General features: G+C 43.5%; 8 protein-coding genes across 11 annotated transcripts; 6 read left to right on the forward strand and 2 right to left on the reverse strand.

Annotated features, from left to right (window-relative positions):
- The first annotated feature begins 622 nt into the window (after positions 1-622).
- On the forward strand, positions 623-58,918 carry MTHFD1 (methylenetetrahydrofolate dehydrogenase, cyclohydrolase and formyltetrahydrofolate synthetase 1). The gene is made up of 27 exons (XM_065402495.1): positions 623-700; positions 8,445-8,504; positions 10,617-10,670; positions 11,041-11,177; positions 11,398-11,498; positions 11,899-12,035; positions 13,482-13,593; positions 18,139-18,266; positions 20,148-20,245; positions 21,236-21,409; positions 22,135-22,271; positions 22,636-22,682; positions 24,606-24,713; positions 24,821-24,895; positions 26,760-26,862; positions 32,483-32,559; positions 33,340-33,480; positions 37,397-37,465; positions 41,842-41,953; positions 42,066-42,205; positions 43,636-43,677; positions 44,692-44,792; positions 45,693-45,870; positions 48,087-48,194; positions 49,099-49,251; positions 58,520-58,628; positions 58,836-58,918. The coding sequence occupies exons 1-26, from the start codon at positions 653-655 to the stop codon at positions 58,607-58,609; spliced, it is 2,730 nt and encodes a 909-aa protein (XP_065258567.1). The 5' UTR covers positions 623-652; the 3' UTR covers positions 58,610-58,628; positions 58,836-58,918.
- An 8,327-nt stretch (positions 58,919-67,245) lies between these two features.
- On the forward strand, positions 67,246-68,739 carry AKAP5 (A-kinase anchoring protein 5). The gene has a single exon (XM_065402306.1). It carries the CDS (start codon positions 67,246-67,248, stop codon positions 68,737-68,739), a length of 1,494 nt encoding a protein of 497 aa, XP_065258378.1.
- An 18,429-nt stretch (positions 68,740-87,168) lies between these two features.
- On the reverse strand, positions 87,169-91,003 carry ZBTB25 (zinc finger and BTB domain containing 25). Its single transcript, XM_065404273.1, has 2 exons — positions 90,824-91,003; positions 87,169-88,294 (listed from the first exon to the last, which is right to left on the reverse strand). Exons 1-2 carry the CDS (start codon positions 90,994-90,996, stop codon positions 87,169-87,171), a joined length of 1,299 nt encoding a protein of 432 aa, XP_065260345.1. The 5' UTR covers positions 90,997-91,003.
- A 24,641-nt stretch (positions 91,004-115,644) lies between these two features.
- ZBTB1 (zinc finger and BTB domain containing 1) lies at positions 115,645-118,120 on the forward strand. Its single transcript, XM_065403808.1, has one exon. It carries the CDS (start codon positions 115,645-115,647, stop codon positions 117,778-117,780), a length of 2,136 nt encoding a protein of 711 aa, XP_065259880.1. The 3' UTR covers positions 117,781-118,120.
- A 19,519-nt stretch (positions 118,121-137,639) lies between these two features.
- On the forward strand, positions 137,640-139,997 carry HSPA2 (heat shock protein family A (Hsp70) member 2). The gene has a single exon (XM_065404307.1). The coding sequence runs from the start codon at positions 137,700-137,702 to the stop codon at positions 139,599-139,601; it is 1,902 nt and encodes a 633-aa protein (XP_065260379.1). The 5' UTR covers positions 137,640-137,699; the 3' UTR covers positions 139,602-139,997.
- A 16,307-nt stretch (positions 139,998-156,304) lies between these two features.
- PPP1R36 (protein phosphatase 1 regulatory subunit 36) lies at positions 156,305-174,608 on the forward strand. The gene is made up of 11 exons (XM_065404440.1): positions 156,305-156,415; positions 158,647-158,711; positions 160,064-160,150; positions 160,929-161,062; positions 161,189-161,255; positions 162,252-162,350; positions 166,186-166,326; positions 171,956-171,998; positions 173,574-173,767; positions 173,857-174,051; positions 174,368-174,608. Exons 1-11 carry the CDS (start codon positions 156,305-156,307, stop codon positions 174,606-174,608), a joined length of 1,377 nt encoding a protein of 458 aa, XP_065260512.1.
- Positions 174,609-203,451: 28,843 nt separating this feature from the next.
- On the forward strand, positions 203,452-446,697 carry BRF1 (BRF1 RNA polymerase III transcription initiation factor subunit). 3 transcript variants are annotated; one of them, XM_065402496.1, is made up of 19 exons: positions 203,452-203,506; positions 228,479-228,559; positions 263,402-263,575; positions 287,714-287,745; positions 302,440-302,512; positions 312,708-312,857; positions 314,884-314,977; positions 329,670-329,796; positions 332,755-332,794; positions 332,884-332,976; positions 333,786-334,064; positions 382,036-382,056; positions 382,696-382,757; positions 385,725-385,806; positions 385,907-385,962; positions 388,534-388,790; positions 432,736-432,787; positions 441,161-441,329; positions 446,438-446,697. In XM_065402496.1, the coding sequence occupies exons 3-19, from the start codon at positions 263,482-263,484 to the stop codon at positions 446,473-446,475; spliced, it is 1,719 nt and encodes a 572-aa protein (XP_065258568.1). In that variant the 5' UTR covers positions 203,452-203,506; positions 228,479-228,559; positions 263,402-263,481; the 3' UTR covers positions 446,476-446,697. The 3 variants fall into 3 exon arrangements, with proteins under 3 accessions (XP_065258568.1, XP_065258569.1, XP_065258570.1); XM_065402497.1 differs by lacking the exon at positions 382,036-382,056; XM_065402498.1 differs by lacking the exons at positions 203,452-203,506; positions 228,479-228,559; positions 432,736-432,787; positions 441,161-441,329; positions 446,438-446,697 and adding an exon at positions 396,536-396,613 and having other exon boundaries at positions 263,413-263,575.
- Positions 304,855-307,750, reverse strand: BTBD6 (BTB domain containing 6). Of its 2 annotated transcripts, XM_065403545.1 has the most exons (5): positions 307,529-307,606; positions 307,374-307,480; positions 306,797-306,887; positions 306,416-306,534; positions 304,855-306,187 (listed from the first exon to the last, which is right to left on the reverse strand). In XM_065403545.1, exons 1-5 carry the CDS (start codon positions 307,589-307,591, stop codon positions 305,155-305,157), a joined length of 1,413 nt encoding a protein of 470 aa, XP_065259617.1. In that variant the 5' UTR covers positions 307,592-307,606; the 3' UTR covers positions 304,855-305,154. The 2 variants fall into 2 exon arrangements, with proteins under 2 accessions (XP_065259617.1, XP_065259616.1); XM_065403544.1 differs by having other exon boundaries at positions 307,374-307,750.
- Positions 446,698-576,716: the final 130,019 nt, after the last annotated feature.

Genomic DNA, 576,716 nt, shown 5'->3' on the forward strand with positions numbered 1-576,716 from the left:
AAATGTGGATTGATCATAAACGTATACTTAGTGAGAAGTAGCTACTAGGCAGGCCTAGCAAAACCCTGAGTATACCACATGAATCAGCTGTAAACTGAAACCTTAAATTTTTTCCCCAGCATCTGGATGAAGGACTAAAGTCCTAGGCCATGAAGTTTGTTGTTGGTCTTGGTAGCTTGGCAGTCATGAGTAACTGGGGTACTCATCCTTATTACCAGTAGCTGTACACTTAGGCCAGATACTCACCTAATTCCCATTGATTACTGTCTAAGTTAGTTACCTGAATACCTTTGAGGGTCTGGGCCTTAGAAACCTCCTTATATTTTGACTTGCTTTAGACTATTCTGATCATTCTCTCCCATGAAACAGGTTGGTAAGGTACTGAATGGAGTGGGCTGCAGACAGGTGTGATCGTACATTTTGGGGTAGGGAGTCAATACGCCCTGGTGACTGTCTGCAATTTCAGTTACATGCTTTAAACCTTTTTATTTTTCCTGTGTCTTTTGAGTGCCATGCAACTGATGTGAGGGTGAGAGAACGTAGAAGTATAGGGTGGGATTTTCAAAAGCCCAATTTCTTGGTTAATTTCTGGTTTTTTCACCCCTCTCACTCCAGGCAAATAAGAGAGAGACTGAAGACTCAAGTTGCTCAGATGAAGGAGAGAGTCCCTGGATTCAGACCAGGGCTTGCAATTTTGCAGGTATTGTTGCCTTCTTTAAAAACAAAAACAAAAAAGAAAAAGCCCTTTTGCTCTATAATGCTAATTGTAAGACCATGGAAAACTGATTGTCTTCACCTGAAACTACTCAGCAAAATAATGCTTTAAAACAAAAATTCCCACTGAACACAATATAGCAATGTGATTATCTGTGTGTCTGTTACTGGTGCCCAAGAAAAGTCATTCCCAACCCCTCTGACCTTCCCCCTCAATCTGGATTGATTTGTTTTCATTATCCTTCTTTTAATGTGGAAACACTTCACAAGTATAGACTGCTACACAATCCCTGTATTATCTACTAATAGCAAACCTCACAAGTAGACTCTGTTTCATGTCTTTTTACCTTATATGACCCCCAAGGTACACCAGCTCTTATAATTCCCACAAACATAGGTTGTTGCATCAGAAATCAACTTAATGATGTGAAGAGTATTTGGGTGATTGACTCAGTTCTTGCTGCTTGGGAATGTGAAAGAGAATCTAACATGAAAAAGTTTAGTTACTGTGAATGCAACAAAATTCTGCAAGCTGTAGTCTGGCTTTTCCATGGCACCCATCCAAACATAAAAGCCATCCTGCAACCCCAAATGGGAATATTAGCATGAGTAAAAGTGCAGGCCTATATATTTGGCAGAATGCAGTGTCTTCTATTGCCCTTGTGAAAAATTGAAGTTGTCCGGTCAGAAGCATTTTTCAATCTCAAATTGAGTAGCATAAAGAGCAGCTGTCATGTCACAGGAATGAACGTTGTGGGTGGAGATAATTGATGGGATTTGAAATGAATGCTTACAGAAGTGGTCTCTGTCCTTGTCCACCCTCATTTATCTCTTGAAGAGCTCTCCTCTGCTATTGTCAATTCTAGCAATCAGACTGTTATGTTGCACACACTGTACACAGAATGCTCTTCTCTTTCACTCCAAGGACCTGATAAGGATCTTAAATGTTATGTATGAAGAACTTCAGTCCTTTCTATTAGAAATTATAGAATATCAGGGTTGGAAGGGACCTCAGGAGGTCATCTAGTCCAATCCCCTGCTCAAAGCAGGACCAATCCCCAACTAAATCATCCCATCCATGGCTTTGTCAAGCCTGACCTTAAAAACCTCTAAGGAAGGAGATTCCACCACCTCCCTAGGTAACCCATTCCAGTGCTTCACCACCCTCCTAGTGAAAAAGTTTTTCCTAATATCCAACCTAAACCTCCCCCACTGCAACTTGAGACCATTACTCCTTGTTTTGTCATCTGCAACCACTGAGAACAGTCTAGATCCATCCTCTTTGGAACCCCCTTTCAGGTAGTTGAAAGCAGCTATCAAATCCCCCTCATTTTTCTCTTCTGTAGACTAAATAATCCCAGTTCCCTCAGCTTCTCCTCATAAATCATGTGCTCCAGCCCCCTAATAATTTTTGTTGCCCTCCTCTGGACTCTTTCCAATTTTTCCACATCCTTCTTGTAGTGTGGGGCCCAAAACAGGACACAGTACTCCAGATGAGGCCTCACCAATGTCGAATAGAGGGGAATGATCACGTCCCTTGATCTGCTGGCAATGCCCCTACTTATACAGCCCAAAATGCCGTTAGCCTTCTTGGCAACAAGGGCACACTGTTGACACATATCCAGCTTCTTGTCCACTGTAACCCCTTGGTCCTTTTCTGCAGAACTGCTGCCTAGCCACTCGGACCCTAATCTGTAGGAGTGCATGGGATTCTTCCGTCCTAAATGCAGGACTCTGCACTTGTCCTTGTTGAACCTCATCAGATTTCTTTTGGCCCAGTCCTCCAATTCATCTAGGTCCCTCTGTATCCTATCCCTACCCTCCAGCGTATCTACCTCTCCCACCAGCTTAGTGTCAACTGCAAACTTGCTGAGGGTTCAATATAAAGCCCTACTGAGGGTGACTGAATTATCTGCCTCTTTATCTTTATCTGTCAACCAAAGTACAAACCTCTTCACCAACTGGGGCACAAAAGTAGCTGACCTCTGTACACTGCAATCACCTGGCTTCAGATAACATCCTGACACTTTCATTTTGGCTGTTCCAGACTGAAGGATTGAAGCAGAATTGTACAAAACCACTTGTTAATTTGAAAGCTGTTTATCAGGCTCACTCGCCAGAAGAACATCCCCCAAACATCTGGAAGACTTAAGTTCATTCTTCAGATTATTAGCAGCTTGGATAGCATCAGCTAGTGTTACTGCACTGCATAGCACACGGATAGACTAGCCTTGTCCATGCTGTGCATGGTAAGAAATTGCAGGCCATAGTGTTTTCTAATCCAGCCGGTAATTTGCTACTGGAATAGCTTGTAGTTTCTATATCTGAATGAAGTAGGGCTTTATATTTTTGTAGCAGCTTGGCCGGGAGAAGAGCTTCTTTGTTATACATAGGATAATTATCTATCTCTTCAATCAGCTGATAAAATGCAGTGTCATAAGGTGGCTGTATTGTTGGAGTGTAACTAGATGGTTTTGCTTTAAGATTTGTTTCCCTCGAGTAGGAAGAAAGGCATGTTGAGTGGTAAGCTGCATCCTTGCCAATCAGGTCTTCCACAGATGTCTGCGCAACATGTCATCATCTCCTTGTTGAAGGGCTGCATCTCTTAGATTGGTTGCTTACTCAAATGTTTCTATTTTTAGAAGTGTTGTCTTATATTGTATGTGTTTTCTCTCACGCAAACAGTACCACAGAACCAGTAGTTGGAGGGCATGCTTGCTCCGCTGGCTATAGAAGCAGGTGACCATGATGCTCTCTGATCAGATTCAGAGTCTGTTTTCTTTCTTGGGTTCAGCACAACTGTGACGTGCTCAATTCATATTGTGTATTTCTGAAAGCAACTCCTATGTTAGGGTGTTGATGGCACATCAACGAGAAAACTCATCCAGTAGCCACCAGTACAATTCATCTCTCCTGGCTTCTGCTGCCAGCATCACAGACTTCTGTCCAGCTCTGTGGCTTTTGACAGTTTTGCATGCTTTTGAATTTATTGACAAATCACACATTTTTTACTTTTTTTTTATGTGGAGAGTCTTTTTTTTTTCTTTTTGATGTAAGCCTTAAAGGGCTTGTATCCTCCATGTCTTCATATACTCTAACTTCTCTGTAGAGGTAAAATCGCCAAGTATATTGTTAACATTACTACCACCATTTTTCATTTTGTACAAGTATAAGACTTGTGCTAAATTAGATACAAATTAGATCTATGTTAGTATCAAAAATGCCATTTTTGTTTATCAAGCACTTTTATTGAAGCCCAATATGAAGCTGTGTATTGTCATCTCTAACACTGATACTGACTTGTGGATAAGTGACACTAATTTAAAAACTAGTTTCTATACTATTTCAAACGCTAGTACTGTATGCATAGGCAATTACTAATTAAAACCTTCTGCCAGGCAGATTAGCTGCTATGTTGTGTATACAAAAGCTTATAACTGGAGAAGCATTACCAGGAATTCACGTACCTTTATATCGACCCACTATGCAGTACAAACTGTGGGCATGCAATCTACTGCTGGTGCTCAGCCTACGGTGTGAGACTGATCTGGTCAGCAAATTTCAATTGAAAATATAGAAAACTATTCTAATCCCTTGTAGATACTTTGACAGCTAAGAATATGCAATGTGAAAACATGTCATCTTAATATATTGCAAAATGTTGATATTTGCCATTTTCGCCACATGCTAAACAGCGTCATCATTTCTGGGGGAAAAAAACTTGCCTATGCAATGCCAATGAAAGTCTTTTAATACATTGTCATTTGATAGCTTTGAGCAATAAACACCACATTAAGGTGTTCAAATTAACTTAAACGTAAAAATCTGTAGTCAGTAATGTTGCAGTGTATTTGAAACTGCAAAAAATGATACTTTATTTTGGGGACCATTGTTTCACTTTGCCTACAGGTTTAGGGCACCATTTGACAGCTCCACATCATATCTCATCTAAACATACATAAAATAAGATTTCAAATGATATATGATGTGGGTGTGTGTAGAGTGGATACATTAAACCCTGAAAATATGGCCCTTTATGGAGAATTGCCACACGCCTGTTAGTGAAGAATTCCCCACTGATGTACCTCAGCCCTGCATTGTCTCAGAGAAATTCAGCCCTCATGGTCCATTCAGTCCTTGGCCTCGCTGAGACTTACAAGGATGCTAGATGTGATGGTGGTTTCTATGGTAGGTTTACTAGACTGGTGCCACCAGCCTGTTTCACATAGACTAGCAAACGGCATTTTACAGCTGCAAAACCTCATATCTATTAATAATCTCCTGAGCCATCTGTCTTGCAGCTGTTTGATTTAACAGTGCAGGGGGATTAATTGCAGGTGGGCAGGGAAACTCTTCCTGATCTGTGTAGATTCTCATGTATTTATCTCCATTTCATTAGGTTATATTGGGTACTATACAGGACCATTTTGTTCACGAACAAAATCTCAGGCTTTACACTGAAAGTAGAGTTTGAACATTCTCTTTCCCGCACTAAAAACAGGCATTTTCTATTTCTTCATGTCTCCCACTACCACCGCCACATTTTCTTCCCTTCTGCCCCTACATGGAAATGCCCTTCCTAAGCTGGTCTGCAAAGCTGCTCCCCAAACAATACACTTCTTAAGATCCATTGCTGATGTAGCTTCTCTACAAGAAATTAGCCAGCTGTGGGAGTTGGGGATATAGTTTGATAAAAATCAAGACAAGTGCCACTCATCACCATGGCCATTTTCCTTGTTTCCATGCCCCCCACCTTTCTTTAGACAGCAGGCTCTTCCAAGCAGGGACACTGTCTTTGTATAGGGCTGCCAGGTTTTGCTCCAGTAATACAAGTAATAATTATTGCCTGTTACAGCTTTATGTGGGGAGCAGAGTTAGCCATCTGTAATCCAATCATTAGGCAGCAGCATTTCTGGAGTTTGCCCTGTTGTCTACTGGAGTCTTGCCAGCTCTCCCTGATGTTATTCTTGCTACAGGGAGTCTTTCTTTGACAAATTAGGCTGGAGTATGCATCCTGCTTTCTGAAGCCTGGCAGCTCTGTAATGACCTGATACCAAGAATTACAAGCTTGTGTCTCACGTCACTTTCTCTTACATTCTGTGCTTGGCTTTGGTTATTTACAGCACAATGGTGTTGGAAAACTGTCAGTGGAGATTTTGAAAGAAACAAGTGGCATAAAATGCCCAATGCCCATTAGCTTGGGGCACCTTGCTGCCATATATGCCTTTGAAAATCCATAAAAACGCACCCATATATATGTATACACTAGGGCTGTCAAATTATTTTAAAAAATCACAATCACAAGATTAAAAAAAATAGTAGTGATTAATTGCAGTTTTAATCACACTATTAAACAATAATAGAAAACCAATTTAAATTTATTATACATATTTTTGGATGTTTTTCTATATTTTCAAATATATTGATTTCAATTACAACACGATGCAAAGTGTGAAGTGCTCACTTTATATTATTTTTTTATTACAAATATTTGCTTTGACTTTTTTTAAAATATTTTTTATAATGCATGAATGGGCATACGAATGTTTAGCATATCTGGCATGTAAATACCTTGCAACGCCGGCTACAACAGTGCCATGCAAATGCCTTTTCTCACTTTCAGGTGATGTAAATAAGAAGGGGATAGCTTCTTATTTGTTTACATTTATCTCCTGTAAATGTAAACAAACTTGTTTGTTTAGTGATTGGGTGAACAAGAAGCAGGACTGAGTGGACTTGTAGACTCTAAAGTTTTACATTGTTCTGGTTTTGAGTGCAGTTACGTAGAAAAAAAATTCTACATTTGTAAGTTGCACTTTCATAATAAAGAGATTGCACTACAGCAGTGGTTCTCAACTAGGGGTACACGTACTCCTGGGGGTACACAGAGGTCTTCCAGGGGTTACATCAGCTCATTTAAATATTTCCCTAGTTTTACAACAGGCTACATAAAAAGCACTAGCAAAATCAGTACAAACAAAGATGTCATACAGACAATGATTTTATACTGCTCTATATACTATACACTGAAATGTAAGTGCAATATTTATAGTCCAGTTGATTTATTTTATAATGATTGGTAAAAATGAGAAAGTAAGCAATTTTTCAGTAATAGTGTGCTGTGTCACTTTTATATTTTTATGTCTGATTTTTGTAAGCAAATAGTTTTTAATTGAGGCAAAACTTGGGGGTATGCAAGACAAATCAGACTCCTGAAAGGGGTACAGTAGTCTGGAAAGGTTCAGAGCTACTGCACTACAGTACTTGAATGAGGTGAATTAAAAATACTATTTCTTTTGTTGATCTTTTTTACAGTGCAAATATTTGTATTCAAAAGTTATAAGATAAAGTGAGCGCTGTACACTTTTATTCTGAGTTGTAATTGAAATCAATATATTTGAATATGTAGAAAAACATCCAAAAATATTTATAATACATTTAAATTGGTATTCTGTTATTGTTTAACAGTGTGATTAAAACTGTGATTAATCATGGCTATTTTTAATCTATTTAATTTGTTTTGCATTAATTACTTGAGTTAACTGCGATTAATTGACAGCCTAATATACACACATAATTAGACTTCATGTATATTAAATAGGCCCAACTTGCCTGATGGCCTTAATCAAGTAACTGGGTGTTTCATATATGAAATGAGCTCAATTCAGAATTGATATATGATCACTCGGCTAGCGGTGAATCTCTCCCAGTATGGACATCCTCCTGAAGCCCCCAGGAGCAGTGCAGTCAGGATCTTGAGCCATTGCTCCAACACTAAAGGACATGCAGATATATTAGTGTGTTTTGCATACAAGTAGCCAGGCAAGGGAGATGCTGCTTAAATATGTGCAGCGACAAGGTTTGCCATGTCGAGAGGGGCATCATCAGTGAAGTGAAGACCAGAGGTTTAATTGTGTGTATGTAATCTGAGCTCCTACTTTGAACTGACATAGAAGCCGAGTATCTGAGCTTAGATCTTGCTCTTTTCTGATGGTGGGGTTTCTTCCCTGCATGCTCTGACTCTGGTGGAAATTTGACATGAGCACATATCAGTATTGTATGCTGCCAGACAAGGAGGTCAAGAGTGACTTCTCTTGTCTCCTCACCATCTCAGGACCTCTACCCTCAATTAGAGGAAGCAAATATCTGGTGACTCTTTTAGTGTGGAATTGTTGTTGGTTTCACTGCATACAGAGCAGTGGTTCACATCAGATCTAGCCTCTGATAATTCGTGAGTCCAAAAACTCTCTTATATTTAAACTGTGCTTCGTAGCCAGTAACTCTACATAGCGTGTTCTGCACTATGGGAAGTTGCTGTTTTCTGATCAGTGATCAATAAGGCTGAAAGATCCTGGCAGTGCTATTGGGTATAAAGCTATGTCTGTGCTTGCAAGTCATGTTAATACATTTTAGATCTTTCTTTTTCAGGAAAGAGACTGGGCAGTTTTCTCTGCTTTGGAATGTACCATATTAAAGGCTTTCAAAAGCCATAAATGGCTGCTACTTAGAAAATTAGCCAAACTGTTTACCTATCTTTCACTTAAAAGGACATTTCCCATTAGCTCTGTCTGGCTGTATTCTTTTGCTATAGGAAGACTCTTGAGTCACGCTGTCCCTGTAATATAACTACAGTTGAACAAAAGAACAGTCATTCAAATTCAGATATATATTTCTGTCTGTCTGTAGCTCTGCTTTCCATTGTGATTTGTCTCTGTCCTTTCACCCTCTAGGTTGGGGATCGGGATGATTCAAATATCTACATTAGTATGAAGCTGAAGGCTGCTGCTGAGGTAATGCCTAGGTCATAACTTTAATTTTCTTCGTAAATACACCTCTACCCTGATATAACGCGGTCCTCGGGAGCCAAAAAATCTTACTGCGTTATAGGTGAAACTGTGTTATATCGGGTAGGGAAGGCTCCTTGTCCCCTGACCGCCCCCCGAGACCCTCTTCCCCTTATCTAACCCCTCAGCCCCGGCCCGGCACCCTTAACACGCTGCTCAGAGCAGCGTGTCGGAGCCGTCCCTAGAGGGGTGCGGGGTCCGGGACAAATCAGCCTCCCCACTAGTCTCCTCACCGTCCACCCAGCGCTCCCACCCACCTAGCCACTGCTCACCTCCTCACCCCACCTACCTGCCCTCTGCTCACCTCCCCACTAGTCTCCTCACAGTCTGTCTGGTGCACCTCCCTGCGTTCGCCCGCCTGCCGCTCTCCTGCTCGCCATCTTCCCGCCTGCCTGCCTCCTCACCCCGCTCCTGCCTGCCATTCACCTCCCCATTCGCCTCCTCATCCCGCTTGCCCTCCCGCCTACTTCCCACCCTTAACACGCCGCTCAGAGCAGCGTGTCAGAGCCAGACGCGCTGATCTGCCAGAGCACGCAGCCCCACCCCCCAGAGCGCTGCTTTACCGCGTTATATCCGAATTCGTGTTATATCGGGTCGCGTTATATCGGGGTAGAGGTGTATTATACACCCCACCCCACACATACCCGGTAATAAAAACATGCCTTTAAAGCCCTCCATATGGCTATACCTTTGCAAACCCCTAATGTAGACAAGCTGCACTGATATAAACTGGGGCTTGCACTGGTGTGGCTTACTCTGGCAATATCAATGTAGTTAGCTGGTGCAAATGTTTATAGTGTAGACAAGCTCTTAGTTTCCATGTGCCCACTGCACTGTTCTGTCCTCTGGCCTAGCGAACCCCTAGACTCCTGCTCTTTATACCTCATGAAGGCGTACACCTGCAGTTGCTTTATTTCAACTCATTGCCCTGCAGCCACTGTATGCTACAAAAACACCGAGGAGTCCGGTGGCACTTTAAAGACAGATTTATTTGGGCATAAGCTTTCGTGGGTAAAAAACCCACTTCTTCAGATGCCTGGAGTGAAAATTACAGATGCAGGCATAAATATACTGACCCGTGAAGAGAAGGGAGTTACCTTACAAGGGGTATGTCTACACTTACAGAGTTTACCAGTGTTGACAGGGCCAATTCTACCAGGGTGGATGTGGTTCACTCCCAATAACTGATGAGGAGGTGTCAATACAAAGAGAGGTAAAATTGCTTTTGTAGTGAACCAGCCACTCCCAGTCCCTATTTAAGCCCAAATTAATGGTGTTAAATTTTCAAATGAATTGTAACTCTGCAGTTTCTTTGAAGTCTGTTTTTGAACTTTTTTGTTCTAGTATGGCGACTTTTAAATCTGTTATAGAATGTCCAGGGAGATTGAAGTGTTCTCCTACTGGCTTTTGTTTGTTACAGTTCCTGATAAGGTAACTCCCTTCTCTTCATGTGTCAGTATATTTGTGCCTGCATCTGTAATTTTCACTCCATGCATCTGAAGAAGTGGGTTTTTTACCGACGAAAGCTTATGCCCAAATAAATCTGTTAGTCTTTAAGATGCCACCGGACTCCTCATTGTTTTTGTGGATACAGACTAACACGGCTACCAACTGATACTTATATGCTACAGTACACCCTGCCTTGTGGAAGGGGAAATTGGCTCCTGTTGTCCAAGATGATGGCTGATGTCTTGTTGCCTTTTGCTAGCATTCCAGAGCAGTGTCATTTTTGTCATTGCTAGTATAGCAGCTGCTATCAGGCTGAATTGCCATCCCATAACTAGAGATTCTCTTTGTTTTGTAACCTATGTTACAGTATGGGGCAATAAAAACAATGACAGAAAAGTTAATTAGGTGGGGTACTAATCTTGATCTTCTCTTCGGCTTATGTACTTCTGAGTAACAGGACTTTATTGCCTGTCCCTCGGTCAGACTAGAAAGCATGATGGATTCTATCACAAGCCTGGGCTGGAATGAGAGAACTGCCATGCTGTTTTTACATATTGCCTCTTACGTCAGTTAGAAAACCAGATCACTTCTGAGTTCTCTCTTTTGCAGATTGGGATCAATGCCAATCACATTAAGCTGCCAAACACTGCAACAGAAGCTGAGGTAAGTGACTTGGTCAGTCTCGTTAAGAAGCCCTTAATTTTGGTTTGGTATTAAAAAGATAAAATGTGTGTATATTTCTTTGACCTATGTTTTTATATAAAGAAACACTTGCCTTTAAGGGGTGACTCATGCAAAAAGAATAGAGATCACCAAATGCTGCAAATTTTTAAAGAATTTAATCTAGATGTTTCTGAAAAGACAAATCCACAAGTAATTTATATTTTTATATGGGAGAACTAAACATTTTGTATTTGTGTGTTGTTCCCAAATTATATCCAGCCAGATAATGCAACATTCAAGTACTTGCACCAGACTTGTTTAAATTTATAATTCTTAATGTTTTTATCCTCTCCCCACCTTAAATATATAGGTGCTGAGGTGCATCACTGTTTTGAATGAAGACCCTGCAGTTCATGGATTTATAGTACAATTGCCTCTAGATACAGATAAATCCATCAGTACAGAGAAAGTGACCAATGCTGTTACACCTGAAAAGGATGTAGATGGGTAAGCTGATTTTGCAGTTGGAGGGTAATTGTTTTAGCATACAACTTGCTCTCTTTCTTTTAAACCTATCCGCTTAAAGTAATGATTCTAAATTTAACAAATAACTTTAAAATATATAAATATTGGTGTTATGGAAACTGATCATTTCCCAGTTAGTGTAACTTTAAGATCCTATTCCTGGCACATTCATACCATTGTCCCCTCCCTTCATATACTTTAGGTTAACTAGCATCAATGCTGGGAAACTGTCCAGAGGTGACCTTGGAGACTGCTTCATCCCCTGTACACCCAAAGGATGCATGGAGCTTATCAGACAGACAGGTAAGTAATTAAAGTATATTTGGGGGGACTGATGGTTCTCCTTAGTCCTGTCCTCATTATTGATGAGTACATTGTGTGTCAGTCCCTTCATGAGCTGAAAAATTATGCTTAGTGTACAGTATATTATAGCCTTTTCCAAAAGCACTAGTTTTCCTCTGTCCCTCCACCCCACTAGGAAAGATTTCTTAAAGCTCTCCACCTTCCACTTCTTGACCTTCAAAGCCCCATCGCGTAGACAGCTGTGTTTTCTAGCCCAGGATGACTAATTGTGACTTTCCTAAGAGCACGGCTGGATCTATGCTGACTAATGGCTCTAGAATAAAGTTGAATTAATTGGCAGCTGGGATGTGCCCAGGTTGTTTGGACTGCTAACCTAAAACTGAATCTTATTATGTTTCAGGCATCCAAATTGCTGGTAAAAAAGCAGTGGTGATTGGACGCAGTAAGATAGTCGGTGCTCCAATGCATGACCTTCTACTGTGGAGCCATGCAACTGTAACCACTTGCCACACAAAAACTGCAGCATTGGCTGAGGAGGTAAGGACAGGGTGTTTATTTAGACCCTGTACAATATATACACATGCCTGTCTCTTTCCACAAATGAGTTTGCAAAAGCCTGTACTTTAGAAGCCGCCATTAAGATTAACTCTCAAAAAAGCTTTTCACAGAGGTCTTTAAAATTGCTCATGAGACTGGTCCCATTTTCCTGCTCAACAGCAAGAGTAAATCACAGCAATGGTGTGGTGGCTGTATTGCCACCTACTTGGATTTTTCCAGACAATTGACACGCTTCAGCGATGAAGCAAAAGAGTGGATGTGTATGAATGTAACACAGATCAGAAAAGCTGCAGTGCTCTATGATACTGTAAAACAGAACTCGGGTATTCCTATGGTGTTTAAAGAGGGGATAACAAAACTGACCCAACCTCACAAGGTTGTTGTTAGGCTTATTAATGGTTTAAGTGCAAAGTATTAATAAAATCTCAAATATAAATCTTCTCCCTTTTAATATAAAGAAAAATCAAAAAGATAACTACTTCCTATGAAAAACTAGATGGGGTAAAGTAAGTATTTAAATGACCCTCATAATCGATTTCTGTTTGCATCTTTAACTATAGAGCTTTGACCAGGTCTGCCAGACGTATCAATATGGTCTAAGTGAGTGGTAATGCCAAATTACAGTGCGTTTTGTGTTACGACCTCCTGAATGTTAAAAGAATAAATCCATAATAATGATTTGAGCCAGAAGACTGGGTTGCTAACACTGGTTGATTTAGAGGCATGTGCAGGAGGTATGGCTGATGGCTTTCTGAGATGTTCTGCCTGTTTCTCCACCCAACCTACTCTGAAAAGAACAGCTCTGCTGTAGGAAACTGTATGGGTTAACTTGAGGAGAAGAAAATGAATGTACAATAGTGTTAAACATGGGCTGGTACATAGGGTCCTTGCCTAGGAGTTGGGATACATGGATTCTACTCCCACCTCTGCCACTGACCTGCTATGTGACCTTGAGCATGTCACTTAGCTTCTCTGTTCTGCCCCCTTTGTCTGTTTAGGTTGTAAGCTCTTCAGGGCAGGGACTCTCTCTCACTATATGTCTGTACAGTGTATGTGCCAGGCCCAATGGAGTCCCCCTCCTGGTTGGAGCTTCTGTGTGCTATTGTAATACCAACAATAATAATAGATAGAACTCTGACCTGCATTAACAAAGATTAATGGTTATAAAGATCAAATAGAGTCAGCATGAGGTGGAAAGGTGACCTTCAGGTGCTCCTAATTTAACTCCCTGCCTCTGAATTCACAGTCACAATGTCTTCAAAGTAGCCATAGAAATATTTCCTTCCCACCCATCCCTGGGCTTCAGGGAGGATTTTTGTTTTGTGTTGGGGACACTGTTGCTTTTTTGAAAATGCAAATGACTAAAAGTAAACCAAAAATGACCTGCTTTGTATCTGCTGTAGTGACGCAGAGTTATTTTGATAGGTTAGTAAAGCTGATATCCTGGTGGTTGCGGCTGGTAAACCTGAAATGGTAAAAGGGGAATGGATTAAACCCGGTGCTGTAGTAATAGACTGTGGAATCAACTATATACCAGGTAAGCATGTGTGGGTGGGTGGGGGGGTATTACACCATTGCTGCATCTTGATGGAGACCTCTACTTAAACTTGAAGGACTATTGTCTTGAAGCATAATATAATTTGCAAACCACTGGAGGGTCTGGCGGAAAATCATCTGGCTATGGATTTTTGTCTAGGGTTTAATTTAACTACTTTTTATCACTTGTAAAGAAGAAACAGATGGTCTGGCTCATTCTGGTCCCCCTCCCCCCCCCCCCCCCCCCCCATTTTAAATCCAAGTTACAAGGTATTACATGATATAGGAAATTAGTCACAGTCAAGCTGTCACCATACCTACGCCCCCAGGGCTTTTAAGAAGGTAGCTTTATAATTGATCAGTCGTTTTGTTGCAATGTAATTATCTAATGGAAGGTAAAGACATTTCTCGCCTACAGCTCAGCTGTCTTGCCTCTTGCAGATGACATCTGAGTTGTTGTAGTTAAAAACATTAAGTCCTCTGCTTAACATAAAACTGCCCTTGCTATTTATTGTTTGATATATCTGTGCCGGGCCACCCAAACTTTGACAATCTGTCAGGAACCAAAGAGCCATGTTTGATTTGCATAAAACAAAGCAGATTGCAGCCTCCCCTGTTAGCATGTTGCAAATAAAAATACTATTGTGTTCCCGGTATACCATTGTCTTGCCATGGTTCAAGAGCTTGCGTGGACTGGACTGCATGTCTAAGAAGTTGGTCCTGATTTCCTTGATGATCACTTTTGTCTTTCTGACTTTAGAAATGTTTGGACCTAGCGCAGAATCACCTGTGGCAGTTCTATAGGCTGGCGCATTTGGGGAGATATGAGGCTTAGCAGAAAGTGCTTTAAAATGTATCCTGTGGAAATAATTCCGTATTGAACACTAGTGTTCAGTCTTGGAAGCTACAGAGTTTTGCAAAGCTTCCACCTGCTTCTCCCCTCCTCATCACGGGCTTTAAAAGAACCCCTGGGAAATGCTGTGGAACCTTTGGGAAACCAGGGTGAGGATCATGATGCTAGAGGGGAAACAGTGGCTGCTTTGTCCGCTTCTCCAAGAAAAGCTCTTCCCAGAGTATGCTGCTGCTGGCCCATTGTCTGAGATTAACAGAATTCCTGTGCTCTGAATGCTAGGTAGAAAGTAGCACAAACTGGCCTCCAGTGTATATGTAAGTGTTCCCAGCTAGATACACCTCTACCCCGATATAACGCTGTCCTCGGGAGCCAAAAAATCTTACTGCGTTATAGGTGAAACCGCGTTATATCGAACTTGCTTTGATCCACCGGCGTGCGCAGCCCCGCCCCCCCGGAGCACTGCTTTACCACGTTATATCCGAATTCGTGTTCTATCGGGTCGCGTTAGATCAGGGTAGAAGTGTACCTGCAGAGAATGTGAATTGCAGCTCTGGGATTGAGAGAAAGCTGTTTGGCCTCTGCACTGTGTATTGTGTATTATAACTGGTCTCCCTAGGTGGGGAGGGCTGAGATGCAGCAAATTGTGGCCCAAAGGATGGAGCTGGGGGGAGTGGCACCTCATCTGCATTGTTCCAGCCCTGCAGAAATCCTCTGTGCTGTGGAGAGGGGACAGAAGAGCAGTATTGGGGGTGGGCCACAGAATCAGCATAGTCTTTGCCCTCTTTCAAAAAAATCCCACAGGGCACTCTTGCTTACACTGCTTCCTTTCCACAGTTTGGAACCCTCCTTTAAGGGGTAGTTCTAGGTCCTGGGGAGCCTCTATTTGTGTGGGATGGGAGAGCTGGAAGATGGGGTGTATCAGAGATCCCCTGTATTGGGTGTCCTTGAACCTCAGTAGACTATTTGGAATCCATGAGTTTAGGAATTGGACAAGCAGATTGCTGCAGCCAAGGAGAAGACCAATCAACACCCTGCCCTGGCCTGCTAGCAAGAACTTCAAGGAAACATTAAGTAGATGCTTGCATGTCCCTGTGCAGAGCTAACCCACTGGGGAATCAGTCTGGCCCTGTGAAATTGTACAGCAGTAGCATCCAACGGCGAATATCTTTACAACTGACTTTCAGAAGAAGAGCTCTGTGTAGCTCGAAGGCTTGTCTCTTTCACCAACAGAAGTTGGTCCAGTAAAAGATATCGCCTCGGCCACCTTGTCCTTCCAGGTGTTGAGTCTTTTATCCTGACGTGAGCAGTTCACTTTCAGGTGTGCAGATTTGACTGTGTACTCTGGGAAGGGGCCTTGTAGTCTCATATCTATAAAATGCCACCATTTAGTTTCTTTGACCTCTAGCTATTGAACTTTTTTGTCCTCTGATATTTGAGCAGTGAAGAAAATCTGTTGTATGTTTAGGAAGATGCAGCGTGTGTGTGTGTGTGTGTGTGTGTGTGTGTGTGTGTAAAGTATAGTGGAGAGGTGGGTTAGAGGATGTCTGGGGGAGAACAGACAATAAAAGATCCTCTAACTGACCACTTCTTGAAGCACAAGAGGGAAAATATTTTAAAGCTGGTCAAATAGTCACCATTTCCTCTTCATTTATATTATCTTGCAGACTTAGCTTCACAATAGAGAATAAAATGTGCTTCTCTGGCTTGCCTGTGTATCAGACCCAGATTAGGATGTTTTGTTTTGAGTGCATTATTTATCAATTGTTTGATTTTGTTCTCAGGGACTGAGGCTTTGTTGCTGGTATGATTTGTAGTCATCCTTGGCATCCTTAGAAGAAAATGTAATTACATTATTTGCCGTTTGCATTCCTAATCAAGTTGCGCTTCAGGATGGGAGGCTGAATTATTCTGCAGCTCAGGCAGCAAGTTTGCAGATTACTAACAGTTGCTGTAGAAACAGGATTTAACAGCCATGACATGGTTCAGGCTTTGAACACAAGAAGGAAACTTGTCACTTAACACACAAATGTAGCAAAACTTCAGAACTGCTAGTCGTCAGTAACAGTGGTTGTAGAATTAGTGTTGACTTTAGTTGCTTTTGTTTTGACTTCCCTTTCAACTTTTCAGTCTCCTGTTGTTTTATATATTTGTTCATAGTATTTATGTTAAAGCTTTTGATTATATTCTGTCCAACATTCATGTTGTACAGCCACATTGAAGTGCATGGAGCTGCACAAGAGCAACCGAGGGCGAAATGTGGCCCTCTGGTTATAATACTGCTTAATTGAGATTTCTTTCTGGTTTATTAAAAAATTAAACATTTCTGATTTCTTGCTTTGAGATAAACTGGGAAGTGTAAACTTCTTTCAGATCAGATGTTTACATCCCTCTTCATGTAATGTCCTCTGCGTTCTAAATCACTGAAGTAAACATCCACCACTCTTGCAGAGAAAGTGAAAGCCACCATTTTGGTGTGCTAGACCTAAAATTGAGTTCCTCTGCTGAGTAGGTGAATGAGTTCTGTCTCCAGACAGGTGAACCTCCCTGCCAACCTCACTTAATGCACAGTGAATTAAAAAAATCCCAAAACATATTGGCTTCTGGACCATTTATTTATGGGGATGGGTGGGGGGTGGTGATTAACCTTTGCCAAATAGAGAAGAGAGACTTATTAGAGAAATAGAAATTTAAGATGTTTAAATGGAGGAGGGGAATTAAGTTGTATTTCAAGTTTAATTTGACTGGACACTAATCTAGTGATACTGCAGTATTGCTGGCCAACCATTTGAACAAAGCAAGAAACTGGGCGGGGGGGGGGGGGGGAATGGAAAACTCTGTCCTCTCTCTAAGGAGTGGTGAATTTCTTCAGTGTAAGTCAACCAGTGTATGGCATGATACTTGTTCATAATGGTTGAAGTGTAACTTGTGTTATAAAGTGGTGTATTAGTATTCAGTTTCAGCTCCTGTGTCGTTATTTATAGCGTGCTGGCAAGATTAAATGTTCTACCTAATTCCATCTCGTATTTTCAAGTCATGTGCCACACTTCATAGTATGTAATCACTTAAGTGCAGAACAGATCAGAGCCTCGGCTTGCTCTGAAATGCAGGAAATCTAATTTAACCTAAATATGAAGAGCAAAGGGAAATGTAGCTTCTTATTGCTGGAAAACATGTTCCTCCCCCACCCCTCACTGCTTCCAGTCTGACTAAAAGCTGTACTTCCAATTCAGGACAATTTCCAACAGCAGGATGGGGGGCTAAAGGAGTTGGTGGGTTTAGTTCCACACCTCAGCTGCCCCTCCTGCTCCCACAAAGCCAGGACTTTGTGAGCACATGGTCCCTCCCCTTCCCTTCCCAGAAGCACCATGTGATCTGGAGCCTTCTATGAAATTTCCCAGGTTACGTGTCCCTTTAAGGAAACCCCAGCACCCTCAAGGAAGTAGAGACTGCCTGTGTTCTACCTGGTCTCTTGGTAGATAGTGCTATTGATCCAGTCTGAGTTCACAAGCCCTAAAATTACCCTTTGGGAAACAAAGAAATCTAGCATTTTCCAGCTTGATCATTTTATCTCTTTGCTGCTTGCCGTGTGGCTGAACTTTTATTTCGATGTGTGCGAGCCCTCGTCCCAGTGGGAGTTCAGTCTCTTTTGTTTCAGTGAAATGCCCTGTGCATAACTTTATCTCCCCCTCCCAGACAGTACAAAGCCGAGTGGGAAAACGGTAGTAGGAGATGTGGCTTACAGTGCAGCAAAGGAAAGAGCTTCATACATCACCCCCGTCCCTGGCGGTGTGGGACCTATGACCGTGGCCATGCTAATGCAGGTATGTGAACCGCAGACAGAATGTGTCCTACCTGTCCTTTTTGTGCATTTGTATGACTAGCCAACTAACACACAGTAAATAACAGTGGGCATTTCTGGGGGTGGGTGAGTGCCTGGGAGAAGTTAGGCTGTGTGCCACTGGTCAAACATCCCACAGAAATGCCCTACACGGCTTTGTGTGTATGCTACTTGTGTGTGTTTGAGGTTTTGTTCGCTGTCTCTTTGCTTATGACTTCACTGACACGCATCATGTTACCTAATGGGATTTGTCCCAAGAGTTGAGTGATTTCCCATGTCACTAGCCTGGTGCCTTGCATGCCCTCTTCCTGATGCTGTGAAAAGCAATCCAGGTTTGCAGTGGGCTTAATTTGCTAGAGTCCTGGCAGAGGAAAGTCATCGTCCCGTCCCTCTCCCCCCTTCCCCCCCGCCTCCAGAGAAGAGTTTCAACAGTGCAGGGGGACTGCAGCTCTAGCTTGTTGGGAGATGGCTCATGACTCCCAGGAACAGGGCCAGATTTAGAGACAAGTCGCTGCCTGGGGCACCAGACTTGGGGGCACGCCGGGCTTGGGAAGCTGTTTTTGTTAGAAGCAAAAGGGAAAATAGAATGTTTGAAGTAAAATGTTTCAGGTATTCTGTATGTGGATTCCCTTTTCACTAACCTAGAATGTTCTGGACCTTTGTAGAATCTCATGGAACCTTCCAGACTTTCTGAGAACTACGCTTTCCTTGAACCTCCTAGAATGTTGTCAGCCAGGCCCTCATGGGTATATAAGGGGCGGGGAGTCACCAGTCAGTCAGTGGGATATAAGAATGAAGTGAGAGCCCCAGCTGCAATATTGTGAACCTTGTTTTATTGTGCAATTGCGAAAGGGTACTTGTGTTTTAAAACTCGAAGAGTGTAGGCAGCGACTAATAAAGGACATATTTAATGGGAAGCTGTGCTTCAGTTCACGAAGGTAAAGGCGAGAAAAGCGACCTTTTGAACTAAAGGACTAGGGTTAACGTTCTAAGGCTGTCACCTATTGTACCATTATTTAATATTGGTCTACCCGATCGTAGTGCCCAGTTCGATTTCTTCATGTTAGTACATTTCAGTTATTCTTAAAATTAAAAAGTTTCTATAAGCTTAAAGGAAATGAATAATTTTATTTGCTTATATATGGCATGACTAAATACAGATTTACAGATCCTAGTGTGCAGATTTATCATATGACGGATAAATCACGCGTGCAAATCATGCATGAAAGTCGTGAAATGGGCTACAAATGCAATAAAAATTTTAACAAACGGAGGGTGGGGTGCTGAAGTTGCTCCTTGCCTGGGGTGCCATTTGGCCTAGGGCCGGCCCTGCCAGGAACCCAGAGTGCCTGGAAAGTGGGCTGAACAGGCTTCGCTGGTGGGGCTCTTAGGGAGCACTAGCTGTAATTTTAAAACAAGCCATGAGGTGGCACAAGACAGATAGCAGTAGCACAGCACCTGCCTTCAGAGGCTGCTCAAGACAATCAGCCATCCTAGGCAAAACTTCAGTGTGGCTGGGTCAAATTTGAGTGAGTGACATTGCAACCGAGCGTACAGGGTCACAGCGCTGCTCAGGTTTGGCCCCGCCACCCTAGGCAGCTGCCTGGTTTGCCTACAGCTACAGCGGCCCCTGGCTGCCTTTGGGGGAGGGGGGAGGCAATGGGGGTGGGTGGGGAGGAAATAAGTCCAGTGAAAGCATTTTAAAAAGTCTCATTGAGAAATTTAAATAAATGGCTTTAATCAGAGCATTGGTCGCTGTCTGAGATAGAAGGGAGGGGCCTGGGCAATCCTTTCTGAACCTGTGTTTATTAACCAACGTGTTGCAACATTTGTGACTAAACTGAGCCTTTTTATGCACGTTTAGAGCACAGTCGAGAGCGCACAACGTTTTCTAGAGCAATTCCAACCTGGGAAATGGAGCATCCAGTACAACCAGCTCAGCTTACGGACTCCTGTGCCAAGGTAACACTTCAAATAAACTACTGCTGGCTATCTAGTAACGTCATGTTTCTGTTCTTTGTTTTCTCTGGGGCTGTGTATGGGAATTCCCATGGCAGGTTTGTACGCAGGAGGGTAACTACTTGAGTTCATTCTAATTTTTAAAATTCCCAGCGTTTTGCAGAGGAAAGCATTCCAGTCCAATCCTGCAGAGTGACATGTGCGACCAGGCTCCTTTGCCTGTCTGAGCCCCATCGGTGGCATCAGGGCTCCAGACGGGCACACATCATGCTCCAGGACAGAGGCCTCGTTGTGTACAACGATGCAATTTATGGTATTGGCCAATATGCAGGTGGCAACATGGTAGTTTTTAAAATATGGATAATTGTATGATAATGGCAGGCAATGATGCTGCTACAGAGCAGTACTACTAGTACCTACATAGCCATTTACATATGGAGACCCCAGTTCAGCAAATTATTATGTATGGTCATAGGTCACATTGACGGACTTCAGTGGGACTTAAGCATGTGCTTAAATATTTTCTTGAATCAGGGCCTCAAAGCTCTGTACAAACGCTAATCTTCTCAGCCCTCTTGCAAGCCAGAGACTGCTAGGGCCAGTTAGATGCATAATGGCTGAAGCAGCAAGTAACAAGATGCCTTCCTTTGCCTTGGGAGAGCTGAAGTCTGAGATAACAAAAGCACCTTGAGATAAGAGTTGTTGAATTAGATCTCCTGTTAATAACAAACACTTGCAAGTGTTTGAAATGTCACAGGAAAAACTAGAAAATTCCCAAGTAACAGGCATCAGTAGCAAAGCTGACTTGGGAGATGCCCTTACCCATACTACAATGGGCTGAGAGGACCTCCTTGTGCAGATTAACTTCTTTAGCTGTAAAGCTTAGAGATTTCAGTTTTTAAATCCTGCATTGGGTGCTTGTGGGCTATACCTGTTGGGAAGCAGGCAGTTTCATGCTTCAGCAAATTAGATTCACCTCCTTTTTTCTTTAAGCGACATTGAGGTATCTCGATCTTGCGTACCCAAGCACATTGGTCATCTCGCTAGAGAAGTTGGCTTGCTCTCCGAAGAGGTGGAGCTCTACGGTCAGACCAAAGCCAAAGTTCTGCTGTCAACTCTCAAACGCCTGAAGGACCAACCAGATGGCAAATATGTTGTCGTAACAGGGTAGGTTGTTCCTTCCTTAAAGGTGATATTGGGAAACGTGGTGTAGAATTTCTGGGGGAGGGTTTTGGAGTCTTGCTGCTTTGCCCTACAGTTTTAAGAATGTTGGAGGCAACTTGGAGCAATTCATAGGAATTGGATCAGACCCAGAGTCCACCTAGTTCAGTATCCTGTCTGACAGTGACCGGCACTAGAAGCTTCAAAGGATGGTGTAAAACCGCTGCAGTAGGATTAAACTGGCTCCACACTTGGGGCTTGTCTGCACCGTGCATTTGCCCACACCAGAGGGGTGTAAATTTTAGTGTGTGACATGCTAGTATGAATTAGCTGGCCTGTGTGCACCTTGCTGGTGAGCACTAGAAGTTCCCTAGTGCATGTTATCATAGTACTGTTTGAAATGGGACTGTGTCAATACACACTAAGGTACTTCTAGTGTTCACCAGCAGGGTGCACACAGGCCAGTTAGTGCACGACACACTCGTGTGAATGAAAATTTACACCCCTCTAGTCTGCACCAGTGTAGACAAGCTCTAGGACTCCTCCTGAACTCTGACTACAAGAGGCTGTCTTGAGCCCTGAAACGTGAGGTCTTATATCCCTTCCAAAATATGTGTTAGTGTTAACTCTGGATAGTCTTTGTTATCCATTAAACATCCAATCCCATTTTGAATCTTGCTAAGTTCTTGGCCTCAAGTATTCTATTGCATGTGCGGTGTTGTGTATTGCAGCATAACACCCACGCCCTTGGGAGAAGGGAAAAGCACCACTACGATAGGCCTGGCTCAAGCCTTAGGAGCACATCTCAACCTGAATGTGTTTGCCTGCGTCCGACAGCCTTCTCAGGGACCAACCTTTGGCATAAAAGGTATGACTTGGCAGCGTCCTATTGATCGCCGTTCATGCTGGATAGAAGAGTAGCAGGGAAGGCACATTCAGCCGATGGGTGTTCTAGAAATTTCAACTCTTAGGAGAGAGTGTTTTCTGTTTCTGTATAGAGGTGCGTAATCCCCACTGAGGTCATTTAGGGTTACACAGACATGTGGGGGGAGAATCTAATTTCTTTAGAAAGAAAGAAAGTTTTGGATATACTCACGCTAAATGCTGTGCTGGATTTCAATCATACTTGTTCAATAATAAAGACATTTTAAAAATGGCTAAGCAAATGTGCTCAAAGCTAAGGAGGCATTAGTCAGCATGGTTTGATTACTTCCTTCTATGCCTTTTTATAGGTGGAGCTGCAGGTGGTGGATATTCGCAGGTTATCCCCATGGAGGAGGTAATTTTGACACAAGACTTTATTGACTGTGTAATGTTCAACCCTGGTGAGAGCTGCTGTAGTCAGTTAACTTCTTGGAAATCTTCTTGTTTGTAGTGAGATCGAAGTCTGAGAACGGGTATTGACTTCCTTTCAGCAAAGCTACTTTAAGGACAGAGGGAGTTAATCTTTCATTGTTTTAAATGGAAGGCTGCGTGGGTCAGTGGATAGGGTATAGGACTAGGAATAAGGAGAACTCCGTTGCCTTGCCATTTCTACCACTGACTCACTGCATGACCATAAGCAAATCATTTTAATTCTATATGCTTCAATTTCCCATCTGTAGCGTGGGGGTAACAATGGCCCTCCGTTGCAAAGCACTTTTAGATCTAAGGGGGAAGAGCGTAGAGTAGCACTGTCAATGACTGTTTACACTCTCAGGAACACACTATTTCTGTGTGCTACTTCTACATAATGATGTCTGATGATTAATATACAATGGGTAAGGGAAACTTGGAAAGCAGTAAGGCCAAGACGTAGCAGTGCTAGTGGCCAGCAAATTAGACAGGAATATGCAATGTGATAGGGCAGCAGCAAAGGTAATATGATTGATTTGTTTATTGGCAGGGGGCGGGGAGAGGCTGCATCCATACACATAGCATCGCAGGGCATGGAGTGAGAAGGCAATGTCTCTTGTGTTACTGCACCTAGAATATGATATTTGCTCTATGAGCTAGTATAGTGACACACTGGAGGGCATTCAAGGGAGATCAGCAGAAATGATAAGGGGACTATAGGGAAAGATTCATGTGTCCAGTCTACAAAAGGTGTAAATGTGAAGGCGGGCAAAGATTTAATTAGCATGGTGCTGAGGGGTATATTAGTGAATTCAACGAAGGAAAAATAATCTCCCAATGGAAGCTGTGGAAGCCCAGTCACTTGGGACACTTAACTAGACTGGCCAAAACGCTTGCCCATATACAATAATAAGGAACAATCCTGCTGTGGCTTGAAAACAGACTAGATAGGTAAGATCTGTCTCTGACCTCTGTGGTATTAAGACCAATTCCAATCGTGTGGGTTTTTTTTTTTTTTTTTTTATAAATCAAAACATGATCTTTTTTAAAAAAAATTTGCAAGTCTGTGGAGCTATTTATCACAGTACAGGCTCAGAGATATTGGTGAATACCTTTTGCAAGCAATCTCCAGCCCAGGAAGAATTTAGCTGGTAGAGAACATTAAAACGAGAGGTGCAAAATAAGGCAATAAGCAATGGCACATATTTGTGTATTAGAATAAGATTGGCTCTGGTGATTAGTACGTCAGTTACTCTGTTTTTCAGCCGTCTGTCCGTTTTAAGGCCTTAGTAATTGAGGTTTCTGGAGTCTATGGGATTAAGATTTTATGGCTCTTGCTGTCATCTCTTCTGACTTTTCTAACACCATCTCCCTTCTTCATTTCACTCCTGGTATGCATAATTTCCCTAACTGCATCCCCTTCTCCCCCGCCTCCATTTTTATATGCCAAGCCCAGAAGAAGCAGATGTAAATCCTAACCTCTAATCCCACTATGCTGCACAAATCAGATCATGTGTCTGAAATGAAGGTATCAACAAAGCAGTATAGCCATGTTTTTCCATCGTCTGTGTGAACCTTCTCTTGATGATCCTGGCAGAGCTGGGGGAACTGACTTTTGCATGAGAAACTAATTTTGAACACTTCGTTCAGGAAGTTTGTAAAATGACATAAATGTGGGGGCGGCATGTTTCTGTTGTAGATGAATTCCATCTTCTGTTCCACACATTGCACAGTGCAATTTCCTCCCGCCGCTCCCCCAGTAACATTGCTATTAATATTTCTCTTTCCATCTGGCTATAACAAACTACCAAAAAAAAAAAAAAAGTAAAAGAAGGGTGAAATAACTGATGTCCATTTTTTCCTATAGTTTAACCTCCACCTGACTGGTGACATCCACGCCATCACGGCAGCCAATAACCTAGTAGCTGCAGCTATCGATGCTCGTATGTTCCACGAGCAAACTCAGTCTGATCAGGTAAGAGATGACGTGGTTGATTCCATTCTGTGTTGTGTTGAGCACAGTCTATTTTGCCAAGATTTTTTGGACACCCTGCAGCTGCTAATTGTTTCTCATTCTTCAAGGCTCTTTATACCCGCTTGGTGCCTTTGATCAATGGCGTTAGGAAGTTCTCTGATATTCAGATCCGAAGACTGCAGGTGAGTTGATCAAGCCTGTTAGGTTTCTAGTGCTGTTCTGTATGCATCGTCTTTACCCTGTGAAAAGATAAATTACAAAAACCTTACATTGGTCTGTTGGTATTTATTTATGCAGCATGCAAAAATGCATTACCCCACAATCCAGCTCAAGGACAGGGCTGTGACACGTCTTTAAGAGGTTTCAGTCTAACTTTATACACTATTAAGCGAATGAGTAAACTACACAGAAGTTAGGAAGAAACAAGGGCCCCTTATAAATAATCTACTGTTATTTCAGTGTCCTTCATGCAGCATAAGTCAGAAATAAATAGTCCTTGCCCCAAGGACTTCCTTCAAATACACAGTCATGACTGAAGATGAACATTTCCTACTGTGGTATTTATTGTGGCAGTGAACACAAAAACACAGCCTTCTGAACGTGAGCGACTGGAAATTGTATTTTAATACAAACTGAGCAAAAAAGGAGAGACGTGCTTTATTTTCACATTCTGTGCGTCAGTTTTTTCATGGAAAAATACTCCATTGAATTGCACTCATCTAGGCACACAGCTGTTCAACGATCATTTAAATGACTAGAATTTGAAATGCAAATGGCGTCATTTGTCTAGTGCTCAGCAAAAAACATGGGCCAGCGTGTGTTCCTGGTCTCTAGCAATTCCATTTCACAGTAGCGACAAGATCATCTAGGTGGTAGGTTCAGGGGAAGTTATTGGAGTTGTCTGCTGGTTAATCAGTTGGCCTTCCTATTAACATAGCCTCAGGCACTCAGAATTGCACAACTACTTTTATATTGTACATCCAGAACAGGTGTCCATTGGGAGGGCAAGAACAACAGTCTGATTGTGGGGACTCTACATTTTTGTACCATTAACTGGCTGTAATGTCTCCACCATGTGATACTCATGTTTGATTGCCAGTTTCAGTCTCTCGTCCTTTGCTGGGCTATGTCACATCAAGCGCTCAGGCCTGTTATATGGAGTGTTACTGACAGGCTCTGCAGGGAGCCCTTGCCAGTCCTCTGCTGCCACAGCGCTGCTGGCTATAATGTGGAGGTGTGAAGGGGATGATAAAACTGCCAAAAAGAGAGTCCTGCTGGCTCTGAGAACTCCTGGTGCTCAGGAGAGCGACAGAGGAGAACTCATCCCTCTTGCCTGTCTTCTGGGGACACGTAGGACTGTGCTGTCTAAATAAAATGCTTGCTGTTCCTAAATCAGTTCCATCGCTTCACTCATTTCTAAGCTTGTACTTGAATCGGGCTCCATGCGATAATGCCTCTCTCAAGCATCTTGGCAAATTGCCCATCTTCAAGAAGTTCCTGGTCTTCAGGCAGGGCTTTCTGGGATGTTGACCATCTTGTGACTGAATTGTTTAATGCCTCCTTTGTGCACTGTATCTAGCGTGCTGAAGAAGCAGTGTTTTAATACTTATGGCAGTGTGCAGTGGCCGCAGGCCAAGTAATGAGAAATCAGTGTAAACACATGAGACTTATGGTTAGAACCTGGCACATAAGGTAGAGCTTTGCATGATTTCTTAGGGATGCTGATGGAGGGGGCTTCCCTTCCTCTTTACAATGTTGCTAGCTGTCTTGTACCTGTGTTGACCTTGACACCCGCTCTGATGGGAGGGACTGTATTATATGCATTGCCCTCTGACAGAATTTGCAATTACCTAGTAGCACACTGTGCTTCAGAAACAGATTCTCCACTGCTGCTTTATGCAGGGAGAAGTAGCTCTAGAGAGGCACCCTCTCCCTCCTTTTATTGCTGAAAATGGGGAGACCTGCTGCGCGAAGGCTCATCATTTTAATAAAGGCTCATTTCCTTCAACCTTTTGACTATTTATTTTTCCCCTCTCCTCCCCCCAGAAATTGGGTATTGAGAAAACTGACCCTGGGACATTGACGGATGAAGAGAGAAAAAAATTTGTGAGATTGGATATCGATCCAGCCACCATAACATGGCAAAGAGGTACCAGAGCAATAGACAGCTGAACTGACGTATATGACAAATGTGTGAAAAGAGGCGTTGTAAACGTACAGAGAGCTGTGTTTACTGGCAAAACGTGGGGGTCTGACATTGTGCATGCTCAGTAGGCTAGATTCACCCTTTGGGCTCTTATTTCAGTCTCAGTCCTAGAGCAGCTGACACAGATGGCTTGAATCTTGATGTGCTCAGGTGAGATTTAGTTAATTGCTACAAAGCTGTATTTCAGACTTTTCCAGTAGCTCAGTGAGAGAATACAAAGATTGGCAGCCCTGGTTAGCTGTCTAGTCTTCCCCACGCTGAGAAGAAGGGAAGTCCTTAAGAGCGCCGTCCTGGCACTTGGGAGAACCAGGTTCACTTCCGTGCTCTGACACCAACTTCCTGTGTGACCATGGGCAAGTTGCTTGGGGCCAGATTCCCAAAGTTGTCTTGCACATGGGTGTTGTGAGGATAAATGCATTAAAGACTGTGAGGTGCTCAGATACTATACTGGTAAGTCCCTAGGGTAGATATGGTACTATTACTTCCTTACGGAACTCCAACAGGGCTTTCAGCTTCAGCCTTCGCATTACCAATGAGTGGGTCAGGTCCTCAGCTCACTATAGTAATCTACACCAGCTGTGAAGCTGCCCCACTGCCTCTTATTTTTCCTGTCTCAATCCATTAATTTCACTTCTTTGGTCTGTGCTAGCTGTGTGGTAGAATTTAATCCGGTCATTCCATTAGCAGATTTTAAACCTTTTCATTGGCTGATTTCACTACTATCCTAGTTGGTTCAGTTACAGCTGCCAGCGAGAAATGATATCTGATTAATTAAAACAGTGATTTTTAATGTCAGAAACAGCATTGTTTGGACCTTTACTCCCTCTAGAATAGCTTGGAACAGATGGCTTAACTCTCTGTATTTAATTATTTATTGCAAGAAATGTTTGAGTAACAGTAATTCAGCCTGAATAACTCTTTTCTGAAGTGAATGTTAAACTTCTTCTGTCTGTGGCATCCCATTAAGAAAATAATGTTGTCTCTTGAGCATTTAAATTGTAGTTCGAACCACAGTGGATAAAAATCATGATTTAAATAACTATAAAGTCTTTGTTTTTTTACAAAATTTATTTTAAAAATTTTCATTTTTTTAAAAAATCAGATTTTTTAAATTTTTGTGTTTCTAGTTCTTTATTTTCTTCCCATTTTATAGCCTTACAATGCTGAAGTGTGTTTTCTGTACTTGTTTCTTTAATTAGGCCTTGTCAACACACACATGTTGTAATGCTTTTACTATACTGGTCTAGCTGAGCATGCTTATAGCAGTCTACTTTATTCCACTTCTTGTACAGGAAAAAGCTATAGTAATATAAGGTACCTTTATACTGGTATTACTGGATCCACATTAGGGCTTGTATTGGTATAACCATCGCGGTTAAAAAACAAAAATCACATACACCCCTAGCTGAAATAGTTATACCAACAAAAATCTGTATGTAGATCAGGCCTTGGTAGAAATAGTGTCTGTGTAAAATCTGAAATTCTACTGCAGTTAGGAACTGGGGAGGGATAGCTCAGTGGTTTGAGCATTGGCCTGCTAAACCCAGCGTTGTGAGTTCCCCATCTTTAAAAAAGGGAAGAAGGAGGATCCAGGGAACTACAGGCCAGTCAGCCTCACCTCAGTCCCTGGAAAAATCATGGAGCAGGTCCTCAAGGAATCAATTATGAAACACTTAGAGGAGAGGAAAGTGATCAGGAACAGTCAGCATGGATTCACCAAGGGGAAGTCGTGCCTGACTAACCTAATTGCCTTCTATGATGAGATAACTGGCTCTGTGGATGAGGGGAAAGCAGTGGATGTGTTATTCCTTGACTTTAGCAAAGCTTTTGATACGGTCTCCCACAGTATTCTTGCTGCCAAGTTAAAGAAGTATGGGCTGGATGAATGGACTGTAAGGTGGATAGAAAGCTGGCTAGATCGTCGGGCTCAACGGGTAGTGATCAATGGCTCCATGTCTAGTTGGCAGCCGGTTTCAAGCGGAGTGCCCCAAGGGTCGGTCCTGGGGCCGGTTTTGTTTAATATCTTTATTAATGATCTGGAGGATGGTGTGGACTGCACTCTCAGCAAGTTTGCTGATGACACTAAACTAGGAGGTGTGGTAGATACACTAGAGGGTAGGGATCGGATACAGAGGGACCTAGACAAATTAGAGGATTGGGCCAAAAGAAACCTGATGAGGTTCAACAAGGACAAGTGCAGAGTCCTGCACTTAGGACGGAAGAATCCCATGCACAGCTACAGACTAGAGACCGAATGGCTAGGTAGCAGTTCTGCAGAAAAGGACCTAGGGGTCACAGTGGACGAGAAGCTGGATATGAGTCAACAGTGTGCTCTTGTTGCCAAGAAGGCTAATAGCATTTTGGGCTGTATAAGTAGGGGCATTGCCAGCAGATCGAGGGACGTGATCGTTCCCCTTTATTCGACATTGGTGAGGCCTCATCTGGAGTACTGTGTCCAGTTTTGGGCCCCACACTACAAGAAGGATGTGGAAAAATTGGAAAGAGTCCAGCGGAGGGCAACAAAAATGATTAGGGGTCTGGAGCGCATGACTTATGAGGAGAGGCTGAAGGAACTGGGATTGTTTAGTCTCCAGAAGAGAAGAATGAGGGGGGATTTGATAGCAGCCTTCAACTACCTGAAAGGGGGTTCCAAAGAGGATGGAACTCGGCTGTTCTCAATGGTGGCAGATGACAGAACAAGGAGCAATGGTCTCAAGTTGCAGTGGGGGAGGTCTAGGTTGGATATTAGGAAACACTATTTCACTAGGAGGGTGGTGAAGCACTGGAATGCGTTACCTAGGGAGGTGGTGGAGTCTCCTTCCTTGGAGGTTTTTAAGGCCCGGCTTGACAAAGCCCTGGCTGGGATGATTTAGTTGGGAATTGGTCCTGCTTTGAGCAGGGGGTTGGACTAGATGACCTCCTGAGGTCCCTTCCAACCCTGATATTCTATGATTCTATGAACTAAGAAGTTTCATTATCTATGCTAAAAAGGCAAGTCCAGAAACTCATTAACATCCTACTGGGAGAACAATACAAATTCAATCACAAAATTGACAAGCAAACATCCTGTGCTATATTTGCAACCTACCCTATTTTCTAAGGTATTGAACTTCCATAAGTCTAAGAAAGCTGAAATGCTTTGAATAAGTTAATTATTTGTTGTTGTTTTTTAAATCCAACACTCAGGTGCCTAAATATGGATTTAGGAGCCTATTTTTTTTTTTAATTGGCCTATCTATATACCAAAATTTGACAGCTTCAATGTATTGAAAGTCTAAATTGACTTTTCATTTTTTTTAACACTGAAGCAATTTTGCTTTATGTTCACAAACAGTATACACCACTCAAAGTTTTTAATAAAAATACAAATGTAGACCCTGATGTTGTAAACACTTTATTCACTTACTTAACTTTAAGCACACAAGTCATTTGAAGTCAATCGAGTGTGTGTGAGTAGAGCTATGTGCTTGTTTGCTGATTTAATTTTTAGTGTTTTGGTTTTTTACCTATGGCAGTTCTGTAATCTACAAATAAGGTACCCTACCAATAGCGACAGGTTTTTAAAAAATGCATTTATAAGTTATTTTCTTATCAACTTTATATTAAGATTGCATTACAAATTTTCAATTTAGTTTTTACAAAGGCTTTACAAAATTTTAAATAAATTTTAAATCACTCACTGGTTCAATCCCCCAAAATAATCATACTTAGCATTTACATAACAATACCTAGCTGTTCTGTAGCACTTTTCATCCATACATCTCAAAGTGCTTTACAAAGGAGGTCAGTATCCTTATCCCTATTTTACAGATGGGGAAACTGAGGCATGAAGAAGTGAAATGACTTGCCCAAAGTCTCCCAGCAGGCCAGTGGCAGAACTGGGAATAGAATCCAGGTATCCTGAGTTCCAGTCTGGTGCTCTATTCAATAGGCGACACTGCCCCTTTTATATAGCACTTTACATCTTCAAATCCCTGTACAGATATTGCACCCTTCCTCTACCCCGTGAGTTCACTGGAAATAACCATTAGCCCAACTTCAGTGGCAGTAGCTGACTGTCCTTATTTTACAGGTGGGGGAAATTGAAATAGAAAGGCAGAACAATGGAGCTAAGATTAAAATTCAGGACCTTCTACCTCACAAATCCATGCCCATTCTATAGGAGATGTTTCTAAAACCAGTGTGATTAAAGATCCCAAGTTGTGTCCAAATTCATGTTTGCAGTCCAAACCCCTGTAGTCAGGAGTAGAGTCCTTTGGGATGTATTGTAGGAATGCACTTTGCAAATATAGCTGAGTAGTCAGCAACAGACTGAGGTTCGTGCTTTCCTAGTGCTTTAAAAATATGATCCCTTTGGTCTGTGCAGCAGGCTGGTTAGAATTTTACTAGCAAAAGCAAACCAAAAGTTATTTATTGGACTAATTTATTTTGATTTCTTTGATTGAATCCAGAGATTATCCTATATCTCTCAGCAATGGGGAGTGAAATGTGTTCTCATATCTGGCTCCCAGAACTTAAGGGCACTAACATAATTGGCAATATACTGTGAAGCATTTAAACTTACAAGCAGTTGGCTGGAAATAAGATGTCTGTAGCGAATATTTGAATGAATATTTCTCACACCCAGTTCTATTACGAAATGCAGAAAAAAAGAACTGTCCGATACTAAAACTGTAGTGTCTGAGCGTTTCTTTACGCAGTTCTTTGTGGGTTCTTATTTCTCTCTCTCATCCATTAGTATTTTCCCAATCTCTTGTTGTTGCCTAATGGGGATGAGACAGCCAGAGGGATAATGTCAAGCTACCGTTAGAGAGGAGGGATGGTCCTGTGGCTAAGGGACTGGGCTGTGACTTTGATTGTGGATTTGATTCCTAGCTCTGCCACACAGTCTTTGTGCAATCTTGGGCAAATCACTTTAGCTTTCTCTGCTTCAGTTTCCACCTGTAAAATGGGGGGGCAGTGTTGCCTAGTGGATAGAACACTGGACGTAGTCAGGAGACTTGAATGTCTGTTCCTGGCTCTGCCACTGGCTTGCTGGGTGACCATGGACAAGTCATTTTGCCTCTCCGTGCCTCAGTTTCCCATGTGTAAAATGGGGACTCTACTGACCTCCTTTGTAAATGTTTTGAGATGTAGGGATGAAAAGCACGATGTAAGAGCTAGATTTTATTAATATTTGATTATAATACTGCTGTTCCCTTTGTCTTGTGTGTGTAAATTGCAAGCTATATAGGCAGGGGATCGTCTCTTACTATGTGTTTGCACAGCACCTAATTCAATGGGCCCCTGATCTCGGTTGTGACCTCTAGGCACTACCATAATACAAATAAGATGTAGTAATAACTTGTAATAGGGCTTTAAGATCTATGGGTTTAAGCGTTATGTGTATTTAGTAGTAGTAGTATTTTAGTTTAAAAAGAGTATTGTCCTTTTCATCACTACCCCTTCTCTAGTGGTGATGTCAATGTTCTGAGCAATAGCATGGATATTTCAAAGTTTGAAATCACACGTATTAGCTTAATGTGGTGGTTTCTTTTTTATTCTCTGCAATCCCCCCCTGCAGTGATGGACACAAATGACAGGTTCCTGAGGAAGATCACTATTGGACAGTCTCCAACAGAGAAAGGCTTCACGCGAACGGTAACTGGTTCCTGTCTCTTGGGCCATTTAACCCTTTAAAGAAGCATGCAAGAGAAAAACAGTCCCTGAATAAAATTGTAATGTTCACCTCTCTGAGCGTTTCTTCCCCTAGGAATTAAACATGCATTGTGCCGTCTCCCTGCTCAAATGAAGGTGAGAGGATTTGAAGCAGAGCCCCTAGCAGTGTTAAAATTCCCACCCCAAATCCTCCCGCATTTGGTTTTAAAGTTTGGTCACCAAAAAAGTCCTTTCCTGAATGTTGGTTTCATGGTGGACTGGAATGCTTAGTGTAGACCTAAAACCAAAACCATGCGGAAATACATTTTATTTAGTGCAGCAATAACCATTTACAGCTGTTCCAGGGACTTTGTTTCTTATAGAGACTACTAGAGTTTTTTCACATGCTGCAGCATTGAGACCAATTACTTCGATTGCTCTTTAAAATACATTCTAGCATGAAACTTTATACTTGATTTCTGATGCTAAATTACTAACTAGCTTGTGTGCCTAGAGAAATACATTTTCATATGATATTAGTAGAATAATGTGGTGCCTGTGCATTCTTCTTTAAAATGCAGAAAAATCCTAATTAAACACTGTGAACTTTAAGCACTCTTAGTTGTGATACTATCGATCTGTTTCTTTTAAAATGACAAAAATATATTTCCAAGAATTCAATGCAGCTAAAATTTCTGCTTAGCAGCCCTGACACTTTTTTTGCTTCCTCTTTTTGTTTGTTTGTTTTTTGTTTTGTTTGGGGTTTTTTTTTGTCTTTTACAGGCCCAGTTTGACATCACGGTGGCAAGTGAAATTATGGCAGTCTTGGCACTCACTGATGGACTAGCGGATATGAGAAGACGATTGGGCAAAATGGTGGTAGCCTCTAGCAAGAAAGGAGAGCCAGTGACTACAGATGATCTTGTAAGAGAGCCATATAATCGCTACATCCCTAAATGTAAAACTCTCCCTGTTGCAAGTAAAAGTCCTCTGATGTAAAACAATAAGAAGATGGTTCCACATAGGAGAGATTGTAGGCTATTGAAAACTAGGATGAAATCCTGATCTCATTCACTTCAATTTGAGTTTTGACTTCAATGAGGCTCAAATTTCATCCTGGGGGGGAGGGGAGAGAGAGTGTGTGTGTGTGTGTTAGTTTAGTTATCTCCTGTATGTCAAGATGAGGCTTCAGCCCTAAGAATTGATGGGGAAATATGCAATGGCAAAAAATGCTATGATTCAGGTGAATCCTACAAAAATGCAGCCATTTGTAAGTGAGTACAGGGTCTCCAGAAAACAGCCTTGTGAAAAAAATAAAAATAAAAAATAGTCCACTATTTCCCACTAAAAAGAACACTCGCTGTCCATTGCCTAACACTGTCCCTTTGACACCCAACTGAGCCTACATAGTAATTGCTGAATTTGGCACAATATCTTTCAAAAGCCTCGTTTGCCGAAGACAACAATCAGCACAACAATGAGATGCTCGGAAATGTTTGTTTATTTCACCTTGTTTGGAGTGAGCCCTTTCAGAAAACTGGGCCCCCGTATGAAATGTACCAATAAAAAAATCCACCCACTGGGCCAATATCCCAAACTAGAAACTGTCACAAATATCTCAATACTAAGGCTTCTCCCACCCATCCTGCCCCACTTTAAATCTTGGTGGAATAGTCACTTTGCAGGGTGACCAAAAATTCAGCAGATTTGGGCTCTGCAGATGAACAATTAAGCTAAGGGTACGTCCAGACTACCCGCCGTATCGGCGGGTAGCGATCGATTTATCTGGAATCGATATATCGCGTCTCGTTAAGACGTGATATATCGATCCCTGAACGCGCTCCCCGTCGATTCCGGAACTCCACCGGAATGAGCGGCGGTAGCGGAGTCGACGGGGGAGCCGCGGTCGTCGATTCCGCCCCGTGAGGACGGGAGGTAAATTGGAATAAGATGTGTCGAGTTCAGCTACGGTATTCCCGTAGCTGAAGTTGCGTATCTTACATCGACATCCCCCCCCAGTGTAGACCAGGCCTAAGTTCCAAAACTGGAGGCCTTTTATTGAAAATGCCCTGGTTGAGGCTTTCAAAGCCCACTAGGGCATTTAGCCACACAGTGTCCATTGAAAGGAATGGGAGCAGTGTGACAAATCCACTAATCAGCTTTTCAAATCTCAACTCCTGCCCCCAAGACCTTCCCGATTAAACAGGCCTGGCTAGCTCAGAACCTCAGGGAGGGGAGACAGACGTTCTTGTTACACAGGCAGACAGCACTTTGTCAGGGAGGTGCTTTAATACTGGTTGGAGTTTGGGTAAAATCAGTCTTGAATTATAATTGTTCTTTACCTAATTGTTGCAGAGTAGGGGGATCTCATCAAATCTAAGGGTACGTCTATACTTACCTCCGGGTTCAGCGGTAAGCAATCGATCTTCTGGGATCGATTTATCGCGTCTTGTCTAGACGCAATAAATCAATCCCGGAAGTGCTCGCCGTCGACACCGGTACTCCTGCTCTGCGAGAGGAGTACGCGGAGTCGACGGGGGAGCCTGCCTGCCGCGTGTGGACCCGCGGTAAGTACCTTGTAGTTCGAACTAAGATACTTCGACTTCAGCTACGTTATTCACGTAGCTGAAGTTGCGTATCTTAGTTCGAACTGGGGGTTTAGTGTGGACCAGCCCTAAGTAACTGCTTCTCTTGGCCATTCGAGTGTTTTCCCATACATTTGGCAGCCTCAGTCTCACAAGCTAATGCAGTAAAGACCCCCCCCCATGCTCCTCCGTAGTCCTTACACAGGCAAAACTCTAGCTGACTCAATGAGAGCCTTGTCTGCCCAGGCCCTTCAGACATGGCACAGACAGCAGCAATGATATCACTGTTCTGTCTGGAAGTCTGAGAAAGTTAGGAATAAATTTTGGAGCAAAACTTAATGGCTACAAGTTCCTTGTAGGCTATAAAGACAGTTGAGGGGTTTGGAAGAATAGTTAGAACTGTTGAAGGGTTCACTGAATTATATAGCAGTCCAGTATCATTAATATTGTTTTGCAGTTTTTCATTATTTTCTTCTGGAGCTGGGTAAAATTAAAATTAATCTATTAAATGCGAACAAAGCCTTCTCAGAGTGAGATTGAAACAGGAATTAAATGAACCAGTATGTTATTTTTTTTAATAATTGCAAATTCTCCTTGTGTATAATTGAATACTATAATCCAGCTGAGAATAAAATTGTCTCAGTGAAAGAGCCCGGAAGGTTCAGGGGACTGATGGTGGATCTTAGTTCACTTGTTCAAATCCAGTCATTGGTGGTAGTGACTTAAAATTGTTAACTGCCAGGGCTGTGTAGTTGTCTCAGTTCAGTTCCTAGTGGACTGGTGTCAGTCACAAAAGCGCCCTCTCCAATTACTCTAATACAGGGGTGGGCAAACTACAGCCCACGAGCTGGATCCGGCCCGTCAGTGCTTTGGATCCGACCCACGGGATTGCCAGCCCCGTGCCGCTCACAGAAGCGGCTGGCACCTGTGGGCCCTGGGGAAGTGGGGGGGCAGAGGGCTCCGCATGCTGCCCTCGCCTGCAGGCACCGCCTCCCGCAGCTCCCATTGGCCGGGAACGGAGAACTGTGGCCAATGGGAGCTTCGGGGGAGGTACCCGCAGGCGAGGGCAGTGCGCGGAGCCTTCTGCCTCCGCCCCACCCCCTTCCGAGGGGCTGTAGGGATGTGGTGCCAGCCACTTCCGGGAGCGGGGCCAGGGCAGGCAGGGAGCCTGCCTCACCGCTGCCACCCCGAGCTGCTCAAGGTAAGTGGCACGGGGCCAGAGCCCACATCCCGAACCTCTGCCCTGAGCCCCCTGCTGCACCCCGCACCCCTCCTGCACCCCGAACCTCTGCCCTGAGCCCCCTGCTGCACCCTGCACCCCGAACCTCTGCCCTGAGCCCCCTGCTGCACCCCACACCCCTCCTGCACCCCAAGCCCCTGCCCTGAGCCCCCTGCCGCACCCCTCCTGCACCCCAATCCCCTGCCTTGAGCCCCCTGCCATACCCTGCACACTTCCTGCACCTCAACCCCTTGCCCTGAGCCCCTTCCTGCACCCCGCACCCCCTCCCACACCCCAACCCCCTGCCACAGCCCTACATTCATTGCCCTGCATGCAATTTCCCCACCCAGATGTGGCCCTCAGGCCAAAAAGTTTGCCCACCCCTGCTCTAATAGATGGGGAATGTGCATGAAGATAAGATCACTCACTCCCCCTTTGCAGGCATCAGAAGCATTGAGGCTCCAGGGTGGAACGGTGAGCTACTGCTGCCCATGCTGAGCCTATTCTGTGGATAAATAGAGGACTTCAGTCTCCAGTGAGGACAATTGGGCACTTCTCACAAGCACCAAAATTCACTTTAAAAAATTGTTTCTGCCAGACAGACCTGGCCAGAATGTGGCAGTTGGATGCATTAGTTCTGAGACCAGTAAATATAAATTTAGATACTAAAATGAAAAAAAAAATACAGTAAAGTCATTGAGATTTTTTTTTTTTAATCCTTAAATGGGATTAGATACCATGAAATGAAAGGAAATAATGCTGCTATTGAAAGCTGAGGCAGTTAGCACAATACACTGTTTCCACGTGAGTGTCTTATTCATACTGCAGTGATCTCCCCCCTGTTTCATGACCAGAGCGTGTAGCATTCTTCAGTGAGCCACACTGAATCATGAAACTGGTACATCAGTAAGTGCTGCTAGCTCTGATCACCGTGATGGAGGAAGAGCCTGGGTGTTGACTAGGAATTTCAGAATGGTACGAACGCAGCCTTAGTAGACCTTGGGAATTGATGTTCTGTTCTCCTTTGTTCCCTTAGGGAGTGACTGGTGCGCTGGCTGTCTTAATGAAAGATGCAGTTAAGCCAAACCTCATGCAGACGTTAGAGGTGAGCAGAACACTCCTTCACTGACCGTTTCTGTATGTACATTCGCTAGACTGGTAAATTCAAAATGAAGCCTGGGAAAAGCTGATTTAATTGCAAAGCTTTAATTTCTTTTGATGCCTGTAAAAATGGATCTGCCTCTCCCGTTCATTCTTTCAAGCAGCAGTTGGGGGATGCGAAGTGTTTCTGGGTTTTTTGTTTTGTTTTGTTTTTTAATTAAAGGGAGGAAATTTTGTCCAGGGGAAGGGCGCTTGTCCCCATGTGCTTTGGGGCTGCTGGAAGGAACTCTCATGCCAACTCCCAGTGACTCGGTCTCTTCTCTCCTCCCCATGCTTGGCACAAGTTTCTCCAGCAGGATTTTTATAAAGGGGGCTGTGGTTTGGGGGGGGAGAGGAGCAGATGTGAGGCCTGTGACCCCACGTCCCATCTGAATACCTGCTAGTTGTTATGGTGGAGCAAGGGGGGCTAGAGAAAGGGGATCAAGGAAGTGCAGCTTCCTCTCCTTTGCTGAAAGCAATGGGGAGCTCCCTTTTCTTTCCCTGGCAGGGATCAAGGAAGTAGCAGCGTCCCCTGCAGCTCCCCCTCCTCCTTAGCTGGTGCACCGAGAGCCCCCCCCCCCTCAGTTTCTATCTCCTTTCACCACTGAGTAGAGTGCAAGATGATGATGATTTATCTGTATGTTTTCTCTCACCCCCATCCACTTGCTACATTTTATCCTGCCCATCCCCACCCACAGTTTGAGTAAATAAATAACTGAGCATTCTTCTTCGAGTGATGGGTCCTGTTGTATTCCACTGTGGGTTACGCATGTGCTTGGAGCTGGGGAATTTGAAAGTCATGTCCATTGGTCCGTGCACGTGCCCTGGCTCACCTCGTGCCTTGGATCGAGAGGATAAAGGGCAGGGCAGGGTGGACCGATCGCCTCTCCAGTTCCTTCTCATCACCACCTGGTCCGGGTCGGAACTGCTCTGCGTCCGTAGCGTCAGTCTCGTCCCTTAAAATATGATTTAGCTCGGTAAATAGTTTTAGCATTTTGTACAGTTCGTAGTTTTTAGTGTTTTCATAGTTCTAGTGTTAGATTAATCGTTGGGGGACCCCCCATACCCTGTACTGGGATTGGACTATCCCAGGACTCCAGGCTTCACACTCTGCGCTTGTTGCCCACGATCTTCTTGATCAGCGATGACCACCAACACCACATTGCAATGAGGTGCAGTATCTGCCACTCCTTTCCCAACCATACCCAAGAAGGGTGGGAACTCCACCTCCAAAAATACCTTATGGAATCAGCCATGAGCCCTCAGTCGGACCCAGGCCAGGGAACCTCCCTGTACATTGGTCTGACTCAGCAAGGAGTGAACCTCCTGCTGCTAAATGCTACACTGGTGCCGGAGAATCTGCCTCCATAGAACCCCCTAGTGGGATCTTCTCAGGATATGTGTGAGACTAAGTCTTCCTCAAAATACACTTCAAAGAAGTCAGACTGGGCTCTGAGCAAGCCCAACACTTTAGCCCAAGAGAACTTAGTGTGTCCTAAGTCCCAGAGGCTTGACAAGAAAGCCCATAAACATCAAGCTCCATTGGTACTGATCCGTCGGTACTGTCATCGGCACCTCCCAGACCTCTGGATCTGTCAGCGCCGTCAAAGACTGTTCACTGACTATCCCAGCACCGTCCTTGTCAGCACCCTTTCCGTCTCTGATAGTCCGGACAGAGAGACAATCCCTCTCAATCAAGGGAGAGCTGGGTCCCGTGAACTCTGGAATCCCCTCCTCAGACCCATTCCTTTCCAGAGATGTTGACTGCTTGAAGAAGTTTATCGCCAGGTCCTTCCTCGAGATGCAACTTCCCTCCAGCACCACCACCTCTAGAACAGGGATCAGTTTTCGCCTCATCGGGAGACACCAATCCAGAGGAGCCTTCATTTCCTTACCCTACATCTCCTCCGCCACCCAAAACACTTATACCACCTTGGGACCAACTTCCGCATTTAGCTCTGAGCCACTGGCACCCTGTGACATGGTAGCATGCACGTCACCCTTTCAACCCTTCCTACTGGCTATATTGGGGGCCCTGGAACCAGGCACCCCCCCGCAAAGTCGGTGAGGTCTGCTAGAGAGTCGCTCCTTTCCTCCCCTGGAAGGAGGCACTCAGATCCCCCCCCCGGATCCTTCCGAAGAGGAAGAGCAAGACACACCAGATTCGGCGGTTCCGCCAGAGCCAGCAAGCCTGCCATCATCATCTCCAGAGGAAGCGGTAACCTCTATGTCTCCCCCTCCCTGCTCCCCGATGAGTTCAGGCAGTTCCAGGATTATCTTGGAAGAGGATTATCCTGTGGAAGAGGTTCAGGAATTCCAGCACAAACTCCTGGACATCCTCTACCCATCTGGATCCAACAAAATAGCGCTCCCCGTTAATGAGGCTATAATGGAGTCAGCTAGGGTTGTTTGGCACACACCCACTACCTGCGCTCCCACCCCCAAGAGGGCTGAAAAATGCTATTATGTGCCAGCCAAAGGGTCTGAGTTTTTGTTTTCTCACTCCTTTCCCAATTCTTTGGTAGTCCAAGCAGCTTCCGAAAGGGCTAGACAGCAACACCCCCAATCTACCCCTGTTGACAAAGAAGGTATATCTAGACCTACTGGAGAGAGAGGTCTTTCCGTCATCTAGCCGCCAGTTGAAGATAGCCAACTATCAGGTACTACTGGCCAAATATGACTTTTTGAACTGCTCCAAGTTGGCGGAGTTCACTGACAGTCTTCCACAACAGGACAGAGCTTGTTTTCAGGCATTGATAGATGAAGGAAAAGTGGTAGCGAAGACTGCTCTCCAATATGTGGTCTATGCCATGGACACCTCCTCTAGAGCCTTTATCCCCTCAGTCAGAGGCACGAGGTGAGCCAAGGCGCATGCGTGGGCCAACGGACACCGCTTTCAAGTTCTCCAGGTGCATGGTGCGCATGTGTAACCCATGATGGAATAAAGATAGGGGCCACGCATCTTGAAGAAGCTCCAGTTACTGGTAAGTAACCTCTCTGCGTGAGGAGGGCTGGAGAGGACTTAACTAGAGCCAGTCACCATGGTGCCTGAATCACCCAGAAAGAGTCATTTCCTTACCACTCTTCCCCTTTACCTACACAACCTCTTTACACCCACATGCACGTGTACCCAGAGTGTGTCTGCATTGCGTCTGGGAGCCCAGGTCCATAGACTTGTGGTGGTGGGACGTAAGAGCCCAAGCTCCAGTCTGAGCCACTATAGCTACACAGCTATTTTTAGCGCACTAGCATGACTGAGGCTGGGAGGCTTGCTCCCAGCTGCAGTATAGACATACCCCCAGAGACCAGGAGCCTCCATGATGGTGCATTCTCTACTTGCTAGGTTCAACTCCTACATTTTCTAAACAAAAACTAGTGCAGATTTATGCTGCTTGGAGCTGGGAGATAGAAGATGCAGCCCAGTATAGCGACTAACACACTGGTCTGGGAATGGGGATTCCTGAGGTACGTCTACACTGCAATTAGATGCCTGCAGCTGGCCAGTGCCAGTTGACTCGGGCTCGCAGGGCTTGGGCTCGCAGACTGTTTAATTGCAGTGTAGACATTTGGGTTTGGGCTACAGCCTGAGCTCTGGGACCCTCCCACTTTGCAGGGTCCTAGAGCCCGGGCTCCACCCTGAGCCCAAACATCTACACTGCAATTAAACAGCCCCTTAAGCCAAGCCCTGCAAGCCCGAGTCAACTGGCACTGGCCAGCCACGGGGTTTTAATTGCAATGTAGACATTGGGTTCTAATCCCAGCTCTGTGATTAGCATGCTGCATGATCTGAGGCCCAGCAAGTCAGCAGCACAGCTGGGATTAGAACCCAGGAGTCCCCTTTGCCAGACCTTTGCTTCAGTCACTAGACTGCATTACCCTTTCTGTCTCCCCCTGAGCAGAATAAATCTGCATTGTTTTTTTGTTTGGAAAATGTAAGAATTGTACCTGAGCTCAGCAGCACCTAAATACCTTTAAAAATGTGGGCCTTAATCTCTCTCTGCCTGAGTTTTCCTGTCTGTAATACTTGGACGATATAATGTTTGTGAAACGTTTTGAGCGCCTCAGACGGAAGGTGCTACAGAAGTGCAAAGTATTGTTATAAATTTAGCCATCTCTTTCCTGGGAAGATTAATATCTCCACTTCTGCAGATTATTAAAATCCTGTTTGCTTCAGATTCTTACTACTGGGAATGAACGTTTAATCAGAAGGCTTTAAGAACTGCTGTTTGCCACAAGTGTATTTTTCTCAACCTCAAATGCTGTGGCCCTTAGCCTTGCAAAGTTTCAGAAGGTAACTGAATCTTCTCTTTTTTGTGTTTTCCTGCCCTCTCTCTCTTCCAGGGGACTCCAGTGTTCGTTCATGCTGGACCTTTTGCCAACATCGCACATGGCAACTCATCCGTTCTGGCAGATAAAATTGCACTGAAGCTCGTGGGTCAGGAAGGCTTTGTTGGTAAATTTATATGTTTGCTGTCTTTCCTCTTGGAAAAGAGACTTAAAAAAAACCCCCAAAATAACCCACAACTCTGCCCACCATTTTAATGCGCTCTTTATTCCGTCTACAGTAACAGAAGCAGGTTTCGGAGCAGACATTGGCATGGAAAAGTTTTTCAACATTAAGTGCCGGTATTCTGGCCTCCGGCCCCACGTGGTTGTGTTGGTTGCCACTGTCAGAGCTCTGAAAATGCATGGAGGAGGACCCACTGTGAGTACTAGGCAATGCTTTCTGTAGGCCCAAGGGACAATTCTTGTTATAAATGAATCCTTTTGAAGTCCTGTGTGTAGCTAGAGGTAAAAGCGGGCTAAGATCCTGACTCCCATGGATTTCACTGCGGCCAGGATTTCACCCCTGGGGATATGTCTGGCTCGTTAATCCACACTTTGTTTTGTATCTGACTCTTGCAAACTCGATTCTGTGGGGGTTTTTAAGCCCTGCTGTTCCAGAACAACTCAGCTGCCTCAGCGGGTGCTGAGCGGAGAGGCACTTTTGCAATTACTTCCAATAGAGGAGCCTTCTGTCAGGCTTTGTTTTCTGGCCTTCCTGAGGCCTTGGCTACACTGGCAATTCACAGCGCTGCACTTGCTGCGCTCAGGGGTGTGAAAAAACACCCCCCCTGAGCGCAGCGAGTGCAGCGCTGTAAAGCGCCAGTGTAATCAGCGCCTGCAGCGCTGCACGCTCCCTGGCAGTGCTGCAAGCTATTCCCCTCGGAGAGGTGGAGTACTTGCAGCGCTGCGAGAGAGCTCTCGCAGCGCTGTTGGCGCGACTACACTCGCGCTTCACAGCGCTGCCGCGGCAGCGCTGTGAATCCGCGAGTGTAGCCAAGATTTGGTGAAGCAATCTGGCAGCTGTGGCTCCCTCTGGTGGCCAAATCCCTGTTACACTGTCTTGTTTGCCCGTATGGTTTCTGCGGACGCTACCAAATAACACTGTGGTACGTGCTCTCCCTGTGGTATGGAGATGAAGCCTTTGTTCCAAAGAGCTTTCAAAGCAAAGTTCTCCTAGGAACTGGAAACCTCCACCCACATTGGTAGCGAATCTAGAATTTTGCAGTTGTCAGCCCTCGCCTGCCTCCTCCCTTCTTGGTCCTTTCTGCCTTCCACCTGTGTCTCCTTCTGCTCCCGCATAGTCCTTTCCCCAGTCCATTATCCCCTGTAGCCTTCGTCTCCGCCCTGGAGCCTTCCCAGGTCTGAGAAGCTAAAATGGTTGTTAGCAAAGTGACTCACATTTGGGTGTTGTTTTTCCAGCCTGGACTGTAGAGTTGTATATCCTTTTACTAACGAGCTCTTGTGTGTGCCACTGGCTCTTCGGACAATCTGTCGTGTGCATGCTTTTGTTTTGAGACTGTCAGTAGTAAAAGTTAATAATGTATCCCTGAAGACTGTACATGATTTTGTTTGGTACATTAGAGATGCATGCCCTGCTTGTTTTATTATTGTAATGAAGTCTCTGCACTCTAGGACATCTCTGTCACATCCGGGATATGTAATCTCTGCAATATCCTTGTATTAAAAAAAAGATGAGCAAGTGTTATGAAGAAAGGCGACTGCAGATTAGGGTCTAATTCTTAACCTGAAATGAGATACAACTCAGTGCAAATTGCTAGCATTCATAGGAGTCTCTTGGGTTTCTTGCAGGTCACTGCTGGGGTACCCTTACCAAAGGAATACATTGAAGAGGTAATTCTGATCATTATAAATCCAATTGTTGCCATTGGCTAACCAGCTGCTTTAATTGTCATGCAATGCACGACCAGTAACTAGTGTGCATCACTTCTGCTGCTGTCAGAATATTTCGTATCTTAGCCTGTAATGTTTCATTTTTATAATGACAGTTTGGCTGTGCCCTCTCAAGCAGTTATCATAATTGACCTAGTCAGTGTTCAGAGCTTTTGGTTTCTCCTGAGCTCATGTAATTGTCCAAGTGCTCGACTTTTTTTTTTCATGGTAATATCCATTCTGCTGCCTATGACCCCTTCGGTGCTGGAGCTGTGTATAGATTAATTGCCTTGCTGAAACACTGTCACTTCAAATATTCAGGGTTTCTGTGTAATTACTCCTTTCACAGACTTTCTTAGCATCAGAGGAATATTGTTTTTGCAAGTGTGGGAGGGAAATAGGTTAAAGTCATAACTCTACATGGATGCATTTGTATACTTGGCTAATTAGCATGGCCCCTGTGTAATACTGAGGCTCACGTCTTCACTTGTGGAACTTCTATGTGAATTCCCCTTTGCACAACTAGTAATCAAATGGCCAGCATCCCATGCTGATAACCTGAAACACTGCAAATGTAAATATGCATAAACCCAAAGCTGTTAACACAAACTTCAAAGTGTCACGAAATTCAGTGTTAATGACATTCAACACTTCACAAGAATGTGTCATGGATGAAAATGAGGCTTTACTGTAGGAGTTATTGAGCTGCTGTCTCTGCTTATGCAGGGAATGGATTAAAAGGAAATCAAGGACTTCAGAGACATGATTCCTTCCACCTTTGGTTGGCAGCTGAAACTAACTGAAGATATCTTAAGCTGTTAAGCTAGTAATAATTCTTTGATTTCATTGTTCTGGTTAGAAATGATCATTCCTTTATCATTATTAGTTCCATCTGCCATTAAAGTCATAGATTCCTGGTCGAAGTTTCACTGCTCCTCACAAATTGTATCTCGTTTCTCACTTTTATCGTTACAGAATCTTCAGCTCTTGGCACTAGGTTGTAGTAACTTAGGCAAACAAATCCAGAATGCCCGGACCTTTGGCACTCCCGTAGTAGTGGCTGTCAATGCTTTCAAGTAAGTGAGACTAGTAGTCAGAGCTGTGTTTGCAGCCATTCCACAAGTGTGAAGTGCCAGTATTCTGAAATGTTACTTTTTCTTGCTTTCTATACAACTAATGTATAAACTGCTACCAACTAATATCTTGCATTGAACAAAATTGTCTGATAAATATTACTAAGAGAGCTCCTTTGTCAGTCTCTTAAATTCTTTCCCCTAGTTTTAATCTTGATAAAATAGGATTGTTGATTACTGAGCCAATAATTTTCATTCTTGCCAGCCAAATGATTGTGATCGGAAGATGCTTCTGGTGTCCTGAAGATTAAGTACATAATAGTCTATGTTGTAGCTATTGTCCCTTTTTATACAAGCAACAAAGCTTTGAACTGGTATTAAATTGATTCCAGTTGCAGATTGTAGCCAGTCTGAAACTGAGTAATCAGCTAAGGATTTGCCATCCTAAGTGAATAGTTTCTGATATGTAGCACAATATCATTTTTTGCGTCTAAGAGAAGTGCATTATATCCATCCAATCTCCATCCATAGACCAACAATGGTATTAGCTTTCATGGTAGTCTCTTGCTTCCTAGCACAAGAATTATGCTGGTGACGCTGACCTCTATATAGGACAGGAACAGCTGAAAATACAGGATTCTGCTCTGTCGGTCATAGATTTCTGTATAGACTGCAGGAGTTGGGGAGAGAGCTGGCTGTGCTGCTGTGGATTGGCTTCTTTCACAGAGATAGTGGAGGCCTATATGAAAATCTCTCCTGACTGTTACAGAGGGTCTGCTGGTTTCTAGGATTGCTTTGTTCAGCATTTTAGGATATTTTGGAGGGAAAGATATATGCTGTATGTTTAAAACAGACAAACAAATGGTCTGAGTACTACATGTGTATACATTGTCATCTGTACAGATCTGATACAGAGGCTGAGCTGGAACTGGTCATTCAACTAGCAAAAGAAGCTGGGGCGTATGATGCGGTGAAGTGCACTCACTGGGCAGAGGGGGGGAAAGGGGCTGTTGCTCTGGCTCGGGCCGTTCAGAGAGCCTCACAGGAACCGAGTAACTTCAAGTTTCTCTACAATGTGGAGGTGAGAACATGCATTGACCCCAGGGGAGAGCTTATGTGACTTTAACAAAAATGTTTGAGGACATTACGGATTAGAATTACAGACATGCTTTGTGGTCTGTGATACTTCACGGAAGTGCATTGTATCCATTTGTTGGAGTTGCCTAGATTTATTTGCTCTTAAGTCAGTGGTTTTCAACCTGTGGTCTGTGGACCCCCCTGGGGGTCGGCATACTATGTCTAAGATTTCCAAAGGGGTCCGCACCTCCATTTGAAATTTTTTTAGGGATGTGCAAATGTAAAAAGGTTGAAAACAACTGTTCTAAGTAGCTGAAGATCACCCTAAAATCTGAGACTTCCCTTGGATCCTAGATCTTTTGAGTCTGGGCAGTGAATTGTAAAGTCTCTTTCCTTGCGTTTTGGACAACTGAGTGGAACTCAGAGTGTGAAGCACGTCTACTGTAGGCAACCATGGATCAGGGCAGTGGGGGTGTTTACTTCTCAGACTGAGATGCATTTTCCAGGCCATAGACTGAAATGAAGAGACCTGGAGAGGTGTTTTGCTCCACTTATGATCTTTCTTAGAACTTCAGAATGTGCCTCTTGTTTTGCATGGGGTGGAGCTCAGTGAAATCTGCCTGCCCGACCACAGAACAAATACGGGATCAATTTATTTTCTATCCAAGGACGAATTTGATTTGAACTCTATTGTCTCGAGTCCGCAGAGTAATCAAATAATCATTTAATGTCTCACAAGGATTGAAACTCATCTGTTCTAAATACGTGGAAGCTAAGTGATACGTTAAAAATACTGCAAGTAACTGGAAATGTGGTTTATAAATAGAGTTGATGGATGTTTCAAGTAACTCTAAGATTGTTACAGATGTAATGTGCTCTTGTAGTTCAGTTTCCGTCCACACCTTCCCCGTTCTGGAGTTTTCTGTATCTCTTCTAAGAATATGGAGGACATCTCCATGTTCTTCTTGCTTTTAATCCTTCATTTCCCATTTTCCCCTTGATGCTTTGCATTGCAATTAATGACTTACTAGCCAAGGAGAGACCCATGCATTCTTCAGCCAAAAGGAGGGTAACTTCCTGGATGTCAGTATGTCATGGGCATGGGGGACAGAGTGAAAGAAGGAAGGAAAAGGTAAGGGGACATGCTTACACACACACTGGAGAGCCACCCCAGAAACACTGATGTAATGATAATTTCATATTTAAAGTACACATGTCCCTCCCCCCACTTTGTTGTGGGCGAGTGGGTGCTGCACTGACCTCAGTTTTTGGCGTGCCCAGCCGGACACACCTTTAAAGGGGTCTGATTATCAGAAAATGCCAAGTAGCAACCCCATGAAAACCATGCCTCTTAAGCTGTCTTGAGTTGGGCACCAAAATCACTCATCACTTTTGGAAAAACTTGACTGATGTGCCAAAGTTTGATTCTTTTATTGAAAGCCAGTGCCAGATATTCATGCTAAAGTTTCACAGTGCTCCAGTGAGAGTGACTAAATGGTCCATGAGCCTGGCTTATACATCTTCCAGTCAGTCTCTCCAAATCTGGTGTCAAACACTAACCACCAGGTTCTGGCTTGAACATGTCTGACTTCCTCTATAGCAGAGAGACAAGGTGGGTGAGGTAATATCTTTTACTGGACCAACTTCTGTTGGTGAGAAAGACAAGCTTTTGAGCTTACACAGAGCTCTTCTTCAGGTTTTCCTCTGTAGCAGACAGCTGTCTAAGGGCCTAGTGAAATGCTATGTTATATTTTTGAATCAATTTGTTCACCTCAATAGATGCTGAGTTTCCTTCCTTATCCTCTCTTACATGCTGTTTGTTTCCCTGAGTACCTAGAAGTGCTTTGGACTTTCTTTCAAAAGTTACCTCCTTCCCTCTCCCCCCCCCCCCCCCCCCGGGTAAGTGTTTCACTGTTGTAACCAGGTTGGATGGTTAACATGTAAGCTCAGCTTAAAGAATGTTTACGCATATTTTCTTGCTTCTGGTGACAATAAATGAGTCTTGTTTGTCCTACTGTCAAAAGAAACCGCTGTAATGTGATTAAGTGAAACCTGTTTTGAAAACCCTCAAATTATTGTAGAGCTCTATAGATCTGCAAATAGAAATTGTTGTAATAGCTGCAGGTTGCGCATCCCTTGACATGTTACAGGACTGAAGAGCTTCTGTGATGTGACAGCCCTTGATAGACTGGCCATCATTGACTTGTTTCTCTTTCCTAGCTCCCAGTTGTAGAGAAGATCAGAATTATTGCACAGCAGATTTATGGGGCAGAGGACATTGAGCTATCTCCAGAGGCAGAGCAGAAAGTGGTAGTGTACACTAAGCAGGTGAGTTCTCCAGGTCATTGTTGCCCATTGTCTTTCCCCTTTAAAACATCTGCACTAAACAGTTGTGTTTTTAAAATGTGAATTCCGTATGTGAAGAGCCGTGTCCGTGCTAATCAAACCGTGCACCTACAGACTGGAGCCATTGGGCACAGCTACTGGGAAAAGGGTGTTGTTCTGGATAGGAACTTACCCTGATTGAAACACTGCCTCCCCCGATATTTTAAGTCATGTCACCATCCTAGCTGGTCTCTCTTTCCCCTTCTGTAATAGGGCACTGGTGATAATTACATCCCTTGCAGCTAGGCTATGAGAGTTAATGTCTGTAAAGGGTTTGGAAGCTGAGTGCTGTTCAGATGCTAGGTGTTTTCTCGGTGTCTGGCATGTTTTGAATGACTTCTCTTTTGGAGAACATTCTTTTGTGAAATTATTTGTATGACTGCTCCCTTTTCATATTTCTTACATATCCCTTTATATTCTACAGACCATTCATATCATAGCCGTGTAATTGCTGGTTCCTTACACCCTGCAATTATATTGATCAGATAATCTAAAGACTTCAGATGGGCTGAGAACTTTAATTCTGAGCTGTTAAAATCAAAATTAATTAAAAAAAACCAACACAAAAACGCTCAGTTACATATTGGATTCCTACAAAAGCATTAACCTCTTCTCTGATTGGATCTGGCCATGACAACGTTTGTTTTTTCCTTAGTGACTGGAGAGAAGAGGAAAGGTGATACTGTCAAATCAGTTCTGTATCTCTCAGGTTGTAGGAAAAGCAGTTACTGAGAGATGAGATGGTCTGTTAATCCAAAGAATGGCAGAACCAAGCAGATTACATAGATGAAAGTTTTATTTTTGCACTTTACAAATGATATTTTTTTCCCCCTTCTTGTTTCCCCAGGGATTTGGAAATCTGCCTATCTGCATGGCTAAAACTCACCTGTCGTTGTCTCATGACCCAGAGAAGAAAGGCGTGCCTACAGGCTTTATCTTGCCTATCCGAGACATCAGAGCCAGTGTAGGTGCTGGATTCCTGTATCCATTGGTAGGAACGGTAAGTGTCATAGTTAAAACCTCAGCTCCATAAAGGAAAAATGTTTGGAAAAAATGCGTGTGCATTCCAGTTGGTGGTTTGAATCAGTGGTTCTTGCAGGTATCCTACAAGAGGGAACTCTGCATCCCATACACCTTATCTATGTAGATTTACAGAGTGTAGTAATAATGTGTCAATGTAGTGTTCCCAATGGAGTGTCTGTACAATGCCCTGGATGCCCTTGATAGTTTTTTTAAAAATATGCTAAAATAAACAGACCCCCTCAGTTCCTTCAGATAATTCCAATATCCAGCAGCAACATAAATGCGGCTGATTAACTGACCTTACGCGTGGTCCCTGAGGCCTGGTCTATACCAACGCTGTAAGTTGATTTAACTTACACAAGTTATGTAACTTAAATCAACGTACCTTAGATCGACTTACAGCGGTGTCTACACCGCACTATGTTGATGGGAGAGTGCTCTCCCATCGACTTACCGCATTTTCACCAGACCCACTAAATCGACGCTGCTGCATCAATTGCAGTGGCACCGATTCAGCCAGTAGTGAAGGCAAGTCCAGTTCCACACCTAGCCCTAACCAGTGCCAATTTCTTCATGAGCCAGGGCAAAAAGGGAGGGCCACACAACCTGCCATGAGGCTAACACTTCCTCTCCAGATCTGCACCCCAGGGTTTGAGTTCTCAGGGCCCTAACAGAGAATTCCCTGCAAGCTGTCCCATCTTACGTTGAAAGGGCTTTGGGTAATTAGTGTCTGTCCAGCACAGCACCTGCATATACCACTGATAGAACACCAGTCACTCCTTTTCCGTAATACTACAGAGTAATTTAGTCTGTTTAGAAGTAGCACTCAATGTGCACTATACAGTCAGTGATGCAATGGGATATTTATTACTTTCCTTGTTATGTGATTGAAGGAATGTTAATTACAGCAAAGCCTCCCAGAATAACACTGGCCTTGAACAAGCTACTTAACTTCCCTGAGCATCCCTGTCTGCAGAATGGGGATAATACTTAGTTCACAAGTGTGTTCTGTGGCTTGGAGTTTCTAACTGTAAAGTGCCTTGAAATTCTGTAGCTAAAGGCTCTGTATAGCTGCAGAGAATTAGTTAAAAAACTACTTGAATGCATCAAAAGCAAGGTAAGCTCCTCCTCCTGCTTTGCAGTAAACAGTTGATTCATACTCTATTGCTGCTGCTGATACTAAGAAGTAAACCAAATGGGGAGCACAAGGCAATGAGGAAGCAAGCTCCATTTGCCAAATAAAGGACAAAAATCAATTGGGAAAGTTCATAACCATTTCATTGAAAGGGGAAGGTCCAAGTGCTACAGGAAAGTCAATAGCATTTCAACTCCCCAATTTAAGGAAGCTATATATTTGATAGCGAGATGCACATTTCAACTGCCCCTTACTATAAAGTCAATTATCAGATATAAATAGGAAAATACAGGTTGTAGGACGAAAGAGTCTTTAACATCTTTACCTAATTTTGAACTGGTAGTGTTTTTAATTTAAAAACTTGAGTCTTGTATTGCCAGAAGCTGGGAGTGGACAACAGGAGATGGCTCGTTGGACAACAGAGGGTTAGATCATTCGATGATTGCCTGTTCTGTTCATTCCCTCTGAAGCACCTGGCATTGGCCACTGTCATAAGACAGGATACTGGGCTAGCTGGATCATTGGTCTGACCCAGTATGGCCGTTCCTATGTTCTTACCTGTAGCCAACAGCAGCTTGCTTGCTGTAACCCTAAAACCATATGAACTTACAAGAAGAAAAAAGTGCATGCGCTCAGAAGTCCAGGGTTGCTTTGTCAAGGTGGACTATCACTGACAAAGTAGTACTGTTTGTGCAAATATCAGTAAGACTATTAATGCAGTTTCATCTCCAGAGACCTGAGCTCAAATCTAGCCTGGGTCAGAAGTGAAATGAATTTGGTCTTTATCTGATATTTGTCCACATTGTAAAATCACAATATAATTTGGCAAAAGGGTCCATTCACTCTGGTTAGTAGAGACCAGAATAGCTAGGGTGGGGAAGGTCAGGATGAATGTGTATTACTAGAGTTGTAGAGGGAGACTTGCGTTATGCTTGCCAGCACTGTGCCAAATTTTAGGTGCTATTATCATTCTTGAGTACTGAAATCCCCCTTTCAAATGTAACACTAGTGCTCTTAGACTTGACTTTAATACAGTTGAAATGATGAGTAGTGCTTTAGGTCTGTGGGCTTGAATCTTAATCACTTCATTGTAACTAGATTTTGTTGTGTTTGAGGAAATATTAAAAAAATTAAATTATTGATTTTTAACACCGAGTAGAAGAGTAAACAAAGTCACTTAGTCATGACGAGCAAGGAATTGCCTGCCTCCCTAAACAGCTTTTAAATCCATGCTTAAAAAAAAAAAAAAGCATCTATTTAACTAGAAACAAACAGTCCCTGAAGTTAAAGAAAAAAAAAACAAAAAAAACCTGGAAAATGAGTTTTAACTATCCTGAAAGAGTAATATTGTTACCATTGCTCAGACCTTCCGTGCTTAGTCGTTAATGAGAATTCACATAATTCTTCATGGCTCAGGCACGCTCAACAATTTGATTCCTAGAGCATCTTGAAGGTTATTGATCCCCAGTGGCATAGTCGCTACTTACAGACATGGAAACAGTGTTGGTGCCATGTGAACAAAGTTAAATCACAGGCATTGTGTTTAGTTTTCTCAGACTTGAGCTGCATCTAATCCATTAAATTAGATTCAGTCACTGCCTCCAAATTGGTTGGTTTGTTTGAAGGGGGGGAAAAAGAGCAATAAAAACCACACAGAAGTGGGGAAGTGGCATCATCAGCTGGAGATGACCATGGTGGGAACAGGATCCAATGAGAAATCTGATGGGATCACCACCCTAAATGGCTGATGTAAACAGTGCAGAGTGAAAGGGAGCTACAGACAATCATGTCCAAGGAAATAACATCAGCTTTAAAGGAGTGCCTGAAAATCTGGAGGGGAGGAATCTAGTGCTGTTTGGGCAGATGCCGGTAGAAGACTTATTAAATGTAGTTTCTGAGTGGATAGGGCATGGAGAGTGTTATCCCTTCTTGCTGCAAGTGGTAACTGTCCAAGAGCCAAATGCTGCATTCATTGATTGAACAAGAAGAACGTGGCAGTGTAAATATTTCTAAATTACCCACGATGAAGGAATTAGTCATGTCTCACTTAAATAATCTCAGTCATCTTTAAAAAGAGCGCTTTGTGTTTGGGACACAATGAAAGAAATTGAGCCCTTTCCCATCATTAGTTACATTCATTGCAAACAACACAGAATTTAATCCAATGATTTTTGGAGAGTTTTAAATGTTGGTGAACCACGGGGTTACGTATCTTAGATCAGATGTATGAGAGAGGGATGTTTTCAGAAATTAAAACCAAATAGAGCCGGCTTGTTCTCCCATAGCGTCAGTACTGCAAAGTCAGTCCTGCTTTCCAAATGTCGAAAGTACTTTTTATGGGCAAGACATTAACTCTAATAGACACAATCACATCAGGATTAATAGGAGATTTATGATTATGGCCCTGACCCTGCAACCAGATCACACTTGTGAAAGTATCCACCAAGCCCATTCAACTTTAGAGGGGCATGATTACAGGATCCAGCTCTGGGGAATTCAGACTGCTGTCTAAGCTCATTATGGTGTCTCTACCCTACAATAAAAACCCATAGCTGACCTGTGCCAGCTGACTTGGGCTCAAGGGGCTGGTGTAGACGTTCAGGACCCTCCCACCTTGCAGGGACCTAGAGCTCAGGCTCCAGCCTGAACCCAAATGTCTACATCGCAGTTAAACAGCTCCGAAGTGTCTAATTGCAGTGTAGGCATACCCTTAGATCAATGGTCCCCAAACTGTATGGTGCGCCCCACCCCCAGAAAGGCATGGAGGACTGTTTAGCCCTGCTCTGCCCCCAACTCTGCTCCAACCCCAGCTCCCAGCCGTGACTCCACTCCCGGCTCTGGCTCTGCTTCCGGCTACAGACCCATCCCCCAGCCGCATCCCCGGCCTCAGCCTCTGGTTCCCAACCTCAGCTCCCCATCCCAACTGTGGCCCCTCTCCTGGCCCCGGCTCCCAACCGTGGCTTGGGGAGTGCGGGGGGGCATGGACAGAGGTAAGGAGGGGTCATGAGGTAAAAAGTTTGGGAACCACTGCCTTAGATAATAAAATGTTGGGCCTGATAAGTACTTAGAAATGGGTGAAATTTTCAAAAGAACCTAAGTGACTTAGGAGCCAAAGTGCCATTGACTTTCAGTGAGACATTGGCTTCTGAGTGCCTAGGTCACTTTTGAAAACAGGTTACTAAGTGCTTTTGAAAATTTTTGCCTGTAATATATAATAGGTGCTTGATTGTTGGGCCTTTCTTTGTTTTTGTTTGTATTTTTAATCCTGTGGGTGGATTTAGTGTCTCTCCATGCGTAACTAAGCAATGATAATCACTCTGCATTCTTCAATTTTTCAGTGCCTCCATTAAGGAAAACACCCCACACCCTCATTTACATCTAGTTTTGAGAACAGCAGAATCACAATAAAAATGTATGAATAATTGTGAACATTCATAGAGATAATCATTCTCTTAAAATGAGATTACAATATACTGTGTAATGATGCAAAGTGACTTAAAAGTCACTTTGCATCTGAAGAAGTGAGGTTCTTACCCACGAAAGCTTATGCTCCCAATACTTCTGTTAGTCTTAAAGGTGCCACAAGACCCTCTGTTGCTTTTTACAGATTCAGAATAACACGGCTACCCCTCTGATACTTAAAAGATGCTGAATTTTATGGCAAAATCAGGCTAGGATCTCCTTTTTAAAAAAAAACCTTGGATTTGTAAATTTCTCAGGATTAAGACACTGCTGATGCATAACATTCTTTATATATCATTTTGGAAGGTGAATTTAGTTTTGTAAGAAGCTGAATAGTAGACAAACAGTGATTTGACATACAGTAACCTTTGTTCTAGAAGAGGCCTTTTTAGGAGATAGCAAATGATCGTCATGCTGAAAGTTAGCTACAGTATTTACTTGAATTCTAGAGCATCAGGGAGTGAATTATTTTAGGCCCTGATGCTGCAACTGCTTGTGCCTATGTGAAGCCCCACTGACTTCAATGTGACGTTCCAGGGGTTCATGTAGGCACAGTCAATTGCAGGATCAGGGCCCCAATGTTTTCCCCTGCCACATCTGTAACCTTCTTAAAGCACCCCTTTAGTGTTTTCATTTATTGTATTAAACAAGAAGCTGCCCTTTTAACATCATCATAAACTAGGACAAAGCTTTGAAAGGAAAGTTTAATCATCTTCTAAATCTTCTGGTGTCGAGTCAGCACTCAAAGATTTTTATGCCCTTTCCAAGGAAGAAACAGAGCAATTAATGTCACACGCACTAAAGAAACCATTAATTCAGAGCCGTCTTGTCATCCACCCTGTCTACAAAGTTCAGTGTACGTGGACAAGTGTATGGCATCATTTAAAGCCAATGAGATCTATATTAGGAAGCACAGATTAGAAGTAATTGCAGCTGGTATCCTGCGTGCATTCCCATCTTTCTATGCTAATCCATGTGATGGAGAAAATGGTTTGCTGTGGAGATGTACAGTTTTTGCAGTTCACAGGCTGTTGTGTTCAGGGTCCAGTGTAATTTTTTTTTAATACTGTGATTAACTTTATGCTCAACAATATATGGGGGGTTTCTGTTTTTCCTTTACAAGAGGTGTTTACTTGAGATTACAAGCTTATTGATCAAAGACAACTGTGTAGATGTAATATACCTAGACATTTGTAAAGTGTTTTACAGTAACTCCTCACTTAAAGTCGTCCCGGTTAACGTTGTTACGTTGCTGATCAATTAGGGAACATGCTCGTTTAAAGTTGTGCAATGCTCCCTTCTAACTTCGTTTGGCAGCCGCCTGCTTTGTCCACTGCTTGCAGGAAGAGCAGCCTGTTGCAGCTAGCTGGTGGGGGCTTGGAACCAGGGTGGACCGGCAGCCCCCCTATCAGCTCCCCGTTCCCCTAAGTTCCCTGTGCAGCAGCTGCCTGCAGTTAAGCTGTGTCCCTCCCCCCACTGCCATGTGCTGCTCCTGCCCTCTGACTTGGAGCTGCTCCCCGAGCCTCCTGCTTGCTGTGGAGGGGGGCTAATGTCAGGGTGTAACACCCCCCCCCCCGCACCTACATCCCACTTACCCCTTCTTCTCCATATAGAGCAGGGTGGGGACACGGAGGGAGAGAGACAGAGAGAGCCTGGGGCAGCAGCTGCTGTCTCAACTTCCTGATCCACTTAAAAAGACAATGCACTTAAGAGTGGGTCAGCTTACTTAAAGGGGCAGTGTGCATTTCTCTCTCTCTCCCACACACAAGGTGTGTGTCTGTCTCTGTCTGCTATGCTATCTCCCCTCCCCTCCATTCCTGCTGCCTTGTAGAGTGTGAGGCTACATTAACAACAATGTGTTAACCCTTGAGGGCTCAGCCAAGTGCTAGTTCATCATTTAGCCCAGGGGTTCTCAAACTGGGGGTCGGGACCCCTCAGGGGGTCACGAGGTTATTACTTGGGGGGTTGCGAGCTGTCAGTCTCCACCCCAAACCCTGCTTTGCCTCCAGCATTTATAATGGTGTTAAATATATAAAAAAGTATTTTTAATTTATATGGGGGGGTCGCACTCAGAGGCTTGCTATGTGAAAGGGGTCACCAGTACAAAAGTTTGAGAACCACTGATTTAGCAGCAAGACATTCCCTGGGAAATATCCCACCCTCTTCCACCCTCTAACTTCACCATCTCAACCAAGCTTCACAATCATCATAGCTGTGAACAGTATTAAATTGTTTGTTTAAAACGTATACTGTGTGTATGTCTATATAATATATAGTTTTTTGTCTGGTGAAAAAAATTTCCCTGGAACCTAACCCCTCCTATTTACATTAATTCTTATGAGGAAATTGGATTCACTTAACATTGTTTCACTTAAAGTCGCGTTTCTCAGGAACATAACTACAATGTTAAGTGAGGAGTTACTGTACTTCGTAAAAAGCAACAGAGAGTCCTGTGGCACCTTTAAGACTAACAGATGTATTGGAGCATAAGCTTTCGTGGGTGAATACCCACGTCGTCAGACGAAAGCTTATGCTCCAATACATCTATTAGTCTTAAAGGTGCCACAGGACTCTCTGTTGCTTTTTACGGATCCAGACTAACATGGCTACCCCTCTGATACTGTACTTAGTACTGCATGACAGTCTGTTTTTTTTTTTTAAAGCACTATGAAATATCAGTAAAGCGCACATTAAATGGAATAAGAATGGGGTGACTGATCAATCTCGAAAAGCAGCCAACAGTGGGGAATCATCATCAAATGGGGGTCTTTCTAGTGGGTTCCCATAGGGATCAGTTCTAGGTCCAACACTATTCAACATTTTAATCAGTGATCTGGAAGTAAGTATAAAATCACTGCTGATAATTTGCAGATGACACAAATATTGGCAAAAAAGTAAATAATGGTGAGGACTGAGCAGTCATACAGAGTGGTCTATATCGCTTGGTAACCTTGGCTCATTTAAACAGAATGTTTTAATACAGCCAAGTGCAATGTAATACATCGAGGAACAAGGAATGTAGGCCATACCTACAGCATAGAGGGTTGTATCCTAGAAAGCAGTGGCTCTCTAGAAAGGATTTATGGGCCATGGTGGTCAAGCAACTCAATGTTAACTCCCAGGGCAGTGCTGTGGCCAAACGAGCGAATGCTGTCCTTGAATGTACAAAAGGAGGAGGAGTGAGTATAAGTAGGGAGGTGATTTACCTCTGTATAGGGCATTGGTGTGACTGATATTGGAATAGTACATACAGTTCTGGTGTTAACTCTTTAAAAAAGATTGGAAAGGGTGCAAAAAAGAGCCACAAAAATGACTTGAGGGCTGGAGAAAACGCCGAACAGAGAAAGATTTAAACAGCTAAGTCTGTTTGGTTTAGCAAAAACAAGATTGAGAGGTAACTTGATTACAGTGCACAAGTACTTTGGTACTCGGTTTTTAATTCCCATGAAAGAGCTCTTTAACTTAGCAGAGTATGGCGTAATAAGAACCAATGATTGGCTGCCAAAGACAGACAAATTCAAATTAAAAAGTAGGCACAGATTTTTAATAGTGAAGACGATTAACCACTGGAACAAACTACCAAAGGGAGTGGTGGATTCTCCATCTCTTGAGCTCTCCAAGTCAAGACAGGCTGCCTTTCTGGATGATACGCTTTAGTCAAACACAAGTTATTGGGCTCAGCACAGGGGTAACTGGGTGAGGTTCTACGCCTGTCAGGTACAGGAGGTCAGGTTAGATGATCTAATGGCCCCTTCTGGCCTTAAACTCTATGGATTTATGAATGTTGGTGCTTGACAACTGAACAAGCGATGGCATTGGCTTGTGTAGGCAGGTGTAGTGCAAGCTTTCCCACTCTGTTCGGCCAGTGCACCGCTGTCCTGACTTAAAACAGCTCTCAGAACTTCCATACAGTTGTATGTGACTGGCTGTTCCATCCAGTGGAAGTGAGTTGCCCCTCCTCTCCTCAGTGCAAGCCCAGCTTCTGTCTTAAAATCCATCCCTTTTTTCAAGTCAGTACTGGGCACTTAGGTGGTGCCTTCAATCCTTTGCTCTCAGAGCACTTCTGACGTGTTCATTATGTGTATATCTACACTGAGCTGGAGGTGTGAATTCCAGCTTGAGGAGACATCACCATGCGAGCATGATTGGAGCTAGTGTGCTAAAAATAGAATGTAGCCGCAGCAGCGAGAGAGGCTAGCCGTGCTGAGTATGTCTTGGACAGGTATGTACTCACAGTGACTAGCCCCTCACACTGTCAAGCTGTACTCTATTATTTTAGCCCACTTGCTCTATCGGAACTAGTGCAGCTGTGTCACCACAAGCTAGAATTTACACATCCAGCTCGACATGCAGACATACTTGAAGGCCTCACAACAGTCCTGTGAGGTATTGAGATCCCCATCTTACTAACAGGGAAACCGTGGCACCGTTATTGCCTCATCCAGCATATGAGTCGTTCCATTGAAATCAGTGGAACTACGCACATGCTTAAATTTCAGCACATGCTTAAGTGCTTTGCCGAATCTTGGGCTAAATCGTTTGTACAAAGTCTCACTGAGTCAATGGAAGAGCCAAAAACAGAACCAGGCCCTCATAATTCCCAATCCCAGGCTCTATCCACTAATACACTTTTCCTTCTGTCTGCTAGATGAGTACTATGCCAGGACTTCCTACTCGCCCCTGTTTCTATGATATTGACTTGGATCCAGTGTCAGAACAGGTGAATGGGCTGTTCTGAAAAGAAATGTTAACCAAAGGTAAGTCTCTTACTTGGGCTAGGAGCCTTGCAAATCTTTGGGTTGTACTTTTAACTCCTGAGTTAAAGGATTTACTCCCATCTAACTATGAAGCCATATGTTTCAAATGGTATTCGGTTATAATTCCTCCCTAAAAGTTGCCTTTGATATGATAGATATCTATATCTATATATTTATTAGTAATTATGTTTTCATTTTTCTTTCTAGCTACCAGGAGATTACTTGATGAGTAATGCAAACTCAGTTATACCCTGATTTAAGACAAAATAAGATATGGCTGAGAAAATGCAATACATGAAGTGACTGGGAGAAAGGAGCATTTGGAAACGAATGAAATACATGCATTTATTTTTTTAATCTGAATAAATTTTAAAAAAATATTTTATTTCAGGCTAACTTTTAGTTCAGTGAGCATAAGAACTTGTAAATCTTATACACTGATGTTTTTAATTATATTGCCTTCATGAACCTGTTGCTCTTACCCTTCATAATTGCAGATGGAGCAAAATACAAAACCTGTTTTTAATACCCTCTGTCTAGCTCTGTGATTTTTACTTATTAAAATGTAACAATAAAATTGCAGTTTCTTGATTGGTACAGTGTTTACAACAATCCAGGGCTTAATTGGTTGTTTTTAAATGTGTTTTTAGAGCACAGGTACACCTTATCCCTTAATGTCTGAGCACTGTATCTTCCTACTGCACTTAATTCTATAATCCATTGCTAGCTAGAGAAAATGTGCCATCAGACTGCACTAATTCAATGAAAAGTAGGCAGTAGGGAAGAATCTCTATGCTTCTGTTCTTCCCCTAATGTTTCTGACCATTAGTTTCTGCTTTGAATTTTTCTTGCGGGCGCCTACACTCTATCCAGTCTTCTCTTAAGAAAGCCCTGTGATTATCTGTGTTTCTGTTGTTACCTACTGAATTGTTAATGGAAGTGGAGCATATAGACTTTGCCTTTTTGGAGCCCGGCTCTCCATGCTGTGGCTGGGGACGGGCAGCTGTTCCATATGTGGTTTTTAAATGATGTCTGATGAGCGAGGATGAGATTTGTAAATGACGTAACAACTTTTGTTGAAATCCCTTTTTTGGTGAGCAAAGACAGCACAAGCACTGAATCAAATGGTCTGTAACAGGGTTTGCCGTAATAGGCCAAAAAATCACTTCATAATGTGAAAATGTAGTTACAGCCAGACTTGTAATTAACACAAATAAATTGCTAAAATCCTTCAAGAGTTCCCTGGGTTTTAATATATGCATTGAGATGAATGAAGTAGAAGTTATTTTTATGATGAATTTGGGGACTGTACAGGGCAGCAGTCCCAGTATTGACAAGTAAAAGTGATTATTGCAGTAATACTGTTGAGCCTGCAGTGCACCACGGTGTCTTAAATTTAATCCGGTTTCCTTTCCTGGGTACTGCATGTCATCTGTAGGGAAATAAATGACCTGAATTATTCAGTGGATTTGGATGTACACAGTTGACTGTAAGAGATCTGAAGTGAGACCACGAGTTCTTTCAGTGTATCTATTGACTAGAATAACTTGCCTATGCAAGCAGCTAAATATTTTTGGATAATTCTTTCCACATAAAACTGCAAGGCCCATATGCTTGTGTTAGTTCTGGACCTAACATATGTTAAAGAATTGCTCTGACTGGAAGAAGAGTTGATGTAGGTGTATGCACCAGTACATGGGCTTATTGGTAATACACATACACTATATATAGCATGCTAGCAAGGAAAATAATTATGTAACAATTACATGGCTGTCACAAGAGTGAAGTTAGAGTAACTTAAATTGTCATAAGAGCTGCATTTAAATTTTCCTTTATATAATATCATTCCAATGAGAACAGCTAATCTTCACAGCATAAGCCAGACCACTTGCATGGGGTCAGGAAGGATTTTCTCCCCATATTTAATAGTGCACATGGCTAGGCACCCTAGGAGCTTGTTCATCTAAGGCATCCTGGACAGGCCACTTCTGGAGCCAGGATGCCAGAATAGATAGAGTTAGAGGCTGACTAACTTGTGTCAGTTTCTACATTTAATACTTGTTTCATCTTGTGGCTGCACTTCTTATGGCATCTCCCTCTTGCAGTCTTCCATTCTACCAACTTTATCTTGTTCCTTTCAGCCTGTCTTTTCTTTCCTCTCCTGGCCCCAACATACCCTTCCAGTTCTTTTGTAAAGCCTACTTTAAAAACTAAAAGCTTGCCTTGTCCTTGGACAAGGACTGGCTGAAAGCAAACTTTTGGTAAGAATATCTTTAATCTGACAAATAATAGAGGCATTCATTCTCCATAGAGCATTTGTGGATCCGAAGCACTACATTTTATTATGTCCTTAGCTACCTAAATGATGTGACTATATGGAGAGATCCTTCTGTAACATGACCTAGGATGTCACCTAATTTTGCAGAATGATGGCCAGCAGTGTGCACTGAGTTAGGGTGCATGCTTGAAGTTTCCCTTCCCACGTCCTCAACATCTATGCTCACTGTGAAACCAGAAAGAAGCTTATACCACACATTGCATCACCAAGACCCTCATGCAAGCAAGAAAGCTTGTCTTGAACGACCGATGTTGAATCCATGCCCATCCACGGCAGCCTTTGATCCCTTGGCAAATTATTCCCTTGCATTATCATCTTGCTCTGAAGCTGCATGAGAAACAAAATCCTGTCTCCCCTACAGTATTCCAAATGCGGGGTATTTAACCTCATTTAAGTAGGACTTATATAATTGAACCTGAAGTGATGTAGCTGAATTAGTGACCCTCTGCCTTTGTTGCCTCACCTTCTCTATTCCCTTGTTCTTGCCTCCTACTCACTATACCTTAATACTGACAGGCAACGCTAAACTACAGGGGAGTGGAATTGGGTTGTAATTTGAACCCATATCCTACCCAGGACAGGTATGGAAGGGTATTAGCCCCCAAGAAATGTGTGAACTCAAGTCTGTTCATAACAAGCAGTAACACAGTTTTTGAAATCAGGATCAGTATGATGTTGCTGGGCTAAATGTACATTGCTGCATAGATGAAAGTATTGAATGAAAATGGCAAGTGGAATTCCAAGAGCACTTTATGCTTGCTTTACAGCCAGATCATACTGGTGAGCACCTCAGCCAAGGATTGAGTGTGCCCACAAGGGAACCCTGCCAATATTACTCCATAATAATCTGGGGGCCTTAGGCGCAAAACAAAAAGTGGTATTTTTCTAAGCCTTGCCCACGTTAGACAACCTCCCAGATTGTGCAGCTGTTTGAATTATACTCCTCCCTCTCCCTTCTTACGTGCTCTAATGAGCAGTGAAATAGTTTTTTAAATTATCTGGGGGCAGCAGCGTTAGCCCCCAGGGAGATGAATGGGGAAGTTCACAGCTCTCCCAACGTGGTTTCATGTAGTGCATCAGTTGCACTTGATTTGAATTTTCAGGGCTGTCTGTGCAACCATACCAGCAGGAGATCTATATAAAATTGAAGATTAGATGCTAGAGAATGAGAAGGCAGCAAAAAGGAGGGGCCCTGGCCGAAGATTGTCCTGGCTGGGGGACAGTCCTGACACTCACTCCTGAAACAGCCTTTGTCCCATCGGGCACCTTTGCAGAGAGATCAGGGCGGCCAGGCATGAGAGCCAGTCTTCCGAAACTGCTGCAGCCGAGCCCGGCCCGATACTGTAGGCAGTTACTGGCAAGCTCTCCCTGCGAGGTGTGCTGAGAACAGCCCTTCCCTTCGGCTCCGCTCCACCGGGACAAGCCCGGCCGCCGCTCACTCCAGCCTGGCTCGCCTTCCCGAGCTCGCTGCGCGGTTGGTATCGCTGCCCTGCCAAGGGTGTGCACGGCGCGGTGCAGCCCAGGGGCAGGTGGGGCCGTCCCCGCAGTCCGTAGCGGGGAGCTGCGGCTCTGGCTGGGCGCGAGGGGAGAGCCGGGTTCCGGCGGGAGCAGGTTGCCACCAGGTGCCTGCCCGCCGAGGTGCGTCTCCGGGCAGCCGCTGCGGCGCCCCCTTGCTTCTCCCGGCCGGGCCACGGTCCTGCCCGGCGCTTCCCAGCCCGGAGCCCCCGCGTGCGGCTGCTCTGCGCCCCCAGCTGGGCAGCTCGCGCTGGGGAGGAGGGGGCATGACTGGAGCGGGGCGTGTCCCCGACCCCGGGGCGGGCCGGGCTCCCTGCTCCCCGCCTAGCGGCTGGGCGGGTCCCCGCGGCTGCACTAGCAGCAGCAGCAGCGAGCGGAGCCGGCAGCAGGCGCCTCTCTCCGGCGGGCAGTGGGCGCCAGGTGAGAGCGAGAGCGGGCGTGGGCTGGGGCGGGTCCGCTGTCCTGCGTGGGTCAGGGAGCCGCCCAGCCGGGGGGCGGGGAGCGAGCCAGCCGCGCTGCCATCGGGCAGGGGGCACCGTGCCCCTCGCGCTCCGCGTGGGCAGAACAGGGCAGCGTCGGCCCGTGCTGGGGGCGCCGGCCCTGGGGCTGGGGCAGGTTTTGCCGTGGGGCTAGGGGGGCAAAGCTGGCCGGCGCTGGGCTGTGTTAGTGCTGCACCCCCGGCTCAGCGGGGACCCGCAGAGCAGCCGGCCCCTGTGCAGAGAGGGTCCCTCTGTGCTCCGCGCCCGGAGAGCGCCGCGGTGCCTTCCTCCGCGTAGGGGCAGCGTCCAGGGAGCTGCCTAGTCCTAGGCACGGGGAGGGGACTGCCCTGGCCGCCGGGGAGCTGATGGGCACCTACCTTCGCGGGATGGGGGGGCTGCGCAGGGCTTTGCAGCCCTCCCTTGGTCTGGAGCAGTTGGGTGCAGGTGTGACTGTCCCTGGAGCAGGAGGCGGGGAGGGTGGTGGATGTGCCACTGCGGGACGGAGAGGGTGCGAGCGCCTCACGGTGCCCATCACTTCCTGGCTCAGCTCCCTGCCAAATCTGAAGGCAACAGGCACAAAGGGAGAAGACTGAAAACGGGGCAAGCCAGAGACGAATCACTGGGGCTCAGCTTCTCTGCTGCCAAGCCAGCCGTGCTGCGCCTCAGATCCCGGCTCTGGATGATGGAACTGTTCACACGGAAAATCGGAGGGAGAATGGTGGTTTTTTCCCCCCATCTACTTCTTTGTCTCCAGCTTCATTTTTCATTACAGTGGCTGGCACATGAAGGAGACAGGTGACTTGTATTGCGACAGCCTCTCTTCCTTCCCACAAGGGAGCTGATAGATCTCTTTACAGGCAAAAGTTTTCAATCTCTGTCATAGTCTACTTGCAGTATGTAGCAGATTATTACTAATGGATCTCTTGCATTAGTGTGCTGGAATCCAGGCTTTTCATTATCAATCGCTCCCTAGAAAGACTTTCCCCGTCTATGTATGGCAGGGTAACACATCACAGTTGATGCAAGCTTTGGCTGAAGATTTGGTGAGTACTGTAGCATCATAAAGACAAAGGCCAACATTTTCAAACATGGGGCCTAAAGTTAGAGAAATAAATCCATATTTAGGATTCTAAAATAAATGGCATAATTTTCAGCATAAATGGCACCCACAACACTTATTAATCACAATGGAAACTGGGAGTGTTTGACACCTTTGAAAGTCAGCCCACCCATGTAGTTGTCTGAATAATGATGTAGGAGCTGAACTTTTAGCACCACTATTGAAAATGTTGGCCATAGCATTAGTCCTATGTAAGGTGAACCTATTTGTTGGGAAACCGTGTGTTTGCAAACTATCAGAAATGTTTCCATTTCCATTGCAAATACTATAGTTTAGGAAACCTCCAGAGATTTGGAGGCCATATAAAGAAACCTGCATTGTGGGTGCCTGTGACTTGGTCTGTTGGCTGGCATGGATACCCTGAGGCTTTTTCTGTAATTTAAACATTTCTATTTCCTTTATTTTCTATTTTAAAAACATTAACTGAGAAAGATTCATTCAGAAAAGGGGTTATTGATTAAAGCTTCAATTCAGTAAGGTACTAAGCACATTGTAATTGTCATTCTGTGCAATTTCAGACACCACTAGCCTGAAGACTGCTAATAATCAGCATCCATTTTTTCTGCCATTCAAGAAATAGCCAGGGACATGGAGTGTACAAGAGGTGAAAGCACTGAGATGTAATGCTTACTGTGTCATTTGATATAGAATTGCACAATGATGTGAGCAATGTGATGAAGTGATCCCAGGGCATCCTGCTTTAAAAAATAAAAAAAGAGAGCGAGACTGGAGAAGACACCTAATCTTCTCTTGGCTCTTTTCTTCAGACAGATCCATTTCCTTGTCTTTCCAGCCAGAAATACAGTGATGTCGATGCAGGAGGAAACTAATGATGATTAAGGAATGCTTGTCTGAGTCTCATTTCCAAAATCAGTGTTTGTGTCAGTTACAGATTCCATATTCTGGATTGCAGATAGTTTCCACAGCACACATGGTCTCAAGAGTAAGGTTTAGGAAAGCAAAGATTGACAAATAATTGTAGCAAAACATTATTTTTTGCCCGTATACAGATTGATTGCATGGAATAAAATATCCGTGCATTGCTTTGCTTGTATTTTTATATGTTATTGCATCGCTAAGCCACAGCAAATAATGTTAGATAACTTCTAAATGCAATAATTTACTTTAGTTTTTTAAAACATACATACGATAGTGTTTTTAAAAAAGTAAGACATAAAAGAAAATATTTATAAAGCATTTCCCAAAGTTATCCAAGAAGAGAGGATCCCAGGTATTCACTGAGAAGTATGTCAGTGTGTTATAATGTGGGTTTGCGTCTTTATATTCAGGAATGTTCTGAAGGGTTACATACATTTTATGATGAACATGTGTTCTGTGAGAGTGGGGTTGCCATGGAACCCTTGCACACACTGTAAATAAACCAAACTGTCTGAAGGAAGCTTATCTTTTATAACTCACAAACCCTCCTTTTTATGTTTCTTGTAGCTGCATATTATCATCTTATGCATTAAGAATAAAAACATCTGATATCTCAATTTAGAATTTCACTTAAGAGAATTATGAGTGCTGTGACAGACCCAGACCAGTGGGGTACAGGAGTCTGGAGAGGGCAAATATACTGGTCACTGGATGAGTAGTTTTCTGTTCCCTGAGTGACCAGAGCAGGGGCTGCACTAGAGTAATCAGGAACCTGCTAGAACCAGTTAAGGCAGGCAGGCTAAGTAGGACACCTGGAGCCAATTAAGAAGAAGCTGCTAGAATCAATTAGCAGGCTAATCAGGGCACCTGGGTTTTAAAAAGGAGCTCACTTCAGTTTGTGGGGCGAATGTGAGGAGCTGGGAGCAAGAGGCGCAAGGAGCTGAGAGTGAGAGGGCGTGCTGCTGGAGGACTGAGGAGCACAAGGGTTATCAGACACCAGGAGGAAGGTCCTGTGGTGAGAATAAGGAAGGTGTTTGGAGGAGGCCATGGGGAAGTAGCCCAGGGAGTTGTAGCTGTCATGCAGCTGTTACAGGAGGCACTATAGACAGCTGCAGTCCACAGGGCGTTGGGGTGGAACCCAGAGTAGAGGGCGGGCCCGGGTTCCCCCCAAATCTCCCAATTGACCTGGACTGTGGGTTCTTCTAGAGGGGAAGGTCTCTGGGCTGTTCCCCAACCCACATGGTGAATCTCTGAGGCAAGAAAATCCGCCAATAAGTGCAGGACCCACCAAGATAGAGGAGGAACTTTGTCACAGTGCGTATGGGTCAGAGGGGGAAAGTGTTTCTCAGGGGGAAAATATTTTCCTAACAAGTGAAATATAAAAATAAACTTCCCTTTCTACCCACATAAAAATTCATATATATGCAAGATTCATGTGATAGTTCTCCTATGTAACTAGCGTGGCACTCTTGAAACCCTGTTTTGCCTTCATATATTGAAACACTGCTCCCACTGATTACAAGGGTGTATCTGGAATTTTAGAAATGAAATTCACAAAATTGAAAAATTACCCAGTTCTTATAAAAACAAATTGTATTTCCATTTTTACCACATTGTTTTTCATCATTTGTTTGTTTTGTTGCAGATACATATGAAGTAATTCGAGAGATGAAAACCTATGCCATATTTTTAAACATAAATGGCAAACCTTGCAATATGAATGGACAGCAAATGAAATGCAAAGAAGGAAAGACAGAAAAACAGCTGACCCTATCACTGGAGGCAAAATAAGGCCACTTGGTGTGTCTGGCTCTTTTTTGTAAAATCACTTCAATCCAATTGCTCAAAGAATGTGAAATAATGAACATATTAGCAAGTAGCAGTTGTTGATTGGTGCCCATCATAAAATGAAAATGGTCAATTCTTGATCTGATTTAACATCCATTTAAAAAAATGTCAAACTGTTGCTGAAATAATATCATTGTATCAAGTAGTGTTTCAGGTTGGCCATCCCAGAGATGAAACTGAACCTATTCAATAAAATACAGGATAGTGTGTTCTTAAAATCTATCCAGTCAGTCTTTCTCTCAGGATAGGTAAGAAAAAAATAATAAATCATAGTGGAAATATAAATGTAGTGTAACAAGTCAATCAGAACATTTCTTTGCATAACACCTCATCTGTTCACAAAAGTAATTTCATGTTTTTAGATGAAATTTCAAAGAACTGCACTCTGAACTTATCTGCAATTAATTTATCTGATGGGTTAATAGAAAAGAAAAATATATGAAGAAATTAGAAGGCAGGACCACAAATATGGAGAAGGCAGCTAAAGAAATTCAAATGGAAAACACAGGACAATCAGAAAATCCTAGTGCAGCAAAACAGTGCCCTTCAACTGAAGAACAGGCAGAAAAACTCACAATGTTTTGCTTTAAGAAAAGAAAGAAGTCATGTAAGAAGACATTGGAGATGAAAGGTGTCTGTGAAGAAGACTCTGTAACCTTGAAACATACAAGCCAATCCATCAATTCAGCCCCTGGAGAAGGGGAAGTTTCTAACCAATCTCAGTCATCAAGGGGAGCCTGGGCAACTATAAAACGTCTAGTGATACCTAAGAGACGGTCAAAATCTTCAAGGAAGCAGACACACTCTGATTCTCAAGTGCAACTGGAGATAAATACCAAGGATCCTGGCTTGCAAAGTTTTCCAAAGAATCGGGTTAGTTCTGGGCTTAAAATTCCCTGTATACGGTTCTCAAGAGGCAAGAAAAAACCCAGCCATTCTGAAATAACAGAAGAATCAGATTGCAGTGTTAAAGCAAATGAACTGATGGGCATTTTGAATAAAGCTAACAGTGAACCAGAGGATTTGGCAATAACAGTCAAATCTAGCATGGATCAATCCTTCAGCCAAGCCTCTGAAAAAAGTGACAGGAACTCACTTAATTCCACTGGGAAGAATGCGCTTTTGGTAGAGTCCAGACCAGACACTGATCAACACACACAGTGCATCGTTCAGTCAGAAATAACAACTCCAGAGGCAGTTGCTATAATGCTCCAGGAAAAGCTACACCAGAAGAGCCTACATGAAACTCCTGAACATACACCTGTAGCAAACAAGGGAGTTGATCTCAAAACCACCCTTAGTGCTAATGTTTCTAAGGACCTACCAGATAATGTAGCTGAAGCCACAGAGGTACAAGAAACAAATAACATCGATGACGCAGGGATTGAATATAAAGAGTCTGGAAGGAACATAAATGCTAGTGAAGACTGTCAATCCAGAGAGAGAATAATGAGTTTCAATCAGTCAGCATTTAAAGATGATGCAGTAAGCGTGCAGAGCTGTTTAAGTGAACAATTGAAATTAGAAGAAAACAAGCTCACTAGTGGAGTGAGCATTGTGATTACAATTACTGAAGCAGATGATGAGCCTGATGAAGAGGAGTCAAACCAGGACTGCAAGCTGTCCTCAATTACATGTGAACATAAGCAAAAGGGGAATAAAAAAATAAATGGGAACCTCAATTTCAGTAAACTTTCTAATCGCAAAGAGGGCATAGTAGCAGGCAGTGGCCATAGGAGAGAGGCTAAAGTCTGTTCTCCTGCTCGGTCACCCAATGGTCTTAGTGATCAGGAGCACGGAACTTCAGAACAGTATGAATTGCTTCTGATAGAAACTGCTGCTTCACTCGTTAAGGCAGCGATTCAGTCATCTATAGAACAGCTGGTTAATGAAATGGCTTTGGACCATAGTAAACATAACAGTGTTCTGTAATGACAAGAATGCCCCCAAAATATAGTATGACTCAACAGCAGCAATTTAAAATTGTTTAGCACCAAGATGAAAGGCTAGAAACAGTCTTAACTCCTTAGGTATTTGGGGTCTGTGTGTAGTGTATTTCTGCATGCTGGGTATGCCATTGTGTATCTGTAAAATAGATCCAAGAATAAGGACTCAGTCCTGCAAAGTGTTGACAGGCTCATGGGATTGGGCTTTAAAACATTGTGATTATTGATAGCTGTGGAAAAGGTAAGTTGTTTTAGTGGCTGTATTTCAATTTGTCTCTTTTGCAGTTTGGGGGCTCTATTATGTCACTATATATTTTAGATTTTTTCCTATTGTTTACATTTTATTTATTATACAGTATCTGTCAAAGGCCTCGGGTTACTGAGCGCTCTCAACTGTATTGGGCCTGGTCCTGTACGCGTCATAATCAGTTGGAGTTTTGCCATTGATTTTAATGGCAACAAGATTGGGCCCATTGACTTCACTGCAGGTTGAGCATGTTCAGAACCTTGCAGGATTGGGTTAATGTCTCAAGATGCACATACTGTTTTTAAAACTACTACAATCTCAAACTGACATGGCAATGCTATTATTGTATAAAATGAGGCAGGTATATAGAGGGCAGCATGTCATTTGGCCTATTCCATTGCCCAGAATGTCTTGTGCATCTCAGACCACGTTGAAGTCATGCACTAAGCACAAGTGTATCTGACTCACGGCCATGGGGTTGCCAAGAAAATGGTGCCACTTAACTTGTTGAAGGGCCTGCCCTGATCCATTCAAGTCAATGGTAAAACTTCCAGTTACATCAGTACTGCAGGTTTGGGCCTAAGTGAACAAGTTACTGATACAGATGCTCCCCGACTTACGCAAGCATTCCGTTCTGGAATGCCTTGCGTAACTCGAATTTTGCGTAAGTTGGAAACGTATCTCCGACCATTACGCCAAAAAAAAAAAAAAACCCTCCTATTTCTAGCTTACAAAACTTTTTCCGCAAACTCAGATTTGCGTACGTCGGGTTTCCGTAACTTGGGGAGCGTCTGTATTCTCTTTTCCTGACACCTTCCTTTGTTTTTATAACATTGTAGTGCTGAGGCCAACTCATTGATTTAGCACATTTTTAATATGTAGTATGTAATAGTAATGAGCTGCTAGAGCTCTAGTGGTAAAGTATTTCCCCAGGGTTAAAATAGTTCCTGCAATTGCAGTGGTCTCCAATCAGTCTGTTTTAACTTGAGCATTTTTTGTTTAATTATTGCTAATGCCTTTGACTGTAGCCAGCATTTTTTTAATAAGTCTTAGGGTTTTTCCCTCTGCTTCACAGCTCTTCTGAACTTCAGCAAACAAATCCATCCCACCTGTGTGTAAATGCATTATGCCACTTAATTTCTCCTTGCAGTTTCATTTGAATACACTATCATTGGCATTGTATTCTGAACTGTAAAATCATGACGGGTATAGAGAAAGTAGATAAGGAAGTGTTGTTTACTCCGTCTCATAACACAAGAACTAGGGGTCACCAAATGAAATTAATAGGCAGCAGGTTTAAAACAAATAAAAGGAAGTATTTCTTCACACAAAGCACAGTCAACCTGTGGAATTCTTTGCCAGAGGATGTTGTGAAGGCCAAGACCATAACAGGGTTCAAAAAAGAACTAGATAAATTCATGGAGGATAGGTCCATCAATGGCTATTAGCCAGGATGGGCAGGGATGATGTCCTTAGCCTCTGTTTGCCAGAAGCTGGGAATGAGCCACAGGGAATGGATCACTTGTTCTGTTCATTCCCTCTGGGGCACCTGGCCACTGTCGGAAGACAGGATACTGGGCTAGATGGACCCTTGGTCTGACCCAGTATGGCCTTTCTTATGTTCTTAACTGCTGGGTTCTGCTGCTTTGAGCTGGAATGGCCCAATCCTGCTCCCATTGAAGTAATCAGAAAAACCTCAAATCAGGCCCTTAAACACCTGCCATAGTTGAATCCTGAAACAGGTTTGTCATTGACAGAAAATATCAAATGCTTTGTTAGAGTTTTTGTGTATATTGTATAATATATACAATAAGTGTGTGTGTATCATTTGCCCTGTTCATTACCAGCTCTTTAAAAAGAAGCCTTTTGATTGTAATCTGTAAAGAATGAATGTGGGTCATGGGGCTATGATTTATGTGCAGCAGCCAAATAAACAACCATATTCTCCTGAAAACATGCATTCTTGTGCATATTTCTGAGCTGATGCAGAAATAGCAACCTCACTTGGCAAGTGTACATTGACCATTTGCAATTTTGGGAATCTTTTTTCTTCCCCAGGACAGCATATGGATCCTGTGTTAAAATACAAGGGCTATAGTTTTTCCTAGGAACTAGTGCTCAGTCACATTTTAAACATTGGAGGTAGAGAATCCGAGCAGAGTACACACTCAATGGCACACACTGAAAATGAGCAATGAACACCAGGGCATGCTTCTGCGTGTATGTGTAGAACTCCAGTCTTAAATCTAGAGGTGTGAAAAAGTGTCTAAACTTTCTTTTCCATGAATATATTTGCTCAACTGTAGTTTGATTCAGAGTATCACTGATCCAGTATATGTAATACTAATGAATTCGTGCTTTATACTGTTTGCTGCAAACATTGTGGCATAATTTAAAAATGAAGACCCTTCAGGACTTTATGCAACTTTGGAACTCCTGCAGTGTTCTCAGGCACAACATAGAAATGCAGGAAGAGGCTTGTTTGAGCTAATGGACTTGCACTATATGTCTTGATAGATCATTGCTGGATGGAGGGGAATCAAAGAATATCAGGGTTGGAAGGGACCTCAGGAGATCATCTAGTCCAACCCCCTGCTCAAAGCAGGACCCTAACCCTAACCCCAGACAGATTTTTACCCCGGCTCCCTAAATGGCCCCCTCAAGGATTGAATTTGCAATCCTGGGATTAGCAGGCCAATGCTCAAGCCACTGAGCTATCCCTCCCCCCTGCAGCACAGTGTAATTCTGGAAGGTCTGTTGGCTGTGGAAGAGAATGTCATGTGTTCTGTGAAATGGATAAAAGTTTACTCCTGTAGTGGGACAGCTTGTGTGAGTCAGCATAGCTCCATTGAGATCAATTTCAGGTGTCTTTCATGTTGATGTACACCAGTGGAGGAACTGGCCAGTGTAGCTATTTAGAAGAAAATGATACAAAACTTGTGATTAGGAAATTAGAGATTGACAAAAATACACTTGTGCTCCAACCATGGGCCTATAGGTGTTCACTACTGATATATGTTCAGGTTTGTGTTAGCCATCCTTTTGCGCTGTAGCTAGCTTTTCCTTCTATTATAACTGGCTACATAACTAACAAGCACTTCATTAAAAATGAATACACCTGTTGTTTTCTTGCATTATGATTGACTGGGTGGCTATGCAGGAAACCGTGATTTTACATTGAAAGACTAATCTACAGTAAAGATCACCTGTCCAGATTTGAATACTTCTAGCCACTCAGGCATCCATCCATACAGTGAGTAGAAACAGGTTTTCTAGACATTGCTAGAACTTTTGAGAATATCTAAGCAAATGTGTCCTTTTCACTAAGTTTTAACTTTGATTACTGTGCGCCAAAGCAAGTGTCACCCATTTTTAACGTTAGATATCATTAGTGTGGCTTCATTTTGACTAATAATTTCACTAGGCTGTGTGGGTTTCAGACATACTAGGCCAAGTTCAGTCCTGGTGTAAGAAGGTGCAACTCCAGTGAAGTCAGTCGAATTACATCCATTTACATAGACCTGCATTTGGCTCACTGTTCTTATATTTTTCAGACTTTTTGTAGTGCTAACAGTAGCAAATGAGATTAATTTGTGTTCTAGATCAAACAAACCTTAGCACCCTTCTTCCTTTATTTAGCATCTTTCACATAAGTATTTTACAGTATGTAATAGTAAATATTTGTAATTTTTCTTTACTTTCATTCATTGCACTTTTATCACAGGACATCACAAAGAACATAGAACTTTATAAACATGAATGAATTAATTACGCCTCAGAACCTCCCTCTGTTCAGACCAGACAGAAGGGTTATTAGTTAGAGAGAGAATGGTAGCCTCTTGAATAAAGAATGGTAAGTTTGTTTTATAGTTGTGTGGGTGTAACTGGGCTATGAAACCCATAAGCATAATATTGCCTGGCTATGCAAGAGCTGCAGATGTAAGGTATTGTGGAAGGTTTTTTAAAACTGTTTTCTCACTGGTGGTTAAAAGAAACTAGTATGCTAGTTAACCTCTAATGCTTACAATCTGACTTTGAGCACGTATGTTACTTTCTTCTCCAGCCATCTTGCTTCTGATTCAGGAATCTGTTGGTCTGCTGCCTCTTTGAATTGTGGAAGTGGTTTCTGCCTGGCATTTGTCTGAATGAATGCAATTTTTTTATTTTTATTTTTCCCCCTCTAGTCACTCTGCATTCCTTCCTACTTCTCTCCCCCCACATTTCCAGCATGACCCTTGGCAGGGGCAACTCCTCTTTCTTGCCCATTCGTACTTTGCAATGTCATGCTGAATATTTTATTTTCTCACAGCTTTTTTTAATATAAGCAACAAAGAAGGAAGAGTATTTAAATACATTTTTTTTAATACAAACTTAAAGAGCTTTTAGAACAATTCACCATCCTAGCACAATTGTATTGTGGTAATAGTGAGCAGAAAGCAACCGTGTTAGTTTAAATGATCCTTGTGAAAATTGCTAATAAATGGTTCAACAAGTAGGGCACTAAAATGAATGAACTGTGTGGGGCCAGGTCCCCAACTGTTATAAATCCATGTAGCACCACTGAAATCCACAGAGCTAGTTGGACATCGTTGATCATTTTTATGAAAGTGCAAGAGCTGTTTCACAAATGCACACAAGTAAATTAATCAAACTGTCCTAATCCAGGAGAAAATATGTGTGTGTGGTATTTAAGCTAAATGGAAAATTGACCTAATTGGATCCAAAAACTCACTTTCCAGCAGTTATGTTTTCCTCAAAATAATCATCAGTTTTTATAAAACTTAGTGTAGGTAATATAGCATAACTCTTTAACACACACTTCCAGATTGCACTTTGTCATTACACTTTTGTGCTCGGTAGTTCTGATTCAGAGGGTTGTGTGGCTTTATCGGGCGGGACGGATTTAAGACACACAGGCAGGTAGGTAGCAAAATGACACGGAACTAGGTGATGTCTGAAATCTTTTCTAGAGAAAAGATGTGGACAGATTCTCAGTAGAGCGAGGCGCTACATCAGTTTTACACCAGCCAGCTATTTGGGAATTCTAGTTTCCCTTTGTTTGTTTCAAACCCAACTGTGACAGAAGGAATGCGTATTTTCATTGAAACAATTCTCTGCTAATGTAATCCTTAGGTTATTGTAACTACTTCTGACCACCAGTGTCAGTCAGGGAAGCTGGGGTGTACTGCATCTTGAAATCATCTGTATTCATCTTCAAACTGTGATTCTTATTTATTTATTTTTTGCTGGATTCTCTTGGCTTTGGCTACAATAATTTGAATTTTAAGGGGGAGATGATTGGGACCATTCATAATTATAAATTAATAGCTGCTCTCTGGTTACATATTACAATAGGAGTGCTGCTTCATGAACAGGGCTGGATTAAGACATAGGAAGTGTTTGCCTGTGCCAAGGGCCCCAGCCCTTGGAGTCATGTGATTATATCAGAATCTCAGCTTTCATTTTAATAAAAGCAAGTAACCGATGCAGTCATGTCTGCAGAGCGCCTGAGGCAATAGCACTGACAGGTGTGAGCTGCCGCAGGCAACTTGAAGACCCACTGCTCTGGGGGACCTGCGGACACCACCCCAGCAAAGAACTGTGTGGTAGAGTGCGGTAGACCTGGCCCACTCACCTAAGCAGCCTCAGCTTGGTTACTGAGGTAAGTGCTGCCCCCCTTGTCTCATGGGGTGAGAGGGAAAGAGAAGTGCAGGTCCTTGCTGGTCCCACACAGGGTGGGGGAGGGCCTGCTGTCACTCCTGGGGCAGAGAAGGAAGCCCCATGCCGCTGCCCTACCCCTAACACCCCAAGAAAGGAGTCACATGTGGGGCAGGGCTGTAGGCTCGGGAAGCACTGTGTTGCAGTGTGTCTAGGCCACTGATAGTTTCCATGCAGCTTGTGAAAGCAAAGGTGGGCAGTTCTGAGAGTCACAGTCCAGTTCTGAATCCTAGAATTTAGCTGCAGCCATATCTCATTGCCCTGGCTGGGCACCAGTGTCCGGGCACCTATCTGGGCTAGCTAGCACCGTGTTCTTAGGAGGCCTCTAGAGATGCTGCTGGAGAAGTCAACAGCAGGGCAATACTGCTGGTGAACAAGCCATCGCTCCTGGAAAATCAGTGAGCACATAAGCTCTAAGGTGTGTACAGCACAACTTGTACAAAGCGGGGAGAGAACTTGAACTGGGCTTGAAAAGCATGGAAAAAACAGGCAAGCCAGTCAATGATAGCCCACGAAAGCTTATGCCCAAATAAATTTGTTAGTCTCGGAGGTGCCATAAGGACTCCTCGTTTTTGCTGATACAGACTAACATGGCTACCACTCTGAAACTAGTCAATGACCAGTGTATCCTAAAGCTTCTTGTGTCCTTGGTGTTACACTGGATTCTGGTGTGGTTAGGGCTTTAAAACATGACACCTCATTGACCCATATTAGTGACCACTCAGTCACCGTTAGTATTACCTGTCTAATAGACATGTGTTAAGACAAGAATAACCTTGGGGAAGCTGATATAATGAAGTTTCCCCAGAAGTCCCAAACTAAACTTTCTTAGCCGGTATGAGACTTCACCGCCCTTCCACCCAGCACTCTGCGAGCTGTGTAAGGGGTCTGAGTATTTCAGGGGGAGCAGGTAATGTTTTATAGTAGGCACATTTTCCACAATTCTGGGGTTGTGCAATTAGTTGCAGAATCCATTCCCACTGAAGAATATAAGTTTTAATTCAACTTCTCCTCTCTTCCCCTCCCCCCCCCCCGCACATTCCTAGACCACATGGTTGCAAAGAGAACCCTCAACACTAACTAATGCAATACTGTCAGCCTAAGTTTGCAGGTCACCTAAACCAAGGGTTAGATCCACAAAGGAGGCACTAAAGAGCCAATTTTAGGCCCCCTTTCACCTACTGGAATCCTCAGCCACAAGTTAGGCCCTCGGGTGTGGGGAGAGCTAGGTGCCTAAGGAGGGGATTCATAGAAGCCAGCACGCTGAGCAGGGAGTTGCCAAGCTTTGGCCTTTTCTACTGGCTAAGAGAGGGGCAGGAGCTATGCCCCATTCTCAAAGGTGCCTCATTTTGGGCTGGGGAGGAGGCCTGTATTTCTGCTTCACCGCTGTGAGCCCTCTCCTGGAGTTGGGCACCTAAGCCAGGTCTTTCCTTTCTCGCAAAGAATGGAAGAAGAGATGATACAGCTGGCATCCCCTTCCTACCCAAGAGCCCGGTGATTAGAGTGTTCACTTGAAATGTGGGGGACCCGGTTCAAATTTGTATGTTCCACTTTGTATGAAATATTAATGGGAGCAGAGACTGGGCCCTGACCTCTTCAACAGCAGAGAGTGAGAGAAACCCACCCCAGAATACCCTACAGCACAGTGATTAGGGCACTTCCCTGGGAGGCGCTGATACCTCTCTTTAGGTCCCTGCTCCACATCAGGCAGAGAAGGACTTTGAACCTGGTTCTCCCACATCCGAGGGGAGTGCTATTGGTGTAAGATGGCCCTACCCCCACCACTTCTAGGCACACGCTGCGAATACCCATTGGCCTGCGACCTGCAGTCGAGCAAGGCAGAGGGGTTGAGGTTCCTGCTGTGAGTGAGTGAGGTGCCCAGCTTCTCAGCACCATCAGGATGTGAGCAGTTTGGTAAGTGCACACCAGCAGAAATGGAGCCCCCAGGGGACTTTACGGATGGAAACTCAGGTGCCTAGGGAGTTTAGGCACCTACAGGGTTGGGCAGCAGCTGAGCACAGCTTTGAGAATCTAAATATTGGGTTAGGTGCCTAAATCCCCCTGTGGAGCTAGCACTGGTGCCGAATTCTTTCAGCGGACACACATTGGAAGTTGTGTGCACATTAGCTAAGGGCAACAGTGGATCTCAGAATGTTAACCTTGAAATCTGACAATTTACATGTCAAAATTTGAACACTCGCTGCTGATGGGTGTGCAGAAAGCTCTAGATGAGGTGCGTGTCTGTCACTGTGCTCAGCAATGATAGATCTGTAGCGGGAGATATTGCTGAGTGGCAGGTGGGGGGAGGGGCAGAAGTGAAATGTTCAACCCCCCCCCCACCATTTCAGATCATCTCCATTCCTGCCCACAAGGGAGAGGGAAGGATGCATCATCTCCCTGTTGCTACAAAAACTCAGCCCCCTGCTTTTTTCTGAGTGCCTACAGCGCCCACTTTTCCCTTGACAGCTTCTCTAAAGCAGCTGTGGCTCATTGCCATCATGCATTGAAATCTGAACAGGTTGGCGGCAGGAGAAAAGATGGAGAAACATTCTGAAATTAAAATTTCATTGAATTAAATATCCAAATCAATAGCCCAAGAAACGCTGAATTGATTGTACTATTCAGGGCACGCTGAATGCAATGCAAGCCTCTCTTCTTGTATCGACCTGAAGTTGCCGCAGAACTATCAATGAGTCAGGGTGTCTGCCATAACAGGCTGCCAGAATCAGGGCTGGTGGAGAAGGGCAGCGAGGCAGGCATGCCAACGTGTGCTGCTGAAATTAGGCTCAACTTGCCAGTGAGGGCAAGGAGGCCTTTATCACAGGCACATGAGGAAAATTAATAATCTGACCATTGCTGGGAAAAACCTGTTAATAAATATAGGGTTGGACAGGAGTGTTCCCTCATAAAAGATTTTACAATCTGGTTTGCTGTTCCTCCTTTGCTTTGGGGTCTGGGGGGGGCAAGAGGGGGCACAATCGGCCCCAGCTCTATGCCTAGCACAGCTTGCTTCCCGGAGCGTGTTGATATAACTGCACTGGCCAGTGGCCACCATACTGTCTGTGGTTGTGTCGGGGGAGGCTGGAACAGGGGCTTCACACACAATGCAGGTGTCAAGTATAGGGGAGTTTGGGGGCAGGCCTTACATCCCGCCTCCCTCCCCTGCATAGACCGCAACCTGTCCCTAATGCAGGAACTGTTGTCCAAAGTCCTTACAACCGTTGGTCAAGTAATTGCTCAACAGGTGTCTAGACAACGATTTGCCCATAAAGCTGAGTAACCCCCATTCTGTGAGGCAGGCGTGATGCCTGGCTCGCTTCAGTTCCCAAAGCCTCTTTCATGTGTTCGGCATAAAACGAAAAACTAGGCCCCCTCACTCATCCCCTTTACGTCGAGGAGCCATTCGGCTGGTTACACTGTGCATCGGAAACAGCAATTTCACAATTAGGAGAGGCTTTCTGCGTCTTTGAAGCTGGGCCATTGGCTGTTTATCTGCTCAGTGGAAACACATCAGAGCCTTATAAATGATGTAATTACATTTCGGTGCTTTAAGCTCTGGCTTGTTGTCGTTCATAAACAGCCAGCTATTAAGAAGGTCAGACCATAGTCTAGCTTCATTACATTTGTCTCCAAGTTTTTATTGCGCTAAGTGTTTTTCCCGGTGCCTGCCTTTGACAGGAACACCAGTCAGTAACAGGCCCTTCTGACACAACGAGCTTAAGAGCAGGAATGGTGTTCTTTTGATTGAAAAATCAAATTGGAGTTGTGTGACTGACGTTATCGCTTTCAGGTTCCCTGTAAAAGGAAATAGGAGTTTCATTTCTGACTGGCAAGGTTTATTGCTGGCTGAAGATTCAGGACAGGGGAAAGGCTGTAATTGGTGGTTGCTCACCGGAAGCCTTTTTTTAAAATTATAGATACACACACAGCTGAAAGAATGGTTAGGTAGGTGTTGCAAGTCTGTAGCCACAGTGATGTTAGATAATTGCAGTCAGCCTCCACATCACAGCATTTCTGTACATTTCAAGATGGTTTTTTGTTTTTAATGGTTTGCTAGTTCCATTTTATGGGTCAATAATTTCAGGTCACTCCATGTTGGTAAAACTAATATTGTCCCTTCTGAAAGAGTATGTTTGTTGCAAATTTTATTTAACATCTTTCGGTATGTGTGCTGCGTCTTTGAAGTGGAAAGACCCAGTTTTGCTGGAAACATCACTTGCTTACCCCACCCCCGTTCCCAATCTAGAAGAAATCTTAGGAAGCTGTCTGTGTTTATAGCCTTGGCACCTAGCCAGATGCCAAGATAATGCATGTGCATGTGAAATCTGTAACAGGCTTGTTTGACCGTGTTCAAGCTGGAAAAGCAGGATGACGGCTGCACTCAGATCTCTTCACTGCTGAGGGACGATAATAGTGAAACCCAAGTCAGAGATCCCAGCTAAGCGGAGCATGAACAGTTAATTTAGCTCAGGCAAGGGAGAAACTTGTCAAGTTGTGCATCAGTACCACCTTCTGGCCAACCAAGTCCTCACACAGGCAAAGTTGCCAAAGCAGTACATTTACCCTTGTCCGGGTCATCCCCCAGCTTCAAGGTGGCATTAATTTTAAGATGGGGCAAAATGTGGGGCTTAGAGGGAGGACGTGGGGATGGCTACAAGCTCAGTACCTAAGAAGGAACTCAGCACTTGTTGGGCCACTCCAGAAGATAGGAGGCAATTAATTTGTTTTAATTAGGCCACAACTTTAGTCACCTACAAATATCTGAAGGTACCCAGCAATAAATTGTACAGTGCACCTCATCTTCATTCCTTAATCAGTGCCACATAATTGCCAACCTTCTCCCAGCCAGTCCCTTGCTATCACCCTCCCCTCATATAAAGGGATATAAAAGAAATATATTTTCCCTCACCACCACCTTGGCCAAGGCCAGGTGGGGAGGGGTTGGTGGGGTTTTTTTTTTTGGCCTTCCCCACCATAGGTCTGGGACCCAATGGACTGGGACAGGGATTTAGGTTATAACTTATAATGTTGCGATTTAGTACTTAAAACTGGTGGTGGATGCCCAGTGCAGTCAGCTCCCCCATACCAGACATCGGCGCCTCAAACACCCCTTCCTCAGCTCCCTTAAGGAGTGCTGGCTTTCAAATCTTTTCCAAGCCATTTTTATCCACTATCTGGATCCCTGCCATAACAAGTACCTGCACTGGCCAGTCACCACTAGTTTTAACGTACTAAGTTGCAAAATTATAACCTCAATCACTACCCCAGCTCAGAAAACTGAAAAGGTTACATACCAGTATTTCAAAGAAGGCTTCACTGAAAAGGGTTATGATTTTTTTTTTTTAAACTTTTCCCTTATTTTTTGATAAAAGTTTTCAGTGTCCTCAGTTCATATTACAGACCATTTTTTCAGCTCTCTGAATTGATCTGTTTTTGTGTTGATCAAATAACTTCAGATATTTAGGAGTAATTAACGGTACCCAGTTCCTCTGCTTATTGTGTCAAGTGATTTTATTTCTATCAATAAAATACATGAAATGCATTGCTTTCAGTCCAATTGTAGAGCATACACAGGTTCTTTTTTTAAAAGAATAGGGTACACATAAATTCAAACATACATTCCTCTGAATATTTTATAATACAATAATAAAAAGTATATTGATACATAGCCATGAGTGGCTGTCATGCCTACTATCATTACTTGGAAATGTTGCTTTTTTCCAAGATTTGCATTTTATTCTGCAATTTTTTTATAATTAAGATATTTTTAGTAGTAGCTCCAGTTAACCCTATTTAGATTTGACAGTACTTCTGTCTCGCTAGCTTTTTCAGCTGCATTCATCCAGGGTGGACTGATTTCTATCGCTGCAATTTAAATCACCCCTTTTAATCATGATAGGTATCAGGAAGCATTGAAATCAATGGTTTTGTACTTTTCAGTTATTTTGGTAAAGAAAGATTCTCATTGCTTGGTAACCAAAACATGCTGATTAGCAAATAAATATAGACTTTATACTAAAAATGGTGCTTTACTGCCTCCAGAGTTTGCTGAAGTGCTAAACCAGCTTTTGACAACAGTAGCCTCTTTTGCAGGTGCAGGGAGAATATTTTCTTCATTTCAGTTTATTCAGCTAATTCAGTTCAGTCACTATTACAGAGGTCCCTGATCTATGGGATGCACCCCTCTGGGGGGGCACGAAGGAATGTTCGGGGGGAGCGCAGCTGGGGCCTGGGCCAGCCCCCACAGTGGGCGGGGAGGGAGCGCCACCCGGCTGCTGACCCCGTGACCGGGGTCCCGGCTGCTGGCCGCAGCTGCTGGCCCCACACCCAGGGCCCCAGCTGCTGGCCTTGGCCCCTGGCCGAGGCACTGCTCCTGCCCCTGCCCTCAGCTATGGCCCCAGCCTTGGCCCCCCTTACTCGTGACTGCGTCCCCGCCTCCCGAAGCCATGGCCCCACTCCTGGGGGCAGGGACAGGGGTAATGGGGGGCACGAGGTAAAAAGTTTGGGAACCAGTGCACTATTATTAGTTGAATAAACTGAAATGAAGAAAATATTTTCTCTGTACCTGCAAAAGAGGCTACTGCTGTCAAAAGCTGGTTTAGCACTTCAGCAAACTCTGGACCCAGATGCTTGGCCAGTGACTTTCACCAGTTCAGTGGTTTGACTTTGTTTACAATCTGACAGCAAATATGTACTGCTTAATATTTTTTATTTAAACAATTTTAATAATTATAAGTTTACAAGTTAATATTGGTTGTCAAATTCAAATTGTAAATAGATTTTTTTTAAAAACAAATGTGAATTTAATTAAAAGAAAAATCCAATTACAATTTTTAAAATTATTTTTTAAATCATTGATTGTTACACACACTGCATGACTCACGGTGGTATATAAAAGACTTTCTATAGAAATACTCAAGGGAAACCCTTTTGTAAAGTATATAGCATTTCAAAGAAGTTAAATGTATTCAAGTCACAGATGACTATACCAGGAAGTTTAACTGGAGAACACACTAGTAAGCCCTTCAGAAAATAAGGAATGATTACCTATCTTTTGTAACTGTTGTTCTTCGAGATGTGTTGCTCATGCCCATTCTATTGTAGGGTGCGCGCCCACATGCGTGGTCATCGGAGACTCTTGCGTTAGCGGTACTCGTAGGGCCAGCTGTGGCGTCCTCTGGAGTGCCGCGTTCATGCCACGGTATATCAGACGCCACCAGCCCTATGCTCTCTCAGTTCCGTCTTGCCTACAACTCCGACAGAGGAGCTGGAGGGTGGGTAATAGAATGGCCATGAGCAACACATCTTGAAGAACAAGAGTTACAAAAAGGTGGGTAACCGTTTTTCTTCTTCGAGTGCTTGCTCATGTCGATTCCATTCTAGGGGACTCACAAGCAGTGCCCTTGGAGGTGGACTCAGAGTTCACAGTCTTGCAGATTGGAGCACAGCTCTGCTGAAACCAGCGTCATTTTGGGCTTGCTGGATCAGCGCATAGTGTGAAGCGAATGTGTGGATGGACAACCAGGTCGCAGCCCGACAATTTCTTGGATCGGCACCTGAGCGAGAAAGGATGCCGGGGATGCCTGCGCCCTAGTTGAATGAGCCATCACGATTGCCAGCGGGGGCACCTTCGCCAGCTCATAACAGTAGCAGATGCAGTCAGTGATCCACGATGATATTCTCTGGGTAGACATTGGGCAACCCTTCAGTCTGTTTGTGACAGCAACAAACAACTGCGCTGACTTACGGAACGGCTTCATTCTATCTGTGTAGAAGGCCAGTACCCGCCCGACATCCAGGGTATGCAGCCGGTGTTCCTCATCCGATGCATGAGGCTTAGGGCAGAAGACCGGTAAATATATGTCTCAACCAGTATGGAACTGGGAGACGACCTTGGGCAGAAAGGCCGGGTGTGGATGCAGCTGGACCTTGTCCTTATAGAAGATTGTATAAGGTGGTTCCAATGTGAACACCCTGAACACCTCCGGGCCGAAGTTATAGTGACTAGGAAGGAGACCTTCCAGGAGAGAAGCAGAAGGGAGCAGGAAGCCAAAGGCTCGAAGGGGAGACCCATGAGCCTTGACAGCACCAGGTTCAGGTCCCAAGGGGGAACCAGCTCCTGGACATGCGGGTAAAGGCGCTCCAGGCCTTTCAGGAACCATGCCGTCATGGGATGGGTGAAGACCGACCTGCCTTGAAACGGAGGGTGGAACGCCGAAATGGCCGCTAGGTGTGCCTTGACTGAAGAAAGCGACAAGCCCTGGAGGTTAAGGTGCAGCAAAATAGTCCAGGATGTCCTGCAGCAGGGCTTCCGCCGCACAAGCGTGACGATCTGCGGCCCAACACGTGAACCGCTTCCACTTTGCCACATAGGTAGCCTGGTGGAGGGTTTCCTGCTACCAGCAGGACTTGCTGGACACCAGCGGAACACCGCTGCTCATCCCCACTCAGCCACGCAGTAGCCAGGCTGTCAAGTGCAGCATTGCCAGGTTCGGCTGCAGCAGATTGCCGTGGTTCTGGGACAGGAGATCCGGCCGAAGAGGTGGCTGCAAAGGGGTGGCTGCCGACAGACTCAGCAGCGTGCCAAACCACTGTTGCCGAGGCCACGCTGGGGCTATGAGGATGACGGCCGCTTTGTCTTGCTTCACCTTTAGCAAGACCTCGTGGATCAATGGCACTGGCAGGAAGGCGTACATCAGCGCTCCCCACCACGGAATGAGGAAGGCGTCTGACGGGGAGCTCTTGTCCCTGTCCTGCAGAGAACAGGGCACTTAACAGGTACTTCACAACTAACTAACAAACCATTAACTATTTACAGCTAGAAGCACAAGGCTAAGGTAGAAGGGAAACCGCTGGCCGCTTGCGAGAAAGGGACAGAGGTGCTCCGACTGACCACCACAGGCAGTAAGAAGGAACTGAGAGGGCGCAGGGACGGCAGCACCTGATGTACCGCGGCATGAGTGCGGCACTCCAGAGGGCACCACAGCCGGCCCTATGGATACCGCTAAGGCAAAAGCCTCCGACGACTGCGCATGTCAGCGCACGCACACCTACAATGGAATGGACATGAGCAAGCACTTGAAGAACATTTAAGTTTTTATGCTCACTAGTTTTAAAAGTTACGCATGAACACAAAACGGTTATTTACCAATTTCAGAAAGTAAATTCCTCTTCACATTCAATATGATATAGTCACTACTACTATATAAATACATCACAGCTAGCTAATAACTCATGCAGATGTGACTTCTGCTCAGTTTCCTTGTTCCCATTTAAGTATCCTTCTGGCAATGTTTTAAAAAAATTACACTTAGCACAACTAAAGACCACAACGTATAAGGAATATATATCCTAATTTGTTCTTTCCTGTAGCATTTTGTGTCTGTATGTCCTACTGTCATCAATCCTTGGTTTTGTTTTCATGGTCTACTGTTTAAAACACGTTAACTAGTTGAGGTAAACCCTAGTCGGGAGTCTAAGGTTCAGCTTGACCAGCTAATTTGCCTTGTCTACATTAGGATTTTAGCGCATATTAACTAACATGTTAAAACCACACCTTTTTTCCTAGGTTGAAGTTACACTGGGGAACAAAGCAGAAATTGGCTTGGCTGCCCATTCAGAGTCATTTTTTTCTAAGCGTCAGTGTTTGCGAAAGAGGCTCAACCAACAAGAAACAGCTGCGTGAGCATCCCTGTATCACCTTACGAAGGTGCTTCAACCCTGGTGTGCAGAGACCACCTCTAAGAAAAGTCAAGTCTCTGTCCATGCAGCTCTTGGCTTCTCTACTGAGTATAATATAAAGAAATCAAATCAAGATGAGCTCAGTCCTAAAAATAATTAGCATATGATGCTTTGGTAATTCAAAAATGTTTTGATTTCAGATTTTTTTCTGGGCCTGATCCAATCTCAGTAGAGCCAGGTGAAGTCTACTGACTTCAAAAGAGATTTGGACCAGGAATTTTGGCAGGCATTTTTCTCACCATTGTTCAAAGATTTTCCCCATCACTGTGCATTCTAGTGACACAATCCCATGGCAACGGACAGGCACAGGCTTTCATTGCTGGTCTTAACGCACATTTTTGGAAAAGTGCCTAACACATTTTTTGAGCAGCAGAGTGGAGCAGCTCACAGCATCTATTCAGTACATATAAAAAAATTGTTCTTTATATCAGAATTACTCCATTTCACTGTTGGCTGATTCCCCTCTCCCTCTCCCTCCCCCTCCCCCGCAAAGGTACACTTCTTTGGGCGCTCCTTATACCCCGCATTGCAGGAAGTGGTTTGTGATGCTCTGATGAAATAACGCTATAGAAGAGCAAAATATTAACCTGAGGTCAGAATGAATGTGAATGCACATTTGTAACTGACTTGGAAGAATACATTTTTGAGATATGCAGGAAATGATAACAAAGGCATAAAAAAATTCTATTTAAACAGTATTACGGTTGTAGAAGAGACAATGTTCCTTATCTATGGGTTTTTAATGTTCACATCACCCTAGTAGTTAGGAGCATATGCTTCAAAGCTGTTCATATGTAGAAATAATTTGCAGTAGGGAAAAGGATTTTTTTTTAAGAGATGGGGTCCCCTAGATCAGGGGGTTCTCAACCTTTTTCTGAGGCCCCCCTCGACAGGCTATAAAAACTCCAGGGCCCAGCAGGGGCAGGGGGGGCGCCTCGGGACAGGGGCCTTGGGAATAGGTGTAGTTTGACTTCTATTTGGGGGGTCAGGGGTCATTGGGGCTCAAGCCACCTCCGCATGGTGGGGTCCAGGGAGGGAGGGAGTTTATATATTTAAATTATAACTCAAAGGTGGGGGGCTTAGCTCAAAAAGTTTGAAAACAGCTTAGAGTGCAGGGAGGGGGTAGCTAGGGGCTGTGTGCGGGCAGGGAGTGGGGCACTAGGGGCTCAGGGTGTAGGGAGAGGAGTATTAGGGGCTGTGTGCTGGGGCTGTGTGCGGGCAGGGAGAGGGGCACTAGGGGCTCAGGGTGTAGGGAGAGGAGTATTAGGGGCTGTGTGCTGGGAGGACTCCCCTGCTGTCCCTGTTCCTGGAGGGGTCTGCCAGCCACGGAGCTGGGTCTTCCCACCCGGGGGGCTCTTACCGGCTGCCTCTGCAGGAGCAAAGGGGGCTGGGAGCTGATGAGCAGCTTCAACCTGGGGCATGAGCAGGAGAGGAAGGAACGCTGCAGCTGCCTGCTCCATGGCACCAGCCAGAACAGCAGCTGCCCCACACTGCCCGGCTCCGGCTTCCCACCTCCAACCTGGCCCAGGGGCAGGGAGAGGAGATGAGGGGGGACTCAGGGGAGGTGTGGAGGTGCCCCCAGGACTGCCATGATCTTGCGCTGCAGTTTGGGGGGGAGGGGGCAATGCCCCCCATGTCCCCAACTCTGCCCACCATGGGCTCAGGGTTTCTGCTCCACAGGGAGCACCAGGGCTCGGGGATTCAGCCCCATGCCTCCTGGCTTCAGCCCGGTAGGGGTCACAGGCCATGAATCGGGGCTTCAGCCCTGCACCTCCCCCGGCTTCAGCCCAGCAGGGGGTGCCAGGGATCGGGGCTTCAGCTGCGGGGCCCCGCAGCCCCCTTGAAAGGGCAGGGGGTCCGCAGACCCCTGCCCTAGATCCTCTTGGAGGAGACTCTTCACCTGGATCTCATTCCATCTTACAGAGGAAGGTTCATTAATGGGACCCTTTGAAGAGCTTCAGTAGGATTTGGTTCCACATTTGTGGAGGGGACTGATCAAGCAGGGGGAGGCCTGCTGGGCTTGGAATGGGGAAGGATGCACATTAGTCCTCCTGCAGCAAAGCACTTAAGCAGATGCCGCACTTAAAGAATGTATTCAAAGTCAATGGAACTGCAAACGCTTGCTGAACCAGGGCCACTGTCTCTACATCAACCCCTGGGATTACCAGGAAAAGGGAACAGCCTGAGGTTTATGTGCTGTAGCTTGTTCATTTCCCACATGTCCTCTGTACTTTGGGTTATTCTCTCTTTCTAGGGAATTGATATTAACCTAAAAAAAAAAAACTAATCAAGAAAAGCAATATCCTCTGAACACATTCCACCCACTTTGGTTTCAGAATAATTCTAAGGACACACACTCAGTCCTAAAGTTCTGCTCAGTATACTAGATGCTTAAACCCCACACTCACTAACTTCTACAATCTCATCTTGGGTAACACACAGGTCAATTAAGTGGTCATTTATGAAAGATGGATCTAAGTTATCTGGACACCGCCGACAAATAGCTTGTTCTCTAATCAACTTGGATTTTAAGGTTTAAATATCCAAGTAAAAGGGTATACATAATTGTTACAGTCTCATCTCGCTGAAGACAGAGCTGTTAGGTGAAGAGAAAACTTCAGAAGAGTACCTAGAACATTCAGCAAAATGGAAGGACACAAACAAATTGAAGCATTCATGCTTTCAGCTCATCAGAGGCAACATACAAAGCTATTCTACGAGGATTGCATCAACATTTTCTGGAGCAAGATCAGACTCCAATGCACATGATGAATCTAGGTGATCTTGAGAGAGCCTGGAACTTTTTACTGTACAATCAGACCAACTGTTACAATAAGGATGAAACTTGTGGGCTACTGGGTTACCAAACCTTTGGCATCGGTTGTATTTGTATTGTTTCCCTTTGTGTGTGTACATGTGTTCCAGCAACTGGCTCTTTCGGAGAAATTTGTGGCCACAGACTGTGCAACTGATTTTTCTCTTTCTTGAAAAAGAGAAGTTGCAGTTTAACTCCACAGGCTCAGTGTCTTTGGAGATTAGCGACAACTGGCCATACTGTAACGGCTCTGTGTTACTATGGCTTGGATGTTCTGACGGATGCTCATTCTCTTTCAGTAGGAAGGCACCGAGCCGGTGACTTTCAATAGCTTCCCCCTTTTCAGTAATAGGCTGCACTTCACCAAGGTCATTGCTCTCCAGGATGGAGGCTGGGACGCCAAAGGGAAGTGAGCCAGAGACGTGAGTGTGCAGGTGTTCCCGCAAATTGCCACGGGAATCAAAACGCTCCCCACAGTAATGACATAAATGCATTTTGAGATTAGTTTTAGAAACATCTGGAGAGGGCGACGTGTGACTTTGGGACACCACTGGCTCGGGGTCACATTTCTCCTGCTTTATAGACACAGATGATTTCTGAAGCTCCTCCACTGGTTTGACAGCTGCTTGGGTGGAAGGATGGGTGATCTGTTGTTCGAGGGTACCATCATCTAGTCCAATGGCAAGTGAGAGCTGTAACTGTGGGTGATCGCCCTGGTTAGCAGACCTGTTGCTGGCATTTGTCAGATTTTCTTTTGCTCCAAGACCTTCCTTTGTTGCTTTGTGTGCAGTTGAGATCTGAATTCCATATAAGTTTGAAGACTGCATCGTCTCTGGGGAAAGTATCTGGTTCATTTTAATTGCAATATGGGAAAGGTAGTCTGCATGGAGAAATCGAATGCCCTCCTCCAGCCGGCTGGGGTTGACTGTCTGCTTTGGACCTTTTCCAGTGTACATGATGTGCAACAAGTAGCTGAATATGTCTGGTTGGATATCTGTAGGCTGAATCTTTATGCATTCACTGTTTAAAACAAAACATATGATTAAATATATCTGTTTCTCCAAACGATAATCCTGGCCATTATTTAAGCATTCATGTGGCCCATCATTTACTTTGAGAGAACACACATTAGCTACCTTTCCCAGATTCAGAATAAATCTGACACATGCACAAAGAGGACATGGGCATAATTTACATGTGCAATTATAGTGACTGCGTGCATAACTGTATTAATTGGGCACGAATGTGACCAGTTAGCCATACACTCACTCATTTGTATATGCAGTGTAACTTTGCATGCCACTGCAGTAATTGTTTGCAAATTATGAATTCACATATTGTGTGTGATTCTGAAAATCTGGACCTAAGTCTATTGCTATATATTTAAATAATAATTCATTATTAAATTCAATAATTAAATAATAAATTCAACGAGGTGGACTGATTTAAATCAAAGTGATTTAAACCATCAATCTTAATCATGATTTAAATTAGCAAGGAGGAAACTTTGATGTAAATCATCAATTTTAAACATGTTTTGCATTTGTACTTTTTAGCTATTTTCCTAAAGGAAGGTTGATTCTCATTGCTTGGCAACCATTAAAACATGTTGATTTGCAACTAAATATAGCCTTTTCACTAAGTGTCGTTATTTTTTTTGATAACCAGGAGGATACACTATATCTATACACATTTATTTAAGCAATTAGATAGATTAACTTGCATTTATTCAGATTTTTGATTATTACATTTATTATGTTAGAACATGATGAATGATGCATTTCCTATTTACTAGATGATTACTTGTGATTTGTGTCAATGTCTATTTGGATGGATATTCAAATTCAATTAAAAATGCACATAAACAGCATTTTAAAAATTTAATTAAATACAACTACTTTAAATGTGCTGGATACATAAGAAAAAAATGCATTAAAATTAGCAAAACATATTTTATGTTAAAAACTAGCCAATTTATTAAACAAAGGAAGAAATTTCTGTAGTTAGTGACTTGAACTGATTGTTTCTGGTCACCATGTCCTTCAAATTTTAGAACAAGTAGATCTCATCCTTAAACACCTAGTTTTTATTAATAGTTTAGAAAATGAAGACGGTTTTCCTGTTTTTCTTAACTTTGAATGAACTAGTCATTGAACTGAGTGAGTTGAATAAACTGAAATCAAGAAAATATTCTCTCTGCACCTGCAGAGGAGGCTTCTGCTGTCAAAAGCTAGTTTAGCACTTCAGCAAACTCTGGATCCAGATGCTTAGAGAGTGACTTCTACCAGTTCAGTGGTTTGACTTTAAAACATGGCAGCAAATATGTACTGCTTAATATTTTTTTACTGCATTTAATTGGCCTTAATAGCTTATAGTAAGTTAAGCATTAAAATAGGTTGTCATAAATTCAAAACTAATTTTACATAGGTTTCTTTTAAAATAAACCTGTGTTTAGTTTAAATAATATATATATAATATATATATATTGTTAAAAATCATTGATTTTTATCCACTCTGCATTACAATAGGTATATATTTTATCAGCTTTATGTCCCAATGTCATTAAATGGTATTGATTATAATGAACACTCAGCACTAATCTCTCAGTCCCAGCCATCAAAGCACTTTCCAATTTCCAAATTTTAATCAAAGAGACTTCAACATCGCTGAAGGAGTAATTGCAGATAGGAAAGTGAGCACACAGACAGAGACCAAATCTGTAGACAGCAACTCCATGTCAGAGGCAGGATTAGAACTCAGGAGCTATCCCGTGTAACTACAAAATCTGACCACTTTGTACCCAACTGCGGTGCAGCATCTGAATGTCACCATGAGGTGACTGATATACAAGGCTCTATGACACTTGAAATGAATTGATGGTCTCAGTGCAGTCTGTTAACTCTAAGTGTCTGCAGCACAATATTGCACTGTCACCCTTGCTAGTAGTTGCAACAGCAAGGACATGAACTGAGTGAGTTTGGAAACTAGACTACACCGGTCTCCCCAGAGCCATTTGGTGACGGAGTGTGGGAGGAAGCTTGTCCAGCCACCAGGCATGCTCTGTGTACTCTGTAGATAAATACAAAGTTAGTTCCCAGGCCTTACAGGTCAACAATAAACACGAACTCTGAACTCAATTTTATTTTTAAAACTTCAACGTTGGTCCAAATGGTAAGCCAAAGTATTGTATTTATTTCTATGTACACACAACTTCAGTGAAAAATTCTAGGCATTTGCCAATAAAGAAAGCTGTGATACTTCTTCAACTTTTGTTTCTCTGTTCATCCCTCTTTAAATGTGCTGCAATGCCAGACGTTGGATCTGAACTTTGGCTTATGCTGATTAAACAAGTAAGATCAAAAGGACTTTCTGACACTACATTCTAGGCTGGAAATGAACTGGTTTTAGAAGGTTACAACTCCATAATTGTTTTATGTAACCAACCCCAAGTCATCTAATCCCTTGCTAAAGTTCCTTCAGAATTTAATTCCCTTTGAAGAATAAATTTTAAAAGTTGCCTTAAATGCAGAAAAAGATGTATGTTCTTACCTTGTCTGGTGAATAAATATCATCTTAAAGTAGTTTGAAAAAGCAGCTAGCACTGCTCTGTGGGCCTTGAAGTAAACATCTCCTATTGCAACTGTACAGTCACAGAGAAAACCAAACTCACGCTGCATGTTCAACTGCTGCAGGAGGACTAGACTGTGACTAGCTGTATCCATGGCGTTTCTAAAGGCAAAAGAGGACACAATTTGAGTTCTTGGTGAAGTTAAGATAATTGTAAGTAGTATCAAAGACCAGTTTATTTCACTAAGGAAGTTATAAAGGCGCATAGTGTGGAGGTCATACAAAAGCTAACGAGGTTCTCTGACAGTGCAGTATGTTAACATCTGCCAGGTGGTATGTACACCACAATTTAGTAACTTCTCCCACTGATATCATTAGGAATGCCCCAAACACAGTCTACTGAAATTGAAAAATGATCCTCTATTTTCCTTTGTGCTGGGTAGAAACTCCAGATTTTTTTGTTAAAAAGAACATGCTTCATCTAAACAGTCTGAAGTTACCAAACCTTAATGTCAAATGGACTCTGCTTGACTTCTGACCTTTCCCCCAGAACTGAAACTACTATAGAATAAGAAAACCATTTGTCCAAGTCAGTGACCTCTATTCACTGAAGGTCTAACGCTGCATTCTCTGTGGAACCAAAACTTCCACTAAGAGTATGTCTACACTACAATGTAAGCCTGGGCTCAGACTCAGGTTTAAGCACAAACCCCCATCTGTCCACACACAAATCTGGCTGACTCCAGGCCAGTGAGCCTTCAGTACCCAGGCCCTGGCTGGGGGGCAGGGTCCCACTGCGAGTCGGGTACAAACTTTATCATTTTTCAGTGTGGACGCAGCTCCGGGCCAGGTCTCCAGACTTGTGCTCTGAGAGTCCGACAAACAGTACCTCACAATCCCCTGGGCCAGTGTTTCTTGCCTTTCTATCCCAAGATTAGCCAATCAACTCCCAGGAAACAAACGCAACCTCCCTCCCCACCTTCACATACAGCTGCTCAGTGTTTAACCCTTCCATTTCATTCTGAACTGAACAGAGTTAACTGTCCCCTCCCTGCATTAGTTATGACCAGTGAGAAGAAGTGGTCCTTTGCTGAGCACAATGGTCATGGGACCATAGTCAGATTCTGGTAAATCTCTCATTTGAGACAAACAAGACATTTGATTTCTGGAAGAGTACCAGAAATGACCATGTGTACTATGAAATATTGGATAAGTCAGCTGTGTTGGGGATTCAATGGATCGAAGCAGAGGGGTGGATCTCATGGCTCAAGACAGACTACTGGAAAACCAGGGATGAGAACTGCATTCTAGGAACTTCCTGTCATCCTGCCTTTTACAAGGAATTTGACCAGATGCTGGGAACTGCACTGAGCCCACAGCAGTTCACAATAGCCTGATGAATGGGGATGGCGACCTTCTAACCCCCCGAATCTAAGGGCTTGTCTACATTTTAAACACAGCAGAGGTACGGCTGCAGCTGTGCCACATCAGTGAAGATGCTGTCTACACTCACAGGAGAGGTTCTCCTATTGGAATTGGTAATCCACCTCCCCAAGAGACGGTAGCTAGGTCAACGGGAGAATTCTCTGATAACCTTGCGCTGTCTACAACGGGGGCTAAGTCAGTTTAACTGCCTCTCTCTGGGGTGTGGATTTTTCACACCCCTGAGTGAGGTAGTTATACCAACCTAATTTCCTAGTGTAGACCAGGCCTAAAATAGTATGGGAGGGGAGCTAGCAGCTGCTGGATCAAGCTCATGAAGTGACTCTGATGCTCACGCCAGTCCCCAAGGAAGCTTTGCTGCCAGAGCAGCCACAACATGGCCAGGGTCCATACTCTGAGGAACTGTTTGATATCGCCTGGGGGAAGCAGCCTGCAGCAGAAATAGAAGTAGTGACGAAGCTTGGTAAATTTCGGTCTCCAGGTTTGTTATTAACATACCAATGGGAGAGATGTCCAGCTTATGACCCAAGGAAATTTGGGGATTGGTCCTGCTTTGAGCAGGGGGTTGGACTAGATGACCTCCTGAGGTCCCTTCCAACCCTGATATTCTATGATTCTATGAAATTATTGTTACAAGGTGCAGATAGCAGCGTGTATCAGCTAATGGTGGAATGCACGCCAGCACCATGGTGAGTCCCACCCCTGACCACCACGCGGAATTCAGAACGGATACCGGGAAGTGCAAACAACAGCAAAACAAGCAGTTGTGAAAACATTTTTACTAGATATTCAGAAGTTCTTAGAAAGACCCTTACATTGCCTTCTCTGACAGTACACCACATCATACAAATCAGCCATGCCAGAGCGGACCAAGCCGCCTGTAAACTGTACCAAGGGTGCAGGGGAAATGTAGTCCATGGGTGACAAATTATCTCTCTGAAATACACCAGGGGGTTGTATGTAGTCCAGAAATGTGTCACAGATGGGGGGGGGGGGGTGCTTTATAATTCTTTGTTACAGAAGTATGCTGGGGGGGGGGGAATTTAGGCAATGCATTCCCTAATATGAGTGCAGGGAGTCCCTGTTGTGTGTAGACACCTATGGAAATCTGTTTGTAAACCCACTGGAGGTAGCCGGCATAGGAGTAACTATCAAATTCACTGTGATCACCGCCGTAGGAAAGTGCTGGGAGAGGAGAGAACAAACAGGACCTGGCCCCCACTACTTTAACTATCCTGCTGAGTCTGACGTTCCCTTTGACATGACCGGAGACGCTATTACGCGTCTACACTACAGTGAGCGCCTAGCACAATAGGGCCCTCCCTGGTCTATGCCTCGGGATTCTGCACGTTACACCAATACACATTATTATTAATAATAAAAATAATAATAATACTGCACTGCCAGATCTAGTTCCTCCTTGCCTCGTTCTATACGTGTCTGCACATCTCGGCAGCTGGCGGCCCAGTCTCACACGCACACAGTCCGTTGCGGTTTAATTTCCGACCGCAGCAGCAATCCCGCTAGTTTATGACGTTGCTGCCGCTCACACGCTGCCATGGCCATGGTTCATACAGCCTGCAGTATAGCTCATGGGTCATATCATTCCCCTCTCCCCATTACCGACTCACGCACGAGCCATTGTCTTGCAAAGCCCCAGCGTTAAGCTCGGACGCATCTTGCAGGAATGCGGGCAGCCCCGGCGGCGCCGGGCAGCCCCTGGGATGCACCAGGCAGGCGGGAGCCAGCCTCTGGGGATGCTGCTGCAGATGCACCACAGCAGAGGCCAAGAGGCGCTGCCGCCCGACCTATCCAGGAGCACCGGGCGGGAGGCTGCTCCGGGGACGCTGCGGAGCAGCCCCCATGTCCGGGAGAGGCAGCCCGAGCTGCAAGGATGAGCCAGGCAGGGGCCAGCCACAGCTCCGGGATTGCTGCTGAGCAGCGGCAGCAGCGAGGCCGGGCCCCGGGGAGGCGCTGCAGGGACGGAGAGCGGCAATGGGCAGCCCCTGCGGCGCGGGCGGGGCTCGCGGCTTACCGGTGGGAGGCTCCAGCCTGCGCAGCTGTTGGGCCGGGTAGGCGGCCGCGGCTCGCGCATGCACCGGGCCCTGGCGCGCCTCTCATCTCGGCCAGGCAGGGTGAATCCTCCCCACCCCCCGGGAGCGGAGGCGGCTGCAGCGTCCCCGTGCGGCTGGAAGGGCCCCTCTGCAGCCCCCGAGCAGGGCGGCTCAGGCTGGGCTGGGGGCCCTGCCCCGTGCGCGCAGGGGCTCTCTTCCTGCACCGACCCCCTGGCGCACAGCGATCGGGGGCTGGCTCAGCGAGGGGCTCCCCTTGCCCCAAGCGCTCGTGGGGGGCGGGGGTAATGGGCAGCTGGCCCCCTATACTGCGGGGAGGGGACAGTGCAATGGCTTGAGCAGCACCAACAGGGAGCCAAATCTGCCGAGCCCTATGGGGCAGGCAGGCCCTGCCTCCCCCAGCCGGTGCCCCGGAGCAGCAAGCGCTGAGCTGCCCCCTGGGGTGGGCCCAGGCCTTTGCAGGGGGTGCTGCTCCCTGCTGCACAGATACCCCGCGTTAGTTTACTGCACAGGTGCTTCCTTGCTCTGCTGGTCTTGGTAAGGAGTAAAAAAAACTTGTTAAAGGGACATTTACAGTCTGAGCATCACGTGCCTAGGCCTTGGTCTGACGCTGCCCAGCCCAGGGGTGTATCTTAAACCCCTGAGGGGAGCCAGACAGAGCCCAGCGCTGCAAAAGAGCGTGGGCACAATGTAGTGTGAGCAAGCAGGGGCTGATTATCCTATGCAGAGACCAGGCGGTTTGACCCTAGCCTATCAGGATCCTAGAACTGTGTGCTCCCTCATTCCCCCTTTCTCCACCATGAAAAGAGCTCCATCATTAATCCCCAAAGCCACATGCCCTGGGGGGGGGTGTCCTCATATCCCCCTTTCATAGCATTATTTCCTATTCTCCCCACCTCCATTCCCCTCATGCCAGGAACTAATGTGTGCCCCTTTTCCCCTATCATGCAGGGGCTCATTGTATCCCCCATGCCCTCTTCGATAGGTTCTTGAAGCTGCTGGGTGTGTTTGACGTTCCCCTGGTGTTATCTGGACGGGTGATCTGCTAGGTCACTCCAATCCTCAACTCTGGGAGCCAGGCTTACCCTGCTGTGCTGTGAGAACCCCCACTCCCAGGCTGTTCACGCACAGCCTCTGGCATGTAAGCTGCTCCTTGGATTGTGCAACCAAATGACGCTAGCCAATATCTCTGGTTCCAAACACAAGCCTAGGAACCTCCGTTTTGCAGTGTCTAGTTATGCCCACTGGACGCTGCAAACTTATATGTGTTATAAATTTATTTGTTAAATTGACTATGTACTAGGCTTGTTATCCCAAGGGGAGAGTCTGACATGCTTCAAAAGAAACGCACTGCTTCCAGTAGAATGAACAAACAAATTTATTAACAATGAAACATAGATTTTAAGTGATTATAACTCAGAGCATAACAAGTGGGATTTGGTCAAATGAAATAAAAGCAAAACGCATTCTAAGTTGATCTTAACATTTTCAGTGCTCTTACAAACTTAGATGCTTCTCACCACAGGTAGCACCAGGCTCTCCCCAGTGCTTCAGTCGCTTGGTGGTGATGTCTGTAGATGAAGGTGGAAGAAAGAGGAAGAGCATGGCAAACATCTCTCCCTTTTATCATGTTCTTTCTTCCCTCTTGGCTTTGCCTCCGCTCTCATTCAGGGTCAGGTGAGCGTTACCTCATCGTAGTCCCAAACTGACCAAAGGAAGGGGGGTGACTCACTTGAGAGCCCAACAGATCCTTTGTTGCTGCCTAGGCCAGTGTCCTTTGTTCCTGTGAGGCTGGGCTGGGTTTGTCCCATACATGCCCTGATGAGGTGTGAACTGTCCCTCTGATCTTGGAGAGTTTTTGCCTGGTTTTGTTTTAAGCCACAAGGACACATTTTCAGCCTCATAACTCTATACATGAAATTACAACCTATAACATTACTATAACAACAATGCTCAGTGCATCATGAGCCTTCCGAAGACACCTGACATGACAAACTTTGCATTGGATACCACACAATCATAAGGATGAACATGGGGGTGCTGGGTGTTCCTTCGAGGTACAGAACGTCACACCTCCCTCCTTAGTTTTCTGCAAGAGGATTAGTCACTGACTATCTCAAAGGCAGTTTGTGTTATAGTTCTCTTGGCATCCAGCCATTAAAGCCATGAGGCGGTGTGCCTCAGTTCCCCCATTCACACACAGCAAACCAGGTTTCTCTGCTGTGATAAGCTTTAAACCTGTTTACAGGTATTAATTGAAAAGTAGTATTATCATAAGGTTTAACATCCATGTCAAAATTCTTATCCCCAAAACTTAACATTAATACCAACATTTTTATCTCGGATGTGTGTTTACAAGTATCTTTATGATACCACACCCTCTGTTCAGATATTCTAGTTTGAGGTTAGTTTGTTCATTACCCATGGTGTCCTTTGACTCTTTCCCATGTAATCAGTCACTGGCTTTTCTTTCCCTCCAGTGTTCCCTTCTGTGTGGGTGCTTAATTTAATCATGTTTCTGGCATTTTGATATCTCAGGGTCTGGCATGATAAGGGTCCAGGGGGATCCTGCACATTGGCTGGCCCTTTGGGGAGCGGTCTCCCAACCTCGGGGACTGTACATATGTAGAAAATCCAGCTCCCCTTCTGGGGTTACCCTGTGTTCCCCCTCCCAGCACTGAGTCCTTCCCTGCCCCCTAAAGGGCTGTGATCTGCACTCTCTGGGTCAGGTGTGTTTACCCTTTGATCAGATGCACCTTTTCCCAGCAGCTTTCCCATATCTGCTCCCTGTCTCTCACCAGCCTGGGGGAAAACACCCCCGCCCCCGTCAGTTGGGTCATTTGTGTTCTCACAAACTACCACCTGGCAACTTCCTGGTCTCAACTCCTCTGCTGTCACAGGAGTTGGAGCTGCATCTTGGTGTAAAGAGACACAGTTACTTTCCAAAAACTGATCAGAAACAGCATCCTGAAAAACTGGGACCTGGATCGGGGTACCCCCCATCACCCCTTTCTCTGTCCCTGGGAAATCATCTGTGTGACTGCTCCCCTCCAGAAGGTCAGTTACACCGCTCCCTCTCAAAACCTGAGTCACAGGCTGAGTGCCTGGGTGCACAGATGCTGGGCATCCTCTCATAAGTGACCAGTGCGAAGACATTCCTGTACCCCCACTATTCCTTCCCCAGTTTCCTCCTCTGGGCCCCCTCCTAAGGCACATTTCTCTGTGCTCCCTAGGAAGGGTTCTATCCCTTGCTCGGCTGCAAAACTCTGCCAGCTAACAACTGGGACAGTTTCCTTAATCCCTGACGACCCCTCTCCTGCCCCCGATCCTCAGGGCGTGTTGCCTTCTGCGGGAAAGGAGCTAGTCTCAGCCCCTCCCCTACTTGGAAGCACCCTGCTTCCCTGTGTTACAGAGTCACAGGAATTCTCACCCACCTCAGTGGTTTCCGAGATCCCCTGACCCTTCTCTGGGACACGTTGCTCTATGCTCCCTAGAGCCGGTTTTGCCTCTGGTTCAGCTGCAACCTGCTGGCAGCTAACAACCTCAATAGTTCTCTCCCTGGTAGGCATTACACCCCCATCCTTTCCTGATGTGGTGTTGCCTTTAGCTGTAGTGCAGGAGCTGGTCTCAACCAATCTCCCACCTGGAAGCATGTGGCTTCCCCCTGCTGCAGAAGAATCAAGGAGACTCTCCCATTCTCTCAGCAATTCCTGAGACCTGACCCTTTCCCTTGGGGGTCCCAGCATAAAATTCCCTCCTGCTCATAGGTGCCGAATTCCCTGCTTTCCCCTGGGTGCTCGACCCCTCCCTCCCCCCGCTGCCACTTCACCCCTTCCATGCAGCCCCACCCCTGCCCTGCCTCTTCCCATCCCCATTCCAACCCCTTCCCCAAAGTCCCCACCCCAACTCCGCCCCCTCCCGCCCCTATTCCAACTCCTTCCCCAAATCCCTGCCCCTTCCCCTGAGCCTGCCACGTTCCCGCTCCTCCCTGTCCCTCCCTCCCAGTACGCTGCCAAACCGGGGGAAGCGCTGGGAGGTAGGCGGAGGAGCGGGGACGTGGCGTGCTCAGGGAGGGGGGGAGGAGTAGCAGGTGGGGCGGGGGGTGAGGGGAGCTTGGCTGCCAGTGGGTGCAGAGCACCCACTAATTTTTCCCCATGGGTGCTCCAGCCCTAGAGCACCCACGAAGTTGGCACCTATGCTCATGCTGTGGGCAAATACTTTAACCTAAGCTACATGGAAAAAATTATTACCAAGGAGCAGGTCGACTAGGAGATGTTCCATTACCGCCCCCCCCCCCCAGTCAAAACACTTTCCAAACCTTCCCACACCACATGGATTTTAGCTAGTGGTACGAGGAATCTACTTTTGCCCACCCCCACAGGCTCAGCCATTTGGCCAGGTAGCATACTGGCCTTTGGGACCACACTCTGCTTAACCAGAGAGATCTGGACCTCTGTATCCCTCTGCCCCAAGTACTCCCTGCCATTAATTTGGACAGCCTTAACATGCTCCATATCTGGTTCTGCAGAGGCTAACCTCACAAAACCAATATGATAAGTTTCAATTGCTTGGGGGGTGTTCTGTGTTGAGGACAGCAGAACTAACATGAGCTATTGGTTGCTGACTTTCTCCTAGCACAGGGCATTTATTCTTCAGCTGATCAGTGGAATTACACTGATAGCACCTTTTGGGCTCTTCTGCTTTTTACAGGTGATTTGGGATGAGGTTTAGAGGAATGTTTTTGGGTAAGAGAATGTTTAGGCTCCCAACCCCCTTCTCTCTTCCCAGGGGCAAAATGGGATTCTCCCTTCCCACCAGTTTTAAACCCCTCTTTCTGTGGCCTGCCCTCAATAGACGCCTGAATCTGTTCAAAGGCATCAGCTAAAAAAGTCATCTCATCCACAGTCTTTACATCTTTGTCCCATAGACACTGTTTTACATCAGCCTTAAATATACTTAGGAAATGCTCTTGAGCAACAAGATCAAGCAGTCCTTCAAAACTTGGCACCTCTTTACCCCTCACCCACTTTCCCAACAAATCTTTCCACTCTCTTTCTCTTTCTTCCCTCTCTTTTCTATCTCCAGTTCTTTCAGTTGCAATAATCTCTGGTGCTCCCTCTCCTTTTCTGCAACCTGCAGCCTAAAAAGCTCCAACTTCACAATTGCTTCACTGCTTTCATTTTCCTGGTTTCAGAGTAGCAGCCATGTTAGTCTGTATCTGCAAAAAGAACAGGAGTACTTGTGGCACCTTTGAAACTAACAAATTTATTTGAGCATAAGCTTTCGTGGGCTACAGCCCACTTCATCGGATGCTTTTCCTGCTTTTCTGTTCCTACTTCCCTTTCCTGAAATAAGCAAACAGAAAATAACAAAATTGTGACCTCCTCCTGACTGTTCTTAGCCACTACACTTAAGACTCACTTAAAATCACAAATATCAGTACTTAAAGTGTGAACTCCACTTGGAGTAACAAGCCGCACATACACCGTGCTCGTTCCGCCACCGTGACGTTCCCCTGGTGTTATCTGGATCGGTGATCTGCTAGGTCACTCCAATCCTCAACTCTGGGAGCCAGCCTTACCCTGCTCTGCTGTGAGAACCCCCACTCCCGGTCTGTTCACTCACTGCCTCTGGCATGTAAACTGCTTGGATTGTGCAACTGAATGACACTAGCCAATATCTCCGGTCCCAGTCACAACCCTAGGAACCTCCGTCTTTCAGGGTCCAGTTATGCCCACTGGACACTGCAAGCTTATAGAGTTTGTCAATTTAACAAATAAATTGATATGTACCAGGCTTGTTATCCCAAGGGGAGTCTCTGACATGCTTCAAACCAAACACACTGCTTCAGGTAGAAAAAAACAAACAAACACATTTATTAATTACAAAGATAGATTTTAAGTGATTATAAATCAAAGCATAACAAGACTCACTTGAGAGTCCAACAGATCATTTGTTGCTGTCTAGGCCAGTGTCCTTTGTTCCTGTGAAGCTGGGCTGGGTTTGTCCCATACATGCCCTGATGAGGTGTGAACTGCCCCTCTGTTCCTGGAGAGTTTTGCCTGGGCTTGTTTTAAGCCATGAGGACACATTTTCAGCCTCATAACTATATACATGAAATTACAACCTATAACATTACTACTTTGTATAAATCAGTGGTGCAGCCTCATCTGGAATATTGTGTGCAATACTCATCATCCCATCTGAAATATGAGAGTGCAGAACTAGAGGAAGTCAGAGAAGGACAGCAAGAATGATCAAGGGTCTGGAAAAACTGTTACATGAAGAAAGATTTAAAAGTTTGGGATTGTTCAGTTTAGAGATGAATAAGAGGGGACGTGATAAAAGTATCTAAAATAATGCTTGGCATAGATCAGGAACTTCTGTTCTCCCTGTCTCATAACACAAGAACAAGGGGAAATTAAATTAAATTATGAGGTGGGAAATTCAAACCAATGTAAGCAGAGTCAGGATAAACTCTACCCTGACATCTGGTGGTGAATTATGGCAAGGGTTGAAAAGAACTTCAGGGGCTGATCTTGTTTGCATAGGCACACCCACCCGCCTAGCCTGGGACAACAACAACTGAAAGTGGTTACTTTGGCTGGTGTGGGATCCCCAGTTTCTCTGTTATTGGGGCAGGAAGAATAAAGTGTTGTTACCCTGATTCTGTGAATCAAGGCCAGTGGAACTGTTGTATGACAGAGGGACTCACCAGTAACTAAGTAGCACTTGCTAGACAAGGAGCATGGGTTACAAAACCCAATGAATTGAGAGAGGTATGTGTACCTGATAGTATGGGTCCCTTTTGGGGGCCTGGAACACCAATTGCATTACCTTCTCTCTCCACTGTTGAATAGCAGAGCTAAGTTTGTTTCCATTAGGAGTCTAGCTAGAAGTTGCTGAACTGAATTCAGTTTGGGTATATATTTGGTGATTTTTAGAATCTTTTAGGAGTCTAGCTAGAAGTTGCTGAACTGAATTCAGTTTGGGTATATATTTGGTGATTTTTAGAATCTTTTATCTCTTTCACTGGTTCAGATCCAGTCTAGATAGCAGTTGAATTCAGTTTGGGCCAATGGTGCACCAGCACTGGGGCTCCCCTACTACAAGCTAAAATTGCTAAGCTGAGATCATTGAGTGCTGTGTTAACCAGTGGGGGAGCCTGAAGATATATTGCTAAGCAGCTGGCAGAGCCGAGCAGTTTGTGGGACGGTTGGAGCGGCCCATGGAACAGCGAGCGGCGCGGCGCGGAGCTGAGCCATTTGCGGGGGCAGCTGGAGTGGTTCATGGGACGGCTGGTGGAGTGGAGCGGCTGGCAGAGCTGAGCAGTTTGTGGGACGGTTGGAGCGGCCCACGGAACGGGGAGCAGAGCGGAGCAGTTTGCGGGGACGTCTGGAGGAGCGGAGCGGCGTGGCGCGGCTGGTAGAGCGGAGCCAGTCGTGGTAAAGGCTGCAGCAGAACTCCACGGAGAGGTGGGGCAGTTGGCCTCAGACCACATAAGGTGCCCCTTAACATCCTGTGTGCCCCCCCCCCATTTCTGCCCAGGCTGGGGGGGGTAAAACTCTGCAGATAAACTTTTGAACTCTGGGGCGGCACTGACCAGGGACAGAGACTTTGGGGTTGTTGGACTTTGGGGTGATTGGACTTAAGACCCTGAGGGGAAAAGGACACTGCCAAACTTACTTGGAGGTCGGTCTTTTGCTCATGGTTTGTGTTATGAATCCTGTTTGTGGTGTTTCCCCAACATAATGCCGCATTGTTTCCCTCCTTTATTAAAAGGCTTTTGCTACACTCAGACTCCGTGCTTGCGAGAGGGGAAGTATTGTCTCCTAGAGGCGCCCGGGGGTGGTGGTATGTAATTGTCCCAGGTCACTGGGTGGGGTCTGGAGCCGGTTTTGCATTGCGTTATTGAAACGGAACCCCTAGATACTGAACCCGGCCCTTGTTGCTGCCAACTCAGAGGGGCAGAAGGGTTACACCAATAAAAGGAAATACTTTTTCACACGATGCTTAATTCAACTGTAGAACTCATTGCCAAAGGAAATCATTGAGGCCAAAACCTTAACATTCAAATAGGGATTGGACATGTATATGGATAGCAAGAGTAGAAGGGATATAAACCTCACATTTCAGGCCTTGAACCAATCTCTACCTATTAGAGATCAAATTGAGACCTAGTGTATGGGGCATGTTAACCCACATCTGCCTACTGTGGGGATCTTATCCCCAAAGGTCACTGTCAGAGACAGCGTACTGGGCTAGATGGACCACAAGTCTGTTCCAGCATGGCAATTTTGGCATCTCAAGGGGTAGAGCTTGGGACAGTAACACTCCTCCTTCCCCCTCCCCCTCCCCACCCCCCGAGTCTGAGATGGGAAATGTACATCTAGCACAAGGAGACAGGAAGAACAATGTTCCAGTACAGAATTAAGCCTTTAGTTCTGGGGAAGGGATGGAGTATGGTAAGAGACTCCAGCATAGGTGATAAAATGGGGTGTGGGATAGGAGGGAAGAGGCCTCCATCACAGGGGGTGAGGGGCAAGCTGGAAATGAGCCTCCAGGGTAGGAGGTGTGGGGAAAGAGTAAGGGGGGGATGAGCTTCCAGAAAGGGGTAGGGTGGAATGGGGAAACGAGACTCCTACACAGAGTAGATGAGAGAGTGAGCCCCCTGCAAAGGGAAGATGGGGGGAACTCTTGGGTGAGGGCGAGAAAAACCTCCAACACCACGAGCTAGGATGAATGCAGATGAGACGATGGAAAGAGGGAGATTGATCATCCAGCATATGAGATTGTGGGGGGGGGTGAGCCTCTAGCAGAGAGGGGGGAATGGGATTTGTGTGGGGAGGAGAGCATCCAGTGCAGGACGGATGGAGTGAGATTTGGAAGTGGGGGTGAGCATACAGCACAGGAGGGTGGGGAGGAGCCTCCAGTGTAGGGGTGAGCAGGGTGGAGTTGGGAGGGAGGGAGCCTCAAGTGCAGGTAGGATAGGGTGGGATGTGGTAGGGGGATTGGGGTACACTCCCATGCAGGCAGGACAGGGTGGGGTCTGGGTGGGAGATGGGGGTGACCCTCCCATGCAGGCAGGACTGGGTGCATCTGGGAGGGGCTGGGGGTGACCCTCCCATGTGGGCAGGAGAGGGTGGATCTGGGAGGGGGCAACCCTCCCATGCAGGCAGGACAGGGTGGGGTCTGGTGGGGGATAGGGGTGACCCTCCCGTGCGGGCAGGATAGGGTGGGGGTCTGGTGGGGGATAGGGGTGACCCTCCTGTGCGGGCAGGACAGGGTAGAGGTGGGGGGGATGGGGTGACCCTCCTGTGCGGGCAGGCAGGGTAGAGGTGGGGGGGATGGGGGTGACCCTCCCGTGCGGGCAGGACAGGGTGGATGTGAGAGGGGGATGGGGGATGACCCTCCCGTGCGGGCAGGACAGGGGGTATGTGGGAGGGGGGCAACGCGACCCTCCCGTGTGGGGAGGACAGGGTTGATGGGGGGGGGGAGATGGGGGTGACCCTCCCATGCAGGCAGGACAGGGTGGATGTGAGAGGGGGATGAGGGTGACCCTCCCATGCAGGCAGGACAGGGTGGATGTGAGAGGGGGATAAGGGTAACCCTCCTGTGCGGGCAGGACAGGGTGGATGTGGGGGGGATGGAGGTGGCCCTCACGTGCGGGCAGGGTAGAGGTGAGGTGATGGGGTGACCCTCCCGTGCAGGCAGGACATTGTGGATGGGGGGGCGGGATGGGGGTGACTCTCCCGTGCGGGCAGGACAGGGTAGAGGTGGGAGGGGGATGGGGGTGACCCTCCTGTGCGGGCAGGACAGGGTAGAGGTGGGAGGAATGGGGGTGACCCTCTGGTGCGGGCAGGACAGGTTGGATGTGGGAGGGGGAAGGGGATGACTCTCCCGTGCAGGCAGGACAGGGTGGATGTGGGAGGGGGATGGGGGTGACCCTCCCATGCAGGCAGGACAGGGTGGATGTGAGAGGGGGATGAGGGTGACCCTCCTGTGCGGGCAGGACAGGGTGGATGTGGGGTGGTGACCCTCCTGTGCAGGCAGGACAGGGTAGAGGTGGGGGGGATGGGGGTGACCCGCCCGTGCGGGCAGGACAGGGTGGATGTGGGGGGGATGGAGGTGGCCCTCCCGTGTGGGCAGGGTAGAGGTGGGGGGGATGGGGTGACCCTCCCGTGCAGGCAGGACATTATGGATGGGGGTGACTCTCCTGTGCGGGCAGGACAGGGTAGAGGTGGGGGGGATGGGGGTGACCCTCTGGTGCGGGCAGGACAGGGTGGATGTGGGAGGGGGTGGGGGGTGACTCTCCCGTGCGGGCAGGACAGGGTGGATGTGGGAGGGGGTGGGGGGTGACTCTCCTGTGCGGGCAGGACAGGGTAGAGGTGGGGGGGATGGGGGTGACCCTCTGGTGCGGGCAGGACAGGGTGGATGTGGGAGGGGGTGGGGGTGACTCTCCCGTGCGGGCAGGACAGGGTGGATGGAGGGGCGAACCCCCCGTGCGGGCAGGACAGGGTGGATCTGGGAGGAGGCGGCATTTGGGAAGCCAGGAGCCGCCCGCCATGCATTGGCCGCGGCTGCAGCAGCAGGGCCGGGACCGCTGGCCGCCGCGGGGGGAGGGGTCCGGCTCCGTGCGGTCGCGGAGGAGCCGAGCGGCGGCAGCAGCAGGCGCGGCGGGGCGGAAGTCCTTTGTTGCAGCAGCAGAGGGAGCAGCGCGGGTGGCTCCGACCTCCTCGGCCGCCGCTTCGGCCCCGCGCGGAGCCCCCGGACCCTGCTGGCCGCGCGGCGGGTAAGTGGGGTGCGGGCCCCGCCAAGCGTGGCGGGAAAACTGCCCTGCGCCGGGGCCGGGCCGGGGAGCGCGGCGGGAGCGGCTCGAGCCTGGGGCGCGGCGCCCGCTGCACGCCCGGGGCAGGCTGCGTGGCGGCCGGCGGGCAGGGCAGCCGCGGCTGGGCCGGGGGGCAGCGCAGGGCCCGGGCTCGGGGCTCCGGCAGGCGTGCGGAGGATCCGGCGTGCGCGAAGCGGCTAGCGCCCGCTTGCAACAGCAGCTCCTCCATCGGCGGGAGGTGGGAAGTGACGGGGGCGCGGGCTGCGGCCCGGCTGTGCCGTGGCACATGAGTGTGGTGGATCCCCCTGTATAGGGGAGGTGGGACTAGCACTGCCAGGGGCTTTCCAGCGGTCCCCACCTATAGCCGCCATGGGGACCTTCCTGTCCGTAGCCCCGAGCGACATGTGGCCTGGACCCTGCCCGATTCAGCGAGCGGACACCAGCCACTCTTGGGAAGAAAATAAACTAACAACAAGACGCCACCCGCAGCAAACCCCCCTCGGCCTAAAGGCTTCCGCGAGGGCCGCCTGAGACACAGGGGAATCCTTACCCGGGGCCACTTTTAGATCAGCAACAGTCACTGATCGTTACTGTTTCAGAATCACTGTGCCCGGTGCTGCTGTGCCCTGACCCGTACGGGAGGCCTTTTGGACACTGCCATGCCTGTATAGGTGGGCCTGCCTGCCCATAAAGATTTTGAAGCCTGCCCTACTAAGAGGTGTCTTGCTCCCTTCCTCCCTCTGTGAAAGAATTGAATCATAAGTGCCATCAGTCCCAGACAGATCTGGCCAGGTCCTTTGGGGTTTAATGATGTGTCTGAGCTATTTTCTTGGGTGAAGGTGAAAAAAAAAATTCTCTGGCGGCAGATAGAAGTGACTTTTGAGGCAGGGACACTAAGTATTGGTTTACAGTCCCTTGTCTGCTACCTTTGCTGTTGGTGATGGAATCCCAACCTAGCCACAGTTCCATGGTCATGGAAGTTAATGCTGCACCTGCAGCATTATCCAGAGAAATGGACAAATGCTGGCTGTCGCTAAAGGATACGTCCAGAGATGGACAAAGCACAAGATGCATCAGCTGGCTGTATTGTCCAGTTTTTTCCAATTGAGTAGTTGTAGGTTTCCTATAAAATAGAGTCAGTATTCTAAAAAGCAGAGAGTGGTTACAGTCCTTTCAAGCTAGTGGTTGATGTCCTCATTAAGAGAGAAATCAGATGCTGCCACAGCCCAGAGCCCCCTCCCTTACCCAGACTCCCTCCCGGGGCCCACATGCCCTCCTGCACCTCAACCGCCTGCCCCAGCCCTGAGCCCCCTCCTGCACCCAAACTCGCTCCCAGACCCCTCATCCCCAGTCCCATACTAGAGCCTGCACCCCCAGCCGAGCTCTCACCCTTCCACACCCCAACCCCCTGCCCCAGCCCGGTGAAAATGAGCGAGTGAACAAGGGTGGGGGAAAGTGAGCGACAGAAGGAGGGGGGATGGAGTGAGCGGGGGCAGAGCAAGAGTGTTTGGTTTTCTGCAATCATAAAGTTAGCAGCCCTACCCAGAACAGGACTCCTGAACTGCACCCCAAGAAGAATCCCAGGACTCTTTCTTTCTTAGCTGTTGAGGTTGTGGATACATAGGAAACTTGATTCTTCTGGGTTTTCGGTATATCACTTTCCAGCAGTTCTCAAACTGTGGGTCGGGACCCCAAAGTGGGTCGCAACCCAATTTTAATGGAGTTGCTAGGGCTGGCTTAGACTTTCTGGGGCCCGGGGCTGAAGCCCGAGCCCTGCCACCTGGGGCCCAGGCCCAGGCCCAAGTCCAAGGGCTTCAGCCCTGGGCGGCAGGGCTCAGGTTACAGGCCCCCTGCTTGGGGCTGAAGTAGGGTGACCACACAGCAAATGTGAAAAATCGGGACAGGGGGTGGGGGGGTAATAGGAGCCTATATAAGAAAAAGACCCAAAAATGTCCCTATAAAATCTGGATATCTGGTCACCCTAGGCTGAAGCCCTTGGGCCCCAGGTGGGCTCAGATTTCAGTCCCTCCCCCTGGGGTAAAGTATCAGAGGGGTAGCCGTGTTAGTCTGAATCTGTAAAAAGCAACAGAGGGTCCTGTGGCACCTTTAAGACTAACAGAAGTATTGGGAGCATAAGCTTTTGTGGGTAAGAACCTCACCACAAAAGCTTATGCTCCCAATACTTCTGTTAGTCTTAAAGGTGCCACAGGACCCTCTGTTGCTCCTGGGGTAGTGTAGTAATTTTTGTTGTTAGAAGGGGATTGCAGTGCAATGAAGTTTGAGAACCCCTGTTCTAGTCTGTCCTTCTGTATATCAGAGGCCATTACATTTTACCCATCTATCCCTGTGTTAAGTCTAATCATTTGTGTTTGACTGAAACATAACTTCCAGAAAGGCAGCTAGGCTTGATTTGAAGACATTAGGAGATGGAGAATCCACTGAAGTAGTTTACTGTACATGCAGCTTGAGGTCATAAGTCAGGGTACTAGAAGCACTCTGAATATAAAGGCTTATTTTAAAAAATATTTTGTGCTAAATTTGGTGTCAGGGTTTTTTCCTGCTAGTTTGTTTTCCTTTATATATATATATATATATATATAAATGTATGGTTGTTAATACATTGCCTAATACAGAACATATTTGTGCAAGGATAGAGTAAATTATATCAGTTAAGTAACGGTAACTAGGAATTTCCACAAAAATCCATTGCGGCTGAGAAGTCAGTTTACCACTGTGTCAGCTCTCCATTATACTTTTACTCTCTATGGACCTGATCCAAAGCCTTTTGAAGTCAATGGCAAGATTTCAGGGCTTTAGATCAAACCTTATGTCCTTAACTCGTTAATGTCTTTAATGCACTGTGCTCATATTGTGAATATATAACATGTCTGTATCTTTGATGCTCTCAGCCATCAACTGAGAGTCAGATTTCAGTTCTTGTCAGATTTCAGCTGCTATTTCCCTTATATGTGGAAAGGGATGCTGTATCATCAGAAGAGATCTTAATACTGATGTGGGATTGAAGGCTTAAATGCTTGGCAGTTTGGTGATTTTTAGAATCTTTTATCTCTTTCACTGGTTCAGAACCAGTCTAGATAGCAGTTGAAATCAGTTGTGATCTAAAGGCTGTTCATAGCCTATTTTCAATGAATTGATAGTCTTAGTACAGCTCTTAATGAACAGGTGTCCACATCACAGAAAACAACATCACAACTAGTACTCCTGTTGGCAGGCCGTGGCTGAGGGTGACATTCACCATCCTCACGAATAGCCCAAGTAATTGAGCTTATCGTGTCAATGTCTAGAGGGTACTTCACATCCTCTATTTGTTTTTTCTACCATGTGGCCCCTCTACAGCATGCAAGGGGCTGTGGTGACCACTTGCTCAGCTCTTGCGCCTGTTTACCCACACATAGGTAGATTTCCCATATGTCTCTAATGCACTGGCCTTCCACACCAAAGTGAATTTCACCCTCAAGGGGCATAGCGTCTAAAACAGTGGTTCTCAAACTTTTGTACTGGTGACCCCTTTCACACAGGAAGCCTCTGAGCTCGACCCCCCTTATAAACTAAAAAAAACCATTTTTATATATTTAACACCATTATAAATGCTGGATGCAAAGCAGGGTTTGGGGTGGAGCCTGGCTCACGACCCTCCATGTAATAACCTCGCAACCCCCTGAGGGGTCCCTACCCCCAGTTTGAGAACCCCTGGTCTAAAATATTCTCTCTGTAGAAGTTATCCCTGAGGTCAGGGTTGAGATATGGTGGCGGAGTGGTGTGGGAAAATTTGCACTATCACGGCCCATGGTATATCGATCTATTTTGTGGATACATAGGAAACTTGATTCTTCTGGGTTTTCGGTATATCACTTTCCATTAGTACTAAATTCAGAGTTTTCATTTATTTCATTTTGTCTCATCTGATCTTGGTTTCCACAGAAAAGCTGCCAGCAGCTAAGTCTGTGAGAGTTCCATTTTTGCCTGCTCAGCAGTGAAAATGCTGGGTTCTGAAAACCACCTACTAATTTTAGGGGCCCAAATGCTCCTAAATCGTAAAGTCTGTGGTACTTTTTTTTTAGAAAACAGATACAAATTTCAACAGGAACTTTGCCAAGGTCTCTACATTTTAAAATAAAAAAAGTTTTAGGAACTTTTTATATCTTTACTTTAAAAACTTTTTTAAATCTATGCCATAGCAAAGCATGCAGTTATACTGGATACTTACTCTTTTCAGTTAGAAGGCTTTTGACCAAAGCATGCAGATATTTGATATAGCTCTATAGCTTGTTTTGTTTTTATATATGCCACATTAACCGTAGATACTGACATAACATCATATCTGTAAATATCAATTCAAAATAAAAGGGAAAATTCTAATGGGAGAAAAATGGGAATTGAATAGTGTCTGGCAGTGTCAAAGTAAAAAGCAGAAAGGTAAAATGAGAGTACTGTGATGATTGTAAATTTAAAATTACAGTGAAATTACCTGATCAGAAATTACTCTAGAAATGTCTTTATATATATTTATATATTCACTTTATCTTCAACTTGAAAATGCTATAGGAACTCGTGGCAGTGGTGGTGCTTTGTCCCCATGCTGGCACAAGTCCAAAGAATAGCTTTTTAATGTGTCTTTTTACTGAATATCAAATAGAAAATTATTTCTTGAAGACAATGTGCCTGACACTGCAAACAGAGATGATGACATTCTCTGTCCAAGTGATTTTGTAATCTACAATAACTATGGTTGCCCATATTGGTTGGATGTATTCCTGGAGGTTTCATCACATGACAGAATCTTTAAGTAAAGAATTTAGTTCCTGGAGACTCCAGGACAATCCTGGAGGGTTGGTAACCCTAACAATAACTCAGACAGTGCAGTTTAATTTCTTATTACACACAAAAAACTAAGTTACAAGAACATTATTAAGGCGCAATGTCAAGCACTCAAAGGTTAGGAAATGCCGGAATTGAGGTTGTCTGTGAATCTTAATTCATTCCTCCTTGTGCATGTGCATTAAGATACAGACTTTAAACATATGATCACATACTATTTTTTCCACGTACCCCTGCCTCATTCAGTGCACAGGATGGACAGTGCTCACTTACCCCTGCCTCATTCAGTGCACAGGATGGACAGTGCTCACTTAATGAACCACTATTCAATGTTTGTTTTCTCCTTGTTTCCAATGTGTGGGCCTAAGCCTTATTTCCTGTACATCATTCAAACCCCGCACTGAAGACAGAATTACTAATTTCCCTCACGTTTTTTCTGGGGCACATATGAGTGCTTCATAAACATTAATTAATCTTCACAACACCCCAGTAAGGTGAGGGGTGCTGAGGCACAAAGATTGAGTTTAAAATATTCACTAATTTTGAGAATCCAGTTTGTAAAGACTAGGGCCTAATTTTTCAGAGCACTTAGCATTATACAGCATTTACATGTTCAAAGCACATCTCCCACTGAGTTCAGTGGCAGCTGTGAGGGCTCTGCACTTCCCCTGGATATTATGTTGGGCACCCAGAAAAGGAGGATAGCACAATCAGTGACCACCTGTGATGTGACTTGTTTAGCATCGCATAGGAACTCTATGGCAGAGGCAGAGATAGAATTCAGTTTCCCAGGGCAGCATTCAACTCCCTTAACCATGGGACTGTCCTTTTTCTTCCTGCAATTCCCTGCCTCATTTAATTTACAACACGCACTTTCCAACTAATGAAGCAAGGAGGGATAGCTCAGTGGTTTGAGCATTGGCTTGCTAAACCCAGGGTTGTGAGTTCAATCCTTGAGGGGCCCACTTAGGGATCTGGGCCAAAAATCTGTCAGGGACCAGTACTTGGTCCTGCTGTGAAGGCAGGGGACTGGACTCAATGACCTTTCAAAGTCCCTTCCAGCTCTATGAGATAGGTATATCTCCTTTCAGTATACAACCCTCTTTGATTCCCAGAGCAGTTCTACATCTTGACTACTGAATGAGGCAGGGTCCCATGGAAAAAATAGTTTGCGATTATATAATTAAAGACTGTATCACAATGCACATAGACAAGAGGGCTGAACTAAGGTTGCACAGGCAATCTTAATTCTGGGCTTTCCTAAATTTTGAGTGCTTGACTATGCAACTTTAATGTTCTTTTAACCTAGGGGTTGTTTTGTTTTTTGGCATGTGTAATTTCATAGGTTTTTAAAAAAGCAAACTGAAAATAACAAATTCCATCATGTGGCATATGGGTCATCAGCAGGGTTGGAACCTTTCTACTGCACAGTCCTCTGCCACTTGAGCTAACTGAGTTACTGATAGCAGTAGTAGGTTGTAATCCTATACGTGGATCAGCACCACAGGGGGATGACACACTTTGCCCATGGCTTTCAGATATCTGTTGACAGCAGGAAACTTGGGCTCCACTTCAGGCTCTGAAGGGATTTGTGCTGGTGGGCACAGACTCTTCTGCCCATTCCCCCCCAAAGCTTGACACTCTCTCCCTCATCCCCTACAACCTGTCCCAGCCTGCCTCTTCCCCACACCTTGCTGTTTCCCTGTTTCAGTTCCTTTCTCCCTGCCCAACTAGTCCCCGTTCCACCTCAACTCCTTGCCCAGCCAGTCCTCGTTCTCCCCTCCTGGCACCTTGTCTGATCTATCTCTCCCTCCACTCCCGGGTGTCATCCTACTCCCAATTCTTGGACTCCTCATCCAGTCTCAGTCTGCACCCACCCTGCCTGACAACTTGCCCCAGTCTCTTTGCCCAGCCAGTCTCAGGTCTCCCCCTGAACCATGGCTCCTTGTCAGATCTGTCTCCCCATCCTCCTAATGGTTTCCAGTCCCAGTCTCCCCCCACCTCACAGTTCCCTGTCTAATCTTGGTGCCCACCCCTCACTTACTGGTTTTCTGTTGTCTTTCCCTATTCTCCATATTCCTCATTGGCTCCCAGTCCCCCCTCTCCCCCCTTGGCTCCTGGTCCCAGGCCCCTTGCCCAGCCAGTCCCAGTTTCTGCTCCCAGTCTCATCCTCCTCCTTGTCCCAATCTCCTTTCCCTTCCCTGGTTCAGCTCTTGTCTCCTCTGGATTTGAATCAGACATTCTTTCTCCAGGCTGCCTGGGTGCCAGCAGGGAGGTCTCTGAGAGCACTGGAGAGACAGGCTCCCTGAGCTTGGTTCCTGTGCTCAGCCTCACCCTGGCCTGGTGTAGCCATTACAGGAAGAGTCTTAAGGTATGTCTCCACCGCAGTTTAAAAACCCATGGCTGTGCCAGCTCTGCGGGGCTGCTTAACTGTGGTGTAGACATTTGAAGCCCAAGCTCTGGGACCCTCCCACTCCCAGGGTCCTAGAGCCCAGGCTCCAGCCCGAGCCCGAATGACTAACTGCAGTTAAACAGCCCCTTAGCCTGAGCCCCGCAAGCTCAAGTCACATGGTACAGGCCAGCCGTGGGTATTTAATTGCAGTATAGACATACGGTTAGTGAGCCCCTAGAGCATGCTCATTTGCTCTGTGGGGATAGTACATGCATAGTCTGGTCAGCACTAGGATCTGTGAGAGGCTCGAGCATGCTCAGTGAGGACAGAATCTGGAGATTTTAGCTGGTAAAATCAAAAAATCCTATACTGAGCTTGTGTGAACTGTGATTTTTCCAAGGCTTATAGTTTGGCCAGATTTGCGTAGATTTTCATGAGATAGCCTTTGTGTCAGGGATGTGCATTTTGCCATCTCCCTGCCAAATTTAAAGTCTCAACTCCAAAGAGGGTAGCTGAACCTTTTCAAAGAAAAGATCAGCAGAATTTTTTAACATGGGCACAATGATGTATTTTTCCCTAGCCTCGTTGTCAGAAATGATGGAACCATTTTGGCTGATATTCCACTACACCCCCTAAAATCAGCTTGAGGCAGAGCCCTGGCATGGAAAATTTCAGCCCAAATAGTTAGTTTGGCCAAATTATAAGCAACAGAAAACAGGGTCTTATAATGGAAATGTCAGACAACCTTAAAATAGGTGGTGCCACCAGCTTTGCCTATAATTATTTCTGCACTGAAGGTCCAATATTCAGGCACTGCTGTTTTTAAATACACCGACACATAAAATACATATGACAGGTTACTGTCGAGCTTGGAAGAAAAAGAGTGCTTTAAGAATGGATTTGAATTAGTAAAGTGCTATTAGTAACACTAAAATGTTAATGTAAGCGTTCCCTAAGTACTTGTATGCCCCCTATTATTAGAGTATCTGAGCATTTTACCTGTTATCAGCATCAGTCCACTGTCGGGCTAATTCCTTTAGAGGCTTCAGGAGATATGCCTTACCAGTCTGTCCTCTTATGCATATCCAAGCTCAAGTGCTGAAGAATTTTAGGTTTTATTGACAGTTATCTCCCAGAGTTCCCCTTTCAAAAGAGGCAATATCCTTTATTCCTACTTCTCCCAAGGGAAAGAGAAACCTAAAGGAATACATCTTTTCTACCTCACTCCAATGCCTGTTGAAGTCAATGTGAGTATTTTCACTGATTTCAATGGGCACACATCAGGCCCCAGATACGTCATAACCACTTTTTTTGCCATAAGGTTACCCTGTTACAGAGCGCTTTTCAACTAGTAAACTTTACAAAATGTCTTTTTAAATAGAAGAATAAGTGGGATTTTTTTAATTACAAATTTGAATTTGCTACTTTTCAAGTTGTAATAAGGCCAGCTGATAATGTATATCTGTTCTGAACAGACTTCTCTGGTACAGATGCGGTTCATAGCTATCCTCATGCCTTATCACACCTGAAATGTCAGTATCCATTTTATGACCACATCTTCCCATAAGTTATATTTTAAACACATACTCTGTAGTTTGAACTGAAATTATTAGTAAACCTTCAGTTACTGTTCTTAGGATTTAAATGGTAATTCAACATATTATCACATGAGACTGAATGTACAAAGTAAATGCACCTCATTTAGAGTCCTATGCATAGGGGCTGGAAGTAGGGATGCTGCCGCATCGCCTGGCTTGAAGTCACAATAACAACCCAAATACGTGGTTTCCGCTTTTAGCACCCTCATTATAATTGTTCCATCACGACTGGGCGTAGGGTGACCAGATGTCCCGATTTATAGGGACAGTCCCGATCTTTGGGTCTTTTTCTTATATAGGCTCCTATTACCCCCCACCCCCGTCCCGATTTTTCACATTTGCTGTCTGGTCACCCTAACTGGGCATATGACATATATTTTGTGATTACTTCTTTAAATTTACCATCTTGAGGGGTTGTTGCTTTTCGCTTTGGTTTTGTTCACAAAAACATCCAAAGTTATCTAAATGCTTAGAAATGTTGTTGCTTAGATTGTACCTCTTCATTTCAATGAAGTAAAAGATTCTGTTTGGGAAGTAAAATAACTGAATCTGTTTCCACCAAAGTGTCACAGTGTATTAACTAGTGCAGAACAACTTCTTTACTTTTCAGTGTAATGTAAAAACAAAAAAGAAGCTTCTACAATTGGTGTCACTTTTCTAATCAGATCGGAGTAACATGTCAGGGTATTCACTTCTTGCTCAGCTTTCAGTTTGGAGAGGGAAATCTTCCTTGTCCCTGACCCACTCATCAGGAGTCTCTGTTCCTACAGGGGCTTTTTTTGTTCTGTATTTGTGCAGCGCCTAGCACAATGGGGTCTTGGTCCATGACTGGAGCCCCTGGGCGCCGTGATAATATATATAATAAATAATAATAAGCCCTCCTACTGCAGCCATCCAACTTCCAGCCAAGGCCCGGGTGACGTTAGTGATCCATAAATGCTGCTCTTTAAATGGCCATAGTGGATGTTTTTGGGCAGTGTAGAACATTTCCTCCTCTTTAAGGATTGCACATATTGTTTCCATGGTGCTCCCAGCCTCCTGATAGCCTAGGAAGGAAAGTATAGTAATTAAACCTATGTTTCCTCCATGACAATGCAGCAGCATCGCCAAACCAGCCTATGTCACAGTTGTCCAACTTGAGACACATTAAAGGACTCTGATTTTCACAGGATGAATGCTCAGCACTTTCTGAAAATCAGGCCCCTTTAAAGTATCTCAAGTTGGGCACCCAAAATCTTAGTCACGTTTGAAAATCTTGGCCATATTTCTTTGTGGTTTACTTCCTGATTTGTTTACTAGCAGCAGTATTGTTGAGATCAGCACAGGCGTGGCAGTAAAGTTTATTAGTTAACTGGTACTGAAAAATCCAGAAGAGGGAGAATGGAATAGTGGATATTTTTATTTTTCTTGGCACCAGTTTACTGGATTTTCTTTAGTAAGTATTTGTCTCCAGGAAGACCTTTCCAATCAGATTATAAAAATAGTAAGAATATAAAAACGTTGGACCCAAATTGCAGTTCTTAACAATTGTCCTCTGTATTAAAATGAGCTCCCTCTTACTTTCTGTGCTTATAACTTAATATTTTATTTTTATTTTTATTTTTCCCACAGGACTGTAATTGGAATACAAGATGGCAAGTACCAGCCACAGCACATATGTCCTTCAGCAGCTAAACAACCAAAGAGAGTGGGGTTTTCTCTGTGATTGCTGCATTGCTATCGATGATATTTATTTTCAAGCACACAAAGCGGTCCTAGCTGCCTGCAGCTCTTATTTTAGGATGTTTTTTATGAACCACCAACACACCACAGCCCAGCTGAATCTCAGCAACATGAAGATCAGTGCTGAATGCTTTGATCTCATATTACAGTTTATGTATTTAGGGAAAATTATGACTGCCCCTACCAACTTTGAGCAATTTAAAGTGGCGATGAACTATCTACAGTTATATAATGTGCCTGAATGTTTAGAAGATATACAAGATACAGACTCCTCTAATTTAAAGTGTTCATCTTCTGCTTCTAGTACACAGAACAGTAAAATGATATTTGGTGTGAGAATGTATGAAGATACACTTACTAGAAATGGCAGTGAAGTAAACAGGTGGTGTACGGAGCCACCAAGTTCAACTGTAAACACATCCCATAACAAAGAGCCAGATGAAGAAGCTTTGCAGCTGGGCAGTTTCCCTGAACAACTGTTCGATGTTTGCAAAAAAAGCACCATGTCCAAATTCTCTAACACAAAAGATCGTGTGTCCCATTCACGCCGCTTTGGAAGAAGCTTTACCTGTGACAGCTGTGGGTTTAGTTTTAGCTGTGAAAAGTTACTGGATGAGCATGTGTTAACATGCACTAATAGGCATTCATACCAAAATGCCAGGTTTTATGGTATTGAAAAAATTGACTTTAGTGAAAAAGACTCTACTTCTAAAATACTGTCTGCACAAACAGAGAACTATAAAGGGGATACCAGTCAAGCAGCTGATGACTCTTCATCTCCAGTGTCAAACATAACAAGCAGAAAAAGTAGTATAGTTGCATCTGAGACATCAGGTGAAGAAGGAAGTAGAGCCACTGAGAGGAAAAGGATTATCATCAAGATGGAACCAGAGGACAACCCGGAAGATGAACTGAAAGATTTTAACATTATTAAAGTGACAGATAAAGACTGTAATGAATCTACTGACAATGATGAATTAGATGATGAACAGGAAGAGCCACTTTACAGATATTATGTTGCAGAAGAGATCAATGAAAAGAGACGTTCTCGAAAAACTCTAAAACCCCGGTTGTCTATAGATGAGAATGCAAGAAAGTGTTTAAAAAACGCAAGGCATCTTAACAGGAAAGTCCCCCCAGTGCAGGAAGATGCGGAGAATGCTCCCTGTGAACTGTGTGGGCTAACAATTACAGAGGAAGATCTATCCGCTCATTATTTATCTAAACACATAGAAAATATATGTGCTTGTGGCAAATGTGGCCAAATATTGGTCAAGGGTAGACAGTTACAGGATCATGCCCAGACATGTGGAGAACCCCAGGATCTGACAATGAATGGTATAAGAAATGCTGAGGAAAAAATGGACTTAGAAGAGAATCCCGAGGAACAGTCTGAAATAAGGGATATGATGTTTGCAGAGATATTGGAGGACTTCAGGGACAGTCACTTCCAAATGAACAGTCTTCCAAACAAACAGTTATATAAGCATTCTGCCTGTCCTTTCCGATGTCCTAATTGCGGTCAGCGTTTTGAAACTGAAACTCTAGTTGTTGAGCATATGTCAAACTGCCTAGAGCAAGATCTGTTTAAGAATGCTATTATGGAAGAGAATGAAAGAGATCACAGACGCAAGCATTTCTGCAATCTTTGTGGGAAAGGATTTTATCAGCGTTGTCACTTACGGGAACATTACACTGTTCATACCAAGGAAAAACAATTTGTTTGTCAGACATGTGGGAAGCAGTTTTTAAGAGAACGTCAGCTGCGGCTCCACAATGATATGCACAAAGGCATGGCCAGGTATGTCTGTTCCATTTGTGATCAAGGAAACTTCAGAAAACATGACCATGTTCGGCATATGATATCTCATTTATCAGCTGGAGAGACTATATGCCAGGTCTGTTTTCAGATATTCCCAAATAACGAACAACTGGAGCAGCACATGGATGTTCATCTGTATACATGTGGAGTATGTGGAGCAAAATTTAATTTGAGAAAAGATATGAGATCTCACTATAATGCCAAGCATTTGAAAAGAACATAAGCATAAACATACTGTAAAACAAGCATTAAGTTGACAGCAGTGGGAACACCAAAGCAAGGCATACAATATAGCAGACAAAAATTGAATGATTGTTGAAAACAAGTCTTTTGTTTAAAGACCCTTTTAATCATAGGTGTCTTTGTTGTAGGATCATTAAGTATATATCTTTTAAAAGCATCAAGTGTTTAATTATTCCATTTTGACTGTTGCCTACTAGCAATTTCTGTTTTTAATTTTATTGTTTTACTAAGTAGATATGATACAAGTCATTATTTTTAAACTGTAGAGTAAAAGCACAAATGTTACCCCTTAACTGACTTCTATTAAACAGTTCTTAGTTTCATGTCCATCCGATGAGTGCTTCAGTATTTGCAGATGTTGTTTCTTCATGTGAAATTTTAGATCATGTAGTCATTAATATGCAGGAGCATAATCATTCCTAATATCAAAATCAATTTAAAAAATGAAAACTGATGCCAAGGAATAATTCTTTGCTTTGTGACTCTACAGTCAGCACAGTGCTAGCTGTCCGAGTATTCAGATTCTTAGCATCTTTACTGAGATTCACGTCCCCAGGAATGCTGGTCAGCTTGGATAGGCTAAGTAAAACCATGCAAGACTGCAATGATATGAACAAAGGAAGAAATAGAGAATTAAGACTACAGTATATAGAGTCAAAGAATTCCCATCTGAACAGTCATTTTCCATGCTCAATATTCTAGCAGAACTGAAACGGGCACTTCCGATGCAGTAATGCTTCCCTTCAGTTGCCTATCTGTATCTGCCTGAGTATTTATAACCTACTCATCACAACGGTATCTGACTGTTGAGTGTGAAGAGACTGCTGAGCTTTCTTAATAAGTGCAGCAAAGATGTTTTATGCCCTTTCAGAAGCTTCTCACATACAGACCTCTTTGAATCTAGTGAAACCCTAACATATAGAGATTATCTGTTTTATTTTAATGCAGTAAAAAACCACTGCATGTCAGCTGAGGCAACTTGGTCTTTGAAAGTACAACTATGGGTCTGGGCTGGAATCTTAGACACCAACTGTATAAACAAATACTAACTGCATCATTGTTAATAATGAAATCTGTGATAAGCAGTGGTGAACAAAGAGCATTTGAAAAAACAATAACAGCACCTACATCTTATATAGTACTTTTCATCAGCAGATTTCAAAGTACTTCACAAAGAAAGTCAATACCATTTCACCATTTTACAGATGGGGAAACTGAGGCACAGAGGAGGGACGTGACTTGCCAAAGGTCGCCTAGTAGGCCTGTGGCAGAGCTGGGAATAGAATCTAGGTCTCCTTAGTCTCAATCCAATGCTCTAGCTAGAGTATAATTGTCAGGGCTAAGTTTTGAAACCTTGCCATTTTTCAAAGTCTGTGATTAATTTATAGCTCATAAAACAGAATGTCAGAATATATAAATAAATAGATAAAGTTCACCTAAAAATTGCATATAGCTACTTAATCAAATGAGAATTTTCAGATACTATATCAAATTTCTGGTTTTATATTCAATTATAAATGAGTTTTAGGTTTGTAAACAAACATAATGTGAATGTCTATCAAGCTGGAGTCTGATACACTGAAGAAAAAGGAAAACTTGGGTCCTGAACCTGTTATCAGACCTGAGCACATGGATCCAGTTATAGCATTGGGGCTTCAGCATTTCACATACAAAAAGTACTGTAACAACTTAATCCTGCATTTCTTTTATACCCCAAAAATCCCACAGAAGTCAATGACCATGGCACTGAACAGCACCCCTAACATTAATGCAAGCTAGTGTTTCCATTAGTCCAAAGATTTGGGGTTGTTTTTTTTTCTTCAGAGATTTATAATACTTCCATCCCAAGCTACATTGATCTGAAACTTAATATATCAGTCCAGAGAACAACCAGGTTGGCCGGTTTAAATGTTTTTGTGTCAGTGATTGGTTTTCAGGGGGTGGCTGAGAGAACCAGCCAATTTGTACATTGGAAAACGAAATTTCAAAATAGCTAGTAGAATGGTGTTTGAAAAATAATTTCTGATTAATGAGACGTAATGGCAATATTTTTATAAAATGTTTAGGTCACCTACAAATTCTCAGACATTGGAGTTACCTCTTGATATATAGTATCAGAGGGGTAGCCGTGTTAGTCTGAATCTGTAAAAAGCAACAGAGGGTCCTGTGGCGCCTTTAAGACTAACAGAAGTATTGGGAGCATAAGCTTTCGTGGGTAAGAACCTCACTTCTTCAGATGCAAGTAATGGAAATTTCCAGAGGCAGGTATAAATCAGTATGGAGACAACGAGGTTAGTGCCTCACCCTCCCTGATTGAACTAACCTCGTTATCTCCATACTGATTTATACCTGCCTCTGGAAATTTCCATTACTTGCATCTGAAGAAGTGAGGTTCTTACCCACGAAAGCTTATGCTCCCAATACTTCTGTTAGTCTTAAAGGTGCCACAGGACCCTCTGTTGCTCTTGATATATAAACTCCAACGGAGCTGATAGAGCAGCCAAGGGCACTAAGAGAGAACTTGTGTGTGCAGCCGAGTTGAAAGAAGAGTATTGTGGCATGGGGTGCGCTGAGAGATTTGGAATGCTGTGGGGGATGCCAGGCAAAGATTGGAACAGCACAGGAGCAGAGACCAAATTAGAATAGCGTAGTGGGAAGTGGAGGGCAAAAAATCCCAAAGGAGGGGGAGTGGATAAAATGTCCCATAGATGCCTGAAGGAACAGAGAGTGAGTGTGACTCAACTTGGCTGGGAAAGCTGTCAGCCTGGATTACTAACTCACTGTGGCATCAAACTCTTATTGCAGTTTGTGTACTAAGTATAAAACAGACTTTTGTGCTGGGTGGGCTGTTGTGGCACAGCAAAGCTTAGATAAAAGATTGCACTGGGCCAGAGGACTGAAAATGGACCGGAAAATTTAGAGGATGAAACACAGTAGCTAACCAATTGTCCCAGAATACATTGAAGAGCTAAAAGAGTGATTCAGAGACCCCTCTGCATTGGGTCAGGAGCCATGTTTGATATGTGTTAGCCTGAACCTGTTAAAACCATGTTTTATACGGTCAGCAAACACAGTTTGATACCTAGTGTGGATGGGCCACAATGGCAGAGGAGGTTTTAAGCTGTGAATTGAATTGTCCTATTGTACATACTATGTTTTTTCAGCGATTCCCCAGAATACCTGTTTTCCCATTGTAAGCTGTGTTGTAGTGACCTTTCCCTTCTCGGTGAGGGCTATCTTTAGTTCTCTCTAAAGCCATCCAACACCTCTCTTTCAATCAGAGGAGTTTGCTGGAGGATGATTTGATGCACTCCCAGCTTTTACCAGCGTGGGCAGTGGAAGAACCAGAATTCCTGAGTTTACAAGTATGTGCACTGGAAATAATGCTCACTTTGTGATCCAGGAGAGTGAATTGGAGCATCATGGAGAAGTTCAGAGAGGATCAGGCAAAGAGGCACAGAATGGTTGGAAAGGTCCAAGAGGGAATGAAAAGAATCAAGAGTTCCTGTGAACAAATCAAAGGCAATAAGGACAAATCAGGGAGTACTAACTGGGCTGTGGGAGAGATGGGGAGAAACACTGTTGTAGTGATACATGAAAGCAGGTATAAGAACAGCATGAGAAAGTTGAGAGAAAGGCCTGGAGTGCCTGATAGAGAGGATTAGGATGGCAAGAGAAAAAGATTGAAATCGTGCCAATGAGACAATGGAGTGGGTGAAAGGGAGCTAAACAAGAGTGTGCAGACCATTTAATAATGCTGTCCAAGGGCAGTGGAATGTTCTTCAGAGAACATAATGATATGGATGCAGTAAATACAAAATTACCATGTTCCTGCTCCCCCACAGTGGTAGTGTAGTGTTTTAAAAAAATACTCCATTAAAGAGACAGATGCTCAAAAAACAAATACAGTACTAAAGAATGTTGAAACACTTTCAGTAAAATAAAAACACATCCTTGGAAATCTCATTGTTACTTGAAAGACAGTGAAGGAGGAGCAGAAATCCTTGATGTAGAGTTCTGTTTATCACACTTGTCGTTTTATTCTTTTCGCCATAGTTTCTCTGTATCCACTTCAGATACTAACTGGAATCCGATGCATGTTTAGATTGTATATATGTAATTCTGTAAATTGCTTGGGATCTTTGCAGATAAAAGGCGCTATATACATCTAGGACCATGTTTTAGAAGTTAATTCTTTTTCCAAAGAGAAATGAGCCTCTCTTGAGTCTCTGCCTCTCCCACCCCTGTATCTTCGGGTGCTTTGTTATTCCTATGTACAGTGTTTTCTCGCTGTTCTCCTGCTGCCGCTTTCCACATCCTGGCAGTGGTGTGGGCTGCAACTTTGAAAAACATTTTACTGGCAACCACATCTCTGCTCTCAGGACTTACTTAGAGCTAAACAGGGAGTTTGTAATGATCTGGAATGAGCTTTTAAATAGAACAAATGCTGTTAAGCCAGCTGTAGTTTTGGTACTGCACAGTCAGTTTCACATTTTTAAGAACTTGTTTTTAAATGTTTCCTTGCAGCTAAGCTATTAATTTAAAGACTGGCAGGAATGGTTCTTACACGTGGATCTGACTCATACCCATGATTAACAACTCTATCTCTGTATACATACCCACTCTCTTGATATGGGGAAAAGCCACCAGATCTACATAAGGTCAGAGAGACCTGTACATAATCCCTTTCTCTATTCAATTTACCCTTCAGATATGGTCTGGGGAGCCTTTTTTGTTCTCTTGATATATGCTGGATAGCATCCCCCCCACCAACACACACACATTCACTCAGTGGGAAGGGGAGGTTTTCATCCCCTACAACTCTGATGGCATAACTGTTGAGGCGCAGAGGGGATAAATACCTTATGGAAGTTAAGAAGATCCGTGCAATAGCGGCTTCATATCTGTTAGTTGCAAAATAGGGGCTCGCCTATCTAATAGGGGTTAAGAATCAAAACTTTTCTAACTTTCTTAATTCTAACCCAGTTGTTTTCAAGACATGTGGCCCCACAGGATGAAGCACATGGCTATTTTGAATTTTTAAAATAAGCTGGCTTTAAGTTAAAAGTTAATTTTTAAAAATTAGGAACACATTTTTAAAAGCTCTTTCTGTTTTTAGTGACTGTAAATTACTTTCCTGATTTTCTTCCAACTTCAAAAAAAGTAATCTTTCTGCTAACTATCCTTGAGAAATTTCAGTGCAACAGGATTTTTAGGAGGAAGAGGTTAGAAAAGTGTGAAAATAGAAGTTATAAATTAAATGTCTTCTCCAGTCTTATCTACAGAGTCACTGCCATGACTCTGAAATGAATTGTGAACTTTTTTTTTTCCAAAAAGAAAAAATCTTAATTTGTAACAGAGAAAGAGAAAGCATGATTCAGGAATGGATTCATCCTGACAAAAATATTCAGCACTGAAAGGAATAGCCTTTGCTGCTTTTCATAGGCTTGAGTGAACTGGTGCCAACATTCAGTGGAAATGTTGCTGGAATCTGTCTTTCTTCATGTCATTTTTGTCTACAAATAACTCATAATATTTTCTCAAGAACTAGTAGGAAAACAATATCATGCATTATACTTTCAGTGAGACTGCTCCCAGCAGTAATACTTTTTTGTGTGCATTCTTTATGAATATTGGGAACTGTAACTATATTAGGGAGTTTTACACGAGCGTATATAAGAAAAATGCCATACATTCATGGGATGAGAAATCACTAGCTGATCACCTAAGGCACAGGTTTTCAACTGTCCATTTATTTGGAGTGTCCAACTTGTCCCCAAATGGGTCACAAGGGCCTGAATTTCAAAAGTGTTGAGCACCCTCAACTCTATCTGAAGTCAATGGAGGCACTTCTGATAATCAGCACTGAAGTGCATCAAATTAAATACACACAATTAGTGGTCACTTTAAAAACATGGGCCGGTCTCAGTAGGATTGATTACTTTACTCATTTTAATTCTTCTTTATTCTCATCTTTAAGGGGGAAACAAGAAGCCTTCATCCTTTGCTAATTTCTTTTAAAATACTACACCAGAAGTCTTCATGCAGATACAACCACAAAAACAATGCTGCTTTTAGCATTTCCTGTGGGAGAAAAAAGCTAGTTCTTGCAGTTCATGAAAGAACTTTGATCTCTATGTCCAGTCCTGGTGCCTTCACTCAGCTTTTATGCCAGCTAATTAGCCATTGACATCGATGAGAGTTTTGCCTGAGTAAGTGCTGAATAAGAATTTAGTTGTAGATAGGGTGACCAGACAGCAAGTGTGAAAAATCGGGACGGGGGGGGGGGGGGTAATAGGATCCTATATAAGAAAAAGACCCAAAAATCGGGACTGTCCCTATAAAATCGGGACATCTGGTCACCCTAGTTGTAGATATTATGCAGCAGGAGGTGAATAAAGAAAATTCATGAGATTCTGTAATTGACATAAGGCCCCTCAGATGAAATGAGAAGGTTCTGTCCCCAAATTCCCAAACCCCTAGAGATCTGTTTGGATTGTAGGAATCCACTGGAAGCAAAGGGTGTCTGCACTTCTTTTGAGCTCCCTTACCTGTCTCCTCAGCTTCAGGGCAGAGTGCTTTCAATGGAGCCACATTGCCACAGTTGTTGCAACATCAGTATTGCCAAGCCCAAGCGTTCAAAAATCATGAATCAGGCTCGAAAAATAATGAGAGTGGCTTAAAACTCATGAGATTTTATATTTGAGATTTTCACTTTCACATGAATCTGGGAGCTAGTGGTTTAAGAAACAAATGATAAAATTACAAGAGTTGGCAACACTGCAACAGGCACCTTCCATTTCCTCCTCCTTCCTACCACAAGTAGAAGTGGTTATCAGAGTTAACTCTACTTCAAAACTGACGGGCAGAACAAAATGATCTCCCCCCTCTCTTCAAAGATAGAGCCCCCAAACCCCTGGAAGGGCCTGGAGTTGAATAATTCCAGAGAGGTGATACTCTCTCTTGTTTCCCTCAGACAGGGTTTTGTACAGCTTTATTTTCCTATGTATGTGCTGCTAAAATTGTAGAAAACTTTGTATGAGACATTATGAACTGGTCTGCACTGAAAACTTACATTAGCATAGCTAATCTCAGGGGTATAAAAAAATCCATCCATCTAATTCTTCCATCAACCTAACTACTGCCTCTCAGGGAGGTGGATTAATTACAACAATGGAAAAAACCCCTCTGTCGCTGTAGTGAGTGTCTACACTGTAGTGTTTCAAGTGTAGACATACTTAAAGTAGCATGAATCAATCCAGGACTGAATTGGAATGCATTTACACAAGTAGCCAGTTAAGGTTACACTGGCAGCCTTAATTCTGACATATCCCGACATTTGAGTGCACCTGTAATGTTCTGTTAACAAAACAAATTCACTTTGTAGTGTAGCTCTGGCACTACTCTGCAGCACAACCAGGTCCACACGTCAAAGTTTTGTCAGAATGCCTATGTGAAAAAATCCCCACCCCTCACTGACATAGCCATGCTGGCCAAAAAACCCTATGCAGGTGCAGCTATAGCAGCCAACGAGTCCTTTTACCGATATAGCTTATGTCATTTGGGGAGGAGATTTATGTATACAGCCAAAAGATCTCCATTTCTCGGAATAAGCTGGAACTCCACCAGGGGGCTCTGCCAGTATAGCTATACAGTTATAGCTGTATCAGCAAAGCCTTGTAGACTAGCCCCAAGTAACAGCATTGGGCCTGATCTATAATGGTTTGAGAAATAATAGTAGCACCTTTCTAACAAGGATTGTGTTTAATTGCAGTTTGTTAGCATGTGTTAATGTGGGTACTGCCCCCACAGGCCTATATGTTTGGTATTAAAGCTCCCGAGTAACCAAAAATTAGCACAAACAGAAAAATCAGTCAATTAAAAATCAGTCAATTAAAATATCTGAAAATTCACAGATATAATGCTTCAATTCCCCTTGCTTTGTTTTGATTGTGAGAATAATTAAATAACCTGTGCAACAAAGTTTCCTTTTGGGAATGTATTTATCTGGTCAAATACAGTGTGGTCAGGACCCAAAATACAAACAGACTACTAAAAATTAGCTTGAAGCAGAGCAACTTAGAGCAAATAACCGCAGAAATTGTCCGTGGCCTTCTATACCTCGCTAACTATCTTGGTCTGCTACACAGAATCAAAACAAACCAGTCCCACAATGTATGTTTAAATGAGCTGTGCACCTTCCATGCACCATAACTCCATACCTATACTTGCTTTTCTCCCTCACCAGGGGGATAGCAGCCTATGCATAAACCCAGGAGGATGCAGAATAGCCTATGGGCTATATATATATATATATACACCTCTACCCCGATATAACACGAATTTGGATATAATGCAGTAAAGCAGTGCTCCCGGGGGGGCGGGGCTGCGCACTCCAGTGGATCAAAGCAAGTTCGATATAACGCGGTTTCACCTATAACACGGTAAGATTTTTTGGCTCCCGAGGACAGCGTTATATCGAGGTAGAGGTGTATTTAAAACATAAATGCTGTGTGTATGAATGGGAACCCCACTTTTCAAGAATCATTAAAGAATGGGCATTGGGAAGCTGCTGCCACTATCAGTTACCACAGCGGGTGCACCATCTCCCTTAGATGTTTTAATAGGGCTTTTCCTCAATCTCTGATTTCCATTTGGCCTGTAGAAAGTGGTATGGGGAAGGAAATTTTTGACCCATTGTGTCCTATTTTCCCTGGCTGAGTTCTGGAAGATGGCCCTTTAGAATTTTTCCTTGGCTGGCTAAATCACCAGGCTTGAGAAAATCTCTAATAGCTTTTATTATTTTTACATGTTTGTATAGGCCAAGTTTGTCCCCTCGGCCTGACATAATTGCAGTGTATGCAAAAACAGTAAGTAGCTATACAGATATATAGTACAGAGCCAATTTGTTGTCTGTCCAACCCCGCATTTTGTTTACAAACAGCAAAATAGATCACAAATTTGCTCTGATTTTTAGGAAGCTACAGAAGCCTACACTGTTTATAGTTCTCTCTGCCAATGTCAATATATTTCTGTTCCTTGGGGTTGTGTGGGCTCCATCTGGTGGTTAATTTAACACATGTACACTTTTATTTAAACAGATTGACTAGTTTAGTTGAGACGTGAATATTTTGAAGATTGCAGAATCAGATTCTGCTGATTTCATTTAAAACATCTGCTCTTAGGGTAACTGGATGACTTTACAGATTGATAACAGGATAAGAGCTTTCTACTGTGGCTGACAAATTCAAATCTAATCTAGCTCACTAGGGGGCTTAAAGTCATTAGCAATGGCAACTGTTCTCTGGTTTGCAAAGTGAGCTGGTGGGGACAGCCCAGTACATACACTACCACTATAGTTGGCACTAATCAACAATCTTTTTGCAATCTCATCAGAAAGATCAAGCATTAATGTGCGTGATGACTAATGCTACCTTCCCACTCCTAAAGGTGGTCCCTGCAAAATGGCTTTGTGTACTTTAGAAGTGTGGTGGAAAGAGGTTTACAGTGCTTCTGCCTGAGCTGTATATGATCTGTGGATAAATAGAGATCGTTGATTTTACAAGGTTATCAGTCCAGCACCTTGTATAAACATTAATATTCATAGAGAAAATTAATAATTTGGTATGATTTTTCTCAATTTGAATGCAATCAATCCCTTTTTCTGAACAAAACAAGGGCATTTCTCTACCTCTAAATTGGTCAAATCAAAGTCATGAGGCATCCATCAGTTCAATGAGACCTACTGGAAAGCATCACCTATAATCCAATACAGAAAGTTATATAGCATCACCTATCATCCAATACAGAAAGTTATATAGACATACTGGGTCCAATAAAGCTGTGACTTAAAAGAGATGAAATGTACACATCAGGTGTAAGTTGATCAGAAAATGTATGTAAGTAATGGATGTAAGGAGTGTTCCTTACACCAATTAGACAATCAAGAAAGTGCAATTTATACACCCACAAGGCAAAAGGCAACATACCAGGAAAAGCAATTAATAGGATTCTCTTTACAGTTTACATCCACTTCTGTTTTCTGGACAGTTTACGCCTGATGTGTAACTTATGCGGACACTTGTCACAAATGCATTTGGCCCAGAGACTTTAAGGAGAGTTGCAAGTGCTTACCCCAGGATTGAATTTGACCGAGTTAGGGCTGCCTGTTTGGGTTCAATAGCATTGTTACAACATAGCTCAACAAAAAAATGAAGAAACAAAGACAAATATGGAGCATTTTTTCAGAATGGTGACTGCCCCAAGCTCTGAGGAGACCAGCTGAAGGGAGGTAGCTCTCTCTCAACCACTAAGTCAAGCCATAAACCACAAGTCCTTACTAAAGTGTTGAGAACTGGATCAAAAAGAAGGAATGGCGACGTATTTAATCAAAATGAAAAGTTCACTTTTGGAACAAACTTGGGACAATGTTTAAGATTAATTGGGAGTGAGGGGAAAGAAAAGTCTTTTTAAGTGACATAGTTCCCTAACTTGATGTCCATTGTGAGTGCAACTGAAAAAGTAACATCTAAAGCAAAAACAAAACGTAGAGGTGGGAAGGATAATGGGGTGGCATTTGAGTGTGGGCTTCTGACGCTTAATATTTTTCTTGCATTTCTTTTGTGTGGCAGTAGTGAAATAGGGACATCTAAGCTTCTGAAGAATTGAAAGATCCAAGTTTGAAGAGGACCTGGGGGAGAAGCAGTCTGCAAAAGACTTCTTTAAACTCAGAACCACATATGCCAGACCTGAACTGGCACCGTCTTTGCCTTCCTGACAGATTACACCAGTTGGTAATGGCACCAACAGCAGAATCAAATTAGAATGCTCAGTAAAAGCCCTTTGGGACTTGTCTCCATATTATATTATAAAACTGACTTACTGGTGACTCTACTTACATCTCTGGAAAACAAACTGAAATCTCATCTCTAAGGGCAGATAACCATAGGAGCCATATGCTAGGTGTTGAAGACTACACTGAAATGGGCTGGCAAAACCTGCTAATCACTTGCTGCAGTCCTTTTCTAAAATGAAAATTGCTAAGTTTGCCATCAAAACCTTTAGACTTTTAAAAAAATTTAAAACTTCATCAATACAAATTAACAAGATCTAATTTTAATATATTCAAGGCAACTACAATAATAAATTAAGAGTTAAAACAACATCCACATTTGTTCTAGTCCGGAGAATAAGGTAAAAAAAACCCAAACTACATGGGGCCATGTGGAAGGATACAACTGGCATTGAGGCTCTCAGTCAAGAGAGGTTTCAGAGTCAAGAGAGGGACACTTTAATTTGCCTGTTGCCTCCCTACTGCCATCACCAATTTCTGATCTTGATATTGAAGACCTGTGAAGCACAGTACTTGTAAGTGGGGGTAAAGAGATAGTGCTGGAATCCTATTACAAGACTGGTGAATTAATGTGACAGACTGATTGGCCGTGGACATGAGTGAATGTGAAATAATCTTCAAAGGGAACAGTATGCACTTTGTTCTGTATGCGAGCCTTGCAAGGCGGGCCTAAAGGAGAGAAGGAGGCATTCATTTTCTGACTCAAGCATCTCAGCATTCCTAATATTTCCAGCTAAATTAATGAGAATAGAGCACAACAAGACATTCAGTGTTTGGACAGATTAAAAAAAAAACATTAAGCCTCCCCCCTACAGATCAAAATGGATCAGATTCAGACATTTCAGTAGACTAAAAATATTGATTTAGCATTATGTACTGCTATAGCTTTGCATCTCACTGATTCTACTTATGGCTGTAAAAAGATGTTATGCCTTTTTTTAGCAATAATTGTTATCTAGAGAAGTGTTTGTGCATATTTTTACTTATAACTTGCATTTGCTTACTTCTTTGACACGGTTACCATATTGTCTATACTGCTGCTTGTGTAGGCCATGTGCCTAGGCTTGCCTTTCTCTTTATAGTTCTATAAAGTAGTTACAGTATACAAATGCTAGAAAAAATATTAAAGTATCTGTGGGGTTGGAATGCTTTATTTGACTATATACTCCTAAACATTTTAGCAGGTAGAAGTGTAAAGGGAGATCAAGAATACAGCACCTTTAAAGGATCCAGTACTGCTGGGGATGTTCATGAGTCTGGCCCTGTAGCTATTTTAAAACAACAGGAAAAAAAGACGATTCAAGTGTGAACATGAAGAAAGGAGAGAGACAGAACCCACTGGAGAGTCCCTCAGGGAGAAGACACAACATAGCTAAGACATTGACAGGAAATGGAGCTAATCTTCCAGAGAGAATGGGAAACCTGTGGGACTGTCAGGACTTGCAACACCTACAAGGCAAGAAGAGAGAAATGTACACAGCATTAACGGATAACAGCCCTTGCTGTTTGGGCCTTCCCAAATTACTTATACAAAGGGAGTCTGGAGCAGGCGTGACTGCTGTAACATTGCAATTATTTGTAGTCTCTGTAAAACAGCATCAGGGGGCATCCCAGGTTTTAAAGGTATTACTTTAAATTCTTAATTCATGCTTTGATACAGTATCTTTAATAAATATTTATTATTTAAAAGTCTGCTTATTAATCTCATTTAATATCATCTCTTCTATTGTCTGGGTAAAAGCCAGCACAGCAACAGAATATAGCTCCAGCTAATACCTGCATCCTCCGCATTCCCGAAATTTTTCCATTCGCCTGATAAGATGGACAGTTTGGGAAACTGAGGCAATACACAGTGAAAACAAAGTAAAGAGACAAATAAGAGAAATCTTTAGCACTGATATAGTCCCATTCTCTCCAAAGTGCTTTACACTAAACATTAGCTAATTGAATCAAAATGAATAATAAAGATGTACTGATTCATGAATACAGAGTAGCGAGTTAAGCTATATTTGCATTAGATCTTTCTTTTTTCCCGTTAAGATTTCCTGCCATTCCAGCTCTAGTGGCAGGAATAGTGGGAATACAAGTGTAGATCCCTGTCAGTGTTTTAATACTGCTAAGGTGAGATCTACACAACACTGAGGTTAAAACATGGTTACCAGCATCCTCTCTACACTAAAGCTCCCACCTTTGCTACTGTCAGTGGAGTGTGCACTGGTGGCAACAATGGGAAATTTAAAGAAAAGTCTAATGTAGTCAAGGATGGAAAGCCCAAGTACACAGCACACAAGTATATCTAATTAATACAACCAGTAAGCTTAACCTGAGAGTTTACCTATGACTTGGTAGATTATGGGAGATACATGCAAATAAGTACAATATTTAATCTTCTAAATATGAAACTGTCATTCCCTGAAATGACAAGAATGACTGGAAGAAGAACTCTGTAAGTTTGCAAGCTTGTCTCCCTCACTAACAGAAGTTGGTCCACTAAAAGATAGTGTCTCTAATATTCTGGGACTGACGCAGCTACAACACTGCATACAATAATTCATTTAGCCTGTTTTGCCAACTCTTGTGATTTTATTGCAAGTTCCATTAATTTGATGTTTTTCTTAAAGTAGCAGCTCGCAGACTTATGTCATTACATGAGAATCTCAGCTTTCATTAAAAAACAAAAAAAAGTTCCTAGCCCTCACGGTTCCAGAGAAAATCTTAAAATGCGACCCAAACATGTCCTAATGATTCAAAAGCATGAAGCCAAATAATACAAACCCAATATGTATTATTTTAAATAAACCTCATGATTTTTAAACTAGTCTCATAATTTTGCAGGGCCTGATTCATGACAACTGAACATTTGAGCTGGCAATACTGATCATATGAGCTGTATTTTGCTGTTCTGTGTAGTTGCATGGTGCCTGTCACTCCTGTGTATAGTTTGCATGAGGTGTGTTACACTGACTGAGCTATAGGGTTTTTATTTTATTTGGGTTTTTTACACATAGTGAGTATACTCTCTTTTAGATAGGAACATGCATTTTGCGTGCCTTTCCACATGCAGAATGATGTTTGTGGGTAAAAAATGGGAATGAATAAAGACAAATGGTACTTGCAAAATAAACTATATTAACAATCAAGCAAAATGTTATCTTCAACACAACAGCAAGATATCAAAGGAATCATCTGACATTTCCAACACCGGTAATTTCCTTTAGCTTGACTACAAGAATCATATACATATTTACAAATTCAGTCATATAATTCTAGTGATAAATGGATATTAAAAAAGTGTGTTATTTCCTTTTATTTACCCTATTGTTTTGGCATCCCAGCACTGTGATATAAGATATTAACATATAGTACAGCAATATAATGTTACTGCCACATCTGTAAACTGCTTTATACCATTTTTTCTGTATATTTTTGCCAGAAAAATAATTCATAGTGTTTAAGGTCAGAACGGACCATTGGATCACCTAGTTCAGGGGTCGGCAACCTTTCAGAAGTGATGTGCCGAGTCTTCATTTATTCACTCTAATTTAAGGTTTTGCATGCCAGTAATACATTTTAATGTTTTTAGAAGGTCTCTTTCTAGAAGTCTATAATATATAACTAAACTAATGTTGTATGTAAAGTAAATAAGGTTTTTAAAATGTTTAAGAAGCTTCATTTAAAATTAAATTAAAATGCAGAGCCCCCTGGACCGGTGGCCAGGACCCAGGCAGTGTGAGTGCCACTGAAAATCAGTTCACGTGCCACCTTTGGCACGCATGCCATAGGTTGCCTACCCCGACCTAGTCTGACCTCTTGTATATCACAGGCCGTTATATTTTACCCAGTTACCCTTGTATTGAGCTCAGTAACTTGTGTTTGACTAAGGCATAACTTATGTTCAATTCCTACTTTTAAATTACTCTATTGTATAAATTATGTGGAAAAATCCTCCTTACTCTATCATGCTAAAGATATGGGTTCAATTTCTAGTTCTATGCCACATATTTAGCTCTTGCCTTTCTGAAGAAACCCAAGCATTATCTCCAACCCATCTGGCTGTGTGGTGCAGTGAAGAAAGGGCTAATAGATAATACTTTATACTGCCATAAAGGAGACGGGGTCATTATCGATCTCAAATGCAGTAAAACCAACCAGAAGTGGAACTGCAGACTTCTAAGAGATGCCCACCTGCTGATTTGGAAGTTATTACCAAAATATACTTTAAAAATTCAGGCTGAGGGAGATTTTTCCCCTTATATCTTTTTAAAATGTTTATTTCAGGAAGGCCAGACTTGTGCCAAACTCTGCATTAATGCCATTCTTGTTGTAGGAACAGAACAATCCTATTAATCAAGAACCAGTCTGTTTGGCTCATCTATGAGGTAACACTACTGCATATAAAGCAGCAGAAAAGAAAATGATATGGATCTTTGCATGTGAGAGGATGACTAACTTCATAGGTGAATAGTTGCACAAACTATAAGAAAGTCTTAAGAGAACAGCTGACAGGAAGTTAGTATAGAGCAGTCCTGTGAGACAAAGGATTACAACTGATAGACGCATAGTGACTCTCCCCTCCAACATGCTATAGCTAGACTACTATGAGGACAGCCAGGCAAAACACAAGTGGTGGTGGTAAGGTGCCTCATAAAACTCTAAGATGTTTATAAAAAATAAAATAAAATAAAATAAAAAACAATCTGGGCCTCCAAGAGGGCTAGGTAAGAGGGAGACAGTAGCTATGTGCTTAAGTGGTAAGAGTTATCTCCATAACATAAAAATTAAATATTTAGTAGCCTGGGTCTACATATACTTTGGTTTCTAGAAAATATGTCCATGATTTACAGGATTATTTTTACCATTATTCCAAGACTTGTGACATTATTAAGGTTATACTGTGACCATATAACCCTTCGTGATGTTTTCCCAAATTTTTCCACACTAAACCTCCAGTTGAATTAAAATATAGGCAAGAATGAGGGAGAGAGTTTACCATGAGCAAGGATTCCAACCCCTGCAAATATCTCAGAAGCACCTGTGTCAGCATGTTCCTTACATTTACACAATGACACCAGGGCCACATTAACCATTGGAGAATGAAACCATACCAAGCTGACATGGGGTCCTATAACATTGGTAGACAAGAGAAGCACCTCATTTTGCTATCAACTTAACACCAGTTTTAAAAAGCGTCCTGTTTAAAAGTCTCCAAACTAAGTATTCACTCTTTTGCTGCTGCTGAACTCTCACTGCATTGCTCCCTGCCAGCATCTCTCCTCTCCATGTGATACAATAAACACTGAATGCCGTAGCTGTGCGCAGTGGCAGCATGAGATATCACAGTGACATACTAGTTAGCTGGTTGGTCTACAAGAGGAAAAGGACACACTTCCCATAAAATGTGTGAGGGGGAGATTGTACAAGTTCTATGGGGGAGAGAAAACAATATGGAGCCTGTGATGGGGTGCCATGGCCCAGGAAGAAGAAAAAGAGAGATTAAGATTCATGTGGGAGAAAAGGCAACTGAACATGGGGAACAGCAAATGGATCACGCAGTATTGAGGGAGGTGCTAACAGAATAAAGAAAAACACAAGGCTATTTAGAATGTACAATTAGCGTGTGGAATTCATTGCCATGAAGTATCATTGCAGCCAAGAATTTAGCAAGATTCAAAAAGGGATTAAATATTTATATATACATCCGCCTGCTTCAGGATTTAAGACAGCAGCTGAGTATTGGGGGTTAGGAGGAACCTTTCCCTTAAGCAAGTTATTGGCATATTGCAGGATTTTTTGCACTTTCCTCTGAAGCAGCTGGTGCTGGCCCCTGTGAGACAGGATACCAAACTAGGTAGATCACTAGTCTGAGCCAGTATGTTCTACAAAAAATGTTGACGACTTTCCATGATTTTGTCATGATTTCCATGGTTTTGTGGTAACATTACTATGACATCTCCAGGACCTTCCCCTAATGATAACATTTTTACAGTTTCTGATTACATTTTTCTCATATTCTAAACTGTTGTGCATTGTTTAAGAGCTGCTCTATTCCATCCCAAAGATGGCTGCACTTGAGCAATATATGCAGTGACATGGCTAGGTCCAATTTTCAAAGGCGCTGAGTCTGCAGAAATCCAACTGAAATCAATGGGAGCAGCAGGCATTCTGTACCTCAGAAAATCAGACCCTCTATATCAAAAGGCTTTAGAATCCTTTGTGAAAAAAGGTGTTTCTATTTACTGTGATAAACCTAAGCCCTTCTAAGAGGTAGAAAATAGGACATACATGGAACAGGTATTCAAACCTCTCAGTATTTGGAATGGAAGTGGAATTATCCTGTCAGGTAACAAAACCTTGAAAAATGTTATTCACCCAGTAAGAGTAATTCTTTTGAAAGGTAAGTCAAAATTATGAATTTTTTTTATTCTCGTAAATTATCTTGGTAAAGGCAGATGTCTATATATTGTGGCTGGGCTGATAGATTTCCATGACAGTTTTGCAAGACTAAGTTAAACACAGTGGGCCAAATTAAATAGAAGTGACTAGTATGTATCTGACATCTCCTTTGCATGTCAATACAGTCTACAAACAGCAGAATTAGATGCCAGGATACATCATTAAAATGAGTATTTAAAAGTGAGCAGTCATTAGTACTAAGAGAAAGAAGTATCTAGTATTACCCTAGAAATTAGACAGAAACAATGATTTGCCTTTATTACTATATTTTGAATGTACTGAAGTATTTGGCTATTGTCAAGAGATAGGAAGAGTAATATGGGGGAACAAGAGCAGATTTTTATCAAAACTTTTATCTAGCTCTGAGATAATAGTTTCACATCTTACGCTTCAACTAAATGTAGGTGTGACAGCATTTATGTTAGCACAACAGACAAACATTTGGAGAGGTTTAAAGAATGGTCACCATGAAAAAATATACAGCAACCGGACTCCTAAAATCCATACTACTTCTCTACAAGGGGAGAGCTAAATGCCACATCCTTCTTTCATATAAAACATGCCAGTCTGGGCTACCATTTTGGCAGCTATAAAACTAGTGAAAATACACTTCTGTGGTTTCAGAAAGCTGTATGGGATGAACGAGTGAAGGAAATGTTTGTGGGTGTTGTGTGAGAGAGAACTGTATACAAAGGTGTGTGAGGCAGCTATATTCATGAGGCAACTCTGTGAGTGAAAGAGGATACATGTGAGGGCTGTCAGTCTGCCAATTTAAGCAGAAACAAGGCTAAGACCTGTTCCAGGTCTCACTCTTTAAGTGCGTAAAGTCACTCAGAGTCCAGGAATGAAGGATTTGTGCAGGTCTGTGAGAGACATCGAAACTCTTCCTCACATAATCCCAGCAAACTGGAGAGACAGCCCCTGAGCGAAGCAGACACCAACCTAGACACCTTCCCTTTGCAGTTTCTCACTATGGGAATTTCTACATTGCAACCAAATAAGGGTAAATTCCCCACCAGCTTTTGGATTGTCGGAAGATGACATCTGGCATCTAACTGAACTTTCAGGAATTACAAACACTGGAACGCAAGCTGCAAATCCTACATACCCTGCTCTCTCCTCCTGGCTGTTTTCCCCCTTCCCTCCTATCCCCTGCAGTCCCCACCCCCTTACCCCATCTCTGCCAGTTTCCTGACCCCTTGGTTCCTGCTGCCCCACTCTGCCTGCTCCCCCAGTGCCCCCCACCCTGCCTGTTTCCTGCCTCCCCCCCCACTCCTCTGCCTGCTTCCCCAGTTCCCACCATCCTGCCTGCTTTCCTGCTCCCATCATCCCTCCACCCACTCCCTCAACCCCCGCATGCCCCCACTCCTCCTGCTGCCCTCCCAGTCCCACCTGTTTTCCCACCCCCACCATCCCTCTGCCAACTTCCCCAGCCCCTGCATGGCCCCCACTCCTCCTGCTCCCCCAATCCGCCCCACCCATCCCTCTGCCAACTTCCCCAGCCCCTGCATGCGCCCCCATTCCTCTGCCTGCTCCCCCAGTTCCCACCATCCTGCCTGTTTTCCCACCCCCACCATCCCTCCGCCCACTCCCCCAGCCCCTGCATGGCCTCCACTCCTCCTGCTCCCCCAATCCGCCCCACCCATCCCTCCGCCCGCGCCCCCAGGGCCCGCATGCCCCCCACTCCTCCGTCCCGCCCCCTACCATCCCAGACTCCCTCTGTCCGCTCTCCCCGTCCCCCTTCCGCCTGCTCCCTCAACCCCCTGCCCCCATTCCTTCAGGCTCTGCCTCGCACCCCTCGGCCTTATCTCCATTCCGCACTGAGCCTACTGCCGCTCCCGTACGGGGACCCCCGCGTTGCTGCCGCGCCCCGTAGCCTGCATTGCGTCACTCTGCCCACAGGGCACCCAGCACGCGCCGCCTCGCAGCCCCCGCTCAGCCAATCTTGCGGCGCCAGCCTACACCGGCTGGACCCAGCTTGCCACCTACGTGCGGGGGGAGCGGTTCGCGCCCGCAGCTGTTGACATTCAGAGATCAGGCCGGGAAGGCGGTTAGGGAAACACACTGATTTGCATAACAACCATCCAGAAGTCTCTCGAGCGGCTACTGGTTCCATCGCCCAACCCATTGCTCGAATCCTATTGGGTAACGGTGACATCAATCCCCAACCTCCAGACTAGCGTCCGTTGGAAGTTTCTGGTAGAGTCGGGGAACAGGGCAGGGGCAAAGGAGAAACAAGCGACGTGATTGGGCAAGGCGGCATGGATGCTACAAAGCTGTATTGGACGAAAAAGACAAGGAAGAGGCACAGTAAAGCTATTGGTCTAGAGGAGGACTCTGCGAAGGGATTGGTCAGAACGGCAATACGGTGATGATTGGTCAGCAGGTGTAGGGCGGATCTTCTGCCGGGATTCACAGTGGTGATTGGCCAAGGATCGGACGCGAGCGAGCTGATTGGGAGATGGGGTTCTGGCAAGTTCCCGAAGAAGACGAGCGGCCACTATAAAAGACAGCGAGCTACGGCGTAACGGCAGATCGCGTCGTAGCTATTGAAACGAGCGCAGTTTGGAGCGGCAGCTGAGCAAGCCACCACCATGTCTGGTAAAGCGCCTGCTATTGGCATCGACCTGGGCACCACGTACTCCTGCGTGGGTGTCTTTCAACACGGCAAGGTCGAGATCATCGCCAACGACCAGGGCAACCGCACCACGCCCAGCTATGTGGCCTTCACCGACACCGAGCGCCTCATCGGGGACGCCGCCAAGAACCAGGTCGCCATGAACCCCACCAACACCATCTTCGACGCCAAGCGCCTCATCGGCCGAAAGTACGAGGACACCACGGTGCAGTCCGACATGAAGCACTGGCCCTTCCGCGTGGTGAGCGAGGGCGGCAAGCCCAAGGTGCAGGTGGAGTACAAGGGCGAGAACAAGACCTTCTTCCCGGAGGAGATCAGCTCCATGGTGCTCACCAAGATGAAGGAGATCGCGGAGGCCTACCTGGGCCGCAAGGTGCAGAACGCCGTCATCACCGTGCCCGCCTACTTCAACGACTCCCAGCGCCAGGCCACCAAAGACGCCGGCACCATCACCGGCCTCAACGTGCTCCGTATCATCAACGAGCCCACGGCGGCCGCCATCGCCTATGGGCTGGACAAGAAAGGCACCGGGGCCGGCGAGAAGAACGTGCTTATCTTCGACTTGGGCGGCGGCACCTTCGATGTCTCCATCCTCACCATCGAGGACGGCATCTTCGAGGTGAAGTCCACGGCCGGGGACACCCACCTGGGCGGCGAGGACTTTGACAACCGCATGGTGAGCCACTTCGTGGAGGAGTTCAAGCGCAAGCACAAGCGGGACATCGGCAGCAACAAGCGGGCTGTGCGGCGGCTGCGCACGGCCTGCGAGCGGGCCAAGCGCACGCTGAGCTCCTCCACCCAGGCTAGCATCGAGATCGACTCGCTGTTCGAGGGCATCGACTTCTACACTTCCATCACCCGCGCCCGCTTCGAGGAGCTCAACGCCGACCTCTTCCGCGGCACCTTGGAGCCCGTGGAGAAGGCCCTGCGCGATGCCAAGCTAGACAAGGGCCAGATCCAGGAGATCGTGCTGGTGGGCGGCTCCACCCGCATCCCCAAGATCCAAAAGCTCTTACAGGACTTTTTCAACGGCAAGGAGCTCAACAAGAGCATCAACCCCGACGAGGCTGTAGCTTATGGCGCCGCAGTGCAGGCTGCCATCCTCATGGGGGACAAGTCTGAGAACGTGCAGGATTTGCTGCTGCTCGATGTCACTCCTCTGTCCTTGGGCATCGAGACAGCCGGTGGGGTGATGACCGCCCTCATCAAGCGTAACACCACCATCCCCACCAAGCAGACCCAGATCTTCACCACCTACTCCGACAACCAGAACAGCGTCCTGGTGCAGGTGTACGAGGGCGAGAGGGCTATGACGAAGGACAACAATCTGCTGGGCAAGTTCGACTTGACCGGCATCCCCCCAGCTCCCCGCGGTGTCCCCCAGATCGAGGTCACCTTCGATATAGACGCCAACGGTATCCTGAATGTCACTGCCTCCGATAAGAGCACGGGTAAAGAGAACAAGATCACCATCACCAACGACAAGGGCCGCCTCAGCAAGGATGACATTGACCGAATGGTGCAGGACGCAGAGAAGTACAAGGCGGAGGATGAAGCTAATCGCGACCGGGTGGCAGCTAAGAACTCACTCGAGTCCTACACCTACAACATGAAACAGACCGTGGAGGACGAGAAGCTGAAGGGCAAGATCAGCGACCAAGATAAGCAGAAGGTGCTCGACAAATGCCAGGAGGTGGTCACTTGGCTTGACCGCAACCAGATGGCCGAGAAAGAAGAGTACGAGCACAAACAGAAGGAGCTGGAGAAACTCTGCAACCCCATCGTCACCAAACTGTACCAGGGAGGAGCCGCCCCAACCGGTGGCGCCGGGGGACCAACTATTGAAGAAGTGGACTAGATTGGACTGAACTTTGCACTGTTCAGGGACAGTTATTTTCCCATTCTCAGTTTTATTTTCGTTCCTAACCTTAAAAAGTCAGTGTCAATAACAGTTTATTCTGTTTGGATGTGCATAGAAGCAGATCTTTCTCAGCTTCCTATGTGCTTACAAAGAGAAGGCAGTCCAGCTTGATAAGGTTAGTAGCAATAAGTTTTTGTTAACTCAGATACAAATTATAGTATTCTGGATGTTGTCTTTAGATGTTCAGTGTCTTCTCTGAAGTGCTCACTTGATCGTTATTGTTGACAAACATTTCAAGTTTTGAATGGAGACTGTTTACCAAACGCTTTAAAATATATTTGCCGGTCTGGCATCTGGAAATTTTGGTAATAAAATAAAAATATTTAAAGCATGCATTTCTCTCCCTGTTTTGTTTTGTTTTGGCAGTTACGATTAAAACGTGAAAGGTTCATGCTTCTCATAAGAGGGTGGTAAGAAAGGGTTGAAATTAAATTAGTGTTAATTTCCTATGGCTTTGTCATAGAAACCGCTTACTAATAGTGCATAAGCTGCTGACCTTCCAGGCAACGTCTTAAGTGTAAAGCGCATATGGGTGGCTGTCCTAGGACAAGAAGTCTGTTAATCGCTTGGAGGCTGTCAGCTTTCCCAACTTCTCGTAAACCCCTCTCAAGAGAGGATGGGAGAGCAGCGTATGTTGCAAAAACTAAACCTTGCAGAGCTCTGTCTGAATGAACTGGAGCTGTTCAGCTGCACGTGAGGCCGTTTAAACTCGCAGCTGGGATGGTGAAAATGGTGGGTGTGTTGCAACACTTACAGTAGGTGTAAAGGGTTTACCAAACTCGTTCAGCTTCGGGACTCTCTCCGGCCCAAGGACGGCTAACTAGCTTGGGTAGGAGGACTAGAGAAACCTTGGCTGCCTTACCCGCTACATAAAGCTAGATTATTGCTTTTTAAAGCAGAAACTCTTGATCCGCAGTTTAAACGCACTCTTAATAACAGCCCACTGATACTTCAAGATGGTAGCTAACCTCTCGGGGGGGCGGGGCAGTGGGCTGTATCTGACTCGCAGAATCAGCTTGCAGGCTGTTCGGCGAGAATAGGGAAACCAGCCAGCTTAAACCCCAAAGCCCACAACTGCAAGAGAAACTAATCATGTAAAGGGGTTAACGTGCACTTTAGTGTTAAACTGTTGCCATTCCTGTTCAATAAACATCCAGCCTACTAACCGACTGAATTACCAACGCCTAGCTATGAGTTGAACTCCAATGCAGGGCACTACTTCAAAAAAAACCACCATACACTCCTACAGCAATATTACAGCAGAAAACTAGCTAGGTGGTATTTTCTGGTTGGTAGGAAAGTGCCTAGCCACTTACTGGTGGTATTTGGTAAAGATTGCTCAGATTAACAAAAGTGAGGCAAAATTTGAATTTAAGGCTAAAGCTGCCCTTGAATGCCAGCAACTTCTGTGTCAACTCAACCATATGCTATATGATTTAAGAACTAAGGGGTCAGTTAAAAACCTAGACTTGTCTTACATTTAGTATTGAGTTGTGGTTTGAAAAAATATGTAGGTATTTCAGAACTGGTCACAATGACCTAAGTTGGACCCTACTCTATGGAATCTCCTCTTAGTAGATAAGTTGCCAAAAAAGAGGGACCCAACAATAGTTTACAGTTCAGGTATATACTTGGACTATTTAACTGGAGGTAGGTCAAATTTACTTTTGACAAATCTCACATGTTGACACAAGGTTAAAGAATAATTACTCTTAATGTTAACCACGCAGTATATTTTTTCCCCCCAGCACTTATTGTTTTGCTGAAATGCTCCCATCCCCTTGTCTCCAAGTAGAAAGAGCACCTGAAGCATTTGATCTGTGAAAGACACTATCAAAGCTGATTGCTGGAATAGTTGCAAGGACACAGCTTATCTTTTCCTTCTAACATTAAAATCAAGGGCTGAGTAAACCCCTCTGCTGTAATCATAGCTGCCTAGGTCTCTGAATAGTTTTGCTGTTTGCAATGTTTGCTTTTTTTTTTTTTTGGTGTGGAGAGGGAGAACTGGAAGTTCACTTCCTCTAATGGAAGAGCCTTACCATGACATACTCAGGGGTGGCCAAACCTAAAATAAAACTGCTGAAGTGTGGTCAATCTAAGCAGTTACCCCTGTGTCTCTTGCAAGATTATGAACCTCACTCCTATTGGCAATGACACAAGCTGGACCTTGTAATGCTGTTTCTCCAAAGCCTGTACAGTTTTTTAGGGCTCGGCATGGTTAACCTTTTAAACTCTTGTTGCTAATGGGTTAGATTGAAGGAAATTTTTTAAGCTTTATTGGAGTTCTAAAATTCCAGTTTCATAACAAATTTCTCTCTGCCTGAATGGCATACTTGCTGCTGAGTTCTTGTACACAAAGCATTATTACAAGTTTGAATTACAATTACTGGTGGGGGGAAATTAGATGTATGGGTTTAAAAAAATAAAACGAGCTATGCAAAATCTCATTTGGCCTGCTGCTGTCCCAGATTATTCACAGCCACTTAAACTTTACTAGACAGTACAACTAAAAGATCTGTTGGTTATGCTTGGTAAAATTGGTCTTAATTGTTAACATTGATATTATCCATAAGAATTAAGTTGATAAAGATATAAAAAAGCTTCACGGTTGTGGGATATTATGGGAGTGGGGGGTCAACATCTATTTAATGATAGATATTGAGATTCACCTAAAGGGGGGAGACCAGAACAGGATTTTCTCAGCAGAGGCAAGAGAGCCATTGTTTTATTTCCCCATGCTTATTTGAGTGCTATGAGAAGCAAATTTTGCTGAATGCCTGCAATAGCCATTATTTCCATAACCCTCCTCTACCTGTGTGTTCTCTCTCCCCCCCCCCCCCCAATCTACTTTGTTTACACTAGAAATACCAGTACTCCAGCAATCATGTAAAGACTAGTGCTGAAAGGGGTAGGGACTGTGTACATAGCGCAGGAACAGCTGTATTATATAGCTAGAATAAGGTTACTAAGGTGTTTAGTGTAGACACACACAAATTGTATGATGGCTATAAGGGCATAGTAACTACTATATACTTGCAAGCTTGGGAAAATGTTTTACGTCTCAAGACACATTTTAGCCTTTTGAATGTGACACACAAGAAAAAATGCCCAAGGAAGCCTGCAGAGCTCAGGGTTTTTTCTCTTTTGGATAAAACAGACTGACAGTCAAATATGGCATTTCTTATGCTGTTTAATATTGCAATTAAAAGAGAACCCTAGTGGTGAAATCCTGGCCTCACTAATGTCAATTGCAAAACTCCCACTCCTGGGGTAAAATGCAGTAGGCTAGATTTCACCCCAGCTTCCTCCAGGAAATGGATAAACATCAGGAAAAAATGATCATCCTTTGTAATTAGGGAGAGCTGAAGAGTATGTCTAAGGTTAGGGATTAGAGAAGGGCTGTAAATTGAAAAAATTATTTGGTCTAAAATCTGGCAGATTAACTACCCAATAGTCAACCTTTCTCATTCTCAGTGTTGCTGTGACACACGGAGAGTTACCTCACTTTGTCAAAAGCATTTCACTTCAAAATTTTATTTCTGCTTCAACGGGGCTTTGCGAAAACATGCTCAAAGTCATGGCCACAAATATAAATGCTTAATTATAGTTTAACATGTAGCTGTTCTTGATATTTGATCAAATCTGAAAAACTGTTACAGTATTATGGACAGAACCCTCCCCCCGGCCCCCTTAGTGGTTAATGGAACATTAAGATTCCCACAGCACCTAACTGACTGCATTGCATAGAGCGGTAAAGAGATGCTATTGTCTGTGCCTGCAATGTGGTGGTGCTGTTGTGGTGCCCCATAGCTTCTGAATGATCTGATTGCTGTTATTAGTTTTTGTTTATAAATGGAAGGGAGAGGGAAGAGTGGACAAGGACATAAAATGACTTTGATAGATTAGGCGGGGGGAGCTGGTGACCTGCTTCATAATGCAGTGTGCAGTAGTATGAGGTTTCCCAAGGATCAACTAGGTTAGGGAAAGGGTGTGAGAAAGCTGAGTCGACTGGCTGGCTATGTGCTTCCAAGCCAGGAGTGGGGAGAGCTCCCTGCAACCTGCATTTTCCAGATGCATTACAACCTCCAGTGTCTGTTTCAACTTTTGCATAGAAGACATTAGTATGCAGGGCTGCAGCTGTGCTGACAACCAGTCCTTTCTAATATCTTAAAAAGCAGGAGTGGCTGTTTCCTAACTGTCTTCATTTTCTCATCAGCAGACTTTGGAAAGGGACAGCAGGCTTTTGCTGGGATCCTCCTGTCATTTATTTGAATATTGTTGTCTTAAAAGTTCTGTGTGTCGTATGACACGACCTGAGAGCAGAGACTTTTGAAAGAAATATGCAATTTAATGATTGAACTTTGTTGTGTTCTTCCCATTCCCTGCTGCTTTCTCCCCTGACACATACATACATACATATACAAAGAAAAAAGGAAAAGCACTCAGAGAATTTGCTTTTTCTATGTAGATACTACACATAGCGTTATGTAGAAGGCAGCAAATTAAAGAAGTGCATGCACACCTTTTTAAAGCAAACTTATTTCAAAACTCCTTTCTTCAGACTTAACTTACTGCTATGTACATGTCAACTTTTTAAGTTAATCATTTTCTGGGTTTTTTTTTTTTTTTTTTTTAAAGTGCTTTAGTGGTTAAATATCCCTTCTTAATATAACTCCAATGCTGGGATTGATTTTGCTCAACCTACCACCTCAGAAAGTAGCTGTGAATTGGTGGGTTAACCTAGATTATTCTTTCAACACCATTGTGAGGATACAGTTATGCAGACATCTTTCCAGATGTATGAACATGTTTGTTTTCTACATATAAAACAGCACACAAAACCCACAAGATATTCTCCCTTACATGGCTCAAGTCTATTGTGCTGTTCTCTACTGCATCAGTGGAGTGGGGAAATCTGCAAACCTTTTCCTTCTCTGAGAGAGGAGGAGATCACACACCAAAGAGGAGTTTGGGAAGTGGCAGGCAATGATGGGAGCTCCATTTCTCCCCCCCCCCCCTTCCGATGGATGAGGGCAGTCTCAACCTCTTGTAATAAGTTTGTTTGGTTTTTTTAGTTTGAAATATTGACGCTGTCCCACGTGTTCCGGGGAGGGAGAACTTTCCTTCATCTGCTATTGCTGTTCATCTGCCCTCAAGATAGTGAGGTCCTTAAGCAAAGAACTGTTTGTTTTTTAAAGTAACAGACACTTCTGAAATGTTCTTAAGAAAACTGACTGTGTATTTACTTAGAGAGAGACACAATAAAGGGTAAAAACAATTTTGTTTACCTGCCGGATGACTTTTCCTGCTAATAAAGTTTCTTTCCCTTTTTGTGAAGGGAGACTAGAGAAAAGTGACTGTTTCCCAAATGCATCAGTTGGTTCTGGTCTTTGAGTCTATCCCAAGTCTTTTTGCAACCAAGATGGTGACAGATGAATAAGCAAATATGTTGAAATGTGGTTGTGGTAGTTTCAATTTCATTGAACACGGTGGTGGGAGTGGGGTGGGTGATAGCCAGTGTTGGCTATGAAGGAAAGTTCAAAATCACTGAAGGGTTTTTCTACATTTCTGGAAATTACAAACAAAGGAAAATCTCTGTACAGCTGGATTTCTAACATCAAATGTAATTTATCCCTCAGACTTAGGCCTTGTCTGCACTGTGAATGCTTTACTGGGTATAGCTATTCCAGCAGAACCCCCAAGTGTAGATGCTGACAGAATAAGTTGTTTTTTCTGTTGGTGTAACAACACTATCCCAAATAACAAGCTGTGCTGTATGCAGCATTGTGATAGCCCTGTCAGTCCCATGATATTAGAGAGACCAGGAGGGTGAGAGAATATCTTTTATTGAACTAGTTTCTGGTGGGGAGAGAGACAAGCTTCTGAGCTCGAGTGTTTTGAAAGCTTGTGCCTCTCACCACCAGAAGTTGGCCCAATATATGATATTGCCTCACCCACTTGTGTCTAATTAGCTATGCTGACTGTAGCACTCTTCTGTTGGCAGAGCTGTCTTTACATTGGAGAGTTTGCCATGACTATGAGGGGGTGTGGGTTTTTTGCAGCCTTGACAGAGCTATGCTGACAAAAGTTTGTAGTATAGATAGGGCCCTACCAAATTCATGGCCCATTTTGGTCAATTTCATGGTCATAGGATTTTTAAAATAGTAAATTTCACAATTTCAGCTATTTAAATCTGAAATTTCATGGTGGTGTAGGTAGGGATCCTGACCACAAAAAGGAGTTGGGGGGGGGGGTCACAAGGTTATGGGGGGGGGGGTTGCAGTACTGCTACCCTTACCGCTGCACTGCTGCTGGCGGCGGTGCTGCCTTCAGAGCTGGGCAGCTGGAGAGCGGTGGTTGCTGGCTGGGAGCCCAGCGCTGAAGGCAGAGCCACCGCTAGCAGCAGCGCAGAAGGATGGCATGGGATGGTATTGCCACTTTTATTTCTGCGCTGCTGCCTGTAGAACTGGGCCCTCAGTCAGCAGCCACCACTCTCCGGCCACCCAGCTCTGAAGGCAGCAGCGCAGAAGTAAGGGTGGCATGGTCTGGTATTGCCATCCTTACTTCTGTGGTGGTGCTGGCAGGGCACTGCCTTCAGAGCTGGGCGCCTGGCCAACAGCTGCCACTCTCTGGTTGCCCAGCTCTGAAGGCAGCGCAGAAGTAAGAGGGTGGCAATACCATGACCCCCTAAAATAATCTTGTGACCCACCTGCAACTTCCTTTTGGGTCAGGACTCTGAATTTGAGAAACTCTGGTCTCCCCTGTGAAATCTGTATAATATAGAGTAAAAACACACACAAGACCAGATTTCATGGTCTGTGATGTGTTTTTCATTTGATTTTGATAGGGCCCTAAGTATAGACCTCTTAGTAAAAAGAACAGGAGTACTTGTGGCACCTTAGAGACTAACAAATTTATTTGAGCACAAGCTTTCGTGAGCTACAGCCCAGCTCAAATACATTTGTTAGTCTCTAAGGGGCCACAAGTACTCCTGTTCTTTTTGTGGATACAGACTAACAAGGCTGCTACTCTGAGACCTTAGTGTCCCTCTCCCTACCCTACTCTCATATAGTTCAGGATGGGCTGGTCCACAGTATCAGTCCACTACAAAGTGTCTCTAGTGGGGCACCCCAGAAATGAACCTAAAATCACTAGTCACTGTTGAAAATCTTGACCAAATTTCTGTTTTTTTAGGATGTCTAGAAACTTTAACATATTTTTCAAGGGCATTTTATTTTTCATTTAGCAAATTAACTATTTTCCCACAGGCCCTGTCCATGTGGAAATGTGCTAACTCATGCTAGCAATCCTAGTTCCCCTTTCCACTATATAAATCCCTTGTAAAGGGACAGAGTAACAACAAAGTTAATCCCCAACACTTGGTGCAGACTACTCATGTTTTAACCATGTCTTTGAATGGTGGTAAAGCCTTGGCCATATCTATCACTCCCAGGGCACAGAAGAAGGGATATTTTGCTTATTAGGTTTTGTTATAGTAAAATTGTGTTGTGTAGGGGAAAAACGTGTTTCCACTATAAAGAAACAGTTCTGGTGGCCAGGACTAATGAAAAAGTCCTGTAAAAATTAATAAGGAGGAAACTAACAAGAGTCTATAGAAATTACTTTCAAAACCTACAGAATTGAATAGAGATCTTGTCTATATTTTTAAATCATCCTTTATAATTCTATACCAGGGATACAATTGTTAAATTCTATAGGATGCTTAGAAACCAGGTTATTTTTAGGGCTGCCAATTAATCGCAGTTAACACAAGCAATTATTGCAAAACAAATTAACTAGATTTTAAAAATAGCTGTGATTAATCGCCGTTTTAATCGGACTGTTAATAGAATACCAATTTTAATTTTGTATAAATATTTTTGGATTTTTTCTACGTTTTCCAATATATTGATTTCAGTTATAAACAGAATACAAAGTGTACAGTGCTTATTTTATTTTTATTACAAATATTTGCACTGTAAAAAAGATAAAATAAATAGTATTTTTCAGTTCACCTCATACAAATACTGTAGTGCAATCTCTTTATCGTGAAAGTGCAACTTACAAATGTAGATTTTTTTTTTTTTACATAACTGCACTAAAAACCAAAACAATGTCAAACAGTCTACAAGTCCACTCAGTCCTCGTACTTCTTGTTTAGCCAATCGTTAAGACAAACAAGTATGTTCATATTTATGGGAGAAATGCTGCCTGCTTCTTATTTGCAATGTTACCTGAAAGTGAGAACAGGCATTAGTTAACATGGCATTGTTGTAGCAGTGTTGCTCTGACGCATGACCAGAAAGGGTTAAGCGTCCTGTGGGATAAATGACTCAAATTCAACCCTTAAAGACATGGGGAGATAATTTTTGTGTATTTGCATATATATTGGTAGTAGTCAACAATGTAATCAACAGTCCCTGTCTATGCTGTATTCTGTTAATTCAGAAATCAAAAGAACATCCTAGCATTTAAATGAACTGTAAACATGGGATATCATATTCATCTCTCTTTGAAATGTATAACTGATCATCTGTGAATGGTGAAAAACAGGCAATTGCCTTATGTTAATTTGTGTAGCTAAGTACTGGTGATGGACCTACTTCAAAGTTGCTCTGATTACGTATTGTAAGCCAAAACAATGAGGTGTCCTTGTGGCACCTTAGAGACTAACAAATTTATTTGGGCATAAGCTTTCATGGGCTAAAACCAACTTCATCAGATGCATGAAGTGGAACATACAGTAAGGAGGTATAAATACACAGAATATGAAAAGATGGGAGTTGCCTTACCAAGTTGGGGGTCAGTGCTAACGAGCCAATTCAATTAAGGTGGAAGTGGGCTATTCTCAACAGTTGAAAAGAAGGGGTGGACATCACTTTCATAGTACTAATGAGGCCAATGTAAACAAGGTGGCCCATTTCAAACAGTTGACAAGAACGTGTGAGCATCAGCAGGGGGAAATTTAGTTTTTGTAGTGACCCATCCACTCCCAGTTATGCCCAAATAAATGTGTTAGTCTCTAAGGTGCCACACGGACTCCTCGTTGTTTTTGCTGATACAGACTAACATGGCTACCACTCTGAAACCTATTGTAAGCCAAGGGACTCTGACTGTCAAAGGAGGCTTGAAACTGTATAAAAGTTCCTTGGGTCCTGATCCTGTCACCTCAGATCTGCTTTAGGTTCCATACAGGGGAAGCCTAAGCCATCAGGACTCAGATCCCAGTTCTGACTGGACCACCCTGAAGACAAACATTGGACTATAACCTATGGACTAAATTCTAAAAGAACTCTTGCAACTACAAAGCTCACATCTCTGCTATGAATCTAAATCTTAAGATTGACTCACGTCTGTATGTATACTAACCTTTTAACCTATACTCTCATCTTTTTTAATAAATTTCAGTTTAATAAGAATTGTCTGTAAGCGTATATTTGGGTAAGATCTGAAACATTCATTAACCTGGGAGGTAATGTGTCTGATCCTTTGGGATTGGCAGAACCTTTTCTTTTATATGGTGAATAAGCTTTTAATTAATCCTCCTCATATCTGACTTGGGTAACTAGGTGGAGGCCTGAGGCTGGGTTATTTTAAGGGAACTGTGTTGTTGGCTTCTGGGTAACAAGTGAGGTATTATAGAAGCTGTTTTGTGTTGGCTTGGTGAATCCATTGGAATATCCACCAGCTTTGGGGATTGTCTTCCCATTCTTTGCAGTTCACCCTAATTGAGTGACCTCAGTTAGCTCCCCGTGGAACCCGGTCACACCAGTGTTGCAAAATATTTACATGCTAGATATGCTAAACATTCATATGTCCCTTCATGCTTCAACCACCATTCCAGAGGACATGCTTTCATGCTGATGATGGGTTCTGCTTGATAATGATCCAAACGAAGGACCGATGCATGTTCATTTTCATCATCTGTCAGATGCCACCAACAGAAGGTTGATTTTGTTTTTTGATCGTTCAGGTTCTGTAGTTCCCATATTGGAATGTTTTAAGACTTCTGACAGCATGTTCCACACCTCGTCCCTCTCAGATTTTGGAAGGCACTTCAGATTCTTAAACTTAATACTATTTCTTTTGTTTGCCTTTTTTGCAGTGCAAATATTTGTAATCACAAATAATATAAAGTGAGCACTGTACACTTTGTATTCTGTGTTGTAACTGAAATCAATATATTTGAAATGTAGAAAAACATCCAAAAATATTTGTAATAAACTTAAATTGGTATTCTATTATTGTTTAACAATGTGATCAAAACGGCGATTAATCACAACTAATTTTTTTAATCTCGCAGTTGTGATTTTTTAAAATCGTTTGACAGCCCTAGTTATTTTCTGTAAGTTCTGTAGGACTTCTCCATGTGATGGACACCTTGTCTTTGCATTCCACCAAGTACTAAATCAAAATCCAAGTTTTGAAAATATGTATAGGTAATATTAATGTGCATGATGTGGTGCTTGAATATTTCTTCCTTTTCACATGTGGATAATACAAACAAAAGTTCCTTTTTGGAATCACAAAGCAAATGTCTAGCTACATAAAAATAGCTGATAACCACTAACATTCAAGAATTTCATCTGATGAAGCCACAGAGAAGAGAGGAATCACATCAGGTTGTCAGAAAGAACGTGCAGTTGTTTTTTCTGGCTTTTGAAATTCAGACTTCATTCCTGTACAGTACCTGGCAATAGTCACATTCTGATTTCCCTAGAATGTCTGTATTCGAGACTGGAAAGCCAGTGTTGCTTTTGACTATCAATGTTAGCAAGTTCACTTCCATAGCCTCTGTTAATAAACTGGACAGGGCAGAGGCATCCTTGTCAGGGTCTAAAGCTGCATAACTGTGCATTACAGTAGGGTAAGGATAATAGGGCATAATTTATCTAATGGAGCCAGCAACAAGGCTATTCAATTGTTGGCTGGTTTGGGGATACTCCAAATATTCAATGAAAAGCAGCAGCACTGGCAAAAGGAGATGTAAATTTGGAGCCTCTTCATGCTGGGGGGAAAAAAGAATTAGCAAATTCAATTTTGCACAAATGAAAAGTGGAAAATCCACAGCAACACTAATCTGAATATGCCCAAGCATGCTGTTTTATTCTGTCCTACAGTATGGTTCTGTTTCTAATGAACAGAAGAGCACTTGGCTGGTATACTGTATAGCAAGGGAATAAGTATTAGCTACAGTGAACTTTAATTTTTGGACCCTTCGTTTCTAATGCAAATCAGCAGCACATAAGAGACGAATAGTCCCAGGGAAACCAGTGCTGACATTCAATCAGCCCCAGGGAAGGGAGGAAGAAAGTAGTATGAGGGGTATGGAGACCAGAGGGCGCACCTGGCATAGAAAAGGGCAAAGAGAGAGACAGAAAAGGGACACCACTGGATGGTGAGTCAGTGATATTTTTGTTATAGTACTCATGTACAACTTGCTTTCCAGTTATGGACATACTGAATACGCTGCTCACTGAGCCCCATTCAGTGTGTGCATTGAATGAAGCAGAGGTCATGTGGAAAAATTAGGATGTGATCATGTAATTAGACTATATCATAATGCATATGCACATTAATGCAGGGGGCTGAATTAAAGTTGCATGGGCAACCTTAATTCTGGTATTTACTGACTTTTGGGCGCTTGACTTTAGCTTAATAATGTTCTTCTAATGTATTTTGTGTGTGTGAGAGAAATTTCGTAGGTTTTTTAAAAGAGCAAACTGAAAAACCAAAAGCAGAAATTCCATCATGTGGCATCTTATTGACACCCATAAGGGTCATCATCAGGATTGGAACCTTCAGCACAGGTCTCTGGCACTTGAGCTAACAGAGTAATTGATAGCAGTATAAATTGTCATCCTCTCTGTGCACCAGAACTCGAGGAATGGGACACCTTGACAATGGGTTCATAGATATCTGTTGATGTGGAGGAATGGTGAGGCTCAGGAACCTTGGGTTCCATTCCAGGATCTGGAGGGGAGTGTGGTCTAATGGGCACACATACTGGTGCCCCATCCCCTCTAATGTGTTCCTGTTCCAAGCTGTCTATTCCCTACCCCCGGATCCTCGTCCCAGTCTCATTCTTGTCATCTACCCAGTCCTAGTTTGTACTCCTCAGGATTCTCTTCCCAGCCTTACTCAGTCCTAATCTCCCCCTCCTGGCATCTTGTCTGATCTGTGTATCTCTGTGTCCTCCAGATCGCCACCCCATGTGTCCATATTGGTCATGCCCACTGCCTGTCCGTCTCCCAGGCTCCTCATCCAATCTCGGTGTCTCCACTAACAATGGCTTGTCACAGTCTCTTTGCTCAGTCAGTCCCAGTTCTCCCCCCCCCCCCCCCCACATCCCAGCTCCTCATCAGATCAGTGTTCCCTTCCCCTGCCTCCTTCTCCCACCCCTCTGATTCCTAGCCCCCGAGTTCCCGCCTCCACCCATTCACAGTTCCTTGTGCCAGCCTCTGGTCTCAGTCTCCCCCTTAACTCCTCAGGCTCCTTGTCCCAGTCTACCCTGCCCCCACTTGTCCAGCTCTTGCCCCCCTGTGCATTTGAAACAAGCAGCTGCTTCTTCCAAACTGCCTGGTGTCAGCCTAGGAGAGTCAGGTTCTTTGCTCTCAGCTCAGGTGCCTCAACCTAGACCCTGGGTCCTGGCACAGTCTGAAGCAACCTAGAGCTTCAATTACAGGGAAAGTCTTACTCTGCCTGGGGTGGAGAATGCTCAGTGAGGATGGAATATCGGGGGAATTTAGCTGACTCTAGCAAGTCTCTACTGAGCATATGCAAACTGCTAAATTTGGGAGGATTTTCATGGGGGTGGCAAAAGGCACCTTCCTGACACAAAGGCCACCCACCTTGCCAAATGTCAAGTCCCTGATCAAAAGCAGTGGGACACTAGAGCTGCTCAAAGAAAAGGTCACCAGAAGTTTGTAACATGGACAAAGCAATGTCTTTTTTCACTAACCTCATTCTTGGAACAACCACCATTTTGCATGAAATTTATTAAAAATATTCAGCCTGAGGCAGACACTTGATATGGAAAATTTTCAGCCTAAATGGTTAACATTTGGGAAAATCACAAACAACTGAAAACAGGGTTTTATCATAGAAAGTGTTGGGCAACCTTAATATTAGGCAGTACTATCAGGCTAGCCTATAATGTGATATTCTCCCCTTGCCACACACACAAACACTCCCCCGCCCCCACGGTCCACGGCAAAGTGGTTAAAAGCACCAGCTTTGACATAGCAAACACATATAACTGTGCTCAATCAATGCTGTCCTGTGAGCCATGGGAACTGTATGGTGAGAGAGGATAGGAGTGGGGCAGTGGCCTCATAGTGCCAAAGTCCTAAAGCCACTGAGGAAACACTCTGGCCTTGTGTTATCTCTCTGTCTGGAATGTAAAAGGAGTCATTTGCTTACCTAGCAGAGGGCATGAACTCTCTTAAGACTCTGCTTGTGTTTTTTTAATTCACCATACATTGACTGCTGTAAGAATAGCTAGTCATTCAAAAATGTCCTTTAACACTTTGAAACTTTAGCACCCCCTCAGAGTGGGCCCATTGCCTTCTTTGCAGACTACAGCAGGCTTGGCTTGCAGAAGTATAAACTCATAAAAATGCTCTGTAGCAATAACCCAAAGCTCAGTCTTATAATTAGGTTTGGCAGGATTAGATATTTTTGGAAAGTGTCGGTAAACTGATTTCATCATACACAACTCGACAAAATTTAGGCAGACAAAGTAAGAAGAATGCTGCTTGACAACTTGTTAGCGTTTGATTTAAGGATATTCACTTTGTATATTTTGACGTGATATTGACAATTTGTGTTTTAACGATCATAGAGCTTCAATTTTTTGAATCTCAATGTCTGCTGTCATTAAGTAATTATTCTCTGACCCCTCCATTTTCTGACACCCCATGATTTACCATGCCAGTGAAAATGTAAATAGATAAAAATAAGAAAAAAAGCTTTAAAATAAATATCGATAGTGTCCATCTAAATTGTAAATAAATAAAAATTGAATTCTGCCAAGCCTACTTACAATAGACATACTGCAGTGATTACTGTACCTCTATCCAGAGATTTAAGATATCCACCACCATAGTATCTGAATCCAGAATGCTGTAGTTTTATCTGAAGGGAAGGCCCATCACTGATGTTGTTTCTTGCCTGTTTCTGAAATGAAATTTATATGAAAAATTAGGGGCAGATGCTTGTGAGTGGCTTAAACCAGTGGTTCTCAACTAGGGGTATGCAGAGGTCTGTACATCAACTCATCTACATACAGACAATGACTTGTTTATACTGCTCTATATACTATACCAGGGGTAGGCAACCTATGGCACGCGTGCCGAAGGCAGCACACGAGCTGATTTTCAGTGGCACTCACACCGCCTGGGTCCTGGCCACCGGTCCGGGGGCTCTGCATTTTAATTTAATTTTAAATGAAGCTTCTTAAACATTTTAAAAACCTTATTTACTTTCCATACAACAATAGTTTAGTTATATATTATAGATTTATAGAAAGACACCTTCTAAAGATGTTAAAATGTGTTACTGGCACGCGAAACCTTAAATTAGAGTGAATAAATGAAGACTCGGCACACCACTTCTGAAAGGTTGCTGACCCCTGTACTATACACTGAAATGTAAGTATATTTATATTCCAATTGATTTATTGTATTATTATATGGTAACAATGAGAAAGTAAGCAATTTTTCAGTAATAGTGTGCTGTGACACTTTTGTATATTTTTATGTTTGATTTTGTAAGCAAGTAGTATTTAATTGAGATGAAACTTGGGGTACACAAGACAAATCAGACTCCTGAAAGGGTACAGCAGTCTGGAAAGGTTGAGAGCCACTGGCTTAAAGCTTTAAAGAGAAGGATAATTATGCAAAATTAATTCAAGAAAACAGGGCTGTATCCTTAGCTCTGCAACTGAAGTTCTTTGTATCTGTGTTCCCATCTGTAAAGGGATGGAGATAATATTTCCCTAGTTCATAGGAGTGTTATGAGGCTTGAGTCCATTATTATTTCTAAAGCTGTTTGATCTTCTCAGTTGAAAGGACCATTCAAGTAGTAACTTTAATTAGATTAGTTTGCAGATTTCCTGTTGGGATTGTGATAATATTAGCTATTACTATCTAAGAATGGGTTCTCTTGATGCATCGCCTTGCTCCCATCTGGCATAGGTAGACCCACAGGCAATCCCCTCCCTCCTTGCCCTTTATTTTAGGCAATGCTTTACAACCCTTCTCCTTTGATGTGGCTTTTAAATTGTCCCAAAGGGCAACCAGCCTCCTGAGGCTGATGACCATGCTATATTATAAACTGTCCAGCAAATGAGCCAGTGACCATCATTTCCATATCTCCCATTCTCCCTTGGTCAAGATCCTGTTTCTTCTACAATGCTCCTGACCTCTGCTGTCCTGTGATGGAGAGATCTGAGATTGTTCCAAATCTGCTTATCTCATCCTGAGAAATATGTAGCACTACTGCCAAGCCACCAGAATATACTTGGCAGCTTGTAATAGCAAGTGGAAACACAACATACTTAATGCAATTGTCAAAAAAGGTCACTGCAGAGAAATGCGCAAAGCTCAGAACTGCATTTTCAGAAAGATTCAAGACTTTCTGTCCGCCTGTCAGTATTTGGGCAGGCACTCTAAAGAGCACAAGAGATTTGTATCTGGGGTGGCCCTGCTGCAGCATCTCTGAGGGCGGAGGGGGAAGTTAGGTATAGAAAGTAAATTTTTTCAGGCTAGCTTTTTTTCCACGTAGCTTCTTTACTGCAGTCTCCATAGTCTTACACAGAGTCATCAAAATTGCAGTAATACTCTCCAAAAATCTTTCCCACAGGTAAAACCTGTACTCTAGAAATGAATAGGGCACATCAATATACATAAGAGCTGGGTGCATATGTAATATATAATCCTTCTCCCCCATCCAACTGAGCTACCTATAAATCTTATGTCAGATGCTTTTACCACCTCAGTGTGCACCTTGGGCTTAGTCTACACTTTTAAGTTTTGCCGATATAGCTACACCGGCTAAACCCACCTACTGTAGATGCAGCTTATACTAGCAAAAAGAGTGCTTTTGCTGAGTGAAATAAGCTGCACCCGCCATAGCACATTTCTGCCAGTATAACTGCGGCTACACTAGGGCAGCAAACATTGCTAGCATAGAGCTGGCCTTAGTGCACTTTAAACCTTTTCACAAGGAAAGGGCAAATCTTGCCCAGGCAGCTGCCTGGGGAGCTGGATGGTGCTGCAGGAAGCACTCAGCCCTTTGGTCTCTGGGGACACATTCAAATCTTGGAAGGGCCACACCGAGGGAGGCGGTGCCACCATGCAGCTACATTCACTGGGGACCTCCTGCAAGGACTGTGTCAGTGACCAGGGACGCCAAGGCAGCCCTGCGTCTGCCAGTCTCTCCTCTCAGTCACAACGCAAGCCCTAAGGACTGGCCAGAGAGATGTGGTTATTGCACCTGAACCCCCACTTTCCCACTCCATGGGGACAGAGATGGCCCTTGGAAGCTGAATTAGCCAGCCTGACCTATGACGCTGAGGGGCAGGGCAAATAGACTGCAAGTCCCAGCGTGCAAAGCAGCATGGCAGGGTGCATTGCACGATGGAACGTATAGTTTCCAGGGGCTGTTACCGGGATACCACCGTAAACAATGCCTCCAGGAGCCGCATTGTTCTCTCGGCGGCAGGCGGGCTCCCAAGCACCATGCAACCTGTAAGTTTCCCCCCACGGCTGCGGCACGGCACTGCCTCGCAGTGCCCTGGCCGGGAGAAGCGGAGGTCACGGAGAAGGGTTTGCTGGCTAGTGCAAGGGGAGGAGGGTTGCAGATAACGCCTGCAAACAGCCCGAGCAGGGACAGCACCGGCAGTAGCTTGCAGGCATGCCTGCAGCCCCTAGTAACCAGAGGGGCCAGGCGCAAGCTGCCTACGCAGTCTGCAAAGTGATGTAGACTTTAAGGGAACAAAGGTGATCTCCTGCCTGCTGTTTATTTTGGCTTTAACTACTAATGCAGGGGAGAGGAGAATGGCGTGGTACCTTTTCTACTGGAGTCCGGACTCTTGGGTTTTCTTTCCAGTTCCACTGAGGACTTCTGGAAAACGACTTTGTGCCTCAATTTCTGCACCTGTAAAAGGTTAATGATACTAACATGTTAGTGACAGGTTTCAGAGTAGCAGCCGTGTTAGTCTGTAGCAGCAAAAATAAAGAGGAGTCCTTGTGGCACCTTAGAGACTAATAAATTTGTTTGGGAATAAGCTTTCATGGGCTAAAACCCACTTCATCTGATGCATGGAGGTGCCACAAGGACTCCTCCTTGTTTTAACATGTTAGTGACACTTATCTCCTAGGGAAGTTGCCTTCTTAGAGATCTTCTGGTGGTGGAAGGTGCTGTACTATATCAGGAAGAATTATAATTGTTTGCTATCAGAAGACTTCAATACAAATTATCCATCTCCTGCATCACTAACCATCACCTTCTACTTGATCTGTAGCTGAATTGATAATCCCATGTTTACAATCTCAAGATACTGCATTTATGCAATCCCTTTCATCAGAGGATTGCAAAGCACTTGAAAAAAGGGTTTTTTTATTTCCATTGTACAGTTGGAAAAATTGAGGCCCAAAGAGGGCAAGATCAAACAATTGGTTAGTGTGAGCATCAGGAATAAAACCCAGATCTCCTGACTCCCCGCTCAGGGTTCTAACCATTATGCAGGTTGCCTTCTGCTGACATGAAATTATTTTGATATTCTAAGGTCTTGTCCACATGGCCCTGCAATGCGAACTTCTGGCATGTGAACTCCAGTGCACATTAAAGTGTTGCGCTCTCACTACCCCAGGTGGTCCCTGCTAATGTGATCTAAAAGGTACCGAGTTTACATTAGCATAGTCCTGTTTGAAACATAGCCCTTTTAGTTCATGCTAGCAGGATCTACACAAGGCACTGCAATTCACACCCCTGTCATCCACACTGTGACTGTGGGGGCTGCGTAGACAAGCCTTAAGTCCCGTGTTCTGACAACATTTTAGAACTGAATCAGAGTCTGTGTGGATTTCTGTGAGACTGGTTGGTCAGCTGGCAAAAAGTGACAGAAAACCTTAATGCAATACTGTATTTAAACTAATTATCCTTAACTGAAGAACAAGGGTCCCAGCAATTGGATGCATGTTATCTTAAAGGTGACCTGCAAAGGGTTTTTTAAGCCTTTGCAATCTTTCCTTTTTAATGATGTATAAAGAAGACTGAAAGGTTTTTGGTGGGTTTTTTTCCCCTTCCAAATGTTTTTTCTCCTTATTTTTTACTTGGAAATACAAAGAATATAAAATCTTATCTTCTCTGGTTTTGTTGGATGACCACTGGGAGGTCTAAAAGATGTTTTGCGAACTTTTCATACCTAAGTTAAATGAGCAAGGAACCTGCTGAATCTTTAACAAAGATTTCCTTTCTCCAAAGTCTTAAATAGTCCTTGAATTTAAATAGATGTTACCAGAAACAAACAAAAAATAATGTGTTTTAAAGAGCCTGACTAAACCCCTTTCTGTTCTTAATAGCTTTGCATTTACTAGTTCTCCAGAGTCTTCCAATGTAAGCATGATTTACATTTCTAATGTTAAAAAAAAGTTAAAACCCCCCAGTAAACCTTTCAGGCCTTCTTTAGAATCTGAAATAAGCAAAAAAGAATTAAAAACCCATTTTTCTCTTCCTTAGTTGGTCAGTTTTTGACCCCAAAGATTTTGTCTGTTTGGCCAGCTCAGGAACCAGTTCTCAGGGACTTGCCTGACAACATGTGGGTGAAATGGACAATTGAGACAGACCAAACTATGGTCAAACTACATAGTGTTTGTATTATGAATACTTTGTTTAACTGGGTTGAGAATATGCCTGGATTAGATTTTAAAAAGTAGTTAAAGAGTTTACACATGACATTATATTTTAATTTTTGTAGATGACAAAAATAGCCCCAGGGGTGTGGTACTGGAAAGAGGATACCAAAACACTTGAATTTGCAAGGTAAAAGTTACAATTTTTAAAATGTACAAACTAAGGCCTTGATCCAGCAGTCCTTATACAGGTAAAAATTGGATCCCAATGGGTTTTGCCCAAATATGAACTGCAGGACCAGGCCCTACATATTTGTTTTCCCTGTGGAGGGAATAGCTTTGTAACTTTCACTCTGTAGAACGTATTGTCGTTTACCCCAGTAGATTAATGGAAAGAGAAATTTGCCATAGAAATAATGAATATGTTAGTGACATTTACTTTGCACTACTCTCCAGCAGTGTTCACTACAAGAGGATTCCAGCAAGGCATGTTATATCAGATAGGCACATGCCTGAGACAATGCTCTGAAAGCCAAGGGCCAAATTCAGAACTGATGCATTGGGTGCAACTTCACTGAAGACATGGAGCTGTGTCCACTGCTATGTTTGACCCTGAAGTACTTTCAAGCACCCAGGAACTGTAGGCATAATGCAACTGCGCCTGTCAAGGGGTGATATCGCTCTTAAACATTATTTTTTTTTACATTTTTGTGGCAGTTGTGGATTAAGACTTTAATGGGCCGAAATCTACAAAAAAATTGGGCCACTGAAAAAAATATAGGCTCCCTGTTCTTTCCCGAAACAGCTGACAATGTGAGTATGTGCCATGCAGGGCGGATGATTTGGAGTCGGTCACACATGACTCCCACTTGCTGCCTCCCCGCCCCTTTCATATGCATTCCAGATCTTCCTCAGGTGTGGATTTCTCCTGTGTATACTGTCTCTTCCCTACTCCTGCTGCTTTGTCTGCCCATCACACATGCCCCTTTAAATAATGAGTCCCAGCAAGTCTACCAGCCTCTCTGCTGTCTTCAGGTGTGCTGCTCCCTGCCTGCCTGCTTGCCCTGTAAGGATTAGTGGGTTTCCTCAGTTTCTTGTGTCCCACAGTGTACAGGGACCCTGACAGCAAACTCTAGAACAAGGTGGCTCACTTTTCAAGCCTATCCTCTCTGAGACAAAAGAGGAGTAAGAGCCCAGTCATGGGCTCATTGATTTCAGTTGGAGCAGGAGCAGGCCGTAGGTCAGGAAACAACCTTTCCCTTCCTATCTCTCTCCTACCTTGCAGTGCTCTGTGTGGCAGATGCAGGAGTGGGAGGATATGAAATTCGTCAGATGTATTTGTCCCTTTCTAAACCTGCCTCGATGGATAGCAAAAGCAATGTCTGATACCCTGACCCAATCGCCGTTCAGAGATTTGTCTCAGTGTCACAGGGAGGCCCAAACATGTGGGTGTTAAATTCCAGTATATACTGAATTTGTTGCACCACTTCCCTGTCCAATTGCACTTTACCTTTCTGAATGTTCACTCTGTATGTGTTACAGCTCCATCCCCGCCGCAGATGCTAAAGAGAAACCCAAGAAGGGCAAAACCATCCATTTTCAGGAAATGGGTAGTAAAACACTAGACAGGTATTCCAGTTTAAACTCACTTGGTTAAAACAGGAAAGTAGCATTATTTGGGTGGGACCTTTTGCCCATAGTTTTAAGAATCTATATTTTATCTTGTTTTAATGAAGTATGTAAGGCAGAACGTAATCTGTCACTTCAGCAGTCATTTCAGGCTGCGTGGTTAGTAGTCTGAGCACAGGACCGGGAGCCAGGAACGCCTAATGTCTATTCCTAGCTCTGACTCCAGCTCCTTTTGGTCGTGGGCAAGTCACTGAACATCTCTGCCGCTGTTTCCACATCTGTTAAAATGGGGACAATAATACTTTTCTATAGAGAGGGGCCTTGTGAGGATGGATTAATTAATTCATGTTTGTAAAGCACTTACATTTGTTGTTACCATTATTATTTATGTTACACAAGGACTAGATTGGCATACACTAAAAGGCACGGTTAACTTTCCTCTTTACCACCCATAACCTAAAATGTCTTTGGCCTAAGTAGTATGGTCACAATTTATTATATTACCAAATGAAAGAACCACATTCAGAAGTGCTCTGAAGAGTTGAAGGACCTTGGTTGGCTGAACGTGGTCTACTTGCAATAGCTTGTTAAAGAAAGAAAGAAAAAGAAAGAAAGAAAGAAAGCCTTCAGAGTATTCATCAAACATTTTTTAACTACCAGTTTCATCTTTAAATTGAATCAACTGAAAAGAGAACGTCCCAGATGTTAACAGCAAACTTGTATTTGACTGTAACCCAAATAAGTGGAATTAACAGCATATTTTAAATCCTGCCTGTAGATCGACTCCTAGTATGTTTCGAGATTTGTTTGGTGCAAGATTCCCTGAGAAAAGAATGAATATACAAGAAGAGAAATCCCCTAGGCTGTTGAAGCGGGGACAAAATGAGTGTGTTACATTAGACGATGTTAAATGTGAGTAAACACTGTCATTTGGTCTCAGCACAGTGTTATCCTTACAGATTAGAAAAGTATTTCCTCTAAAAGTTTTTCCTCAGAAATATTTTTGACATCCATTTTTTCCACTTGGTGCATTTTTAGATGCTGCTTTGTTTCTGGTACAAGAAGATGAATCATATCATATACCTTCTTTTACAGCGGTTATGAGGTATGTAGTCTGGAATTTGTTCTAAGAATTTTGTGTGTGTGTGTGTGTGTGTGTGCTGTGTGTTTTAATAACTGATGGTGATGGATTCAAAGCTTATAAAAAGTGGAGAGCGAAATATTAGAGCTTTAAAATCTCTCCTCTGTCAACTATAAAGTTCAGTGGAAAGTGCTACCAAATGCATTTCAGCCCTAACAGAGAACAACAAGTGAATTCCCTTACTCTTATGAAAGGGTCTTTCACTGTGTTTACTAAGGGCTAGATTGTGATTTGGGGCTAAACACTCATGCAGGGTAGTAATTCTAATTGCATCCCCATGCGGACTTACTCACACATCGGGTCTGGCACAAGGCCCTAGAAGGGAGGAAAGAACAAGGTGGAGCCTTTGTTCTGCGCTGCCAATACTAGAACTGCTGAGCTGGTGCAGAAGGTGTCAGAATTTGCTGCTGGTATTTGTCAGCAGTAAATTACTTCCCTGCTGCCCAGAACAAGAGGGAAACAGAGAAGGAATTGTACCTCAGAGATATGTCCCTGAGGCACAATGGGGTGGTACCACTTCCTCACTACCTTTTGCTCAGGGCCCGGCCTACAGCCACAATCTAGCCCTAAGGGAATGATCACTTGAGAAGAGAGGTGTTTTTCTGCTTGGACTTTTAAATGCGGGTTCCACACTTAACGATGTATTTTGTACACAGAAGTCATATGTTTTATAACCCACCTGCTTCAGAAGGCCCATCTCCTGGAATGTCCACATGCAGATCCACCCTTCAGCATGTTTCTTGGACTGTTTTGATTAGTATTTCTGTAGGGACATGTCCCTGCAAACCCTTGCTAGTGGGTGTAGTGCTTACTACTATGAATAGGTCTACTAGGAAGCTCTAGGCTAAGTACTAAGTGTTGGTAGACTGTAGGTGCTTTGGGGCAAGGACATGTTTTTAGGTTCAGCCTTACATCAGTAGTATTACATACATGAAGGTAATCTTGTTGTCTTCCATTTAGGAGTAAGCAGCTGGATGAGTTCCTCATGGCTCTGCTTTTCTATTTATCGTATTATCTGGAAAAAATTGCCCTGGAAAAGAAACCCAAATCTTTTATGGTGTAAGTAAGAGACTTTACTGATTTAAGGACACAGGGCCTGACTCTCCTCGTGCAGGCAGGCCTTACTCAAGTGAATAGTATCATTGCTTCAATGGGACACCACACATGAGCAAGGACTGCTGCAGGATTGGGCTCATAATAGATACAGACTAGATTTCCCATTACTGTCTCTGTTGGGACATTTGAATGTAAAGGTCGTTTATCTACAAGGGGAGCATTACAGGTATGTTTTGAAATGCTGACACAACCAGGCACAGTTTACAGTGTTAAAGATGGAGGGCTCAATCCTACAAACACATAGTCCAAGACATACTGTTCACTACTGAGAATCGTCTCTCCTCCCTTCCTAATATGTTAGTTCTCCTTTGTCTGTCTTGTCTATTGAGACTGTATGCTCTTTGGGGCCTGGGCTGCCTCTTACTGTGTCTACTGTGCCTACACAGTGCCTAGTGAAATGGGGCCACCATCTCAACTGGAGCCTCTAGGTGCTACTGCAGTGCTAATCAACTACAACTTATATTTCCTTTTTCTTCACTGGGATGAGTCATGGTAGTAAGCATTAAGCCCAGCCCTTTGTGTTTGCAAGATAGGGCCCCAAGTAATCAGATAGGAGTTCACTAGTGTCCCACATAATTTACAGCAGCTATTATAAATGAGCAAAGGTGTGTATCCCTCTGCACAAAGTTAGTCAATCAGCAGCTTGTGACATTTCAACCTGTTTCCTAGCTTCCAGCAGGATTTGACATATCAACCCTTAGCAGATTGTTATGTCCAGCAACCTGCCAAATTAATGCCCATATATTATGGAGCTGCAATAGAAATTCCAAAGTAGATAAGGTTGAAAATAGCTTTCCATCATATGCCTGATTTCAACCCCCACCAGTGTCCTTACATAAATAGATTCCACCTGAAATTTTTCATCTGTGGTCTTGTGCCTAAGGAAGATTTGATTTTTGGGCCACACTTCGTTTTAGGGCTCCACTTATAAATGGTTTATAAAGCGTGACTAGATGTTATAAGCATGTTGCAGCATGAGAAGTATTTGTGAGATGGTTATATACTGTTATCTCGTTTTGACCCAAGTGGTTAGACAAAATGCAGGGTCCTGTGGGTTGGTTTCATTAGGAGGAGAACTTGATGACAGAATCAGTTATCTCTTTGATGCACTTTTGTTTATTTACAAAGAATGAACGAAGTCCTGTTTTGATGAACACAGGAGGAATCAAACAACAGGAGATAGTGTCTTTGCTCAGAGTTCCAAGCCTCTTTTCAGCTAGCACTGTTACTAAAATCTCTCTCTCTCTCTCTCTTAGCTTTTTCTCAGGGTTATGCTACCAGTGCTCCTGTGGCTATACAGCCTTCTCTGTCTCCTTTTGTGTTTCTCCCGCTTCTCTCACTCAATCCTTTATAATCCATTTGTGAGTGGAGCCTTAATATAAAGTGTGACTACTTTGTTTGTTTTTGTGGGATAGACTGCTGGGGATTTGTCTTTGGCTCTGTAGGCAGAGCCGTCCCTTGGGTAGGGCAAATTGGCCCGCTCCGGGCCCTGCAGTCTGGGGGCCCCGTGGGCTGGTGCGATTGGCAGATGTGGTCGGTCCCAAAAGAGACAAATCCGCACCCCCCTAGGGACGGCCCTGTCTGTAGGATTGATAAACTCCACATCCATAGGTGAGGTGTCTGTCTGACCATGTAAGGCCATGTCTGCACTACAAAATTAAGTCGACTTAACTTACCTTGGCATGCAGCTTCTGCAGTAATTACATCACTTGTGCGTGTCTACACTGTGCTCCTTGTGTCGACGGTGCATGTCCTCACCAGGAGTGCTTGTATTGATTGTACTGTCAGTGTGGGGCATTGTGGGATGGCTCCTGAAAGCCAGTAACAGTCAACATAAGCAACACAGTGTCTGCACTGACACTGTCGACCTGAGTACATTGACCTTGACTCTACAGTGCTTGTGGAGGTAGAGTTATTAAGTTGGTGTAGCAGGGCAGTTATGTCAGCGGGAATGAAATTTAAATGTAGACACTTCCATAGCACTGGCTGCTGCTAGGGCAGTCTCAGGCCACCGCCCCTTCTCCCCCCAGCAGCAGGAGTTTGGGTGTGGGAGGGGGCTCAGGGCTGGGGGTTGGGGCACGGGAGGAGGTGAGGGCTGTGGGCAGCGCTTACCTTGGGGGGCACCCTGGAAGTGGCGACATGTCCTTCCCTCAGTTCCCGGCCAATGGGAGCTGCGGAGCCGGCACTTGAGGCAGGGACAGCGTGAGGAGCTAGGAGCTGAGGGAGGGACATGTCGCTGCTTCCGGGGAGCCACGAGGAGCCGGGTAGGGAGCTTGCCAGCCCTGCCCTTCCCAGCACCAGTGCGGATCCCGGGCTGCATGCCACTGCCCACCCACTCCAGCACCAGCAGGTGTCCCGGGCTGCTCCCCCCCAGCACCTGCAGCACCTCCGGGCTGCCCCCCCGAGCACCTGTGGTGCCCCCTGTGCCGCCCCCCCATGAGCACCCGCAGTGCCCCCCAGGCTGCCCCCCCCCGAGCACCCATGGTGCCCCCCAGGCTGCCCCCTCCCGAGCACCCGCAGCACCCCCAAGCCGCCTCCCTCCCCAAGATTTAGTCAGAGGTATATAGTACAAGTCATGGACAGGTCACGGGCTGTGAATTTTTGTTTACTGCCTGTGACCTGTCCGTGACTTTTACTAAAAATACCTGTGACTAAAATGTAGCCTTATTCATAAATAAATAAACGAGATCCATAAATCATAAATGTGATTTCACATATGTGGTCTTGGATTCGCTGGTAGAGCTGGGGGCTGTGACCAGTAAGATGATCTCATGACTGGTGAAAGACAGCCTGCAGGTCCTGAAATTGCTAGTGTCTCCATCTGGAAAGGCAAGATGCTGTCCACTGAAACGGTGAATAGTTAGACTCTTGCTAAAGACTACGTAACTGACTGAACGCACCGATTACCTCTGCGGTTCAAACATTCTTGCTTTGGAAGGTTATAGAGGCATTCATGTCAAAGCCTCTCTGGGTCCATCTAGATTCCTTTTCCCATGACCCTGTTGATCTGGTTTCAGATCTGGGTATGGTAAAGAAAGACAACCTCTGTGTTTTATCTTTACTTGGTGCTTTTCTGACTCTTTACGAGTCCCAGCCTGGGTAGTAGCAGATTTCTTACAGGTACAGATACACTGAGCAAAGAACTCCAAACTCAACCAGCCATCCTTCCAAAAAGCAGTGAAAGTCACTCCACCGCATGGGTGGCAGTTTGAGCTAGAAAACATAAAAACAAGTGTTTTCTTCACTTTCTAAAAATAATCTTCTACCTTTATTGTTCCTGGAATCTCATATTTCAGAAATGGCTTAGTCTGAGTTTTCTACATTTGCTTTATTAATTTGTCCTAAAAGAGGATGAGAACCTTTCAGCATTTTTTTTGAAGGATTTTGGAGATGTTTGCTCAGTGTGGCACCAATTGTACAATGAAGTGTGCCCATATATGGTGTATATCTGAACCTGCAAGAAGTCCCAAGGGTCCATGTCTAGGCTACAAGAAGGGCTCACAAGCTTGATAAGACCAGAGAGATTCCCCTGGCAGTCTGTAGATGTGGAGCTTGCAAACCCTGCAGGGTCAAAGAGAACTTATGGGGCCAAGTCCCATGCTGTGTTGCCCCACCAGCCCTGAAAATGCTCTAAATCAATCTGACTGCAAACGGGTCCTCTGGGTTGGTTATGCAGTGTGATGGTTTATACATACTCTTTCCTTTCATAAACATTCAGACATATCTCACCTAAACAAAACACCCTTTAAAATAACTCTTTTTCCTTCTTTTAAAACAGAAACCCCAGTGTGTTAGACCAAAAAGAACGGGAGGAGACATTGGCTAAGCTAACAGGAACCAAGAAACACCTTGCCAAGGTGTACTGCATCCTTATTCTTGGACTAGGAATGGCTGAGCAGCATCACATGGCTTGTGGAAAGTAAGGAAATGCACTGAGTAATTTTCCCTATGATGACTCCTCACCAGGTACACTTGTATTGATTGTAGTCAGTGTGGGGCATTGTGGGATGGCTCCTGAAAGCCCGTAACAGTCGACATAAGCAACATGGTGTCTACACTGACACTGCATTGACCTAACTACATCGACCTTGCCTTTACACCGCTTGTGGGGGCAATAGTTGCCATTACACCTGATATCCAGCCAGTCCACACATGGGCCAGGGCCCTCATTTTGGGTATGTCTGCACTGCACTCAGGAGGTGTGATTGCAGCAGGTGTAGGCATACCCAAGTCAGCTGTGATCTAGCTAGATCAAAGCTAGCTCGAGTAAGAATGGCATTGAAGCCACAGCAGTATGGGTGGCGGCTGTGTCCTGGTGTTCCCGGCGGACAGGGCTAACCTGTGCAGCCTTCCATGTGCTGTGATTTCATTGCTCGTGTTACTCACGCTGGCTTTGATCTTTTGATCAAAGGTAACTCAGGTATGTCTAGATGTGCTGCAGTCACATCTCCCACTTGCAGTCTAGCCAGACCTTTTCTTTGACAAAGACAAAAGCCCACAATAATCCAGTCCAAGTGAGCACTGCAGGAGGGAAAGCATTGGCCAGGGCCAAGTGAGCAGCGTGGAAAATGTTATAGACTTTTGTTATAAACAGGAGGCCTGCTAAGTGATTCATAGATTGTAAGGCCAGACGGGACCACTGTGTCCTCTAGTCTGACCTTCTGCATAACACAGGCCATAGGACTGCAACACACTGCAGCAGGACTTTGGAGACCTGACTTGCAGCTCAGATCCAGCTGTGCAGAAGCCTTGGTGGCTATAGGAGCGATGTGGTATTGAGCGGGTCCGGCACAGGCAACTGGGCAAATGACAGTGCTGACATTAATTGCCATTTCCAAAGCCTCAGAGAAGATTGTGAGGGCAATGTAGCAGGGAGGAGGGAAGGTTAATACCTCTTAGAAGGAGAAAGGTAAACTAATTAATCCATGTAATATACTGTACTGTGATACCAGTGCTATGTCACATACCTCCTTGTGATCAGTGAACTGCTATGCACCAGCGTACTGTGCTGGCACAGCCCATCCACACTGTTGCTGTCCTGTTGCTGAAGCCTTCTGCTACCTACTTCCATGACCAAGCTGTTCCCCAGTCCCTCCAGATGTAGATTGCCAGTGTGTGCCCCATATCATGAGGCCCTGAAGCATGAGGAGTAAAGAGCACAGCACAGTACTCCCTGTGCACCCTGGGGCCACAGGATTGTGTGACCAGCACACACAGCATTGTGTGACCAGCTGCTGGATCTCTGGGCCGACTGCAGTTTGGGGTGGTGCTGTAGGGTTGTTTTCATTTTCTTGCTGATTGGACAGGGAGGGTCATGCCAGCATTTTATTTTTCCGGTTGGAGCACAGACTGTAATACAGCTTCAAAGGCTGCAGGTACAAGACCCAATTTGTGCAATGTCTTCTCTGGGCCAGCTAGAGCTACTGGCTTTGAAGAACTAATCTACTCACTGTCCTTGCTAGGATAAAACTCCCTGGACAAGAAATCAGTGGAACAGGAGCTCTGCCCTACTTACCGAGTCTGCTGCCAGTTCTCTCCCTTCTCTTTCCTGGTAGAGGGAAAGGAGCAGGGTTGTAGCTATATAGAGAGAAGTTAATTAAAAAAAACAACCCTGCAACAATCTGGGTAAAAAGTGAAGAGCTGTGAATGAGAATTGTCAGTATTATTTAGTATTTACATTACAATTGTGCCCAGAGGCTCTGAAGAGGATCGGGGCCCCACTGTGCCAGGCTCTGTAGAAACATAGAGGTAGATGTGGTCCCTGCCTCAAAGAGCTTAGAGTCTAGGGCCTGGTCTACCCTACATGGGTAGGTCTACGTAAGCTGCCTTGTGTCAACCTAGCTGTCCAAGCGTCTTCATTTAAATTTGGCTCCCGCCAACATAAAGGCCTCTCCACACTGATTTGGTAACATCACTTTCCTGAGCAGAGTAGAGTCACAGTCGATGTAATTAAGCCGACGCAGTGTCAGTGTAGATACTGTGTAGATACATTGACTGTTACTGGCTTTCAGGAACCGTCCCACAGTGCCCCACACTGACCATACAATGGATACAAGCGCTCCCAGTGAAGATGCACAGCACCAACACAAGGAGCCAAGTGTGCACGCTCACAAGCGATTTAATAACTGTGGTGGTTGTGCGCCAATGTAAACTAGGTCGACCTAATTTTGTAGTATAGACATGGCCTAAGAAGACAAACAATATAGGAAGGGTGGGAAGAGGGATGAGAGGCAATCAAGTATATTCATTATGGGTGGGATTTTCAATTGAGTTCAAAGGGCATAGACGTAGGACAATGCTGAGTGCTTTTGAAAATATCTATCTATCTATCTAATCTAAAGTAAGGGTGGCATTTTCAAAAGCGCTCAGCTTTGGCCTACCTCTGCTCCCATTGAAGGCAACTGAAAACCCAACACACCATGAATGTATTTGATTCTATCCATCCATCCACCTGTGAAAGATACAAACATGTTTTGCAATTACATAAATAATATATAAACTTTCCCAAATTGACTTAGATTAGCATTGAAATGGCTGAATGGTCACTGGGAATTCCATAGGCTGCCTAAAACAAATGTGATTGTGTCACACTGATCAACATTTACTAATTATTGGAGCTGGTTGAGAATTTTTCAATTCAGTGTTTTTGTTAGAAAATACTGATTCTTTGAAACTGTTCATGGGACAGGGTCAGTTTCCACTAATTTCTCGATTTGAAAAACTTCTGGGGAAAAAAAGTTCTGAAATTGCTAAAATGGTACACTTCAGCATTTTTTAAATGACAACATTTGTTGCTTTGGTTCCATATGACTTCAGTTAGAAATCTAAGCTAATTATATATTTTTTTAAATTAAAAATGCAAAAAAGGTCAAAACCGAAACATTTCAAAAAGACTGAAATGAAATGTTTCAACTGACCCAAGCCTGATTGTTTCTCAGTTTGTTGGTTTGTGACAATTTTTGAGATTTCGACTTTTTGTCCCAATTTGGAATGGGAATTTTTTTTTTGAAATCTCAACATTTTTCCAGGGATGGGAAAAGCATTTCCCACCCAGCTGTACTATAATTATTCATACCCAGCTGTTAAGTTATTAATTGTTCCTGTGAAGTTTTCTCCAAGGGTTTAGAAAGGAGTCTATTCTGGAGGAAGAGTAGCGTGAGGCTTCAAATGGTATCCACATGCAACTTAATAATGCTTGAAATGTTTGTGAAGCGCAGCTTAGGAGTCCTATTTTGATGTTATCTCAGACTGTGTTTTGAGGAGTTCCCCAGCAAACCTATTTGTGTGTATGAGCTCTAGTTCTTTTATGTCTCCAACCCTGAGGAAGGAATAGGTGTGTCTAGCTTTCTCCTCTGAAACTGCTGGGACAGATTGTGCAATTTTTTTATAGTGCCAATTTCCTTCTGGGCATTTTGTCATAATGGGAAAAAATAGGTTGTGTCCCCAGAGCTGCATACATTACTTACACAAATATGGCTAAAGCGGGGCCCCACTTAAAGTCTGAGGCAAGACTCACCCGGACCTTGTTGTGGTCCCTGGTCCATAAAACACATAGCTGTGGATCAGAGAGCTGCTAAAATGGCATCTGAAGCATTTATTTTCAGTTGCATCCACATGCAGGATGCAGGGTCCTATAAAAGTTAGAGAACATTGTGTTTCATAAGCACGCCTCTGCTTAATGTAGCATCTGGGTTTGGCTACGCTTTCCTCCACTATGTCTAATGCATTCATTTCTGCAGACTCACTGGCAGTTCTACAAACTCCTTCTGACTGGGTTTCTAGTGCACGCGATGCACTTCACTCACTTAGCCATTCACATGTTTCTTACAATGCCCCCTACTGAGCTTGTTGAAGTTTACCTTTTTCCTAACTCCGTCATCATTTTCTTAGCTAATGAGTAAGAGTGCACCAAACGCAGGAACTAAAGTCTCCCACTAACGTTAGGAAGTTTTACCTTGAGCAGTTTTCTTGGGTTTACCTCCCCCTGCATGGTTAGCATTGGAAGGGAGAGGGATGGAGACCACAGCCCTGCTGGGCTCCAGTTGAAAGGCTGTTTTCTGTCAATCTTTCATTTAGAGTGGTTGGGTTTCCTAGAATGCAGAAAGCAGTTGGAGGATTTTGTCATTAAGGGACTGCACAAGCTGCATCGTGCTAAAAGGTGAAATCAGCTCTTAAGGGGTCATTTTACTTAATCTACTGTTAGATTTCACGATTATAATGTTCGTGGCTGATAGCGCATTACAGGTACTGATGAGCAACAAAATACGTTGAAGTGACTTTAGAATTCCGCAGTGACAATGGGCCACGTTGCTTGGCCACTGTTAAGCTCAGGGGCTCCTACCCTTCCCATGCTGAAGGGAGTCAGCTGCCTCTGTGCCATCATCTCTCCTTACCTTGAACCCTGCATAGCACATAGGGTTTGGGATCTGCAGCTGGGGAGGTGTCAGGTTTGGGGAAAGAGGGCAGAGGAATGGAGTGGGGCTGGGAGGGAGGCACATCTTTCCCCTGGCCAGTAAAAAAGCCAGTGAACAATTCATGCAGCCTAGAGCATATCACTTTTGCTCTCCCCTCTGTACAGAGGTTTCTGGGTGCAGTGGCAGCTGGGGAAGCCCTGGTTGTGTGGAACAATTGGCGCTGCACTGTTGGGAAAACAGGGAAAGCTACAGTGGCCCTGAGTGCTGGCATGGAGGCACAGAGCCTCTTGCTCATCCCTTAGGATCTACCCAGGTCCTGCAGGAATCTGTAGGGCCTGGATTAGGGGGGAAATTGCTCCCCATTCCGTGGGAGCAAAGTCTGCCCCCTTGCAGAATGATTGAATGGCTCTTCATAGGTGGGGGTTCTGCCTTCCAGATCTACAGGTATGTCCATGGCCCGGTGTCCCAAACGCTTGGCACAAGTGTGACTCAGATCGATGTACTTCCAGAGCAAGCCTTTCACGAGGAACGCTACTGTTACTTTAACAGAGGCCGTTCTCCTAAAGCTTTGTCATTCTTCTGCGAGTTTTACATTCCTCTCTGAGTCCCAGAAATCTTCTCCCTTCCATGTCTCCTGTATCGTCTCTCAGCTTTGAGCTGATACTGCTCCCATCCTGGCTATGCTCCCATTGAAGTCAATGGGAGTTTTTCCATCGACTTCACTGGGTGTGAAAGTAGACCAAGGCTGAGTATTTTTTAAAATCCCACCCACAGGGCCCAATCTTAATAGAGACAGAACCCAAAACTCTATTGGAAATTAATAGGAGCCTCAGGTGCTCAGCACCTCCAACTATCAGGCCCATGACATTTGGTCTCTGGCCGATTTAATTAGCTAAGCCACATAGTGTTGTGCATTTTCTTTCTTTTCTTTCTGAGTCAGTCCAGAAATCCTGCCTTTCTCTTGGACACTGGGCCTCTGCATTGCTGGTAAAGATGGTTGCTCAACAACCAGCCTTACTGTGCTGGTGAAATGTCAGCTTGGTGGTAGCCATCTGATTTGTGTCCAGTATGCTGTTCAGAGACTTGAAAGCATAACTCCGGCTATTAACTTTTTGCTATTGTTGATTGTCTTAGGAGAAAAACATCATCATCACAGAAGGACCGAGAGTTCTTTGAGGTAAGAAAGAGACATTTGTGGATAGACGCTGAGATTTTTCGCTAATCCTAGAATAAGATGAAATGAGGAAGCGTCAGAAATGGTAACTGCTCTGGGTTCAAGATATTGGGCAAGATCATCAGCTGGTCTGAGCTGATCTAGCTCTGTGGAAGTCAGTGGTGTAAATCAGTATGGCTTCCGCTGAGGCTCTGGGCCAGGATACCTAGTGGTGGAGAAAGCAGTGAGTTGTTTAAATTGTCACTAACACACACTTCCTCAGAATTGTTCCTGCTGAGACAAGACACTGAGAAAGTGGGTCAGCCACCAATTTTGTCCTGTATTTTACATCACTTTGTGTGCTCTTTTACTCAAATTTTGAAGGCCTCCGTGTTGTTCCTCATTGTCCCTACAGAAAATAAAACAAAGCAGCTCAAAATCTTCATGAGCAACCCTACAATAACAAAGCAGTTTGCAAGTGATGAAAGGAAAAAAATCAGCAAGAAAATAGAGTTCAGTTTGAAACTTCCATTCGGGTTAAATCCAAAGATCACAATTGCAGCCGTGAGCCTAGCACTGTGTGATTCAGAAATGTAACAGTCTTAAAGACGACAGTAACATATCCCATCATTCATAGTAATGTTTCTAGATGTCTATGCAGGAATAGCTCCGTGAACAGGTTTTGACAGTTAATTTCCAGATACCATACTTCACCAGATTCATAGAAAACATTTGAAACCAATACGATATTTTGGACTCCAGTGGATTGTGATGTGCTTACTTAGGGCTTGTCCACACCTGAAACGCTACAGCAGCACAGCTGCGGAGCTGTAGCACTTCTGTGTAGACGCTACCTACACCAACCCGACAATATAGTTAATCCACCTCCCCGACAGGCTGTTACTAGGTTGACAGAAGAATTCTTCCATCAATCTAGTGCTGTCTATACCAGGGGTTAGGTCGGCACAGCTACAACCCAGCGGTGTGGATTTTTCCCACCCGAGAGATGTAGCTATAGCTATGTAAGTTTCTGGCCTAGACCAGCTCTTAGCAGAAATTCTGTGTAATGGGGACATGTTCAGCCTGTGCCAAGTATCCCTGGTATTTAACCAGATGCTAACTAGGTGAACATCTAAGCTTTGGTCTTTTAATACTGAAGTTGCCAAGCAAGGATGAGATGCGGTGATCTTATTTCTTGTAGTAGTATTCGGTGTGTAATTTCATTTCCAGTCTTCTCGATAAATTTTTATAAAGTAATGTCCTATTCACCACTTAATCCCTATGACATTGCAGTGACTCAGTGTGGGGAGACACTACTGTTCCCAACTGAAACACAAGCAGACCGAACAGGACTCAGGGTGTTTGGCTCTAAAAATGGCCATCGGTCATGGGAAGTGTCACATTAAGAGACATTCTACTGTGCCACAAGTCTCTACTGTAAAGAATATGCTGTGATACTGGGTCATATTCTATGCTGATGTATCTCTGTTGATGTCAGTGGAGTTACGCCAGCAGATAATTTGGGCCTCCCCTTTGTATGCTGTGGCTTTCTCTGTAGCACAGCCGTATTCGGTAAGATTGGGCTTTGTTTCTGTTTAGTGCTTCTACAACTTCTGTACATACGTGGCCTGGGTGGTGTTCAGACGGAAGCACTTCCAAGAGATTCAGGAAGAAGTGGGCAGGCTTCTTCGCTCTGACATATTTAACCCCGCGTTGAGAGAAAAGAACAGCCCCAACCTGCAGAAAACAGATGTCTCTGCTGATCAGAGGAAAGTTATCTTTCCCTATCACAGGTACCACTCCTTGCTTGTTATCCTGGCACATAGGGGAGCTCGCACTGCACCACCGGGATCAAACTAAAGCCCATTTGTTCTTTCTGAAGGAGTGTATATGCCAGACGCCCAGCGATAAAGAGTGTCGTTGGCCAGCGCTCGCCGGTGCTCAGTACGCTACTGCCCCTGCCCAAAGACAACGCTCAGTATCTCTTCCAGACCCATTACCTGCATCGGGGCAGAACCCTTCCAACCTGCAGCAGCAAGGACCTGCCGGACTACTCAACTGTTGAGCTTACACCCAAGTAAGGAGCTGTTCCGTGGCTGTTGGCTGTATTTCTGCAAGGGATGGTTGATACTTAAGGCTCCTGACTCCAAGTTGCTTCCCAGACCCAGCAGGACCAATGTAATCCCACTGCATGGTGGGAGAGCAGGATTTGGGGACTTAATTGATGCATGATCCCTGTGCACATAGGCAAAGTTTTCCCTCGGGGTAATGCCTGACCCAACAAAAGATAAAGTTCTTTGCAATTTTCTATATAAAGCTGCAAATTCCATGCCCCACCCCAGTTTTCCTTAGCCCTGGTGCTTCAGTTACATCAATGACTCCTTTTGAAACAGGGTTGGCATCATTGGAGCCCTTCGCAGCAAGTTCAATCCCCACACTCTCATGCCTATTGGGGTGATAGAGGAGGAGGAGGAGGAGAAGGAGGAAGAACAAAGAACAAAGAGAAACAGTTTCTTAGCCAGTTCATATGACCTGGCTTTGTCATCCCACAGAGGCACCCAAGTTGGAATCAGTCGCCCGAGCATGGTACTCTCAAGAGCAACTACGGAGGGGGACTACTCTGAGAATGGTTAATAGAAATGGCGCCCTCTAGCACTGAGGGTAATTCTAGCATGAGTTAAGTAAACCACTTTGAAGCTTCATGTTTAAGAGCAGAGGCCATTTGTTACAGGTAGTGCAGCCTAGTGAATAGGGCACTGGACTAGGACTAGGATTTAGGTTCTGTTCCCGGCTTGGCCACTGACTTGCTGTGTGACCTTGGGCAAGTTATTTCCCCCACTTGGTGCCTCAGTTTCCTCATCTGTAAAATGGGGATAATGAGACTGACTCCCTCTGTAAAGCATTTTGAGATCTATGGACCAAAAGAGCGAGGTATGATTATTATTTATTCCTTTAAAATTTGCATTGCGAGAAGATTCCTAGAAGGATTAAAAGTTCTGGAATTGATGGTTTTACGGGAATTTCCTCTTACATGTTTAATATATTATGTTTACTCATTTTTGATTTCCAGAGTGTTTCACTGGGCTTTGCACATATGCATCTCTCCATACTAATGCATGACAGATGTTGATAAATGAATAGCAAAGATGAATACCACTATTTAAAGATATGGGGCAGATCCTCAGTTGTTGTAAATCAGTTGTTGCTACACTGAAATCAAAGGAGCGATGCTGATTTACTCCAGATGCGGAGCTAGCCTGCAGTATTTATTATATAGCATTTATCTCTCATCTTTCATTTTCACCAGTGGGGGAAAGTAGGTCCTAGAATTCCAAACATCAATTAAAATATGCATCTGGGATGTCAACATCATGAAACTAAAAGCTAATCAGCCCATAAGTAAGGATAAGCTTATGTCCCGAAGTCTTGGATTCTGTGACTTTCAGAGACCTCCATGACATTTTCCGCTTCAGCTCTGGGACGGCGGGGCTGGAGCTCCCAGTCATCATGGGGACCCTGCAGCTCCAAACTGCCAGCCACAGAGCTCTGAGGGACTGCAGGTGGTGGGGGCCAGAGTTCCCAGCCTTCTCAGCCACCATGGGTGGCGGGGACCCCCCAGAGCTTCCAGCTGCCGGCCCCGGAGCTCCCAGCTGCCCCAGGCAGCAGGAGCCCCACAGCAGGGCTGGCTCCAGGCACCAGGCAACCAAGCACATGGTTGGGGCGGCACCTGGTAAGGGGCGGCCAATCTCGGGGTGGCGGGGGGCAGTGCGGCTTGGCATTCTGCGGGGGGGGGGGGGCCGCTCCGGCGGCGCGGCGCTCGGCGGGGGGGCGGCGCGGGGCGCGGCGCTCGGGGGGGGGGGTTGCGGCGCTCGGCGCGGGGGGGCTCGGGGGGCGGCGCTTTTTTTTGCTGCTTGGGGCAGCAAAAAAGTTAGAGCCAGCCCTGCCCCACAGCTCCCAACCGCCGCAGGTTCCCTGGAGCTCCCAGCCTCCGGAGCTGCAGTGGGGGCTCAGGAGCTGTCAGCTGCAGTGGCAGGTGTTGGACCCCTCTTCCCACAGCAGGGGTTGGGCTTCAGTCATCCCCTTCCCCATGGGGCTCAGTCAGCCTCCAGTCAGGGGCCCCCCGCTTATCTTTAGTAAAAGTCACAGACAGGTCATGGGCTTCCGTGAATTTTTGTTTATTGCCCGTGACCTGTCCGTGACTTTTACTAAAAATAACCATGACAAAATCTTAACCTTAGTCATAAGAAATTACAAGGGTTTACCTATAAAACTGTCCGTATTCTGTTACCATTACCATTAGCAGAAAACTGTGGTGAAATCCTGGCCCTTTTGAAGTCAATGGGAATTTTACCATTGATTTCAATGGGACCTGCATTTCACCCCCTTGGGTCTAACAATGAAAGAAAACCAAAGACGGGTAGAGTTTTCTGAGAGCCGAGAAGAAAACTTTAACATCTCAGTGTATTGTTTAAAATGCTATCTATGGGACCGCTACGATCTCCTCATTTACATAGATGTTGAATGCGACGTGCTTTGTTCAGAACAAACACTTCTATATTATGCATTCCTGCATTGGTTTAGGGAGGGCAAGTTAGTGAGAAGACAAATACACAAGAATCAGATATGGGCCTAGGTAAATGTCCTTTTCTCATGAAAAACAGATTGCTGCTAGAATATATAGCAGAAGTTCCAAACACCTGGCCCCCCACTGATGTATTTATCTCGTTCTCATAACCTTCAGGTTTTGCCAATATTAAAGTTTTATTTTTAGAAAATAATCAATAAAGTAAGATTGCATCGTGTGTAACATGACCTTAATGCTCTCACATATGCCCTGAAAAATAGCACTGAGAGGAGGCTGGATATCTCACTGATCAGAGTCCAATGATGACACTTCTAGGGCTAGATTTTCTAAAAACTTGGTAGGGCCAGTGCACATACAAAATGCACATACTGCTTGGTTTTGGGAGTCCCCAAAGTCCCCTATGTGGTGTATTGAGAACTGTATTGAAATTGTAGGTTGTCACTTTAAATGGATTTTCCTGGTCCTGCTTGCAGACTAGGGGTTTCTGTAAGGAAGCATGTGATCTGGGTCTAGCAGCAGTCAGTCTGGAGGCAGACAGCCTATAGTAAGGTGAGGTGAATTGTGCCTCACTTCCTTAGGGAGCAGTCTGATTTCTTTCTGGTTTTGGGCTCTTATATGTTATCATTCTGAATTCTAAGAAATAAAGCTGTTTTTTTGCAACCTTTCAGCAAGAGTATTTATGTGTTTATCTAACCTCTCTGTGTGTATGCTGTGAACATAGCACCCTACAGCACTTTTTCCCCACTGCATGATGCAGCACAAACTAGGCCAACTAGTAGGAGTTTGGTGACTACAGAAGGGTTTTCTTCTCTTGATCTGTGCAGAAACCTCCCATTGACCCCAGTGAGAACCCTGCATGGACTGAGGGGTGTACATGGCCCCAGCTTTCTAGCTACAGCCCATGTCCCTGAATTAAAAATGCAATTTGCCCCATCCGCAGAATGAGTCTGATACCCCAATACACTATATATTGGCTTTCCTCAGGGCCAGACATTGCCTACCACATGCAAATTAGACAAATTAGAAAAATGGTCTGAAATCAACATGATGAAATTCAATAACGACAGGTCCAAAGTACTTCACCTAGGAAGGAGAAATCAAATGCATAACTACAAGATGGGGAATAACTGGCTAAGTGGTAGTACTTCTGAAGAGGATCTGGGGGTTAGAGTGGATCACAAATTGAATATGAGTCAATAATGTGATAGAGTTGTGAGCAGGGGGAGGGATAGCTCAGTGGTTTGAGCACTGGCTTGTTAAACCCAGGGTTGTGAGTTTAATCCTTGAGGGGGCCACTTAAGGATCTGGGGCCAAATCTGTACTTGGTCCTGCTAGTGAAGGCAGGGGGCTGGACTTGATGACCTTTCAGGGTCCCTTCCAGTTCTATGAGATAGGTATATCTCCATGTATTATATTATCATTCTGGGGTGTATTGACAGGGGAGGTAATTGTCCTGCTCTACTGTGCAGGGGAGGCCTCCACTGGAGTACTGTGTACAATTCTGGGCACCACACTTGGGGAAAGATGTGGACAAATTGAAGAGTCCAGAGGAGAGCAACAACAACAATGATAAAAGGTTTAGAAAACCTGACCTGTGAGGAAAGGTTAAAAAGACTGGGCATGTTTAGTCTGGAGAAAAGAAGACTGAGGGGGGACCTGACAGCAGTCTTCAAATATGTTAAGGGCTGTTATAAAGCGGTGTGTGATCAGTCGCTCTCCATGTCCACTGAAGTCAGGACAAGATATAATGGGCTTAATCTGCAGCAAGGGAGTGTCACAGGGTAGCTGATTCCTGTAGCTAGACTGAGCCCAGCTCTCCTGGACTAGAGCTGGGGAGTCCAATCCAGTCAATTAAAGAGAGCTGGGCTACACCCGGGCCTATGAAGGGCTGCTGGTGGGTGAGATTAGCTGTGCCCTGGGGAGGGAAAGCCACACTGGAGTGCGAACCCCTATGGTGGGTCCCCTGGAGCAAGGGGGCCAGCTGCTCAGGGGGACAACCCTGAAGCTGCTGCCCCAGAGAGGGAGCAGGACTGGTACCTGGCCAGACCTGGGAACCTGCCTGAAGCTCCTGAGGGGGGTGGAGCTAAAACCTGAAAGTAAGAACTGAGTTATGACTGTCTTTCTGCTTGCTTATGTGCTTTTATTAAGAAAATAAGCCTCCTTGAAAGAGACTGGGCACGGCAGTGGATACTTTGGAGCTAGGGAGAAGCCTGGCCCAGTGACAGGGAGATTTAGGTTAGATATTGGGAAAACTTCCTAACTATAAGGATAGTTAAGATCTGGCATAGGATTCCAAGGAAGGTTGTGGCATCCCCAGCACTTTTAAGAACAGGTTGGACAAACACCAGTCATGGATGGTCTAGGTTTACTTGGTCCTGCCACAGCGCAAGGGGATGGACTAGTTAACCTCTTGAGTTTCCTTCCAGTCCTACATTTCTATGAGTCTCAAAATCAATTGATGTATCTGCTACTGAATTGTAGAGGTGAGAGAGGTTGTCTTACAGCTATTAACACACATAGCAGGTGCCAGGCAATCCTTTTGGCCTGTGTGGGAGAACCAGCTTCATCAATCAAGCCAGTGGTGAATAATCTCTGGCCATGGAGTACTGAGAAATAAGTGGCCATTCCAGCAAGTGCTTTCCGAAGGCAAAGGGAGGATCTGGAACAGTCATACTCAGTTAATTCTGCCTGTGAGGCCTCTCCCATTGAACTCACGGCTTCTTTCAGATCGAATTGTCTGGCACTCCTGGGAAACAAACTGTTGCAGGAACTCACAGGGTGAAATCTGTGGTTTGCAAATCAGGCTAAATGGTCCTGAGGCTCCCTTCTGGCCGAAAACCCTAGGAAAACATAAATCCAGCCCTTACAGAGGGATTTGGGCCTGATATTTTATGGTAATATCTTAAACAATCTGGTGCTTTCTGGAATGGACTGAGAAATCCCAATACTCAGATTCTTTAGTCAGCAGGATGCTTACCAGAGCCTGCAGGTAGACTGAAAGCTTGCTCAGTCAGAGGAGACTCATATTATCTTGGAGGAAGCGGAGTTCAATGTGTCTTACACAGGCAATCCAAGCTTGTTTAAGCATGTCAGCAGGCCCCTGCGGCCTGTCCCACATGACAGTGAATCAGACTTCCAACAGGAGAGAGTGAGTCAGAAAGGGCGCTTGAGAAGCTTAATTCATCAAGCCCTTGCTGTTCTGCCCAGGAGAATTTCGCTCAGAAATATCCACCCTTGATAATGATATGGTAGAGCCAGGAGTCATGAAACATTGCTCCTGGCTTTCCGCACAGACTCTGCGTGTAGTTTGCATCAGGGAATTACAGCAGGTTGGTGGCTTCCATGAATGTGTTTTTAAAAAAGCGAACCCCAAACTAGTTATGTGTCTTGGAATAAAAACCACATGAGCCAGATTTCCTGTATGAAGTACAAGAACAAATGTCCATAGATGGTAAAAACAGACAGACGTGTCCATTATAACCACAGGGTTCGGTGCCATGACTTCTATTGTGTTACCATGTGCTTCACTTCCTCATGGCTGCTTTGTACATTCCTGTTATTTAGAATGGCTAGCTGCATGGCCCAGCGTCTTGACAGGCTTTTTACAAAGACTCTTCCATTCATCTGCACCATATAGGGGATGTCAGCCATTCCACTGTAAGCAGCTATTTTTAGACATTTAAAACTGTGCTGTATAAATTCATGCCAGGCAGAAACTTGGCAGAAACAGTCTCAGCTCCGAAGCCAGTTTGTAAGAGAGACAAAGTAATCTGGCCATTGGTTAGGTCTCAACTCCAACCCTCAGCAGTTAGTGGCTTCCATTGGGAGGCAGGTGGGAATGGTGGGGTTATCACAGTCAGTAGCTTGTGTGAATCAAGAGGTAGAAAGAAGTGAGGGAGTCTGAGGCCTTGCTAGCCACTGGGGGCCAATCCTGCCCACCCTCCTTTCACAGATGAGGACTATAGTCATGGATTTGGGGAGCCAGCACAGGAGGCCTGCACCCTCTTCATGCTGAGGATCAGAGGTCCAAGTGGATCTGCAACTAGAAACGTAGGAACTGCCATATTGGATCAGAGCGCGGTCCATCTTGTCTAATAGCCTGTCTCTGACAGTGCCTAGCACCAGCTGCATCAGAAGAAGGTGTAGAGACTCTGTTTGGATCAACTGGCCATTTCCGTGTGCAAGAGGAAGCACAGCAGCAGGAAAAGCACAGCAGGAAGCACTGCTATTTGCAATCCATAGGTTGTAGCAGCAGCTGCAGATAGGCAGAAAAATTCACCAGCCCCAGACTCAAGGATTTCCCCAGCACCCAGCTTGAAGCAATATTGATTGTTTGTGGCTGAATCCTCAGGAAAAAGGCCCCCTGGAATTGAGCCTAAGATAGAATGAGCACTTTAGAAGAGTGGCAGCTGTGTTATTCCCAGGATATCAGAGACAAGGTGGGTCAGGTAATATCTTTTATTGGACTAATTTCACCTGGAATGTCTTGCAACATGCGTTCACTCCTTATCTGTTCCACCCTTGTATTTATCTGTGACACCCTGAATACCTTTCCCAGCCTTGGAGAAGAGTTCCGTGTAGCTCGAAAGCTCATCTCTTTCACCATCAGACGTTGGTCCAATAAAAGACATGATCTCACCCACCTTGTGTGTCTACTTCAGAAGAGCAGTTTTTTGACTTTTGAACACTCCAGTGGCACAAAACATCTTGTAGCAAAAGGCTTTCTGGGTTTTTAGGGGACAAAAAGCCCACCCCCAGACTTGCTCAGATATTTTTCATCCTCTGCAAAATCAGAAATCCTAGAATTTTCTTTTGTTACTATCTGTGTGAATTTAGTGCAGGTAAAATGTGCCAGTTCCTCTATTTCCCCACAGATTAGCTACACCATAGGCAACAGCAGCGTTCCCACACGCTGCCCAGACAGTATGCCTTGACCTGACCTGGAGGGACCTTCCTAGGGCAAGAAAACATTGGGTAATCTCCATGTCCATTCAGTTCTTGCCCTTTCTTGCTGATAGTGCCAACCAGGGGCAGGTGCCAGCTGAGGGGTGGTGGTCTCTCTGATGTGGACACCTGTCTGCTGGGAGCTGGAGTGAGACCACCAATTGGATTTCACACTTCTTTGACTTTTTGTGATTACCAAATCAGGTGGGAATTTAACTGGTGACCTAAGGCAGTGGTTCTCAACCAGGGGTCTGGGGACCTGGGTGACCATGAGCAGGCTTCAGGGGGTCCACCAAGTGTTAGACTCACTGGGGCCCAGAGTGGAAAGCTGAAACCCCACTGCATGGGTCTGAAGCCCAGGGCCCTGAACCCTGTCACTCGGGGTTGAAGCTGAAGCCTGAGCAAAGTAGCTTTGTGGGGTCCCCTTTGGCGTGAGGCCCCAGGCAACTGCCCTGTTTGCTACACCCTAACGCCGACCCTGGCTTTTATATGCAGAAAAACAGTTGTTGTGGCACAGGTGGGCTGTGGAGTTTTTATAGCATGTTAAGGGGGGGCCTCAGAAAGAAAAAGGTTGAGAACCCCTGGCCTGAGGGGTAAAAGCTGCTGAATGCCTTTGCCTTTCCCTGGACCAGCTAGTGCCTTACTCACCCCTAGTCGGAGGCTATTTGCTCACCAAATGTTTTTGTTTCACTCCCCTTTTCCCTTGCTTGGAAAAGGAAGCAGCCTCTGCATCCCTGCTGAAGCTCTGAAGATCCTTTCAGTTCCTCCTGTTTGCCTTCCTCTCCCCATTTCCATGCTGCCTTTCCACAGTCGAGGCCAACGCTGCACCTACCATCCTACCACCCAAGGAGAACTGATGGTGGCTCCCCTTAATCATTGGGAGTGGGCACTATTGAATGACATGAGCTGCTTCCTCTCCATTGCATGATGTGCTTGCTGCTTCTGTAGTCCTCCTGACTCAAAGTACAGTGAGAGCAGGGCTGGAAATTCAACCCAGGAGCAGCTTGGGGCAGGAATAGGGTTGCCAGGTGCCTGGTTTTCGACCGGAATGCCTAGTCAAAAAGGGACCCTGGCGGCTCCAGTCAGCACTGCTGACCAGGCCATTAAAAGTCCGGTCGGCAGTGCAGTGGGAGCCCGGGGCTAAGGCAGGCTCCCTGCCTTCCCTAGCTTCGCGCGGCTCCCGGAAGCAGACACGAGGTCTCTGCAGCCCCTAGATGTATTGGGGGCCAGGGAGGCTCCGCGTGCTGCCCCTGCCCCGAGGGCCGGCTCCACAGCTCCCATTGGCCAGGAAACGTGACCAATGGGAGCTGCGGGGGCAGCACCTGCAGGTGTGAGGGCCGCATGTGGAGCCTACCTGGCCACCCATGCATCTAGGGGCTACAAGGACCTGGCGTCCTCTTCCCGGTCCCATGGCAAGTGCTGTCGGGACCCCGCATCCCGAACCCTCTACCCTAGCCTGGAATTCCCTCCCGCACCTCCTCCAACATCCCAACCCTCTCCTGCCCCCCAAACACCTCATCCACAGTCTCACCCCAGAGCCCCCAGCTGGAGTCTGCACCCCCTCCTGCACTCCAAACCCCTCATCCCCAGCCCAGAGCCCCCTCCTGCACCCTAAACCCCTCATCCCCGGTCCCACCCCAGAGCTTGCACCCCCAGCTGGAGTCCTCACCCCCCGCACCCCAACCCCATGCCCCAGCTTGGAGCCCTCTCCTGCACTCTGAACCTCTCATTTCTGGCCCTCACCCCCCTCCCACACCCCAACCCCCTGCCCCAGCCCAGTGAAAGTGAGTGAGGGTGCGGGAGAGCGAGCAACGGAGGGAGGGGGGGATGGAGCAAGCGGGGGCGAGGCCTCAGGGAAGGGGCAGGGTGGGACGGGGGTGTTCGGTTTTGTGCTATTAGAAAGTTGGCAACTCTAGGCAGGAAATAGCCACTGCGCTGGCCTGCACAATCTGGATTTTTTAAACAAAGCTTTAAAGTGTTCCTGGGGGTGTGTGTAAGTGCATTTGGTTAGATTAATGCGTGTAATTCACTGCGCTCCAGCAGAACTTCATGTATTGGGTAAAACAGCTGTGGTTCATACCTCATTATAAACATTTGCTATAAGGTGTGTGCAGCTTATAGCAAAGATGCCAAATTGTAAGGATAAAAATAGTTGACCCCAACTCTCCTTCTGTTATGGTGAAGAGGAAGAGAGATGGTATGAAGCTGCAGATTCTGGCCTAGGAATATATTGTTGTTCCTTAGGCCTGAGCAATAACTCTGCAAGGCCCCAGATATTGGCTGTTTCTGCTAGGACAGCACTTATAAACACCATTATTAAAGCCAAAGCATCAGCATAAGGATTCATTTCTGAGTTAAATCTGGACATGTCAGTACGAGTTTCATTTGAGGTAAATCTCTTCCTTGTCTTGGATTTTGGCAGCTATCTTTTCCTTTGGGAGTACAGCCTCAGTCTGTTTAAGACAGCATCTGTCTTCTGGAGTCTCTGAGCCAGGCCACTCCCTGATCCATAGAAGCCAATGGAGTTACACCACAAGGATAACGTTGACCCTTTCTCTATATCATAAGTTGAGTAAACACTCAACCACTGTCTGTCTAATGACCAAAGTGTGACTAAACTCCAGAGCAGGTCTGCAAAACTGATTACTTGCTTTGATTCCGGACAGCCAGTCCAAAGGCCCATGTGCATGCTGAATCTGTCACGTCCAGTGCTTGGATATGAACCTTCCCACCAAAAACCTTACACTTGCTCACACAACCAAAGACAGTGATTCCAGGATGCAAGATGTGCAGCTAAGACCACAGTCTATATATTTCTATTGTACCCTTGGTGCTGATTGACTTCATAGTGTTGTATCTTTGAGGCTCATTCACTCCCTGAGTAAAGCTCCCAGTGATGTAATGGGAGTTCTGTGTTTGTCTCAGTTGCAGGATCAGGTGTGCACTCCCTTCCACAATGTTGAAGCTCCCAAAGAGAATTCTGGGGGCAGAGGCTGCTCGGGAGGGGCCCAGTGGCTTTTATGGGAGTGAAGGAGAACAATGGCCAAGATAGCTGCTGGTATTTTGCTTGAGATCTAGGCAGATCTTAGAGGATCTGCTAGTTTTGGGTGCTGAATCCATTTATTCCATGTGTGTATGAAACTCATCTCCCTGCAGAAACAGTCCAGTGGAAACTCCATGGGGGAATCTCATGGCCTTTCTAGTCTCCTCTGTGGGTATTCCCATTTACAGATAGGTCTGGGCCATAGTTAAGAGCTGATATGAACAGCAACCTGAGGGAGTCCCTGGCAGGGCACAATAAGAAATTCTGTTGGTCCTAATGAACCCAGGAACTATGCTGCGTATTCTGGAGCATCATCTTCTGGTGCTGCATTTATTAAATAACCGTTTACACATATGAATATAGAGTGTTCCTGTAAGAAGAATGTGCATTATGCTAATTAGTACAATCCTCTGTAGTGCAAAGGCAGCTGCCACAGTGTGAGAAGAGCAGAATCTGACCCCTTTTGGGGTTTCATTAAAGGCTGTGTCTCTGGCACATTTGGTTATACGATTCTCAGATTGCTCTTACCTGACAAAGGAAGACCGAGAGGAGGGACGAGGAATAACACAAATAGGGTGAGCAGCACAGGCATCTCCACAAGGAGTAGATGGTTTTGCCAAGACAGCCCATCCCAATCCACCAATTAGGCACAGATCTTCCTAATCAGGACTACTCCAGAACAACTATGTGGAGTTGCAGTGACCAGAGTGCTGCATCAGCGGCTGTTTCCCAGCACTCTGTCACACAGCCCTTTGAGTCTTCTCGAAAAAGAGGCAAATTAGTAGAAGGCAGATTAAATATCCCCAATATAAAGACCCAGGCCAAGAAAGCAGTTGTCCCTTGGCTGGCTTCTGAATCAAGGTGATAATCCTTTGAGCGAGTACTTCTAATGCCTTTTAAAGTAAAGGACTATTTGTTAATATAATATCAAAGCTCACCGAACCTAAGCTGTGAGCTGTCCAAGTATGTTTGCCCAGTTAGAGGGCGGAGTGTTTCCTGGCCCTGCTAAGCATTGTGCTTCAGTATCTTTGAGGATTAGGCCATTAGTTCCATGTGTTGTCCCAGAGAAGTGCTGACAGTTAACCTTTCCTGTGTTCCTCCTGTGAAATGGGTGTTGCTCCACTGACCGCAAATTAAAGTAAATGAAGCTATGGCAATTTAGGCCTTATCTGCACTAGAAAGGGCTTGCCGGTATAGCTCCTAGTGGAGACGCCGCTTATACCAGCTAAAGAGCTGTTTTGCTGGTATCGTTTATACCAGCTCCCTGAATAAAATAAGTTGCATCAGCAAAAGCATGTTTTTGCTAATATAAGTGCTTCTACATTGAGGCTTTGACCAGCATAGCCATGTCGGTTAGGGGTGTGATTTTTACCACACTCCTGACATAGAATCATAGAATATCAGGGTTGGAAGGGACCTCAGGAGGTCATCTAGTCCATCCCCTGCTCAAAGCAGGACCAATCCCCAACTAAATCATCCCAGCCAGGGCTTTGTCAAGCCTAACCTTAAAAACCTCTAAGGAAGGAGATTCCACCACCTCCCTAGGTAACCCATTCCAGTGCTTCACCACCCTCCTAGTGAAAAAGTTTTTCCTAATATCCAACCTAAACCTCCCCCACTGCAACTTGAGACCATTACTCCTTGTTCTGACATCTGGTACCATAGCTATGCCAGCAAAACTTTTAAGTGTAGAGCAAGCCTTATACCAGCTGAGGAGTTGGTCAAATATTTAAATATTGATGGACTATTGTTATTTTTAAACCACTGTCCTTATTTCTCTCTCACTGAAGGATCTGTGCACACATAACAATATAGCTGTATTTTCCCTGGAAAGGTCTTGTACAGAACTCTCCCGTTCAGTCCACTTTCACCTCTCTGTCTTTCCTTTTCCGTATACTGGAGGTCTTGCCACACTCAACATTGTGAAAGCCGAACACCTAATCTTTCCTCCAAAACAGAATCTTCCTCCTCCCTATTCCAGTGCTGTTGACAATTCTCCCAGCCTCCCCTTTGCCTCTTCCTCTCTTTCTCTCCTCATACCCAGGGTCTTGCTAAATCTTCTCTCTCTCCAATGTACAAACAAATCTGACCCTTCTAAAATGCTAGTCCAGGGGTCGGCAACCTTTCAGAAGTGATGTGCCGAGTCTTCATTTATTCACTCTAATTTAAGGTTTCGCGTGCCAGTAATACATTTTAACGTTTTTAGAAGGTCCCTTTCTAGAAGTCTATAATATATAACTAAACTAATGTTGTATGTAAAGTAAATAAGGTTTTTAAAATGTTTAAGAAGCTTCATTTAAAATTAAATTAAAATGCAGAGCCCCCCGGACCGGTGGCCAGGACCCAGGCAGTGTGAGTGCCACTGAAAATCAGCTTGCGTGCCACCTTCGGCACGCGTGCCATAGGTTGCCTACCCCTATGCTAGTCCATGGCTTGGCTATCTCCTGCCTTGACTATTGGGACCTTCCCCTCATCTGGCCTCCCTGATTTCCATCTCATTCCCCTCAGTCCAACCAGAATGCAGTATGCAGAATGCATCTCCATTTCCTGCTTCTTAGATCACATCACTCTCCTCTTTAAGTATGTCCTTCATGCTTCTCATCCTCCCCTTCAAGGTAATGGATATCTCTGTCCTTGTTTACATCCCCACTTTCATTTTTTACAGCACTTTACCACTCCCTGTGTTCCCTTATTATTATAGTGGAGCTGGTAGCAAGCTGTATATTTAGGCTGCCTAACATGTTCCATTCTTTATTATTTAGATTCTAGTTAAGGCCCTGCTTAACTTGCGATATTGTGGAAATTATGGATTCTGCAATATTGAGGCTTCCACTGCAATTTCAACAACAGCAGGAGCCCTGCCATGTGCAGGGCTGACAGTGGGAGCCCCAGCCGCCCCAGGGCTAAGAGTGGGAGCCCTCCACCCGTCAGCCTCAGACCCCCGCTCTCAGCCCTGGGCAGCCAACAGCAGAAAGTCGTGGGAAAATAATAATGGACTTTATTACCGCAAATAATAAGGTCTGTTATTACTTTCCCGCAATTTTCCATGGCTTGTCCACAATTCAGCCACTATTTTTTGACAATCATCCCACAATTCAAGTAAGGCCTTTATTGTAGTAGCACCTAGAGGCTTTAATCCAGACCAGGGCCCCATTGTGCTAGGTGCTGCACAAACACATAAGAGACAGCCCCTGTCCCCAAGAGTTTACAGTCTAATTAGACAAGACAAAGGGTGGGGGAAATTAAATAGCATTATCCCCATTTTACAGATGAGGAACTGAGACCCTGCCAGATTGCATGACTAACCCAAGGTCACACAGGAAGTCTGTGTCAGTGCCCACAATTAGCCCTAGATATCTTGGGTCCCTGTCCAATGCTGCTTTAACCATGAGATCACCCATTCCCTCTTTCTCCTATACTCTTTGGGCTTACTAATTAATGTATTTCCTTGTGTTAGGTGATCTCCATCCTGAATTCTTCATTTGTCACCACAGGCCAGACTGACAAGCTGTGTTTTCCCTTTTCCAAAGCAGTGGAAGCAGAAAAATCAGATTTGGCCTTAGTTGCATATGGAACAGCAACAGCTTCTCCTAATGACTTTCCCTAAATTCTTGAAATGTGGCTAATGCAGGCACATTAATCATAACATTTATTTACTGATGAGCTGGAAGCATGAAACAGATTTGTTCCCTGCCGCTCAAACATAACATTCTCTAGTTCAGAGCTTTGGAGAAAGCCAGAGACAGTTTATGGAATTGGTGGTGGCTTTTGCAGACATTGCCTATTGTTCAAATGCAGGAATATTTATCAGTGACTCACTCACTAAACAGCACAATGAAGCACTCCAAGGAAAGTTGAGTGTTTCTGTGCTTTTTAAATCCCATGGGAAGGAGAGAAGAGGGTGCAATGGGTTAGGACACTAGTCTTTGCTCTTGGAGACCAAATGCAAAACCCAGCTCAAGTCACAACTAAAATGGGATTTGGTGGTCTTGTCCCTGTTGATTAAGGAAATACGTGAAACTCCCTCCCCCAGTTTTCAACTGTTAAGTGTGTTTGATCCTTGTTCTGGCTGTTTTTCAGGCTTTCCGAAGTGCTGAGAAACTAGACACTTACCTGTTCCAGCCTGCCGGGCTGACAGAGCTGAGGAGCAGTTTCTTGCTTTTGTGAAATTCTTCCTTCTGAGCTGGCATGGCCTTTCCAAAACTGTGCGAGAAAATTCCACTTTGAGGCTATTAAGCCAAAATCTTCTAAGCTCTGTTGCTAACACATGGAGAAGTGCTGCTTTTCCAGAGCTCATTTTGAACTTGCTAATTTTTGTGATGGCTGTTCTAAGCCATACTGTCTGCCATAGGCCATGAGGTGCCAGTGTGGCAGCATTGTCCCAGCCATGTCCCCTTTCACATGGCCAAATCCTTTACACATGCTGCACGGAGGGGTGGCATAAGAGTCCCCTGCACCAGGATGATATACTCATGGCCAGTTACCTGAGCTTTGCACCCAGACACCAGTCACGGTGCAGTTCAAAGAGGCCTCTTCTCAACCCAGGATGTGGGCCATATAGTGTTTGAAGTTCATGGGATTTTCATTCATGAAAAGGCAACAGCCCGTGAATCTTTGTATTAGAGTTGGATGAAAAGCTGTATGGAAAAAACCTAAACCTGCAGGTTTGGATATTCAGATCTAGACTGGAAAGAGAACATTTGGATTTAGGTCACCTACATCCAGCCATCTGCATTAACTCTATGGACACCCTTAGATTTTTCATATCTGATTTTGAAAGTTAATTGTGGGGTCTACTGTTTGAAAAAAATAACCTTAACTTACATTGTTTAGGATACACATACTGAGCTAAGTCAGAGTGCCTAGCAGTTAGTTGCTCATTCATTCCCTGAGAATGTGAGAAGAAAATTTCTCTTTCCATGCTATATGCCAGAACTGACAGCAATCTTACTTTTCAGTCATTAATTCTGAGCCAGCTTGCACAGTATATTATAGCATCAATGAAAGGCAGCTTTAGAGGGAGTGTCTACAAGACTCTTGTATTGTACAGTGACTGTTAGTCATGGTATATATAGGGAAAGGCTTTTCACACTCTGCAGTTTAAAACATATATATTTTAAATAGGCTTGTTTTTGCTGTGAGCTCCATGAATAGCTCGTTCCAGGGTCGGCTCTGGCTTTTTTGCCACCCCAAGCAAAAAAAACCCAAAACCTGTGGCGCGGCCGGAGCGGCAAAGCAGGAAAAAAAAAACCCCTGCGGCGCGGCTGGAGCCAGGGTGCAGGGGGACTCCCTGCGCTGCAGACATGCCCCGGCTAGCGGGGGGAGGGGGAAGGAGCGGGGGGAGAGAGAGAAGGGGGGCGGGCAGGGCTTCAGCAGGGCGCTCACCATGCGGCCCCGACCGCTGCGCCGCATGCTGGGAGGGCTCCGCGCAGCTCTGGTCGGCGGCGAGGGAAGGACACGGGCTGCCCTGCTGGGCTTGCTACAGACCTGGCACCGGCTGGGGCAGACGGAGCGCGCAGCCCGCTCCCAGCAGGGCGCTCCCCTCCTCCGCGCCGCCGCCCCCTACAGGGTGGCCGGATCAGCGAACTCCCCCCCCCCCCCAAAAAGTGTCCGTGCCGCTCTAGGATTGGGCGGAATGCTGCCCCAAGCATGAGCTTGCTCGGCTGGTGCCTGGAGCCGGTCCTGGCTCTTTCAGCTAGATTTTTGTTGCAGCTTGTTTGATTACATAATCAGACCACTCTGGTTATATGTGTAGTGTCTTCAGCAGCATGAATTGGAAGTCGGTAGTGATTCAAAGCTGTGTGAGGCAAAGCTCTCTACGGTTACTATCTAGTACAGTGGAGGAGAGGGCTCGGCCATTGTTTGGAAATGCCACAGGCTGCCACTTTATTCTTTTTTGTGCAGACCTGATTGCTAATGTCACTTATCAAAATCCTTTCACTAGGATTATATATGTGGGGGACTTCACAGGCAAAATAGGAATAGTCTCAGTCTTCCAACTTTGTTGTTGAACCAAATCACACAAGTAAGTCAATGAAATTAAATTTCATTAAATGTCACATACGTGTAGATACTGGAGTGAAGATGCATAGGATACCCTGAAGTACCTGCCATAGTGTTGATGCTATAGAAATTAATAACAAACTATAATCACACTTTTTGTTCTCTATTGTACTCATTCAAAAAAAGATTTGACATGCAGTTTTCAGCAATCTGATACAAAACATACCACGTGGAAAGAAATCTATACTTAGGACCAATTTTTCTGGTGCGGTAAATGGACCATTGGCATTTTCATTGACATCAGAGGAGTTTGACCCATTATCAGCCACAGAAAATCTGGCTCTTAGATTGTAAACTCTTTGGGTCAATGGCCACATCTTCATATGAAGAAAACTGGATTAAGGCAGTAGGCAGATTGGGGCCATGCCTAGGACCCCAGCTCCAGGAGTTATGTGATTATAGCAGAGTTTCAGATTTCATTTATATAAAAAAGTACATTTCTAGCCCTTGAGATTGTGTAGAAAAAGCACAAAAATATGACCTGAGTGTAACCAAAGCAGTGATGCCTGCCTGAGTCTGCAGACAGCCTGAAACAATAGTTAGGCATTTCCTTATCTCAACTGAGTATCCATATACACAAATGGCTACTTATGTAGGCAATTACCTGTTTTGAGCAGGTTCTCTGCCTGCTAGAGATGTGTGTTCTTTGAGCTGAATAAATGGCCCCAAGTATACAAAAACTGCATAGAAACATAGTTGTATTTACACTGGGATGTCCACCAGTGCTTAGATACCATGGTGATAGCTGTCTTAGACCACACAGTACATAATACATCTGCAGCTTCATTAAAAAGATTTCCTGGTGAATGATCTGGCCATCTGTGACATAGTGGGAAAGATCTGTATTATTTTTTATGAATATGGTATATGCCTCTCGGTGCTTGCTATGGCATCAGATCAAAAGGATTGTTAAAAGAACCAAGTAGGACAGGTAATACAATGTCACAGATAAGACTCCTTGAAGAAACGTACTGGAGAATACTCGCTATCTGGCTCTAGCTAGGCTGAGAATGGTTTACTCTTCCTAAGAATAAGCTGAGGGTCAAGAGAAGGATACGAACATTACAGGAGCCTGGGCCTAGAAAAGGGTGGAGGTTGAGTGAGTGGCCCGAGGCTGCCCATCAGTGAGAAATGACAGGCTGGCAAAGAGAGAGAGAAGCCGCAGCAGCTAGGGTATTGACTTCTGACAGCCCAGAGATGGAGATAACTGGCTAGCTGAAACGTACAAAAGCCTGAAGGAAAGATTATGGGTTAGGGAAATATGCATAGACACCTTTACTGTTTTTACTCTTTGCTCTACGTGCTTTGTACCTGTGGTGAATGAATAAATAATGCTTTGTTTTGAAAAAGCTATTGTTGAGTTGCGTTAACCACCTCACTGGTCACAGGTCCTTGGGGTTTACAGGTGCCAAACTGAACTGGGCCAGTTGCATTAACATGGTTGGGAAGGGGTGGGGGGGCTGAGGCCCAGTCCCAGAGTGGTTGAGCTGTGTGGTTCCACCCAGAGTGAGGGGCGGGAAGCCAGTGCTGTCACCTAAGTGGTGCACTTGAGAGGACTAATGGACACACCATGAACACACAAGTGCTTTCCCATTTCAAACTGTGACTTTTTAGTGCTATGCTAGCTTGTCTCCCACTAGTGCTGATTTTCTGTGATTATTTTACTAAAAGTCCCACCTAACATCTACTTGTAAATCCTTTTGGTCTTACTTGTGAAACAGACAGAAGGAAAACAAGAAATGTTATCACATTTGCCAGTGAGCCCTTGAAAGATTTTAGATGCCTCAGTGCTCCTCAGGATGCCGCAAGATTTTGAAAAGGTATTTCTAAGTGCTAGGAAAATGCTATTAGTAGTGTTGCACCTTTGCAGTTATAAAATTTCTCTGCTATGTGACTGAGCCATTAGCAATCTGAGGGCCCAGTCCTGAGAACAGGTGAGTGTTCTCAGCTTCTCAAATGGAGGTGAAGCCACTCAGCACTTTACGCATTAAGCTGCAACTGCTAAAAGTAGACTGGGGCCAGGGCCGGCTCCAGCATTTCTGCCGCCCCAAGCAAAAAAAATAAAAATAAAAAAAAATCCGCGATCGCGATCGGCGGTGGCAATTGGAAAAAAAAAAAAAAAAGCCGCGATCGGCGGCGGCAGTTCAGCGGCAGGTTCTTCGCTCCTAGAGGGAGTGAGGGACCTGCCGCCCCGAATTGCCGCAGGTGCCGCCCCTCTCCCTTGGCCGCCCCAAGCACCTGCTTGTTAAGCTGGTGCCTGGAGCCGGCCCTGACTGGGGCTCATTAACATGAAAAAAGACTGTGAGCAGAACATACAGGAACTTAAAAATTCCCATATCAGAGCAGAGTAGACGCCAGATTGTCCAGTATCCTCTCTCTTTCTCCACTGTGTCCTGGGATATCAGGTCACTGGCTAGGACTGTGGGCAACTATGGACTTTGTGCAAACTATCTAACCTCTGTGAGTCTCCATTTCTTTGTTAGTGAACTGGGGCTAATAATGCTCACCCATCTGGCAGGGTTATTGGGATGTTCTTTTAGTGTATGCTTTTGAAGCATGTGGGTCTCCTCTGCTGGAAGGTGCTATGGAAGGGCAGAGTGGTGTCTAAAGGCAAGGAGAAATTTAATTCAGAAGGATCAAAAGGTGATGAAGCTGTAAAGCCAAGGAGAAAGGGAGGAGCTGCTGGAGAATAGCCAAAGTTCGGCTAGGACAAAGAGAAGAGGAAAGGATAGGGCTGATCAGGGCCGGCTCTGGCTTTTTTGCCGCCCCAAGCAAAAAAAAAAAAAAACGTGGCTAGCGGGACTCCCTGCGCTGCAGATGTGCCCCGGGCAGCAGAGTGCGTGCCCCAGCTAGCGGGGGGAAGGGAGCGGGTGGGAGAGAGAGAAGGGGGGTGGCCAGGGCTTCCTTCAGCTGGGGCGCTCGCCACTCGGCCCCTCCCGCCACGCCGCCTGCTGGGAGGGCTCCACGCCGCTCCCGCCTGCAGGTGAATTGAAGGTCGGCGGGGAGGGAAGGATTCAGGCTGCTGGGCTTGCTGCAGACCTGGCACCAGCTGGGGCAGACGGAGCGCGCAGCCCGCTCCCAGCAGGGCGCTCCCCTCCTCCATGCCGCCACCCCCTACAGGGCGGCCGGAGCGGCGAACCAAAAAAAAAAAAGCGGCCATGCCACCCTAGGATTGGACGGAATGCCGTCCCTTAGAATCTGCCGCCCCAAGCACGAGCTTGGTCGGCTGGTGCCTGGAGGCGGCCCTGGGGCTGATGAAGAAAGAAAAAGTGATTCCCCGAAAGGGAACATCCAAGGAGATCTACGAACCCTGAGGAAGACTTAGCCTCCGTGCCACAGCAGACACAGCGACCCCTTACTTACCAGCAATGTCTTATGTGAGGGGAGCCAATGATAAGGCAAACCCTCCTTCCTATCCCAGCGGCAGCATGCGGGACCCTACTCCCCATCTCTGTCTTCAGGGGAGAGCATTGCTTCCCTATCCCTCATGGCAAACATCTTCATGGAAGTGGGAGGCTTCCTTTCTCCACTCTTGCTCCCATTCAGCAATAAGGAAGGCACCAGCTCCCATGGCTGTTGGTACTCCACTGAACCCTACTGTAGACCAGAGTCTCAGGGTATCCAGACTCCAATACACTAGGACTAGGTCCAGACCCTCAGCAATGCCTGTGGTTGGATGTAGTGGAGAGTGGCAGCTGTAGGGAGATGGTTGTGGCTGCCTCATTCAAGATTGCATGGCTCTGGTGGAAATTAGAAAAGGAGGGACCCTGCTTGAATGTACACTGCTAGTATAAGGCCCCCTACACTAGCAGAGGTGCAAGAGAAGCAGAACTCAGCTCCACTACACACCATCCCCACGGGCAGCCTTGCTTCTCCTCCCACTTACACCAGGAGTGGGAAGGGGCTGCCAAAAGCCTCCAAATCTCTAGATGGCTTAAGTTCCTTCAGTGAGAACCCAAACAGACAGATGTAACACAACCCTAACCACAGCTGCCTTACATGGACAAAATAAAACATCCTTCCCAAACTGCTGGATTCCATACTTCCCTGCTGTCATCACATTCTACATTCTCGCTGTAGTTACAGAATCCCTCAGCCTTCTGTTGCTAAGGTCCCTGCTAAAGCACAAGTATAGAAAATAAGTGAGCAAGGGAGGAGTGACTAGAGGATGGAAGCTGCTCTATTGAAGGGGTTTTTCATAAGGCAGGCCTTGTTTACTTCAGTTAAAAATCACACAAGAAGACACAGCTCCTGAGCCCTGGTATTTAATGTGGAGGTCAAAGTGGGGATGCCATGCAGTTTCTTAGCCACTTACTTAAGATTCAAGGTATGCTTGTTTCTAAACAGTAGTAGACAAATTAGTAATTGCGCTCAAGTCACATTCAAGCTTTCTGTTAACACTATCAGCTACCACACAGCTTAATGGTTGCCAAAATACTTTCTTACCAGTAGGCCTTCCCAAATGGAAGTATATTAGATACAAAAACATTAAAAATTGGTGCTGAATGCAAAGAATAGAAAGATAGGTAAATAAGTCAAAAAAGGTACAGGTTAAGAAAATGAAACCAATAAAAGAAATGATAGACTTCTTAACCCCACTCAGCATTATCTCTCCTGGTGTGACTTTATAGCTATTTCCTTTTCCTTTAGTGCCCCCTAGTGTTCGTTACTAGTATATCACTATTTACTCAAAATAATTCGGACAGTAAAATATCTTTTCAATTGCTATCACCTTATAAGGTTAATCCGTTTCAAAATTCTGTGTCCCTCTGTCTATCTTACTTATACGACCCCATTACCATAGAAGTTGTGTGTTAATTTACAGACTGAATGGATAATCTATGCCTTATTTTTGTACAACCCCAAACCAAACAGTTTCCTTTAATCTCTGTATTTTGTATCAGAGTTAGTGAGTATGCAGAAAGAAAAAGCAACCATGATTCCTAGCCTTTTGTAGAATAGGGTGTAATTCCCATTGGCTGATTTACTTGCATCCTGTGGAGCCAGATCCTCAGCAGGTGTAAATTGGTGTAGGTCCCTGGTCCCTGTATTCTCAGAGCTACTCATATGTGCTTGAGTGCATATGACACCTACTTTATAGACAGAGGAATTCATGGAAAAGGTCTGAAGAGATTGATCAATATGGCCAGTCAAGGCTTTCCATGACAAAGACTTTAATTCAAAGAAGCTGTGCTGTGTAAGATCTTACTTTTCAACTGATGCTTCCTTGTAATAGGACTTGCCTAGATTGCTCTGCTGGGTTGTACTAAGGTATGAATTTTCAGTACCATTCAATAAATCCAGGAATAGAATTCAACCTAATCATAAGCAACTTTTGGGAAGTTCTCTTCTTTGTCAGGTGTTCATGAGAACCTGTCCAAACAATGGCTAGTTTTCCCCTCCTTTTTGTTTCTTTGCAGTGCTTTAAATTTGCCGTTAGGTGTATTGTGACCACAGCACAGAACTAAGCATCACGAGAACTGGGTTCTGTTCCCAGCTCTGCTATCGACTTTATGTGTGACTGTAAGCAAGGTACTTATGGGCTGATTCTAAGCGGTACTGAGCACAACTTCTGTTGAAATAACTGGGAGGTGAGGATGCTCACAGCAGCTCTGAAAATCAGGACATTAACATCTCTGTGTCAGTTTTTTTATCTGTAAATATGTCCCTACCTCACATGGGTATTGTGAGGCTAAATTTATCAGCTAAAATACAATGGTTATACAGCATCTGGAGAATATATTTTCCCATTGTCTGAATCCTAACTATCTTCTCCGCCAGCTCCTTACATTTACCAAAGGAAACAAATCTCTCGTGAGAATACTTTAATATGTCATTGACTCACCTACACTTATTCCCCAAAGTGCTTTGTAGCATCTGCATTCTTTACTGGGAGGAGGGCCTGTACTTTCTGAATTCCCTTATAACTCCCATCTGGTCTTGTGAGAGTGTAAGACATCTACATTCCTTCAACACTAGCATAAGCAGTGGAACCCACTCTCTCATTTATGAGCAGCTGAAAACAATTCCTCTCAACTAACATCAGGAAGGAAATAGGTTGGCCTGTGCTAGCAGGCAACCTCATTCACCAGTTTATTGTACTTAGGAAAGACAATAGGGTGTATGAAATATGACAATAGATTACATGAAAAGCAGCTTAATTTTCTTTCTTTCTTTCTTTCTGTATTAGGACTAAGTGGCTCAGGGAAGTGGTTCTTACCACTAGCTTTTTTTTTTTCATCTGTAGGTTGCTAGTTTGAATCCAGTTTAAGCCAGTTTACTAACAACTGTTATTTTATTGCTAGTTAGGAGCCTACATGAACTACATGATGGCTTCAGTCCAGGTCTTACTGGGCAAAAAGAGACTACTTAGCTCAGCAGAAAGACCAAAGATTTTATGAGTGTGAAGAATAAACTATATTCTCAGGAAATCCTTGTGGAAAAGAGTTGAGGTACCTTGGCTGTGTGGTTGGTATAAGAAAGCTTGCAGAGCAAACACCAATGCTGTACAGCATTGTTCAGTATAGAAAGAATTTCAGTCTTTAGGGCTTTACAATGCAAAAATTAAAACTCCTCCTCTCATTTAGTATTACATTAAATGAAAATTTTTCTAAGCTTGCTGCTGTACTTCCTCTTCTCACTAGCACCCTCTAGCGGTCCCAGTTATTATCTATATCAGTACAGTATCTAGCCTGCACAAGCAAGACAATTCTGAGGTTGTTTTAAAGAGAAGATGAATGAGTAGATTCATAGATTCTAGGACTGGAAGGGACCTCGAGAGGTCATCAAGTCCAGTTCCCTGCCCTCATGGCAGGACCAAATACTGTCTAGACCATCCCTGATAGACATTTATCTAACCTACTCTTAAATATCTCCAGAGATGGAGATTCCACAACCTCCCTAGGCAATTTATTCCAGTGTTTAACCACCCTGACAGTTAGGAACTTTTTACTAATGTCCAACCTAAATCTTCCTTGCTGCAGTTTAAGCCCATTGCTTCTTGTTCTATCCTTAGAGGCTAAGGTGAACAAGTTTTCTTCCTCCTCTTTATGACACCCTTTTAGATACCTGAAAACTGCTATCATGTCCCCTCTCAGTCTTCTCTTTTCCAAACAAAACAAACCCAATTCTTTCAGCCTTCCTTCATATGTCATGTTCTCAAGATACATGATTGAGCACACAAAATAATGAGTGGTATACAGAAGGAAGATTTGGAATGTCTGTACACCCTTTCTTATAATACAAGAACCAGGGGGACATGCAATGAAACAATGCAGTGAAAGGCAGCAAATTTAAAACTGATAGAATAAAATACTTGTGCACACAATACACACTTAGTCTGTGGAACTCATTGCAATACATTCAAATGAAGGCGAAGTAAGCTTACCAAGATTCAAAAAAGGATTGTACATTTGTACACACTAGATGGAATTTCTAGTAAAGAGCAAAAAAATCCAAACAATCATAAACAAACAAATCATATCAGTTTTTTTAAGAAGGAATATAAATCTTAAATCCTCATGTTTCAGGGCTAGGCCAACCACTAACTGAAGAGATTACAATGAAACTTTCTCTATAGGAAGGTTATTCTATAATTGCCTGATGCAGGGTTTCTTGCACTTTCCTCTGAAGCAGGTGGTTCTGTCCACGGTCAGAGACAGGATACTTACGTGGATGATCCCCTGGTCTGATCTGGTTTGGCGATTGCTATCTTTCTGTGAATTAAAGTCTTGTTGATACCTTACTGTAAACTTTGAGAAGATATTCTATTTACACTTTAGAGACAAATTGTCTATTTTATTGTATGTGTTCCATATTTCTCTTCCCGTGTTTCTTATTGCTAAAGACATTTATATATAAAAAGGATCATTTTTTCCCCTGCTGCTTATTCCCTACCCAAAGTCATAATGCTCTCTTTGTGACATCACATTTGGCTGCTGTGGGAATGATTATATCACAAACAGAAGGTTATAACTTCAGGAGAAGAATAAGGAGGAGCAAATGGACTTTTAAGAAACGAAAAGATTCTCTTTTCATGCAAATTGCCTTAATAATAAAGTATAAAGGAAGGGGAAAAAAGAAAAGAAGCAATAAAATACATAATCTCACACTATCCAATATTATTGTTCTGTTATAGAGGGTCAGAACCTGCCAATATTTATGTGAGTAACTTTACCCACGGGGATCCTCAATTTCCTGTAACAGTGCAAAGTAGCCTTAGTGTGGTCCCGGATCTGGCCCTAAATGTGTTTCTTATTATGCTATTTTTTAATAGTGCCTCTTATTTTAGGATTCTGTCACACTTTGTGAGGTAATTGCCACACTTGTAGCCTAGACAACTGTGGGTTGCATTGCCTTCCAGTGATGCTCTGGCCTGGAATAATTAATCAGAGAGTGACACAGTGTATTTGCCCAGTGTGTCATGTGGCACAGTGTGAGAGTGGAGTTGCCCTGGGAGTGGGGCAGACTCAAGGTCCTGAATAAAAGGTTACTTCTGACACACTGCCACTCAATCTCAGTGCCCTCACTTGCTCAGTGTCAGGGAAAGACAGAAGACTGACATGGCATTCAATGTTGGCAAGTTGAGGAGAGCTGCATCAGATGTTTGGCTACATGTTGACCACTCAGTGGGAAACAGATTTTGAAAGTGAGTCTATAGGGTTTCCTCTTCTGCACTAAGTCAGATAATTCAAGTGATTCAAATGCTGGTAGATAAAGCAGACTGAACAAACATCCTGCTACTATATATTTCCCATTCCCCTTCCTTCCCAACTATGGAACTGGTAGAATGGCACAGTGTCTTTATTACAGATTGGATGGGTGCTAATGCAAACAAAGGCTTACTGGGATAAGAATTGACTGAGCTCCTTGCCTTCAGGGGTGGGGTGGGGCCAGGGATGAGGGGTTCAGGATGCGGGAGGGGGCTCAGGGCTGAGGCAGAGGGTTGGGATGAGGGGGTAGGAGGAGGGCTCTGGTTGGGGGTGCAGGCTCTGGGGTGGGGCCGGGGATGAGGAGTTGGGATGCAGGCAGGCTACCCCTGCCGGCAGCAGCTAGCTCCGGGGAAGGGGCCTCTCTCTCCCTGCCACCAGACAGCACGGAGCTCTGGGGAAAGGGGTTCTCTCTCTCCCCTGCCGGCAGACAGCATGGAGCTCCGGGAGCGGGGCCCCTCTCTCCCCTCCGGCAGCAGGGAGCTCCTGGGTCGGGGGAGAGGCCCACAGCAGCCTTGCAAGCCCCAACTTGCTCCCCTCCCAGTTCCCGCACACCTCCAACCTCTCTCCTCTCCAGGTCCCTGCTTCATGGCCCTTTAGAGCTGCTGCACGGCTATTTATAGCCTGCTGTGCAGCCGCGCAGCTTAGAGGGAACTTAGCGAGCCGCACTTAGGGTCGAGGGGAGCTGCCACTGGCTTGCGGGCCTTGCAATGAAGAACACTGTGCTAATACATCCCAGAATGATCACTTTTTTTGCAACAGTATTACACTGTTGATTCATATTTAGCTTGTGATCCACTATGACCCCCAAATCCCTTTCCGCAGTTCTCCTTCCTAGGCTGTCATTTCCCATTTTGTATGTGTGCAACTGATTGTTCCTTCCTAAATGAAGTACTTTGCATTTGTCCTTATTGAATTTCATCCTATTTACTTCAGACCATTTCTCCAGTTTGTCCAGCTCATTTTGAATTTTAATCCTATCCTCCAAAGCACTTGCAACTCCTCCCAGCTTGGTATCGTCCGCAACCTTGGTACATGTACTCTCTATGCCATTATTTAAATCAGTGGTTTTCAACCAGGGGTATGAAACCCCAGGGGCACACAGAGGACCTCCAAGGGGTACATCAGCTCATCTAGATATTTGCCTAGTTTTACAACAGGCTACATAAAAAGCACTAGGTTTTTAAAAAATTTCATACAGATGACTTGTTTATACTGCTCTATATACTATATGCTGAAATGTAAGTACAATATTTATAGTCCACATTTTCAAAATATTCCAGTAATTTTGAGTATTCAATGTTATTATTTGAATTATGGTGGCATCTAGAGCCTCCTGGGATCAGACCCCCGTTGTACTAGCTGCTATATAGATATACATAGATAGAGACACTCGCTACTCCATAGAGTTTACAATCTGAAGTGGTAAGGCAAAGCATGAGAGAAAAGAAGCATTATCATTCCAGTTTTACAAATGGGAAACTGAGGCACAGAAACATTAAATGACCTGCTTAAGGTTAGATAGTATGTCTGGGGCAGAACTAGGAATCAAACCCCAATCTTCTGAATCCAACTTTAGTGCCTTAACCATAAGACCATCATTTCTCTTGTGTAGCTCATAACTTGAGATACCTGGGTCCTGATTTTGCAGAGGTGTGAACACCTGCAGCTCCTATTGACTTAAGTTGGAGTTGTGGTTGCCCGGCACTTCTGAAAATCAGGACCAGGGTGTCTTAAGTTGAGCATTCTAAAATGGAGACATCCAAAATCTGCAGCCACTTTTGAAAATGTGGGTCCCAAATACCCAATCAGTGGCCAAGACTGAACTAGAGCTTAGGGTTTCCTGAATTTCTTACCATTTACACATTCCTTCATACCACACTGACTCTCATTAATCAGAGTGGTCAGGAGCTGAACACTGGCACCTACTTGGTTAAAGCATGAACTCAATATATCGGCACTTTTTTGACTACTTCACTGGAACAAAAAATAGACAATCAAAGATAGAATGGGAATTTTGAAATAGACACGGAGGTATCATAGAGTGATGCAGTAAGAATGAATTATTTTAGAGCACATTTGGACCACTTTACATTGCTTTTACTTTGTCACTTTAAATGGTTAGGCTGTGCCCCAGAGTTCAGTAAATGGACTGTCATACATTGGAAAATATCTCTGAGTGCTAGGTACTATATTTAGTTTAATATTATTTATTCTGTTAGTTCTTGTGCATGATCAATACAAATAGCAAGATAATTTAATTGGCTCTTATGATACTGTGAGATCTGATGGTCTGGAGCAGGACCAAAACCACCCAGGGTCTAATTTTATCGCTGGTAGTGCCTCCATCCATGACGTTGGACCAGTTTCTTAACCTTCATCTCTCATTTTCCGCTTCTGTAAAAGAGAGAGAATAATTCCTATCTATCTCACAGAGGTGTTGTGAAGATTAACTAGTTAATATATGCAAAGCACTATATACATTCTACATATTATATTTAAGATCCTAAGGACTAGCCCTTAAAATGTGCCACTTTATCAATCAGCATGTCCATATTTTTCTGTAGTAATTTGTGTAATTGACTCTATATAGTGAAAAGTTTTTTTAAATCCCTGTAACCCTTGGAGAACTACACATATCTCTGGCTTGTAACAAATAGAACCCACATCATAAAACTGTGCTAAGAAGGGCATGTGTGCATATACTTAGTAGGCCTTGAGAATTTTAGTGACTACAGAAAATGTTCCTATTAAGACATTAAATAGTTCATATGGTTAGTAACAGCTAGATGGCAAATTATTTTACATTCACGCTATGCTCTTAGGGACACCTGGAAGGGGGGGTTGAGGATGAATTATTTGTACTACACTTAGAAAGTGTAAAACACTATACTATAAATACCAAGTACGAGATAATTAGTACCTAATGGTGTATACGTAACTCAGACCTGATAAAATTATTGGGACCTGTTATTCAGTGGCACAGAGAGAGGATTTAAGTTTAAATACCACAGGCAGCACCGCAAGTGCTAGAAGCTGGTGCTTTCAGGAGTCATGGGTTCTGGGTTCTAGTCCCACTGCCTGCGTGTAGCTAGTGCTAGGAAGCAAATGATGCAATGACAGATGCACTATGGATCCAGATGTGAAGAGTGTGGGGCAGCAGCATGCCAAACAACAGAGACTCCTAGGGGCTATAGAGGGTACAGTGGTGTGCCTGGAAGGGGCTATAGGAAGGAGACAGAGGGGGTCTGAGGGCTGGGGGGGTCAGTTGGTGGAAGGAAGGGGGGCAGTGAGGTGGTGATTGGGGGTGGGTTATGGGCAGTGGTGGAGGGGCAGGGGGCCTGTGGTGGGAGGTAATTAAGAGGGTGTGGGGAGGTGCAGGGCCTGTAGGTGAAGATGAGACACTAATACAGGCAGCTTTAGTCTGCTGTGGGTACTGGGGGGGCCTATGGGTGGTGAGGTTTGGGGGGGGTCTCTGGGTGGTGGCAGGCAGAAGAGTTATGGGGGGCTGTGGGTGGTGCTGGGAGTTGTGTGTGTGACGCTGGGGAGCTGTAGGGGTTGCTGAGAGGGTGACGGAGGAGCTATGGGTGGTGACAGGCTGGGGAGCTGTAGTAGGGGGTGGTGGTTGCTGAGAGGGTGACGGAGGGCTATCGGCTGTAGGGGGTTGGTGGTTGGTGACGGAGAGCTGTGGGCGGTGACTCTAGAGCAGACGCTGATACACAGGCATCCCCGCCCCAATCTGGGCAGAGGTACCGGGGGGGCGAGCTGGGGCCAGCCGCGCAGCGGGCGAGCTCTCGCGAGAGGAGGCGGGCCCGGGCGCTGCTAGCGTTGGGCTCCTCCCCAGCCGGCCCGGCCGAGGCCTGCCCCGTGCGCTGACCGGTGAAGGGGCCGGACGCTGAGCGGCGCCCGGCCCGGGGAGGTGGAGGAGACGGTTGCGGCGGCGCGCGAGCCGAGCTAGCGAGCGAGGCGGCGCGGGCAGAGGCCCGGCTCCCGCGGGACACCATGCCGGGCGGGCGGGTGTGCGCCGTGTGCGGCGGCTCGGAGATCGAGGTGGACGCGGCGCGGGGGGACGCGGTGTGTACGGGCTGCGGCTCGGTGCTCGAGGACAACATCATCGTCTCCGAGGTGCAGTTCGTGGAGAACAGCGGCGGCGGCTCCTCGGCCGTGGGGCAGTTCGTGTCTTTGGACGGTGAGCGGGGGAAGGGGGGCTGGGTGGGGGCACGGGGTGGGGTGCCCCCAGTCTCTCCATGGCTGGGCGCTCCAGGACGGGCAACGCTTTCCCTATAGCGGTGGGGGCAGCCCTCCCTATTCACCCACCGGCCTGGGGTATCGTCCAGCACTGCTCCCCCCTCAGCACACTGCTTTAGGGACAGCATGCAGGGGAGAGCTCGCTCGTTAGCCTGCGCAAGAGGCATCTGACAGGTTTTCTGACAGGTGAACAGGTCAGTAATTGTGCCCCCCCGCCCCCGTCTGGTTTGTATTGGGTGAGATTTTGTTTGGTGCGTTTACTTTCAAGAGTAAAACTTGGGCTGGGGAACTCTTGAGCAGCTGGAGACAAGTGAATATCTCTTTTTCAGTCTTCGTTGTCCGTCCCTTGATATAACTGAAGGGTGGCTTTCAAATATTTTATCAAGCAGTGATGTAAACAAATGTCCCGATCCTGCAATTGGAGCCAGGTGGGCAGACCCCTGCGTCCATGTGGATTCAGTTGCAGGACTTGGGGTCTAAGGGCTAGATGCACAAAAGGACATAGGTACCTAACTGACACTTTAAGTGCCACTGAGCTTCTCAAAACCCCAGCTCAGCTGCCACCTAACTCTGTAGGTTCCTACATTTCCCCCTTTAAAGTCTCTTAGGTGCCTAAGGGTTTGTCTTCACTACAACGATTAGCTTACATTTGAAGGTCGGATGATGCAGATAACTTGAGCTAACTCTGCTGTGAAGATGCACCCAAAGTTTCCAAAAGTGAGCATGCACACAGCCCTCAGTTTAAGGACCTGTCTGATAGACATTCTCAGAGCATTCCTAAACGCACACAAAATGGAAGGAGATGTGTGTCCCACCCCTTTTAAACTTTTAGTCCATTAGTTAAGGGCACTCACCCAGGATGAGAGAGAGTTCAGCACCCCTGCTTGATGTGGAGAAGGGATTTGAACTTAAATCTCCCCTGTCTCAGGAGAGTGCCCTAACCACTGGACTATAGAGTCATTCTCACTCTGTCTCAGTGAATATTTTTATACAGCATAGTGCAGCTTGGGTAGGAGAAATTGAGAGACCTGTCCCAGAATACCCTATAGCCCAATGGTTAAGGCAGTCTCCTGGAAGAGCCAGGTTCATATCCCTGCTCCACATGAGGGAGAGGGGAGAATTGAACCTAGGCCTCCCACATCCTAGGTAAGTGTCCTAACGAATAGGCTAATAGTAGCACCTGATTCCAGGAGATAACAGGAGTACTTGTGGCACCTTAGAGACTAACAAATTTATTAGAGCATAAGCTTTCGTGGGCTACAACCCACTTCTTGAGAGCATTCACAAACTGTGAATTCTGAGTGGAGGGAAGTGCTTTCCGCCAGCCCAAACTTAGTTACCTAAATACCTTTCGAGGAGCAAGGCTTAGGGCAAACTGTCTTCGTGGCATTTCCTACTGGCTAGCCTTGTCACCTACCCTCTTAGTTTGCTGGCTTTGGTGGATTACATTATTAGGTGCCTAATTCTCCCCATGCGTTTTATGAGGAGATTAGCCACCTAATTCAGGGCTGTGGATTCCACTGAGTGGCAAGGTACCTAAAAATTGGGTGTTGCAACGCTGAGTGTTTCAATGCCTAAGGCCCTTTGTGGATTTAGCCCTAAGTGCCTGTGATACTGTTAGCCAGTCCATTCTCTACACACTTAATGTCCCATTTACAGCATAAAAAAAACAAGTCTAACAAGCACTGTAAAATGTTTGTGGCCCACCTGGCCATGTTATAACATAGTTTGGTATGATTGGTGTTATAACTAAATTTTATTTAAAAAGTGCTTTAGGTCAGGCAAGTAGGCCCTGTCTATGTTAGATGGAAAGGCATTGGCTGCAAACTTGAGTGGAACACCCTGTCTGCACGCAGTACTTTCCCATCATGACCCCATGATGATTGGCTCCAGCACTTGGGATGAAATCTTTTGTGCCACTCTAGCTGAACTGGTGCAACTTATTATGGATTCTCTCTATTTTATTATTAATTATTTTTATTACTATAGCGCCTAGGAGCCCCAGACATGGGCCAGGACCTCCAGTATGCTAGGCGCTGTACAAACACAGCAAGTCCCTGCCCCAAAGAGGCTTACTTTGTATACTTACAATCTAAGTATAAGATAGCTGGATACAAAGAGATGGGAGTACATAGAAACAATCAGACAATATTGGTCAGCATGATGCACTGTTTTCTTCCCCCATTTATCAGGTTTGAGAGCAATAGAGGCCTTTCCTTAGTCTTAGGTCTGCTGAGAACATTTCCCATCCCCTGTTCTTTCAGGGCTAAGCATAGTTGAGACATTTGCTGCGCTGGTCTCAACTCTATTGGAGAAACACGGAAGAAGAACATTGTTATAAAAATTACTTAAATTACTGGTGTTTCAAGGAACTGTCTCAACAGCAGTTTCCAGACACCTGAAAGAAGAAAATCAGATATACGATTTCATTCTAATGTCAGCAAAATGTCAAATACATTAACTAGACAAAGCTACCTGCTTACCCCCCAAATAAATGGTAAATCTCAGAGCCTGTGATGCTCTATCACTGGTTGCTTCTTGCCCTCCTACCCTCCCACCCTGGGATGGCTGGAAATAGCCTGGTAGGAACAACTGCATGTGTTGTGCTGGGAGAAGAGTGGTGGACTGTCTGGATCTGATAGTCTTAGTCTTACAGGGAAGAACTGATTACTGTCCAGACCCTTTTCCTGATGATTCTGGTCTCAGGATCTGATGGAAGGAATTACATCCCGTGAGCTGAAAATCGGGTCTCAGGACTGCAATCCCCACTTGTCCCAACTCTCCTGGAAGTCAGTGTAACTTTGACTTGAGTTCTGACTGCAGAACCAGAGTCATAAAAGATTAAAAGAATAAATTAAAGAATTGAATAAAATTGTACTACATTAGTGAGCACATGGCTTGCTTCCCCCAGTCACCTATGTCAAGATGACCATGTGTCTTTGTTCTTACATCACTGTAGTATCAGAGTGCCTCCCATGACTGAACATGGCAACTATTTCTTCCTTCCCAACCAGCAAGATACAGGCTAGGCTTTAATTTTTTTTCTACATACACCTCTACCTCGATAAAACGTGACCCAATATAACATGAATTCTGATATAACGCGGTAAAGCAGTGCTCCGGGGGGGCGGGGCTGCGCACTCCTGCGGATCAAAGCAAGTTCGATATAACGCGGTTTCACCTATAACGCGGTAAGATTTTTTGGCTCCCGAGGACAGCATTATATCGAGGTAGAGGTGTACTTATGAAAGTGCAGGGTGTTATTGTGGGGAAGCATCGTGGAAGAGGTGGGTTTTGCATTTAAGCTCCAAATTTAGCAAACTAAGGCTTTGTCTACTCAAGCACTTTTATCTGCAAAACTTTTGTTGGTCAGGGGTGTGAAAAAACACCCCCCCGACGACATAAGTTTCACCACCAAAAGCGCTGGTGTGGACAGCTCTCTGTCGGCAGGAGAGTGTCTCCTGCTGACATAGCTACTGATGTTTGTTGGGGGTGGTTTAATTATGCCAGTGGGAGAGTTCTTATAGGAGACCTTACAGCGGTGCTATTGCAGCGGTACAGCTGTGCTGCTGTAAGGTGTTTAGTGTAGATGTAGCCTTAGTAGTCACTTTCTATTTCAATGGCATTGAGTTCCATAGTCTTGGTCTGCCTCTTATGAAAATTGTCTCAGGCAGTTATGAGATCCCCTTATTTTGAATGTGAATCCTTGCACTGTCAAATGTCATTTAGGGAACATACGGCATACCTGTCATATCAGGTGCTTTTTCTTCATACTTAACACATCACAGATATTTCCCTCTTGTGTGGATAACACTGGTGATAAGGATTTATCGTACCCCTTATTGATTAACAGTTTTGTTTTTTCCATTGGAGTATAGCACATGTGGGAGGTCATGGTCACAGACAGAGGACCGTGAACTCAGGTAGTTAGGTCTAACTCCATTCAGGGCTTTAAAGATCAACACAGCAAACATGAACTGGACTCTGTTCAGTGGGGAACCAGTATAGAGAGCATTGAGTCAAGGTAACGTGTTCCCAGCCACCTGTGTGGTGGTATTTGCTACATTGTCTGCCTTGGAATTGACCATGATCTGCAGGGCTGCTGGATACATCTGCAAATGTTATCTCAATCTTACTCCTTTTAAGGGCAAGTCTACACTTAAAATGCTGCAGTGCTTCAGTGAAGACCTTAGTGTGCTGACAGGAGAGCCTTGCCTATTGGCATAGTTAATCCACTTCCACGAAAGGTGGTAGCTGTGTTGACGAGAGAAGCCCTCCCGTCGACATTGCTGTCTACACTGGCAGTTAGGTCGGTATAACTGCATTGCTCCGAGCTGTGGATTTTTCACACCCCTGAGCGATTTAGTTATACCACTGTAAGTTTATAGTGTAGATCTGGCCTAAGTCTGGCATGAGATTGGTGCAGAATGCTTCCAAGGGTAAACCCTTAAAGCGAAAGCCTGTGTCTGCTACAAATGCTGATCCCTCTGACTTGGTGCCAGTGTGTCAGTATAGATCTGGCCGGTGAAGCCGAGAGCTGTGCCACACATCAGCTCCATGATGCATTCAGGGACTTGGTGCTTGAAGTCAGAGAGCTCTGGTTCATCAGGAAGCTGGTCTTGTGGTGCTTAGATTTGCATGGGGTTAGGAAATTTGGTGTTTCAAAGGTAGTTGAGTTCCATTGAGGAGAACTCATTTGTGTTTCTATTCTGTTTAGGTCCAGTAAAGAATAGAGACAACTGTCCATTATTTTTATTATTGAGTCTGAAATAACCCCCAGACATAAATAAATTATGATGATTTGGACCTGTATGTGTGCATGTTTATTTGTTTTTCCTAAAGTTAATTAAGTATTTTAGAAAAAAATGTCAGAATGGCCACCAGCAAGAGTTGGTGGCCGCAGTCTGAGGCCACCAAAATTTTTTTGTGAGAATGCTTGATTTAGACAGTTTCAAACACTTGATTGTGGACATGCTGAGAATGAGGCTGGTAGACTATTATTTGGATTTGAGTGAGTTGTAGGACTTTTCTGAGGCTGAAGTATTTTTCTACTAGAAAGAAGCACAAAGGCAGTGATTCTGCAGAGAAGGGCCCTACTTTCCCCACTTTTTTACAGAAGCTGTTCAATAGCTTCAACCAATCTTGAATTTAAACCGGTCCAGGAATCCAGTGGAGTCAAATTGCAAGGTGCCCATGTCAGGACCTCCTGGGTATTAAAGTTGCTGTGTTCTTGCACCCTATTTTGGGGGAGCTGAGGGAAATGTGGCAGACCCTTCATGCAGCTGTCCTTGTCTTGAAGGTGATCAAGAAAAAAAAATACATCTTCCACTGAGGTTGCCACTGGCTAAGTCCCAACAAGAGCTTGTTGGTGAAGGCAATTGTGATCAGAGGGAAGACTGGCTAGACCTTTGGTACTGTGCCCCAACATTTTGAGCTGCAGTGCAGAGATGCAGTTGGGTGATGGTTTTACCAGTTTGCATCTGCAACATGCTGTAATGTGGTCTACCAAATCTTCCCCAAAGGTAGTTCAAACAAACAAACAAACAAAGAGGCCACTGTTTATATAAATAAGCAGGGAGGCACCAGGTCATACTTCCTCTGTTGGGAAGCCCTGTGGGGATGGACGTGAGGTCTGTCCAATAGCAATAGTGATAATATTTTTAGTTGCCATGCACTTGGTAGAAGAGGAGAATGAGATTGCAGACTAAATTAATCCATAATAGATTCTTTTGAGTGATTAGCTCTTCCTACAGTGGAAGACACTAGAGGTGAATATTTTCACCACTCACCTGACAAGCAGCTACTGGTCTTCTGTTCCTGGTACTGAGAAAAGACTGCTAGGGATGCCTTTCCATTCACTTGAAAATGAGGCTATGTCATGTCCCTTTCTTCCAGTCCTTTTGGTAGGAAAGATCTTGGCAAGGCTCTGGAAAAAGGAAGATTACATGGTCCTAATAGCTCCTTGCTGGCACATAATTGCCATTCTGTTGCAAATGGCCAAGGTTAATCTCATCAGGCTGAGAGTCTCTGGTCTCAGATCACATCTAGAACCAGGGAGTCCTGTCTTGGACAAGTTGCCTGACCTGGTGTCTCTGAGCAGGTAGGTCATTGCGGAGATAAAGGAAGAGGGAGGCATGCGTCAGGACCCTAATTGGGCCCTGGGTGATCACTACTTCCCACCACCCAACACAGATGTAATGAGGTTGAGTGGTGCCCTTATAAGAAAAATTAAAACTACTGATTATTCCTCAAAAAAGGTTTTTAATAACTTTCGACTATAAAGGTAACACAGACAAAATAAGAAAAGCAAGATTAAAGACCAGCACTGAATAAGGATTAATATAAATGGCAAGTTATACTGAAGCACAAGTACATGTAAAGTTATTATTCATTAGCTATTTACTACTATTCTTAACTCGATAGTATCGATACAACTTGAGATCAATTCTGCCCGAGCAACCAGACTTCTTTACTCCATGACCTTACCCTGCATTTGCCCCAAAATATGTTACCCTTCAGTTGGCCGTTTTCTGCACTGGCCAGGTACAGATGGTAGTGAAGTACACGTCCCTTCGGTTCAGGGGGTGTGGGTCAGGTTTCTCTTATGACCGAAACACACACACAGTCCCGTGCCTTCATACTTTTTATCTGATCTGTCCGCCATGTCTTAAAACAGACCGACCAGTTAGTGTCAGCCAAATCTTTATGTGGTTAGCGTTGTCGCCTTGGCTGTATAATTTATGCTTGCTTATCTCCTTGTGTTGCTTTGACCATATAATTTATACTTACTTATTTTCTTGTAGCCAATTGTTTTAATTGTGGGTTAGACAAGCTGTGCCCGGGGGCACAACTTATTTCCTTTTATAGGAGTTAGAATGTGTTATCTGGTTGCAGTGCGTTTTGACCACAAGTCTTAGCTTACTTCTGCAAAGCTTGCCCTCTTCACCTCTGCAAAGCGTGTCCTTTTTACCTTTGCAAAGCGGAAGTTTGAGGCCTAACACTGACAATACCTTTGTTCATTTTAAGCTTGGCAATACTTTTGCTCAGAGATTAATCACAGTCATGTTCTCCTGACATCCCGGAAGCCATCTTCCGGAAAGATATACAACTCTGAGTGATTGTCATGTCATGCGATAGGGTCCAAGAAGACCCTATTTCTTGTCCTGCATAAAAATTACTTGAGTACCTTCTTTATCTAACTGAGTGTAATTTAAAGATTAACTCCATCCAGGTGCATTTGGCAGCCATTTCAGTCTTTCATCAACTAACCAAAGGTAGACTGTGGTCTCTGTAGCTTCTTGTCATTGCATTCACGTGGGGTGTGCAAGAGAGAAGTGAGACTTTGCATTTCCTATTACATCTGGAAGGGAATCCCATAGTCTTGTGGTAGTTGCTGGGAGAAACTGTCCGCTTTCATAAGTACGACCCTTAAGTTTGACAGAAAAAATAAATATGAAACTAAGGGAAAAAGATAGCTGAGCTCTGATAGTTCAGAGTGTTAGTAACTGGGATGTGGGCAGTCATGCCTAATGGTTGAAACCATGGAGATGGCCAGGTTGGAGGTTAGAGCAGAGCCAAGATAGAGTCAAGAATCAGGACCACGGGACTCCCAGGGGCCTGGTCAGGAGCAGAGCTGAGGGTCAAAGCCATGAATCAGAAGACAAATGCCAGAGCCCATATGTGTGCCAAAGATGTGGTCAGAAATCAGAGCCAGAGGCATCAAGCATGGAGAAGGGCAGGAACAGGCTGGGCAGGCACAGGAAGCAGGACCAAGCACAGCTGCAGGTATGGAACACACTGAGCAGCCAATGAGCTCTGGTTACTGCTGGGTCAAGTGGTAGCTAGCTCCTCCCCTCCACCTATCAGGAAGTGCAATCAGTCAGGCAGCTCCTTCCAGGATCAGCTGTGTCCATTGTGTTGCTAGGAGGCTGACCCTTCTGCAGCTGGGCTCCCAGACCACGTTCTTCTTGCAAAGAGAACAAGACTAGGTGGTCTCTTCCTTTTATTGATCCTCTTTCTGTAATCCATCTCTGTTCTCAATGGGCTTACCCAATTGGTCTTACCCAAATTGTTCACCTACCTATTTCTGAACCTTGATCTTTTTCTGTGTTTGCAGTTCACGGACGTTAAGCGGGAGTTAAGACGACCACTAAAGTTGCCTCTCTTCTCAAAATTCAGTTGTTTTCAGAACAATTAGAATTCTGAATTATTTTGGATGTCATAACACAGACACAGGGTCATAATAAAATTAATTTCTTTTGAGAAAAAATATGTAGCAACCCTGATTACATTTGAAGGATTTTATATTTGGGTGAGATTTTGGTCCATTGTGTGTACAATTTTTTTAGTTAAAAAAGAAGCTGTGATGTGAAGCTTTAGTTTAGTTACTAACCAAAGGAAAGGAAAAGAATTTCAGCTAAGAAGAGTACTGTTAAGCTTAAGAGTCAGCATAAGCAGGTTTGAAAACATAACTGAGAAAACAAGGCACGAGAGGACAGCAAAACAAGCAATAGTAAGTTTGTGTATTGTCTTGGATTCTAGAAGGGCATTTTAAAATTCTCTCTATTTGCAAGCGAGAGCAAGGAGATCTTTTACTCTCTCTCTTGCCCACATTCTCACCCACCCACCAGTTAAAGCTCATTTGAAATACTTGTTCTGTGTTGAGAGAAGCAGCAGCATGACCGCAGTCTGTACAGAGTACTATCAGGGAGTGAACCATGTGAAAGGAGGCTGGAAATTTACCATGGACTTTAGAAAGTTCACTGGATATGCTGTAATCCAGTTTGGTAGGCGAAAGGAAGGTTAAGTGCTCTACTTTGGTGTTTAGAAAAGATGATCAGGAAGTTTGCAGTTAGCTCTGTAGTGAAAACCTAAATATAATTTGATACTTTGAACTTTACAGAAGCCTTGTCTAATTTTGCACAGTTACTGAAGATTTTACTCAATGATTTATAGAAAGATGCTCATTTTTATTAGTTTATATTCTTTCCCTCTGATTCCCCAAAGAGAGACAACTCTTTTCCAAGTTCTGTAAAAGTTTTATCTGGGCTTGACAAAATTAACTCACTTGGGGTGAGTAGGAAATTTACTGAGCAAGTGACTGTTACCTTCTGAATAATCTAAGTTTTCATTTTAAAGAATAGTAAATTTCTAGCCCTAATGGTTACAGAAATAACCTTCCAAGTGGAAATTATGGTTAAACCAATACAATGCTGTTTTATAGGGTGCAGCAGAGTGAAAATGAAGTGATTAACTGTTATCACTGCTTCTTTTCAGTTTCTGTGACTGGTACTGAAACTAACAAGAATCAAGACATTTTCATTCTGCAGCAGTTTGGGAAGCATGTGTGAACCTCAGCAGAGACAGGTGCTAGAGAGAATCACAGGAGAAGGGTTCAAAAATACCGGGGTAGAGTAATGGAGATACACACCCATCACAGCTGCCAGAAGACTCAGAAAGGTGTACAGTAGCAGAGAATCCTTGCCTCATAGCAGCCAGGAGGCTTTGGGATGTGTCATGGCATTCTGGATAAAATCAAGACCAGTAAGGGGTTGTGTCACCACTTGCCCTGCAACCCTGAGTGCCTTACAATGCTTTGCTGCTGTCGCTCGCATGCAGGTCACGCCCTGAGTGTCTGTGTGCTAGACAGCCCTGCTTAAGCAGCTCTGACTCCAGCAGCCTGTCTGCAGCCCCACTCTGGCTTCCACCTCGATTACAGCCAGGAACATACTTCCAGTCCTGAATTTCCCCAAAACTGTGTGCCCTGAAGTGTCCAGCCCACACCTGAACTACTTAGAGAAATAATAAGGTTTATTGCTCCTATAGGGGACAAAAGCACATTGCAGCTTATTAACTTAACTGGCGGAAATACACCCTTCCGTCGAAACACGGCACTGAGTTTGGCGTATAGTAAAAACAAAACAAATTTGTTAACAAAATATACATAGGATTCAGTGAGCTCAAGTATAAGGAATGAAGATAGAAAGAGTTACAAGTAAAACAAAGCAAAATATGCTTTCTAGTGGCTGAGACTTAACAAGCTACCGTCTTTGTTCTAGGTAGATTTCTTACCAATCTTTCTTCTTTTCAGCCATGGCTGACTTTCTCTCAGTCAAGACCTTCCCCAAAAGCACAAGGGGCTGATTTTCCCTTGTCTTCCTAGGTGAAAGGTCTTTGCCTGAGCAGGTTTCTCACCTATATTCAGTTTCCAGAGACTTCAGTTCCCCCTTAATTGAAGGAGCCATCTTTCTTGGCTTGTAGGAGTTTCCTTCCCTTGTGTCTATCTAGCAATGGATTCCAAAGATGGTTTCTGTCTTTCCTTATATCTTTCAAAGTTCAATGACCTTGTTTCAAGAGGCAGGATGACATGCTGTTTTTCCCTTCCTGTGGTCTGCCCGTCCACCTGTATGTAAATGGGGCTTCCATTGCTTTGATTCCACCATGCTTAATTTACATAGAAGACAGGTAAATAGTTGTGACATTCCCTTCTGTTTAGAAGAGACCTGTTCTTCCTTTGTATGGACACAGACCATAAAGTGTAATATTAATGAGTATCCATAATTCCTTCTATAGTGTTAATACATTGATTTTATGATAATATTAATCACCAGTGTGTCATAGGCTTTTATAAAATATCTCACTCAATAAACTTATAATACAGTAATATTGTATACATTCAGTTGATTCAATTGCTTATCACTTGAAGTTTAGCCCCTCTGTCTTCATGCCCAGAAAAAGTCTCTCTTCCTTGCTGGAAGCTGTCTCCTCCTGTTTGTTAGCTTGATAGTTTGTTCACCTAATATGTAAGTGGACCTTCATTTTTTCTGCCTAACAACTGGGTTGGTCAGAGAAGCAAATACACATTCCTTTGTCTAGGGCAGACCCTTTTACCAACTCCCCCGATGTGCCTGGCTTAAACACATTTTAGTCATCATTCCAGCATATATCCATAACTCTTAGTACACATTGCGTACACATATCACACAAGAATGTTAACGATTAGTGAATTATTAGTTTTCCGATGATGTTACATGACACTGTTTAGATACTGCAGGGGTCGGCAACCTTTCAGAAGTGGTGTGCTGAGTCTTCATTTATTCACTCTGATTTAAGGTTTCGTGTGCCAGTAATACATTTTAATGTTTTTAGAAGGTCTCTTTCTATAAGTCTATAATATATATAACTAAACTATTGTTGTATGTAAAGTTAAATAAGGTTTTTAAAATGCTTAAGAAGCTTCATTTAAAATTAAATTAAAATGCAGAGCCCCCCAGAGCGGTGGCCAGGACCCGGGCAGTGTGAGTGCCACTGAAAATCAGCTCGCATGCCGAAGGCGGCACGCATGTCATAGGTTGCCTGCCCCTGAGATACTGATTGTAACCATAGTGAGTTGGGGTACACTGAATTGGTCCGGCCAGCTGAAACTCATTACCTGGTCCAAGGAGCCCCTTGCTCTCTGGCACAGTTTTAGGGTAACACCTCCCCCTTATAAAGCTGCTGGAGGGTGAGCCACTGGCTGACACAGAGGCAGCAGGTCAGAGCCCTTTCTCCTGAACAGGACATCTGCCACCATATTCTCTTTTCCCTTTATATAGAAGAAACCTGTTTTGTTACCTTTGTCTGTTCACAGTCATCAGGACACAATGTCAGAGAGTAACCCTAATTTTTAACAAATCCCTTCTGTTTGGGGCTATTAAAGGCTGTTGTGGATGGGGTTGGGTAGTGGACGATATCCCAATTCCTATAAAATGCCCCAATGGCTGGTGAAATCAGCCTCCTCCGACAGCCAAACTCCCTATCAGTTGCCTTCATGCATTGTAAGTTTTTCTACTAAAAGTGGGGGTTTCTTTTAGAGAAACCAGAATGCTGAGGATAGGCAAAGCTCTTCAACCTTGGTAGGCAGCCCACCTGGAACACATTCCGAATTCAAGGCAGGGGTGCCACACCCCTCAGGGTGGGTAATTATCCTTGGGTGACGGTGGCAGTGGATGCTTTTAGAGGAGATGGATGCCACCTACATTATTATCCATAATCACGATGAAATGGTGACACTTCATCATGGGGCGACACATTGTCTATCATATTTGAGGGAACCCAATGTATTTATAGGATGATTTTACAAGTTACAAAACTCTTTACATGTCACTATAATCCCGCCCACTAGTTCGTACCTGTTCCTTAATTGTTCAGTACCTCCCTTATCTTTGTTTCAGATACTAGCATTCCAGGTACTGGTCTGTGCAGCTACCTCCTTTGCTACCACAGAACATTAATGTATTTTGCCTTTGACAAGGTTCCTGTTTCCTAATGGCAAGGCTGACTGACTTCAGCTTTGCAAAGTGTTATGGGATACTCAGCATTGACGAACAGGATTATAGAAACACGTAGGCCAATACAGGCCATGTCACTTCAACAAATATATACACATACAATATAATGTCATTTAGATGTTGTGTTCTTAATGCATATTAATATGTGCGATATCAATAATACATATTGATAATGTGATACATCTATATTGGTTAACAGGGTAGAGCGATTTAAATCATGATTAAAAATCATTTAAATCAGGTTGAAGATTTGTAAAAGCTAATTTGAAAATTTGTGCTATGGCAATTTTAGATTACAAGTACTAAAACTAAATTATGAATACATTTTTTTTTTAAAAGGTCACTAGTGATAGGGCATCTTATTTGTATTTTACACAACTGCTTGTAGGGGGAATATATTGAAAAATTAAGGCTCTGATCCTGCAAGTATGTAACTTTATTCACACGAATGGTGAGTTTATAACTTTGGTCGAGAAAGGTAAGTGTATTCTAAATATACTGCACCTTCTGTGAGCTGTTTGATTTACTGTTACACAACATTTTGAATAAAAAAAATTGAAAAAAATTTAATAAGGTATTTCTAGTTGGGTCCTGGAATGATTGGTTCTGGACCCTACTCTATTTAACATTTTATTAATGATATGGAAGAAAACATAAAACCATCGTAAGTTTGCAGGTGACCAAAAATTGGTGGAGTAGTAAATAATGACGAGGACAGGTCACTGCTACAGAGCAATCTGGATTGCTTTGTAGGTTGGGCATACGCAAACAAGATCTGTGTTTTAATATGAGCAAATATAAATGTACATACATTAGGAACAAAGAATGTAGACCGTACTTATAGGATGGGGGGCTCTATCCTGGAAAGAAGTGACTCTGAAAAAGATTTGGAGGGTTGTGGTAGATAATCAGATGAACATGAGCTCCCAGTGCAACTGTGTGGCCAAAGAGCCTAATGTGATCCTTGGATGCATAAACAGGGGAATCTCGAGTAGGAGTAGAAAAGTTATTTTATCTTTGTATTTGGCACTGGTGCAGTCACTGCTGGAATACTGTGTTCAGTTCTGGTGCCCACAATTCAAGAAAGATGTTGATAAAATGGAGAGGGTTCAGAGAAGAGTCTTACAGTGAGAGATTCAAGAAGCGATATCTATTTAGTTTAACAGAAAGAAGATTAAGGGGTGACTTGACCAGTCAGTGAGGATCAAATATTTGATAAAGGTGTCTCGTCAGTCTTGCAGAGAGAGGTATAACAAGTTCTGATGGCTGGAAGATGAAGCTAGACAAATTCACACTGGAAATGCATACATTTTTAACAGTGGGGGTAATTAACAATTTTCCAAGGGTCGTGGTGGATTTCCTATCACTGGCAATTTTTAAATCAGAACTGGATGTTTTTCTAAAAGATGTGCTTAGTTTAAATAGGAATTATTTGGGGGAATTATTTCTGTGGTCTGTGTTATACAGAGGAGGTCATACTAGATGATCCCAGAGGTCCCTTCTGGCCTTGGAAGCTATGAGTAGTTCCATTGACTTCAGTAGGACTATAACGTGCAGAAGTGCCTGCAGCATCAGGAACTAAAATTGTTTTTTATTAAAAATTTAGTGGCATATAATCAAAATGAAACTGATTTAGTGTTAAACAATGTGAAGTTATTTAGACTTTCAATAGATTAACAAAGTTGTCAACTTTTTATGCAGTTTTTTTTTTTTTTTTAAAATTGGAGCCTGAAAGTAGGTTCCTAAACTCATAAATAGGTATTTAGGCGGCTTAGGGACACAAGTCCCCTGCAAAACCTGATTGAAGAAATATAGCCTGGTCAAAGCATTTCAGCTTTCTTGACTTGTGAAAGTTCAATATATTGGAAGGTGAGGTTGGTTGCAAGTGTAGTTTTGGCTATTTGTTTATAAATATTGTGTGTTTGAATTTGGAGTGTTCACACAGTAAATATCAACAGAGTCCTGTGGCACCTTATAGACTAACAGACGTATTGGAGCATAAGCTTTTGTGGGTGAATACCCACTTCGTCAGATGCATGTAACAGTAAATATGTTAATTATGCCTTGGACTTTGTCTTTTATTTTGGGATAGAAAATCATTTTAAGTGTGAAACTTCTTAGTAGAAGTAGTCTGTGTGTAAAATCTGAAATTCTAACAACTAGAAAACTAATTAAAGAAATACATAAAAAATCCATGTTAGCAATTTAAGACTAGAAAATGGGAAGTAAAGAACTAGCCATATGCAAATTAATAAATCTGCTTTAAATTATCGAACAGTTTTATTTAAATTATTTTTATCTTAAAAAAATCACGATTTTTATACACCATGATAAGTAGGCAAAATGCAGAAGTACATTGCTCGCTATTGAGACAATTATGATAATTGGCAGAATAAAATGTTTTGTATCGATATTAACTTTATTTTTGTCCATGGCAAATTACCCCACAAATGTTGCTAAAGGTTTGTGTTGTGTTACTATGTTTATAAAGTCAAGAATCAGTGTTATTAATTTGAGCCATTAATTGTTCACAAGTTTTCCCATCTCCCAATGCACCTCAATCCTGACCTCTCACTCTTGAGTAGATTCTACAGCTTTTTTATTTTTATTTTACCTGATGGGCAAAACTGTGTACAAGGATAGTGCTACCAAAATTGCTGTTCTTTCTGATCCGGGTCCCCAGAGGTGAAAGGCTAGTACACAGACTGACACCATGTAATATTAACTTTGAGCCATAAAAGAGGTGAGGCCATAGTTAAGGTTCCAAAACAGAGGGAGATGTGGGTTAGGAGTGTACTGGATTGTAGAGTTGCAAGGTGTCCGGTTTTCGACCAGAACACCCGGTCAAAAAGGGACCCTGGCAGCCCCAGTCAGTACTGCTGACCGGGCTGTTAAAAGGCTGGTCAACAGCGCAGCACGGGTCTGGGGCTATGGCAGGCTCCCTGCCTGCCCTAGCTCCATGTGGTTCCCAGAAGCAGCCGCCAGATCCTTGTGGACCCTAGGCGCATGGGCGGCCAGGGAGGCTCCGCACGCTGTCCCCGCCCAAGTGTCGATTCCGCAGCTCCCATTGGCTGGGAACCATGATCAATGGGAGCTGCAGGGGCAGCACCTGTGGGCACGAGGGTAGCACGCAGAGCCTCCGTGGCTGCCCATGCGCCTAGGGTCTGAAGGGACCTGGCGGCCGCTTCCTGGGAACGTATAGCGTGGGAAGCGCTGCCGGGACCCTGCACCTCAACTCCCTGCCCCTGTCCTGAGCTGCCTCCTGCACCCCAACCCCCTGCCCAAGCCTGTAGTCCCCTCCCACACCCAAACTCCCTCCTGGAGCCCACACTCCCACCCCAACCCCCTGCCCCAGCTTGGAGCTTCCCCCCTTCACCCCAGAGCCTGCACCCTCAACCGGAGTCCGCACCCTGCCCCCCACTCTGAACCCCTTGGCCCCAGTCTGGAGCCCCTTCCTGCACCCCAAACCCCTCATTTCTGGCCCCACCCAGAGCCTGCACCCCCAACTCAGAGCCCATACTCCCCTCCTGCACCCAAGTCCCCTGCCCCAGCTCGGTGAAAGTGAGTGAGGGTGGGGGAGAGTGACGATGGCGGGAGGGAGGAAGGAGTGAGCGGGGGCGTGGCCTCGGGGAAGGGGTTTTTGGTTTTGTGCGATTAGTAAGTTGGCAACCCTACTGGATTGGCAGACCCTTATTGGGCAGCTTGAACAACACATGCCCATATTTTGCCTGGCTTTAGCCAGATCTGTTAGTTTTTCACTTTCCTGAGTACCAAATTCATCCATAGATATAATGGTGGTGATAGGAGGAGAGAGCAAAGACTCTATTTATTCTTATGGTATGGAGGTATCTGTCTGGGACATAAGTAAAAAATGCAAGTTTTAGAAACTTATGAATAATAACTTTCCCCTTATGCTTATCTCCTGGATTCCTCAAGGTGGCAATCTTGCATCAGACTTAGTGGGTGATTCTTCCTGGCAGCGCATGTCTTCCTGTATGTGCTATCTTTATGACAGCAACAAATGCTTGCTTGAAGTACTGCAGAGTATATTGTTGGCAGCTATGAAAATGCTGAATCCTTCACATTGTGTTAGATCCACATAGATTTTTGTATGATGTTCAGACTGGAAAATTGTGGAAAGAGGGCAGTATATTTATCCCTGTGGTGGGGTGGTTTTGAAAGTGAGCTGATCTTTTTGAGGGGTCGGGTGCAGCTAGAGTGGTCTAGACTGGAAAACATGTCTCTGCTGAGTTTATTCATCGTAAGCATTTTAGTAGATTACAGTGTGTGAAGATCTGTTCACTTGTCTGTAAAATTGGCCGATGGGAGAATATAAGAACAGAAGTCTTTCATTTATAGACTTTGATTAAAGATTTCTGTGCAGTCAAAACTATTAAATCCTCAGCTGTTGCAGACGTGAATTGCAATGGAACATTGACCTACACTGCTTTTGGGTTTTATGGTCTAACTTTAATGGAAAGCTCATTAATTTTTTATATTAAATCTCCCAGTCTAGTTAGTAAAAGCCCTGGGTTATGACACAGTTGATTTGGTACATTCTGTATTCTTTACAAGTTTTATTCTGCATCTGCAGAGAGCGGATATTAAAATATAGCTTTTTTCCCTAGTTTTTAGTAGAGGGTTTTCTTTCATAAACGTACAGTGCTGGCCATGTGTGTTATCTATAGTGGTCCCATCAAGCAACAGCTACTCTGTAGTTAAAGCTGCAAGAAAGCCTCCATTATAACCCCCTCTTTTCACTAACTCATTAATTTTGGAAAATTAATGTTTTGGCTGAAACTGTGTAGACTGTGCGTGGTCCTTCTTTGACCACACATGGGTGGAGAGAGAGGCAAGAAACACTGCTTGCTCCCACCCCCATTTTTGTCCTGCTTGGGTTGCCATGCTGGGCCACTCTCAATAGCCCCAGAATGCATAGACTGCTTGCTCCTGTTGCTCCTTGGGGACCATGATGCTGAAAAGGTGGGAGGGAAGAAGTAGAGGCATGGCTGTCTGTGGAGTAGGGGCAGGTGTCTTGGGGTATTCTGGGCCATCCCAACAGCATGTGCAAAATGTGCATCTGATTGCATGCAGGGAGTGGCCTGAGGAAAGATTTTTGCCTGCAGTACAATTCCTAAATGCTTCTGAGGCGGTGCATCTCCACACACCTCCCTTTACCCAGCATTTGTAGCTAACCATCACAGACTAACCCTGAACCTGGGAAGAGAGGAAGGTTTTGATTGAATAAAGCTGAGAGTTTGAATGGTACTGGGAATATTTAGTAGATGACTTCGTAGAGTTGTGAAGTGCTCATTTCAGAAGAGATGTGTTGCACAGAGTGATGGAAGTACTCACAGGGGACTTGCCCAGGCTGCAGCCCTCTCTTGTGGAGTTCCTAAGTTCTGCAGGGCTGCATCTGCACTCCATAGATCAAGGAACATAACAGGCTCTGCTTGTAAGCCCCGAAATAGCTCTGGGTTATATTTCTGGTAAATCTTGGAAATTAAAATTTTAAAACAAACAAAGAAAAGAGTTTGTTAGTTCATTGTTAAAGCTGCATAGTTAAAAATTGAAAAGAGTCAAGAAATGTAAAAATTAGAATTAAAGTAGAATGTTAATTTGGTCTTGTGTAGTGGTTGCTATTTTTATGAGCTTAATATTATTGTTTGTCTTTAAGTGTATACCATAAACATACAGCATTTGCAGTATGGCTGAGTTTACTGACTTTTTGTGGAGTTTTTAACTATCCAGCTGCGACACTGCATTATTTTTGTTGTTCAGTCTATGAAGATGGTTAGTGAAACTTTATGCAGTTTAGCTGATTGTAAAATTAGACTTTACATTTAAACCGTATGAGCACATAACTATTTTTCTACCTATGTTCAGAGCCAAATTCTTCATTCAGATACGTGTGTTGTTCCCATTTCAGCTCAGTAGGAGCTGGGCATATCATCACATATAAAAGAAGTGACCTTTATATACAATGTGTATATCTTGATGTGTAACACAAGATGGGGAAGCTTTAAAGGAAGAGAAAGAGGTGAAATTTCTGCATAACTGGTAGTAACTGGGGAAATTTAATTACCCAGAATCGATTGGAAAAGTAATCTGGCAAAACACAAAATTTCCAATAAGTTCTTGGGACAGCTTTTTGTTTCAGAAAGTGGAAGAACCAGGGGGACTGTCATTTTAGACTTGATTCTGACCAGCATGGAGGAATTGGTTGTGAAGCTGAGAGTGGGAAGGCAGTTGAGGTGACAGTGACCATGGATTCATAGATTTAATGATTCTAAGGAAAGGAAAGCGTGAGAGCAACAGAATAAGGAAAATGGACTTCAAAAAAGCAGAGTGTAACAAATTCAGAGAACTGGCAGATAAAGTCTCATGGGAAGAAAATCTAAGGGAGAAAGAAGCTCAGGAGATCTGACAGTTTCTCAAGGAGACAGTATTAACGCACAACAGCCAACTATTCCAATATGAAGGAAAGATAGGAAAAATGGTAAGAGATCAATATGGCTCCATGCATAGGCGCTGACTCCGTGAGTGCTCCAGGGCTGAAGCACCCATGGGGAAAAATTAGTGGTTGCTCTGCACCCACTGGCAGCCAAGCTCCCCTCCTCCTCCTCCCCTGAGCGTGCCGTGTCCCTGCTCCTCCACCTACCTCCCAGCGCTTCCTGCCCGGCCGCTTGGTGGCGTTCACACGCTCCGGGGAGGCGGGGGGGGGGCAGAGTGGGAACGTGGCGCACTCAGGGGAGGAGGCGGGGCCGGGGTGGGGATTTGGGAAAGGAGTTGGAATAGGGCAGGGAGGGGGAAGAGTTGGGGAAGGGGTTGGAATGGGGGCGGGGCCTCATGGAAGGGGTGGAGTGGGGGCGGGGGCAAGGGCAGAGGTGGGATCGAGCACCCAGGGGAAAGAGGGGAAGTCGGCGCCTATGGCTCCATGAAGAGCTTTTTAATTACCTGAAAATCAAAAAGGAGTCCTACAAAAAATGGAAACATTAACAAATTGCTAAGGAGTTCAGAAGAATAGCACAAGCATGTAGGGACAAAATCAGAAAGGCTACGGGACAAAATGAGTTAGTCCTAGCAAGGGACATAAAGAACTGTTTTTTAAATTGTCTTTTAAATACACTAGAAGCAAGAGAAAGATGGAGGAAGGTGAAGGTCTTCTACTTAGTGGGGAAGGAGAGCTAATAACTGATGGCATCAAGAAGAATGAGTTTTGGGGTCCTTTTTGAGTTCTTTATTATAGGTGGTGTCCAGAGACTTGTCTGTTTGCTTCATTGACAGTCATCATAATTAAGGACTACAATAGCGCCCCCTTTGTCAGCTAGTTTGATCACTATCTGGTGTTTGGATTTCAGGGACTGTATAGCTGTCCTCTCAGTGGTAGAGGGATTGTGGTGGAAGTATTCTTTATTGAGGATTTCAGTGTCTATTTTTTAACCTCCTGAAACAATCAATGTAATCATCCAATGTGTGGTTTCATCCACTGAGGCACGTCCCGTCAGACGATTCTTTTTTCTTATGTCTGTCGGTGGGATATGGTAGTTGTGGGTGGTGTCATCTTTGTTGTGAAAAATTCTTTGAGGTGGAGTCGGTGGAATAATTTTTCTAGGTTTCCACGTGTTAGTATGATACCTGGTTCTATGATGGGACAGAAGTTTGGTCCCTTGGAAAGTACAGATCCTTCAGTTCTTGTTTGGGGTAGTCTTGATGGATTGATGATGATGTGGTGTCACGTGATAGCCATGTGGCAGGTCATGGTGTAGTGGTTTCTCCTGGAGGTGGTGTTCTGTTGGTTGTAGAGTTGTTTTAATTGGTTCCACTTCGTTTTTTTTTTGTTTTGTTTTTTTTGCCAGAGGTGCATATTTTTTAGCACCACTCTAATTTTATTTTCGTGAAAACTTTCTTAGCAACAAGGAATGAGAAGGTAGAAAAAGCATAAAACATGAGTAGCATAATTGTTTCTATGCTGTTAGTCCTAATAGGTGAAGTGTTCCACATATGTTAGTGGATAGGGAGATAATCTTTTATGTCTAAATTACAAGTTTGAATCCAGTTGATGTTGGTAGTAACTGAAAGTCCTTATCTACCTGCTGTGCCTGTTTGGCTTATGCAAAACTGGACCATTTCCTAGTAGATGGGTTTCAATGTCAAGGGGATTACAATACTCCTTTTTTTCTGATCTTTTGTCTGGTATATTTAGACAGTAAGATTTTGGGGGAGGGACTGTGTGTGTGTGTGTGTGTGTGTATATACATCCTAGCACATCTTGACTGGGACCTCTAGGTATTATCATAATACAAATAATTAATATTAGAATATTTTCCATTACACATTATTTGGTCTAAGAATAACTTATTTTATTTTCAACTCTCCTAGGCTCTAGCTGTATCTCAAAACACTTATATATGTTCTTAACTTTACTCACCTGAATTGTTCAGTTGAATTCAACAGGACTACTCACCTACTTAATTTAAGCATTAGTGTAAGTGTTTGCAGGATCAGGGCCTTAGTTTTTTGCTGTACTTTAAAAGAGAAAAATGATAGTAATATATACTGACCAGCATGAGCCAATCTTGAAATGCATGTTGGTAGTTAAACCTCTTAATACTAAATGAAATCTTTGTGCACTTCTCTAGAACAGTGGTTCTCAACCAGGGGTATGCGTACCCCTAGAGGTACGCAAAAGTCTTCCACAGGGTACATCAACTCATCTAGATATTTGCCTCGTTTTATAACAGGCTACGTAAAAAGCACTAGTGAAGTCAGTACAAACTAAAATTTCATACAGACAATGACTTGTTTATACTACTCTATATACTATACATTGAAATGTAAGTACAATATTTATATTCCAGTTGATTTATTTTATAATTATATGGTAACAATGAGAAAGTAAGCAATTTTTCAGTGATAATGTGCTGTGACACTTCTGTGTTTTTATGTCTGATTTTGTAAGCAAGTAGTTTTTAAGTGAGATGGAACTTGGGGGTATGCAAGACAAATCAGACTCCTGAAAGGGGTACAGTGGGCTGGAAAGGTTGAGAACCACTGCTCTAGAACACTCTGCTTTGGAAAGCCCTGTCCTTTATAGCTAATTAGTTTGTCTTAGAGCATTTAAGGATTTGGCCATTTTGTATATATGGGAATGGAGAGATGATGTATTATCTTCCACAGCAGTCTGAGATGGAGGGAACAGTGAGGTTAGAGACACACACATTGGAAGTCAGAGGCCATGGTGAGTGTTTTGGTTCCTTAATGAGGATTGTGAGCTGTAACATTTAAACTGTGGAGCCTCCACATCTAGAGCCTTTGAAGTATTTGGCTGAAAGGAGCTCCTTAAAGAAGGGTCCGTTGAAGTTGGTTTGTCACCATGGTGAGTGGAGAGTATTGAAAACCTGACCAGTTTCCTTGTATGGAAAATCAAGCTTAAAAGTGTTGTCCAGAAAGCTTTCAAAGGAATGTGTTGTCTAACTTTTTGCCTTCTTTTTTGTACATCTTTCCAACTAATTTAATTTTAGCATTTAAGAGTGGGTACTATCCCAGCAAGTCAGTAGCAGTGCAGCATATTTCCATGTGGCTGAAACAATCTGGGATCCAAGTTCAGTTCTTCACTTCTTGAATTTACATTATTGTGGAGGTATCCTACTCAGGCCGTGTGTGGGAGAGAATGCCTGGAATTACTTCCAGATGATATGTAAAGGAGGGAAGTATCTCACTAGCTAGAGTCTCATTGTAGAGAGGTGTTTGGCTCTAGAGAGTGTCTTGTACAGCTGTACTCATATGGAAGAATGTAGTTCCATTAATTTTGGAGGAATGGGGGGGGTGTTTGATAGGAACATGATATCTTCTCCTTTTCTCACCCTAAAGAGAGGACTATTGGAGTCCAAAATATTCTTCAGATAATTAACTACTTAACAGCATACATATTCAGTACTACAGGTTTTAGCATTTTGGTCTGATTTCCCGTTAAAGTTGATATTTTCCAAGTTTTTTTGCTTGAGGTAACTGTGATGTGTCAGTCCATATTCTTTCTGAAAATATGCTTATGATATGAATATGACATAACTCAGATATACCTTATGCAAGATGGCTCATGTGAGAGATAATTGGAAAGGTTATGATTTCTTGAATGCGATTATCCAATCTGTATGCCTGCATCATTTCTGTATCTGAAGTTAGGAATATTGACTATGTATCTGTATTTCAACTACGCTGCTTTGGGTGATGCCCACTGCGAACACTTCGGGTACAACAATGGAAAAGCCAGGCAGGGCTCATGGCCCATCAGCGAGGACAATGGACTGTGAAAAGCTTGGCCTTCCTGTGGATGCTCCATACTGCCACTGACTCATGGACGCTGTGATCCTACAGAGTCAGGTGGTCTTGTCACCTGATGATACTAAAACATTACCTGTGACTTCTTGTAACTTTCCACTGTAAGGGAAGGGTGGCCAAGTTTTGGGAAACAAAGGATTCCCGCCTTATGTAAATCCTATTTAAGGGCGGAGAGGAAAGCAAACAAGACTCCTCCTCTCCATGGCCATCTGCCCAAGAAGAAAAACTGCAAAAGGGAAGGCTGGGGGGAGTGCAGACTGAGACAGGAGTTAGGTCTGAAAAGGAATATAACGAACTCTGAACCACAGAAATTTTGCAAACTGCTTGCAACAATATCTAGGGTGAGAAATACTATTTGTAACCAATTTCTTTAGTGAAACTAGCGTACTTTGCGTGTTTGATTTCATTTGCTTAGTAATCTGCTTTGTTTTGTTTGTTACCCCTTTTACCACTTAAAATCTGTCTTTTATAGTTAATAAAATTTGGTTTGTTTATTATTAAACCCAGTTTCTGTAATTTTAACTGGGTGGGGCAAGAAGTGTGTACACCTCTCTCCACATTGAGGGAGGGGGCGAATTTCATAATACATTGTTGGTTCTGCACTCCAAGGGAGGTGGACATGGGAGTGCTGGAGCAAGTCCCTTAAGCTGAGTCTTCCCAGAGCTGATCTGCAGCTGGGTGTGGCCCTGCTGGTGTGTGTAGTAGAGGAGGCTTTAAGAGCCTGGCTCAGCAAGACAGGTTAAAGGGGGCCTATGCTGGCGGAACAAGTAGACTCAGTGGTATCTCAGCACATCAGGTGGTTTCCCAAGGGGTCCAACTTGTCACATTAACCTTATGGTTATTTTTGAAAAAATCATCTTTTGTGAAACAATCCAATTGTTCATCACTAATAGTTTAGGGGCCAGTTGTGCAACCCTTACTCTTGTGAATATTCTTGTTGATTTCAAGTAGCCTGCTCACACTAAAGCCACTCAGTGCAGCAACTGTCCCTTAGGATATGCTAGTTTAGCAAGGTAAGAGTGAATCTGAGGGCATGTCTACACTTAGCTGGGATTGACGCTGGTGCGATCGAAGCACTGGGGGTCGATTTAGCGGGTCTAGTGAAGACCCTCTAAATCAGGGGTTGGCAGCCTTTCAGAAGTGGTGTGCCGAGTCTTCATTTATTCACTCTAATTTAAGGTTTCGCGTGCCAGTAATAATTTTAACATTTTTAGAAGGTCTCTTTCTATAAGTCTATAATATATAACTAAACTATTGTATGTTAAGTAAATAAGGTTTTTAAAATATTTAAAAAGCTTCATTTAAAATTAAATTAAAATGCAGAGCCCCCCAGACTGGTGGCCAAGACCCAGGCAGTTTGAGTGCCATTGAAAATCAGCTCGTGTGCCGCCTTTGGCACACATGCCATAGGTTGCCTACCTCTGCGCTAAATCAACCGCAGATTGCTCTCCTGTCGACTCCGGTACTCTACCGGAATGAGAAGAGTAAGGTAAGTCGATGGGAGAGCATCTCTCATCGACGCAGCGCGATGTAGACACCTCAGTAAGTTGACCTAATCTACGTCGACTCCAGCTATGTTATTCATGTAGCTGGAGTTGCATAACTTAGGTCAACTTACCCCAGTAGTGTAGACAAGGCCTCCAACTCTGCTGAGATTTGTTACTTTCTAACCTTCCATCTCATTTTTTAATACCTGATTGCTTCATCGACTCTACATTTTAGACACACAATTCTGTAACCCAATCTACAGTATGTGTGCTTGACTTGTATTGCAGCTGTTTCAATGTACAAGGTGTGTATATACTAGCCTTAACACAGAACCTTTTGCACACTGACCACATTTTCTGTTCTGTAATGTAGATGTTTAGCTATTAAAATTCAGTATTTAACGTTTCTCAAACAAATATAAATGAGCAATTGTTCTGTGGTTTACTGCGAGAAAGATTTTACAATTGAGGGCTAGATTATGACTTAATGTTCTTTCTGGAGTAAGGGGCGGCACATTGTTACACTAGCTAACCTTGGAGTAGCCCAGGCGAGAGATTGTGGAGAAAAACTCAGTGCAATTTATTCTATGTGCTATGCCTTTCACCCCTCAAATCCCTATGTTACCACCCTTACCAGACCATAATTTTGGCCCATCATACATTGTAAAAGTATTGAATGAAAGGGATGCATTGTAAGATCTATTTTAATGCTTTAGTTGTATCTGATAATTGTTACTTTTTGTTTCCCCCCCATAGGTGCCGGTAAAACACCATCATTAGGAGGAGGATTCCATGTCAATTTGGGAAAGGAATCGCGAGCACAGACTCTCCAGAATGGTACTTGCAAACTTTAGTCTTGTTGTTGTATGATTTTTAGCTCAACATAAATGTGATTCCAAAGAAGATGGATCTAGACTGTTCTCAGTGGTAGCAGATGACAGAACAAGGAGTAATGGTCTCAAGTTGCAGTGGGGGAGGTTTAGGTTGGATATTAGGAAAAACTTTTTCACTAGGAGGGTGGTGAAGCACTGGAGTGGGTTACCTAGGGAGGTGGTGGAATCTCCTTCCTTAGAGGTTTTTAAGGTCAGGCTTGACAATACCCTGGCTGGGATGATTTAATTGGGGATTGGTCCTGCTTTGAGCAGGGGGTTGGACTAGATAACCTCCTGAGGTCCCTTCCAACCCTGATATTCTATGATTGATGTTTAATATTTAGTTTTGAAAGTGACCTCAAACCCTTGCATAACTATTTTCAGTAGAGTAGACAAGTCTGTAATTCTCCCTACTGCTGATTTTACATTGTGCTCTTGTTGGATTATTATAAATCTGCCTTATGAGATCATATAGTTGTTGGATAAATGATAATGGCACTTGACAGTATTTTAAAAGGGCTTTTTCAAGGTTGGCAGGTCCACTGTACTTTTTATTAGCAGATAGCGTACTGTACCTTTTTATCATCTTATCAATTTGCAAAGTTCTTGAAGTGCTTTATGCACATTTATTTTGAAGCATAAGTATTCCACTGCTTTTATTTTCATACAGTTTTAAATTAAGACTTATTCAAATACACCTACAATAAAAAACTGTAATTGGGGAGGTGAGGGAGAGGGAGAAGAAATTAATTTCAAGCTTCCAAAGAGGGTATAAATAAGGGAAAAGTAGACAAGCCTAAAAACACAATGTTTGCATGGTATACATTTTAATGTCGTTTGTATAATTGAAAATTACCCTTTTGAATTTTTTAATCAATGAAAGAGGTTTTAATTTAGAAATGGAATAATCTTCCAGTTTTAGATGATGTTACTTTTTATCCACAGATATACATTGCCATTTGTTGGCTAATCCACAGTGTTGCCTTTTGTTCTTGAGGTGACAGCTGATTGATTTTTGTCACATTAAAGACTCGCAAAAGGTGATGTAGGTGGGCGTCCATCAATATCTTACCAATCATCCTAATTTCTTACAGCATATTTTAAAATAAATGATGTTTTTCCTGAGTAGAGGCTTTCACACATACAACTCTAGAAAAGGAAATCTTGGTTGCCAAAATTGTGCCTGCATACAAACAGGGAGGATAACACTGATCTGCACAAATAAATAATTGTAGAGTAATTTGATATAGGGCCAGATTACGTTACCCTTATTCATGCTGAATAGTACCATACACCATGTTAGTGGGGCTAACAGTGGAGTACAGTGCTACTCAATGTGAGCAACAATATCAGAATTTGGCCCAAAGTTACATGATCACCTCATGAGACTTTGAAAATTCTATCAATAAGTGAAGTTTAATTACGTGAAGGAATGAACCTTAACTAAAAATTAATTTTGGACAGATATTTAAGTTTTAAACAAAGTGGCTGTTATGTATGACTATCTACTTCACAATATCAGAGGGGTAGCCGTGTTAGTCTGGATCTGTAAAAGCAGCAAAGAGTCCTGTGGCACCTTATAGACTAACAGACGTATAGGAGCATGAGCTTTCGTGGGTGCATCCGACGAAGTGGGTATTCACCCACAAAAGCTCATGCTTCAATACGTCTGTTAGTCTATAAGGTGCCACAGGACTCTTTGCTGCTACTTCACAATATTTGTAACGCTAACTTTAGAAAAGTAAAATACTGAAAAAAATATTATTCTTTGAATATACTAGCCTCCTCTTTTTCGGGAGTCCTTAAAACCTAGAAAGTACCTTCTATTTTTCAGTTACTCTCTGAGGCTGTGTGTTGTGCTGAGCAGAACTGGATGTTGCTCTCTGGAATTTGACAATGTCAATCCTGAATTGGATGAAAGGTTTGCTTGAGAATAATGCTGAGCTGTGTGTGTATTGGCCACTTGTGTGATGAACCTCTTCACTATGAGTAGGGCCCTACCAAATTCACGGTCCATTTTGGTCAATGTCACGGTCATAGGATTTTAAAAATAGTAAATTTAATGATTTCAGCTATTTAAATCTGAAATTTCACGGTGTTGTAATTGTAGGGGTCCTCATCCAAAAAGGAGTTGGAGGGGTGGGGTAACAAGGTTATTGTGGCGGAGGAGTTGCGGTACTGTTACCCTTACTTCTGCGCTGCTGCTGACGCCAGCGCTGCCTTCAGAGCTGGGCAGTTGGAGAGGGACGGCTCCTGGCCGGGAGCCCAGCTCTGAAGGCAGAGCCACCGCCAGCAGCAGCACAGAAGTAAGGATGGAATGGTATGGTATTGTCACCCTTACTTCTGTGCTGCTGCCTTCAGTCAGCAGCTGCCACTGTCCGGCCACCCAGCTCTGAAGACAGCAGCGCAGAAAAAAGGGTGGCATGGTATGGTATTTTGCCACCCTTACTTCTGCGCTGCTGCTGGCAGGGCGCAGCCTTAAGAGCTGGGTGCCCAGACAACAGCTGCCGCTTCCCTGCCGCCCAGCTCTGAAGGCAGCGCAGAAGTAAGGGTGGCAATACCGCGACTCCCATAAAATAACCTTGTGACCTCCCCTTTGGGTCCGGACCCCCAATTTGAGAAACGCTAGTCTCCCTGTGCAATCTATATAGTATAGGGTAAAAGCACACAAAAGACTAGATTTCACGGGGGTGGGGGGAAGGGAGAGAGACCAGATTTCACGGTCCGTGACTTGTTTTTCATGGCTGTGAATTTGGTAGGGCTGTAACTATGATCCTCCCTGTTTTGTGCTACTTCAGAGTTCCAGTCTTGTACCAAGTAATTATAGGTTTCAGAGTAGCAGCCGTGTTAGTCTGTATCCGCAAAAAGAACAGGAGTACTTGTGGCACCTTAGAGACTAACAAATTTATTTGAGCATAAGCTTTCCGAAGAAGTGGGCTGTAGCTTAAGAAAGCTTATGCTCAAATAAATTTGTTAGTCTCTAAGGTGCCACAAGTACTCCTGTTCTTTTTTCAAGTAATTATAGATACCTAAACTGAAACTTTCTTTCAAATAGTTTTACAACAGTCAATATTTTGCTCTGAGGTTATCCATGGTCTCCTTACCTCCACTCCATCACGTGTATCTTCCTTTATTCAAGAAAAAGGAATTTGGACTCAAATCTCTGTAGCAAGTTTGCATCTGCCTAGCTGCCAGTATGTCTGAGAGAAACTCCTTCTCGGTGTGTACAGCAGTGTGCTTGCTAAGACACTACAAGAACAGTCTGTAGTCCACATATAGCTATCCTGGTTGGTAAGGCCCTTCTTTTTGCTTCTGCATAAGGAGGAGGTTGGCTGGTGTATTTTAAGTTTTGCAGGGTCCATAATGACAAACTGAGCTATGGGAGCAAAGTTATAAAATCTCTCCCTGTCAGCATGTGCCCTTAGTCATGATTTTATCATTGCATCTACACTTATAGTATAGTGGCCTAATTATTTACATTACCTTGCATTTTTTTAAAGAAAAGTGTGGTGAATGTTCATTGCCTAGAAAATATGAAGTCATTGGTACATGACTTTTAAAAAAAAAAAAGCACAGTGTTCTTGTCCTTGGGTGCTATAGTTTGTTAATTTGAAGAAGAAATATTAAATAGATGTGTAGTAACTGAGTTGTGCACTCATCCCATAAAGTTTGCATTTGTGAAGTTTATCTACTTGCAAATAGCCTGGTGAAATAAGCTGATATTGAGATTGCTACAGAAGCAGGAATTTTTTCTTTAATTATTTCAAATGCACCTCTACCCTGATATAATGTGACCCGATATAACACGAATTCAGATATAATGCGGTAAAGCAGTGCTCCGGGGGGGCAGGGCTGCACACTCCGGTGGATCAAAGCAAGTTCGATATAATGCGGTTTCACCTATAACGCGGTAAGATTTTTTTTGGCTCCCGAGGACAACTTTATATCGAGGTAGAGGTGTACCTCCTAGGAGATGGATTTGTTCCTACACACTGGTGTTTCTCCATTCATGGATGTGTACTTCTGTTTTTAATAGTGTAAATACTCAATTTTTTCTTTCTGGTTCTGCTCTGTAAGAGTGCTGCCAGAGAGAAGATGAATCCATGGGAAGCAGAGACAGATTGTGGAACTCAAGAAATTCTAAAGGTTGTCACCTAATGTATTCTAGAGCAGCTAGGAAGAATGACAGAGGCTGTGTGTAGTCTGAGAATTCTGGCATGACTGCTCTGGCAAAATACTGTATGTTTTACATAATGTAGGGAAAAATCCAGCAATAGGACAGCAGCCTGCTAAAAATAGAAACTGATGCTGGGCCAAATTCATCTTTGCTGTAATTTCACTGTTTTCAATGGAGTTACAAAAGGGCTGCCTTTGGCCCACTATATCTAATTTAATCACTTCGTATAGTATAGTATAGCCAAACTAGTAGCAAAATATAAGTTGCTATGCACGTTGGCTATCATTTGTGTAAGTGTTGTGATTATAGACTGTTATGAACTTGGTAAAAAGCAGTTTTTCATTTAAATACCTGTATGTGGTAACTGATGGCTCTTCAAGGCCCCCAAATGGAAGAACAAAGGAGTGAAATATCAAACACATGCTATTTAGCAGTTCTGGGCTTTTCCTGCAATATTTTTTGATTTGTTTGTTTTATATAGCTTCCAAACAATAGCTTTCTCAGGCCTGAAAAGTTTAGACTCAGTTGTATGTACAGTAGACAGAGTTAACTTCCCACAGTTCCCGCTGTGATATCCCCCAAGAACTTCGGAAGGCATCTCTTGAGGACTCTCCTTGATTTCAGTTGGGGGGAGGGATAGCTCGTCGTTTGAGCATTGGCCTGCTAAACCCAGGGTTGTTAGTTCAATTCTTGTGGGGGCCATTTAGGGATTTGGGGGAAAAAAACAAAAAAAACTTGTCAGGGACAGTACTTGGTCCTGCTGGTGAACGCAGGGGACTGGACTCAATGACCTTCAAGGTCCCTTCCAGTTCTATGAGATAGGTATATCTCCATGTATTATTATTATTGTGCCTTAGCTGCTTGTTTTCTTGCTATTTTTAACAGTAGTTCATGGTGGTTCATATCTTCTGGCTGTTTTTGATGAACCAAAAGATAATTGTGTTTATTTACTCAGGAAGTGGCTTTAGTTATAAAACTTCAGTCCTATTTAAATTTGCTAAAATATTAATCCAATGATAGATATGATATTCATTGCCTTTGTCAATATCTGCATACCAGAGCTTCATTTATAATATACTGTACTTTGCTAATGCACTTAATACCTAGTTACACAAGATCAACAAGTAAGATGTATATCCTTTCTTATTGGTACTCAGGACCTCAAAAGTGGTTTTTGTTCAAATCTGACATTTATTTTCTAAATCTGCACATCTGTGAGGCGAGAATTGTATCTCAGCATTCGATTAATGGATTTTACATTAGAAGAAATGAAGCCACTTAAATGATGCCATTACCCGCCAAACAGGAATAAGAGCTAGAAATAAAGTATTAATATAATTGCAGTCCAGTTAATTAAACTGGATCAAATGTATTCTACCTTGAGAGGGGGATCCATCAATAAGATTTTCTTTTTGTAAAAAGACAGTGACTTCTTCATCTGCTGAACTTCTTGAAATCCCTTTTGTGTTGGATGGGCTTTATGGGTAGGTACTTATTTACAATAATGAAATTCAGGACTCTTGTCTCTTTAAATCTCATTTTGCAACACTACACTAGATTATGTAATCTCTCTAAATAGCTGGTTTATTCTTGTTTCCTTGCAGGCAATCTGCTCTTGCTATATCCATATCAGATTCAAGAACAAATTACTTCCAACTATGTCTGTGAGCACTGATGCTTTCATACAGTCTTCAGTGGTCAGAAAGAAGGGGAAATGGGAAAGGTGGTCAATAGCATAATTATGTCTTTAGTTACTTTTAATCTAGGCATAGATACTTGAGTTCCAGTAAACTGAAGTTTGAGGATTGTAGCTATGTACAGTTTAATATTTAATGTAACTTCTGGGCTACTGAAATGTATTTTTAGTCCTTTCTTTAAGCCAATAGTTGTTCTGCTTATTCCTGTTATGAATATTAATGTAGGTAATGGATTTTTTTTTATATTCATGGCTAAACAATAAGGAACTTTTGCATAAGTTCTCTGAATGCATTTTTGTCTCTCTTCTTTTGTACTTGGAAACTTACTGTTTTGCCGTCACTGGGGCTTGGTGCACCTGGTTTATCTTAAGCATTTATAGAGAGCTCTGCCCTTTACCAGTATCACTGGTAGACTGCTATGGATGAAGAAATGGGTTAAAAGGAATAGAAATAAAGGACACTTCTTTTATTTAACAAAAAAAACAAGCAATGATAGCTGAAGATATGCCATCTCCCTCCCTTTTTCTCCTCCTGTCATTGACTTAGAGCTTTCTCATTTGATCTCCTCCTGTCTCTGTGGTCAGTCTTTTAGCCTCTCATTTGATGGGTTGACCCATTCTCTCTCTTGGAGTGATCTTATCTTTTTACTGTTTCCCCAATCTGCTTTTCTCCAGTGAGTTACCGATACTCTCCAGTCCTGCATCAGTGTCGCTATCTTTTGACTTCTCTATCTGGGTATCCCATCATTACATGGCCAAAACAGAACTGCTTAATAGCTCTGCTGGCTCTCCTTATTTTCTCTAGCAAGTTTAGGCTCCCTTTCCTCTCCTTCCAGGCCCATCACAACTCTTTCCCTTCTTGTTGTCGCCCTACTGTCCCTGCTAAACCAATGACACCATCCTTCACCAGCTTCTTGCACAAGTATGTCTACACCTTCTTGTACGCTACCCCTTGTGCATGGAACTCACCCAGGTGAACTGACGGGAAGGGCCACTGCCCTTTCTTTCAGATCCTTCTTGAAGAATCACTTTTGTCATTTTTTTTTTTTTTTTAAGACTTTGAAGAACAGCATCTAAATACATGATTCCAAACTGTAGCTCTGTAGAATGGAGCTCCCAGTTTGATAGGAGAGCCAGATAACGGGGGATGCACAATAACTGTGAACACTGAGGAAACTATCACTGAAACAGATGGAGGAACACACTAAGGTAAGAAGGGTCAGAGGACTAAAGAGGGAATGGTATAGAGTAAAGAGGGAGTGGTGTATTAAAAAAGTACCCGTTCGATAAACCAGCATCTTCTCAGGATAATCTTAATGGAAATATTATTTCTATATTCTATTTTTTCTGTATTCTAGAAATAGTTTTCCCCCCTGCTTTTTTCATTGTCAAACTTATTTTAAAACTTTTTTTGCTGGATTAAATGTTGGTTGGTTTGAATATTTTAAGAATCAAAAGGATGCTTAATTGGCACAACTACTCTAACTTCTATGAGATTTCTGCAATGATACTTGACTCAGACATGCTTTCAGATCATTCTGCACACTGATTGGTCCCATAACTTTTTAACGTGGAGAACTAGGATATCTTGATACGTCAAGTCAAAAAGATTTATGTCTGCTGGAGATAAATTTGACCCCTATGTTGTGCAAGGGGGAGGGATGACCCTCTCACTGGTATTCCCCTAAACTCTGCACATAGTCACACCCACCTACTCTCTTGAGATCCCAAAATAAGATTTGCTTCATAATACATCTGGTGGCATGTGATATACAGGAGGTCAAATTGGATGATCTGGTGCTCCCTTCTGTCCTTAAATTCTGACATAATTTCTCCTTCCTTCCCCCCCTCACCCCCCAGCAGGGAAATAGTTAATTGAAATGGGGCAGTTCACATCTGGCAGAGTTATTGTTCAGGCTGTATGTAGACTCAAGCAGACATCTCTATTGGTTTACACTTTTTTCATGTTTTGAAGATTCTTTGCTATTGTAAGGATTATACTTACTTAAAAAATAAAATCTGAAGACTGTGATGCAGTCTCTAAAAAAAATAAAATACTGGTTTGCTGAGCCAGTGTGAGTTGGCCCAGTTTTGACCCTGAATTGAAGGAACTATTGGCAATTCTTTCCTTTTACTCTTTATTCTCTCCTACTACCTCTTTACTCTCTCTTAGTTCATTATTTGGCTAGAGTAAGATAACAGTTGTCTCAGGGGAAACACCAATCTTAGCTTCTTTCTTGGAAGGCAAATGAAGGGTGAGTTGATTCTAAAGTACTTGCTTGTGAATGTTCTTACTTACAAACACCAAAGTTTAGGTTCCTTTAAAAAAATCTTCTCTTTTAACTTACGAGATATGTGTGTCTCCGTAAGATGCAAAACTTAGACTAGAACAGTATGTATCACATTTTGAGGAATTCACTGACCGTGAATCTCTTTCAAAAAATAGCTTGTAGGTAACTGGAACTTGTGTCTCAAGAAGATCCTTTATATCAAGATAGTATACCTGGTGGGCTAACACTTTTTAAAAAAACAGCCATTTTATACAGTACCACCATTCAAATCAGATGAATTTAGACTGGGTTTTTCATAAGCCTGATTCTCTTCAGAGTTTTGTATCCTGCCGGAAAGTAGGTAACTGCACATAATCCCTCTTCCCCGTCTCTCCCCAAAAAATAATCTCTTGTGTTTGTAATCTGTATTTTGTAACAAGCTCCTAAAAAGAAATAATTTTAGCTTTGAAGGGAAAGATTTGTTGAGAGTTCAAAAAATAACTGTAACGTACATTGCTATAATATTTTAAGTTTTCTGTGTGTCTCCAGCTTGATTTTGTTATGAAAATAAAAATCCATGTTTAACACTATTCATATAATTCACTCTAATGTACTGTGGTTAGTAAGTTGTTTCTAGTCAATCAAATGTTTCAGCTCTATCATTTAGGTTTTATATCCAAGCTGAATGCAATGGTACTTTCTTGTATAATGATAAAATCATTTCTACTTTAAACCATAAAGCAGTTTTTAAGACTAGCCAAACTCCCATTAAGTTGATAGCATTTTCCCTTTAGATTATTAGATGTGCACCATGTGTGTTGGCAAATTACTAATAGCAAATGGACTTGGATGAAACTGTACTTAAAAGAACAGTTAACATTAAACTACTCAGAGACTGTAAATGTGAAGTCATGTACTGCATAGAGAGTGCTTAAAATATCCACTTGTTTTATGCAGTGAACTATTATTCAGGGTGGCCATATTATAAGATATCCTCTAACACATCCTAATGGTTTATGAGCAGACATAGCTAGTGAAGAAGCACTTGTTCAGGATAACGGTAATGTGCTGCATGGCATGATGACTCTCGATAAGCATTTCTTTTATATGTGTTTGAGATGTGACAGATGACTTTACAGGCAAAGTAACTCATAATTTCTGAGAGAAAAATCTCATCTGTATGTACCACATTCTATAGCAGCCCCTACTTCCTCTCTTGACACATTGAAAATGTACTCTCAGTTCACTTCACTGAATGAGCTTGAGGCACTTTAGCTGAATGATATAAGGATGCTTTCACTGGGTTATATCCTGCCATGCCCATTGGCATGTATTGGCCAAAGGCCACTAATACAGGACTAGTGTGATTCTGCTGCATGGAGTAGGACATGGGGAGTGAACACAGTGGACTTCACATTTTACACGCTTCAGAGGTATACTCTGTTGGGCCCCTTTTGTGGCAGCATGCAAAGGATTTCTGGAGAGGGATGGGGCCATAGATCTTTGACTATACATGTCAAATACATGGGCCAAAATGCCTGCTGGATAGGGGTGATGCATCTGCTGCAGAAACTACAGAGTGACTGATCCCTTTAAGGGGAGATGAGACCTGCCACACCTGTCCCATAATTAATTGCTTCCCAGGCTGAGTGGGTAGGACTAAATCGGGTCAGATGATAGCTTAGTGGTCGGCTGGGCCTTTGTCGGACTGAGATTTGTCTGGGGGTTGGAACCACAGCAAATAGGAACGCTGCTGTGGAAGATCCTGAGTCTGAAGGAGGCCTGGTACTCCAGAGCAGCCATCCTGGGGGTCCAGTGCTTTGTACCGGAGCAAACTGGTGTGGCCGGGGCCAGGGGTTAGCGCTTGGGGTCTGCGCCTGCTGCCGCACAGTTGGGGTAGGGGTCAGTGTCCAGGGTCAGCACCCACCGGAGCCTGTTCCTGCATGACTGGAACTGGAAGGTGGCATCCAAGGCAAGCACTGGCTGGAGCCTGGGGTTGGTGCCCGCTGCTGTGTGACGAGGGCTGGGAATCTGCACCCGGGGCTTGCGTCTGGGGCTGAGGATTGGCGCCATGGTCAGCACCTGCCGGAACCCAGGGTTGACATCCAGGAGCAGTGCCCGGGGTCAGTGGCCAGGGCTGGGGGTCGGAGTGCGTGGCAGGGGGTTGGCCGCCACCGGGGTTTGGGGCTGGCGCTTTGGGTCTGCGCCTGCTGCCACACGGCCAGGGCTAGGGGTTGGCATCCGGGGATCTGCACCCAGGTCCAGCAGCTGTTGGAGCTCAGGATCGTCACCTGGGGTCAGTGACTAAGGCTGGGGGTTGGAGAGCCTGGGGCCAGCGGCCACTGGTGGGATTGGGGGTCTGCACCACACGGCCAGAGCCAGGGATTGGAGCCCCCTCTGCGCAGCCAGGGTTTGGAGGCTGGAGCACTAATATGCAGCCAGGCTCCTAATTCCCCACCGCCCAACCACCCCAAGGCTGAAGTCCAAGCTCCACTAAGTCCTCCTGCCCTCTCCTCCCCCCAGTAGAGAACTCACCTTGCTCCTTCACCTGTCTCCGGAGACCTGCAGAGTGGCGCGTCCAGGAGCAACAAGGAGGGAGAGGAAGGGGGAGGGGCTGATGCTTTTCTGCGTCCGCCTTCCCCTTCCTCCCCCTAAGGAAGCTGTTATGGCTGCAGGGAAATCCCCTGGTGGCCACATGCGAGAAACGGTGCTCTAGAATAAATTTGCCAGGATTCTACAAGCTGTGCGGAAAGATTCTGTGTCCCATGGAGCATTCATGGGCAAACAGTTTTCTTGACTTGGCTCAGGAGAATTTGACCCATTTCTTTTCTATATTCGTTTTGTGGGTGGTGAAGATTTTGGTTTTGTGTGCTGTCAGTGCAATGTCTTTCAACAGTGTATCACGATAGAAAAGCAATGAGCTGTATGCCCAAACTACAATATTTTCCCACAGATTGGAAAAACTTTTTTTTGTCTCTATTGGCAGCCTATGAAGTAAAATCTAATGTTTTTGCAGTTTGTGAGCACCGTTGGTCTGAAAAGAATAAATGTGTTCTTTCATTGACAGAGAGGTTTGCAGCTGAAATCAGCTCACCCTTTGATTCAGCGGTGGGTTTTTTTACATGTATATTTATATACCACAGTCCTGGTACTTTCAAGCCTTTGCAGTCAGATGGAGGAAGGTGGTGGTGTGTATATTTTTTTTTTTTTTTTTTTTTGTTCTAGTCTTTTGGCTTGACTGAACTTGGGTGGGAGGCTTTTTAAAAATGTTCTGTTCATTGACTGCTGCTAGCAGATGGACACACTGCTTGCAGTGCCTCAGGTCTATACACATCTCCTCTCCTTCCCCCAGCTGGGCTGACTGATAATTTATCCACGCAATTTAAAAATGAGAAAGATGAGGAGAAATATCTTGTTCTAATAGGATTTTTGTCACTGCCTTTGTTTTAGATGGGCTGCAGCTTTGGGGAGCACTTTTCCATTTCAAGCTCTCTGAAGAATTTTCAATGTGATATTAAATGCTCTCTGACATTTCATCTTGAACAGCAGTGGAGTTTAATAGCCTAACAATATTTCTAAAACAGTTGTTTAAACGTAGACACATTTCCTATACACTTTGAAATGGTTCATTCATTTTGCTTAACTCTTAACTACTTTAAAGGCTGTCACTTTAATAACCTGGGCTTGACTGCCACTAGTTCAGAGATGTCCTTTCTTCAGTACAGAACATAAAACTGTTCTTTAGACAAATGATAAATGAACATTGATATATTAAAGCATTCATAGGAATGCCTAAATTTCTTAAATTGGCTGTTGAGAGCCTTCCCCACTTACCAGCAGAAATTGACTAAACCTAGACTAAAAAGAATTGCTCTTTTTTAGTGGGGTCTCAAGCTGTTATTCTGTTTACTGAGGCATGCATTTTGATTGACATTTTTCAGATTATTCATGACCAGAATTAAAATCAGCTCTTCTACTCAAATCCCACATTCATAGAGATAATGCACAACAATGTTTTAAAATATTCTTATAGGAAAGGTCACTAGATAGTGCCGTTACACATATTTTTACAAGGTTTTGCTAGCATATAAGCAAACATTTAGTCTTGGAAGAAAATGTTGTAGTGGTGCTGGTTCCCTGGTAGTTTATTTGGGAGCTGTGACAAGCAACAAGGGAATTTCCTCTCTCCTTAATCTCTAAGTCAGGGGTCGGCAACCTCTGACACGCGGCTCACCAGGGTAAGCACCCTGGCGGGCCGGGCCAGTTTGTTTACCTGCCGCATCGGCAGGTTCGGCCGATCGCGGCCCCCACTGGCTGCGGTTCGCTGCTCCAGGCCAATGGGGGCTGCAGGAAGCGGCGTGGGCCGAGGGATGTGCTGACCGCAGCTTCCCGCCGCCCCCATTGGCCTGGAGCGGCGAATCCCGGCCAGTGGGAGCCATGATCGGCCGAACCTGCTGCGTGCCAGAGGTTGCCGACCCCTGCTCTAAGTCATTTCTTGAGGTAGAGCTGCTCCTCCCTGAGAACTGAGTGTTGGCGTTTGATCGAGAGTTCTGAAAAGGATTGCCTGTATGCAGGGCTGGCTCCAGGCACCAGCCCAGCAAGCAGGTGCTTGGGGCAGCCAACGGAGAGGGGCGGCACATCCGGCTCTTCGGTGGGGGGTCCCTTACTCACTCTCGGAGCGAAAGACCAGCCGCTGAATTGCTGCCAAAGACTGAAGCAGCGGCGGTAGAGCTGATCGTGGCTTTTTTTTTTTTTTTTTTTGCTGCTCGGGGCGGCAAAAACCCTGGAGCCGGCCCTGCCTGTATGCCATTATCTCTGTTCTAGGACTGATGTAATGTGTAAATACAGTAAGCTGCACTAGTACTATACCCATACTACACATCAGTGATTTCTTCATTATGAAGTTGACTTACAACGCCCCTACTCCTTTGCTAAATAATAGCGGATATAACAATAGCTGCCTCATACATGTTTGATCAAAGGGACTCAGGCTGAAGATGTATGTATGTATGTATATATAAATTGGAAGTAACTTTAGAATTAGGTTTGCTGGATGGCATTTAGTTTAGGTACACAAGCGTCAGACTTTTGAAGGTAAGATAAATTCCAATTTGCTACAGGAGGAGGCTTCTATAGAAATTCTAAGACTCTAATGCCTGACTTTTTCTCCCTCTGTTGTACTCTGTTCAGTGAGCTTATGGCTGTTTCCCCTACTTAGGAAGTCTTTGGACCAGGTAGAAGGATCATACATAGAAAAACCAAGTTCCGTTCAGTTTTCTCCAAAGCTATTCCCTACTTAGTATGAGTTGCCAGGTAGGATGATAGCTCCATTATGTAGAGATCTGGGAGACAAGTTATCTGAGGAAACAAGCTAGTAAGGGGCAAGCTCTGGGAATTGCATTAGGATGGGAAATCATGGGAGCTGTAAATACATTCTTATCAAATGGTGAGGTTTGTTGTTGTCCTTGTACTCAAACACCTGACCCACTTTTAAGCAAACGTGGAAGGAATGGACTATCAATGGACAGAGACTAAGCCTAGAACACTTCAGACAAATGGGTTTAAAAATACAGAAAGTTATGAGTAACAGAAAACAGGGTTATAACTGGTAATGCTCTTGAAAGCTTAAATATTGTCATTGTCATAACCACTCTGGGTATGAGATATTGTTTTAGATATACACAAATAGAAGTGAGAGCGGTCTACATTTTTCTTTTAATCAAAAATGAATTAATCTGTTATACTTCTTTCTGTCATCAATTGAACATTGTAACCGTAGGATATGAAATAAAAATCAAATGCTGGCTTGCTTTGAGCGCTCTCTGATAATAAATCATGGATATATTTCATGTTTCAGACTTTCTAGGTTTTTTTTTTTTTAAAGGCATTTTTTGAAATGGAAAGTGCAGCATTTCAAAAATTGATTTTGGTGTATTTTATAAACATGGATTCTCCAGTTTTTGCATTGGTGATTATTGGTTTAAACTGCAGACCAGACACCATAAATAACTAGTAATGATTTGCCCCTCTGCTTTTTGGTAGATCTGCTGAGTAACAAGGAGCTATTGCACATCCACAAATGGGGCTGAAATCTCTGACTTCAGTGTGAGATGCAATTGTTCAGCATCTTTGAAAAACAGTCTCACATTTAGAACCTAAATATGTATTTAGAAGCTTACTTTCAGGCACTCAGGTTTGAAAAGCTTGGCCTATAACTTACGAAAATAAAAAAGCTAAAGGTGATTGATTTATATAATCATCATCAGTCAACTGGCAGCATTTTTTTTGGCTAACATTTTCAACCCAAAGAGGCTTCTTCTGAGTTGGAATATAAGAAAAGTGAAGCAATGAGAATCCTTAAAAGGAAAAAAAATAATTAACAGAGAATACCACAAAGCAAGTTATATAATTATATTCAAATAGGTGATTCCCTAAGAAGTTCTATTATGTTAATAAGCCTGAATGATTTTCATGATTAATTTGGAGAAAAAGAAAAGGAAGGTTTATACAAATCCTCACATTAAATGCTTCCTTGAGACAATTACCCTGATTCCAGCCCACAAGGTCATAGAGCACAACCTTGGAGCCTCATAATGGTCCTTATAATGCTACCCCAATTCACCCCAGTAAGTTGTCTTCCTATATCCCATCCATTACACTAGACTTTAATAATGGCTATCTCCAGTCTGACAATTGTATGAAGATGGGAGCTTTCTCTAATGATATCCAGTATTATATGTTTAATTCAGACAAATTGGTCTCACAACTATCATAGGATTTATTGCCAAAGTAAATTCAGTAAAGGTTCTTCCTTCTGTCAAGCAAAGTCCAGACCTTAGGAGCACTTACAATCTCAGCGCAGAGGAGTCCTCATCTCTGCAATGAGCTCTGGTAGGCGATCACATGGCCATCAATATGTAAATTAACCAAATACTTCTACATATTCGTCATCCCGTCTTTAGCTAGTACTATTTTCAGCAGAAGTCTTCTCCATGCCTTACAGCCCTGGGGAATATGGAGGATAAATAATTTAACTAATTCTGGATATCCATATTTAGAGGATGATCTTGTTCTTTGAGTGCTTGCTCATGTTGATTCCATTCTAGGTGTATGTGCGCCCACATGCACAGTTGTTGGGATTTCTGCCTTAGCGGTATCCGTAGGGTTGGCTGGGGCACCCCCTTGAGTGCCACGCTCATGCGTCTGTATATTAGGCGCTACCAGCCCTATGCCCTCTCAGTTCCTTCTTATCGCCTGTGATGGTTGATTGGAGTGCCTTGTCTTGCAGATCGCAAGAGCATTAGTGGTTCTTTATAGCCTTTTGTTCTCTTATCTGTACATAGTTTGTAGGTAGTTAGTTAGGTTAGTGTACTTAGAGTCCCGGCTGGGATTTCGTCCCCGAGCGGGGCCTGCCCCGCTCTCCCGGCAGCTTCAAGTCATGCTCGACATGCAGCAGGTCGATGCCTATCAGTGATCCCCATGACAGCTGCCTGAAGTGTTTGGGGGAATCCCATAGGAAAGATAAGTGTTGGATCTGTAAAAACTTTTGACCTCGAACACAGAAGGAGCGGGATATCCGATTGAGGGCCCTCCTCCTGGAGGCTGCGCTTCGCCCTCCACTGTGGACCCCACGCCGAGTACTTCGCCTTTGATGCGGAGCACACCGCCTGCACCAGGCTCTGCCCAGCACCATTCCCCCTCACCGGTGCTGAAGAAATGGCAAAAGAAAAGGAGCCCCCTGGCACTGAAAAACAAGGGAACTTTGGGCAAAGGACCTATGTCAGGCCATGCACCCACTTTGGGGCTTCACGGGGGTACTGCTGAAGTCCGACCCCCCCCCAGCCCGGCAAGATCCGACTCCAGGAAATGGCAGGGGTCCCCAGCCTCTTCTAGGGCCATCAGTACACGAAGCGGTCCCAGTGGCTAAAGACCAAGTGAGCCGACCAGCACCGCAGGCGCCGCACCAGGTGGTGGACTCGGCTAAGACCCCGGCACCGATGGACAAGGTGATCATGGTGCAGCCTCATAAGACAGTGGAGCACCCCCAGTCACTGGACCGCAGATCTCCATCTCTGCAACCTCGGACCCCGGCACTTTATCCTGTCTCTCCAAATAAAAGACCCAGGTTCTCGACGTGCTCCCCGCCTACTAGGCATGGGACATAAGAGTCAAAGCACTGCTCTCTGTACCGCTGGTACCGGGGAGCTTCTGGCCGCAGGTCACCAAGGCCCTGGCTTCAGGCAGTCTCCCAGACATCGGCCCCCCCCAGGAGGGACCGTTAATTGTCATGGCACCAGTCCTGGTCCCTCCAGTACCGTTCCTCCAGCAGATGTCATTACTCGCCCTTGCTGGTTGTCAACCAGAGTCAGCTGGCAGACTCAGGCTTTAATGGCTCCACTGTGGTTGCCAGAAGGACAGTGGTCCGAGTTGGACCGAGAGTTCAGCCCTTCGCCTCGAAGGGGGGATTCACCACCAATGTGGGAGACCGGTGCAGCACCCGCCACAGCTACATCACAGCAAGGGCAGTGGCCCTCTCAGTGGCCATTTTGGAACCCTTGGGGAGTGCCAGTGATGCTGGTCCCATACTTCCACCAGCCCTCCCTGGCTGCCTCGGACAAACCAGCCACGACACTGCAGTTGGAATGCGGTGCCGAATCCGTTGTGGGGGCAGCGCACCGGACCCTGGCATGTAGGGATTTCTCCCTGGACAAGGAAGGGGAACACGCTCCCCCACAGGCGATGCAGTCATCATTGTCGTCCCCTGGACAACATTAAGGAGCCCTTCTTAAAAGGGTGGCTGCAAAGTTAAACTTACAGATCAAAGAGATCGTGGAGGAGGACGATGACCTCTTCAACGTTATTTTGGCCACCACCCCTGCCCGGGTTGCGTTGCCTGTCCACCCAGGGGTCCTCAAGATTGCCAAGTCATTGTGGCAAACCCCCTCTTCTATTCTGCCGACTTCCAAGAAAGCAGAAAAGAAATATTGTGTCCCTGTGAAAGGGTTTAAATACCTGTATACGCACCCCCAGGGACATCACCGATCGTGTCCACGGTGAATGAAAGGGACAGACAGGGCCAACTTAGTCGCACCCCCAAAAATAAGGATGCCAAAAAACTCTATTTATTTGGCAGAAAAGTTTGACGGCCAGCCTTCAATTTAGGGTGTCGAATCACCAGGCCCTGTTGGGCAGATATAATTTTAATCTGTGGGACTTGTTGAATAAGTTTATGGAGGTTCTCCCACAGGATCATGCCAGGAGTTCACTGCTCTGGTGGATGAAGGCACGGCGGTGGCCAGGGGAGTCCTTCAAATGGCCTGGGATACTACTGATTCGGCGGCCAGGGTGGTCGCATCTGTGGGTGGCCATGAGACGCAGCTCATGATAGCAGTCCTCCTGGTTGTCCCAAGAGATGGAGGCCACTATTCAGGATCTCCCATTTGAGGGGGCAGGGTTCTTCAAGCTCACGGACTCGAGACTCCATGGCCTTAAAGAGCCCAGAAACCAGGGAAGCCAGAAGGAGCCATTTTGAGGGTGCCCCCGAGGACGATGCCCCAGTCAATCTACTGGATCCATCCCTCTCCTTCCTCAACCACCTCCACCCTTTCCAGTCGGCCTGGTCCTGTATCACTTCGACACGATTTCTTCAGGCTATACCCTTCAGTCTGTGGCCGGCCCTCCCTCCCACCCCTTTTCCCAGTTCTCCTTCAGGGACCCTTCTCATGAGTAATTGCTGGTCCAGGAGGTCGAAACCTCCTGTGTCTGGGGGCAGTGAAGGAGGTCCCTCGGGACATGTCGGGGAAAGGATTCTACTCCCATTATTTCCTAATCCCAAAAGCAAAAGGAGGCCTCAGACCCATCTTGGACCTGCGTCGTCCCAACAAGTCTCTCAAGAAGTTGAAATTTTGCATGGTCTCCCTGGCCTCCATCATTCCCTCCCTGCATCCGGGAGACTGGTACACCGCCCTCGATTTAAAGGACGCATATTTCCATTTTCCTGGGGCACTGGCGCTTTCTCCATTTCATGTTGGGTCAGCGCCATTTCCAGTTCATGGTAATGCCCTCTGGTCTCTCGTCAGCCCCAAGAGTGTTCAAAGTGTATAGCGCCAGTGGCCACTTACCTGCAATGTCGGGGAGTCCGAATTTACCCGTACCTTGACAACTGGTTGATAAAGGGTCGGTCCCGAGATCTGATGCATCTCGATCTTGTCTGTTCCACCTTTCGTGACCTGGGGCTGGTAATAAACGAGAAAAAATCAACCTTAACCCCAGTGCAGTGCAAAGAATTTATGGGGGCAGTCCTCGACTCCACTCGGGCTAGGGCCTTACTCCCTGAGACTTGGTTCCAAGCCATGGTGGACCTCATCTCGGGTATGTGAGCCCATCCTCTCACCACCGTCTGTACGTACCTGAGATTGTTGGGACACATGGCGGCCTGCACTTACATGGTCCTGCACACACAACTCCGCCTTAGACCTCTACAGGTGTGGCTGGCATCTGTCTATGTCCCCAACTGGCACAGCATGGACTGGGTGGTCAGATTCCGGACAGTGTACTGTTGTCACTCGTCTAGTGGCAAGATCTCACATCGGTGCTGGAAAGAGTCCCGTTTGCGGCCCCAGTCTTGTCAGTGACTCTTGTATCAGACACTTTGGACCTGGGATTGGGAGCCCAATTGGGCAATCTCAGTACGCAAAGATCTTGGTCCAGTCACGATCGGTACCTGCACATTGTCAGATAGCTCAGGGTGGTTCGCCTATCCTGCCAAGCCTTCCTTCCTCATTTACAGGGCATGTTGGTGCAGGTCCTGATGGATAACACGGTGACTGTCTTTTATATCAACAGGCAGGGCAGTGCCAGGTTGGCTGCCCTCTGCCAGGAAGCCCTCCGGCTGTGGGACTTCTGTCTGCAGCACGATATCCATCTCGTAGCTACTCACCTTTCAGGGACCAAGAACGCCTTGGCAGATCGCCTCAGCAGGACCTTGTCGTCTTGTCACAAGTGGTCCCTCCATCCGGAGATGCTCAGTTACATCTTCCACAAGTGGGGAGCTCCCAAGGTGGACCTGTTCGCGTCCAGGCAGAACAGGAAATGCCACTTTTTCGGTTCAATGCAGGATATGGACAGAGGAACCCGATCGGACATCTTTCTGCTTCTGTGGTCGGGGGCTCTGATGTATGCCTTCCGTCTGGTGCTGCTAATCTCCAGGTTCCTGATGATCAAGCAGGACAGGGCGAGAGTGATCCTCATAGCACTGTCTTGGCCGCGTCAGCACTGGTTCAGCCCACTGCTGGACCTCTCGGTGGCTGCTCCGTTACAGCTTGCACTTTGAGACTTGCTGTCCCAAAACCACGGCAGTCTTCTGTATCTGAACCTGCAGGTGCTGCACCTGATGGCTTGGCTGCTGCATGGTTGAATGAGCAGGAGCAGCAGTGCTCGGCCGATGTCCAACAGGTTCTGTTGGGCAGTAGAAAGCCCTCCACCAGAGCGATCTACCTGACCAAATGGAAGCAGTTAGTCTGCTGGACCTCGGATAAAGACATTGCAGCGAGGTTTGCTCGGGTTGAATTAATCCTGGACTACCTTCTGCATCTCAAACTCCAAGGCCGGTCCCTTTCATCTATCAAGGTCCACTTGGCGACTATCTCAGCCTTCCATCTGCCGCTCGCGAATAGGTCAGTTTTCGCCCAAGACATGATGGCCAGGTTCCTCAAGGGCCTCGAGTGCCTCTACCTGCACAGCAAGGACCCCATTCCTCTGTGGGACCTGAATCTGGTGCTGTTGCAGCTCACGGGACCCCCCCTTTGAGCCTCTGGCTTCCTGCTGTCTCCTTCTCCTGTCTTGGAAGGTTGCATTCCTGGTTGCAATAACATCTGCCTGCCGGGTCTCAGAGGTTAGGGCACTCACCTCAGAACCGCCCTATTCGGTCTTTTACAAGGACAAGGTTCAGCTGAGACCACACCTGACTTTCCTGCTTAAAGTGTGGTCTCAGTTTCATACAAACCAGGACATTTTCTTACCTGTCTTTTTTTTCCAAAGTCACATAAGTCGGAGGAGGAGTGTAAGTTGCATTCCGTAGACGTCAGGAGGGCGTTAGCCTTCTACATTGAAAGGACTAAGCCATTCCGCAAGTTGACACAATTGTTCGTCGCAGTGGCAGACAGGATGCGAGGTCTGCACAAATAATTTTGTCGTGGATCACTGCCTGCATTTGCTACTGCTATGATCAGGTGAAGGTGCAATCCCCGGCGATTGTAACTGTCCACTCGACCAGGGCACAGGCCCCTTTGTCAGCTTTTCTGGCCCAAGTGCCTATCCATGACATCTGCAGAGTGGCCACCTGGTCGTCCGTCCATAAGTTCATGTCCCATTACGCATTTACTCAGCAGGTCTGGGGCGATGCTGGCTTCAGTAGGGCACTACTACAAGCCTTCAGATTGTGAACTCCGAGCCCACCTCCAAGGACACTGCTCATGTTGATTCCATTCTAGGTGACTCTCACAAGCAAGCATTCAAAGAAGAAAAAATGGTTACCTATCTCGCCTAATGTTGTTCTTCGAGATGTGTTGCTCATGTCCATTCCATTACCCGCCCTCCTACCCCTCTGTCGGAGTTTCTGGCAAGAAGGAACTGAGGGCGTAGGGTCGGTGGCATCTAATATACTGACACATGAACATGGCACTCAAGGGGGCGCCGCAGCCGACCCTACGGATACCACTAAGGCAGAAATCTCTGACAACTGTGCACGTGGGCGCGCACACACACCTAGAATGGAATTGACATGAGCAACACATCTCGAAGAACAGCAGTTATGAAAAGGTAGGTAACCGTTTTTTCCCACGTTGGAGGCACACTGCTGTAATGGAGCTGTGTACATTTGTATAATGAATAGGAAAATGTATCTTTGTTTACTTGAAAGGAAATGTTCTTTGATTAATAAGGTCCATATATCTGGCCCACTCTGAAGACAAATAATTTCCATCTCTGTTCTAGATGATCTGACATCCAAAGATTTGGGTTTATTTCATTAGGGGAAATTATCCCCATGGCCTGCAGTAACAGAAATCATTGTGCTTTTTCTTCCAAGTATAATTAATGCAATATGTAATTTTAGGAAAATAGAATGGAAGTTGGAATTCCCAACTGGAGGGAATTTCATTGGGTGGGGCATTCCCCTGCTGTCAGTGACTGATAGATCTTGTTCCACCATCAATCTGAAAGCAGGCTGAAATACTGTACCCATTGTAATGGATCTGTGAACCTTACTACTCAAAGAAAGGAAATTTTCACATAACCTGATACATACAGAATAGGAAAATTTATCAGTCATACAGAATACTTTAAATACACCTCTACCTCGATATAACGCTGTCCTCGGGAGCCAAAAAATCTTACCATGTTATAGGTGAAACCGTGTTATATCGAACTTGCTTTGATCCGCCGGAGTGTGCAGCCCAGCCCCCCCCCGGAGCGCTGCTTTACCGCGTTATATCCGAATTTGTGTTATATCAGGTCGCGTTATATCGGCGTAGAGGTGTAATTGGAGACTGTCTAGCATTTATAGATGTTAAGGTTTGTTGAAATATTTAAAATTTCATAAAATCATAGGAGTTTAACAAATGGAGCCATCTAGCCTGTCAATATCAAATTGTTCCCCATTGCGTGTTTTTTTCATGTGGTGTTATGTTAGGATTCAGATGTCCCAAGCAATGGGGGTTTCCACCACTTTCCTTGGGAGATTATTATGCTGTCCAGTAGGTTTTATTGTAAAGGAAGGTTTTCCTAATATTGTGCTTGCTTATTCCTTTAATTTTACATCATCAATCCCTAGTCATACACTCACGTTTATACTTTCTTATAGCTTGTTTCATTATCCCCTAAAAATTCAGGGATTTTTTTTCTCCTTTTCTTAATGTTCCATATTTTACTGAGGTAAAAAGTTGAACTTATAGGGCCTAATTCAGGGGTGGGCAAACTTTTTGGCCCGAGGGCCACATCTGGGTATGGAAATTGTATGGCGGGCCACGAATGCTCACAAAATTCGCGGTTGGGGCGTGGGAGGGGGTGAGGGATCCGGCTGGGGGTGTGGGCTCTGGGGTGGGACCAGAAATTAGGAGTTCAGGGTGCGGGAGGGGGCTCCGGGCTGGAGCAGAGGGGGGTTGGGATCCGGGGGCGGGATGAGGGCTCCAGCTGGGGGTACGAGCTCTGGGGTGGGGCTGGGGATGAGGGGTTGGGGGTGCAGGAGGGTGTGCTGGGCTGGGGCCAAGGGGTTTGGAGGACAGGAAGGGGGATCAGGACTGGGGTAGGGGGTTGGGGTATAAGAGGGGGTCAGGTGTGCAGGCTCCGGGCAGCACTTACCTCAAGCAGCTCGCAGAAGCAGCGGCATGTCCCCCCTCCGGCTCCTACGCAGAGGCGCAGCCAGGCAGCTCTGCATGCTGCCCTGTCCTCAGGCGCCACCTCTGCAACTCCCATTGGTCATGGTTCCCAGCCAAAAGGAGCTGCGGGGGCTGCGCTTGGGTTGGGGGCAGCGTGCAAAGCCCCCTGGCTACACCTACCCATAGGAGCTGGAGAGGGGACATGCCGCTGCTTCTGGGAGCTGTGTGGAGCCACAGCACGTGCGGAGTGGGGCAAGCCCCCAGCTGGAGCAGGGCAAGCCCCGGACCGCGCTTCCTGGCAGCAGCTTGAGGATGTGGCCCCCAGGCCGTAGTTTGCCCACCCCTGGCCTAATTTGTTCTTGTTTTGCAGATGATACTAAACTACTCAAGATAGTTAAGTCCAAAGCAGACTGCGAAGCGCTACAAAGGGATCTCTCAAAACTGGGTGACTGGGCAACAAAATGGCAGTTGAAATTCAGTGTTGATAAATGCAAAGTAATGCACATTGGAAAACATAATCCCAACGATACACATAAAATGATGGGGTCTAAATTTGCTGTTACCACTCGAGAGAGATCTTGGAGTCATTATGGACAACATCAGAGGCAGTGGCAGTCAAAAAGGCTAACAATGTTGGGAATCATTAAAGAAGGGATAGATGATAAGACAGAAAATACCATGGATTTATATAAAGGCAATATCATATGCCCACATCTTGAATACTCTGTGCAGATGTGGTTGCCCCATATCAAAAAAGATATGTTGGAATTGGAAAAGGTTCAGAAAAGGGCAACCAGAATGATTAGGGGTATAGAACAGCTTCTGTACGAAGAGAGATTAATAAGATTGGGACTTTTCAGCTTGGAAAAGAGACTACTACAGGGGGATAGCATAGAGGTCTATAAAATCATGGCTGGTGTGGAGAAAGTAAATAAGGAAGTGTTATTTACTCCTTCTCATAACACACGAACTTGGGGTCACCAAATGAAATTAATAGGCAGCAGGTTTAAAACAAACAAAAGAAGTATTTCTTCACACAACGCACAGTCAGCCTGTGGAACTCTTTGTCAGCGGATGTTGTGAAGGCCAAGACTATAACAGGGTTCAAAAAACTAGATAAGTTCATGGAGGATAGGTCCATCAATGGCTATTAGCCAGGATGGGAGGGCTGGTGTCCAGAAGCTGGGAATGGGCGACAGGGGATGGATCACTTGATGATTACCTGTTCTGTTCATTCCCTCTGGGACACCTGGCATTGGCCACTGTCGGAAGACAGGATACTGGGCTAGATGGACCTTTGGTCTAACCCAGTATGGCTGTTTTTTATGTTCTTATGTTTGTTTTTCTGTTTTTTGTTAGCTAGATTAGGACTGTAGGGGAAGAATAAAGAAACCCTTCCTCCCAGAGTAGATTCAAATGAATGGCAAGGATTAAATGTATTATCATATTCAGACAGACATTACCCATATAAATGTGCTAACACTATTTTCTGTCAGGGGCACACCAGCCATGTTGAAGTACATAGGTTTCATATTACATTTTAAGAAATCTTTACTTGGGCAGTCTGAAAATCTGAAGAAATTTTGGAATGGTAATTCTGCTGAAATATGTGACACACACACTCTTTAAGCACAAATTTTCATTTCAAAGCAGCAACAGATAGCAAGACTGGTTTGATAAATAACATCACCGATTCACATCATTTTACAGCCAAGACTCATTGCAATTTAGCCTGAATTTATTTTTAATCTAAGACTAACATGGAATCATAGAATCATAGAATATCAGGGTTGGAAGGGACCTCAGGAGGTCATCTAGTCCAACCCCCTGCTCAAAGCAGGACCAATTCCCAACTAAATCATCCCAGCCAGGGCTTTGTCAAGCCGGGCCTTAAAAACCTCCAAGGAAGGAGACTCCACCACCTCCCTAGGTAACGCATTCCAGTGCTTCACCACCCTCCTAGTGAAATAGTGTTTCCTAATATCCAACCTAGACCTCCCCCACTGCAACTTGAGACCATTGCTCCTTGTTCTGTCATCTGCCACCATTGAGAACAGCCGAGTTCCATCCTCTTTGGAACCCCCCTTCAGGTAGTTGTAGGCTGCTATCAAATCCCCCCTCATTCTTCTCTTCTGGAGACTAAACAATCCCAGTTCCCTCAGCCTCTCCTCATAAGTCATGCACTCCAGACCCCTAATCATTTTTGTTGCCCTCCGCTGGACTCTTTCCAATTTTTCCACATCCTTCTTGTAGTGTGGGGCCCAAAACTGGACACAGTACTCCAGATGAGGCCTCACCAATGTCGAATAAAGGGGAACGATCACGTCCCTCGATCTGCTGGCAATGCCCCTACTTATACAGCCCAAAATGCCGTTAGCCTTCTTGGCAACAAGAGCACACTGTTGACTCATATCCAGCTTCTCGTCCACTGTGACCCCTAGGTCCTTTTCTGCAGAACTGCTACCTAGCCATTCGGTCCCTAGTCTGTAGCTGTGCATGGGATTCTTCCGTCCTAAGTGCAGGACTCTGCACTTGTCCTTGTTGAACCTCATCAGGTTTCTTTTGGCCCAATCCTCTAATTTGTCTAGGTCCCTCTGTATCCGATCCCTACCCCCTAGTGTATCGACCACGCCTCCTAGTTTAGTGTCATCGGCAAACTTGCTGAGAGTGCAGTCCACACCATCCTCCAGATCATTAATAAAGATATTAAACAAAACCGGCCCCAGGACCGACCCTTGGGGCACTCCGCTTGAAACCGGCTGCCAACTAGACATGGAGCCATTGATCACTACCCGTTGAGCCCGACGATCTAGCCAGCTTTCTATCCACCTTACAGTCCATTCATCCAGCCCATACTTCTTTAACTTGGCAGCAAGAATACTGTGGGAGACCATATCAAAAGCTTTGTTAAAGTCAAGGAATAACACATCCACTGCTTTCCCCTCATCCACAGAGCCAGTTATCTCATCATAGAAGGCAATTAGGTTAGTCAGGCACGACTTCCCCTTGGTGAATCCATGCTGACTGTTCCTGATCACTTTCCTCTCCTCTAAATGTTTCATAATTGATTCCTTGAGGACCTGCTCCATGATTTTTCCAGGGACTGAGGTGAGGCTGACTGGCCTGTAGTTCCCCGGATCCTCCTCCTTCCCTTTTTTAAAGATGGGCACTACATTAGCCTTTTTCCAGTCATCCGGGACCTCCCCCGATCGCCATGAGTTTTCAAAAATAATGGCTAATGGCTCTGCAATCTCATCCGCCAACTCCTTTAGCACCCTCGGATGCAGCGCATCCGGCCCCATGGACTTGTGCACGTCCAGTTTTTCTAAATAGTCCCGAACCACTTCTTTCTCCACAGAGGGCTGGTCACCTTCTCCCCATATTGTGCTGCCCAGTGCAGCAGTCTGGGAGCTGACCTTGTTTGTGAAGACAGGGGCAAAAAAATCATTGAGTACATTAGCTTTTTCCACATCCTCAGTCACTAGGTTGCCTCCCTCATTCAGTAAGGGGCCCACACTTTCCTTGACTTTCTTCTTGTTGCTAACATACCTGAAGAAACCCTTCTTGTTACTCTTAACATCTCTTGCTAGCTGCAACTCCAAGTGTGATTTGGCCTTCCTGATTTCACTCCTGCATGCCTGAGCAATATTTTTATACTCCTTCCTTCCATTTGTCCAATCTTCCACTTCTTGTAAGCTTCTTTTTTGCGTTTAAGATCAGCAAGGATTTCACTGTTTGGCCAAGCTGGTCGCCTGCCATATTTACTATTCTTTCTACACATCGGGATGGTTTGTTCCTGCAACCGCAATAAGGATTCTTTAAAATACAGCCAGCTCTCCTGGACCCCTTTGCCCTTCATGTTATTCTCCCAGGGGATCCTGCCAATCTGTTCCCTGAGGGAGTCAAAGTCTGCTTTTCTGAAGTCCAGGGTCCGTATTCTGCTGCTGTCCTTTCTTCCTTGTGTCAGGATCCTGAACTCGACCATCTCATGGTCACTGCCTCCCAGGTTCCCATCCACTTTTGCTTCCCCTACTAATTCTTCCCTGTTTGTGAGCAGTAGGTCAAGAAAAGCTCTGCCCCTAGTTGGTTCCTCCAGCACTTGCACCAGGAAATTGTCCCCTACACTTTCCAAAAACTTCCTGGATTGTCTGTGCACTGCTGTATTGCTCTCCCAGCAGATATCAGGGTGATTAAAGTCTCCCATGAGAACCAGGGCCTGCGATCTAGCAACTTCTGCTAGTTGCCAGAAGAAAGCCTCGTCCACCTCATCCCCCTGGTCTGGTGGTCTATAGCAGACTCCGACCACGACATCACCCTTGTTGCTCACACTTCTCAACTTTATCCAGAGACACTCAGGTTTTTCTGCAGTTTCATACCAGAGCTCTGAGCAGTCATACTCCTCTCTTACATACAACGCAACTCCCCCACCTTTTCTGCCCTGCCTGTCCTTCCTGAACAGTTTATATCCATCCAGGATAGTACTCCAGTCATGTGAGTTATCCCACCAAGTCTCTGTTATTCCAGTTAAAAGAAAGGAAATTTAAATGTGGAGACTGAAGCTCAGTCGTTAACTTTTTCCATTGTCTACATGTAGTAAAATTTATATGTAACTCTGTAACTGCAATATCCAGTTGGAAGGTGATTAATTAGGGACAGAGTTTAATTCTTTAATTAGGACTTCAAGAAAAATTACCTGACGCCTCCTACCTTCAGGACCAAGTTTTGTGCCACCAGCCCTCTTCTGTGAAAGAATAGAACTGCTGGGCACCGCTGTCATCTTTTTTATATATATAAAATGTTTTAAATCTGTATTAAACTTTAGACATCTTTTGTTATACCTCCTTTTCCTTCCTGGCTTCCCTTCACTTTTCTTTCTTTTTCTTTCCATTGTAGATAATGTTTATCTCATCTTGTGTAGTTTTCAGTAACTGTCTTTTCTTCTTCTTAACAACTTATCTCCCCTCCCCATCCCACCCCCATATCATGTTTTCTGCCTCCTCACCCACCTTATCTTGGAATCATAGAAATGTAGGTCTGGAAGGAGCCTTTCAGTCATTATGTCTAGCCCTCTGCACTGAAGCAGGACCAAGTAAACCTAGACCCATCCTTAACAGGTGTTTGTCTAACTTGTTCTTAAGAACCTCCAATGATTGGGATTCCACAACCTCTTTTGGAAGCCTATTCCAGAGCTTTACTATCGTTAGAAAGCTTTTCCTAATATCTAACATAGATCACCCTTGCTGCAGATTAAGCCCACTACTACTTGTCCTACCTTCAGTGGACATGGAGGATAACATCCTCTTTATAACAGCCCTTAACATATTTGAAGACTATCAGATTCCCCCTCAGTTTTCTTTTCCTAAGATTTAAACATGCTCACTTTTTAAACCTTTCCTAGTAGGTCAGATTTTCTAAAAAATTTATTATATTTGTTGCTTTTCTCTGGACTCCCTCCAATTTGTCCACATCTTTCTTAAAGTGTGGCACCTAGAATTGGACACAGTACTCCAGCTCAAACCTCACCGTGCCGAGTAGAGTGGGACCATTACCTCCTGTGCCTTACGTATGACACTCCTGTTAATACACCCCAGAATATTAGCCTTTTTTGCAAGTGCATCACATTGACTCTCATTCAAAAAGAATTATATTAGTTCGTGGAGGATAGACACATCAGTGGATATTAACCAAGATGGTCAGGGATGCAACCCTATGCCCTGGGCATCCCTACACCTCTGACTGCCAGAAGCTGGGACTGGATGATGGGATGGATCACTTGATAATTGCCTTGTTCTGTTAATTCACTCTGAAGTGTCTGGCACTTGCCACTGTCAGAAGACAGGATACTGGGCTAGATGCCCTGTTCTGTTCATTCTCTCTGAAGTACTGTCCACTGTCCGAGACAAGATACTGGACCATTGGTCTGATCCAGTATGGCCATTCTTATGTGCCAGGGTGTCGTTCCCTGGACCCTGCTCAGAGGCTTCTTCATCTTTCATATCAGCCTCGATCTAGTAAGCATCTGATAAATCTGAAGACCCATGGTTTCTGTGAGCTTGATTGGGGGGGTATCTGTTACTCTTTTTCCTCTAGGCTCATGGCTGCTGAGATACGGAGTGTATATCTCTCTGTCTCAGCTATATAGCTGCTGCAATGGGGGATGTTTTGTTGCTCTATCCCTTCTCCAGCATCAGTTTGTAGTTCCTCATTGCATAACTCCAATGCCTGGCTCCTCTGCTACTGTTCCTGGTTTCCCAAGCTGCTGCAGAATGTAATTAACAGGATTCTTTTCAGTTTCACTGATGCCCACAGGATTCTGAAGAACATTGAAAGCTGACAAGGCTCTTGTTTGTTTTTCACTCTGCCGCAGTTTAGAAAACCTCTTACCATCTGCAGAGTCACTGGAGCTGACTGCTAGCAGACAGACGCCACTGCATCAATTTGTACTCAGTTTATATTGAAAGGTTTTACATAACATAGAAACGTAGCTTTTAGTGTTTAATATGAAACAGAAGTTCAGATTCTGCAGAAGTTGATGGCACTTGCCTGGGAAAATTATCTATGGGCAATGAACTGTAACTTTGAATTTTCTTCAGTTTGCTGATTTATGAAATTTATTTTTTGTTAACTGCAATGTGGTTTATAACTTCTGTAGAGCAAGTTCTGACATTTTTGGTATGGCTGAAAAATATCTTTTAAAATCATGGGAAAAAGCAATCCTTTCTAAAACTGTCAGATCACTAGTCATAAGCAAATCTCCTCTGCCTAGAACAATCTAGAAGTGACGTAGATGGGTGATGGAGTAAGTGTGCAGATCAGCAGTAATGTGCCATCTGTTGTGGGAAGGGTAACAACTGACTTATAAACGGTAGACATGCATTGTAGAAATCACTAAGAATAATTATGCCATTTAAAAATGTGAATATAAATGTGATTTGATGTAAAAACACTGTCCAAACAAAACAGAGAGATTAAAACCGAGCATAAATAAGCTTTGATAGGAGTGAAGAACAATGCACTGTTATGATCAATAGCTCTGTCTTGAAGTGCTTGTAGTGATTTTTTCTTTCTAATCCTTTAATGCCAGATAGCTAAGGAATACCTTTCATTAAAGATAAATGTGTGTTCACACTTCTCACGAGCAAGACAGCCTTTCAACTGTTTAAGGATTAAACATGTATTAATTTTATCTCAGCAGTAGAATCTTCTTGGGTGAAAAAATAACAGACAACACAACTTCTGTTAAAAATGTGCTTTCAAAATTAATCATGAACAACCTACATTAGTTTGAATTACAGAGCAATCAATCAACCTTTTACAGTTGAGTTTACAAATTCTGATTAACACAGCTTAGTTTGAGTAAACAGCCTCAGCAGAGCATCAAGACATAGGCTACATCTACACTACGGGGGGGGGGTCGATTTAAGATACGCAAATTCAGCGACACGAATAGCGTAGCTGAATTCGACGTATCAGATCCGACTTACCCTGTTGTGAGGACGGCGGCAAAATCGACTGCCGCGGCTCCCAGTCGACGGCGCTTACTCCCACCTCCGCTGGTGGAGTAAGCGCGTCGATTCGGGGATCGATTGTCGCGTCCTGACGAGACGCGATAAGTCGATCCCCAAGAGATCGATTTCTACCCGCCGATTCAGGCGGGTAGTGTAGATCTAGCCATAGAAGTAGCAAGGATTTCCCCACCAAGGTCTGGGAGCTGCTGCAGTGGAGCAGGAAGAGGCCCAGGGATAGGTCTCTCTCTCTCTCTCTCTCTCTCTCCCTTTGCAGCACTTAGATGTCAGTGTTAGGCTGCTTTTTACTGTTTGAACTCTGGATGTTCTTTTCCATCTACTTATTGATTGTATCATCCAACCCCCTCCCTCTTTTCCTCACAGTCCACACACTATGCACCACTCCATCTTTTCCTTTCTCTCCCTCCCTTTCAGTGTCCTCTTTCTCTCCCTTTATTTTTTCCTCACCTCTGTCTGAATAAATTAATGAATATTAAAAAAAAAAAAAAAAAAAAAAAAAATGGAGCTAACAAGTTCTGTTAAATCTTGATGTGACCCAAATCAAACTGCTTTTCTACCCTCACCATCAACCACCTTCCTCCCCAGCACTCAAATTCATATCCTGGGAGTTGTCTTTGACTCCTCCCCCTTCCTTGCCCCACATACCCAGGCAGCGTCTTAAGTCCTGCCACTTCTCTGCATCATTTCTACAGTCTGTCTTTTTATTTCTAATGCTGAAAATTCTTGTGCCAGGTCCTCCTCTCATCATCTGCTTTAATTACTCCTCTTAAGGCCTTCTGGACATCCATATTTTCCACCTCCAGTCCATAGAAAATGATGCCAGTAGCATCTTTGCCTGTCATTCAGAACATCTCCTCCCCCTCTTTGAATCCACTAGCTCCTGCTTCAACTTTGCATCAAGCTCAGATTTTTTGTAACCACCTTCATAGGCCTGCTTATGGGGTTTAAACTGTGCATTTACCAGTCCTACAAAGAATTGAATACATTGTCCTTATAAAATTGTAACCCACTCCACTCGAGCTGTAGCAACATCTTTGGGTAAGGAGAACAACCAGGAGGTGTCTGCATATTTTTACAAAGCATTATAGCCAGTTTGACTTGTACTCAGCCTTCAGGCAGCGAGTCCTCAAGGAGGTAGTGTATTTATCCTCCTTTCTCCAACCAATTATTTACTGTGGCATTAAGTACTGAGTTTAGTTTATTGTTGAAGGTCTAGAAAGTATTTATTTTGGCTTCATTGGATGTGTTTTCGAGTCTTCCCCTCCATATATATTTATCCACTGAAGAATTGCTACTCATACTTCATTTGTTTGTGCTTGTGGCAATGAGGGCATGGAATAGAAAATTTGTTACCAGCAGATTCTTTTCTTATGCCCTAGTTAGGTGGATACAGGCACCTGCCCTTCAGAAGTGAAAAGTTAGAATTGCTGTAGTATTAGTAACAAATCAAATTCAGAGTTACATGTTACAGCCCTGGAAGTTATCAGACTGGTGAGGTAGGCAGAATGGAATGGAAGATAGGCAAAACACATTAGTCTGCACTGGTGTGTTAGGGCAACAAAAGATTTAGTAGTTAAGGTTTGTTCTTGATAGTTATCTTTAAGTGAAGATGCTTCAGTCTTGGCATATAGGAAGGAGCTAAAAGGAATACAAGATGCTTTGTGTTCCCTTATAAGAATCTAGAAGCCTAATTGCCGACTGTCGTGCCTCATCTTAACTGAAACTGAAGTTTAAAATGGGCACAACCTGTACAGAAAGCGAGGGAAAGAACTGCATTGATTAATGTGATTGTCATGATTAAAGACCTGTGTAGAGAATGGGTACAATTTCTGTGTGATTTTAATTTACTTTCCTACCATTAAAGCTGTTGGATTTGGCAGTTAGTATTTTGGGAAATACTGTCCAAAGAAGTGGCATTAAAGGGCAGGGGTGAACTAACTTATTGCATAAGTTGACAGAGACCTTGCATGTAAATAGCAAGGCCAGGAAAACATCAAGCCACCTCTTCGAAATGAAGAGCAAGTTAGATGGAGAGTCTAAAATTTTTTACCTGCTTGGTGGTAACTGTGAACTTCTCGCTGTTGATAAATCAACCAGAAACACTCATGTTCCCAAACTGCTTTAAATTATATCAGCCTCATACAGTGTTTACCAGGGAAATGGAATTTTCTAGTTTTGTGGGTATATGGTGTTTTGTTTTTCATTGAAGATGACTTATCTCTCGTTTTCTATAATGAAATAGGAAACTGATTGGAAAATGTTAATACACATGTTTGAGGGCTTGATCACAATGTAAACAGATGAACACTTCCACCTCCAGTGCTATAGGTGGGGGCAAGGGCATCTCCAGCATAAAGAGTTGTAGCCACTCTCCAAGATTCTCCTCCTTGTTCTAGGTTTTCTACATTGAGTGAAATCTGTCCTTTTGATGGTGGATTGCCAGGCTGCAATATTCTTGCTCTAGCATGTTACTTTCCTATGTCGTGGACTACCAACAAAACGTGCAAAAGCAATCTGAAGAAATGCTAGCAGGTAGAATTAAATCTTCCACTAGACCCACAAAAATTATTGAATAGAGTGCTCACTGAAAGATCACCTTTCCCAAATGGGTTGTCTTTCCAGATCAGTGTCTTGTGCACACTCCAAACACACTCTTGTACAGTTGCTGCATTTCCTTATTTAACGATATTAATATTAATATTATTTGAAAATTAGTTGGGTCTCCAATATATTTTTATTTCTTAATTGCCCCAGTATCAACCTGGGCATGGAGCTCCATAGAGGCTCCTGGGGAAGAGGAGCACCTAAGTAATTGTCTCTTGGGACTACTTCAGGCATCAGTGTTTTTCAGAGGGAGTCATATACAATTCTTAGACGCAAGCAAGCTTGTTGATATGATGGACTTGTAGAATGGGAGGCGTTTAAAGCAGATCCCTGAATAAAAGGGCAAGATGGAAACAAGGAGGAATGAGAAGTCTCTGGTAGAAATAGAGGATGTTTTGTTGGAAGGGTGCGGGCTATGAAGAAAAAAACAATGGAGGGGAAGAGAGGAGATGTAAGCCAGTAGATTAATTTGGGAGAAGACTATATTTGAAATTTTTTGGCTACCAAGGACCTGAAATTCTTGGAAAAACTCCCATTAATTTCAGTGGGCTTTGGATCATCCCCAGATAGCTTATTTAATAGATATCTGAAAAAACTTTGGCGATGAAACCTGTCCTCCCTCCCCTTCAAAACTTTTATCTCCCTTGTTTGAAAGTTGTGTGCATGATGTCTTGCTTCCTGTCTAATACACAAATGGGATGAGGCATAATTGCCCAGAGCAGCTATGGGTTGATGAGTGCACATAACTCCTATTTGTGCAGAGGTGAGGTTGACCGAGTTCTGTGGTTCTCTATTTGTGGGCAACTTTCTGCTTGGGATGAGTTACACTGGACTGTAGTTAGATTTCTGGGAGTGTCTTTACAGGAACCAAGTCAGAATTTTCTTGTTGACTTGAAGGTTTTTCAGATACTATGCACGTCCCTTAACATATTGTTAGTGGTGCTTATGTAGGAAGGGCCTGATTAGTAGGTGCCACAAAGTAAAGAATTACAGATATGTTGTTTTTGTGACAATTATTATGTTGTCACTGTTCTGTTGCCTTAAATGAAAAACTGTGGATAAGCCACATGGCAAATTTTATACTCACCTCATCAAATATGCTTACAAGTTTGTAACATTTCTGTGAAATTAATGGATGCATGTTTCCTGTAAGAACATGTAGTGGAAACATCTCTCTGGTGTATTGAACTAAAGTGTTGTGTTTTTGTTTTGTTTTTGGACCCATTGATTATGTTAGTGAACCCAATACTTTTCATCATGACTTCTCCCATCTTTTCCACCAAGTCAGCCTCACATTCCCTTCTTGGCATGGTTTCCGATAGCTAGAGCTTTGAGAGAGGGCTGGACCTTGCTTTCCATGTCTGTCTTAGCAGCTGTATCACTTCCTATCATGACTCCTCTAAAGTGCCTTCACCTTAGAAGACATGTACATTTGTTTTCCTGAATTAACATAGTCTGGCAGCTAAACCTTAAATGAAGCCTCTTCTCTGAATATGTTCAGAGGAAGGAAGTTCTGCCCTATCAGTGACAACCATGAATAAGCTTTGAGATAAGCTCCATAAGCTCCTTTCCTTGTGGTTTTGGTGTGTCGTTAAGGGAACCACATACTTCATCAGTTTTGGGCAAATTGCCACAAAATGTATAATTTGTTTGCAATTAAAGTGGTATTTGGAAAAGGGTCTAGTACACTTTGGATGCTATCTCATCCAAACGAAGAAGGATGGATCTACATTTTTGATGTTTACTAATGTGGTTGCCTCAGTTCTGCCCAAATTGAGACCTTAGGCCCTGATTTTTTTTTTTCCAGAGGTGCTGAGCACCAAAACTCTCTGGTTGACTTCAGTGGGATGCTGGGACCCTCTGAAAATCAGTCTAACTGTCTCAAATTGAGTGCCCAAAAATAGTGGACACATTTGAAAATGTAGGGCATAATCTCCATGGAGCTACATGATCTAAGAAATTGTTCTATGTTGAAAATAACTTACTGTATTATATGCCTTCTTAGTCTTTCTGTGTTTTATTAAAAGAAAGACATTCTTCTGCAACAAAATGCCAAGTAATTTGAATTCCTAAGCAAAGATTTTCTTAAGTTTGGACTTTGTTAAAAAGTGGATTAATTACAAAATTGTTTAAAGAGTTTTCTCTCTCTCTTTTCTTAGGGAAACGTCAAATTCATCACTTGGGAAACCAGTTGCAACTCAACCAGCATTGTCTTGATACTGCCTTTAACTTTTTCAAGATGGCAGTGAGCAAGCACTTAACCCGTGGGAGAAAGATGACCCATGTAATTGCTGCATGTCTCTACTTGGTGTGTAGAACAGAAGGAACGCCTCGTATCCTTTCGCTTTTGAGCAAAACAAAGGTCGTTATTTTTTTGGATCGGTAGGTAAAACACATCAGATGTTCGAAAACTTGAAAAATCACTGTTCCTGTGATGTTAATAAAATTCCACTTTCAGAAAGTTAAATGTCCTGTTAGACTTAGGTTAGTTAAAAAACCCTAAACTTTGGGTCCCAATTTGATTCAGTATTATCACTTTAAATCCAGCATTCATTAAAATGTTGCAAGTGTTGTCTCAGCCTTTTCTGACATTTGAAAAAGTGATATTTTACAGTTGTGAAGTGAAACTACCTAATGATGATGCTAACATTTTTCTTGATGGTAGTGTGGTATCTTAAAAAGTACAAAATATTGTTAATAGTATGGCTGCGATAAGCAAGCAAGCATGTTGTAGTGCTGAGTGCTGTAATTGTGTAACAAATTGTTGATGATTGCACTTGAAAACAAAACAAAAAATAGCTAAGTTTAAAACATCCATCTTGAAAGTGTTTCCATTTGTGATATGAAGTTGTATGCAAAATATACTGCAGTAATTGACATTTCACAAATACCTACATTTATCTCTGTTTTTTCTTTAAATTGAGATAACTTCCTAGGTGTTAAGTATCAGAGGGGTAGCCGTCTTAGTCTGAATCTGTAAAAAGCAACAGAGGGTCCTGTGGCACCTTTAAGACTAACAGAAGTATTGGGAGCATAAGCTTTCGTGGGTAAGAACCTCACTTGCATCTGAAGAAGTGAGGTTCTTACCCACGAAAGCTTATGCTCCCAATACTTCTGTTAGTCTTAAAGGTGCCACAGGACCCTCTGTTGCTTTTTCCTAGGTGTTAGTCCACTATAATTCACTAGGGTGAATAAGCCCCTACAGACAAACTCAAGTCTTTTTACTTCAGCATCACAAGCTACTCTCTTTCCTCTTGTGGTTACTGTGACATCTGGATCCTCAGAGGTGGTAGTGTGTGCGGCCATATGGCTCAATTATCCATGTGGTTTTTTTTTTAATCTGTTACGTAAACATTCATTCAGTAACTAAAGGGATACTAAGAGTTCAACAGTACTGAAAAGCTCTACAGATCAGAACGGTCTGCTTTGAAAGGATGAGTTCAGGATGTATAAAATGTCGTCTGCCTTTTGCCAAGCCATTAGCTTCTTTTGTTTCAAAAACAGCAACTCACAGTTGAGAATAAAGTCTGGTACCGGACATAAAATTAACCATTTCTCTCCTCTCCCCTCCCTCCCTCCCCTGTCCATATCTAACCTTTTGTTTTGAAACTTGAAGATTTGAAAGTTTGTAATGCAACTTGGAAAAGGCATAAATACATATATTGCCAATTCTGAGATTACGTCCATTTAAGGGTGGTGTAGATTATTCTTGGTCTGTTATATTTGTGGTCCCAGTTTAGATCAGGGGCACACTGTGTCTGGCACTGTATAAATGCATAATAAGAGGCCCATGCCCCCAAAAGCTTTACTCTAGGAGGACCAAGAAGCTGATGAAGGGAGCAGGAAAGAGCAATGTACTAACAAAGTAAAGATATACACTCGGGGGCGAAAAACACACAGCCCCACACAGACAGACAAAGTGTGATGGCTGAGGGGTACCATCAAAATGTGCAATATTTATATACCTTTTTAGATTTTTTTTCCCTTGGACAGATTGTTGGTTTCAAATTGTATTTAATTTGTCCATTGTCAGATTGCCAATTTCGTATAGTCATCATAGAAGAAGAGATTTATTCAGGATTAATTTGGAGGAGAAGGTTTTAGGGATCAGTTCAGGGAGGGCAGTCTATTGATAATGAGCGGCATGGAAGAAGGCACCCAGGCAAGATTTTCAAAAGTGATGGATGACTGGGTGCCTCAATTTTTGTCTGCCCAACTTCAGACACCTTAAAGAGGTATGTTTTAAAGAAATTGGCACCCAAAATCACCAGTCGTCATTGACTATCTTGGTTGAAGACCATGGACAAATGGGCAGATGAGGCTGTTGTCGTTAGCGGTGCCTAGAGGGCAGGAGGTGAGAGGATAGAATGGATATAATAGGAAGTAAAAAAGCTGCTAATGGTTCAGAAGGTAAGGCCGAGAAGCTTGAATTTCATATGTAGAAGTGGAGGGATTGTGGGAGGGCTAGATAGAATAGATGGTAGCAAGTTACAATGTTAGAGACGTGAGGGGGTGGCAAAGTTGCCACCTCAACACTCCCCTTCCTGGCTGGCTGTGGTGCTGCAGCAACCTTTGCCTCAGTTTCCCTCACTGTCCTTTGGCCTACTCCGGCCATAGGAGTGTCCTGGCTTTCCAGAGAGACCACTTTGCAGAGTCCTGTCCCACAGAGTCATTTACAGAAATGGATACTAACCAAACCTTCATTCCAGATGGGTTCAGTGAGCAACCATCTCATCATAGGCATGCCTCTGCTACTGTATACTGTCTTCCTACCTAAGTAGAGGCTTCTGTACCTCAATCAATCCCATAGCCCAGGGCCTGGAGTCCCCCTTCCCTTACTCAGGGGTACAGGCAGGCTACAGCGGCTCAGGGCCCCTGGCTCCACTTAGGCTTGCAGCTTACCTGGGCTGTAGCCTGTTAGCTCTGTTGTACTATCCTTCTCAGTCTTCTTACATACTGCTTCCCAGAGAAGGGGAACTCTCTACCTCGTCTCCTCCCAGTCTCCTTTCCTCAATTGGGTTCACTCAGCTTTTTATGGAAACAAGCCCTGGGCTTTATTTCTAATTAGGCTTGCCCCATCCGCCAGACTTTGCAGATGGGTTAATTGGCCTCATATTAACCCTTTCCCAGCATGAGTGAGTGGAACACTCCCTTCACAAGGAAGGTGGTGTCTTAGAAATACTGTATTAGGAGGAAGAAACAAAGATTTGAACAAAGCCTGGATGTGATGGTCAGGGGAGATGGAGTCTGGACCAAATTATGGGTCTGGGTGGCAGGGCACATATTGGTGTTGTCAACAGTGACAGGATTGAGTGAGTGGGGTCAGTTTGGGAGGAAAGGAAGAGTTCAGTTTTGGACATGTTAGGTTTAAGTTGATGGAAGAGAGAGTGTCTCTCTCTTATGGCCTGCTTATTAGCTTACATTTTCTATAATATACCTGTCATCTATGTACAAATATGTGATCAACCAGGCTATGGGATGACCTTTTAGGAAAATTCAGGCCAGATCTAATGGTACAATGTGAGTTATAGCTGACTAGATTCCAGTTCTCCTTGGTATGCCACACATTTAATTTTCCTTTATTATTTAGTTAATTAATAAGAGTAACTTAGATTCACGTAGTATGATACAGTTTTTAAGTAACAATTTAGCAAACAAATCTAGAACACTTGAAATAATCCAAACTAAAACTATTCTTTGTAGCTCCTGGGTGAATTTATCAAAGTGGGTAAGATTTTATCCCAGATCACTTTGATTCATTGTTCCATTTTTCAGTGTTTGAATTTCTTTTCTCACTGGATATGTAAAGCTTCAATACAGCGATTATGGCCCTTTTTAAAATATTTTTTTAACATTATTCCTTCTCCATACTAATATTTGTAAAGGAAAAGTGGCTTGCTAGTTATTAGTTAAACCTGGGAACTGTACTTCAGCAGCATTCAGATGAACTGCTTGAGGAACTTGTATTATAATATCCCTCTAAAATGTATTTATATTATTGCTGTGAGCTATAAAAACATAACCTAACAAATAGACACAAAGGCGGTAATGGTTTTAAAAGTTCCAAAGCAGCGAATTCTGGAAAAACCGGTTATCCTACCATTAGAGCCAAATTCTGAGGGGCGCTGAGCACAGCCAGCATCCTCTGACTTTAATGGAAGTTGCGGGTGCTTGACAGTCTCAGAATTTAGACCTTAATTTGCTTCTTGGAACGGTAACAGACCTCACTTGTTTCTCTTTAATGTTTTGAAAAGCTTTTCCACCCCTACATATTGGGTTGAATGGAAACAAAGAGCTTTTTAACTGTTGCTAGAGTTCCCAAGAGAGAGCTTTGGAACAGTCAGACTTGGTTTTCGATTGACTTACTGGTTAGTCTGTGATCTGTACTTGGCCCAGAGGTCATTCAAAAACAAAGAGGCTTGCATAGTATTTTCCAGGTGGAATATTAATTTGTTTTAACGAAGGGATATTTCATTTCATCAGTAATCCTTTTTGTTGTACATGAAAGCTTTTGCAAATGATGCAATATTTTGTTTACTATTTCCCAACCTACTATCCATCCTCCTGTTTTTTGAATAACTTTTGTAGGATGGATGATGCATAAAGTTGGGGGTGTTCTCTTTTTGTTTTTAAAATGTCTCTTCCAATTTTTAAAATTAAATTAGTTTTCTTGAGAAAAACATGTCCTTTGTTACAGACAAATCCCAGTCTATTATAGAATAGTAAATATGGCCCACATTATGTCTTCCTGCAGCTTTTAACCATATGAGGTGACTTAATGGGGAATCTCTGCAAGAATTCTCTTGTGGAGATGCCTGTGTTGTCCTGCTGATGTGGATTGGGGGTGGGATTTTCCCCACTGCGGTAAAGTTGACCCCAAGCCTTTCCTTATGGAGGTCCCGTATTTCAGTTGTAGCTCTGGCCCCCAATGAGCTTGCTGGTAGCGTAGCTCTATAGGAGAGGGAGGGTTCTGCATCTTCTGTTTCTGTTCACTTTTTCTGTTAAGTTCCATGAGACCAGATGGGACAATGTCAGCCCTGCCCCAGTTCTGGCTGCGTGTAGTGAGAACTCTGACACAGGGCTGAATTACACTGGGAACTTACATTGGCATGGCTGTATCTCTCGGTGTGAAAAATCCCTACCCATAAGAGATGTAGCTATGCCAACCTAACCCCAGGTGGACAGCACTGAGTCAACGGAAAAATTCTTCTGTTGACCTAGCTACCGCTTCTCGGGGAGGTGGATTACCTATGCCTATGGGAAAACCCTTCCCGTCAGCGTAGGTAGTATCTATACCAAAGCACTACTGTGGTGCCACCATTGCGGTATAAGTGTAGACATATTGTGACAGTTTGGACCCCCCTTCTGTGGTGCCACCTGATATATTGGGGTCCCACTGAGCCCGCCCGTTCCACCAGCCTAGACTCCCTCACCCTGTCCTGCTGCGCGTATGTGCACACACACACGCACCCAGCTGTGGAATCACACAGTGTCTGCAGTCAGCTCTGTGTGGGAAGATTCAGCTCAGGGAATTGCCCAGCACTCAGGTGTACACACCTTCTGGAGTGTAAACCCAAAATTGTATTGTCTTGTGTTGTATAGAGATTGATACAGCGTAAGCTCATTAAATTTGCTCCCTCCCTCAATGTGGAGGAAGATATGCACAGCTTCCCCACGCCCCGAGTTATGAATTGCACAAACTGGGTTTTAGAATAAACAAAAAATAAGTTTATTAACTACAAAAGGTAGATTTTAAGTGATTATAGGAAACAGATTAAAGCAGATTACTGAGCAAATAAAACAAACGCAAACCAGGCTTAACACATTAAAGAAGTTGGCTACAAATAGTAGTTTCTCACCCTAAATGTTGTTTTATGTAAGTTGCAGAGTTTCTTGAAGGTAAACTGCACTGCTTGTGGCTTAAATCTCCAGGTATTCCTTTCACAGGCTGACCTTTCTTGCCTGGGCTCAGTTCCTGCCCCCCCGCTTAGTTCCTTTGTTTCTTCAGGTGTTTTCAGCAGTCTTTCTTCTTGGGTAGGGAGGCAGTGGAGAAGAGCCAAGATTAACTCACTTCCCAGCCTTAAATAGGATTTGCCTATGGCGGGAATCCTTTGTTTCCCAGTTTGACCCCCACCCCCTTCAGGTGGAAAAATACCAGAAGTCCAAAATGATGTCCAGTACCAGGTGACATGATCACCTGACCCTGTGTTAAAGCAGCATCCCAGGAAACTTCTTAGGAAAGAGGGAGATTAGTATCTTCAAAGTCCTTTTGTCCTTCCTAATGGCCCATCCAGGCGGATTGCCTACTGTCTGGTGGGCGTTCCCCAGGTACAAGCTCTTTTGTAATTGATACATAGTCCATATTCCTAACTTCAGATACAGAAATGATACATGCATACAAATAGGATAATCACATTCAGTAAATCATAACCTTTCCAATGATATCTCACATGACTCATCTTGCATAAAGTACATCTTAGTTATGCCATATTCATATCATAAGCATATTTCTATGAAGAATGTGGGGCATAATGTCACAATACCCATAGTAAGTCATATAGGGAAGGGGCAGAAAGAAGGGGGAAAACACTGAGATAGATGATGAAACCAGATTCTAGTGTCACTGGCAGACGTGCATATTCTGGTGCATCTTAGATTATTTCCAGCGCCTTTTTAATTTCCCTTCTAAAAAGAAAATTACCAAAGATGAACCTGAATGAACAGAAGTGTTCAGCACCTGGGAGGTTGTGGCCCTCAGGTCCTCTACTTAAGTGATTTGTCCCTTGAAATTTTCCCCCCTTGTGGATTATTATGCTACAGCAGGACAATAATTCCTACAGGGTGTGCTGTTTCAGGGGTTGTTTCAGCTTTCCATTATTTTGGGTGATAAATTTATTACATTTTTGTGCATTAAAAAAATTAAAGGGGAAACAACAGTTTGTCATAGGCTAGAATGTCAGATTGCGATCTCCCTGTTTAAAGCCTTGTGCTAACTGCCAATTATGGATGTTGTTCTGGTGTCATTGGTCAAATCATAAGGGGAGGGAAAAGCTGCTGCAAGTGTAATACTAGTAACTGACCAATTTAGGATGTGTGGTACAGCATCTTGGACATTCACATAAGGATGCTGATCTCTAGAGTTAATAGTTTTCCAAGAAGAAGGAAAAATTGTTTTTAAAAAGTACTAATATTTTGTTTAAAAATTTTACATATCAGAAGGCTGTTGCACTTCTTAAATTACTGGCACTGGCAATATAAGATTCAAATTATGGACTGGGTCCTGCTTCCATCTTAATGGCAAAATTGTCGTTGATCCAGTACAGAATTGGGCCAAGGTTTTTTGGCAGTATGGTGGCATCCGGGTGGCTGAAAATGTGAACTTTCCATCATGTGGTATTGAACAAAATATCTGCAGCAAATTAAGGGGAAACAATAGTGGTGAATGCCTTGTCAGAGAGATCAGATTTATCTGGCTTCAGTGTTTTGGTTTTTGCTTTCCCCCACTCGTTGAAGATACTGGGGAGTGAAGGTCAAATTAATCCTCTCTTGTAACTTTATTCCAGAACTGTTTTTCATTTTATGGGTGAAGGATGCAGTTTTAGGGTTTTTGGTCTATGAATAATTCTTTTCCTAGTACAGTATTGGTGTTTACTGGCCTGACTATTGCTGAGAAACATAGGCTATGTTACCAAGGGATTCGGTGTACATAAGTCTCATCAATGGTTAGTCTTTTTTCTGCCAGCAAAGAACAAAATAACTCTACAGTCCCTGGATTGGTAAAGAGGAAACACTACAAACAAAGGAGCAGATTGTGCTCTCTGGTGCACCACGGGAAATCTAGAGTAACTTCACTGAAGTCTCTGTAGCTGCTGTGGATTCACACCACAACGCAACTGAGGTATTATTATTTATTTGTATTGTGTTGGTGTGTAGTTAAACAGAGTTCAAGTAACTGTTGTGCTGGGCACTATACAAACAACAAAAAATGGTCCCTTCCTGGAAGAGCTTACATTCCAAGAATGTGACACAGCATGTCCTTGCAGGTTAATTAAAAGCGTGATTTTCAGGATTGCTGACTACCCACAACACACTGAATTCAATGGCTGCTCAGCACGCCTGATAATTAGGCTCTAGATTTATTTTTAATATCTGTAGGCTTTAAATAGATCCTTGCCAGGGTGTTAAAATGTAGTTCAATATACTTTTTAATATTTAGAAATCTTAAATTTTATGTAAAAAAGTAAATGATTAGGTTGGTCTTTTTGTTAGCAAGAGCGAACTCTCTGACTCCCGGGGTTATCTCGGGAATAACAGTACTTAATAACAGGCAGTGTACTGAGCTGATGTGAGAAAATACCATTAATCTCTTTAATAGAGAATTAATTCTGGAGTCAAATTCATACTGTTAACTGTTTTATATAATATGAAATCATATAGAACAGGAGCAGTAAAATCCATTGTAGTAGCACCCATAAACATATTTAAATATTGTACCATAGTTGTAATTGGTGGCTCCAGAAACACAAAGCACTTCTACTTTAATCAGCAATGCTATTTTAGCTAGTCCTCTTCTAAAAGAATGCTTCTACTTTCATTGTTTTCCTAAGTCTTATCTGAATGGGTTTTTTTTCCAGCACATTTTCATATTCCTCATAAAATACAACAACGTAGCATGGGAGCAATATTATCCAACTTTCAGATTTGTTTAGGAAAATCTGAGTACTACATGTCATTGATGTACCTGCAATTCAGAACCATTCCATATTAATAATGAAGAAATCGGACTGGAATGCAATAAGAACATTATTTAAGTTTCCGATTTAATAAAAGAAAAATATTGTATTTATTACAGCAGTTAACTAAGACTTAAGCTAAAAAGTTGCAAACACCTTCAGCAAAGCTTGAAAGTGGTCTAAATATTGACTTTTTAATATCCCAATGGATTCCTTTAAGTAATATATTTTTATGAAGTATAAAGTCTAGAAGATTTGCCAGAGTACCTTTCTGACAGCAATCTGATTTCTTCAGAGGATTGTTACTAGGAACTGTTTGCATAACAGACTGCATCCAGAAATTCTGTTGGCAACACTATTAAATTTATTATTTTAGTGTTTCTGTAATTTCATGCCAAGTATTCTTGCAAGTGGAGCCTTTTCACTATCTGTTTTTCTTCTTTGCACATGTGCGTCCTTCTTAGAAGACAAATAGAAACTCTCCTTTGAATCTTACAGTCAGTTTAGTTACAGTAAGCACAGATGATGGGAGAAAAATATGGCAAGTGACCCTCTTTTGTGGAGAGCAAAGGAATGACCTCTGCATTGGGCCTAGTTTCAACAGTTTGGGAAATGAGTTGAAAAAATTATCCGAATTTTGATTTCCTACGCAACAGAGCTTTTGCAGCAGACTGTTTCTATAGTCTTTTCTATTTTGACTTGCTGATTGGAATAATATATTGAAACATTTAACCCAAGTAATATGTGCTTTGAATTTTGTGTATTACGCATATTATTCAAGCTTGTAAACCTTTTAAACACCTTGAGATAAAATATGAATTGTAGAACTTTCACCTTCCTAGGTCAGTCATAAGTGAATTCATTAAATTTAAAATATATTTCCCGTTTGGGAGCTACACATAGAATTACTCTGATGCATGAAAGTATCAAAACATTACTGAGAATAAAGTTTAATCTAAGCAGCTACTAATTAAAATTGAGATTTATTCTGCTTCTTCTCTGTCCTGTCATCCTTTTAAATACAATTTTAAGCCTATTATGCACAGACATTGATGAAAAATCAGAGTGGCTCTGAGCTGCACTTTGGATTAAGGAAGGTGTGGTGCACTTTCGATACATGCATCTTATATCGTCACGTACTGTGTATTGATATTGGAAAGCACATTCGACATAGGCACAATTGTCTTAACTATAAGAGTGAAAAATCAGATTTTCTTTTATTGCGCTGAAGGAGTAATCTTACATGTATATAGTGTGTCCAAGACTGCACAACATTTGTTTTCTCCATGTGATAAACTTATAATATAGAGGAAAAAATTCCTTATCAGAGAAGAATAACTTTCAGCAAGATGACATGGGAATGTAGGAGATTATAACTGAAACATGTAAGCCTTTTATCACGTACAAAACATAAATCCAAACATTGACTCTATCTCATCTTCCGGAACTTGACAGGAAACTTTCTCTCCCTCACCCATTTTATACCGTTTTCCTTTTCATCACTGTCTTTTTTTTCTTCTGTGCCCATGGGCAGTAGTTTTGACCTTGTCACTGAGGAAAAAATGTGTACTCTTAACTTGTAAACCAATGTGGTAAAATCCTAGAGAAGACAAGGCAGTTTGTAGTTTTCATACAGGTAGGCTGTTTGAGTTAAAAACTATGGAGGAGCTTACGGCTACCCTGACATGCTAACTTGTGTAAGAACTACAGACTGCCTTGTCTTCATTAGGATTTTACCTCATGTTAGCTATCTTGAGGTTAGAACACATCTTTTTTCTTGGAGTTTTGGTCTGCAGCCCTGCAGCCAGCTGCTAGTGTTGTGAAATGATGGTGCTTTCTATGCTTTTCTGTTGGACTCCTATGATGCAGTGTTGGTTTTCTGAGACTTGGTCTTCACTTAAAATTTAGGTTGACATAGATACAACGCTCAAGGGTGTGAAAAATCTACAACCCATAGCAATGTAGCTATGCTGACCTAATCTCCAGTGGAGATGCAGCTAGGTCAATGGAAGAGTGCTTCTATTGACCTACCCACTGTCACTCGGGCTGCTGGTGTTCCTACACAGACGGAAAAACCCCTTCGGTCAGCATAGGTGGTGTCTGCGCTATGGGGTTATCCTTGCATACTTACAGCACCATAGCTATGCCAGTATCGCCCCTGTAGCGTAGACACGGCCTGTCTTAGGCTAGGTCTACACTACAGCGGGGGGTCGACCTAAGATACGCAACTTCAGCTACGTGAATAGCGTAGCTGAAGTTGCGTATTTTAGGTCGACTTACCTGGCTGTGAGGACGGCGGCAAGTCGACCGCTGCCGCGCCGCCGTCGACTCCGCTGCCTCCTCTTGCCGTGGTGGATTTCCGGAGTTGACGGCAGAGCGATCAGGGATCGATTTTATCGCGTCTTCACTAGACGCGATAAGTCGATCCCCAATAGACCAATTGCTACCCACTGATCCGGCGGGTAGTGAAGACGTGCCCTTAAACAGAGGGATCCATGTCTCAGCTGCTGTTAGTTTCACTCTGCTTCATCTTGGAAAGACAACAATCTAGTCTGTCTCAGTTTAGACTACTACTATTGGAAACCCTGTGGGCATCAGCGAAATTGAGTAGCTGGTCAAGTTCGCTCTGCTGCAACTTTGAAAAGCTGAGAAGGGAATCGGGCAATGAAGCAAATCGCTGGAGAGGAGGACCCTAAAATAGAGGTTGGAATAAAGGTGGATTAGAGAAACCTGTTCCCCCACTAATTGCCACTCTCAAAGAAGACAGTAGGTTCTAGTGTGGAAGGAGCAAGGCATACAGAGTGCTGCTGCTTCTTTCAGGAGTCAGGGGAGATGGAATGTGTGTGAGGAGGCCACAAAATATGGAGCCCTCAAACAGGGTTCAGGAACAGCAGCCTGACTGGAATCTCAGCACTGTTTTGCTAGCACTGGTGGGGCAGTTAGATTTTCAGCTCTTGACTTTGTTATTCCTTCGGTTTATTCATCTGGCTATTCGGTGTCTCTCCTAAATCTCTCTCTCTCTCTCTCTCTCTCAGATCTAGATGAGAGATTTGAGAGAGGTAGAAAAGAGAGAGGAGGTAAAGCAGGAAATGTAAAGAATGAAAGAGGGAGAGAATGTAGAGGAAACAGACATAGAACACAGGGCAAGAAAAATATAAGCCATGGTTTATATATTATAGGAAAGAAGAGGGAGAAGGAAGTGGAGAGAAAAGGGATAAACATCAACAAAGACATAGTAAGTTACATATTAAAATGTTATTAAACAGAAAATGAGCAATATAGTACAACTTATACCTTGCACAACTGCATATTCTTTAAAATAAAAGGAAGGAAGGTGTGGGTTTGGAGTGTGTGGCAGGATAGGTGTTCCATCCTGGCTAGTAGACTTAGTCTCAGGGCTACCAAATATCAGGTAAATGTTTTGAACCCTTGTTAATAGGAATGTGGTGGAAAGCAAGCAGTGCAACTTTGTGTTATAACACAGAACTTTCTTTTGTGATAGGCAAAGGTCTAAGGGTAAATCCTATCTAAAACTGAAAATCCTGATGCAGCCTTGCTATGCCCTATCGTCTTGTGACTGCTCCACCATTATAAATATTTTAGATACTTTTTGGTAAAGGAGTCTGTGGTAGGTGGATTCCATCTTTTTATAGGAATTTGTCCGTACTTTTGTAATGAGCTGCCATTTAATTGTTTGTAAAATCAGCCTCTTCCCTCTCTTTTCATTTAGCATCAGTGTACAGTGCACTAACTCTCTTGCAGAAGGTAATTAATTTACATAGGAGATATAATCCTGCTATCCACTAAACAAGAGTAGTCATTTGCTAAGAAGATTCAAGCCTCAGCCAGGTACAAGAATCCTGTTTTTTCATCTTGATTTTCTGGTGCAGCTGCATGTTAAATCAGTTGATCCAATCATGCCCTTTGGGCACACCTGTGCAACCCCACCTAAAGCTAATGTGTGCGTTGGTATAACTTGTATACATAACTTGCGTCTGAATCATTTTTATTGTTGGTGCATGTGTAGGAAAGAGCCCAACAGTCTTGCATCTCAGACTGAGTTTATAGGGCTGGCAATTAGGAAAAAAAAAAAAGGGGTGGGCATTTTATTTGTAAGCTGAGCAAATATGACATAGGATCAGTGAGATGTTGTAAACATGAACCTACAGTGCTGTTAGTCACTTTTCAGAGTACAGCTGTATTTTAACAGATTGCAATCAGTGTACTTTAGAGAGCTTTTTGAAATTACAGTACCTGGTCACAATAAAAGTACTGCAACACTGTGTAAAAGGTGCCTGACTAGATCTGTCCCACTTATCACTGGCAGCTTTATTTCCACAGTGGCAGATATGTACATTGTTCCTGATTTTTCTCATGAAGAATTTCAGCAGCTGAGATAAGTTTACAGCGCCTTAAAAACTGATTGTGAAAGAGCTGTTTCTGTGCTGTAAGAGAGACATAAGTGTTTGACATCTTTAGAGGATTAAAAAAGATAATTTAGGGATAAAAGTTTAAAATGACACTTCAAGAAGATATTCTTTATCTTCCATCTTGATTAAAACCATTTAATGGAAGTTGTTGCTCTTTAAAAACTTGACAAATACTATTTGCAAGTAGATTTTATTGTGCTGTTCACCAACCGATGCCATGCTGCATTATATTGGAATGCTTTGTGCTTTCCCATTGAAGTGTAGTAAATATTGACAATAATATCAACAGAATAGTAAAGCCTGTGACAAGCGTAGAAGAATTGCAACAAATTACTTAATGAAAGCTTTTATATTTTCAGTGGGATGTGTACACACTCTCGTAATAAAACAATGAGTGGCATTCCATTACTCATTTCAGAATACTTCCCTGAAGATGAGTCACTGATAAATGTGGTAGCATCTGAAATTAACACTCCCTGAATCTTTTCAAACACTGGTCATTGTAGAACAAATAGGAGCAAAATTGAATTCAGTCCTCTACCGAATAAAGAAATTAAAGTTTGTTATACTGCCTTCTTAGTCAGGCATTTTGGATAACTAGGACTGATTTACTTTAAATGAGAGGTCCCACATACAGTGTGGATTTCTTCCATTTGCGGTGTTGCTCTTGACCCAGCCTTGCATTTTTTTCAACAACTGGGCAAAATTCTGTACTGAGTTACATGACATTATAACCATATGGACTATTCTAGAGTTTCTTTTTAGTTTCTTTCAGACCCGTGCAGTTGGACTCATGGTAATTAAGACACATGGCTTCAAAGGCAAAAGATAAAAAAATAATCCAAATACATTAAAAAAAAACAAAACAAAACCAAACAAATCCTCTCTAAAATATTCCTATCACTTTCTCTATAACACATGGCATATTCAAAATACATTATGCTTCAGCATGGTAAAGATCTTAGTAGCACACATTTGAGATCACCTTTAACTTCCACTTGTGATTTTGCCATTTGTGAGTAATGTGAGCATAACAAACTCATGCACCATAATGTATTTTCAATATAGATAATATAACTGTATAAAGTAATAAAATAAAAATATTAATATGTATGCCTGTGTGTGTGTGAGAAATATATATACACTGTATATATTTTACTATGTATATTTTGCACATGCACATCTTAATATTTTTATAAATATATTAACTAATTTTGGTACATTTCTGCAAAAAGATAGATGTGGCATTAGACACTAATTATGTGGTTACCAGGAGCAATGCTTTCACATTCATTTTCTTAATGAACATCAATTGTTTCTAAAACATTAATGGACATCCTCATTTTTTTTCTCCAAAGGGTATTATTACAGGTATTGCCAACAAAGGTTCTTGGGAATTTTTCTCATGCTTTCATCATGTTTGAATTACTTTTGCTACCTCGGTACATCACACTTGGTTTTAGTAGCTGTTGTAAATTTTACTCCAAATGGTTGATGACACTGAACGCCTTGAATGTATGAAGCTGGGGGAGCTGTGACACTATAGTAAGTGAGGGAATGTCACAGTTAATTTTCGTGCATTAGTGCAGAATATGACTGTTCTTGCATAGAATAAAATTTTATATTTAGTGTAAGCACTTCTGAACCGTTAGGCATGGGCTGAAATTTTCTAAGCAGTGCAGGAATTTAGCCACACATCCGTGAATTTTGATGAAAGATATGACTAAATCCTTTGGGCTGCTTTGAAAATCTCAACAAGGGTAAAAATGGCATATTGTATTAAGTTATGAGTGTTGCTAGTATACAGTTTTTAAGCAACCAACTTTTCAGCACCATGCTATTTCCATAAGAAAGAATGATAGATGACTGTGGGATTGGTATTGTTATAATGGAGCCTTTAACCAGAACACCTGTTTTGATTATGACAGAAGAGAGTGGTAACTAAAAGTTTGGTTACCTGTATTGAAAGGGTTGATCATTCCAGTTTCTAGTGGAGTGTTGGCCATGTTATTCAAACCACTCTGGTTGGCAGTTTCAATCTCAACAGAGGTTTCTCAGATTTGATTGAACATGGAGACTGAACTCTTACCCCAGGAGATGGGGGTCTTCAGGTCAATTTGAAATATGTTGGTGGAATGTTGTGCCCTTCTACTACCCATCCTCTGGATAAAGGACTTTCTTTTGGCACTTTTTGACAATTACCAAATTCAAATAATTAAAAAGGTGTGTGCTTATACACCTCTACCCCGATATAATGCAACCTGATATAACACGAATTTGGATATAACACGATAAAGCAGTGCTCCGGGGGGACAGGGCTGCGCACTCCGGCGGATCAAAGCAAGTTCGATATAACGCGGTTTCACCTATAACGCGGTAAGATTTTTTGGCTCCTGAGGACAGCGTTATATCAGGGTAGAGGTGTATGTACATACATGCATTTAATATAGAGATGCTTGTAACACGGTGACTGACAATTTTCAGCTTCTCATTGTGCTAGACTCTGGAAATTTGTTGATGCAATCACTATGGGCCTTTTAATATAGGAAACATCTCAATTTTGAATGTTGTTTTGTCCAACAAAAATCACCACAAAGCCATCAATCTAGCAATAACAAAAATGACATAAATTTCTTTAGTGACTCTGTCATTTTTGGGAATGAGGCCTCCAGTATGGGGAAATTTCTGTAGTGGTGGATTATTGATTTTAGTAAAGCTTTGAACACATCCCCACCTGACATTCTCATAAGCAAACTAGGGGAATGTGGTCTAGATGAAACTACTATAAAGTGGCTGCACAACTGGTTGAAAAAGAGTAGTTATCAATAGTTTTCTGTCAAGATGAGAGGACGTATTTAATGGGATCCTGCAGGGGTCTATTCTGAGTCTGCTGCTAGTCAATATTTTCATTAATGACTTGGATAATGGAGTGCAGAGTATGTTTATAATATTTGCAGATGACAACAAGCTGGAAGGGCTTGCTAGCACTTTGGAGGACGGGATTAGAATTCAAAGGACCTTGACAAATTAGAGAAATGGTCTGGAATAAACGAGATGAAATTCACTAAAACAAGTGCAAAGTACTAGGAAGGAAAAAATCAAATGCACAATTAAAAATAGGGAACATCTGGCTATGTAGTAGTACTGCTGAAAAGGGTCTGGGGTTATAATGGGTCACAAACTGAATATGAGTTAACAATGAGATGTAGTTGTGAAAATGGCTAATATTCTGGGGTGTATTTCGACTCGGGATAATTGTTCTATTCTGTTTGGGACTGGTGAGGCCTGCGCTGGAGAATTGTGTCCAGTTTTGGGTGCCACGCTTTCGGAAAAATGTGTCAAATTGTAGAGTCCAGAGGAGATCAACAAAATGATAAGATTTAGAAAACCTGACCTGTGAGGAAAGGTTAAAAAACTGGGCATGTTTAGTCTTGAGAAAAGACGACTGAGGGGGACCTGATAAATCTTCAGATATGTTAAAGGCTGTTATAAAGAGGACGGTGATCACTTGTTCTCCATGTCCACTGAAGGTAGGACAAGAAGTAATTGGGCTTAATCTGCAGCAGGGGAGGTTAGATATTAGGAAAAGCTTTCTAACTGTAAGGATAGTTAAGCATTGGAACAGGTTACTAAGGGAGGTTGTAGAATCCCCTTTATTGGAAGTTTTAAAGAACAAGTTAGACAAACACCTGTCGGGTATGGTCTTGGTGTGCAGGGGGCTGGTCTAGATGACCTCAGAGGTCCCTTCCAGGCCTACATTTCTATGAAGATAGATAATACATGCACATACATATGTTTGATGTTGTGTACATATATGTGTAGACTGAGTTCCAAGTTAATAGCACTAAAACACTACTGAGCAAATATAGCAGTGTAGCCACCCAACAACAGAAACTTTCCTCCAAACGAGTATCTGTTGAGATCATTATTCTTTAAGGAGCACATAATACCAGTGCATTATATTTAGAGAGAGAGAAAGCATGTGTGTGTGTTAGGTAATAAAGATGTAACACTTGGCTTCTAGCATGGAAAAAAATAGTTCTATATTTATACATTATTTTTGGTCTTGTATTTTATTAATCAGAGTAACAGTAATTTTGTAGAAGTAAATGTGGGCACTTACAGTAAAATAAACCAGGACACTGTTTTGATGAGCCACTGGGCAGGTATGATTTACATGTTTAAAACAAGGAACATGTTATCAGTTTACAAGGATTCAGGATTATTGCTTCAAAATAAGTATTTCTTTTTTTTAGAACTTTTGCACTGTATCTCTCTAAGGTATGTATATAACATTTAAGATTCTCTTCTGTGAGCCTGATCAAACACTGTCTCGTTAGAAGAAAAAACTGACACTGTAGGATAAGTGACTGTAGAAGATTATCTAACTGATGTGGACCTTCCAGTGTTGTCCTTTTTAAAATCTAAATGTTTTGGAAAGATTTTGAGTTTATTAATAGATCAGTATAGTCTCTTGCCAGTCTCATTTGACCCATGTTTTCAGCAACCACCTCTGATGGTACCTGTCTCTGTGCCTGACCTCTCCCCACCCTCCTCTCTGCCTTCCATTTCCAAACATCTTTCCAGCACTTGCTGTTAGATGTCCCACTGCCATCCCAAAATAATTAACCTCCAAACCCAAGCTTCTTACCTTTCCTCCTCATCTTTCTTCTCTACCACTGTTGACAGCTCCCTCATTCTTCCTTTTCCCAGGCTCACAACTTTTGTGTAATCTTTGGGTACAGGGAGAAAGGGACCCTTCTTTGCTTCACTTCCTTTTCCTCTTTCTCCTCCAATCTATCGAGAACTCTGCTGCTATAATGCTCTTCTGGCTCTTCACATGTCTTTCTCACCACTTTCTTGAATCTCTTCATTAATTTCTTGTCCTTTGCCCATTATTTGCAAATTTTTTATCTTCGCCTTGAAGACTGCATAATTTCATCCCTGCTTACAAGTTTGAACTCCCTTCCTTCTCCTCCCCCCTCACTCTTTACACTTCTCCCACTCTTCATGCTGTATTGCTTTTTGTGTCTCCTGCATCCTTGGCTTCACTCCTTCCATACTTCTGCTCCCTGTGAGTGGAACAGTGCCCCGCTACTTGTCTGCCAACCCCTCTTTTATATCCCTCCTTAAAGCTGACCTGGGAATAATTCCTTGTTTTTTCTCACCAATTACTTTTCCTCTTTCCCTTCCCTGAACTGCAGCCTTTTGTTTTGGTTGGACTTTCTCATCTGTGGTAAACACAAGCTTTTTGGGACAGGGAATATATTTTACGTTGTTTTGTAAACAGTAGTATGAATTGACTGTGTTATATAAATAGTCTGTACTATCATGATAGTAGGAGTAAGGCCTTCTAGATTCTGTTCTGTTGAGGACTTCCTCTCTAAGGGTATTGTTTTCAAAGTACTGAAGTCTCATTGAAAGCAAATGGGACTAGGGTCCTTTGAAAATTTTACCCTAAATGATGAATGAATGTGAAGATGATTAAGAAAAGCTTACAGTATTAACTTTGTAAAGTCTGAATTTTAGTATGTTGTTTTGTGTATTCCCATCACATACATTTGGGTGGTTGGTGTATTAATGCAGACTGGAAATTTGTCTCCTTTTTAATGGGCCTAATTAAATGCTTGTATAATTTTGAATTAACTCTATTAACTTAATGTTAATTACTGAAACAAAGGATGCAGTGTTGTGAACAAGGATCACCAGCAGAAGACATGCCAGATCATTAGGGATGTTGTTCAGGAAATGTGTTTCCTGCCTTATCTTTCTTATGTTCATTATATATTTAGGAAAAAAATGCTGGCAGCAAATCTGTTGAGATCAGTGGAATTACTTCAGCTAAATGGTTAACCTAGACAGGAGTTTGTGTAATGGTGCTTTTTGCCCTTTAATAGTTAAGCATTTCAGCATATAACCATATGAAATAAAGGATTTTAACTAGAGACTAAAAACCATTAGGTTCTGTTTTTCATGGGCATTTGCCTACACAGACATACAGTTAGGGTTTTGTGCAAATGATATTCATGTTCACAAGTTGAGTAGTTAGACATCAAGTTGATTTTCATGCTCAAGGACAACCCCTGTGCGCAGACTTCCTTTTTGCATATGGAAAATTGCAAACGTGGAGGCTGTATTTGAAAACTTGCCTCCCAGAATTTCAGGGTCAGGACTAATCTCTTTGCTGAATCTTTAAGAAACTGTTATTTTCCAAAAAATATTTTGAATTGTTTGGATTAAGTTGCATTTTTGTAATCCTGTAGTTTAGTGTAAGGGGGAGGGGGAATGTGTATATTTTGACAATTATTGCTGTCAGTGAATTTTAACTAAAAGCTAATTAAAATTTGACAATTTGTAAAGCACCAGAGCTTTAATTCAAACAAATCATAACCAGAAATTCACCGGTTACACTAAAATACTGGAAGGCAGTATTGTCTAGTAGGTAGGTTCCTGAACTGGAAGCTGAGGGATCTGGGTTTTAGTTCCAGCTCTGCCCCTAAATTGCTGTATTACCTGTGGCAGGTCATTTCACCTCTGACTTTCTTAATCCCCTCCCATCCTTGGTCTGTCATGCCTGTTCAGACTGGAAACTCTTAAGGTAGGGACTGTCTCCACGCTGTGCTTGTACGGTGCCTATCACAATGCCTCTTGGCACTAACTTAATATAAATAATAATCTTCTATGTTGACTGAAATTTGGGAGGGGGGGAAATCAGTTTAGTTTTCATCAATTTTTCTGTTCGTTTATTGCATTTCATCCAGTTTTTCTAGTCAGTGTAACTTTTTTTTTTGCATTAACACAATGCCGAAGTGTTTCATGATAGATGATTTCATATTTACATTTTTATAGCGTTAATGTAACTATTTGTGCTATTGCTGTATGTAAAAATAAATATTCCCCATCTTGTCAAAGAACCTAAGATAGTCCGTCACTACCTGACATTTATTGATCTCGTGTTCTCAATGAGTGAATTGTAACCATGCATCCTTAGGAGTGAGTCCCTTTTCTAAGGGTATGCCTCATTCTTTCAGTAAGATATGTTGCAATCTCGACTGAGGGATCTGACACTAAAAAATACAGTTCTGTGTAAAAAAAGAAAAATGCCAATAAAAATGATTAAAAACTTAATGTTTTGAGAAAAACTTACAAAATCCAGAAAATTCAAATAACAAACCGCTAACTCTGTTCTTACCATCATATACGGTTCCTAATTTTTCACGTTGCATAAGCACTGAGGGCAATGTGCTGCAAAAGACTTTAGATACAATAGCATGAGATAATTTACATGAAAGTTTCCTGGCTTTTGTAGATTTAGTCAGACCATTTTAACTAGGATTTTTGTGTGTGTGTGGACTGCATTATGTTTAGTGGTTCTTCCTTTAAATAGATTTTCTGTGATCATTCCTGATTGTGTGTCTATAAATAACTTTGCCAAATGGCAGTCTTGCTTCCTGGTAAAAGCTAACATTAAATGTTACCTGTATGGTATTGCCACCCTTACTTCTGCGCTGCTGCTGGTGGGCATTGCCTTCAGAGCTGGGCACCCAATCAATAGCCAGCGCTGTCCGGCTGCCCAGCTCTGAAGGCAGCGCAGAAGTAAGGGTGGCAATACCACAATCCCCTCTAAAATAACCTTGCGACCCTGCTGCAACCCGCTTTTGGGTCAGGACCCCCAATTTGAGAAACTTTGGTCTCCCCTGTGAAATCGGTATAGTATGGGGAAAAGCACACAAAAGACCAGATTTCATGGGGGGACCCCACATTTCATTGTTCGTGATGCGTTTTGGCCGGGAATTTGGTAGGGCACTAGTTATCTTCTATTTTATGAGTATCCCTGCTATTAACAGCTTTCTTTCCTATTGAGAACTTTTTCATGTGCTAGCTTTGTACTTACATGAAAGTGCTATTGTTTTCTGTCAGCTTTAACGATGCAAACATTTATATTGTTTATTAAAAACATATTATCTGTTTTTTTAGTTGTATTTCACAGTCCCAAACTTTTCCACCCTCTAAAAATGAGCTTAAAAACAACAGCATGTTTTTACATCTACTTCCTGTCGATAATTGCTCTCACAGTATGCATAACATAGGCCAACCCATTGGAACTGAATGACTCAAATATCCCATTCCCTCTCCCTTCATTGTGGCAAACACACATCTAATCACTGAGAGAGATTGCTGCAGGCTAACTTATATGAGATCCAGAAACTCTACCTTTTTACTGTGATCTCTTCTTAAATTTCAGTGAACACTTGAACCAACTTCACCAAGGAGCAAAGTGATAGTGCATTAAAACAGCTGTATTATTGTGCTAAATTGCCTCACTCTAGTGAAAGTGAATTTCTCAACATATATCAAGTATTCTAAATGCATGCAGTGTTTTAAATATTTTTCTCTAGTAATGGACAAGTTTTTTTTAAAGTAATGAAACTTGTGATTAATTTTTTTTATTTTACATTCAAAATAAAATCTCTTAAACCAGAGTAAGTTATAAGTAGATATATTAATTGAGGGGGAGAGGCAGTCTAGGCGGTTTAGTGTATTTGTACATTAGCCTTTTATCTCTAAATAATCAAGAATGGCTAGTAATTTTAAGTACTTCAATTTTGGGGGTATTCAACTTCTGAGGCACCATAAAGGGACTGGCTTTCAGAGGATGGATGCTCAGCACTTTGACAACTAGACCCTCCAAGGTGTGTCAAATTGGACACCCAGTAACTGAGGCACTCAAAATCATGTGTCACTTTTGAAAGCTTCGATCTGAAACATTTGTGTCCCAAATAAATCAAGTTTTGGAGTCTCTTCCTACTTCCTGTTTGCAAACAAAATCACCATACAATTTGGATTGATAGGCAGCTTCCACTCAGGAAGATTACTTTGGCAGCAAAACTTTTAAAACCAGCTCTGTGTCTACTGAGTGGGGGTGGGCGGGGCAAAGAAAGAGTAAAATGCTAGTCTGGCTATGTTTGAAGAGTTGTCAGTGGTTATGGCTTCTCTGCACTTCCATTTTTCAAGTATTTTTTTTAGTTTTCCTTTTTTTGATTGATGGAGGATAGGTCCATCCATGGCTAGTAGCTAGGATGGTCGGGAATGGTGTCCCTAGCCTCTGTTTGCCAGAAGCTGGGAATGGGCAACAGGGGATGGATCACTTGATGATTACCTGGTCTGTTCATTCCCTCTGGGGCACCTGGCACTGTCCGAAGACAGGATATTGGGCTTGATGGACCTCTGGTCTGACCCAGTATGGCCATTCTCATGTTCTCCCTGCTGACACCAGTCCAATTGTGAACATTTCAGTAGTGCTTTGCTTGGACTTCTGTCTTTCACTAAAAAAACTGCAAAAAATTAGAGCTGTCTTTTCTGTCAGCAGTCTCTTGGCTGATTTGAATTTTGCTGACTTCTAATTGTATATGAGAGTATTTTGTATAGTGAATTTCTGATTTTAGTTCAGAGACTTACTGGGATCTTAGCTAATTGAATGCCCAGGCATACTATTCTCCCACATTATTGAAGCTTAGCTTGTGCTAAGAACATTAACACAATAAGAGGTGTAGAATTTTATATTGAATTTGGCAAATGCATGCAGAACAAATTTGGAATGTTGAGTCTGTACAGTTTTTTAATATGCTGGGTGTAAGTGGTACAAATGTTTATGCATAAAGTGATCGTTACCAGAATTCTCTCCCTCCTCCCCCCCCGGGGGGCAAAAAAAAGCTGATGTTATATAGAAAAATGTCTGTACTGAAGAAGAGCTTTGTGTAAGCTCGGAAGCTTGTCTTTCTCACCAACAGAAGTTGGCCAATAAAAGATATGACCTCACCCCCCATGGGTCTCTAATATTCAGTATTAGTTTAATATACTTTATAAAAACAGGCTAAAACCTACATTACTACAATGTACTGAACTATAGTGAGCTTATTTACAATTGTTGTTTTTACCATAGTCATTGATTTGTTATGCATGTTGCTTTTTCTATTAAATTGTTTGTTTACTCTAAAATAGAACATTTTTACAATAGTTAAACTAAAACTAGCTAGCTAAGATATATTTAGTCTCTTATTCAGTTAAAAGAGAAACGTAATTAAGGAAAAAACAGCCTTGGTAAAAGCATCAAAGTCTTGAAGTCTTTAAAGCAGACACAACATTTGGCACTTGTTAGGATGAAATTGCCTAAAATTATCAAAGGAAATTTAAAGTTCTTAAAATATTTGTATAAAGAAACTGTTATTAAATAGAGTTTTTGGTAGACTTGTGGTTATTGTTTTGGTGGTTGTGAATAGTGTTTTATCTTTGTTTTTGCCCCTACTATTTCTTTCATTTTTATTTAAGTACTGTAAGAATAGAAAACATTTGTACATTTACTCAACAGTTTCTGTAAAATCTTCAGTAAATGCTCTCTAGTAGCTTTCTGTTTTATTCTCTGTGTGGTTTTTTTCTTAAATAAATTACAATCATTAAGTTGCTGTAGTCATTCTTAATACAACTAGTATTTTCAAACTAACATTTTGGGCCCAAACTCCCCTCCACTGTATGGTGTGAGGATGAAAGGAATGAAAATTCCGATGTACTGACCCTAAACTGTTAGAGGGAGAAGAGTGGTGTCAACATGACATTCTCTTCCTGCACCATGCCTGGAAGACCCTCAGTCCTCCTGGCATGTCAGGGTGGAAGCAGACTGAGTGAGTGGATATACATTCCAGCAAAATTAATTCGTTTCCTGTTACATATTTTGTATCTTGCTCAGAGATGAGGAGGCAGGGTCTGTATAGTCAAGGAACTGATGGCAGCATGGCTCTTAAGTGAGCTCTGCCTATGGGGGAGGGCTCATACAACAACATAGAGGGGCTGCCCATCTGTGTAGATGCCCTGAAATTGGAAGAGTTTCCTAATCCTTTCCCATGGCTTTTTCTGCACAATGAGAGATCAGGTCCTAAATTGGCATAGAAAAAAGTGACAAATTAGATTTTCAAAAATGAAGTCTCTATTTTGTACCACTTGATGATTTTCAGAATACAATATACAGTATATGTAGTCAGCTCATTCCTCAAAGGATTCCTTGGTTTTTTTAGAGACACTTCTCGTACATATAAACTTTGTTTGTAATGGCACCTTGTGTCCCATAGTGAGAGTAGGTAGGGCTTACTCAGGAACTGAAACCAATGTGATTCTTTAGCAGGAATGCGGGATCAGACTACTTAATCCATATTCCTGGACTGCCAGATGTAAATGATTTTATTTCTCCTTTTACAAAGTTGCTAAACAAATTATCAAATTTTACATGCATTTATATTCCTTGACTTTTTCACAGACATGTTACTTGACCTCAGTGACCTTCTTCAGGTATTGTATCTGTTGTTGTTTAACTCTTCTGTTAAAATATTAAACCTTAAAAATGAATACAAGCAAAGAACTACTAATGTGTGCTGTTTAGGAAACCTTAATGATCTGTTTCTTTAAAGATTCTGGGCAGGGAAATCATAGGGCTTGTAAATCAGAGTAATTCAGTGAAATTAAAGATCAAGTGCTTGGGTTTTTTTACCCTCACAAATAACAAATCAGCAGTTTAGTATAATCTTTCCTCAGTGATCACAAAGTCACTGCAGTGGCACAAGGTCAGATTTCACACATTTTTAAAACAGCTGGTAAAGACAGAAATAACTTTTGTTAAGTAATACTGTATAAATGGATCTGTAAAATACTGTGATATTTTTGTAAAATCTATTTTGAGTTGTGTGTACTTAAAGCACTTGTGGATATAGAGCTCTAAATGAATGTGTGTGTGTGTACACATTCATTCTCTCTCTCTCTCTCTCTCTCTCTCTCTCTCTCTCTCTCTCTCTCTCATAAACATCTATTTTACATACAGTACAAGTAGGATCGTATAGTTTATTTTTGTCCTTGCAGCTGTCTTTGTAAATGGCATCCCTCTGAAGGTTATTTATTGCTTAAAGGAATCTGATGGAATTATAATAATCTAATGAATCTTTAATTCTTAAAATAATGAACATTCTTCTAATCTACTACAAACTGAATGGGTTAAGTGTGCTTAATTATAACGAGAGAGAGAGAGAGAGTGAGTGTGCGCGCGGGGAGGAGGGGGGAGTGGGAGGTTTATTTCATTTCAAACCTAGAGATCTAGTGATTTCTTATATAGATGACTACTAAATAGAAAGGGAGGTAAGATGATGAAACATGGAACAAATTGTATTGTATCTGCAAAAGATGCAGCAAATAGAACAGGGTTGGCTTTCTAACGGCAGTAGAGCAGATTTGTTTCCAGATTTTGTTTCTATATAATCTAATGAGAAAAAGGAGGAAGAAGGGACATTTGAGGACTTCAAGCCATTCATTGGGGAAGCTGAAGATACAGCTGATCCAGAAACAACTGAGGGTTGGAGATAAGTCATTTTTGGGAAGAAGATGTAGCAGTTAGTACCTTGAACTCGTAACTACAACAGAATGGATTTATAGCAGTAGGAATATACTGCCAACCACCAGGATGGTGATGGTGATTGTGAAATGTTCAGGGAGATTAGAGAGGCTATGAAAATAGAAAACTCAGTAATAATGGGGGGTTTCAACTATCGCTGTATTGACTGAGTACGTCACCTCAGGATGAGATGCCGAGTTAAAGTTTCAACACCTCATAAATGACTGCTTCTTGGAGCAGCTAGTCATGGGACCCACAAGGGGAGAAGCAATTCTTGATTTAGTCCTAAATGATACACAGAATGTGGTCCAAGGGGTGAGTATAACTGAATCTCTCGGTTATAATGACCATGCTATAAATAAATGTATCAGCCTTATGGGGTGGGTGGGGGGAATATCAAAATAGCCCATCACAGTGGCATTTAACTAAAGAAATGGGAACCACACAAAAATGAGGAAGCTAGTTAAACGGAAATGAAAAGGTACTGTCACAAAACTGAAATGCCTGCAAGTTGCATGGAAACTTTTAAAAAACACCACAATAGAGGCTCAATTTAAATGTATACCCCAAATTAAAAAAACACAGTAAGAGAACCAAAAAAGTGCCACCATGGCTAAACAACAAAGTAAAAAAAGCAGTTAGAGGCAAAAAGGCATCCTTAAATTGGAAGTTAAATCCTACGGAGAAAAATAGAAAAGAGCATAAAATCTGGCAAGTCAAGTGTAGAATTAGACAAACCAAAAAAGAATCTGAAGAGCAACTAGCCAAAGACTCAAAAGCTAACAGCAAAAAATTTAAGTACATCGGAAGCAGGAAGCCTGCCAAACAAGCCGTGGGGCCACTGGATGATCACGGTGCGAAAGGAGCACTCAAGGAAGATAAGGCCATTGCGGAGAAGCAAAATGAATTCTATGCATTGGTCTTCACTGCAGAAGATGTGAGGGAGGTTCCCACATCTGAGCCGTTCTTTTTAGATGACAAATCTGAGGAACTGTCCCAGATTGAGATGTCAGTAGAGGAGGTTTTGGAACACTATTTAATTTATCAATTTAAGTCACCAGGACCAGATGGTATTCACCCAAGAGTTCTGAAGGAATTCAAATATGAAATTGCAGAACTAACAACTATGGTATGTAACCTATCACTTAAATTAGGTTCTGTACCAGATGACTGGAGGATAGCTAACCTGATACATATTTTTAAAAAGGCTCAAGGGGCGATCCTGGCAATTACAGGCCAGTAAGTCTAACTTCAGTACCAGGCAAATTGGTTGAAACTATAGTAAAGAACAGAATTATCAGTCATATAGATGAACACGATTTGTTGGGGAAGAGTCAACACTGCTTTTGTAAAGGGAAATCATAACTCATCAATCTGTTAGAATTCTTTGAGGGGACCAACAAACATGTACTTGGACTTTCAAAAAGCCTTTGACAAGGTCCCTCACCAAAGGCTCTTAAAGTAAGCAGTCATGGGATAAGAGGGAAGGGTCCTTCCATGGATCAGTAACTGGTTAAAAGTACGGCTGTCACTCGCAGCTACTGCTTGCGATTAACGCAAAACAAATGAACTAGATTTTAAAAGAAGTTATAATTAATCACAGTTTTAATACTGTTAATAATAGAATACCAATTTAAATTTATTTTAAATATATTTTGATGTTTTTCTACATTTTCATATATATTGATTTCAATTACAACGCAGATTACAAAGTGTACAGGGCTCAATTTATATTTATTACAAATATTTGCACTGTAAAAAGATAAACAAAAGTAATAGTATTTTTCAATTCACCTCCTACAAGTCCACTCAGCCCTACTTCTTGTTCAGCCAGTTGTTAAGACAAACAAGTTTTTCATTTACGGGTGATAATGCTGTCCGCTTCTTATTTACAATGTCACCGGAAAGTGAGAACAGGCGTTCTCATAGTACTGTTGTAGCTGGCATTGCAAGGTATTTATGTGCCAGATATGCTAAAAATTTGTATACCCCTTCATGCTCCGACTTATAGGCTCTAAAGTTTTACATTGTCTTGTTTATGAGTGCAGTTAAAAAACCTTCTACATTTGTAAGTTGCACTTTCATGATAAAGATATTGCACTACAGTACAGTGTTACATATTACAGTATGAGGTGAATTGAAAAATACTATTTCTTTTGTTTATCTTTTTTACAGTATAAATATTTGTAATCAAAAATAATGTAAGGTGAGCGCTGTACACTTTGTATTCTGTGTTGTAATTGAAATCAATATATTTGAAAATGTAGAAAGACATCCAAAAATATTTATAATACATTTCAATTGGTATTCTGTTATTAACTGTGTGATTAAAACTGTGAGTAATCGCGACTATTTTTTAATCTCGTGATTAATTGCAATTATGTTTTTAAATCATTTGGCAGCCCTTGTTAAAAGACAGGAAACAAAGGGTAGGAATAAATGGTACTTTTTCAGAATGGAGAGAGGTAAATTGTGGTGTCCCCCAGGGATATGTACTGAGACCAGTGCTATTTAACATATTCATAAATGATCTGGAAAAAGGGGTAAACAGTGAGGTGGCAAAGTTTGCAGACAATACAAAATTACTCAAAATAGACTGTGAACAGTCAGCAAGGGATCTCACAAAACTAGGTGATTGGCAACAAAATGACAGATGAAATTCAGTGTTGATAAATGCAAAGTAATGCACATTGGAAATCATAATCCCCACTATACATACAACATGATTGCATCTAAATTAGCTCTTACCACTCAAGAAAGAGAGCTTGTAGTCATTGTGGATAGTTCACTGAAAACATCTGCTCAATGTGCTGCAGCAATCAAAAAAGCTAAGAGAATGTTAGGAACCATTAGGAAAGGGCTAGATAATAAGATAGAAAATATCATAATGCCACTATATAAATCCATGGTGCACCCATACCATGAACACTGCGTGCAGTACTGGCTGCTCCATCTTAAAAAAGATGTATAAGAATTGAAAAAGGTACAGAGAAGGGCAACAAAAATTATTAGGGGTATGGAACAGCTTTCATATGAGGAAAGATTAAAAAGACTGGGACTTTTCAGCTTGGAAAAGAGACAACTGAGGGGGGAATATATGAGAGGTCTATAAAACCATGAATAGGTGAAGAAAGTGAATACTGAAGTGTTGTTTACCTCTTCACACAATAAGAACCTGGGGTCACCCAATGAAATTAATAGGCAGCAGATTTAAAAGAAACATAAGGAAGTACTTCACACAGCATACAGTCTGTCTGTAGAACTTGTTGCTAGGGGATACTGTGAAAACTAAAACTATAATGGGGTTCAAAAAAGAATTAAATATGTTCTTGGAAGATAGGTCCATCTGTAGCTATTAGCCAGGATGGTCAGGGATGCAACTTCATGTTCTGGATGTCCCTAGCCTCTGATTGCCAGAAGCTGGGAGTGGATGACAGAGGTGGGTCACTTGATGATTGCCTGTTCTGTTCATTCCCTCTGAAGCACCTGCCATTGGCTACTGTCAGAAGACAGGATGCTGGGCTAGATGGACCATTGGTCTGACCCAGTATGGACATTCTTATGTTGATTTCTAATGTATACCAACTTCTAGGTTCCCTGTGTTTAGTTGAAACAACAGATCTGTTACACAAAAGTATATACAACTACTTGATTCCTCTCCTGTTTTGATTATTTTTGGAACTTATTTTTTAAAAATTAAACATTTTTAACTTGGGTCATACTACTTACTGGATTAAAATAAAATCAACAAGTGTATGAAAAAATTCCTTGGTTGGTGCAGAAGAATGTGCCGAAGCTAAGAGCCTGTTCTCACTCTCACAGAAGTCAATGGCAAAACTCTCATTGACCTCCCAAAAGGCAGGTTGACGCCCCACATTTCCTAGTAGATAGAAGCTGTCTTTACAACCTATCTGAGATCAGCCTCTTTAGTCCAAGATGGATAAACTGTATCCAGGGAAAAAAGGGAAATTCATGTACTTTGCCATGGCTTTGAAGTTTTTTCCTTTCAAAGGACACCTTTGCTAAAATTCCCAAGTATTGAGACACTGACATTTAAGTATGAGAATTTCATTTATTACATTCCCAAGGCAGAAAGTGTCAACCTGTATAGTTAAGCCATTTTTTAGATTGTATATACTGATCTTGTAAAAAAGGTAAGTCAGTTTTTCTTGATGAAACAAAATTGCTGTTTTTGTGCATCAAAGAAAACAACAAATTGAAAGGCTCAAAAATGAGTTATTGCAAGACCTTATGAACTATATTAATTTCTTTTATAAAACCATTGGACCAGCTCTTGAGGACATGCCAGTGGCAGATCTTAAGTGGATGGCATCTTGGATGCTCCCATAGAATTTTCTTGAGTTTTCTCTGATAATTCCTAGTGGTACAATGGACCTGTGGAATTCCTGCAGGTGGAATGGCGTCTGGATTCTCTCTGAAGAATGTTGCCAAGCAAAATATCTTAGAGTGTTCTTCATATAAGTTATTGAGTAAATTACTTAATACTTTAGGATGGGCAGTCCATCCATCCATCCATCTATTTAATATATCTATCATTGTCCATCTCTTCATCCGACAGAAATCAATAAAGTAACCATTATGCCTCTGACTACTAGGAAAAGAGAAGATAAATTACATCAACCAAAAGTCAAGGAAGGAGCCCCATCCACTTCTACGTTAATCTTTTGTTTTTTCAACAGGGAGCATAAAGTGCAGCCTCATTCTTCCATCCCCTTAATGTAACTTATTTCATCATTTTTTCTTCTTCTCTAGATCCTTCTTGGAAGATAAGATCCAAGAGGAAAAACAAAAGCACATGGGAACAGTGAAGATATTAAGGTGGGGGTGGAGGAAGGGAGGGAAGCAGAAGATAGTTCTGCTTTGAGGCCTGCAAAGCCTGTGATTACATTCCATTTTGTGGGAGAGGGCTGTAGATTGTTGCATCCTTTCAAGCTTCAGTCCCTGGCTCTGGACCTATGTCTTTTTGAAGGTGGATGAGTTTTTCCCTGACTCAGCTCTGCCTCCCTAAACTGTTGCCCATTCTCTCTCTTGGGTTCACCCTTTTGAAAGGCTATGTGGATGTAAGTTTGGGGCTCGTAGATCACTTTTTGTTCTTTGGGAAACCACAGATTCATAGATTCCAAGGCCAGAAGGGATCATTGTGATCATCTAGTCTGACCTCCTGTATAACACAGGCCATAGAACTTCCCCCAAATAATTCCTAGAGCAGATCTTTCAGAAAAACATCCACATCTTGATTTAAAAATTGCCAGTGATGTTCCAATAGTTAATTATACTCACTTAAAAATTTATACCTTATTTCCAATGTGAATTTGTCTATCTTCAACTTCCAGCCAGTGGATCACGTTATACCTTTCTGTGGCAGACTGAAGAGCCCATTATCGAGTATTTTTCCCCCCATGTAGGTACTAATAGACTGTAATCAAATCACCCCTTAACCTTCTTTGTATTAAGCTAAATAGATTGATCATCTTGAGTTTATCATGATAAGGTATGTTTTCTTCTCCTTTAATCATTCTCGTTGCTCTTCTCTGAACCCTCTCCCATTTATCAGCAGCTTTTTTAAAATTGTGGACACCTGAACTGGACACAGCATTCCAGAAGTGGTCACATCAGTGCCAAATACAGAGGTAAAATAACTTCTACTTTTGGCCATAGTGTTGCAGTGAGCACTGTGATTATGTAACTCCCCTCCCCCAATCTTTTACAGATTCACTGCTTCCCAGGATAGCGTCTCCCATCCTGTACGTATGGCCTGCATTCTCTGCTATCCTGCACCCAACTTACCAAGCCATCCAGATCGCTCTGTATCAGTGACCTGTCACCCTGATTATGTACCATTCCCTCAATTTGTGTCACGTCTAAACTTTATCTATGATGGTTTTATGTTTTCTTCAGTCCATTGATAAAAAGGTTAAATAGCATAGGACCAAGAACCAATTGGTGTGGGATCCCACTAGAAACCTAGCCCCTTAATGATATTTCCCTGTTACATTTACATTTTGAGCCTATGAGTTATCCAGTTTTTAATCCATTTAATATGGATTAAAATTAAAATATGGTTAACTTAATATCATTCTAGGTTTTTTTGATCAAGATGATGTACGCTGTACAGAAATCTAAGCATATTATAACACTATAATCTTTATCAACCGAATTTGTAATCTCATTTAAAAAAAGATATCAAGTTAGTTGTACAGGATCTATTTTCCATAAATCCATGTTGATTGGCATTAGTAATTACCTTTCTTTAATTCTTTATTAATCGAGTCCCATATCAGCTGCTCCATTATCTTGCCTGGGATTGATGTCAGACTGACAGGCCTATAATTATCCAGGTCATCCTCTTTGCTCTTTTTAAATATTGGTACAACATTATCTCTCTTCCAGTCTTCTTGAACTTCCCCAGTGGTCCAAGACTTATTAAAATTCAACATTCATGGTCTAGCGAGCTCTTCAGCCAGCTTCTTGGATGCAAGTTATCTGGACCTGCTGATTTTAAAAATGCCCAACTTTAGTAGCTGCTGTTTAATATCCTCCTGAGATACTAGTGGAATGGAACGAGTGTTATCATCATCATATGATATGACTACACCATCTGCTTTTTGAAGTCCAAGTTCTTAGCACAAAGGGTTGTACTGCTTGCCCATAAGGACACAATGCCTTCTGATGCCTTTATAGGACTACCAGTGGATATGGTGCCACTTCACTTAAAAATCAAAGAAACTGCACTTTTAGTAGTGTACCTTCCTCTGGCATAAGATCTGTTACAGACCTCATGCTGGTGGTGTAAGTAAGTTATAGCTGGAGGGATCTACTTTAACTTCTTCCGAAGCTGGGCAACCCAGGAACTGGGAGCCACAACTGCCCCCTGTGGCATGTACTCGTACGTAGCTGGAGAACTCGGGCTGTTTTCTTTCTTTGCTTACTAAGCAGAGCTGGATGGAGAATAACAATTCCATTTCAGAACAACTTTCAGACATTTGACATTTGTGTTTTGTTTTGCATTGGAACAAAACCTATTGATCATTTTTGCTAAGTGGAATTGTCTAAATATCTGTTTTCAGATGAGAGAGGTCACATTTTCAATTCAGGCTGGGATCTTCTGTGACCAGAATCCAACTGAAAGGCTTCCTTTCCACAACTTCATAAAAATCTATGTATCTCCGCAACATGTTTTCGCTTTGACAGAACAGCATATTTTGACACTAAAATGTTTAATCGCAAACGTTCTGACCAGCTCTTCTTCTAGAGTGAGGCTATTCTTTCTCCTCCTCTTTAATCACTTGATCAACCAGCAACAGGGTTACATATTCATTAACTGGTAAAGTGGATAAGTCAGGGGTCTTTGATTGGGAATCTTCTCTGCTTGTATTTTCACTTAGTGAATTTTGGTTCTCTTCTTGTTTTGTTTGCAAGTACAGTTTTCTTTTGAGGTAGCCTTGCTGGCTTTTGTTTCCTTTTCCATTGTTCCCATCTAGATTACATTGTCTAGCTGTTTAAAGGGTTGAGAAACTTGTCTAGCTTTGACCTAACGTTTTGTACAGTTTGGGTTTGCCCATAAGTTTCAGGATCCTCTCCTCCCTTTCATCCAGAGAGAACTACTCAGCTAGATTTCTGATCTCACAATGTGTCAAAAGGCTGTCCCTTTAATCATGGGAAATGCCAGTCTGTTCCTGGGTCCCCCTCTTTTATACTGTAGCATCATGATCTTGAGATGTGGTTGCAACAGTCTTCAGACGGAGTAGGTATTGGCAATTCTCTGCCTTACCTTTGATCTCTGATTTTATGTAGTGAAAATCTCCTCTTTAATATGGCTATATTGGTGCTTCTCATTATATAAGTCTCCTCTGTGTGTTACTGCCTACTGTACAGATACGTTGTCAGATGGGGAAAGAGTATATACAAGAAGGGAAAACTAGTACAGTAACTGGTAATTCTGTTTGTTGCAGTCTTCTGCTTCCACCTTCAAAAAAAAATCTTGTTCCTTTCTCTGAAGATTGTTCTCTAAAGTGATATTTTCCTTCTTATGTGGATCTTTATTACTACTTACTATTTCCTCTAGAAGTTTGTTTACTTATATAAAAGTGGACTGGCTGATTCCTTTATACAGGCCTTAAATGATTATTTTTTTATCTCCTTGCTTAGGTGGCATTATATGTCTTACCATACGGTTTTGTTGTAGGACGGGAGAATAATAGTAATACAGCAAACAGAATTACCCAGAAGTAGATTCTTCCTTTTGAGGACCTAGATTGAGGAAGTGCTTTTCAGCACAAGATGAAAAAAAGGCACTTCATTAAGTGAATTTTGATTTGACTGATTGAAAGAGAAGTGGATTCATGTCTGTCATTCTTTGAATCAGAAACTAGCAAGCTTTCATTGGTGTAAGATTGTGATCTTGTGGATCTTTTTTCTTCTTGGGTTAAATACAGTATTCTGGCTGTGATGGTCCAAAGAATGAAAAGCTTCAGCCTACTGATCTGGATAACAAAACATTTAATATTAAGTCTTGAAACCTTTGGAGAGAATATTTAGTTGCTGGCTTCCTATAGTAATACTTTTTACTCATTTCATGACATGTCCAGGTTGACTGAATTTGCTTCCATTACCTCAGTACCTATTTGTGTATTGATCTATTTAATTTAGACATCCTGGATGTGGTCTTTAGGCCCCACTGTACAATAAATGTTAATAGTAATGAACCAAATAACTTCAGGTACATCTTCCCCAAACAATAGACATTGTCCTTAAATAGTCATTTGCTTTTCATGCTTCCTTTGTTATTTAGGCAAGCATCCATAGATGCTTTGAATTCTGACCGTCCAGTTCTTGGTCCTTCTGAAAAGAAGGTAACCTAGGCCACTGTCAGTATACTCAATATTTCACTGGATTGTCCTATGTTGATCTTGACGAGCCTCTCTGGAAATTAACCATTGTTAAATACATTTATCTAATTTATTGGATCAAAGATTAGGCACCTTTTGTCTTAGGCATTCTGGTCAGCTGTTATCATCTTCAAGGGGGTGGAGTGAATCTAACAACCTTGTGAATTTCAGATTACAAATATCTTTCTGTGGAGATTTTTCAAACTGTAGCATGCTTTAGATTGATGACCTGTTCAACTCACTTGTCAGTGGTAAGTAGACCACTGTTCTTGTCCACAAAAGCTGAAGTATATATGTGGACTGTTATGAACGTGGACATTCAGACATGATGTGAAAAAAGGAAATAATGAAAAGAAAATTGAAGGGTGAGAAGGTTTCCTTTCTCCTATGGAGGGGTCACCTTAAAACATCTGAGGTCTGAAGAATGAGAACTGATTAAGTCCACACCTTTGGAGAAGTATAGAATCTGAAATGTAGAGTATATTTAACTAGACCTTCCACAGGTAGGAGGATCCCCTACAAAGGTGAAACTAAATCTTTGGAGGCCATCTAGCTACAGCAGAGTGGGCATATGCAAATACCATATTGTAAGGAATAATTCAACAGGTTGTTGATAAGGAAGAACATCTTGATAAGATATGATCCTTGTTAAGAAAACAAGGATCAAAAGGATTAGTTCATAGAGGCTTGGCAAGCAGATAGTTTTTATCTGAAAGATGCCTTTTTTTGTACTGTAGAATCTATGATTTCACTTTTTAAAAATGTAGAGTCTGGTCTGTATGGTTGTAAAGAGAACCTTGTAAATGTGAACTGAATGTGAACTGTTGCAGTGATGTCTTAAGTCTGCAGATGCCCTGAAACAACATCTCTGAGAGAGGGATTAGGTGCTGCTGCTCATCTGACTGGGACAGTGACTCTGAAGCCTAATGATAATTTAAACAGCTATTTTATGGCTGATCAAAGCATACAAACATGAACAATCATTTTGTGAAGCTCTGCACAATCTACTGTGAATGGCATCTTGTTTGGGGTCTTTGAGTGGGCAGAATTTAGGAGAATACCATTTATTTTTTTCCAGTTCGATCCCTGGATTTTGAAAGAGGGAGTGGGACCATATCAGTTAGATTTGGAATGTTCAGCCTTAAAGCTGTCTGACAAATGGGAGCAGTACAACAAGACCATTGAAACCCACACTAGATGCATCTTTTTTTAATGGATAATCTTTTTCTATTACCATAATTAAGATGCTTGTAAAATAAGGGGTTTAGACATACAAATGCTATTATAGTTTCTAAACTTGGGGAATTTACCTAGAGTGGGGATTGGAGAAAAGGGATTTAAACATTTCCCGGTAAGGTTGTAGACCCTTACAAAAATTTTTACTAGTGCAGGAGAACCAGAAAGTGAAACACACCTGTAAATGAATTGTTTTAATTTTCTAAGTTGAGTGAAATCTAAAAATTATAAATAAATGCAAATGGTGAATGTGAAACTAGATTTTAAAAATTATTTCAGCTGTAATATCACCACCTTGGATTAATAATAGAGATTAAAAAATGTGGAAGAGCCCTCTTAAATTATCACTACCAGAGGTCCTTAAATGACATATCTTTTATTGATTGCTGGGTTAGCCTTGTGGGCTCTTTAATTTCCAATATATATAAAGGAACAAATGCTCCCGTACCTGTGAATATTTGATCATTCCGAAAGTATCTGTACTGGCTTGCCAAGAGAGAGAGAGCAATTTTTTTATTGCTCATTCTTTCTGTGACTTTTACACTAGCATTAAAAATGTATGAGCGCTGTGAAAAAAACCGAATATCACACAATCCACTGGATAGCATACGTGCTTTCTGACTTCCTCTCTGAATCAATGGTAACCAAACACTGCAAGCGATTGCACTTAGGATCTTAGAGCAGAAATTCCCTGAAGTACAATTTCTACTTTGAGTTTAGTAAGTGTTTTGTGTGGACAAGCTTTCTGCACCTTGAGATCAGTCATTATACTGTACGTGATGTGGGTGAAGTAAGAAGCAGGTTAGATTTAGATTTGTTTCAGGTAGGTCCTAGATCTGGAGACTTTAGCTAGACCCAGGAATGGATGATAGAATCAGTGCTACGGCAATTTGACTATGCACTTGGCTCTGCTTATGCTCCAATACATCGGTTAGTCTATAAGGTGCCACAGGACTCTTTGTTGCTTTTGGCTCTGCTGAAAACTTAATGTGACCCCCCACCCTGCAACCCTTGACTATTAGGACTTCACCATGGGAAACTGTGTCTTTATGCCTATTGGTACTTATTTACTCTGTAATTGATGTTTTTATGGAAAATTAGCTGGGGAGGAGTGTTAATTGTATTGTCTGCAATTATATGGTCAGATGGGGACAAGAAGGAGGTATTTGAGCCTTCTGCCAAAAAGAAGAAAAAACACGGGAGAATAATATTTTCATCTGTTGGTTTGTATTTTTCTAGACTAAATGAAAGAACTGGGTGAGTCAGTGAGGCCTGGGATGGAAAAATGATATGTGGTTGGCTCTAATGGAGTAACTTTATTGACTTGTATAATAAATCCTTCTTGCGGGTCAGATTTCTAAATGATGAGGTTTAAGATTTATAATCCCAGGTCGGCCAACTAAGAGGCTCAAACTACAATGTGGAAAAAACCTCTTAAATCTTCTTAGTAGTTTGTCAAAACAAACTGCAGTGCATTGAGAGAACCGAAATCAATGGAAGCGAGACCCCCTTGGAAACATTGTATAGTTTTGCTTTAGTAAAACTTGTTCTATCTTCATAGCTCACAAAAAAGAAATAAACCATGCCGTGTCAAATTCTACAGGAAATGCTAGATATTGAGTATCTATATATATTTTTGTACCTTGATACCCATCAAGCCTAATCTTGATTCAGGGGACACATTTCAATTTTGGTCACTTCCTCTCTGGGGTTAAGTTGTACCATCCTTTCTCTATTGCCCTACAGATAACACTACAGTTATCTACCTGCTAGTCCTGTCTCACTGTTGGTCATATATGGAGGTTGTGTAAGAGAAAGATTCAACACATTCCACTAAATATACTAAGTGAAATAGTACCCATCTACATTTGAGTGATAGATTGAATGATCTCTTTGAAGATGACTGACAGCCTTGGAGATTCTTGTAATAGTTTTAAATTAAAAAAAAAAATCAAAATTAAAGTACAGAAAAATCTCCTATCACTTCCTCATCCTGAACAAGGGGAGAAGACTACGTGAAAATACTTTGATGAAGAAAGTTCACTTCAAATTGGATGACTTTTTTTTTTTTTTTTTAAATAGCTTTTGATGCAGAATGAGTATCTTTATTAACAGGAGGCCTGCATCCTCCTCATGCTTTCCGTAAGCTTGTTCGATGTGTTTCAATAGCCCAGGTGTATACTTCGCTCTCTACTAACCAGCTTCACTTTGCATGGAGGAGGGACACTTCTGCTGCATAAAACCACTAAAACATAGACTACTTAAATTTTAAAAAGGGACTGGTTTTTTCAGTATCGTGTCAGAGGTCTGAGTTTGAGTCTCTTAACTTTGACCTGTATTTATGCCTTGGGGCCGCAGCGTGCTCATGTAGGAACACCCACAGTCAATTTGGAACTGAAACATAGCAACATCCAGCCCTCTCCTAAGGCCAGAAAGGCACGACTTAATACATTATTTTATTTCATTTCTTCAAACTTTTGGAATACGACTAAGTGCCTAGTCCATAAATTAAAAATCATTATAGGAATATAAACAAAGGGCTGCCCATAAATATCTCCTGAGCCTACAGTCTCCTCAGTGGCCTTAGAGAAGAAGGGAAAAAAGATGAGCTTTACAGTGCATGGAAAGTCAACAAATTTGAGGTCTGGTGGACTCGGGCTGGGGTGTCTGTTCCAAAACTGAGAACCCTTCACATAAAATGCCACGCTAGCAGTTCCCCCTCATTTATATTAAGGGAGCCTCAGCTCGCGCACCTTTGTTGAGCTCAACTGTGGCAGTTTAATCACTGTGAGAGAGGCAGTCTTTCTGGTAACCAGGTCTCCTAATCACTGAGAGCTTTATAGGTTTAAAAAAAACAATATGTTGAACTGAGAATAGTAACTGAAAAATGAGGGAAGGCAAAAATCCTTGGAGCACTGTGTGCCACTCCCTCCCTGGGTGGAAAAGTAGTTTTGTTCGTGCTTGTAATTCTAATTATACGACTTTACATGATTAAACAAAGCTAAAATTGTATTAACTTGCAGGTTTTGTTATGTGAAGAGAGTGCCACTGCAGTTATAGTTTAATGTAACAATAATGTATGAATACATAAAACTTCAAGGTTTTGAGCTACAAACTGGGAATTGTCCAAGTACTCCAGGACAAAATGGGGCCCGCTGAAAAGCATAACAGGCAACCTGTTGCAAAGTAGTGCAGTGTTTTTAATGTTTTCTGTTTTGGCTTGTGTCACAGCTTTAACTTTTCATATATCTTTTAATGAGAATTTCGCTTATCTCCATGATTTATAAATCTGATTGCATCAAATGATTACTTTCACTTTAAAATATCTGGGTGATTTTTTTTTTTTTAACAAAAGCAATTTGCTTGATGTTTCAGAGGTGGATTTTCATCTCTGTATAATGGAGTACTTTTTTAATGTTTGCTGTTTAAGACTCAAATAATGTTTTCTGTCTTTAATAGGTGAATGTCTATGTGCTGGGAAAAACTTTCCTTCTGCTGGCCAGAGAGCTCTGCATAAATGCTCCAGCTATAGGTATTTTTTTTAAGAGTTGGCTTTCAGTACTTGGGTATACTTTACCATAGTTTCACGATTGCTCTTAGAAGGCAAAAAATTTGCACAGTACAGTATTAAAATGAAATTCAGAGTAGTCTAGGGATAAAATTTGACTAACAGAGGCAGAAGTCATCTTAAAATAGAGAACACAAATGCTGTTGAATGCACGTAAGCTTGACACTATTTTCTTTTCCAGTTAAATATGTCATTCTCTACCTCTTAGTATATGAATAGTGTAAGCCTTAATGAGAGTATGGACTGATTTGAGAGAGAGATGCTTATCTACAAGCTTGTACAGACCTGTCATATTTCAGTTCAACCAAATAAGACACAATGTTAGGTAAAGTATTTGCTAAATTTACTGTGTGTTCAGCACCTGAAGCTACTGATGTCAGCACTTGAAATACAAGAGGATTTATGGAAAATGAGGAGCTTTATTTTGAGAGAATGTTAGTAATCAGTTTGCTTAAACTATTATTTTTTAAAAAAAGTGGCGGTTGAAATAAGCACAGGTTATGTTGTATGAAAACAATTTTTAATCTAACATATATTAAGATCTGCTTTTAGCAGTAGCAGCTCCAGACAGCGGTGTATGCATTTCAGTACTTTGTCAAGCCTGGCAGACTGTGAGCCACAGAAAACCTTACTAACTCCAGTTAAAGGGATTGGTTCATAAGGGCATCATGTGACTGTTACCCGCCTTTTTATTCTAGTATTTCTCCTGTATTTCTTCAAACTCTTAATAGCTTTTAATCTGCATTGACGGACTGAGAGATTTTTTTTGTCATCAATGAACAGGCAACTTCAGTCTACTTACAGCTAGCCATTGAGGAGCACTTCAGAACATTGCTCTCCCTAGAAACTAAGCATCACCTGTCCAATTATTGAGTTCAGTGATCATGGAGTCCAGGTATCATGTGACAATACACAGCTATCAGCCAAGTCACAGGGCCAGTTCACTCTGCATATCTTAATACTTGATGAAAAGAATATTCTCCCTCTGATTTTTGCAGTGGAAATCCAGCACCCTCAGAATTTTCACTGCAGTGTCTAAAGACAGAACAGGAAGTCCTGTACTATAGTTTGTATTTGAATTGAATTGTCTTACAGCAGCCAGTAAATACTTGTCTGGAAAACAAGCAAGCTTTTAAATTAAATATTACTGGTACTTTTTACACCAGGAAAAAAAAAAAAATCTCTAATCCCTATTTTGTACTTTTTCCACGGTCACTGCTAAAAGGATGAGAAAAGGGTACTGCTTATAGTACACAGTAAATATTTTCAACTGCCTAATCTCTAATGATAGAAAAAGCTACTTCAGCCATTTTTGTAGTCTGTATCCTCGAATTTGCTCAGCAGGTGTAAATAAGTGATGAAGTACATTTGAGAGATTATTTCACCCGTTAGCTGTATGAAAAAAGCAAAGAGGGCGCTCTGGGTGTGCAGCCTGTTTAGATGGCTTCCTCCCTCATCATCAGGAATTTTAAATGTACTACTTAAGATTATTTTTACCAGACTATATCTCTCTCAAGCTAGCGCCTGAATTTGGGCAGTTTAATTATTGATATATTTCAGTTCTTTGCTCCTTCAGTGGGTTTTTGTAGATTGTTTTTTTTAATAGATATATAAAACCCCTACAAATTTAAGCTGCATTTAAATGTGGCTTAGTACTGTAACTTTTACCAAATCTATAGAAAACTGAGTCAAAGTTCTTACTTCATACATTGGTTTCTAATTATGCTAGTCCACACACAGTTTCTGTACCAATTTAACAAATCTGTTTTTAACTGTGTGTAGACAAGGGCCTAGACATTAGACCAGTCTGTTGCAACTTACTTGAAAATGGGACAGATGTCAGTTTAATCTAAAGCTTCCTTAACTCCACAAAGAGCAAATGCAGTAGCTGTAGAGAACTTAATCGGAATGAAAGCTTGTAAGGTTTCAAATAAAAGCTTAGGATATGTTTTAAAATCAGCTTTACAGTCGCTCAAACCTTTCTGCTTTGTCACTGAAGTTTAAGAAAACAGTGCTTCCTTATACATTACCTCAGAGGAGGGAAGAAACTGTATAGTCTGCCTGTTTGTGGAGAGCTTTAGTTACCTTGCAAAGCTATCTCTATATTTGTGCTGATAGTTATGCCTTTTATAGACAAACACAGTAGTCTGAATATTCTGTTTATCATTTTCGTAGGAGTCCCACCACTAAACTGTACTACAGAGATATTAACATGGACACTAGCCATAAAATCAGCAATGATCAAGTACACAGGTTTTAGGGCAAGTAAAAATGTTTTATATTTCACAGATTCATAAACTGCTCTAGTTTAGAACATCCTGCTTGCGTCAGCTGCAGTCTGCAAGTTAGTTATCTATATACAAAATAAATGCACATTACGTGCAGAATTTAACATTTTTCTGCATGTTGCAGTTTTAATTAAGTCAAATATCTTATGAATAAATAAAATAAGATTAAATTCAAGAGCATTCCTTCACTTATTTTGATAGCCTGATGTAGTAGATAGGTAAGTAGTGTAACATTCCATACTGCTGTAGAGGTTTGTAGTAATCAAAACATCCTTTAGTGTGAATAGCAGTACTGGAATACAATCAAAGTGAAATGCATCATGCATAGAAAATGAGTTCAGGTATTTGTCCTCCTTGTACTCCAGTTCCATTGGTACTATCTGAGGAGCACTGGAATTGGAATGTTACTTTTCCACATTGTACTTCAGTCATTCCCTCTTGCCCAAAATAACTAAGTTCATTGCCATCAAGAATGGCACTTACGTTGTAAAATGTGTCTTGCTCAACCTGCACAGGGTGTTCAAACCACACAGAGAAAGTATTACTGGATCCATCAGAGGTAAACTTTGTCAGATTTTGAGCAAGAACAATTCCTAGACGCTTAAGTTCAATTTTGACGCTGTATTCAGCTTTACCACAGCTTGATCCATACAAGCCTAGTCCGGCTATGAATATCCTTTTATCTACAGCAAATTGGATACTGTCACAGCGACCTCTGTACCTCCATTGGTTACTACGATATGCGGAGGATTGAAATCGATGGCATCTTTGAGGTACAAGTCCTTTTCTTTTTGTCAGTGGAAATTCTAGCTTGGGTTTATTTGCAGCTGTATACCATAAGAATATATTATGCGTTTCCTCAAGGGTAAGGATGTCAGATTGAGCAGCTCCATTGGCAAACTCCTCCAAAGTCATAGTTGGAATCCGCACCAAATATAAAGCTTTTCCTAATACATTCCTCTTGTTCCTTGGTGTAATTGGTAGTCCTTGTCTTTTGCATTCAGCCTCTGCCCAATTAAGAACAGCCTCAAAAACTACCACCTCCTTAGTGTTTAGTGCTTCCCTGGTTACAATGATCTCTAGTGTTTGTTGATCAATTTCACAGAAGCCTTCTGACTTCAATGCCATTTCTGCTTGAGCATCAATTACTTCCCAGCAGCGCTGCGTCAATTCTGGCTCCTCAAAGAGTCTGCTCTGAGACAGCAGAACACAAGCATTTTTAGCCTCTAAACTAGTCTCCAGAAAATTGACGCAAGCCTTTGCTAAGGCTGGGACGATATACTTCTTGGCAGCATACAGAGTAGCAAGTACTGTGTCAGCTTCCAGGTCAATTTCATCACTATACATATACCTAAACAGAATAAAAAACAAGTATTTTTAAAAGTGACACAAACCGTGAGAGATTAAGCTACCATTGTCATAACTGACAAGTAGCAATTTGACATCATTCAACATTTGTCAGCACATTTAATAAAGCATAATAGCTGCATGTTCCTAGGTGCCATTTAAAAGATTTAAGATGTTTATAAACCACTTTTAGTCTCTCCACAGGATGTGTGGAAATGTAATGACCACTTACTTTAATAAGATTAGAAAGGCTGCAGGTTCCACATCTGGTATATGGATTTCAGATCTGACCTCTGCAAGATCACCATAAAACATAGCATAGAAGACAGAGCTACCAACTGCCAAAACATACTGTTAAAAAACAAACAAACATGTATGTCTTTAGTATGTAGCTTTGGTAATTAAACATACTAGCTGACAGAAGAGATACTGGGGGAAAACTTAAAAGCTTCAATTCAAACAGAAATCCCTTAAACTGTCCCATTATAATTAAGATATATAAAGTTATTTCTTTACTTTGGAGATCAGACAAAATATCATAATTAGACAAGTGTAACTCCACTACCCTAGCAGAAGAGGGAAGAAGAAAAAAAAAAAAATCAACTGCACAAACCTTATGGGCAGGAACTTTCTTTGATGCCCCCAGGGGGCCTACGATAAAATGTACATCAGCCATAAGTTCGTTATTGAACATCAATGCGTTCCTGAAAGTAACAGGAAAGGAGAAACCAAATTAGATTTGCCAAGTTTATCACCTGATACCACAATGCAACCTAATGCTACATAAAATCGAGTCCTGGTTTCAGTACGTGTCTACTCCATCCCCTTGCTACAGCTGGTGCAGTGGGACACAGTGGGATACTTTCTTTCACTGTGGAGTCGGTGGTTGCACAAGTGAGTTGAGGGCAGAATGTGGCCAATATGCAGATGCAATACTTGAACTTCCTTAGGCTGCAGGGGGCCTGTGACTGCCACAACTCGCTGTTTTTTGGCTTGGGGAGCTGTACTTTCTCCTCCCACCCAATCTGGGGTGGCAGGGCTGCTCATTGCTAAACAGCCCACGTTTCCTGCCTTTGGCACAGAAGGGGGATGGCCATGGGACTGGCTCCTGCCCTGTAGTTCTCCAGGAGGAGGGGGGGGGGGGCAAGGGCTGCCCAAATTCTGTGCACTCTGGCCTGGCTGGCTCTTACCTCTCCCGCAGGGTGGGGTGGAAGGACTGCCAGTTGGAGCTCTCCAAATTGTTGTTGTTCAGGTTTTGCAGTTGCGGTGGTGGCGGCGGCTGGGCACTCTGCTGAAGCTGAAGGGCGTTTTTCTTGCTATTGGCAGCAGCAGCGACAGTGGCAGCAGCAGCGTTATTACTGTTTGCAATATTGGTGTTAGCGCTGGCAGGGTAAAGCTCTGCAGCCATCTTCTTCTTCAGGGACAGGGGCACTATCTCATAGCATGCTGGCACCTTGCCGTTTGACCTCACGCTCTTTTTGGACTTCTTTAAGGTCTCTGGAAGCAGAAGAAAGAAAGTCAAACACTTCATGATCCTGCCATTGAGGCAGCCATGGGGCAGTGGCATGAGCAAGAGGACAGCTATTCTAAAGTCAAGTCCCACTACCTGGATACTTATGATTTTAAACTGCAGCTTTTGCTCAAAAGCCCCGAGCACCTTTTCTGGGGAGCAGAATGGTGCCGTAGTGCATGAGTGCCAGTGCTCACCTTTGCTTGAAGATCCCAGCCTCAAGACCACAGGCAGGATTGCAAAGGAAGACCCCAGGAGGGATAAAGGCAAAGAGTTTCCCCAAAAGGAGGAGCAGCAGAGTCAATCCAGAAAGCCTCCAAGAGTTAAAGCCCAGCCCGCGCTGAGCTGCTGCCAATCATTGGATCCTCTTTGAAAGGCGACTCGGATCCTTCTTCCGGGCAAGGGTTAAACATCTGCAGAGAGACCAGCAAGTTCCCAGCCCCAGTATTTAAACAAGGGCCGAAGAACCCCTGCCCGCGGTGTCCAGTCCACACCGTGTAATTCCTCCGCACGGGAGGGGGCGGCTGCTGTAAATCCCGCCGCGCTGCCTGCGGAACAAAACTTTCCCAGATTCAGTCCTGCTCTGAGCAGATGCCCATGGGGCCGGGGTGAGGGTCCGCGTCCCGCGCAGCTGAAAGGCCAGGGCCGCTCGGCACGTCTCCCCGGCGATCAGCGGGCGCTGCCCTTGGGGCCGCCTGCCTGCGCGGTTGTGGTTCTGCAGCCCGGCGGCTTCAGCCAGCAGCGGGGCCGGGCGCCCGTGTCCTCACGCGTGTGCGCTGCCCCCACCGTGTGTGTGTGTCGGCTTCCCTCCGCCTCCTGCCTCAAATAGCCAGCCGCGGCCCCGCGCGTCACGCCCGCCTGCTCCAATGGGGAGCGCCGGGGCCCGGGCCCCGGGGAGGCCGGGCTCCCTCCCTTCGCAGACAATATGTCATTCTTCTCCGCTCCCTCCTACCCACCAGCTCGCCCTCCTCCCCCGCACCCCCCCCCCCACCAGCCGCTTGGGAAAATTACAGGGAGCCAAAATCCACCGCCCAGGAAAGGCTGCAATGGAGCCAAATGTACCGATGCCCCAAATTCACCCCCAGAGGCGGGGGGAGCCTTACACTAGCAACCCCCCGCCCCCGGTGCAGTGGGGACCTACCCCGCCAACTTCCCTCCAGCCCTCTGCAAAAGTAAACCCAGCCCCACGGGCGATCCGCGGTCTGCGTTCAACTTCCCCGGGAGAGCCCCCAGCTGCAGCGTCTTCCCCGGCGCGTCTCCCCCTGCCGAGAGCAGCTCTCAGCTTGGCTTGACTCGGGCTCTGATGCTGAGCCAAGGTGAATCAGGAAGGCAGTAAACAGATGGGGGCAGAGCTGGCGATCGGAGCGACTTTTCTTCCTGAAAGCCTCCCTCCTCCTCCCCCCGAGCCCGTGCACATAGAGCCTGCGAGGCTTTTGTTTTCTTCCCGATCCCGGGCATTACTTGCAGCAGTCGAGCAAGTCTGACATGTTGCAGAGTGGGAGCCCTAGCAGGCAAGGCAGAAGTGCCACGCAGAGGCACAGCAGCACTGCAGTTTGGGACTCAGCTGCTGCCCAGCAGCGGGGGAGCTCTGCAGAGACCCAGCCTGCCCCAGACCACCCAAAAAGTCGGAGTCACTGTACCTGCTGCCCTCACCAGGCGTCCTTCCGCCCACACCGAGCTGGGAAAGTTTGCACGGCAGGCTGCTCCGTGGAGTCAGAAGCCATGATTATGGAAATGGTTGGGAAGACGGGCGGGGGCTGGGTCTGAGATCCTGTTTCTGTGCAGCCAGTCGTTCCCAGCCGGACCGAGCGAGGGCGCCCCAAGTCCTTCTGCAGCCGCCTTTCGCGCAAAGCTGCTTGCTGTCCGCCCCTTTCTCCCTCCAGGGTTTGAACTTTTCGGAGTAGCAAGAGCACAGACAAAACATTAAGTTGCCCCGGTGGTAAAAGCAGTGAGGGGAAGTCAGCACTGCAGCAGACACTTGGGCTACATTCCGAGTGCCTGGAAGCTGGAGTATCCTGCACACAGCCAGACAGTGTAAGGGTGGGGTTGTAGCAGGAAAGGCAACTGTTGGGCTTTATCTTAAACCCCAAACCTGTTGGTTGTTTCCCCAGCTACAGCCCCACCCATCATCCTTCTGCACCTGGGGTATTACACTCCTGCTCCTGAGGAGTCCCTGTTTACCAGTGTGTAACTTGCACCACTATTGCCATCACCTCTGAGTTTGATTTCTAGCGCTTCGCTGGATTATAGTTTTGCCATATTTTCGGTGGGTTTTTGGGGAGGGGATTGATAGAGGAGCAGTCATTTCTGAGCAAGGCCTGTTATTAACCTCCTGAAGCACACTGTATTACCGTAACTGTTCACACACCACACATTTATGCCCTCTCTGTTTTTGTATGATCCAGCTATTCTTGCTTTCTTGCTCGTAATGATGATTTTGATATTTTGTGGCCACTTCGTTTTTCACCCTGACATTTCTGTTATCTATTTTGATGGGTACTATTGAAAGCAGAGGTGTCATGACAAAGGTAGGATAGGAAGGAAGGATACGGGAAACTTTCTGATGAGTATGAAGTTCTTTCTGAGTGCACATTGAGTAGTAGCATAAATAAACATAACTACTAGCTTTCGCCCTGATCCTGCAAGCTGTTCGGCTCAGAATGGCCCCTGCAAATGCATGGAATTTCCCTGAAGTCAATAGGGCTCTGTATGGGAGCAGAGTTCTGCCGGCCTGGAGCAGTCTGCAGTATCAACGCATTTATTTAGAATGAGTGAAAGAACCGCAGTATTCTACTTTTAACTTAACTTTTTAAAAATGTGTCGGCTTGTTTGCATCCAATTAAGAAGTTGGTTTTACATTCATCCTAGACCTACGTTTAATTCTTATACTCTTAATATTGCATTGCAGTCATTTACAGTCTGCCGGTTGGTGGAGAGCTTCTTTTCAGTTTTTAGTTTTGTTTAAGTCATTTGCATTTACTACTTTTCAAGACTCTGATTGTTTTGCTAGTTTAAAGATGTAAATTAATAATGTGTAGCACAAACTAGTTTCTGTCAAATGATCTGTGGGCATGAATGCCAGCAGAATTTCCTGAAAAGCTACAATGCAAATGTTTGTCAGTTCATAGAAATTATAGTGAAAAAATGCTTTGAAGAATTTAAAGTAATAATAAATTCCTCCTCTCATTTGAGGTCTTGATTTTCTGAGGTGCTGAGTGGCTTCAGCATCCATTGAAATTGAGCCCTTTTGTATGAACCCTGCCAAGTGAACTTGAGAAGATTTTGAAATTGTCAGCTCATTACCGTAACGTATTTGGTGTTTTGGAATAATGTAAAATGGAAATTGGAAAATGTAAAAAGCTAGAGAAATGAGTTTTCACTTTAAAGGGTCATTATGTTTTGTTGAATTATGAGTCAAACAGTTTTTTGTTAAATATGGCGGTTTTTTTTAAAATGAGACCATAGTTTTGAAAGAACTTTATAGTGGTGGTGTTTTTTTTAACTGAAGGATTTGAAGGTAGATTTCCCTGGTGTATTCTTTCAGACCAGTTACTTTTTGGTGATAGACACCTTAAAATACATTAAGTTAAATAGGCATCCCTAATGTTAGAGGTGATATGGATGATGATTGGAGAACAGTGGGAATGATTCTGTTTCCTTACTAATTGCCTTTAGGGAGTTAATATTTCTATTGTTTTATTTATAATCATGTTTACTAGTTGATTCCATTTTGTAATTTCAAAATTCTTTGGGAGAAATACTTATGTCTGGAAGTTTTTGCTTTAAAGTAAAATATGCAGTCTTTTAAATGGAAAGGCTGCGAGTCTGTTGGTGTGTAGTACAATCCTGGTAATTGGAAATGGCAACAGGATATCCATTGTTTGAACTAAGTAGTAAAATGTAACTGGTTTGATTAATTGCAAATCTGTAAGACTATTTAAATTAATGTTTTCAGCAGAAATACCATCTTTATCAGTTAAAGTGCCCAAATGGGGAATCCGCTAAGGAAATTGAGTTGAGTGTAATAGTTAACAATTTACCATACCCCATAGATTTTGGGTCAAGTGATAAGAGGCTGCCAGGAAATGAGAAATTGATACCCTGGAAAAAGAGAGTAAACAAGTATAAAGCATAGCTTTTAAAAGATTCTATTTGATAAACTAGAAGTTGGTTTAGGTAAAGCAACCACCCATACAGACAGCTTTTTGCTGTTCTATTAGTCTATAGCTGATAACACCAACATTTGAAATTCTTATACATAGAGGGGCAGATACTCATTTGGTGTAAATTATCTTAGCTCCATTGAAGTCAATGACATTTTACACCAGCTGAAGGTCTGCTCCAGTGTGCCTGATAAACAGCTTTTTGTATTGCTGGAGTATGAATCTGTGAATATGGAATTTTGATTAAGGAACTGCAGCTGGTTAAATTTGGAGATGTGTAGACTTTTGGTAGTAATATTTTATTTTTAAACAGATTAATTGTGTTTCAAAGAGTAATTTATAGTCAGGTACAGACACACATAAGTTAGTATATATGTTGCTATACCGGTGAATGTTAAAAAGTTTGGATCTAAATTATACCCCCAATCCTGCAAATACGTTTGCAAATGCTTGAGTTAACGCATGTATGGAGTCACCCATTAATGTCCATCATATGCATAAAGTTAGGCACATGCACAAGTCATTGCAGAACTGTGGCCTAAAAGTACTGTATATGTGGAATACACCATGGTGATACTTTAAAAATGTTTAACTGTAAAGCAAAAAAGGATTAGTGTTTTAGCTGCTAATTGGTACAGAGATTAAAAAGGTGGTTCTAAAGAATAACCAGGTCAAATGATCCAGTCTCCCCCCCCCCCCCCCCCAAAAAAAAAAGTATTGTTGTAAGAGTTTTTTGTTACTGAGATACATAGCAAATCAACTATGGAATGTCTGTGGTACACTTGTTCAAGGTGCATGTTTCAAAAGCTAAAAGTCAAGATTAGAAATAATTGTATCTTATTGTGTTGCAGATCCATGTTTATATATTCCTCGTTTTGCGCACATGCTAGAATTTGGAGATAAGAACCAGAAGGTATCAATGACAGCTCTAAGATTATTACAGAGGATGAAAAGAGACTGGATGCACACAGGACGCCGACCATCGGGGCTCTGTGGAGCAGGTATCTAAAATCTGGTGTAAATTGTTTAGTACATAAAGTGCCAATCTGATTTGCTATATAAAAAGGCTCTGTTTTGGGTTTAGCCATCAGATGGTGACTTTTTGTCTCTTAGCTGAGATGTTATTAGATACCCTTTGCTCTTATACTCTAAACGTGCAGAGCCATGTTCAAATCCAGCAACTTCTTCATCCAAAGCATTTCCAAAATTCAACCTTTTATTTCTGTCCATGGTGCTAAGACTTTTTTGTTCCAGGCCCTCATGTTCTTGCAGTTTGTTTATTCTACCCTTCTCTCTGGTATCCATATCACTCACTCTAATACACCTCTACCCCAATATAACGCGACTTGATATAACACGAATTCGGATATAACGCGGTAAAGCAGCGCTCCAGGAGGGCGGGGCTGCGCGCTCTGGAGGATCAAAGCAAGTTCGATATAATGCGGTTTCACCTATAACACGGTAAGATTTTTTGACTTCCAAGGACAGCGTTATATCGGGGTAGAGGTGTATCTGCAAAATACAGTTGCTAAGATCATCTTCCTTGCCTGTTGCTCTGCCCATGTCACTCCTTCTTCCCATTTGAAATCCCTCTACTGACTCTGCAAATTCAAGCTTTTTGTTCTCACCTTTGAAACCATTCATTAACCTGCCCCTGCTTTCTTAATGACCTTTATTCCCCATTGCATAGTCCCCATCCCCCTAACTTGCCAGTGATACTAACTTTGACCTCCCTTTTCTCCTCTTTTCCACAAATATCTACATGCATTTTTTTTATGCTGCCCCTCATGCATGAAGTGCCCTCCCTGAACTAATCCATAAGAATGCTACCTTTTCCTTCTTCACACTTCTCTGCAAGAGACCTATTTATGCTCTAATACAGGGGTAGGCAACCTATAGCACGCATGCCAAAGGCGGCATGCGAGCTGATTTTCAGTGGCACTCACACTGCCTGGGTCCTGGCCTCCAGTCCGGGGGGCTCTGCATTTTAATTTAATTTTAAATGAAGCTTCTTAAACATTTTAAAAACCTTATTTACTTTACATACAAGAAAAGTTTAGTTATATATTATAGACTTATAGAAAGAGACTTTCTAAAAACATTCAAATGTATTACTGGCACACGAAACCTTAAATTAGAGTGACTAAATGAAGACTTGGCACACCACTTCTGAAAGGTTGCCAACCCCTGCTCTAATACCTGCAAAAAACCCAGCAACTTAGGTTAGGTTGAGTCAGGGATAGCTGATATGGTGAGGGTATCAAGAAGCTTGTTTCGTTGCATAGGTTATCTGAACACTTTGCATTATTTGCAAATTTTAAGTGTGTACATATGTAAAAGAAAAGGTTTTTTTGCAATAATGCAGAACACACAGATAACCCATGTGACCACACAGTCTTCTTGGTACTCTCACCCTCTCTTTTACTGTCTGTGACACTTAGTTTTGTGTCGTGTTTCAAATCCGAGTGTAAACTTTTTAGGACTGGGACCATGTCTTCCTCTGCATTGGTATATCATTTAATACCATGGAGTCCCGATTCCATGAGCCTTTGGGTACTACCGAAATACAAATAGTAATAATAGGAAATAATCTTTTACTGGTACTGATAACTACCTAGATGGAATCTATATCTTATTTTTGGCTTCTGGTAAAGGTTCTAGGAGAGCAATTTATTGATGAAGACCATATTGCTACTGGAAAAAAAATACATTCTTTTATGCGTGGAACAATTCTATATTCTTGTGTTGTATTTGAGTAGCTCACTTTGGCTGCCAAACCCAACTAAAGCATAGAATTTTACAGAACACATTTTGCCAGCTTAATTTTATTGAATGGGAAGCAAAGTTTGTACAATTCAACGTAATCACCTGAATTCAAGTATACAGCTGAACTTTAGCATTTGCTGTTCTTTAACTGAAGTTGACAACAGAGAGAGAGTACACTTGTATGGCTCAGTGTTTTCTTCTTTCTTTTTCTTTGCTTTGCTTAAATACCTTTGTCACTGACTTTCTCTGCTCATTCTCTAGCTCTTCTAGTGGCAGCAAGAATGCATGATTTCCGACGTACTGTTAAAGAGGTTATCAGAGTGGTCAAGGTTTGTGAGTCAACGTTAAGGAAAAGGTCAGTGGAGTTTTACTGTTTTAATCTTTTACTTAAGATACTGAAGAGTAGTAAGTTCATGCAGGTGAGAGAGAAATTGATTATTTTTCTTTTTAGAAATTCCAGGAACTATGAAAGTAAAAACTTGGTTTGCAGGTCAACTTTAAGTAACATTTGTTGCTATTTATATAGCATTTTCCAATTCCAAGTCCTCAAAAGTGCTTTACAAAGGTGGGTAAGAAGCATTATCCCCATTTTACAGTTGGGGAAATTGAGGCAGAGTTAAGTGACTTGTGTAACATCACACAGGATTTATGTGGCTGAAATGTCAGCAGTGTTCTTAACTGTGCAGGTGGAGTAAATGGTTGATCTGAAAAGCTGTGAATGCTGTGGGTTTACTGCATTAACCCAGTATTTAGTCCCTAGTGTATCGTGTATTTTTGTAACGGATAATACATACCACTTCACAAAATTTGTAAAATTTTCTGTAGAGTCATGCGTTTTTAGTAGTATAGTGATGATGATGAAATAGAACTATGGCCTCAGCATAATAAAAAACAAGCTTGTAAAACAGGGTGGCAATTTAATTTAAGGTCGCAAGTGGCTGTGACCAGAACCTGAACATGAACATTTTCCATGTACCTTTTTGTCTTTTAATTTTGAAGACATTATTCTTTAAAAATATTTTTGGACTCTTCATATCAAGGTAAATGGAAATCAAAATACTAAAAGAAGGACATACACTAAAGAAGACCTAGTAATTGCTTGCATTTTTCATTAATGAGTAGGGCTGTTGATTAATCGCAGTTAACTTATGCGATTAACGCAAAAAAATTAATTGTGATTAAAAAAATTAATCGCGATTAATCACAGTTTTAATCACACTGTTAATAGAATGCCAATTGAAATGTATTAAATATTTTGGATGCTTTTCCTACATTTTCATATGTATTGTATTCTGTGTTGTAATTGAAATCAAAGTGTATATTATTTTTGATTACAAATATTGGCACTGTAAAAATGATAAAAGAAATTGTATTTTTCAGTTCATCTCATACAAGTACTGTAGTGCAATCTTTGTCATGGAAGTGCAACTCGCAAATGTAGATTTTTTTTTTTTTGTTATATAACTGCACTTAAAAACAAAACAGTGTAAAACTTCTGAGGCTGCAAGTCCACTCAGTCCTACTTCTTGTTTAGCCAATTGCTAAGACAAACAAGTTTGTTTACATTTACAGGAGATAATGCTGCCCTCTTCTTATTTATAACATCACCTGAAAGTGAGAACAGGCATTTGCATTGCACTTTTGTAGTTGCCATTGCAAGGTATTTACGTTCCAGATATGGTAAACATTCGTATGTCCCTTCATGCTTTGGCCACCATTCCAGAGGACATCGTCCATGCTGATGACATTCGTTAAAAAACATAGTGCGTTAATTAAATTTGTGATTGAACTCCTTGGGGAGAGAATTGTATGTCCCCTGCTTTGTTTTACCCACATTCTGGCACATATTTTATGTTCTAGCAGTCTCGGATGATGACCCAGCACATATTGTTCATTTTAAGAACACTTTCACTGCAGATTTGACAAAACGCAAAGAAAGCACAAATGTGAGATTTCTAAAGATAGCTATTGTACTCAACCCAAGCTTTAAGAATCTGAAGTGCCTTCCAAAATCTCAGAGGGACAAGGTGTGGAGCATGCTTTCAGAAGTCTTAAAAGAGCAACACTCCGATGCAGAAACTACGGAACCTGAACCACCAAAAAAGAAAATCAAAGTTCTGCTGGTGGCATCTGACTCAGATAATGAAAATGAACATGTGTCAGTCTGCACTGCTTTGGATTGTTATCGAGCAGAACCAGTCATCAGGATGGACGCATGTCTCCTGGAATGGTGGTTGAAGCATGAAGGGACATATGAATCTTTAGCGCATCTGGCACGTAAATATCTTGCGACGCTGGCTACAACAGTGCCATGAGAATGCCTGTTCTCACTTTCAGGTGACATTGTAAACAAGAAGCAGGCAGCATTATGTCCTGCAAATGTAAACAAACTTCTTTGTCTGAGCGATTGGCTGAACAAGGAATAGGACTGAGTGGACTTGTAGGTGCTAAAGTTTTACATTGTTTTATTTTTGAATGCAGTTATTTTTTGTACATAATTCTACATTTGTAAATTCAATCTTCATGATAAAGAGATTGCACTACAGTACTTGTATTAGGTGAATTGAAAAATACTATTTCTTTGTTTTTTTACAGTGCAAATACTTGTAATCAAAAAAATATAAAGTAAGCACTGTACACTCTGTATTCTGTGTTGCAATTGAAATCAATATATTTGAAAATGTAGAAAACATCCAAAATATTTAAATAAATGGTATTCTATTATTGTTTAACAGCACGATTAATTATTAATGAGAAAACAAAAAATGAGTACAACTGGAAGAAACCTAGAGAGTTCTAAGTTTTTCCCCATGAATTCAGTAAAAAGTAACCAAATTGTGAAATATTCACCCATTATTCTTTGAATAGTCTACCTATGGGTGCTCCGTGTTTGGATATGCCTGTGCCCGTGAGCTCTTGATTGGAGATTCTCGTCAGCAGTGTCCGTGGGTCCGTGCCTGTGTCCTGGATGCTCATGTGCTCTGACATAAGGGAAGATAAAGAGGGGTGGACCCACCGCCACTCCAGTTCCTTCTCAATTGCCTGGGGCTTGAGATGGAGCGTCGCAGTGTCCGCTTTTGGTAGTCACGTGGCTGGCTGCTACTCTTGCTTACATTTTATTTTTTCTTAGTATTTTCTTTTTGTCTTCGTTTGCAGTTAATTTAGCACAGTCAGCACTTTTTGGGGGGCATGGTCCCCCCCCTTTTTTTTGTCACCCACTTTGGGCCTTCTTGGACCTTGATCCCTAGCCTTGAGTACGGGTTATTCCCAAGACCTCAGACTCCAAATCCTGTCAGACCTGCCACATTCCCACCAAATGTAAGATCTGCTCAGGATTTAAGAGCAGACCTGGGAAATTGAGGGAGGACAGAATTAAACCCCTGTACATTGGAGTGGCCTCCTGCCTTTGATTCTTTGATAAGCAAAGATTCTGGGGGCCTTATGGGACTGTCAGAACCTTTAAAGAGGCGCAGACTTCCCAGAATGGGACAAGAAAAGGGGAAAGTCATACCTGCAGTCTGGATCTCAGGCAACCTAATGTCCTGGTAAGGATACTGCTGATGCTCCTGTTCCTTCCGGTACTAACTGCGGGACTGACCAAGAAGTTGCACACTGAGAAATCCTACAGAGTGGTGCTGTCTTTGGCGTCGGACTCAGTGCCTTCGAAGCACTGGGAAGAGGGATAGCTCAGTGGTTTGAGCATTAGCCTGCTAAACCCAGCGTTGTGAGTTCAATCCTTGAGGGGGCCATTTAGGGATCTGGGGCAAAAATCTGTCTGGGGATTGGTCCTGCTTTGAGCAGGGGGTTGGACTAGATGACCTCCTAAGGTTCCTTGCATCCCTGATATTCTATGATTCTATAGAGACTAGAACCAAGCCGAGAGTCTCTCTACAGTTCAGAGTAGCCAATTACCAAGCCCTTATGGCAAAGTATGACTTCACAAACTATTCTAAATTTACATCTTTTATTGATCACCTGCCTCAGGATTAGAGGGTGTAATTTCAGGCCCTTATTACAGGTGTCAGACAGTTGCCAAAGCATCTCTTCAACTGTTGCTCGATGTCACCAACAAGGCCACACACTCAATGGCTACAGATGGGAATAGTCTTTCCCTAGCTGGATGATTGGCACCTGAAAGGACATTTGTTCCTCAAGGTTCAGACAGCAACCATGAAAGCCCTGAGTCTCCGCTTAAAATGTAAAAGTCTACCCTCTCACCCATTCAATATAGAGACTTCATCGAGGCCACTCTGCACTCCTTCACTGCCAGAACCTATTTACCCAGGGATTTGTCACCATGTCCAACCTTGTTATAAAAATACAATAGAGCCCACAAACTACAGCAAATGCTTGCCTACAACTTCTGGGTCACATGGCATCCTGTACATTTGTGACACTCAATGCAAGACTACATTCTCTGTGTCTCTAAGCCTAGTTCAAAACAGTCTGCATCCCCAACACAGTCTATCCAAATGGGTTTCTGTACGCCAGTGGGCCTCACAGTCTCTCATTGGACTTTCATGATTGAGAAGGACCTGGAGTGGTGGTGGGTTCTCCTCTCTCCCCCCCCCCCCCCCCCAAATATTACCCTCATGTCAGAACATGCAGGCACAGACCTGCAGACACTGCTGTTGAAAATCTCCAAGCAAGAGCACACGGGCGTGTGTGCATCCTGACGTGGAGCACCCATAGGGGGACACATCTCGAAGAAAACCCAGTTACTGTACAAGTTAAGTAACCTCTCCTTTTTTTTCTTTCAGTAGGTAAATTTGTCCATCTCCAATATTACCCAAATTTTGTTAAATTTTGTCTTTGGAGGAAATTTTTTACCCAGTGATCAGCAATAGAGCATCTAGGTGCAACTAATTAATTAGATATTAAGTACTAGTTTCAAATGTTGTTCACTTTTCATGTGTGAAAAATAGTTGTGATACAATTCCTAATCTTTAAAATGGGAATGATATTTCCGTAACTTACGGGGTTGTTATGAGGATAAATTCGTTGTTTGTGAGATGCTTGTATGCTATGATGATGGGGATATATCCGTATTAACGTCACTTTGCTGTCTGGTCAATGGGCATGTTCTTTAATACACATTTTATAATTCATGATTTCTGCACTTCATAATGCACTTTTAAGATAATTTAAGTGTTAATTTTTATTAAGAGTAATAATAAGCATAATAAATTGCAGTTGGAAGTAAATTTAATTTTGACCAGTTGTTTAAGTGAAGAAATTTTGTTGTAAAATTCATGCTTTGAAATGTTTACTCAAGTCACACACATCAGCTAAAATGACAGCGTTATTTACTTTGACAAGGTAAATGTGACAGCTGAATATTTTCAGGGAGCTATAATTACAACTGTATTTATCACGAATCTATAAAACTTGATTGATGTTTTTGAAATAAGAGCACATTATATGGTATTTAGCAAAGGCAAATAAAAAATCCCTTTGAATAAGTGTTTCTGTAGCCAAGGGTTTTTTCGTTCCTTTCAAGAATTAGAATCTTGAAATATCATTAAATGGAAGCTGTCTGAATTAATAAGTACTTGCTTCACATGCTTATATATCCCTCTTCTCACATGAAGTACACTTTTATTTATTTTTAATTATTACTGTTTCTGTGCTGTATTGTATTAAGAACTGTTATCGCTTTGTGTAGATGGGAATGGGACTAGTTGTAGGTACTAATAGACAATGTTAAAATATCATCTATACTGCTGAGTACTTTCCCCTGAAAATTCTTAAACCAAACTACAAATTTTAGTCAAAGTTATTAAAAATAATATTGGTATTTCTGAGCCTCCTGATTGTGCCTTACTATTTGATTTATTCTTCCAATTTGTTAAATTGCTGCTGACGGGTGGATTTGCTCCTGGATTATGCCAGTGTCTGTGGCAGAAAATGTGCCTTGGAGGGGTTGGATCATGGTAATGTGCTCTCAACTCCATCACTGCGGTTGGTGTTGTATGGTCATAAAAGTGGACAGTGCGGTTTGGGGAGATGATGTGGTCAAGGCACCTGGGGGAGATGCCCATTTAGTGTAATCCATGGCAGCATTCTACCCGTGGAGCTACTGCTATAGGTTATAGTTGTCCTCCTTCCCTGGGAGATTAATCCTAATCCTCTGTAGCACAACTGCCTCTGACAGTGCAGGCTGGGTCAATTTACCCTCTTGACTGGGGTGAATTGAGCCCTACTTATTAGCCTTTGGGCCAATAATCTGCCAGTGCCATTTATCAGACCAGTAGTCTCAGCAGGAGGCTCACAGATATGTGACATTAATGGGTATTAAGTAATTCAGCTTCTCATCTTGCAGAATTGTTCACCTGATCATAAAAAGATACCCCTTTTGCAAGGTAAAAGCAACAAAACATAATGGTGACACAACAGATCCTGTCACTTGCATTTAAAACAACAGATCTTAATTACTTTCAACTTGTATGTTTGGTTTAAAACCATTTTCTTTTTCTTTTGGCAGAGCTGCAGTAAATAACCTTAACAATCACTTCACAAGGCCTTGTAGCTTTGTAATTTGAGGCACACAATTCAAATGTACATCTCATCCTAATTGTTGAAACAAAATGTATTAAATATTTATAAATGCACTGAAAATTCTATCTGATTCATTGCCAATCTAATTGGAATAATATTGATTTATGTATTACTTCATAGGTTCAAAGCACTGTACAAATATTAACTAATTAGTCAAGTTTTTATTTCTCTGTATCAGTTTTGATGATACATATGAATTAGCTTTTAAATTCCTTAATATTTTTATTAGTTATCCCTTACATTTATATCTTTATATAATGCACCTGTCTCCACTATCACCTTTTTTCCTTCAGTCAATATTCTCCCCCTTGTTTTCCCATTTATTCACCTGTTGCATATTGCTAAATGCTAACTTGTAATCTCTTTGGAGCAGGGACACAGTGTTTGTCCAGTATCTAGTACAACAGGGCCCTGATCCCTGTTTGAAGATCTGAGGCGTTTCTTCAATGGAAATTAAAAATAAGATGTATTTAACACTTGTAAATAAAAATGAAATACTTGTTAAGGTTTTTTAATAAATTGTCATGTTTAACATATGGAATTTCTAAAAAAGGATTATTTTTTTAAAATACATTTCACAATGGAACCTGCTGATGGTGAACTTCAGTACATTAGTGAAACTTCACTTAGAGGGAAGTGGAATGTTAGACCAGTATTGCTTCAAAGCATTGCAGTGTATGAATTTTAGTTTCAGTTAGAGAGAACCTCTCTGCTTACAGCAAAATTCTTCTGTTGACCAACATCCCCCCCCCCCCCCCAAAAAAAAAACAAAAAACAAAAAACCCCAAGCCATTATTACCAAAAGGTTCCTCTGTTATAGATCTGGGTGAAATCATTGCAAGAAAAATTTGATAAATTGGCCCCTATGCTTACACTATGGGCTCTGAAACTTTCTCCAACCCAGGGCTGCATGGGTAACTTTCTGGAAAAGAAGTAGTCCATACATTTTTTTTTTTTTTTTTTTTTGCAGTGTAGACATACCCATAGAGTTTAATGCTAGAGGGGGCCACCAGATCATCTAGTCTGACCTCCTTTCTATCACAAGCCACTGAACACCCCCCAGCCAATCCTCACCAAACCCCAAGTATTTCAGCTATCTGGAGATTAAGGGTATGTCTACACAACAGTTGGGAGAGCAATTCTCAGCATGGGGAGACAGACACATGCTAGCTCTGCTCTAGCTAGTGCACTTAAAAATAGCACTGTGGCTGCTGTGGCACAGCAGTGGCTAAACACGCAGTGGGTCAGGTGGGTTTATACTTGGGTGGCCAGCCCCTGCTGCTGCCTGTGCTGCTGTGGCCATCCTGCTATGTGGAGCACACTAACTTGAGCAGAGCCAGCATGTGTCTGTCTACCCATGGAGTTGCTGTGTAGACATACCCTAAACTATTGTGTGCCACATGAATCAAGGTGCACCAATGCCCAAAGCCTCTGTAATGCCAGGGAATTGATTTTAGTGAGATATACCTAGATGCTTCCTTATGCAACTAGCAGTACAACACTACATTTGCTGTCTTTGATATCTTCTGTACAATAATTACAATTAATAAATACTGTCTTGGGCCCTGATGCTGCAACAGTTCCCTAAGTGCTTGACTTTTTGCGTCTGAGTAGTTCCCTTAATGTAAGGTTAGGCTGTATTTCTTTTCTTGTAAATCATATAACATACTCAAGGGACAACCATTAAATTTCATAAGCCTTTTTTAAATTTCCAATATTAACAGCAATCTGTGTAATAAAGTTCCAGGATTGTCACTCTGAAGTCTAGAATGTCTGTTGAGTCAGCGTGAAGTGATGGAAACAGCTGCAAACATGGCTGAGCGCTCTTTCTGTTTAGAATGTCACCAGGTTCAATCATCATTAGGGTTTGCAGTCTGTTTAATTTTTAAGTTCTGAGACACTTTGATTTTATGAAATACACTTGTGCGGTGGCACGGCTTTCAGCTACTAGTGTTTTATAAAGTACTAGAAACATTTCAGTTCTTGAAGTAACAAATTCCTTTTTAAAAAAAAGTTTGTTGGCGCCTTTAAATTGAAATTCCAATAATCCAAAGGATAACTTGTGAAGTCAATGGGATTACCACGTGTATTAAGTTAAGCACCAGTGTAAGTGTTTGCAGGCTTTAAAGTTTATGATTAACAACTGCATAAGTGTTAGAGCTTTATCTCAATATAAGCACATGTACAGGCATATACCTTTTCAAGGTGCTAATTCTTTAATACTTACTAATGATGTATTCACAAATATATATTTTAAAAAATACACTTATCATCATAGTCTCAAGCCTGTGAAATATTAGACCATTATCATCTTTAATAATAATAATAAAATATGGTATATTGGTTTATAACATAAGTAGTAGTGTGTAAAGTGTGTAACCATTTCTCTGATATATCTGTGTTCAGTGCCCCTACAAAGTGGGGTGTATGTATGATATCGATGCATATATTGTGTGTGCATTTTTAAAAAAAATGATAATGTAAAAATAGACTGATTTATTTAGCAAACACCGTGTAACCGTGTCTACCCAATCTATCGTATCACCTCTGTGCCAACATGAAGTCTGAACTTGCCTCATGCTAATGAATACAATACTATGGGTCAACAATTCCAAAGAAAGCTCAGACAATAAATGATGGGGAACATATATAAATATTCTGAGACTTTACTAAAAGGCAAATCAATTGACTAAGGGTACGTCTACAGTACGAAATTAATTCGAACTTATTCTATTCGAATTTTCGGAAGCGATTTTATACATTCGGTGTTGTGTGTCCCCACTAAAGCGCGTGAATTCGGCGGAGTGCGTCCACAGTACCGAGGCTAGCATCGAATGTCGGAGCAGTGCACTGTGGGAAGCTTTCCCGCAGTCCCCACTGCCCATTGGAATTGTGGGTTAAGCTCCCAGTGCATGATGAGGCAAAAACATTCTCGTGGGTGTTTCTGGATGTGTGTCGTCACTCGCTCCTCCCTCCGTGAAAGCTACGGCAGATGCCATACTGCCAGCAGACGGTGCAGTACGGTGCACCGCCTGTCTCCTGGTACTATGAATCCACCTCGCATGTCCTCTAGTCTTTCTATCTATTCTTTTATCTAACCATTTCCTGCCTTTTTTTGGCTACCGTGAACCGAGCAGCACAGCTTCCGCCACAAACTCTGCTCTCTCGCTCTTGCATTGCTCGCTAATTTTTCCATGTTGTCTGTCCTGGGCTCGCGTGCAAACTAGAGAAGGCAACAATTCCCCACCGTTTTTCGGTCATCGTGAACTGAGCCACACAGCTTCCGCCGCAAACTCTGCTCTCCCGCTTTTGCAGCTCTAGCGAGCTTCCCGACTCTGTAAAAGCTACAGAAGACAACCATTTACCGTCTTTTATTGGCCATCTTGAACCGAACAGCTCTCCTACGTTTCACGCCTTTTTTCCAGGATTACCCATGCAGGTGCCATAGCACGGCAAGCATGGAGCAGGCTCAGATCTCCGCTGCAGTTTTGACCATTGTAAATATCTCACGCATTATCCAGCAGTACCTGCAAAACCGGGCGAGGAAGCAACGACAGTGCTTTTACTATACTGATGAGGACATGGACACAGACATTCCTAGAAGCACGGCATGTGGCGATTGGGAGATCATGGTGGCATTGGGCCAGATTCATGCCATGGAATGCCGATTCTGGGCCCGGGAAACAAGCACAGACTGGTGGGACCGCATAGTGTTGCAGGTCTGGGATGATTCCCAGTGGCTGCGAAACTTCGTATGCATAGGGCCACTTTCATGGAACTTTGTGACTTGCTGTCCCCTGCGTGAAGACACCAAAATGAGAGCAGCCCTCACAGTTGAGAAGCGAGTGGCCATAGCACTGTGGAAGCTTGCAACGCCTGACAGCTACCGGTCAGTCGGGAATCAGTTTGGAGTGGGCAAATCTACTGTAGGGGCTGCTGTGCTGCAAGTAGTCCACGCAATCATTGACCAGCTGCTATCAAGGGTAGTGACTTTGGGAAATGTGCAGACCATTGTGGATGGCTTTAATGAGCTGGGGTTCCCTAACTGCGGCGGGGCGATAGACGGAACTCATATCCCTATCTTGGCCCCGGCACACCGGGGTGGCCAGTACATAAACCACAAGGGGTACTTTTCCATGGTGCTGCAAGCACTGGTGGATCACAAGGGACGTTTCACCGACATCAGCGTGGGATGGCTGGGAAAGGTGCATGACGCTCGCATCTTCAGGAACTCTGGTCTGTTTGTACAGCTGCAGGAAGGGACTTACTTCCCAGACCAGAAAATTACTGTTGGGGATGTTGAAATGCCTATAGTTATCCTTGGGGACCCAGCCTACCCCTTAATGCCATGGCTCATGAAGCCGTACACAGGCACCCTGGACAGTAGTAAGGAGCAGTTCAACAATAGGCTGAGCAAGTGCAGAATGGTGGTAGAATGTGCTTTTGGACGTTTGAAAGCACGCTGGCGCAGTTTACTGACTCGGTTAGATCTCAGCACAACCAATATTCCAATTGTAATTGCTGCTTGTGTGCTCCACAATATCTGTGAGAGTAAGGGGGAGACGTTTATGGTGGGTGGGAGGTTGATGCAACCCGCCTGGCGGCCAATTTCGCACAGCCAGACAACAGGGCGTTGACAGTTGTGTGTTTCTCTTGAAGTTACCCGCCTCCTATATGTATGAAAGGAAATAAAGTCAAAATTGTTTAAAAACTGTTCTTTATTATTTGTTGCTCTGGGGAGTAGGTGAGAGGAGTCTCATGGCCTTTCCTACCCTGTACACTCTATCCCTCTCAGATTTTACGTTTCCTGGAACTCTCAAAAGTGTTTGTAGTCTGTACTTTAAAAGCCCTTGAAAATTTGGTTTTCAGTGAGTGAGTAGAAAAACTGAATTGCTAAGTCAGCAGCACTTGGGCATCCCCATCCTTCCTAGCTGTAGGTTGGGCTAAGAAATCCCCTGTGGAAGGTGTGCATGGGTGGAAAAAATGTCAGTGCTCATAGCTGCATGATGGCTGCCCTAGTTTCCTTCAAACTTGCCTTGTTTCTTAGACTCCAGTAAGATCCACAAACCAAACCAAGTCTCAATAATAATTCCACTGTTGTTGAGCTGTGTGCACAACGTTTCTCAACTGAACACACAGGAAAAGTATATTTTTGTACATATATGGTTTGAACAAAAACAGTGGAACAGACTTTGCTGTATCTTTTCCAGGGGAAAAGAAAGTGTATGTGGGGGATGCCTGTTGGCACAGACCAAACTCTGGAAAATTTTGGCCCCAAAGGAATTTGTTTTGAGAGAGTGTGTCAGAAACTGTTAAAAGGGGGAGGGGAAAGGGTTATATTGGAAGTTGCATTTCAGCCTTAACTCTAGTGGTTGCTACCACTTCTGCTATAAATAGAAAATAGTTGTCTGCCAAATTTCAGTTTTTAATGCCTTTTTTGACTTGGTGTCAAGCCAAATAATATCTTAATTTGTACATCTACTTATTTTCCCTTTACACATAGCTTAAAACTGGCCACTCTGATTTAATTTTTCTTTAGATAAAAAGTACAAAATGAAAGTGAGAGAGAGTTTTATGTAGAATTTCATCGAGGAAATAATTTCAAGGGTGTATGAAATTCTGTCATAATAAAATTTAACATGCAACAGTTAAGGTTGCATCAGTATTTCTTAACTGCAAAACTAATGTCATGTGTTTAGCAATTTGTCGTCTTGATAGCATATTTTAAACATCGACAAATTTTGATGAAAGGCTGATATCTTGTACATAATTTAAACAATGTATAATGGCTAGATATTTCAGGCAGGTTGTTAAGGAAAGTAGTTATTTATTTATGTATAGCTAAAAAGTAGTGTATGTGCACATGCATATGTGTGTGATATATAATATCTCCCTCTCTCTCACACTACACATTCTCCGAGGACCTGATGCTGCAAGATCCATACAGGTTCAGGGTGCACCCATGTGGAACTGCTTGCAAGATTGAGGCCTCAGGCAGTAGCCAAATTTGGGGCAGGAACCAGGTGTATCTCTGTTTTGCACAGTACTTCGTTCAGTAGGGGGTCTGATCCTGATTGTGGCGTCTGGACACTAATACAATAAGTATTTAGTATATGAATTTATGAACACTGTTCAGGCTGTGATAGAAAGGGTCATGTAGAAGTGTTACCTACAAGAGGATGGCTGGCCTAGTGGTTAAGGCACTGGACTAAGACTTGGGAGGTATGGGATCAGTTTCCGTGCTACCTATCTGTGGTCCTGGGCAAGGCATTTAATCTCTCTGTGCCTGTTCCCCATCTGTCAAATGGGGGTAATAATACTTTCTTTTTACCACCCTTTGTCTCTTTCCTACTTAGATTGTTAGCTCTTTGGCACAGGGACTCTCTCTTATTCTTTGTACAGTGCCTAGAACAGAGGTGGGCAAACTATGGGGCCCGTGGGGCCCGGCTCCTGAGCTCCTGGCCCAGGAGGCTACCCCCGGCCTTCTCCCCTGCTGTTCCCCCTCCCCTGCAGCCTCAGCTCGCTCCGCTGCTGGCACAATGCTCTGGGTGGTGGGGCTGTGAGCTCCTGGGGCAGCGCAGCTGCAAAGCCCGGCCTGACCCGGTCTCTGTGCTGCACGGTGGCGATGGCGTGGTTGCTCCAGTCGCGCCGCCAGCCACTGGTGCTCCAGGCAGCGTGGTAAGGGGGACGGAGGGGAATAGAGGGCTGGGAAGTTTGGGGTGGGGGTGTAGATAGGTGTCAGGGTGGTCAGAGGGTGGAGAACAGGGGGGTTGAATGGGGGCAAGGGTGCCGGGGGGCAGTCAGGAAGGATTGGGGGTTGGATGGGGAGGTGGGGTGCAGTCGGGCAGGGGTTCCGGAGGCAGTCAGGGGACAGGGAGAAGGGGTGGTTGGATGGGGCAGGGGTTCCGGGGGGGCCGTCAGGAATGAGAGGAGGGGTTGGATGGGGTGGCAGGGGCAGTCAGGGGCAGAGGTTCCGGGGGCGGTCAGGGGACAGGGAGCGGGGGTGTATGTGTGTTTGGGGCAGGGGTCCCGGGGGGGCCATCAGGAGTCCCATGGAGAATTTCAATTTTGTGAAAAGGGCATGTTCTGTCAAAAAAAAAAAAAAAAAAAAATCATTCCAATGGAACTCTCCCACCAGCTTTACACTTTACTGCTCTGTCTCATTTTCTCCATTTGCAGAATGGATGTAGTAGTACTTAACCACCAAATGTTGAGATTGATGGATGAAAATGCAACAAATAGGTCCTACTTAATTTTCTTTTCTTTTGAAAGATTTCAGAGAGATTCTGTATTCTTAACATAGTAACTTTTAAAATGCAACCACTGAACAAGTGCTAATTATATTATTACTGTTTACTGTATATATTTACAAGTATTCATATATGTCATGTATTCAATGCACAAATGACCCTTTTTTCTCCATTGCAGTCCATTGTCTTCTGTTTGGGAAGATGGGTTGTTTCAAAACTGTTGAAATTATATTATTTGTAGACCTGCTTTGTGTAAATTAATGGTAATGTTAATACACTAAGAATAATCTTAAACTTTTTCCTATGGTATAATGATAAATACATATTTTAGTTTGGAAATTTGGTGAATTTTTGTTTGTTAGGATTGATGACCCTGATTTAAGTCAGCTAGAAAGTAGACATTTATTTCTCCATGTGGGTTTTCCAGTTTATCACCTAGAGTGATTGTGCTGTTCCAGTCCAGAGCAATGTTCCCTCAAATTTTTTACATCCATGTGCAGAATGAATTTTGTTATGTGCACTAATATGGAGGTGATGTGTGGTGGGGGCGGGGCTGAGGGGTTCGGAGTGTGGGAGGGGGCTGGGGGTTGGGGTGGGGGGGGTTAGGGCTCCAACTAGGGGTGAAGGCTCTGGGGTGGGGCCGGGGATGAAGGGTTCAGGGTGCAGGAGGGTGCTCAGGGCTGGGACAGAGGGTTGGGGTGTGGGGGGTGTGGGCTCTGGGGTGGGGCTGGGAATGAGGGGTTTGGGGTGCAGGCTGTCCCAGGGCTGCGGCGGGGAGAGAGGATTCCCCCCAGCCCTCTCTTGTCACAGCAGCCCGCGACCAGGTAAGAGGTGTCTCTTCCTGCAGGGGCAGTTCCGGAGCTGAGGCTGGGGGAGAAGCGCCTCTCCCCACCTGTGTGGCCCTTGATAGCCTGCTGCGCCGCCACGTAGCTTAGAGGGAACTTTGGTCCAGAGTCTCTCCTTGATAAAAAAACGTACGGTGCCTCAGTTTCACTATCTGTAGAATGGGGATAATTATATTTATCTCCTTTGAAAAGTGCTATATAAGAGCTGGGTATTATTATTTTATTTATTTTATTATCTATTTATTTGTTTGAGCCGCAGTCTCTCAGGATGACATGCTTATTCCTTAATTTATCAGTTTGCCAACTTTTGTAAAACTTGCTTGTTTAAAAAAGAATGTTCTAAAAGATACTACAATAAAATATTATGTATTTTAATTTTATGTATATATGTTAGGCTTACAGAATTTGAAGATACACCAACAAGTCAGCTAACGATAGATGAATTTATGAAGATTGACTTGGAAGAGGAGTGCGATCCTCCTTCATTTACTGCTGGTCAAAGAAAATTAAAGATACAGGAGGTGAATTCTATCAATACTTTATATTTGGAGCTGCTTATGGTTCTGTCTTTTCAACTTTGGACTTGATAGTGTGCCATGCCATGACTGACCAATTTAGCCTTAGCTATTGCTGTTTCTACCACCATATTCTCATGGGGAGGGTGGGAGGCATAGGTGGTAGTGTCCACAAACAAAACTATATTTTTTTCTGTACTGGCTGGGAGATAGCCACACATTAAAACCAGCCACATGTTAAAAGGTGCAATGAGATTTCTTCCTCGCCATTTTCACTAACTCCTCCGGAGAATCAGACTCATTCAGATTCCTGTCAACAGTAGCCGTAAAAGTCTCCTGTTGAGGGCCCAAAACCATATCTGCAGTCTTTGCCCTTTTCCCTGTTCTTGCAGTGGTTGGCTAAGTCACTGCTTAGCCCAGTACAAATCCAGGGAAGTTGGTGATCAAGTAGCATGGCAACAGCTGTACTCCTGTTCTTAGTAAAAGTACTTATTTTCGCAAGGCATTTACTGCTGAGCACCTAATTTTTATATTGTGGATTCAGGGTTCAGTACCCCAGGACCAGTCTTCATTCCCATTGGGAAGGCGATGCTGTGCCCATTGGGTGCCAGATCTCCATTCTGAGCATGGTTCTCTCTTAACTACCTTTTTGTAGTTGCTTCCTGTCTCCTTGCTCTGCATGAGTCTTTCCACTATGCTCGGCACCTCATACTAGTGTCAAGACTCTTTTTCCTTATGAAATTGGGGCCTCTCATATGACCGGCTAAGCTGATTTTGTTGCATGTGAACCTTGAGGAGCTGCCTGATATTTTTGCTCCTGTCATATGTGCTACATTCACTCTTCTATCCTACTTAGCAAAGGTCACAGCTGAAAAAGTAGTTGCTGGTTAATTGGATCAAAAAAATCTTGCAAATGTTGTTCTTGCTGGAGACACCCTTGGTTAGGAAATGTGGCATTACTTAAAATATTGTGTCTAACTTGTTATTATACAAAAATAAATACTGGTGTTAACACTAATCAGATTGCATAACATTTGTTTTGTGATACAGCATGCAGTACTTGAAAGACTGGTTTTATGTGTGGCTTAATTCATTTGCGGAACACTGGCTTGACAATTATTTTATATGAAAATATTCTGTAACAGTCCTAAATGTGCTTTCAAGTTATTTGTTGTTGAAAGTGAACATCCTTAATATTGGTAATGTTATGATGTCCTCTGAAGACTTTACTCAAAAGCCTGGTAGACATTGTGGGTCATATTTTTAGACCTCAGTCTTCACTTATGTTCTTGCCCATGTACATCTATGGGTGGTTGTTTCCTGCCATAGCTTCTGCATGCAGTGGTGGTAGGTTCTAACTTCTGCAGCCATGTGGGCTTTGTGTGTGCAGATTCTGTTACTTGTGTGCACTATTGTTAGCTTTGAAATCGTGTGCATGTTCAGGGGAGGGATGTGTTTACTCACATGTGGAGACCAAGAGGAGGTCCCACTAAAAAGTCTGTCAACAGATAAACATTGCCATGAAATAGAGCATGTCTTTTTGAGAAATAGCCAGTTCGTAATCCTAAATACCAGATTGTTTTTATTAATATAGTTACATAAAGGAGTACGTTGTGTCTGTTCTAGACGATTTTTAAAAATATCAATTATATATGGAGATGCTAGAATACAGTTTACAGCTAATGTTAATAAGGTCGACAGTTGAAAGTGAGTGCTCCAAAGTTTTGAAATCATTGGGATTTTTTGGTTTTCATTTATTTTTAATTTATAACGTTTGAATGAAATAAATTTATAATCTGAACACCGCATTCTTCAAAGTTCTTGAGTACTCACAGCTCCCGTTTATGCTGTGCGTGTTGTGTACCTCTGAGAATCACCCAAAACAGGTTTTGCCCTCTATTATAAAATATTTTAGTATTTGTTGCCACCATCAGATAGAGCATACATGTAACTAGGTAATTTGCAATAAACAAGAAAGAGAGGGTCAAATTTTCTTCACTTACGTGAGTATAGACAATGAAGTTACTTCAGGTTTACACAGATCTGAGTTAGTTGAAATGGGGCTTGCTTCTTCTTAGCACATCTTTTTGCCTAATCTTGAATTTATGACTTAGTCTGTTGGAGTGAAATTAATATACTGTTACAAACACAGGATTATTACTTAACCGCAGAATCAGTTAGTATAAAATACTATATTTAGTGTTAAAATACAGTTTGTACAAAACATGACAGCATCCTGTTTTAACATGCGATGTTCTGGACCACAATGTTAGAATTCGGAAGTATTTTCATAAGAGAAACAAGCTGGACTGTGAGGGAGAGAGAGCTCCTGTTTAAACACAGGTATCTGAAATACTAGTTCAAGAAATACTAGAATGACTGTTAACATTGGATTGTTTCTCGTAGGCTGGATTTTTTTGGTCCACCATATTCACTTTGAGCTGCTTGTGGCCACAGATTCCCCCAGGAGAATTCTCCTTGTGTAGGGGAAATCTCTTCCAATGCAATTGAGCTCCCCTATAGCTGATCTTCTGCTAAGGTTAACTTCATTATGGACTTTATGATGGTGATGGAAGTTAGAGTAGGCACCCAGCTTCTCCAGCTTCTCCTGGGGCTGGGTGGCCAAGAATCAGGGAGCTGCAACTGCCGCTGCTATTCTCCACTATGTCTGAGGGGATAGAGGGGAGAGTCGGGGCCTCATTTTAGGTGAGCCGGTGTGAAAGTTCCTCTCTGTCAGGTTGAGATATAGGTTTAATCAGTACTTTATTTCAAACAGTATTTTGATACTTGTCTTTTGTCTGTCTCGTCTGTCCTAGATCACAAACACTTTAGGGGAAGAAATGTACATTACCATCTTTCTATAGTACCATGTGTATTTAAGTCTCTAAATAGAGGAACCGATATTAAAAATATTTAATCGTAGCATATTCATATTTCATTCTGTTACTCATTTTTTCTTTTCAGCTTGAGAAAGCGCTGTCCAAAAAGCTTGAAGATGTTGAAGGTACAAGTCCCATTCAATACACTATATCACTTGGTTACACCAAATAACATTCATGATTTCTGAGCTTTATTTTTATTTAATTGCCACAGGTGAAATATCAATTTACCAAGATGAAATAGAGAATGAATTAGAAAATAGTAGGCCAAAGGCAAAAGGAGTATTTGCCAATTTGACTAAAGATGGTAAGTCTATAAAAGACCATGAATATTTTAAAAGTAGCAATGGGGGTCAAATCCTACTCACGTTATTTTGTATGATCTTTTATTATGCTATATACGGCTCCATTTCTTTGTTGTGTATTATTTATATATATGCAGCTACATACGTTATGCAGTGAAATGTTGAGTGCAACAAAACATTTAAGTCTTGACTTACACTGGAATTCTCTGAGGAATGGAATGCATAGTGGCAGCCCACAAAATACCATGCTTCAAATATCAGACATCAACTTGAGTAGTACTGGAATTCAACAAAATTGTATACATTTTTAAAAAATACAACTATTGTAATGGCATGAAGGGCTGTAACAAATTACTTCCAAGTGCAATTTAGCAGAGGTGGTGTTGGTACTTCAGGTTGTTCCTGGTTAACATGAAAATTACCCCAAACCATTGGGCATGTACCTTTGTGCCTCTCTGTTCCCACACTGAAGGTATTCACAGTACTGTTTATAGGTTGAATATTAGTCTTAATTACCATTACAAGTATTTAGCTCATATTACTAAAATTACTTACTTGCAGTATTTTGATAACACAATACAAGCAATTTTAAATTATTACTATTTTCAGAAGACCTTTTAAAAGCTAAGGCAATGATTTTAAAGCACATCTGGAAATTCTATATATTTATACAATGTACTGAAATACTCTCTGTTCTTCTGCAGATTGTTCTCTAATGGTTTTTATTCTTTTAAGTGAGCTGCTTTTCATTTATTTAGTTTCTATAACAGATGGTATGAAGTTATTTGATTTTTCCCCCCCACCATTACAGAATCTGTAGAAGATAATACGGCTAGTGTATTTGGAGAGGAGGAGGCAGAAGATGAAGAACTGGAAGCAGCTGCTAATCATTTAAACAAAGACTTTTATAATGAACTTCTCGATAAAGATAGATTAAAGAAAAATGAAGGGAGAGAATGCAAAAATGGAAATGAAACTCCTGTATGGCCACCTGCACTAGAATCTCTGCTTGGCCCACTCCCTACTGCTGCCAGCCTTGGGATAACAGAGTCTATACAAGACTGTATATCCACTAAGGATCGAGACCACAGTAAGTACAAGATTAATGTAAGCTGAAATTTAAAATAGAAAAGTCAGACATATGAAAACTGTTGTGGTTTCACTGTATAATTTCCAGTTACCTGCATGGTTGCTGACATAGGAATTCTATGAAATGTAAATGTTATAGGAGTGTAAAGACATAGGAATTGACCATCTTGATCAGACCAGTGGTTCAACTGGTCAAATATTTTGTATTTGACACTGGCCAGTACCAGAAGTTGCTCAGAAAGGTTCAGGTTTTATATCCCTTAAACTTAGTAAAATAGATTTACCTTGTTATGATAGTTGATATGGATATTTCAAACATTGCAGTCATTATGTTGTTTTACTTTATACTTCCAATTAGCAATGTGTAACAAGTGGATTTTTTTCTTTATAAGTATAATTGGAAATGAAAATCTTAAGTACCCATGTTCTAGGTAACTTTTTTTTTTAGTTCAAAAGAGATGCAACATTTTTCAGGAAATACTTTATTGGAGTCAAACAAGGAGGCTGTCTCCTTTTGCTCTTAGTCAAGAATCAGTCTATTATATTTAATTCATTCTTCAGTGGCTTGTAAAGTTGCAAATGTTCAAGATACTTGGCATACAAAATAGCGTATGCTTTCCCCCCCCTTGATAAGCGTTTTTGTTAATACCTTGTTTGGCATGTTCCATTCCTTTTTCTCTGATCCCTGAAACCTTTTTATAGCATGGCACTGGAATGGACAGCATTAGCTGCATTGATCAATTGAAAATTTCAATTTTGCATGAGTCACAGAAGGCTACTCCACACAGCCAATGACTCAAGGAGGTGTTTGCCTTTTTATATGTAAGCTGAAACTCTGTGGACCTTTTTTTCCCCCGTTCATGAATCTCAGATCTGAACATATTTGGTGAGAACCTCATTCTTTTCTATATTACAGTACATTTTCTGTTCCATAAAGCTTATCTGTCTTTGAATCTGTTTAGTCAGCAGATTCAATGAGAAGATCCAACTAAATGGACTGTGTCTGAATTTAGCTCTTCTAACAATTTGTGAGTTATTCAAGATAGACGATGCTACCCTACTCCACGTCTAGACTGAAGAATCACACAAAATCAACGTCATACCATGTTACTGCTCATGTCACAGAACTGCAGCTGATCAGTAGCATTATTTATTTTCCTATATTATGCACAAGCTAAATGATGCAGAAAAAATTGATTGTTTAATTAAAATTAATGGTGGGAGGAATAGATGGCTCACACTATTGGGATATGCATCATTTCACCTCAAAATCAATGGTTCAGCTCTAACAGAGGTCAGTAGTAGCTGAAAATTGTTGCTGTCTGATGGTTGTTCAATGACCTCTGAAAAACAAGTTGGTGGTTTCAGTCCAGTTCCCAGTGAACATGTCCGTGTAATGAAAACCTCAATTGGCACCGTCATTGGCCATTTTAATGGAGGGTCCAAGGACTGAATGAATTTAAAGATGGAACTAATCTGTCACTCCCAGATATGTTCCTCCAGGTCGGGCTTGAGGTTTGTGGGCAAAGAAATGTATGGCAGCTTAGTCTGTGATTGCCTGTGTTGTACCAGTTCTGTGGAAAAATAGAGGTCTTTGGTGGTCTCGGGGGCTGCCAGATTCATTTAATTATTACAAATGATCAGCTGGGTTTTTATTTTTAAAAAATATCCCTCTGGAAATAAAATAAATATTTTTATTTAAAAAAAAAATCCCTCTGGAAAATCCCAACTCCATTCTGATGGGGATTCAAATTTCCTTTATGTCGTATACCCAGAATGAACTAAAAGATTAAATTTAGCAGCAGGTTATTGTTTTGGTTGTAGCCTTTAGTCCTTCCCAAAGCTGATTCTTTTGGGTTGCAGGTGCCATATGTAAATTTCTAGCTTCATGGGAAGGATATCTCCCCTCCTCCTCGCCCCAATTACCTTCCTTCTCCAAAAATCATTGGTGTAGGTCCCCTTAAAGTCCTTTTACTTGGCTTTTGCATGTGATATGTCAACTTATGATTGTGTCTGTTTCAGCTGTTTGAGGAAATCTCTCACCTAGCACTATCACTGATGCAACAGCAGTAGAAGACTCCCCAGAAACTGCTATTATAGACCAGACTTAAATGCAATGCTTAGGTATTGAAGGACATTTAGGGTTATTCCCCAAGCTGCAATTGTCAATGCAATATGTGTGTGACTTTTTTATGGAAAGCACATTATTTGAGTGAATTTGCATCACAAAGAGAGCACACTAGGGTACTGCATTAATGCAGTTACGAGGCAGTATAAGGTTCAGTAGAAGCAATACGTTCGATTGTATTGTCTCTAAAAATACTTTAATTAGGAGGGACGTTTCAGTCGGGTTTCTTTTTGAGTGTTTACAGTTGCTTCTATCTTGTTTTTTTTTTACTATACAAGAGATTAATCATAGAATCCTGCCCAAGGCTGATTCTTTTGCTTTGGATATGGCAATTTTAATTATTTTAAAAGTTTCTTAGGAAATCAGATTCTCTTTGTTGAATATCTTATCATTAGCAATGAAGTACATGCTCCTGCGTACTAAATGAAAACATGAATTTACCCAGGATGAGGCTTTGTGTAGATCCTGTTTGTGTATATTAGTGAAACATTTATAATTTGTAAAAGGAAGGGGATACTATATTCTGTGAATGCTGATCATGCTGTTCTATACCGTAAAGATGAGTTTACTGCAGAACTCATGAGCACTGAAGTCCTGAGTGAATTGTGTTGTATCATAGCTACCCAACAGATGCTGGAAATGGAGAAGATCTAGTAGGTCAGCCAGTACATTTCTCTGCCAAGGCAGGATTTTCACTTGCAACATATTTTCTAGACTTTTGTTCATTCTAGTTTTACATGTCCCAAATAATAGGGCTTCCACTATTCTCCGGGAGATTGTCATAGTCAAATACCAAAGACTTTATTCTCAAAGCATTTTTTCTGGTATTCTATATAAAATTTCTCTTTGTAATTTATTTTCCATTACTTCTATTTACACCCCTTTGTACCACCCTAAATAACTCCTCATCTTCCTTAGTATTTACAGCCTTCATACATTTGTAGGCTATTATCCTGTCCTTCCGTTGTTGTCATTTAGCACAAGTTGTGCTTGTCTCAAAATATATTGGCCAAGATGGAAAGTGAGAGAGGATGGAAACTAACTGACGTAGAGGGAAAATGCAGGGCTTAAGTTGTATGCCAAATTCATACAAATTATCTTTGGTATGCTAGTTGGTATATAGTAAATTCATGTGCAGTCATTGTAGGGCTACATTAGCAAACAGTGTAGTGTGAGCAGGTGGTAACGTGCAGCTGCACCTCCTCATAAAAGTAAACATCTTTTATAATCAAAAATAACTTTTGCAAGTACCATCTTGTGCCTACCCTAGTGAAGTGACTGTAAAGTACAGATTAAAAAAAAAAATCCATGGCAAAGTTTTTGTGCTTCCTGTTACTGACATCCAATTGTTTGCTCATTTACATACATTTCTCTTATATTTGTGCTTTCATTTGTACTGTGGATCTCATCCAGTACCCACTGAAGTCAGAGAATCTTTCCATTGACATCAGTGGGTGTTGAATAAGGCCCTGTGTAAACAGCTTTCCCAAACAATGGCCTTTGTAACAAAAACAAGAACCAATATTAACTCTATTTTGTTTTCTTCTTCTTTTGTCATCTTTTTGTCTGTCTCTTACATTTTGTATAAACGTCATACAAAAGAAACTCTCTAACGACTTAAAAATTAATAGATTAGTAATTCAAGGGAATGAAACATTAAAAACATTGGGTTTGTTTAGTCTGGAGAAAAGAAGACCTGAGAGGGGACAGAACAATCTTTTATGTACCTGAAAACTGTTACAGGGAGGAGCTAGAAAAATTGTTCTCCTTAACCATTGAGGTTAGGACAAGAAGCAATGGGTTTAAATTGCAGCAAGGGCGGTTTAGGTTGGACATTAGGAAAAACTTCCTAACTGTCAGGGTGATTAAGCATTGGAATAAATTGCCTTGGGAGGCTGTAGATTCTTCATTTTTGGAGATTTTTAGGAGCAGGTTAGACAAACACCTGTCAGGGATGGTCTAGATCAGTGGTACTCAACCCGCGACCCAATTAGCACACAGCTGCGGCCCAGCTTTATGCTAAAGGTCGCTGGGCCTGTGGAGTCGGGAGTGTGGGCTGCTCCACCTGCCCTGCCCTGTACAGTGGAGTTCGCGCTCGGGGCCGCCCTGCCCCACGCAGCGGGGTCCAGGCTCAGGGCTGTGCTGCCCTGCTGCCAGGCTGTACCTGACAGGTCCGGGGTTTGGGCTGCTGCATGGCGGGGTCAGGGTAGGGGCTGCGACTCCATGCCAGCTCCCCATAGCTGCCTGCAGAGCTCTTCCTGACCTGGTTCTGGCGGGGGTGGGCAGGCCCGGCCTTGGAGCCGCAACCTGGCCACAGTAGAAGCTGCACGGGAAGCTGTGAGGAGTCATGGGCCTTCCACCTGCCACAGGTGGGTGGGGAGCCTGGGGGGTGGGGACATGGGCCAGGGGCTGCTTGGCCCCCCCCACACCGCGGGCAGGTAGAGGGTCTGCTGCGGCTCCCCAGAGCTGCCTGCCTGGCTCTTATCATGGCAGGGCTGCGGCTCCGAGGCGCTCCCTCTCCCCCCTCCCCCCCAGCTGGAGCTAGGTCGGGGAGAGCTGCACTGGCAGCTGTGGGGAGCCTGGATCCCTCCACCTGCCCTGGGCGGGGGACCTGGGGCACGGGATATGGCAGGGGGGACCTGGGATAAGGGCAGGGGGCTATTTTTGTGTCCACCTTGGGCGCCCCCCCACTTTTGGGAGGACTCCGGCGCCCTTGCCTCAGGCTGAGGCTACTGGGGGCCGGCCTGCAGTCAGGGACTCTGGGCAGCTGGAACCGGTGCTCGCACAGGCGGCTAGAGCTGGTGTTCGTGCCGCCCACCCACCCGATGCTCGGGGGCTGCGGGTTGTGCTGCCTGCCCACCCACCGCACTGGGGCCTGCGTTCAGCTGACTGCCTGCCCGCCTGCCACTCTGGGGCTTGGGCTGGGGGCCGTGTTGCCTTCCCGCCCGCCCAACGGGTGGGGGGAGCTCGGGCGGCCCTGGGCTGTTGTGGGGGCACCTCTGGGCCTCTGGCCAGGGGTGGCTGTAGAACTCCTCCTTCCCTCACTGATGCTGCAGCTCAGACTGGAGAAGAATCTGTTCCAAATGGGGACCTCAGCTCAGTCCCCACTAAGCACACAAGAGGTATGTGCTTCAGAGGCTGGGCATCCCCACACCAGCCTGCATCCGTACAGCTTCCAGGAGGTGGGAAGAAGCAGCCAGTTCAGCTGGTGCCATGCTGCTATTCCTTTGCAGGAGGAGGAGAGGACGTACAGAGCTGTCACTGCTTTAATGATTAATTAGGGAGAGGTGTGCAAGAGAATAGAGAGGAGCACTAAGAGGGCAAGGGGAGGGGGACACAGACCTGGAATCAAGAGAAGGGTTAGGGGGAAAAAAAGTGGAATTACCCCAGCTTTCATGTATAGATTATATACTATCCCCTGCCCCCACTCCCACCTTTGTGTGCATGTATATTTCTGCCTTACCATCCCACCCCCAATAAAACCCTGTCTTGCAAAAAAAAACCCAAAAGCAATTAAAACTGAAATTGTTCATTAGAGAATTGTAGAAAATGTATAGACACTACATGGAAGTTTCATTGAATTCATATGAAAATATAACTGGTTAGAAGAATGTTATTTGAACAATTCATCATGTTATCTGATATGTCAAGATTATGCCCCCCAGTTCAGTTCAGTTGCTATTGTGAATAAAGACTTATTAACCTAGGTCAGGAAGCCACAAAACTTGCCCTTGGAAGAAGGTAATATAAGAGTGCAAGCAGTATTTTGCAGAGGTTAGCTACTGGGGTGAAGTATGATGAATGATTAATCAATGTGCAGCGTTAGAAAGTATCTTGGGTATTTTGAATCTGCCTTATGTATTATGAAAAGGTTAAAATAATCCCCGGTTAAGGTAGTTTACTTTGGAATGGTATATGTTCATTCCCTCTTTAACTGCTGAGGGAAATTGCTGCATAATCAGGAGCCCCAGAAACAGCCAATTTAAGTGAGTAGCCAGTTATATTTGAATATTTTGGTGTGCTTTTATTTGATTTAGCAGTTTTATTTTGTTCAGTAAGCTTGGATTTTGTTAGCATAATTTACTGCATAAATTAGACCTTAATAGAGAATTCTTCTTCGAGTGATTGCTCATATCGATTCCAATTAGGTGTGCGCGCGCCGCGTGCACAGTTGTCGGAAAGTTTTTCCCTTAGCAGCACCCATGGGGTTGGCTGTGGAGCCCCCTGGAGTGAAGCCTTCATGGCGCTCAATATATGACTCTGCCAACCCGGTGCCTTCTCAGTTCCTTCTTACTGCTAGTGATGGTTGTTGGAACTGTGGCATCTTGCTTTGCAAGCTCTCCATGTTTCCCTAGCTTCTCTTTCAAACTGTTTGTATTTTGTAGTTGTTTAGTTCTTAGTTATTGTAGTTCTAGTTAGTAGTTAGTTAGCTGTTGGACTGGGGGGTTACTCTCCACCCCGACTGTGTGTTCTCTTTGAGGGATTTACATGCTTAAGTCCCAGGGGTTCAAATCCTGCAACAAGCCCATGCCAACAGGCGACCCTCATGACGCTTGTTTAAAGTGTCTGGGGGAAGCACATCAGTCCGAAAAGTGCATGATTTGTTTGGGCTTTCGCCCCCAAACTAAGAAGGAGCAGGACTTTAGATTGAAGCAGCTCCTTATGGAGGCGGCACTTAGACCGCAACCTGCATTGGCGCGGCAGGATCCAGTGCCGAGTTCCTCGGTGCGCAATGTCCCGCCGGCAGTGGCGGAGACGGCACCGTGAAAGGACTCCGGTAGAGACCTGTGGCACCGTCACTCCCCGGCCCAAGGTTCAGCAAACTCTGCAAGCCCTACCCTTTGACGGGTGGGCCTGTTTGCTGAACAAACTGACTCCAGACTGCATAGCCTCAAAGACTCCAGGACGACAATGAAATCTTTGGGTAATGAAAGCCGTTTAAGCCCCAACCGCAGCAACAGCATTCATATCCTCCTTGTCCGAGGCAGGATTTTTACAGGTGCAGGGTTAGGAATGGCAGGCATAAGCCTTCCCATCCCCCGTCCGGACAGGGCCAAATAACTAAGCCTTCATCGGGCTCAAAACAGACATTTTGAAGGTGCACCCGAGGACTGAGCACCTGTCTCTACACCGGAGCCTTCCCTGTGTTTTTTGAGCAGTCTATCCCACTTCTGCCATGCGTGGTCCCAAATAACATCAGACTGCTGGTTTCTTCGCACGGTGGAAATGGGATATTCTCTCCAATTCTGCTCCTACCCTCCCTCCCACCCCCTTCCCCAGTGACCCTTCTCACAAGCAACTCCTAATCCAGGAGGTGCAGGCGCTCCTTGCCATAAGAGCGGTGGAGAAGGTTCCTCAGGATCTCAGGGGCAAGGGATTCTATTCCCGCTACTTCCTAATCCTCAAAGCCAAAAGGGGGTCTCAGACCCATTCTAGACCTGCGAGGGCTCAACAAGTTCATGGTGAAGCTGAAGTTCCGCATGGTTTCCCTCAATACAATTATCTCTTCTCTGGATCCGGGAAACTGGTTCGCCACCCTTGACATGAAAGATGCGTAGTTTCACATAGCGGTTCACCCTGCTCACAGATGCTTCTTAAGGTTTGTGATCAACCAAAAACCTTATCAGTTCACGGTCCTACCCTTCAGCCTGTCGACAGCCCGACGAGTGTTCACCAAGTGAATGTCAGTGGAAGTAGCCTTCCTCTGAAGGAGGCAGGTGCAGGTATACCCTTACCTCAACGATTGGCTGCTCAAAGGGCGCACCAGAGAACAGGTGGCGTCGCAGGTCCGTCTAGTCACATCCACGTTGGAGAGACTGGGTCTCCTCCTCAACATGAACAAGTCCGCCTTGTCTCCGACCCAGAGGACAGAGTTTATCGGAGCAGTGTTGGACTAGGTCAAGGCAAGAGCAAGCCTGCTGGAGTCCCGATTCAAAGCCGTGGCAAGCATCATTCGATGCATGAGAGAGTACCCGACCACTACAGCAAGGAATTGCCTCAGTCTCCTCAGTCACCTGGCGGCCTGCAGGTTCATGGTCTGACACACCAGACTGAGACTCAGGCCTCTACAGACGTGGCTCACTTTGACATACTGCCCGGGGCGTGACAGCCTGGGACCAGTTAGCACCTGCTATAGCATCGTGACCAAGTCACTCCAGTGGTGGCTTGATGCTTGAATAGTCTGCGAAGAAGTCCCTTCAACAGCCCTCAGCTGTCCTTGTCTCTAGTTACGGACACGTCAGCTCTAGGTTGGGGCACACATCTGGGAGATCTCTGAATGCAGGGCCTCTGATCACAGGACGAGCTCTCTCTCCATATCAATATCAAGGAGCCCAGAGCAGTGCAACTTGCATGCCAGGCCTTTCAGTCTCATCTGCAAGCCCAGCATGTGGTAGTCATGACGGAGAACACCACTGCAATGTTTTACATCAACAAGCAGGGTGGAACCTGGTCCTAGCCCCTCTGTCAGGAGGCTCTCAGGCTCTGGGAATTCTGTATAACCCACTCCATTCACCTGGAAGCATCATATCTGCCAGGAGTCCAGAACGTCCTGACAGACGACCTCAGCAGGTCCTTCCACAGCCACGAGTGGTCCATCCGGCTGGACGTCATTCACTCCATTTTCCAGAGGTGGGAGTTTCCCCAGGTCAACCCAACCCTTACCTCCAACCCACCTTATACAGTTTTCCACAAGGATAAGGTGCAGCTCAGACCTCACCCGGCCTTTCTGCCTAAGGTGGTATCACATTTCCATACCAGCCAAGACATATTCCTGCCTGTTTTTTATCCAAAGCTTCATACCAGTAGCTGTGAACAGAGGTTGCACTCCTTGGATGTTCGGCAAGCGTTAGCCTTCTATATCGAACACACCAAGCCATTCAGGAAATCAAACCAGTTGTTCATAGCACTGGTTGACTGCATGAAAGGCCTACCGGTCTCATCGCAAAGAATATCTTCCTGGATCACATCCTGCATCCCGCATGTGCTATGAGCTGGCCAAGACACCAGCCCCGGCACTTATGGCACACTCCACAAGGGCACAGGCCTCATCGTCTGCATTCCTGGCCCAAGTCCCGAAACAAGAAATCTTCAGGGCAGCAGCTTGGTCCTCGGTGCATACATTCACCTCTCATTTCACCATCGTCCAGCATGCCAGAGATGATGCAGCTTTTGGCAGAGCGGTGCTCCAGTCTGCGATTCCATAACTCAGACCCCACTGCCTAGGTAAGGCTTACGAGTCACCTAATTGGAATCTATATGAGCAATCACTTGAAGAAAAAATGGTTACTTACCTTCTCGTAAATATTGTTCTTTGAGATGTGTTGCTCGTATCCATTCCAAACCCACCTGCCTTCCCCTCTGTCAGAGTAACCGGCAAGAAGGACCTGAGGAGACACTGGGTCGGCAGGGTCATATATTGAGTGCCATGAAGGCACCACTCCAGGGGGCTCCACAGCCGACCTCACGGGTGCTGCGAAAGGAAAAACTTTCCGACGACTGTGCATGTGGGTGCGCACACAACTAATTGGAATGGACACGAGCAACACATCTCGAAGAACAACAGTTACGAGAAGGTGAGTAACCATTTTTTATTTATGCACGTGCTTAACTTTATTGCCACATGTATTTCAATGGGGCCAACACGGTAGTAAATTTAAGCATGTGTATAAGTGTAGAAGTAGGGACTGCTCCTATAACTATGGTTGGCAGGATTAAGCCCTAGACTATTGGCAAAAATAGCCAGCAGTTACATTGTGTGATAATAGTCAGGTATTTTTAGTTTGCAAAGTGCGTTTAAAAAAAAAAATCTTTTCCTATTAGACCTGTGTTATTAATGTTGACACTTTGTTGACAATTAAAAATACTTTGGAAAACTTAATTTTATTGCTGTGGTTTGTTTGGGTGTGGTAGTATAGAAAATCACTTGATAATTTATACTTTCAGCAATTAAAATCAGAGTATGTAAAACCAGAGCTATGCTTTGACCTGGATTCAGTGTGGCCGGGCAACTTGAGGTTACTGTAGTCTTCGTATTTTTTATTTAATTTTTGTTTTAACGTACTTGTCCTTTACTCATAGAATCATAGGGTTGGAAGGGACCTTAGGAGGTCATTTAGTCCAACCCCCTGCTCAAAGTAGGACCAATCCCCAACTAAATCCCCAAATGGCCCCCTCAAGGATTGAACTCACAACCCTGGGTTTAGCAGGCCAATACTCAAACCACTGAGCTATACTTATTGGAAAGCATTTAGTAATACTGAAATCTTAGCATTTAGAAATATTCCTAGGTTCATTAATTGCAGTGGTGCAGAGCAGTGGAAACTGTAGGTTGACTGATAAAACCCGCTTTTAGGTTGGCTAAGATTAGAGTAATAACAATTAGGATCTTTTGTTGTGGACTACTTGCATGGAATGTAGAATTGTATTAGGTCAGAGTTCCCCAACTGTGGTTTGTGGAAGACTTGCTAGTGGTCCACAGAGAGCTGGTTGGTCACATGGAGTTTGTTCCTCTCATGTCTTGCTGCTAAATTTAATTAAAAAACAGCTAAGAATACATTGTTACTTAGGATTACCATTAGTCCGGATTTTCCCGGACATGTCCGGCTTTTTGGGTTAAAAATAGCATCTGGGGGGAATTTGTAAATAGCTACAAATGTCCGGGATTTCCCCCCCATGCAGAGCGCGGCAGGGCTGCAGGAAATTCAGCCGCTCGCTTGGGGCTCCGGTAGCCAGAGCCCTTCCCCCGCAGCTTCAGATCAGCTGCCGGAGTCCAGCCCGGCCATTGTAGAGCTACTCCCCTCCCCATCCTCCCTGCAGTCTCAGATCGCTGGCTGGCCGGGCCGTTCGCATCGGGTCTCGGCAGCTCCTCCTCCTCCCCAGCTCCCCCTCCCCTGCTGCCCAGCACCCCGCTCCGGCAGCACTGTGCGGGGGCAGGGACCAGGGTTGTGTGTTGCGCTGGGGAGCGCAGCCACGTGTCGGGCTCCGCGTGGAGCCTGACATGCTGTTCTGAGCGGCAGGGTAAGGGGGCCAGGGGGCTGGAGAAGGGGCAGGGGGTTTCTGGAGGGGGCAGTCAAGGGACAGAGAGCAGGGGGGATTGGATGGGTCAGGGGTTCTGGGGGGGGAGCTGTCGGGGCGTGAGTGTGGAGAGGGGTCGAGGCAGGCAGGGAGCAGAGGGGGTTGGATGGGTCGGGAGTTCTGGGGGTCCTGTCAGGGGGCGGGAAGCGGTTGGATAAGGCGTGGGAGTCCCGGGGGTCTGTCTGGGGGAGGGGGTGTGGAGAGGGGTCGAGGCAGGCAGGGAGCAGAGGGGGTTGGATGGGTCAGGAGTTCTGGGGGTCCTGTCAGGGGGCGGGGAGCGGTTGGATAGGGCGTGGGAGTCCCGGGGGTCTGTCTGTGGCCACGGGTATGAATATGGAGTGAGGGTGTGGATAAGGGTCGGGGCAGTCAGGGGACAGGTAGGATCCTAGGGGGGCAGTCAGGGGACAAGAAGCAGGGAGGCTGAGATAGGGGGTGGGGTCCTAGGGGGCAGTTAGTGGCAGGGGTCCCAGGAGGAGGCAGTCAGGGGACAAGGAGGGGGGGGGTTGGGGGTTCTGAGGGGGGCAGTCAGGGGGTGGGAAGTGCGAGGGAGTGGATGGGGGTGGGGGGGGCAGGGGCGGGGCTCCCCCCCTCCTCAGTGTCCTCTTTTTTGATTCTGGAAATATAGTAACCCTATTGTTACTTTTTCATGTAAGCTATTGCTGTAGTGATTGTGACGTTTGATTGAAATTCCTGTAACTGTTAAGCTAATTATGATAAGGTTTCAGTTTCCAAGTAAAAACATGTATATACATAGTATTCAAGAGGTTGTTTTCTATGATGAAAGACCTATATATTTACAGGTTCAGTAGTGAAAATAAGAGAATGAATATGAAACAAGGAAGTAGAAACAATACTGTTAAGTGGTGCCAGCAAGAACATTTGGAGCAATATACAAGGCTTATAAGGAAGATACAGAGCGCAGAAGGCTGTAGGAAACAATAGTATAGTAGCTGGAAGGATACAATGTTTCAGCATATTTACTATTCCTTAATTGCTGTTTGATGTAGTGATTGTGATACGGTTACTATGGGCTCACAGATGGACTAAAGGAAGCAAAAGAATTCTGTGTGTCCAAACCACTGCAGTTACATAGCAACAAGTGAATAATTGATTGTGATGGTTCTATTTTTTATATTACATTATGTTCTTACCATGCCAATGTTGGCACACGAGGTGGAAACCAGTTTCTTCCATTCCTCTGTCATTTGCTGCTGACTCCATCTGCTCTCAGGTGTCGAGATAGATTGTTCTGCTCTCCCTGCTAAGGGTTCTTCTTTTGGTTTCTCTTGGGGCACGCTTGTTTCTTCACACCAGTTGGTTTCCACTTGACAGCTTTAAGTGGGAGTCCGTATGTTGGCATCTGGAGTATGTGTCCCAAATATGTCCAATGCTTCCTTCGTATATACATGTTTCTTATTAATTTATTGTTATAGGCAAAAATACAACTCTGTGTTACTATATAACTTCTATATGAATAAGTAGTTATACCATATGAAAATGGAATACTGGCTTCATTGTCAGTATTGGCTTCATTGTCAGTGTTTTCATTAAGTACAATATGCATAACATGTTTGCATAACATGTGTAACTTGGCGATTGCGTCTCTATGAAGTTCACTTTCTCACCTTAGTTTCAAACTGTGGCTTATTACATTTGATGTTAAAAGAAATGAGTGTTGTTACTGCTGCCTCCATAATAAAGTTCAATTCTATAGATGCAGTTGCACTGAGATTTGCTCCTAGAGCAGGAATAAAATCCCTCTGTTTCAGACTTTAGTGATTGAATTTAGTCTTTAAGTTTAGCACAATAACTTTTCAGAGGACAGTTGAATTTTCCCTGTAATTTTTTTAAGTGAAAGATTTACTAACTTTTGCAAAGGATATATTCTAAAATGTTCCCTTTTGGAATTTTGAATTACGTTTCTCCCATATCTTTGGGTTCTGTTAGCGAACCAACCATATAGATCAAAATCCATACTTTTCTGCTTTCGTTCCCTATGTGTCACCCCACATGCATTGCAAATGCACACATTCTGATAATATCTCAGGCATAGGCTCCTCTTTATGGTTTTACAGTTAAACCCGTAAAGCGTTATTCTCTGTATTCATAATAGCTGTTTTGAACCATGCAAAGACTGGCTGTTGAGATTGCTTAGATCCATCAGCTGCATCTGCTTTTTGATGCTGTCAGCTTGCTTCCCTGACTTGTCGTCTCTGGTGAGCCAGAGGTAGCCGGGGCAGCTGGCCTCTAGAGATTATGGAGCGAGTGGGAGTGTTGAACAGCAGGCAGAGTGAGCAGGGCTTTGTGAGAAAGGAGGGATTGAACAGGGCTTTGGGGGTTGCAGGTGGGGAGGAGGAATTGAAAGGCTTGGGCCTGGTGGAGGAAGAGGGGCAGGGCTGTGAGTGGGGTCTTGGGTGGAAGAAGGAGCCCGCTGTCTGTGCCAAGGTATTGGTGCTTTTGTGCACTAGGCAGCTACAACAGGGGACCCAGTTCCCTCTGCTGAGGCATCAGTGCATCATGGGCTTCCCACAACAGTGTTATCTTGGTGCATCAAGGAGTCCAGGCAGAAGGGCTGTTGGGAGCCCTTGACATGCTGCTGCCTCATCTAAGGCCTCCCAACGTGGTCCAGTCCCCTCACTCCAGACACCAAAATCCTCCATATGACCACTCATCTCTCCTGGAGTTCTGCTAGTCCCCTTATCCTGTGCGCTGCTCGTCTCCCAGGGGCAGGAGGTTGAGTTTTGGGAGGCTGGAATTGAGGGAAGACCGTTTTCTGCACTGAAGGATGGATGCTTGAAAGACTCCCCAGTGCACCGAGGTAGTGATGCCGTTAGGAGCCCTTGACCCATTTGTGCCTCAGGATACCTACAGAGCGATGTAAGGTTGCTATCTTCATAGCTTTTCCAAAAAAGAGAGTAAGGATTGGTACTTGAAATCCAGGTCTGGTCTTTGCTTTATAATATGGAGTGTGAGCACCCCAGAACAAAGGGAAACTTTGGTTTAACAAGCTGAACATACACTTTTTTTTTTCTTCTTAACATGAAATGTATTGCATAATTACACTTCACAGATCTGGCATGTAACCTTCTGATCTTTGAAAACTTGACATTGGGTACTTCAAAAATCTTCATTGAAAGAGAAAATTGAACATTGATAACCTGGCCACAAATTTTTCTGGGTTAAAAATTCATCAAACAGTACTGTATTTGGAAGTGTGCAATCCATACACACAAGTCGTGTAAAATATCATTGGGACTCGGGAGCTATAAAGATCTAGAAAGTCATCATTTCACTTTTATTACAAACAAATTTTATAGTATGGCATAAGCAGTAATTGAAATGCAGAAAGCTGGCACATTACTAGCACTAGACTGATAATTCCTCATGCCGTTACAGCTTATTCTCTGTACAGATGTTCCTGTTCTTTCTTTCAGTCACATTAAAGTTTCTTGACTATTTCAGTTTCATGCCTGCCTCATAAAGCATAGTGTTTGGTTGAAATTGTTGTTCTACTTTTTTTGCCCCCTTTTTGAAATGAATAATGTGAAATCTAGCTACTGGTATTTAACAAATTACTTACATATAAACTTATGATAGTCTAATTTTTAAAGTACCACCTCCTCTGACAAAGCGTTTGGGGTGATATATCAGTAAATATGTGGTAATAAAGCAACTGTGCAAAAATATGTATCTTCTTACTGAACTGATGAGTTTGCAGAGTATATTTGGTGACAAAAATAAGTGTTTTTTACATTTTTACTACTTTTGGTCCTGTAGAATGAGTACAGCTATTGAATATGAGCTGCATTATTTTCTGGCCGATGCATTGTCAAAAAAGTTCCAATGTTTTTATATCTTTCCTGGTCCAATGTTGCACGGAATGGAAACGAGTCTTTTATTCCTCTGCCATTTGTTGCAGCTTCCATTTGTTCTGTGGTAGTGAGAGAGACTGTTCTGTCCCTCCCAGCTAAGGGTGGTTATTAAGGTTTCTCTGGGGTGCCCTCGTTTCCTCACACCACTTTAACATCTTCATGTGGGAATCAATAGGTTGGCACACACAGGACACACTCCAAATATGTCCAGTGTTTCCCTCCAATTCTGATGGAAACAAGTTGCTGGTTGGTGATTTCCTGGATCTCTTGTTGGTGATGAAATCTGTCCAACCGATGCCCAGAATCTTTTGTAGGTACTTATTTTCACAGATGTCCAGTTTTCTGTCTAATCTAGCAGATCTCCAGCTCCTGAGATGTATCTTAGCATAGAGATTACAGTTGAGCTGAAAATTCTCAGTTTTGTTCTGGTGCCTTACATCTTTGATTTCCGTACGTTGTTGAGTTTAGTAAATATTGTGGATGCCTTTCCTATCGTTGGTGTCATTTCCACTTGATGTCTCCATTGGCTAATATGGTGCTGCCCAGGTAGATGAACTGTTCTTCTTACTTAATGTTTTTGCCTTCTAATGTGATGTTACTGCTTGAGGTCTTGGTTTCAAGGACATTTATTTTAGCATAACAAATTTTGAGCCCTATTTTTGCCAAGTTGTTTGTCTTTGTAACTTTTCGTGGATGTCTCTCAGTAGTGCAACATCATCAGCAAAGTCTAGGCCTTTTAGGCATTTGGGGCATGTCTACACAGGGATAAAAGCCCTGTAGCGTGGCTGTGGCTGGCCCAGGTCAGCTCACTCTGGCTCTCAGGGCTCAGGCTGCGAGGCTAAAAATTGCTGTGTAGACAGGGCTTGGGCTGGAGCCCAAGCTGTGGGACCCTCCACCCTCTCAGGGTCCCAGAGCTCAGGCGCCAGGCCAAGCCCAAACATCTACATAGCAACTTTTCAGTCCCTGGGTCTGAGTCAGCTGGCCCGGGTCAGCTGCAGGTTTTGTATCCCTGTGTAGACATACCCGTGAAGATCATTTGATTTTGAAGTTCTAGTTGCGGGATGTTTATTGCTGGTGAGAATCTCACAGTCCAGAAAGAACCTAGGTTGATTTTCAAATAGCAGGGTGAAGTTTGCAGTACTGGCAATTTAAAAAGAAATAAACACTCTTTAAAAATGTTTCTACTGAACAGATCTGATGTGAAATCATTGGGACACAATACACATAGACCCCAACTGTGTCATTTTTAGAATATGATTCAATTTAAATGCTGCTAAATCAAACTATATTAATTATTAATTTCAAACATAAGAAAATAAGAATGACCATACTGGGTCAGACAAATGGTCCATCTAACCTAGTATCCTGTCTTCCCACAGCAGCTGGTGCTAAATGCTTCAAGGGGAATGAATAGAATGCCAATTATTGAGTGATCCATGCCCTGTCATCCAGTTCCAGCTTCTGGCAGTCAGTGGTTTAGGGTACACCAAGAGCATCTTGGCTAATAGCTTACTTTGCTTAAGAGCCTTTGGTGTGGGACCTTGTCAAAGGCTTTCTGAAATTCCAAGTAAACTGTATCAACTGGATCACCCTTTAGCACATGCTTGCTGACACCAATCTCTAATAGGTTCCTGAGGGTCTGATAATCCTGTTCTTTACTATAGTTTCAACCAGTTTGCCTGGTACTGAAGTTACGTTTAATGGCCTGTAATTGCCAGGATCACCTCTGGAGCTTTTTTCCAAAAATGGTCCTCACATTAGCTGTCCTCCAGTCATCTGCCACAGAGGCTGATTTAAGCAATAGGTTACAGACCACAGTTCTTATTCTGCAATTTATATTTGAAGTTCCTGCAGAACTCTTGGGTAATACCATCTGATCTTGGTAACTTATTACTGTTTAACTTATCAGTTTGTTCCAAAACCATCTCTGTTGACACCTCAATCTGGGACAGTTACTTAGATTTATCACCTAAGAGTGACTCAGGTGTCAGAAGCCTAACATCCTCTGCAGTAAAGACCAATACAAAGAATTCATTTAGCTTTTCTGCAAAAGCCTTGAGTTCTCCTTTAGCACCTCAGTCGTCCAGTGGCCTACTGATCGTTTGGCAGGCTTCCTGCTTCTGATGTACTTAAAAATGTTTGCTGTTAGTTTTTGTGTCTTCAAATTCTTTTTTGGCCTGCCTTCTTATACTTTTACCTTTGACTTGCCAGAGTTTATGCTCTTTTCTTTTGTCTCCAGTAGGATTTGGCTTCCAATTTTTAAAGGATGTCTTTTTGCCTCTAACCGCCACTTTTGCTCTGTTGTTTAGCCATGGAGACATTTTTTGTCTTCTTACCGTTTACATTTAGTTTGAGCCTCTATTATGGTGTTTTTAAATAGTCTCTATGCAGCTTGTTGGCATTTCACTCTTGACTGTGCTTTTTAATTTCCATTTAACTAGCTTCCTCATTTTTGTGTAGTTCCCCTTTTTGAAGTTAAATGTTACTGTGGTGGGTTTCTTTGACAATTTCTCCCCTACAAGGATGTGAAATTTAATTACATTATGGTTGCTATTACCGAGCGGTTCAGATATATTTACCTCTTGGACCATATCCAGTGGGCCATTTAGGACTAAATCAAGAATTCTCTCTCCCCAGTAGGTTCCAGGACTAGCTGATTCAAGAAGCAGTTATTAATGGTGTCTAGAAATATTCTCTCTGAATCTCATCCTGAGGTGACATGTTCCCAGTCCCCCTATTGACCCATTATTACTGGGTTTTCTGTTTTTGTTGCCTCTCTAACCTCCCATAGCATTTCACATTCATTATCATTCCTATATATTTTGTACCCTGCTATTACTCTGTCCCATTGATTATCATCATTCCACCAGGTCTGAGATATCTATTATATCAATATCTTCATTTAATGCCAGACACTCAATTTCATCCATCTTACTATTTAGACTTCTAGCATTTATATAAAAGCCCTTATAAAATTTGTCAATATTTAGTTGTCTGCCTTCATGTGATGTAATTGAGTGCAATTCTTTAGTTTGACTGTTTTTCTTCAGTTTCTGCCTGTAGTTTATCAACTTATATCCTCTCCTCTTTGCTAGGTTATAGTGTATCCCCTCTAATAAATCCTCCCCTAAATGATATATATCTGTCCAAACCATGTGGTCCTTCACATCTGTTGGCTTTCCCCCAGTTTTGGCAGATATACAACCTTGTTTAATTCAGATATACAACCATTTCTTTCAGTCAGGCCTTGACATTCTGAATGATTCAGGCTTTACTTTTGGTGCCCATGTCACTGCATTGATGAAGTCAGTTTTATAGCACTTGAGAAATATTTCCAGAATTAAATTTTTGTGCATGCAGAGATTCTGGCCTCACCAATAGATCCTTGTCATGCTTTGTTTATTGGCATTCTACTTGTTTTATTTATTGGCACAGATATGTGCCCCCAATCTTGGCCCACTTGCACTGGCTACCTGTCAAGTTTGGTATTAGTGATAAGGTGCTTATGTGTTGACTTATAGAACCCTTGCAGAACAACAGCCAAATACCCCTCTGAGTCATTGATTCCTTATTCTCAGTGCCAGAAAAGGTCACCTGATTTCGTCCTTCTTGAATCTACTATGCCTATCTGCTATCACTGTGAGTTAGTGATAATGTGCTCCTACTCCCAGGAGAATGGCAGCTCCATATTTACCCCCACATCTCCTAGCCAAGGCTGATACAAAGATGAGGGCAATGCAGCAAATGAAGGGTCAGTGTCCTGTTGGAAAATCTAGTGTCTTCTCTCAGTAGACAGGAGATGAGGGGCTATTTCAGATGCCTGCTGGCTTGCCCAATCTTTAATCTGTGTGAGAGCTTCTGTCTAGTATGTTGTTGGCAAATATTTTGAGCTCAGATTATCCATTTCATTTGACCAGCGTATTTTAAGTGGTATTGATAGGCTAAAATTTCTGTTAATATTCAGATTTCTACATTGATTTTTGTTGCAATATGGAAAACTTCCTCATTTTTTAAAGTGCCAGTAAAATTAATACTGTGTTTTAATTGACATGTAGTACTTTAATCCGTGATGCTGTATTGGAGCAGACATATAACTTTTTAATTTGTACCTTACTTTGGCCCTCTTTCCAACCATGTTTAGCCAATAATCACAGGTTGTCAAAAATCTCATCTTTTCATTCTTTTAAAATGCTGGATTTATACTGGTATATCTTGTATCAAATTGCTCACAGTATCCTCTTCTGACCATCTCAACCAGCTTTCAGACTTGCTTGTTTCAGTGGACTGCAAATGATAATTGACCACTTAACCCACACAGAAAAAGTTTGCCTAATCGAAATTAACATAGCAATCTGTTCTTTCTTCACATAAGAAGGATCTGTTCCTTATAAGAGGAAACCAGCTCCATGCTGAATAGAGGCTCAAAAGTTCTGTTGTTTTCAATTTTGTTTCCTAAGTGTGGGTTTGTCTACACTAGCAAGTTTCTGCTCAGTAAAGCAGCTTTTTATTCTCAAACTGCAGAGGTGTACACACTGCCAAGCCACTTTGTGCGCAGAAACAGTTGCAGTGCTGCAAAAAAACCCACCTCGACGATAGTTGCAGTGCTGCAAAAAGCAATCTCGACGAGATTTGCAGTGCTGCAAAAAAAGCCACCTCGAAGAGAGTTGTAAGGCTAATTGCATAGAGGCTCCAGTGCTTTGTTGCCAGCAGGGCCGGCTTTAGCCGGTGCGGGGCCCCACGCTGGGATGAGAATTGTCTCGCGCCCCCCCCCAACTCCGCCCTGACTCCGCCCCCTCCCTGCCCCATTGGATCCCTCCCCAAATCCCCGCCCTGGCCCCGCCCCCTCCCTGCCCCATTGGATCCCTCCCCAAATCCCCGCCAATTAGAGCTGCTAATGTGGATGCGCTCCAGCGTCACAAGGAGCACAGTGTGGACATGCAACAGCGGTTTAATTCCAGCGTTTTAATAAAAGTGGTATAGCTTGTGGTGCAGAAACTTGCCAATGTAGACATACCTAAGTAATATTGAAGGTGTACCCATATTTATCTGAGCACAACTGCTTTTTTGTTTGTTTTAAAATAACTTTCTCATTGTAAAGAAATCAACTGTGGATGAAACACCAAATACATTAAAATCAATCAGATATGTGAAACAAATATTTAAAGCATTCAGGAAATGTTTAAAAACGCATAGCCATATTTCTGAGGCTACGTCTTCACTACCCGCCTGAATCGGCGGGTAGAAATCGATCTCTCGGGGATCGAATTATTGCGTCTTGTCGGGACGCGACAATCGATCCCCAAATCGACGCTTGTACTCCACCAGTGCAGGTAGGAGTAAGCGCCGTTGACGGGGGAGCCGCGGAGGTCGATTTGCCGCCGTCCTCGCAGCGGGGTAAGTCGGCTCGGATACGTCGAATTCAGCTGCGCGAATAAATTTGCGTATCTTAAATCGACCCCTCCCCCCCCCAGTGAGGACGTAGCCTGAGAGTTGTTGCCATAATAAAGTGCTCTATCTGGTACAGCTTACATTGATAGTAATAAGCCCAGTGGGAGAGAGTCTTTATCCAATTAAAAAAAAGAAAAACAACTTTAATTCTGCAGTATACATTTCAGAATAAAATGGATGCATGGCACAGAAGTATTAGTAAGTCTGATTAATCTTATTTTCTCATTACACAAGAGATGAGTCATAGTTTTTGACCTTCTAGCAGCCTTTGTAACACTGGTGTTAAATAGGTGATGAGAACATCTGAATAGAATTAAGAATTAATTACATTCAGTGTCATACAGGGTTTAAATTGAGAAAAACAAACTGAATAGAATGTAACCTCTTGATTTACGATTTTAAAGGTCTTAACTGTTTTCTAAATATGTGAACTGCAAAATGAGTGTTGTAGGAAAAGCCTCTTGGGAGGGCCAACTGTCATTTGGGACAGGGCGTGTGAATCTTGAGGATAATGCATTGTAGATTTGTCATATGTATTGGATGAAATTCTGACCCCATTGAAGTTAATGGGAGTTATGCCACTGATTTCATTGGAGTTATGATTTCACCCCAGATTTATAAACTTTTCATGAACCTCTTGATGTCCCCTCTCTCTCTCTCTCTCTCTCTCTAGTGTGTATTTATAGGTATCTAAATCTTTTATAGTGTTAGTAGGAGAATTTCCTGGAGATTTATTGAATTGGTTAAGTAGAAAGAAATGGATGACTATGTAAGCCGAATAATTTCCTTTTACTTGCATTTATAGTTTGACAGTAGAAGATTTTATTTAAAACAGCAGTTTATTTTTCTGTTGCACAGCTTCTCTCTTCATTCATCACTCCACACCCATAGATTTTGGAGGTGCTCCATTGTTGTTGCTGGAAGCTCCAGGACTCAGTCTCCCTTTTCAGCCAAGGCCACTGGATTTTCTGCTTCTGACAGTGGAACAAGTTGGCTCTTTGGTTTCTCCCAAATATTTTGTTTTGTAACTTTAATTTTTATTCATCTTTGTGCAATAGTGACTTATTAATCAGCCTTCCTCCTCCTCCTCCTCCTCACCCTTCCCTGGACTGGATATCTGGCAGCATGCTGGTTGTAACCACCCGGACCTGCTGCTGCAGCAACTCCTCAGGGACTCCTCTGCCCCCACTCAGGCATGGCAGAGCTGTCCCACTAACACGTGGCTAAGTCAAGTGGTGTTCCCTGTGTGAGGCATTTACTGGCTCTAGAGTGTGAATTATGTCCTTGCCTGTTCAGACAGCTGACCCGCACGCTGCGCAGGGCTTTTGAGTTGTCCCAGCATATTGCCCCCTCACCTCCATCCTGCTCCAAGCAACCATGCAGAAAAACTCAATCTGGAAATTCTGAGCATTTTTGTGGAGGGTCTAAGAATGAGGAGGACACTATTTGGCCAGTTCAGTGGGTAAGTCCCGCAACAGTCTTGGGCTGGAGGGGGAAACCCCCATGAAAGTATCTAAAGTTGCCCCTCCCCCCCAGATACTTAAGTGGGTTCTCTGCTCCCTAGGAAAAGCAATGGGGCTCCTACACTGCTCCTCTTTTTCTGCTGTGAATTGGGGGATTCTCATAATGCTCAAGGGTGAGTCTGGGTGAGACTCTAACAGTGCTCTGTTGTATCCAGCTCACTGCCCCCTCTTTCAATAGCATGTCTGGGTATGCGGAGAAGTCTGTCACTCCTGTGCAGCCCTGACTCAGGCTGCAGTGAAATGGGGATTGTGCCTGTCTGGATTTCAGCCCAAGGACCCTCGCTCTGCCAGGCAAAGGGGCTCAGATTTCAGGCAGCATCAGAATGGGAATTGTGTAGGGTTACCATATTTCCTCATTTAAAAAAAGAGGACACTCCACGGGGCCCTGGCCCCGCCCCGGGCCCCGGCCCAACTCTGCCCCTTCCCCGCCCCAACTCCGCCCCCTCCCCTGAGCGCCCCGCATTCCCCCCCCCTCCCTCCCAGCCGTGAAACAGCTGCCCGAGCGCTACCGGCTTCACGGTTTGCCGGGCAGCCCCCAGACCACCAGACCCTGCGCCCCTGGCTGGGCGCTTCCCCCTTCCCCTAACTGGCCCCCTAGGACCGTATCCCCTATCTGTCCCCTGACTGCCCCCTCCTGAGACCCTCCCCCCATCCTAACTAGCCCCCTAGGACCCTACCCCCTACCTGTCCCCTGACTGCCCCAACCCGTATCCACCCCCAGACAGACACCAGAGATTCCCACGCCCCATCCAACCACGCCCCCCCCCCAGAACTCCCGACCCATCTAAACCCCTCTGCTCCCTGTCCCCTGACTGCCCCCTCCTGGGACCCCTGCTCCTAACTGTCCTCCAGAACCCCACCCCCTACCTAAGCCTCACTGTTCCTTGTCCCCTAACTGCCCCCTCCTGAGACCCCCCCCACCCTAACTGCCCCCTTAGAACCCTACCACCTACCTGTCCCCTGACTGCCCAAAACCTTACAGCCCCAACTCCCAGACAGCCCCCCCCGAACTCCCGACCCATCCAACCCTGCTCCCTGTCTCTTGACTGCCCCCTCCAGAACTTCCCTGCCCCTTACCGTGCCGCTCAGAACAGCATGTCGGGCTCCACGCGCAGCCCGACACGCTGCCGCGCTCCCCCACGGAGCGCACAGCCTGGTCCCCGCCCTCGCAGAGTGCTGCGGAGCGGCGCGCTGGGCAGGGGGAGGAGCTCCAGACTGCCGGAGGCCCATTGCGAACGGCCGGCTGGCTGCGAATGCAGGGAGGGGGAGGGAGGGGGAGAGAGAGGAGGGGAGTGATCTCAGCTGCAGGGGAGAGGAGGGGGAAGCGGAGGAGGGGCTCTCTCTGGCTGCCAGAGCCCAGTGCAAGTGGCACCATCCGGCCGGCTGCCCTGTCAGCCGCGCGCGCTCTGATGGGGGGGAAGTCCGGACATTTACAAATTTCCCCCGGACGCTATTTTTAACTCAGAAAAGCCGGACATGTCCGGGGGAATCCGGACGAATGGTAACCCTAGAATTGTGCCTTCTGATCATCAGTCCTAAACGCTTGTTTTGCCAGAGAAAGGGGCTCAGTGTCTGAAAGTAGAACTGGTCAGGAATTTCTTGACTAAATGGTTTTTGTCTGAAAATGCTGATTTGTCAAAACTGAAACTTTTCGCAGCTGATTAAACTTTTTTGAGAAGGTTTCTTAGGTCCAGGATGATGGAATTTCTTCTCAGAACAAGACATACATTCACCTTCAGTAACCAACAGCTCAGTAGTTAGGACACTCACCTATTATGTTGGAAACCCAGGTTGAAGATCTGAACTGGATAGATCAGGGATTTATTAGATATTCACTGGACCAGAGAGAGCATCATGTAGAGGTGGGACTTGAATCCAGGTTTCCCAAATGTCAGGTGGATAACCTAACCAGAGGGCTACAGAGACACAGGTTGCAAGTTGCACTCTTATACCCATGGATAGACAACATGCCAAATGCAAAATTTCTCAAAATGCATCTGAAGAAATTATTTCTGCGAACATAGAACCATGCACCTGATATGATTAAAAATTGCCATTTACAGGTCACATCTGCATGTTCCTTCGTAGGCAGGTGAGTACAAACGGCATGTTGAAAGCCAATCCAGTTTTCACACTAGACCCCTGCACACTAAGGCCTGGTCTACACTAGGAGTTTGTCGAATTTAGCACCGTTACATCGAATTAACTCTGCACCCGTCCACACCACGAAGCTATTTAGTTCGACATAGAGGTCTCTTAAATTCGACTTCTGCGCTACTCCCCTCGTTGGGGAGGAGTAGCGCTAAATTCGACATGGCCATGTCGAATTAGGCTAGGTGTGGATGGAAATCGACGGTAATAGCTCCGGGAGCTATCCCACAGTGCACCACTCTGTTGACGCTCTGGACAGCAGTCCGAGCTCGGATGCTCTGACCAGCCACACAGGAAAAGCCCCGGGAAAATTTGAATTCCTTTTCCTGTCTGGCCAGTTTGAATCGCATTTCCTGTTTGGACATCGTGGCGAGCTCAGCAGCACTGGCAACGATGCAGAGCTCTCCAGCAGAGATGGCCATGCAATCTCAGAATAGAAAGAGGGCCCCAGCATGGACTGATCGGGAAGTCTTGGATCTGATCGCTGTGTGGGGCGATGAGTCCGTTTTTTCCGAGCTGCGATCGAAAAGACGGAATGCAAAGATCTACGAGAAGATCTCTAAAGCCATGGCAGAGAGAGGATACAGCCGGGATGCAACGCAGTGCCGCGTGAAAATCAAGGAGCTGAGACAAGGCTACCAGAAGACCAAAGAGGCAAACGGACGCTCCGGATCCCAGCCCCAGACATCCCGTTTCTACGAGGCACTGCATTCCATCCTAGGTGCGGCCGCCACCACTACCCCACCACTGACCGTGGACTCTGAGGATGGGATATTGTCGACGGCCGGTTCCTCGGACATGTTAGCGGACGGGGAAGATGAGGAAGGAGATGAGGAGGACGAGGCAGTCGACAGCGCTTACAACGCTGATTTCCCCGACAGCCAGGATCTCTTCATCACCCTTACAGAGATCCCCTACCAACTGTCCCCAGGCGTTAACCCGGACACAGAATCAGGGGAAGGATCAGTCAGTAAGTGTTTTAAAGATGTAAACATTTATTTTTAACAGAACAGGAATATTAACAATATTAACAATGGGTTTTTCATGATTACTTTGCCCTAGGCGCTTAACGTTTCAGTCCTTGGCAGTGCAACTACTGAAAAAAAATCTAACAATGTCCGGTTTAGCATGATTGTTTTGCCCTAGGCGCTCTACTGTTTAGTCCCTGCCAGTGCAGCTACAGTAAAATCCGGTCTATATGTCCAGGGATAGAGCAGAAATCCTCCTGGGACATCTCCACGAAGCTCTCCTGGAGGTAATTGGAAAGCCTTTGCATCAGGTTCCTGGGGAGAGCGGCCTTATTGGGTCCTCCATGGTAGGAAACGTTTCCACGCCCGGAGACAAGCAAGTACTCGGGGATCATTGCCTTGCAGAGCATGGCGGCATACGGCCCTGGTCTTTGCAGGCTTTCCCGAAGCATCCGTTCGTTCTTTCTCCGTCTCTGAAATCCTCATCAGAGTGATGTCGCTCATGGTGACCTGCTTTGAATTAGGTAGGGGAATGTTAGTATTGGGACTGCTTGCCTGTTCCTTTACAGAACTGTAACCGGCGGTTTAGAGCCACACGGTGGAGGCGGGAGAGGAGCAGCATACAGGGATCTTTCCCTGGGACAGCCGCGGTGGGGTGGGACAGGGGCAGAGTTCATGCTTGCCGGATTGCTGGCAGCAGGGACTGGCATTGCTTTGAACGTGAAAGGAGGCCAGTGCTGCTATTAAAGTTTTAAGCAGCCACAAGTCTACGGCTTACCATGTCAGCCTGTTACCCAAATTCCGCTGTCCTGTCCCGCTTGTCTGATCTGCACTGCAAGACCCCAGGCACTGAATGCGAAGGCCGAAAATTCGACCTTGTCCTGAGTGCACATGTGATAGGTGCTGTGCATGGTCTTGTTCACAGAGAAAGACTGTTCTTTGTTCACCCAAAAATTTACCTTTCTGAGGAATTCACTCCCTTTTTCCCATCCCACAGCTGCGACTGTCTCCCGAAGTACCCTGGCATCACACTCCCAGAGGCTAGCGCAGATTAGGCGTAGGAAGAAGAGGACACGGGAGGACATGTTCTCGGAACTTATGGGCTGCTCCCGAGCCCAGGCAGCCCAGCAGACCCAGTGGAGGGAGAACTTGTCCCAAATGCACCGATCACACATGGAACGGGAGGAGAGGTGGCGGCAGGAAGACCAGCAGGCGACTCAAACGCTGCTTGGACTAATGAGGGAGCAAACGGACAGTGGATGTTCTGCAGGACCGGAGGCAGGAGGACAGAGCCCCGCTGCAGTCTATCTGTAACCGCCCTCCCCCGCCACCAAGTCCCATACCCCCCTCACCCAAAGTCCCAAGGAGGAGGGGCGGCAGAGTCCGTGAAAACTCTCACTCCACCCCTGCAGACTGCTCAAGTACCAGAAGGCTCTCATTCCCCAAAATTTGATAAGTCCTTTCCTTCCCGCCTCACCCAAGCCCCCGTCCCAGCTTCATCCCCCAGTTTCATGTGTAGTTGCTAATAAAAAATACGTTTCTGTTAATTACTGTTTCCATCATGTTCTTTTAGAGCAGAGTCTGTTTGAAGGGGGGGAAGGGGGTTGGTAATTGGACAGGACAGTCACCTTTACCAGGGTACAGACGCGGGGGCAGGTTCAGCAGCAGGGCACACACACATTGCATTCACTAGTTACCCTGGTCAGTCTGGGAGGTGGTTTTCATGTTCTGTGTGTGTGTGTGGGGGGGCTATGTGACTTTGTGGCGGGGGTGGGCGGTTAGAGATCTTATGCAGCGGTCCTTATCCTGGATCACAGAGCCACGCAGCAGGGGATCTGTAACCGTCCTCCCCCTGCTACAAAGTCACATAGCCCCCACACACAGAGTCCCGAACAGGAGGGGTGGCAGGCTCCGTTGAAACAACCAGTCCACCAGTGCGGAGCCTGTCATTCCTGGAGTTTAGCAGCGTCCTTTGCATCACTACACTACACCCGCTCCCCACCACAGTCTGCGTCCCAGGTTCAACACTTTCCCGCGAAAAGAGTAATAAAGAAAACGGTGTTCATTAACAAATTTCAAGTGATTTTATTTTTAAACGTGTGTTGGAAGGGGGTGAACGGGGTATGTAACTGGAGAGGATAGTGAACATTTACTGGGTAAAGAAACGGGGGCAGGTTCAGCTTCTCTGTAAACAAACGTAATAGTCACAGGTTACCCTGCTCACTCAGGAACCTAGCTTTCAAAGCCTCCCGGATGCACAGCGCGTCCCGCTGGGCTCTTCTAATCGCCCGGCTGTCTGGCTGGGCGTAATCAGCAGCCAGGCTATTTGCCTCAACCTCCCACCCCGCCATAAAGGTCTCCCCCTTGCTCTCACACAGATTGTGGAGCACACAGCAAGCTGCAATAACAATGGGGATATTGGTTTCGCTGAGATCAGAGCGAGTCAGTAAGGTTCTCCATCTCCCCTTGAGACGTCCAAAAGCACACTCCACCACCATTCTGCACTTGCTCAGCCGGTAGTTGAAGAGTACTTTTTCAGTGTCCAGGGCGCCTGTATAGGGCTTCATGAGCCAGGGCATTAGCGGGTAGGTTGGGTCCACGAGGATGACTATAGGCATCTCCACATCCCCAAGAGTTATTTTGTGGTCCGGGAAGTAAATACCTTCCTGCAGCCGTCTAAACAGACCAGAGTTCCTGAAAACACGAGCGTCATGAACCTTGCCCGGCCATCCGACGTTGATGTTTGTAAAACGTCCCCTATGGTCCACCAGTGCTTGCAGCACCATTGAAAAGTAGCCCTTTCGGTTAATGTACTGGCTGGCCTGGTGGTCCGGTCCCAGGATAGGGATGTGAATTCCATCTATAGCCCCACCGCAGTTTGGGAATCCCATCGCGGCGAAGCCATCTATGATGACCTCCACGTTTCCCAGGGTCACTACCTTTGAGAGCAGTAGCTCAACGATTGCGTTGGCTACTTGCATCACAGCAACCCCCACGGTAGATTTGCCCACGCCAAAGTGGTTCGCGACTGACCGGTAGCTGTCCGGCGTTGCAAGCTTCCAGAGGGCTATGGCCACTCGCTTCTGGACAGTCAGGGCTGCTTGCATCCGGGTGTCCTTGCGCTTCAGGGCAGGGGACAGCAACTCACAAAGTTCAAGGAAAGTTCCCTTCCGCATGCGAAAGTTTCACAGCCACTGTGATTCATCCCAGACCTGCAGCACTATGCGATCCCACCAGTCCGTGCTTGTTTCCCGGGCCCAGAATCGCCGTTCCACAACATCAACATGACCCACTGCCACCATGATGTCCTCGGCGCGGGGTCCCGTGCTTTGTGACAGGTCTGTGCCACTCTCAGACTTCAGGTCCTCACCGCGCTGCCGTAGCCTCCTCGCCCGATTTCTCAGCATCTGCCTCTGGGAAAGGTGGATGATAAGCTGCGAGGTGTTGACAACGGCCATAACTGCAGCGATGGTCGCAGCGGGCTCCATGCTCGCAGTGCTGTGGCATCCGCGCTGTCACTGACCAGAAAAGTGCGCGAACTGATTTCCCGCCGGCGCTATCAGGGAGGGAGGGCGGTAGTGACGGTTGTATGACGACAGTTACCCAAAACCACCCTCGACACATTTTTTTCCCCAGAAGGCATTGGGGGCTCGACCCAGAATTCCAATGGGCAGCGGGGACTGCGGGAACTGTGGGATAGCTGCCCACAGTGCACCGCTTCCAATGTTGACACTTGCCCCGTTAGTGTGGACTCACAAAGTCGAATTACTGTCCTTAGTGTGGACACACACGTTCGACTTTGTAATATCGATTCCACATATTCGATTTAAGTAAAATCGAACTACTCTCGTACTGTAGACATACCCTCAGTGTGGGGAACATACTTGGAAAACAAATTCCCAAAATCTCAGCATACACATCCTTCAAGTTCACTTCAAAATCCCACATGCATGGTCACATTGGATTGGCCCATTGGTCCATCAAGTCCAGTATCCTATCTATGGCTGTGGCCAGTATCAGCTGCCATCAGTAGAAGGTTTGTACAGTGTAGGTAGTCACATAGTTGGCAGTTATGGTGCACACAGGGGAAGTCGCCTTGCACTGTTAGAGGTTGACTTCAATTGAAATCTGAGTGTTTATATCCCTCCCAAAAGCAGGGAGTAGTCAGAGGTCAAAGCTTCTCCACAACAATAGAAGAAATATCCTGGGCAGAGAGGAAACTGCTACTTTTCTAAACTCTTCACATAAAGCACACAGATAAGAGGAAAAGGAAAAATTGAAGTCCTACTGCTAGTTCTGAGAAGGCATTTTGGATTTACTATAGAGCCAAGGACCCCGCTTTGTACTTGCACAAAAGACCAGACTTCTTGAAGTAGGGATTCCTTCTTCTGGACTCGAAGCACCTTCAGGCCTGGTCTACACTACCCGCCTGAATCGGCGGGTAGAAATCTATCTTTTGGGGATCGACTTATCGCGTCTCGTCAGGACACGACAATCGATCCCCGAATCGACGCGCTTACTCCACCAGCGGAGGTGGGAGTAAGTGCCGTCGACTGGGAGCCGCGGCAGTCGATTTTGCCGCCATCCTCACAACAGGGTAAGTCGGATCTGATACGTCGAATTCAGCTACGCTATTCGCGTAGCTGAATTTGCGTATCTTAAATCGACCCCCCCCTGTAGTGTAGATGTAGCCTCAGTTAAAAGCCTGGCTATCAGAAGAGAAGTGCAGTTCAATATGGATTCTCCATTTGCTTCCAATACAGTTTGGTATCCAGACAGAACTCAACCAGGAAATTTCATTCATTGATCTGGTCACATTTTCTGATGATCTCCGCTACACTAGAGTTGATTGGAGTCCAACAACCAAGCACCATAGAAACCTGGGTACCAGCCTTAGCAGTGTTCTGTAGGAAGGCTCACTGGATCCTCCATTTGAGTACTATGAGGTGCAAAAATTAATCAGAATGATAGACTAAACAAGCCGGTGACTGGCCTTTTTAGTCACCATTACCTCTGAAAAGCAATTTTGGAATTAGTTCCCCTATCTCAAGGGTTCCCAAAGTTGGTTCGCGGCGTGTTCAGGGTAAGCCCCTGGTGAGCCGCGAGATGCTTTGTTTACCTGAGCGCCCGCAGGTACGGCTGCTTGCAGCTCCCAGCGGCCGCGAACCAAGTTTGGGAACCTCTGCCTTATCTGTACGAGAACCACACTGCTGTCCTCATGAGGAAAAGGTTTATTCATATAGCTTCAGAAAACTTTCTGTTCAAGGTGAGTTCCTCTTTCCACAGTTCCTGGGAAATAGTTCGCCAATCATTTTGTTCTAACCCCTGTCACTCCTTTGGAAAGATGTGGCATAAATGAGCATTCCTCATATAAGTGATATAAAGAGGTATCTCAAGCATATGGAGTATACATACCAGTTGTATCATCTTCATCTCATTCTATCCAAAATGCCAAGGTATTAGGGCCTCAGAGTTGCTTCAGGCAAGATGTTAAAATTCTACAAAAGTTGGTATGGTAGGCAGCTGGAAACTATTCACAGAAATCCCTAGGGACACTGGGGAAAAAGTGTATGAACTTAATCTCATGAAGATTTGCAAAGTTTCCATTCCTTTTTTTAGAAGCATCCTTTGGTAGGAGGTGTTTCTAGGTTTGTTCGCACATAATTTCTCCCTTTATTTGGGGATATCCATTCCTATCTGTTATCCTATTAGAAGAATAATTAAAGCTCTGCTTCTTCTTTTCCTCCCCTACTTCTGAGATTCATTGCTTGCTATTTCCTGTTAGTGATGAATGAGGAGAAAAGCTGCAACAGAATGAGAAATTTCTTACCTGATAATTTTCTTTCTGTGAGCAACTTCTCTCCTTCATCAAATTGAAAATTTTCTCTAATGGGAGACTTAGGCATATAATTGTTTTAAGGTTAACTAATACACTATATCAAGTTGTTGTCTTAATGCTAGTAATAGGTTAATGGAATGTTTCTACATCTTTGGAAGAACTCTTCTGGTGGCCTGAGTTGAAGGGTGGGGCTTAGTCACGGAGCTTCCAGTCACAACATTGGACTGCTTCCCAATTCCATATAGAATCGTAGAATATCAGGGTTGGAAGGGACCTCAGGAGGTCATCTAGTCCAACCCCCTGCTCAAAGCAGGACCAATTCCCAGCTAAATCATCCCAGCCAGGGCTTTGTCAAGCCTGACCTTAAAAACCTCTAAGGAAGGAGATTCCACCACCTCCCTAGGTAACTCATTCCAGTGCTTCACCACCCTCCTAGTGAAAAAGTTTTTCCTAATATCCAACCTAAACCTCCCCCACTGCAACTTGAGACCATTACTCCTTGTTCTGTCATCTGCTACCCCTGAGAACAGTCTAGATCCATCCTCTTTGGAACCCACTTTCAGGTAGTTGAAAGCAGCTGTCAAATCCCCCCTCATTCTTCTCTTCTGCAATCCCAGTTCCCTCAGCCTCTCCTCATAAGTCATGTGCTCCAGACCCCTAATCATTTTTGTTGCCCTCCGCTGGACTCTTTTCAATTTTTCCACATCCTTCTTGTAGTGTGGGGCCCAAAACTGGACACAGTAACTCCAGTTGAGGCCTCACCAATGTCGAATAGAGGGGAATGATCATGTCCCTCGATCTGCTGGCAATGCCCCTACTTATACAGCCCAAAATGCCGTTAGCCTTCTTGGCAACAAGGGCACACTGTTGACTCATATCCAGCTTCTCGTCCACTGTAACCCCTAGGTCCTTTTCTGCAGAACTGCTTTCTAGCCATTCGGTCCCTAGTCTGTAATAGTGAATGGGATTCTTCTGTCCTAAGTGCAGGACTCTGCACTTGTCCTTGTTGAACCTCATCAGGTTTCTTTTGGCCCAATCCTCTAATTTGTCTAGGTCCCTCTGTATCCTATCCCTACCCTCCAGCGTATCTACCACTCCTCCCAATTTAGTGTCATCTGCAAACTTGCTGAGAGTGCAGTCCACGCCATCCTCCAGATCATTAATGAAGATATTGAACAAAACCAGCCCCAGGACCGACCCTTGGGGCACTCTGCTTGAAACCGGCTGCCAACTAGACATGGAGCCATTGATCACTACCTGTTGAGCCCGACGATCTAGCCAGCTTTCTATCCACCTTATAGTCTATTCATCCAGCCCATACTTCTTTAACTTGCCGGCATGAATACTGTGGGAGACCGTATCAAAAGCTTTGCTAAAGTCAAGGAATAACACATCCACTGCTTTCCCCTCGTCCACAGAGCCAGTTATCTCCTCATAGAAGGCAATTAGGTTAGTCAGGCATGACTTGCCCTTGGTGAATCCATGCTGACTGTTCCTGATCACTTTCCTCTCCTCTAAGTGCTTCAGAATTGATTCCTTGAGGACCTGCTCCATGATTTTTCCAGGGACTGAGGTGAGGCTGACTGGCCTGTAGTTCCCCGGATCCTCCTCCTTCCCTTTTTTAAAGATGGGCACTACATTAGCCTTTTTCCAGTCATCCGGGACCTACCCCGATCGCCATGAGTTTTCAAAGATAATGGCCAATGGCTCTGCAATCACATCCGCCAACTCCTTTAGCACCCTCGGATGCAGCGCATCCGGCCCCATGGACTTGTGCTCGTCCAGTTTTTCTAAGTAGTCCCGAACCACTTCTTTCTCCACAGAGGGCTTGTCACCTCCTCCCCATACTGTGCTGCCCAGTGCAGCAGTCTGGGAGCTGACCTTGTTTGTGAAGACAGAGGCAAAAAAAACATTGAGTACATTAGCTTTTTCTACATCTTCTGTCACTAGGTTGCCTCCCTCATTCAGTCACTTTCCTTGACTTTCTTCTTGTTGCTAACATACCTCAAGAAACCCTTCTTGTTACTCTTAACATCTCTTGCTAGCTGCAACTCCAAGTGTGATTTGGCCTTCCTGATTTCACGCCTGCATGCCTGAGCAATATTTTTATACTCCTCCCTGGTCATTTGTCCAATCTTCCACTTCTTGTAAGCTTCTTTTTTGCGTTTAAGATCAGCAAGGATTTCACTGTTAAGCCAAGCTGGTCGCCTGCCATATTTACTATTCTTTCTACACATCGGGATGGTTTTTTCCTGCAACCTCAATAAGGATTATTTAAAATACAGCCAGCTCTCCTGGACTCCTTTCCCACTCATGTTGTTCTCCCAGGGGATCCTGCCCATCAGTTCCCAGAGGGAGTCTGAGTCTGCTTTTCTGAAGTCCAGGGTCCGTATTCTGCTGCTCTCCTTTCTTCCTTGTGTCAGGATCCTGAACTTGACCATCTCATGGTCACTGCCTCCCAGGTTCCCATCCACTTTTGCTTCCCCTACTAATTCTTCCCGGTTTGTGAGCAGCAGGTCTAGAAGAGCTCTGCCCCTAGTTGGTTCCACCAGCACTTGCACCAGGAAATTGTCCCCTACACTTTCCAAAAACTTCCTGGATTGTCTGTGCACCGCTGTATTGCTCTCCCAGCAGATATCATGGTGATTAAAGTCTCCCATGAGAACCAGGGCCTGTGATCTAGTAACTTCTGCTAGTTGCTGGAAGAAAGCCTCGTCCACCTCATCCCCCTGGTCTTATGTGTGGAGACATTAACCCATTAGTGATGAATGAGGGGGGAAGCTGATAAACAGACAATTTTCAGATAAGAAATCTCTCATTCCTCTTTCTTCTGTCCTCTTTTCTTAAATTAATGACTTTTATAGCTTTATAGTTGGATTTTTCTTATTACCTTATAAAGTAGCATTTTGGATTCATTCGTGGTCACTATGCCAAGAAGTCAGTGGAAGAAACAAAGTATGTAATTATTTCATAAGCGTTTGTGTGACTATGTATAGTCACAGTAGCGCTGCTATGAGAAGGTTGTGTTCTGTTTTGAACTTAAAGCAGGAGTTCAACCTCTTTAATTTATATGAAAAACAGTGCATCTGCCCCAAATTTTCAGCCCATAATCTGAGTAAAGCTTGAATTTTCTGTGGTGTCTCAAGAAAATTGGCTAATTAGTTTTTGAGTTCCAGTCAGCCAAAAATTGGCCCCCCGAAAAGTTCTCATTCCGACTCTCATGATTTTTCACATCCCTCTGCTTTGAAAACTACAAACTGTAAAAAGTCAAAAACATGGCTAGAGAGAGTTCAGTGAGCTCTGTGAGGTTATGCAATTACTTTAAGAAACAAAAAGAAAAAAATATTAGCATTCTTTGCCATAGCTTGAACCTTATTGTGGTTAGCCAATGGAGAAAAAGATTTACGATGACCAGGATCCTTTTATAAAGTAGCAGCCACTGGTTTGATGAAGACAAAGACCTCTGTGAAACAGTTCAGTTTTATGGTGACCAGGATCTTCAACATAGTAGCTATTGCTTTGTTGAAGCCGAAGAGCTGTTCAGCCTGTGTCATAACCAGGTCTCGAACCTGGGTCCACAGGAGTTATAGGAGTGGCCACACTCTAGCCCTCCACCTGAGAGCTTCTGACACTCTTTTTACATGGGACCCATGAAGCCTAGCCCCTGTTTGAGGCTCCGCCTCTGAGGTTCTATTGGCAGAGACCCGAAGCAGCTGATTGGTCTGCTGGCCCTATTGAAGCCAGCAGCAAGAATAGGAAGCTGTCTGAACAACTGGGCTCCACCCTCTTCAGGACTGTGTGCTTCCTGCTCCAACTCCCCTGACTTGATTTCCTGGCATCTGTTTTGTGGTTCTGATCTCTAGTTTGTCTCCTGCCTCTGACTCCCTGGTATGTTGCCCTGGCCTGACTCTGGTTTCTGATTCGTGGTTCTGATCTCCAGTTTGTCTCCTGCCTCTGATCTCCCAGTATCCTGACCCGGCCTGATTCCTGTCTTGTGACAGTGGACTCTTGTTCCAACTACTAGGTCTGGCTGCCCATAACCTGGCCATGACAGCCTGTTTAGGAGTTGCTGGTTTGTTGAATACTAGGAACGCTATGAAATTGTTCAGCTGCTTCAGGAGTGAAGTGTCAAGGATCCTCTTCTTTGTGAAACTGTTCATCCAGCTCAGGAGTTTCCTGATCTTAGTGAAAGAAATGGCTAGCAATGTTGGAAATTTTTGTTTGTTAAGCTCTTCAGCCAGTTCAGGTGCAGAGTTCTTGAGCCAGCTCAACAGTTTTTTTGAAGAATAAGAACTGTGAGCAAGCAACAGCAATTTTGATGAATATCAGGTTCTTTGTGAAAGGGCCCAGATGGCTCAGAAGCAGATCCTGTCTTCATGAAAGGATCTCTAACACAGTAATGGCTCCTTTCTTAATTTATGATCATTATGTGTCATAACTGAAACCTTATGCACAGTGATCATCAGCTAATGGAGAACATGAAAAATCTTCATTTTTGCAAAGGAAAGCAAAAAACGTAGTGTCTGCAATATTTTGACTAGCTCTACTGTTGAATGCTTTAGGAGAGCAGTATAATTTTTCCTACTATCACATGCCCCAAATAATGTGCTCTCCGTCCAAAATTGGGGCCGATATGGTGGAGGAGGAGAAGTTTTCCTAGTCCAGCAGCATTTGTTTTGCAATAGAGATTCTTTGACAAAGCAGCAGCTACTTTCACAAAGTAAAGTAACTTTGTGACAGTGGTGCTCATGAGCCAGCGTTAGTTTCCCAAAGATTCTGTTCTTTGTAAAAGGAGCAGTTCCAGGGATGAGGTGTGTTTCTGGGGGGAGAGTAGAAGGTATGTATTGTTAGATGTCTTAACTTTTAATATCCTTTCTTTTGTGGTTTTATATTAAGTATGTTACTTAAGCAACCTTACCTAATACACAATGTAGTGATTTTGTGTATTAATATACCTTATATACTCAACCATAAGCCAGTTCGTTTATAAGCCGACCCCCCCAAGATGGATAAGTAAAAATGGAAAATGTGTATAACCCATTCATAAGCCGACCCTATAATTCTGAGGTCAGCAAACTTTGGCTCCTGGGCCATCAGGATAAGCCACTGGTCTGAGATGGTTTGTTTACCTTGAGCATCCGCAGGCACGGAGGTAAACCTAAGTAAACGAAGTGTCCCGGCGCGCCAGCTGCTTACCCTGATGGGCCAGGACAGCAACTGGTGGGGAAATTTTTTTGGGGGAGAAGCTGGGAGTCAGAGGAGTAACCCCTGTGACCACCCCCCACATGACCCCACCCCTAGCCCAGGACCCCCCCACTCTCCCCATCCCATCCCTTCCCACCTTATCTGGGGAGGGGGGGGGCAGGGGAGGATGTCTCTGACCTGGCTGGAGCTGCTCCAGCGGGCCAGACTGGGCGGCGCGGCCGCAGCCTGCTCTGGGGGGTGGGGCCAAGTGGCACGGCTACAGCCTGCCAGCCCCGGAGCTGCAGCTGCTTTGGAGGCTGGGGGGTGAGCAGCGTGGCCAGAAGCGGAGAGACTCTGGCCCCGCCTCTTCCCTTCTGTCTCTGCTGGCTGTGCTGCTCTCCTTGCTCCCTCTGTTGGGGGGAGGGGCTGTGTCCCAGCTCTCCCTCTCTAGACCCGTTCATAAGCCGACCCCCGTCTCTGGGGCTTCCCTTTTTTACTAAAAAAATTCGGCTTCTGAATGAATATATACGGTATATGTATTTTCCTTTGTGGGTCTGAAGTTTGTTCATAATTAAAATAATATCAAAGGAAGATTCAGCATCTTACGTTCTCAAAACAGAGGTGGTAAGCTCGGAAATGCAGATCCAGTCTTGGCACCTTGGAGGAATAGACGTAGTTCTAAAACTTCAAAATAATACAGATGCTCTCCTGTTCAGATGGCTGAGTGCCTGCCAAGAGACAACCCTGAGCTACTGTGGTGGAGAGCAGAACACTTAGTATCCACAGCAAGACCTGGCTACTCAACCTGCTAGCAGCAACAGCAGAAACAGTGCTTCAGCACTTTAAACCTAGAGCCAGCTGTTCCCTTTGCAGCTAGCTCTTGTATAAAGTGCTTGCTGTTTTACATAATGATCTGTCAGCAAAGAGAAACTGACTGGGATTGTGTGATCTTAGTCCGTTTTCCTTTGCTGTCTACTCTCCAGAGCATGATACAGCCACAGTCCTCGATATGAAATGTAGAAGCACTTTGCACTTAGAAGGTCTGAAAGGGGAACTGATTAAGCTGCTAGTCAGTTACTCTCCTCAGATCTTCCCTTTCTAAAGGGCTACTACTTGCTACTCCTGCAGAGATTCGTAAAATATTCAGAAAATAGGAGCCAGAAGGCCCCAAAAGGTGGAGAGGGAGAAGGGAGGAAAGATGACAAAAAAGGCATAAAAAGGAGTGGGAGGGCAAAGATCGAAGGGAAGTTCCAAATTAAAAGAAAAAGACCAAAAGTGTGTGTGTGTGTGGGGGGGGGAATTCTCATTATTGCCCCAATTTTTAAAATTCCCTTACTTTTAAGATTTTCATCCTTAAGGTTGGGGGAGGGAGAGAAAGGAGAAGGGGCTTAATGTGTGGAGAATGACTAACTACCTGGATCCTTGTGGCTCTCAGGATTCTTTCATACCTTGAACAACTGTTGTATTTGTTATCATAGATCTAAAAATCACAAGTTGGAGAAGACTCCTGTCTTTCTTACACAGCTAGTGCTGTCTTTGTGTTGGCGCTGAAGAATGTCATTTGTGATAGCTAATTAGTATCTTTGTGGATGATCATTTGTCAGGCTAGCCATTGATGAGCATGGGCTTCAGCAGCAAAAAATAGCTTTTGTCATGTTGAGAGCAGCCATCTTAACACTGTAGACAAGGCCGTGACAGCAGAGCTTTGGTCTTGGAAAAGAAAGAAGGGTAATTTCAAGTAGTTTACGTAAGCAGGCTTTTTTCCCAATAATTTTTAAGGGGGTGGGGTGAGGGTAGGAATACAACTAGAGCAGAAAAAAAATCTGCTGTTGTTTTTCGTGACCATGTTAAGATGTTCTTTAGTTGAGAGAGTTTAACTTGAAACTGTTTATTTTGGGGACATAAAGAAGGGTTTGTTCTGTAGGGATTTTGTGTATGTGTGTGTGTGTGTGTGTGTGTGTGTGTAAACAATGTACTTCAATAGGCATGGCTTCTCCTTTCTAAAGAACTGCAGAGTCAAAATGGCATCAGAATGGCATTTTTTATTAGATGCTGATTTCAAAGCAATAAGACAGTAAGAATCTAAGAGAACTATTTTTCTTGAGGGGAGAAAATGAAGGTGAGGCATTCTCACTCGAGAGACAACTTTTTTCTAAGGCCCCAATCTTGCAGGCTCAGGAATCTGCTCACATTTAACTTAGAATTGGGCCCTAAGCTTTTAATCTGATACATAAAATTGCATTTTGACTAGATTCCCTGTGAACTGTGAATCAAAACAACACAAATAGTATTTTTTTTTATTTATTTTTTTGCATGGGCAGAGGCAGTCCAAATAATTCTTTTTTCAGCAGCTTGTAACTTATTCACAAAACAAAATTCTTATGATCTGCAGATGCAAGCACCCTTAGGGCAGGGTAAATGTCGACTTTACTAAAAACTTCAATAGAGGAGACCAAATCCAGGTAAAGCATTTCCACTTACCCATTACTTCACAGTAATACCGTTAAATATGTACTTTTAAAATCATCATCTCTTGATGGGAGAATTTTTATATGACCACTGTGTGAAAGTGGCTAATGCAGTAGTCAGAGATGTCAATCAGCTGTTGCAGAAGCAGCATGCTACCTGGAACTTGAATGTTGGTGTGAGGAATTGATTTTCAGATACTTGATTGTAAAAATGTATTTGTAATTCCGCACTAGCATGCGGTTAATTCGGAATTCTAAACAGCTCCGTTTATTAAGGGAAATTAAACCACACAAAATGTACTGTAACATGACAATAAGGTGAGTCTAAAGCAGTGAATGCAAACCAACCGGTAAGGCTCATTTTCCAACATTCTTGTATGCCATTCCTCAGAACTCATGCTCTGACCACTGGCTTGTCTCCTGCCCACGACTCCGGTCCTGCCTGTTGATTCTGTTCTGTTCCTGACTCTTGGCACCGATCATTGGCTTGCCTCTTGACCATGCCTCTGGTTCTGCCCTACTACTAGGCCAGACTCTTGTTCCAACCACAAGGTCACACCGACTACACCCCAGTGTGTGACACCTGGGAGATTGAGATGGGAAGAAAGCAAAACTCTTGTGATATTGCTCCTTTGTAGAGAGAGGTCTTGCAGGCTTACCCTGCTCAGTTGTTCTCTTGTCTTCTAGAAGGTGGAGGATGCTCCGGTTTGTTAGACTAGACCTTTTTTAAAATTTAAAATGCCCCATTTAAGGCATTTTCCAGAGATGTCTCCTTTCACTCCAGATGTAAGGTGTTTGGTCTGAGATATTTCATAGTAAGAGTTGTTAATGTTTGCTCTCCTTGCACTAGTGAGAACATTCTACAAGCAGGTGACCCTGTAGCTGTGCTATATTCTGCCATCTGTAGTTAGCAGGAACGGTCCTGCGAGGAGGTGGCACTCCATTTGTGGTGTGGTGTAGTGTATGTTTTCTTTCCCTTGGACAGCTAGCTATGAGGCTGGAGTCTCGGTGAACAGGACTCCTTAGCTCTGATTAGGCATCAGTAAGTTACACATGTAATTTATGTTTAAATTGTGTGCATAGCCTCATGTAGTTTGTGGCCAGTTGGGCCTAAATTCTCGCATTGAATTGGCACTCGACTGCAGTAAACTGGAATTTGTTATGTAGTTTGAGGCACAGTCAAAAATAAACAGTTTCATTTAAAATATGGAAACAAAATCAGTAATGTATTTCTTGTGATGTTTGTTTTGCTCTATTCCTACATTTCTGCATTCCAGTTTGTGACAGACTTTTGTGTTGACAATAAATAACTTAGTTTAAATTGACTGGGAGAAGATGGAGGTTTTGGCAACTGGCTAGGGGACAGTTGGGCCTTTCTGGCAAGCAGAGACATGTGGGAAGTGGATTGGGATTGTGGGAGAAGCACATTATCTGGATGTTTCGTTTAAAATGATCAGCACTGAAATCATTGACAGTGCAAATCTGCCTTGTAAAATTATCAAGAAAAGTTGCCAGCCTGTTCAAAAACCAACTAGCCCACCTTTATTATAAACAGCAACATGCTCCTGCTCATCCAGACCGACAGACTGCATGCACATACCTTGTTTTGATTTGGGCTTATTCTCATACATCCCTACCCTAGGATTTTCTCAGATGCACTCTTTAGACCATACTGACTCTTGTACTTCAGAGCTTTCTGTTCCAAACCGGATAGCTACACCCACTCTGTCATCCATGCACTGTTCAACCCCCAAGCTTAATCACTGTTCTACGCACACGCGCGCACACACACACACACATACACCCCCCCCATCATCCGGTCTCTTCCCCTATCATAAATTCCCTTCCCCTCCAAATGGCTTCTCACCCCACATCAACAGTCTCTTTCACAGCAATTCATCGGTTCCCTTTTTCTTTCCCCCCTTCCTTCCAGATCCAGCAGTTGTCATCCCTGCTCTAAGCTATTCTCTCGACAGCGGCTCTTTAAAGCTCTAGAAGTTGCCTTAGCACCTCTACCCCGGTTTGGCCACAAGCCTTCCCATGCTGATAGGTTCTTCAGTTCTCTTGCAGGGTGCTGTGATGTTTGATCCCTCTCTGGAAGGGGTTATCCGATATTTTAGTTTATGTTGGTGTTTGTTCCCCAATTACTTCGTTTGGTATTTATCTAGTTTTCATGAAAATGCCTGTTATGAGTAAGTGCATTGTTTTTGCCATATTGCACACACAGTATTTCTAATGCATTGAGAGCCTGATCACTAATGCCATGTTGCATGAATTAAGTTTTTTGTGCTAAAGTGCTTTAATTCTATGACTGCTATGAAACCATGTGACTGAGGATGTATTTTACAGTATAGTACAAGAGAATCAAGTTGCCTTCCGCTCTAGAAGCTTCAGAGGATTTCCTGAGAACCACTCAGTCTTCATTGCTGTCAGTAAGGAAATCCTCTTATCTGGACAGTGCAATAAATAGTTTGCCTCCTTTACTAGAAACAGAAAAAATGCTCTTAACCTTTGTCTTTTTACTGTAGTTTTTTGTATATCAAATAATTGTATTCTTGGCTAATAAAAAATCACCTACAAAGGTGCTGTATGACTTTTTTTAATAAGTGGTTTGTTGTGCATTTATTATTTGCAGGTAACAGTAAACAATCCTAAAGATTTACAAACGTAATCCGGTATATGTATATTTACAACCCTCATGTCTATCAAAGTAGGTTGGAGGGACCATAAAGGCTGTTGACAAAGCTTTTTTATGTTCTGGGAACTGGGTGGGTAACTGGCAGTTTCAAGTTGCAGAACAGTAATTGATTCAGAGCCGTGATTGAAAGCTGTGGAAGTAGTGATCTTCCTTCTGGTTGCACTAGACATTAGGCAGGGAGAGGAAGACTGCTGCTTGTCCTGTTTTCCTGTTTACTGTAAAGACAGACTTTCTGTAGCTTAAAAAATAATAAACTGATTTTTTTAAAACTTAGAACTCTGTTTTTACCTGTACCCTGCAGTGTTTTCCCTTAAAAGAAGAAATCTCAAACTTGTAAGAACCACATCAAATCACATCATTGCTTTTAAGTCACTTCTGAAGATCTGGGACCAGATGTTGCTCACATCTGTGTTTACAAAAAAAAATATCATTTCAACCATTTTTATTAAAGGAGAAAATGATCATTTAGAGCTTCGTTTTGAATAGTTCAGCATTGGAGAAAAATCTTTCCTGGCATTTAAAAAAAAAAAAAAGAGGGAAGGGGCAAACAACTTTCTGTGCCCTAAAGCAAGCAGCGTAATACACAACAGATGAATGTTTACAGCTGTTAAGATCTACTGGTTTATAGAGGATTGCCATGGAATTTTTGTATCAGAATAGCTGTTCTTTGTTTTGAAGTTAAGGTTAATATTGGTAGTTTGTACAAAAGACTTTATTTAAGGAGAATGTAAAGCTGGGAATTTGAATATACCTCCTATTCTGAATAATTCTTTGCATTTAATGAATGCCTACCAAATTGGCAGAAGAGGGACTATTGGTAGGCAGAGAGGGTAAGATAACTTGCTTCTAGAGTCTTCTCTGCAATTTACCAGTTGGCGAATAAGTTTTCTGTCGCTGTCACTAATTGAACTAATGAAAACAACTGGCATCTACTTCTGTAACAAGTTTATATTGAAAATGACAACACAATTTCAAGCACCATGTACAAATTCATATCATTTTCAGTTTGGCGAATTAGGACTCTGTAAGGAAATGGATACCAACTGTGCTGTGACTTACTAGATTTCTAAGGGCTTGTCTACACATACAGCACTGCAACGGCACCAATGCAGCTGCGCCGCTGTAGCACTTAGTGAAGATGCTATCTATGCTGACAGGAGAGCATCTCCCACCGGCGTAGGTACTCCACCTCCCCAAGAGGCATATCGACGGGAGAAGCCCTCCTGTTGACATAGCATTGTCTATACCAGGGATTTGGTCCGTATAACTGCGTTGCTCAGGAGTGTGGATTTTCCATACCCCTGAGCGACGTAGTTATACTGACATAAGTCTGTAGTGTAGACCAGATCTCAGGCAGCACTATGTCAATGAGAGGGCTTCTCTCATTAACATAGCTTCTGCCTCTTGGGGAGATAGAGTACAGTAACTCCTCACTTAACGTCGTCCTGGTTAATGTTTCGTCGTTACGCCGCTGATCAATTAGAGAATATGCTAGTTTAAAGTGGCGCAATGCTCCCTTATAATGTTGTTTGGCAGCCGCCTGCTTTGTCCACTGCTTGCAGGAAGAACAGCCCGTTGGAGCTAGCAGTGGTGGCTTGGAACCAGGGTGGACCGGCAGCCCCCACATAAGCTCCCCTAAGTTCCCTGTGTGGCAGCTGCCCAGCAGGCTATCAGTTGCTGGGCTGTTCAGCTGTCCTTCCCCACAGTGCTGTGTGCTGCTCCTGCCCTCTACCTTGGAGCTGCTCCCGGGCGCCTCCTACTTGCTGTGCGTGGAGGGTGGGGTGCTAATGTCAGGGTGTCCTCCTCGCTCCTGCTCCCCGCTCCTTTACCTCATCTCCACAGAGCGGGCTGGGGGGACAGGACAGGGCTCAGTATGGAGAGAGCTTGCTGGCAGTAGCTGCTGTCTCAACTTGCTGATCTACTTAAAAAGGCAGTGTGCTTAGAGTGGGTTCAGCGTACTTAAAGGGGCAATGCGCGTCTCTCACACACACACAGTGTCTGTCTCTCTCTCACACACTCTCTCTCTTATGGTGCGTCTCTCTCTCTCTCTCTCTCTCTCTCTCTCTCTCTTACTCACACTCACTCACTCTGTATGTCTGTCTCTCTCTGCCATGCTCTCTCCCCTCCCTCCATTCGTGCTGCCTTGTAGAGTGCGAGGCTACATTAACAACAATGTGTTAACCCTTGAGGGCTCATCCGAGTGCTAGTTCATAATTTAGCAGTAAGGCATTCCCTGGGAAATATCCCACCCTCTTCCATCCTCTGACTTCACCACCTCAACCAAGCTTCACAATCATCATTGCTGTGTACAGTATTCAATTGTTTGTTTAAAACTTATACACACACACACACACACACACACAATATCTATATCTATCTATATATAAAAAGATATAAATATAAAATAAATATAGTCTTTTGTCTGGCGAAAAAAAATTCCCTGGAACCTAACCCCCCCATTTACATTAATTCTTATGGAGAAATTGGATTTGCTTAACATCGTTTTGCTTAAAGTAGCATTTTTCAGGAACATAACTACAACGTTAAGCGAGGAGTTCCTGTACCTACACCGACAGGAGAATCTCTCCCAGCAGCATAGGTAGCATCTTCAATAAGTGCTACAGTGGTGCAGCTGCGCCACTGCAGTGCTGTGTGTGTAGACAAGCTCCAAATCTCTGATCCAAAAATGTGGCGGAATTTAGGGAAGCTGAAGTATTTAAAAACAGTTGCATTCTGGTTTCCATGTGCATTTATTTACTGGTTCTGAGCTGCTATGATAGTTTTTGTAGTGCACAGAATTTTATGTAAGTTGGGCTGTGAGTTGGCACCATAGAAACAGTCTAATTTTATTGGCCAAGATTTTCACAAGTGACTGATGATTTTGGGTACTTCAGTTCTGGGTCCTAATTTGAGCTACCTTAAAGGGGCTTAGACGTTCAGAGACTGGGTGTTCAGCACTTTGTAAAAGTCACGCCTCTTTAATATAACTTAAGTTGCACACCCCAGAGTACTAGTTACTTGAAAATATTGGCTATTCACTTTATTTTCATAAAAAAGGATGGCCCTCTCATACTGGATTGTTTTGGTATGTGCGGGGTGGTGGTGGAGGAGTATAAAATGTCCAAACCTGCTTTTGTAGGTTACTTTTAAAAAAAAGTAATGAAAAGAGAAGCATTTTCTTCAAACACTCACCACGAATATGCCAGCATCACGAATGTTGTGAAGAGGTTGCAACAGAACAATTTTCTTTTCTGGTTGGTGTGGGATGGTTCTGTATTGTCGTCCTCTCTACCCTTTGATGTCATATTAGGGAGTAGGGATAAAAGGTTGATAAATTTGGAGGGAGTGCCTGGTATGGTTAAAGAAGTGATGTGGCTCTATAGTAGACACTATAGTAGATTTTGCCCTCAATGGATCAAACTCCTACTGACTTGCGTGGGAATTGCTCTGAGGGCAGAATTGGGCCCACATTATTATGAATAAGGATTTTAATGACATTGTAGACAGGGTAGCTATAAATACGTAAGTAACAAGAGAAAGTCAAAGGAAAGTCTTGGTCCTCTGCTTAGGGGGGAAGAAGAGCTAATAACAGATGATGTCAAGAAAGCTAAGGTGTTTAATGCTTATTTTGCTTCAGTGTTCTCTAAAAAGATGAATTATGACCACATTCTTAGCACAATTAATATTAACAACAAGGCGGAAGGAACGCAAGCCAAAATAGAGAAATAATAGGTTAAAATATTTAGATAAGTTAGATGTATTCGGTTAGGAAATTAATCCTATAGTACTTAAGAAACAAGCTGAAGTAATGTCAGAACTGTTAGTAATTATCTTCAAGAACTCATGGAGGATGGTGAGGTCCTAGAGGACTGGAAAAGAACAATCATAGCACCTATCTTTAAAAATGGGAACAACGAGGGCCCAGGAAATTATAGACCAGTCGGCCTAATTTTGATGCCTGGAAAGATACTGGAACAAACTATTACATAATTTATAAGTACCTGATGGAGAATAGGGTTATAAGGAATAGCTTGCCTGGATTTATCAAGAGAAAATTATACCAAAGCAACCTAATTTCCTTCTTTTACAGGGTAACTGGCTTAGTGGTTGGGGGGAAGCTGTAGACGTGATGCATCTTAATTTTAGTAGGGCTTTTGACACAGTCCCACGTGACATTCTCATAAACAGATTAGGGAAATGTGGTCTAGATGAAATTACTCTGAGTACAGTCTTTCAACCAACTGTGCACCCACCTTCCAGTAGTCATCAATGATTTGCTGTCAAATTGGGAGAGCATATCTACTGGCATTAGTTTGTAGTGGGTCAGTCTTGGATCCAGCACTGTTCAATGTTTTCCTTCATGATTTAGATAATGCAGTGGATAGTGTGCTTGTAAAATCTGCAGATAGTACCAAGCTGGGAGGAGTTGCAAACACTTCGGAGGACGAGGTTAGAATTCAAAATGACCTTGACAAATTGGAGAATAGGTCTGAATTCAACAAGATGAAATTCAGTAAAAACAAATGCAAAGTACTTCACTTAGGAAGGAAAAATCAAATGCTCAACTACAAAATGGGGAATAACTGGCTAGGTGATAGTACTGCTGAAGAGAATCTGGGGGTTATAGTGGATCACAATTTGAATATAAGTCAACAATCTGATGCATTTGCAAAAAAGGCAAATATCATTCTGGGGTGTATTACCAGGAGTGTGGTATGTAAGACATGGGAGGTAATTGTTCCACTCTGCTTAGCACTGGTGAGGCCTCAGCTGGAGTACTCTGTTTAGTTCTAGGACATCTTTAAGAAAGATGTGGACACATTGGAGAGAGAATATAGATGAGAGCACCAAAAATGATAAAAGGTTTAGCAAACCTGACCTATGAGGAAAGGTTAAAAAAACCTGGGCATGTATAGTCTTGAGAAAAGAAGACGGAGGGGGGAACTTGCTAAGTCTTCAAATATGTTAAGGGCCATTATAAAGATGACTCTGATCAATTGTTTTCCATTGAAGGTAGGACAACAAGTAATGGGCTTAATCTCTATCCTAAATCTCCCTTGCTACAGATTAAGAAAAACTTCCTAACTCTAAGGGTAGTTAAGCTCTGGAATAGGAAATTAGAATCCCTGTCATTGGAGATTTTTTAGAACAGTTTAGACAAACACCTGTCAAGGATTGTCTAGGTTTAGGTGGTCCTGCCTCAGTGCAGGGGGCTGGACTAGATGATCTCTTAACATCCCTACATTTCTGTGATTCTGCAGCTGAAATTTCACTCTTGTGATGCAGCGAACTGACGAAAAGCAGGTTCATACATGTTAGTATGGAATAATTAAAAATATTGTTTTAAAATGTTTTTATAAAAGTTGTGGTGTAAAACTTTCACATGTTGAGACCTAAGACCTTTGTAGCATTTGCTGAATTTATCATAAAGTTCAAAGCCACAATATTATAGTGGTAAGAAACCTTTCTTGAGGCATTTTCAGCCATTGTATTTACATAACATCTGCAGCAGCATAATGTTTTCATTTATGAGGCTGTCTCAGAAGAAAGTTAGAGAAAGTTATGAGATTGCTTGGGATAGCAACTATTTCCAAATCACTATTATTAATTGGGGGGAAACTGACTTCATATATAGTTTAAATGAAGGAGGGAACACCTGATTTATGCTTATTGGAAAATATCCTAAATAACCAAAAAGTGTTAAGGGCCCAACTTATTTTGAAAGTCTATGGGAGTTGGGCATGCAGCTCCCATATACCAATTTGAAAACCCCACCCTTCATCAATTTACAATTGTCCACTTGCTTTGGGCTCCTGTCACTGATTTCATGTAGTACAAGTGGCCAGTTTAGTTTTTTGTTTTGTTTTTTTTTTATTCAGGGGATTCTTTGTCTTTCTGGAACACTGATGATTCCTACCCTTGTTTGTTTTAACCATTTCGTTCCCCACAACTCTCAAGGCCCTGTATTGTGATAACCTACCATCTCATCAAAGGGAACTGACTGGAACTTTCATCAAAACCCATCAGCCATACGAGAATTCCTTTCCTTCTAGTACCGATGTTCATTCTCTGCACTTCTCAATACCCAGATGTCTGGGAGTGCGAGATCAGTCTAGGGAGTCAAACTCAAGTGTCTTGAAAATTATTAGGGAGCTGTAACCACAAAGACACCAGACTGGCCCTCAACATTTTATTTTATATTTTGCTGCTGTAAGCTGTCTCTCAGAATGATAAAACTGTCTGATTTTCCACACAGTACATTGGAAACTAGTCAAATCAGCAGTTGCCCATAGTTGATTAAACTTGGGGGGATGATCTTCCTTCTCCAGCATAATCCTTGAGCACATGATAACATTCCACTTTCTCTCTGCAAAGTGTTTTATAATGATCTAGGAAGATCAGTTTCTGCCCCTGCAAATTCTGTCATTCCTAGTTTAGGCATCTATTTTGTCTAGTTATTCTGGTTAATGGATATAATAAAAGTGTGGTTATGTTTTCAAAAGATGTCAATTAAAAATAAGAGTCTAAGCAAAAGTACAAATCAATTTGTGCACACTCTAGTACTTTATAGTGGAGACCTGATAATATTGGCACTTAATTAGTTCTTTCTATTCATAGATCTCAAAGTGCTTTCCAAAGGTGGGTAAACTCTATAATCCCCATTTAACATATGGGAAAACGAATGCACCTAAGTTTTCATGTCACACACAAGGTTATATGGTGGGTGAGTTAGTGCCAGGAATAAAACCCTAGTGTGGCTCCCAGCCTGCTGCCCTATTCACTAGACCACGCTGCTTCTTTGATAACAGAAAATATTTTCTTAATCATAACTTTCAGAGGATTCATGGCCCATTTGCCTGTGATGGAGAAATTCCTGTGATGACAAGAGAAAAGTCAAATCATCTTACTCCAGTGATTTCACCAACTTAATAGCAAACATCTGTTGCTGCTGCAAATTTAAAAAAAAAAAGCCTACTGAAAATTACTGTAATATTTTTAGCTCTTCTCTGTGAAGCAATTAGTAGAGAAATGACTGGATTGGAGCGTATAGTCAGAATTCATTTACTGTGGTGACAATTTGCGCACACACACACACGGAAAGTGCAGTACATCTCCTCTGTAAAGTTGGCGGGGTGTAATCCTCTGAAAGGTGATTATTTGTTAACAAACCAATATAACCAATACTATATTTCAGATACAATTAAAAGCAGAACTTGAATTGGAGTGGACGTTCAATGAATATGCATCTTAACTAAAATTTATATTGCTTTTATTTAGATGAAAATACAGGAGACGGTGAACTAGATCTTAGTGGAATTGACGACACTGAAATAGATAGGGTAAGATATATTTTTATTCTATCTATCTACAGTCTGATCTTAGAAGAAAAATATTGTCTTATGTGGTTTATCTTCCCATGCCCCAACCTCCCACTTTGATGGAACTTGGTTATAATGCATATAGATGGTCAGGAGTTAATGCCCATGATTATGGGAATCTGGTACCAAAACTAATGCACGTGGCCAATCTGTTACACTCTAGCTCATTCGCTGCAAGATATTATAAAATCGTAGTATGTTGTTACTGCTGCCATTTCTCATCATGTTGGAGTAATTGTTATTGGAAATGTATTTTATTTTAGAGAGAAAGGACCTTAAGTTTCATTTAGTATGAAATGCATCACGTAGTTACTTGTTGAAGATATGTTCAAGGTGTGGTGCCCTGGAAAGAGACTGTAAAATGGCATTCTGGGCTCCTGTGTTGTCTCAATGATTTCCATAACCCTTACTCAGTTTATTTTATTTGCCTGTGTGACAGTAAAGTGTAGTAGAGCTGGGCGAATAACTGATTTTTTGGTTAGCTGTTAGTTCCAGAAAACTTGGAGGGGGGGGTTAAATCGAAGCCAATTTTTTTTTTTTTTTGAATTTTTGACTAGTCAAAACATTCAGAAATATTTTGTTTTGGGTCAAACAAAACATTTTGTTTTGATTTTTGGCATTGTAAACATTTTAAAAATAAACGCAAAGGAAATGAACTAAAGGAGGGGTGGTGGTATCCCCACCCCCTTTTAAAGCCAGTAGCCCAGTGAGTAGGGTGTCCACATGAGGGTCAAGAGACCTGGCGTCCAGTCTCTGCTCCTGAGTGGGGATTCAAACCTGGGTCTGCTGCAAAGATATAGTGTATTCTGGGCTGGGGGGGGGGGGGGTGTCTCTCCTATTGGAGCTGTTCCACTTTGTATAAACAATTAAATATTCATTGGAGCAGGGCCTTGTACCTAGATCTCTCCTTTCCCAGGAGAGTGCCCTGGTTACTGAGCTATAGAGTCTCTCACATGCTCTCTGGCCCAGACTAGTCAAGTATTTCATACAAAGTGAAACAGCTTCAGCAGGAAAGATTGAGAGCCCCATCCTACAATTGCTAATAACCTAGTGGTGAGGGCACTCACCTGGGAGTAGGGAGGCCTGGGTTCAAATCCCTACTCTAGAGCAGGAATTCAAAATGGGTCTCCCCCATCCCAGATGAGTGCTCTAACCTCTGGGCTATTGGGCATAAAGGGCGCATGACCACATCCTCAGTTTTGTGAATGGTGCCTAACGCGCCTTGTGAATCTTGCCTGAAAAACCAAAATAGTTCATTTCGATAATGTGAAAAAGGAGCTGTTTTGACATTTCTGAATTTTTTCTTCTTTCATTTTCACCAAAACACTGCCAGTATTGACATGAATTCATGAAATGTTTCAGGCGACCCAAATCTGCCTTTTTTTGGGGGGGGGGGGGGAGGGGAGGGAGTTTGGGCCCAAAATTTTCTCCCAGTTTTAGGCCCAGGCTAGGATGCCCTTGTGCGAGGTGCTGTGCAAACAGTGAAAGAGTTCCTGCCTCACAGCCTAAACATACAAGATAGACAAATGGTGGCTGAAAGGGAAACAAAGGCACTGAAGTGAAGTGACGCGCTCAAGGTCACACAGCAGGTCAGTGCCTGAATCTAGGTCTCCTGACTCCCAGGCTGGTGCCCTCTCCACTAGACCATGCTAAGCTTACAAATAAAAAGTGCAGTTAAAAACCAAACAAAACCCGGTGCTATAAATTCCTCTTCATGTCCTGAAATAACTGAAAACAATGGGGTTGCATACATGTAACTGAGAATATAATTTGATCTGCAGAATCTTTTATTTTTGGTGATGGATGAGCAGGAGAGAGCCCCGCTTGACTTTCAGCACCCAGGCTGAGTCTGCCAAGCAGGCAGTTAGGAAGAATATGGAAAGGAGTGAATGTGCTATGGAAGTAACAGAAACAGTAAATACAAAAGCCCTCCATGCCAATTTCAGTTACTCATCAGAATAGATCCATAATTTAAACAGAAGCTGGGAAGGAACAAACCCATCTTCTCTTCCTGCTAGACTCTGCAGTGAAGCCATAACTCTGATGCAAGCAGGGTGAATAGTTGAGCTATGAGTGAGTGTGTTTTCATTATTATGACCCAAATTTAATACACACGGATGAAACTGAGAAAATATTGGCCAGGTAAACTGGTATTAGAACAAATGTTTTTTCCCCAAGTTTGTTCCAATGTGAAAGACGATTCCTTGCATCAGTTTCATTAGAGTTGAATTATTTTTCTCATAAACTACTTGAGTGTATATTTTATTTTGAAAAAAATCTGAAATGGTAAAAGGAATAAATTGCTAGAGAATCAAGCTGTTTTATTAGCACTTAAAACTAGTATCACTTACATTACTTGGCTGTACTCTTTTAATGCATCCACAAAATACTTTTTTTTAAAAATGTTCATAAAAAGATGAATAGTAATGGCTTGATCCAGTTTCTCCTCACAGCTTTACCAGTGTTCCTCATTCCCAACCTGCAATCAGGAACCAGTGTTACACAAAGACTAGTTGTGCTGAACCTAATATTGGATTGGTATTGTAATCTGCATATTTGAAAGCTAGGATGAGATTCATCATGCCACTTTAATATTGCAATTTCTGGACCACATTTTGGTCTGTTCCCCTGCCCCACACAACTCCAGTGACTTGAGTGAAACTGAATGAGTAGAACTGAAAATATAATTTGAATGAACTCAGATCTCCAAAGTGGAAGGACTAAAATACTAACTTATTGTGCTAGCTAGTGTTTGTCGGTTCTTTCTTTATTATCCCATTATTTCTCCTTGAACAAACTTTCCTTCATTAATCTAGTTCTAAAAATAAGGTTGAATGTGAATTGCTCTTACCTGTATTTTTTCACTGTATTTTGCCTACCATTTTCAGGTTAGTAGCTGAAAAGAAATGAACTTTATTTTGTTTTTAGTATATACTTGATGAAACGGAAGCTCAAATAAAAGCAGAACTGTGGATGAAAGAAAATGCGGATTATTTGAAGGAACAAAAGGGTAAGAAGCATAATAACTGAAATGCTGTCTCTGGTTACATGTCACAAAAAGCAATCTGATACCTGTCCTTCATGCTGGCTACCTTTCTGTCATCTTTCAGAGAAAGAAGCAAGAATAGCAAAAGAGAAGGAGCTTGGGATTTATAAGGAACACAAGGTATATGACTTAAATATTCCAATTGTGCTTAACAGTGTCCATTTGCAAATTTACTGGAAACTCATTACATTTCTTGGTCAAACTCCTCTTACAGTGGTTTAGAATAAGTTGGGGGCAATCCAAGCAATAATTCAGTTCTCCACTAGCCTAACAATAGCTTTTTATCACCCTAAACGTTAATGAAACTGTGCTGCAGCACAGCTTTTCAGATGGTGAGTGTAACATTTTCCTGCCTGAGCATTGTTGACATCTCTAGCCCAAGTCTATACTTTAAAGTCCCCCTGAACTCTGTTAGGTAGGGAACTTCTGTACATTGCGGTTGTGGCCAATTTTTTTTTTTTTTTTTTTTTTTTTTTTTTTTGCATGGAACGGTCAGTTGCATTTATGATTGCTATACTCGGTGATTACTTTGTTTAAAAATTATTCTTAAAACGTTCCTGATTTTTTTGAAAAGACATTCATGTTGTATTTGTTCTGAGTTTGCTACCACTGCAGCACTTTTGTATGTTGTTGCAGTAATGGTTTCTGTATGAAGAGGTGAACAAATCTCCATTACAGCAACTTGAAGGGATATTATTGTTCTACCTTTCATAAAGCATGTGACATTTATGTTAACAGGTGGCTTGTCCTCTCTGAGTTTAGCAGTTTAAAGCAGTCTAATTGGTCACATAGTCACAATTTACAGCATTAATATTTTGTGTAATTGACCAAGTGACAAGGCAGTCTGTGCATAATTTTCCCCATGCAGCTAAAATCTACATTAGTTTTTGGTGTGTGTTTTCCATCAGTTTTTTTTTAACAGACCAATGAAAGACACCATTTCCCAAGATATTTAAACAATAAAAAGTAAACCCGACCATGAAAGACTGTTTGATGCTTGAGAATTTCTCATTCAGGCTACATTCATACAGATGGCATTGCACAAGTAATTTTCAAAACTGTGCATAACCCTCTGGCACAGAAACAGCCCAAACACCTGCCTTTTTGTTCTGACAACATTGAGTTTTTCTCGAACTCCCTACTGTTGCTGACAACTTTAGGCTAGAACTTGATTAACATAGCGCCTGCGATTTTCAAGGTAGCATTTGACCCATGGAGATAAATAGAACAGCTATTATGCATTCAAAAATAATTCACCTGCAGATTTAGATGTTAAACCTTCTTTTGAGAAGGAAAATGTTGGGCAACACATCAGTTATTCCCTACTCTTTTAGAATGGGGACATGGGACCTTTCTTCACCTGAACAGTTGCCAGATACACTCAAAGATCTTTCTGTCTATAGCATCTCATCCTCTAGTTCTGGGTTGCAGTGTGTCAGGAAGTGTGGGGGAGACAAGGCCCTGCACCCCCCCACTTCCTGTGATTCACCATGACTCTCAGCCAGCCAGTAAAACAGAAGGTTTATTAGCTGATAGGAAAACAGTCCAAAACAGGTCTTGCAGGTACAGACAACAGGACCCCCTCAGTCAGGTCCATATTGGGGGGCAGGGAGCTTGGACCCTGGCCCCGGGTCTCCCTCCGTTTCCCCAGCCAGCTCCAAACTGAAACCCTCTCCAGCCATCTCACCCAGGCTCCCCCCGGCTCTTCCTCCAGCCTTTGTCCAGTTTCCAGGGCAGAAGGTGTCACCTGGCCCCATCCCCCTCCTGTGCTCAGGTTACATGCTCAGATATCATCCCTCAAATGAAGTCACACCCTGATATCCCCATCACCAATGCAGACAGTGCCAGTAACACTCCCACGCAACATTTCCAGGTCAATCCGCCCCACTCCCTACTCCGTGTCACGGTGTCAGTCAAAAACTTTGACTTGCAACTTTTTGACCTACACAAGACTACCTCCAAATGAACATCACTGCAATGCCTAGGATCTAACTGGAATGTGTAATTGGTCAGAGGCCAGCATTAATGCCAATCCATTTACCCACTGATTGCCAACTCTGTAATACAGTTGGCCTTCTTCACTGAATCATGCAGCAAGAGTCCTATGTTGCTCCCCAAAATAGTATTGCTGTAATTTTGAGCCTCACTTTGCAGAAATTAACTATAGGGAGAGTTATAACCCAATATGGGTCTAGTTTTAAACAAGTATTTTGGGGGAAATGTATATTTACTTTTTGGTTAATTTTATAAAATGTATTGGGAGCCTCTCTCCTGTCACTGGAACAACCCCGCCCCCCTGTAGATGATCTTTGGGAAAGAGGCTATGTTTCTCTTTGGCAACAATGCAGCAACTATGGGATTAATTTAGTAGAGCAATCATAATGACATGTGGTGACATTTGGCAAAAGATACAAAAGTTAACACCTTATCACTTGAAAAAGTCACATGGGCTCTACAATGTCCTCAGATGGCCAGAATCTCCATTTTACAGCTGATACCAGTCCTGGCACCTGCAGCAGTATAATACCCTGAAACACCATACTGGGGCATTGGCTTGGTACTGACTCCAAGTGAACCGTGCCGCCTACTGGGTCATCTAACACCAGTGTCAGCAGCACTGCAGATCACCCTTCTGTTCTGGTAAAATTATTTTGATTGTATTTAAATCACTAATTTTATATTTTAATTAAGCCAAAGAAGTCTGCAAAAAAGCGGGAGCCAATTCAAGCTAGCACAGCAGGAGAGGCAATTGAAAAGATGTTGGAACAGAAGAAAATCTCAAGTAAAATTAATTATAATGTGCTAAAGGACCTGAACAGCAAAGGAAGTAGCACACCAAAGAAAGAGGATGACAGCACCGATGACAGCAGCAACACCAAGAAGCTGTCAAGAAGAAAATCCACTGCCAGTAGGAATATAGCCAACACTGTAAACAGTATGGGAAAAAGGTATTGCAGTTGTTCATTTATATCTCTGTGAGGCTGTCTATGCATCTTTCTGGACAGACAGCGTAGATAGTGTAACGCTTGTTTGAGACTAAAGTAACATTAGGGCTCTGATTTTTATTTATTTTTCATGCAATGCCACAATGAAACCTTATTTGCCTACCACATATCAGCTGACAGCTTCTATGTGGATTAACCATCATAGTGTGAAAGAATCAATGAGAATTCACATGTGAATCTTTCAGCCATAGATGTCTATTTTTAATGTAATTCTGACATTTCTTGTCCTTCCTTTCTAAGTTGGCTTCTTCATAGTCATAGACATGACACTAAAATGCTGAAGTTTTGGCTTTTCCACTTGATATGAAAAAATAGATAGTATCCATTTGTTATGACAGCTAGCTGTTTTGATTAGCTTTTATTTCAGTTTTATTCCAAGCTTTTATTAATTGATGACACAAATATAAAGCTTCACAGTAAATACGCATGTCAGTTTTCTGGTCTGCACTTGCAAATGTTTAAGGCTGTGATGAAAACTTCTATTTTAAGGAGTAAAATAATCAAACTTGTTGGATAGATTTGGAGTATGCGTAAAGTATACAGGGAAATTGGTGTGTGCTCTCTGCAATATTCAACTGTTTTATTAGTCTGCTTCAGATAATCATTTGAACTGCTTCTATGCATAGTCATTTCTCATTTGTCTATTATATATTTCTATGGTTCCTACCTACAAAGAACCTAGTCTAAGTTTAGGCATACCATTACAATTGATAACAAAGTGTGGAGGGTAGGGGAAACAAAGATTGTGAATGAGCTACTAGGGTGTTATTGTTTGTTCATTTGTGTGTTGTTGGTGAAGACAAGCTCAAAGGTGTGAGGTGAATGAGGGAGTTGATCCCTGGTGGCAGGTTCAACCAGGAGGAGTGAGAAGGAAGCATCAGCGCAGTCATCAGTATGGAGGATGAAGTCCCCCAGGGTTGAGGGTAGGAGATTAGGAGGAGAAAGGAAATGAGATAGCCAGGAATTAAAGCCCTCGCAGAACGAGTTGGGCTAGAGATGTACCACGGTAATACAGGGGAAAGAGAAGAGCCTGATGCATGTACTTTGGAGGAGGAGAAGGAATGTGTGTTTGATGAGAAATTGGGGGGAGCCAGGGAGTGAGGGAATCAGCCACCCTATGAGAGGGTGTCAGCAGAGGGAGGAGGAGAGCCAGGTAACTGTCCGTTCAAGGTGGGAAACGGGGAGAGACTGAACTGGTGAGGAGAGGAGAGAAGATAGGTGGAGAAGCTAAATAGAGAAAGCACAGTGAGAGTCTATAGCGTTCAGATGCTTATTCTGGCCCTTGGTTTAAAAGCCAAAATTTAAGAATAAATGTGTAAATAGAGAGATCTGGCTTGTTTAAATTTCTCAATATTCCTAGGAGACTTGATTCTGCGAGAGACATTATTGTAATAGCAAAGATTTTCTCCCTTGTCTGCTATTTTTTCCTTGTTTGTTTTTTGTTATTTACCATGATTGCTGCATGCTTATACAATGTTTCCCTGGAAAGATAATAGAAATACCCTTAATAACAACATTCTTACTTCCTCGTCTCCCTTCTGACCCTTTTACATCAGCAAGAATATTGTAAATCTCCTATTTAGTTGATAATAATGGTGAGGTCTAAAAACCCACAAGCAGTGTTTTTTCTGTTAGCAAAGTGAAGTGTCAAAAAGCATTCAAGATTAATTTTTAGCATTTCACACACATTACCTTGAAGATATTTAGGCTTAACAAATTTTTGATGAGACTTAAACCAGGAGTTACATTATCTAATTAAATAATGCTCTGATTCTGTTGTCAGAAGGTGAACGCTGATATGAAAAGTAGGTGCCTTGCATCGTGGTGGTATTATTGATTTTGAAACAATTGCATATCAGAGCTGAGCATTTAGCATTAGGGGTATGTCTGCACAGTAGCTAGACACCCATAACTGGCCCGTGCCAGCTAACTTGGGCTCATGGGGCTTGGGGCTGTTTCACTGCTGTGTAGACGTCTGGACTTGGGCTGGAGCCTGGGCTCTAGGACCATCCGAGGTGGGAAGGTTCCAGAGCTATGACTCCAGCCTGAGTCCAGACGTCTACACAGCAATGAAACAGTCCCGTGAGCCCGAGTCAGCTGGCACCGGCCATCCGTGGGTGTCTAGTTGCTGTGTAGACATACTCTGGCAGGTTTTGACGGCTTCTCCACATCTTCACATCACCATTTTCAGGACCTGTTTCTCGGAAATGCTGAGCCCTTGTAGCTCCAGTTGAAGTCAGTAGGCCCTTCAGCTGCTAAGCACTTTTTTTTTTTTTTTATGCCCTAAATTAAACAATAAGGCAGTATGGAGAACTATCTAGATAAATACAAATAATTATTTTCCAAAAGTAGGTAATAAAACCATGTTTATTTTTCCCTTTTGAGTACTCAAAGCACATCCTGAGGGTGCTTGCAGAGTTCTCTATCACTGATTAGCAATTTTCAAATGTGGTTAATTTTGCAGCAAACTTGTGGGAGTTGTGTGGGGTGGGATGGGTGCACATACAGATATGTATATTAAGGAGAGCTTGCACTTCCAAAGTAATGTTCCTGCTAAAACAATACTGAGAACTTGGCAATCAAATAGATTATTTTGATTTCCTACAATTAAAGATTTATGATATTCCTTTTGATTTTCTTCCATTACTGTAAGTGCCAAACATCTTATATGGCATCCAGAAATTCCTTTGTTCAGCATTGTTATGTGTCATGCATAAATTCCTTTATTCAGCATTGTTCCTCTGAGAGGTGAATGGATAAATACTTCTCCTGTGATACAGTAATCATGGTAATTTGTATGCAATTAATAATAAAAACCCTTCACATTTCTCATTAGAAAATGAATGAAGTATATATGCCAGTATCCAGAAGACATTTGCAGAGATTCTGCTAGCTATTTATTTTTCAGTGATTTATAATCCTGCTAGTTTATCTTTAGAGGTTTTAAATATTTAGTAATCTATCTGCAGCAGCAGCTTGCATCACAAGCATCTATGAGATCAGCATGCTTTAATCCAATACTTCAATTAGTCTGAGTGATAGTTAAATCTTAAAGACGTACTGATTCAATTCTTTGGCCTAATTGAAAAGTACTGAGACCAAGCTACTGGGAACTTGACAAGTGAGGAAAGGAATATTGGTGGTAGGTGATTAAAGCAGAATTCTTGTATGGGAAGCAGAGTTTCAATATGGAACAGTCTTCCTTGCTCCCCATTCTCAAATGAAAATGTTCTTCGTGCTTACTTGACTTCTATGATTAGCAGAGGTCATCATAGTATAGGAAGGGTCATCTTACTGTATGTAGTGCAAGGAAGGATGTGGCTCATCTTCAACTCTCTACCCTTCTAAATCTTTCACACTATAAAATACGATGGATTATCATAGGACTTCTCTTTATAGTTATACTTTATAGTTACAAGAGAATCCCCCCAATCTTATTTAAAAGTGAGTCATTTACTTGCAGGTATAAATCCGTATTTCCTTATGCCTTTTAGGCTACATGTTTGTAAGAACAGATTCAGACTAAAACCCTTTGAATGGAAACTTTTTATATATATAAACACAGAATAAGGATAGACAGAGTATTAAAGAAAGATCTTCCATGTTTTGTTCAGTGTTTTCACAGCTAAGGAAACAAATGCTATAATGTTGTATAATTATTGATTCCCAACAAATATTTAAGTAGGTGGAGTGTTAAGAAAGTTTCATAGAAACAAGCTAAAATCTTATTTCCTTGGTAAACTATCTTTTTAATAGAGCTTCATTGGTGATATAATAATTACTGTTAAACTAATAGGAAAATTAAATTCCAAAGAGCATTTACTTTATCTACCCTTTTACACTTTTCTAAACTGCAAACAAACCCTGATTTGAAAGCTGGGTTTGTAGTTACTGGATTTTTGATGGGCTAGTGATGTCAAAGAACGGTTTTTAAGAACCAAGCAAACATCTTGCTCTTCAGTAAAGAAGTATCATCAAATATACCAATATTTTCAAAAGCTAGCTGGATTTTTGAGTGTTTTGCTTTACCACAAACTGGATGAATTATATGCTTTTTAGAAAACAACATACTTTATTTGAATGCATTTCCAAGAAATATGCTGGAGTTGTACTTAATATGCCCATCAACATTAGTACTGAACTCAATGAAGAAAGAATTTGAGGGTTTATTTATAAAAATAAGATTAATTAAATTTCTCATTGCATATAATTTTTTTGTCTCCAGTGAGTACCAAGACTACTGTCTGGTTGGAGAGTCAAGTAATTTTATTTTTGACACACTGAATGAGGCAATAACCTCCTCCTATTTAGTATGTCTGGGTTTTTAGGATCTAGTGCATGAATAATTGTTTGATTTATACTGAATACTATCAAAATAGTTGCCACAGCTTAATTTTAATTACCCAGTTGCACAGTTGATCTTCAGTCATGTTTTTTTAATGTGAAACAGGATTCATAATTATATAGGGATAGCATGTTAATTCTTTTTTTTAAAGGCTAATCAAATAACTTCCATTTTATATATGCTAAAGTTCCAATTTTGAACAGAGTTATATCCTGGAATTCTTGAATTGTGATAGAGGAGGGGATCTAGGTCTGGTGGAAGCTTTAATACTTTACATTTACTTGAACTGAAATGTTACTACATTACTTGCGAAGTGAAATCTGTTGTAACAAGAAAGTATGGGAACTGAAGGGCCTTTCAAGTCATTACTTTTAAAAAATTTAAGCCTATTTATTGCTATGTACTTGAAATTGGCAATGATATCTGAGAGGACAGGATATATTATCAAGGGAATAAATGTGTCAAGTTAATCTCACAAAAAACTTGTCGTGGAAGAAATGAAGCAGGATTGTAAAGCACAGCTAAATCTCTTTTAATAAAATAAGGTTGTTCTGAACAAAAGGATGTGCATATACAATAGAAAACTAACTCATGTTTATTACAAAGATAGCAAAAGCCCTCAGTGGAGTTTTCAGGAATGAGTGTATTTGAAATTTACTTCCAAAAATTGTTTATTGCCTCACTCCTTTCTTGTAGTTATTGATCCTATTAGTAGATACATTTTGTTAGCTGATGGCTAACCAATGCCAATATGGCTGAGTTGCTAGCAGTCGTGCCACTGAGTCAGAAGATCCATGGATTCATGGCCTACATATTGCTGACATTGCAATGCAGTGTTAGGGATGTGCTGCAATGTTAGAGCCTTGGGGTGGCTTGTTAAATTAGCATCTGTTCTGTTCCCATTTCTGTTGGGTTTCCAAGTCTGTCTCATGGCCCAGCATCCTAGCCAACATTTCCCTTCTCACTAAAAGAGGTTGCAATTCCCAGGTAGTATGTAGTACTATTACATAGTACTCAGCACACAACAGCTGCTCCATTGCCTGGACAGTGATTTTGCTACTTGTATTTAAGTCGTTATTCTGTCATGTGCTTATCTTGAGTATGACAGTTGCCTTCCGATCTGATAAGTTTAAATATTTCAGTTCTAGATTATTTTTGTTCAAAATATCTCCAGAAATGCTGGACATGTGTTTCACGGGTCCCTTTCATTTCAGTGGATCTTTTGAAATGTGACATGCAAAAATTCGCAAGGAATGAGCAGGTCTTAAAAGCTGCTCATCTGCTTTTAATCAGGAAACTTGCCTCTTCAGATGCATTTTGGGCACTGTGGTTGATTAGTAGAATATGTAGGTGCTTTTACTGGAAAAAAAACTATTTCCCACACATTCAGGACCATAGATAGTATGGAACAAATTATGCTGTGCACTTTATTTTTAGTTACAGGACTGGAATTGACATAAAACTAGAACACTAAGTAGCATACCATTTCAGTGTTGGAAATGCCCTAGGCTCAGCTAAGTAAATATGCTCAGTGTGGATGTCCATTATTGCTTATCTTGCTATCGTCATGACTTGTGATTTATTTCTCTATACTCCAAACAACCAGCAGCTGCTTTGTTTGTGATGTATAATATGTTCAGTGTACAGTATTTAGCTTTGTAAGGTATTGGTATTGTGGGCGGAGCTCAAGTTTTCCAAATCAAGGAACTTTCGGATCAGTTACCTGGATTGTACAGAATAGAGTTTCAGTTTAGTAATCCAAGATATTTCTGGGTGATTAAAAAATTAGAATTGGCTAACCTGTCTTGTTTTCACTTAGATGGTGAATCAGCTAGACTTGGGAAGCCAAGGTCAGATGATACATATGGGTATGCCTACTCTGCAACTAGACACCCGTGGCTGGCCCATGCCAGCTGATGGGCTCACGGGGCTTGGGCTAAGGTCTGTTTAATTGCGGTGTAGGTGTTCAGGCTCGGGCTGCAGCCTGAGCTCTGGAACCCTCCCACCTTGAGAGCCCTAGAGCCTGGGTTCCAGCCCGAGTTCGAATGTCTGCACCTCGGTTAAACAGCCTCCCGAGTCAGCTGGCACAGGCCAGCAATGGGCTTTTAATTGCAGGGTAGACATACTCTGTGTGTGAGAGAACCAAGGCTGTATTTCTACATACAGTACTGTTAATTTGCCTCACGAACCATGCTAATAGCGAGTAATGTAATTCTTAAGGTAACAAAGCACTCTGTTAATTTACATTATCAAGGAAAGAATTGGTCTTTTAGGGCTATGGTCCTGGTGCTAGGAAAAAATAGTATTTAAAGCATCATAGAATCATAGAATATCAGGGTTGGAAGGGACCTCAGGAGGTCATCTAGTCCAACCCCCTGCTCAAAGCAGGACCAATCCCCAACTAAATCATCCCAGCCAGGGCTTTGTCAAGCCTGACCTTAAAAACTCCCAAGGAAGGAGATTCCACCACTTCCCTAAGTAACCTATTCTAGTGCTTCACCACCCTCCTAGTGAAAAAGTTTTTCCTAATAGCCAACCTAAACCTCCCCCACTGCAACTTGAGACCATTACTCCTTGTTCTGTCATCTGGTACCACTGAGAACAATCTAGATCCATCCTCTTCGGAACCCCCTTTCAGGTAGTTGAAAGCAGCTATCAAATCCCCCTCATTCTTCTCTTCTGCAGACTAAATAATCCCAGTTCCCTCAGCCACTCCTCGTAAGTCATGTGCTCCAGCCCACTAATCATTTTTGTTGCCCTCCGCTGGACTCTTTCCAATTTTTCCACATCCTTCTTGTAGTGTGGGGCCCCAAACTGTACACAATACTCTAAATGAGGCCTCACCAATGCCGAATAGAGGGGAATGATCACGTCCCTCGATCTGCTGGCAATACTCCTACTTATACAGCCGAAAATGCCGTTAGCCTTCTTGGCAACAAGGACATACTGTTGACTCTCATCCAGCTTCTCGTCCACTGTAACCCCTAGGTCCTTTTCTGCAGAACTGCTGCCTAGCCACTCGGTCCCTGGTCTGTAGCAGTGCCTGGGATTCTTCCATCCTAAGTGCAGGACTCTGCACTTGTCCTTGTTGAACCTTGTTGAACCTCATCAGATTTCTTTTGGCCCAATTCAGTTTGAAAGTTTGAAGTTCATGGTTTAACTAAAAGGACAGTAGGTAGATGTATTTCTTCAGGAATTCCCTGAAGGTCAAAGATTTTGTGTGAGAGCAAAGTTTGTAGAGATACAATCCCATGTGTTTGACAGATTTGAAGCACTTGTGAGTCTTTTCCGAGTGTGTTATATGCTTTAATTTTCCAACCATTTATTTATTTTTATTTTTCAGAACTGTCTTCAGCTCTTCATGTAAGTTACTTTTGATATCCCCCCTCTCACTTTGAGGTCTGCTACATGGCTTGGAATTCATAGGTATTACTGAAAATGAGATATTAAGTTTTACTTCTGGTCTTCTGCTGTGCTACAGGCTTTACTTCTGTGTGGTGACTAGCAGAGGGTCACTGGCATGAAATTCACTTTTGGAAGAACTCCCTTTTAGAAGAGAGGCTGGCGCTGACCCACCTTGTTCAGATTGTAGTTCCAAGATCTTTCTCTCAGTCAGCTGTCTTATTTTTATGTTATATTTGTTAGGTATGCCCTTTAACAGGAATGTGTTCTCTTTTAAAGCATGCTAGTAATGGTTATTTGGTTGTTTGCCTAAACTCTAATTGTTGTTGCCCACTTAAAATGGGGATTTTTCTGCATGTCTTCACATGTGAATGTGCTGTATAGAATAGGCTTTTGGTTCGGATATTAGCTAATTGGTAAATAGATCCCCTGGAATGTTTTCATGAGATGCCCTGTGAAGGGCAGCTAAACTCTTAGTCCTCTGTACTCTATACACCTCTACCTCAATATAACGCTGTCCTCGGGAGCCAAAAAATTTTACCGCGTTATAGGTGAAACCACGTTGCATTGATCTTGCTTTGATCCACCGGAGTGCGCAGCCCCCCCCCCCCCCCCCCGGAGCACTGCTTTACCATGTTATATCGGGTCGCGTTATATAGGGGTAGAGGTGTACTTTGTGAGTTTGTAGCGTAATGTGTACATGTTTGAGTTTTGCTTCTGTATTTTATAATTTAGATCCAAGTAAAAGGATAGTGTAATAAAAATGACTGATGCTTTGTATTTGTAAAACTGTAGCATTTACCAAGCGCCTCCATTTAAAATAAATCTTACCGATATCTAACTTGGTAACCTTTAGTGGGGACACATTTATGTAAATTGGTTTCATCTTGTTTTCATTTACAAAAAACAAACCTGAGAGAAATGGTTGCTTAACCAAAGAGGTAGGTGTTTGCCACTTGTCAGTATTTGCCCTGCTGCCTTATTAAAGCTATTAAAGATAGTTACATGGGGGAGGTCTTTACAGAGGGCCTTGAAAAGAGCTGATGCACAAACTCACTCTCTCACAGTACCTTCCAGTATCTGCCAGGTGTGTGTGTTGAGACTTCAGGGTTGGATTTGAACTCATATTGCCTATGTGCTGCTCAGGTGAGATGGCCACAACATTCTCCCTTGAGCTGTTCAAGGCCTGTGAGTTATAGCTACTTTTCAACTCCTTTCCCTTCTCCCTGCAGATGTGCAGTGTGATCCATTTGGTGCAAGAACCTTAGAACTGCTGCAGCTCACCTAACTGGAGAACCAAACTCTTTGTAATTTGATTTCCCCCAAAGGGGTAGTGGGTGGCATGCACTCTGTTGGGGTGACTCTCAAACATGTGAGACCTTGGTGCAGTGATCTCGGCCCTCGTTTGATTTCTATCTGTGTGGAAAAAATTGTTGCCAACACATGAATTTTAAGAAAAGCTGTTTTTGTGGGAGCTGTATCTTGGGAATCCCGTGGTCAAATGGACCGAAATTTGGTTCAGTAACTGAACCTCATGCCCCCATGAGGCACACCAAATTTCAAGGCTAGATTTTAGTGCACTCAGAAGAGTTGATGTTAAATGGAAAACTGGTCATAACCTTAACTATAGCATTGCTGGCATTCTGCTATAATCTCATTTATTATCCAGGGGCTGATTTGAAAGATGGAACCCCTAAGCACAGTCTGAGGACAGCCTACTGTTAAGAATACAGCACCTCTCCTTTCCCATCAGGTGGGATTGAGGGCTGGTCTTGACAGACACCCACTATAATACAGTTATCCTAAAATCTTGGTAGCAACTCTAGGGTTACCATTCGTCCGGATTTACCCGGACATGTCCTGCTTTTTGTGTTAAAAATAGCGTCCGGGGGGGAATTTGTAAATCACTAAAAATGTCCGGGATTTCCCCCCCCAGGCAGAGCGAGGCGCGGCTGGGAGGGCTGCAGGAAATTCAGCCGCTGGCATGGGGCTCTGGCAGCCAGAGCCCTTCTCCCGCAGCTTGCCGGGCTGGACTCCGGAGCAGCTGTAGAGCTCCTCCTCCCCGCCCCCCCCGCCCCCGCATTCTGAGCCGGCCGGCCTGCCGGGCCGTTTGCATCAGGCCTCGGCAGCTCCTCCTCCCCCCACTTCTCCTTCTCCCCAGCGCCCCGCTCCGGCAGCACTGTGCGGGGGCAGGGACCGGGTTGTGTGTTGCGCTGGGGAGCGTAGCCACGTGTCCGGCTCCGCACAGAGCCCAACACCATGTTCTGAGCGGCAGGGTAAGGGGGCCAGGGGGCAGGAGAAGGGGCAGGGAGATTTTGGAGGGGGCAGTCAAGAGACGGGGGGGGGGGGGTCGGGAGTTCGGGGGGGGCTTTTTTAGGGGGGGTGGATAAGGTTTTGGGCAGTCAGGGTACAGGTAGGGGGTAGGGTCCTGGGGGGCAGTTAGGGTGGGGGGTCTTAGGAGGGGGCAGTTAGGGGACAAGGAACAGGGAGGCTTAGGTAGGGGGTGGGGTTCTGGAGGGCAGTTAGGAGCAGGGGTCCCAGGAGGGGGCAGTCAGGGGACAAGGAGCGAGGGGGGGGGTTGGGAGTTCTCGGGGGGGCTGTCAGGCGGCAGGGGTGGGGAGAGGGATCGGAGCAGTCGGGACAGGGAGCAGAGGGGTTTAGATGGGTCGGGAGTTCTGGGGGGGGGGGGCTGTCAGGGGGTGGGGAGTGGTTGGATGGGGCGTGGGAGTCCCAGGGGTCTGTCTGGGGGTGGGGGTGTGGATAAGGGTTGGGGCAATCAGGGTACAGGTAGGGGGTAGGGTCCTAGGGGGCCAGTTAGGATGGGGGGAGGGTCTCAGGAGGGGGCAGTCAGGGGACAAGAGGCAGGGAGGCTTAGGTAGGGGGTGGAGTCCTGGGGGGCAGTTAGGGGCAGGGGTCCCAGGAGGGGGCAGTCAGGGGACAAGGAACGGGGGGAGGGTTGGAGGTTCTGAGGGGGGCGGGAAGTGGGAGGGGCAGGGGCGGGGCTAGGGCGGGGCTCCTCCCGTCCTCTTTTTTGCTTGCTGAAATATGGTAATCCTAAGCAACTCCACACCATCACGTGTAAGTATTCTATAAACTTCCGAAAATTAGCCCCTTTCCAGCTACTGTACTACAGATATCAGGAGTGGTTTTGGTTCTCCTTTGAGTATTGCTTCCACTGATCTCCATTCTTGAAGAGACTGTGCCTTTGCACCACAGACTGCAGAACCATTTGCAGACAGTAATTGTCGAGGCAGTGCATTTTTCTGTCACACACAATCAGACATTCAGAGTGAGGTTACCAAAGAGCGTCCATACTGCCCTCAGTTCTTTTTCATACGCTGTAGGTCTCAGAATCTTTTCCACCTTTTGATGCCTTTTCTCCTACTTAGTTAATGGTGTTAAGTTTAGTTGTTTCATCTTTGGGGCTTTTTGTTTTTGGGAGGTAAAAGGATCTTGGAATCACTGATAGTGAGTATATTGGGTTTAAAAGAATAAAATTCCGTGACAAATCCTCTCTATCTCTCCTACATAACAAATTATCTGAGTGAGCAGAAGCCCCCTTAAATATCCTAATTTAAAAAATGGCTATATGCAAGCTGTTTGTGAAATGCAAATCTGTTTATGAGATATAAAAATAACCCCTTCAAAGCTGGGGAAAGAAACCTCTGGGAATATGTGGCAGTGTGAGCCCTTCCACATCGCGGGTTCCAAAGATCCAAAATAATTCAAACATTTTTAATTTAAAAATTAAAAAAAAAAATGGATCTGGGTTGACCTCTGAGTCTAGACTTGGGTCAAGTCTACTTAATTCTACAGCATCCTTATTGTTTAATATAAACTGGATATCACTCTTTTCCCTTCCATTCAAGGAAATATTTTCCTTCTATGGTCCAGTTTGAGGTCATGTGGGCAGCTCAAAAATGCAGAATGAATTTTAATGACTATCTATAAAATAATTTCTTCCTGAATTGAAGACTATGTATGAGCAATTCTAGCCCACAGGGTAACTTTGTATGATGATCGTGTTAAGTGCCCCTCAATTCATATCCGCTTAGTCTCATTTTCAGTTTGTGTTAGAAAATGCTCAGTGTTGCCTTGTGATTTTCTGTTTCAGATTTCACTCAATTAATTTGATAAGAGGAGTTTTTTCTTTGAGAAATTGGGGGACAAACAAACAAAACCAAACCCTAGAAAATATTTCATATACTAGTTAAGGTTTGAGCATTGGCCTGCTGAACTCAGGGTTGTGAGTTCAATCCTTGAGGGGACCACTTAGGGATCTGGGGCAAAATCAGTACTTGGTCGTCCTGCTAGTGAAGGCCGGGGGCTGGACTCGATGACCTTTCAAGGTCCCTTCCAGTTCTAGGAGATAGGATATCTCCATTAATTTAACCTGGCCTGGGAGCTGTAGAATAAAAAAAAAAAAAACATTCCGGTGATAATGGCAGCTAAAATTCTGCTAATAAAAGGGGGGAGGGATAGTTCAGTGGTTTGAGCATTGGCCTGCTAAGCCCAGGGTTGTGAGTTCAATCCTTGAGGGAGCCACTTAAGTATCTGGGGTAAAATCAGTAAAATCTTGGTCCTGCTAGTGAAGGCAGGGGGCTGGACTCGATGACCTTTCAAGGTCCCTTCCAGTTCTAGGAGATAGGATATCTCCATTAATTTAATTTAATTTATTAGAACTTGAAGGTGCATATCATACTGTGACAGGGGGGAGGGAGACTCAAGCTGATAATGACTAGATTTCTGTGGAATTGCATTCGTGAATTGGCTTCCCCTTGGCCCCACTCCAGCAAAGCCCATTTGTTGACCTTTAGAATACAACACTTGTATATTTGCTCAGTTTTCTTAATGAAGGGGAAGGTCTGTGCGCATGCGCGTGTGTTCTCGCACAGTTTGATGTTGGATGTTTTCAGCTGATGTTGGTTAACTTGCATTTTATTAGAAATTGGACATAAATGTGGTTGAAGTATTTTTAGCTGGCACAGTATTTAAGATGGGGGGGGGGTAAACATACTGGATCAGGGAATAAAACATACAAAATGTTAACCTTTGCTAACTGCCATATCATATTCATTATCCCCCCCCCCCCCCAAAGATTAATACTCAAATGAGACAGGAAATCCCACAAAGGGTTTTGTTTCGTGATACTGCATACAGTTCCAGTCCAGAGAATTACTAATAATTACATAACAGTGACTGCAGTTCTTAAACTGAAGCTCATGTGGTGGTGGAAATTATAAAGATCTGCTACAAAACTCAAGAGCATATGTGGCTGGTTCACCTAGTATTTCATAGCATCCAGATAATTAGTTGTAAATTGGCTAGTGTACTGTAGCTCAGTCATCATTATATAAGTGCTATTCCATTACCAAGTAATGATCCCCATGCACTTGTGGTAACTGATTTCTGCCTTACCTTGCTGTGTTTGTTACTAAATATAGAACAAAACGTTTTGAAATCGTTATTAGAATATGACTTGGGAAGATTTATGCAGAAAATGTAGCTGTGCTTCTCTTTTTAGTTCATTTTTTCCCTGTAAGTCATCAAACTCTGAACCATATTTTGCCCTTCCTATGCAGTAGCTGAACAACCCAGATGCCATGCTAGGGGGTTGTGCGGGCCACATGTGAAAGAGGTAGTTTCAGTGCATTGCTACACCTCTCTCTTTACCTCTTCCCTGATGGAGCCCACTTTCTTATGGCCCTGAGAAAAGGGGAAGGAGTCTGTTAGGAATTACAATGCTTAAAACATTGATTTCGTCTAGGTACAGTATTTTCTCTCCCTCCATGTTCTTTCTACACTGCAGAGCTGGTCACCTGTGAAGCGTACCAGAAGCCCATGTTGGAGAGCAAGGGTAGAGATGGAGAGGCACATAAGCAGGGTCTGGTGCACGACCCTGAAATTGGTTTGCCAGTGATCTGTCTCCCAAAGGGGTGATACTGCAGCAGCCTCGGAGTCTTAGGTCTGGTCTACACTGGGGGGGTGAGAGATCGATCTAAGTTACGCAACTTCAGCTACATGAGTAATGTAGCTGAAGTCGATGTACTTAGACCTACTCACCGCGGTGTCTTCACTGCAGTGAGTTGACTGCTGGCACTCTCCTGTCGATTCCGCCTGCACCTCTCGCTCCGGTGGAGTACCGGAGTGAACGGGAGAGCGCTCGGCGGTCAATTTATCGCGTCTATACTAGACGCGATAAATCAAACCCTGCTGGATCAATCGCTGCCCATCGATCCAGCAGGTAATGTAGACAAGCCCTTAGAGTTTTTGCTCTTGTTTGTGCTCTCAGATGGCATCAGTCATACCACCAACTGCACCAAAGTAAAAGTTTTGATGTAAAACTATGGGGATAATAATTTAATACAGTAGCATTACTGCAGCCTCCAGTGGGACATAACTTGGTTGCTTTCAAACATGTGATGGATGTTAGTTGTGTTGCTTTAATACACTACTGGAAGATGCCCAGATATTACAGTGATGAGTGTGGAATAAACCATATAAAATTACTCTGTATACCAGTATGTCTGTTTACTCTTGCTCACAAACAGTGTTGTTTTTACAGGTGATACTGATGTAAAAGAAGCATATACAACTTTGTGTAGTGTTTATTAAAGAAAAAAAGCACACCAGAATATTTAATGATCTCAGTATTTTTGAGATACAGGGAGAAAATATTTTAAATATGCACAACTTACCATTTTTAAAGAGTAAGTTTAGAAGTTCTGTGTTCACATATCTTTTCCAATGAGTCTCACTTTTGGTGTAAATAGAATATACTGTACAACATTACTAGTACTTATTTAAATATTCCACAGTGTGATATTTAAACATCATGACAATTTTTTATATGGGAAAAATTAGGGTGTCACTTTTGGCCCCGTTTGAGATTTCTTTACAAATTACTCCCTTCTAAATTCTTCTGACAAGCCAGCATAGTACATATTTAAAGAAAACAGTGATGTTTTTGTAAATCAATATTTTATAAAACATAGACTCCTATAAACTGTGCACTGAATTTCATGAAAATATTTCTAAACATTTTTTTTTACGCTGAGACACAGGCTGTAGTGTTTGGAATTTTATTCCATTTTTTAAAAAAGGACTGATTTAAAGCTACTAATATCTTCTCCATTGCCACACTAGTCCAAAAGTACCCACTATAAACTGAGGAGTAGGCAATCTGTAACACATCTCAAAATTTGTACAATGCAAGATATCTGAGGAAGCTAAAAATGTATCAAATGACTTACTAGCTGGAGAGGCTTAGCTGGAAGGCGCTTATTTGTTTAAAAATAAACCTCCTCTCGCTGACCTTTGAAGACCCTGACTGCGTCTGACTCAGTCTAACCTGGACAGATTAGGAAAGTCCTTAACATCAAAAGAAATTGCAGACAGACTCTTGTCTCAGAGAGTCCCATTGTATTTTGGAGTGATTTATCAGGACATGGCCGTCTCCCTGCTCAGGAGCCTGCACCCGCTGGCACAAACAATACAGCAGCAGCCATGTTGCTGTAGGTCAGTCTTGCAGACTACAAACTTTGCATTGTGAAAACAAACAGGGTCTCTGATTCTATAGATTAATAACCTGCCTCTTTATTTCATTAGTCTGAACATGTTTTGAGGAATTGCTGTCTTTATTGAATCAAGATTTTCATTTAAAATCAAAGTGGCTTCCTGTCTACCATCTCCAAGAGTGGATTACTAACTTTTTGTTCAAATATATTAAATATTAATATAATGAAGTCACATGAAATATCTGTCTTTGAGCACATCACAGTATGCAAAAATCTGGTTTAGTATTTTTTTATAATAAAAATTCTTAACATTGCTATTTGGAAAGCATGGATATTTTATGGATAGTCTGTTTTTTACTAGAATTGGGTTACAATTTGGAATTTGCTCTTTAAAATAGAAACAGTTCCTGAAGTGTGGAACACTTAGGGGAAATTCTGAGATTCAAAGACTTCAGTGCGCTCATAGAAGTAGCCATAGCTTGTACTGATAATTTTATTCCTGTTTCAGTCGTTCACCATGAGAAGGGGAAAGAGAATTTTAATTTTCTTGTGTGTGTTTTCTTAACTAGTTAATCCTTTAGGGCTCAATTGTAAGCCTTGTTATAGGACAGCTGAGAGGAGTAAGGGGTGTGAGGAGACCCCTTTCTCCTGTAATAGCTGCCTAAATCCTGAGACCCTGCAAGGGGGTGGGGGAGCAGCTGTTTCTTTCTTCTCCTGCAGGTGTGTGGGAACAGGGCAGAACTCTGGCTTCATGTCCGTTCGTCCCCTTCCCAGGAACTCCTGTAAGTGCATTGAGATCCCAGCGCAGAAGGGGAGATGATCTGTGACATCAAAAGGACAGGTGCTGATTATGCACCCCAGCAAGGGTAAAGCAGGGACCAGACTCTGACTGAATCCCAGCCTGGTTCCTCCCGTTTCTGATGAAATGCAGCCATGTGCTGCCCCCTTACTTAGGCTGGATTGTAAGGTTCCAGCTCTTGGGTGGAATTCACTTACACCCTGCCCCAAGTCCAGATAGGTAAGTGATGCTCTGACTCTTCCGCTGAGATAGATCCAGTGGCCCCAAACCCTCTCTAACCATTGATCTTATAACCCTGCCCCAATCCCTCTTTTTATGCTGGAGTATTTTGGAGCGGGGTGGTGCACACAAGTGCAGACACTCCTGTGCACAGCTGTTCCACCTGAGCACTCCAGTTCTGGAAAGCCCCTCTTGTCACTCACTCCCCCAGGGAATAGGTACGGTGCTGCCAGAGGGGCTTCTGCGTCAGTTCTACTCACTTCAGTGACTAAAATAACTTTTCTCCTGTTAGCACTGTGGAGCCAGCACGACTCAGACAGAGCGAGCTGGAGTTATTTCTGGCTCTCACCCCGTCAACAGACTTATTGAGGGCTTTTCTACCTGGAACATTACTGTGTGGCAAGCCAGAGTGGGAATCCTCAGCGCAGTAGCTTGCTGCACTGTGATGTTATGCACTATGAAACTTTAGAGAATTGTAGCAGTGTCCACACCGGATGTTACTGCGCAGCAAGGTAGTGTGCTCTAGATTCACACCCTGGCTTGCCGCGTAGTAACATCGGGCGCAGACAAGTCCTTTGTGAGTTCTGTATGGTAGGCTTGCTCTTTCAACTGAGGGCATAACTAGAATCCCTCGGTCATGGACCAGGGCGTGGGCGATCAGGCCTAGTGGTCAGAGCCAGGAACCAAGCAAGGCAGGAGCAAGGCTGAAAACAAGACAGGCACAAGAGCCATCCACAGCTGTGTGAGCATAAGCATTGAGCAGCCAGTGACCTGCTGCTGCTGAGTTTAAATGCAGACCTGTAGGCTCCTTGCAGCCAATTGGGGGGCTGGCCAATTAGGTGATTGTGCTGCAGCCCAGCTGGGCTCATTACATGAGGGCTGAGCCAGCTAGCCACAGGCGTAGTTGAGGGAACTGGGGCCCATAGTTCCCGACACTGTCTGGTACACAAGTGAAACTGAAGACATAATTATCTTGCAGAACCTTTTACGGATGGTGATGCATGACAAGGGAAGAACCTGATGTGACAATTGAATCACAAGTTGCAGGTCTGGCAACTAGAAAAAACATGTTTTTATTTGTCAGCGGAGCCCATTTTTTTCTTTGTTTATTGAGAAACAAACATGGAAGTTGACTGATTTTTGTGATTATTCATTCCTAGCAGTAATAACAAAATAGAATAGAATTTCACTTTGACGTTTTAATTAACTTAAGAATTATGGCCAGATCCTGTTTGCCTTGCTCTCACAAGCACCTCTTGACGTCAATGGAATTTCTCACATGGCACGGCAATCTGGATTTGGCCCTTAAATAGCTTTTATATAATAACACATCCACATGCACGTGTTAGGTGCAGAAACTTTGGCGCAACCTGTTATCAAGCAGTTGACTGTACAAAACTGCTGGAAGGCTCCATTGAACAATCGATAGCGTTCACTTTCTTCACGCATAGGGAGAGGCAATGCAATACAATGGACAGCCATGATGGTGTCACAACTGACCCCTCCCCCAGCCAGCATGAGAGTTTTGGCACTTCCCAGTACAGCAGAAGTTTTCAAACTGTGGAGCGCACCCACCTAGGTGGGCGTGGAGGAACATTTGGGGGGGCTAAGGGGAAGCAGCGATGTCAGTGGCTCAGCCTGGTGCAGCGGCGCTCAGTGAGGGAGTGCCACCTCCATCCCCTGACTCCCCTCTTTTTGTCTGGGTTTGGGAAGGGGCACAGCCAAAAATTGCAACTCAAGGTGGGAGGGGCTCAGCTCAAAAAGTTATACATAATTTTAATATTGCCCTTACTGTTTGGCAGCTGTAGTTTGTTTTTTTTAAAACTGCTTAAGCCCTTAAGCAAACTAACTAAATATCTGTATAATAGCAATTGCTTGATGACCGTGAACAGAATTTTATGAAGAAAATATGCAAGGGGTAGGTTTTAATATTTTCTTCATTGAATTTTGTCAGTGTAAATACAGAATGAGCAACCAGAAATACCGTTTCACAAACCTGCATTAAGTAGCTTGCTAAGCTCTTTTGGTCATGGACTGAGACGTGTGTATATGCAGCATTAAGCGTGTTGTCATATTGTGAAGACCAGAGACTGGGAAACCCAACTGATGGTCAAAATACTGTGGGACCTGTGATTAATGGAAACCCTGAACAAAGACATGCATTTTTTTAGACTGCTATCAGTGAGGCCAGCATCTGTTTCAGATGTATTTCTTGATTACTTGCAGTCTCCTTTCAGTTGCTGTTGATTTCCAGAGCTGATATAATTTTACTGTATTTGACAGTGTGCTTTCCTCTCCATACCAGTACCCACTAAAGGTTTGGCTTGAGCTAGCTGCCTTTCTTGCTTATTACTTTTAGGCACTGGTGCACCTGGGTGTGTGTGGTTGTATTGTGTGCTCCAGATCAGAAAGAAATATATAGTGTATTGTTGATATTTTGTTTGTGTCTTGTAGCTGCCAGTAGTCGGCCATGCATGTTAAATAGTCGAGGGCACTGGACTGTGTTTCTGCACAATTTAGCTTTTGAGGAGGGCAAAGGTTTTGAGATGGGCATTTAGGGTTAAGTGGGTCAATGGAAGCAGGTAGTGATTGTAGCCTTTAATCAGGTTGCCTTTGGACAGGGTCTCTGGTTATGTAGTGTTCGTTAACAGCATTTTGAAAATTTACTTCATACATAAGTTTTCAGAAGCATCCAGGTCGGATATTTCCCGGATGACAGAATGGCATGTTGTCACTAGACACGGTCTCTTTATTGTCTAAATAAGATAAGTAAGAGACCTCCGAGCCCCTCGTATCTGAGTCCCCTTTTCCATGTTCATTGATTTTAAAATGGAATTAAGTAAGGCTTTTGCAATGGAGGCAACCAAAATCTTGAATTTCCCCCTGCCTCATGAGGCCATAGTCTGCCTGGCTGCTGTACTCAGCATTGCTTCTTGAGCAGTACTGGCTTCTCTCAGACTTTAAACTAAATTGGGATTTACAGTAAGCCCAGCTTAGTTTTTAATTAATAAGTGACACTTAAAGCAGCACAACCACCCAAAGCATGCTGCTGAGTATAGTGGTTGGAGCTCGGGAGGCGTGGCTATTTCCTGAAGTGCTGCCTGCTCATTTTTGCTTCTCGCGCATCGGAACCATAACGAACACCATGTTTCTCCATTAGTCCAGCTAATGTTCTCATCAGTTCTTCAGAGGTGTCAGGCCTGCTTTCAGTTTTACTTTTCTTTGATAGGGTAATTAGGAGTGATTTTAAATATTCTCAGTTTATCACTGTAAGAAAAGGGTCAAAGCACACCTGGCTTTTGAAGCACCAATTTTCAAGAGAGTTCTTAAAGAAGAATTTAAACCTTGTAGGGTGACCAGATAGTAAGCGTGAAAAATCGGGACAGGAGGTGGGGGTAATAGGTGCCGATATAAGACAAAGCCCTGAATATCGGGACTATCCCTATAAAATCAGGACATCTGGTCACCCTAAAACCTAATTGCATTAGAATGGCATTAAGACATGACAGGGTGTATTTCAGATGTCTTTTCCAACCACCTGTGACGTAGGTATATTAATGGACCAGCAAATGATTCCCTTTTAGGTCTTCATGTTGCATCATGTCCAGAACTAGGCTTCCCCTCCTATTCAGAGTTGAAGTGACATTCCAGGGGACCTGCAGATTTTAACAAAAGATGTAGAATGAGGAGCAGATGGAAAAGACTAGCTTAATGGAAATGACAGGTAAGAAAGCTGCAAATGAAGATGAGGACCATGGTTACCCAAATTGTGCGTGCGCAATAAAGCTAGTGCTCATACCAATGTATATGGTTACAGCTGTTTAAAAAGAGAGAGATCTGCAATTTGGTCTCCTGCTACCTGCAGCTAAACATTAGGAGCCTGATTTCAAATACTACTTAAGTCAGTGAGAGTTTTTCCCATTGACTTCAAAGCCCTTAGTGATAGCTCAGTGGTTTGAGCATTGGCCTGCTAAACCCAGGGTTGTGAGTTCAATCCTTGCCGGGGCCATTTAGGGAACTGGGGTAAAAATCTGTCTGGGGATTGGTCCTGCTTTGAGCAGGGGGTTGGACTAGATAACTGCCTGAGGTCCCTTCCAACCCTGATATTCTATGACTTAGCATTACACCCTTAGAAGGCAGAATGTTGAATTGAAACTTGCCACTCAGCAGATCCGGGTAACAGACCTGTATTAAGACAAAACACTAGCAAGCAATGATCAATTACAAGCGGGAAGTACATCAAGATGGTGTCACCACACATACACCTCCAGCACCAGACAATACACAGCTTCAGCTTCTCTTTATTAGGCTAACTATAACTTCTGTTATCTTTTTTTATACATACATGTTAGTTTATCGTTTTCATATGAACTCTCCTCTCCTATCAGTACAATTTTACTGCTTTCTTAAACCAGTTTCTTCTAGCTTTGCGGTTACTTTATCCTTGGTTTTCCTCACAAATACGATTACTCTCAATCTTTGTTACCCATGCAGAGCTCTACTTATGCAGAGGTGTTAAATATTATCAGAACAGACTTGTTGAGGCCTGAATATGCCTTTGCTCCCAACAATGTATATTTAAATTTGTATTGAAGCACCACAAAGTAATACCGAAGTATTGCACGGAACTCAGCAGATTCTTGAATGAAAGTGTGTCCTACTACTTTGTACATATTTTACTTGTTCAGGAGCAAATACTACAACCACCTACTTGAAAACATCTGGACTTTTGTCAATTTTTGTTACAAATTTTGCTGAAAAGTAAGCTAACATGCTGTCCTTAACTCTTGGCATTGTTCTTTTTTTCTTCTTTCACTCCAGAGGAGTGATTTTTAAAGGTAAAGTGTCAGCCTTGTGTTTGAATTTTTTAGCTTTCCGTTGTCTCTTCTCACAGTGAGTCTTAATATTATTTATTATTTATGTTTAATGCAGGTCCTAGATGTTGTTTTGACTACAATATTTCTTTAAAGCTAGAAACTATTTTCATTCTACATGGAAAGGAAAATAAGTATTTTTTCTACTCACAAATTCACAGCAAAAAAAAAGGATTTTTAAAAGGGAAAATCATTCAGAAACACACTAAAATATACACTGATTAAACAGTGTGGAACATTCACATATCTGCCACGTGGTCTCATGAAAATCAGTACTTTGAGGCTAATCTATGGTGCCATAGCAGTCTGTAATAACTGTAAGTTATTATCTCTCCAAGTATTATTACTGGAATAAAAATGCAGCCCTTAAAATTTCCATAGATCAAGACACTCATCTCAGCATTCATCATTTCATAAAATGGATCAACAGTGTTCTACCCATGCATGCACACAGTTCAGTATTCTTTAAAATGATCTCGGGGGGGGGGGGGGGCTGATCGTGCTGTTCTGATTCAAACAAAACTCCCCAATGAAGTCACACTTGGACAGATGCTATCAAGTTAAATGCAGAACAAGAATAAATAACATTAAGGATTGACTTGGACAAGTTCAAGTCTGTACTTTGTTCTTTGCAAATGTTTCAGTCCTGTTAGGATAAAGGCAGTGCGGGCAAAAGAATATCTTGTCAAAATATTTTTACATGATCGGAGCCATGAAATTCAGTGAGGTGCTTTTCATTTATAACTTAGGTTATGGGGAGTTTATAATTTGGGTAATAGGGAGAAGTAGTGTCTAGTAGTAGAGGAGTTTCTGCTACATTATATTGCATGTAGACATAGTAACAAATTTGGTTTTAGGGCCCAATCCTGTGATTGAATCCATACGAACAGACTCTCGGGGCCCCTCGGCAGTCAATGAAGCTCACGTGGGTGGATCTTTGGAGCTATCTTTGTCTTCAGTGGGATTCCGTACATAAGTCTGGTTGCAGGATCGGGGCCTTTGTTTGAAAACTTGTTAAAGACCGAGGGTCTTGTGAACTTTGATTATTTTCAGCTCTTGCAGTGAAACCCTATGCATGTAATTGCAAATGTATATAAATTGTTTTTCTATCCAGTGGGTTTCAGAGAGACTCACGAAATCACGGGTGAATGAATGGTGTTTAATCCTCAAAAATGCCTTCATTAAATTTATATGATACTGACAATAAATATGGAGGCATTACATTTTATCAGCTTTTTGCTTATAACTAACCAAAAGCAGCTTGTCATAACATGAGCAGTTCATCGATGACACGGTTGCCTGTGATTGATTAAAAGTGGCAGATTTATTTCAGCTTCAATCTTTCCATTAGCACTCCTATCGACCATCTGGCAGAGAGAAACCTGACTTGTGAGATGGGCTAGGATCTTGTTAGAAAAATTACAAGGTTTCTTGGGGGCTTTTTGCCAATGTCCAGATGAGCCAGAAATTTGTCACTTTCAGTTCCTTTTTGACTGGTTATTGTAATGTGAATTTATGAAGATTACTGCTGAGTCTGTCTGTAATTTGTTTTTAATATTTATTAATATTTTTAATGTTTTTAATTGTTTGCAGTAGATGTACAGTTAATAGTTATATAAGTGTCGTATTTAGGTTTCTGTCTCTTTGATAGCATTTACGTTTTTGGCTAGAAGGAGTAGAAGCTTGTTGCTTGTAAAATGGTAGCTATGCAACAAAATCTACGGCTTTAGCTGAAAAAGTTGGTTAGCGTTTGAGTTTAACCTGAAAATCATGTGCAAGTAAGTTATCAAGGAGGAAAGTGTAAGTGACATGAAATAAATACAGATTATTAGCCATGTCTCAATCTAGGGAGGTCTGAATGTCCATTAAATGGTAGATGACATGAAAGAAGTATGAAGCTTGCTTTCAAAGAACAGTGAAAGCTCAGGGCATAAAAGAGAGTTTCTGCTGACAGCACTGAGAATTACATCATCATCTGAACCAGAGCAGCTGCTCTGTTCCCAGCATCCCCTGATGAATAACAGTGTATCAGGGCTATCTTTAGTAAACAGCTTAATATGGCCTTTCTGCTGCAGAATACAGCACCCAAGAGTCTAACGCTGCTGAGACCATCTAAAGCAACATCCCTTGCTCCCCCGCCCCTCCCCCAAACTAGGCAATTCAAGACAAAGGTTTAACATACACTTCTTAATTCCCCTCTCATATCTAGATTTTGCAGTGGTCCTTGTAATGATCGATCTTATCTATGTGCTGCAGACAGGTGAATTAAGGACAGAGTGATCAGCATTAGATATAAATTTCCTTGTATTTGGGGGTCTAAATTATATTAGTGGTATGTTAGGCCTTAATTAAACATAATGGTATTGGTCTGTTATTTTTAAAAAAATAAGCCATAAAATATACATTTAAATTCTCAGTGTGATAGATTCATATCTGTAAGGCTTTGAAGTGTTTGGGTGCATATATGAAACAGTCTCCACTGACATACCAGTTTAGTTCCTTAAACACAGTACAGTATTAATAGAATGATAATGATTTCCTCATAAATACCTTTAACATCACTATCACACCACCAGACTTAGACCGCCCACTCAAATGTACCATTGCGTCCTAAAAAAATTAGCAAAAATATGCATAAAGGTCAAGGTAACAAATTACTAGGAGATCACCGAAAATAGTTCCCTTGAAGAATAATCTAGTAATATATTTTCAATTCAGAGTACATTTTTTCAAATGATATTAGGAAGCAATGTTAAGTGTGTATGGGTGATGGTAAGTGTCAGTCTATAGCATTGGTAACTGTCTGGATCCCTTAACTGTTCGTTTTTAAAGGTATAGAACTTTTGTAAATAAAATGCAATTTTTGGATTTTAGCTGTACTCCACTGAAACATTCTTTCAGTCTTAACTCTCTAAAAAAGGCTTTGTTTACATATCCAGCCCATATGGATAATATGTAAAGTTCCTGATTTGCAAGTCTCGTACATCACCTTTTTTTGTTTTGGGTAGTATCATACATTTAATTGGCCATCTGAAAGTATTACATAGAGGATTAGGATGTGTTTGTACTTTTGAGCACTGTCATCTCAATTTTAGCACCCCTCTTCCATTTTTTGAGGTGTACCGCGAGATGTTAAAAGATCCACTGCTCTGTTTTTGTGTGTATATGTCAAAGTATCGTTCACCCACTTTATCTAATGTTGAAAGGTCCAGTGACTATTTGATACATCCACTGTGAAGGTGGACTCACTTGGGACAAAGTGTGATTATTCTACAGTCAAGTTTCTCTTTGTCCTAAAATGTCTTGCCCACAGGTTTCTCTTTGTCCTACTTACATTTCCTTTTTGAAACAAAGGCTTTTTGGGCAGCTGCATTCCTATTCATACCATATTTGGATAACTGACCAGACTTCCACACATCATCTCAGTGCTGTCTTCTAGATCATTTGCCAGTTGTCTGCTTGAACACCATCTGTTCCTGGCAAAAGTTACCTTCAAATACCTAACAAAGCAGGTCATGAGAAAAAACAAAAGCTTTCAGGATCTAATGTTGTTAACAGATATAGATTTTTCACTTTCTTTAATGTTTTCCTGATGGCACTTGAGGAAACAGAACTTTCAGGCACTTTCTCTCACTCAAGTCCTTTCTCCCACCCACCCACCCACCCATTGCTACAGTCTTTGCCCAAACAAACAGTAAGCAGCGGTGTTAAGTTGCACAAAGGTGTTTGAAACAGTGTAGTGATTTGTGAGATCCAGTCTTCAAAAATTATTTGGAAAAAGGGGTGAAACAATGTGTTAATGAAATTAGCAGAAGACAATAAATTGAGTGTAGTTCTGAACATCATTGGGGAATAAGATGTAAAACAACGGCACCTAGAGAGCTTAGAAACAAGGGCAGGAAATAAAGTGAGATTCATTTTGGAAAAATTTGATCTAATGCACCCCAAAAAAATCAAAATATGAAATGCACATAATAAATGGGAATGAAACCTGTAAAAACCATAATACTGGAAGATACGGGGACGGGGGAGATAGTGGTCAGCAAATTAGATGAGTCTATAATAAAGGCTAAGTTTGAGCCATATGTGCAAGAAACATCACATCATGGATTAGGGAGGAGAATAGTTCTTCCCTGTAGAACTTTGAGTCTGGAATGTTGTGTTCAGTTGTGTGATTGTCCACTCCAGAAAGATATAGAGAAATGAGAGGAATCTCAGAGGAGAACAATAATGGTGTCTGGAGATGGTGACTTATAAGCACATATAGCTGTCAGGTCTGACTTTGCCAGAGTATGTATAGTTTGGTTCAGGAGTGACTAAGGGATGATATAAACATCTATAAATACTTGAAACAAACAAACAGCAAAGGTGGAGAACAATGATATAGGGTAGTATGGGAGGGTAGAACTAATAGTAAAAGGATGAACCTTAGAAAAGGAAAATTTCACTGGAATAGCAGAAAAGCGTGTCTTGAGAGTGCATCCTATAATTAGACTGTGGTATAGTCTCCAAAGGGAGGTTGAAGCCCCATTATTTGTGACAAAGAACAAGAAACCTGACTACGTGTACTGGCTAGATGATATGAGTGATGGTCTCCTCTAATTTCTCTGGCTAGTATGATGCCCTTCATTATTGAGAGTAAGGAGAAAGCAGAAGCCGAAGGACCCAGGTAGAAACTAGCAGGAAGGTAGAACAGCAGCTCCTTGTCCCTCCAGCCTGTGCTGGGGCATGGGGCCTTTGGGGTTAGGACTCTTCTTGGGTAGGGAGGAATTGTGCTGGTTGTAGGGCTAAGAGAGCAGCCACACGCCGCTCTCTGCTTCCTTCTGACTGGGTGGATAACTTTGCAGAAGTTATCGCTGCTCTAATCAGTATTGGCTCTGATGCTACACCTGCTTCCCTTTCACAAGCCTGGCAGACAGGCCCTCTCAGAGAGGGCTGGGCCACTTCCAGGCTTTTGAGGCCCCTAGCCATAATAAACGAGGCAGTTGTTAAAAATAAAAAATGACGACACATGCGAACAAAATAAGGCAACAAAAAAGAGCGAGACATAATTTGAATTTTTTTTTATTTAACGAATGCTTTTCTAGCCTTTTTCTGTGCAAAAAAATTGTCTTTTACCAAATCACACCTCTTATTTGCCAAAAAATTTACAAGTGTCTAAATTTGAGGCCCCCTTTGAGCTTGAGGCCCAGGCCAAATGGCCCTTCTGCCCTTCCCCCCTCGCCCCGATTGGCCATGCTAGCAGAGGTACCAGAAGTAGCACAGCTCCACAATGTTATTTCAGAATCAAGAGGCTCCCATTTTTGTAACGATTTGCCTTTCAGTAATGTGACATGCATTTTTGGTAGATTTTTTTGTTGTAATTTAAAATTTGATTATATGATGCAGACTCTGGGTATATAATGTCTTAATGTTACTTCCTCTCAAACTGAATAACTACCTTATTCTGGACTTTTGGCTGTAGAGTTTATTCCAGTCCAGGATTGGTTATTAGCTGATCAACAAGAAGCATCCTCCGATTACTGTAATATTTAATACAGGAGTGTGTAATTGACAGTGGGAGAAGGTAGGTTTTGCCTGGGTTGTACAGCAGGTTTGGAGGTGACTATACCAGAATAAAGCCTGTGTATTTAAGCTGTATTTTGGTAGAGGAGTTCTGAAGGTGAAATCCACCTCCCCAGCCTGGAGTCAGGATCCAAGGACTGGATCTAGTGTTTGAAGCCCACTGGCACCAGTTTTATGGGGTATTGGTACCATTGGATTCATGTGTGTACCAGTCCATAGCCCCTTCTATAGCCTGTTCCCAGTGTGATCTTCCATGCAGCTTATGTGGGGCCAACACAGGGAACATTTTTGTAATGTGTTGGGAATGCAAAGGCACCCTGTGCAGCTGCTTGTCCCTGCATAGCCCCGTGCAAAGTTTAAATGGAGGTGAGAGGCTTTGTACTGGCCCTGTGCCCCATGAGTGAATTTCACTCTTAGGCTTGGTCTACACTTACCCCCCAATTCGAACTAAGGTACGCAACTTCAGCTACGTGAATAACGTAGCTGAAGTTCGAAGTACCTTAGTTCGAACTTACCTCGGTCCACACGCGGCAAGCAGGCTCCCCCGTCGACGCCGCGGTTCCCCCGTCGACGCCGCGGTACTCCTCTCGTCTAGCTGGAGTACCGCAGTCGACGGCGATCACTTCCTGGTTCGACTTATCGCGTCCAGACAAGACGCGATAAGTCGAACCCAGAACTTCAATTCCCAGCCGCCGAACTAGCGGCTGGGTGTAGACATACCCTTAGTGAGTAAATAGAGGTCTCTGGAGAAAATGAAGGCTGACTGGATGGGCCTTTATATTTTACTGCTGCTGATAGAGTTTATCTTGGGCCAAATACAGATCTGGTGTAAAAGGATTTGTGATTTGGGGGGTGGAGGGGCTTGTATATTAGTAATTTGAAAAGAATTGAATGCATGGTTTAAAAGTTTGTAGATAGGATGCTGATTTTTCCATGAGCATTTGGCTCTCATACATTACTTCAGGTATTAAGTCTGCAGTAATCTCTCTTCTCTCTTAACAACAAAGAAAAACTACTGTGAATTGCAACAGCTGTCCCTAGTGTGAAGGAGAATTGTCTTGACCTTTTTCTGACATTGCTTCTGTTGACCCATTTGAAATTGTTTGTCTTACAGAAACAAATCTAAGACTAATTATTTCGCAACTCTAATTACTGTTCTCATGGACATTTTTCCATTTTAAATAGAAATAGTTACCTTAAAGTTTTTCTTTCATGATTTCTTACTTTAGCAAGCACTAGAGGAAAGTAAAACCTGTTTTGCTGGTCTTTGCTGCAGTTCGCTTACTCATGTGAAAAGGTTATATGGAAACAACTTTTGTGTGATAATTTTGAAAGATATGCAGCTTCTTGTTCAGCAAAACTTCACTTCATCACAGAGGCTAAATGTGAAAATGCCATTTTTTAAAATGTTCATATTCGTTCATATAGGTGCTTTATAAAGCAGCTCATTTTTTGATCCTTTAATATATACAAGAATATCCCTAAGCATAATAGACAAACTGCATCAGCTCAGCAGCAATAAACTCCTTGCTAGTAATTCATATCTGGCAAACGAGCCCCTGCAACCTGGCGAGTTTACTGCCACTGGGTCTTTTTAGGCTCTCTTTTTATCCGGAGCATGAAAGTGCCTGTTAAAATCATAATGAGGAAAGAACCTCAAAGTACACAAACTCCCTCCTCCCACAAAGTCACATCACCCAAACCAGCAAGAATTTCAGACTGCCAGCACCATCAAAGCTGCTCAAGTTGCAGGTGTCTTTGGATTTGGATCCCTGAGCAGTGATGGTCTAAACATGATTTTGCATGTGTGTGTGAAGTGCACCTAAGGCATAATTCATGACATTGTCAAAGATGGGATGGAAAAGCCTCCAAAACAGCACTTCTAATTGTGTGACTTTTTTCCTTTAAAATGTTTGTTTTATTTTATCTGGCACCAGTGAAGACTCCCAGAACCCTAATGCAAATAAAACAGCACTGCTTTTAAAAAATTTCTCTGTTGACTTTGTCCCTCAGGCTGATGAGCCTAACAGAACTGAAGAGTTTAAAAATAAAATTGCTTATTAGATTTTTTCTTAATTTGTTCTGCTTTATCAATCCAATTGAAGTATGATTCTTGTTTAGAAAAAAAAATCATAGCTGTAAATCCATTTATCTATTTATCCATCCCCTTAAGACGTTAAAATGTTGTTTTTTATTTTTATACTGTTACTGAAAATCATTTATGACATTTTCTGTTTAGGCTGCTAAAGGTTTTGGCAGCTAGAACATGGATTTTGTCTTTTGATGGTGAATTCAATTCAGTGTTTATTGCAAAGTCCTCAGGTGTTTAAATGTGCAGTGATAGACAACTAAAACTCCTGCTGTGCTAGAGTTGGCTAGGTCTCTACAGTAGTTCTAGCATTCGTAAAGAATTGGAACTTATTTAATCTGTTTCTAATAAACGTAAGGCTTTTTTTGCTATTTATATGAGTAGCTAGAGCCAACTTAGTGTTTGTCTGACAGATACCGTACACCTAGCTTCAGTTCTTATTTCTGAAGACTCCCGTATAATTTATGATGCTGTCATCCTGAGAAAATAGCTTGTGAATCATGGTTTATAAATTTCAGTACTAAAATTTGCGTAAGAAGAGAAAAGAAAAATGGATCTACAAAGGTGTTGATGATGTAAAATCAACCATGTACATAGCTTGTTCATTGGCCAAGGTGGTTAGTAGGTAAATTTAGAGGTGATCAACTTTATTTTCACTTTATGTTACTAATGAAAATTTTGCCAATGAAGGGAGGCTGTTTGAAATGTCATTAATATAATTCTATATTAGGTCATTTCTTTTGTTCAGGGAAGCACAGAGGCAGCAGAGGAAGAGGATGGATAGTTCAGTGGTTAGAGTGCTAGCCTGGGGCTTCCTCTGTGACCTTTGGCAAGTCATTTAGTCTCTTTGCCTCAGTTCCCCATTTGCAAAATGGAGATAAAAAGCACCTCCCTACCTCCCAAAGGTGTTGTGCGGATAAATACACTAACGATTGTCAGGTGCTCAGATACTATGGTAATGGGGGCCACAGAAGTGCCATAGGTAGGTAGGAGGGGAACATTGGGATGTAATTGTTGCCGAACTCAGTTTGTAGTATGCATGTCAATCCTGGCTGAAGCCCTGGAGAAGGAATATTGGGGCAAGGTCATGGGACACGGTCAGTGTGATTTACTCTGCATTCTTTCTGACCCAGCCACCCTTTGTTGTCACATATTACTCTTGCCTCTGGCACGAGTGATCCTCACAAGGGTTCTCTGTATAGGGCTGCAGTTGGCAAAAATACCATCCCACATTCATGCTGCTTTTGCAATGTTAATTTTGCATTTATATCCTGGGAAGTGAGTGGGGAGTCGGAATTTGGCCTACCACATGCTGTGCAGCATGGGTATTAGAATTCACCTGGAATATATCTTTGATATGAATTTGATAAATCAGTTTAGGGAATATATTCGATAGATCAATCTTTACCTTTTAAAGGCTTTTTAATGCCTTTCTGTTGGTGGGTATAGCTTGCTTTGTGAGGTATCTGGGTGACTTACATTTCAAGTAAGTTGTTTTAAATTTTGTTCACTGGGAGACCTTGGGCTTATGATCTTTTCTTGTTTAATTATAAACAGATACCTGTAGCCTCCTATTAATGTTTTCAAATAAGATGTTCAAAAATTATGAAACTTAGAAGTAACAGTGAAAGTTTATTTGTGACTTTGCCACTTTTCTATTGATACTGGGGCAAACTTTATACTTCTAGGCTAATAAATTCTTGATCTAATGTGCTTTAGTTTACTTCAAAGCAAAGGGTCATAAACTGCTACTGAACTAATTCCTAAATTTAAGTCTGCCATGTATATGGTTGAATTTGATTCAGTGGCATTAAAATGGTTTATTCGGAGAGATGTAAGCTTCCATGAAAGTATGCACACTATGCCCAAAGAGTTCACGCTATATTTTTTAAACAAATACTTCCTCCATCTCTTCATTTACTTTAATACTGCAATAAACAACCAAGGAAAGTACAGATTTGTATAGTCATCCTAAAAGCTAAATGTAGCGTTGCCAAGTATTAATGTTCCCACGGTACGCTACAGATGCAAAAATTAAGGCAACTGGAATGATTCTGCAATGCCGATAAAAGAAAATACAGTGTGTGGCAATTAAAACAACTGGAAAGGGAAACTTTTATTACAAGTTAGTCCAAAACTGACTGTTGTCTCATTGGTCTAAACTCTTCTAAAACATTTGTTGCATTCTTTGCCCATATACAGAATGCAGCAGATCTAAACTTAAGATTCAGGACATATGTTGTTGTTTTTTGTTTTTTTAAAAAAGGCGATTCCATCCTTTTAATTTAGCATTTGTTGTTGGCTGACTCTTCAAAACTTGTTTTTCAAATCTACAGAACAAAATGAGCACAGTGACAACAAGAAACAAACAAAAATAGCAACTTACACTGACTTAAAACTTAATTTGATGATAACAGATAAAGGTTTTCCTGATTTTCCTAATATGACACAATTCCAACAGTTTTATTTTGCATGCCATAATGTATGCATTTATTGATGCTTTTGGTTTAGTTGACATTTGTTCTAATGGAAAAACAAATTGGCAAAATTATTACTAGTGGACTTTGAAGTAGTGATTTCAGGCCGAGCTTAATCTTCTGTTTGTGTTCAGTACAATCTTTTTGGTTTGGAGATGGATGTATACAGCACAAAAGGTTAAAAAGACTCTGCACATATGTAGCCTCCCTATTAAACACTCTGCCTCTTTCTTTAAGTAGCTGAGGTCTTTTAGGAATATCAGTTTTTCTCTTTTCACTGTGAATTTTTAGTTTAGAGTTCCTGGGGGGAAAGTTCAAAATAAAAAAATGCAGTAGGATTAACCGAAAAGGATCATTTTATTGATCTTCAAACATAGCTCAGAACGTAGAAGGATTTAAACCACATTGGGGAATTTACAGTCTGCACTGTTTTGTACAGTACCTGTTTCAAGTAACTAAAATAGCTGTGGTGAAAAATTCTTTGAGGTACAAAAGAAGAAGGAGGGATTTACTTGAGATGATTCGCATTTATTTCATGTTTTACACATTCATATTATAGTTCCATTAATATCTGTTGTGTATCATAAATATGATGAAAAACTTCTTGACACTGCAGAGTAATCTGCTAACAAAAATGATTTTCATGGGGAAAAAAACCTTTTTATATAAATGAAGCAGCATAGAGGCACCTATTTATAGTATCCTTCACAAATTTCACCATGCCTAGTCAGTCAACTAAACCTTTCCCTCCCCACTGTCCTTGCTCCATATCCCAGTAATCAGTAGGAAGATAGCTTGCACTGTATGTATTCTCAAGTGAAATGAATGCATCTCTAGCTTCACAATTCCAGATGTATAGAAGTCCCCAGTCCTGCAAATGCTTGTGCATATGTTTAACTTTTAAGCATTTGAGTAGTTGCATTAATTTCAGTGGGACTCCTCATGTATTTAAAGTCATTGATATACATGGGCTTTTTTGAGGGTCAGGGCATAAGATTGTATTATTACACCAGAATTGTTAGCAGTCTTTATTAATAATTCTGTTAAAGGTGACCTGGGAAGAGGGGGAAAAAATGGGCTCTTGACTTTTTTGCTTTTTCATGATAAAGATGGCATGATTTATGTTTTTTGTTGTTTTTTTTTATAGACTTGTTTTTTACGTTCACAATTCAGATCCTTTGTAGGCTGGAAGATGTCTGTGATGACGGGAGAATTAGTTCAGTGACATTACAAGAGCTAAAGGAAGGTTAAGCAATTAGGAGGGAAAAGGATTTTTAGTCACTCTTGTTTGTTTGATGTTCATGCTTATTTAACTTCAGTGACTAATATTTTATACAAAGGAAGCCTTTCTTAAAGGTTCAACACCTAGTTGCACTGGTTTAACTTAAGATGTGATTTTAAAACGGATTTTATTTGAACCAATGCAACAGGCTGTATTGGACATGCTTGTTTTGGTTTCAACCAGGTTTATACTGGTTTAGCTTACACTACAAAGTTAGGTTGACGTAAGCCACCTTGTGTTAATCTACCTGTGCATGTATCTACATGTAAATTTGTCTTCCACTGATGTAAGCACCCCATTATGGTGATGCAGTAACACCACCTCTCTGAGTGGCGTTGAGCCATGGTCGATGTACTGAAGTTGATGCAGCATGAATGTAGACACTGCATTACCTATGTTGACCCTAACAGTCCTCCAGCAGCTTTCACAATGCCCAACTCTGACCTCTCTGATCACAGTTGTGAACGCCACTGCCCAGGAGTCATGGAGACCCAACAGTCCCCCTCCCACCACCACCACCTTTTAAAACCCAGCACATTATTGAAATGCTTTTTCCTGATTGTCCAGCTTGGCAAGCACACCTAGCAGATCTCGATTGTTATGTGCGGCTGCCCAGCCAACCTGGAGTAGACCGGAGATACTGGATCTCCTGGGAGAGTGGGGAGAAGAGGCTATGTAGGCACAGCTATGGACCAGCCATAGGAACGTCGCCATCTACAAGCAGATTGCATGGTGGATGCAGGAGAAGGCGTATGACATGGATCAGTAGCAGTGCCAAATGAAAGCAAAGGAGCTGCAGCAGGCATATCAGAAGGTCAGGGAGGTCAACAGTCAATCTGGTGCTGAACCACAGACCTGCCACTTTTACAAAGAGTTGCATGCCATACTTGGCAGAGACCCCATCACCACCTTACAGCCACCGTTGATATCTCCTAGAAGCCCAAGGCACAGATCCCTTTTGTGAACAGCAAGGGTGAGGAGAGGAGGAGGATGGGGACATATGATAGAGTGGTCAAGCTATGTCGCAAACCAGAACCTGTTTGAGACTCCACTGAAGTCCAGTCAAGTCGAGCACGGGCGAGCCTGATGCAGGAAGAAGAACCTCGGGTAAATGTGTAATTGTATTTGCCATTACAATGGTGTACTGCTGGCACCCCCGACTTAGCAGGACACAGCTATTGACTTTTCATTAATTTATTCATTCTAGAAGAGGTAGTGGTACAACAAAGAGAGGTAGAGTTGTCATCTGTTTTTACATTCCCATGTAGAGTTAGGCAGGGGGCACTTTGCGGAGCAGTTTGCTTATGTACACAGGTATATCCCTTGAATCCTGCTTAGAGATCTCAGTGAAACTTTCCTGGAGGTGCTCTGCAATCCTCTCTCAAAGCTTTCTAGGAATCACAGCCTTATTTCTTCCTCCACGGGAGGACATTTTCCCATGCCAGTTGGTGATAATCTCATCAGGAACCATTGCAGTAAACAGGCTAGTAGCATATGGGCCAAGCAGGAAAAGGAGAGGGAGATGCACCAGGACATAATGGGGCTTCTCTGTCAACAAACACAGATGCTGCAGACTGTTGTGAACCTACAGGTTGAACAATCCCAGGCTTGCCTGCCTTTGCACTCCATGGAGAACTCCATTGCAGCATCTCCCTACACCTCCCCTCTACATTCCATGTGGCATATGGGGCCGCATTCCTACCCCTACCACTCTACACCAGGGGACAGTAAGGACAACCACAGCTCCACATACACTGGCCTGGGAGAACCACAGTTGCTGTATGTGTAGCCAAAATGGACATGAATGTTTCCCCTTGCTAAGTTCTGTTTCATTAATTTGTTAAGTTTTTAATGTATTTGCTTTTACATCATACAGATTTTTTTGTAGTGGTTTTGTTATTCAATAACATTCTATTTTTTGGAAAATAATTCATCTTTATTCTCATTCTCAATATATGCTGCAGAATGCCTAGCTGTCCTGAAAGCACCCACTAACTTGTTACTGTCCAGGGATACAACTCCTAGCATCAGTGACAAACACAGTTCAATAATCATAAATGTACAGCAAGCACCACAAAATTAATTGGTGCATTGACAGTGTTCTATTCATATATGTACACAAAGCACCACACAATTCTTAACAGGCCCCAAAACAGCAGGGCGAGTTAGCGCACAGTCTAGCTCCACATATTACTATGTCTCACTGTTAGTGCTCGCTGTAGGGCGCCCTTTGCAATGCTTTGCTGCTGTAGCCTCCAGCCTGGACTGCTCACAAACAGCCCCCAGCATGTAAGTCACTCCCAGCTATGTCTGTGTGTGGGCTGCAGCCAGCCAGCCATACCTTGGCTCTAACCAGCCTTGATTATGCTGCAGGGTGACCTCAACACACCCAGTCCCAGATCATCCCCCAGAAATGTGTATCCTGTGCTGCCCAGCCCTCTCCTGGACAGTACAAGTGTATATAAAGTGTATTCTTTCTTTAATAGAAATAATATGCACATAACTTGTCACCGTAAATGGCATTTCCAGACACTTCAGTTCAAGCACACTAGGTTAGATAAAACGAATTTATTAATTACAAAGAGATTTTAAGTGAGTACAAGTAATGAGGCATAAAAGTCAGAAACGATTACAAGAAAAATAAAGATAAAAGTTAGGTAATTGGTGCCTAACTTAACAAATTATGTTAAATTCAAAACAGAGGACCCCTTCTCCCAGAATCCAATGAATGCTTCCTTTGTCGCTTCAGGTGCCTTGAACGCAATTAGGGGGAGGTGCCTTGCAGGGTTTGCCCTTCTTTTTTATAGTTTCAGTCCCCTTCTTATAAAACATTTCCAACTGGGTACCAGGAGAGAAAAAGTCTATGGGGAAGAATGTTTCCTGCTGCTTTTTCCTCACCTGCTTCAGCTTCCTTTGTTTCCCTTCCTACTTTATGACTCTGTTCACTGCTTACATGCAAATTAAGCAGAGCACACATTCCTTTATTTGAGACAGACCTGTTTGCTAACCTCAGTTTCGAATATTTGTTAATAATACCATACAGTGGAATCTTATAACTTCACATACAGTATTGCCACACACATTTTATCAGGACAATAATGACCAGCAAATTATGAGTTTTCAAATGATAGCTCACAAGTATGGCTATGATTTAGTCACAGGTATTTTTCGTAAAAGTCATGGACAGGTTACGGGCAATAAACAAAAATTCACGGCCTGTGATCTGTCCATGACTTTTATGAAAAATACCTGTGATTAAATCTTGGGTGTGTGTGAGTGGGCTGCTGCTGAGGGGCATCCGAGGGGGGGGGGCGCTATTGGGTGAGACCGGGGGCTGCTGCTGGGTGGGGCGCCTGGGGCCAATGGCCCCAGCTACCGGGGGCCACAGACTGCGGCTGCTCTGGCCAGCCAGGGACCGCTGCCGGAGCAGCGTCTGGTGTGGCTGTCCTGGGGACCACCTGAGCAGCTGGCCCCTACTCACAAGGCATACTTTGTACATAGATTATTAGCGTAGTGTGTAGGGTGTGTACCGGGGTACATTCTGTCACAGACTTCCCATGTGAAAGTTAAAGCTGTCTTGACTCAACTTTAACTCACATAGCTGTATTTTAAAAAATGAATTAGCTTGTTAACAGACTGCTCTGCGATTTCTTCTACTGGCCCACTTCTTCCTTTTAATGCAATTCCTGCTAGGGAAGTCATGACTCGAAACTTACCTCAGATACACACTCTTCCATGGATGGCAAAATACCAATCTCATCTAAGTTAAATTAGTCATGTAACACTGATCTCTTAAATTGCACAAAGTCCTGAGATATGCAAGTCATGAGAGTGCAGAGTATGGTGTTTGCCTTTGTATGTGCTTCTGTAGTACCTGCCAAAGCAGCGTTGTACCACCATACACCATTAGGCTGTTTGATTAGATATGTTCAGTGTGTACCTCAAAATATGTGATAATTTAAAGATATACTTGCTATTTAAATGAGATTTCCCCTAATTGGCTGTTATAAATTAGAGGCAAGAAGAAATGATTTATTGCTTATAATTGGAAATGAGTTACGAAGACGAATGTTGGTAATCATGAAATAAAATTTGGAATACATTGATTTCCAGATGGTTGGCAATGGAATTGCTCTTTAATGTATAATATACCAGACATGGGGGGCGGGGAGTTTCTACTGTATGCCCTTGTGCTTTGATGAGTTACCTGTATGAAATTAGTTACCTGAATCTTAAATTATTGTGTTCCACTGCATATACCTGCAAGAGGCACCTCGTTTAAACAGTGCTGTATTATCTGAGATAGTGGAGGAGGAAGAGGTAATTTAATGTTATGTCTAGTATGATTTTTGTCCTTGTAATGTCACATACTTTAAACAGGAAAGATCTAACAATAAATCTTGCATCACCTTTGGGTATAACAATCTCCGTGGATTGTTCTCCGAGACTGCACGTTACTAGATGTTTTTCTTTTCATCTTTGGCCTCATTATCTGTTTTTATGAGGTTGAGATTGAGCAAAAACACCTGTCCAAAAGCAAATACTTGTAGACCTCATCGGCTACATCTGGTATAATACATTTGTACCAGAATTAAAGGCAAAAACACTACTGTTAAGAACTTTGCCATTCGAAATACACATCTTCACAATGTAATTTAGCTCTAATCAGATTATAGAAGTGTTTGTGTTACTTGCTAATTTAGAAAGATTTGTCTATCCGTAGCTGTAAGCACAGGATGTAAAAATGATTGGTATTTAGATTGCCTTATATAATTTCCATAAATTTTTTGCCTTTTCACAACCATTTCGGGCCCCAGTTCAGCAAGGCAGTTAAGCACTTAAAGTGGGACTACTTGCATAATTAAAGTGAGGCACAGGTTTGTGTGTCTTACTGATTCGGAACCATAGTGTGGTTAGTTACATACTTTTCAGAATAAAGTTGTAACCCAGCTTTATAGCTTCCTCTGTTTCAAGAAGCTTTTCCTATAAGATGCAAATCTGCCTTTCTGCCACCATTTCATTTGGGCAGGCAGAAAAGGCTCAAGCTGCTGTAATGAAAGCGATGGCATCTTTTGGATAGTGGTTTCTTCTCTTTTGATCAAGTCTAGATTTTTTTTTTTTAATTGCAAATACTTTCCTCTGTTGTCAGCTCTCAAGAGGTGAGTTCATCAGCATCCATATTGACAAATCCAGTAAAGTCTTCCACTAGGGTTGCAACCCATCTGGGTTTTACCTTCTGTGTCCGGGTGCCATTTAGGGTTGGCAGGTGCCTGGTTTTTGGGGACCTGGCAACCCTAAATGGCACCTAAACCAAAAGCCCGATTACTGCTGGGCGGGGGGAGGAACCAGTTCATTAACCTGTGCCAGCCCCAGCTCAGTTGGGGCCTGCCTGCAGGTAGCAGGCAGACTCCTTGAGATGATCCAGTTAGTGGCCGGGGGAGGGAGGGCGGCAGAGTAGTGAGTTGGGGTCTTGGAGGAAGAGGCAGAGCAGGGGGCAGATCAGAGGCAGAACCTTGGGGGAAGAGGTGGGGCTGGGGCCTTGGGGTTGTGGTTACCAGCAATTAGAAAAGTGGCAACCCTATCTTCCACTTTCATAATGTCAGGAAGTAGGTGCATTGGCCAAGGCAGTAGAGTTACCACAGCCAGCCTTTCTTGACCTGGAGCAATTGCAATTTCCCATGGTCTGCAGTAATTTCCTAGAGTGAGAGACATATAGAGGGTCTCCTTGGATCTGCTGTTTGGTTTACTTTAGCTTGAGGCCCAGTGATGTGGCTTTATATTTGAACTCCCTCCATTTTTGTAGTTGAAAATTTCTTGTTATGGTCAGTGACAAAAACATCATGTGATGTTTTACAGCATTTATTTGAGGTCTTGGAGATCAGTGAGTGCTGCAGTTACACAGAAAAATATTCAGTCTTGTCTTTCATCCATATCCACTCCTCCCTTCTCACTCCCAAGAACAGATATGGAAAATGTGTCCAGGCACCTGTATATTAGCAGAGTGCTTGTCTGTTCTGAAGAAGATGCAACAGTCTTTAGGAAAACAGCACATATGCCTGACTTTATTCTTCACCAGTAGATGTTTCTCTTGAGGTATGTCTTCACTCCAGAGCTAGCCCTGGTGATCAGCACATGGCTCTGAGCCACCCTGCTCTGCCTAGTCCAGGTGAGAGCATCCCCACTGCAAAGCCTACCCCCTTTACTGTTTCCTTACTGGGTATGTCTTCATGGCACATTTAACCTGGGCTCTTTACCCAGGTTTTAGCCTTCCCCCGCCCCCTTGTCCACACAGTAAAACCTCTGACCTGTGTTTGGAGGTGCTTTAAACCTGGGCTACTTTACACAGCTGAGGGTATGGGTTAGAGCCAGGTGCCAGTTTCACTCAGACTGCAGTTTCACTCAGACTTAGCAGTAGTTGCACTGACTCCAAGCTGCCAGAGAAATGTTTTGTTCTGTCCTGAGAATATAGGATTTTCAATCCCTCGCCTTCTGCAAAACTACCACCACGGGCCTGAGGCTTAGGATGGCCAACTATTCAGGCTGGAACCAATGGCAGGCTTAAAGTTTGCTGCTAGCAGGAGCTTTACGCTATCGAAAAGACGAGATTCCCAACTTTCCAGTAAGGGACACACCATTAAATCCTTGACCTGGAAAGCTATTTAAGGTCACTATTAGAGATGTTTACAATTGTTGTTTTTCCCTTTCTGCAGCTATCTGGTCCGTTGGTCCTGGTACAAAGACAGCTTGGCTTTACAAGTGGGGGAGATGCCGAAACAGCACCAATAAAACTCTCTAGAGCACTTCACAGTAGATTTTCTGCAACACGTGTCGTGTATATAGAATGCATGATGGTGTGGCATGGTTATATAGGTTTTATTGACACTTGTCTCGGATGACCTGCATAATTTTACTCAAGGTTTCTCCACTCATGATTAACACAGCCATCACAGACTCATGATGATAAACCCATTATATCAAATCATGCCATCATGTATTCGTTGTCTGTCTGTCCTTCTGTCTGTAACATTAGTATGGGTGGTAAGCAGCAGTAAAGGGTTTCCTACGTGGATGGATTAAATTAAAATTCAGCAGTAAGAGAGCTTTGGGTGACGTTCTAAAGCTGCTATTTCCAGAATTACATTGAGGAGATTGTTATGGTATAATAATCCCCTGGGTGGGTGAATTGCCTAATATAAATTACACACTTTATTGCCCCATAACTTCCTCTCTTTTTTATGTACTGTATTATATAATCTTTGTTTATTAAGTAATAAGCAAAATAAAAAGTTTGTCACAACCAGCTTGTTTTTCAAAGCATTTGTTCACTTTGAAAGTTCAATTTGTGATCTTTAGCCCTGTCAGATTCTATTATACTGAATCTTCTTTTAAATTGTTAAGCTGGAGGACAAACCTAGATGCTATCTTGTATGTCTTAACTGAAGCTGGAGCAGGAGCTAAGCAGATTCTATAGTGAGCAGACACTAATGACAAATACTGTGCCATTACTTTCTGACAAGAAAATGTCAAGAGTATCAACTTCACGTGTTATGTATGTTGGTTGTCTGGAACATATGAATAATTTTCAAAATTGGCTTGAAACCTGTATGTTGCACTTGTGGTTTGTACATCTTTTTCCTTTTGTAGGTTTGCTTTACCATTCACAACATTGCTTCTGTTGTGGTTTATTTTTTTTATTTTTTTTATTTTTAATGTATTTAATTCTGTCAGTTTCATAGTTCGTAATGCAAATGCATAAAACCAGAAGATACAGTAAATGGTGAATGATTACAGAAGCATTTAGAAAGATCATGAGAGCCATTTCATTTTTGTCAAAGTATTATATTTTAAACAGAAACATGCTGTATATCACAATGTGTCTTAACCCGGGAAATGATACCAAACATATGAGACAAAGCAGCTCCTAATTCCGAGTATTTCTTCTGCTCAGCAAAAGCCCAGTTTTCAGCAAGTCCGATGAGCTGGGATAGATGGGGAGGTAGTCGTGTTGATGGGGGGTACATGCATGTTGAAAGTGGCATAAAAGACTTTGGCTGTCCTCTTTTTGTGAAGCTGCTCATTTGAGCATTAATGCCCCATCCCACTCAAGCCTCAGAAACAGCTGTGTTCTTCAGTGATGGCACACTACAATATTCTAGCCTTCCCTGGTTAAATCAGACTGCAGAAGGAGCCAGTATCTGTAGCCATGGCAGCCAGTAATTTATTGTTCCATATGGTTGGTGTGGCAGCAGCTGCTCTGTTTTAAGGAGGTCAGGGCATCAGGGCATTTAAAAAAAAAAAAAACACTGTAAAATCTTTCTGTACAGTACAGTAATAGCTAGGGGTCTCTGTGGAGATAATGACATCACCAGCCAAGAGACATAAATTACTTTTTTTTTAATCGAAGACGTTATTCTCTTAGGAAAATAAGTTGACACAATGTATCTCTGTGTGTGATGGTTTCAGTTCTCCAGTTTTCACTGCTGCTGTTTGGTGATAGTACATATTAATTAATGAGCCTGATCCTCCTGCTTAAATTGAGATTAACTCTGCTGAAGTCCGTGGAGTCCCACTACTGTAAGATCAGTGGAAGGAAGAGGAGAATCAGGCCCAGTGTCTTTCCAGTACATCATATATATGTTTTTTCTGTATTGTTTTTGGCTTGCTCTGAGAACTGCAGTACTCTTACTACTGAGAAATAAACATGCTTTATGAACACTAACATAGTACAGGAATACAGCCTGTGGAGTACTCAGTCTCTCATTATTGTAAAGTGCAATAGAATGACTTCCTTATGTTTAGGGTTGCAGTTTACAATTAGGGGTTCCACAAGTTAGAATCCTTTTTTTCTTCCTTATGGGAACATTTGTAATTAAAATGACACTGGGATATTTACTGTGTACTTAGTGTAGCAGTGATTGTATTGTTCAGTGTGAGCGCATGCATTATTGCCTCTAAAACAAAGGCCAGTACATTCTGAGTGCCTTCTGGGCTTATTTTATAGCTTGATTCTAACTGGGGAGGGGCAAGGCTTCAGGGTATTCTTGGGGGGGGGCATGGTGTCGATCAGTAACATGCGGCAACAAGTCTCATTTTTTGATAGAGTGTTAATTGCAATAATCACACTGTTTTCAAATAGAGAGCTTTAATGACTTATCTACTGCTTTTCAAGTATGTGAATACAGGATAACAGATATTTTACCAGCAACCTTCATTTATCTAACCTATTGATATTGTTACTGCATTCTCATGTCTGTGTGCATCTAAATTAGTACTCTAGATTAGAAAACAATGATTAACAGTATAATACGCATATTCAGATATCAGGAAGGTTGTATAACTCAGGTGGGGCAGCATAAAGGGGAAGTCGGACACAGAGTAAGATTTGCATCAGTGCCTTCAAATGTTTTCTCTGTATGTCGAAGGATCCTTTAGGACTTCTAGGGAGTAAATACATTCTCTGGGTTAACGGTACCGTCTTCTGCCATGATGATAATCATGAAGTGCAACAGACAATAGTTGTAAAAGAATACCGTTGTATTCCAAATCACTCTGTAGGTGCAAGCACTTAGACTCTGCCTTTGAAATGTTGCCCGGACGTCAGCTTGGTTAGATGCACTGAAAACAGGTTCACTTTGGACTGCCCCAGATGTTCAAGTATCCTGAAAATGTTCTGAAGCTCTGCAAAGAAGAGACTCAGCTGAACGCCTGTCTCTTGAATTTTAATATTTTCTTCTCTGTCAGATAATGAAGACTAAAACTCTCCACTCGTTCTCTGGGGTTTCACTTCCTACTGTAGAATAGTCAGATTTAGTGTCCTTTTAAAATTGGAGAACAACTTCTTTGTTTGTACACTAAATAATGCGAGAATCAATGGATGAGTAGAGGGAAAGAAGCATCTTACTCTACATGAATGCTTAGCTCTGGAGGTGTACATCTCTATTATTGAAACTTAGACTCCATTCAGAGGTATGCCAGGGAACCTGTGTGAGCAGAATTTAGGTACCAGGCAAGTCATTCTCTCTATAGCTGGGTATATCTGGATGAGAAGAGGGGACACAAAGCAGCCAAAACTAGGTTAAAACAATTGACAACAGTGTTCATAGCAATAAGGAAACAGGATTTCAAATGACTAACAAGGACAACACTTAGCACTTGAGTGGCAAAATAATACAGACTCCTCTCTGATCTTCAAATGTGTGTCTGCAGTCCTTTCCCCCGCTATGCAATATTTTAAAAAAGATGCTCAAGTTCAGCTTCCAGCATTTCTTACTTTCAGCTCATAGAATCTCAGGGTTGGAAGGGACCTCAGGAGGTCATCTAGTCCAACCCCCTGCTCAAAGCAGGACCAATCCCCAGTCAGATTTTTTGCCCCAGATCCCTAAATGGCCCCCTCAAGGATTGAACTTACAACCCTGGGTTTAGCAGGCTAATGCTCAAACCACTGAGCTATCCCTCCCCCTTCATGTAGGATCCTTTTGTTTTTTGATGTTGTTGTCTAGTTCAAGATTAGATATAAAATGTTAAAACCATACTGATGTAATCTCGGTACATCAATGTAAATCTGGAATCACCTCACTGAAATAAAGTGATTCCAGATTTACACTGGTGTAATTAGGAACAGAATCTGGCTCACTGAATCTGTCCCTCTCAATATAACAGAAAAGAGGGAGGGGCCAGCAGTGGGTAGAAATGTTTTGGCCTTCAGAGCATGTGGCAAAGGTAATCTATTTTATAGGGCTTCTGGGGAGAGCTAAGAAGGGCTTTGAGAGGAGTATGGGATGGAGTTTTGCTATTGTGCTTATTAGCTTGCCTTTTTTCTAAGGGCTTGTCTACATGGGGAGTTATTCTGATTAGCTGTTCCTAAATTAATTATTCCTGATTAATTGTATTCCAAATAAGCTTAATCCACTTTGGAAATGTCTTATTTTGAATAAATGTAATCCACTATTATTTTGGGATAAGAGCATTCACACATGGAGTTAATCAGGAATAGTTAAACCTCTTTAAAAACACACCCTACCTTATTCCAAATCAACTTTCATGTCTAGACAATCCTTTATTGTATTGAGCTGCTAGGTGATGGTTTTACTGAATGTAGATGTTAATTGCTGTTAAACTGTGTGTAGGGCTTGGGCATAGACTTTCTTTTATATTTTTAAATTGAAAGGGTAAAATAAATACATAGTGTGATAACATTAGCAAACTTGTTCTCTTGGCTAGAGAACAAGTGAATGTAGCCTGTGTCAAGCTGACCTTGTGTTTTTACATTTACAATATAACTTTCCTAATAATCACCAACGCCTTTTTTCTTCTTTCCAGATTAAGACCCTTGATTTCTACACAACTAGCTAAAAAGGCTGCAACTGAAGAGGTATGTGAAGTTTACCACCTCTCCCAGAACCCTTCTACACAACTGCAATCTGAAAATTGACTTAACTCATAATACAATACTTAACACTTGATTATGGCAACTACCACAAACCTCAGTGCACTGGTGTGACGTTCCCTTCTGGTGTTGTCTGGACCAGTGATCTGCTAGACCACTCCAGTCCTTGACTCTGGGAACCAGCCTTACCCTGCTCTGCTGTGAGAACCCCCACTCCTGGGCTGTTCATGCACAGCCTCTGGCATGTAAGCTGCTCCCAGCTACTTGCAAGCGAATGACACTAGCCAGTATCTCCAGTCCCAGAAACAACCCTAGGAACCTCCGTCTTGCAGTGTCCAGTTATGCCCACTGGACACTGCAAGCTTTTATGACTTTGTCAATTTAAGAAAGAAATTGATATGTACGAGGCTTGTTCTCCCAAGGGGAGTCTCTGACACACTGCAAACCAAATGCACTGCTTCAGGTAGAATAAACAAACAGATTTATTAACTCTGGGTAGATTTAAGTGATTATAAGTCAAAGCATAAGTCAGATTTGGTCAAATGAAATAAAAGCAAAAGACATTCTAAGATGATCTTAACACTTTTAATGTCCTTAAAAACGTAGATGCTTCTCACTACAGGCTGGCTCTTCAGCCAGGCTCTCCCCTTTGATCAGTGGTTCAGTCGCTTGGTGGTGGTGGTGTCTGTAGATGTGGGTGGGAGAGAGAGAGCATGGCAAAATGTCTCTCCCTTTTATCATGTTCTTTCTTTCCTCTTGGCTTTGCCCCTCCTCTCCCCTTCAGAGTCAGGTGAGCGTTACCTCATTGCAGTCCCAAACTGCCCAAAGGAAGGGGGTGACTCCCTCGAGGGTCTAACAGATTCTTTTGTTGCTGCCTAAGCCAGTGTCCATTGTTCCTCTTTCAGAGTAGCAGCCGTGTTAGTCTGTATCCGCAAAAAGAACAGGAGTACTTGTGGCACCTTAGAGACTAACAAATGTATTAGAGCATAAGCTTTCGTGGGCTACAGCCCACGAAAGCTTATGCTCTAATACATTTGTTAGTCTCTAAGGTGCCACAAGTACCATTGTTCCTGTGAGGCTGGGCTTGGTTTGTCTCATCCATGCCCTGACGAGGTGTGAACTGCCTCTCTCTTCCTGGAGAGTTTTTGCATGGGCTTACTTTAAGCCATGAGGATACATCTTCAGCCTCATAACTATATACATTAAATTATAACCTGTACCCTTACTATAACATTACTGTAACAATTACTATAACAACCATGCTCAGTGCATTATGATCCTTTCAAAGACACCCAACATGACAAACTTTGCATTGGATACCACACAACCATTTTATAAAGATGAACATGGGGTGTCGGGTGTTTCCCCGAGGTACAGAGCATCACAACCAGATTCTGATCTCTGTTATGGGAATGTAAAGTCAAAGAGATAAGGATTGGTCCCTCTTATCAGGCCAGTGGAATCATTGCAAAGATGATGCTCTCTGTTTTCCAGTTGGAATTATTTGCTTTTACAAAAATAGGGATTCAGAATGGAAGGGTGAGTGAAACTGTGAACACAAACCTCTCAATAAACCAGGTAAATATTAATGTTTAATATATTCAAGAGGAATTCCAGTTTGGGGAGAGGGGAAATAACACCTATATGCTTTTAAAAAACAAACAAATTGAGTAAGAGAGCAGTGGTGGGGAGTAAGCAGAGTTTGTTCCTACTCCCTCACTGTATTATCCAGCAGAGCTGAACTGCCACACAGGAGGAAGTAATCAACTCCTGTTGAGGACCAGTGGTAGATGACTTCCCCCATGGAGCAAGCAGGTAGCCAGGGAGAGAATTGTAATTCTGGTGTCATGTTTCCCTCCCTTGTCTGCTCCTGGGACAGAGGAAAAAGTGACAGCTCACCCTAAATAATGAAACTTAATATTTATGTATTTTGGTTTGAGATTGTAATATTGCAGAGGAGGAGTTGTTAATAATTATGTGACCATATTCACGATACTCATTTTGGTAATTCTCTCTCTCTCTCTCTCTCTCTCTACCAAAATGTGAGTCATGATTCCTGTCACTAACTCCTCCAAACTGTACCATAGACTCTCTGTAGATAGTAATTCCATGCTCTAATAATAAGAATATAGCAGTAGGGATATATTAGCGACCACGTGACCAGGATGGTGATAGTGACTGTGAAATGCTCAGGGGAGATTAGAGAGACTATTAAAATAAAAAACTCAATAATAATGGGGGATTTCAACTATCCCCAGATTGACTGGGTACATGTCACCTTAGGACGGGATGCAGAGAGAAAGTTTCTTGACACCTTAAATGACTGCTTCTTGGAGCAGCTTGTCCTGGAACCCAAAAGAGGAGAGGCAATTCCTGATTTAGTCCAAAGTGGAGCACAGGATCTGGTCCAAGAGGTGAATATAGCTGGACCCCTTGGTAATAGTGACCATAATATAATTAAATTTAACATCCCTGTGGTGGGGAAAACACCACAGCAGCCCAACACAGAAGCATTTAATTTCAGAAAGGGGAACTACACAAAAATGAGGAGGTTAGTGAAACAGAAATTAAAAGGTACTGCGCAAAAAGTGAAATCCCTGCAGGAAACTTTTTAAAGACACCATAATAGAGGCTCAACTTAAATGTATACCTCAAATTAAAAAACATAGTGTGAGAACCAAAAAAGTGCCACTGTGGCTAACAACAAAGTAAATAAAGCAATGAGAGACAAAAAGGCATCCTTTAAAAGGTGGAAGTTAAATCCTAGTGAGGAAAATAGAAAGGAGCATAAACTGCCAAATGAAGTGTAAAAATATAATTAGGAAGGCCAAAAAAGAATTTGAAGAGCAAAAATTTTGTAAGTACATCAGAAGCAGGAAGCCTGCTAAACAACTAGTGGGGCCACTAGACAATTGAGATGCTAAAGGAGCACTCAAAGACGAGAAGGCCATTGTGGAGAAACTAAATAAATTCCTTGCATCAGTCTTCACGGCTGAGGATGTGAGAGAGATTCCCAAACCTAAGCCATTCTTTTTAGGTGACAAATCTGAGGAACTGTCCCAGATTGAGGTGTCATTAGAGGAGATTTTGGAACAAATTGGTAAACTAAACAGTAATAAGTCACCAGGACCAGATGGTATTCACCCAAGAGTTCAGAAGGAACTCAAATGGGAAATTGCAGAACTACTAACTGTAGTCTGTAACCTATCATTTAAATCAATGTCTGCACCAAATGACTGGAGGATAGCTAATGTGATGCCAATTTTTAAAAAGGGCTCCAGAGGTGATCCTGGCAATTACAGGCCGGTAAACCTGACTTCAGTACTGAGCAAGCTGGTTGAAACTATAGTAAAGAACAAAATTGTCAGACACATAGATGAACATAATTTGTTGGGGAAGAGTCAACATGGTTTTTGTAAAGGGAAATCATGCCTCACCACTCTGCTAGAATTCTTTGAGTGAACAAGCATGTGGACAAGGGGTGTCCGGTGGCTATAGTGTACTTAGATTTTCAGAAAGCCTTTGACAAGGTCCCTCACCAAAGGCTCTTAAGCAAAGTAAGCTGTCATGGGATAAGAGGGAAGGTCCTTTCATGGATTGGTAACTGGTTAAAAGATAGGAAACAAAGGGTAGGAATAAATGGTCAGTTTTCAGAATAGAGAGAGGTAAATAGTGGTGTTCCCCAGGGGTCTGTACTGGGACCAGTCCCATTCAACATATTCATAAATCATCTGGAAAAAGGGATAAACAGTGAGGTGGTAAAATTTGCAGATGATACTAAACTACTCAAGATAGTTAAGTCCCAGGTAGACTGCAAAGAGCTACAAAAGTATCTCACAAAACTGGGTGACTGGGCAACAAAATGGCAGATGAAATTCAATGTTGATAAATGCAAAGTAATGCACATTTGGAAAACATAATCCCAACTATACATCTAAAATGTTGGGGTCTAAATTAACTGTTACCACTCAAGAAAGAGATCTTGGAGTCATTGTGGATAGTTCTCTGAAAACATCCACTCAATGTGCAGTGGCAGTCAAAAAAGTGAACAGAATGTTGGGAGTCATTAAGAAAGGGATAGATAATAAGACAGAAAATATCATATTGCCTCTATATAAATCCATGGTACACTCACATCTTGAATACTGTGTGCAGATGTGGTCGCCCCATCTCAAAAAAGATATATTGGAATTGGAAAAGGTTCAGAAAAGAGCAACAAAAATGATTGGGGGTATGAAACAGCTTCCGTATGAGGAGAGATTAATAAGATTGGGATTTTTCAGCTTGGAAAAGAGATGACTAAGGGGGGATATGGTAGAGGTCTATAAAATTATGACTGGTGTGGAGAAAGTAAATAAGGAAGTGTTATTTACTCCTTCTCAGAACACAAGAACTGGGGGTCACCAAATGAAATTAATAGGCAGCAGGTTTAAAACAAACAAAAGGAAGTATTTCTTCACACAATGCACAGTCAACCTGTGGAACCCCTTGCCAGAGGATGTTGTGAAAGCCAAGACTATAACAGGGTTCAAAAAAGAACTAGAAAAATTCATGGAGGATAGGTCCATCAATGGCTATTAGCCAAGATGGGCAGGGATGGTGTCCCTAGCCTCTGTTTGCCAGAAGCTCGGAATGAGCGACAGGGAATGGATCACTTGATTACCAGTTCATTCCCTCTGGGGCACCTGGCATTTGCCACTGTCGGAAGACAGGATACTGGGCTAGATGGACCTTTGGTATGACCCAGTGTGGCCGTTCTTATGTTCTCCTCCTTCACACTCTGTCTCTGTGAAATACGTTTACACATGTGTATACACATACAGTAAATTAAAATTGTTGTTCATATTCAGAGACTAAACTGTTACATAACAATGTAGCATCTATATTGCTAATTTACAAACTGAGTCAGCCATTCATCTTTTTTTATATAAATGTGTGAAATCTGACACCATTTTGAAAATGTTCTAGTTAACTTTGATCATTTAACATGTTTCCACAACCATTCATGCCCCCATAAAAAAAAAAAAAAATTGAGAGTTTAAAAGCCATACTAAAGTTCAAATTTTCTGGAGACTGATTCAGGAAGTTTGGTGAAAGGAATTGTTTGACACCTTTGTTTAAAAATGATTAAAACATTAATTTTCAGAAACAGTTTGATATAATGCCTGGGGAAATACATTTTCACTTTTTATGCTGTGCTCATTAGAAAAACCTGCACATTTTTAGAGCTGTAACAGCCTGGAAATGGACATGATAATTAGAAGAAGGTCATATTTTAATTAGGATGGTGCAATTTTAATAAACAATGAATCAGTTGTAGCTCCTTTATATTCATCCATTCTTTAGTGAAAATTTTTAGAGCAGATGGAAACTTTTAGCATAAAAATTAGTATAAATTAAGATGATGTTTTTCCTGAAACTGTTGTCTATTACTTCTTGTGCCTAAAACCCCTGGAGTTGTCAGTTTGATAATTCTATATGGGAAAAGTGGTGATGGGTGAAACATGATAAACTGAAAGGAATTCAAATCTAAATAACAGTAAGATTTATTTCTACATAGAGATTGTTTTCTATGTGATTTGGGCACCCAGTCCCTGTTAAAATTAATGGGTGTGCAGTACCCAATCAATGAGCTATTGGTGGAATCTCCTTGGTGACTTTGCCCTGGTCTACACTACAAACGTACGTCAGTCTAATGAAATTTATATAATCCACAGCCCTGAGCGATGCAGTTACACCGACCAAACTCCCGGTGCACGGAGTGCTATGTTGACAGGAGGGCTTATTGGGGAGGAGGAGTACCTACGCTGATAGGAGATCTCCTATTGGCATAGGGCGCATCTTCACTATGCGCCAGAGCACTGCAGCTGCACTGCTGTAAGTGTATACAAGCCCTTAGAAAATCTAAGATGGACTCCTTTGTTTGCCTGTGTGATCAGCTTGATTTCTCACAGGTTTGGGTGGAATTTGATATTTGAGTAATTAGACGGTGAGCTTTTTGGGATAGGGGCTTTCCGTTACGATGTGTTCATACAATGCCTAGGACAATGGGGCCCTGATTTTGTTTGGGGCCTCTAAGAGTTACTGTAGCACAAATAAGTAAGATACTGAATCAGATCCTGTCTTCAGGAGCGGCCTGCACTGGATAATTCAGAAGGTGCAAAAAACCTTCCTCCTAACCTCTACTTTGGCTTAAGCCTCATGCTTAATATCCCTTCCAAAGTGGTTTAACATTAACTATTATAACTGTGGATATTCTTGTTTTCATATAATTAGCTAATGCCTTTCTGAATCTTGCTACGGTTTTGGCCTTAATGGCCTGATGTGGCAATAAGTTCCACAGTTTAATTGCACATTGTGTGAAGGAGTGTTTCCTTCTATCAGTTTTGAATTTGCTGCCTTTTAATTAATTTGAATGTCCCCTTCTGGTTTAAAGAGACAGGAAGAATAGAAGTTCCCAGTCTGACTTCTCCATACCATACACCATTTTACGTACTTCTAACATGTCCCCTCTTATTCATCTTCTTTTGAATGTAAACAGTCCCAATCTTTTCAGTCTTTCCTGGTGATGACTAGTGGCAAGTAATATATACATTCTCAGTTCTGCGAGAGTTCATCATACTGCGCCAGATTCTGTGGTGCACTAACACTGGAGCTATCTTGTGGACAAAAGGGAAAATTCCTCATCATATAGTTGCTGGAGACCGCAGAGCTGCCTCCTCTGCCAGCTTCCCCACTGTAAAGGGGAGAAGAGGGAGGGGCCTGGAAGGGCGGAGCTCCACTGCTGCAGGGGGACTCCAGTAGCCTCAATTAGAGCAAGGCCCCTCCTGCTCTGGCTTAGGGTTAGGTGGCGCTGAATCAGGGAACTGAAGCCAATTTCACATGGCTGCTACTTTCCACAGCTCAGACATAAGAGAATCAGCGACAGTGTCTTCTTTTTCTTTTCATTTGGTCTTCATCTCCCTGCTGTGTTTTCCTCCCTCCCTGCTTGCTCCATTGCACATGCTCTTTTCCCACTTGATCCCCTTTCTCCTTCTCATCATCTCTACAAATGCCTCCTTGTTGCCTAATCCTCAGCTTCTACTGCATGTGCTTTCCTGATGCTTGGTCCCCATCTCTGCTCCTTGGAATTTCTCCCCAGCTGCTAGGTCTTTTTACCCTCTCCTACCCTGGAAGTACTGCCTCCCTGTCCCATTCCCAGAGGACAACTTAGCCCCATCATCAGGGCATTCACCTGTGATGTGGGAGACCCAGGTTCAAGTTCCTGCTCCAATTCCTATAGAATTATTGATGCAAAGTGGAACAGCTCCAACAAGAGAGATTGAGAGCCTCCCCTCAGAATAGCCAGTAAGCCTGGTGGTCAGGGTACTCACCTGAAATGCGGGAAACTTGAGTTCAAGTCCCTACTCCAAAACTGGCAGAGCAGGGACTTGAAACTGAATTACCCATATCCCAGGTGAGTGCCCTGACCACCAGGCAATTGGCTGCTCTGGCATGGGTCCCTCTCTGTTTTGGATTCATCCCAGTGCTGAATGGGGAAAATGTTGAAAATCTCAAAATTCTTCACCGGCTGAGGAAACCATTTCCTGCCGAGCTCTTCTTAGCACATTGCTGAATTGGGGCCTTAGCAGCAATAAGACAGACTCCTCATCTCTGAAAAAGTTTAGACAGCTCTGGCAACAGAGAGGACAGACCAGCACCGTGTGAACAGTCAGCTCTCTGTTGGCATGTGCTCTCGGAGCCACCAGTTCCCAACCCACTGTTCTGATAACCTAGAGGTACCAGTTCGTGTAGCCAATGTGTTATTCTATTACACTATTAACAGTGTTGTCTAATGAGAATTATTGTCACGCTCTTGATTCTGCTCCAAGAAAATCCAGCCTGATCTGTCGAAACTAATACACATCAGTTTTTTCTGATATCAGAGTACATTTTGCTCTCATTAAAGTGATAATAGTGTTGCCATTGTGTAATAGCCCTTATCTGAACCAAACATAATGAAGGAAAACACTGCAAGCTTCCCCACAGAGCTCTGCCAAAGCACCTTAAGCTAGTTTTACCTTGCAGTTGTGAGAGGGTTGTGTTTTTCTTTCACTCTGTTTGGCTGTTTCACTTTGAGTATTTGCCTGGCTTTGAAATACTTGAAATCTGAACATTTCTCTCTCATGCACATTCACAGTACTTTCCACTGTGGACTGTTGAATGTTCCCCAGAAGATTTAAGCTTCTTAGGCTGGGCTTTGGCTTTGTTAGAGGACAATAGTGCCAGCTGCTCTGGCCCTTTCATTTGGAGGTTTTAAGGGGAAAGAGTTGGCTACAAGGAATGGTATACTTTAGTGTCCCCCTGTCTTGTTCACAGGTAACCTTTCCAGATTCACAGACAGAAGGGCCAGAGCTTGAAAAACCAGAGAATGTTCTGGTAGAGAGTGGACCGGTATCATATAACCATGATGAAGAAGTTGAAGAAGAAGAAGTAGAAGAAGAGGATGATCACTGCATGAGTGCACTTCAGTTAATGGGAGGAAATGGTAGGTCTTGATTTTAGATAGTGGGACCTATTGACTGTGCACAATTATGAAAACACAGAAATTACCAGACCAACTTCTGTTCTTTGTAAAGGGCTCTTTATTCCAGGGGTTCTCTAACTTCATTGCACCATGACCCCTTTCTGACAACAAAAATTACTACACGACCCCAGGAGTGGGGACCGAAGCCGGAGCCCATCCTGGGGCCAAAGCCGTAGTCCAAGGTCTTCAGCCCCAGGCGAGGGGCCTGTAACCCTTAGCCCCGCCATCAAGGGCTGAAGTCCTCAGGCTTGGGCTTTGGCCCTGGGCCCCAGTAAGTCTAATGCCAGCCTTGGCGTTAGACCCGCTTTGGGGTCCCGACCCACAGTTTGAGAATCGCTGCTTTATTTTTAAGGAGCTATTGGAGAAATAAAAAATATTAGCTATTTTTGGGGGGAAAAAGGCCACAGCAGTGTTAGCTTGAGATACCAGATGAAATGTGAACACCCAAGTGGTGATGGATATGATTAGAACAGTGCTAATCGGTGTGATGCTGGACTGTGCAGGGCTGGTATGGAGATCCTTTCCACAGCGTGTCTGGGGCAGGGGTGAATAGGTATCCCTGCACAGCGTCTCGCCCATCCATCCCCTGCACAGCCCCTGGGTGAGGCTTAGGTGGTGCAGTGAGCCTTTCACAGGCCACTCCTCCTCGCTGCTGGGGGCTTTAACCCCACAGGCAGTATAATTCAGCATACATTTAAAAATGCTTTCTCCTCTTTACTAATGAAAAGGTAACTTTAGCAAACAGCTAAACATAATGTCAGACACCGAGAGCAAGGCTTTGGCTCACGGTGATTCTTACTTCAGTAAATAAATTTTTTTTTTTTATTTGCTTTCAGTAAAAACTTGATATCCAAATTACATTTTTCTTTAACAGTTCTGGCTGGTGATCTGTGTCACCACAGCGCTCTGGATGTGCAGATCCCTCTGCTCCGACTCTTCATCCCTGCCCCCTAATTCCTCCCATGCAGCAGTCCTCCTAGAGGCTCCTGTACTCCTGCAGCAAGAAGCAGGATTTACCCCTTAATGCCACAGTGCAACTTCCTGGAGGGCTTCCCATAATAAAATCCTGGGACCCTAGCTGTAGGATACTGGCTTGTCTACACCTGGGTTATTCCTGAATAGCTACTCCACTTTAAATTCACGTCCTCCATTATTCTGGAATAACTCTCAGGTGTAGTAGACAAGCCCTAAGAACTTGGTGCTCCAGCTCAGTATTAGATGAGTCTTCAAACATCATCTCTGGGTTAAATGTCATGAGAAGTGAGGACTTTACCAAACATATTGTGATACGGGAATCACAGCCAGTGTATTCTACTCACTAAACCACATGTGTATAAAGGTCTATGGGCAGGATTCACAAAGAGGACTTAGGCTGAGCATCACAGTGCCTACGTTTACGTGTCCTGCTACCAAGTGGAATTCTCGACCCAGAGTTAGGCATCTAGGCTCCCTGTATGATGCACAGGGACAGTGAGGGGCCTAAAAAAGGGGCTTCACAGAATCCAGCACCTTGAGCAGGGAGCTCTCTAAGCTAGCCAGCAGGAAATGCTGATGAGAAGGGTGGGGCCTAAGCCAGAGGTGGGCAAACTACGGCCCGCGGGACCGTCCTGCCCGGCCCCTGAGCTCCTGGCCAGGGAGGCTAGCCCCTGGCCCCTCCCCTGCTGTCCCTTCTCCCCCATAGCCACGCAGGCAGTGCTCTGGGTGGCGGGGCTGCGCGCTCATGCAGGGCAGTGCAGCAGCATGTCTGGCTCCGGCCAGGAGGTGCGGCTCCAGACATGCTGCTCTGAGCGGCATGGTAAGGGGGCTGGGGCCGGGGGGGTTGGATATGGGGCAGGGAGTCCTGGGGGGCAGTCAGGGGACAGGGAGCAGGGGGCGGTTGGATGGGGCAGAGGTTCGGGGCGGGGGGCAGGGGACGGGGAACGGGGGATTGGATAGAAGGTGGAGTCCTGGGGGCGGTTAGGGGTGGGGGTCCCAGGAGGGGGCGGTCAGGGGACAAGGAGCGGGGGGGGGGGGCGGGTTGGATGGGTCGGGGGTTTTGAGGTGGGCAGACAGGGGGCGGGAAGTAGGAGGGGGGCGGATAGAGGGTGGGGGCCAGGCTGTTTGGTGAGGCACAGCCTTCCCTACCTGGCCCTCCGTACAGTTTCGCACCCCGATGTGGCCCTCGAGCCAAAAAGTTTGCCCACCCCTGGCCTAAGCCCTGCCCCTCAAAGGGAGATGGACGCCTACCTCCACTCCGGATTCACAGCCGTGAACCCTGGCCTGGAGTTACGGACGCGTAAGCTAGGTTAGTCCTTTCTTCAAGAAAAAATGACGAGGATGTGATGTTGCTTATTACCCCCGATAGCCTCATGTTAGAGCGTGGACCCGAGATATGGAAAACCTGTGTTCAGATCCCCACGCTGCCTTATTTGGAACAGGGACTTGAACGTGGGTTTCCTACATCCCAGGTGTTTGCCCCAACCACTGGGTTATGAGATATTCTGGAGTGGGTGTGTCTCAATCTCAAGCTGTTCCACTTTGTATAAATAATTATATATTCATTGTGCCAAAGAAGTTGTGTGTGTGGCTCTATAAACCAGTGGTTAGGGCACTAACCTGGGAGGTGCGAAACCTGCATTCAGGTCCCTGCTCCACATCAGGCAGGGTGAGGATTTGAACCTGCGTCTCCCACATGCTGCGTGAGTGCTGTAACGGCTGGGTTATTACATAAAAGGGGAGAGCGGGGCATCCCCTCCGACTTCTCTGGCTATGGTTTGCTTGGGGCCCAAGCTGGTAGATGTGCTCCAAGGCAGCCTCTGAGCACATCTACCAAGCTGGCCCCGCAAGTGGTGAACGCCTAATTTGTGAATCCTGCTGGAGCTTAGGCACCAAGTTGCTCAGTGGTGCCAAGAATGAGGTGGCTGTGTGCATGCAGAAATGTAGGTGTCTAGGGGACTTAACCAGTGGAAACCTAGGCCCCTACAGGGTGAGGCAGCAGCTTGAGCGGGGTTTTTGAGAATGTAAATATTGGACTTGCATGCCTAAATGGCAGTTAGGTGCCTAAACCCCCCTTGTAACTCCCAACTTTTATGTTAACCAGAAGCCATCATTTAAGCAGGTTTCTGTATTGACAGGAAACATTGATACCCTCTCTGCAGTGGTATTTCATAGTTGGACATGGCTGGATTGATCCTTTATTTGAAACTTCCTGTTAAATTTTAAACTTCGGATGTATGCAAAAATTATCTTAAAATAGATTGATGCAATATGCTAAAGCAAAGTGGGAAGAAGGTTTGTGCTGGAGCGTTGATTTATTGTTCTAGCCTCCCCATCACTATTAATTCAGCTGCAGACTTTGATGAAGCTTTTTTGTAATATCTGTGGATTGATCATAAAGGAATGTGTTGTTTTTAGATTGATTTCTGACTGGAAAATAATTTCTGAACCAAAGGAAAAACACTTTGTCACTAGTGTTTATTATTAGGATTATGTTCCCAAGAAAGTGCACTCACGTGGGTGGGTGGATCCGTGTTTAAAAATAGTAGTAATAAAGCCTGCAAAGTAGTTGAAAGGTCACTGAGCTTTTTTCTCCTTTGTGTTACTATTTTTAAACCATTCTGAGAACATTGCACTACCCTCTGTCTGGTTCTGTACTGCAGCTGAAAGAGCTGAGTATTTGTTGTATTAAGAAAAATAAGTTAGGAATGTTGCCAGAATTAAAATTGAGGTGTTCAGAATGGACTGTCAGCAAAAGAACTGCTTTGCTTGTCTACTCGTGGGTCTTAGACCTCCCTGATAAATGGAGGGGAACTGCAGGAGATTCAGGTGATGAACTTCGCCCTTTCTGTACAAATCACCGTGGATTACATTTGTTTCTTCTGCAGAGCATTCACTGGCTTGTCCCTGCATGAAACCCTGCACCACGTCTCCCCACATTGATGGTGGAATATAAAGATTAAATTTACTAAACAGTCACATAGAATAGTAAAAGTTAGGGTCCATTTTGCAACAAAGAGATTTTTTGTCTGGTTAATTTGTGAAATATGCAGAAAAGAAATTGGTATATCCCGAAGCACGTACAAACTTTTTGTTTTTTCCCTAGACCTCAGCAATCCACACTGCTCTGAAATAGCTGTACACAGAAAGGATTCTGGGTAATGATTGGTAAAGAGACACAACTGGCCATTTAGGGTATGTCTACACTGCAGTTAAGACACCTGCAGCTGACCTGGGTTCGGGCTGCTGGGCTATTTAATTGTGGTGTAGACGTTCTGGCTCAGGCTGCAACCTGAGCTCTGCAACCCTCCCATCTCACAGGGTCCTAGAGCCTGGGCGCCAGCCGAAGCCCAGAAGTCTACACTGCAATTAAACATCCCCATTGCCCCTGCCTTGTGAGCCTGAGTTAGCTGACATGGGCCTGCCATAGGTTTTAATTCCAGTGTAGACATACTCTTAGAGTTTCTGCTTGTAATGGTACTGGATTCGGGATTTCTGAAGCCAGATGTCCTAGTTGAAGTTCATTGTTGGGTGACATTTTGCTTCTTGGGAATCTTCGAGCACAGAAGGGTGTTCTGGAGCTGCCTTTGAGCCTGGGTAGGTTCCGTTTACAAATCCTGGAATGATTTAAACAAATAATTTTTTTTCTTGGCGCTCATGTTTAGTTAATCGTACCCCCTTGTAATGCACGTTGCTATTTATCTACCATGTTCCAATTTACTTTTGACAATCAAGTTTGATCTTGTTAGCCTCTAAATTAAACTGAATATTTCGCATGTCCATGTGCCAAGTCTCCTTGAAATTAGGGTCCTAAGGCTCCATATAGAGCCTTTCTTAATAAGTGCAGTGATAAACATATACATGTAGGTTCACAAGTATTTTTGAGTTCATTAAGGACAGCATAAAGCAGATTTTCTCCTTAGTCTTAAGAAAATGTATGGGTTTGTTGTTTAGTTATTAAAAATGTACCAACTCGTTACGCAGCATACAGACTGCTTGAATTTATAGTTTGACAGCTGTAATATTTTCATTGCACTTTTCTTATTCTCTGGAACATTTTCTTTTCTATAAACCTTTTTCTCTATATGTTTCAGATTACGGCTGTGATATGGACGATGACGACGGTTATTAGTCCTGTTTGCTTCCAAAGGAGATGTAGTAATTTTGTGATTCCAATGACTTTATGAATGGTGAAAGAAGCTGTCTGTGATCAGCAGACATAACTGAACAATCCTGACTTTTGTAAAGAGAATTTTAGTTGAGTGTTGATTCTGGTCAGTTTACGTTGACCTATAACCCAGCAATAAAGTTTGGGTTTATCGTACTTGAAATTTTTTTGGATCATGTTTTGAGGAAGGAATTAATGGAAGTAATGTTTCCAGAGAACAAAGAAAAATAGAAAAATAGCCTGTATGCAGAGTATGTTGTGGTTAGAAACTACATGTCTCATATTTGATCCTGCTTCAGGCATGCTACTGAAAAGGAATGTATAGAAGAGGAATAAATTATAAAGTAAGTAAAACCTCCACATAAATCTTTGAACTATACCAGGGTTAATTCTCTCATCATGCTATAATGAGAAAAATGGATAATCTAATCTTTATTATTAATGTGACTCTGCCATTGCATACAAGCTTCCCTACTTGATACTCTCCCAAAAGTAAATAAATTAAGGAAAAAGATAGAATTCTATGGCAGTATCTCTTTAAATCAAATTAATCCTCAGAAGCTAAATAGGTGCTTACGTACATTAATAATAGAATTGCATGTTCCTCAAGAGATGCTGACAGTAGAAGAGAACGGTGTCACAGAAGGGTGGTTTCTACTGTTCTGTAAATGCTGAAGAAGTATTTGTGGAAAAAAGTGGTTAGATAAAGGCAAAGCATCTATGGGGAAAGCAGGAGACACTGCTTTGGCCAAGTTCATTGCAGTGACTGTACATGACTATACTGCTGTGGTATGATGGTGGAGGTGGGTGCAGTAGGGTGACGATTGCTACCGTTACTGACCTGCTGCATTCTGGCTGGGTTTGGGAACAGACCTGCTCTGTGATGCAGCCACACAGAGAACAGCCTGTCTCTAAAGGTCTAGGGTTTTTAAATAAAAAAGAGAAGAAAAAAAGCTGAGCTTTTTGGATAAATAAGCTAGTTTGTGGTTTGACTGAAGTTTAATTTAATTTATTTAACTTTTTTATTGGTAAATTAAAGGTCACCCATTGGGCAACCTGATTGGCTCAGCTTGACTTTCATTTTGTACAATAACTAACAGTGTTATTGCCAGGACTTAGGCCTCTGAGATCCTACACTTCAATGCACTAGTCTTTCTGATCCCAAACTCAATAGAACAACTCATCTGAATTCTAGCTCTGTGGGTTAAAATCAGGCCTGGTGTTGGCAGATTTAGCTCCACTGACTCTTACCTCCCTCTGCCCCCACCTTTAGGGCCTGATCCAAAGCTCACTGAAGTCTGCGGAAAGACTCCAGTGGACATTAATATGCTTTGGATCAAGACCTTAATGATGTTGGGCGCCACAGGAGTTCTGACATTTTCGTTTTTCTCACCTGGCTGTTGATGGTCAAGGAAGCTGCACCATCTGCCAGAACCAGCCCAGCTGAGGGAAGGTTAGTTACACATCTATTCGCAAAACAGGCTTCACTGAGCGGGGCTGCTACAGGTTAGAGTCTGAATCTACTCTCTACTCACACTGGTGAGGAGCACCCTATTTATTATTAGGCAGAGAACTCATCACAGAAACACCATCCTGTTCTTCCCTCAACTCTGACTGGGGAGCTGAAAAAATGTGCCTCACACACAGAAAGGGAAGTTGGATATTGGTGCTTCTCCCAGGAGCCCGGGGAGAAGGAGATTGGGCAGCTCCTTTGATCACCACCAGCTGGGCTGACAGAGAAGGAAACGGTGCTGTCCAGACTTCCAGAGACATTAAGAGGGCAGAGGCACTTGACCTTCCCTTCCGACAGCCAGTAAAGGGGGGTGAAAGGAGAGGTAAGATGAGCAGCAGGTCCTTGACCCACACAAGGCTTCATTGGGACACAATTTTAATATTGGCTTGACTAGTCAATGTAATGCGTTGGCTAGTATGTGTCTGCTAGATATTTTTGAGCCCTGTTTCTGCAATGGCTATGAAACTGCATGTGCTGTTGCAGAGTTTGGGTAACCAAATTAATTGTCAGGCATGTGGAAAGCCAAAACCCTTTTTGAAGCAGGCTTTGGATTACTTGTCTGTACAGTTTGGGCTTTGGAAAGATTTTGGGGGTTGGAAAGAGGAGATTTAGTGTAATTCTTACGGGAAAAGTTGGTACTCTATAAGAAAAGCTACAGATGTTTTCTGGCTGCTTTGGTAGCTACACAGATGCTGCTCTGAGAATTAAATTATGGAGTTAAACCTTTCTATCTGCACCAGCATGCAAAATCACGCTGTTATATAATAATTTTAAAAATACCAACCAGGTGCATTATGCCTCTGCAAATCTATGGTATAACCTACCTAGGCCAGTTAGGTTGAATTTGATTATTGCAGCACTCTGCCCAAGAGCAGTATTGTAAGTACCCATGTTCCCAGTATATTCTCAAAATCTGGATTTTACTTTAAGGTACAAATTATTTTATACATAGGAAATAAACATGCATATTGACTCCTGGAGGGTAGAATACCCTCCTGTCTCAAAGGTGTAGTGTCGGCTCTTGAAGAAGCCACTAAGATGAATTCTTTATTGCTGAGATTCTCTCTCACATTTTTCGGTGTAGATTTTCATAGTTTTTTAACCCCACCCAGCGGAATACTAAACCAGCTGCCAGGGCCGTGTCTCATTAGACTGGGGATCTGGGGCACACAGTGGAGTCCACTGTACTCGAAACAGACAAATAAGAAATGATAATTTCAGTAATGGGTTGGATTTCTGGAAGCTGTGTTTTCCAAACTGGAGGCAAGGGGTGCTTCTCCATTTAGGAGGGGGAAATACTTGCAGGGGTTTTGAGTGCTCTCATAAGATTCAATCAGAACATGCTATCTCACAGTTTACGATAAAGGCACTTAGAGAGGACAAAAAGACCAACAGTTCCGTAGCATCCCAGCATTGCTAGTGAATTTAATTCTATATGCCCTTGTATAGGAGCCTAAATGAAAAGGGAAGGGCCGTGGTGTCAAATAGGGAGACTATAAAGATTTTCAAACCAGTTGCATACATTTTTAATTTGCTGGTGACTAGCTGGGATTTTTGTAATTTTCCTTCCTTTGTGATTTAACTAAGCTCAGGAAATGTAAACAGATTAGAAGATGTTAATTTCTGTTTTTATAACCACTTATGAAAATGTAAAAAGGTTAACGTAGCATTAACTTTGTTTACTACTGTTAATGTATCATAGTGACCTTGCAGAAAATGTTTTGCTGTATTGTAGCCTTGATTCCCTTGGAGTAATTTGGACCCTGCTTTATTCAGGATTCTAATTATAATGAAGAGAGATTATAAGGCTTCAGCATTTGTTGTTCTTAGATCTTTGTACTAGAACCCACATGAGCTACATATCTGTATAAAGCATAAATGTCTCTTGCTGCAAGTCACTTTATTTGACAGGCAAAACCCTCCAGCTGTTGCATTGTGTTTGTCTGCCATGAAGCCTCTTTAACACACACTACTATTGTGGGAATAAAATATGAAAGAGGAATAATGAAAGTAACAAGATCGTTCACCACGATAATTGCATTTTCTGTGTCTTAATCTTGTATGACATTCTTTTAAAGTCACTACGTTCAATACAGCAGATCTTAAATGGTGCCAGACAGCCTTATGTTGTGGGTTACATGTTCATCTAAAAAGTTCTTACCATACTGATGGCTTGTCTGTATTCTCTTTGGATTGTATTGAAACTCTCATCCACAGATGTATGCTGTTAATGTGTCCTTTGCCCAATAAGTGTACTACTTTTTATTTTTGTATTGAGTCTACACATTTGATTCAGTTAGTGCCAAGAGAATTACAACTGTTCAATGTAAGCATATGTATCTTCTTTACACAACCACAATATGAGCCATGTTCAGCTTTTTTATTGTAATATATTTGCTGTAAATAAATCCAAAAAAATCCCTTGCATATCACATCTTTTATGATGTATTCGTGCAAATTTCTGATTCCTTCATCTCTCGATTCTTATGAATGTTTGCTTTTGATTGCTTTTTTGTGTGATTGGTTGTAGTGGACAAAATCTGTAATTTAGAGCCTTCTTTTGTTTCTAAAATGGAGAGCATTTCTAATCAGGCAAATGTGTTTTAGATAGTATTGTTCCACTGATTATCTATAAGTGTAGATAGCTTCTGTAAACTGCATAATATTAACAAGAACTTTCTATTAAATCATGTAATTTTAGTGCAAATAGGAACAATATGGTATGTTTGCTCAATAGGAGTGTTATTCTGATGCTCATTTTTGAAGAGTTGTATCTTGACAAACAAGATGTGCATTGACTTCAAAAATCATTCTATTGTATCAACATCTGGATACCACAGTTTGGGGGTAAAATCCACATCTACCCTCCTACTCTTATTTGCTGAGTTTAGAATGTAGAGGCTCAGGTTGGACCCAGAGGAACATCTGCTACTGAGGTAGAGTGAAACGTATTAAGGTGCCCAGTAATATGAAAAGCAATGCTTTAAAAGTGCATTAAGCGCACATTGTCTCATTCCAAAATGAGCAAACATGCCTAAGTGAATTAGATGCAAGGGGCTTTTACACACTGGTTACTGGAGAGTCCAGTATACTGCTATGCTCCAGCAACTTGCTCTAGGTGAACTTCACCTTCCACATTTGCAAAACCTTTTTTTATATAGGTTACTTCTCAGCTGGAACAACTTTCTCCCAGCAGTAAAAGTTGGTTCCTCTGGTGAGTAACCCCTCTTCATTTCCTGTCATTAACTTTCTTTTGCCATCCTCGTGAAATTTAAGCTCCTTTTTCTTGCCATGGGAACCTGTACAACTGAGCTCCTGCAAAACTCTGCTCACTTTTGCTCACTTTTCTACTTTCCCCAAGCTGCACAGTTTACCAGTGTTGGTGTTGTCCAATTCTTGCCTCTGGGCCTACTTCCCTAGAATCCTCCCTATCTTTTCCACTAGGTTCCTCCTTAATACATCTCTTCCAAAAGGTCTGCAAACTGCTTCCACCTCTCTCCCCCCGCCCCCCCCAGCATGCAAAGTATAGCAAATGCAAACAACAAATATGGATTTAAAACTGCAAATGCTCAACTTCACAATAATCACATTACATCCATTCCTTCTGTACATGGTCTGTTTAGGTTGTAAGGTTTTGTCTTTAAAATATGATAATGTTTACAAGCTCTTCTCCCTACATCTCCTAAATTAGAGGGTATTTCCCATTCCTGTTACTTAAAACAAAATCTCGCAAATGGGTAAAAAAAGTCCTTCTCCCATCAGGAGTTCTAACCTCTGCTGAGTTCTTTGCAAACTTTTATAAAACTTTGAGTTGCAGCTGTGAGGCCACTGAACATTTGCTTATAGATTCATGTATTTTAAGGACAGAATGGACCATTATGAGCATCTAATTTGACCTCCTGTATAACAGAGGCCATACAATTTCACCCAGAAATTCCTTCATTAGGCCCAACATCTTGCTTTCCTTACAGAGCATCACTGGAAACAGTGCTCCTTGTCAAGCAATAACTAGTATTGCCAAATCCAAACATTCACAAACCATGAACGAGCTCCTCCCCACCAAAAAATCATGAGGTTAGCTTAAAAACCATAAGACTCGAAAATAAATTGGGAGTGAGTTTATTTGCCTTCTGATTTTTTCTAAGCTTCTTAGGTTTCATATTTTCAAGCTTTTTTTCTGCAGTCAAGAGGGGCTAGAAACTTTTTTAAATAAAAATGAAAGTTGAGATTCTCATCTAATCACATGACTCCAGGAGCTGGGGCTTTAAAAATACCAGATACTATGAGATTCATGATAAAATCATGAGAGTTGGCAACACAGTATCATGTCTAACACCAGGATGTGCTGGCAGTCTGTATCTACGTGGCTGTAGTGAAACTGCAGTTAGAACAATGTAGATTTCTGTGTTCCGCAATACAAGAAAGATGTTGACAAATTAGAGGAAATTCAGACAAAGACAATTAAAAAAAAAAATAGCACCAAACTTTGTGCTTGCCAAACAAGTGATCTTCACTGTTCTGTGAGGAAGGTAAGTAGTATGGTACTTTATTTTACAGGTGAGAAATACAAAGGAGAGAGGTTACAACTTGACATAAAACACAGATGAGAAACATTGTTAGTTTTCTAATTTAGGAATTTCTGTCTCCTAGTACTGTATTAAGACCAGTATCATGCATCTCCTTCAAAATTAAAAGATTGAAGGGACTGGTTATGGGGAGAGATTAAAATAATATTATAGCTTCACTGGACAGCTAAGTAGGGGAAGATGATGAGATCTACATGTATTTGACTAGAAAAAACACCAAGCAGGGAAAGGAGTTGTTTAGATGGTCTGACAGACTGTAATTAGAAGTAAAGGAGTAAAACTGATCAAAGAAATTCAGGCTAAAGATCAGGAAACGTTTCAGAACAGTGAATTCCACTAGCCTATGGAAGAGTCAGAGCCTAATGGACTAGTCCTACTTTCCATTGTTCAGTCACAACTCAGCTGGACAAAGCACTCAACGTACAGCATGGGTGCAGGACAGGAATGGACCCAGTAGGATGTTAGCCTATCTGTGAAATCCAGTTCGTTTTTATTGTAATCGTGAAATGGAAATACTCAGCCGTACCAACTTTTAGGATATCTTTTAATCAGGCTGCAGCAGGGTTTCTAACTTTACCCTTAGGCTTCCTACAGTTTTGTTCAACTAAATTGTTTCAAGCATTTCCAGTTATGTGCTTTTGGCATGGCTTTGTGTACCAATCTCTTTCTTCCTTCCCCACTCCCTATTTAAATTCCCTTTTTCCCCCTTGAACAGGAATGAAATCTGCTAGACTTTCAGAAGAACGCTTTAATTTCTCAATCGCTTGGATTTTTATAACCAATCTGACTGGTTAAAAAGTTGGGCACGTGACCAAGCCTAGGGTTGTGGTATCGTCCTCCCAAAGAGCAGTAGCACACAATGAAACACAATTCTCTACCTCTATCATGGATGGCTGATGCAAACCTCCTCAAGCAGTCCAGCATATATTGTAATTGTCAGGTTCCCCTCAAAATACCACCCTGGAGACAGGAGCATCCTCCTTGATGTAGGTCCCCTCTTCAGTCTCAGGCTTGGTCTAGACCTAAAACTTAGGTCGACCTAGCTACATTGCTGAGGGCGGTGAACAATTTTGTGCCCTGTCCAATGAAGTTAGGTAGACCTAATCCTCACTGTAGATGCAGCTAGGCTGCCGGAAGAATTCTTCCATCAACCTAGCTATTGCCTCTCGAAGGGGTGGATTTCCTAAAGTGGCAGAAAAACCTTTCCATCACTGTGGCAAGTGTCTACACCACAGCGGCATAGCTGGAGCACCACAGCTGTGCCACTACAGTGCTTGTAGCACAGACATGCTCTAAAAACCAAGGCAGACTGGCTGACTTTTCTTGCATAGGTGATAATGGAAACAGTGGAGCTAGAATTATTATCAGCTAAACTCTCCTTATGAGCATAAAGGTGTCAGTATAACACTTTCTGAGTAAGTCCCTGTATTCAGAGAGATTTCCTTGCACAAAGATTGAAAAGCAGATGTCTTTATGTGGTGAAGACCTTATAACTCATCGGTTGCAATCCTAAAAAATATAGAGGAATAATAAAACACATGGGACTATATGAATTATCCAAGGTAGATATCCTCAGATAGCATAAATTGGCATCACTCCATTGACTTCATTTAAGTCAACGGAGTTATGTTGTGTTACATCAGCTGAGCATCTGGCCTGCAATGACAGTCCCAAGAGGTGATAGCAGTAGGTGGAGAAAAAATTGCCCTCCAGTAACAATAGTTCTTGACATTGTGGTATATTGCCCCAAGCCAAAGCTTAGTGCTGCTTGCTCTGTTTGTACAGCACGTCATACTGTCTTTCCTAATTAATTAGCAGTGGGGAGTTACCTATTCTGCTGATGTTAAAGTAAATTAGAGAATCAACTTTTGCAGTGACACAGCTCTAGTGCATAATGCATTATTCTTTAACTCTGAGCATGGAAATGGCCCTGGCTGTCAAAATTTTCTCTCTCTAGGTAGTAATAGACTACTCTGATGCACGTCTGTAATTGAATAATGAGTCTTCGGAGCATTGTCATGTCTGGGGAACATGCTTAGCCCTCGTCTCTGCTCTTATGTCTCACCTACACACCAAAACAATTCAGATACGCTTTACAGGATGACCTCAGGAAAGAGAGCTGAAGCAAATGCTTTCAAAACTCTAGTCACTATTGTCAGACAGACTCTTGTGTGAAGCCACTGGGAAATTGTTTGCAACTTCAGACTGCTGCACTAATTCAGTCGGACCTGCCTACTGCAAATTCCTGCAACCTCTGTCATTGTGTTGCCTTCCTGTACTATACCACAGCAACAGGAAACTTCTTAGTGGCCTTTGCCATAGGCGGGTATCTTTCATCTTGCAGCGCTCCACAATAGGTTTTCTGACAGCATGTAGGCGCTGACTGCATCAAATATGCCACCTGAAACACGTAGTCAGGTACCGCTATCTGAAAGAGCTATAGCTAGCCCCCAGACAAGTGTCAGTTACCAACCCAGGGAAATCCCATTCTGAGTATTTGGCAGGGCTATGCAAAGGATGATATTGAGCCCTGTGCACCAGGCACAAACAAAGCTGCTACTGGCTATTGTTTGTATTACAGGAATGCAAAGAGGCCTCACCCTTGATTGGGCCCCATTATGCTAGTTGCTGTACAAACATAGTAAGAAAACTCTTTGTGCAAAGAGTTTACAATCTGGCAGATAAAGGGCAGGAGACAAGAAGTCGTGTTCACGCTATCTTACAGATGGGCAAGTGAGGCACAGAGAGACTAAAGAATTTGCCCAAGCTTACATAAGAAATCTGTGGCCTTATTCCCAAGACCACCTTTTCCCAATAAGGCATCAGTGGGCTGGAAGCCAGGCATAGAGCTTGGAATGACCATCTGTCCAGGCGTGAATTTCACCCCAAGCGAGCCCCCCATTCTAGTTATTTGCTCCCTCGGTATTTACTGCCTAGAAGTACAGGGGCTACATACATCACAGCTTCATTTGTATGGCATTGTTCATAGCCCAAAACACTTTGCAGCGATAAATAAAATACTACCCGAGGGGGAGAGAAGTTAAATGACACAGGCAGGGAGAAGAGATGTGTCCTGATGAGATTTGAAATGAGATGTTGGGAGGGGGAAGGGGCGGAAGATTCAGGGAGGCTGCTTCTGATGACAGAGGAGAGGCCCGTCACATCGGATGTGGTGGGGCATAGAGCTGATGTTATCTGAATGGAAGAAGAAAGTAACCCCTCTAATCTGTGTACTGACATTCTCCCTTGTTTGATTGCGACAGTAAGGAGCACACGCGGGTTTTGAATTGGCTGATTTCACAACAAATGATGGTTAAATCAGTTTCCTGTCACCTCGTGTCCGGTTGCACAGGTATGGAACTCAGCCAGATTTCTTTCAGCTAAGAATCTGATGCACCCACTGCAGAACAGATGCCAGCCCAGATCCAAGGCCCAGCTAGAGTTTGACAACATCGCAGAGGAAGCTACTGTCCCTGGAGAGAGATCATACCATGTTCTCAGCTCTCAAACCAGGGTAAATCTTCAGGAACTGATGTTTCCGGTTCACTTTGGGCAGCTCAGTGGAGTTACTCCTGATTTACACCAATGTAACTGAATTTGGTCCAGCACATCAGTGTTGCTTCCTGCTTTCATGTGTCATATGATTGATAGGTCTTTTCCCATTTAATTTCTAGCAAATAACTAATTGAAACAGCAAGGGAGTTATGAGATCCTAGAACTGCAAAGGTCTTTATAGCAAGTAGAGAGAAGGCTGCTATACTAGCCCACAAATCCCCTATGGGTCTCTCCTCCTGCCTAAGTCCATATAATGTGCCAATCACTATGGTATTTAGTCTTGCCCTTGAGAGCTCACAAATGAATGTACACAGAACGCAACAGGTGAATGAAACCAACGAGTGGGATGGAGGTGGGTTGGGAGGATGAGGTAGCCTTAAAGCAAAACACAGTGTAGCCAAAAAGGAGAAGTCACAGCTCATCACTTGCCTAACCAGTGGCGGACGGGAGTGATTTGAAGTTTTTGCGGCTTGTTACTTCTGGGATGTTGGTTTTAAATGCAGAAGGCCACATCCTGAGCTGGTGTAAATAGAGTTCCAATAAAGTAAATGGGGCACTGCTGATTTAGACTGCTTGAGGATCTGCGACATAGTCCTCCTTAGGTTAGGTGGAAGTCCCATCTCTTGTTCACTTTCAGGCCCCATCTCCCAGTCCCATCTTTTGGTCACTAAGTGCTTCCAGAGGAAGCATACTTGACACTGATGTGTTGGAATCCCTAGAATTTAGAATAAATATTTGAGTTGTAAAATGTTAACAAAATGGATTGGCATTATACATGAAAGTGAAATCCTTCCTTTTAAACTTGAAAACCTTGTGATAATGGCAATGCTACAGTCGACGAGCATTATGAATAAAAATGTAGATGCATAAGATTTATACAGAAATGTTCAAAGGACTGAAGTCTCGAGTCTCTTTAATTAGTGTTGGGAGTGAACATCATTGAGTTTAAGTGAAAGAATAGCAGATTGTTGCTATGCTGTCTGTTTAAATACATGGCCTGTTTTTCCCTTAGTACATTTCATTATGGAATACAATATTAAAGCTAAAAAAAAGGCTTTATTAGCTAGCAGATGGTTCTGCAAGTCTTTTTAATGAGATAATGAAGGAAACTTTGATGGCAGGCTTTTTACATTACACTTCAGCGGACTATTGCCATCACAACATTGAAGGGTCTTCTTTTATTCCCCTTGTTTTGGCAGAGCTTGGTTTGCTTTGAAGCCAGAAGATTAAATATAAAGAAATAGAACCAATAGATTTATGCAGGCCAAGTTCTCCTCTTCCAGGGGTTTTACATCACTGATTTCAATAGTCACTCCATGATTTACACTGCTGTGGAAGGAGACTTGAGTGTCATCATCGCTGAGCAATTCAGGGGCTATGTTACATTTCTCATGTACTCGCATCATTTCGTTTTCATTTTTTAGACGTCACGTACAGCACTTTTGCGGGCAGGTCAGCAGCACGTCTGAACTTCCCAGTACTTGCTGTTTCTAGGCATACGAATTGCAGGATCAAAATTAGCCTTGGATATTGGCTCTGTCCTGCCACCTTGCAAAGCCTGGTCATGCCCCTACAGTGACTGCAGACACAGCTTTGACCACAGAGTGGTGCTCTCAGGTGTGCCGTGTTAGCCTATCAAACCGGCAAAGCAAACAAGGGGTGCGTGCAACTGGCCTCTGTTGACTGTGTTGGCGGCAGAGTGAGTAACTCATGCAGTGGCAACCGCTAGGCCTGTTGTTTTAGTGACTAATGGATAAAATCTGTCCCAGACTTCAGCTCATGCAAAAAGCCAACACCAATATTCTTAGAGCGACCTGTTCTTCCGATATCATGGGCTTTGCCATGGCCTCTCAACCAGTTTTGTATTACGCACACAGTTGCTTTGTCTGTCCTGTGTCTCCCACTGGCCAGCTGATTCACTGCTCCGGATGCTGGGCTCCAGTAATCCAGGCCATTGGGGATCTCTGAGCTAAAATTTGAAGTCCTAAATATTTATACTGCTCTGAACAACATGGAATCCAGGTGCCCTACTTCAGCTATTAACCCCCAAACAGTCATTTCATATGCCGTGAAACAGTAGAAACGATCTTTTAAATATGTAACCGTGCTGACTTACATGGAAACTTGTAAATAATTCCATCATAAATTTCTTAGTTTAACAATTTGGTTGCGTGTTTGCCACTTTACAGCTAGGCAGCGTGACTGGTTCTGAGGCCATTTAGCAATGCTCACTGAGGCTAAACTTGGTATTTAAAAATGGCCTTGTGAGGCAGGCAGCCCAGAAACTTTGAGAAAAATGGAGCTAATTTAAAACATCTGACATGCAGGCTGAATAAACTGCAGCTGGTTTGTTTGCACTGCACACAAATTGCTACTGCTGGCAGTTTTCTTTAAGTCTCCAAAGCGGCAACTTCTAGATACTCAATGCTAAAGTCCAGGCTCTGAGTAAAGCTACAGTGGGAAATTCCCTGGGAACCTACTACAGGGCTAGAAAGAGCGTTCCTTGCAAACTCCCAGCAGCAGAAGAGTATGGTTTGTCAGCCTTAAACTGGAATTTCCTGGAATTTGTCCGTTTATTACAATTGCACTTTTATTAAACACAGGGTTCTACCCTTTCCCTTTGCAATTGCTATATGCCATGAATCAGAGAGCAGTTTGAGCAGTTATCTTGCTCAAATGTAATTTGATTCTTCTCCTCTCTTACTATTTGATGAGAAACCTTTGTATTTTCATGCTTTAATACAATCTGGCACATAATTACAAATGACTCATAGGTAATCTCGGTCATGGAGCTCTCTGAAATTAGATGATAATTTTGCCTGGAATTTGTATAGCAAGAACTAAGGAAAAGACAATTATAATTATTCTAATCAAGATATCTTTTTCTTTTCCTGGGGTATTGCTCTGTGAACTGCTAGAAGCCTGAAAGTATTTAGACCATTTCTGCCACTCACTGTCTTCCGGACAAACGCTACTGATCACTGTGTATTTTCATCACTGTAACATCTCCTGATAAGTGCTACTGACAAAGAAAAGGCTGTAATAGATGAAAGTAGAGCAGTAAAAGTATTTGCTGATGGTGGTTGTGAGCCCAGTAGCTGCAGGATGACAACCTCCTCAGAGCTTCATTCCAAGGTATATAGATTCCCAAGATGACAGAAGGGAATGGGCTGTTCGGTTCCAACCAGGGCAGACAGGGACAAATTGCCTGGTGCAAAGACGTCATTCGTTGGCCTGGAGGTTGGTGGTAGGGTGATACCACCAGCAAGGCTGCACGTTGTCAGCTTTCCAGAGAGGGTCCTGGACGCATATATAGTTCCAGATTCCAGGGTCTCAGAATTTGCCACAGATTCTACTCCTCCCTTCAAAATTGTGGCCCAGAACTCATGTATTCATTTAAAAATGAATTGCTTTTATCCCTTATGGTTGCAAAGAAAACGTTGAAAGTATGAGCTGAGTGTAACCCACTACAGCGCTTTTCTGCCTGCGTCTTCAGCCAGCCAGCCAGAAACAATAGCGCTGGCAGGTGCAAACTGCCCTATTTGCCCCAATGGTTAAATCTGAAACCTAATGACCTAACAGTTTCAGTGCCAACATTATTAACTGTCTCACTGCTGATCGTGCTGGCAGAAGCGTCCTACTAACATGCTTATGAATACGGCCAAACTGCCACCCGCGCCTCCGCACTTCCCAGAGTCTCCACCATCCCCTGCATGGCAGCCTAAACCTCTAACCTCCCTGCCTGACAATTTCTCTGACGGGGTCAGGCATTGTTGATACAAAAATCTTTGTCACGTTAGTAAAACAGAAATGCAGGGCCAGCCCAAAGCATATTAAATTGAATATAAAAATGATGCAGGGGCTACTGCATTAATTGCATTGCCTGTGCTCATAGGTAATTGAATAAAAACCTATTTTATTTTTAAATGAAATGAGGCTGATGCAGAATTCCCAGTCGGCTGCCCCACGGTGCGACAGAATCCAGGCTGCTTTCTGCAGGATTTAGGCCCAGCTTGCTGTGGGGCATCCCTCCCCCCTACGCTCCTTAGGCCTTTGACAAGGAATTTGTACTCTGCCCTTTCACAAACATGGATCTGCTTCTGCTCCCTTATGCCCAGAGGAAACATGTACTACGACATTACATGAGAGAAGCCTCATTACCGGGTTCTGCTGCCGTGCTGTTGTACTTACTTATCATGCTCTTGCTGCTGTTCAAAGGAAGCCCAGGAGTATAAACTCCTCTCTTGTTTAAGTGACAGTAGAGGCAGCAGCACAGGGAAAGAAAACCCCAGTGTGCCCTCCAGGGACTTCAATCCTGGTGCAAGATAACAGGGCCCCAGGGACAGGACTACATCAGAGAGGGATAATGTTTTGGCTCAGTTCGCATGTTACACAGCTCACATGCATATAACGGATCAACATGTTGAGTTCAGCCGCTATCTTGAAAATGGAAACTTTCAAGTGAGAGAGATTTATCCAGCCCCCAAGAATATAGGCGGGGGAACGCTTCTGGCACTGGAGTAATGGTCCTTCTGCTAGGGTTGCGTCTGAGTTTTAGCTTGTGCCTAGGCAGAGTGATATCCTGCCAGATGCCAGAGGAATAAGGCCTTTTCAAGTGACCTGTAAATGGAATTAACACATTTCCATCATCTCTCACAGTATGTGCTGAATGCTGCTCCCATGGATGAGGTTACACCTTACTAACTGAAAGCTCACCTCCCCCACCCCCTTTTCGGTCCGTGACATTTATTCTCTCCCCAGCAAGCCACTCTCCCACTTGATGTGATTTCCTAGCATGCATCACATTGCAAGGTCATATCAACCGTGGATCTCAGGGATCAGAGCCAGCCCTGGAGGGATCAGGCAAGTGTCTTTTTAAAGTGTGTGTGCCCACTTTTGCACAATTTTTAGTATCCCACTCACCTGCCCCATGTCCCCATGGGTCACCACCATCCAGGATTCTGCCCGGTTCCATGGCAACAGTGATATTTTCAGCATGATGCCTTCTGGGATGTCATACCAGTGTAGCAGGCATACAAGGGCTGAGCTGGATGTCACGGCCAGGCAAAAATACAAGGCAAGTTTTCAGCTGCTAATGTGCTGTGCAATCCATTCTGAGGCTAGGAAAGGTGATAACGTTTAGTTAATTCCTTTTGCCAGGTCACCCTCAGCTCTACCAGAAATGTCCTCGGCTTTATTTCAAACACTGCCAACAGCTACATCCTGGCCGATCCACGTTTTCAGCTGCATGCTGTCAAAGGGCAAGTGAGAGAGGAGCAAAGGTGGGTTCTGAGGACGTTGGAAACGAGCCCTGACTGAACAGTCCCATTCCTGTTCCTGCCGGGGACTCCCCTCCTGGCTCAGAACCACGTCAGATTTTAGCTTGTGGTGGGGAGTTGCTTGATGACTCCAACTAAGCAAGTGGGGCGAGTTTAATTGGTGGAATCCCCGTCCTTTGGGGTCCCTGTTGCTGGCATTTCACAGGGACTAATTCTCATGGGGTGAGAGGGGGATGACTGGCATCACTAGTCAGTGTGGGCCCAGTTGGGGAGAGAGGTTTGGTCCAAGCTCTATTGGACTGATCATGGGACTAGGAGTCAGGACCTCCTATGTTCTGGCGCTGGGTCTGCTACTGAATTCCTCAGTGACGAGTCATTTCATCTCTCTGCCTTGGTTTGCCCATTGTGAAATGGGAATAGTAACGCCCACCTCCCAGGGATGCTGGGAGGACTCTGGCTAATGTTTATAAGGAGAGTTGATGATTAAGAGTAAGTTGTACAGTAAGTGGTTTATCATCTAATTAATCATGCAGGCTGGCTACCTTGACTGAGTTCACCCATTCTCTGGCATCTAAGAGGAGACCAAAGACAAGAGCAATACAGGGAGGGGACCGCATCATTTCCTTTATGCATCGCCAGCGTGTACTCCCTTCTACTTCCACGGTGTCTGCGTCTGTGGAGAAGTGGGGGGCTCTGGAAATGTATATGTGGCTATTCCCAGCCTCTGCCACTTTCATGCTCTGGCCAGAGCAGCCGTGGGTCAGCATGGAGGGCACAGGAAGGAAACGGTGGCAGATTTCAGTCTCTGGGTTTATTTACAGCACAGAACGTGCTGCCTGCAGGTGATCAGCTCCAGAACATTAAAGACCCCTTGGATTCCAGGCCGGGAGTGTTTAACAGACTATCTGCCTTCTGCGGCAGGTTGCTCCTTTCCTTGTGCTGCTTCTCACGCCTACGGCTCAAAGTGGTTTCTGTAGCACCTACAGGTGCCTGCATACATTCAGCTCAGCTGCACGTGAGAGCAGGGCCAGGCCTGTGTGCAGTAACAGAGTCCCCCTCCCCTCTGTGACTTCCTGCCACCACCCACATCCCCTCCTGTGCCTCCTCTCCTTGACCTGCCTGTGATCCCCCCGCCACTCATCTCCTGTTTGCTAGGCTCAGCTTGCTGAAAGGGGGATGGAAGAGAGCGGCAGGACCCAGATGTTGAGATAAGGCATTGTGGGCAATGCAGCCACAGGATGGGGATTGAAACCCACTGCCCAAGGCAGAAATAGGCTGGTGACTTGGCAGTGGGGCCAGGCAATCTCACCAGGTGTACACCTGCAAAATGAATGGCTCTTTTAGGAAAACCCAGCTGCAGCGAGATTCCCCTGACTCTGGGGCATGGAGTTGGACAGGGCAGCCCAGGCATTGTCAGGGAGGCTGGTAAGGCAGAGGGGCTCTGCTTTCTACACGCTGCTCCCCATGTGATTTGACTGAGGTGGGTGATGTAGAAGCCGCCCCGCTCCACTGAGGCACATGGCAGCCCACTGCTGGGACTGGCTGGCTCCTCTCACTGCCTCTGCCCCGTGTGTGCATCTGGACTGGCTTGTGTGCTGTCTCTCCCTCCCCCGTAAGTGGTGTCTGGTCCCTGTGTTCCAGCTGATCTCAGTGGCCCAGCGTCCCTTGCACTCAGCTCTGTCAATCACAGGCATGCCCAATGATGCTGGACAAGCCGTCTGGCAGGGGTAGCCAAGTGGGCTGCAGGGGAGAGCCCTAGGAAAGAGCTTCTAAGGACTGCTGTGGCCTGCAGGAGCCAGAGGAGAATAGGTTGGAGATGGAGACACCGCAATGGGGGGTCTGACCGTGTAAAGTCCATAGTGTGTAAAGTGCCGGAAGAGCAAGTTCCTGTGCAATTTAGACCGAGGTGCCTTAGATATGAGCACGGGGAGAAAAACATTTTTAAGGTCTTGTCTACATGGGAAAGTTGCCCTGGTTTTAGCTGTATGGGGTCAATAGAGGCAACCTCCTCTGGGGGGACACGTAGTTCAGTTTAAGAATGGCTCGCTCTGCTTTAGCTTAAACAAGTTCCTAATCAACTTAAATAAAACCGAAACATGCCTGGTTTAGACAGCAAGGAGAACCTCCACACGGCCGCCTGCTCTGGGTCTGAAATCTTGCTCACATAGACAAACCCTTGCTGTGGCCAGTCTGGTCCCTTGTCTCTCAGCTCAGTGATCTGGAGCCTTCTTCCTTCCTTCCTTCGCTGCCCTTTGTCTCTCTCGACTGCCCTAGTAACTGAGCTATGCGACTGCAAAGGTCACCTGGTGATCTTGTTCCTTTCTGCCTCTCTTGTATGCACCTTATCTTTTCCCTTTCACTGATACACAGCACATCTTGCCTGAATCACTCCATGGCACAAGGGAGGTGTGTCATTTCTTGTGATCAGTCGTTGCATGGATGAGTTTAGCTGTGTGGGATGTGCATGTTGCCTATATCAACCCTTCGTTTCAGTGAGCTCAAGACAGCATGTTGATATGAGCAAGAATTAGCTGAGTGAGGGATTTCAAGTTGGAGGGGATAAATATTTGGACTCAGGGACATGTCAGCAAGGCAGGTGGTTGAAATCCTCCAGCTGGAAGCCTTTGGAAATTAAAGGTGCAGCAGACAGTGAGGGGAGCGGGGGAGGATATGCTACATATTAGAATGGGGGCAGGGAGAGGGGGCAGATGTTCTGGGGCAATGCTAGATGGGCAGGGATGTATGAGAGCCTGGCTGCCTCTGGAAATGAGCTGAGCTGAACGGGGTGAGGAGGCAAACCCCATTTCGTCCGGTGCTTCTGTCTTTGCAGTGAGCATTTAGTTTTAGTACATCTGCCGCCTCCTTTCTCGCAGGAGAAAGAAAGGGATCCCTGTCCTCCCCCATTCCTGTCCGAGCTTGTGAGTCAAATGTAGCTGGTGGAGAACAGTGGCTTTAAGCCACTATTGCAGTAGCAGGTTGAGGTCTCTGGAGGATTCAGATCTAGCTAGATCAGAAGGAAGTGGGATTGGATTCAGAGCAGCTGCTGGGAAACATCCCTTCACAACAGACCGAGATGCGGTTAACCCTTGATGTTCGTGCATTGAAATACAACACTGTAGTGGAGGAGGTTTAATGTGACTGTATGAGACAGCCTCTGTCAAGTGAAAGCACCATCAACAATATTTATTTGGTTGATCTGTGTGGTTTTTCTATGCCTTACAGCTACTGGAAGTTTTGTTGAGGTAAATTTACTTGCATTATGGGAATTGCACTTTAAGATAAGTACAACATCTTTTCCTGGTGAGGGGGTAGAGCTGCAAGCAAATTCCTCACCATTGACAGTGTCCAGCAGGAGGGATGAAGCTGTGGTGACAAGCGCTTTCATATGCCTTCCCCTTGCGACACCCTCACCTATATCTGTTCTTCTAAGGCATTACGTTCTCATCTGGGAAGTGTCCGAATCGCTTCCCTTGGCCCAAGCAGCAATTGCAGAGTTAAAATAATAACCAGCCATTCTGTTTGGATGCACTTCTATGCTGTGATCTTACTGGGTTGTAAGTTCATGGCTGTGCTGTCTTTTCTCCTTAGGGTTGGGTTTGCATGTCCTCCTGCCTATCGTTCCTGATTCCTGTAGGACAGAATGAACAGGGATAGGGCCTTTAACTTCACAAACCTGGGGATCCCTGCCTGAGAGGTGCTTCTGCAACGGTGTGAAATGAAAATTATTTCTATACAATGAGAACTATTTAATGCAAGTGAGGTATGACATTCCCCTCTGGCGTCATCCGGACCGGTGATCTGCTAGGTCACCCCAATCCTTGACTCTGGGAGCCAGCCTTACCCTGCTCTGCTGTGAGAGCCCCCACTCCTGGGCTGTTCACGCACAGCCTCTGGCATGTAAGCTGCTCCTTGGATTGTGCAACCGAATGACACGAGCCAATATCTCCAGTCCCAGACACAACCCTAGGAACCTCCATCTTGCAGTGTCCAGTTATGCCCCCTGGACGCTGCAAGCTTATATGAGTTCGTCAATTTAACAAATAAATTGATATGTACCAGGCTTGTTATCCCAAGGGGAGCTTCTGACACACTGCAAACCAAATGCACTGCTTCAGGTAGAATAAACAAACAAATTTATTAACTATAAAGATAGCTTTTAAGTGATTATAAGTCAAAACATAACAAGTCAGATTTGGTCAAATGAAATAAAAGCAAAATGCAGTCTAAGCTGATCTTAACACTTTCAATGCCCTTAAAGACTTAGATGCCTCTCACCACAGGCTGGCTGGTTGCTCTTCAGCTAGGCTCTCCCCTTTGATCAGCGCTTCAGTCGCTTGATGCGGTGTCTGTAGATGTAGGGGGAAGAGAGAGAGAGCGCATGGGAAACGTCTCTCCCTTTTATCATGTTATTTCTTCCCTCTTAGCTTTGCCCCCCCTTTCAGAGTTAGGGGAGCATTACCTCATTGCAGTAAAGGTAAAACTGACCAAAGGAAGGGTGGGTGACTCCCTCGAGAGTCTAACAGATTCTTTTGTTGCTGCCTAGGCCAGCGTCCTTTGTTCCTGTGAGGCTGGGCTGGATTTGTCCCATACCTGCCCTGATGAGGTGTGAACTGCCTCTCTGCTCTTGGAGAGTTTTTGCCTGGGCTTGTTTTAAGCCATGAGGACACATTTTCAGCCTCATAACTACATAAATGAAATTATAACCTATAACATCACTGTAACAACAATGCTCAGTGCATCATGAGCCTTCCGAAGACACCCGACATGACAAACTTTGCATTGGATATCACACAATCATTTTACAAGGATGAAAATGGGGGTGCTGGGTGTTCCCCTGAGGTACAGACAGGGCCGGTGCTACCATTAAGGCTAACTAGGCAGTTGCCTAGGGCGCCAAGATTTGGGGGTGCCAAAAAGCGGTGCCCCCACTTTTTTTTTTACAGCGTTCCTCCCCGAGCGCACGGTCATCGCTCCACTTCTCCCTCCTCCCAGGCTTGCAGCTCCAATCAGCTGTTTGGCGTGGCAAGCCTGGGAGGAGAATTAGAGCGGGGGTAGCGTGCTCGGGGAGGAGGCGGAGCAGAGGTGAGCTGGGGTGGGGAGGTGCCACACGGTTCCCCGGGCCGGGGGAGTGGAGAGCTGCCGCGGGGGTGCCTCAGGATGGGGGGGGGGGAGCTGCCGTAGGGCTCCCCACCCCAGCTCACCTCTGCTACGCCCCCTCCCCGAGCACGCCGTCGCTGCTTCACTTCTTCCACCTCCCAGGCTTGCGGCGCCAATCAGCTGTTTGGCGCCACAAGCCTGGGAGGGGAGGAGAATTAGAGCGGGGGCGGCGTGCTCGGGGAGGAGGCGGAGCAGAGGTGAGCTGGGGTGGGGAGCTACCGCACGGCTCCCCGGGGGGGGGCTGCCACAGGGGGGGTGCCTCAGGGTGGGGGGGGGGGGGCGGGGAGCTGCCGCAGGGCTGGAGGGGGCACAAGGTGGAAGTTTCGCCTAGGGCGCGAAACTTCCTTGCACCGGCCCTGGGTACAGAGCATCACATGATGGTCCCTTGTATGAGAGATACATGTGTGTGATTTTAGTACTTGTGAGTGGAGTTGATGCTGCTTTGACAGCCCCTCAAGCTGAAGTCCTCTCTTTATCCACAGGGTAAATGCTGCATGAGAAGTAGGAAGCCCAACCTTCCCTCACTGCCCTGTTAGTGCTCCTAGGCCTCGACCTGGCAGGACCGTCTCTAAGGATGAGCTCTAGGCCCATTGATAACGGATCTCTGCTTTGACACCCGTCCCGGGTCAATTAGTGCCATTTAGGTGAGAAGTTTAGCACACTGGGTATGACTAAGCCGAGGGCGGGGGGAGGGGGTGGAGAAAGCATCAAATTGTCTCAAGGTCTGGTCACTACAGCCTCGGGCTGCATTCAAGCTGGCATCCTAGGCTCAAGAAGCTTTACATCTCCCAACATGTCACTATAAAAAAAAAATAATGGGAAGTCCATGCGAAGCTGGTGCACACACCAGCTAGCAACTGTAGACAATAGATGCAAAACCGAAGACATTGCCTGCTCGTAATTAAATTATGCCTCTGTGACGGAGTAGGGAGTGGGGAGTATTGACCTGGGGATGTTGCGTGGGAGTTTTACTGGTACTGTCTGCATTGGTGCTGGATGGTGATGGGGATATCAGGGTGTGACTTCACTTGAGGGATGATAGCTGAGCATGTAACCTGAGTCCAGGAGAGAGATGGGGCCAGGTGACACCTTCTGCCTGGGAAACTGGACAAAGGCTGGAGGAGGAGCCGGGGTGTGTGGCTGGAGGAGACTGCTGGAGGGGGTTTCAGTTTGGAGCTGGCTGGGGAACTGGACAGGGGTTTAGGCTCCCTGCCCCCCAAGATGGACCTGACTGAGGGGGTCCTGTTGTCTGTACCTACAAGCTCAGTTTGGGACTGTGTTCATGTCGTCTAATAAACCTTCTGTTTTACTGGCTGGCTGAGAGTCACGGTGAATCGCAGGAAGTGTGTGTGTGTGTGTGTGTGTGTGTGTGTGTGCAGGGCCCTGACTCCCCAGCTCTCCATGACAGCCTCCCAGCATGGAGAGAGAGTTGAGACCCCCCCCCCTCCACTGCATCCAACCAGTGGACAGGAATAGTCTGGCTTTCATAGCTCTAGAACATGGAGTATGCATATGTGGGTTTGTGGTCCACTCCTACATACACCAGGATGGCAGTGCTGTGCTCCTACATAGGCTGCTACATGCTTACATAAGAATCATACTTCCAGCCACCTTCCTGGGGATGGTGAACCTGCTCATCTCACCAGCATGGCTCAACATAGTAATAGAAGTAATCAAATTCTGACCGAGTAGGCAAACACATGGAGTTAGTTGGCTCTGAAAGAGGTTTGAAAAGTTCTCCGTCCATTTATTAATGACCAGCAGTAGGATCCAAGAGAAGAAAAATGTCCATTCTGCTGAGCTTCTCAGATGCCTCTGATATTCTCCTCTGATTTCCGTAGTAATCAATTGTCTATGAAAAAAATCTATCCAGAATGTTGTGAACAATTTTTTAAAGAACTTGGATATGAAAGTAATTGCTCAGAGATCTGTATCTAAATTGCTGAACTGGTACCAACCAAAGAGCAAATGTGATTTTGACAAATGTTCCTAGCACACTCAGAAGCTGCAACATTGTGAGGAGTGGAATAACTCAGCCAATAACAGGCTATGGAAGGCTTAATGTTTGACTTTTTGTTCCATAGTTGTTGTTACTTAAAATGTCAACTTCATTTGACTTGCTGTTGTATGCAACTTTCACATAATGGGCCTGATTCTCCATTGACCACATCCTGGGTAGTTATCCTCATCAGTGCCCAATGGGTGTGAAATTCCACCATCCTCACTTGGTTGTGTTTCACACACACTTTGCGCTGTACACCAGGTGAAGGGCAGTAGAGAATGGGGTCCAATCTGTGTTACAGATTTTTTCATGCACGCTTTATTTTATTTCTATTGCAGTAGTGCCCAAAGGGCCTAATCAAAACCAGGTCTCCAGGGAGTTGTACAAACACACACAAGGTCATAGTCCTTGTCCCAAAGGAATCCAAGAAGACAAATGATCTACAATGTTCAGCGAGCGAGCAGTATGATCGAATAGATACAATTTGTTAATAGAGATACATTTCTTTTTAAATATGATTTATTATTATAAATGGTTAAAGGGTGTGACTTTCCAAAGTAATAAGGGGTCCAATTCCCATTGATTTTCCATTGACAGAGATTAATGTTTTGTTTTCAACTATGTAAAATGCCCAGATGCTTTGGCAATGGAGGGATAATACATCAGTCAGTGAATAATATTTCTGCTTGCTAACTTCAGTATTAATTCTGTGAATGATGGGACAATGTTTTGCATTTGACTTTGAATAAAGCCTTGCCATAAAATAGGGTTGTTTATTGTAATTTGTTTCTTTTTTGCTATATGCAGAGGATTATGAGCTGTATTCACAAAAGATTATGGGATCCGGCCACCAAGGATTCTGAGTTTGGGGTCATGTGAAGTCACTTGTGTGGTCAGAGGCAGCAAAGGATTGAGAACCAGGCTTCTGGCAAGATGAAAACTGTGATTTATTTCCTTTCCATGTGATTAAAAAAAAAACCCCGCACCAAACCTGCAGAAAGCATAATTTGACTAAATGATATTTTCCAACCACCTGAGACTTTTCGCTGAGGCTGCGTTAATATGACAGAGCTTTTTCTTTTCCACCTCCTGATACTCAGCAGGTTAGGGACATTATTGTCACAAGAATATTCCTGATTCAGTGAAATTTGAGTGGGCTAATTAAATTATTTAAAAAAACCTTGCCAAAGCCCTACAGTTTTGTGCAAAAGAAGACTGCAGGGTTTCCCCCTCCTTATTTCAAGGGGAGAGGGAGGACGGGGGAGAGAATATGTGAGTCTAATGAACTTGATGATTTCCTGTGGCTTATTGAGAGCAAGGCAACCTTTAGCACTAGTTGCATTATTAACATCCCAGATGGCAAATTGGCTGACATTTGACACCATATAAAAGTCGTATGAAAAACTTTATTAACTTCTTTTTGCTGACTGCTTTGGATTGTGTCTAGAACTTGGGGGAAATGCCATTCTTTGGAAATGTGTTGAAAATGCTGAGTACTCCCTGATTGTTCTGTCTATTAATTTAATATGCTTTTTATTAGAGGAATCTAAGGTGCGATATGGCTGCCTTTAAAATCAACAGCCAACTCTCATTGGTTTTGGATCAGACACATATTGCAGTAGGGCTAGAGAATGACACCAGCTTCCATCCAAATGAGGAGGAAAACAAAAATATGAAGCTCAGCTGTCATCACGCTTGGGCCAGGAGAGGCCTTTAATGATAACTTTCCTCTCCTGTCCCCTATGCCCTGTTGTTTTCCCTAGGATTCATACTTTGTGTTTTTAGGGAAATTGGTCCACCTAAAAATAATCTGATTGTCTTGGCCAGCAGCTCTGCTACAACTTGTAGCTGTGCCATCACTCGCACTCTGCAGTCATTGAGCTGATGCTCAAAGCTGTGGATATGGTGGCCTAACCAGTCAGTGCGGTTTCTGGAAATTTGGTTTTGATAGAAACTTGGGTTCAATTCCTGGCTGTGCCACTGACTTCCTGTGAGACCTTGGGTAGCTCACTTAGTCTCTCTCTCTTTCTCTCTCTTCTCTCTGCCTCAGTGAGGGCTACTATCTTGATTGACATCAAGGATTGAGCAGTGGAACTCCAGAAATAAAAGCATGAATCTGTACAGGTTGAGCTAAAGAGCCCTAGTCTGGAAGGGACCTTGAGAGGTCATCTAGTCCAGTCCCCTGCACTCATGGCAGGACTAAGGATTATCTAGACCAGCGGTCCTCAACCGTGTGTCCGCGGCCTGTGAGCCCTTTCAGGGGGGATATGGAGCTCCACGGCTGAAACCCGGTGCCCCAAGCCCCAGCACTGAAGCCGGGAGCAGCGTGGGGCTGAAGGCGGCGGTCCCCCCCGCGCCAAAGCCGGGAGTGGCGCAGGGCTGAAGGCAGCACCCCCCCGCCCCGAAGTCTAGACGCGATAAATCGACCCCCAAGTGCTCTCCCATCGACTCCTGTACTCCAGCGCCACGAGAGGCACAGGCAGAGTCAACGGGGGAGCGGCAGCAGTCGACTCACTGCAGTGAAGACACCGCGATGAGTAGGTCTAAGTACGTCGACTTCAGCTACGTTATCCACATAGCTGGAGTTGAGTAACTTAGATCGATACCTCCCCCCCCCCCAGTGTAGACCAGGCCTTAGTCTGGCTTTCAGCTCCTCTCACGCAGCATCAGCATATTCCCCCTCCATTCTGCTGGATAGAAGAATCGTATGCAACATGCAGGGAAAAATCTTAACTCTGCATTCATGCGCTGCGTTCCATTGGCTGTGTGCAGCCTGGATTCAGTCCAGAGGCCACAGAATTTATGATGCTGCAATAGGACCAATCAGGAGTTGATGAAATGAGGAGATGTAGAGAGGTGTTATTAAAACACAAATATTGGTCTCAACCAGGAGCGCCGCCAGCTTTTCTGCCGCCCTAGGCGGCGGAAGGTCCTGCCCCGAAATGCCGTCCCCCACAGAGGCAGCGGAAGGTCCCGCCGCTGAAATACCGCCGCGGTCACCCCCCCCCCCCAAATTGTAGCGCCCTAGGCGACCGCCTAGGTCGCCTAATGGGTTGCGCCGGCCCTGATCTCAACTCCACTTGCTTGGAGCATAAAAGTTTGCTACAGTCCTGCTTGGTTTTTTACCTTCTGAAATAAACTAAAGGTCCTCAGCCTCCCTTCAAGTGTTCAATTCCACTGACATCTCTAAAGTCAAGATTTTCCCTTCCACGGGTTTGCAGGGTCTTCCAGGTTGTGTGTGATGTCTTGTTTCTGAATATAGAGCTTGCAGGATCTGCAACCCCAGCAGAAAATTCTGTAGGTTCCTCTGAAGTCCTGACCTGCTCCTCCTCCTCGTCTCTGATTCTTTCCTTTTGTACTTGCTCATTGCCCAGGAGTCCAGCAAGTCTGTCTGATAGGTCAGAGATTTGGTGAGATATTTGTCTGCCTTTTCTCATTTCCCCCCCATCCCCCGCTTGCTGGCTCTTCAGCTGCTCTGACTTGATCTGATTTTTTTTTTCATGCTCTCACCTTGTTTTTCTTTCTTTTAGGAAATATGGACAAGAATTCTTCTGCCTGAATACTAGGAACCCAGCAAAATATGCAAAGGAAGCTCTCAAAAAGGCAGGGTTGTAGCAAGTCAGAGAGATCTGCCTATTCTCCTCTCTCCACTTCACATGCTTCTTTGTTCTCTATTCTTCACTGCAGCACAGGTTTGCTGAGCAAGAACACCTTGAGTCACTCACATTAGTCAGTGCCTCCCCAATCATGTCCAAATAAACAGGCAATGCCTCCCCCTGTAATATATGCCAAAAATGGCAGAAGACCTAAAATACTCCTTCAGTAACTAATCACTGAGAATGTGCATCACACAGACGGCCAGCAACCAGTGTAATTTCTGCTAAGCTCAGGCTAAGAATCTGAGGGCAGATGCTATTTATGTCGCACAGCACTTCAGAGGCAGCACTGCAGAACACTGCTAGCGGGAAATGAAGGTCAGTTCAGGTCTTTTAAAACACTGCATTACTTAAATGGCTTTTCCTGTCTCAGCTGTCTAGTTCTGAGATTAGCACAGCTCCAAAAGTGGCATTTTTTGCTGCTGTTTTCTGCTGCTGTAAACCAAATGCAGATTTCTAAGCTGCTTTGGAGACTGGAAAATATTGAAATGACCTACGAATTGGCAAACTACTATTCAAGAGATTCCCTTGGCTAAGAAATTCCCTTCTAAAAGAAACTTCTTAAAGATATTTGACAATGAAAACATACCTCAGAACAGATCAAAGGCACCTTTCTACCTGTGTCGCCCTTTCTGTCATACTAATTTCTCAAAGGTTAAAAAAGCCCCCCACTTTATATATTGCCATCAAGTTTTTATCTCTTCCACATATATAGGACAAGGTTGAACACCTCTATGTTTGTGGTACCACCACAAGGTTTTGAATGTCTTGGGAGCTTTTGAAGACAGTTGAATAATTGAGGGCTTGGTTCACCGAAGTATCTTTCCATGTAATTAACAGACACTGGGGGTCAAGCTGTCGTTTCAGGTAACAGGAGTTTGGGATAATTGAGGTTCAGATAACTCAGGTTGTGCAGACATTTGTGAAAGCACAAAGTGTCCTCTGTACCTCCTTTAAGCAACCTCTTTACAATCAATAGAGCAGCATAATAACCGTCTTGTGGCATTTGCCTTTAGGGAAAAGCGACTCCTTTTCTTTTTTACTACCAGGATGAAAAATTGATCTGTTCCCCAGGTCTGAGGGGTGGAGTCCTGCAAGACATTGTACAGAGCCAGCTCTGTAAACGGTGCAATTATTGTCTTAAAGCATTCGTCTTTTATAGCACTTTGCAGAAAGCATGGGGCCAGATTCTGCTTCTTTATGCCAAGTCTACACCCACAGTTAACACCATGCAAGTCACTGGAATTACTCCTTATTTCAGTGCTATAAATGGCTATAGAACTACAAGGCTTTATCTGGTTTCTGAATATCTCAGAAACTACCCCTCCATAACCAGGACCCACCCTGACAACTGCATTTTCCAGGGAACATTGGAGCTCACCAGGCAGTGGACTAAATGTGCATGTGCAAGACAGTGGGCTTTTTCAATGGTTAATCCAGCACTTCCTGAGTTTTTGAAAGTCGAGTCCCCTTTCAGGACAATAAAACCAGCCATGCCCTCTTTATCCCAACCATGTATTGATAAATGCCCATGTATCTTAATTTATATCCCTCCCCACTTTAGGTAGCTCATCAGAGTATGATACAGCCTTTCCCGTCTTACCTGTTTTGAGGAACTATGAAATAGTTAGCAAAGTTGACATTGAACATAGCACATGGACATTTGCGTTAATATCCATTCAGATAAGTGGGGCAATTGTTTTAGGCGCTCTGCAAACTCAGTCAGACATCTCTGCATAAGTTGTGTTTTCTTTGCAACCATAACAGCTAGGGTTTCTGCTTTTTTAATGAAAGCTGGAGACTGGAGAAGATTTGAGAGACTTGTTTGTGTCCCCCGGCTAGTCCATAGTAATGGGTGCCACAGAAATGTGGGATAGATAGAGAGTGAGAGTAGAATAAGGAGACTGTAGGACCCGATTTGCCTCTCCTTTACATTGGCTTCACAACAGTGCAACTCTATTGTCTGATCTAGTCTGGTGTAAAGGACAGGGGATCAGATCCTGAGCCATCCTTACACACGTGGGGGATTATTCAGCCCTGATTGCATTAGAGCAGTTCTAAGTGATGCCTTAGGAGCCACTCTGCCTGCCCAGGAGGGCTGGAGCAGAGTGCCCTGGCCATGCTCCTACCCTCTCCTAGAATGCCCCTTAGGCTGTGGGGAACCAGGAGCGGGATGACAAAGAGTGGTTTTACACCAACCCATGCAAGGGGACTTCCCAGCTGGCCACTTAGGGCAATTTCCTATAGGCTTTGAGTTGCTCAAGAAATGCAAAGCAACAGGAGTAGTGATATTAAACTGTATTATACTGTTCAGTCACTAGGTGGTAATGTGTAAAATACCTTATTTATGCTAACCTGAGCAATACCCAAGAGAGCATTAAAGGATCTTATGATGAACACATCTGGTGTGTCCAAGTAAGTGCTGTAGCCAGTCCATATCTGGTACAGAGGAACATGACATGGTGTCAGAAGTAAACCAAGAACAGAAACAGGAGGGACACGGCAACAAAGGTTGTAGACAGAAGGAACAAAGCAACAAAGGTTGCAGGTTCAGCATGCCACGCTTCAATGACCCAGAGAACTTTAGCTTTGACAAACCTTCACAATGGACAGATTGGAAGCAATATTTTGCAAGATTTCAAATTGCAAACAAGCTCCATAAACTGGAGACATGCAGGTATCTTCTTTAATTTATGCTATGGGGAAGCAAGCAGAGCATATCTTTAAGTCCTTTGCCTTTACTGAAGACAGTAATAAGGATGACTATGAAAGGGTTCTGGGTATGTTTGTTTCATACTTTATATCTCAGAGAAATGTAGTGTATGAAAGAGCGTGTTTTCACCAGTGAATTCAAGAACCAGAGTAAAATGTTGAATGTTTTATAAGAGCTCTACATACATTTGCTGAAAACTGAGATTTGGGGGCCTTTCACAGGAGCTACAATTAAAGAAAGTTTTAACCCTGTGCACAGCTATACAAAGAGCAAAGCAGACTGAGCTGGTGAAAAGCAAAACCTAGAACAACTTGAAAAACCTGAAATTAGCTTAGAAATTGTAAATAGACACTTGAGTATTAAAAGTCGTTATCATAGAACCCCTGTGTCAAGGAGTGAGAACTAAAAGGGACAAATTCCAGCCTACGTGCACAATGTATAGAAAAAGTCATATTCCAAGAGATCATGCATGGCTAGCCAGAGGCACATGGTGTAATAAATGCATGAAATATGGACATTTTGCAGCTGTTTACTGCACCAAAGCAGTCAGGGAGTTGAATCATATTACAGACAATCAAGAGCCATTGGTGACACAGAACCTGCCTGGAGAGTGAAAGTGAATATTCATGACAAGACTATTGATTTTAAAACTGACTCAGGAGCTGACATCACAGAAGGGACTTGCAGTCACCTTCAACCCCTCCCAGAATGGAAATCACCTGACACAGCTATGACTAGCCCTGGAGATATTCTGAACTGCATGGGCCAGTTCACCACCGAAACAACTTACGAAGACAAAAGCTATATATTCAGAATGTCTGTGATCAAAGGATTGCAGACCAACAGCCTTCTCAGCTGCATAATGGCAGCCATGATATGCCTCATGAGAAAAATGGAGGAACTCAATGGAATATTTGATATTAGACTTTTGAAAGGAGACCGAGTACAAATAACCTATAGAGACAACGCTAAGCCATGAAGTGTACATTCACCTTGCAGGAGTTCCATTACTTCATAAAGGGGAAACTGAGTTAAAGAGAATGAATAAATTGGTATAATGGAAAAAAACACTGATCCAGCAGCCTGGTGTGTTCCAGTGGTATCAGTTATAAAGAAAAATGGAAAAATATAAAGCTGTGTGGATCTTAAAAGACTTAGTGAAGCAATTGTGAGAGAAAACTATATCCTCCCAACACCAGATGACTTCCTCCTCAAAGTGAAAGCAGCTAAAGCTTTCTCCAAGCTGGATGCCTTGATCAGATTCTGGCAAATTTCTTTAGCAAAGAGAATGCTAAATTGACTATATTTATCACACCCTTTGGGAGATTTTGCTTTTGAAGATTACCTTTTGGGATTACCACTGCACCTGAAATTTTCCAAAGAAAGATGGCAGAACTGTTAACAAATGCAACAAAACTCTCAACAAAGTCCTAAGCCTAATCAGTCAGTCTGGACTTAAGCTAAACAAGGAAAAATGCATTTTTCACTTACCACAAATTGAGTTTTTGGGAACAGACAATAAACAAAGATAGAATCAGTCCTAGCCCTGAAAAAAGTGAAAGCAATTTGAGAATTGAATGCACCAACTAATGTACCAGAACTGCAAAATATACCGGGGATAGTAAATTCCCTTGGCTGATACTACAAGACCTTTCCACAGTGACAAAACCACTGAATGAACTGTTAATATTGGCTCTGGGGAACAAATTAATAAATTGCCTTTAGAAAGGTAAAAGAAGTTATCTCAACAGCTCCAACTCTCAAGTATTGCCATGTGCACAAACCTACAATGGGTCAGTGCAGATGCAAGGAAGTATGGCCTAGGTGGTATATTGTTACAATAACCTGGCTCTGAGTGGAAGCCAGTTGCATTTTGCTCTTACCCACTGACAAAAGCAGAAAAACGATATGCACAGATTGAAAAGGGGTGCCTGGCAAGTGTATGGGCAGGTGAGAACTCTTACAGAGATCTGTATGCACTGGATTCGTTTACACTGATAACAGACCATAAATCACTTGTAACCCTCATCAACAGAAAACACCTGGATCAAGTACCACTGAGATACTAGCATCTATTGATAAGGTTAATGCGATTTAGCTCAATTTGTAATATGTTGTTGGGAAAAATCTGGTAGTATCAGATGCTCTGTCACAGAGCCCAGCAGTGTGCTCAACTACCAATGAGCTCAAAGATGACATAAAGGCATACGTGAATGCTGAGGATGCAGACAGACCAGTGTCATAAAAGAGACTACACCAGCTACAAAAAGCAACCTCAACAGACCTGCAACTTCAGGAAGTTCAAAGTTATATTAGGGGCAGCTGGCCCAAGTATCTAAAGGATACTAAGGAAGTGACAAGAGACTACTTTGCGGTGCTCGGACAACTAAGCATATCAAATGGACTCATGATTAAAGGCAACTTCATCATAATTCCAAAAAAATGAGAGGAGAAATTCTACACCTCGTACATGAAGGACATCAAGGACTAACTAAATGCTGTGATTGGGCCAATCAGTCAGTATGGTGGCCAGGCATTGTCAAGGACATAAAGAATAAAGTATCTGTGTGTGACCATTACAGAAGTAATTGACCATAAGAACACAAAGAAACGTTGATAACAACACCTCTACCAGATAGACGTTGGAAGAGACTTGCAGCAGATTTATGCTAATTCAGAGGATATCATTACCTCGTGGACTATTTTTCCACTATATAAATAATGTACTTGAAAGACATAACCTGTTGCACTGTTATTGAGAAACTGAAGTGCACTTTTGCTCACTTCAGTATTCCCGAACAACTAGTGATGGACAATATACCACAATTCACTGCAGCAGAATACAAGTCATTCCAAACAAAATATGGTTTTCGTCATATTACTAGCAGCCCACACTACCCACAAGTGAATGGAGATGCTGAGAGAGCTGTACAAACAGCCAAGAAAATCCTACAGCAGGAAGATCCATTCCTTTCTCTTCTGAGTTACAGATCAACATCAATAGCAGCTCCTGGATATAGTCCAGCACAACTCCTGATGAGAAGACAAGTCAGAACCACTGTTTCAACTTTGGAAAAAAATCTGTCTCCAAAGTGGCCAGACAAGAAGTGAGTAGCCAAATCAGATAAAAAGGCAAAAGAAGCCCACAAATACTTTTACAACAGACAACACTCAGCTAGAGAACAGCTGGGTCTAGAACCAGGTGACCATGTTTGTATCAAACTGGATGGAGAAAAGGGATGGTCAACTCCAGCTGTTGTAAAGAAAAAGAATTCAGCGCCCCAACCATATGTGATCGAGACCGACAGTGGAGAGTTCAACAGAAACCATCAACATCTACAGTTTGTTCCTCCAAAAGAACAACCAACAGAGGAAATTCTACAGATGGTGGATATAGAACATGGAGAAGAAGATTCAGAGATTCCAAACTGACCACAGCCAGTCATTGCAACTAATGGACAGCCCGATGACCAAGTAGTTACATGTTCAGGTCTTGTAATTAGAAAATGAGTATCTAGTACAGAGGAACATGACAGCTGGGGCATGATGATTTGTCCCAGAAGATTCAAACCTTACAATTTATAATTGTTGTAAAATGTCTCTCATATGACACCATAGCTGTGAAATGGGACATTTTCCTGCTAGCTGTGTGTAGTATCAGATTAAGTACAAATCAAGGGTGAAGACCCTGATTCAAGAAAGCCCTATGCAGGTACTTAAGTCAATTCCTATTTAGGACAACACTTAAGCACATGCTTAAATTTAAGTATGCTATTATGTCCTATTGATTTCAATGGGACTTAAGCATGCAATTAAATATTAAGCACATGCTTAAGTGCTTTCCTGAATTGGGTCGCAATCTATGGGCCATACAGGAGTGCCCCTACAGGAGCCAATGAGATACTCAAGTGAGTAAAGAGAGCAGGATCAGTCCCAAAGATTTCAGAACTTAATCAAAAAGGCAACTATCAGCCGGTTACCAAATCCTCCAGTGAAAACCAAGCTGTAAAGGTCCCAGAATGGGCTGTGAGGACTTGACTTTCTCTGAATAAAAATCAAGATGGATGCTAAGCTCTAAATGTCATTTTTGTCTGCAATAATCTTGTTGCATTGACTTGGCAATTCCCCAGAAATAAAACTGTCACATTGCTATACTGTAGTGTACACGTTACATAATACAAAAGTTTACTACAACAATATTTACTGTTTTCCATAAAATATAGACACGTGCATTTAGATGGGCAATTCTTTTCCCAAGAATGATTTGGTTTTATTTCACAAATAGTGTATTTATTTATTTCATGCACAGTTTCACATTGACAACACCCAAAGCAGTTTCTGTATACTATGCAATTCAAAAGAAGTAATCACAATGAGTTATTCATGTTTAAAGTCATAGGATATTATTTAGTGTAGTTCTAGTCATGTTATATGGTATGCATTAAATATTTTTGGTGGTACACTTATTAAATATAAATTGAGGAAAGCCAATCCCTCAGTAGGAATAGAACTGCCAAAGAAGTATTTTTCTACTTTAAATGTGACATACAAATGAAAATCTTCTCAGATTTCAAAGATGGGGTTGTTTTTTTCCTGTGCTGTTTTCTCTTTGAATTTTCTGGACTATGGGGACTTGTTAGAAAAAGATCAAACATAATGTATATATGTTAATGCATAATACATATAGATTTACCTCACATGGGGCATTGAGAATTAATTAGCTACTGATTGGAAAGCACTTTGAAGATGAAAAGCACTTTATTAGTGCTAGATATTTATTTATTTATTTATTTTCTACACTAAAGCTGAAGCATGTTGGTTACTGTGTATTGGGTAGGTCTACATTGTGTAAGAATTTGTTTAACATCCGTTCAATTCAGGCTAACATAGTTAACCCAGCTGGGCCAGCTGCTGTGGACAGGAATCATGGTAAAATGACGTTATAAACCATGTATATTCCCAGAATGATGCAGGGGAAAGGGGATTTTCTCGAAATGATGGGAAGATGGGGTTGGAAAGGAGCTTTTTGGAACTGGCTGGCTGAGCTTTGTTATTTTCCCTGTCTGAATTTGTCCTTTTTGATGCTGCTGGTGGTATGATTATATTGTTATAATAATGATAATATCTTGCTCTTATTTAGTGCTTTTCATCAGTAGGTCTAATTAAGTGTCAGGGCACCTAGAGCCTTTGTATAGGTGCCTGTTTATGATTTAAATCTAAACGAATAAAAATAGTTCGAGGCCAGGTCCCCAGTGTTTCAGGCCAGTGTCCACACTGGCCATCCACACCATGTCTAAACCAAGTTAAACTGAACTGGCTTAATGCTGCATTTCTAAATACTGTAGGCATAGGCACCGACTCCGTGGATGCTCCGGGGCTGGAGCACCCATGGGGAAAAATTAGTGGGTGCTCTGCACCCACCGGCAGCCAAGCTCCCCCCTCCTCGCTTCCTTCTCCCTCCCTCAGAGCACCGCGTCCCCGCTCCTCCCCCTCCCTCCCAGCGCTTCCCGTGCCCCCGCCGCCTAACAGCTGTTTGGTGGTGCTTATGACTTTCTGGGAAGGAGGGGAGGAGCGGGGACGTGGCGCGCTCAGGGGAGGAGATGTAGAAGGGGCGGGGCAGGGACTTAGGGGAAGGGGGTGGAATGGGGGCAGAAAGGGGGCGGAGACTTTGGGGAAGGGGGGTAATGGGGTGGGGAGAGGGCGGTGCAGGGGTGGGATCAGGGGTAGGGGGGGGGTCGAACACCCACTGGGAAGAGGGGAAGTCGGCGCCTATGACTGTAGGTTAAGCAAACTGGGTTTGAGTCTAACTGTAGGTAAGGCCATTGGCATCTGGGGCCTGATTTTTCAGAAGGACTGGGCACCTGAAACTCCAGCTGAAATAAATTGGAGCTGCAGGTGCCCAGCGTCTCTGAGAATCTGCCCCTTGGTGCAGCTGTGTTTGACTCCAGCCTGCGGCCCAGCATACATTAATCAGCTGTGTACCCTGGCTGTGGTCCAGCTGTTCCAGAACATGAGTCCTTCTTGCCTGTATGGAGGGAAACCAACATGTTATCCCTTTTAAGGCAACGTGTTAGAGCTAAAAGATGGTTCCCGAACATCACTTTTTTTCTGTCCAGATAGACCAGAAGAATCTGTCTGAAAGCACAATTCTGCCACAACCATGTTTCACAGTTGTGTATATGCAGTGCCCAGATACCACAATGATAGGTATAGTGTAGACATAGGCAGACAGAGCCTATGGGACTTCATCACTCCCCCTATGGCTGTACACGTTGATAGGGCTATCACGAAGCACTTTACAAACATTAATACATTATTGAGCAGCAGCTTGAGAGAACAAGTCACTGTTGTTCTCTTATGCCCCCTGTTCACAGAGATCTGTTTCTTGGTAGAGTGAATTTAGTGCATATGGTGCTGTCAGGGAAGTTGCTTCTAACTGCTCTTGTGAAGGTTTCTGTCTCTGCCAGCTGTGGTGGAAATCACACTGACCACCTTCTCTTCCTCAGAGGTTCCTCACATGGCGGGAACACATTTACAGCAGTGAAAATTCCTCACTGATACTGTTGCAGTCTGCTTTGGGTAACAGGTGCGTCAAGTCTGTGTTTGTGGTGTGGGTAGGTGGTTTGCAGTAGTGGATCAAGCCAGCATCCTGAGAGCACCAAGATCTAGGACATGAGTTTGGACAGGACCTAGTGAATTTGGAACACAGGGCACTGGACTGTGTGGATCCACTTCTTGTGGCGTGGGAGCAGCAGCTCATGCCGTGGGTCAGTCTGTCTCAATAGTAGGGTCAGAACTCAGTTCTTTCTTCTCAAGGCACCAATCTGAATTCTGCATAAAAAAAGGAGCAGCATTTTGGAGCCACTGGGTTCTCTGTTGCTCACATAGGAGCTTGTTACAGGGTAACTGGTCCATGTGGATAGACTAAGCCCAGCTCCCCTGGACCGGAGCAGGCAAGCCCAGTCCTAATTAAAGCTAATTAAAGAGGGTTGGGCTATATCTGGGCCTATAAAGGGCTGCTAGAAGGCAGCTGAAGAGGAAGGACTGGGCAGGTTGAGCCTGGAGAGGGAAAGCCACACTGGGGTGGAGTTAGCTCCTGTAGTGGATCCCTGGATCAAGGGTTCAGGGGCTCTGGAAAGCAGCCCTGCAGCTGCTGCTCCAGGAAGGGAGCAGAACCAACTGAGGCTGGGAAGCAGACAGGAGCTGAAGTGCCAGAGACCCCTGGGAGGGATGGCCCTGGAGCCTGGGACCAAGGATGGACTTAAGACTGTTTTCTGTTTGATAATCTCTGTTAAAGAAATAAACCCTCTTGACTGAGACTGGGCGGGGCACTACATGTCTTCGAGCCGGCTTGCTGACACTCACAGCTGTAGACGGGTATCAGAGAAATCCCATACCTTCCCTGCTATGTGGCCAACTGGGAGAGGAGAGAGGAAGCCACCAAAACTGCCTCTGACTCACTCTCCAGCCCTGCCCAAGCATCCAGGAAAGTGGCAGGTGATCTAGGCCTTGTTTGAAGCCTGGCTCCCATACCATTCACTGTGTTATACATACTGCAGTGTGCTAACAGGGCAACAAAAGGGCCCACACACCACACCAGTTTAGCTGGTATGTAGCGGTTCTTCTATCGGGGACTTGGGACCAGCCGGAACTAGGCTAAGGGTGTGTATACATTGGAGTGGGTATGGTAGACATACCAACGCTAGCTCTGATTGAGCTCGAGTGCTAAAAAAAAGAAGTGTAGCTGTGGCAGTGCAAGCTGTGGGATGGGCTAGCCACCCCGATTATGATCCCATTCAAGATGCAAGTGTGGGTATGTCTACTTGAGCTGGAAATTACACTTTCCAGCACCAGTGTAGACGTGCCCTAAGTTGGCAGGATAGAGTCAGAGATGGAGGACTCCATCCAGAAGCTATCAGAAAATATCCATGAGAAAAAATGTTATTTCTCAGAAAATATCTTTGTCTTTGGTGGAGCTGGGTGAGAAAGTCAAACCAGCCTCGTTTATTTTAACAAACGTGTTACGGCTTTTCAGGAATTTTTGGTGCGGGTTTCTTTTCTTTCTTTCTTTCTGATGCTGAGAAGGATGCAAAGCCCAGGAGTAGCCTTCCAAGGTTTGGTGCTGAGACTCTGCCATGGTAAGTAAGCCACATTGTCTAAGAAACTCACATTCTATTCTCACAACTTGAAAGAAGAACCCGGGGTGGCTGCATGTCTGTCTAATGTTTGATGGGAAGGGGATTCATTCACCACATTCTACTTCAGACCAGGCTGGAATCCCCAAGTACAAACCAGCTAGTTCAAGTTTTCATCTGACATGTTTTGTGTGAAAGTGATTAGATTCCAGGAGGTGGGGTGTATGAGAGGCTCTCACCAGGTCATTCCTAATAGGAAGTCACTTTTTATTTACATTATTTGACCGGTGACATTTAAGATGCTTGTCCTAAATTTTAAACTGAGGAAAAGATCAGACCACACAGGTCTTTAGCATGAATGGAAGGAAAATCTTGACACTGAATATTTGTGTGTTGTCTTAAACTTGAGACCCCTTGCTGAGACCTCTTCACCAGTGGAAATGCAACAACATTCAGTTGCCTGTCTCTTAGGCTCATTACTGTCTGTCAGTTCTGACCATTATATCCATTTAAAATACCACAGGGAGAAGTTATTGGACTTCTTCTGATATACTGTTCCTCGAAAAGTCAATCAAAAAACAATCTAGGGCACTTAAAGCTTTTTACTGCTTTGCCGAAGACAATCTCCCGGTATCTGCAATCTGCACAATCTGCTCCGATGGCAAAATGATTTTTAAGGGCAAGCAGAAGAGATTACCTATCTGTTTATAAATTGTGATAATGGCTCACTTTCAGCAGGATGTGGGAGCATGATTGGGTAATGCAACAAATGCAATTACACCTGTTTCCACAGCACAACTGGCTGCTCTGGGTTGGGAAAACCAATAGCGAATGTGTTCATTTGGGCTGTATCATAAAATCTGGGGAGCGTGGCTGAATGGGAGGGAATAATTTCATATGATCATTGATCGCCGAGATGAACTGCAGTTATCAGGCTGCAGACAACGGAGGGAGGTTATTTTATTTAGACAGCAGCATGTGGCGCAGAATGTGTGATGAGGGCAAGACTTGTTCTAAGTGCTACTGATGGTTCCAAAAGACTTCAGAGCCTTGTAAAAACTCTTTCACGGACAGAACACTAGAAAAATGGACTCAGAGCCACATTGTAACATTTCCTAAGACCAACATTAAAGAGACATTCGCTGTGCTATTTAATATCCAATGTTTTAAAATGATTATTTGTATTATAGTAGGGCCTAGAGGGCCTAGCTGAGATCAGTCCCACTGTACTAGGCACTGTACAAACACATCTCTTCTCCAGAGAGTTTTCAGTCCAAGAGACAAAACAGACAAAAGGTGGAGGGGAAACAGGAGCAGAGGGTTGACATGACTTGCCCAGGGTCACCCAGCTGGTCAGAGGACAGGGCTGTCCACTTATATAGAGTGACTTGCCTCTGGGACACTCCAGGAGCTTTAATGAAACAGTTGCTCATTGGCATGCGGAGAGCACTTTGAACCATAGCTGTCATAGAGCTTTACAAAACTAGATAAGCATCTTCCCCATTTTACAATTGGAGAAACTGAGGCACGTAGCCCAAAGTTGCACAGCAAATTCAAGGGACAGATCAGAGCTCACCGGACTTCTAGACCTGTGCTTTAACCACAAGAACATCTCTTAACATTACCCCCCTGCCCCACAGAGTGGTGGAAGCTCCCTAAAAGTGGGAGGAGGAAGGGGTGGAGCCCAAACCATGGTCCCACCCCCTGCACTGCCCCTTCTCCCTGAGGCCCGGCCCCCATGCCATCCTTTCTCCCCAAACCCTACCCTCATACCACCCCTTCTCCCTGAGCTCCCACCCTCGTGCTGCCCCTTCCCCCAAGACCCCGCCCCCACTCGCTACTCTCTGCCCTTCCCCCACATTGCTCGCCCTTATGGCCAATAAAAAGTGGGAGGGCATAAAAGTGATGGGGCCATGGCCCCTAGGTCCCCACCTCTTCTGGCACCCTTGACTCCCCAAACAAATTCTACGTGTTGTTTTCAGGGAATTTAGTGCCCAGGGAAGGTGCTGGATGGACAGGAACAGACACTGAAATCCCCCAGTTTATCCACAGACCAGGCACAACACAGGTAGTGGCACCACTCCTAGAATGTGCTTTAATACTGACTTCTTAGGCGCTCCTCCATTGGTCTCCGCGCTCATTTGGTTCCTGTCCTGTCAGAGACCTCCACCTTTCACTGAACCAGCCAATAAGGGAGCCAGTTAATACAAATTATGAGGTGATGTACTTTCATGCATAAATCGGGTAGTTTTTTTGCATTGGGCACGATCCCGCGTGCAGTGAAATAAATGGCAGCTTTAGCAGTGACTTCCATGGGAGCATAATTGGACTTGTAGGTCCAGTTCCCCTGTTAGGGTAAATTGCCGTCGCTCCATTGACTTCAATGGAGTCGACAGAGCTACAGTGATTGACCCCAGCTGCGGATGTGGCTCAGGGAGTCCATTTCTGACGATGGTACAGTGAAGCACTGTACAAGTTAGTATGGAAGAGGGGCGGCTCGTCAGCCTGGGCAAGTGAGGCACAGCCTAAGAATTCCCCAAAGCTGCAAAATCCATTTAGCAGCATCTTTTTCATTTAATTGGTAAATGTACCCAGATTTAAGGAGAAATTGTGGTTTGCTTTAAATGTCACAACTCTCTCTCCCGAGTAGTGAGACACAACACCAGAGGGGTCGATGAATGTAGTGCTGCCCGAGGCTCAGATCTTGTATAGCTAATACTGCCTCACAAAGCTGCCTTGCTACCATGGCAATTGACCAGGCCCTGAAGTCACTTTATAAGGGTGTTGCTATGGTAGCCACGGCTTGGTGAGGCCATAGCAGGATTGTAGCTGTTAAGCCTGGGCTGCAGCACATGGCGATGAGGCCCGAGTCCTTGGCCTCCATGGCCTGCTCTCCCACAGGTGGACTCTGTGCATTTGTGCAAGTAGCTACCACCAAGCGCGGGATTGCCATGAGATGTGCCCTCCACGCCTGCCGCCAGTCCATGTAGCAGCAGTGGTGGCTCCAGCTCCTGGGTCTGCTTGCTGCTTCTTCACTATAAATAAGGTAAGATTTTAATAGCTATTCAATTATATGATGGGCGGAGTGGAAATAACTATTTTGTGATTTGTGCCTCATGTGTCAAAAACGTCATCACCCACCCCTGGTATGCAACTAACGATTGCTCCTTCCTAAGGAGCCCTATACAGTCCCCCTCACCTTAGCATCGGAGCACCTCAAAGTCTTTAGTGTATTTATGATCACAACCCCATGAGGTTGGGAAGTGCCATGGTGCCCATTTTACAGATGGAGAACTGAGGCACAGAGGCTTACCCAAGGTCAGGCAGGCAGTCTGTGGCAGAACAGGGAACTGACCCTCCATCTCCCAAGGCCCAGGCAAGTGCCATAACCCTTGGGCCTTCCTTTCAGACTACACACACTGCTCTCAGGGGCCATTCTGAGTACATGTGAAAAGGTGGGTGCCTGCTTGGCAAAGAAATCCCATTGTGTAATGCTTTAACTATGTGGTTACACATTTCAGTTGAACTGCTAACTGCTGCATTTTCAACTAAAAACTCAAATTGTGTAAAAACTGTAAAGTGACTCATAAAATGACTAACATGACATCTATATAGACTTTGGGAGATGTCCTCTACCCTTTTCATATCCAATCACGGATTAATTCATCAGCTTGATAAAATAAAAAGTAATTAATATATTTCTCTCATGTATCTCCTTGCAGTCAGAATGATAAAATATTCACAGGAGACGTGGCTTGGAAGCCTGAATTTGATGAAGATGATTTAAAAAGAAAGAAACTTTAATTAAAGTCTACAAAGGTCATTGAGTCCTAACATCAGATAATGGTGAGATTATAAAACAGATGGCAAATGTCCCCAAGAAGAACAGAAGCAGCGGTCTGGAAGAAAGAAAAAAGATACTGTTAACAAAGTGAAACTGCACTTCTCAGAAGTACTGCATTACGCCTGAAGTCTAAGTCGGAAGGAAGAAATGGCCAGGCCCTCTTGGTCTGTAAAACTTGTGGGTTTTTTCCTACTATCATTAAAAACAAAAACAAACAAAGTAAAAAACCTTTGTTGAACAAAGCCGTGTAATAGACACATTTTTATTTGACTCAAATGTGTTATTTATTTATTATTTATTTGTATTGTGGTAGGGTCTAGCGGCTCTGTTCAGGAATCAGAGCCCCATTGTGAGAGGTGCTGCATGCAGATATAGTAAACAAAGAAAAAGTCTCTGCTCCAAAGAGCTTAAGGTCTAATCATATGATGAAGGACAACAAATGGAGTAAAACAAACGGCGGGGGGCGGGAGGGGAATGGGAAGGTAGCACTGAAATGAACATACAGCATTTCTTTAATCCATTCTGTATAAATAAGGTAGTTTGGGCCTTGCATGGCACTCACATTATCTGGGTGTATTAGCAAAGCACTTTTGCTAATAAACAGAGTGGTCTGACAAATTGTGTGTCCTGAGTCTGACTTTGACATCTAGTTATTACTTAGTCCGGCCTTGAGTGCAGGGGACTGGACTAGATGACGTACTGAGGTCCCTTCCAGTCCTACACTTCTATGATTTGATGACAAGGAAGCAGTTTCTCCAAACCAAAGTATGATTTATTTGCCTTCACCATGCTGACTCTTGTGTTTCTCTGTCAGCTTCCAGCTAAGGTGTCCATTCTCCCACTCCCTTTCTGCCACTGTTTAACCCCAAGGGTCTTTTGACCTCAGCCCAAGTCTTCAGAAAAAAACCATCTTAAACTGAATAGTGCCTTGGCGGTAGCTTCCCCCTCCAACTGATGGCTTAGTCGTTGTCTTTACTCCTTTGAAGCAGGTACCTGAGGGCCTTCCTGGGTTCTTTAACCACCCCCATTTAAAGCCTCCTTTGTTTACTCTCTGCATTCAGTCAGGCAGCAATGTAAAATTGAACAGAGAAACCAAGTCATACATTATTCCTAAGAAAAAATACAGACATTTCCCCAGTTTGTCACACTGCACCCAATTCACACCCTGCTTTGAAGACAGAATTATTAATTTTCTCATGGGCTTTTCTACGGTGCTCATCACTATAGTATCTGAGTGCGTCACAAACATTCTTTAATCTTCACAACACCCTGGTAAGGTGAGGGGCTGAGGGACAGAGAGATGAAGGTCAAAAGCATCCACTAATTTTGGGTACCCAGTTCAAGGTGGCTAGGACCTGATTTCTCAGCGTGCTTAGCATTATACACCTCTACCTCGATATAACGCTGTCCTTGGGAGCCAAAAAATCTTACCGCGTTATAGGTGAAACCGCGTTATATTGAACTTGCTTTGATCCACCGGAGTGTGCAGCCCCGCCCCCCGGAGCACTGCTTTACCGCGTTATATCTGAATTTGTGTTATATTGGGTCATGTTATATCGAGGTAGAGGTGTATAGCATTTTGTATGTTTAAACTGCAATTGTCAAAGACTTACAACTTAGCCAAATTTGAGTAGATTTTCAAGGAGAGAGCAAAATGCACATTCCTGACACAAAGGCCCCATCCCCCTGTCAAATTTCAAGTCCCTGCTCCAAATCATAGAGCCACTGGAGACTTTCAAAGAAAATGGTTCTAGAATTTTTTTAACATGGGCAAAACAATGTGTATTTTCCCTAGCCTCATTCTCGGAAACAACTGAACTACTTTGCTGAATTTTCCCAGAACAATGCAGCCTGAGGCTGACATCCAGCATGGAGAGTTTCAGCCCAAATGCTTAAAAGTTTGGCAGAGTTATAAGCAACTGAAAACAGGCAAGTGTTAGGAATAGGGAGTGTCTGGCAACCTTAATAAGCAATGCTAGCAACCTAACCTATAATATATAATGTACATATCCCATCCAATCAGAATAGCTGTCCTTGGCCCGTTCCAGAGTATTGGCTCTTCAGCACCACTTCTCATCTTCATGCTGATGTGTTTGGATGAAACCTTACTCTTTTCAGCCAATATCAGAATGACAAAGCATAAAACTTTCAGTGTAATCCTACACCCTGGTGACCTGGCCATGACACTAAACCTGCTAGCAACTGCTTTGCCAAATGCAATTGGTCAGATCAGATCTTTTGGTGGTGTTTTTTTTTTTTTTTTTTGAAGGCTGGGTGTGGCACACATTATTTGCCTTTTGTCTCTGGAGACCTGGTTCAAATCCCAGGTTGCGTTACAACTGGAGCTGGAATTGCCACAATCCCATTTTGCACATGGCAACATTTTTGAATGCTTGGCTCAGCAGAGGCCTAAGCACGAGCTGCTGCTTATGTGTGTTGGGAATAAGGTGCACTGACTGAGCTGTGTGGGGAAGCTTATAAGCATCTACCCCTTTGTGTCTGTCTGGATTTGGTACCCAGGTACCTCACTTTCACCAAGTGGCTCCCTCCAATCTCAAAAGCTTTACAAACCCACAGTTCTTTACAAACAAAACTACCACTGGCTTCAATGGGGCCAGGATTTCACCCATGGTCTTTGTCAGCTCTGGTGTCTTTAGCTATAAAATAGGCCTCTGGTTCAGACCCTGAACAGAAATATATGCAACTTGAACTCATTGAAATTCCAGAAATCCTAAATTAAACCTTAGTGATGACTTCCGTTCCAAGAGGGGCATTTTCCCAACTGTCCCTTGCATTCTTGTCCTATATCACCGATATAAACAGGAAACGAGAGGAGAGACTGAGGCTCACAACTCCAGTCAAGTGACAGTTACAAAGATTTCTAAATTGTAAGAGCCAACATAGAGTCATCTCTTTGTTCCAGGGCCACCTCTTTATTCCAATGCGTTCAAAGTCCAAGCCAATTTTTATGTGCTGTATTTTTATTGGCATACAGCTCATGTGGAAGATCAAATGTGTTCAGATTGTGCTGTTCATTTCCCTACAGGTTCACGGTCCTTTTTACTAATTCTGGCAGATTAGAGACTGATAACTGTGTACACCAAACTCTCTTGAGTATTGTCTGGGCGCATGCTGGTTGGCAGAGGCAGAAAGAAACCAGATTCCTGTACCCATTTTTGCAGGAAAATCATGCAGTGGGGACTAGCATACCGCCCTTTGATTGGACTTTTGGCTTCTACATATAGTAGTTAAAACAACAAGGAGTCTGGTGGCAGGTTTTTGTCAATTATACATGCCCATTGTGTTTTCCATAAGCTACTCTTACACTGAAAACAGTTTTTAACTCTATTTAAATTGACTCTCCAGTAGCTAAGGAATAGCCAATGTATATATATTCTCTCGTCTCCTGCCAAAGGCAATTTAAATGAAAGGCTTTTGCAGTGGTTTCCGCAGGGTGAGTAACAGCTTTCATGCACATGTGCCCGTTTACACCAGCCCAAATGTTCAGGGACTGCGGTGCTTTAGGAATATACTTTGGTCAAAGGAAAATTTGCAGACACTAGCTCAAGATTTTGCTCTGGTATTTTAGCCAGTATGTGGATGACCTTGATATAAATTGCTTTTGTTGTGTCATTAAAAGCTAACAGCCAAATTCTGGTCTCCCTTGTGCCAGTGCATCCCCAAATTGTCCATGCTGAGCAATTTGGGCTTGTGAATGGCAGAGGACTTCATGCTTATTGAAGAAAGCTGTGGCTGTTTTGCTCATGGTGAGAAGGTAGCTAAGCTCTTTAAAGATGAGCTTGGATTCTGGAAGGTGGGTATGACAGTCCAGCCTAGGGAATTTTCCTAATTGTTCTTGTTTGAATGAACAGAATCCAGTCAAAACATCCATTATCTCCACTCAAAAGTACTGTCTAGAGTAGACACCCAGACAAACACAGGAAAATGTAACCATTGCTTGTGTGCAAGCTCTCTCTTCTGCAGCTGTTAACATCTGGAACAATCTTCCTGAACTATATAAATACAATTCTTCTATAGCCAAGTATAAGTTATGTGTTTTTAAAATAAAATATAATGCTTTTATAGCCAATCACATACAATATATAGCCAAATAAATACAATGCATTCATAGCCATGTAGAAAGCCATTTAACTACAGTGTTTTATAGTGATATGCATATGGTATATAGCCATATAAATATAATGCATTTGTAGCCATATAAAAATATCTTCAACTCACCATCCCATTTCAGATCTCAGTTGAAAATATTTTTTTCTTGCTTACTCCAAATTTCTTGATCTCACATTTATTATTTGAGTTTATGAAAACTTTATTATTAGTTTTGCAGAGCACTTTGGAGCTTTAGTTTGTATGAAAAGACACCACAAAGAATAAAGTTAGGTTGCAGTATTAGCAACTGAATAATAGTTACTGTAAGATGTTTATTTTTCTTTGCCATAACTTCTGTCAGTGCTGTGGAGTATAAACAGAGAACAGCTAGCCTGTTGCTGTGTATGTAAAGAGACATATTTACACATTATCTTTCAGTTTATTGGCTGACCTCTGGTTCTTGATCATGAAGACCATCTGACTACTAGAGGCCAAGTTACATCATCTTCATAATTCATAATAATACTTTGCTCTTATATAGCACTTTTCATTTGTAGATTTCAAAACTTTACAAAGGGGGTCAGTATTACCACCTCCATTTTACGGAAGGGAGGACTGAGGTACAGGTTACCCAAGATTACCCAGTAGGCCAATAGCAGAACTCGAGTCTCTTGTGTCTGATCCTAGTTCAGTGCCCTGTTTGCTAGACTACAAAAATAACTGAAGTGTAGAATGCTAGCTTTAGGCTTGGTCTACACTGGGGGGAGGAGCGAGCTAAGTCGGTCTAAGTTACGCGACTTCAGCTATGAAAGTAGCGTAGCTGAAGTTGACGTACTTAGAGCTACTTACCGCTGTGTCTTCACTGCAGTAGGTCAACTGCTGCTGCTCCCCCGTCGACTCCGCTTCTCGCTCCGGTGAAGTACCGGAGTCGATGGGAGAGCGCTCGGCAGTCGATTTAGCGCGTCTTCACTAGATGTGATAAATCGACCCCAGGTGGATCGATCGCTCCAGAGGTAAGTGTAGACATGCCCGTAGACTAGGGATGCTTGCTTACTTTATTGGCTAATTGATCATTTCTGGTCCCTGTCTGATACATGTAGAACAAGTGATGCTATGATGATGTTGCCATACAGTAGTGCTGGGATGTTACAAAAGCTTTGTCAGCATGAATTTGGGATTGTCCCATTACTCATGAAAGGCACAGCCATTAGTGAGTTATCAAGTTTATCCCAGACAAGTGCCAGTAAAACCTTTACGTCACACCACTCCCGTCCAGCGGGCATTTTGTATGTGCAACATGTTTAACAGAAAAGCTATGTTTAAGGGGTTTTGGAGAGTTTGAAATTTTTTTCATTGCTCCTATTTTTCTTTTGAAATCCCTCTGCCTCTACTTTTAGCACCAGAAAGTCCAACTGTCTGAAGAAGACAACGAGAAAACTAATTTTAAAAACCTCTCAAAATGACTTGAGCTCTTTTCAGTGCATGAGAACGTCCTGACTTGAAATTACAATGTCCTGGGAGCTTTGAAGAGACTAGAGGCAAGTGCTGAATGTTCCATTGGGACTATGGGAATTTCCCCTTTCCAGCGACATAACACTTTTCCTGGGGCCAGGTCCACAGCTGGTGTAAATCAGTGTCACTCCATTAACTTCAATGGAGCTGTGCCAGTTACACTATCTGAAGCTCTGGTCCCATTTCTAGCTTGAGAGCTCATGGGGTATTGGACCTCAAATCTCTCACTGGTTTGGGACTGATTTTAGCCTGTGCATATTGTTGAGTTGGTTTTCAGCGGGAGAAGATGGAACAATTTGGTGGGAAGTTTTTCTTTTTTAGGCTGTTTGAAACTGCTCTAAGAATTGAGAGGTTGGACTGTGCCCCAGGGAAGATGTATTAGGGCCAAATTTCTGTTCTGTTCTTTTTAGTTTCTTATATTGTCCTCATCACCACAGTATCTGACCACCTTCCAGTAGTGCATTAGGAGATGTGACTAACATCTGTCACATATCAGAGGGGTAGCTGTGTTAGTCTGAATCTGTAAAATGTCCAAATCTGTCACATGTTTGTTCTCTCATCATCTTCCTAGGAAAGAAGTGTGTGCAGAACAGGGTTTGTTTTGTTTTTGTTTTAAAAGCAGGAGAAGCAGCAGAGGAACTCTGAGACATGCTCTCCCTCTTGGGCTGCTTCTGGGGCAGCACAACCTGGTGCTGCCCTTACCCTTGGCTAGTGGAAGGCCGTGATTAGTAGGCAGGGTGCAGGGGAGATGGCCACAGGTGTATGGTGAATGCAAGTTCTCACATGGTTTCACAATGTCTCTTATGGACATTACCAATACATACAGGGTATATTGCTTAATACTAAGAATCTGCTGCTTGGATAAAATGATTTTTTGAAGGGCAAGTTGATACATTTGCTGAGCAAAGTTACAGTGGTGTTAAATGACTGATAAGATGTCAAGGCACTGCTTGAATTACACTGATTTGCCCTCCCTGATTTTACCCTTTTATTTTTCAGCATCTTTCTGTCAGATAAAAGGCCTATAAGTGACACACTCAACTGTCACCAACTCTGTATTGATGTGGACTTTTCTGAGGGGAGGAGTTGTCTTCCAAGGTCATTAGCTAACAGTTGTAACCTGTTTGAAAATTGCTTGCACTCTCCACTAATTAGCTCATAGACCTGTTCAGCTGTTAATTTGATGCCATTGGGTTGCTGCATATTTCTGCTGCTGTAGATGGATTATGGAAGGAGTTGCAGCCTTTATTTTGGTCTCTGATGTTAAAGGATTCCTTTTCTCTGTGTACTAGCTGCAGGGGAAGTGAACTTGCCAACTTCCAAACCAACAGCAAATAGAAAGGAATTGAATGGGAGCACTGCTTCTGCCAGGCATGCGCAGGGGCAAAGATCTCTCCTAATCAGAGGAAACGTTGTTGGGTCTCTGGTTGCACAGGGCATACCAGGAAAAAAGAGCTGTGGAGGCTATTCTGAGTGCAGAGCGTACCATGGAAGAAGGCAAAAAGGTGAGACTGGGAGACAGATAAAGAGCACAGTTAGAGGAGAGAATAGTGACTGGGAGGCTGCGAGCCTTTGGCAATATAGGGAGCGAGAGGGGTTGAAATGAGAGTGGAGGTGAAGGTAGCGAACAGAGATGAGAAGAACCTAGACAGAGAGGACAAGATGCTGAATGTAAAGGGTAGTGGATCACAGTATGGGCTGGGAGTTTAAGCAACATCACAGAATCATAGAAATGTAGGGCTGGAAGGGACCTCAAGAAGTCATCAAGTCCAGCCCCTTGTGCTGAGGGAGGACCAAGTAAACCTAGACCATCCCTGACAGGTGTTTGTCCAGCCTGTTTTCAATAACCTCACATGATGGGGATTCCACAACCTCCCTTGGAAGCCTATTCCAGAGCTTATCTACCCTTATGGTTAGATAGTTTTTCCTAATATCTAACCTAAATCTTCCTTGCTGCAGATTAAGCCCATTTCTTTTTGTCCTAGCTTCAGTGGACATGGAGAAAAGTTGATCACCATCTTTATAACAGCTCTTAACATATTTGAAGACTGTTGTCATGTCCCCCATTAGTCTTCTTTTCTTAAAACTAAGCATGCCCCGTTTTTTAACCTTTCCTCAGAGGTCAAGTTTTCTAAGCCTTTTATCATTTTTGTGGCTGTTCTCTGGACTCCCTCCAATTTGTCCACATCTTGCTGAAGTGTGACACCCAGAATGGGGGACAGTACTCCAGCTGAGGCCTCACCAGGGCTGAGTTCCTCCCGTGTCTTACATATGAACGATTCTCCTGTTAATACACCCCAGAATGATATTCGCCTTTTTTGCAGCTGCATCACATGGTTGACTTCTATTCAATTTGTGATCCACTAAACTCCTGATCCTTTTCAGCAGTACTACCACCTAGCCAGCTGTTCCCCATTTTGTCGCTGTTCATTTCATTTATCCTTCCTAAGTGAAGTACTTTGCACTTGTCATTATTAAATTCCATTTTGTTGAATTCAGACCAATTCTCTAATTTTTCAAGGTCCTTTTGAATTCTAATTCTGTCCTCCAAAGTGATTTCAATCCCTCCCATCTTGGTGTAATCTAAAAATTTATAAGCAAACTCACTACTCCATTATCCAAGTAATGAATGAAAATATTGAATAGTACTGGAACCAGGACTGACCCCGGCGGAACCCCATTGGGTACGCCCTCCCAGTTTGACAGTGAACCATTGATAACTACTCTTTGAATATGGTCTGTCAACTAATTTTGCACCCACCTGATAGTAATTTCAGCTAGACAGCATCTGTGCAGCCACGCATTCATCTCCAGGATGCACATGTCCCTGCCAGGGCCTTTACCCTCAGCTGGGAGAGTGGACGAGAAGACAACCTGCATCCCAAACCATTCACCCAACCTCTCACAGCCCCATAGTCACTGCTGATCTGCTCAGGATCAAATCTGGCAGTATTTAGTGCCCATGTAGATAAGCAGCATGGAGTAGTGATCAGAGGGATGAATGAGCCTTGGCAACCTTTTGTAACATCTCAGATGCGGGCTCCAGGCAGGCAGCACGCCTCCTGGGATGTCATGGTATTCTTGGAGGATGCTTCAGTGTCTCTCTTGCTAGAACAGTTGCTATTGGTCAATCACAACAGCTCTAATGTCATCTTGTTACTCTCCTGTCCTATCTAGCTTCTTGGTACATCCTGAAAGGATGTAAAATATAGCACAGTCATCATAATTCAGATAGGTTTGTGAGTAGAAAATTATAACCTGCTCACAGGGCCTCCAAAACACACTTGGGCTTGAAACGTAGTGACTCCCCCTGCCTCCCTCAACTTCTCCTTATTGTTCACTCCTTATTGTTCAATTGTCATTGTCCACAGAATTGAGTGTCTAAACTCACCTGTTAATTTGTGCCGAGAATGTTTGAACCTTGTGGTTTATTGTAACACAAATCATTGCTAACATGCTCCATTGGAACAGCTGTAACTTATGAAACAAAGGGGACGGATTACATCAAGGTGCTTTAGCACAAACCTCCTATTCCTTCCCTGAGATAAAGGGCCTTATTGATATAATTTTGTGAACAGAAGGGTGTCTTGTCAGCAAGAACAATGGCCAAATCTTAAAAGCAAAGTCTATAGCTGTACAGTTCTTTGAAGTGAGGTAGAAAAATCGCCTGCGTTGATGCAAGTCATTCAGATTTCATTATTCTCATCGACCGTGCTCTGCTTCCCTGTGCTTCTGTGTTTTACTCGCTCACCCAAGGAAACATCTCACTACGTAAAATCCAAGCACTGGAGACAGATCTTTGGCTGGTGTAAATTGTTGCAGTTCCGTTGAACTTCATCTCAGGGAGCATGAGCGCAATGTGAATCCGAATTGAAACTCGTGGCACCATGCTGCTCGACACCAGCTGAGGATCTGGCTCGTAGCTTTAAATTCACCTTTCTGACCAACTCAAAGGCTGTGTCTATACAGCAATCTCAGGGTCTGACTGCAGCCTGTATAGACATAAACAATCTGGCTTTGATCTAGCTAGCTCAGGTACCAGGGCAGTGAAGTTGTGGCAGTGCAAGCTTCAATGCAGGCTATCCAAGCCTGCCTGGAACCCTGTATAATTACTCACAGGGCTAACCCACGCTGATGGCTTCACTGCTCCAGGACCTGAGCTAGCTAGATTAAAACTAGCTCAGGTATATCTAATGAGCTTCAATTACATCCCTAAGGGCAGGTCCATACTAGGAGCACTTTACCTGGGATAGCCTATTTTAGCCCCCACTTCTCTCCCTCTGAGTGAGATAAACTGTACCAGCAAAAGCACCGTTTTGCCTGTATGATGTACATCCACACTAGGAGCTTTTGCTAGCACAGCTGTGTCGGTCACAAATCACACCTCATCACACTCCTGACCAACTTACTTGTGCTGGAAAAGGTTGTAGTGCAGACTTGGGCTAGCTGGCTGGGAGAGTTGAGTGGGTTTCTCCTGACTGTGCAGCAGTATTTTGAAAATATCTGAAAACCCCTTTCCTTTGGCGGGTAATTTCATAGGCTGGTAGAAAAGCAGCTGTTGGTGGTTCACAGCTCACATTTCCTTGAGAAGTGTAAAATCCCAGCTGGACATCATGATGATAGATTTTATAGATTTTTCTCCCCTCACAGACGCTAGGCAGTTAAAATCTACAGTAGACTACAGTGGATTTCTATATGTTTAACTTCTTGAGATAATCCATTCGCCTTTGTTCTTTGAGAACTTACTGAATAAGCCACTTGTTTCACTCTGGTGAGGAAATAACACTTTGGGGGCCTCGTCTCTGCCTGTCTTATATATAACAGAAGCATGGAGTTTTATAAAGTATAATAAATACCCAGGTCTGCCAGATGTTAGATTTTCTTTTTTTCCTACTAGAAAGGAGGTCAGATTTTTTAATTCCAGACTTCAGCTGACTGCAAATAATATGGGAACTGTTTCTAAAAGGCATGTTCTGACAGTGTAAATAATCACCTTAGAAGGAGTTAAATATAGAAATGCCATATAAGTGGGGATAAATTTTGCTCAGTAAAGTGTAATATTTGTCTCAGCAGGAATAGGATCATTGTGAAATGCTGTGTGTTTATTATTTGCATGCTGTTTTATGCTGTTGTACAGGCATTACCAGCAACCAGTGATGCAGTGGGGAATGCCAAAGAGGAGATGGTCTAGTTTCCCCTGAGTTTGGGGGCTACTCAGTAGGGACCAGTGGCAAAGTTCTAATAGACCAAATTCAAACCTGATGTAACTGATGCAAATTCAGTGGCACAAGCTGCAGACCAGGTGTCAGTGGTAATTGGTAAAATAGTGTAACATGCACCAAATTGGCATTCAGTGGGTGTGAATGAAACATACGACAAAAGATCAAAAATGGGGCATAAACATGGCAGGAAAAACAACTAATAGGAGGGTGTAAGGAAAAAGTAGGGGTGTCTGTTGCACTCATTTTGCACACCCAGTGAATGTCACGTTCTTTAACTCTCCACTTCTTTATCACTTCTACCCAGTTTCTAACTGACTTACATTACTGTGTACCTTGGCCTTGCACTGACATCGCCTGCATCTGTGATATCCCTATTAGAGAGACAGTAAAAAGGGTCCAGGGAAGAGAATGGGAAAAAGGGACTAAAGAAAGGCCAGTGGAATGAATGGGGAAATTGCTGATAGAGTGGAATAGACAAAATGCACCATGGTGAACAGTTCTGATTTTCATTTGCTGGGAGTGGCTGCTGGGACTGAGTAGGATGCTGTGGCTGCCAGGAAGTGGCCCAGGCAAGTCGAGGCAAAGGAATGCAGTAAGTGACTGTGATTCAGAGGGTCCCTGGGTCAGGGCCTGGACTGGAGTAGTGGGGCAGGCTCAGGTCCCTGCACTCACTACTGGGGATGTGGCTGGACAGTTGGACTGCAATACTAAACCCAAGAAGTGGGGAGCACAAATGGTGACCTGGCCGGATGGCCGTGTCACCAACAGGATGCTGCAGTCCCAGGAGTGATGCGGGTCAGAGAGCAGATGTGACGGCGGGCGAGGCACCATCGGGAGAGGGCGTACCAACCTGTGCCGCTAATTCCCAAGACGGCCAGCAGGGGGCACCAGCGTGGTGAGTGGAGCCCCAATCACAAGCAGTCTTAGTTTTTAATACATTCAAAATTTCATTTAATGAAGTGTCATTTAAGTTAGAAGCAGTGCTGCTTGCCATCAAAGTGCTGCTCTAAGCAGGCGCAGTTCTTGCTCATATAGCAGAGTCTCAGGTAACTTTATCTTCTCCACCTTGGTCTCAGCCCCATTAAACTTAATCACCATCATATACTGTTACCATTCAGCTAATGAAAAATAGTTATCTCCGAAGGTAAAGTGTTATTAAGGGGTAGTATATAACACAATAAGCTTTTGTTCCTTCATGCTTTTTTTCATTCTTAATATATATTAATTTTGCACTGAGGGGACAGACCAAAGATGCTTATGAGACAGAGGAATCCCATGCAGAAAATAAGGAACATATTCGTGTAAAAATCTATAGTGGCTCCTGGTCCCACACCATGAATCACCAGACATGTCTGACTAAGCTAAGGAGCAACTGGGGAAATATTACCCAGTAGGAGAAATAGAAAAGTTGCTTCCACTTGGAATTGCCCCACATCTGTTATTTAATTTAAAAAAATGGAAAGGGGAAGCAGTGTACTTACAGCCCTATACAGTACACTCCCTGCCAGTGCAGAGTGTGTGTGTGTGTGTACATGTATATCAGTGGTACCCAAACTTTTCCAGTCACCTCCCCCCTTACCAGTAATGGAATCTGTCCGTGCCCCCTCTCCATTGCTGCACAGTTGGCTCAGCAGAGGAGGTTGGGCTGAAGGCGGAGCTGGGGGTAGAACTGGGGATGGGAGAGGAGCTGCGGCTGGGGCTGGAGCAGGCCTGGGGATGGAGAGGGAATGAGGGCAGAGCTGGGCTGGAGTGTGTGTGTGGAGGAGGCGGCAGAGTGGAGCTGCAGCTGGGGCTGGAGCTGGGCTAAGGGTGGAGAAGGGGGCGGAGTGGTGCTTTGGCTGGGGGCATAGCGGGGCTGGGTGGAGCTCTCTTCCCATTCCCCGTGGAGGCTGGCCCGGGCCCCACCACACACTGCCCCCAAGTTCCTATGCCTCTCCCTGGGGGGGGCCACCCCAAAGTTTGGGGACCTCTGATATATAAAGAGCTGGTCAGAAATTGGAATTTCTGTGTCACAGGAAATTCTGCTAGTTATAAATTTGTTTTCATTCCAAATTCGGACACAAAAAATCAAAATATTACTGTTTTTCACAGAGCGGAAAGTTCAGAAGAATTTGGATTTGAAAATGTCAACATGTTTTGTTTTGACACTTCCAACTGAAAGGAAATGTTTTGTCATTTCCAAGTAAAAATGTTTTGGTTTGGTTTGTCGAACCAAATTGAAACATTTCATTGAAGCTTGGTTCAACATTAACCTCTCCCTCAACTGGGGTGGTGCCTCACAGAGTTGTAGTTAAAGTGCCTTCTTCTCTATGAGCTGGGCTCCCCAGCCAGACTACTTCTCCCATAATGCACTGTGGTCACATAATCCCATGATGGACTGCGGCAGTTCAACCAGAGGGGAAAATGTGATACAACATGGGAGATATTGTCCAGCCCGGGAGCTCAGTCCATGGGGGCATGAACCACCCAAACTACAATTCCCATCAGCAACTGTGGCAGCTCAGGGAGAGACAGATTAATGTTTGAACCAAGCCAAAATGAAATGTTTTGTTTCAGTTTTCCTTGATAGAAAATGGAAAATTTTCAGCAAAATCGAAATTAAATTTTGATTTTGAAAAAGATGCATTTTCTAAAACAAAATAACAAAAAACCACTTTGACAGAAAATTCCTGACAATCTCTAATATAGATCTTTTCACATGCACATGATTACAATGCATTTATAGCGATATACTTATACTGAACAGCTATATAAATGCAGTGCATTTAGAGTCATATACATATCGGGTAGGTTTATTATTAACTTCAATGAGAGCACAGTTAGCACAATGATGAGTGTCTCTGAACATCCCACTCTATATATGCTCTAGTGGTAGAAACACAGTCTATTTGTATGTTTCAACATAGTCAGATAGTAAATTATAGTTATATAGAGAGATGGGCTCAAGCTGCAAAATTCAGATCCAGATTTCAAACTCTCCTAAAATTCAGGATTGTTAATTTCCAGCCTTTTAGTTTGGCCCATTAGAGAGATCTCAGGCCACCATGAAATCTAGATCCGGATTGTGGTTTGGATTTCAATCTTCCTACTTCATAGTTCAGAGGTGTTTAGGCCTGGGATTTTGGTTCAGGCCTATCTCTAGTTATATGGTGTGTACTGAATCTGTATGGACTCCAGGGCACATTCCAATAGTAATATTCTCTTGCTGCCTTTGTGTTTCATCATGCACATCTGTTATAACCTTGCTCCCATTCAGTATATAATTATTCCATGCCCCCCCATAATGAAAGCAATATGCATCATTCTTATGTTTCCCATTTTCAGTTGTTTAATATGATCCTGTAAGTTTCCTTCTGTCTTTTATACATTAAAGACCCAAATAATTAATGAAAGAAGCCAGAGATTTGTGTGTGGAGAAAAAAGAAACAAACCAACCCAACTTAGGCTAATTTTGAAAATGACAGAAGCAATTGCAGTATTGACAATTCCAAACTAGTTTAGGCATTAGGCCGGTGTGATGAAAAAGAAAATCATGTTACCATAATGACTGACACATGAACATTGTTAGCATTTACTCTGAGGTACAGATGTGTGCTCAAGAAACATGCATCCCATAAAAGGTGAGTCTGTTTTGCAGATGTTTTCTCAGGGAAGATGTCATCCTAATAAGTGGTACATTGTTCCCTCTGTTTAATTATGAATTGAAATGAATGGCTGTTTGAGTTCTAACCTTTCTTTTTCTCCTGCTGAACTTTTCCTTTTCTAGCCTGTCACAAGTGAAGTATGATTATATATATAATCATAAACAAGATTATCTTTAAGGGAATTGATAAATATAAAGGAGAGTTGAAGTGTGTTGTGCTTCTGTTTTCTCTGCAGTTAACTTATTGCTCTTCTGGGAGTGCTTCCAAAAAGTGGCAACTAGTACTTTAATTAAAGAAGGCTCTATTTACATGTTTCAGCTGTTAGTCACGTAACCAGTCTGTTTATCGTGTGACCATCCTGTCCATACGTAAGCAAGGGATGCTCCCTTCAGGTGACCCAAATCCATGTTAACCTAATCCTCCACCACACACTGTCACACATTTATGCAAGCATACAGTATTTGGGACATCTCTGTGCCAAATCCATGAGCCACATCTGACACTCTTTGCAACCCACATATCGGAAGGCAGAATATGGCTAGTGGGATTACATGGGGTTAATGAGCTGTACGGGCAGGTCACCAAGATGTTCAACCTGAAAAGTCTTTGTTGTCTGAGGGAAGTTCCATTAGTGGGCTCCCCTGAAACAGATTATACTGCCTCATAAGAAAGGCATATCTTGGGGGTGAGGGAGTTAGCCAGTGAAAGACATTCACACTGAAGTTCCTGGAGAGAGAGAAAAAGAGAGTAAAGCAGAACCTGGATATAATCAAATTCTATCCATTTACTAGTAGTCACATAGAGCCTGAGCCAAAGCCCATTGAACCCAGTGGAAAGACTCATTGGGTTTTAGATCAGGCCCATATTGCATAAATGGAAAAAAAAAACCAACCAAATTCAGTTTGAAAACATTAAGGGCCAGGTACTCAGCTGGTGTAAACCAGACTAACTCCACTGAGCTATGCCGTTTTACACCAGTTGAGGATCTAGCCGTATGTTTAAAAGAGAGTTTATGGATTATATTTATGTGATGCTAAGTTACAAACTATAACACAACCACTGACATCCTGTTAAGAAAATTGTCACATGGCCTTGTACTTTATGATGATAACATTAGAACCCCCAGAAATCTAGTTTCTTGTGGAAAAGTGAATCCATCACACAAACCTCTGTTACATAGGTCCTTAGTGTAATATCTTGGATTGGATTCCTCTTTACACAACGCTGGCAGTGTAAACGGGCTTTAAAAGGGATGGGACTATAATTTACACCCGCTTTAAGGCCAGTTTACACTGCTAGGGAGATGTAAATGGGCCTTAATGTAAATGAGAATCAGGCCTTGGATTTCCACAGAGTGGAATAAAAGCCGACACTGTTGCTGCAGCAGCTTTGTTGCGTGACTGCAGTTGTGAATATCATTACTAATGTCCTCATTTAGCTATGAAGTGGAACACCTGACTTTGAACTAAAGTACTTAGACGAAAGCTCTTCACTTGGCACTAGCTCACCCTTTGTTTCCTGTGCATACCTCACAGATAGGTAGGATTACTCAGAGCCTCCTGGACCATCATCCTCAGGACTTTTTCCCCCCCAAGCTGTCTTGCTTCCCTCCCTCTTCTGCCCCCGCTCCCCGATAAACATTCCTTCTGCTGTATTTGTGTAGCGCTCCTATGCCATCCTGCATTGTCAGGGCCATTTACAATGTACTGTATAACACACACATATTGATATAATAGACCTTTTTAATTTAAAAGAGTCAAGGCTGACCCAGTGCATTGTGGGTGTCTCAGCTTCAGAGTGTTGAGGGGCTCATGTGGAACAGCAGTGACAGAGCAGGGCTGGAGGAGTGTTTCTGGGTCCTGCTGCAGAAGAAATGGGCGTGCTGGTCGCCCTCCCGGAAGATGCTTGACTTGCCATTGGGTGGGAGGAAAGGACTCACTAGGTTGACTCCCAGGGTTGCCAACCCTCCCGAATTGGCTGGGAGTCTCCTGGAATCGGCCTCAATCTGTTGGTTGCTATTGAAAACAATCTGCGAGATTTTAATAGGCCAAAAGTCTGGTTGGCGGCACAGTGGGGCTAAGGCAGGCTCCCTACCAGCCCTGGCTCCGCGTGGCTCCTGGAAGTGGCCGTCACGTCTAGCTCCTCTAGGCGCAGGGGTGGCCAGGGGGTCTTTGCGCACTGTCCCCGCCCCGAGTGTGGACTCTGCAGCTCCCATTGGCCAGGAACTGCAGCTAATGGGAGTTGCGGGGGTGGTGCCTGCAGGCAGGGGCAGCACGTGGAGCCGCCTGGCTTCCGCTGAGCCTAGGATCCGCAGGGACATGCCGGCCGCTTCGGGGAGCCGCCTGAGGTAAGGACTGCCCGGCTGGAGCCCGCACCCCCCCCCATACCCCAACCCCCAGCCACCTCCTGCACCCAAACTTCCTCCCAGAGCCCACACCCTGAACTCCCTCCCGCACCCCAACTCCCTGCCCCAGCCCTGAGCCCCCCTCTCACCCAAACTCCCTCACAGAGCCCACACCCTGAACCCCCTCCTGCACCCCAACCCCCTGCCCCAGGCTCAGCCCAGAGCCCCGTCCTGCACTCCAAACCCCTCGGCCCCATCCCCCAGCTCAGAGCCTGCATCACTTCCCGCACCCCAACCCCCTGCCCCAGCCCGGTGAAAGTGAGTGAGGGTTGGGGAGAGCAAGCGACTAAGGGAGGGGGAATGGAGTGAGCGGGGAACGGGGCCTCAGAGAAGGGGCAGGGCAGCGGCATGGCCCCGGGGAAGGGCAGGGGCAAGGATGTTTAAGTTTGTATGGTTAGACAGATGGCAACCCTGTTGACTCCTCCCTGCAGATACAGAGGAAGCCAGCTGTCTCCTGAAGGCATTCGTGTGTGGGTGTGAAGGCACTTGGATGATGGGGTGATGGGCACAGCATGAATACCTACGTGGATGGGATTCTAGAACTTTCCACAAAAGGCACCATAAGGCAAGGAGATGGGGACTGTGTGTCTACGGAGACCTGTGGAAGGAAGGGAAATTGAGAGAGACACCTGGGGATAGGGAGTACTGGGGAATGGCTGGACTTTCACCAGCTTCCCTCAGGAGGGTGAGATGGGTAGGAAGTGTCACGAGCTCTTGTACGAACATGCCAGAACCTCAAGGAAGCTTACTGTGCATGTGTGGGCACATGGGCCTTTATCTGGACCACTTTGTCCATCCCTCATGAGCTTTCAGAAGCCCACTTTCTATTCTAGTCTAGTCTTTTGTTTTGTTTTTTAAACCGTGCTTATCACTGTGGTATCGGAGCGTGTGGGCTCAGCAGCCTAGCAAGCCTTGAAACATAACCTTTTTTTTTTTGTAAAGGGGACCCTGCCTAGCAAAGAGGTCTGCCCCAGCTCTCTCTAGTGGAGGATGCCACGTCATGAGCCGCAGATAATTTTAAAGAAGTGACTTGTGGCTTTTGTGCACCCTTCTTTTGTGTAGCTCCTGTTTGCTGTAATAGCAGTAGGATGTGCTGGGCTCCCTGTTTGTGTAGCCGGGGAGTTTTCATTGTCAGATTTCTGTCTTCATCAAAAAAGCAATGTGTTTTTCTCAGATATGGCAATTCGTGTGTGCTGCATGTACGCAGGCCCCATTGTTAATGTGGCCCAAAGCCCTGCTATTGTAATCTTGTTTGCTCATGACGTCTGTTGCTCTCTCTCCTATCACCTGGAAATATGAGGAGTGCAGAGCCCTTTTCTTTCACCCTCAAATGCTCTACTCCTTTCAGTGACGCCATCTGTTCATTTGGACCTTGGCTCTTTTCTCTAATGTGATTTATCAGTTTTCTGCAGTCTGGTTTCTCCTGGGGGTCATACAGCTACTGCAGTCCTCCTACCCCTGGTGCCACTTTCCAGCTTTAATACTTGATTGTTTCCTTCATAGACACAAGTTTCTTTTGCAGGAAAGTTCCATAAATCACTTTTCCAGTTTCTCTGTCTTTTTTTTGGCTTACCAGGCAGTTTGCATTTTCCTCACACATTTCTGAGAGAATTTTGTTTGTCCTGGCCTCTTTGAAGTGCATGCTTAAGAAGCAGCAATACCAGTTTGTGCTGTGCTCTCATTAGACTTTAAAAAGTAAATAGGGCTGGGCTGGGTTAGTATTTGCATTGGAGACCTCTAGATGTTGCATGTACCACATGCTGGGTAATAACATGAAAGGACCCCATGCTTGTAAAACTAAACTGGCTCTTTATTAAGAGAATTCTGTACAGAGATGCTGCAACTTCATTTAGCATTCCAGCCATATGCACATAGACTGACTTCCTCCAAACTCTTCTCTCCTGCAACCTGTGCTCCTCTCTCCAAATTCCATCATCTTTCCTGTCAACAATCTTTTTGTTGTGTCTTTTATGCAACTGTTTGGCCTGCTAGGGCCGGATGTCACTAGTACATAGCTCACTCTGGAGACCTGGGCTTGACTGCTATCCCATTGCAGCTTGTTAGGCCTCAAAGTCTCAAGTGTGTTGGTCTTCGAACCAGTCTCTGACTTCTTGTTTGTGTTGTTGCTATTCGTGGGGGACTTGCTTCCACCCTGTTGCTACCTTCATTCTGTTGGGTGGTATCCTATTGGATGGTCCTCTCTATTGCTCATATACCTCATTTCTTCTGACTCTCCTACATCAGGCCTGCTTAAGGCTGAGGTTTTGTCTATATCTCTTGATCCTGGCTTTTCCCCTCTCTGTCCGGGTCTGCCAGCTCTCTGCCACTGCTCCGCAGTTGTCTTTGGTTTCACAACCACTGGTGTCCTGAGTCTGTAGCTACCCTCGTATGATCTGTGTCCTGCTGCAGCTTGGACTGCTGCCTTTTGCCATTGCTTTGTGCGGCTATTCGATGGTTGGATCCATCATGTGCATCTGTTCATAGTAGCCTCAGATCCTTGGCTCCTCTGTTGTAGCAAAGTGCCTGCTTAACTTGCCATTCTCTTAACTGCTTCTGTGTTCTGTCCATCATTCCTCCACTGGGCCGCAGCAGACCACCCCTCATGGGAAGCAGAGTTTTGGTTCTCCAGTCCATCAGTCTCAGTGCTGCGGTCTCTGGGAGTGTTTATAGTGATAGTCCACCATTGCCAGGTAGGGTTCCATTCTTGTCTGTTTTACCTTTGCCACCAGGCTCTTGGCCACCTTTACTTTTGGCTCCGCCTTCCTGTTACTTTGTGGGTATCCAGGGGAAGACATCTTGTGGTCAAATTTCTATTTGATGCTGAATCATTTCAACCCTGCTGCAGTGTATTGTGGCTTTTGTCTGAGTATAGCGTATCTAAGCTATGTGCCTTCAATTTCCTGATCCCAGTTCTTGCCTGAGTGTCCTGCAGACTGTCCACTTCCCAGAAATCGGAGCAGTAATCTATTCTGACCGTGTAGTTCCTGTCATTAAAAGTGACCAGGTGACCAGGTCTGTACTGACCTTTCTCCTGGGTCAGGTTGGGATTTCATGATGATGTAGAGGCTCCTTCTGTTGTCAGTCAGTATAGTCTTTGCACATCTTATACTGTTCCATGTATGCTCTCAATTGGACACTCGGAGCTGTCAGTAGATACACTCTATGGCTCCTCTCAGGCATGCTTGTACAACCAGTTGTGAAGTAAGTATCTGTCTCCTGATGTCAGCTCTTAAATCTGCTGGGATTACTGCTCAGTCCCTGTCCAACAAAATCCCATCTTGCACACACTGCCCATCTCTCATCTGGTAGTAGGGGGCTCTGGTCTCAGCAGGTTTAGGAAAGGACAAAGTGGTTGCACACCTGTTGTGCCAGAGTCTAAACTCCTGTGTGTGAAGATCCCTGAATCTCCTGCAAGGGGGGGGGGGGACTGCCTGCCTCCCAAGAAACATCTGAATGTCCCGAAGTGTCTCCAGGAATGTATTTTCCATCCATTTGGTTAATATAAGGCTGGCCACCTACCCACCCAGAATGTCTGGAAACAGCCTGTCTCAGAATAACTGTCAAACCCTTGTCTCACCTATCTCTCCCCTGAGCAGGTTTTCCGAGTCCCAAACCCAAAGTGATCTCTCAGCTGGAACGAGAAGAGCTGTAAGTCCCAGATCACCAGTTCTCTGAGCGAAGGGAGATCCTGAGAAATATCTGCACAGGTGATAAATGGATTTAATGTATGCAGAAACTATCTGTCACTGACGTAAATAGCTGGGATTCCTGCAAAAGCCCTGTGAGCTCCCAATCCTGGCTCATCTCTCCCAGGTCATGATTGTCCCCAGCAGGTGGTGTTACTCTCATGGCAGATATGCTTGGAAGTCCCTCTAGTGCCTGATTCAGTTTACACTGGAACACTTTTGGGCAATGCCCATAGAAGCATAGGACTGGAAGGGATCTCAGTACGCCATCTAGTCCAGTGATAGAATCATAGAAGATTAGGGTATGAGATGAAGTTCAACGGAACTGCAACAATTTACAGTGGTAATTCCAGCACTACTGGAGGCTGAGATTAATTGCTCTACCAGCAATCTCATTGGAAACCTGTGCTCTTGAGTATTATTATTTACTTGTATTACAGTAACGCTGAACAGCCCCACCTGAAATCAGGTCCCCATTTTGCTAGGCACTGTTCAAATATAGTAAGAGACAGTCCCTATCCTAACCTAAGAGTTTAGAATTTAAGTAGGCAAGGAATAGGAGGGGAAACATAGGTGAAATGGCTTGTCACAGGTTACTCAGTAAGTCAGAGCCAAAGCCAAGAATAGAATCCAGGCCTCCTGAATCCCACATCAGTGCCCCATCTGTTAACCCACTCTACTTCCCATGTCCAATTTGGGAGAGCCAGATGTTTGAATAATTCAGGTAAGTTTTGGTTCATTATCCAAAATTCTGGGGGCTCTGAATCTTTTGAGGCTACCCATCACTAATGGTGAGTGAAGGTTGTCATAGAATCATAGGACTGGAAGGGACCTCGAGAGGTCATCTAGTCCAGTCCCCTGCACTCACGGCAGGACTACGCATTATCCAGAACATTCCTGATAGGTGTTTGTCTAACCTGCTCTTAAAACGCTCCATTGATGGAGATCCCACATCCTCCCTAGGCAATTTATTCCCGTGCTTAACCACCCTGACAGTTAGGAAATTTTTCCTAATGTCCAACAAAAACCTCCCTTGCTAAAATGTAAGCCCATTGCAGTTCCTCCGGCATGGCTGTACTGCACTCAACCCCGCCCCTATTCCTTCCACGCAGCTGTCTGCGTCTCCTATCTGGGGGCGTGCGCGCTGCTTGAATATAAGAGCGCGATCAGGGACAGCTGCCGGTTAGTCTGGTGCCCACCCCAGTGGGCGGGGCTGGGGGCGGTACAGCCGCGCCAGAGGAGCTGCTGGTGCGGGGTGCTGGCTCCTAGGAGCGGCGGTCCCATGTTCTGCTCCTTTTGCCGCTGCGGTTCCCAGGAGAGCCCTCCGGTTCCGCGGATACCCATTTATATTCGTGGGTATAAATTTGTATCTGCGCAGGGCTCCACACATCTACCCATCTGCATTCCCATACGCTGGTGATAGGGCCATATAAGTACTGAGAGAGAGTGGAAATGTAATTGAAACGGCCATCCTGGAAATCAATGGTGATGACACCAATATAAGCTTGCTGCTCTTTACTAGGCACCTGCAATTCTTGCTAGAGGGGCGATGCTCAGCTTGGCAGGCGAGGAGTGTTTTGGCAGCTGAGTTTTTTATGGACTTGAGGGGAGTGACGTGGGTATCCGGAAAGTTCAGAGGAGGAGGTTCCAACAAAGAGGAGAGAGGGCTGTTAGTTTCATACAGCATTACTTTCCCACTCTCTCCAGGTACTTGTGGAGCCCCCATAACCATTGCATCTGAGTGCATGAAACAGGATGAGGGAGAGGACTCAGACACACGAGCTGGGGGACACCTGGATGACAGGCTAGATGGTAACACCACAACCCTCCATGCATTGTGTGTGCGTGTGTGGAGGGCAGTAGTAATACGTTTTAAACGTGTCACCTTTTAACTTCGTTGCATGTCATCTATCCTAGCACATTCTGAGAGAGTCAACAGGCGCTCCCAATTTGCCTTCCCGGCACTGCCCATTATCATAGGCCCCTCTCATTTTGTCTCTTGTGCCTGAAAAGATATTGAAAACCTGTTCTAAAACTTTTTTTATATAATGGGGGATGACAACAATTTTTCATATGGTTTGAGGAACTAATTGCTAAACAGTGTTAGAGTCCCCGTATCCTACAGCAAACAGTTCATGATGTTGCACCACAGAAGGGTGTTGAAGTGACATTATCCATTTAGCTGGATACCCATCTTTGACTTACTTTCCCCCTAGGTTCCCCTGACCTGATGCGATGCTGTTTCCTACTGCTGTAGAATACAGGTTAATGTCTTAAGGAAGGACCTTGTACAAAGCTCACTGAAGTTATTGGAAAGACTCTAAATGACTGCAGTTAGCTTTGGATCCCATCCTGAAGTAAAAGGCCCATGTGGAATTTTTGGGCAATAGCCTCTCACAGGAGAGAGTGCTCCAGGCTCGCAGATCTGTGCGATCACCGGCCTCTCTCTGATCTTGGTGCCAAGCTTCCTCTGCCCGACTCAGCAAAAAGTCTTTAAGTTGTGGTAGCTGGCATGAAACCTAGCAAAATACATCTAGCTCCAATAACATGCTAAATGTCAAGAGACGTTCCCATATCCTGCTTTTTAATGTTAGCTGTGGGTATCCTCCACCTACTGTTTCTGCCATTCCTCTACCCGCTTCTAAGCGATGGGATGTTCTCGCCTTACTTTGTGCCTGGAAAGGGACAATATTGGCTGCTTTAGGCACCTCTTATTTTTATTACAGAACCCTATTATCAATAGGGCTGATTTCTTGGCATTGGTTGGGTGCTGGGGAGGAATCTACATTATCTCTACCTGTCCTATGCTTATTCTGGGGATAAAGAGCTTGATCCAAAGCTTATTTCAGTCATGGAAAGATTTCCATGGACATCAGTGGACTACGAATCAGGCCCAAATACAATGGTTTCAGTGTCTGAGGCTGCTAACGCAGCACCATATCCGAGCACTGGATCTCCATTGTCGTGCATCTTGTGTGGCCATTTATACCAGCGCAAAAGGAATGTAAACCTTTTCCAAATTGCATTCGCTTTGTACACGTGTAAATGATCACACAAGGTGCAGGACAATGGAGACTCAAGTCCACAAAGTTTTAGGGAGGGAGGGGGAAGGTGCCTTTTTTCAGTGTTTAGAATGTAAACTGCACCCAAGCAATGAGGGTTAACCAGATGTGAGCTAGTGATTCTAATGAAACATAGGAGGACTGGTTCCTTTACATTTCTCCACTGCCTGGGCATACCTTTGGTTGGCCAGATTAGAAGTCAGTGTTGTGAACAAATCACTTTCTGTACTGAAGGTTCTGATCGTGCCCTCCCTGTTCATGACCATCTCACGGTGAAATGGGAGTGTTGCCTGCATGAAGAGTGCATGATGGGGGCACTTCTATTGCAAAAGTCTGTTAGGAAAAGACTTCACACATGTGAGATCAAATGACAGTGTTTGTTGAGAATTATTGTTATCTGGAGAAACTTCAGATAGATCAGTGTAATTAGTTGATATCAGGCTGGTGTTTAAGCTGTAAGAAGCATCCGTAAGGGTGCTAGCAGCAGAGGACTTCGAGGAAGGAGGGGATAGGAGGCAAACAGAATGTCACTGAAAGAAAGATACAATTATAGGATGTGGTGTCTTAAGTTTTAGGTTTTTATTTGGGTTTAATTCTGCATCACGCAGCATGGCAATTTGGAGATGAAAGTTTCATACGCTGGGAAACTTTTTCTGTTTAAGAAAAGATCAGGGCTGTGTATCCATTTCATGAGACAACACAATGGAGTTCAGTGATGAAAATAGAAAGTGATATATGGAGTTTTTAACTCAAGATTGGATGTCTTTCTAAAAGAGATACAGTTCAGTCACAAGTCGTTGGCTCGATGCAGGAATCACTGAGTAAAATTCAATGGCCTTTGTTATACAGGAGGCCAGACCAGATGATTATAATGATCCTTTCTGGCCTTAATATCTACATATAGGTATGTACATAAGGACTTCGTGGGTAAGTCACCAGCAAGGATTGAACCCACGCTATCTAGCTCCAAAGCACAGATCTCTACTACGTTGTCTTAGCTAAAGGCCTAAGCCTACGTCTTCACTGCTAAAAAAAGGCTGTGTTTTTACAATGAAGTAGCTAACTTGAGTTGGCTCTCTGGCTGTAAAATCCTAATGGAGGCAAGGCACAGGAAGTTTTTACCTCCAATTAGCTAGTTGAGCTCAACACTATATGCTCCGCCCAATTTGGGATTTACCTCAGCTAGCTTCACTGAGGTAAAAACTATCTGTGCCTTGTCTCCACTAGGATTGTATAGCTATCTTGCTGTAAAAACTCACCTTAACAGTTTTCAGAGTAGCAGCCGTGTTAGTCTGTATCCGTAAAAAGAACAGGAGTACTTGTGGCACCTTAGAGACGAACAAATTTATTTGAGCATAAGCTTTCATGGCCTACAGCCCACTTCATTGGATGCATAGAATGGAACATAGAAGAAGAGTATATATATACATACAAAGAAGATGCCATACCAGCTCTAAGAGGCTAATTAATTAAGATGACCTGTTATCAGCAGGAAAAAAACTTTTGTAGTGATAATCAAGATGGTCAATTACAGACAGTTGACAAGAGGTGTAAGGATAGTTATCATAAGGAAATAGATTCAAGTAGTGTAATGACTCAGCCATTCCCAGTCTCTATTCAAGCCAGAGTTAATGGTATATAATTTGCAAATCAATTCAAGCTCAGCAGTTTCTCATTGGAGTCTGTTTTTGAAGTCTTTCTGTTGCAAAATTGCCACCTTCAGGTCTGTTACTGAGTGGCCAGAGAGGTTGAAGTGTTCTCCTACTGGTTTTTGAGTGTTATGATTTCTGATATCAGATTTAAGTCCGTTTATTCTTTTGCATAGAGACTGTCTGGTTTGGCCAAAGTACATGGCAGAGGGGCATTGCTGGCACATGATGGCATATATCACATTAATAGATGTGCAGGTGAATGAGCCCCTGATGGCGTGGCTGATGTGATTAGGTCCAGTGATGTCACCTTAACAGTGAAGATGTAGCTAAGTCCTTTAGATTGGAACAGTAGCAGGCAGCTATTTCATTGGATGAGCCAAAGACTGGGACATAGGCAACTTGGCCTTACATGTATGTATAATATAAAAAACAGGGATAGAAGGAACTGCAATTGTACGATTTATTTTACAAGAATATCTTCTTATCTTGGGAATACTCAACTAGATGGCAACATTTTATGCAGAATAAAGCCAGATTTAACCCCCCGCCACCGCAAACTCTGAGACTTGTAACATGTTTTACGTGAAAGGCATGAGAGACTCTTTTCATTTTCTTGGGGAATTAATACAATAGAGCTGTCACCTTTCATCAGTCAAATTTGGTGGCAGTTAAGCTCAAGGGGGACATGTGAAATGTGTGGGAAAATCCTGAATTTGCATAGGTGATAGGAAAGGATTTTCCATGTGTCTTGAGCAGAAATGTTTTCTTTGTCAAAAATCCTAACTTGGGGCTGGCTGGCGGTGGGGTGGGGGAGGAGTGAATGTAAACAGTGGCTAGGTGTGACAGAGAAGTTTGGCATCGAAAACAGAAGTACTGGTTAGGGAGACATTATGATTATTTAGATGCATATTTAAAACATGCTGCTGCTCTCTCTCAATCTCCCTAGTGGCACCTTTTTCTGAACTCTGCCTGGGGATAGGTTAACCTGTTGATTAAGGGGAAATGCTCCTAGACCCAGGGAATGTCCCAAATGCAATGCAATTGCTGTGGTTCAGCCACTCAAAGGGAACAGTCCTGTGCATGTTGTGCAGAGGCCCATAGAGGTGCTGATGGGTGGGTCAAGGCAATGGCTTGGACTTAGCTATTGAGTCTGTGAACAGCATGGAACCACTGGGCACAAGGCCAAGTACAGCGAGGGACCAGCTATACTGGTGCCCCATGATCTAGTTCCAGATTCTTGGGGCGGATTCCATCAGATGCTACTACAGAGAAGCAGTTGTCAATGATGATCTACCATCCACTTTTCTGTGGCATTCCCCATCTCTGTAAGTGATGCAGAGAAATGAACAATGGTGAAAAAGAAGATGTGATATGATCTCACTGGCGGAGGTGGCAGAATTTTAGGTGGAGCACTTTTACGTGCCCATGTGTTCCTTGGGGGTTCTGTTCCCACAAGCGACTGAGCACCCTGCACTCCCATTAAGGCCTGGTCCTGCAAGAAGCCAAGCACCTTCTCGGTAGTCCCACGCATCCTCCACTCCCACAGAAGTCAGCATGGGTTGAGGATGCTCAAAGATGCACAGGCCATTGCAGGTGCTGGCACCAATGAGACCTAGCAGCCTCAGCAGAACACTGAGAGGAAACTCGGCAAGGGGGTATGAGCAGGGCCGGCTCTGGCTTTTTTGCCGCCCCAGGCAAAAAAGCCTCCCGCTGCCCCCCCCCCCCGCCCCTGGTGGGGAGCGCGGCAGGGGAGGGCGCCAAGCCCGGCCGCGGGCCCGCTCTCCCCGACCGGCCGGAGCACCGGGGGGAGGGCGGCGAGCCCGCTGCGGCTCTGCTGGTGGCCGGAGCACCGGGAGGAGGGCGGAGAGCCCGGCCGGGGCCCCGCTCTCCCCGACCGGCCGGAGCGCCAGGGGGAGGGCGGCGAGCCCGCCGCGGCTACTGGAATGTGCACTGAAGAGCCAAATAAAATCTGCAGAAGACAACTGTATCTTTTTCTCAGTGTCTCTGGAGCTCTGTGGGTGGAACTGCCACACTTGCTGAGGGCCCAAGCCTGCAGTCCAGACTCATTGCTGCCTGTAGGGCTTCAGCTGTCCTTGGCTAAGTGGAAAGTGAATGCTGCTCACAGCTGGCAGTCACTGACATACTAAGCTCCCTTCTGTCCATGGCAAAAGCCTTTCTTGTGAGAGCTGAGCTTGGTCAGGCGAACGTGCAACTTACTGAGCTTTGGAAGAAGGATAAAATTGTTCTCTATTCTTGATTTTTAGGAGAAATGACTGAAGCATCAGCAGGGCCGTAGCAACAAAGCACGTGGCCCCCTCCGAACGTGGCCCCCTCCGAACATATGTCTGGGCGGGGCCCCTTACAATGCAGAAACTGGAATGCGGTATTTATTTTGCCACTTTTAGGGGCCCCCTTCCTTCCGGGGCCCCCTCCGGTCGGAGGGTACGGAGGGCGCTCGCTACGCCTCTGAGCATCAGGACGTTCCTTCAGAGATGATTTAATAAACATGGAGTGAGCTCAGCTCTCATTACCCTTCTAGGCTTCTGATTCATAGATTCATAGATTCTAGGACTGGAAGGGACCTCGAGAGGTCATCAAATACTGTCTAGACCATCCCTGATAGACATTTATCTAACCTACTCTTAAATATCTCCAGAGATGGAGATTCCACAACCTCCTTAGGCAATTTATTCCAGTGTTTAACCACCCTGACAGTTAGGAACTTTTTCCTAATGTCCAACCTAGACCTCCCTTGCTGCAGTTTAAGCCCATTGCTTCTTGTTCTATCCTTAGAGGCTAAGGTGAACAAGTTTTCTCCCTCCTCCTTATGACACCCTTTTAGATACCTGAAAACTGCTATCATGTCCCCTCTCAGTCTTCTCTTTTCCAAACTAAACAAACCCAATTCTTTCAGCCTTCCTTCATAGGTCATGTTCTCAAGACCTTTAATCATTCTTGTTGCTCTTCTCTGGACCCTTTCCAATTTCTCCACATCTTTCTTGAAATGCGGTGCCCAGAACTGGACACAATTCTCCAGCTGAGGCCAAACCAGAGCAGAGTAGAGCGGAAGAATGACTTCTCGTGTCTTGCTCACAACACACCTGTTAATACATCCCAGAATCATGTTTGCTTTTTTTGCAACAGCATCACACTGCTGACTCATATTTAGCTTGTGGTCCACTATAACCCCTAGATCCCTTTCTGCCGTACTCCTTCCTAGACAGTCTCTTCCCATTCTGTATGTGTGAAACTGATTTTTTCTTCCTAAGTGGAGCACTTTGCATTTGTCTTTGTTAAACTTCATCCTGTTTAACTCAGACCATTTCTCCAATTTGTCCAGATCATTTTGAATTATGACCCTGTCCTCCAAAGCAGTTGCAATCCCTCCCAGTTTGGTATCATTCGCAAACTTAATAAGCGTACTTTCTATGCCAATATCTAAGTCGTTAATGAAGATATTGAACAGAGCCGGTCCCAAAACAGACCCCTGCGGAACCCCACTCGTTATGCCTTTCCAGCAGGATTGGGAACCATTAATAACAACTCTCTGAGTACGGTTATCCAGCCAGTTATGCACCCACCTTATAGTAGCCCCATCTAACTTGTATTTGCCTTGCACTTGATAAGTGCAGCCTGTGAAAAATCACATTAAGATCTGCGGGAGTGCAGACAAGACTTCCTTTCTACAAGCTTATTGCAAAAAAGCTCTCAACCCCCAGGAACAGCAAGTTTTTACATTTCACAGGCCAGAGAGGCCCTTTTGGTTCTTATTCAGCCCATACCTAGGAAAACACTCATTGCCTTCAATAGGAAGTTGCCTGAATAAAGACAGAATAAAATCTGAATGACTAAGACACTTGCAATTTGGACTTCAGTTTTCACTCTGTTCTGATGCAAAACTCCCATTGGGCTGGATCATGAGAGGAGCTGCATACTGGCTATTTCCATTGACTTCAGTGGGCCAAATCCTCATGTCCTCGCTTAAGTTTTACTCACTCTTTAAACAGGCAAAATCATTTACTTCAGTGAGAGTTTGTGGAAATGAGGCTTGATGGAAAGGTTCTCAGGATCTGGCCCAGTGGGACTTGTCAGTGCCCATGTAATGGCCCAAAGGACATCTTGGCTGAGTCGGGGTTTCAGGATTTGGTCCTTTAAAAGGACTGGTGGAGAGAGAGAATTGAGAACTTACCTGAGTGATCAACACCTGAAAAAAGCTTCTGGTTTATTTTGAGGGACGAGCAAAAGTTCAGGATGTGGTTCCATTTTTTTTCCAGACGCAGTTCAGTCATCACCAGATCCTACGGTCCTTTGAAAAGCTGGAGAAAGAGCATCGGGCTCCAGCAACTGTGACCTGTTGCTGCTGAAAAACTCCCACAGAATTGTGCCTCATCAGCAAAGCTGCTATCAGCTTAGCTCCTCCCACTGGGCCAGTGTAACAGATGATAGGTCTCTTTCACCTTTACTATGGAAAAAGAATCTTCATATTACTCTTAAGGCTTGTCTGCACAGTAACACTGCTTTGGTCCTCACCAGAGGGGTGCACTGGTTTCATGTTACAAGGAGCAGTAGGTTAACGTGCACTAGGAACTTTTAGTGCACATCAGCCTATGTGCAACCAGTCTACTGCAGAGTAAAATTTACACCCCTCTGGTGAGGACTAAAACACTATGTTGGCAAGTCCTTACTCCCATCTTCCTTTGCCCCCTTTCCCTACCATTGTCATGCTCACTTTGTGGCATCTTGATTGACAGTAGATTCCACGTTGTTTGGGGCAGGGACTATCTCTTTATGTTTGTATGGCATCTAGCACAACGGAGCTCTGATCCTGACTGGGGCCATTGAGTGCTACCACGATGTGAGTAATTGCTCTCAAACTACAACCTAGTTACATCTGAGGAATGCTGGTGTAACTGATGGCATAATTAGGAGAGAATGCGGCTGCACATGTAGGCCTGCAACAGGAACTTGATTATCAATTCTTTTGGTGATGTGAGGGCTGGAGGAGAATCCACTTCACTATCCTAGAGCTGTGCTAATTCCGCAGGGCTGAAGACAGTAAAATAACCTGAGTTTGTTCCTCTAAAAGGCCAGACCTGACTCTGAATACTCACTTGGTGCAGATGTGCTGAATAAGAAGGTGCCATTTTCATATACTCCCTCTTTAGAGAAAAACCAGCTCTGAAGTGATGGGTAGCTGCTGAGGCTGCCTCCAGAACATTACTGGAAGTTCTGCTGATGGAACATCTCTCTGTGTTGGCAAAAATACGGGAATCTTTTTATATGAAGTAGGACGCTTTTATCTTCCCTCAGTGAGCTACCCAAAGGTCTTTGGAGTATATTGTATTCAAGGTGACCTTCTCTAAGCTAGCATTTATAACCTTGACATATCCTGAAATAGACCTTTCTGTGCATGCCAGATGTAACCATAAGTCTATTACACAGAGCAAAATGTGCTTCTTCTTGAGAGACCTTGCAATTGGTTTGAATTCTCCTGTTCAGTTTGAATTTAAATCTCATGGAGATGTGTTCTTCCACTGGTGTCTAGATGCATTGTATTTTTCAATTTCACATTTATCGAGTTTGCATTTTTATAAAGCTTAAATTTACAAAGACAGGACTTGCTTTGTTATATATTGGGGCTTGTGCTGCTACCTCTTCAACACAATTACCCCAGCCCTTGTACATTTCATTTCTGGGTGATTATTATCAAAACCCATCTGCAGCGTCAAGACAGCCTGATGACAGAATTCTGGCAAAGGCTGTGACATGATTTGTAAGGTTAAGATGAAGTAGCTGATGATCTCTGACAAAACAATTATTTAACCTAATGAAGATGTCACACCTAACATGCCATTGCTACTCACATTGCTTATATTAAATATTGTAAACTAACCAGGTAGAAGTGGATATCTATCCATTCCTACAAAGCCAGCTAATGTACATAAAAAGGTTTTTACATCTGAGAGATGTCTGCATAAATAAATGAAAGGCAGAACTACTGGGTATGTGGTAGCTGGCTGGCATTTACATCTGTCAGGCTTAAACTAGAACTAGATAGGAGTGTTTATAAGATGAAATTATTTAATATGCCAGTCTTCTCTCAGCTCAACTCTCAGCTGTCATCTATTCCAGGAATTTCAGATCTTTCTAAATTAAACCTGTTTCTCCTTCCTGTCTGAATTTTGGGGGTGGGCTTGAGTGGGAAGTTTGTTGAAATAAAAAATAATTCATTTTCGTACAATTATTTATGGCCGGGGGGAGGGATGGGAGAGGAAGGGCTAAAGAAGAATCTAAGTTAAATATATTAGCTCAATAAAACATTGAAATGGATAAATGAAAGCTGTAATATAAAAGGACAGGAGACAATGTGATTATCCAGCATCCCAAACATGTAGTGCAGATGATACTTCTGCAGTGAAGAATCGGCCCTCCATGTCAGGGTGGAGAGTAACTCCAATGCATGTTAAGAGCTGGGTTTCTCCGCTGGCCAGCCAGGTACACAGCATTTTATTGTAGAGCCTTTTTGGAAATTAGACAAAATGGTCCCAATGCCAAATGGTCCCAATTTTGAAAAATATGTTCTGCTTTTAAGAGCCCCTCCTGTACCTTTAAAGCCAATGGGAGCTTTGCCTTTCATTCCATGGGTGCAGAAGCAGGGCCCTCTGGGGGTCACTTTGGGTTAGATCCACAAAGTGGACTCAGCCTCCGTGTGGTGGTGCCTAATGTTTACATGCTGCTCCTCCCAGTGGAATCCACAGCCCTGAGTTGGGCTCCTGGCCTGTCCAATGCAGGGGGAGAGCTAGGTGCTTGGGAATGGGCTCCCCAACAGCCAGCATGCTGAGCACAGTGCTGCCTAGGCTAGTCCGTAGGATGTGCTGAAGAGAGGGGTGGGTTTCATGCCCCACTCCTCAAAGGGAGTTAGATGCCTAACTCTGGGTTGGAGGAAGATGCCACCTGGCATGCACAGCTGTGACTCCTTTCCTGGCATTAGGTGCCTAAACCAGGTCAGTCCTTTCTTGCAAAAAAAAATAAAAAAAAAAAAAAATGATGAGGAGGAAGGGGCTCTGCTTTCCTACCCCCTGCTAACTAGTAGCCCAATGGTTAGAGCACTCAAGGGGTTTGTGGGAGACCTGGGTTCAAATCCCTACCCTGCCTGAGCAGAGAATGGACCCACACCTGCCCTAGCTACTGGGCTGACAAAGACCCATCTGCGGAGCACAGCTGACAGGCAACTGGCAGGATATGGGATGCAGCTGGAAGGAAGTGGGACAGAGAGCAGCCCTGGGAATGTTACTGTGCTCTGAGTGGAGCAGCATTACAGCCACTGCCTCCTGGGAACTAGTGTGAGACTGAAATTACCTGGGTGGGAATTCCAAAAGCACAGACACTCTTGGCTCAGTGGAAACAGCTAGTAGCTCTGAGTGACTTGCCTGGCAATGGTCTACACCAGTTCCTGCAGTATCCGGGGTCTTCGCTCAGCTATTGTATCCAAGCTAGGGGGTACACAGGTTGGATACACTTCAGGTAAGGTTGTGTTGGTTCTGTCTAGCCTATGAAAATGTCTAATGTAACTTCCACTTTACAACCCCCAATGCATGTAATAAATAGATAAGCATATCCATGTGATGGGGTGTCCACCCTGCACAAGACTGAAGGGGTTAGGGTGATCAGGTAGGCCTATTAACTCCACTGGTTGCACCTGGAGGAAGAGCCAGGGAGCAGGGAACTAATTGGAAGCAAGTTCAGCTGTGCAGGAACAGGCAGGGCCTGTAGAAAGCTAAGTGATCACGGCCTGGGAGGAGTTTTTGGAGCTAGTGAACCCAGAGTGAGAAGGGGAACTATGTGTACTAGGAAGCAGTAGTGAGGGCAGAGAGACTTAAGCCCAGACCTGCTGAGGTGAGGGTCTCTGGACTGGAACCTACAGTAGAGGGCAGGCTGGCTTCCCCTGCTACTGATGGAGTGGCACCATGGAGCCATGAGAGGGAAGACTGCCTAGGACTGCTAGGGAGAAGGGACTTTGCTATCCCGGAAGGCTGAGTCACAAAGAGGACGCTGCAGTTCCTGGAGTGAGAGTGGGGTTGTGGACTAGAGAGAGAGGCAGACCAACTGTGTGCAAGCTGCAGAAAGGGGGTGTTGACCTCAAGAGCTGCTCCCCGGAGTGACCAGGAGGAGGCAGTGGTGAGTGGAGCACCCTGTGATAGACCCCAATATCTTGGATAGATTTAGGGCATCATAGGTCCAGATCCTTAGCTGGTGTCAAGGGTGTAGTTCTATTAACAGTAGCTGAAGATCTGGGGTGCTGATTGTTGTGGTGAGAAGTCCCCCCCCACCCCCAGGTCATGTTTATGAAGTGTGACCTGCTTTCCTGATCTGAATGGCTTTTATCAGCATGGAGAAGGATGTAAGTTGGGGTGTGTGTGTGTGTGTGTGTATATCTATCTATGCAAAATATCCTAGTGAAGGGAGAATATTGCCTTTGTAAGGCAATGACATGGCTCCTGAATCGAAATGGCTGCGGAGAGGAAATGTGGCATTTAAGAAGTTAGGTTAATTTGTATTTAACATATTTCTAATTCTGCCCTGAACAGAACTAGCCACATGGGAGGTGATGGGGAGGGAGAAGCTGCTCGGCAGGCAGGCTAGTATATTTAGGATAGTTGCATTTAAATCTTTCATATAAATTGCTCGCAATTCCCACCTACCTATCAGAAAAAAACAACGGGAGTTCTAGGCTCATTTAAAAAAAAAAAAATCTTGGAGAAGTAGCAAGGGGCTTGTGTGCCAGCCATAGACCCTACCAGACGCCTAACTGCTCCCAAACTCCTCTGGTGGCTTAGTTGGACCTTGTGGAGCTAAACAAATAGAAAAACTCTTCAGTGGGAGACTTTTTCTCCTTGCTGCCTTCACACCACTCTACTCCACTCATTCTTCCTTTCCTCCATCTAGGCCTGCTCCCTCCAGGTGGTGTTTGCTTATCCTTAAAGCAAATAATTGAGAAGCCTTCAACCAAGAAGGGGTTAAAGAGTTCCTCTGGTTGTGGTCAAAGGGGTAATGGTGGAAATAGCACAGTTAATTCTGTTGTTAGGCTTTGCAGCTGATTTGCTGTAGATTGGGTCTAGGCTTAATAAAAGCTTGGCAGTTTTGTGGGGTAACTCTGTTGCAGAGATCCATCATGCGGCAGCCTCTGTGACAGTGTGATAGAACTGACTGGATGTAGTGATATACTTAGGAATTCTCATTTGAACTGCTTCGCTGGCCATGACTACAGATGGCAACCTGCAAGGACTAATGTAGCGAAAAGCCTCCTTCCTGCATGTCTGGGCAACTTGATTAAAGTGCTGGGCACCACACCTTGTTTGATTAGTGGTGCATTCCGTTCCTGAGATGCACTGGGCTCTGCCACAACAGGGCTGTCAATCAAGGGTATAGGATTAAAAGGCTAGATTGCTTTGCGCTAATGCTTCACACAAATGGTGCTCTCCTTTTAAGATTGTCTAGATGATAAAATGAGTGACCTTCATATCAAAGAGTCTCAGAAGCACCAGCTATGCCCTCCCATTTGATTAGCATTGCTGGCTGTAATGTAATGGTTTTAAGATTGTTTAACCTCAAGTTCTCTCTAGCTAACATCCCTTCCCTCCCCCCCCCCCAACTGAGCATGTCCTCTTCCCCACATTCTTGCTGCATGAAAATTCACACCTTCCAAGCCCTGCACGCTAATTCTGAATTCTGTTGCTCTGTATTTTTTTTTTTTTAGCCAGGCAGCGTACTGTTAATCTTACAGAGCAAACTTAATTTTACATGATCAGGCGACTCTAAACATCACACAGGGGATGTCAGGTGCTTTTTCAGCCGTCAGCCAGGTTTCAAATGTTTACCTTAAACTGTGAAAATGGGAGGAATAGTCTCAAAGGGGGTGAGGGCAGGGGATGCCAACTCAGAATGAGTGAAATACAAACACCATTTCAATGGGTTCATACATGTAAAACAGGAGACTTTTGTTTTTCCTGCTCTGCACTTTAGCTGGCAAATTCTTGCTTCTGCCTCCTGCTGAGTTCTTAAAATCACTTCCTGCTGAATCATCCAGGCTAGCTGAGCTGTCTGTGGATGTGGGAGAGGGGATGATAAATACTAGAAAGGATTCTGAAACTCTTGAAAAGTCTCTTTGGAACTAAGTGGGGCTGGTGTGACAGCAGAGTTTGAAAGGCCTTTTTATTGCTTATTCAAGGGGCACATTCTTGAAAGAGACACTGTCCAATACTTTTATTAAAGAAGAAAGTTCTTATTTTCTTGTGTATTATTAAAACTCTTAAACTTTCTCATTTTGGTCTAGCCCCATTTTGGGCCTGGGCCCACATCCCCTACTTGGGTGAGTAACACTTCCTTACTCAGTCCTGCTGCGGGCAAAGACCTTGAAGTTAATGGGGCTGGTCAGTGAGGGATTACTTTCTTGAGTAAGGGTGCAGCATTAGGCCCTTTGTCCTTTTCCACTCTGCAACCATCGGGGGCCCAACCCTGCAAGGTGCTGGGTTCCTTCTGAGAGGAAATCAGCACCTGTATCTTTATTGTGAGTGTGTGCTGCCAACTGCCATTGACTTCAATGGGAATTGAGGGCATTCAGTATCTCTCAGGAGGCATTAGCACCTTACCATATCAGGCTCATTGATTTCCCTGCCCTCCCTTCTCTTCCTCCCCTCCGGGTTAACTTGAAATTAGCAAGGCTTCTCAGTTTACTTCATACACCAGCATCCGGAAGGACACGAGCAAGGATATTCCCTCTGCTGGGAATAGCCAAGTATTTATAGAACTGGATTAAGCACTGTACATGCTATTTCAAGTACAGGTCTGGATCCTGCAGCCCTTAGTCGGGCACAACCCGAGCTGAAGTCAGAACTGCAGGCCTGGGTGCGTATTTCTGTGAAATGTTGTGACAGCCAAATGAGGGGAAATGTATGTCTGTGACTTACTGCATTTCCAAGCGTGGAAAGAGCGGAGGATGGAGCCTTGCCGCTGAGCTGAGGCTGCAGCGCTGATGAGCATTGCCACACAATACAATTAAAACTCTGTGCTGGGCATGCTACTGGGTGATAGAATCTGCAGGATCTAGTGCTAGCCGACCTGGGGATGGGGTGCACAGGACCTACAAAGGAGCAACCGGTACTTGGAGCTTTGGAGATAGGGGTTTGCACTGGCGCCCAAGATGGATTTAAAAAAAAAAAAAAAAGTGGTAAACAAATCCTCCCACAGATGGCTTTTCAGCTTGAGATCCTTCTATGCTTATTTACATGAAGCCAGTGGGATGAATAGGGAGCTTACAAACCGGTGAGGTAGAATTAACTGGGACTACTTACGGGTGTAAGCGTTGCTAGACTTGGCCCTTATTCTGTTGCTTGTATATTTACACAAAGATGCATCTACATCCACATTTACCACCAAACATTTAAAAAAGTTTTTTTTTTTTTTTTTTTTTGCCTTTGGCACCTTTTCTAACCAATATGCTCCAGTGGCCCGTCTATAGAGAAGCATGCTCATGTTCTGAGACTTATTACCATGCTGCCCATTCCATTTTCAGTTGATGGCTATCCTTAAAAAATTAAATGGGTGGCTTTCAGCAATTTCTGTGCTCAGTTTACCCAGATAATCTATAACTCAATGACTTCTTTGGATTATTAAATTCACTTTGCATTCCAAGTTGCTATATTCATTATAAATGAGTGTAGCCTGCATCACAAGTAGGTATTCTCATCCGCAGATCTGTGCCATTACTGTCCTGAGGTCCAATACAAGTCAGGGAATATATTAAAACCATGAAGTCCCAAGACCTACAAGTACGATGCTAAATGAACTAGAACGATGTGGTTTATACACTTTCTGTACCTAGTTTATCAATAATAATCTATCCAATATCCATCGGGAAGGCGTTTATATATGTTCAGTTCAAATGCAGGTAAATTTTCACGAACTGCCGTTAACTACTGCAAAAATGTCAGGATGCAATGCTTTTGCCTCACAACAGAATGTGTGTAAATAAACCAATGATTGCCAGTTTCACCAGGGGTCTAATTATTTATTCATTAGGGCCTCAGTCCTGCTGGGCACTCTGGCCCCAGCCCAGCAAAGCAGTTAAGCTTGTGCTTAGCTTTAAGCATGTGACCAGTCTCACTGACTTGAATGGAACTACTCACAGGTCTAAAGTTAAACACCTGGGCCAGATTTGCAAAGCTATTTAGGTGACAGAAGAAGCGGAGAGGCACCTGGTGAGATTTTCTAACCTGCCTGCGTCTTCAGACACCTAAATACCTCTACACACCTGGCCTCGTGCTGAAATGCATTGCCCAGTAGAGCACTCAGCATCTTTGAAAAATCAAACTCTAGTTAACTGCTGTGTTAGAGCCCAGGAATCCGAAGTGTTTGTGTTTAGCAGAGCCTACATAAATATGGCGATTCAGATTTTACTAGGGGCTAGAGCACTGGACTGGGAGTCAGGAGACCTGGCTTCTATTCCTGCCTCGGCCACTGGCATGCTGGGTGACATGAGGCACAGACAGGTGAAGTGGCTTGCCTAAGTTTCCCCATTTGTAAAACGGGGATAATGATAGTGACCCCCCCCCCCTTTGTAAAGTGCTTTGAGAACCACTGATGAATGGTGTGCTATGTAAGAGCTAGGTATTCTCTTTAACCCTTTCTGTAATAGGGTGAGTGTAACCTTTTTTTTCTTTTTTCTCCCTCCCCTTCTCTTTCCTTTCTGCTTTTTGTATTTTTGGAGACCTTTAAAAACAACTTTTTAACAGCTTAAAGGGGAACTTGACTTTTGTTTGAAAGTCCTAAGGGAGGTTTAAGAGTAGGTGTCTGGGTAGATTTTTACAGTATGGGTGCATTCTCCTGTGAACAATTAAACTGGGGAGTTCAACAGGGTGACAGCTGGTGCTGATTGTACAGAGAGCTGGGTTTGCTGACTCTCTGACCTGACTCTTTGAAACATCAATTTCTTTTCTGTCCTTTCAGATTTTGTACAAATTCTAGAAGAGAGAATTGGTCTGAAGGATCTGGAATAGAGTTCGCTGAAAATGTATCAGTGTTTTTTTGGATGAAAAATGACTTCTGATGAAAATGAGAACTTTCTCATGAAAGTGTGTTGTGTACGTTTAATAGCTGGTCCCATTTTCCATCAAAATGACTGTCTTTCCCCAGTGGAAAATAGTTTCTAAAAACCTGAAGTTTTCTGGGGGAAACTTTTTTAGATTTTTGGAAAACTGGAAAATTTCAGCCCCAAAAAAGTGTTGATTTGGGTCAAACCGACCTATTTGTTTGAACTGAAACCTGTTTAGAGTCAGCTCAGCATTAAACTCTATCTGCCAATGGTGCTGCAGTGCCACATTACATCTCTTATGATGTACCATGGTCTCCGCTCTGAACTGTGTGGTGCCTCATGGGAGTCACATAACTCTGGGGGAATCCTGGCCTATAGGAAAGAATGGGGACGAGGCACCTGAGCGGCAACTCTCAAAAGGCACCATGGGTAGATGCAGCTTGATTAGTCGTGGCAGAATTTGATTTTTTTTTTTTATAATTTTGATGGATAATATCAATGTTTATTTTAATTACATTTTCACAATTGTGGGAAATTATGGGGGTGTCAGACAATTATTTAATTAACGTCAATAATGAGATTCAAAACATTAAAGCTTTAACCATTAAAATACAAATTGTCAGCATCACCTGTCAAAATATACAAAGTAAATATCCTTAAATCAGACCCTAACTTCTCAAGCAGCACTTTTCATTCTTTGCCTAGCTGTAGATTTCAATTATCGAAGGAAATTTTTTGTCTGCTATTGTGTATACAGTGAGAGCAGTATTTACCAATTAAAATCGAATCCTTTCAAGCCTAAGTTTAATGTTGAACTGACTCAGAGGAATGTTACTGAGGATGTTAACATGTTTTATCAAATATTAAAATATTTCTACATCAATTCTTCAGAACTGTGTGCAGAAAATTTTGATATTTTGACTTCTATTTCAAGATGCAAGCAAATATTGAGATCACAAATTCTGGTGGTCGTTTTTTTAATTTTTTTTTCTTCTCAGTTCCTCTCTATCTATCCTATCTATCAGGAGCAAAATTCTGTCTCCTGCCACCCCATGCTTACTGCTGAATTTTGTTTATTTTATGAATTATAAAATTTCAGCTACAAAAACTTGACAGCTCCCTGCACTCCCAGGGGTAATTCTCAGGACGGGGAACCCCAAAATGCAAAACTTCTTTCTCTCTCATTAATCTCTTAATTTTGTATATATGTGTGAGAATTGAAGAAAGAGTCCATTTTCAATCTTTAGACATAATCTGCTTGGTTAATAGCCTCTACCTGGAGTAAATCCAATGATTTATAATACATAAAATATTATTTATATAACGTGTAAATGTTGTGCTTTCAGTAATGGTAGGGGATATCAATAATTATTCCTGCAGAAGGACAGCCACCATCCTCTGAGTGTGCTTCCATCCATGACTGGTTTCCTCTTTGCTCAATGCAAGGAAGAACCATGTTCCCATGTATTTTAAAACCCTTTAATATCTATTTTCTGCTGCACAGGGTGGGTGAAAAATAATACCTGCTTCCTGAACTCCCACATCCCTCAACTACCTATTCTCTCCTGTCAAAAGGGTTATTTTTGCAGTTCACTTGCTTGCAAGCTACCTTTTGCACAAGTAATGGAATTGCACAATCCCATGGAATGGATGTCTCTGAAAATACTGTAATGTAGAAAAACTAGGCTACTGTCATGTTAACTCAGGAGAAGACAAAGCACAGTATGGGGCCTTGGGCCAGATTCTTTGCTGGTGTAAATCAGTGTAACTCCATTGACCGCAGTGGAACGATGCCAATTTGCACCATCTAATGATCTGGCCATAGTAGGGCATGTCCTGATTATGCATAATAGTGTTCTGCAGTTGAGTCAATGTTGAACAGAAACAGCGTGAACCCCCCTAGGATCCAATCTTGCTCGGTGCTGAGTGCCTGCTGGCAAGTGCTGAGCATTGTCAGCTCCCATTAGTTGAACATCACGTCTTCCCTTCCAGGAGCATACAGGAGATGTAATGCACAGGTGGAGAGGCAGAGATCAGAGCCCATTCAGGAACACTTTGCTCTGTACTGCTGAGACCTCATAGACTCATAGACTCATAGACTTTAAGGTCAGAAGGGACCAATATGGTCATCTAGTCTGACCTCCCGCATGATGCAGGCCACAAAAGCTGACTCACCCACAACAGAATCTTCCAGCCTGCGACCCCTGCCCTATGCTGCGGAGGAAGGCGAAAAACCTCCAGGGCCTCTGCCAATCTACCCTGGAGGAAAATTCCTTCCCGACCCCAAATATGGCGATCAGCAGAACCCCGAGCATACAGGCAAGATTCTACAGCCGGACCCTCATTTTACCCGCGATGGCCCGTTAATGCCTAATTGACTAAAGTAACCTCCAAGTAACATGGCTGTAACCTGCTAGGTACTGAACACCACATGTGTATCACTGAAAGCACCACATAGCCAACTGCTGAAGTCAACAGGAGCTGAAGGTCAATAGTTGCTTCCTGATTAACCATAAGACTATGAAAAGCAGGGGTGGGTGGAACCAGCTTGAGTAAAATAAGAACCATTCCAAACCTTCATCCATCCCCTGCACTAAAACCTGACCAAGGAGAATCTTTCAGGGCCTGATCCAAGAGAGTGCTAAGTACATTCATCTCCCATGGACATCAGTGGGAGTCAAAGGAGCTCAGCATCTTGCTGGATCAGACCCATATATTATGAACCCTTTGGGAAGTGGATTGTCAGTGCTTGGCTACTATTAGTTATTTGTGATGCTTAATAGCTGTTTTAAAAGCTTGTCACTTGTTTTTCATTTTCACCGCCCCCCCCCCCCCCCCCGGCCTGGTAACCCAAGCTGGCAGTGCCAAAATGCTCTGAGAGGCTGATCCTGCACTACCTCCTGCCTATTGGAAAGTAGAAAGTGCCATAAATCATGCATGAGTGCCCATTCTTGGGGGACTTCCAGACCAAGTTGGCAGGCCAGAGAGAGATGAAAAAAGCATCCTAACTTCTGAATGCTCCTGATCCAGAACCACCTTCTGGGATTCATCTGCCACTAACTTGAAAAAATAATGCACAGCACCACCAGCTAATTTAGGATAAGCCTAAAAAAGAAGCTTTTGTCAGTGTCTGAAGACTTCTAGGGGGGGGGGGGGGAGGGAGAATACAGCCCTGTAGTTCAAAGGTTTAATATTGTGGTGGTAACTATGTGACATCAGCATATTGATGCAAGATTTCAGGACCCTGGTCTTACTACAAGGACTTTATCTCTTTCTTGCACTATAGAGACAGCAATTTCCTAAGTGTAACTGGTGTACCATGGCAGTGCTATATTAAGTACACACACATGTCCTGAATAGGAAGTGCCTAGCCATTACAGAAGGCTCAAGTAAGAAAGTTGACCTAAGGCTTAGTTAGCAGCTGGCAAATAGTATTGGGATAGCTCAGTGGTTTAAGCATTGGCTTGCTAAACCCAGGGTTATGAGTTCAATCCTTGAGGGGGCCATTTAGGGATCTGAGGCAAAAATCTGTCTGGGGATTGGTCCTGCTTTGAGCATTGGACTAGATGATCTCCTGAGGTCCCTTTCAACTCTATAAAAACAACTATTAAAAAAAGGAAACCCTGGGATGGAAGGACTCATAGCAGGAGTTTCCCAATCTAACTCAGTCTTTAATTTTTCTTATTTTTAGAGATGGTCAGATTTCCACCACCACCCCCCCCGGCTGCAGGGAAATTTTCAGTAGAAATTTTCAACTTTTTTGGCCAAAAGCAGTTTGATTTTCAGCTAACTTTTTTAACGTTTGCATCACAGCTGCGGGCTCCATGTGGCACAACTTCCCTTCCCCAAAAGGGAAGACCCTGATACGTTACGGGAGATGTAATTCAGCTAGGATTTTTGGCCCATAGACAGGAAAGAGCAATCTACAACTTCCATTGGACACCCAAGCTCCCATTTTGGCCAAAATCTTCCAGTTTTCAAGGCTTGTCTGTATGTGTGATTTTTGTTGTTGTCTCTTTGTGAAAACTAAAAAATGTCAGTGGAAAATGAGCTTTGAAACATTTTTGTCAAAATAATCCAGGTGGGGTTAGATCAACTCTAGCTATGTTATCAAGAGCATCCACTGATCAGTGAGCAACTGCAGAAGCTTAATTCAACCATTCCTAGTGTCAAAGGGAGCTGGAGGTTTTGGTCCCAAGGTGTAGAGCTGTTTGATTCCAACAGCCTTCAAACACAATTGGAAATTATCACATGCATCCGATGAAGTGGGCATTCACCCACGAAAGCTTATGCTACAATACATCTGTTAGTCTTAAAGGTGCCACAGGACTCTCTGTTGCTTTTTACAGATCCAGACTAACATGTCTACCCCTCTGATACTTGTAACTTTTCTGTTACCTTTTTGGCAGTGAAGTTAGTGTGTGGTGGGGAAGTGTGCTTAGTTTGAGGGTTTGGATTTTTTTTTAGTGGCTTTCTTTGGTTTTGTTTTCTTTGTATTTACAACTTGAAACTCTTTCAGACTAACAAACATGTTCATTTCCTTTACTTTCCCTACATCTGCAACCTTTTCTCACTTTTCAAATTTGGGGCCAGATCCTCAGCTGGTGTTAAACTGATATAAGAATTGCCAGACTGGATGAGGCCCATGGTCCACGTGGACAGCAGCTAATAGCAGCTGCTTCAGAGGAATGCATAAGAACCATGCAATAGGCTGATGTGGGATAATTTGTCCCCCTCCCACCCCTAGGTTCAGCCTGGTCCCCAATAGTTATGTGGCATAGCTCCATTTGCTTTCTGGAGTGATGCTGATTCACACCAATGGAGGAACTGTCGTGTAATTGACAAATTATAGACTGGCCCTCTATCTGGCAATGTCCTGTAGCCATCGCAATAGAAGTGGATCTGGAGAAGGGATGTGAAGGAGGTGTTGGCTTTATTGACCTGTTTAGCAACGACCTGAGAAATGCCAACTACGACCCCACTAGCATTGGTAGGCATTGGCTCAAAGGCTGTTGAATTACACATACTGTAGTAGCTTAGCTGGTAGACCTGTTCAAGCAAGCCATTCTGGAAAAGTGAATACTCTGAAAAGATGTACAGATAAGGGGCAAACTGAGGCACCACCGAAGGAAGAAACGATTCTAATCCTGAGTTCCAGACCGCTCATTGTCCTGTATTACTACAGACATGCTGTGTCCAAATGAGACTGCAGCTGTCAATAGATGGATATTCAAGATGGTGTTACAAAATCATTCATTAACACAACTAAGAAAAACAGGCGTAATGAACATGCTCCGCCTTCTAAAGTAACTTTGGAAAACTTAAAAAAAAAAATCTGTGCAAAAGACAGAACTACAATTACTATCCATCAAATAAGGAAATGAAGCTGAAGTAAAATGGCAATTGGGAAAGCAAACGGCACAAGTTTAGAACAATAGATGTGGAACTTGACAGATTTTTTTTTTTTAATAGAGGTTGACCAATGTGCTGTGAATATAATAGACAAGCTGCAAATATCTGACAGAATAATAAAAGTGCTGTCTCATTGCAAAGAGCTGCAGTGGCTCTTTCTTCTGCAAGCAAGTGATTTTTGACTTTCCCATGTCCTAAGGAAGATGGACTCACACCACAGAACTGCTTTTTAAGATGGGAGGGAGTTGGGGAAGAAGAATCCCAAAAAACCCAATACAGGAAAAGTTGGATCCTCTGATAGCTACCTTTGAGGAGATTTTTATGCTGTAGCTTAATTCTTAAGCAATGGGGAGGGTAGATTATAGCATCAGCTGTTTATAAGAAAGGAAACCAAACCTAAAGGTTAGGGATGGAAAAGACTAGTAGATGAGAGAGATCCTTGGCAAGAGTAGTCCATGAGTATTAAATGTTCTCTCTAGCTGGACACATGACTGCCCATGAACTGAAGAAGTGTTTCAGTACAGATTTCATCTGTGAACAGATTTACAAGGGTATTCTAAGGGCCTGATTCTGAGCTCACTTACGCAGGCATAAATCCACCCGGGCAATCTATTAGTATAAATCCGGACTGTTGGCACAGCCTTAGGCAAGGAATGGTGTCTGTTTTGCCCCACCCTAGGAATAGCGCTGTGAGGTGATGTGCCTCGGACACACCTAGGGGATCCCTAAATGTTTCTCTGGAGGAAAGAGTCAGACCCCACAGGCTTGAGTGGAGGAATATTTATGAATAACATGGACAAATTCTGGTGTGACTTAAAAATAGACACACACAGAATGACACATTTACAAACTTCAAGTCTGATACAATATATGATGCATCAGCAGCTTTTTCAATATTTGTTTGGGACAATTCCCATAATAAAATAGAAATGTAATCCCCACCCCCATCTTGATTTCTTAAAAAAAAAAAAAAAAATCCCTCCCAATGAAGTTTCCCTAAGATGTAATTTAAAACCTGTATAAATATCCTCTGCTGCAAAGGGTGATAATTACCACACCCGCATGATGTTATAATATATACATCTAATTGCAGTAGAGTTATTTGGGGCAACCAGGGCACTTAAAATATACTTTTTATTGCATGCCTCCAAGCTGTGATGAAAGGTCATCTTATTGCTACCTGACAATACACTTGCAGGGCACTTCTGGTTTTGTATAACTAAAACCAATCTGCTTTTAGCCTTTTCCTTGTCTAGCTAGCTAAGTTTTTCTCATGCGATTAAAAATAAATGTGTTTCAGAAGGACACACGTGCCAAAAGACGTGTAAAGCTAGATTGTGGCTTGGACTATGGGACTAGAGGGGAAGTAAGATTTCCCCCTTTAATCCGAAGCCGCGGGACCGGCGGATCTCCCACAGGCATGCTGTCGAAAGCCGCCCGCCTGCCGCCCTCCGCGGCTTGCCGCCCCAGGCACGCGCTTGCTGGGCTGGTGCCTGGAGCCGCCCCTGCTGCCCATCCCAGGTTTCACAGGGTTATCCTAGCTATGATGGGATATGATTCTGCAGCTCTCACTCATGCAGCTACTCCTCACTGGTCTAGTTATGAAGAGTTTGGAGGATCAGGCCCTGAGCTTGCAGCTGGGAAGACATTCGATGTTCCATGGTTCGTCGGGCCTCAGGTCCAGATCCTGCAGCCCGTACCCCCACAAGTGGTCCTTGTTCATGCTCAAGGAAAGTATCCGTTGTGGGATAGGGCCCTGGGTGTTTTTAATTTAAAGACTGTATCTGGCTCTGTGCCCTCATGCTACTGATTGATTGCCTTTTAGCATGGAAGAACATAACCAATCTGAACAAGCTCTGAGACAGAATCACAGAAGGTCCTGACTTTAACTTGAGAGTAGAGGTTGCTTGGCCAGGAAACCAACTTCGCAAAGGCAATAAACAAATAAGCCAGAGAATCTGCTCCTTTGACAGGAGCCCCTAGAAAGAGACACAAAGGTGGTAATATGATGTTACTGAGTGAAAGCATTCACAAGGCATGTTTTCCAGGCAGCATGTTGGGATTTTACTGAATGAGTTGCACTGATTTTGTAACAAGAGCTGTGTGGATAAATTCCTGAGCACGTTTCTGAATGATTTACCCTTCCAAGGTTAAGATGCTGCAGCTCCAACTGCAGGAAAAGATGAATTCAAAGGCAGAAGGAAAACTGGGCTAATACAAGGGATTATATGGCACAAAGACTTGCAGGAGGGAGTGGCCAGGAGAGCAATGGCACTGAAATTTTATGACAGCAACATTAAAAGGCAGTACAATAATGAGCAAACCTTTAAAAGCATCGTTCGGTTTAAATAAGACTGGCTTTTCTGAAGTTGAGTATTAGCTGAAACGTATCTGGGTCTCTGAGTTTCAGCTTTTCATGTTAGAACAACTCCTTCTGGCTTCTAGAGTTACACTTTGATTGAGGATGAAGATAAATGTCTTCAGGCTGTCCGATGACTTGCACCTCAGAAAGTGGCACACAATGAAACCATTTAGCTTTCATGACTTGAATTTTCAGAGTCAGCTAAGGGAGTGGGATACAAAATTCCCATTAAAATGACCAGGAACTGAGCATCCAAACCCCTTAGGCAGTGCTGGAAAATCCCAGCCCACGTGTCTGGGAGCTGCTTGAAAACATGTGTGACTCAGTGGTGCTTGCACCTGCTGCAGAGCAGGTGGGTGGGACTTGGCTGTTGACGAAAGAAACAAGTTCCTGGGCATTGACTCTGGAACTCCTACGTACTCTGTGTCCCTGGCTTGGCAGGCAATCGCCCTGCACGAGTAACTTGTATGGGAAGACCAGCTCATGGCCTACTCTTTCTGACGAGCTTCTTGGATCACATTTCACCTGCCATTCCATACGTATCACAGAGCAAACTTGCATAACTCCAAACATTGATACTTGCCAAAGCAATCGTTCCAAACTGCCTTTCTGATGTGGTGAATGCAATGGCTTTTTTATGGTGGCTTTGGACTCCTTTATTGATTATTTTGAAATACTCTGGCTCCTCGCATTAAAGTATTCCTTTCTAATATTGATTGGGGGAACCTTGGAAACAATAGTTCAATGGTGATAAACCAATACGATTAACATGCTGAACACATATGTGGGATAGGTCAGGGACAGATTTTTGTCTAAGAAACAAGGCAAGGATGACCACAGTGGAGCACCTTGAGGCAAGAGACTGCTGCAGAGCTGTTGTCGGGGGGGGGGGGGGGGGAGAAAAGATGCATAAAATTCTGCCGTGAGAGTCAATTGCACTTAGTTTGCACAAAGTAGAATGCTGGTAACGAGGACAAATAAGACCCCTCTTCTGGAGGAAGTAGAGGGGGAGGTGTGTGCTTTTTTTGGGGGGGAGGGGGCAGGGATGTATCCTATAGGTGCTCCGCGTTGTACCTGCTCTAACTTGCCTTAGCCAGGTTCTCTGCTCCCCGTTTGAATGCAGAGTCAAATTCAAAGTCCGATTCATGTTCTTGGTCCTGATCATCAAAGCCCTCCACAGAACTGGCCCAACCTATCTGAGGGATTGCTTCTCTCAGGATCTACAAACAAGACTTCCCACCAAAAGCTACAGTCCTCTGGAAATCACCAGCTTGAGACTTGTGAGCACAGGAGACCGTTTCCATGGCAGCTGGCTTTAGACAGTTGAACTCTGTCATTTTCAGCTTTCAGGGCAGCAATCAACCTCCCCACCATGAGAAAAAAATGGAAAGTGCACTTGAACCTACCTTTCCCACAAGGTTGTACTCCTCCAGCAAAGGAGGGAGAGGAGCAAAGGGGTGTGTGTGTGTGTGTGTATGTATATATGTATGTTTATAAGTTCAGCACTGTTACCTTGGTGTAAATTCCTGAATCAGCAAACTATTTATTTAACCTTGCTCCCTCATGGCAAAACTGGAAATAGAAGCCAGGTATCATGGCTTCCAATACCTTGCTCTGTCCATTATAACTCATCCAATACTTGAGGACTGAGAATATTCCCACGCACGTTCAAATTTGACAAGTTTAAAAACTGCTTTTAAAAATGAAAATCTAGATCAATTTTTAAATACTGTTTCTGGATGTTCCCATTGCAGTGTGTGCATTTGGCAATATGTTATCCATCCGTTGATAACATAACTTGCACTGAGTCATCAGAACGTGCATGTTAATACTGGCTGTGCAGACCCACTAAATGATGCATCAGGCTGGGGAATAAAGAGAGAGAGCACTTTTTATAGAAGAAAGATGACTGAAATAGCTCAACTCAGTCACAACCTGCGTCTTTATCATGGATAATGGGCAGACCACCCAATTTGTCTCCCTAATCTATTTACAGTGAATGAGTCATACAACAGGCCCATGTCAGAGAGATGTTTGCTAGAGATTTGAATACTGGTGATGGATGAGCCCCTTCCAAGCTTGCTTACCAAAAGCCTATGGAATGACTGAGGTTTTGCCTCTTGGCTGAAAATCCAAGCCAGGGACAACACTGCCAAGTGCTCCTAGGCATATTAGCTAGCACATCTGCTGAAACGATAAGGTGATATTAGAATGAGATCACTGCCTTGTGCCCTTGTTCTGATACTGGCTCTTGGTGGCTGTCAGCCTCTGCGTGCACAGGGAAGTGTTTTAGGGTGTGGGGTGATACTGAAGTTTAAAGAATGTCTTGGAAGCTAAACTATTTTAAGAACCTATTATGATCCTTACGAGACCCCCAAGGGAAAGTCTTGTTTTAGGGACCCAATTCTGCCACCTGGTATGCACCATATAAATATGATGTGTATGTGTGTAATATACATGAGCTTAAATCTGCTCACTCATGTGCATAAGGATGTGTGTGGATTCTCTCAGATTCTCCACAAACAAATAACTTGTGCTTTAACCATGAGCATTACAAGGGTGATCCAGTGGATATAGTGTACTTGGGTTTTCAGAAAGCCTTTGATAGGGTCCCTCACCAAATGCTCTTAAGCAAAGTAAGCAGTCATGGAATAAGAGGGAAGGTCCTCTCACTGACCAGGAAGTGGTTAAAAGACAGGAAACAAAGGGTAGGAATAAAAGGTCCATTCTCAGAATGGAGAGGGGTAAATAGTGATGTTTCCCAGGGATCTGTAGTGGGACCAGTGCTGTTCAACATACTCATAAATGATCTGGAAAAAGGGGTAGATAGTGAGGAGGCAAAATCTGTAGACAATACAAAGCAACAAAATGGCAGATGAAATTCAGTGTTGATAAATATAAAGTAACGCACATGGGCAGGGCCGGCTCCAGGCACCAGTGAAGGAAGCAGGTGCTTGGGGCGGCCAATGGAAAGGGGCGTTATGTCTGGGTCTTTGGCGGCAATTCGGTGGTGAGTCCCTCAGTCTCTCTCGGAGTGAAGGACCTGCTGCCGAAGAATTAAGCGGTGTGGCTGAGCTGCTGCCGAAGTGCCGCTGATCGGGGCTTTATCTTTTTTTTTCCTTTTCCTTTTCCTTCGCTGGAGCTGGCCCTGCACATGGGAAATCCATAATCCCAACTATACATACAAAATGATGGTGTCTAAATTAGCTGTTTACCCCTCAAGAAAGCCATCTTGGAGTCATCATGGATAGTTCTCTGAAAATATCTGCTCAATGTGAAGCAGCAGTAAAAAAAGGTAGGAGAATGTTAAGAACCATGAGAAAAGGGATAGATAATAAGATAGAAAATATAATGCTACTATATAAACCCACAGTACACCCACACCTTGAATACTGCTTGCATTCTGGTTGCCCCATAAAAGATGTATTAAAATTGGAAAAGGTATGTAAAAGGGCAACAAAAATGATTAGACATATGGAACAGCTTCCATCTGAGGAGAGATTAAAGACTGGGACTGGTCAGCTTGAAAAATAGATGACTAAAGGGGGATAAGATAAAGTTGGTGTGGAGAAAGTAAATAAGGAAGTGTTATTTACTCCTTCACGTAAGACAAGAACCAAAGGATGAACCAAATGAAATTAACAGGTATAAAACAAACAAAAGGAAGCACTTCTTCACACAACACACAGTCAACCTGTGGAACTCATTGCCAGCAGATGTTGTGAAAGCCAAAAATATAATGGGATTCAAAAAAGAATTAGAGGTTCATGGAGGATAGGTCCGTCAATGACTACTGGCCAAAATGATCAGGGATGCAGCCTCATGCTCTGGGTGTTCCTAGCCTCTGACTGCCAGAAGCTGGGAGTGGATGAGAGGGGATAGATCACTCGATCTCCTGGTCTGTTCATTCTCTTTGAAGCACCTGCATTGGTCGTTGTTGAATGACAGGAGATGGGGCTAGATGGACCATTGCTCTGACCCACTATCGCTGTTCTTATGTTAATCTATTTCCCTTGCACTTCATTTTCTTTCCATTTGGGATTCACTTGAATTGACCCTCGGGTTGCTTGAATGGTCTGGGAAGGAAGGCATTCTATACAAACTTTTGAAAGGGTGGGATTTTGCAATTTTTCAATGTATATGCTTGTCACCATGCCTTTTGTGGGTCACAACTGAGAATATCCAATTCAGGACAAGCTGCTGGGGGGGGGGGAGGGGGGCGGCAGACACATGCCCTCAAACTGGTGGTTATTCTTCTGTAATGTATACCGAAGCAGCAACAAAAGTAAACTTCTGTTTCAACATGCTGGCTAACAAGAACTCAGAAAAGCAGTCACCTTAGATATTTCAGTCATTGTATCACTACCAAAAACACTACACTTAATGATGAGTGGTTATTTAAAACCAATGTAATCAAACAAAAGGGTTCTTCTGATCCCAAAGGACCAGCCACATACCCAGGTCAATATGTAACTTGTATCTTACCCAATAATCACACTGTTGCCAATCTTTTAGTATCTAAAGGTTTATTTATAGAAAGAAAGGTGAAAATTAAAATTGGCTAAAGGAATCAAATACATACAGTTGCAAAATTCTTGGATCAGGCATGTAGTAGCGATGGAATAAACTGCTGCCTTAAGTCAAGTCTCTGGTTGCTTCCAAATCATTGGAAGGTTCAGTCCTTTAGTTAGAATGCCCCCATTAGTACAAGTTCATCATAGTCCAGAGGTCTGAGCAGGAAAGAGGCAAAATGGAGATGTTTCCAGGGTCTTTTACAGCTTCTGCCAAGTGAAAGGAATCCCATCATTCTGACTGTGGGAAAATTATAAGTAACAAGATGGTGTTTGGAGTCACATGGGCAAGTCACATGTGCATGCATGATTTCACTTAGTCATAGCAGAGGCCATCACAGGAAAGTCCATTAAGTGTAGATAGCTGTCTCCCATGGTCCATTGTGAGTTGTGTTCTTTGAGCCATTTAACGTGAATAGTTCCTTCAAGATGTGCAGGCTAAATACCTTGTGGGTGTTACCGTGTGAGCAAACATTTGAAATACAGGTACACAATACTCATAACTTCAGATACAAAAATGATGCATACCAATAGCATAATCCTATTCAGCAAATCATAACTTTTCCATAGACACCTTACTTGACATACTTTGTACAAGATTTGTTGCAATTATATAACAGTGGTAGCAACAATGATTTACATGGTCATATTTTAATCTGATAATGTCATAATTCTGCCATATAAATGGTGCTCAGATGCTGTGGTGATGCCTTAGAAATTCCTAAAATGGAGAGGTAGACATAGTGTCATGACACTATCGTAGGAAAAGTCAGAGGGGCTCTGGTACCCAATGCATGTTCAGCCACCTCTATATTTGTTAGTCTCTAAGGTGCCACAGGTAGTACTCATTCTTTTTGCTGATACAGACTAACACGGCTACCACTCTGAAACATGTCACCTCTATTTAGTTCATGATGGTTAATAACTTTACTTTGTTATGGCCTGAGCATAGCAGGTAAACAACTGAACAATATTCAGTCCTGTTTAATGCCTGCTCTGCTTCACTCCATTCCACTTTGACTGGGCGCTAGGGCAGGAAATATGCTAAATTGAAGCACTGTTATTACAAGGGCTGCCCCTTGTTTATTTGGGAAATAAACCATTTCCTCTATCTGCACAGCTGACATTTCAGCCAAGCTGGCCTTTCTTGGGGCTTGATATGACCTGAACTTCAAACGTGGTTTGCTTGGTTGAAGTCAGATGTGTTAAGTTATAGAAGAAGCCAGGCTACGTTGTCAGGGCATCTTCAGGTTTCAGCTCTCTTCTGCAAGGAAAGGAAAACCCAGCATCTTATCTCTGCACTACTGATAGGTTGTTATAGCCTCAACTTTCATCTGCTTAGACTGAAATCCCTTCGGTGGACAAATGTGAGCAATTTAGTAATTATTTCTAGTAGAAAATAGACTCCATTACAATTCAGCTGCCCACTGCTCCAGCTGTTAATGTTCATGCACTGTCTGTCTGACTCGCATGTAAATTGGACACATTCTTGGTCATGTTTTTAACTCCCTTTTTTATGTGCATCCCTCCTAATGTGATCCTTGTGGCTTCTAAACTCAATTTTCCTTTATGTAAATGTATACGACGCAAATAGAGTGGGTTAAAGGTCACTTGCCACCTTGTATCCTCTCCCTTGAAGTTGTCTGTATTTGATGTGCTCTCCTCACATGTATTATGTAAAATCACCACGGCAGAGAGCAGTCATTAACTGGCCTCTGTTTGACTTAGGCTTTGCAGTACCCAGTTGTTCACAGCAAAATTAAGTGATGATTATTACAAGCCACAGGGAGGAGCATAAAAGGAAGAACAATGGGACTTCATGTTCTTTTTCCTCTATGGAAACTGCATGAATGAGCACAGCTAATGGCAGGTCTTTCTATCTTTCCTCCAGGAAAGGGGAAAAACTAGTGACCCTTTTGTGCTTTGTTAAATTTCAAATGTCCATCTGGTTAGGCTGAATTCTCTTTAGTGGCTAGATTTGAGCAATTTGGTGGTTATTTGGGGGGAGAAAATTGGCTCTGCTAGAACTTTTATGCCCATTGCTCCATCTGGTAAACTGCAGGCACTGTCTTCGCCACACAAACATTGCTTTGATAGATGATACATTTCTGTAGCTGAGCTCATCAAAGGAGTTCAACAAATTTTGTTTGACACCCCATTTTCTCCCCTGCACACTATCTCTCTTCGCAGCCTATCAAACACACCGTTTATGCTATTGGATCACTTGTTCAGGTAAACAGAAGTTTGACATTTGCCTCCTGGTGTTTTTCCATCTACGCTTTTGACAGTTGATCGTCTCAAATAGCTGACTCTTGTGAGTAGGACTGTCCTTTCCTGATGGCTTTTGTCTGATTTCTAACCTGCTGCATTACCTTAGCATAGATTTTTTGATTATTTTTTTTTTGAGTGCGGAAGTGACATTATGATCATCTAGTTTGACCTTTTGCATAACATAGGCCATAGAATTTCATCCCGTGAAATGGCTTGCATCAAGCCCAAACCCTTGTGGTTGAATTAGCATTAGAAAGACATCCATTCTAATCAAGACTGTGGCAAATCTATCTGCTTACTTGGCAGGTTGTTCCAATGGTTAATTATCCTCTCTGTTCAACATGTGTGCTACTCTTGCCTGAATTTGTCTAGCTTCAACTTCTAGCTTGTCCTTGCCTATTAGATTAAAGAGGACTCTACCGTCACACACAGACCTGAAAGTCTTTAAAAGTTGTCTGGAACCTGATCCTGCCTGGTGCTGCTTAGCACCCACTGCGCATGTAGGAATTGAGGAGGCTCAGAACCTTTTGGGACTAGGGTCAGACTGCTGAGCTTTGATTAAAGGGACATCCTTAACTGAGGAAGGTTTGTCCAGGGGTTGGAGCATTAGCTTAGGACTTAGGGAGACCTGGTTCAATTCTCGGCCCTGCCACAGACTTCCTATGGGACCTTGGGCAAGTCACTTAACCTCTCTGGGTCGCAGTTCTCCAGCAGTAAAATGGGGATAATAGCACTGCCCCACCTGCCAGGGGTGTTGTGAGGATAATATAGTTAACCTCACAACACCCATTGTGAGGTGCTCCAATACAACAGTGGTGGTGGCAACATAAGTACCTAATATTAGTTAAAAAATCATACAGAAGTGTCTGTCTTGTTACAGATAAGCCCCAAGATAACTGTTCCTGAGAGCGACTTGAGAAAAAGGTGTGGCTTTTTTTCCTCTAACTTTTTCAGCTTGCTTTTGTGTATTTGATAGAATTTGGGCCCTAATTCAGCAAAGCACTTAAGCGTTGCTTAACTTCAAGCATGTGAGTAGTCTATGCGTAGTACTTTCCTGGATCAGGGCCATAGGACATAGTTGATTTCATTGTTTTCCCTGAGTTTCTCTGTGTTCGTTGGCTATGGTTTTACAGTTGCTCTTTCGAAGCCTTATACAGAAACCCCTTTATTGAATTTCCTGTTCACACAATCCTACTGTCCTAGTCAATTAATTAACTAAATCTGACCAATTTAAAATAAACTTGTCAGAAGGTTTTGGTACTCCTTCCTCATTCCTCCTCCTTACCCCCACCCCCGCCCCGCCCCAAAGCAGCAATTTCAATTTTACAGTTTGCTTGTTGGCAGGATGAAAATGCTTTTCAATTTATTTATAACAACTTGGGCTTTCTTAATCACGAATTGACTTGCTACAGGGATGGTGTAAAATTCATCAGGGTGAGAGGGCCTAAGTCCACATTTTGACTTGAATTTGATGCATGCAGCCTCTTTCTACTTAAGTATGGGTTTGAATGAACTCGAAGCAAAAGTCATCCAACACAAGTGAAATTTTTTTTTTCTGGTTTTGATGCAAAACAACATGAAACCAGCCGCTTTCAATGCAAGACCAGAAATCTGACCAGATAGACTCAAAAGGTCTGTGAACCATCAAATGAATCTAGACTGAGTGTGTTTTGGGTAAAATCAGGTCCACTTCGCAAGGTTTCAGGTTTATTGGCATGACTCTACATCTTACCTGTGTGTGTGTGTGTAAACACACACGCGTGTGTGCTCTCGCGCTTGCCTCATCCTCCACGTTAAATCCTTTTCTGATGAATGAATTGTGTGTGCATGGACAAAGGAGGAGCCAGGGTCGTATAAAATGAATTAAAGAAAAAGAAGGTTTTGGAAAAAGGAATGCAACTTGCAGAGATCATCTCTCCCCTCTCCTACTGACTGACCAACAGACGCATTCCCTCGCCCTTTGCATTGCTGTCTCAGAGCCCAGTGCATGCATGTTTTTCACTCAGCCAGTCACTAAACTTTGGCAAAGAAAATGTTCATCGGTGGGAAGAACAGCAGGAAATGTGTGTATGAAGCAGTTTGCTGGACTCTAGGCCTGGGAACAATGGGGGATGTGAGGGGTCGGGGCAGGGAAGAATATTTATTTATTTATTTATTTATTTTTTAAACGGGACCTGTTGACACAGGGTGGATTAAGTAGCTCTGCGAGGCCAAGAACGGCTGTTTAAAGTCCTCACCTCCATAAATCATATGACTAGGTCAGAAATCTGCTTATTTGCCAGAAGTGGGGCACTAACTAGCTTCCTATTTTTCTGTTCTCTTCTACAAAAACAGCAGGGGTGATGCTTAATTAAAGGGAAGAGTGGGAGTGTGAAAGAGCTCTAACCACAACCCCTCTCACCTCTGTCTCATCCCCTCTGTTTGCCTGAGCCTCCTGCATTTTACACTCTTTTCAAACAGCCTGGCACTTCTTTTCCCAGCACTGGAGGGGAGGAATCACAACTGTCTCGAGAGCTGGCTTTTTTCCAGGACTGCAGTGCAACTAACGGTTTGCAGATCCAGCATTCATGGGAAAAGAGGGGTTGCACACGAATGAGGTGCTTCCATTTCAGAATGGATAGTAGTAACCCATTTTACTTAATTTTCTGTTGTCTGTTCGAGTGAGTAATTGCTGCCCTTTTCAATGGTAAGGTGCTGGGAACCCTGGAAGCATCAATCCTCTATTTCCAGGTCAGGCAATGGCAATCTGAGACTTCCCATGCTGCTCTGCATACCACTGACCTTTGCAATGACCTGAACTTTTATTGAGGGTGAGAGGTAGTTCAGGCTCTGTGTTAGCTCAAGCTTCGGCACACAGAGCACCATGCAGAGATGATCAAATATGCCAAATTGTGTGTAGTGTTTAAGTAGAATGGTCCATGATCTATTAAGATCTGAGCAAATTACAGCCACATTAATTAAACATAGGCTCTCTGGTTTGAGCCTGAGCCACAGATGGAATGCCACTATTGATATTCACAGAGGCACTCAGCCCTTTAACTTCAGCTTGTGTTGATCAGCAGAACAATTTATTTTAGGTGCAGCTACATATTGTTGGTGGAGAGAGGCGAGTGCTTTTAAATGACTATCACTGACGAGAATCTAGTACAAGAAAAGAGATGGAAGGGAGTTTTGATAATGAAACCTCCAGATTGGCTATTAAAAGCGTAGGCTTTTTTTTTTCCAAATGAGCCTAATGGAGTTAGCCATCCCACTCATTGAAATTTAGTGGGGATTGGGCTCCTAACTCCCCTAATTGCTTTTGAAAATCCCCACCATAAAGAGCACGTTAGTTCTTTTCTGACTGTTATGGCCCTTTAGATAAGGTCACTACTAGACTGATATTCAAACAGTATTAAGTGAGCATGTCCATAAAGGGAAATTCACCTGTTAAAATGCACAATTTTCCCTCCATCTTTAGAGATGAAGAATAAAACATCCAGGATGCTAAAATAATGGATTTTTTTTTCTTTCTTGGGCACATGGGGAAAGGACCCTGTGTGTGGTGTGTGTGTGTGTGTGTGTGTTTTTAATATATAGATGACGACAGTGCCTAGAGGCTCCAGCCGATATCAGGGCCTCTTTGTGCTCGAGGCTGTGCCCTGCTCCAGAAAGCTTACAGTTGATACTGAACAGCCAAAGGATGGGAGAAATAATATAACCTAAGAACGGCCGTACTGGGTCAGACAAAAGGTCCATCTAGCCCAGTATCCTGTCTTCCAACAGTGGCCAATGCCAGGTGCCCCAGAGGGAATGAACAGAACAGGTAATCATCAAATGATCCATCCCCCTGTCACCCATTCCCCGCTTCTGACAAACAGAGGCTAGGGACACTGCCCACCATTACCTGTATTTTACAAGCAGTAAACCAAGGCACAGGCATTAAGTGACTTCCCAAGGTCCTGTAGGGAATCTGGTGGAGCTAAGAGCTGACTCCAGAACTCTTGATTCTCAGTGCATTGGACTAACTGCTAATCAAGCCCTCCTTTTAAAATGGGGTGCAGCTGAAGTATGGCATCTCTGGTGGGGTTTTCTTTTTCCCTGTGTGGCACCTGGAGATGCGGTGGGTAAAGGTAAGTGTGGACCTTTAAACATCATGATGGGGGGAACCCACCTCCCCCACCCAATCTATTACGTTATCCTTAAGTTGGAGGGGTTGGTGACGGTTTGCCAGCAGTCATGGTTAATGAAGGCAGCCTGCTCCACCAGTCACGAAAAATGCTAGAGGCCTGTCAGCAAGCAGGGCATCTGTATTCCAGACAGCAAAGGATAAGGTTAGTGGTCACGTCTTCTATTCCTTTTGTCTCTTAATTATCAGAAGAGCAGGCATTGGTGTTGAAATGACCGGTGCTGTCTGAAGATACCATGGCTGCCCTTATAAAGTCAGCATCTGCTGACTGTTACCACCCGGCTGTGCAATGTTTGAGATAACGCAGTTGCTTCCTCCAACTTGCAAGAAATCACTGTAGTGAATGTATGGTGTGTTTTGGCAAATGCTGGCTTTTTAAAGGTTGCTGTTTGGCCAGTGGGCTCTGGGTGCTAGTGTTTAGCTACCAGCAGCTGCAATTTTATTTCTCATTTATTAATATTTTTCTGGGTGACCGTGGGAAAGTGACGTCCACCTTGTGCTGAGTTTTCTGCTCTGTAAAATGGGGCTAATGGTGCCAACCTCCTTCATAAAGTGCTGTGCGATCTGCTGATGAAATGCACTCTATATGAGCTAAGTATTCATTTTCTAGTGCGGTGGCACTAGAGCCCCAGAGTGCTAGGCACTGTACAAACACAAATTAAAGTCCTTGTCATAAAGAGTTTACAACTTAAATCAATAGTTGATTTTAAAGCCAACTGACTGACTTCTGTTGCCCACTGACTAACCCAGCAACCTCGCTGCCTATCTGGATGGGCACTTTGCACCAGTCGTTTGGTACAGGCTTTGCAGTGGCAGGGATCACTTTATTACTTGGACGCATCCTATTTCCTGTCTTCTGTGTGGATTTGTGATGGGTCATAGACCTCAGACTAAGTGTCTGCTTGTGTTCTTGTGGCCTGCCCAGGGCTGTGGATTGCACTCCATGTGCAGCGATGCTGGATCTTTCATAGACTTCAGAGCCAGAAGAGACCTTTAGATCATCTAGTCTGACCTCCTGTACAACTTGGGTGACCAGACAGCAAATGTGAAAAATCGGGACGGGGGTGGAGGGGTAATAAGAGCCTATATTAAAAAAAGACCCAAAAATCAGGACTGTCCCTATAAAATCGGGACATCTGGTCACCCTATGTACAACATGGGAAAGCTTATGTCCATGCAGTGTTTAAAAATGTAAATAGAAGTGAGGGCTGCATTTTTGTGTATATGTTTGTGGCATCTGAAATACACAGGCGCATTTGTATGCTCAACCCTTCTCCCTCTCATTCCCTCTCCCGCCCCCAGCTGTGCTGAGAGAGACACTCCTTTCCCTTCCCAAAGTCACCATTCTGTTCTCCTGATCCTGGGCTTTCCAGGACAATGTGCTCCACCCCACCTCTGACCTGACCCGTCTCTGCCTCTGTCATGACTCCTCTGTGAGGGCGGCTCTATGCTACTGAGGAGGAAATTTCCTCTGGTCAAAGCCTTCACCTTACTTTTGCACAGCTTTATAGAGCTGTGCTACTTATTGAAACGGGAGAGAATCCAGCCCAATCCCAAGCATCAGTGATGCCTTTAAAGGCAATGCAAAATTTAGTGTGTATGCTTACTCAGCAGTGAGATGGGGTTTAAATTGGCTAACAAGAACTGATGCTGTCTCTGAAAGAATATGAGCAATGTATCCTTGTAGGAACTTGTTCAATACTGAGTGCAGATTCTTTAGTTTCAGAGGAAATGTTAAAGAATGCTGAACTTTGTTTTCACTACTAGGTAGCCTTACACTTCTAGTACTCCTAGCTAGCTTCGAGGCACTACTGACTTCCTGAGGAAACTACAATCCATTGGTGATCTTCCAGAAAACACCATCCTGGCCACTATGGATGTAGAAGCTCTCTACACAAACATTCCACATACAGATGGACTACAAGCCATCAGGAATAGCATCCCCGATACTATCACAGCAAACCTGGTGGCTGAACTTTGACTGTGTCCTCACCCACAACTATTTCAGATTTGGGGACAATTTATACCTTCAAGTCAGTGGCACTGCTATGGGTACCCGCATGGCCCCACAGTATGCCAATGTTTTTATGGCTGACTTAGAACAATGCTTCCTCAGCTCTCGTCCGCTAATGCCCCTACTCTACTTGCACTACATTGATGACATCTTCATCTGAACGTGGAAAAGAAGCCCTTGAGGAATTCCACCAGGATTTCAACAGTTTCCACCCCACCATCAACCTCAGCCTGGACCAGTCCACACAAGAGATCCACTTCCTAGATATTACAGTGCTAATAAGTGATGGTCACCTAAACACCACCCTATACCGGAAACCTACTGACCACTATACTTGCCTACATGCCTCCAGCTTTCATCCAGACCACATCACGCGATCCATTGTCTACAGCCAAGCTCTAAGATACAACCGCATTTGCTCCAATCCCTCAGACAGACAAACACCTACAGGATCTCTATCAAGTGTTCTTAAAACTACAATACCCACCTGGTGATGTGAAGAAACAGATTGACAGAGCCAGAAGGGTACCCAGAAGTCCCTTACTACAAGACAGGCCCAACAAAGAAAGTAACAGAATGCCACTAGCTGTCACCTACCGCCCCCAACTAAAACCTCTCCAGCACATCATCCTCTCCCTTGGTATCCTACCGTTAATTGAATTGTCTCGTTAGACTGACCTCTCACTTGGTAAGGCAACTCCCATCTTTTCATGTGCTGTGTATTTATACCTGCTACTGTATTTTCCACTCCATGCATTTGATGAAGTGGGTTTTAGCCCACAAAAGCTTATGCCCAAATAAATTTGTTAGTCTCTAAGGTGCCACAAGGACTCCTTGTTTTTGTTTTCACTGCTGCTCTGAAACAACTCGCTTTGCTATTTTCTGTTTTAGGGGAGGTTACTTCAGTGTATTGCATTTATTTTTAAAGCAGGTCTCAATTTTTTTTTTTTTTGAACATACCTTTACTTACCAGTGGCTAGTCCTAGAGCTTGAAATGATAGAAATCTATGGTTGTCTGGTTTTAACTAATTTAAAGTTGGCCCTATCTTTATAAACTAGATTCATCCCCTGGAGCCTTTGGGGAATATCTCAGGTGCCAACCAGGCTGCGTTGAGTGGTTTCCATTGCTCTGTGCGCTGCTGACTGGAGTGTCCGGGCTCCTTTAGTTTCATTCTTGCTAAAATGTCTGCTTTCCAGGGGGCCCTTCACTGCTCTAACACACTTGCACTGAGCGATCGGTCATGGAGTGCTACGTTGGACTTCATGTTCTTTGCCGATGAGTCCTTGGTCTCGGTTGTGTTGCCACTCTCTAGTAACAGTGTCGTATAATTCAGAATCTTTTAACTAGTCAGCCACCAAATGTTTGATCTTATGCCCACTGGAGTCTTTGGAAAGAATCCCAGGGACTTCAGTGGCTATTGGATCAGGGCCTAAGCTTGAGTGTTTTGTTAAAGGGAGGGGGAATCCAAATTACTAACATACAAAAACAAATGCTCAACCTCTTAATATCTATTTTGTTCAAATTTCAAAAACTTCAATCCTGGAATAAGGCTATCAGTCGGTTTCTGAAAGCATCTCCTGTACTTTACTTCGTCACCTCACTAATGTTGGGCAATATGTCGTTCTCCAAAAACGAGCTATCATGCATCTGCATTCAAGTCAATAGCCTCCTTCAGATTGTCCCCTAATAGACTCACTAGGTTGTGTGGGTAGCTTGTGTTTAGTGAGCTTGAAAATTCTATTTAATATTTTCCTCCAAAATACTATCATCTTAGGGCATTCCCACCATCTGCTTGCAGCATGATGATGATGAGTTGTGGAATGAGGATGGAAAAACTCCAGTTTACTGGTACAGTGAGGGATAATAATTAGCATTTTCAAAGTGTTGGACTAATCTGTGCAACACGTCATTCAAAAAGTCTTGAAGACTGTTGAATCAAAACTAGTTTTTTGAACCTGAAGGAATATTCCCAGAAAATGTCCCCTGTTCTCCCAGCTCTCCTGATAGTTCAGCTTACTGACTGTTCCTCTTAGATTTATTGTGCTTTCCTGACTGTGTTTCATTTGGATCCTGTGTGTGTGCGCGTGCTTATTTCTCTGTGGTCGATCTGTGTTTTAATGTTAGCCACTGAAAAATGACACCTGTCTCCTGGGGTTTTCTTTACATGCTTTCTAGGCTCAGAGGTCATTGGGACCCATCACCTTTGGTCTCTGTCATAGCTCACAATTGATAGGCTTCCTGCTGGCATAATGGTATCCAAAGGCATGTTCGCTTGGCTCCTTCTGAAAACACCTCTCTTGTTAAATCATCAGGGTGTTAAATTTGTTACCCTGGGTGTGCAATGAAATCGGTGGAGCCCTGGGGTCAGGCTTTCTCCTCTAATGAACATTGACTTTTTTTGGTTGCTTGGTTTTCCAGTCTAATGGTGAAGTTGCCTGATTATTTGCAGGTCCTTGGTGAATAATTTCCAACTTGACACACAAGTCCTATGCATTCAGCTTTTGGCTGGAGGAGAATAAAGCTCAGAATTGTGCTATTCATACTCAAAACACTGGAGCTGAACTCTGAGCCCAGGGGAGCACAGTTTGTCTAATGACTATGAATTTGGCCAACAAGGAGAACTAGGTACTGTATATAAAGTCACGCTGAAGAGAACAGTGAAGTATTTATGGAATCTGGGCCTAGTTAAGTGAGGGTAGGGAATCTCACTGGCTTAAGCAGCCTGGCAGAAAACCTATGGCAATAGAATTGAAGGGCCTAGTGTGCAATGAGAAGGGAAGGACTGTAGGATGAAAAAGCCATTGAGTGAGGACTCTGGGACCACAAAACCATTTACTCCACTGCGCATGCACAGAAATCCTGTCCCCTGCAGATTTGTTTCCCTGCAGAAAAATTACTTTGACAGGGAAGCAAAGGGAAGCCACAAGAGCGGTCATGCAACCCTCCCCAGCAGTATGTTTTGGGTGCCAGGGCAGCAGTCAGATGTAAATCACTGTGGGGCATGACTGGAGAAGACCTGGCTGGTGGCTCCTACCCTGTGCTGGGCTCAGCTGCTAGTCCCAGCTGGGCTGGAGAGGACAGGACTTCCTCTCCCCTGCACGGCATCCGGGGTCAGGTCAGGCTCACCCCCAGATTTCTTCCCCAGGCTGCAGGAAGCTCTGCAAAGTCCCCCACTTCCTGCACCCATCCCTCCTCAGCTGCAGGGGGAGGGATCACTGTACAGGGAGCTGTTCTCCTCCACCCACCCTCATGCCCAAACCCTCCTGCCTAGCCTCACTCCCCCACACACCCAGAGCCCCATTTCCCTGCACCTGGACCCCCCCCCCCCCGCTGACACCCAGACCCTCTACTGAGCTCTATTCCCACAGACCCCCCCTGTCCCCACTGAGCCCCAACCACCTTCACCTGGGCCCCCCTGCAGAGTCACATTACCGCTGCACCCATAACCCCCCAACAAGCCCCTGTGCATCCACATCCTCTCCGCACCTGGATTCCCGCACTGAGCCGCCCGCACCTAGATTGCAGAGTGATCTCCAACTTCTGTGCAGCTAGTGGCCTGTGCTCCCCAATGCCATGTTGGAGCCTCCACATTTATTTGACAAATAAAATTTGCAGAATTTTGAAATATTGAGTGCAGAATTTTTATTTTTTGGCATAGAATGCCCTCAGGAGAAACCATTGGACAGGAAGTATCTGCTACAGGGTAGGTCTGGCTGGATATGGTTAATAGGGATTTAGTCATGTGAGAATAGAGCATTTTGAGGGAGGATGAAGTGGCTGAGATTATAAATTCTTTGCGGCAGGAAACCTCTTTGCTCTGCATTTGTACAGCAACTAGCACAATCAGGTCTGGTCTACGACTGCAACTCCTAGGCACTACGGTAATACCAATAGTGGACTGGCACTGGGTAAGAGTTTGAGCTCTTCTCTCTTCCTCCCCCCTTCCCCCCTCCCCCGAAACAAACCAAAACGACTAAAAATCCTGAAGGACGGGCAAGAGAACAGAACTACAAAAGACCAAAACAAGATATGAAATGTTACTTTTTTCTAATCCTTAGTTTGAAATTCTAGTACAGCACCCTTAACCTTGTGACATTTGAGAGACAGACACAAACTACTGCAACTGGCAACACAAAATAGACTGGTGACTGACAAATCCTCTCTGTGGCCATTGGATCAGATGCTTCTGTCTGAAGCTTGTTTACCTGACTTCTCTTCTCACCGTGCAAATAGCAGTGGCACCGGTTCAGATGATGGGATGGATCACTTGATGATTACCTGTTCTGTTCATTCCCTCTGGAGCACCTGGCATTGACCACTGCTGGAAGACAGGATACTGGGCTAGATGGACCATTGATCTGACCCAGTATAGCCATTCTTATGTTCAGCCCCCTATAGATATTTGCCTTAGTTTCCTGCTTAGCCTCAGATTGTCAATATTGTCTTATAGTTCTGTAGAATGTGTATACAATGCACCTGTTTGCTTTTCCACCAGAGTTCTAATTACCCTGCAGTTGCTTGACATTGTCTTCTATTAGTTTAAACTACCTTTATCCCTATCTCCGGTTCTGACAGTTTTGTAAATACTATGTTAGCTGTAAGAATGTACAGAAATCCTGATTTACTGCAAAATTAAACAAGGACAGCTATTTGTTTAGAATCCTTGGGAGTGAAGCTAATAAATCTATTTCATCGCTATGGCTGAAAGAAAAATATCTGCTTTAGAAATGTGATTGAATAGAATAAAGGAATTGGAAGAACTGGAGTGATTTTTACGGTCTGGTATTACATTAGCAACTGAAAGGCAGACAAAGTGGGATGAATTAGTTAAAAACAGCCTGAGATCATTGATAGAGTTCTTATAACGATATCCAAGCATAATGTAACCAATAACTTGCAGTCTCTTGTATTCTTTTATCCTGCAGACCTGACAGTCACTCCTTCAATTATTTGCAAGGCAAGTTTGTTTAAAAAAAATCTCTAATTAAAAACCAACTAGCTAAAACTTGTGGGTACCAGATGCCACGCTGGTGTAAATGGACATAACTATTTTGTGGGATCATGCACTATCATTATGGCTGATACTTTGCTTCCATGAAGACAAGCATTAGCAAGTATTTGGCTGTAGAAGTTCATCATCCGTGTCTTTTTGTTGTAATTGCCCTTGACCAAGGAGAAAAAAGTGAGCAATAAACAGCATTAAGAAGAAAGAGTAAAGGATCACCTAACTGCTTATTTGAGGGCCCTCTGGTCTGTGTGCATGTATTCAGCTTTTGAGAATCTTCCAAATCCTGCTGCAGGGCTCTGACCTGAGATGACTCATTCAATTTCCCCCACACTATTTGCTTCTGCTTTAGCACTGGTTGTTACAACATTGTGTACCTTTTTACTTGTCACGTTCAGCCGCCAACGCTTAAACTTTCCTGTCCCAGAGTGGAGATTCCAGATGGGTGTCTACAATTAAGTGATCACTAGAGGGTGCTGCTTGTTACCACGTTGGATAAATAAATTGGAAGCCGGATGATTAGCCCAGGGTTCAATTATCGGCATTACTGATTCACCACACTCGTTTGCATCCTATCATAAGGCTGTAGTGTGAGCTCTGTCAGCAGAGACTCTTCCTGTTACGTGTTCTTGTGCAGTGACTATCACAGCGGGGTGCTGTGACAAAGCACCCCTGTAGTCACACCCTAGACACTATTGTAATAAACTTTGTACAAAATATGCCTTGTGAGGTATTGTTTGAAATCTAATAACTTGCTGGTCAATACTGTTGCTATATAGAAAGTATTCAGCCCTTTGACTTTGGGGGGAGATTCTGACCAGATAATTTGGTCAGCCATGTTACTGGCAACGTGGTAAGGATTTTACCTTGAACTAAGTCTGGCTTAAGTTTTATCTTTTATTTTTCTCATAACCATTTCTGACTCTAATACCTGGCACTTGACTTCGCTTACAATCCTATTTTCTTTTGTTAATAAACTCGTTTTATTTTTTTAATCTAAACAATCCAGTGCTGTGCTTAAACCGAACTGTTTGGTAAGTACAGTTAAAGTGGAAAACTGTTGAATATTGACTCCTTACAGGGGCAAAAGACCTTTAATGTGTGAACTGTCCAGGAGAGGGCAAGACGGTGCAGAACACATTTTTGGGGAAAACTCAGGTCTGGGACTGTGGTGGGGTCACCCTGCAAGTAGTAACCAAGGCTGGTGGAAGCTGGAGTGTGACTGGGGTCAGAGCTGCTGGAAACTACACATAGACACTCAGGGTGTGACCTGATTCTTGCTAGCCTGTTTGTAAGTAGCCCAGGTTGGGAACTACAATAGGACCGCATTATGAGGCACCCTAGGTTGCGGGACAGGCAGTGACACAATCCCTTGTTGGTCTGGACTGCAGCCTGGAATGTGACAGGTGCTGGTGCTTGAGTGGGGTTTCTTGCAAACCCAAAACTTGCTAGTGCTTCCAGTAATTAGTATCCTGAAATGTGAACTCTGTCTTCTCATACCAACTTGCTGCCTAATCGACCACCTTCCATCTATATTATCTTGTTGGGTTAAGTCTATTTACCTCCCTCTTCCTTTATGATAAAATGGGGGTGGGGCATGGAGGAAGTGAATAGATCCTCCAATTATTTGTCCCTTTCTTCTGCAAGGAGCACCCTCCTCCCCCAATCCTCACAAGCTCCTACAGCCCAGTACACTAGACTTACCATGCTGAAGAGATCTTTTGTGGCAGCTCCTTGTTAAAATAGCAGCAGCTCTGTTATATATGAACTATACATAGAGATTACTGATTCCACGTCTGAGCTGACTCTTTGCCCATCATTGCAACCTGTTCTTTCATTCACTGTGGGTGGTTTTTTTTTTTTTTTTTTTTTTTTGCCTACATCAGCAAGAAGAGAGCCTGAAAGTTATTTGAGATGCTCCCTTATTTTCTAACAAACCTCTGTGCTCTGTGGCTATACTGACCTTGACTTGGCTATCCATGCATTTCTCACATCAAGATTAGATTAGTACAACTCCCTCCTGGCAGGCTTGCTTGATAAGGCCCTGTATAATCTCCAGCTGGTGCTGAGAGCAGCTGCCAGTTTCTCATAATATAGAGATGATCTGTGCATTTCACCTCTTCAAAATCACTGTTATTTGGCAGCCAAGCCATATATTGACCTGCAGGTTTGCCCTTAAAGGTGAACTGCAATTTTATTTGTCTTTAACCTGAACTTAGTGAGGTTTATGTGCTGACTGCCCCAGATAACAAAGGTCAGAGGGGCACCTGGCACACAACCTCAGATTAACTTCATTACATACAGATTATACGCAGTTCACCCTGAGCAGGATGGCAAGGAGACAGCATAGCTTTTTCTGTATCTTTTTAATTTCCCCACCTTTCAGGGGGGAATCTTTTGTCTGCTACATTTGCACTGAATTTAAAACTCCTAGAGCTGCAGGACTGACTGCCCCATGGACCAGCCCCTCCTATTTAGTCACAGGATGGATACAGCAGGGCAGCAGCCACTCATTCTGGGGATTGAACTAGGGACCTCTGGTGCTAATAGCGTAAGCCCCTTTATCTTGAGCTCAAGTGCCAGGCATGCTCAAGGCTTCTGTGGATTGGGCACAGAGGGGAACACGTAATCCACTGAGCTTCCTCCCCCCTCACTAAGCAAAGTGAGGTTCTGGAACAGGCTTCTAAGAGGAGCAGTGGGGGCAAAAAACCTAACTGGCTTCACGACTGAGCCTGACAAGTTTATGGATGGGAGGGGATGGTACGATGGGACTGCCTACGATGGCATGTGGCCCGTCTGCGACTGCTAGTAGCAAAAATCCCCAACTGCTGGAGATGGGACACTAGATGGGGAGGGCTCTGAGTTACTACAGAGAATTCTTTCTCAGATATCTGCCTGGTGGGTCTTGCCTACATACTCACGGTCTAGCTGATTGCCATATTTGGGGTTGGGAAGGAATTTTCCACCAGGTCAGATTGGCTAAAACCCGGGGGGTTGCCTTCCTCTGCAGAAGGAGGCACAGATCACATGCAGGTTTAAATAGGTGTAAATGGTGGATTCTCTGTAACTTGAAGTATTTTAAACCATGATTTAAGGACTTCAGTAACTCAGCCAGAGGGTAGGGGTCTATTTCAGAGGAGCGGGTGAGGTCTGACCTCCTGCACATTGCAGGCCACAGAACTAGATGATCATGGTGATCCCTTCTGCCCTTAAAATCTGAGTCAATCGGACACTGCTCTAGAAGTGCTTGGTGGAAAATTAGTCCTTGGAAGAATTTATTGGGCCGGGGGAGGCTCTGGTTATTTGGAGTATTACATTATGTACAGACTTCAGAGTCAATATCAAAAACAGGGTTGAAAATGTGAATCCCACTCCTGGCCAAAAACACACAAACCCACCTCTTTTCTTGTGTATTTTACACTTTTTTTGGTTTTTGAAATTTCAAAATTCAAAAAAGCATCTTAGCTCTAGAATTGGTTTGAAAAAAGGGGACACATTTTTGTGAAAATGGCTGACACTTTGCTTGATTATTTAGCATTCAAAACACATTGGGCCAGCTCTAGTCCAGACAGGAAGAGGAGGAGGAGAACCTTCTTCCCTGGAAGTGGGTGCAGAGGCCTGCTCTGCTTAGTTCGCTGCCCTATCCTCTTCAGAAGTGGACATTACCACCTTCCTGCCCCATGAGTGGAAGAGGCAGGAGGGGAACTTGCCTTTTGTATCATGTGAGGCATCCACTCCAAATTTTAACATTGCCTCACACTACAGTAGATTCTATACAACGTCGGTGGGAAATTCCCAGACAACATGGCTGCACTGGAGTCGCGTTACAAGGGAGCTTAAGGTTGGACACGATGCTTTGGGGTGTCAACGTGACGGGTCCAAGCTCTGGTAGATTCCCTGAGACCTACAAAGGCCTGGTGTCTGTGGGAATCAATGAAATTGGTCAATGGGAGTTAGGTACCTAAATATCTTTGGGGATCTGGATCCTATCACTGCGTGCTTGTCCCCTCCCACCCTTTGTCTGGTCTCTTGTAACCGCTTCAGCTTGGGACTGTCCCTTGCTATGTGTTTGTACAGTGCCTAGCACAACGAAGCCTCTTTCTTGGTTGGGGCCTCTGCATTACTGTCCTAACTATCTTAATGCTTTATGCTACTGCCCATGTACATTTGAGTGCCTTTCACATAAAACCAGAGGCAAAAACGAATTGCCTAGTGGACTTCATAGCCTCTGTCGCTTCTCCTTTTTGGGGCCCAAAACTCTGCTTGGGGTGGGGTTGTTACTGTTTGGGGGTAGAGGTTGGGGGGTATAAGGAGGTGTCGTTGTGACATAAATAAACAATGGTACAACACTGCTGCTTCCCTGGTGCTCTCAGTGTATGCAATGTGGCTAAGGAGGAGCGGGGGGCACTGGCAAAGCCACACTGGTGCATCTTGCTTTGCCTGTCTCTTACTGTTGCTGTCAGTTTCGCTTTCACAATCACTAGACTTTTCCTAAATTATATATTTAAAAAACAACAACAACCCCAAACAGATGTCCTCAATCTGTTTGACAAAATAGCATGTTCACAAAGCATATGCTTTATGGGCTTTCAGCACTTAAAAAAAATGTTATTTTTAGCAACAATTGACTTAGAATATCCTTGACCTTCCAAAGAGGAGAGATTCTTGCTATTGCACTCTACAGGGCTTTGATATTAAGAGAGGTTAAGTAGCATAAAGTGAAAAGCTCTATGCTTCCCCTTTGGTAAGAAGTGAGCTAATACCAGCTATTACCATGGCAACTGCAAACAGACCATCCTGTGCACTTCTGTTATAAATAAAACAAAAATATTCTCCGTTAAATTACATGCCGTGCCTATGTATTTGCTATCTCCATGTTCGGCAGATGTTGGGAAATATTGCTGTACGTGATTTGTTAGTCAGAAAAGATTACAAGGTTTAGGCAAACTAGATAATCTTGGTGGCTGTGTTTCTTTGAGAAACCAATTTTTTTTAAAAAAGCTTAAGAACAGTGCCATGTAATTCACTGCAAGACTTAAGTGCCAGTGAAGAAGAAGTCCAAAAGTATGGCATAAGTAACAATAAATTTGTTAGTGTCACTTTAAGCCATAGAATGAAGGGGTGAGTGCAACCAAGATTTTTGTGTATTGCCCCTTTAAATTTCTGAAGGGCCATGCTACTTACAGGGACTGGCAGCCATTTTGTCTTTTTGCAATGTGTACAATTTTTGAGGGCAATTTATTTATATCCTTCCCCAAACCTTCCAGTGCATGTTAACAATACTGTTGAGGACTATTACAGAGGAAAGGTGATCTCTCCATTGGGTTTAAAAAAAAAATTTTTTTGGGGGGGGGGGGGGAGAGGGTCTCTGGGAGGTTTTTTTTCGGGAGGTATACCTATCTCATAGAGCTGGAAGGGACCCCAAAAGGTCATCGAGTCCAGCCTCCTGCCTTCACTAGCAGGACCAAGTACTGATTTTTGCCCCAGATCCCTAAGTGGCCTGCTCAACGATTGAACTCACAGCCCTGGGTTTAGCAGGCCAATGCTCAAACCACTGAGCTATTCCTGTACCTTCCTTCTGCTGGCTGACTATAAAGTGCCAATAACTTGATTTTTTTTTTAAAGCCCTTAACAGTATTAGCCCTACCTCTTTTCACACTCTGATCTCAGGCCCTATATTGGTGAATACCTGTGCTCATGTGTATATCTGAAGTAGTCAGGAGATTGCCAATAAATAAATAAAGCAGTGTGCAATTCACTCCCACCAGAACCCATCTAATTTCACACCTCCTGACTTCTTTAAAAATGCCTTAAGCATTTCCCCTCCCCCCCCAAATGTATTTTTAGAACGAAGTCTCTACAAATCATTACTCTTCCTTTCTTTCTTTCCTTTTTTGTATGGGATTGCATCATTTGTTTTGATACCTCCTTCTTAGAGCACAGAGATTTTATTGCTTTGGTTGCTTTGTTTTTGTTGTGCAATACGTGTGTGTGTGTGTGTGTGTGTGTGTGTGTGTATGGTGAGGTGGGGGATTTAGATTAGTACTTGATACTCTATATTTACACACAGATTAAAACCTGTCGTTTTAGGGTTTATTAGCAGTGCTGAAAATGGAAAGAAATAGACACTATTGTAATGTTTGTACCTCATTAATGATGAAATATTTTAATTAAAATGGTTTGCTAGATTTCTAATTACAGAGCAAATTATTTCAAGGATGTTTTTAGATCTGTCTAAAGAACAGGACTGTATTACCCAGAAATGGGGCTCAAGCCATAGATCTGAACCCCTTGCTCTTCAGAATGTTCAGACGCAGATCTGTGTGGGGCCTGTCATTCACTCTGGGCTTCTCTCTAGAGCCCTTGATTTGCATGGGAGGGTGAGAACATCTCCATTTTGGCTAGTGAATGTATAAACCTCAGAATCACCTTCACCCCCAGCAAAGTAGTTTCAAGCTCTGTGTTCCTGCTATGTATACTGGGGATCTTTGCAATTCTCTTGACGTTATGCTGACAAGTTGCAGGGCTTTTTGTAGTGTCAGACATACCGTATGCTAGTCTGAGAGTTTCCAGTGATTTTTAAAGGAGTAGAGAGATCATTTCAAGTTTTCTTTAGTGCTTCATCTTCAGTATGTGACTATTTTTACACTGCGTACCTGACCAACAGATGGATGACTTGGGAGTGCTAGTCTTAAATCAAATTTAACTAGCATGGTGAGGGTTCCACTAAGGGTTTTCCTGTCCTGCATCTCTCCTTGTTAGAAGCTGCATTTGTGTCAAACTGTGCGGTAATGTGGGTAAGTGCCCACTAGGGACTAGATTGATGCTATTAAACAATTACCATTTGTGACCTGTCCACATTTGATCCTAGGCTTTCCGAGACAAAAGATCCACTAACCCACTGCATCACCACTGGAAGTATACAAATATTCATAAAGGGCCAACTCAGAGGTGATGATGTATATTATATGGTGGTGAAAGCAAATATAACTTGCAGACCTATGAGATGGTGAAAAGAGCAGGGCTAGTCGTAAGGAAAATCGCCAAAGGAAGGGAGTAAGAAGGTGTCAAATGAAGCAGGAAGTGCCTGATCTATTTGATGCCACCAGCATATTGCTTTCTCTACTGCAATCTGTCTTCTCCTGTGCTATAGCCTGCTTGTCAGAGCAGCAGTCAGTCAGGCCGAGTGGTCCGACCCAGGAATTGGAGCCAAGGGTCAGACAGGGTCGGCTCTAGCGTTTTTGCCGCCCCAAGCAGCCCAAAAAAAAAAAAAAGCCACGATCGCGATTGGCGGTAATTCGGCGGCAGGTCCTTCGCTCCGAGGGGGAGTGACGGCCCCTCCGCGGAACGGCCGGACGTGCCGCCCCCCTCTTCATTGGCCGCCCCAGGCACCTGCTTGCTATGCTGGTGCCTGGAGCCGGCCCTGGGGTCAGAACAGGGCAGAAGCAAGGCTGGGAACAGGCATGTATAGGAATGATCACAGCTATGCGCGAACCATTGAGTAGCCAGTGTCCCACTGCCGCCCTTGGGCTTAAGAGCGTGCCTGCTGTCTCCCTTCAACCAATCAGATCAGTCGGCCGGTCAGGCAGTTCTGCTGTAGCCCATTAGTTTGCGTGGAGACTGAACTAGCCAAGCCCAACCTGACACTGTCGGTCATTTACACTAAAGCCTCTTAGGCATGTAAAGCAGTTTTAAAGTGGGTATATTTATATCTACTGAAGACGCCCCTTTATAGGCATCTAGCAGTTTAAAGGGGATTAGTGCAAATGAGAATCCAATTTAGTGTGTAATTTACTCGCTCTCATGGGAGTTACCCATGTATATCTTACATGACCATTTATATCACACCTGAATATGCTCTGTTAGCCTCTCTCTTTTATATATTCTAGACACCTCCCTCCCCATGTTAAATTAACATTAAGATTGCAAAGTTAAACACTCCAAAGTTAGGAAATGCCAGAATTAAAGTTGACTGTGCAAGCTTAATTTGCCCCCCTGTACCTATGCATTATGATACAGACTTTAATTACATTGATTATGTGCTATTCCCCCCCCCCCCCCCCCCCCCCCCAGAACCACTGCCTCATTCAGTGCACAGAATGGATTGTGCTTACTTAATGAAAAGCTATTCGATGTTTTGTTTTCTCCTCGTTGCTCAGTGTGTGGTTCTCTGCCTTATTTATTGCACACTGTTCAAACACTGCTCTGAAAACAGAATTATTAATTTCCTCATGGGTTTTCCATCACAATCGTATCTGAGTTCTTGACAAATTTAATGAATTTATTTACACAACACCCCTGGGAGATAAGTGGGTTTTATCCCCATTGTACAGATGGGGAGTGGAATAAGAGATTTAGGTCAAAGTAACCACTAGCCTGTGGACCCAATTTTTCAGAGTATTACGTAGCACTTTATAATGTTCAAAGCCCAGCTGCCATTGACTTCCATTGCAGCTGTATGACTTGCACAAGTACTGAGCACTGACCCCAAATCTCAAGCTGGGCACCCAGAAAATGAGGAACACACAACTAGTAGTCACCTATGAGAAGTTTGGTTGAAGTGACTTATTACAGAAGATTAGAGTTGGAAGAGACTTTAGGAGGTCACCTAGTCCAACCCCCTTGCTCAAAGCAGGACCAACCCCAACTAAATCATCCCAGCCAGGGCTTTGTCAAGCCAGGCTTTAAAAACCTTTAAAGATGGAGATTCCACCACCTCCCTAGGTAACCCATTCCAGTGCTTCACCACCCTCCTAGGGAACTAACTTTTCCTAACCTAGACCTCCCCCACTGCAACTTGAGACCATTGCTTCTTGTTCTGTCCTCTGCCACCACTGAGAACAGCCGAGCTCCATCCTCTTTGGAACCCCCCTTTAGGTAGTTGAAGGCTGCTATCAAATCCCCCACACTCTCTTCTTTTCTGCAGACTAAATAAGCCCAGTTCCCTCAGCCTCTCTTCATAAGTCATGTGCCCCAGTCCCCTAATAATTTTCGCTGCCCTCTGCTGGACTCTATCCAATTTGTCCACATCCTTTCTGCAGTGGGGGACCCAAAACTGGACACAATACTCCAGATGTGGCCTCACCAGCGCTGAATAGAGGGGAATAATCACTTCCTTCGATCTGCTGGCAATGCTCCTATTAATTCATCCCAATATGACGTTAGCCTTTTTGGCAACAAGGGCACAGTGCTGACTCATATCCAGCTTCTCATCCACTGTAATCCCCAGCAATGTTCCCTCTAAGGGTAGGTCTATACTTACCTCCGGGTCCGGCGGTAAGCAATCAATCTTCTGGGATCGATCCCGGAAGTGCTCGCTGTCAACGCCGGTACTCCAGCTCGGCGAGAGGAGTACGCGGCATCGACGGGGGAGCCTGCCTGCCACGTCTGGACCCGCGGTAAGTTCGAACTAAGGTACTTCGACTTCAGCTACGTTATTAACGTAGCTGAAGTTGTGTATCTTAGTTCGAAGTGGGGGGTTAGTGTGGACCAGGCCTTAGTTTTTATGTCCATGTGTGGAATGAATTTTGTTATGTGCACCAATATGGAGGTGATATGACACATCACCTTCATATTGGTGCACATGACAAAATTCATGTGGTGGGGCTGAGGGGTTTGGAGTGTGGGAGGGGGCTCAGGGCTGGGACAGAGGGTTGGGGTGCAGGCTCTGGGGTGGGGCAGAGAGTTGGGTGAAGGCTCTGGGGTGGGGCTGGGGATGAGGGGTTTTGGAGCTGCGGTGGGGAGAGAGGACTTCTCCCCCCCCCCACCCGCCCTCTCTTGCTGCAGTAGCTCAGGGCCAGGGGAGAGGCGCCTCTCCCCCTGGCTGCAGTAGCTTCGGCTGGGCTGGGCCAGGCTGAGGGAGGGGCTCCTCTTCCCCTGGCCACAGCAAGTCCGGGGCAGGTCCGTGCTGGGGCTGGTGGGCAGGGGTGCCTCTCCCTGCCGTGGCAGGTCCGTGCTGGGGGAGCGGCGCCTCTCCCCACCGCAGCCCTGAGTTCCTGCGCAGGGTTTAATAGGCAGCTGCGTGGCTGCGCAGCTTAGTGGGAACTTAGATCCCTAGATCCTTTTCTGCAGAACTGCTACTTAACCAGTCAGTCCCAAGCCTGTAGCGGTGCATGGGATTCTTCCATCCTAAGTGCAGGGTTCTGCACTTGTCCTTGTTGAACCGCATCAGATTTCTTTTGGCCCAATCCTCCAATTTTGTCTAGGTCACTCTGGACCCTATCCCTACCCTCTGGCATATCTACCTCTTCCCCCAACCTTAGTGCCATCTGCGAACTTGCAGAGGGTGCAATCCATCCCATCATCTAGATCATTAATGAAGATGTTGAACATCACCGACCCCTGGAGCACTCCGCTTGATACCGGCTGCCAACTAGACATCGAGTCGTTGATCACTACCGCTTGAGCCCGACAAGCTAGCCAGCTTTCTATCCACTTTATAGTCCATTCATCCAATCCCTACTTTTTTAACTTGCTGGCAAGAATACTGTGGGAGCCTGTGTCAAAAGCTTTGCTAAAATCAAGGTATATCATGTCCACCACTTTCTCCATATCCACAGAACCAGTTATCTCATCATAGACTTGCCCAGCATCACATGGCAACTCTGTGGCAGAGGCGGGGATAGAACCCAGTTTCCCCGGGCAGCATTCAACCGCCTTAATCACAAGATCCTTCTTATTTTTCATTCAGTTGTCTGCCTCTTTTACTATGCAACCCTGATTCATCTCCAGAGCAGGTCTAGCCTGTGCACGGAATGAAGCAGGGTATCTGTAAGGTCACCAGAATTATTTAACATTGGCAAAACAACGTTTTCCTTAGCCTCATTCTCGGAAACTGCTGAACTGTTTTGGCTGTAATTTTCCAAAAACTGTCAGCTTGAGGGAAACACCTGTCAGCATGGAAAACATCCGCTGCAATGGTTTTAGTTTGTAAAGTTATTAATAACTGAGAACAGGGTCCTATAATGGGAAGTGTCAAGCCACCTCAATAGACAACGTTGCAAGCCATGGCTATAATATGTGGCTCTAAATACTATGGCACAGACCTGTTCAAAAGCACATGGACAGGCAAACAAAGTAATGGGGAACCTAACTCCAGTGGAGACCTCTGTTGGAGGGGTGAAGCTCTTGGGGGGGCAAAGTGGGTGATCAGCCTCACTGCCAACCCAGCACGGAGGGAATAACCTCTGTTCAGAGGAGTTCCCACTCCAAGCACCTCCCCCGGCAGCATGGCACATCCAGCCACAGTGGTGCCATTAGCCCACTTCTCTCAGCCTTGAGCCGCAACTCCAGAGAGGAGAGCCACAGTGTGACTGGCACACTGGGAGCAGCATTAACTGCCCGCAGCATCCCCTGCAGCTCATCTGCAGTGTCGGGGTGGGGAGAGTCTGAGAGCAGTCATCTGTGACTGCTGAGGGTGCTGTCTAGAATATGGTTTCTCCTCCCATCCAGACTCTATGCACTTTTCCTACCAGGCCAAGTATCTGTGCAAATCTTTTGCTCAGAAGTCAATGTGGCTAAGTGGAGGGGAGCAGCAGTGCCCCCTCTGCAGGGAACCACTGATTTTTCTGTCTCGATTTATCCTCCCTGCACCATGCAGTGGAGTGGAGCATCTGGTCCTGTATTTTTATTTTGGGAAACATAAGCAATTGACACATCGCTGCGGGTATCAAAAAAAAATGCTTCAAGCCTCTCTGGTTGCTAAGAGACAGGTGCTTCAGCTTTGAAAGCCTTCATGCACACAGGGTATATTATCCTGGCAAATTGGACTTTCAGATCTGGCAGCAATGGAAAAAAGGTAAATGACCTCTATTTTTGGAAGTTAGGTGATTTGATTTCAGTGACATCTGTTCGCCCTTTTTAGCTTTGCATGTGACTGGTCCAGTTTGAACATATGTGGCTACATTAAGCACAGTAAGTTTACTTGATACTGATTCCTAAATTGATTTTCTTTTATGCTTTAAATATTTGGCCAGCTGATCTCACGTAATTAATTACATTTTAAACTTAGTTTTGTGTGCTCAGACAGATTGTCCAGTCAATCCATGTGTGGCACTTGCTTTGAAGTCAATAGCAGTTTTGCATGGCACATGGATTACATGATCTAGATGATCAAATGACTTTTGAAGGGGTGGTTCACGTAAGGTCTGCAAACCCTCCTTTCAAGGATCTCCAACTGACGTGAGTGGGAGTTCTAAGCTCAGAAGATATGGCTGCAGTATAAATATCACTATGGTATAGAATACTGGCTTCTCCTCTGACTATTCTGATGCAATATATTCTTTGACCATTGAAAGACACTTGGTTTTTTTTTTTTTAAGTGAAAACAAACAACCCCCAGATTTTGTAACAGAGAAATATGGCCCTGATCCATAGCTGCAATAAAGGAGCTCACTGCACAACTCGTGTGTGTGTGTGTGTGTGTGTGCGCGCAAAAATGACTTTGAATCACCTAGGCTCCCCCGATCCCAGGCCAGGTATGTGGCAGGTTGGTTCCTTGGTTGTGTGTTGGAGCAGCAGCCTGCTGCAACCTATTCTGGATTCCAATAGATGCAAGGTGGAGTCATGGTAGCCAGGAATCTCTGGGGTGCAGGGGAATTCACCACCATGCATTCTGGCCACACCTACGCTGGTAGAGGAGCGGTTATGCAGCTCCGCCTTCAGCTGGGTGGTGTTCCCGTGGCTGCTTATGCTGGATTTATGTTTGCAGGAGAATATGGGTTGATGCATTTACCATGGAGTTGTTTTTAGCAGACTATTATACTGCCCTGTGTTTGAGATGCTTCATGTGATCTGATGTAAACTCATTCTTTCAGAAACCAGGGTAGATCCCTCTGTTAGTTTTGGACATGAAAAGCATTGGGCATGCCAGTCAGTCTACAGTATGCCCACTACACTGAAATCATGGATAACCTTGAGAGTGTCTGCTGCATGAGTCACATGCTCTAAATGTTACATCTACAACTAAAAACATTTTGCAGTTTTTCTAGAGGAGGCTCTAGATTGAAACAGCAGATCTAAATATTCAGACTTTGCAGAAATTAAGATCTGGAGTTAAACTCATCTCTTGTTTTCTTTTTCTCCATTACTTAACTGTAACCACCTGTCAGTGCTAATGCCTAATAGACTTTTCCATACGCTCTCCCTGAATCCTCTCTAGTAATGTAAAACCATTGCACTCTGCTGGCTGAACAGATGGGAAATGTATCATCTGGGTCCTATGACAGGGTCTGCTCATTATCTATGCTCTCTTTGCTAATATCATAGGGTACAGCATTTACACTGAGGCCCCTTAACACTCCTCTAATAGTGCAAAGAGGCGCTAGTGTAAATGAGAATCCGAATTCATGTCTTTTGTCTCACTATCTCTCTGTCCCTGTGATCATAGACCTCTAAAAGTAGCTCCTCATTTGTGGTGGTTCGGCATTTTTCATAGGTTTGATAGGCAGGAGCCATTTAAGCGACACACCTAATGGCAGAGATTTCTTTAGTCTGTATCATTTTGACCGAGTCCTGGCGTACGCTACAGAGTTTGTTGACCTAACTCTGTGTCTATACTACAACGTTGTTCCTGCCGATGTAAATCGCCCATTACACTGAGCTAATAACTGCAAGAAGCACAGGGCTTAGGTCGACATAGTTAGGGTGACGCAGTGTCAGTGTAGACACTGCGTTGCTTACGTCGACCATTGCTGCCTTTCAGAAGCCGTCACACAATGACCCCCACCGACAGTGAAATCTGTGCAAGCGCTCCTGTTAAGATGAGCACCGCTGACACAAGGAGCATAGCGTGGGCATGCAAAAGCAATTTAGTCACTGCGTTGGCTGTACATCACCATAAGTTAGGTTGACTTAATTTTTGTTGCGTAGACTTGCCCTGAGAATCCTTTACCAACTGTTTGTAAAGACTGAGGGCTGCTTCACTTTTCTGAGACCTATTGTGTGAAATTCCCTAACAACAAACTAAAACCACAGGCGCTTTAGTTAAGCAAGATATTTATCAATAATGGAACGAAGAAAATCAGGTTAAAACAAAAAATGCACAACACATCTAGCAGTTGCAGAGAGCAAAGGCTAGAACTAGCTAGATTGACATCATTCATTCAGGTCATTGCAGGATCTTATACTTTTGGAAAATGCATCCCCTGTGCTCCAGCTTCTCCCTTTCTCCCCTGGGGCAGGCAACATACCAGATACACAGCCTCTGGTTTCAGATATCATGTGTTTTCTTACCTTTGTCCCTAGGATCCAAGACATTTATATTCTGTGATCCGTTTGAAGTTAACGGTATGAAGGAATTTATTATCCTATCAGGCATGCAAGTCCATCTTCCCTCAGTATTTCAACAATGGTATGTGTGATTTGGTGCACTATCTGTGGGGAGTGGAAGAGTTATGTATTCCATACAACAGATTGTTCCCTATGTTTACTAACCACCTCTTCTCTCTCCGCCCCCTCCCCCCCCCCCCCGCTTACATCTGGAGTGATTTATCAGTTTCTTCCCTCAAGCCCAGCTTTCCCAGTGTCCTGTGATCTTGTTTGCAGTTTAGGTAGCCTTAGGGTTGCCAACTTTCTATTTGCAGAAAACCAAACTCCCTTGCCCCATCCCCTGCTCACTCCATCCCTCCCTCCTTCCATCGCTCGCTCTCCCCCCACCCTTGCTCATTTTCACCGGGCTGGGGCATGAGGTTGGGGTGTAAGAGGGGGTGAGAGCTCCAGCTGGGGGTGTGGGCTCTGGGGCGGGGCTGGAGATGAGGGTTCAGAGTGTGGGAGGTGGCATCAGGCTTGGGCAGGGGGTTGGGGTGTGTGGGGGGTAGACTCTGGGGTATAGCCAGGGATGAGGGGTTTTGGGGTGCAGAAGGGGACTCCAGACTGGGGCCAAGGGGGTCAAGGTGTGGGCTCCAGGCAGCACTTACCTCAAGTGGCTCCTGGGAAGTAGCAACATATCCCCATCCCTTTGGCTCCTAGGCGGAGGCAGCGCAGCCACGTGGCTCTGCGCGCTGCCCTTGCCTGACAGCGCAGCCACGTGGCTCTGCGCGCTGCCCTTGCCTGACAGCGCAGCCACGTGGCTCTGCGCGCTGCCCTTGCCTGACAGCGCAGCCACGTGGCTCTGCGCGCTGCCCTTGCCTGACAGCGCCACCCCCTCAACTCCCATTGGTTGCGGTTCCTGGCCAATGGGAGTTGCTGAGCTGGCGTTGGGGGCGGGGGCAGTGCGCAGAGCCCCCGTGGCCAACCCTACGCCCAGGAGTCCGAGGGAGATGCCGGCAGCTTCCTGGGAGCTGTGCAGAGCCTGGTATGGAGCTTGTCTTACCCCACTGTACCACCAACTGGATTATTAACGGCCTGGTCAGCAGTGCTGACCGGAGCTGCTAGGGTCCCTTTTCGACCGGGTGTTCCATTCGAAAACTGGAGGCCTAGCAACCCTAGGTAGGCTGTGGATCATGATTTGCCTGTTGACTTTCTGGTTTGAGGTGTTTACAGGCAAACTGAGGTGGATTCCGATTAAGAAAGAAGGATTGTGTATTCTTATAATTCCTTCTTCGCTTCACACTTTTCTATATCAACTATCAATTCTGCACATATTAGTGCTGATCTCTTGCAGCCTGGTATTTTGCCCTCCTTTCATGTGGAATGTCAGTGGAAGTTACTCCAGGTTAACATTGATGTAAATGGAATGGAAGTTGGCTCAATATATGCTCTCATTAAAAGGTATATTGTTAATTTTTGGGTCCACTTCTGTCTCAATTAAGCAGAAGTGTGTGGCTCTTATCATTTGTCTTGTATTGATATTACTTCACACACAGCAAATATTACAAGGTGTTCATTGATATTCACCCAGACGATTCACAAAGATTATTCATGTATTTACCACAGTCAAAGCCATAAACGTAAAATAATGCCAAGCTGTTTCTACCCCTTTTTGGAAACTGGAGTCTAGCTATTGGGATGAATACTCATCTAGGATAGCATATTTGGAGACAGATATTTATTATGGTGCCATCAGTTTTCAGCTTGATATCTCATATGTAGCTCTGGTAATTGGAGAATAGCTGGTGGGGTCACCTTGGTGTATTGAGCCACTATGCAACTCTCAATATGTTTTCCTCAGAGGCTATTGGGGCTACCAGGTCATCTGTACAGAAAATAGCACATAAGAAAGGCCATACTGGGTCAGACCAAAGGTCCATCTAGCTCAGTATCCTGTCTTCCGACAGTGGCCAATGCCAGGTACCCCAGAGGGAATGAACAGACCAGGTAACCATCAAGTGATCCATCCCCTGTTGCCCATTCCCAGCTTCTGGCAAACAGAGGCTAGGGACACCATCCCTGCCCATCCTGGCTAATAGCCATTGATGGATCTATCCTCCATGAACTTATTTAGTTCTTGCCAGAGGATGTTGTGAAGGCCAAGACTATAACAGGGTTCAAAAAAGGAGTTCCACAGATTGACTGTGCATTGTGTGGGGAAAAAATACTTGCTTTTGTTTGTTTTAAACTTGCTGCCTATTAATTTCATTTGGTGACCCCTAGTTCTTGTATTATGAGAAGGAGTAAATAACACTTCCTTCTTTACTTTCTCCACACCGGTCATGATTTTATAGACCTCTATCATATCCCCCCTGAGTCGTTTCTTTTCCAAGCTGACAAGTCCCAGTCTTATTAATCTCTCCTCATGTGGAAGCCGTTCCATACCCCTAATCATTTTTGCTGCCCTTTTTTTGAACCTTTTCCAATTCCAATATATCTTTTTTTTGAGATGGGGTGACCATATCTGCAGGCAGTATTCAAGATGTGGGTGTACCATGGATTTATACAGAGGCAATATGATATTGTCTCTTATTATCTATCCCTTTCTTAGTGATTCCAAATATTGTTTGCTTTTTTTGACTGCCGCTGCACCTTGAGTGGCTGTTTTCAGAGAACTATCCACAATAACTCTAAGATCTTTCTTGAGAGCTAAATTAGCTTCAACAGCTAATTTAGACCCCATCATTTTATATGTATAGTTGGGATGTGCATTACTTTGCATTTATCAACATTTTGTTGCCCAGTCACCCAATTCTGTGAGATCCTTTTGTAGCTCTTTGCAGTCTGCCTGGGACTTAACTATCTTGAGTAGTTTTGTATCATCTGCAAATGTTGCCACCTCACTGTGTGATCGAGGCTCCATTGTGCTAGGTACTCTAAGATCATATTATAAAATTATGATCTTAATAGACAAGATAGACCAAGGTAGAGAAGATACAGAGATGTAAAATGATATGCCCAGTGTTTTACATAGTTGTCATTTTTACTGTTTGCTTGAAAAAAAGGTAATGCTCTTATGCAAAAGAAGCCATAACAAGATTTTAAATCTTCTACATTCTTTTGGTCTTCTTACCTGAACTCTCTTCTACGGAGTTCTCTTCCCCATCCTTCAATACTATAGGGGAATCGGTCACACAGTTTTTTTCATGCACGCCATCTGTTTATAAAGCTTAGGTCATCCAGTTAAGGAACAAAGGCAATATCATATAACTTGAATGATGAATCAGACAGCTCAAATAGGCCCCAATTCAGGGAAATACTTAATCAATTCTTCAATCAGAGCTAAGCGCATGCTTAAGTCTTTTCCTGGACCAGGGATGAAATGAATGAATACTTGTAGCAGACTGTCTGCGAACAATTTACATGATACAATTTATCGGCATAAATTTTGTTTGCACATTTTACGAAAACAGAACAAAGTGGTGATAATTGCAATCTCTGCTGGTAATTTGCGAACAGAGTAGGGGACGAAAATTTTTGAAGGAATCCCCAGTGCCAAGGACATGAGGTCAGCTGGGGATAGGAGGCTGGAACATGATGTGCTCTGCTGATCTCTTGCCAACAGAATAATATCTAGGAGACTCTTCTTGCTAACCTGAGTTAGAGGAAATCTAAAGCTACTTTACTTTGTACCAAGGGTTGGCTTGGTAAGCCCATGGATGGGGTGGGTATAGAGCTGGTTTAGAGCCACCTTTGCTCTGCCAGCCAGCTGTACTGAGTTGAGCATGATCTTGGTGCACGGAGGGTTACACCCTTCCATTCTAAGGTCAGGTTTTGTGGCAGCAGCAGACTGTGAAGGTCTAGTTCAGAACCTGTTATGGGACTGGTGTAGCCTTTTAAGGTGCACTAGGTGGAGAAAGAAGACTTGTCTGTCTTCTGTATCTTGCATAGTTAAAAGAAAACACAATCCGCTTCTCTAGGTATATGCCTAGAGCCTCTAACAATTCCTAGAGCCTCACTCATCCCATTTCCTGCTGTGCCTCATTTCCTGTCTCCTTTGTCTCAGTGGCCAAACTCCCAGTTCTTAACTATATAACTAATAATTATTTTGTTGTTGGCTTCATGTGGCAGAGTGGAAGGCTGCTGAATTGCCACTTAAATGTGGGTTTGCTGGTGCTAAATGACTGATTGCAAAGTGTGGAAATATTTCTTGTGTCCTCCACACATTTGAAACAAAGGCATTCAACTAACCAACAAGTAAGAAAACTACTCAGCAAACCAGGTACTTCCTATAGGAAGTCTCTATCATCCTTAGGAGTCATATGATATATGTGGAAATCACCACTGCAACAGATGGAGTAGAGGGAGAAGTCTCCACGCACCAGAATTCTTTAAGTGCCCAAACACTGCCAATAACCCCAATGTGAGTCTTTGGTTGCTCAAGAAATACAGGATTGGGACCAATTTTGACTTTTGCCCAATTTACATTTCAGACAGCCTACTAGAGCTTGTCTGTAAATACTTCATAAATCTATAGATTTAAAAACGTTGATATCATTAGCTTGGTAGCTGATATTAACCAGTTCTTCACTCTTCTCAGTTTTACTTTTCATCTTGGTCACATTACATTGATAAGCTCATGCATTGGGTCACTACGGATTCCTACAGTTTTGTAACTGGTGGGTTTCTTATGCAGTTACTAACCATCACTGAATATCTCATCTACTGTATGGTTATCTTTTTAAGAGGAACAATTGGGCATCCTGTCCCTTTCATGTCTTTCCAGCACCCTTCTTTCCCCCTTTAAAGGGTATGTATGCTGTTGAAATGAAGTATGTTTATATACTTTGCCATGTGCGGCATGCATGTTCAAACCTATTATGTACATAGTTTTATAGCTTTTAAATTTCCTTTCAATTATATTTGATTTGCTGAGAAGAAGGCTTGTTAAAGCTAGTTTTCCCAAAACTAATTACATGCTATGTATTTAATGTCCTTTCCCAAAGGTTTTTATAGTAATAAAATTGATTGTTACTGATTTAAAATGGTTCTATTACATCAGCTAAATGTCACTTGAGGTGAATGTGGTATTAGAAAAATGGTCATTAAAAATGGGTGAATAGAAAACAGAGGGTAAAAGATAAAAATGTAAGGGAAAAAACTCTCTGGAAGGACAAAGTTGAATACAAGTGAAGAATTTTAAAAAGGCGGCTGCTGATTTTAAAAAGATGTATCTAAGCACATCTAAAACCAGATTTCCATGCAATTTAATTCTGGTTTATACAGTTTCTTTTCTCCCCCCCCCCTTTTTTTTTTTTAAATGGAACTTGGCAGAGTTAAATTCTACACCTCCTGGGTACGTGTTCATTTTGTAGTCTTAAAAACAGACTTCTCTCACTTTCTTAGGCCTTTATATTATAGTGATGTACATCATATTAAAAATACAGACACGAATAGACCAAAGTAATGTTATAGTTTAAAGGTTTGGATATGGGTATTAAAAATGGAGCTGATGTCTTGGAAAATGTATTTTCAGAGAAAGCTGCCTCACCCTGTAGATTCCCCCCCCACACACACACAAGTTCATAAGCCTAGGGAAGGCGAAGAGTTAAGCATGGAAATCTGATCTGGAATATGGGAGGGCTCTAGGTGATGGGAGGAGCTGGAAGGAGCTAATCAACATATATTCCTGGCTTTCTTATTTTAAGGGGGAGAAATCATAATTCATTTTGCTTCTTCTGATAGGCTATTCTAAAAAGAAGGGTTGATAATCCATAAGTCTATTAAAGCATAAAAAGAAATCACCTCTTGCAACTTTTTTTCCCTGTACACTATTGGTCCTTTATGACTGAAGGTCTGTTTTGCCTACTCATGGTTTTATCATATTTGGTGGGGGTTTTAAATTCCCCCCTCCTGCAATCATGTGATGGTGAGAAACTTTGCCTCCATTTAAAGAACCCCCCCCCCAAAAAAAAACACACTACAGTAAGTTTCCAGCCCTCAAGCTTGCAGAGAAAAGCTTGAAAACATGACCCAAGAGCACCCAAAAGGCTTCGAAACCAGAAGACGGACAAAATGAACCCAAAGTTGATTTTTAAAAACTTTCTTTTGAGGTCTGACTCATGATTTTTGGCTGCTTTGGGTTGGCAAAAGTAAAGTCTGCAGCTGTACCGGTTTCTCAGTGACCTCTGTTTCCTCCGGAGTCTTCTGTCATGTGACAATGGCAAAGAATCACAAACAGTTGCTTTCTAACACTGAATAGTGCAGAAATAAAGAAGAGTATTAACCTTTCTCCCTTCCTCACTTCAGAGCAGTTGTCTAGAACTTCCACAGCTCCCTTCTGCCTCGCTTCCTCCTATAGATTTTAAAGAAACAACATATGTGTGCAGCTTCCTTACCTCTTTCCTTCCTGCCAACATTGTCAATAATGTCTTAGATCATTAGCTTTCAGTTTTTGATATATGTTGCCGTTTGTGGCTGAATGCCTTATGAAAGAAAGTACAATTACCGTGCCGTATTAGCTTACACGAAAGACACCTTTCTGAATTCCATGTGTTTCTTGGCCTCTTTGTGGCCATTTCCTGTCACTCCTCTGCAGTTTGATATTGAAGAATGGAGCCAAGGTGGAAGCGGTGTCTGGAATGCAGCGTAACGAAAATGCCTGAAAGCATTGGCTTCTCAATTTTAAATGTATCTGCATGGGGCAGGGAGAGAAGGGCTTGCTGAAAACTGCAAGGCCTACTAAGGAAACCCATTGTGTTTAGGTCACTTAAATATACACCCCTTCCCCATGTTGAAGCAATAACAATCAAGATGCATGGCATTTCTTGGAGATTTAATGAGCATTTTCCTAGGGCCAATAATTCCAGCTGCCCATAAGTTCCCCAGGAAATATCCTGGACAGTGGTTGTTTATGGAATAAAGGGGCATTTCCTTGGGATTAATGACTGGCTGAGAGAAGCTGATGGCCTAAGGCACAGAGGAGGCATCCATTAACCGCAGCTGGTTAGGAATGGCTAGGAAATGTCCTGTGCTGAGGTTATTACTAGTATAGGATACAGATGAAGGAAGACATAAAAACACTGCGGAGGTATATGGATTATTTATTTGGTTTTTGGGGTAGATGCCATTTCCAAAATATTTAGTAGTTTGGTGCAGGATATTTCTAGAGAATTAATATTCCCTTCACTAATCAGATTGCTTGAATCGACTCTCAACATTCCAGTCAGTCTACAATATTGTGTAATCTCATGAAGGGATATTGCTGTGGCTAGAGATAGGATAATTGTTATTGCTTCGTATAAGGGTTGGGAATTAGGCCTTGGAGAAGGAGGTAGAGGAGGAAAACCAGGGAGGAGGAGGAGATAAGACAACATGGCTTGCAAGTTGCATGTGCAAAGAGAAGGTCATAGTGTTACTCCTGTAAAAGAGGCCATGTTTATACGGCCAAGCAAGGAGAGCAGTAAGAAGTGGTAGGAGCGGCTTTGGGAATTCTTAGCTGGATGCTCATAGAGTGAGAGTATAACTGTGACCACAGAATATATTATGGTAACATGGCGCTAATCTTATTTCTCTGCCAATCTAATCTTGCATTTATAACATCCCAATTAGAGTGGAATCTAGTGCCCTAAGAATGGGGTAAGTCTTTTGCCTATTGTATTTCTGCTACTGAAGCTGCCACAGAAGAGTCTGCCTAAAAGTGAAGTGCTACCTCCTCAGCTGGTGTAGATCATTGTAACCTCACTGAAGTCCATAATGAAGATTTTTGCATCACATTAACTGAAGTCAATGGAGCTAAGCTGATTTAAACCAGCTGAGCATCTGATATAAATTCCCCCATGTATTCTGTCTGGTGTTCAAGAGTGTTTGGATGCACAGTTCTAGTCTGAGCCATTATAGAGTGACCTCAGCTGGAAAGTTCAAACCAGGATCCCCAGCCAAGTCTGACCTTTTCCTAAAGTTCAGGGTTGGGGTTTAGATCAGTAATGCCAATCCAGGCTAGTTTGAATTTGCACGGCTTTTATATTTTACAAGTAATTACATTTGTGGTAGCAATCCCTTGTGTCTGCTGACTTCCCTTCTTTGGCCTGCATTATCTAATTAGGTCTGATATTTAGCAGTCTCAGTGTACAACAACCTGTAGCTAAGTTTCAGATGTTGTTTATTAGAACATCATTAGGGCAGGAGTTGTCAGCTGGTGCTGTTAACCACAGCCCCACAAGTTATTTTTCTTAGGGGTGTGGGGGGGGGAAGCCCAGAATAGCTGGTGCTGAATAGCTATTCCCCACTAGCTCCCCATATGGATGCTCTTATTCTGCACTCTGGGTGTGTCTCTACTGCAATTGGAGGTGTGATTGCAGCATGTGTAGACCTACCTCAGCTAGCTTTAATCTAGCTAGTGCGAATATCAATAGCAGTGAAGTCACGTCAGCTCAGACATCGGCTCAGGCTAGCTGCCTAAGGGCATACCCAAGGTCGGCTTGTGAAGCTGTGCTGTGGTTTCACTGTTGTTTGAGCCAGCTCAATTAAAGCTAGCTCGGGTATGTTTACATGTGCTGCAGTCACACCTCTGGGTATGTCTACACAGCAATCCTAGTGCCTTGTGTGATTTAGGTTAATCCACTTCCGAAGTACAGAAGAAGAGTGGCCACATGAGGAATTATTGCAAAATAGCTATTGCGCTTTAACTTCACACCCTACGTATTCTGCACCAACTTCCCTGTAAATTCCCCTTGTAGACAAATGCTTAGTGTGGAAGCAGATATTCAGTCTGTGTCACGTGGTGTGTGTTTTTTTTTTTTTTTTTAAACAGTAGTCCTTGTTGGAGAGAAGCTGTGGTAGAAAGCAAAGCATTTGCTCTCCGCTTTATTCTTTATATTCGGTGGCAATTCTTGGGACAGAGTAGCTTTCTGGGAACCAGGCATTGGTAAATGGGCTGACACGTCTGGAAGAGAGGATTGCCTATTGTTGTCTGTGACTGCCTCTCCTCCAGGATTGCTGTACATGTCTAAATAAATCAAGTTCTCTCCAAACTGATTTTTCCAACACTGAGAAGCCAACTTGAAAGGCGCCAGAATTCTCATACCACTCAGCAGAGGGGGAATGCTAGGGTGAGAAGAGCCAACAGTATATTTATTATTTCTACAGAGTCCTAAACATGCCTGGCATTTCACAGATACATTAACAAAAAGGACAAGATCCTAACACTACAGACCTGTAATTGAAGGCTGGCTCCTTTGCAGGTGCGGGAACAATGGGCAGGGGACAGAGTTTGCCCCTCAGTGGCATCTTTGCACATTGGCCTGCCATAACTATACTCGGCACATAGGTCCTGCTCCCTGTTAACATCCTTACGGGCACTAGCAAAATGGCTTCAACTTATTTTAGTTACCCCATAGCTCCTAATGCGGGGCAGCATGGAGACGGTATCCATTACCTTCCTTGATTCAGCTCTAAAAGTCTTACACCTGGACAGGAGCTGAGTTGTACTAAAAACATCAGTGAAATATATTTTTCAATATATTTTTCCCCCATTGACACTTTTTTATTTTTATTTTTTTATTTTTAAATGAGCAGTTCTGCAAACCAGACTAGGGAGTCTGGGAGCAGAATGAATGTGAGGCACTCAGGATGAGCGAGTGATCAGGGCATTAACATGGGAGTCAGAGAACCAAGTTCAATTCCCTGCTCTGCATAGACTTAATGTGGACAAGTCCTCATTTCCCTGAGAGACTGATCACATGAGAATTACTCTCCTACCTCCCAGGGATGTTGTGAGGATTGTTAGGTGCTCAGATACTACAGTCATGTGGGCCATATAAGTACCATAGACAGAGCATTGTAAGACTCCAGATTCAGTAGAATAGATCCGGGAGTATTAGAAGGGAACCTAATGGGAGTAGCAAGGTTTATAGTAGAAGCAAAGGCCAGGAAGAAAGCTGAAAAGGCCACTGGCTTCAGGCCAGTGAGGAATATATTTTTGGCAGAAGCAACTGTGCTCCCTTAGGTAGGGTTTCTGTTTCTGCCTTTCTGTAGAACAGGTGAGAATCTTGGGTGGTTTTTGTTTTGTTTTGTTTTGTTTTATTTAGTCATGTGCAAAATGTTGTGTGTCACTCTAATCTGTCTTTCAGGGACTTAAATGAAAAAGAATATAAGGGCAGCCAATTCAGAGGACCCCCGCTGTGGGTTATGTACTGCTAATGAGGCCCCATGTGATCTTAGTGCTGGAGGGACAGACAGTTGCCACAGGGAAGAGGCCCAGAGAACTTCTGAGGGAGATAGTGCTTCTGGGAAGCAGTTTGCAGAGAACAGCTCTGCAAGAAGCTTCAGGCCTAGCAGGGGCTGTGTTCCGGATGGGTAGTGCTGTTGGGAGCACCAAGAAGCAAATGAAATCCTCAAGGAGAGTTGGGAAGAAGTCCCTAAGTCACTAACCAGAGAGCGAGGCCAGGCCTTATAGTAGTAAGCTTGAACAAAAACCCTCCCTAAAATCTCTGTATAAAAATTATATTCTTACCGCTTGGGGGAAACTCCTCAGTGGTTGCAGTCTGACACTTTCTATCCCCTGAGGAGAGCATGGATGTTGCATTAAGACATTTTGTTTCTGCTGATGCTTAGAGAAATACTGGTGCTGCCACAGGGCCTGATTCAACAAACCCATTGAAATCAATTGGAAAAACTACCATAGATTTCAACTTGTTTTGGATCAAACTCATGAACAGGACCCATAGTGCCAGGGTCCCCTTTCGGCTGAGTGTTCCAGTCGAAAACTGGACACCTGGCAATCCTAGTCACTATAGTCCTCCCCTTCCAGGGTACCAAAGTGCATTTATATAAAATGTCAGCCTTCTCGTCAACACCCTAACCATACCACTCCTCTAGTGGGTGGCAGGGGAACCCGGGCCCACCCTCCATTTCAGGTTCCAGTCCAGGGACCCTCTCTCTAGCAATGGTGGCCTGCTCCCTCCCAGACCATGTTGCTCTTTTCCTGGACTCATTCCTACATCTTCCTACTTCTCAACTGTACCTTCTGGCTCCCCCCTCTCTGGGTTTACCAGCCCAAACTCCCTCCTCCCAGGAAGTAACTGTAAGCTACCTGGCCCTGTATCCCCCAAACACATCTCTCTTCACCCAGGGAATGACTGCAGACTACTTCCCCTGCTTCCAACTTCCTCTCTTTATACCAACACCTCTTGTTCCTTCTCAGCAGGCCTCCATCTCCAACCAGCCTTTACTGCCCTGGCCCAGGTGCAGACTTTCAAGATAATTGGCCCCCTTCACAGCCTCCTTAACCCTCTCCAGGCTGGTACAGGATGACACAGGGATACTGTGGAGG

This window comes from Emys orbicularis, chromosome 4, assembly GCF_028017835.1.
Source record: "Emys orbicularis isolate rEmyOrb1 chromosome 4, rEmyOrb1.hap1, whole genome shotgun sequence".
Classification (NCBI taxonomy): Eukaryota; Metazoa; Chordata; order Testudines; family Emydidae; genus Emys; species Emys orbicularis.

Coding starts and splice junctions, on each gene's coding strand:
- MTHFD1 (XM_065402495.1), top strand. CDS start 653: ATGAAGGAGAGAGTCCCTGGATTCAGACCAGGGCTTGCAATTTTGCAG. Junction 12,036..13,481: donor CTGCAGCATTGGCTGAGGAG/GTAAGGACAGGG, acceptor TTATTTTGATAG/GTTAGTAAAGCTGATATCCT. Junction 41,954..42,065: donor GGGTCAGGAAGGCTTTGTTG/GTAAATTTATAT, acceptor TTCCGTCTACAG/TAACAGAAGCAGGTTTCGGA.
- AKAP5 (XM_065402306.1), top strand. CDS start 67,246: ATGAAGAAATTAGAAGGCAGGACCACAAATATGGAGAAGGCAGCTAAA.
- ZBTB25 (XM_065404273.1), bottom strand. CDS start 90,996: ATGGATACAGCTAGTCACAGTCTAGTCCTCCTGCAGCAGTTGAACATG. Junction 88,295..90,823: donor ATATTTATTCACCAGACAAG/GTAAGAACATAC, acceptor TGTTTTAAACAG/TGAATGCATAAAGATTCAGC.
- ZBTB1 (XM_065403808.1), top strand. CDS start 115,645: ATGGCAAGTACCAGCCACAGCACATATGTCCTTCAGCAGCTAAACAAC.
- HSPA2 (XM_065404307.1), top strand. CDS start 137,700: ATGTCTGGTAAAGCGCCTGCTATTGGCATCGACCTGGGCACCACGTAC.
- PPP1R36 (XM_065404440.1), top strand. CDS start 156,305: ATGGAACGTATAGTTTCCAGGGGCTGTTACCGGGATACCACCGTAAAC. Junction 158,712..160,063: donor AAAACACTTGAATTTGCAAG/GTAAAAGTTACA, acceptor TATGTGTTACAG/CTCCATCCCCGCCGCAGATG. Junction 166,327..171,955: donor CATCACATGGCTTGTGGAAA/GTAAGGAAATGC, acceptor TGATTGTCTTAG/GAGAAAAACATCATCATCAC.
- BRF1 (XM_065402496.1), top strand. CDS start 263,482: ATGGCAGTGAGCAAGCACTTAACCCGTGGGAGAAAGATGACCCATGTA. Junction 432,788..441,160: donor AAAAGGCTGCAACTGAAGAG/GTATGTGAAGTT, acceptor TCTTGTTCACAG/GTAACCTTTCCAGATTCACA. Junction 441,330..446,437: donor TCAGTTAATGGGAGGAAATG/GTAGGTCTTGAT, acceptor TATATGTTTCAG/ATTACGGCTGTGATATGGAC.
- BTBD6 (XM_065403544.1), bottom strand. CDS start 307,750: ATGCCACTGCCCCATGGCTGCCTCAATGGCAGGATCATGAAGTGTTTG. Junction 306,535..306,796: donor AGAAAGTTCCTGCCCATAAG/GTTTGTGCAGTT, acceptor GTTTTTTAACAG/TATGTTTTGGCAGTTGGTAG. Junction 306,188..306,415: donor GCCTTTCTAATCTTATTAAA/GTAAGTGGTCAT, acceptor TATTCTGTTTAG/GTATATGTATAGTGATGAAA.